The sequence below is a fragment of the Schistocerca gregaria genome, chromosome 3, assembly GCF_023897955.1.
Source record: "Schistocerca gregaria isolate iqSchGreg1 chromosome 3, iqSchGreg1.2, whole genome shotgun sequence".
NCBI lineage: Eukaryota > Metazoa > Arthropoda > Insecta > Orthoptera > Acrididae > Schistocerca > Schistocerca gregaria.
The window spans coordinates 291,357,853-291,934,568 of NC_064922.1; the positions used below are offsets into that span (position 1 = coordinate 291,357,853).

General features: G+C 39.1%; 2 protein-coding genes, 1 long non-coding RNA gene and 1 other non-coding gene across 9 annotated transcripts; 3 read left to right on the top strand and 1 right to left on the bottom strand.

Moving 5' to 3' along the window:
* Positions 1 to 106,239: 106,239 nt before the first annotated feature.
* Positions 106,240 to 350,456, top strand: LOC126354294 (ribonuclease 3). Of its 6 annotated transcripts, XM_050003842.1 has the most exons (23): positions 106,393 to 107,920; positions 113,410 to 113,553; positions 117,562 to 117,716; positions 133,585 to 133,724; positions 142,482 to 142,649; positions 142,750 to 142,939; positions 143,034 to 143,150; positions 155,800 to 155,943; positions 167,450 to 167,600; positions 175,700 to 175,907; positions 178,855 to 178,988; positions 180,122 to 180,234; positions 200,272 to 200,415; positions 206,934 to 207,154; positions 231,405 to 231,536; positions 232,401 to 232,544; positions 232,767 to 232,870; positions 235,446 to 235,551; positions 244,139 to 244,300; positions 262,667 to 262,827; positions 284,442 to 284,587; positions 345,749 to 345,913; positions 350,034 to 350,456. In XM_050003842.1, the coding sequence occupies exons 1-22, from the start codon at positions 106,671 to 106,673 to the stop codon at positions 345,910 to 345,912; spliced, it is 4,398 nt and encodes a 1,465-aa protein (XP_049859799.1). In that variant the 5' UTR covers positions 106,393 to 106,670; the 3' UTR covers position 345,913; positions 350,034 to 350,456. The 6 variants fall into 6 exon arrangements, with proteins under 6 accessions (XP_049859798.1, XP_049859800.1, XP_049859799.1 ...); XM_050003841.1 differs by lacking the exon at positions 350,034 to 350,456 and having other exon boundaries at positions 106,240 to 107,920; positions 345,749 to 346,364; XM_050003844.1 differs by lacking the exon at positions 200,272 to 200,415 and having other exon boundaries at positions 350,034 to 350,454.
* On the top strand, positions 127,069 to 127,143 carry Trnas-cga (transfer RNA serine (anticodon CGA)). Its single transcript has one exon. It is a non-coding gene; the product is annotated as a tRNA-Ser (tRNA).
* A 29,658-nt stretch (positions 350,457 to 380,114) lies between the features above and the next one.
* On the top strand, positions 380,115 to 385,672 carry LOC126354295 (uncharacterized). The gene is made up of 2 exons (XR_007565288.1): positions 380,115 to 380,285; positions 385,268 to 385,672. It is a non-coding gene; the product is annotated as an uncharacterized LOC126354295 (long non-coding RNA).
* Positions 385,673 to 386,717: 1,045 nt separating this feature from the next.
* LOC126355968 (leukocyte receptor cluster member 1 homolog) lies at positions 386,718 to 412,961 on the bottom strand. The gene is made up of 3 exons (XM_050006575.1): positions 412,573 to 412,961; positions 400,611 to 400,710; positions 386,718 to 388,830 (listed from the first exon to the last, which is right to left on the bottom strand). Exons 1-3 carry the CDS (start codon positions 412,593 to 412,595, stop codon positions 388,000 to 388,002), a joined length of 954 nt encoding a protein of 317 aa, XP_049862532.1. The 5' UTR covers positions 412,596 to 412,961; the 3' UTR covers positions 386,718 to 387,999.
* Between the last annotated feature and the right edge of the window lie 163,755 nt (positions 412,962 to 576,716).

Consider the following 576,716-nt stretch of genomic DNA (forward strand, 5'->3'; position numbering starts at 1 on the left):
TGTACTTATTCGGAGAATTAGCGCGTGCTAATGCGATAGTGTGGTGCTTCGAGGGTGTACAAGTTGGATGGGTGGTTTGAACTGAGCACTTATGACTTAATTTGGAAAATAATTTATTGGATACGCACCAGAGAACTTCGGAATGGAATACTTTGGTCGTACAGTGTGAATTGCCGTAGACTGTAAACAGTAACCCACTGGAACCATTGCGTGCAAGTACGTGACAGTACTATCATTACTATCAGCTCTGAAGTGGCAAGTGCCCATTAAACTAGGATAGTGGGACGCGATTCGCCAGCACATGAAGACGTGTAATTTCCTTGAACTCTTTAACTTCAGGGTCTAAAATGGTCATGACGTTCAAGCTCTTTGTACATATTTCACTTTGTTTTTAATTGTTGCGCAGTGGGGTCTAGAATCATCTACTGCTGTCGAATTTTGATGTAAACGTAAAAAGCAAATAAAGCGTCGGTACGTCAAGTGAACAAACCAGGAGGTTCCGAATATTATTTGAAGGAAAATAAAGTCATCCTCAAAACAATTTAAGCCCCCAAATAAACTGAAATAATAAAATTAAACTAAAGAAAACGAAACTTCGAAAAAAAAGTTCGGAAAAGAAAGATATAGACGTAAATATATTACTAGTTCATTATTATTTACGTGAACAAAAAGAACAAAGTTCGAGCATTCAGTTTAATAGTAATATGTCTAGCCTAACGATATTATCTGGGTAGAATTAAAAACGAATAAAAAAAGAAATACTATCGTTATAGGTTCTTGTGTCCACAGAAATGTATCACAGTAAATATTATTTTGTTTATTGAAAGAAAAGCGGAATAACACGGTGTTGTCTGATATTATATCGCTGACTCAGTGCTGAATTAGCGGTATTGTTTTATTGAACAACATTAATTCACAAATTACGGCAAAGCTACTGTAATTGCTGACTGCAAAATACTTTAAGTAAATTAAATTCTTAAGCAGTAGGTTTGTTCCGAATCAACATACCTTGTTTTGATAAAGACGCTAGTTGAAAATATATGGCGATATTAATCATTACGGGACTGAGTCGTACACAATAGTCAGCGATGTTAATTGTGGTCGAACAGCGCAACATGGCGCGCTGTGTTATAACTAACTAGTACTAAACATTAGCTGCAAAATCATTTTAAATTTACTCTTCTTGCAAATTCATTAAATTGAGCTACTTTTAAGTAAATTCAACATAAAAGGGTTATATACAAATTATCAACTGAGCGCGACGCTAGTAGCTAATATGTAGCAGCTTCGTAGAGTCTCTCGTTAAACAGATTGCTTACCAACAAGCAGTACGTTATAGAAAACTAAAACACGTAACACAAAACAAATATAGACTATATATAAATGTACATACTGTGTTTTAACTTGAGACAATTAAATATCTCGAAAGCGACACATCCTACGAAAAAAACCTTCTAGGTGCGTAGTTAATATTAGCAAAGGGAGCAAAGGGGATATCTGTCTGTGCTACAACTAGCCATCTCCGGGCCATCCCTCCTGCGTTGGCGGTGTCAACTTTGTATTTTAAAATATATCAAGTGTGCTTGTCTTTGCAGTTAAGAACTGGCGCATCTGCTTCTGCCTTTTATTTACGACGTAAATATAAACCTTTCTGCTCTAACGGTTGATATTGATGTTCAAATGTTACTTGAGCTACTTGTATGCTAACGTACTTTTCTGTGCCCTAGGGGGTTGATTGTGGTGAGTCACCAAACCATCAGAATGCTTGATTTCGGTGGCCACCCTTGAACCCCACCATCAGGGTGACTGATTTCGGTGCGTGCTTCCATCCAACCTCCGTAACACTCGCGCTTGCCTCTACGCGCTTACCTGTGGAATACAAACCACAACCATTGTAATAAGGTGAAATGTCCATAAAGTGTTTGTGACAGGCACACTTGCCCTGGATACTCACCGAAATCAAGCAACTCAACGTTGAGAGGAAAGGAGACCCACTGAAATCAAGCGCCTGAGTGGTAGGAGGCAAGGGGCCTCACCGAAATCAAATACCCCAATAGTGAGAGGCAAGGATACTCAACGCTGTCAAGCATCCCAATAGAAGGATAGTTCTTTCAAAGTCACATGAAACTCTAGGGAATGTTATTACTGGTTATAAGAAGCGGCTGGCCGGTGTGGCTGAGCGGTTCTAGGCGCTTCAGTCTGGAACCGCGCGACCGCTACGCTCACAGGTTCGAATCCTGCCTCGGACATGGATGTGTGTGATGTCCTTAGGTTCGTTAGGTTTAAGTAGTTCTAAGTTCTAGGGGACTGATGACCTAGGATGTTAAGTCTCATAGTGCTCAGACCCATTTGAACCATTTATAAGTAGCGATCAAAAAGTTTCCTGTACAGTCCAGAATCGGTGTGCCACTCACGCAAAATCGCCGTAATCATTGAGGCAATCGTCCCACCAACGCTCCAAGTTGATAAAACACAGTGTCCCGCTGCGTGAAGAAGTCCGTAACTGCCTGCTGCAAATCCTCGCCCAACAGAAATCGTCGATCCTTCAGGTTTTTTCGGGCGTCTCCCACTTGAGCACTTGAGTTGGCGTCCCTTACGGCATTTGGAATATGACGAAGTGCGTTAACATGAAGCAGTTGTACTCTTGGCGCATCATTCCCGAAGGCGATTTGTGGCAGACATGCTGCCCCACACACATCCTTCATTGTCCGGTGAATGTCTACCGGTATTTGTCCTTTGGCAGACAAGAGAAGAATAACAGCACGTCAGTACTCTTTGGAAGCACTTGGTAATAACGTCGCCATAGTTCATGGTTCCTCATTTACCTCACGCAGGTCTCCAGACACGAATACCACACTATCCCTTGCCTACATGTAGTTGTTTTACTCCTGCATCAGAGACGAGCTACGTTGCATTTACGCTGCATCAACGCCCTCAGACGGAAACTTTTTGATCGTCCACTATATTTAAAAGTCCGACAACGTACTCGTAGCTACTTAACGATACCTAGTACTAATGATATGATAGATGCAGATGCGGTCTTTCCCAACCCGCCCCGATGAGGAATTGAAATACAATAAAGAAAAAAAAATAAGGTCTTGTCCACAGTTTCTTGTGCAGATTCAAACAAGTAAAATTTGATACTGTGCTGGATAGAGGTAACATGGAGGTTGGAAATAGGGCACAAATAGATATTAGTTCATATAAGAAGCATTAAATACTGTTTTAGTCTACGCAGTTCTTTAAGATTCACTGTCTTTCACTGTCTACCAATACTTCAAGTACCTGATGGCCGCTGTTTGGATATTACCTCATGTATTCTGTGCATAAAGTTTTTTTCCACAGCCCAGGATAAGTTTTATACAAAATTACGTGGATATTATTCCGGCACAGTGCACTTGACGAGCTACAACGAGAAGAGGGAAGATTGCAAATAATAAGAGTATATAGAAAACTTATGTTGAGTAGACAACGCATTGTTTCAGTTAAGATGACAGTTAGCACAGTAACTCACAAGAGAAACGAAGTTGTTTAGTCATTCTAACACTCCTTTAAACTGATCTTCAATACCAAAAATGTAACCCTGGAATTAACTGCCGGATGAGATGCACAAAGCTATTCAAGGCATGGAGAAAGGAAAAACAATGACGAGAAAAATTGTAACATCAAAAAGTAATTAATGTAGAGAATGAAATTTCGGTAATACATTTATTTATTTATCATCATCCCAATGATCACATTTCTGATATAGGATTTGTCAGGATGCATTTAAACAACTATATAATACCTTCACAAAAAAATTTCTATGCTGAATTCATATGGATCTATCTTACGTTTAATACAATATACAACTAACAAGTGTTTTTATAACACAATTTCTTATGTGCTTGACAGACCTATTTCTTGATGTTGTGATTTCATTTGTCACATTTATGATATCATATATTCTTATACAGTTGAGCAGAGCTATTCACTTATACTGTAGTGACATTTGTTAAGCATGTGGTTCTTAATCTTCTTATGTGCTTGACAGACATATTCATTGATGTAATTTCACTTGTCACATTAATTTAAACATATATTCTTATACAGTTGCACAGAGCTATTGACTTATGCTGCAATAACATTTGTCAAGCATGTGGTTCTTTATATTCTAATACAGTTGAGCATAGAAATTCACTTACACTGTAATAACATCTGTCAAGCATGTGATTCTTTATAACAGTTTTAAATTGATCCTCATTTTCCAGCTCTTTGATATGTTTTGTAAGTGCATTAAAAAGTTTGATATCTTGATTACATACATGTTTCTGACTTCGGGTCCTTGTTACAGCTTCTAAGTGGAGGTCTTTACATTGCTGTGTATCGTAATTATGGTAGTCTGTAGTGATTTTCATTTTGTCCTGATTTCTTTTGATCACCAACGGACATTTGTCTAGGTAACATATTTAAGCGATTAATATTGTAAGATTACAGGTTAATGTAAGTGCAAGATGAGCCATCGCAAAATGGAAATGACAGTACATTAATAATAATCGGCGTAACTGCCAGAATATTGAATGCAAGTGTTCAAATGTGCATCATTGTGTTGTACAGGTGCCGGATGTGAGTTCGTGAGACGAAGTTCCATGCCTATTGGGCTCCTTTGGTCAATACAGCGACCGTAAATGCTGTTTGTGCTTGATGCTGAAGTTGTTGTCCGATGATGTCCCATATGTACTCAACTGGAGGCAGATCTGGTGATCAAGCAGGCCAAAGCTACATGTCCCGATCTGTATATCATGTTGGGTTACAACAGGAGTATATGGGTGGGCGTTAGGAAAACAGGCTCTGGAATCCGTTCATGAATGGCAGCACAACAGGTCAGATCACAAGACTGACATACAAATTTGCAGCAGGATGCTCGGGATAGTCAGGAGAGTGCCCCTGCTGTCATACGAAATCGTACCCCAGCTCATAACTCCAGGTGTAGTCCAGTGTGTCTAGCATGCAGACAGCTTGGTTGCAAGCCCTCAACTGGCCTTCTTCTAACCAACACATGGCCATCACATGTGCATATATCATAAAACAGTGCAGTCTGTACATACATATGTTCATTCCCCCATCGCTAGTAACTTTTGCACTAAACCAGTGCAAAAGTTACTAGTGATGGACATGTGTGCTCACACTACTTAGCAGCATTACGAATGTACATAACAGCAAATGACAACCACATATAAATGTGACAGCTTGTATAAAGTAGACACGGCTTAAAGCCAAAACATCTGCACTTGATAATGGCATAAGGCCAAAATTGCCATAGTGGAAATAAAAAGTTTAACAGTCACTGATGTAAACATGATGTCTTTCAAAAAACTACAAGAAAAGGCATCTAAAAACACACACCTTAAGCAACACAAAAACGCCGTTACAAAGACTGCAGGTGGTGAATGTGTTCATACAATCATGTGTGAGCTGACAAGCTGGAAGTACCGACTTGTACACTGCTGATGGTGGTATCTGAGTGAGAAGTCAGTTAAGCCACACTGAGTCCAATGCGTCACGCTATGTGGTTGCCTGAGAAACTAGTGGGGTGGAATTTGTGGTACTGGCATCTAGCAGATGCTGAGTCAACTGCCAGCTGATGCACATGTATGTATCCACTCCATCCATGTAACGATCAGGGAAATATCATCATGCCCTGCTTTCACATCACAAAGAGTGTGTACTCAGCCCCAGATGTATAGTGATGTATAGTCAAAAGATGGCGGTAGTCTGGAAGAACAAGATATTTTCATACACATGTGTGTGACTCACAACCAGTGGTCCTCTCTGTTAATAAATGAAGACTCCCATCAATCATTTTCACAGGCAAAGCCCTTCATGGGATATTTTGATATATCACTCAGGTCTTCCCTTTTGTCAGCAAATGGGGAAACCCTCTCAACAGCAGCCTCAAACAATATGGCTCTCCGCAGAAATTGGAACATTCTGAGGTTACTGCTGAATGCTCTCTCTCACACAAAAAACACCTGCAACAGAGAGACAGATAATACCTCTAAAACCTTGTCGAAACAAAACAATCCTCCCCTGAAAACTATTTTCTTTCGTAAACAAAATTCCTGCCTAGAATATCTCATGAACACTTGGAAACCTTTAAGCATTCTGACTTGTAGTGATGGCTTCAAAGACATTTGTGGAACATCTGGACACTGAGGGAAATGCTTTCTGAAAATTGAACATGACAGAAATGCACGTATCATGAACCACTCATCCCAAATGCGTCTGTGCTTGCAGACCTGTGTTTTCACATGCTGCCACTCTGTAGAAGCATTCCTATTGGTTCCCACCATATCTGTCACTAACCTCCAGCACTGGGAAATCTCCAGCCCTCCCCACCCCACCACATCCCATCCCCACCTCTCCTCCTTGTTCCCTTCCCTCCCCTCCGCCAATGACTGCATTCATAGTTTCCTACACAACGACTGGAAAGAAATGTTTATGGAGGAGCATAAAAAGAATACTTTTTGGCAAATAATGGTGATACAATGGATGGCTTGAAGATGCATTTCGCAACTGATATAAATAGTTGCTTGTACTCAAACTGCCAACCTTGTCAGAAATCACTAGTTAGCCCACCTCTTCCACTGTGCAAGAGGCAATTGTCACCAACCCAACAGGCACACGATGTTACCCTTAGGAACTATACACTGTACAAAGAGCATCACACCAATAGTAGTGATACGCTAACTAATAGATGGTTCTTCCTGCAGTCAAACAGATGGGTTACAGCAACCCATTCTCTTCTGCAGCCCCACGCTGACCAATGCAAGACTCCACAACACAATCTGGTAACACTGGAGAAATAAGGTGAGTGTGGTCGCTCACCGGTCCCAGCTGCTGTCAATGGAAGAACCATGACATGTCTGCAGCAACTGAGATCATCCAGTGCCTCCCAGCAGAGTAGGAAGAAGCAGAAGGGTAGCTCGCCCCCCCCCCCCCCAAATTAATAATATTACATCTGAGACTGTCACAATTACATCTGTAGTTGCTATTGTTATTATTGCATGTAACTGTTCTTCTCCTTCTTTGCTCAGCAGCTAACTAGGACATGCAGCGACAGTGCCTTCCAGCTTGTCGACATCTACAGAAGGACAACAGCCTAGCTTGTTGGGAACTGCAGCAGTGGCAGTGACCTCCAGCATGTGGGATCCTGTACCAAAACTGGTTAGCATGTTAAAGGAGGACAACAATCTGGTTTTGTCTGTGCCGCTCATTGATTTTTGTGATGAACATACCCAACAGCAGAGTAAGAATATACCTGTCCACAGGTAACGGAGGTGCACTGCAGGCTTTACATTTTCTGCAGCCACAACCTGCTGAACAACATCGGCAGTGCACTGGGAGACTCAAACAGCATGACACATGTCAGTATCGGACTCCAACATATGCACCATCCACTGAACTGTGTGGCATTCCAGTGATACTTCAATGAGAGAGTGTTGCTGTAGTGGATGAGAAGAGTACAATTGCTCCCAATGTGCTACTACTACTATTCACTTCTGTATATAATTCAACTGTTAGTTGGTCAAAGCATCTGAATATAGGCATAGAAGCAGACGGTGACTGGTGTGTTGTGATTGAGATTGAGTATGTGATGAAGGGTGTTATTTAAATACTCAGTCAGAATGGGGTGGGGGTGGGGGATGGAGGTATGTTGTGCAATGCCAGGACATCAATGCTCAAATGACTACAGAGTATAGCCCATCTCTTTCTCCCCCAGCATTTACTGTGGTGATCTCCTGCTCTCTATTACATCAGTGTAAGATAATGCAGTGCTCATGGTGAAATCTGGAAACCTATCAATTTGCTTATGGCACACTACTGCTACAAATTTATTTGGACTAAGGATGGTGCTATCTATTGTGTTAGAGAGGCTGAACCACCGGCTACCATGCATTCAAGATGTACACAATGATGTGAACTATTTTTGTGTGTATAATATACATGTGAATGGTTTAGGACAGTACTTCAGTTCAAGTAGTTGTGCAGTGCCAAGTCAGTTACTATTGATTCAATAGGTATAGAAGCCATCCACACTAAATTTATGGATGGAGTACCTGAGTTTGTGATGCTCCTATCAGGGAAATATGAGCAGAATTTAGTGCAGACAAGAAACAGCTATTCAGAAAATACTGTACTGCTGTAAAAAATGAACCAGTGGATTTTGATGTGAAATTTTTTAAAGAACCAGATTGTGTCAAAGAGAACTGAAATGTATATGTCTGTTTCTAAGAGGAAGTGAATAAATGAATTCATTGTCATATATCATTGTTGTCATTTACAAAAAACTATCAGACACACACATGCACGTGACAGTAGTTTTGATCTTGAGTGCAGAAGAGGATAGTGAGATGTAACAGTCCATTGAAACCCCTTTAAAACATGTATTTTTCGATTCAATCTTAAATAAACAGGAATCACTAATGTAAACAAAAGGTAGTGGTATAGGTAAACCTATACGTATATAATCGTTACAATGAAACATGTTACTAAATTATAATTGTATTGAAGTATATATGTCATGTAATTGGTAGGAATATTTAGGATTAATGTAATTAGGTGAAATCTGGAACAAATGATTGAGTACAATGATCAAAGTCATTTCTTTGAAACTTAGATGGATTTGTGTTAAAACAGTATATAAATTAAAGTTTGTGGTATTTACAGTAAAAAACAACTGAGAGAATCAAATATAATTAGAAAATTAAAATGTAATTAGCGAAAATGTTATAGGTGGAATGTAAACATAGGCAGTTCTCTAGGTGTTTTGTCAATAATAAATAAAAGACCTATTTCCCACATTCAATGGGAGACTTGGAAACATATACATTGGCAGGAACATTTTACGAACCATGTACTTTTTGTATTTAATAAAAATAGTAAAAATATTGCTAATACTTCATATTTTGAGCATTTTTACACTCTTAAAATGTTATATGCTTGAAAATTCATCTATGAATTTGATTTATAAGAGCTAGTGCAACTGCTGAAATGAGTCATTAATTTTTAGGTAATAGTTTTAATTGTAATTTTATTAAAAAAAAAACCATATACCAATACTGATTGTTCAAAATTGTGCATAAAAGGGGCAGCCATGTTGGCACAAAAGGTCAGTACTCTATGATCATTCAATGGAGTAAGGTGTATGTGAGTGTCTTATGAGATTTTGTGCAAGAAGCATGTAATTGCTTATGTGAGTACTGTGTGTAAATTCGTGCAGTAAGCATGGTGGACTTGGCAAATTGTATGGAATATTTAAGAATACTGATCTATCATTACACCAGTATATATAAAAAGGTTAAAAATTAGATGATGTAATAAAAAGAAGTTCTGAAACATAATGTTCAATTTGAGACATTCTTGGCTTAAAACACAAGGCTACAGTGGACATACTGTAACTCAGTGACTGTTGCAGCAGCAGATCAACAAAAAGGAATGGATGCGTACACCCTGCGTACACAATGCGTATTATATGAATTTTAATATTTGCAGAATTTGGTTTGACAATTCTTTTTGAAATGTATTGAAATTGCATTACTAGCAAATAGTAGTCAAAGTGAAAGAACCCAGCAGGTGGGAAATTTCACAATAGGATGGAGTATAACAGCATAGAATTCTGTGATGTAAGAATCCAAAATCAGGAATACTGTATGAGAAAATGTGTTATAATAGTTCATATGACAACAAAATGGGGCAGAAAAGGGGGACAATGTGTTACTATACAAGGATAACAAATTTGAACAAGACAGCATAAAAGTGTTTAACACCACACACAACACACACCAAAAACAACACATCATACATCTCATTTCTCATTAACTGTACTAGTGTTTGCTCAAAAAAAAAATGTACTATAATAGTTCATGCAGACATGTGGATCACTTTGCCGCAGTTGATATAGTAGTCTATCATATTACCCTGGATTCAAACAGTAGGCCCCATGATGAATTCAGATTGTGATGGGTTCCTAACTAACTGTAGGATTCTCAGTTAGCTGTACCATAGTGACCCACACATTCTTTTGATGGATAACTTTTAAACCAACACCAATTTTCACTGTAGACATACATTGGTGTGATTGGAATTTAATACTGATGCAGACAGAAAGTTAAGCTCCATCCATCCTTACTACAAACAGAATGTTATCTAATGTCTGAGCTAGCACTGTAATTTTAAGTGATTCTTCTCATAAATTAAAAGGGTTCTACATTGTACATCAGACATCTAAGATTTACACAGCATAGAACCTATCCCAGTATCTCAAGTCTGGACCAGTGTACTAGACCTCTACACTGTTGTACTCCATCTTAAACTGCATCTCTTTCTTATTGCTATCCACCTCTGCACTCATGCTCGAAATTAATGTCCTATACATGTTTCTGTCTGATAGGTTATTTTGTAAATAACAGTGACAAAGTTGAAAGTAACAAATTCATATAATTTCCTTTCAAATAATTGTTTTTTTATGGACTAAATTCTGCTCCTGTTTCCCTCAAATTGATAAGAATGTAGGGGAATGGAGGAGGTGTGGGGATGGTAGTAGGAGGGGAGTGGGGAGGGCTTGTGCTTTCCCAGTTCTGGAAGTCAGTGACAATAAATGAATTCATTTATTCAATTTTCTTAGACACAGATGTATATAAATGATAGATACATTTCACTTCCTTGTGATACAATTTGGTTCTTTAAAAAAATTTACCTCAAAATCCATTGTTTAATTTTTCACAGCAGTACAGTTTTTCCCAAATAACTGTTTCCCCTACACACTAAATTCTGCTTGTATTTCTGTCAAACTGATAGGAGGGGAAGGGGGATCACAGAAGTTGAGGTGTGCTGACACCAAGTTTGTAAATAAAGGAATTTGCGAGTAATAACAACATGCACCTGAAAATTACAAGATGCCGAGACCCAATATTTTGTGCCTGAATTGTAGATACTGGCCTTTTTGTTTTCAATAAAGAAATTTAGAGATTATATGATTATAGGTAAACATATATGTAATCCCATCATTGAGTGTTGACAATGCTAAAATCATCAATATTCAGAGACAGTGGGATCATACATTGGGCAATGCTGGCAGAAGAATATAATCTCAAGACCAGATTCTATAAAGAAAAAGAAAATAACTTTGCTTATTAGCTCAGCCATAATCTGGTGCATGATGTCAGAAATGATCAGTGTTTCCTGCAGACTGATAGGATAACAGCAGTGATGATAAACTGGGACCAAGCATGCATCCACAATTATGGAAAAAGACTGCCAGTGCACAAGACTTTTTACAGCAAGAGCTCTGAAAACAGCTGCATCTTAAACCAGTTTTATTAAGGCACTACCAGTTTCAGTGCTTATATCCAAATCATCAGTCAGATATCTAAACAAATAGAAATAAAGAGTGATATTGATTGAAGCCCTATACACCTACATAATGTCAGAGCCATAAGCATTTAATTATGAGATTAGATAAAAACACAAGTGTACTTACAAAAATTAAAAGATGGTAAGCAACATGGCTGAGAATTTAATTATGAGATTAGATAAAAACACAAGTACTTTCAAAAATTAAAAGATGGTAAGCAACATGGCTGAGAATATAGCAGGCCTAACCTTTATAGTCAAAACCATAATGTCCATAGACTGAATAGCCAAAATATAGGGGATGGAAAACAGTCTATGTCATGTAGCAAAAGCACACCGATTACCTAGACTTGCGGCCAAACATAAGAAAAGTCAACGACTTCATCCTGAACATTGTTGAGGGAGATGATCCACAGACACAGAATTCTGCACTGGTGTGTACAATCAAGAGAAATGTCTCCCACAAAGGTGGATGAATTGGCTTCCAGAGGGATTAGCGGAGGATATAATACTGAAGTATCAATGCCATCTTGGCCACAGCATGCCACGAAACAGTATCACACTATCAATATGAAATGAGAGTACAAATGGTTACATTGATCAAAAAGGGTAGCAACATGTGTCAGGCTGTGAAACATGAATGCTCAGAGATGTGGCAACTTTCATGCTATAGAACCATACACACCGAATGAGCTGCTATGTGTACATTTCTATAGGTCACTGTCTAAAGGATTAGTTGGGTGACAATACTGTTTTGTACTGGCAGATACATTCACCAAGTCTGTGTATGACTAACTTGACCATGAAGATACAGTGTCTCCAGATTCTGAAACAACAAAACCTGCACGACTGCCAAAAGTCTAAACGTATTCTCTCAGATTGTGCTGTATTATTCACATCATCCAGATGAATGAATGAGGTAATAAAAGTTGGGATAAAAGTCACATTCTTTTTCTCTACAACCTTAATTCATATAAGGGCGAATGATTTATGGAACTGTTGGGGGCATGGTTTAGGATATTATGTCAGACAAGCTTTCAGTATGCATCAAATTTTTGCCAGGAATAGACACATACCTCAGTGAAGCAGTTCATTGTAGTATGGGTGTAGTTCAGTTGATTCATACTTCAATAGAAGCAAAATTACTGTTGCTGAGAAGATTGTAAAAGGTCAAATCAGATATGGTAGTGGGAAAATCACAGAGTGAATCAAAAAGGCACCACAAAAGGCTGACACAAGAGCAGAAAGGGCAAGGGAAAAGCAGTGGAAGTTTTTTAAAGTGGAAGATTGGAACCTCATCAAAAATCACCAACAATCCAATACTAGGAAAAAATATATAACAAAGTTCTTTCATTTATACATTGGGCCATATAAAATAGAAAGTGTTCTAATATCATTGGCTTATCAGTTAGGAGAGGGCACAAAAGAAGCTGCAAGAACTATGATGGTATATTTCATAGGGTAATGACATATTTTATGAAAGGAGATTAATTTTAACTGGTAATGAAGCAGCAAACAGTTTAGTAGTTTATATTTACTTGTAATTTAATGGGATGAATATCAAATACCAGTACTTTGCTGTATGAAAGTGGCAGTTGTATCAATATGTTAGGCTGAAGAATTTGAGAGACTGTGGCAGCAAAGATGGTTTGCAAATAGTCGAAAGTGCAAGTTTTTATAAAGGGCAGTATGGACTGACAAGCAGTTAAAATGATAATATACTGGAAATGATGCTGTGGGTGCAGTGAGACCTTTTAGATACACTGACAACAATGAAAGTATTTTAATTTCAAGTCTACTACTACATACTTATGAGAGTGAATAATTATTTAATACATCTTATTTTATATTTTTGTTTTCCTTTTATAATGATTGTTTTCCCTATTTTTATTAGACATCTAAGATGAAAACATGCTTAACAAGCATTTAAAGAGTCTGGTGATTAAGATTTAACTGTATAAAGATTTTGTGCCATAAAAATTTAAGGCTTTTTCAATTGTATGTGTGTGTAAATGTCTTTATGTTTCTTGCCCATATTTGTTACATGTTGATAGTCCAATAAAGATTACCCTATTATAAGTTATTATTGTTGATATGCAGTCTTCTGTGTAGAATTTAAGTAAGTTTGTGGGTCCGGATAGAGAGACAATTATCAGAAATGCATATTTATTATGTTATGGATGTAAGCAGCGAACACTGCATTACGACAACTTAGCTCATAGTAACTGTTCAAAGCAATGACCACCAGTCTCAATGCACCCATAGCAACAGCCCATAAAGTTGTTGCTACACTCTCTCAAAGATCCCATGTGTCTGTTGTACCAGGATATGGGCAGCATGGAGCCTAGTGGGCAGTTCTTCATCTGTTTCTAAGGGGGTTTCATACACCAATGTCTTGACATAGCCTCCCAGGAGAAAGTCCAGAGGTGTGAGATCCAGCAATCATGCTGGCCATGGGACAGGACCTCCCCTTTCAATCCAACAATGAGGGTATGTGTTGTTCAGGTGCTCATGGAAATTAATATCGAAGTGTGCTGGTGCACGAATCAAGCTGAAACCACATCCTTTCATAGACAACAATGTGTACAGCCTCCAAAAAGTGTGGCAGTACAATTTGCAGGAGCACCAGATAACATGGGCCAGTCAAATGGGGAGGCATAAAATAAGGTCCTGTTAGGTGATTTTGGAAATTGCCCACCCATACATTGACAGGGAGTCATTGATAGTGACCACCAATGTGAGCAACTTGGGGATTGTCCTCATTGTTGTGGCAGAGATGCCTGTTGTGGCAGTCGAAAATATCATCATGGATGAATGAGGCCTCATCTGTGAACAATACAAACTGTACAAAATTCAGCACTGTGTGGGTAATCCATTGACAGAAGTTAACATGGGGCTCAGATTATGTTGGTCCCTGTGCTTTCACACATTCTTTATGATAGGGGTGTAATACCTGTTCCACCAGTACTCTTCACACTGTATCCTCCAAGAAGAGTGTTTCATGGTCAAGGTGACAGGTGTTTATTGCTGGGTGGTCATACAATCTCCTCAAAGTCTGGTGTTTGAACATGTCTTTGGTGAAACCTTGGCTGGCTCTGTGTGGTATGAATGACCTTGTCTCTTGTAAGTTGTACCTGTGAGATAAACTTCCTTTAATTAGGATGACACCTCTTGGGAAAGGATTCTCTGTGTTGCTTTTTGGGCACAGAATCCTGCTGCATCATATATGAACTGCAAGTCTGCCAACTCTTGTGATGAGTAACATTCCATCCTTGACTATGTGTCATCTACTATACACAGTAATGCACCACACCATGGGCACATCACAAGCTGCCTGATGCAAAGGGTAGCAGACACCAAGGATATTGGTGTGCATGCAGCACAGGGTAATGCACTGATGCAGTACACACAGACATCGCTTGACACAAGTGCTGTGGACTACATTGTGTACAATATGTCTGTTTGATGGTCTGGGGGCATACACTCTTTATCAGCCACTGTCTGTTCCAGTGTATAACAAACACCCAGGATTTTTGCAAGAGTGCAACAGAACTGCATGCATAATTGCAATACATGCATTAAGAATAGAATCCATCATTTTGAACAATTACCACAAGTTACATTGTTGCTATACAGTGTATGCTGTGTACATCCATAACAAAATAAATAAGCATTTCTGAACATTGGTCCCCTATATCAATGTAATCAGTCATAGACCCACTATCACCTGTTTCAATTTGCTCCTAAAGTTTTGGGACTCCATACAATAAAGGTGACAAAAGAAAAATTGAAAGAGCTTGCAGGTACCAGAAAAAACTATGAAAGTTGGAGGCAAATAATTAAATTGGCAAGATAAAGAGCACAAGCTGACAAATCAGATGAATGCATTTGCCCATATAAAGCCTTTAAAGCTTTTAAGAATGCCAGGGAAGAAATCCACCATTCATTGTACCATGCAAATAGCGTAGTGTATGTTTAATAGTACACCAGTGTTCCTCACTTGGATTGCTGCTGAACTGGCTCAAGTATGTTGCTGGGATTGTTAAATCTGGCCTCGTACCCATTGCCAAGGCTTCCAACTGTGATCCTGTATCTTGATGCCTCATGTTCAGTGAGTTTCTCTTCATCTGTTGCAATTGCAGCTTTTAATTGATGATGAGTGGAGTTTGCACAGGTTTACAGTTTTTCATTTGAAATTCCTTTAATATTTCTTTAGCATATGCTGACTGGTCTTAAACCAGGGTGCCATCTTCACTCATAATTTGAATTGATTGTACATCCCATGCAGCTCCAAGATCCCTTGCTTCAAATTCAGCGCTTAAGATATTCTTCATCCTTCCTATTTCAGTTTTGTCTCCATACAACACTGTATCATGTACATATACAGTTACTATGAGCTCACGTTCGTATAGCAAAGTAAACACATGGATCAGCTACTGATCGCAGCATCCATTTCTTGCGCAGGAACTCATTAGGTGTTTCGTTCCATCTCCTATCAGATTGATGCAACCCATAGATGCAGTTTTCTGGTTTGGAGATCCACTCACCATTGGGCAGTTCTTCTTGATCTGGTGTGGCATTGAATTTTCTTCTTAGTTTGTTAGTGGCATCTGTGAAACTCAGGTGTAGTTCCACGTAGACCTCATCTCTCATGTCTGCCGTCAAATGCGCTGCAACAACATCTAAATGGTGAACTTCTCAGTACCGTTCAGCTGCTATTCACATCAGTAGTCACATAATTTTCATTTTTACTACTGGACTGTAACTTTTGACAAAATGTATGCCGGGTCTTTGCTCATTTCCTAAAGCTACCACTAGTTCTTTGTGCCTAGCAATTCTTCCATTTTCATCATATTTCCAATTGAAGACCCATTTTGTTCATATTGTTTTTGTGTTATTGGTACTTGGTACATATTTCCAGGTTCGGTTTCACAGTAGATTTTCCAATTCTTCTAACTTTGCTTCTTGCCATTTGTTTCTATCTTCATCTGATATGGCTTCCTGTACACTTTGTGGATCATTTTCTCTTGGTGTACTCTCATTCTCTATTGCATATACCTTTTTCTCTTCTTTTGTCTCATAGTCTGTTAGCCATTTTGGTGGACTGAGTTGTCACCCAGAACATGTTCTGTAGTTTTCATTTATTTCATATTCTTGAAGTTGACAGTCATTATCCTCTGTTGTGGGGTAAACGCTTTCAGCACTATCATCCTTGTCAGCGCTCTCCTTCTCAATGTCAGTGTTATCGGAAGGCACGCATGTTTCCATAACTTAACTTCATTCAATTTCAGGTGCTTCTTCTGTTTCCATAATATCCACATTCTGTAATGCCCCTTCATTATCTGTGATGTTAGTGGTCTTCAGGTCAATCACATTTGCAACACTTTTGCTCAGTTTTGCAGCAAAGAGTCTTTCATCAAATACCACATCTTTGGCAATAGTTATATTTCCTGTTGTTGGATGCCACAGTCTGTAGACCTTCATGGTTTCTGAGTATACAACCATTACATGAGGCTGTCCTTTTGGTTCAAGTTTGCCACGTTGGTTTTTCATTTTTGCCCAAGCACGACATCCGAATAATCGCAGCTGATCAATTTTTGGCTCCCGTCCATGTCAACATTTGTAGGGGCTTTCTCCATCATTTGCTGTTGTTGAGCATCTATTTCACAAGTAATTTGTCATAGCTATTGTTTCACCCAGAAATTTTGTGGCAGTCCACTCTCTAATAACATACATCATACAATATTTGAAACAATTTGGTTGAACTGTTCTGCCACACCGTTTTGTTGCTGTGTGCCAGGGACAGTCAACTGCCTCTGAATACCTTCTTTTAACAAGTATGTTTCAAATTCTTTACTCATATATTCGCCTCCATTGTCTATGTTCATATTCTTTTCTGTTGACAATTTTCTGCATATGCTTTATATTCTTTAAATAATTGAAACACTTCACTTTTGGCTTTTAATAAATATATCACTGCATATCTCAAGTAATCATCAATAAATGTGACAGCATATTTTGCTCCACCAAGTGACTGTGAGCCAGAAACACACATTACATCACTGTGCATCAAACATAGTGGTTCATTTGTTCTGTTTACAGTCAGTTTGGGGAAAGGCTTAGCTTTCATCTTGCCTTCGATGCACACACTATACATTTCATTCATCTGGTCATCAGATGCTTCAAGAGTAATTCCACTGCATTTGACTTGGTTCTTTGCCTTTTTGACTTGAATGTGGCCTAGCCTTCGCTGCCACAAATCCAGTTCCAGGCTAGTGCTAAGATTTGCAGTATGGTCACAGTCACTCACTGAAGGGCTGAAGCTGTTTTCACAAGAGTAGTACAGATTGCCTTTTATTGATCCTTTCACAATTATTTCTCTGCATTGTTTCATTATTTGTGCTTCATTTTTTGTTAATGATGCCAACATTCCTTTATTGGTAGCCTGTGGGACTGATATCAAATTACACATGATGTCTGGGATGTACAAAGTGTTGTGCAAGTCAACAGTTCATCCTCCCCATTCTTCTGACAAGTATATGCGCACAATGCCAAAGCCAGAACTAAATAAATATCCATCACCAGCTACCTTTGCTGATTCTTCATGTTAAGTGAAAGTAATGAATTTATCCTGTTGGTAAGTCATGTGATCTGTTGCTCCACTGTCCAGAATCCACACTTCATTTCTTTTGTTTTCACAGAAAGTGGTGTACATCGCTTGTGAATACATGACAGTGTTCAACAAGGTCGCACTTAGTTCCCTTGTAGCATGACATTTCATGTTACTGTGTTTCGCTGTCCGTAATGCAATTTTGCTAGTGGTTAACACAACAGAATTTGAGGATGTTTTAGCTTCTTCCTTTCTCTGGTTTACTTGTTTGTCATTTGAAACATTATCACCAAACTGTGGGCAGTCTCTTCCAATATGTCCATGCTCCTGACAACAAAAACATCGTGGACCATGGTCATATGTTTTCTCATAACTGCTGTGACCGTTATTATGCTGGTTGTTTCCACATACACTGAAGGTAGACCCATCAAAGTATGCACAGCTGCTTACTTGTCTGATAATTCAGTGCCAGAACTGTGAACTTTGAACAGAAGTGCATTGTGTCTCGTAAGGTAATCTAACATTGATTCATCTGCTTTCTTTTCGATGTTCACATATTCCTTTAATGCAAGCATTCCATCCCACAAATCAAAATGTGTATGGGAATCTTTCAGCGCATCCCTTACCTCTTTTGCTGTTTTGCAGTCTTGTATATCATCAAGTAAATTATCATCTACTGTTGTTAGCAGAATACCCATAGCCCCTTCATTTGCTTTCTGTTCATCCGCTGTGGGTGTGTTTCCCATGCCAGTATCGATAGCACACCAACACTGTATGCTTATAAGAATCCCCTTAATTCTTTGTGATGGTAATTATCTGCATTCAACAGTTCAATTTTACACTTGTCCATCTTGTTAGTTCTTTAAATATATCGTGCAGTAAAGAAAGACTTTCTGTTCATAATTTTCCACTCATTCTGAAATTCAGTCACGCCTATAACTTTCACACTGATTTCATAATTTCGCTTACAAATCCTCTTCACAATCCACAAAAAGAAAAAGTTTTCAGTACTCACAGTTTTTGAACAGTTCAAACATTTCTACATTTTGTTTTCATTGAGATGTCACCTTCACTCCCTGTCGCTGTAGATTGGTGATCCTGGACCGATAAGGTGTTAATCTTCTTTTGAGGAGGGCAGGGAGCACACACAGATGCACATCACATCACTTGAGCACATTTTATTTTTACTGAATACACTACACATGTCACAACCATTCTGTACTGTTCTGACCCATTGTTTGCTGAAAGAACTAATAGTAATCCTCATGCCATCTTGATTGCTTACCGTCACTTAGTCCTGTTGGGATGAAACCTTAGAGTGACTGACATATACATTTAGAATTGCTAAATATGAAATGCACAACAATACTTCAGCTAGATTAATGCTTGTCTTTTAGAACAAATTCCCCATTGTTCAGTCTGTGGTCTACTGATGAACTGTTGTCAAGTAAAACATATCCTAGGGAAATTAGGGAGAAATGATGTGGAGCACTTAGGAACATGTTAGCTGCCCATAGTCAGGTGACACACTTTTATAGCCAAAGCATGTGCCCAAGTACATTCATGGTGGGAGTCAGAGTACATCTAAGGAATTTCAAAAAAATAAGTAAGTTTGAATGTGAAGCTGATGACTAAACTTATGCTGCACTTTGTGAGCCCTACTACATTATCAGTTTTGTGACTCAGGTCACAATTATATTGCAGGATTTAGCCACAGCAAAAGAAGTGCAAAGTCCATGTATCCCAACTAAAGCTGGTATCTAACCAGATGACTGTATAACTTCTGTTTGCCTGCCTCATCTGTAAACTATTGTTTTGGGACCCTGTGTAAATGACTTCCTTATAGACGTTTAGTCCACAACACTGACACCAAATACAATGGACAGAACGTCAATAAATCAAATCCTCTGAGTTCATTCAGGTTTCCACATGACCACAATATTATTGCACTTGGCTTTGTGATGAAGTTTCACACAGACATGCCAAACCATTTGATGGTAAATGCACAACTGATCTGAAAACTGTGATGCTTTTTTGTTAGCCACCACCGCACATGTTTACTATTTATGTCACTATGTGTTTCCAGTAATGGCAACAGGAACCATGTGCAATAATATCTTCATTGTGTAGTATACACAAGGATAAAGATTAAGATACACTATAAACAGTGAAAGCATATGAGAAAATAACAGATCTCACCCCAAAACCAAATTCAGAAAATATCCAAGCAAAGCTGACACTACACTTCAGGCTAAACAGATAAAACAGGACAGACAAAATCCACAATGAAACCTGTGATCTGTACTTTCTGCCGCACACAGAATATCCAAATGCTAAAGCAATGAAATCCAACTGACCGTATTTACTCGAATCTAAGCCGCACATTTTTTTCCGGTTTTTGTAATCCAAAAAGTCGCCTGTGGCTTAGAATCAAGTGCAAAGCAAGTGGAAGTTCTGAAAAACGTTGGTAGGTGCCGCCACAACGAACTTCTGCCGTCAAATATATGTAGCACTACACAGGCATGCTTTGTAGGCACAAAGAGACATTGTTCACTGTCAGTTTTAGTGCTGAAAGAATCGGTCTGTCACAAGGCACATCCCAGACATCAGGGTACTAAGCTGCGAACAATGTTCCTTAGAATCAACTTGCAGGATATAGTATTGAATGATATGAGGATGTTGGTCTGGATGAGAGTTGTATATGATCTGCCACTTAATTCTTTGTTTTTGATTGACCCCTTGCCAGTAGTTGAAAAATTAGATCAAGTACAATGTTTTGTGTGATGAAGTTTGACTTACGTGTAGGAAATTAACAGATGATGGGTAGTACCCATGGGTGTAGAATTTATATCTGAAGAGATGAAGTTGTCAGTTGGTGCACTGATACTAAAAATTCATAATACCAGATGCCTTGACAACTGACCAATTTCATATCTAAAGTAAGAAAGCAATTTTGTCAGCTGCTACACATTAAAAAGTTATGGACTAGTGCACTATGTCCACTGGTAAATGAGAGAACTAACAGAGCACACAGCATAATGGGGAAAATGTTCAGTTATTATGTGAACAGTCACCACAGTGACTGTGTCATTCTACTACTGTATGTAGTAGCAGCTTATAGCTCAAAGATAAATGAGAATATAGGCTTGTCTCTGTATGATATTGTCTGTGTTCAAATTATGTGTTCAAATTATGCAAATCATCCATGGAAGAAGATATATCCTCTGTTAGATATTTCACTAAAATATTAAAAAGTATCTGGTACTAGTTTAAAAAGAGTACAAGTCATAGAAGGGCAGTAGGGTCCACACAATAGAAAAGCAAAACTGATCAAGTAATATGTTGGGCTGTGTATAATGTTAAGTAACCCATACACCCAAAAAGGGAAAATGAAAAAGTTTATTTCTCATTAACAATAATATTGTCAGGTAGTTGAGATGATATCTCTTGTTAACATCAAATTCCAATTCTCGATCCACAACACAGTTGTGTATGTAGGATGAACTTGTCCATTTACTGGTGCCCTGGAAGTGCTGCCCCAATTGCTGGCAACTCCTTCCGTAGGGGGGATGGGGAGTAGTTAGTTAGTTAGTTATATTACTTGTTCCATGGATCATGAACACGATTCTTTCGAAATGATGTGGAACGTGTCAAAGTACACAAGATTCATTTATCCCAAATAATCATTGTTAGTCTTATATATGGTACAATTGTTAATGCTTACTGTATTTCTTTGGCCTATGTCTAAAAATTCATCTATGGAATAGAAGGAGTTGTCATTCAGGAATTCCCTTAACTTACTTTTGAATGCCGATTGGTTGTCTGTCAGACTTTTGATATTGTTTGGCAATTGACCAAAAATCTTTGTGGCAGTATAATTCACCCCCTTTTGTGCCAATGTCAAATTCAATGAACGGTAGTGAAGGTCACCCTGTCTCCTAGTATTGTAGCTGTGGACTGTGCTATTAATTCTGAAGTGATCTGGGTTACTAACAACAAATTTCATTAGGCTGTATATATATTGTGAAGCTACTGGCAATATCCCTAATTCTTTAAATAATTGTGTACAAGATGATCTTGGATGAGCCCCAGACATTATTCTGATAACACGTTTTTGTGCAATAAATACCTTCTTTCTTAGTGATGAATTGCCCCAAAAGATGATTCCGTAAGAAAGCAACGAATGAAAATATGCATGGTAAGCTAACTTACTGATGTGCTTGTCTCCAAAATTTGCAATGACACTAATAGCATAGGTAGCTGAGCTCAATCGTTTCAGTAGATTGTCGATGTGTGTCTTCTAGTTTAAATTCTGATCAATACAGACATCCAGAAATTTTGAACAATCTGCTTTAGCTAAAGATTTTCCCCCACACTCTATATTTATTTCCGGTGTTATGCCTTTCCCTGTACTGAACTGTATGTACAGTGTTTTTTCAAAGTTCAATGAAAGTCCATTTGCGGAAAACCACCTAATAATTCTTTGAAAAACATTATTTGCATTTTCCTCAGCTGATTCTTGCTTTTTAGGCTTGATTACAATACTTGTGTCATCTGCAAAGAGAACCAAGTTTGCATCTTCATGAATATAATTAGGGAAGTCATTAACATATATTAAAAACAATAAAGGCCCCAAGACAGAACCCTGTGGTACCCCATTCTTGATACATCCCCAGTCTGAATAATCTGCTGCCCTTTGTGTACTATGTGGGTTTACTGTTTCAACCTTCTGCATTCTACCAGTTAAATATGAAGTGAACCATCTGTGTACTGAACCATTCATTCCATAGTACTTCAGCTTATCTAAGAGGATTTCATGATCCACACAGTCAAAAGACTTAGAGAGATCACAGAAAATCCCAATTGGTGATGTTCTACTATCCAGAGCATTTAAAATTTGATCAGTGAAAGCGTGTATAGCACTATCTGTTGAAACACCTTTCTGAAAACTGAACTGACATTTTGTTAAAATGTTATTCCCACTAATGTGTAAAGTTACTCTTGAGTACATTACTTTTGAGAAGGATGTCAGAAGTGAAATAGGACGATAATTGTTGACGTCTGTCTTGTCACCTTTTTTATACAAGGGTTTAACTATGGCATATTTCAATCTGTCAGGAAATATTCCCTGATTCAATGAGCTATAACATATGTGGCTAAGAACTCAACTTATCAGGTGTGGACAAGATTTTAGTATTCTATTGGAGATAACATCAGTTCCATGTGAGTTTTTATTCTTAAGTGAATTTATTATTTTCTTAATTTCAGACGGTGAGGTGGGTAGGATTTCAATTTCATTTGTTTGCACCGGGAATGTCTCTTTCATATAGAGTTCTGCCCTATCTGGTGAGCAGCTGGTGCCTATATTTTCCACTACATTTATAAAATGATTATTAAAAATATTTTCAACCTGTGGTTTTTCATTTATAAGCTTTTCATTGTGCTTAACAGTAATACTGTTGTCCTGTGACCTTGGTTGCCCTGTTTCCCTTTTAACTATATTCCATATTGTTTTAACTTTGTCATCAGAGGTGCTAATCTCAGACTTGATACACATACTTCTGGATTTTTTTATAACTTTCCTTAATATATTACAATATTTCTTATAATGGTTGAGCTTTTCTTCATCTCGACTTATTCTAGTGTCTTGGTATAGGAGTGATTGGGAAGAAAAGAGAAAAAAGGTAAGGTCACACAGCTGAGGTAGGCAACTACTGCAGTTATTCTGACCAAATCCATGTGCCTTAAGGGTATGAGGTGGCATTGTGAGTTATCTGATCATGCAATATTTATGTGAATTTTACTAGTTATTAGGGAAATTTGTGAATGCATCATATGGTTCTGTTTACATTTTAAGAAGTACCACATCATAGAGGGTGTTGCTTTTATGTAGGAGACTCACTATTGATTGCAAAGAAGACATGTTTTTTAGGTAATAGGTTAAAGGAACTTGCAGGTGATTTTTTTTTTTTTTTTTTTTTTTTTTGTTATGTTTGTGATATCTTAGCAGGTTTAGTGTCATCTGAAAGGAAAACATAGTGCAATATGATGTTTCTTTTGTTAAGTGTGTCATTTGTGTAGAAGTAGTTGTACAGACTTGTAACAGAAAATAGGTTGTTAGTAAGTGCAAGTGAGTGCAAGTATGTATTTTAGTCTTTTACGTTTAGTATTTTAGCCTTTTACGTTTAGCTTTAAGATTAAAGATTCTTTATAATACATGTTCATTTACTCAGTTTAGTCATTTAAGGTGATGGGGGATGGGGGATGTGAAAAAGTTCCATGGCCCACTCTCCACCACAGGACACTGCAGTGCCAAACTGGGGAAGTAATCACTCATGTCACAAAATGGATCCATACAGTCCCTGGGCTGTGCAACTTCAATCTGTTCCTTTATGAGAAGCCTCTGACTGAGTGGCTCAGGGAGGTAACTACAGATACAACTAAATCCTTTCAAAAAGTAGCGTTGCACTGGCTATTCTCAGTGACAAATCCAGTATTCATCATTTGCACCTGTTACAAACAAGGTCATTTCGATGGCACACAGTGAATGAGACTGAAGGGCAAGGGCTGTTAATTAACAGTACATGATGGGAATCAAGACCTACCAGCTGATTACCTGTTGCCATCATCAGAACCACAACCCTAAACATGACTTACTCATAGATCTAGCTATCAAACTTACCCTTTGAGATCTTATCCATAGAAAGAAAGCATAGCCTACCCAAGCAACATCATAGTCCTGACCATTCTCACCTCCCTGGATCAGATGATGGGTGCACAATATAGTCACATGACAATGGAACATTGGCTCGACAATCTGAAGAAGTAGTACTACCGAACATCATCACTACCTCATCACCATAGGAACTACCATAGAACTGCCTGCATAATTCTAGTGATAATAGGTATTGCTTACTGCCATTTCAAGCATAGTGTCACCCAGATTCCACTATTACCATCCATTATTCTGTAGGTCCGTGCTAGTTTCAGTAGCAGTAAAGAGCATCCTAGTCTCAAAGAATTTAAGTAGAGTAGTGCAAAACAGAATCTAAAAACACACAGTCTATATCTCATGGGAGTGAGACAGCAAGCACAGTCTATATATAGAACGGGAAAAAAGAGCACTAAAAGGTGAATGTTATTCAAGAGTAATTAATCTGGAATCAAGTGGGAGAATGCAAATTACACACAATTGTAAGTGTATTAGTGGTTTTGTAGCAGCTAGTTCCCCAAGCAGGAATCTGGTAGCTTGACTTTTCCTGGGAGAGAGGAAATGTAATGATATGGGCTCAACAGGAGACCATTGCTATATCTGGGGAGTGAGTCACAGCTAGCTGATGTAGCATTTCACCATACCAGCAGTGTCCTCAATATTGATGCACTTGTCTGGGTGATGAAGTATGCAGCAGTACTGGTCTTTCACATTAACAAACCTACTTTGACGTGATATATATAGCCCTATGGCAGATAATCATGGCATCAGTATGGCCAGGCTATGTGTCAATGCTCACCATGTGTCACTTTCTACCATGGGAGCATTGACACTCTTTGATGTAGCTACCATCTTCACAGCCAAGCTGTGAATCAATGATCATGGATCACTGTCTGATGGCCTGGCCATCAGGTCACCTCCACTCTGCCACTGTAGCCATGAAACTGCTTACTGCAAATGGTGTTGCTGCCTCACAGTTCAAAGTGTGAACTGAGGCCCATCTAGCTCTGTGGCACTGGGGTCTGCCACCACCAGCCATCAGTGTGTACTTCATCATCTTGGGCAACATTACCATCTTGCTCTAGGGTCACCACCAGCTGGGTTACATTGGCCACCTACAGCCAGAAAACTATCATACTATCCTGACTCAGTTCTTTTATAGGTGAACATTACATCAGCTGTTTAACTTAATGAACTTCATATGATGTGTTATGTTTTGGACTAAAATATGTAAAAAGAAATTGGTTTGTTAGTACTCTGTACATACAGTTAAAATTATCCTTCTTTTATAAATATTTGAAATTACAAAATGTCTTGTATATTTAAAATTCATATTCTTAATTGCATAATCTAATGCTAATCATAAAATTTATTTCTGGACTCACTTACAAAATAATGATATGTTTTAGTTGAGATTCTTCTTTTGTCAAGAAAGTTTGTTAACTCTTTTGCTTTGTATACTTTTTAGAATATTGTGAGTACTGCAGGATGTAGGTAGTAGTGGGCATGCCTCTGATGGAGACAGACATATTTATATAGTCAACACTAACAATCTAATTTGTAATATTAAGTGGAAATTGTAAAAACGATGTGTGACAGGTACAGGCAAATCATCAGTTATTTAGTCATCAGGAATCCGCAACATTAAATCAAAATTCCAGCCACAAGAATGTACCCCTCGATGCAAAAACTGGAGACAACAAGAAGAGAAAATGAAAACAAGTAAAAAGGTATTTCTTTTGAGTATCTTACGTCACTCAAAGCTTTCCAAATTTGTGCAGAGACAGAATTTTAATAGTGATGTGTGGGAGGCTAAGCTTACAAGCCATCAATGGTGCTGATTTCTTAGTACATTTTCAGCTCACCCCATCATTGCCAGCTCTTGTTTCAGTGACAAGGGCTCTGGTCACTCAGGTGTCAGGTTCTGCCATGTTATGCAAAACTTTGCACTAAAGCTTGTCCATGCTGTTGATGTAGGAAAGTACTAGGACCTTCTTGATTGTTTCCCAGTCACTACCTACACCATGAGAGGTACATCACAGCACAGATTATCATACTTGCACCCCACTCTGCACTTCACTTTTCAGCTGATCATGATGTCTCGCACCAACTTTCCCTGCTGCTGCTAAAGCTTAATTAGGGGTAATGCTTCAGGATGGCATCATTCACTGTTCAGACAGGCCCTAGTCCTCTTCTCTTCACCTCATACTGAAGGAGGAGGTATCTTCGTGACTGTGAAGCAACTATCATGCCTTAATGTATGCCTTTGTTTTAATGATGTCCATCCCAAATCTTGTATCATGTCCACAACTCTCTCTTCCCTATTTATTGATAATACAAAATGTGCTGTTCTTCTTTGAACTTTCTTGATTTACTCCCTGAATCCTATCTTCTAAGGATCCCAATCCACACAGCAGCACACCGAAAGAAGAAGGACAAGCATATTGTAGGCAGTCTTTTTAGTAGATCTGTTGTAGCTCCTAAGCATTCTGCCAAGAAATTGCAGTCTTTGGGTCATCTTCCCCACTATGTTTTCTATGTGTTCTTTCCCATTTAAGTTGTTTGTAATTGTAATTTCTAGGTGTTAAGTTGAATTTACGACCTTTAGATTTGATTGATGTATCATGAAATTTAAGTTTAATGGATTCCTTTTTGCACTGTGTGAATGACCACACATTTTTCATTATTTATGGTCAACTGCCAATTTTTGCACCATACAGATATCATTTTCAAATCATTTTGCAATTTATTTTAATCCTCTTGATCTTATCTAGATCATAAATTACAGCATCATCTGCAAACAACCTAAGACGTCAGCTCAATTGTCTCCTAAATTGTTTAAACAGTTCAGGAATAACAGAAGGTCTACAACATTATGTTGGCGAACACTAGAAATCACTTCTGTTTTACTCAATGACTTTCTGTCAATTACTACTAACTGTGGCCTCTCAGACGGGAAATCACAAATCCAGTCACATAACAGATGATATTCTGTAAGGTACAGCATCAAAATCCTTCTGGAAATCTAAAAATTTGGAATTAATTTGAAATTCCTTGTCAATAGTATTCAACATTTCATGTGAGTAAAAAGCTAGATGTGTTTCACAAGAATGATATTTTCTAAATCCATGTTGGCTGTCTGTCAATAGACCATGCTATTTGGGGTAATTCATAATGTTCAAACACAATATATATGTTCCAAAATTCTGCTTCATATTGGCATTAATGATATGAGCCTGTAATTTAGTGAATTACTCCTATTGCCTTTCTTGGATGCTGGTGTGACCTGTGTAATTTTCCAGTCTTTGGGTATGGATCTTTTGTCAAGTGAGCTGTTGTATATGATTCCTAAGTATGGGGCTATTGCATCAGCATATCCTGGAAGGAACCTAATTGATATAGAGTGTGGATCGGAAAACTTGCTTTTATTAAGTGATTTAAGTTGCTTCAGTACTTTGAGGACATGTACATCTAAGTTGCTCATGTTGGCAGCTGCTCTTGATTCAAATCCTGTAATATTTAGTTTGTCTTCTTTAGTGAAGAACTTTTAGAAGGCTGTGTTTAGTAATTCTGCTTTAGCAGCACTGTCATTGATAATATCTCCCCTGTCATTGTGCAGAGAAGGTATTGATTGTGTCTTGCCACTAGCATTCTGTACAAATGACAATAATTTCTTTGGATTTTCTGTCAGGTATTGAGACAAAGTTTCACTGTGGAAACTGTTATAAGAATGTGAGATTGGACATTTCAAATTTCTGTAAAAAATCACCAATGTTGGGGATTTTGTGTTCATCTAAAATTGGCATGCTTTTTTTGTTGATTCTGCAACAGTGTTTCAGACCTGTTTTGTGTACCAAGGGGGATGAGCTCCATCACCTGTTAATTTATTTGGTATGAATATCTCAATTGCTGTTGGTACTATTTCTTTAAATTAAAGCCACGCCTGGTCTGCATTTACATAGTTGATTTGGAAAGAGTGGAGATTGTCGCTCAAGAAGGCATCAAGCGAATTCTTATCTGCTTTTCTGAATAGATGTATTTGTCATTATTTTTGATGGATTTGGGAGTTTCGGTACTCAGTCTCATTATGGCAGCCCTGTATTCATTAATACCTATATCCATTTTGATGCTTTTAGCTCAGGATTATTTGTTGCTATGGACCGATTCATTAATTTCAGCCATCATTGGAGACTAATACTTTATGATATTTGACAAAGAGAAACCAAACACATATGCCTTCCAACAGACCAATGATCACCACTCACCATACAAGTTACACCAATTGGAATATACCTCTCAGTTCAACACAAACATTCAGCAATCTGAGATACAGACAATTTTGCCACTCAGTGCTGCACAAGGATTTGATATGGAGCTGGAATCTTGTCTCCATGACCCAAACACTGACCTCAGACTGGAGCATGTCTTTAACCATGGTGCAGACACAAATTTGTGCAGTGACACCACCACTGGTAAGCCACAATCTTTCCCATTATTGTCTTTCTGCCAGCAGGCCTTTGACAGCTCTCACAACTTTTACCACCATGGCATTAAGGTCACTACCAGGCTTGTTACCCAATGCCACATGTTGGCTGGTGTCTGCATGGATTGCCACAGCTAGGGCGGTGGCTGTGTTGCTTCTCAGTGTAGTAAGATTGGCCGGCGTCTCGATGTTCCTATTGATGATATCCCTGAGGCTACTGGAAGGTTTACCCATGTTCATATTGACACTGTTGGGCCCCTTCCCATCTCTGACAGCCAATGGTGTCTTTTGACTATCATCAATCATTTCGCGTATTTTTCAGAGGTGAAACCAATTCCTGACATCTTTGCTGAAACAGTAACACAAGAATTCATGATAACATGGATAATTTGTTTTGGTTCCCCACTCCACATCAGCATGAATCCTGGAAGGCAATTTGAATCCCAGCTGTTCAGTGAGCTTCTCCAACTCTGTGGTACTCATCATCACTGCACCACTGTAAACAACCCAGCCAGTCATGGTCTAGTTGAGTGATGGCATCACACTTTGAAGGCTTCCCTACTTTGCCACAAAATAGTATGGACTTTGCACCCCTTGTTGTCCTTCTTGGGTTCCACACCAGTTTCAAGATGGACCTCAAAACTCAGTGGCTGAGATGGTCTACAATGATCCGCTTTGGATACTTGGGGAATTTGTCATGTTCTCTGACATACAGGCTCTTCTGGATGGGTAACACTGCCATTTTGCACACATCCATCCTCAACCTGGTTCTTGACATGGTATCCCATCTTCTTTGTTCATTCAGATTTCCTCACTGCCACATACATAATGATTGGGATTGAATCAGGCAGGCCTGGTCTCTAACCTCCATACCCCAGTTCTCACAAGATAGTTGGAAGAGGTTGCCATACAATGGAGGTTACCATGAATCAGAGCACTCAGACATTGTCATTAGATTGCATAAAGCCAGCCTACACCTTCCCATCTGAGCCTGCCTCTAAGCACTCCCCTCACTCCCCTTTCCTCACCACCACCTCGTTAATCAGCACCACCTCTGATTCAAGACCATCAATCCTGCTCTGGGCGATGGGTGGGCTTGCCAGCTCAATTTGTCTTCATGCTCTGCTACTCCCAGGGAGGTACAACCAGCAGCAGTACAACTATCTGTTGGCCAAATTGCAAATTTACAGTGCAGGCCACAATGTAGCATTCCAGCAACCTTAGCCAACATGTGACCTTAAAGCACTGACGACAGTGAGATGTTGACAATATGTGGATAGGTCAGTGAACATAAAAACAGACATACAGATCCCTAAGAATAGACTTGGTGGGAGTGGCATCCAATTCCTAACAGTTGTGATGTCATCTAATTGTGTGCCCAACTTTGGGGGCTTAGCAGGATTATGGAGCAGAGAAATCTGATGTTTTCCCTCTGCTGCAACATCACTGGACCCAAATGTAACTACACACACACACATATACACACACACACACACACACACACACACACACACACACACTTACAAGAGTGTATTGGTTCATTATCTGTGCTGCCATGGTGCTGCAATTTCAGTGATCACCTGATTGACAGATTATGTAGTGTTACCAGTAGTCACTTGTGTAATGGGATACACTGTGATTTCAGTGTTTGGCCAAGCAATGAATTGTGTAGTGCTATCAGTGGCCCCTTCTGCAACAATATGCACTTTTATTTCAGTGGTTGCACAAGTGATAGTTTGTGTAGTATCGTCAGTGCTCATATTACTGCGGAATCTGTCAGCAATTGCGGTGGTTACCCCAGTGACAAATTGTGTGCAATGTTTTCAATGGTTGGTCATGTGACAGATCATGTTCAGTGACTATGTAGTTGCTCCCGCAACAGGAAATGTTTTGTGACAGTGCAATCGTTTGTATGACTATTTTCGTGTACCAACAGCATCCCCAACAAATGTTAACTTAACACCAATAATCATGTCTTCCATATTGCAGAATATGCCTGTTCTATTTCCTACACAAATTATCCAGAATGTTGTTACCAACACACAGCATAACATCAATAAAACTGTACAAAAACTAAAAAAAATAAATAAAAAGGAAGCAGGCTTAGATGAAGTATCAGTCTGTATCTGAAACAATGTATAATGCGTATACAAGTTATCTTAATGAGTTATGCACATTAGGAAACTTTCTATACAATAAAAACACGCAAGAATTGTGCTGCTACTAACAAGGAAACTTGCCATTGCACCCCCCTCAGATTTAGTGGTAAGAAGGCCCAGTGGATAGCCTGTCAAAAACTGAACACAGATCAAGCACAAAAACAGGAAGAAGGTGTACTGAATTGGAAAAAAAGCAAAATAGAAACATTGAATGGTCCAAGAACAAGAAGTGCGGTAAAGAGCAGCCTGAAACAGCAACAGTGTTATGGGCAAATGGTCATGGTGATGGACTGCCAAGTGGGTGAGCCATATTCGAAACTCCCTCATACCATTTATTTATTTATTTACTTTTTAACATTATGCACTGTCTGTCTGGTCATTGAAATATTTGTTCTCTTTCTGTAGTTTTGGCACTTGTCATACTTTACATTGGTTGTAGAATATGAGTCAATGGTAAGAATACACTACTGGAAATAGAAAAAAGAACACATTGACACCGGTGTGTCAGACCCACCATACTTGCTCCGGACACTGCAAGAGGGCTGTACAAGCAATGATCACACGCACGGCACAGCGGACACACCAGGAACCGTGGTGTTGGCCGTCGAATGGCGCTAGCTGCGCAGCATTTGTGCACCGCCGCCGTCAGTGTCAGCCAGTTTGCCATGGCATACGGAGCTCCATCGCAGTCTTTAACACTGGTAGCATGCCGCGACAGCATGGACGTGAATCATATGTGCAGTTGACGGACTTTGAGCGAGGGCGTATAGTGGGCATGCGGGAGGCCGGGTGGACGTACCGCCGAATTGCTCAACACGTGGGGCGTGAGGTCTCCACAGTACATCGATGTTGTCACCAGTGGTCGGCGGAAGTTGCACGTGCCCGTTGACCTGGGACCGGACTGCAGCAACGCACGGATGCACACCAAGACCGTAGGATCCTACGCAGTGCCATAGGGGACCGCACTGCCACTTCCCAGCAAATTAGGGACACTGTTGCTCCTGGGGTATCGGCGAGGACCATTCGCAACCGTCTCCATGAAGCTGGGCTACGGTCCCGCACACCGTTAGGCCGTCTTCTGCTCACGCCCCAACATCGTGCAGCCCGCCTCCAGTGGTGTCGCGACAGGCGTGAATGGAGGGACGAATGGAGACGTGTCGTCTTCAGCCATGAGAGTCGCTTCTGCCTTGGTGCCAATGATGGTCGTATGCGTGTTTGGCACCGTGCAGGTGAGCGCCACAATCAGGACTGCATACGACCGAGGCACACAGGGCCAACACCCGGCATCATGGTGTGGGGAGTGATCTCCTACACTGGCCGTACACCTCTGGTGATAGTTGAGGGGACACTGAATAGTGCACGGTACATCCAAACCATCATCGAACCCATCGTTCTACCATTCCTAGACCAGCAAGGGAACTTGCTGTTCCAACAGGACAATGCACGTCCGCATGTATCCCGTGCCACCCAATGTGCTCTAGAAGGTGTAAGTCAACTACCCTGGCCAGCAAGATCTCTGGATCTGTCCCCCATTGAGCATGTTTGGGATTGGATGAAGCGTCGTCTCACGCGGTCTGCATGTCCAGCACGAACTCTGGTCCAACTGAGGCGCCAGGTGGAAATGGCATGGCAAGCCGTTCCACAGGACTACATCCAGCATCTCTACGATCGTCTCCATGGGAGAATAGCAGCCTGCATTGCTGCGAAAGGTGGATATACACTGTACTAGTGCCGACATTGTGCATGCTCTGTTGCCTGTGTCTATGTGCCTGTGGTTCTGTCAGTGTGATCATGTGATGTATCTGACCCCATGAATGTGTCAATAAAGTTTCTCCTTCCTAGGACAATGAATTCACGGTGTTCTTATTTCAATTTCCAGGAGTGTATGTTACCATCACAAGTAAATATGATGAATACTGAGAGCAGATGAGATGCCACATAGACATCTCACAAAAATGGACGAACTAACATATTGTAAGCTATTTCCTTTGTTGAAGGACTGCATCGGTTTAGGATTCTACCAATAAACTGCAATTTAGAGTTCACCTTACCCGTTACTTGTGTAATCTGATCATTCCATTTGAGATCATTTCGAATAGACACACCCAGATACTTGATGGACGTTATTGCTTCCAAAGACTGGTCATTTATTTTGTACTCGTACATTAACAGGGATTTTCATCTTGTTATACACAGTAGGTTACACTTACCAATATTGAGAGATAACTGCCAGTCATTACACCATGCATTTATTTTCTGCAAATCCTTGTTGATTTGTTCACAACTTTCGTGTGATACTACTTTCCTATAGACTACACCATCATCGGTAAACAGTCTAAGGCCACTGTTAATACCATCGGCCAGGTCGTTTATGTAAATCGTAAAAAGCAGAGGACCTCAAATGAGATTTTCACTCTGCAGCAGAGAGGCGCTGATATGAAACTTCCTGACAGATTAAAACTGTGTGCCAGACTGAGACTCGAACTCGTGACCTTTGCCTTTCGCAGGCAAGTGCTCTACCAACTGAGCTACCCAAGCACAACTTACACCCCATCCTCACAGTCTTACTTATGCCAGTACCTCATCTCCTACCTTCCAAACTTTACAGAAGCTTTCCTGCAAACCTTACAGAACTAGCACTCCTGAAAGAAAGGATATTGTGGAAACATGGCTTTGCCAAAGTCTGGGGAATGTTTCCAGAATGAGGTTTTCACTCTGCAGTGCAGAGTGTGCTGATATGAAACTTCCTGGCATATTAAAACTGTGTGCCGGATCGAGACTCAAACTCAGGACCTTTGCCTTTCACGGGCATGTGCTCTACCAACTTAGCAACCCAAGCAAGACTCACGCCCCATCCTCACAGCTTTACTTCTGCCAGTACCTCATCTCCCCCCTTCCAAACTTTACAGAAGCTCTCCTGTGAACCTTGCAGAACTAGCACTCCTGAAAGAAAGGATATTGTGGAGACATAGCTTTGCCGCAATATCCTTTCTTTCAGGAGTGCTAGTTCTTCAAGGTTCACAGGAGAGCTTCTGTAAAGTTTGGAAGGTAGGAGATGAGGTACCAGCAGAAGTAAAGCTGTGAGGATGGGGCATGAGTCCTGTTTGGGTAGCTCAGTTAGTAGAGCACTTGCCCATGAAAGGCAAAGGTCCCAAATTCAAATCTCGGTCTGGCACACAGTTTTAATATGCCAGGAAGTTTCATATTGGCACACTCTCCACTGCAGAGTGAAATGTCTCATTCTGGAAACATCCCCCAGGCTTTGGCAAAGCCATATCTCCACAATATCTTTTCTTTCAGGAGTGCTAGTTCTGGAAGGTTTGCAGGAGAGCTTCTGTAAAGTTTGGGAGGTAAGAGACAAGGTACTGGCAGAAGTAAAGCTATGAGGATGGGATGTGAATCGTGCTTGGGTAGTTCAGTTGGTAGAGCACTTTCCCATGAAAGGCAAAGGTCCTGAGTTCGAGTCTCAGTTTGGCACACAGTTTTAATCTGCCAGGAAGTTTCAGCAGAGGACCTATTACGCTGCCCTGGTACACCTGAAGTAACGCTTGTTTCTGTTGAAGTCACCTCATTCAGGACAACATACTGCTTCCTGTCTGTTAGACAACTTTCTATCCAACCACATATGTCATCAGATTGACTGTAAGCATGCACTTTTTATAGCAAGCGACAGTGCAGAACGTAGTTGAACGTCATTCGAAAGTCAAGAAACACGGCATCAACCTGGGAACCGGTATCTACAGCCTGTTGTATATAATGCACAAAGAGGGCCACTATGTCTCGCATTATCACTGTTTCCCAAAACCATGCTGGTTTCTGCAGATGAGCTTCACAGAGTCTATAAAGGGTGTTTGAACAAAAAATATGTTTCATGATTCTACATCAAATCTATGTCAGTGAAATTGACCAGTACTTATGTGCATCTGATTTTATACCCTTTTTATAGATTGCTACAACCTGAACCTTCTTCTAGTCCCATGGAACTTTCCACTGTTCCGATGATCTCTGATATATGATGGATAAGAATGGTGCTATATTTGTAGCATAGTCAACATAAAATCTTACGGGGATAACATCTGGGCCAGATGCTTTCCTGGCGTCTAAGGATCTTTACTGTTTTACAATCCCAGATACACATAACATTATGTCAGCCATCCTTTCATTTGTTCGATAATTGAAAGGGGTGCTGCAGTCCTCTACTGTAAATGAGTTTATTATCATCAGTTACATACTCATACTGTCAGCAAGAGAAGGTATTGAATTATTTGTAGTGTTCATAGATTTTACATAGGACCAAAATTTTTTGGGGTTATTTTTAGAATCTGCAGATAAAATATTGCTTTCAAATTTGTTAAAAGAATTTCTCATTATCCTTCTCACAGCTGCTTTCATTTCACATAATTTCTGTTTGTCAGCGGGTCAGTGATTATGTTTAAAATGACTGTGCAACATTCTCTGGTGTCTCAGCAGCTTAATAATATGTTTGTTGTACCAAGGTGGATCCTTTCCCTCCCCCACACTTTTGGTACACCGATACTTCTCTAGCACATGGTGGACAATACCTTTAAATTCTGACCAAAGATGCTCACTATCTTTGTGTCCTGTGCTGAACACTTGGAGCTGACTATGAAGATATTCATTAATGACACTTTTATTTGCTTTCCCAAACAAGAAAATTCTATGCTGTTTCTCAGGTTGCTAATACCTTCTTCTAGATTAGCTTCCTAAAAAAGATCAGGTCTGTTTGTCGCCAAGATATCTAATATGTTCCCATCTATAATTGGTTTTTTAACCAATTGCTCAAGGTTGTATGTTGAGAGTGCTCCTAGAATAACTTCACACGAATCTTTGCTTCTGCCCCCTGTGATAAATGTGTAATTTTCCCAGTCAACGGATGCTAGATTAAAGTCTCCACCTACAACTAATGGATAATTTGGATATTTACTGCCTATGTACACAAGACTTTCCCTGAAACGTTCTGCGACATTTGCTGCAGATGCTGGTGGTCTATAAAAGCATCCCAATACAATGGTCAATCCCTGTCTGATTGACAGCTTTATCCAGACTATTTCACAGTCTGACCCAGTATTGATCTCAACTGTGTTTAAACAGCTTTTAACTGAAATGAACACACCATCTCCCATAGCATCAGTCTTATCCTTCTTAAACATTGTCCAATCTGAGTTCAAAATTTCACTGCTATTTATGTCTGGTTTCAAATAACTTTTGGTACCTAATACAATATTGGCATTGCTACTATTTCTTTCGGAGACCTCAGCTGTCATATGCAATCCTTTTCCATTAGTAATAGAGCTAACTTTGCAAGATATTCTTGAGAGTGTGAACTAAACTTCGACTCTGGCATTTCCCCTGATATCATTGTGGAAGTAAGGCTGTGGTCGTAAGTATAGAATCCAAGATGGTAGGTCTGGGATACTGGTACAGTCTTCATAATGTCAGACTCCATCATGCCTAGACAAAGGGAAGTAACCAGTCTGCTCACCCTCCTACAAAGTTTTCCTCAAGCTATTATTCACACTTACATCAAGGCTATTTATAGCAGTCACATCACTTATAGACTTCCAGGATGTTTCCCCCCTGATGCCACTGTTTATACAGTTGTCTCCTTAAGTTTAAGTTTGGCGGGGAATTAAAATGGCCAACCCTATGTCACATACATCATGTTATTTTACACCAAACATCATAAGCCTTCTTCTTGCATAATTTTTAGGGGTAACACCACTGTAGAATTTTCTATTGACTTAAAAGTTGCTTTGAAGCTTCTAAGATATGAGGCAAAAAGTCTGATCCACCCCCCCCCCCCCCCAAAAAAAAAAATGTTCTGTGGGATTCTAAGCTAGCTTCCACTCATTGAGACTCAGCTACATTATTACAGAATGCCAGTGTTCATTGTTACGTACTAAATGACTGTAAACACGTCAAAGTGTGCTAATGATGGATTAGCAGCTTATGTAGACACCAAAGTTATAGAAGAAATGGTGAATGTCTGGCAGCATACAGAGGGGTAGTGCAGTGATATGGAGTAGGATCAACTGCATAGCAAGCTGAAGATCATCAAGGATTTCCTCAAGACATTTTATCTTTGACAGCAATAGTTAATTCTTCATCAACATTGAAAGACCAAGCACAGTGTGTATATTTAAAGCATGCAGTTGTCACAAACCTCTGTGGCTTATGTGGTGGAATAAGATCACCAAGGAGAGAACTGGTATGTGGCAAATGTATGTAACACAGCTCTTTGATGACATTGTCAAATATGTATTGGAACATAAAGTAGACAATGAAAAGGAGAAGTTAGATGAATGTGTAGGTATGTGTATGTGAGCTGTACTCATGTCTACTAGTATTACTCCTATAAACAGTAATTCTATATAGGCAGAGAGAGTTCACAGATGGAATTTCAAAGTCCATTACTGCTCCAGTTGGTTTTAGTGAAATTCAAGCTGAATTTAAGAGACATCACTAGCTGTTATTTGGAAAATATTACAGAGTGATGGGTAGCATTGACATAGAAATAGAAAGGATGCCAACATTTTAAACAAAACGGTTTATTTTTCACAGGTCATAAAATACAAATAATTTCTACAAACAATGTATGAAAACTGTATGTAAAAAATAATATTTTCACAAGTTGCAATACATTTTATTCCCTCATACAAATATCCCATGGAACTTAACCAGCTGTTTGACAGTTTTAGTAGTTCACACATTTACAACGGCAGTTAGACTTTACAGTCCAGTTGCTGCTATGTTGTAGTAGCTCACCACAATGTGATGAAACTTAACAGTTCATATGTCACTATACCAAAAAGAAAGAGAAAGAGAAAGAGAGAAGGTGAGGGGGGAGGGAGGGAGAGAGACTTAAAACTTAATGCAGCATGATCTCTGATCTACATTACCCTGAACGGTTTAAGATTTAGCTTTTCTGATACAGCTACCAACATGTTTATCAAGTATATTCCGTTTCACATTCTCGCGGTTGTAGGAAGAACCTATGATGCATTCACCTGTGAAGAGAGTAGATTTTTAATGAGGTAGTGAACAGATGTTTGAAATTGTAAGAAAAGTAAGCCTAGGTATAGGGAAAGAATTTTAATAACAATACATAGCAGAATATCTAGATAATAAGAAGAACATAAGTTCAAGAGTGAGATGCTTGGACTGAAAAGGGGCAAGGCAAGGATACAGTCCTACTGACTTACAGTTGATGTAGTACATCCAAGAAGAAACGAGAGCTACTTTGACAGTCCTGACAGTTGCTCCACCAGAACACCAATTTTATTGTCAGCTAATTCCACTGTTTATGGTATGATTGTAGGTCTTTAGATACTTTCTTTTCAATTTCATCTAGTATTCCTCCTGGTGTCTCATTGTCATCCCCATCTAGGAGAAATGGTTATCCAGCCTTGACAGAGATGAACTTGAGAAATTTACCATGCACATAGCTGTTAAATGTACCATCCAATTTCAAAGTGTTTTTCAGCTGAACTCCTCACCCCACCAAGAAATTGAGGTCTTTTAGACACTTTAGAGCATAAGAAGCAGACATGACAAATCACAGTCATTTATAACTGAAATTATATGTATCCAACAAATAGGAATTAAAATATGAATGTATGCCACTCAAGATTGTCACCCCATCCTGGGCCTCATAATCCTGTGATTGCGTTGAGGAAGGGAACACAAGTGGTAGATAAACTTCATGGTTTATAAGCCTGAAAACTGAGGGTTCGTGGTGGGGGCACAACCACAGCATCACAGAAATTGGAACAGCTATTTTGAACTGTGCCTGTATCCCCAGGTAAGCTGTCCTAGATTCTGACATCATTGATGACATTTTGGATCACCTGGATTGCTAATGTGACTAATGTTACTGATGAAATCAAGGAGTGCCATCTTGGAGCTCCGTCTTAAATTCTAAACTTAAAAACATATGGGTTAGTACCTGTAGAGTGACATCATAGAAATACCATTACCCTGCTCAGTGGTTTATTATTTTACTTTTTGGGTGACTTAATAATGTGTTTGAAGACTTCAAATAATGTTGTGGTATGTATACTAGCTATAAATAGCTGATGGAATGTGTTCCTGATTTGGACATCTCCTAGCTAGTTACTACCAGCAGGGTACTTGTATAGGGGAATGTAGACCAGAAATAGCTTGCTTTATCAAAGTGGTTTACTGTGTTGGAATGTGACATGCAAAGCGTACTGATGGGTGAGCTCTGTAGAGATTTATCAGACAGTTCCATATAAAATCTGTATACATAGGTGTATTATATGCTGGATGGTGCACTGCTTTGTATTCTCAGTGCTGATGTATATTTTCAAAATTTGGAAATTTCAGCTGCAATGAGTGGTTGGTCTGATGAGCAGTTGTTGCATATGGCCAAGATTAGATTAATGGGTGAAGCGGAAACACATGTAAGGTGTTCTGAGGCCTTAAGGTAGGCAGGACAGTTTAAGTAGTTAAAGGAAGGGCTTTTGCAAATGTACAAGAAACAGAATAGTGCTTAGTACTTTAGGGAGAGGTTAAGTACAGTGACAAAGAGACAGGGGGAGACGGTGAAGAAATTTGTGGACAGGATAAGGGAAATGAATGAGTACACTTACACGTTAGGTCAGAGCGATGAAGCGTATAGTGTTCCATTGCAGGAGGCTGAGCAAAGGTCACTTCATGTATTTTTGAGAGGGTTAATGGTGCATACGTCATGGAAAGTGCACGAAGGGACTCCAAAAGATTTGTATTCGGCCATTCAGCTGGCAATTCAGTGTGAGGAAATAGACGTTGCAACAGGAGTACGTGAGAGGTAAACAGTATTTGTAGCGGGTATAAAATGTTATAAGTGTGATCGTATGGGACATGTGCAGAGGCAATGTACCCACTCACCAAGGAATAGAGGAAGGGGTGGAAATCAGCAGCATGGAGAATGGAGAAATGGAGATAAGAGAGGTGGACGAGCGTTAAACGACAGAGGGGGCCCAAGACCCACCTAAAGGAGTTCCTGTTTAATTTCAATGTTATGAATACGTATGCAGAGGTGGAATGTTCAGTGGTAGGATCCATAGGAACTAAAAAATTTAAGATTTTGTTTGACACAGGGGTGCAAATAACAGTGGCTACTAAGAATATAATGGGATGAAGGAAGTTAGACCCACCACGTTATAGGTTGCGTGGAGTGGGGGTTAAGGAGGTCATGCCTTTTGGGTCAGTGACAGTTGACTTTCACATAGAGAAAATCCGATTTAATGCATGCATGGAGGTAGTACCTTGAGTAAGCGAGGGCTATGACATGATCCTAGGAATAGATTTCTTGCATCAACATCATGCCAAAATTGACCTTGGACATTGAACTGTGGAACTTCGTGGAATGTTATTTCTGCTAGGGGAAACTATTGTCAATGCAGAGCTGTCGCGAGGGATGTTCAACATAATGAACAAACCAATTGAACAGTGTACATCAGCATTAAGGCTTAATTCGCATGAGTATGTGTCAAGTGGCACTGGAAAGTCGCTTTGGGTAAGTTTGGAGTCAAATCTACCTGTGGGTACAATATGTGTTATTGAACCATTGGAGGATAATGAAGATTTGGTTTCATTGGCTTGCTTTGTGAAACGTAGTGTTGTACGCATACAGGAGGGGAACGATGGGTGAGTAGTTCCCGTGAACGTGGATAATTTTAGCTCTGTAGACGCGAATTTGAGGAAAGGAGTTTTAGTAGCAAATTTGGATGTGCCAGATGATGAAGACTGGTGTTTGAGAGGTAGGCGAAGCGATCAACCCATAACTGCTGATAGAACTGCATTGCATGACAAAATTAAGCATTTGAAAGGAGAAGAAAGGGAGCATATGGAAGAATTATTGTGGGGGTTTAAGGATTTGTTCTTTCCACAAGGGCCATTACCAGTAACTCCATTAGTTCAACATAGGATACCAACAGGAAATGAAGCACCGGTTTACTGTAAACCATACAGAATACTGAGGTATTTGCAGCCGATTGTGGATGATTTCATTGATCAGCAGGTTGCTGATTATAGAGCATAGAGCACAGTAATAGTTGCTGAGGAGCAGGCATTTTCATTGTGCCTAAACAAAACTGCAGATGGAACTAAGAAATATAGGTTCTGTTGTGACTACCGATACCTCGATAATAAGACAGTAATGGACACATACCCCATTCCAAACATATCGGAGACTTTGGATCACTTAGGACAGTGCCAGTACTTTTCTATGATGGATTTGACAAGTGGTTATCATCAGTTAGAGGTGGTTCCAGAGGATTGTCAAAAAACTGCTTTCTCTGCACCTGGAGGCCATTACCAGAACATTAGAATGACATTCAGTTTGAAAAACACTCCAGCAATGTTTCAGAGGTTTCTAGACAGTGTCTTGAGGGGTTTGAAACCACAGCAGTGTCTTGTCTATTTGGATGACATTGTAGTGTTTTCTAGTAGTTTTGAGCAACATAGACAGCAGCTAAGGGTAGTCTTTATGAGGTTAAGAGCAGCTCGTTTGACGTTGAACCTGGAGAAGTGTCATTTCACATTAGAAGAAGTAAAATATTTGGGTTATATTATCAATAAGGATGGAGTGGGAACAGATCCGAGGTTGGTACAGGCTGTAAGGGATTTTCGGCAACCAAAAACAGTTAAGGAAGTGGAGTCATTCATTGGACTTTGCAATTTCTATTGAAAGTTCGTAAAGAGTTTTGCAGATTTAGCACAGCCATTGACGCGATTGTTACAGAAGGGTGTGAAATCTGAGTGGACAGAAGAGTGTCAGAAAGTGTTCGACAAACTGAAAGAAGTGTTAAAATCAAGTCCAGTTCTTGTGTTTCCAGATTTTGAAAAGGAGTTTGTACCAGCATGCAATGCACCGAAGCAAGCATTAGGGTGTGTCCTTAGTCAGGAAATTTTTGATGGGAAAGAACATCCTGTAGCCTATGTGTCTAGGCAATTGAATACAGCAGAGAAGAATTACTCAACAACAGAGAGGGAGATGTTTAGCGTAATTCATGGAATCACCAAATGTTATTTATATGGGAGAAGATTTCGGGTAGTGACGGTTCATGCTGCATTGAAGTGGTTGTTGGGGTTGAAGGATCCGTCTACTAGACTCACTAGATGGGCTGTGAGGCTTAGTGAATTCAACTATGAGGTGGTGCACAAGCCTGGGAAGAAGCACGGTAATGCGGATGCACTAAGTAGGAAGGTGGCAAAAGTAGAAGTCATAGGTTATGACATAGCAGTATGGCAGAAATTACAGGATGCAGATAACAATTGTAAATTGTATTGGACACAGCCACAGTTTAGTGTGTACAACAGTCTTCTGTGCAGGGAAATGAAGTTAGGGCCAAGGGTAGTAGTGCCAGCGAAATTGAGGGACAAAGTTTTAAAGGAAGCACATGATCACGTGTTATCCGGTCATGGAGGGTGTAGAGCGATGAACAGGAGAGTGGCGGAGAGGTATTGGTGGAGAGGTAGGAAAGGAGATGTGGATTAGTATGTCAAGAATTGTATACCATGTGCGCAGAGAGCAGATTTGAGTCAGAAACAGATACAGCTACAGCAATTACCGGAAGCAACATGTCCATTCTCTTTCCTGGGGAGTGATGTCTTAGGACCTTTTAGGTGAACACCATCAGGGAACAGATTCGTTCTGACAATAACAGACCATTTTTCAAGGTATGTGGAGATGGTGGCTATGCCAAATCAACAGGCAGCAATGGTCAAGCAAGCGTTAGCAAATAACTGGATTTTGAAGTTTGGTGTACCAGAGACAATAATTACTGACCAAGGGACCAACTTCATGTAGGATTTAATGAAGGAACTATGTAAATTGTTGAACGTAAAGTAGTTGAGGATGAGTGCATTGCATCCACAGGCCAACGGAAGGACAGAACTTGTACACAGAATAATTAGCAAGATGCTGAGTTTTTTGTGGATTCTCATCATCATCAGTGGGACGAGTATTTGAAGCATATTGTATGTGTGTACAATGCAAAAGTCCAATACAAATACTTGTTTGTCTCCATATGAGGTAGTGTAAAGGCAGAAAATGCCAGCACTGTTTGATTTAGTGGAGCTACAGAAAGGAAGGACTGGTGAATCTGTACATCAGTTTGCAAGGACAATTTGAGATGTTTAGAAACGAGTAGAAAAGGAAAATATGAAGACTTTGGAAAGGCAGGAAGATGTAGTAAAGCGGAAAGGAAGTTTACTGCAGGGTGGGGCAATGGGTAATGCTGTCCAGCCCCTATATGCAAAATGGGAAAACGAAGAAGTTCCTCACGAGGTATCAAGGGCCACATCAAGTTGTTGAAACCATATCTCATGTTAATGTTAAGCTTCATCTGCCAGCTAGAACGACGATATGACACGTTGGACGATTATGGCCATTTAAGAGTTGCCTGGATGTGATTCCAGGCATGTCACAGGAAGGAAAGAGGAAGAAAGAGAGAGTGAAGAGAGGCGCTAAGCACAGAGAAAACCAGGAAGATAGTGTACAACATGAAGTACCATATACTTTGCATTCTAGAAAGTAGTAGAGCACTTGAAGTTTTGTTTTTTATTTTCTTGTCATGTATCATTGGGTTTGTGTAGGGTAATTAGACACTGTATTTTATATGCGTTTTCGAGCATTGTGAGCCTGCTAGGGGCAGCAGTCTTTTTGAAGAGGGATGATGGGTGATGGTGATCCCCGTCCTCAGCTCACTGAAAAGGAAATTGTAGTGGCTGACATATGTGGAGTGTTGTTGGAGGAGAAATTTACACAGTTCTGGGGAAATAAATACATCAGAGTAAATTTTGCAACAAAGGCATAATAAGTATGTTTTGGACGATGTCAGACTCACACGATTTCCTGTTTAAATGTTTAGTTATCAACAGTGCTGGGTCAGAAGGTGCATGTCACACTGCCGGGCTACACACAGCAACAGATGGGGCAACAGTGTCCCAGTCCATGCTCGAGTCATTGGTTCGACTATCTGAGTTTGACATGGGGTCCGCAGCCAGCCAGGGCGGGCCACTGTTTGGCTCGCTACTGCGATCAGTCGTCTCGTCTCCTGACACATGCCGGAGACTTCCTAATGCGTGGGCCGCAAATTCAGATGCCGGGTAGAGGGGGCGGTCATTGCTGCTGCGTTCCCAGCTATGCCAGCCAAGGAAGAAGCAGCAGCAAGGCCGGCCTACTGCTCCTGGCAGAGCTGTGCAGAGTCAACAGGGGCGGTGGTGGTGAGTCGGCTACTGGTGCAGCCATCCTGACGTAATCAGAAGTCTATAGCTGGCGAACAATGCTGGCATGACACAACGTTGCATTCCACGGGCCGCATGAGATACTTCCTCAGCAATGCAGGGCCTGTGACGCAGACCAAGGTGAACAAGGCTCTGTAGTATTAAAGAATAAATCATTTGGAAAGGTCTCGCCGAGTTTCAATACACTGCATTTGGCATCTGATACCACTACAGTATCTTGAAGCGTGTCTGGAAACAATTTTGCTTACTGCTCCAGTCTGTACTTGATGGGTAGTAAGCCTGGATGCCAGGGATGAGAGGTGGTTAGATATCCACTGAAAATGTTAACACCTTATCTGTATGGTAAAAATCAAACAATGGAAATCCAGCATGGAATGTAACAATATTATGAAAAGGAAAGTTGCTACTCACAATATAGCAGAGACACTAAGTCACAGGTAGGCACAACAAAAAGACTCTCACAATTAAAGCTTTTGTCTGTTAAGGCCTTCATCAACAATAGACAAAGACACACACACACACACACACACACACACACACACACACACACACACACACACACAGACAGTGGTTTCAGTTGCCTGAGACTGCAGTTGTATGTGTGAGTCATGTTTGCATGAGTGTGTGTATGTGTGTCTGCAGTCTCAGGCAACTGAAATCACACACAGTGGTGTCATTTGTCTGAGACTGCAGTTGTGTGTGCGAGTCACATTTGCGTGAGTGTGAGTGTGTGTGTGTGTGTGTGTGTGTGTGTGTGTGTGTGTGTCATCTATTGTTGATGAAGGCCTTAACAGACAAAAGCTTTAATTGTGAGAGTCTTTTTGTTGTGCCTATCTGCGACTCAGCATCTTTGCTATATGGTGAGTAGTTACTATCCTTTTCATAATAGTGTTACCTGTAAGGTAAAATACTCATAATTTCTGTGAGGAATAGCTAAAAAATGTATTGCTAGTCTGCACAACAGATCACATTCTGTTTACACGAAGAATGGTTGGAGTTAACGTTTTGTCAGAACTGATATCAAATTTCCATCAGACCAAGACAAACCTACACAGAAATCAGTGTTAGGTAAAAATAATACTGTCACCAGTGAAACAACCAATTCTCAATATTATGAAATGGAAAGTAGCTACTCACCATATAGCAAAGATGCTGAGTCGCAGATAGGCACAACAAAATTTTGTCTGATAAGGCCTTCATCAACAATAGATGACAGACACATACACACACACGCAAATGCAACTCGCGCACACAACTGCAGTCTCAGACCACTGAAACCAGTGTGTGCGTGTGTGTGTGTGTGTGTGTGTGTGTGTGTGTGTGTGTGTGCCTATTGTTGACGAAGGCCTTAACAGCCAAAACCTTTAATTGTCAGAGTTTTTTTGTTGTACCTATCTGTAACTCAGCATCTCCGCTATATTGTGAGTAGCAACTTTCCTTTTAATAATATTGTTACATTTCATGCTCGATTTTCCATTGTATGATTTTTACCTTACAGATAAGGTGTTAACATTTCCAGTGGATTTCTAACAGCCACTTATCCCTGGCATCCAGGTTTACTACCAGTCAAGAATCGACTGTAGCAGTAAGCAAAATTGTTTCCAGACAAGCTCCAAGATATGATGGAGTGGGAAACACAGAACTGTTTCCATACATTTTAACACTGTTTACAATGTCTATGCCATTAGCATTGCACAGAGGAATAGTGAATGTGATATTACTCTGTACAGCATTAAGAGTGTTGTTATAGAGTTGTGATCAGATTGAGAGTTCAATGTAGTGTTAATTTTTGAAAATCTGCAATTTGATGACATGTAAGCAATCCTTTAAGGCTAAAATAGATATAAATTATTTTCAAATTCAGCACAAAATAACTACAATGTTCAATTCTCAAAAATCAAGACCATTACTAGATTCCTGAACGACTACCCAAGAATTTTGAAACTATACATCAAGACTGAGAATACAATGCAGTGCACTGACTTTCATAAACGTAAAGCATGCCATGGAAGCCATCCAGCATGATTTTATATGGAACTGTCTAATGAAACCCCTATGGAGTTCACCCATCAGAACACTTTGCATGTCGCATTCCAACACAGTAAACCACTTCGACAAAGCAAGCTATTTCTGGTCTACATTCCTCTATACAAGTACCCTGCTGGTAGTAACTAGCTAGGAGATGTCCAAATCAAGAACACATATCATCAGCTATTTATAGCTAGTATACATATCCCAACATTATTTAAAGTCTGCAAATACATTATTCACTCACCAGGAAAGTAAAATAATAAACCACTGAACAGGGTAATGATATTTCTATGATGTCACTCTACAGGTACTAATCCACATGTTTCTAAGTTTAGAATTAAAGATGGAGCTCCAAGATGACAATCCTTTTTTCATTAGTGACATTAGTATCCAAATAGCAATCCAGGTGATCCAAAATGTCATCAATGATGTCAGAATCTAAGACGGCTTACCTGGGATACACGCACAGTCCAAAATAGCTGTTTCAAATTCTGTGATGCTGTGGTTGTGCCCCCTATCACTCACCTTCAGTTTCCAGGCTTATAAACCATAAAGTTTATCTACCACTTGTGCTCCCTTCCTCAACACAATCACAGGATTATGCGGCACAGGATGGGGTGACAATCTTGAGTGGCATACATTCATATTTTAATTACAATCCATTTGATACATATAATTTCAGTTATAAATGAATGTGATTTGTCATGTATACTTCTTCTGCTCTAAAGTGTCTAAAAGACCTCAATTTCTTGGTGGGGTGAGGAGTTCAGATGAAAAACACTTTGAAATTGGGTGGTACATTTAACAGCTATGTGCATGGTAAATTTCTCAAGTTCATCTCTGTCAAGGCTGGAAAACCATTTCTCCTACATGGGGATGACAATGAGACACCAGGAGGAATACTAGATGAAATTGGAAAGAAAGCATCTAAAGACCTACAATCATACCATAAACAGTGGAATTAGCTGACAATAAAATTGGTGTTCTGGTGGAGCAACTGTCAGGACTGTCAAAGTAGCTCTCGTTTCTTCTTGGATGCACTACATCAACTGTAAATTAGTAAGACTGTATCCTTGCCTTGCCCCTTTTCAGTCCAAGCATCTCACTCTTGAACTTATGTTCTTCTTATTATCTAGATATTCTGCTATGTATTGTTATTAAAATTCTTTCCCTATACCTAGGCTTACTTTTCTTACAATTTCAAACATCTGTTCACTACCTCATTAAAAATCTACTCTCCTGACAGGTGAATGCATCATAGGTTCTTCCCACCACCGTCAGAATGTGAAACGGAATATACTTGATAAACATGTTGGTAGCTGTATCAGAAAAGCTAAATCTTAAACCTTTCAGAGTAATGTAGATCAGAGATCATGCTGCATAAAGTTTTAAGTCTCTCTCCCTCCCTCCCCCCTCACCCTCTCTCTTTCTCTTTCTCTTTCTTTTTGGTATAGTGACATATGAACTGTTAAGTTTCATCAAATTGTTGTGAGCTACTACAACATAGCAGCAACTGGACTGTAAAGTCTCTCTGCCGTTCTAAATGTATGAACTACTAAAACTGTCAAACAGCTGGTTAAGTTCCATGGGATATTTGTATGAGGGAATAAAATGTATTGCAACTTGTGAAAATATTATTTTTTACATACAGTTTTCATACATTTCATACATTGTTTGTAGAAATTATTTGTATTTTATGACCTGTGAAAAATAAACCGTTTTGTTTAAAATGTTGGCATCCTTTCTATTTCTATGTCAATGCTACCCATCACTCTGTAATATTTTCCAAATAACAGCTAGTGATGTCTCTTAAATTCAGCTTGAATTTCACTAAAACCAACTGGAGCAGTAATGGACTTTGAAATTCCATCTGTGAACTCTCTCTGCCTATATAGAATTACTGTTTATAGGAGTAATACTAGTAGACATGAGTACAGCTCACATACACATACCTACACATTCATCTAACTTCTCCTTTTCATTGTCTACTTTATGTTCCAATACATATTTGACAATGTCATCAAAGAGCTGTGTTACATACATTTGCCACATACCAGTTCTCTCCTTGGTGATCTTATTGCACCACATAAGTCACAGAGGTTTGTGACAACTGCATGCTTTAAATATACACACTGTGCCTGGTCTTTCAATGTTGATGAAGAATTCACTATTGCTATCAAAGATAATAATGTCTTGAGGAAATGGACTGTTCTTGGTTGTCATGCAATCCTTGATGATCTTCAACTTGCTATACAGTTGATCCTACTCCATATCCTGAACTGCACCTCTGTATGCTGCCAGACATTCACCATTTCTTCTATAACTTTGGTGTCTACATAAGCTGCTTATCCATCATTAGCACACTTTGACGTGTTTGCAGTCATTTAGTACGTAACAATGAACACTGGCATTCTGTAATAATGTAGCTGAGTCTCAATGAGTGGAAGCTAGCTCAGAATCCAACAGATTTTTTGTTTGGGAGGGCGGGGGATTAGACATTTTGTCTAATATCTTAGAAGGTTCAAAGCAACGTTTAAGGCAATAGAAAATTCTACAGTGATGTTACCCCTAAAAATTATGCAAGAAGAAGGCTTGTGATGTTTGGTGTAAAATAACATGATGTATGTGACATAAGGGTTGGACATTTTAATTCCCCACCTAACTTAAACTTAAGGAGACAACTGTATAAACAGTGGCATCAGGGGGGAACACCCTGGAACTCTATAAGTGATGTGACTGCTATAAATAGCCTTGATGTAAGTGTGAATAATAGCTTGAGGAAAACTTTGTAGGAGGGTGAGCAGACTGGTTACTTCCCTTTGTCTAGGCATGATGGAGTCTGACATTATGAAGACTGTACTAGTATCCCAGACCAACCATCTTGGATTCTATACTCATGACCACAGCCTTACTTCCACAGTGATATCAGGGGAAATCCCACAGGCCATACTGAATCCTACATTCAGCTCACGGGGTCTACTACTAGCAACATGACAATGCACCATATTGACATACACAGTCATGTCATAAGGGCAGGGGAAGAAGCCTATAGCACAATTGGGCTGTTTTGAGTTTCCCAGTAAAATTTTTAATTTCCCATCATTTTATACACACAGCTACTTGCTTCTGTTGGAGAACTCTGGCAACAGTGTTCGGCACCATAGGAGAGTGTTGGAGATGTCCTATGACTCATCAGTGATGTCATTGTCATCTCAGTGATGAAGTGATAGGGGGGAGGAGTGAGCAGCATCCTTTATTGTTCCAGAACTTTCCTAGCCTATCTGTTTGCTCATGCCCGTTAATGTCCATATTCTAATGAAATCTGGCATCCTAGACATCTTCTTCCTCAAGAATATTCCTTGGAAAACTGTGATAGTGCTATTCAATGACTTTGACTCCAAACATAACACAGTTGTTCTCAACCTTTGGGTTAATCTGACCCATAAAAATAGTGGCAGATCCATAAAAACATTGTACACCAACTGAGTGAGGTATGCCACTCTGTTTTGCAACAAAATGCTGCCACCTGCAGAACTACCCCAAAGGATACTATGGATCACAAACAGATCTGAATTTATTGAAAGGGTTAGAATACAGACAGGGATTAGTGTTCACGATACCATCATAAGATTGTTGGTTACCAAAGTTCATAATTCCATAAAGAAGCATAGGAGAGTTTTTAATGGAAAGAGCAGATAATCTGTTGTTAGCATCATGGTTAGACACTGAATGAACATTATTTTTTGAGCAGGGTAGCCGCGCAGTCTGGGGCACCTTCCCATGGTTCACATGGCTCCCGCCATCAGAGGTTTGGGTTCTTCCTTGCGTATGGGTGTGTGTATTGTCCTTATCGTAAGTTAGTTTAAGTTAGATCAAGTAGTGTGTAAGCCTACAGATCAATGACCTCAGCAGCTTGGTCCCACAGGAAGTTACTGTGAATTACAAATGTGGTATAACAATACAATTTGGAAAATGCTGAAGTAGCACAGATTGTTGCACTGTCAGTTCAAAAAAGGGCACAGAAACGTTGACAGGCAAAAGTTGGTGGTAATTCATGTGCATACAGAAATATCAATAAGTGAAGCATACAACAACTTCCACCATGACACATTAGCCGAAACACAACAATATTCTGGTACTATGCAAAATCACTAAGTGGGACGAAGTCTTCTATCATGTCACCCGCTGATCAGTTTGATGTGGGAATAGAACACAGCAAAAGGAAAGTTGTAGTTTTAAATTCCACATTCAAAAAATCGTTCACACAGAAGTATCAAACAAATATACCATCATTAAGAGTCATACAGAATACTGCATGGAGGATATAGAAATATTTATCTGCTAAAAGGTTGCAAGATGATTGTGGCCTGTTTCCTCTCTTTTTTTTCCAGTTTTATTATTTGATATCATTTTGTTGGTGTGTCTCATTGGGGGAGGGCCGAGAAGGTAATTGCTGTAAACGAAACCATTAATGAGGACTTTCATTTTTATTCATGATATTTCATCACTTGTTGGGACATTGCTTGTTTGTCCATCCTTGTGTGGGTTGGATGAGGACCAACTGTGTTGAGTGGACAGAAAAATCGGATGGCTTAACTGCGAACAAGGGAGAGTGGACAATGGTGTGTGGAAGCTCTTCAGGGCAGTTGGCCTGCTAAGGCTCTTGGCCATTGTATTAGGCATGAAGTGAAGCCGAGTATGAATTAATGGAGCCAGCATTATGTGTGTTCTATTGATGTTCCCCATCTAGTCTTTGTTTGGCTGATACCAGGTGTTAGTAACGCTTTCAGTGGTTCTCGGAATCTGACGTCTGAAGCTAGGCAACGCCTGGCACTGGTGGCTAGCGTCCAGGCAACATTTTGTTCGTTTTTGGTGGTGGTTTTCATGGCTGCTTTTGAGCGTACCATGAAATGCAAGTAGTTGATTAGGCAACTCAAGAAGATGCAATATGATGTCAGAGAGCCCTCCTGAAAATGACAACAGTGACCACAATTGCTACAAAAATGTTGCTATCCAGCTTAATGGGATTTTGCAGAGTGCACTGATCACAGATAATTCACGCATTTTACTGTGACCTCCAATAACTGGAACCATCTGAGAGTGGTGGGTCCATGTAGCATTAGTTTATGCTGATGTGCTATGCACAAGAAGATTTCAGGGAGAATAGATGTATTGATAGTGTCTCGTCATGGAGATATTCTTGTGCAGACTCAGCAGTATGAATGTCTTTGTGATCTGAACAGAGGTTTGAATTCTTTCCAAAATTTATCTCACCGGGCTTTATCCACAGTCATCGATCGCCAGAAAGACCAGCAGTACAAAGGTCCATGGCTGCACCATCCAACCGACTACTATTTGCTATCTACACGCTGCCTGAGATCTTGGTGGTAAAATATTTACAACACCGGCTTAATAGGGACCTGTAATTCTTCTCGGACACTCTCAGCAGCCTATCTCTTGTTTTGTGCTGCACTACTCACGATTCTGAATGTGGATGACTCACAGAGTCTCATTTCCAATCGGCAAACTGTCGCATAGTCAGGGTTATTATTAGCTCTGTTGATTGACCTGCAAATAATAGAATACTGTGTTCAGTATTTCAGAGTAGGCACCCTTTAAAAAAAGCCTGCCTACTACTTATTCTCAACATTATCATTTTTTGCCCTTGTTCTATTAAAGATTTGTTCAGTGTCTCTCATATTTACATGTTTATTCGATAAAATAAATCTCTATGTGATACTTAATTTGTTTAACATCTAGTAGTCAGATGATAAAATTCATTTGTTATCAATCTTTTTCTAACTAATGAGATAGAGATCGATTAGTAACTTTATTAACATTTAGTGTGATGCAACTCATTTCACTACTTACCAACACAGTCATTTTATTAATTCTCTTAGTGATCATTTCTCCATTGTGCTTAATTTAAAGTGGTAGTTGGAAGGGGGGGGGGGGAGGGGGAGGTGTTGAGTTTATGGTGGTCTCATCCTACTGAAGGTGAATCCAAGTGTTACACACATTTCTCCACCCCAGCATCTCACATAATACGGCAACTGTAGCTTTGGATCTATCCTGTGAACATTGAGAGGCCTCTCAGTAACCAATTAGTAATTTTATTGGATTAAATAGTCATAATGTTGTCCTTTCCAGTTTGTATTAAATTGTTTTAAACAGCTACACAAGTATACTAACTAGTGTGTATGTGTGGTTTTTTTGTGGTTTCTACAGCACATTACATTTTCTTCTGATGAATATCGGCGCTGCTATTTCATTGTTTCTATTTTGGAGGTGATATGATAACATGGAGCAAAGCAAGATTTTTACTACAGGAAAGTCAGACAGGCCCAGTAAGATGGATTTAGTATAGGATAGGGATTGAGATGAGTTTGAGGTGAGATGGTATATTTTTCTCACAGAACAAGAAGCTACGAACAGCAGAGAAAGAAAGAATTCAGCTATAGATCATGATGGGTCAGACGAAATGAGGAAGAATATTCAGTCGAACACAAAAGACACAAGGATGGTGAAGTTCACACCAGTAACAACTAAGACAAAACTGAATATTGGACAATCCTGCCACATCAGTGCAGTCACGCGTGTGAATCCCATGTCATGTCACTAGCGGGGGAGATGCAGCACAAGCAGGAGCCAAACTTACTCTTTCGAATTCTGAAAGGAATGAAGGAAGCAGAGAGGAAACATGAGCAGGAAATGAATGAATCAGAAAGAAAACGTAAAGAGGCAGAACAGAAGATTAAAGAGACACGAAGGAACACACACAGCAGATGGATAACCTACCAAGCAAAATTGAAGTTGGAAAGATTAGTGTTCAAGCAAGGCACATCACTTTAGTTACAAAGAAACAGATGGGTTTAGCGAGAATAGAGGCAGCAGGTGTCAAAAAATTAGCACTTGTAGTATGTACACATGCCAGACTGGTGAGGCAGACTGCACACGTTAATTCAGTAAAAACTGTATCACTTATAGCTCAAGGATAAAATGCAATCGTGATCACTACACACAGAATTGAAAGTGTAGAAGAATGCATTGCACAACTATAATTACACATACCAGAGGGCAAATAATGTTCCAGTGTACCAGAAGAGAAACACAGGATTCTGTCATCAACAGGCTACTACCTGTGCACTGTATCAGTGCAAGGGAGCAGAGCGCAGGGCGTGCACATCAATACGGATGGCAATGCCACACAAAATTACAGCTCACTTAGGAGGGCGAATGTATAATTTGAACATCATTGTAGTGCCGGGCTCTCTGGTCACATATATCATTCCAAAATATCAACACAGATAGAACAAACAAGAATGTTAATTTTAAAACTAACTGCAGTAAACAACAACAACTGACCAATCTGTTCTTATCTTATAATATGACAGCAACAGTAACAGAAGATACTAGATGTTTAAATGGGTCTGAAACAATAATTGATCAAGTATTTGTCAATAAAAATAAATGTGAGCATATCACTGAAGAAACAGAGATTCTTGGATCATAAGGCAGTCACGTTAACATTATATAATACATCTATTAAGGATCCAGTGGTATATGAAAAATACAGAGAGAAATGATTTGTAAATGAAGACAGCATAAGGGTTTTTAATCACATGTTAAAAAATACAACTTGGGACACAGAATCAACCTGTGACATAGGTAAAAAATTTGAGTCATTCCTAGCAAATTATTGGCATTGTTATGTTATCACATTTCCTATTAAATGGGACAAAATTAAAACCAAAACAAAGACATGGGTAACACAGGGAATTAAAAAATCTGCAGACACTCTGCAAAAGTTAAACAGATATGCAAAAAATACTGTTGCATTAAAACCATATGTGAAAATTTACAGGAAAGTGTATAAAAAAGTTATAATAGCAGCTAAGAAACTAAATAATGACTCATATATCAGGAAAGGTACTAACAACATAAAATCAACCTAGGAGGTAATAAATAGGAGCATATGTAAACAAAAAAGTAAAAACAGCATTCTTGTAATTATAAGTGAAGGGAAAACAGTTGAGGACCCACTAAAGATAGTCAACATATTCAACACACATTACACAAACATCTCAGTAAAACTAATCCAAGGAAGATGTGATTTCAACTCCAGAGTGCAACTACCAATGAATGATAAAACCATGTTTCTATACCCTGTTACTGCATTAGAGGTACAAACTGTCTTAAATCAGTTAAACAATAAAATGACATGTGGCTGTGATGGGATTTCTGACAAATTAATAAAGAACAGTGAAGGAACATAGGTTCCCCACTTGCTGACATGATTAACATATCATTTAGCACAGGAGTCTTCCCAGAAAAACTAAAGAAATCTATTGTCAAGCCTATTTACAAGAAGGGTAACCAGTCTGATGTTATCAATTACAAGCCTATATCATTGTTACCTGGATTTTCAAAAGTAATTGAAAGGGTAATGCATGAAAGACTGTCTCATTTTCTTAATAAAAATCAAATTCTAGTTAAAGGGCAAAACAGTTTTAGGAAAAATAAGTCAACTGACACAGCAATTTATAACTTTTTAAAACTAATCATAAATTCTGTACACAAAAATGAATTAAATTGTGGCCTGTTTTTGGACCTGTCTAAGGCTTTCAATGTCATTGAGCATAATTTACTGCTCAGGAAACTATATTGCTACGGGGTTTGTGGAGTAGTACATGACTGGTTCAAAGCCTATCTTTCTAATAGGTATCAGAAAGCAGAGATACAGCATGCGGGTAAAGTCTACTCATCGGCATCCCAAAGAGTCAGGTATGGTGTGACGCAGGGCTCTGTACTGGGGCCATTGCTGTTCTTAATATTTATAAAAGATTTGCCAACCCATTTACCAACAGCAGATGCAGTATTGTTCCTAACGTCACTAGTCTATTTGTCAAAGCTACGAATGAAACTGACAACCTGGAGAGAGTCACAGCAGCCACAGAAGAAGCAAACAGGTGGTTTACAAACAACAAATTAATTGTTAATGACAAAAAACAGTTTGGATGAACTTCAGACATATAACAAACAAAGTAAAATCTGACCCAACTGTAAAACTTGGGCAGTGTAAGATAGAGCAAGCCCCCCATACTAATTTTTTATGATTATGGCTAGATGAATATTTAATGTGGGAGAAACACACAAAAATGTTAAACAAAAAATTAAGTCAGTGTAGTTATGTTCTTAGAATACTAAAAAATTCCCACTGTGTTGATGCAGTGTTATGTTCATACTTTCCACTCATACATAGCACACTAAGATATGGTATCATATTTTGGGGGAATACTAGTTTGGCCAACACTCGTTTGTGTTTCAAAAAAAGGAACTACAAATCATGACTCTAACATGTATCTATATTTATGAAAGTATATGTTTTATGAAGGCACACCAGGAACATTCTTTGTTAAACAGTCAAGTTCATAACTAGAAAACAAGAAATAGAGACAACTTCAATAGAGAAACACAAATGCTGCTAACGTCACTGCTGATGATTTCAATCACTTTTTTGTCAACTCTGCCAATCTTAGCCTTCCAACCCACAGCAACCATAATTCCAATTCAACACATACACCTATTTTTCAGCCCATATCTGGCAGAAATTTTCAACAAAACATTACAAACATAGTGTCAGCTTGTAAATGGAGAGAAGTACAAGTAACAGATATAATTAAAGCAACCTCTAAATTAGGATACTCTAGATCTGAAGATGCGTATGGCCTGTCAAACTACGTAATTAAAAAAGTTGTAGATCTCATATCATATCCTCTTTGCATACTGATAAACTGGATGCTCTCAAGTGGACTCTTTCCAGAATGTCTCAAAAAAACAGTTTCCATACCATTATACAAAAAGCGTGACAAGTCCTGTATCAATAATTATAGACCAATTTCACTTGTACCTACTCTATCAAAAATAATAGAACATTGCATACTGCAGAAAATATGCATACACCTATCAGACAATAATATATGATTCACAGTATGGATTCAGATCAAACTTATCAACAGTCAAAGCAGTTGAAAACCTTATCTCTTTTGTACTAAGCGCATTTGAGTCAGAATTATCTACTGAAGCCATTCTAATTGACTTAAGTAAGGCTTTCGACTCAGTTAACCACAAATTATTATTAGATAAACTGTGTTGCTATGGAATCAAACACTTGGAACTCTCACTAATTGAATCATACCTCAGAAATAGAAAACAAATAGTAAAGCATAATGACCAACAGTCACAGACTTTAAGTATAAAATGAGGTGTTCCTCAGGGCTCAGTTCTTGGTCCTCTACTAATTATATTGTTTGTAAATGACTTTCCGAATAACTTACCCTGTAAATATATCCTCTATGCTGATGACACAACATTAGATAATTCTGGAAAGGATATAAACATATTGAAGGAGGAAAGTGAAGAGTGTCTCAAAATATCTAATATGTGGTTTAAAGCGAATGACTTATCTATGAACCATGAAAAGACTGTCAAGATAATCTTCAGTTTATCAAACAGTAACATGGAGTTATCATCTGTTAAACTACTAGGAATACACATTGACTCAAAATTAACTTGGGACACATACAGATTATGTATGTCGAAAGCTATCATGAGTTATCTACCTGCTAGCCAAACTACACACATATGTTACACAAGATTTATTGTTTCAGTCATACTATGCCTTCTTTCATTGCCATCTATAATATGGCATTCTTTTATGGGGTAACTCTCTAGGAGCCAAAAACTTTTCACTTGGCAGAAGAAAGCAATTAGACGTTTTTACGGAATCACTGACAACAAGACCTCATGTAGACCTTATTTTAGAGACTTAAAAATTTTCACAGTCCCATCTCTTTACATATATTGTTGCCTATTAAACATAAAAGAAAACTTAAACCACTACACTATAAGGAAACCCAGTTCATCAACACAATACTCAACAAACAAATATGATTGATATACCCACAAACAGGCTTAAGAAAACCCAATCTAGCTATGAATACTTAGGCATAAAATTATTCAACGCTTTACCCGTACAGGCTCAATTGGTTTCAATGGATATTTTCAAAACTAAAACCAAAGTGTGGATGAAGAAAAATACTTTCTACGGTGTAGAAGAATTTCAGAATGGTTGTAAAGATGATCTAATTTATTGATAAACTAAGGCTTACTGTTATGTATAGTTATGAATGTAGAGGCAGATAGCTATAAGCTAATAGGGTACAACACTGTCATTTTTTTTCCATGTAATATTTTTGTTATATGAAACATAATGTACAAATAGCTGTAATACATCTGACAACATTGATTGGATGTTAATGCTGATAAATTATGGCTTACTGTTATGTATGGATCTATATTTTTACTATATAATATTTTGGTATGTAAAACATAATGTACAAATAGCTGTAACTCTTCTGACAACATCGATTGCATGTTAATGCTGAAAGATGGATAAAATAAATAAAGTCAAACAAAAGCTATGTATCAAAAAAGTGTTCTTTATCAGCCAAATATCTTATTTAGTGCACTACCAAATGAGATTAAAAGTATACCAAAATTCCACATTTTCAAAAAGGAACTTTAAAAAATGTTAATTAGCAAGAGTTTTTATAGTGTCAAGGAATATTTAAATCACCAGCATTCAATATACGGTAGCTTATTTCCTTCATTGTAATGTTCCAAAATGCTCATTGAAAACTAAATTGTATTCATCTATTATTCCAATTTACCATATTATGAATGTTGTTACGCATATGGTTCCATGTTATATGTAATAATATTTTATTTATGGACATATAGTTGTAAATCTTTTTGTGTCCTATTGTCTATGTAAGGCAATGTATGACAAATCCTATAGGCTATCATTCTTATAATGATGAGATACAAGGATGCTAAGTAAATAAATAAATAAATAAAGTATTAAATGAAAACACAAGAGGGGGACAGAAATTTGACTACAGGCACTTCTTTTCAGGAAAATGGAGGATTGCTTAACCACAAAATCTCGTTATCGCAATTCACTCGTGCATTAACAGTGTCATGCCCATTACAGGCGAAACTGTAATTCGTCTATGGATATACAGAAGGCAAGGCAGCAGAAAAAATGCTCAGGGTAACAGCGAAGTGCCGACGTATGAGGAAATTGCGGATGCATTTTTCATGATGTAGTAGTCTCGAAAACTGCAATATCACAGTAAACAAGATACTGTTTTGCATCCAGACCTTGAAGTATTGTGATACAAAAGCCTATAAAGCTATTTGAGGGATTAAGAAACATAATTGTGAGATGTGCCACACAGTAAGACTGCAATTATAAAATTTTGCTTCTCTACGCTGCCCAGCAACTACTGACACACACTCATTTGAAAATATGGCACTAATTCAGGAGAGTTCAAGAGCCTCCTCTGGGAGCTCAAACTTGCTTTTGAAAAACAAGCGTCTCGTGGCCGAAAGAGAGAACAGAACAATAATATTAACAGCAACTTCCAGGCGCCACAAAGAAACAACAATAGCAGAAGGATTCACCGCAATGAGCCCTCTGATAAGCAAAATTGCTGAGGACGTAATTTCAGACATCAGGGAAACTGACAAAGGCAGGACAATGACCATCAATATGATAGTAACTGGAGACAGAGAAACACATATCATCGTATTGGTGAGCAGGCCAAAATGCGTCCACCAAACGCTAATACTCGACAGAGAAATGTGAGTCAAGTAAGAGACGGATTTCATGCTCATGCAGATATGGCCCACGGTAAACCCACACACACCATCGGACTGAGGAACTAAAGAGATAGGTTAGCAATTTACATTGTATAAAAGTAAGATGAAGTGTAATTATATTGTTTTTAACACATAGTAGGGTAACTAATGTAGTAATAATGGCACAGTACGTTATCATGCCTGAACATACTTTATTCTCATGTTTATGAAATATTAATGTGTTACTCTTCAGTCACCGTGTCCAACTTCCAGCTGTGTAGGAGAATCACAACCTTTCAAGGCAATGGGTGCTCGAACTATATGTTCTTCTGTGCCTCGATTTTTGATCACCTCTATGACCACAGCGATCAATTGAAACAGCCACTTTCAATCTGATAAACCATGTCTTAAATGCAGTGGACAACCACATAAATATATCAGGTTTATTCTTGGACCTAACAAAAGCTTTTGATGTGATTGATCATTCTATACTCCTGAGGAAGCTTGAACAGTACGGTGTAAGAGGTGTGCCAAATTTGTGGATTGAATCATATTTGGAATATCGCTCTCAGGTAACTGAAATTGAGTATATGGAAGAAAATGAACTCCATGTACACCTTTCAGAACCAATTGGACTAAGTCATGGTGTTCCACAGGGCTCCATTTTAGGTCCCTTTCTTTTTTTGGTCTAATGATTTCCCATCACACATTAGGAATTCTGTACCAGTACTGTTTGAATATGACACCAGTCTATTGATTGAAGGGAATAAAAAAGAAAATCTTACTGCTTCTGCAAAAGATATTACAAAAAGAGTGCCTCAATGGTTCACTAGAAACAGGCTAATAGTTAATCCCCAAAAACAGTACCCATGAATTTCCACACTGATCAAAATAAAAATCTGGCACAGCCTGTAATATGTATAGATAACCAAAACATTTATGCTGACAATGAAACTAAATTTTTTGGGATTCATATCCAGGAGAATCTTAAATGGATTACTCATATCACATCCCTATATTCAAAACTAGCAAAAATGAGCTATGTAGTAAGAATTCTCTGAAACAATACTAGTGTAGAAACAGTTAGGGCTGCATACTTTGCTCGTGTACATTCAATACTGAAGTACGGTATCATTTTCTAGGCCATAACAGTTTTCAGGAAACAATAGGCTATTATAAGAATAATGAAACAAGTGAGCAGCAGAAAACCATGCAAACTTTTCTTTAAAGATCTAAAGATCCTACACCTTCCCTGCATTTATTTACTGGAAGTAGTGATGCATGTCAAGAAAAGCATACTGAGAAAAGAAAACCTTTTTCCTCAAAACAAAAGTGTACATGATTACAGTACAAGATCAGACAGTGACATACATGTTAATCATTGTAACACAACATTATGCCAAAAAGGTGTATATCATGCTGGAACAACATTTTAAAACAGATTACCAAGACATATAAAATCTCTTCCTGAATTACAAAACTTAAAAAAGTCTGTGACAGCCTACCTTCTGAAAAACTGCTACTATTCAATCTCACAATATCTTATGCAAGAAAAAATGTAATTTGTATCTTTAATTGTAGAAATAAGTTATAAATATACAGTATTTCAGAAATTTGTAATTATTAACTGTATAGATCCAATTTGTCACAAAAATTTAAATCATGTATGTTTGATGTTTGAAAAACCAACAGCTAAAAAAGGTTTTCTGTCCAATATCCTGTGTACAATATATGTACTGAATAAGAGATTTATATGGATAAATAAATAAAAATAAATAAATGTAAGAATGTTGGGAAGGGACTTCCTGTATGCTAACTGAAGGGGTTTTTGGACATGTCATGCGAGTGTTGAGCCACTTTCTTGGCAGTGTATCTTCATTGTTCCTATTTCGAGCACGCCATAGTTGTGTTGTACCATTTTTCATTAGAGATTTGGGCAGACCATAGTTGAGTAGCACCATACTTTCGAGTTTTGGACTTTTGATGTACAGTGTCCACCGTGCCCACTCACACCACTGGTTCTAGGTACATATCTGCGAGAGAGTAGAGAGTTATTTGTGAAACAGAATGTCATGTCCATGAATGTGAGTGCTCGACGTATAGTGTGACCAATGGGAAGCAATATGACAACAGCTCCTCAGCAAGCTCAGGATTATGGGTTTGATCAAATATTGGGTACACACAGCTGAATGTTCACATTTTACAGTATACGACCTGCATATATACAATGATCAGCCAGAACATTATGACTGCTGACCTTCTATCGATATAAACCCATCCATGTGACAGCAGTGTCACATGGAAAGGAATGACTGATACTCAGAAACACACATGGTGCATGCAGCATCTGAGTCTTGCAGGTTCAGCATGGGTATTTTGGAAACAACATGGTTGTCAGATGTTTGAGCAGTGCTATGGCGAGTGTCTTCAATACATGGCAAAAACAAGGTGAAACCACATCCAGATGTTGTGGGGTTGGGCAGCCACCCCTCATTACAGACGTCTGCAGCTGATGACCCATGCATGTTCCAATGTTAACATCATGACATTGGCAAATATGACTGAAATGGGCACATAACCATTGGCACTGGCTGCCGGCGCAGAAGCAGGGCATTGCATGATCTGATGGATCATGATGCATTCTTCACTGTGCCAATGGAAGTGCACTAATCCACTGTCTTCCAGGTAACAGCTCCTTGACACTTATACTATAGGATGGAGACAATCTGGTGACCACTCGTTTATGCTCTGGGGAACATTCATATGGGCATCCATGGGTCCAGTGGAGCTTGTGCAAGGCACCATGATGGCCATGGAGTGTCATACACTGGCTGCAGACCATATACACCCCATCATCACGATCATGTAACCTGATGGCTGTGGCATTTTTCAGCAAAATAATGCGCCATGTCATAAGGTCAGAAGTGTGATGGAGTGGTTCGAGGAACACAGTGACAAGATCCAACTGACATGCTGGCCCTCCATCTCCACAGATCTGCACTCGATCAAATACATCTGGGATGTGACTGAACATGGTACCAGAACTCATCGTCCCTTTCCCGGAAATTGAGGGAATTCGGTAACTTGTGGGTGCAGATGTGGTGCCAACTCCCTCCAGCGACCTACCAAGGCTCCAATGCTTTCAAGTCATGATGCATTGCCGCTGTTGTCCATGCCAAAGGTGAATATACTGGCTATTAGGTAGATGGTCGTTATGTTCCATCTGATCACTGTAGAGCTGTGGTAGCAATGTTACATCCTATCATGTACGATGTAAAAATCTAACTTCTGCCTGAAGTCGATTGTATGAGTTACAGGGGAACCAGTCTACTGTTGAAGAGCTGAGCAAAAGGAATCGACTCAATTATATGGGAATATGCAAGATGCAGGTTTCCCTGTCAGATCATCTCACCATGGCAGGATTTGGGTAATCATATTGGTAACCAGGATATAGATAACATATTAAACATATGGTCTTGCTTCATTTTGCTTTATTACTGCATTCTCAAATGTTTTCTCCATTTATCATTTATTCTTGTTTTGTATGTGTTTGTGTGCCCATGCTCCTAGAACATTGCAGGAGTAGTAGGGTAAAGAGAGTATGTTTGTGTGGTTGTATACATTCAGGGACAAGCATACATTCAGAGGCAAACATTCTGTTCTGTTTGTGAGCCTCAGGGGGTTTATTTATGAGCCTCTTGAGATAATTCATCCTTCTAAGAAACATCCACCGATACCCCCTCCCCCTCCTCCTCCCCCACCCACTGGGAAAGCTCAAATCCCTCCCTCTCACCGATACAAGCACATGTTTGATACCAATTTAATTGACAAATTAAGTAAATTGATAAATTACTGAACCGCTCCCCCTCTTGAAAATCCCCCAGCCATCCCCTCTCCCACTCCCACCTTCCATCTGGAAATTATCAGGTAGAAGACTCAGTCTGTGTCATCAGAGGATGTCGCACCCCATCTCTCATGCTCTCCCATCCCAACCTCTCCAGAAAAAAATTATTAGGAGAAAGACTCAATCTGTGCTAGAGAGGAAGGATCTCATAATACGAAATTGAAATCAATGTCAACCACATGGCAGAGGGCATAAAAACATTATTTATTTATAAATTTCAGTTTGCATACCAATTCACAGTGGCTGGATCTCTTTATTTGATGGGAAAAGCTCATCATTCACAGATGTTTATTTAATTTTGAAAGATGCAGGTCTTGTAAAATCATCGAAAAAAGTGATTAAATACATAAATACATCACTTTTTTTCATCGCACAAGGAACACCATCATGAAATCGCCGTCAGCCTAACTCACTGTACATAATTACATTGTTACTGATCTGGCAATAAACCTCCCAATCTCTTCTTTACACATGCCCCACTGCACCACAAGCATCAAACTGTTGCAACCGTTTGAGCCTAGAGTACTGCATTGGGAGGCGCCAATCAGCTGCAGAGGAATGCATGATAGTGGATGTCAGCTTCCTTTGAAATTTGATACCAGACTCACTTCATTTTCTGCTCCCAGGGACACACTTTCTGCACAAGGTTAATGGAAGCAACTGCTCTAAGTGTTCGTCCTACTGTGCAGATACTGACTGTGTTAGTTCATTATACTACCAGAAGAGGACGCCAAGAGCAGCAATGTCTCAAACTGGATTCACTGGCTGAAGGTCTGGATAAGGATCTGGGGGCCTTCCTTATGAATCTAACACACACACACACACACACACACACACACAGAGAGAGAGAGAGAGAGAGAGAGAGAGAGAGAGAGAAACTGTGCAGTTGAACTAGGTGTTGACAACTGTACTGCACTCACAAGCAATTTAAGAATATGTGGTCAGAAGTTTTGTCATAAACACATGGACAGACATTACATAAAATCGATAAAATCACGAAAATTGACATAAGACATGGATAAATTGAGGGTAAATACTTCAAATACGCCAAAATTTGGGAAAATTGAGGATCAATGAGGGAGCACTTACATGTCTGCTTGTTGCAGGAAAATTCTTGTACATGTGACAGCAGAGGAATACGAGAAGAAGCTGAAATGTGTGCACTGAGGATCAGGGAAAAATAATTTGCCGTGGAGCACTATAAGATGGCTCAAATAGATTAGATGACCATCAAATGTAGAGTAATAAATTTATATACACTCCTGGAAATTGAAATAAGAACACCGTGAAATCATTGTCCCAGGAAGGGGAAACTTTATTGATACATTCCTGGGGTCAGATACATCACATGATCAAACTGACAGAACCACAGGCACATAGACACAGGCAACAGAGCATGCACAATGTCGGCACTAGTACAGTGTATATACACCTTTCCCAGCAATGCAGGCTGCTATTCTCCCATGGACACGATCGTAGAGATGCTGGATGTAGTCCTGTGGAACGGCTTGCTATGCCATTTCCACCTGGCGCCTCAGTTGGACCAGCGTTCGTGCTGGACGTGCAGACAGCGTGAGACGACGCTTCATGCAGTCCCAAACATGCTCAATGGGGGACAGATCCGGAGATCTTGCTGGCCAGGGTAGTTGACTTACACCTTCTAGAGCACGTTGGGTGGCACGGGATACATGATGACGGACGTGCATTGTCCTGTTGGAACAGCAAGTTCCCTTGCCGGTCTAGGAATGGTAGAACGATGGGTTCGATGACGGTTTGGACGTACCGTGCACTATTCAGTAAGCCCTCGACGATCACCAGAGGTGTACGGCCAGTGTAGGAGATCGCTCCCCACACCATGACGCCGGGTTTGGCCCTGTGTGCCTCGGTCGTATGCAGTCCTGATTGTGGCGCTCACCTGCACGGCGCCAAACACGCATACGACCATCATTGGCACCAAGGCAGAAGCGACTCTCATCGCTGAAGACGACACGTCTCCATTCGTCCCTCCATTCACGCCTGTCACGACACCACTGGAGGCGGACTGCACGATGTTGGGGCGTGAGCGGAAGACGGCCTAACGGTTGCGGGACCATAGCCCAGCTTCATGGAGACGGTTGCGAATGGTCCTCGCCGATACCCCAGGAGCAAGAGTGTCCCTAATTTGCTGGGAAGTGGCGGTGCGGTCCCCTACGGCACTGCGTAGGATCCTACGGTCTTGGCGTGCATCCGTGCGTCGCTGCGGTCCGGTCCCAGGTCGACGGGCACATGCACCTTCCGCCGACCACTGGCGACAACATCGATGTACTGTGGAGACCTCACGCCCCACGTGTTGAGCAATTCGGCGGTATTTCCACCCGGCCTCCCGCGTGCCCACTATACGCCCTCGCTCAAAGTCCGTCAACTGCACATACGGTTCACGTCCACGCTGTCGCGGCATGCTACCAGTGTTAAAGACTGCGATGGAGCTCCGTATGCCACGGTAAACTGGCTGACTCTGACGGCGGCGGTGCACAAATGCTGCGCAGCTAGCACCATTCGACGGCCAACACCGCGGTTCCTGGTGTGTCCGCTGTGCCGTGCATGTGATCATTGCTTGTACAGCCCTCTCGCAGTGTCCGGAGTAAGTATGGTGGGTCTGACACACCGGTGTCAATGTGTTCTTTTTTCCATTTCCAGGAGTGTATGTCGGATCACAAGCCCAGGTGAGACCCAAAGTTATTGTCAACCACCTTACAGATTTTTATAAAGTGTCTGGACACATAGCTATGATAAGCTTTATGTCCACCTTAGCTAAAGACCATTGTATTAGCAGTTTGAAAACTGCAATACACAGTTACAGAGTGCATCGCATGTTTGACACTGTGCAAGAGTGCTTAAGTCTTTTAAACTCTAACATACAGTATTTACAGCGTCTGGACATGTGTGATAAACTTTACATCCACCTTAGGTAAAGAGCATTGTATGAGGGTCACTCCAAAAGAAATGCACACCATTTTTTTTAAATCCATCTTTTATTCTACAATTTTGAAAGTTTTACAGTGTGTAGATACATCCTTTAGGAACAATATTTTCATTTCTCCACTTAATTTCAATCCCTCTTAACTGCCTTACACCATCTTGGAACCAGCGCCTGTATACCCGCACAGTAAAATTCTGGACCAACCTGTTGGAGCCACTGTTTGGCAGCGTGCACAAGGGAGTCATCGTCTTCAAACCTTGTTCCACAAAGAGAGTCTTTCAGTTTCCCAAAAAGACGATAGTCACATGGAGCCAGTTGAGGATTGTAAGGCAGGTGTTTCAGTGTTGTCCATCCGAGTTTTGTGATCGCTTCCATGTTTTTTGACTGACATGTGGCCATGCATTGTCGTGAAACAGCAAAACATCCCACTTTTGCCGATGTGGTCGAACACGACCCAGTCGCGCTTGAAGTTTCTTCAGTGTCATCACATATGCATCAGAATTTATGGTGGTTCCACTTGGCATGATGTCCACAAGCAAGAGTCCTTCGGAATCGAAAAACACCGTAGCCATAACTTTTCCAGCAGAAGGTGTGGTTTTGAATTGGGTGAATTTTTTATTGGGTGAATTTGCATGATGCCACTCCATTGATTGCCTCTTCGTCTCTGGTGAAAAATTATGGAGTCATGTTTAATCACCTGTCACAATTCTTCCAAGAAATTCATCTACACCATTATTATACTGTTCCAAAAGTTCGCTGCATACAGTTTTTCTTGTTTCTTTGTGAGCCACTGTCAACATCCTGGGAACCCAACTGGCACAAACCTTTTTTAACGCCAACACTTTCAGTATTCTGCAAACACCTCCTTCCCCTATCCCAATGAAGTGTGACAATTCGTTCACTGTGATGCGTCTGTCAGCAGTCACCAGTTCGTTAACTCTCTGCACATTGTCTGGAGTGTGCAGTACAAGGCCTGCCCGCTTTCATCACATAACCTGCTTGGCCACATACTAACTGTACTGCGATCGACAGCAGCATCTCCATACGCCTTTTTCAACCTCTTGTGGATGCTTCCCACTGTCTCGTTTTCACAGCAAAGGAATTCTATGACAGTACGTTGCTTCTGACGAACGTCAAGTGTAGCAGCCGTCTTGAAGACATGCTGTGTCGGCGCCACTCACGGGGAACAGGTTGAACTAAGTTTGAAACCAAGCGGGAAGGATGTATCTACACACTGTAAAACTATCGAACAAGCAGAATGAAAACTGTATTTTTACAAAAGTAGGGTGCATTTCTTTTGGAGTGACCCTCATATTACCAGCTTGGCAACTGCAATATGCTGTATTTACAGTGTGCTTCTCTGTACCCGCTACCACTCACAACTAGGCAGCGTCAGCTAACAAATAATTTATAGAACGGTCGCTGCATGATTTTAAACTACACTCTGCTGTATGTCTACTGACATAATAGGACGATATGCAGTCTGACTGCTTTTTTGGGTGCTTTCCTAGAAAAGAGAACCATCTGCCTCTCAGTTGACATGGTTCTGCGTTAAAGGATGATAGAAAGTAGATGGAGTAATCGGATGAGAAGGGTTGCAACGAGGTATGATTTAATGGTAGACTAATGATACATTCTAGAGAGAACGAGATGTTGAGTCATTTACTACACATTTCACCGTTCTTTTCCGCTGATTTTTCGGACTGTTTGAGTTTTGAGGTACAACCTACATTTGCAATTGCTCTTTATGTGTGTGACTTACAGTTCTATATCTACCGGCAGTCGTTAACAGGAAATCTTCCAAAACCACACTCAGCAGACGGCTTCCAACGCATGTGGAATGAATCGTGTCCAACAAACCAATGGAAAATCTGTTATGGCACCCTCTACTAGACGAACAAGGATGTATGTGAAGTACTCAATTTCCCTGCCACATCTTGGACATATATCGAGTCTTCAGTTTCATAACTGCAATGCATTTGCTTGACAGGAGTTGTGTGTGGGAGAGACTATATTCTGCTTATGAAATTACTACATCTACATCTACATCTACATGACTACTCTGCAATTCACATATAAGTGCTTGGCAGAGGGTTCATCGAACCACAATCATACTATCTCTCTACTATTCCACTCCCGAACAGCGAGCGGGAAAAACGAACACCTAAACCTTTCTGTTCGAGCTCTGATTTATCTTATTTTATTTTGATGATCATTCCTACCTATGTAGGTTGGGCTCAACAAAATATTTTCGCATTCGGAAGAGAAAGTTGGTGACTGAAATTTCGTAAAAAGGTCTCGCCGCGACGAAAAACGTCTATGCTGTAATGACTTCCATCCCAACTCGTGTATCATATCTGCCACACTCTCTCCCCTATAACGCGATAATACAAAACGAGCTGCCCTTCTTTGCACCCTCTCGATGTCCTCCGTCAATCCCACCTGGTAAGGATCCCAGCAATGCACATAATTTCGCTTGTCAAACACTGTTTTCATGCATTTGTCTATTTCCTCATAAGATGTCGTTGTTTCAAGCATTTTCTGTTGCTGACTGTCATTTTATACGGCTGATGCAAGCATAGCACAATTTCTGAACAGTAATCAGATGTGACCAGTGGACGCCATAAGCCTCTGGAAAGCGATATCACAAAGAATCTACGTCTTCTTTTTCTTCGGTGTAGAAGATTAGATTAGATTAGATTAGATTAGATTAATACTTGTTCCATAGATCATGAATACGACACTTTGTAATGATGTGGAACGTGTCAGGTTAATAAAAGATGTCTGTACAAGAAATTACATTACACAAAATATTGCATGACACTAATGATTAAGTTTTTTTTTTTTTTGTTTTTGTTTTTTTTTTTTTTTAACTTTATATCTAAAAATTCAGCCAATGAGTAGAAGGAGTTGTCATCTAGAAATTCTTTTAATTTATTTTTAAATGTTAGTTGGCTATCTGTCAGGCTTTTGATGCTGTTTGGTAGGTGCCCAAAGACTTTTGTGGCAGCATAATTTACCCCTTTCTGTGCCAAAGTCAGATTTAACCCTGCATAGTGAAGATCATCCTTTCTCCTGGTGTTATAGGTATGCACACTGCTATTACTTTTGAATTGGGTTGGATTATTATCAACAAATTTCATAAGGGAATATATATACTGTGAGGTTACTGTGAGGATCCCTAGATCCTTAAATAGATGTCTGCAGGATGACCGTGGGTGGGCTCCAGCAATTATTCTGATTACACGTTTTTGTGCAATGAATACTTTTCTACTCAACGATGAATTACCCCAGAATATGATGCCATACGAAAGCAGTGAATGAAAGTAGGCATAGTAAGCTAATTTACTGAGATTCTTATCACCAAAATTTGCAATAACCCTAATAGCATACGTAGCTGAACTCAGACGTTTCAGCAGACCATCAATGTGTTGCTTCCAGTTTAACCTCTCATCAATGGACACACCTAAAAATTTTGAAAATTCTACCTTAGCTACAGACTTCTGTTCAAATTCTATATTTATTACTGGAGTTTTGCCATTTACTGTACGGAACTGTATATACTGTGTTTTATCAAAATTTAAAGAGAGTCCGTTTGCTGAGAACCACTTAATAATTTTGTGAAAAACATCATTTACAATTACATCACTTAGTTCTTGGTTTTTGGATGTTATTACTATACTTGTATCATCAGCAAAAAGAACTAACTTTGCATCTTCATCAATGTGGAATGGTAAGTCATTAATGTATATCAAGAACAGTAAAGGACCTAAGACCGAACCCTGTGGGACCCCGTGCTTGATAGCACCCCAGTTTGAGGAATCAGCTGTTTTAACATTACACGAACCACTTATTTCAACTTTCTGCATTCTTCCAGTTAAGTATGAATTAAACCATTTGTGCACTGCCCCACTCAAACCATAATGATTTAGCTTATCTAAAAGAATTCCATGATTTACACAATCAAAGGCCTTTGAGAGATCACAAAAAATACCAATGGGTGATGTCTGGTTATTCAGAGCATTTAATATTTGATCAGTGAAAGCATATATAGCATTTTCTGTTGAAAAGCCTTTCTGAAAACCAAACTGACATTTTGTTAGTACTTTATTTTTACAAATATGGGAGGCTACTCTTGAATACATTACTTTCTCAAAATTTTTTGATAGAGCTGTCAGAAGAGAGATTGGGCGGTAGTTGTTGACATCCGACATATCCCCCTTTTTATGCAATGGTTTTACAATGGCATATTTCAGTCTATCAGGGAAAACACCCTGCTCCAAAGAGCTGTTACATACTTGGCTGAGAATTCTACTTATCTGTGGGGAACAAGCTTTAAGTACTTTGCTGGAAATGCCATCAATTCTGTAAGAGCTTTTACTTTTCAGTGAGTTTATTATTTTACTGATTTCAGAGGGAGAGGTTGGTGGAATTACAGCTGTTTCAAACTGTGCAGGTATGGCCTCTTCTATTAATAGCCTTTCCTCTTCTAGTGAAGATCTAGATCCTATTTTCTCCACAACATTTAAAAAATGATTATTCAAAATATTTTCAATTTCTGATTGTTTGTTAGTGCACTTGTCATTCAATTTTATTGCACTAAAGTCTTCCTGTGCTCTTGGTTGCCCTGTTTCCCTTTCAATAATATTCCAAATTGCTTTAATTTTATTATCAGAGTTACTGATCTCAGACATGATACACATGCTTCTGGACTTTTTAATAACTTTTCTTAGTACCGCACAATAGTTTTTATAATATTGAACAATTTCGGGGTCAGTACTCCATCTTGCTGTTAGATACAGTTCTCTTTTGCGGTTGCAAGATATTCTTATTCCTTTAGTTAGCCAAGGTTTTTTATACGTTTTCTTGGAATTATGTTTAACTATTTTCTTGGGAAAACAATTTTCAAATACCCTTAAAAATGTATTGTGAAATAAGTTATATTTCAAGTTTGCATCGGGTTCCTTATACACTTCATCCCAGTCTAGCTGCTGTAGGCTTTCCCTAAAGTTTGCAATATTTATATTGTTAATTGAACGCACTGCTTTGAAAGTCTGATTTATTATACTGCATGGAGCTATGTCATGTACTGTAACAAGCTGTGCACTATGATCTGAAAGACCATTCTCAACAGTACTTATCTTATAATTTCTGAATACAGTGAGTGGGATAGAAAAATTGCAGAAGAATGTATGTCAGGTGTTGGAAATACACTGAGGCACCAAAGAAACTGGTATGGGCATGCGTATTCAAATACCGAGATATGTAAACAGGCAGAATACAGAACTGCAATCGGCAGTGCTTATATAAGATAACAAGTGTCTGTCGCTGTTGTTAGATCGGTTACTGCTCCTACAACGGCAGGTTAATAGAGATTTAAGTGAGTTTGAACGAGGTGATGAGCGATGGGGCACCTCATCTCCAAGATAGCGATGAAATGGGTTTTTTTTCCTTACGACCGTTTCACAAGTGTACAGTGAATATCAGAAATGCAGTAAAACTTCAAATCTCTGACAGCACTGCGCCCAGAAATAGATCCTGCAAGAGCAGAACCAACGCTGACCGAAGAGAATCGTGGCAGAAGTGCAACCCTTCTGTAAATTGCTGCAGATTTCAATGCTGGGCCATCAAAAAGTGTCAGTGTGTGAACCATTCAATGAAACATGATCAATATGGGCTTTTGGAGCCAAAGGTTCACTCTTATATCCTTGATGACGGCATTGGAGTTTTAACAGCATTGCATTCCATGCAACCAATGTATCTGAAATCACACTGCTTTAACATTACAGCATGTTTAAGTGCAGAACCATGAAGCCTCAGGAATGTGTGTTTATGTTCTACGGTCATTTCTCTTTCCAGTAACTTATTGGTATGGAAACCAAACACTGCAACAGAGCTACAGAATTGACAGCACAAGTGATTTACATAAAATGTTCCAACTCCTTCCATTCGGAACTTCATCATGCATATATCATGTTTCGTCTTCTTCTTCTTCTAAACGAACACCACAACACTCTCAAAGGTATCTGTCTAATGTATGCTGTACACCAATAACGAGTGCTAACCTTCTCAATATGCATGCATCTAGAGATATTGTGGGTAATTGGATTGGTGACAGGAATAAGACTGGTGTAGCACAGTCTTCGTAGAATGGCAGTTACAGTACTGAAATGAGAATACCGGTGTATATCACTAGTGTCAGTCTGTTGTACAAGTTTGGAACACATGTTATACTCTTTCCAAAAGGAAAATGTTAAAGTGTATTAACTGTGTGAAGATAAGCTCGTTCTGTTCCTTTGTGAGACATCGAATGTAGCTGGTGTAGGACTCTCCTAATTCTGGTCAGTTCCAAATTAAATTGGTGACAGCGTTGCAGGGAGCGTTGGTTAAAGACAGAGGAGGAGTACAAAATGCAAAAAGGGAGATTGAGGTCTCTAGAATTTTTCTCAGGATCCTTAGCCGATAGGTTCAATAAGAGGATAGCTCGTTTTGAAATAGAGGACATAATGCTGCTATGGATATGATTCGGTTGTTGGGGAAGTAATCACCAAAGGTGATGGTGAGATCCTTCAATACTCAACTTTATCCCATGAATGCGAGAATACTTTGTGCCTCCCAACCACATAGGGGACGATGGACATTGGGACAAAATCTTACCGAATTTATGAAGTGTTTGAATTTAGTTTTTGCACCTACTCTCTGATTTTGGCTTTTTCTCACACTACAAACCAGTATTTCCAGCATGTGATGTGCGCCGTGTAGCAGGGTTCATGATATGTTCACGCAAAGTAATTTTGGTGGTGGTTTAGCAATGATACAGAAACTGATAACCATCCTGAAATGTCACTGGTTCATCTACATCTACATCTACATCCGTACTCCGCAAGCCACCTGACGGTGTGTGGCGGAGGGTACCCTGAGTACCTCTATCGGTTCTCCCTTCTATTCCAGTCTCGTATTGTACGTGGAAAGAAGGATTGTCGGTATGCTTCTGTGTGGGCTCTAATCTCTCTGATTTTATCCTCATGGTCTCTTCGCGAGATATACGTAGGAGGGAGCAATATACTGCTTGACTCTTCGGTGAAGGTATTTTCTCGAAACTTCAACAAAAGCCCGTACCGAGCTACTGAGCGTCTCTCCTGCAGAGTCTTCCACTGGAGTTTATCTATCATCTCCGTAACGCTTTCGCGATTACTAAATGATCCTGTAACGAAGCGCGCTGCTCTCCGTTGGATCTTCTCTGTCTCTTCTATCAACCCTACCTGGTGCGGATCCCACACTGCTGAGCAGTATTCAAGCATTGGGCGAACAAGCGTACTGTAACCTACTTCCTTTGTTGTCGGATTGCATTTCCTTAGGATTCTTCCAATGAATCTCAGTCTGGCATCTGCTTTACCGACGATCAACTTTATATGATCATTCCATTTTAAATCACTCCTAATGCGTACTCCCAGATAATTTATGGAATTAACTGCTTCCAGTTGCTGACCTGCTATTTTGTAGCTAAATGATAAGGGACCTATCTTTCTATGTATTCGCATCACATTACACTTCGCTACATTGAGATTCAATTGCCATTCCGTGCACCATGCGTCAATTCGCTGCAGATCCTCCTGCATTTCAGTACAATTTTCCATTGTTGCAACCTCTCCATACACCACAGCATCATCTGCAAAAAGCCTCAATGAACTTCCGATGTCATCCACCAGGTCATTTATGTATATTGTGAATAGCAACGGTCCTATGACACTCCCCTGCGGCACACCTGAAATCACTCTTACTTCGGAAGACTTCTCTCCATTGAGAATGACGTGCTGCGTTCTGTTATCTAGGAACTCCTCAATCCAATCACACAATTGATCTGATAGTCCGTATGCTCTTACTTTGTTCATTAAACGACTGTGGGGAACTGTGTCAAACGCCTTGCGGAAGTCAAGAAACACGGCATCTACCTGTGAACCCGTGTCTAAGGCCCTCTGAGTCTCGTGGACGAATAGCGCGAGCTGGGTTTCACACGATCGTCTTTTTCGAAACCCATGCTGATTCCTACAGAGTAGATTTCTAGTTTCCAGAAAAGACATTATACTCGAACATAATACGTGTTCCAAAATTCTACAACTGATCGACGTTAGAGATATAGGTCTATAGTTCTGCACATCTGTTCGACGTCCCTTCTTGAGAACGGGGATGACCTGTGCCCTTTTCCAATCCTTTGGAACGCTTCGCTCTTCTAGAGACCTACGGTACACCGCTGCAAGAAGGGGGGCAAGTTCCTTCGCGTACTCTGTGTAAAATCGAACTGGTATCCCATCAGGACCAGCGGCCTTTCCTCTTTTGAGCGATTTTAATTGTTTCTCTATCCCTCTGTCGTCTACTTCGATATCTACCATTTTGTCAACTGTGCGACAATCTAGAGAAGGAAGCACAGTGGAGTCTTCCTCTGTGAAACAGCTTTGGAAGAAGACATTTAGTAATTCGGCCTTTAGTCTGTCATCCTCTGTTTCAGTACCATTTAGTATCGCAAGATTGACAAAATGAGATGTTTTGTTGACGAGAGAAGTCGTATAGCGCAGTGTTTTTGAAGTCGATTAATTGGATAAAACGCGTCGAATTTATGGAAAACTTGGTAAAATTGCGAAACTGATAAGAAGTACTAAAAATTGAGGAAAAATACGACACAAATTATTGTTATAGAGCTCCAACCTCAGCAGTTTGCTCATCCATCACTGACAACAGTATAATATGCATAGTTTGTAGTTTTACTGCACTTATGGTTGCCATTCGTCGCGGATTTCGCGGACAGTCCGCGATTTTATGCTCGAAGACGGGTGTCCTGGACGAAGAGGAAAATGTCTGCGAAAAAAGTGGCTAGTAAGTAAAAAAAATTTTTTTACGCAAGTTTTGCGAAGATAACCACAATTTGGAGATAATGCCTCATAAAAAGTGGGATAAATTTTTTGAGCATTGTGTTTCTAAAGAGCAGTATTCATAACTGCTTGCTATTGTGCAGTACTATTTCTCTATTCCAGGGCATAATGCCAATGTCGAGAGAGCGTTTTCCCTAGTGAATGAACAATGAACAGAAGAAAGAAACAGGCTAGCTTGATCATCAGTCAATGCAACGCTCCAAATCCAATATAACATGAAAAACACAAATTGCACAGATTTTCATAGACTGATTCAGAACTGGGGCAGGTTTCTTTCTTCTGTCCAGGGCTCGGAGAAATATCACTGGTTTAAAGCATAAAGTGAAAGATATATATCAACTGTAGTAGCAAAATTGTGTACATGTTAATAATTTGTGGTGCTTTAATAAAAAAAGTTATTTAATGTCAATTGCAATTAATTTTCTTCATCATTGACCACTCCTTTATATACAGCATTAATGCTTGGATTAATTTTCCTTGGTAATTACAACTTCTTTGCTGACAGAATTACTGTTTGAATTATGGTAATTATGAAGATTTGGCTGACGTGCAGAAAGGTGAAAGGACATTGTGTGATTCCAGGTTTCAAACACATCTTCATAATTACAACCGTAAAGTAATGATGAAGATTCAACTGAAATGCAAACCAATAGCACTTGCACAACATATCGGTCCGTGTTTCAACCAGATCTTTATAATCACCGAATTTTGTCTTTGATTTTCGTCCTTCGATTATGGCAACCCTATCTGCACTCCAACATACGCACCATCCATTAAACCATTGATCATTCCAGCGATACCACAAGGACAGAGTGTGGATGGGAATACACCAATAGCCACAGGAAGACCCATACGTAAAATAAGTGGGTGACAAAATAGGGACATCTCATGGGGATGGGACCTCTGGGGGGGGGGGGGGGGGGGGGGGTAGGTGAGGTTTTTGTTGAAGTTAGCTAGAACCTTGTGAGTTACTCTTTCTACATTAAGTGTGTCAGTTCTTCCTGCTCTGACATACGCTGAATATCGTGCAAGAATGTACATAACAGATAAAAGACGCGAGGGCTTTTCAATTGTAATTACGCCCTTTACTCCTCAACGAATATGTGATAACGATGATGTGGTGGGAGGAGTTTGCTACTGGAAAGCTATGGTAGGCCATGCAACACGGCACCCAGATGTGAGTGTGGACAGACCATAATTTTTCGGTCACTGTACACCTATGAATGACGATCACGCTACATGTCAGAAATGTAACGCTGTTGGAACGTGAAGTTACTGTGGTCAGTGTTCCGCCATATCGCCAGATGTGTGTGGGAAGTGATGAGACTCCTGCAAAAAGTTATGCATGTCCAGCAATAAGGGGAAGGGGGGACGGCAGATTACATGTGGCGAGTTGTGACTTCAATGTATTGACGAGCATATGCGATCAAAAGGGGTCATAGATTCATTTCCTAAACAGCTTCACAATATAGCACTGCAAGGATTCAACAGGGTCTGCTATAGTGTACTCAGACGGCAGCCAATACTTCTGTAACATCATGTATACACAGTACGTCCTTTCAACGGCTCCAATAGGCAGATTCTCACATGTCCTGTGTCACACTATCCACTTACCGAACACCAACACATACTGGTAATATCTTTCGAACCCCTGACCCTCAGATCTGAGGTGAGTCGAGACACTAGCCTGTATAAGTGTGGACATTTTTTCAGACGCTATGCACATGTAAACGATAATTGCACTGTTTTTTTCTGAAATATGTATGTGTTAGAGTCTGAAGTTCCTGTGGTCAGTGTTGCGAAGTGTGCAAAGAATATGGTGTGGGTACCACTATATGCAGTCGTAAGGAGGATATACATTTTATGTGGGAAACTGAAATTTCAGTGCATTGATAGCCATGAGGTGTATGGAAGATTTTATGTGGAAAATTATCTCGTCATTAGGAGGGTATAGATTTATGTGATAAATTGATATTTCCAGAGCCACAGCCATCATAAGGAGGTATTTCCGATACGTCGCTCATTGTCAAATGTCGTCAGGTTGACGCTGGAATTGTAATACTTAACTGTAATGACACTGATAAATATGTGGCTGGTTTCCTAGGTTGACTCAGCTTGCTATCTGAGCGCATGTCGAAGGTAGCCAGCAACTGCAACGAATGGGCATTTCCGACTTAAGGAACAGAACACCACTGAGCCTCTTGAAGCAAAAAGGTGGGTGTAAGAGCATGTAGTTGACATAACTGTGTCACCCTCAGGGCGGCTGAATAGCGCACTAATACTCAGTATGTGTTGGGTAGCCTTCACAATTGTGTATGTTGCAAGTATTCTGCGATTTTTATGTGGAAATTTGAGAAGTTTGAGCATGACAAGTGTTTGTGCTTGACGATTATTCCCCCGCTGCCCCAACGTAAATTGACTGGTTGACTGCTCGGTGGTCACAGTAACAGGCTCTGAGCTTCCAGAACAGCAGGCTTGTGGCTGCCAGGGAATGAGATGCATCTGCCAGCGTGACCATTGTGTAGCAGTGGTCTAAGGAAGATTGTGTTATCTCCAACATCTAATTGTAACAGCTGCTATGGAATCGATCATGATTTAAGTGTATGTGAGTCCTGTCCGTTGAGGATGGCTGCTGTGCTTGGTGTTGAGTGCTTCTTACTACATCCCAGTCTACGCTGTCTAGTATCAGAAAGGTCGAGCGGTATTTGTTTAAATAAAGGTGGATTTGTCTTTGTTACTATCCTATCATGCAGCAGACCCCTTCCACTCCTTATTTCTCCTGTAGCAGAGAGAACCAACTTGGGAATTTTGAAGTGCTTTAAAAAATACAGTTAGCAGACCTGTAGGTGACTGGGAATTACAAAACCGTGACAGCACATACTCCTGGCAAAATTTGAAATTACAACTAGCATTTTATATAGCACTGCCCCCAACCATGACATCAAATTCCCAATTGATCAATTTATTGTTTCTGCACTGTGAGGGCACTGCAGTCAAACCTCTGCTATGTCCCCTACAAACTGTTTAAGGACTAGCATAACTGAACTGAAATTTTAAATTCTCACTGCCATTTTCAGCTACATTCACCGTAACAGATTTCCCACTAAAAGACCTAATGTGCCAGTAACCACCAATAGTGGACGAGGAAAATCCAGAAGGGAGGAAGAGTGGGGTTTGGAAACCAGGCATTGTGAGGTCGAATCCCAGATAGCCCAGAAATTTCCTGTCAAATACGCCAATCCTAGTATCCACCAACATCAAGCAAGGAAGAACTGTCCCACACATAGAGTGTCAATTTAATTAATTAGTGAATCAATTTCATTGAGTGGAGTTAGCAGAAATGGACTATTTCTAATATATTAGCAACCCAGCATTTTGGGGAGGACTGGGGATCTAGCAGGTATCCGCTACTTTGTTTACAACAAAATAAGTGTTAGTGTGGTTTCTGGTAGCATACAACAAATGTTTGCTGGTGAGGAAGTAACCTCTTGAGTGAGAGAGGGAGAAAGAGAGAGAGGGAGGGGGGTGGTAGGGAGAGAGGGAGGGAGAGAGAGAGAGACCATATGTTTTGACAGAAATTTCCCAGGTATCAATATCAAAGATCCACCTGATGCTTTGTCTGGCAGGAAGTGAGCAGAGGCACAAGCAGGCAGATGGGAGGAGGGGATTGGAGACAGGAGGAAGATGAGGTTGCTCATCCTGGCATCCTCTGCTGGTGGTATTGTAAACTAACTCAGTCACTATCTGCACAGCGGAACGAGCGCATAGAGCAGCTACTTCCACTGACCTGGTGTGGAAGGTGTGTGTTTTTGAGCAGAACAGGAAGTGAATCTGGAATCAAATTTCAATGGAAATGACATCCAAAATCACATATTTCTCCACAGGTGACCAAGGCCTCCCAGTCCAGGGCTCAGGACTCGAACAGTTGCTGGCTGTCTGATTCATGTGGTGAAGCATGGCGTGTGTTAAGACGTGATTGAGAAGTTTATTACCTGATTTGCAACAGAGTAATTACATGTGGTGAGTTAAGTTGATGTCGATTTCATGATGGTATTCCTTGTCTGAGTGGAAAAAAGCAATGTATTTACATATTTAATTACTTTCTTTCAATGTATTTTACAAGATCTGCATCTTCCAAAATTAAGTAAACAGCAGAGAATGACAAGCTTTTCCCACCAAATAAAGAGATCCAACCCATCTGAATTGGTATGCATATTGAAATTTATAAATAAATAATATATTATTATGTCTTCTGCAGTGTAGTTGACACTGATTTCAATTTCGTATCATGAGATCCTTCCTCTCCAGCACAGATTGAGTCTTTCTCCCACCATTTTTTTCTGGAAGGGATGAGGTGGGAGGTTGTGAGTGGTAGGTGGTGGAACATCCTCTGGTGATGGCATTGTGCACTAGCTCAGTCGATCCCTCCATGTCAATGTGAGCACACACATGACAGCACCGCCAAATGGCAGCATTCTAATTATGTAATTAGGACATGTAGTTGCTCAACAAGATAATAGTTGCATCTTCCAGTCCACCAGCTCATAACTGACTAAATACTTCACATCATTTCTCCATTTAGAGGAAGCCTACTTGAGGGGAGGGGAGGGCTTGACATTTCACGCCAATTTCCAACAGGACAGCACAAAAATTAAAGAAAATAACCTACCTGATGTCATCCTCTCCAGGAGCTATGCATGGATTTTACTACTAATTTCCAGATAACGAGGGGGGACTGGGTGAGGGGAGGGCTGGGGGATCTGCAGTGGGGGAGGGGTTAATTATTAATCAATTAAATTAATTTGTAAAATAATTTGATATCTGAAGTGTGTTTGTATTGACGAGGGGGAGGGTTTGGGGATTTTTCAGAGGGCTAGGGGAAATGGAGGAGAAGAGGAGGCCTGGAGGATGTATCAGGAGGATGCATTATCCCAAGGGAGTCATAAATCAATTAACAATGATTTTGCCCCTGAATATATGTTTCCTCCTGAATGTATACTACCTGCAGAAACAAAATGCACTAGAACTCTCTTTCCCCTACTACTCACAGGAAACACAATAGGATACCTACAGAGACTGTGACAGTGGAGAGTTGAAATAAGTGGTTCGTGTAATGTTAAAACAGCTGATTCCTCAAACTGGGGTGCTATCAAGCACGGGGTCCCACAGGGTTCGGTCTTAGGTCCTTTACTGTTCTTGATATACATTAATGACTTACCATTCCACATTGATGAAGATGCAAAGTTAGTTCTTTTTGCTGATGATACAAGTATAGTAATAACATCCAAAAACCAAGAACTAAGTGATGTAATTGTAAATGATGTTTTTCACAAAATTATTAAGTGGTTCTCAGCAAACGGACTCTCTTTAAATTTTGATAAAACACAGTATATACAGTTCCGTACAGTAAATGGCACAACTCCAGTAATAAATATAGAATTTGAACAGAAGTCTGTAGCTAAGGTAGAATTTTCAAAATTTTTAGGTGTGTCCATTAATGAGAGGTTAAACTGGAAGCAACACATTGATGGTCTGCTGAAACATCTGAGTTCAGCTACGTATGCTATTAGGGTTATTGCAAATTTTGGTGATAAGAATCTCAGTAAATTAGCTTACTATGCCTACTTTCATTCACTGCTTTCGTATGGCATCATATTCTGGGGTAATTCATCGTTGAGTAGAAAAGTATTCATTGCACAAAAACGTGTAATCAGAATAATTGCTGGAGCCCACCCACGGTCATCCTGCAGACATCTATTTAAGGATCTAGGGATCCTCACAGTAACCTCACAGTATATATATTCCCTTATGAAATTTGTTGATAATAATCCAACCCAATTCAAAAGTAATAGCAGTGTGCATACCTATAACACCAGGAGAAAGGATGATCTTCACTATGCAGGGTTAAATCTGACTTTGGCACAGAAAGGGGTAAATTATGCTGCCACAAAAGTCTTTGGGCACCTACCAAACAGCATCAAAAGCCTGACAGATAGCCAACTAACATTTAAAAATAAATTAAAAGAATTTCTAGATGACAACTCCTTCTACTCATTGGCTGAATTTTTAGATATAAAGTAAAAAAAAAAAATTAATCATTAGTGTCATGCAATATTTTGTGTAATGTAATTTCTTGTACAGACATCTTTTATTAACCTGACACGTTCCACATCATTACGAAGTGTCGTATTCATGATCTATGGAACAAGTATTAATCTAATCTAATCTAATCTAACATCACAACCTGTAGCTAATCAATTAGGTTAATGGTTGTAAATTAGCAAATTTTGTTTCTGGTGGTGATTAGAATGTAATTAGAGATCATATCTAGTATTTTAATGCCAACTTATGGATCAATTCACATTTAAATAGCGTTTTTGAACATGCTTTCTGTTTGTCGTTAGGTAAGTTCTTTGTCTTAGAGATGCTGGGTGACAGATATTGAACCATGTGGAGTGAAATCTTCTGAACGTTTTGTGTTAGGATGTTGAAACTGCACAGTTAGCCACAGACATGATAAGAATTAGTATGCACATGCACAATGAAGCCCACTTTCATTTGGATGGGTTTGTCAATAAGCAAAACTGCCTCAATTGGGGACTGAGATACCGCATTTCACAATCAAGAAGTCTCTTAACCCTCAACGGATGACTGTCTGGTGCGCAGTGTCCAGTCATGGAATAATCAGAGCTATATCCTTTAATGGCATGGTGACTACCAAATGGTAAGTGAAGGTTTTGGAGGATGATTTCATCTCCATTATCCAGAGTGACCACGAGTTTGACAAGACAGAGCTCGAACCCATAGAAGCAGAAGTGTGTTTGATGTTCTGGAGGAGCATTTTGCGGACCACATTTTGGCTCTGGGCTACCCAGAGGCCGCTGGCATGGATTGCTATTGGCCACTATATTCTCCAGATCTGAACACATGTGACTCCTTTTTGTGGCACTATACTAAAGATAGGGTGTACAACAATTACTGCAAAACCATTACTGAGCTGGAAACAGCCATTCAGGAGGTCACTGACAGCATCAATGTTCCTACACTTCAGTGGGTCATGCAGAATTTCATTATTCTTCTGCTCCACACCATTGCCTAAATCCTAATATCAATACTGACATTTACATGTTGAATAAAGTGTTAGTATGCAGTAGTTTGAAACTAATTTACATTTTTTTCATGTAGTTTAATAATTGTCACCCTGTAGGTGGGCCCAGTACTTAAGTTACTTTATACAATGTTCAACCTATGATCGATCATGTGGTTAGGATCCAAGATACAATATATTTTTAATTGTTTGTTCCATTACATTTTAATTATAAACACTTTACATTATCAGCAACTGTGTATTGGATTGTTTTATTTGTATAATGATATTATCTTACATGAATATATCAATACTGTACTGTAAAAGCTTCAGTGAAAGAAACCAATGGGAAATCATTTAGTATTGTGCACATGGAGTGTAACAGTAGGGAATAGTGTAGTCTGCTTGGCCACCTTGGAAGGACTCCGGATGTAAGATACAGCCCCTGGGAAGCAGAAATGGTGCCATCAGCCTAACAGCTTATCAGCATCTCACCACACCACTTCCCCCCTAGAGGGATTAGCAGCATGTAGCTGCTGAGCAGCAGTGAGAATGGGCACACCACCATACTTGAGCCACATGCTCCCAGTTTGGCTAGGACAAGGAGAAGCACCCTGCAGTTGCAGCTGCAATGCTCATTAAGGCAATCATGGCAGACATCCTAGCACGCTGGTGGACATGTTGCTGGGCTGCCCCAGTGAGGTGACAGTGACTGTCTGGTGGAAGAGCTTCATCCAGGGCAACGGCAGCATGTAGCAATTAAGAGAATGGTTCTAGTACCACACTAATGTTGGGCTTTAGCTCTAGTACCTTTTACATTCTTGCAATTCACAAAATGGGATGGACTGCCGGAAGGAACAATTGTCCACATGTGGATTTATCTGCTGTCCTTTGTTGTTTGACTACGGATGACTCCCACACATCTATGGGGTCACTCTAACAATACCGACCAATCCTCATGTGCTCTGTCTGCACAAGACTATTCTAACAGTCTTCTGACAGCCAGTAATTAGTCCTGCTGAAGAGCCCTGAAATACACTAAGAGCTAAGTAAAATACCTACCACCCTGCTCAGCAGAGCTTTTCTTCCATGATGGGCTGTCACTCGACATCGGTATCCTCCTGGTCGCACAAACGACACCTCTGCCTATCGGGAAAGATGTCTGGAGCAGTTCACTGTTGATCTTCATCCACCTGTATTGAGGCACGTCAGCTTGGTGGCCTTTGCCACTGGTCAAAGCTTTCCCAGCAGACATGATCATGCCTATGCTAGCCCACATTCTCCGCTCAACAGACTCCTGTGAAGGAGTCCATGTGTTGAGTGTTGCGAGAACTGAAGTACTAGAGTGACATACTTTCCATACTACAGCTCTACTTAGGAAAGCCCACAGCCTTGGATCAGAAAACACCATCGCTCCCCAAGCTTGTGAACACATTTTCGTATTTTAATTTTAACATCTTATATGTTATTTGTTGTTTAATAGACTAGGGGACACACAAATAAATCTTATTTAGTCATCTTACCTATTTATCCCAACGAATATGACATTTCTCTTATTGTTCCTATAACATTTTGCCGACCGGGGTGGCCGAGTAGTTCTAGGCGCTTCAGTCTGGAACCGCGCGACCGCTACGGTCGCAGGTTCGAATCCTGCCTCGAGCATGGATGTGTGTGATGTCCTTAGGTTAGTTAGGTTTAAGTACTTCTAAGTTCTAGGGGACTGATGACCTCAGATGTTAAGTCCCATAGTGCTCAAAGGCATTTGAACCATTTTTTGAACCAATAACATTTTAAATGAGTTTCATCTCGGTATATATTTCTGTGCACATATTTCATATTCTTTACATAAATTATTGTGTTATCATTTTCCATTTCAAAACTTACCAAATGTCAGGCGAATTGTGTCACATTTAAAGTAAGTGTATTTATGTGTATGAGTGAAGGATGCCTGTTTCTACAAATTCATGATAATCGGTTGCATGTAAGATGAGAGAACTATCAGTCATCTACTAACATTGAACAAGTCATATTTCTTGATCAGGGAAACAAAATGAGAGAGTGTCATGGTTCAAACCCAAGATCTTAAAAATAGGTATAGTCCACCATTTCACTTCGTGGAAGAGTGTGATTGTGTCTCAGATGGGCACCAGATACGGAATTTTTATTTTCTAAATCGTAAATAGAATCTTTGAAAGTCCAAGTAGTCGAATTTCTAGCTGCAGTTACTGGAATAGCCCTCTGGCCTGTCTCCAGTGATTGTGTTAGTCAATCACTATCAAAGACAAATCTATTGTGACTGGGGGGGGGGGGGGGGGGGGGGGGGGTTATGAAAGATTACAAACCTCTTGTGGCCTGCCCTGTCTATTTTTTTAATTTTATTATTTTCTGTCATTTTATTGATATGTCTCAGAGGCGGCAGACCGAGAAAGAGCATTGTTATAAGCGAAACTGGTAATGGGGACTCTGATTTTCATTCATGATATTTCAATTGGTGTATGGACATTGCTTGCTACTCTGTCTTTCTTGTATGGATCAGGTGGGGCTGGATGAGAGCCGCCTGCATTGAGTGATGTTGGACCAGTTGGCTTTTCTGTGAATGAGGGGGAGTGGACAATGATGTGTGACGACTCTTCAGTGCACCCGACCTCGTACGGCTATTGAGCATTTTATTAGGCATGTAACGAAGGCAAGTTCGAGATAATAGAGGCAGTGTTAAACGTACTATCGATGCTCCCCATTTGGGCTTCACTTGGCCGATGCCAGGTGTTACTATTGCTTTCAGTGGTTTTTGGAATCTGAGGTCTAAAGCTATGGGACGCCAGGCGATATTTTGTTCGTTTTTGACAGTGGTTTTCATGGCTGCTTTCGCGCGTTCCACAACATGCAAGTAGTTAATTGGGCAACTCAAGAAGACGCAATGTGACATCGGAGAGCTCTGCTGAAAATGACGGCAACGACCACAATAGGTACAAAAATGTTGTTATCTAGCTTAGTGGGATTTTGCGGATTTGCGGAACAAAGATGATGGCGCGTTTTCCCGTGACCTCCAACGACTGGAAACATCTGAGAGTGGTTGGTTCGTGTAGCACTAGTTTACATTGATGCGCTTTGCACAAGAAGGGTGCAGGGCGAATAGACGTATTGATAGTGTCTCCTTCTGGAGTTATTCTTGTGCAGATACAGCAGTATGAATGCCTCAGTGATCTGAATACAGGTTTGGATTCTATCTGACAATTATCTCATCTAGTTTTCTCCACAGTCATCGATCGTCAGAGAGATCAGCAGTAAAGAGGTCAGCGGCTGCACCATCCGACTACTATTTGCTATCTACACACTTCCTGAGTTCTTGGTGGTAAAGTATTTGCAGCACCAGCTTAATAGGAACCTGTAATTCTTCTCGGATGCGCTCAGCAGTATATTCTCTCGTTTTGGAGCTACAGTACTCACGATTTTGAATGTGGATTTTTAACAGAATTCTCATATCCGATCGGCATTCTGTCGCACAAGTGGGGTTATCATTAACTCTGTTTATTGACCTACTAATAATAGATTGCCACATTCAGTATTTCAGTGTAGGATTCCCTTTAAAAAATCTACCAACTACTTATTCTCAACAACGTTATTTTGGGTCCTTGTTCTGCTGAAGCACAGTTCAATAAATGGCATATTTACAAGTTTATTACATAAAATAAATCTTTTTGTGGTACTTAATTTGTTTATCATTTAGTGGTCAGATGACAAATTTCATTTCCCGCACATTTTCCTAACTATTGAGTGTAAATATTGCTTAGTGACTTCAATAAATTATATTGTGTGTAACGCTTTTTACTACTCATCTATAGGGTCTTTTTATTAGTTCTCTTAGCGTTCATTTCTCCATTGTGCATTAAGGAGGTAGTTAAAGGGACAGTTGAGTATGTGAACAGCTTTCATCCAAATTCAGTTGAATCCAAGCGTTAGACACACACTTCTCCACCCTGGCACCTGGCATCCTGCCATTGAGAGCAAGTAAAAGAACTGAAAACAAATAAGTCACCAGATCCAGATGGAATCATAGCTCAGTATTACAGAGATTTCTCTTTCATTTTCACCCCTTAATTAGCTTGTAATTATCGCGGACCTCTCGCCTAACCCAAAGGGCCATACAACTGGAAAAGTGCAGGTGAGTCTTGTATATAATAAATAAATAGGATATATGGGCGATCTTGGAGCATATCATGTGTAAGAGGTCCACCCACCATTGCATGTACACAAACACAAATAAACCTATCTTATGGATGAATATCTGCTCCATAATTATAATGCCAAATATTTATGGTGATCAGAGACAAAATTGTGCAATGTACCACACTAAGATGATCTTAAAACAGTGAGGATTATGCATAGTGAGTCACTCAGCGAATGATTGTCCATATCCCTCTTATGCCACCCATAAAGGGTGTTCTAGTTACACCACTACGATAATTACAGTCATATAGGAAAAGTATGGTGGGAGTGAATCCTTCGTACTGGGTGCAAAAAAACATGGATGCCGTTATTACTTACTTGAACACCATGAACTTCATTCTAAGACCTACAACCGGCAGAGAATAATTAACTCTCTCATTAATTCCTACTAAACAAGCTGGACACTTATAAATACTAATTTCTCTTGATCTTGCAAATTGAACATTATTTTTCCCACAAGAAACCGGTCACTTATTAATACTACACTCTCTGGACTCTATTTATTTCAAAAACCCAATTTTGGTGGAAAACAGTTACCTTCCTTACTTGCTAAACAATAAAATACGCTGAAGAACCAAAGAAACTGGTACACCTGCCTAACATCATGTAGGGCCCCCTGAGCATGCAGAAGTGCCGCAACATGACATGACATGGACTCGACTAATGTATGAAGTAGCGCAGGAGGGCACCAATACCTTGAAATCTGCAGGGCTGTAAATAAATCAGTGAGAGTATGAGGGAGTTGAGATCTCTTCCGAACAGCACTTTGTAAGGCATCCCTGACATGGTCAATAATGTTTATGTCTGGGGAGTTTGGTGGCGAGTGGAAGTGTTTAAACTCAGGAGAGTGTCCCTGGAGCCACTCTGTAGCAACTCTGGACGTGTGGGGTGTCGCATTGTCCTGCTGGAATTGTTCAAGTCTGCACTATGGACGTGAATGGATTCAGGTGATCAGACAGGATGCTTACATATGTGTCACCTGTCAGAGTCGTATCTAGACATACCAGGGGTCCCATGTCACTCCAACTGTACACAGCCCACACCATTACAGAGCCTCTACCAGCTTGAACAGTTCCCTTCTGACATCCAGGGATCCTTGGATTCACGAGGTTGTCTCCATACCCACACAAGTCCATCCACTCGATATAATCTGAAACGAGTTTCATCTGACCAGGCAACATGTTTCCAGACATCAACAGTCAAATGTTGGTGTTGACAGGCCCAGACGAGGCAAAAGCTTTGTGTCATACTTTGTGCCATGAAGGGTATATGAGTGAGCCTTCGGCTTTGAAAGTTCATATCGATGATGTTTCATCGAATGGTTCACATGCTAACACTTTTTGACAGTCTAGCACTGAAATCTGCAACAATTTGTGGAAGGGTTGCACTTCTGTCATGTTGATTGATTCTCTTTAGTCATTGTTGGCCCTGTTCTTGCACGAACTTTTCTAGCCTCAGCAATGTCAGATATTTGATGTTTTACCGGGTTCCTGATATTCACTTTACACTCATGAAATGGTTGTACGGGAAAATCCCCTGGCCAGCCATATGGTTCGAGACGCCATGTTACGGATTGCGTGGGCCCTCCCACTGGAGGTTCGAGTCCTACCTTCTGCATAAGTGTATGTGTTGTTCTTAGCATAAGTTAGTTTAAGAAGTGTGTAAGTCTAGGGGCTGATCACCTTAGCAGATTGGTCCCTTAGGAATTCACACTCATTTTGAAAATACCCACTTCATCACTACTTCAGAACTGCTGTGTTCCATCGCTAATGTACTTACTATAAGACTACATTCAAACTCATTTAAATCTTGATAACCTGCCATTATTGCAGCAGTTACTGCTATAACAACTGCACCAGCACTTTTCGTCTTATATAGGTGTTGGCACCTGCAGTGTCATATTCTGCTTGTTTCTCTGTATTTGAATAAGCATGTCTATACCAGTTACTTTGATGCTTCAAGTAGATTCACTAAATGCTCTGTTAATTTACACATGGATCAAGGATAGGAGGTGTCCTCATTAATCATTCATACACAGGCAATGTCTAACTCACTAACCGTAATATACCCCATACAGACTGGAATAACAGAGCAGGAATGTGTAAACTCGCAGATCACATCAATGTGTTAACCACAGATTTTGTGATTCAGCCAGATCATTAATCAATGTAAGATAATTTTTTTTTACCTCAGCCTCAGTCCCCACCAATTCAAACACTTCCACATGTACATCTTAATTCAAGTTCAGTAAACTATTTCCCCTCCAAAATAAAATCTTCAAACAAGTTAGACAAGTCATATGCTAGATATGTTGACATAATTGCTCTCACATTAACCTGGACTGAAATCAGATCAAGCCCATTCTCTTCTCACTGTGTATGCACCCAGCAACCACGAGGACTACTAAAGACAGTGGTTATTCAGTGTACTCACTCTTTGCTTGTCCATACAAAATAATTCACACAATTGTATTCTCAGCTTATCCCACACTGTAGAAGCTCAACTTAACTGTACACTTCACACATATGTAATCTCAACTTAGTCTAGCACACACATGAATATTTCAACTTGAAGTACCACATGCAGCAATCTTACGCAACCAAAATTGCAAAGCTTGCTTGTTGCTTAAGACAAGGGCCCTGGTGTAATCAAGTTGTCTACCCAATTTAAGTAATTAAATGTATGTAAAAAATGTCTCCCTATGGTGTAATAACAGATATCACCTGAAAAAACTGGATAAGTGTGTACTTCAAGCTAAATATTTAACATACAATACCCTTGTCGAGGACATCATTCATGGAGCACAATCATTAGTCAGCCATCCACCTCCAGTGTCAGCATATGAGTGCCTTGTACATTGACACTTGTGAAAAAGGGAGGGGTGCGCAATCAAAAATAAAATAACGCATTTCATCTGTCTCTTCCCCCGTAGCTCATTGGTACAACTACTCAGGAAAACCATTAATGTTATAAACCACAGTGTGCAGGTCTGTCTCAAGTGAACAAAAGTTATAGAGGAGTTGTTGTATCCTTTCATTGTTCACAAACACATGGATGCATCCAGGTGTTATTAATGTCAGAGATGGCCTCTACTGCCATGGAAGATAAACGTCAAATTCATCGGCCTTTTTATCGACTCAAAATTAACTATGTAACAAAGAGAATCATCCCTTATTCCACCTGTATCCTCTCACGAAACATAACTCGCTTATGATAAAGATCAAGATGAAAATACTCAAATTTTTTCTACTACCAACGTTGACTTATAGCTCCAATATTTGGTCAGTGGATACTGACATCAACTTAAAAAGGGTTCAGATCATCTGAAATAAATTCCTCCAAATAGCTGCAGATGCACTCCATTATTTACCTAATTCTGTTATCCACAATGGCCTACAAATTCTGAAACTTCATGACATTATCAAACTCCAGGTCCGAAAATTATAAACCAATGGAGAATTTTCACCCTATCACCTCATCAGTTCCCCCATATTCCATGACACAAAAATCCTTGTCTGATCCTAGACCATCAATTCACTTTTTAATTACCATACTCTTCTGTCCACCACATAAACGTGTACCTAAACTGCAAAACTTATAACGACTTTAATTCCTCAGTTTTCTAACTTTAAGTCAGAGAAGGCCTTACTGTTCTCGACCTTTGACACAGTGGTTCTTGAGGTCTTCATGTTATAAAACATCAGCAGAGTTAATGTCAAAGCTTTCTTCCGTAAAAAAGTCAATATTTCGTCAACTTTGGCGTTAATGGAAGGGATCGAGGTGTCAAGCAATGTTACCATCAAATAGTGGTCTATTGACACTAGAAGGAACGCCAACATGACAGCAACTTACTTTGCACTGTACTGAACAGTGAGAGGGAGTTAATGAGATACTCTCCATGTTACAAAAAGTTATAAATTAATTTCTGAATTAAGGACCTAATAATGACAAAGCTTGATAACTGTCAAAAAGTAAACTTCATAAAGGTTTTCCTTGATAAATTTTGTATGGTAAACTGCTGTGAAGTGAAACAACGTTTAAAAACATCGACATTTAATTGCTAAAGAAACTATATATATATATATATATATATATATATATATATATATATATATATATATATATATATATATATATACAAACACATCACAAATATTTACAAAGCATTTAAGATAGCTTGTTTATCTTATACAGTTTAACGAAGTTTAAGAATCGACTAATTTAAAAACAACTATATTGTTATCCTTCAATACATCTGACTTTTTCTTCTGAAAAACGTTATTTAATGGAAAGTGGTACATTAATTAATTTTTTTTCTTATACACAGTGTAGGCTGTTTATCTATCCAGGCATTGCAAAACATAATTCGGTGTTCATTTTCAGATAACTGTACCACTATTGTGGAAGAACACGCAGTGTCAAAATATCCAAATCCAAATGTAACCTTTACAGTGTGGCACGAAAACAAAGCAAAGTAATAAAAAAATAAGGCCCAAAACACAATATTCACAACGCTATCATGAGTGAGAATGACAGAAAGTGATTAACTTCTGATGTTAGCAGACAGCGACACCATTAAATTTGATTTATACATATTTATTACACACAATTTGCAAACAATTTGATATGATGTTTGGGAGACATGTCAAGATTTAAAATAAGAACTTTTTTAAAAGATAAATAGAAAACTTACATAATTTTATATACACCTCTCAGATATTACTAAATGAATACATTCTATAGTTTCCAGTGTGCAAAAAATAAATGTATAAATCTCTTGTTGAAACTTTGAAAGTGTCCCCAAAGAATTCTTCAATAGAATAACACTTTTTCCACCAGAAAAACGAAGAGCAATCTTTTAAATGAAGCAAGCTCTGTGTTAAATATATTGCTGTTTCTTATTTTACTATAGATTTTAACTCTATTTTGGTGTCTGAGTATAGAGTTTTAAAAGATGGATGGGTAGTTTAAAGTTATCTCTTTGGTGAATGCTGTAGTTGAAGTGTATACAGAAAGTTACAAGTGTATGTTGCATTTTGCATAAGAACGATACCTCTCATATGTAAACGAAGGGGAAAGAAAGTATTTTTAAGTTTTTTAACAGTAGATGATAGGATACCCATTGTTTGGCAACACCCATCTTCATAATTATTTTCTCTTGTAAAACTAAGAACTCTATTACATTTGCTGAATTTCCCGAGAAGATTATCCCATAGTAAAATACCAACTCAAAGTAGCAATGACAGACTAACTTTCTAATGTCTATGTTTATGGTACCTGACAAAATGCACATTGAAAACGCTAAGCAATTCAGTTATTTGCGAAATAGTCCATGTATATGTCGCAATTTGCATTTATATTCAGATTGAGGCTGAAGAACTAGAAGCTGGTCGTTTACAGATCGATGGACAGAGGAACTCATTCTTTTTCGAGTAGTGACTTGTTCCTCATTCCAATTCCACGTTTTTATAATTATATAACTTATAATAAAAGTAAGTTGAGTGTAATACAAATATTTTTTAGATAACAAAAAAGAGAAATCTGCATATCTCTTTATGATTTTGATCAACTGTAAAATGTATACTTATTAAAAGACAAGTTATTTTTTATTCCTAGATTTTTAGGATTTATCTTCTTGACTTAATGATCAGTTTGCAAGATAACTTTCAACATTTCTGTAAAAAACATATTGTACAGTAGTTTCCACAAAAACTGCTATTTTTCAGTTCTTCCAATAATAAAACATGATGCGTTTTTCAAGATCTACATCTACATCTACATCCATACTCCGCAAGCCACCTGACGGTGTGTGGCGGAGGGCACCCTGAGTACCTCTATCGGTTCTCCCTTCTATTCCAGTCTCGTATTGTACGTGGAAAGAAGGATTGTCAGTATGCTTCTGTGTGGTCTCTAATCTCTCTGATTTTATCCTCATGGTCTCTTCGCGAGATATACGTAGGAGGGAGCAATATACTGCTTGACTCTTTGGTGAAGGTATAGTCTCGGAGCTTTAACAAAAGCCCGTACCGAGCTACTGAGCATCTCTCCTGCAGAGTCTTCCACTGGAGTTTATCTATCATCTCCGTAACGATTAGTTGTTTCTTTTTGCTGACCTCTAGTTTGGGTTCTTTGCACAAACGAAATGACTTTTGCCTCAGTAGGTAAAGGATACCAACTGATATAAAATCATATTCACTTTTTATATAAAAAATAGCACTTTCCACTGAATTACTAATGGCATATTGCTGCATCAACTTTAATAATGCAACCGATAGAGCTATTATTTGTTAAGATTGTGAGAGAAATATGGTGAGAAAATCACCTACTATTTTAAAAGTAGTTATTCTTCTGTAACTTTCTTTTTTTGCCCTGCAACCTTACTAGGATACTCAGACATAACGTGGAGATATGTAGCTCCTGTTCCTCGTTTTCTTGTAAGTCATGTATTACATCGTTCCATGAGTTTCATGCCTATCTCAACTGGATAATTTATAACTTTTATTTCAGTAACTAGGAATAGATCGTTGAGATGTATACATTTTCGATGTCACTGTTAAGAATCCCTCTTAAGGAACCTGTCACTCTAATCAAATCTGTTTAAGGATATTCTTCTTTCGTTAGAAAGAACTGTTATATCCCATTATTTATTATTTTTGGGATTTGATCGATTCCTACATGAATCGTTATATATTTTAGTTTATTGGTTCTGCTACATGATTCAATGTAGTGACTCTATTCATTTTTGATTCAGAAGATTAAGGCAGCAGGACAGGTGACAGGAACACAAAGGAGTGTTCAGTTTTTGTAAACCCACATGTAGGGTACCACTGTCGGTAATCGGATATATAAGTTTTGAAGGAATTCTGAAATCCAAATGCATTGCTTCGGCTTCTGAAATGGCACAAGATCATTCTTTGACTTACATAGTGATAAGGAAAATACAAAAACTGCAGTCTGGTCTTGTGGTTGTAATTCAGCTTCATCTTGGAGCATAAACTTTTTCTGTATACAAATGGCTTTTGCCATTCACCTTGTATGGTGGATCAACTTGGAACATGAAAAGATACTCCATGAGATGGTTCTTTAAGAAGATAGTTCGCAGTTGATTCAAAAATTATCAATGTAATCCTCTCATTTATATGATGCCTGCAAGGTAAATACACAAGGCCTATTTCCAAAAACTTTTCATTTGAAACATACACATCTCTAAATGTGGCCATATTTGATACTGCTGTTAGAGACACCAGTGACTTTAGTAAAAGCCATCTGACATCAGTTGCATTGACAACTTTTTCCTGCTATTTTCCATAGTATGATATCTTAAATGATTGAAATATGGGTAAAATTATCAGCAATGAACAAGTCGTTGATTTTTCTTTTCTTTTTCTTCAAATATATATGTTTGTAAAACATATTTTTTAAGTATGTTAATGCATAATTTACTGAATTGTTGAATTTTATTTCCATTCCTCATTGTTAATGGCTGCCTGTTTTGCTGAGAATTTTTCTTTCTCAAATAACTGATTCCATGCATCAACCTTTGGTCTTCTTTCAACTGTTAACTGATCAAGAACTGGTTATAACGATCAGCTGTAAAGGTCTTCAAAACAAAGAAGTGTTTCATCTTGTCAATAATACTTTGACAATGGTGTTGGAAAAAGGCTTGTTTCTTTTCACTCATAAATTTTCGAATATCTCCCAGCATTTTTATATTAATTACCATCATTCATGGTTCAAAACTTCTAATTTTAGTACACAGTATCTCAGTTACTTTGTTGGGGCTCATGTCTTTTCCAAGTAAATATTTGCTTCCCATACATATAGTATGGTTCTTCAATGCATAGTTAACTTACACACCCACAAATTTTAAAAGAAAACTATTAATGGTGTTTTGTTGTACGTAATGTTCGCACAAATACGTATTATTTTCTGCAAACGAACTGGAAATGTAGACACTGTACTTGTTACCATTGTAAGTTTTCCTCAAAAGTGAATTACGACTTGGGTGATCTGCATAGGTCATAAATAGGCTCCATAATGCATATCTCGATTCACCTGCTCTGGCCTCTGCCTGGCTTAAAATCACTGATCTGTCGTATCATCCAAGTAATGTGATGCTTTATGAGAATGAATTCCACTAAGGAAGTGGAAGTAACGAACATTTCTACATTAGGCAGCCAATGAATTTATCATGTGGAAGTAATACTGGACTTACTTCACATTTTTTCTCGAAATTATCTAAAATCCATATAGCATCCACAACTAGATAAAAGAAGGAATGTGAACGAATAAAGATGAATGGTTCCCAGACAGGGGCGACTACAAGTAAACTAGTTCCCAAAGACAAACGAGATTTTCCATTTCTGCTGAGTACTTTATATTCTTTGGTGCTATGCATATGGTGCATAGAGATATTTCTACTCTACGCTTTTGTGATATCTTCATCCCTGCAAGTTATTTTAATTTCATTCCATTGTAATGATTTAACTTCAAATTGCATCACTTTGATTTTAGTTCATTAGTATTGGTCGGTTTCAATGAAAACATAATTCATACTTTTCTACAGTATTTTTGATACTTTCTGGAATTCTTTAAAGGACCTCGATTTAATTGGTACTATCATCAGTAAATAAAACTGAATGAACATCTAATAAGTGTTAGGTCGCTTATGTAGAAAAAGAGCAGATTTAAAATAATCGACACTGGTTGAGGAATGGTATCACAAGCACCCTTGATTAGATATGTGGAAATTTCATAACACTCATATGATGCTTCGTTTTTTAAAAACAACATATTTTCCACATTCCTAAGGATGACGTTTCAGATTGTTTAAAAGATGTATCCTGGTTGTTTTCTGAACTTATGACATTTCCCTTGTCATGACAGTCTGCTACATATACATTTGTTCTTGCCACATTTAAGAAGAATTCCTTGACACAGTTTGACATTTGAACAGGGTTTACCACAATATCAGCTCCAATATCTCTTAACTTTTTATTTGGCTCCCTCATCCTGTCTAAATAGTTGACCACAGTGCTTTTGTCTTATTTCAGCTTTGGAGAATGAATGCCTTATTTGCCATTTTTAGCGGACACTTCAGCTTTTCTGAATACCGCTTTATAGCATTTACAATACATAACAAAATCAGGGCTTCTTTTTAATTTTAACTCTTTGCGGAGCTGTCTCTTTGTGGCACTGGAGATTTTTACTCCTAGAATAATCCATTTAAGTTTACTGATTACTTTACTTTGTCAAGATCTATGAGGAAACGATTTATTAACTACATCTAAGAAACCACTTAAGAAATTTTCATAGATTCTGTTGCTTGAATGTGGTGGTCTACAGTCCAGGTCAAAGTACTTATATTACTGCGGATAATTTTCATAATACTTTTGCTGAAATTTCTTTTTGTATACACGAATGAAAGCCTTAGTTTATCTGTCATTAGGATCTCAATAAACAGAGCTCTATGATGCGAAGTACGTAAGTGTAAGCGGTACTTAAATCCTTCTGCAAACTGGTAGTTTGCAATAATATTATCTCTTCATGTCACTGGTCTACTGTTTTCTCTAGTATCGTTTCACCCACTAATGTCAACGCCAATAGTTTCTGCATCATAACGGCCCTTTCCGTTCAATTGATGGCCTCTCACTCTGTTTACATGGGGCCTCCAAAGCGGGGTTTCGTAAACTGATTTCCCAATACTGCTTCTAATGGTCTTGAAAACACTTCAGAATCGATTCTGCAAATCCGCTTCTAGCTACCGGTTTTCCAGTTCCGACTTTTCCTCTCATCTCATATAATTGCAACAGGTTTTGAACTGTGCTTGGATTGTCAAGTTACATATTGTTTTCGAATATGCGGTTAATATTGACTTACTGTGCAGTGAAGGAGAAGCAGAGATATTAGAGTGAGCATGGAGCTATCTACCTGTAATATTTAAGCGGAGAGAAATAACGACGTTTTTGGGAGATGTAAATATGCGATCTACACCGCGGAAAATCATAGTAACTACCTTGATGTAAGATGGCGGCAAGAGATGATAGCAGCTTATGTGAAAAGAGCAATAAATCAGTAAAACACACGGACATAAGTGTGATTTGTGGACTATGATCTGTGTACATTTGTCATATTGAATATCTGGGTCTTACCTATAGTGAAGTTCGTATGGTAAATAGCTCAAAAGAACGAATTACGTCCTGTTGTGCTGCATGTGAACTTGGGTTAAACGCCAAACTTTCAGAAATTGCACCTCCAGTGAAACATCGGAAGCCTTATTAACAGCGAAAAACTGAATGTAAGAAACAATACTGAAAAGTGTACTGATTGCAAAAGTTCTGATATTCTAGACAACTCCCAAAAACAGCCTTTTAAACTATGTGGAGCTGAATTTAAAGAAATAAACGGTACTTGTAAGGTAAATAATCCGAAAACACATTCGAGATTAATCAGCTGAGTAGAAGATTTAACTGAAGCCGGCCGGAGTGGCCTAGCGGTTGTAGGCGCTTCAGTGTGGAACCTCGCGACCGCTATGGTCGCAGGTTCGAATCCTGCCTCGGACATTGATGCGTGTGATGTCCTTAGATTAGCTAGGTTCTAAGTTCTAGGGGACATCAGATGCTAAGTCCCATAGTGCTCAGAGCCATTTGAACCATTTAACTAAAACAATAAATCATCTGATAAATGACAAATCGAAAATCAGAATGCAACTCAATACAGTGATGGTCACAAATTCTAGGTTAGAAAACGTAGCGTCTCGCCTGAGAAAATTATCTCGAAAAAAAGTAGAAAAGTGCAGAAAAACATTGCATTTACTGCTAAAAATGGACGCACTAAATGCTTAAATGCTAATCAAAAACACAACTTTCCACATGTGTTAAAAAACAACCTGGGAATGGTCAAGCAAACAACACTGCTGTCACTCTAGGAGGGTCAAAACACGTAAATAGTGATAATAAACAGTCGAGAATCCATGGAGCAACGCAACATCGATGTGTGAACAATACTTCCCTTGACAAAACGAAAACTAAACAAGAAAATAACATTGCGACCATGACAGAGCAACGTAACATATCGGAAAAAGTTAATCACAATAATGGACCTACAATCCCTGAGGTAATACAGAATCCACATGTGAACACTATTCCATCTTTTAACAAAACAAAACTGACACCAATAATGACCGAAATACTCTTCATGACTCTGTAACTTTTTAGAAGCGATGTCTACACCCAATACAAATACAGAATGGGGTGAAGTTCATTATAGGGAAAGAACTGATAGTTTTAGAGATAAGCATTCATCATCCGCTTCAGCAGAACAACAAACCAACAACATTCATGAAATGACTCAGAATGTACATGAAAAACACAAAAATACTATATAATATTACACTTAAGAAACATGTAGAGAAAAGAAGACCTACATACAAATCATCTTCCATAGGGTCAGTCAGACGTTCAAGTGTCAGGGACAACAAATGATCTGATAATAGGCACAGGTGACGAGCAAGGAGTGCTATTTGGAGAGAAAAGGGCATGGTTTCATTTAGGAAAAGTGAAAAATGGCACAAAAACGGAAAATGTTATCAGATTTCTGGATAAAATCTGTCCAGGTTACAACAACTTTCAAGCAGAGAAACTAGCAACTAAGAGTGTGAACAACAGCCTCAAAATTGGTGTCTACTTCCGTCTAAAAGATAAGCTAATGGACACTGCCATATGTCCCAATAATGTTGTAATAAGGAGTTTTTTATTCTGGAGATCAACCAATGCCCCAGTAAAATAGACTTTGAAATCAAACATTGGGACCATGGATTATCAGATAAGAACATTAGTGATAACAGTAATATCACATTAGTTATAGCTAGTGTAAATCTACAGTGCTTATGAACCAAGGTGGATCTTTTATCGTTCTTTGTAGTAGAAGTGGCACCATGTTTTTTTACGTATCTATGAGCACTGGTTGACTGAAGCAGAGGGTGATTATTACAAATCTGTTGAGTATTTGGATATGGTAAATGCATGGTTTAGAGCTACTGCAACTCACGGTGGTGTATACCTGTATGCAAACAAAAATCTTAGTCTAAAGATAATTGATTCAAAAAAACTTTTGTACAGATGTGGATCTTGAACTAGCTGCATTAGTGTTACCAAACATTGATCTCACTGCTATCTCTGTATATCATTCTCCTGATGATAACTTCGAAAATTTTATTGCATTGATGGATAACTGTTTTTCTTACCTTACATGCCTTAAGTCTAAACTCGTATTGTGTGGTAACTTCAGCAGACATATAGAAAGTGGAAGTACTAAAGAGAGGGTTTTCGTGAACTTAATGAACAGCTCTGGTTTGTATGTAGCAAACCAACAAGAGGCGTTCCCTGTCTAGACACAGCTGTCACCAACCTCAGTACTTGAGAATATAATGTCAGTGTAGTTGATGTAATGATTGCAGACCATAGTGCATTAGTAATGGAGCTCAGTATGGAGAGCAAAAGTAAATTGCAACCAATTACATGGCACTCAAATTACACATTCACAAATGGGTTATCAAAGAGCAGCAAGAGCAGCAATGTCTGGTATAAACTGGCAACAGAACCTTGCAGAAATGGGGTCCAGTGACTCGTCTGAATGTCTGTTCCAAACATTAAGAACAAAACTGGATGACATTTCCCCAGAAATCTCCAAGAAGAGCCCTGCAAGCACATCACAAGGAAGGTAAAAAGCCATTAAAGGGAAGATATGGTATACAACTGAGCTACAGAAATTACAATGCATCACCAAAACACTCAGAGACCAAATAAAAATAGCTGTAAATCTTCCAGCCAAAGACCTAGTGCACTATTTTAGAGTAAAAAAATCTACAGAAAGGCAGTGGAGGATGTATAAAAGAAACACAATGACAAGTTCATAAAAGAGGCTCATAATCCATGTAAAGCAGAATGGAATCTGGTAAATGAGCACAGAAAGAAGCCTACTTATGTCTTAAATTCTGCTAGTCCTGATGTCTTCAATCAGTAGTTTGTTAGTGTAGTGGAAAGTACAGTAGTGAAATTCCAGTTTCAGGCTTATATCCCACGGCCAATATAAAAAGCGTAAGCTGCATATTTAAAAACTGGGAGGAAAGACACCCTGAGGATCTTGTAGCTAAATCCTATAAGCACACAGAGAGTCCAGATATCTATGCTATGCTATACCAGAGCTTGCTCAGTCATTAGCCACAGTAATTAACAAGTGTATATCTTATAGTATCTTCCCAGATTTCCTGAAGGTGACACAGCCAGTACCAGTGTACTAAAAAGGCGACCCATTCTTGCTAAGTCATGGAGTCCATAGCGAAACATCAGATACAAAATTACTTTGAAAGCAATAAACTCTTCCAGGACAAACAGCATAGTTTTCGCAAGGGAAAGTCAACAGTTACAATGGTACTAGACTTAATCACGGAGATAAGGGAAGGGTCTGAAGACAGAGAGTGTGGCACTGACTCTCTGTGATCTGAGCAAGGCGTTTGATTCCATCTCACACAAGATAGTAATTAATAAACTCAAGTGTTATGGTACTGAATGTGCGATCCTAGCTACTCTTCAATCCTATATTGAAAACCGAAGACAAATATTATCAGTCCATGGAGCAACCTCCCAAGAGCAAACATTGGAGCATGGTGCACCCGAGGGATCAGTCATAGGACCTCACGGATCTGTCATAGGACCTCTCCTGTTCCTTATCCATGTCAGTAATATAGGTTGTATCTACGACATTCTTCAGTTTTCTGATGATAACACACTCTTTGCCAAGGGAAAACGGATAAGAAAGCTCTGTTGGCAGAAGATGTACTCTTTCATAGCATTAAAGAGTGCTTCATCGAAAATAAAATGAAAATGAATTAAGAAAAAGCACAACACATGACATGCAATATCAGCTACGTTGGCTGCCAGGATAACATTGAGGCTGTCAAACTACTAGGCTTCATGGTGGACAACAAATTGACAATGAACAAGCACACAGAGTATATGTGTTCCAAGTTCTCTCGTGTTATATACCTGCTAAGAAAACTAAAAGGCATATTAACTGACCAGTAACTACTAACAGTTTATTATGCACTCTTTCGCAGCCATATTAATCATGGTCTGCTGTTATGGGGACACTCTGCAGGTTGTAAGGAGGCGTTAATGCTAAAAAAATAAAAAAAGCTGTCAGGATCATTACATCAAGTAAAAAACAGGAGCCCTGCAAACCTATATTTACCAAGTTATGGATAAAGACAGTATTCAGCCAATATGTGTTTCTGTGCCTCAGAAGTGTAAAGGAAAAACAAGACAAGACATTCATAATCACGACACCCACAACAAGAGGAACATTGAAGTACCAAGTTGCCGACCGACTGGAACAGAAGACAGTTTTCCAGTTTTCCCTAAAAATGTTCAATACACTGGACCGAGAAGTGCAGTCTCTGCTGCTAGGGCTATTGAAAAGGACAATTGCACAAAACGTGAAAGAACACCCGTCATATTCTATTGGAGAATTTTTCAACAATGAGCAAAGTGAATGGACAAAATAATATTGTCTGAGTATGTTATGTCTTCCCTCAATGTGAATACTTTTCTGTGTGTTGTATAAAGTTGTAACCAATCTTATATGTGTAACCCTGGCGCAGTCTGTCCAGTCGCGACTGATAAATGACGCAGACCTAGTAATAAATTAATAAAGATTAAATCAGAAACTGGGTTAGCTGTTTTTCAGGCACCATACTTGACTGGACTATAAAATCCGCTTCAGATCTTTACATGTAAATACAACATCGAAGAACGGTTTACAAAATTCGGTTTTCGTCTTTCGGAAGATCTGTCGCACGTAAACGTAGTTTCTGTGAAAACTTCCATTTTAACGCGTGTGATACATTTACATACGATATATGTTAGAAGAAAATCGAATTTCGGAAACCGTTCCTCGCTTCGTGTTTATATTTGAAGGTGTGAAGGGGATTTGCTAGTCCAGTTAAATGTGGCATTTGAAAAACGGCTGTTCTAGTTTCTAATTTAGTCGGCACAGTTGCTATTTCTCTCCATTTAAATATTAGAGATAGTTTAATGCTCAGCCTAGTATTTCTGCTTCTTCTTCGCTGCACAATGAGTCACTCTGCCCATATTAGTCGTATATTTTGAAACCAAGTCTAACCTGACAAGCCAAGCACATTTAAAAACGGTTGTGCGTGTACATGGGAGCGAAAATCGATTGTTGAAATGGAAAACTGGCAGCTAAAAACGGATTTGAAGAATTGATTTTGTATTGTTTACATGAACAACCATTAACGGTATTGCGAAATCGGTTTAGGAAATTCGATTTGGAGATCCCCATATGAACATAGTGAATATGACGTATTTTGACGTTCCATTCCGTACGGGTACCACCAAGGGTGAATCGACATGCAATCATCGTGTTTGAATGGGGCTCACAAAACCGGATTGCGTAAACCGATATCCCAATATCGCTTCTGGGTGGTCATGTAATGCCTTCAAAATCGAGTCTGGAAATCCACTTTTGGTTGCTGGTTTTCCAGTTTCGCAATCGAGTTGCGCTCCCATGTAAACGAAACTTCGGCTCTCAGGTTTCGTCTTCTTCTTACAAATTTTCGTCTAATCTGGACGAAGTGGCTTTTCGTACAGCGAAGGATAAGGATATTAGACTGAAGTTATTTACGCCTCGCCTAACTGAAGAAAATAGCGAATGCGCGACTAAATCATTAACTGTAACAGCTGTTTCCCAGGCGCCTTTCTTAGCTGGGCTTGCATATCTGCTTCAGGCCTTAACATCTAAAAACACATTTGAAAACGGTTTCAGAAATTCGGGTTTCATATTTCGGAAGATGTGTGGCATGTGAACGCAGTGAGTATTTGATGGTCCGTGCCACGGCCGCCTGTTTTAGAGGACGGAGTCGTCAAGCTGACAACGTCGTAGCCTGTGACGTCAGTAGGCCGGCTAGCGTGACCAGCTAGGCCGAGACTGAAGTTCATATTTCGTCGAATGCAGACGACGTGTCAGATATCAATGCAGACGACGTGTCAGATATGAATATTCAATCACTTTCTTTTTTTGTAGATTTTCTCCCTATAAATAACACAGTAACATAGAAAAGCTAATTTCTCGCAGTATTACGCCGACTTTATGTCAGAATTACGCATTTTATTCTCGTTTCCTTGCAACGATGCACTTTTAAATAACTCACATGTGCTACATAGCAGTATATTGTGACTTTTCTTATCCGAGATTTGGAGATACAAGTTCAGCAAACAATTTTGTGAGGTGCCTACTAACATTATTTGCAGACTTGCAATTATTTCAGTCTGTTATTTGAAATGTAGTAGTAGTAGTAGTAGTAGTAGTAGTAGTAGTTTATTCATCCAGAGACAAAGTACATTCCATGGATTTCGTCAAAAAATACATAGTATATATATATATAGGGCAAACAATACTATACAAAATACAGATGTGCATAGTATACTATATAACATCAGACCACATTGAAATAGCACGTACAACTTTGATTTTTTACATTGATGTATGAGAAAGACTTTTTACATAGAATACACAGTTGATATTTAGATATAACACATATAATTAAAGCACTTTTGTACATACTATTTATTTAGATCATAGCAACAGTCAGATAAAAATTACTATTGGCATAGAGTACATAAATATAATTGTTTAGTATGAAGCTATTCCAGGTATTCTTTTACACTATAATAGCAGTTGGTCATTAAAAATTTGAATACTGCTTCTTTAAATGAAGACATTTTTTTATTTCTTTTATCTTTACTGATAGTTTGTTATACAATGTGCTTCCTTGTATGTTTGTTTGCTTCTGCGCCAAGGCCTTGTTAACTCTTTTTATATGAATGTCATTGCACTTTCTTGTGTTGTAAGTATGTAGATCTGAGTTGGATTGGAAATTGTTAATATTTCTTCTTACATTAATTATACTTTTCTGTATATAGATGCATGGTCAGGGTAGAATATTCAGCTGTTTAAATAATTGCTTTGAAGGAGTTAGCCTTGAACTGTTGGTAATTATTCTAACAGCTCGTTTTTGTAGAGTGAAGATGGTTTTGAGATTTTTCTTACTATGACCCCAGAAGGCGAGGCCATAGGTAATAGCAGAATGTATATAAGCAAAGTAAACAGTTTTGCTACATTCCCTACTACATACAAAACTAATAACACGTAAAGCAAAGCAAGCAGAGCTTAACTTACGCAACAGATTCAGGATATGGGATTTCCAGTCTAAATTTTCGTCTATATGTACACCTAAGAATTTTGTGGTAGCAACTCTCACAATTTCTTTATTTTGTATTCTCAGATCTAGATCAGAGTGTGACTTTGCTTTGCTGTAATGGATATAATTAGTTTTAGTGATATTTATGGTTAATTTGTTCACTTCAAACCAATTTTGCAAATATTCTATAACTCTGGTTGCAGATGTTGGCAATACCCGGTTTATGTCAGTTACTACAATGTTTGTGTCATCCGCAAACAGGGTTATATGAGTACCATTTAGTGGAATCTTGATATCATTTATGTAAAGAAGAAATAGGAGAGGTCCTAGAACACTCCCCTGCAGTACCCCAACTGGCACAGTCTGAATATCCGATCTGTAAACAATACTTTGGTTTTTACTGTTTGTTGTTGCAATTTCTACTACCTGTTTCCTATTATGGAGATATGACTGAAACCACTTTTTAGCTACTCCTCGTATACCGACATATTCTAATTTGTCTAGCAGGATATTTTGTTGGACAGTATAAAATGCCTTTGAGAGGTCCAAATTAATTCCTATTGTACTGTTGTTCTTATCTAGCCCTGTTACAATATTTTCAATGCATGGGGTGATGGCTGACTCTGTACTCATTCCTTTGCGAAAGCCGTGTTGGTTTACAGACAATAGATTGAATTTCTCGAGGTAATTTGTAATTCTGTTTTTCATGACTGTCTCTATTACTTTTGAAAATACCGATAATAAAGCTATTGGTCTATAGTTTCCCACTTCATGTATATTGCCCTTTTTATACAATGGTTTTACTTTTGCAATTTTTAATCGTTGCGGAAAGACACCTTCTGAAAATGATATGTTTATGATGTGTGTGAGTGGGTCTGATATGACACTAGCACATCTCATCATGAATGAGCAAGGTATCTCGTCAATCCCTGAGGACATTTTATTCTTCATTGTTTTTATTATTCGATTAACTTCCAATTTGTTCGTGGGAGGTAGCAATAATGAATTAACACTTTGTTCTTCTGGGATTGATGTTCTACTATTCTTAGAACAATTTTTACTGAGATTGATTGGACTATTTATGAAGTAGTCATTAATTTAATTTGCTAAAGTAAGATTTCTGACTAGCACACCTTGATCATCTTTTAAAACAAAATCATCTGGATTTCTAACATTTTTGCTTGAGCCTATTTCTTTTTTTACTACATTCCATATAGCTTTCGATTTGTTTGCTGACCCAGCAATTACACTGTCATTATGCATTGTCTTGGCTTTTTTGATCACCTTCCTGTAAATTTTCTTGTATGTCTTAACATAATCTGTGAAGTGTTCATCTTTGTTATCTTTTTTGAGTTGACTGATATGTTTTAGCGTTTGACTAGATGCTCTAATAGCAGGTGTTATCCACTGGCTTGTGTTCCTAGGCATGTCATTGATCTTTGTGAGCTTTTTTGGGAAACACAACTCAAATGTATTATCATGTTCCTTCCTATATAAATGACAAACTAATATAAAAGTTTCTGACAGCTGGAACATGTCTTTCACGCCTTTATATATGAGGGTGGCATAATAATAATAATTTTTAACGACCATTGTTTGTGTATTGTTCATTAATATGTTAGATTTTTCTTTTAAATCACAGGTCATACACAATCTATTTAAATACTTTCACACATCTTTGTGAGTCAGAATGAACTGGGGACCTTGCTGTAGGATTTGCATAAGAAGCATGACTGAAATTTAGCAGTGCATTAAAGTTAATTTCATAGTGGCTACCTCCTCCTTGCCAGTACTAATCAGAGCATTGAAGGACTGAGGTTATGGGTAAGAAAGAAGTTTCATAATTTTGTGTGAAAAGTTATGTAATGTTTTTAATTTTCTATTAACTCCCTCCTTCTTGGAACATATTAAATGATCAGTTTGGAGTTTGGTATAATTATTTAACAACATGTCACACATAATGGAAACCAGCTTTTTGTAGATATCAGTAAGTGGCCTTCCACAGAGACATGAATCTGTTACAAATATTTGCAGAGAAACATGTGATTCAACTCCTTGGCCAACCACATTAGTAGTAACTGCTTTTGATTTTGACAAGTGAGGAATTTTATTTCATACTCTTCAGACACAAGTCTACAAATAGAATCAAATGTGTAGAAATATTCATAATATTAACACAAAATCACTTAGGAGATTCTGATACTAAACTTATGAATTCAAAACTTTATTTTCAAATTGTATCTAGAATATAGTAGAAGTTTTGTTGCAATTGTGTAGACGAAAGTCGTTCACGTAGCACACTTGGACATATACATGTAAAAACACTAAAACTTCACAGAATTGTATACTTACATTGTGTTATGTCTTCGACTGTAGTCACGACTACTTGCTATAATTTTTGCAGAGTCCAGTATAGCATAATTACACTGTAATGTCGGATAAAACGGACACTGCGAAAGAACGTAAACAACTGCTTCCGTTCGCTACCTTATAGGCACAGCCACGCGGTAGGCCTTAACGTAACGTTGGCACATTTCAGTCCTCCGGCCTCTAATACAGGCGGCCGTGTCCGTGCCAATCTAGGAAATTAGAAAATCTATGAATATTTCGATAGTCGATTGTGTCGACAGAGCTGTGGCACTCGCATGTTTGGGTAGTGTGACTGATCGAATGATGGTGTTTAGTGTGTTTGTTGTTATTTTAGATATTGACGTGGGTGGCGAGTGTTCAAACACAAAATGGTGCAGAAAGCAATGTGTTGACTGACATCAGTACTAATGCCGCATAACAAATGTCAGTGAAACTGATACGTAGACTCCTTTTAAAACGACACGGAAGACCGCATTCCTGATACACAAGTGTTTATAGAGGATGATGAAGATATAATAATAATACTGTACATAGCCAGTGGAATTTACCATGGCTCATTCTGGAAGTTCAGATCATTCGACAAGTTTTCCAGCGCCGATTTGGGCGCCATCAATTCCACCTCCACCGTATGTTACATCGGAATGGACAACATCAGAAGCCGCAGTGTTCCAGCCTGCAGTAAACACGCTATTTTCTTTTCCACCTTGCAGCAACGCTCCACCTCCACCAGTACCGCCATGTCCTCCACATCAGCAGGTGACGATACCTTTCAATAATCCTGTAAACCAAGTTCCACCTCCTGGCGCTCCTTACCGTACTTACAGTCAAGCACATGGACAGCAAGTTGGAGATTGTAATCGCTTCATTAGTTGTCAGAACCAGAAGATAGAAGGAAACTCTCAGTCTGTGTATGTGCCGCCGTATCCACCACCTGTACCACCAGGAACTTCAAGTATTTCAGTGTCATATCCTGCAAATTTTTCTCAGGTTAGTAATGTACAGAGTAATTCTCAGTGGTCAAATGATGTTCCAGTTCCAGTAAATCCCTGGTACAATAAGGATCTTCCTCAGAATTCTGTTGTAAGCTGTTATGGTATTAATGACACTGGTTCCCACCAAAATTTGCCTTTTGGACCAGATGCGAACAAGGCATGGGGGTTAGTTCCCAAATCGTTGGGCAAAAATCCACATATTAACAGTGAAGCAGAGAAAAGTAATCGTAGGGAACGCCGTCATTCTCCAGGGAGATCAGATCGTAGTAAGCCAGAGAGGAGAAACAATCGTGATGAAAACAGTGAAAGGCGACGAACTCGTGAAAGAAGTGTATCCAGTCACTCTAGTCCGCGCAGAAAGCGATCCTATAGTCCCGATCGTTCAAATAAAAGGCGTAGTCGAGAAAGGTCCCACAGTCGTAAATATGATAAGCGACCTAGTGAACCTGACTATAGATCTGGATCTTCATCTAGTGACTGGCTGTCGAGGCGCAGTGATAAAAGTAGGCACCACCCTCACAGAGAAAGCAGCCGACATTCGAAGTCACCAGACAAACGCTTATCAAATAGGTCGCAGAGGCGATATTCAAAAAGTCCTGGGAGAAAACGAAGTGTGGATAGGAGGCCTAGCGATAACCCAGTCATTAATTCTAGTGGGAAAGAACTCAGTGTGTCAGTTTTGTGCAGCAGTACGGAAGAGTCAGCCAGAAGATCATGTTCCCCAAAGTCAGACAACAAGCAGGAGAAATCGAAAGAAAAAATCAAGAAAGTATATTCGGAAAGAGATGCTCTTTTACGGAAGTGGAGGTGAGTAACATGCAAACAAATTTTCTTATAATACTGATTACATAGGCCTACAGAGAAACGTCATTCTGGTGACAGTTCTTAAATACAAGAATTCTTAAACCCAAGAATAATTTCGTGTAGGTAGTGAGGAAGACTAGTTTCTTGCTTCTTTTTTTTATGTAATTTCATTTGCTCACCTGTTCTTATAAATTGTCACAAAAGTCTTTAACATCTATTTTATAAGAAACAGACATAAGACATGGTGTCTTATAATTTTAAGTAGTCTTACTGAAACATGTAAGAAAAAAGCAACAACACAGCCTGTTGGGGTTGTTGAGAAATAGGATAAAATAAGGTATATGTAGCTTATTGGCTTCCACAATACTTGTTCTTGTGAAATGTCTGAAAATTGGTAAATAAATGTCAGCTGAAGATCCTGAGAAGAAAACGAACGGGCAGTATTTTTACAAGAGGCAACAAATGGCTCAACAATTTTCTAAAAACATAGTTTGTTTACTTAAATGACTGCTAGACGGTAGTAATCAAGTTTATATGTTAAACTTTGTGTCTTTTTTGCAGTCTAAACAACCTACCTGAAGATTTTATTTCCTTGCATGGTACATAATGTTACAATTAAGAATTATAGAAGGCAGTATGGAATAATTTTACTGTATAAGCATAATCCTTAACTTGTGCAAGTGTTGGCATTTCTCAGAAACATGTTTGAGCAGTTCAGTTTACAGTTTGTATCTTGAATTTGTTTACAGTATTAACATGGATCAAAAGGGATGTATTGTTCTAGGCAGGTCTCTGTTGACTTTTTTGTGCAGATTCCTCAGTTTTCTTATCCTTTTGTAACAGACAGTTTTCAGTTGATTTTTCCAAGTATTTCTCTCCAGGCCTCTTAATTTATTGCTTTTATTGATTTTAGTATGTTGGTTTACGTTGTTACATATTTCATTTTTTTCAACACAATATTAAGTGCTATTAGTAAGGCTAGAGATTGGAGAGGAAGGCATAATTGTAACTGAAATCAAAATGAAATGAAAGCGTGCAGGACATGTATGGCTTTCTACACAAGTGGAAGGTAGATGGGCCAAGAACGTTCTTTGCTGGATTCCCATGTATAATGAAACACTGAGGTGGAGAGTGGATAGATGACATAACAAAACATGAAGGAGCAGCATATATGTGTATCAATGAAGGTGGTAATGTATGAAAACTTTTAAAGGAGATCATCCATTAGTGGTTGGCTATGACTTAAGTGCTATTAGCAGAGTTCTTGACATCACACAAATATGCCCTATAGTTGTAATTATTTAGATAATGCTGATTGAAACACGTAAATACTACAAATGGGAAAAGAATCATTTGTTTTAAGAAAGGTAGAAAATATTCAAAGGAACAGTTGTGCATTTTCATATTTTTAATTTTCTAACGTGCTACTAGCCATATAACATTTCATGGCTGTTAATGGAAGTCATTTCATTTGTTTTATTAATAGTTGTTGGTCTTCAGAGCCACAGTCCATTAACAGTCTCTGGCAGTTTGTAAAAATACTTTTTTTATTGAATAATGAGTTTCATTTAAAACATTGTTGGTGAAATGTTACAGAATAAATATGTTTCCAGGAAATAACTATCCTGGAATTGCTTAAAATTGATTTTTTTTTTCTCTCCAAACTACTTTGGTGTACTTCAAGAAACCAAAAGTGAATACCAAGGTACTGTCCATCATATATGCTATGATCTCACCAAGAACCCAGAAAGTGATCATGTGTCAGTTCTGGGACTTCTGTTTTGTACTTTTCTTCTTTATTTGCTTTCTGCTGCCATTACATTGATTTCTGTGTGGTGCAGTGATGACTATAGCTCTGCAAGTGAAGGACAGTTACCCATACATAGCCAGTAACATTATATGGCATATCTTGAAGGCCTATAATGTCATATGAAGGGCTAGATAACTGGAATCCATCTTTATATAGGACATTGTCCCATAACTGTGGGCATCCATAGAAACAGGCAAGAAGAGCAGTTGAGACTCTAGAATTGCCATTTTTGATACTATAAAACTTGATAAATTCTCATTGGTTATTAACAAAAATAACAAGCAAAAACATCACTGGTTAAGAAACAGGAAATAAATTTTACAGATGCTTTCTCAGTTTATGCCATCAATAACACTACTTGCTTACAAAAATACACGTCTGATAATTAATTTATTGCAGTATTTGAATGCCTTCTATTTTTTAAAGTTGACATGCTTAATTAAGTTTAATAATACATGTTTTCACACTTTTTTCCTCTCAGCTAGTGCAGAAAATGGTATCTTTTCTTCTTGGTTGATGAGTTTGGGTCCATAGACATAGTACAGTAGATTGTGTTCTTTAGAATCTACTGCAGTGCTAAATGTGGTATCAGTAAACCATGATGGGTCTTCTTTGACCATGGACAATTGGTGGACTGTTGTTGTGATAAAGGTGTGCTGCAGGAAGACAAGATGCCTTTGGGAAAACTGGGGAAGGATGTTTAGCAGTCATGTTTATCTTATGCTGAAAATTGGCATTGAACTCGCTCACCAGCATTGTTGAATCTTCTCTTTCTGGAGCTCAATAATAACTGTGAGAAGAAGGGACAGAGGATGGATTGGGAACAATGTTTTCATAATTTTCTGTAAATCTCCACATTTGTCTTGAATGAAGGGCAGTGCTGAAATCTCCTCCATTGTAAGCACAAGACTGTTGAATGCAAGCATGCAAACTTGTAGGCATTATGTTGTATATGTGCCAGATGTCAGTTTGTGGGATGGAGTTCCATGCCTGTTGCACTCCCTCAGTCAATACAGGGACAGTTAATGCTGTTGTAGATGACATTGGAGCTGTTATCTGATGATGTCCCAAATGTGCTTGATTGGAGACAGAGCTCATGACCGAGCAGGCAAAGGCAACATGCTGACACACTGTAGAATGTGTTGGATAATAACAGCAGTATAAGGGTGAGTGTTATCTTCTTGGAAAACACCCTCTGGAATGCTGTTCATGTATGGTGGCACAACAGGTCAAATTACTATATTGACGTATGAATTTGCAGTCATGGTGCATGGGATAACCAAGGCGGTGCTCCTTACTGTCATACAAAGCTGCACTCTTGGCCGTAACCCCAGGTGTAGGTCCAGTGTGTCTAGCATGCAGACTGGTTGGTTGCAGGTCCTCAATTCGCCTCCTTTTAACCAACAAACAGCCATCACTGGCACCAAACCAGACCCCACTTTCATCAGAAAACATAACAGATCTCAATGTTGTCCTCCAAGGAGCTCTCGCTTAACACCACTGAAGTTGCAGAGGGTGGTAAAGTGCATGCCAGAGGGAGTGTCGCTCAGAGCTGTTCTAGGAGTAATCAATTTGTAAAAGTTCATTGTGTCACTGTGGTGCCAACTGGTGCTGAAATTGCTACTGTAGATGAAATGCAATCCACCGAAGCCATTTCTCAAACACAGTGGTCTTGCCCTTTGGTAGTATTACATGATTATCTGGAGATTGGTTTTCTTACGATTGTACAGTCTCATGACCACCACTGCCAGCAATTGTGTACAGTGACCACATTCTCACAAAGACTTTTTGCAGTATCATAGAAGGAACATCCAGCTTCTCACAGTCCTATTACACAACCTTGTTCAAACTCAGTGAGGTGTTGTTAATAACGTCTTTTTCACCCTAAAGGCATTTTTGACTGTCATCAACTCGCGATGTCCAGTGATAATTGATGCTCACAACCATTACAGCATCTATTTAAAGCAAACCTAATTTGCATCCTCATAGTGGCATTACTAGTGCCACTCTTATGCAAATGGTGTGAACTTTGAATAAACGTAATCTTTTGAATATAGAAACACACCTACCAACTTTCATTTATGTCGCATAACTCCTCGTTGGCGTTGCTTTTTTTCTGTCAATATATGATCATTGACTGAATTGTAATTTGGAAAAGCTATCATAATCTGATCATTAAGAGGTATTAGTTTATGTTAAAGTAAGACAAGTATTCCTGTTAGAAACTGTGTGTGTGTCTTCTGGCACCATAACTCACTGCACACAAATAGCCAGACTATAATCGTTCAGTCCGCAGCTCGTGGTCTCATGGTTGCATTCTTGATTTCCAGAGCGTGCGATCCCGGATTCGATTCCCAGTGGGGTCAGGGATTTTCACCTGCCCTGAGATGACTGGGTGTCGTGTTCTCTTCATCATCATCATCATCATTCATCCCCATTATGTTTGGAGGAAGCAACGGCAAACTACCTTCGTTAGGACCTTGCCTAGTACGGCCGTGTGGGTCTCCCGCATCGTTCCCCTACACTCTGTCATGTATTTGAAATGAGCATTTAGTGACTTGAAACAAACTTTACACATAATTTCAAGCATTCATGGAACTTTTCCTAACTGACGCTCACCACAAAATGATGAAATGCAAATGTTTATTGTATACTACATTTTCACTGTCCATACAATAAAACTTTCGCATCAGGCAAGACATTTCAGTATATTATATCCTTACTCGTAGCTCTCTTCACAACACATTTTGCAGGCAACGTCCACATAGCTCACTGAATTTATGAGTAAAATTATATCATTAAATGACACATAGTTCAGGAGACGTGACATCATAAACACTGAAATGTATGAAAAACCAGCTTTTTGTTAAAATGGAGTGGAAATTACCCAGGCTGTACTGATCCAGTGTTTGATAATGGAAGCACATAACAATATCCAACAAACTTGAAACATAATTTCAGACTTTTTTAAACTTTTTCTCACTTACATCCTTAGCATCAAATACGTAACACATTTACTCGTCTGTAAAGTAATCAGACATCTGATGCTGTTTTATACATGGGAGTCTAATTCTCTAAAGAATCGATGGTGGGTAGGTTTACTAGTCCTTCTATAGTCATTTGACAGTCATAGGAGCTCAACCAATACATGCAGGACATAATGATATTGTGGCATGCAATATTATATGTTTGCAAGTGGAGGTAACACAGGACAATGACAATACTTATTTTACTTCTACATTAGTTCTTTGCTGTGTAGTGTGTGGTGACAATGTGATTTGAGCATAGATGAAGATGTATATTTGGTTTGAAGATGATAGTTTCATTGTGTATTGGTGAAGCCAACAAATGTGACTGCATGAGAGTAACAAAAGTTGTTGTTATGATATGTACTTCATGCATATTGGATTTCAGTGGCTTGCTTTTGTTTGCCATTTTGATGACAATATGGATTAAAGCAGACTGGTAATCATTGATAGGTTCAATATTTCATATCACTCTTAACATTTTGTGTGTATCAGTGCTTTCCAGGTAAGTAGCTTCAAAATATTTGAATCATACGTATCCTGTAATAAATGTGTGTAATTATTTAAGAGCTCATTGCAGTGCTTACAAAGCTAAATGATTGTGGCCATGAAGCATAGGTTACTGTTAACATTCTTGTAACTTATAATTATTTTAGGCAGAATTATTGCTCCAACATTGCAGAAATGCAAATGAAGCTGGAAGAGTTATCTAAGTTGAAACCTGAACAAATACTGGAACATGAGAAAAAAGTGTGGACACGTTCAGCACCAGCTGATCTTTATTATGCAAGAGATGAAAAGTAAGTGTTGTAACATAGTATGTTGTTTTGTAAACTTTAGTCATTTGTGCTTGGCTTCGGATTTTTCAACTGGCTTCTCATGTTAGAGGAGTGATAATGATCTCTGGCCAAAAAAGTTATACTCTAATTAGGAAAAGAAATTGCTGTATGATAGTCTGCCCAAAATAATCTTCAAATACCTGCCAAATTTAAAAAAAATTAATGAAAATAACATAAAATAACAGAAAACCTTGTAATCACAGCCTCTTTGTAGAGCAGTCGATGGTGTGATTATCTTGTGCAATCTCAGACAGTTAATGTAAGCAACTGAGTCAGCACTCTTTTTGGCTGGTTTAATTTTGCCTTCTGTCTATGTTGCATCAAACTCATCAAGTTTCCATAGTTGCTACTCTTATTGTTCTCAGTAACTTGTGTAAAAAAATGTAGATTTTTCTCTGCCAAACACTCTCTTTTCCTAGTAGCTAGCTCACTACTGGTAAGTGTCTTAAGACATGTCCCACTCATATATCTCTCTAGCAGTAGACCTTTCTCCTTCTCTTATCATCACAGTACATATTCGTTTCTCACTGTCCGCTTAGTTTCAACATATTTTTGTAGCACCACATTGAAATCTTTGTAAGTCATCCTTATTTTTGTCTAAGAATCAGCTATGGTCATACAAAATAGATTCTTATTCAAAACAATGTATTTCTCATACTCCTTCAAACAACCAATGTTTTATCTAATTCTTTGGAAAGTGATTCTGCAGTTGTTATCTCCGTGTGATTTAGTCTGATATTTTCTTCATGAAGTTGATGAAATAAAGTGTTACATACTTCACACATGACAACTTTTTTAGTAATCAGATCAAATTACTTGGCTATAAATGTTGAAGGACACTGCCTTATTCACTGTCCTGCAGAATGGCTGTAAAATTGGACCTCTCTGGCATTTTCTTTGTGCAAGGAGTGATCAAAAAGTAAAGGGGATTTTTGTTTTGTAATTTTTCAAGTTTTGTACACCCAATTAAAAAAAAAATATTGTTAGCACACATGTTCCTGAAGTATGTTTGCATTTTCAGCTGTTTTGAATATTTAGTTAATTTTTGACAGTGAATTTATACTTTTAAAAAAGATAAATAAAAAAATTTACATTAAATTTTGCTTGGCAAATGGAATAAAGTGCAGCAGCACTGCATTTTTGCCAAATCTACTATGAATAAACTAAGAATTCACAAGTGGTATAAACATTTCAAAGATGGTCGAGAAGACGACGACCGCCCTGGACAGCCTAGGGAGTCAGTTAGTGATTATAATGTGGAAGGTAAGGAAGTGGTTCTGTAAAATTGCCAAATTACCATCTGAGTGGTTGCTGATGATGTCAGCATATCCTTTGTCTAATGCCAAGTGAGTTTTTGGATGTTTTGGGTGTGAATTGTGTAGAAGCAAAGTTTTTCCTGAAATTATCAAATTTTAGCGAAACACAGTTTTGCATAGATATTGCTCAGGAACTGCTGAATGAAGTCAACAGTGATCCATAGTTTCTAAAGAATGGTATAACAGGTGACAAAGCATGGGTATATGGGTATGATGTCAAAACCAAAGCCCAGTTGTCCCAATGGAAACTGCCTGAAGGGCCAAGCCCAAAAATATTTGACAAGTTCCATCACATGTTAAGGTCATTCTCACTGTTTACAATGGTATAGTGCATTATGGATTCCTACCTAATGGTTGTGTGGTTAATATGGACCAATACACGGAAGTTATGTGGGGTTGTATGAAGCAATCCGAAAAAAGTGTTCGAATTGTAGCAAACTCATGGAAATTGTTTCTGGATAATGCTCCCACTCACACCTCAGTGCTTGTTTGTGATTTTTTTGGCAAAGCACAAAACTGTTTTGTTGCTTCACCCAGTGTATTCACTGGACATGGTCCCCTGCAACTTCTTTCTATTCCTGAGGCTGAGGAGAACTGTGAAAGGATGTCATTTGGCCACCATTGATGAGATAAAAGCAGAATCACTGCAGCAGGTGAACACCATAACAAAAAATCAGTTCTAGAAGAGTTTCCGGGATTGGAAAAACTGCAACCTCCCCATCGCACCCCCCTCAGATTTAGTTATAAGTTGCCACAGTGGATAGGCCTTGAAAAACTGAACACACGTCAATCGAGAAAACAGGAAGAAGTTGTGTGGAACTATGAAAAAAATAAGCAAAATATACAAACTGAGTAGTCCATGCGCAATATAGGCAACATCAAGGATAATATGAGCTGAGGAGCACCGTGGTCCCGTGGTTAGCGTGAGCAACTGCGGAACGAGAGGTCCTTGGTTCAAGTCTTCCCTCGAGTGAAAAGTTTATTTTTTTTACTTTCAGACAATTATCAAAGTTCTAGCACTCACACGCAATCAACTTTGCTGTCCAAAATTCCAGGACATGTTCAGATTTGTTTGGACATATGCAGGACTTGACGGTCTACACACGGAAAAATTTGAAAACGTTAAAAACATGTTTTGACAGAGCACAGGGAAAACTGTGCGACTGTGAAACTGTTGCATTCATTTGTTGCGGTTTATGTGACAAACTCTTATGTTAACATCACTTTTTTGGGAGTGATTATCACATCTACAAGAAAACCTAAATCGGGCAAGGTAGAAGAATCTTTTTACCCATTCACCAATTGTACAAGTTAGGTGGGTCGACAACATATTCCTGTCATGTGATACACATGCCATCACCAGTGTCTTATAGAATATATCAGATGTGTTTTCCTGTGGAGGAATCGGTTGACCTATGACCTTTCGATCAAATGTTTTCGATTCCCGTTGGAGAGGCACGTCCTTTCGTCTACTAATCGCACGGTTTTGCAGTGCGGTCGCAAAACACAGACACTAAACTTATTACAGTGAACAGAGACGTCAATGAACGAACGACAGATCATAACTTTGCGAAAATAAAGAAAGTAAAATTTACACTCGAGGGAAGACTTGAACCAAGGACCTCTCGTTCCCCAGCTGCACATGCTGACCACAGTACTCCTGAGCGTGTATTGGCCTTGATGTTACCTGTCTTGCACATGGACTACTCAGTTTGTATATTTTGTTTATTTTTTTCATAGTTCCACCCAACTTCTTCCTGTTTTCCCGATTGATGTGTGTTCAGTTTTACAAGGCCTATCCACTGTGCCAACTTATAATTAAATCTGAGGGGGGTGCGATGAGGAGGTTCCCTTGTTAGGAAGTAACAAAGTTGATGTTCATGGATAAATATTCTTTAAGAAAAATAAAAATTCCTGTTACTTTTGGTCATACCTCATGTCCTTATCTAGGTATTGTAAATAAGTGTTCCACACTCCCAGATAATTCATACAACTGTTGTATGATGATCATGCATCCGATTTCAGGTTAAACTGTATGTCCACTTATAATTGGGCGGTCGAACCAATTTTCAAGTTAGCTTGTGTAAGGACACGGTGTCTCTAACAGTACCAAGGCCAGTTCAGCACTGCAGTATTCAGATTAACCTTTGAGCTGATGGTAACATTCATATTAAAATGCAAATACTTATTGTTAACAGTCTGTCCACTGTGATCAGGCATTAAATTCTTTTTGCCCCATTTTTATGAAGCAGACACTAGAACATAGTGTTACCTGATACTACCATCTCTAGTTCCTTAAATAATTTCATTATCACTTCTAAAATCGATTTGACATCCTTTTGTATGAACTCTGCCACATTAGTATCAAATTGGCCAAATGTTAAGTTTGATTAATTCTTAGCAAGAGATCCCTCATTGGTTAATGTGTTCTGAATGGTGTTATTGTATATCTCCTGCATGAAAGTGGTATTTTCTTGTTCATTTTTGTTTTTACTTAGCTCTGTCTTCTTGCTGTATACAAAATTCCGTCAATGTCTATACAACTCTTCATTCCTGTTTTTGCACTTATAATGCACCCTTTTTTATTGGTGCTGAATTCATTTATTCATGTCACTAAAATTTTTGGTTTCTTCTTTTTGCCTTTTTTCCCTAGTAATGTAAAAGTTATGAGAGCCACTCCAAAACTGACGGCTTTGTGTGACAAATTTGAAGATGAGATTGTGAAGAGGGCACAAAAAGTGAGAGAGTCTCAGCCACCTTATGAACCACCACCGCGGAAAAAGAGGCTGCGCTTGGCCAAGCACAAGTGTAAGTTTTTTTGTGTTGATGTTGTTGTAATAAGAAAGATTTATGTACAGTATAGAAATAAATAGGACTAGAATATTAGTTACAAAGCATGACTTACAAGTGGAGAAACACACACACACACACACACACACACACACACACACACACACACACACACACACACACACACACAGAGAGAGAGAGAGAGAGAGAGAGAGAGAGAGAGAGAGAGAGAGAGAGAGACTGCTGTTGAGGTATTATGAGAAGAAAGGAAAACAAGGATTTTAAATCATGACCAGTAAACTGCTTATCGTCACTAACTTAGAAACACTATGTACTTGTAAACTGGGAAGAACCACTTCTGAATTAAAGCAGTCAGAAATATTTGCCAGTGGAACACAAAATAAGTTAAATGTAATGGCAAAGTCAATAAACACAGCAAGTAAATCAAACTGAGTGCCAAGTTCCATTACCAAAACTGAGTACAGAGAGCAAATTCTTAAATACAGCAGCTGGGTTGGCTTTTCCCCAAATTTGTGAACTACTGTAAGCCCCCACCCAGACATGCACACAAAGAGTGACAGAGGAGGGGGGGGGGGGCGAGAGAGAGAGACCCCAGATGTAACACAGACAAAGGAAAAACAGTAATCATAAGAAAAAAGACAAAACTGAGGTCACTGTTTCACCAGTGACTGTCCAACCACCTTCATGCTACAGTGGTAATACAAGAACATTTAACAAAAATACACATAGCTCTTAAAGTTGTTCTGTGTAGTCTTGGCATGTGCTGTAGTCATTCGGCAGTGAGAGAGAAGGGAAATTTAGTTCATACGGAATGTGGTCTGTTCTGTTGCCTCAATTGTTATGGCTTTTTGGGTATTGTTAACCACTTGCAAGGAACAGAAAACACAACATCACAATCAAGTCTACTGTACAGTAGAACCAAGAGGGTGGTCAAAACAAAGCTTGTTCCAATATAGCTATTGACGTGGAGACTGGTATTATCAATCACTTGCAGTGTTTTCTATACATCTTGCTGTCATGTCTCCGATGTTTGTTGGCGAAATACATTACAATAAAGAGAATGTGACAATTTCATGCAAAAAATCACATCATAAAAATTGTTTTAAAGAATTAAAAGGATTTTGCTTTTGGAACCCAAATTTATATAATATATTCTTAATTGTTACATATTTTTTGTTTTAATGGTGTTGAACAGAAGGTGGTGAAGAAATGCGAGTTCTTGAAACCTGTAATTTTGTTTACGGTCTTGTTTTTCACTTCTGGCCATGGATGCATATTTCCATTTCCTTCTAGATGTCTCTTTCTGGTTCCTCTTTAAAGTATGCAGTACTTCAAGATTATTGTCTATTGCAACATTGTGTCCTTTTTCATTTATATGCTTCACTATAACTACTGTCTTAGCTTCATCAAGTTTGAAACAGTCAATGTATTCTTCAAAACTTGTTGTAGAATTTGTGCCTATTTGAGGACTATATATTTCTTGCAATGATTGAAAGCTACTTTATAAATTCCTGATTTGACAATATGTAGATATCAAAACAATCTAGGCACTTCAGTTCGGAACCGCGCGACTGCTACGGTTGCAGGTTCGAATCCTACCTCGGGCATGGATGTGTGTGATATCCTTAGGTTTTATTTATTTATTTCTGGTTCCGTAGATACAGTTAGTGAGTCAATCACAAGGATATGGAACATGTCAAATTGTACAGGTTTCAATTTAAATTTACAATAAATACAAGGGCAATTCAATGGCAAACTGTGCATAGTTTAAGTAAGACATACTATAAATACAGCAACAGATACAATGTCAGCTAGATAAAATAACAACCATTTAACCGAAAAATGAGTTTCAAATAAAGGTTAAAGATAAGAGCACAAAGTTAAATGAGATATTAGGCCTACAAGAGTAAATACATGTACAGCCAATCTGTTGTTACAAAAAGTGTGCTAATTCCCAAATGCACAATAAAATCAATTGAACTACTTCTAGAGACAATAAGTTTAGTGATGGTATACATTTTCTTTCAGATATTCATCCACAGTATAATAAGATTTCTCTGTCAGGTAATCTTTGAGAACTTGTTTAAATTTTGGCAGTTCTGTATGAACACATTTCATATGTAGTGGTAGAGCATTGAACAGCTTAACGCTGGAGTAGTAAACTCCTTTTTGTACCAGAGTGAGACGTTTCATTTCGAAATGTAGATTGTTTTTGTTTCTGGTGTTACAACCATGGAATTTACTGTTGTCTTGGTAGATGGAATAATTTTTGCACACAAAGGTCAGAAAGGAAAAAATATACTGTGAGACAGTTTTTAGGATACCTATCTTCCGAAACAAGTGCCTGCAAGTGTGCCTTTGATGGACCCCGCACATTATTTCGATTGCTTTTTTTTATATGGTGAAAACTTTTTTGCAAGTGGTTGTTTCCCCCAGAATATGATAGCTTATAACATCACTGAGTGGAAGTAGCCAAAGTAGGCAACCTTAATAGTCCAGAATGAGATTTTCACTCTGCAGCGGAGTGTGCGCTGATATGAAACTTCCTGGCAGATTAAAACTGTGTGCCCGACCGAGACTCGAACTCGGGACCTTTGCCTTTCGCGGGCAAGTGCTCTACCAACTGAGCTACCGAAGCACGACTCACGTCCGGTACTCACAGCTTTACTTCTGCCAGTATCCGTCTCCTACCTTCCAAACTTTACAGAAGCTCTTCTGCGAAACTTGCAGAACTAGCACTCCTGAAAGAAAGGATATTGCGGAGACATGGCTTAGCCACAGCCTGGTGTTGAACAGAAGGTGGTGAAGAAATGCGAGTTCTTGAAACCTGTAATTTTGTTTACGGTCTTGTTTTTCACTTCTGGCCATGGATGCATATTTCCATTTCCTTCTAGATGTCTCTTTCTGGTTCCTCTTTAAAGTATGCAGTACTTCAAGATTATTGTCTATTGCAACATTGTGTCCTTTTTCATTTATATGCTTCACTATAACTACTGTCTTAGCTTCATCAAGTTTGAAACAGTCAATGTATTCTTCAAAACTTGTTGTAGAATTTGTGCCTATTTGAGGACTATATATTTCTTGCAATGATTGAAAGCTACTTTATAAATTCCTGATTTGACAATATGTAGATATCAAAACAATCTAGGCACTTCAGTTCGGAACCGCGCGACTGCTACGGTTGCAGGTTCGAATCCTACCTCGGGCATGGATGTGTGTGATATCCTTAGGTTTTATTTATTTATTTCTGGTTCCGTAGATACAGTTAGTGAGTCAATCACAAGGATATGGAACATGTCAAATTGTACAGGTTTCAATTTAAATTTACAATAAATACAAGGGCAATTCAATGGCAAACTGTGCATAGTTTAAGTAAGACATACTATAAATACAGCAACAGATACAATGTCAGCTAGATAAAATAACAACCATTTAACCGAAAAATGAGTTTCAAATAAAGGTTAAAGATAAGAGCACAAAGTTAAATGAGATATTAGGCCTACAAGAGTAAATACATGTACAGCCAATCTGTTGTTACAAAAAGTGTGCTAATTCCCAAATGCACAATAAAATCAATTGAACTACTTCTAGACACAATAAGTTTAGTGATGGTATACATTTTCTTTCAGATATTCATCCACAGTATAATAAGATTTCTCTGTCAGGTAATCTTTGAGAACTTGTTTAAATTTTGGCAGTTCTGTATGAACACATTTCATATGTAGTGGTAGAGCATTGAACAGCTTAACGCTGGAGTAGTAAACTCCTTTTTGTACCAGAGTGAGACGTTTCATTTCGAAATGTAGATTGTTTTTGTTTCTGGTGTTACAACCATGGAATTTACTGTTGTCTTGGTAGATGGAATAATTTTTGCACACAAAGGTCAGAAAGGAAAAAATATACTGTGAGACAGTTTTTAGGATACCTATCTTCCGAAACAAGTGCCTGCAAGTGTGCCTTTGATGGACCCCGCACATTATTTCGATTGCTTTTTTTTATATGGTGAAAACTTTTTTGCAAGTGGTTGTTTCCCCCAGAATATGATAGCTTATAACATCACTGAGTGGAAGTAGCCAAAGTAGGCAACCTTAATAGTCCAGAATGAGATTTTCACTCTGCAGCGGAGTGTGCGCTGATATGAAACTTCCTGGCAGATTAAAACTGTGTGCCCGACCGAGACTCGAACTCGGGACCTTTGCCTTTCGCGGGCAAGTGCTCTACCAACTGAGCTACCGAAGCACGACTCACGTCCGGTACTCACAGCTTTACTTCTGCCAGTATCCGTCTCCTACCTTCCAAACTTTACAGAAGCTCTTCTGCGAAACTTGCAGAACTAGCACTCCTGAAAGAAAGGATATTGCGGAGACATGGCTTAGCCACAGCCTGGTGTTGAACAGAAGGTGGTGAAGAAATGCGAGTTCTTGAAACCTGTAATTTTGTTTACGATCTTGTTTTTCACTTCTGGCCATGGATGCATATTTCCATTTCCTTCTAGATGTCTCTTTCTGGTTCCTCTTTAAAGTATGCAGTACTTCAAGATTATTGTCTATTGCAACATTGTGTCCTTTTTCATTTATATGCTTCACTATAACTACTGTCTTAGCTTCATCAAGTTTGAAACAGTCAATGTATTCTTCAAAACTTGTTGTAGAATTTGTGCCTATTTGAGGACTATATATTTCTTGCAATGATTGAAAGCTACTTTATAAATTCCTGATTTGACAATATGTAGATATCAAAACAATCTAGGCACTTCAGTTCGGAACCGCGCGACTGCTACGGTTGCAGGTTCGAATCCTACCTCGGGCATGGATGTGTGTGATATCCTTAGGTTTTATTTATTTATTTCTGGTTCCGTAGATACAGTTAGTGAGTCAATCACAAGGATATGGAACATGTCAAATTGTACAGGTTTCAATTTAAATTTACAATAAATACAAGGGCAATTCAATGGCAAACTGTGCATAGTTTAAGTAAGACATACTATAAATACAGCAACAGATACAATGTCAGCTAGATAAAATAACAACCATTTAACCGAAAAATGAGTTTCAAATAAAGGTTAAAGATAAGAGCACAAAGTTAAATGAGATATTAGGCCTACAAGAGTAAATACATGTACAGCCAATCTGTTGTTACAAAAAGTGTGCTAATTCCCAAATGCACAATAAAATCAATTGAACTACTTCTAGACACAATAAGTTTAGTGATGGTATACATTTTCTTTCAGATATTCATCCACAGTATAATAAGATTTCTCTGTCAGGTAATCTTTGAGAACTTGTTTAAATTTTGGCAGTTCTGTATGAACACATTTCATATGTAGTGGTAGAGCATTGAACAGCTTAACGCTGGAGTAGTAAACTCCTTTTTGTACCAGAGTGAGACGTTTCATTTCGAAATGTAGATTGTTTTTGTTTCTGGTGTTACAACCATGGAATTTACTGTTGTCTTGGTAGATGGAATAATTTTTGCACACAAAGGTCAGAAAGGAAAAAATATACTGTGAGACAGTTTTTAGGATACCTATCTTCCGAAACAAGTGCCTGCAAGTGTGCCTTTGATGGACCCCGCACATTATTTCGATTGCTTTTTTTTATATGGTGAAAACTTTTTTGCAAGTGGTTGTTTCCCCCAGAATATGATAGCTTATAACATCACTGAGTGGAAGTAGCCAAAGTAGGCAACCTTAATAGTCCAGAATGAGATTTTCACTCTGCAGCGGAGTGTGCGCTGATATGAAACTTCCTGGCAGATTAAAACTGTGTGCCCGACCGAGACTCGAACTCGGGACCTTTGCCTTTCGCGGGCAAGTGCTCTACCAACTGAGCTACCGAAGCACGACTCACGTCCGGTACTCACAGCTTTACTTCTGCCAGTATCCGTCTCCTACCTTCCAAACTTTACAGAAGCTCTTCTGCGAAACTTGCAGAACTAGCACTCCTGAAAGAAAGGATATTGCGGAGACATGGCTTAGCCACAGCCTGGTGTTGAACAGAAGGTGGTGAAGAAATGCGAGTTCTTGAAACCTGTAATTTTGTTTACGATCTTGTTTTTCACTTCTGGCCATGGATGCATATTTCCATTTCCTTCTAGATGTCTCTTTCTGGTTCCTCTTTAAAGTATGCAGTACTTCAAGATTATTGTCTATTGCAACATTGTGTCCTTTTTCATTTATATGCTTCACTATAACTACTGTCTTAGCTTCATCAAGTTTGAAACAGTCAATGTATTCTTCAAAACTTGTTGTAGAATTTGTGCCTATTTGAGGACTATATATTTCTTGCAATGATTGAAAGCTACTTTATAAATTCCTGATTTGACAATATGTAGATATCAAAACAATCTAGGCACTTCAGTTCGGAACCGCGCGACTGCTACGGTTGCAGGTTCGAATCCTACCTCGGGCATGGATGTGTGTGATATCCTTAGGTTTTATTTATTTATTTCTGGTTCCGTAGATACAGTTAGTGAGTCAATCACAAGGATATGGAACATGTCAAATTGTACAGGTTTCAATTTAAATTTACAATAAATACAAGGGCAATTCAATGGCAAACTGTGCATAGTTTAAGTAAGACATACTATAAATACAGCAACAGATACAATGTCAGCTAGATAAAATAACAACCATTTAACCGAAAAATGAGTTTCAAATAAAGGTTAAAGATAAGAGCACAAAGTTAAATGAGATATTAGGCCTACAAGAGTAAATACATGTACAGCCAATCTGTTGTTACAAAAAGTGTGCTAATTCCCAAATGCACAATAAAATCAATTGAACTACTTCTAGACACAATAAGTTTAGTGATGGTATACATTTTCTTTCAGATATTCATCCACAGTATAATAAGATTTCTCTGTCAGGTAATCTTTGAGAACTTGTTTAAATTTTGGCAGTTCTGTATGAACACATTTCATATGTAGTGGTAGAGCATTGAACAGCTTAACGCTGGAGTAGTAAACTCCTTTTTGTACCAGAGTGAGACGTTTCATTTCGAAATGTAGATTGTTTTTGTTTCTGGTGTTACAACCATGGAATTTACTGTTGTCTTGGTAGATGGAATAATTTTTGCACACAAAGGTCAGAAAGGAAAAAATATACTGTGAGACAGTTTTTAGGATACCTATCTTCCGAAACAAGTGCCTGCAAGTGTGCCTTTGATGGACCCCGCACATTATTTCGATTGCTTTTTTTTATATGGTGAAAACTTTTTTGCAAGTGGTTGTTTCCCCCAGAATATGATAGCTTATAACATCACTGAGTGGAAGTAGCCAAAGTAGGCAACCTTAATAGTCCAGAATGAGATTTTCACTCTGCAGCGGAGTGTGCGCTGATATGAAACTTCCTGGCAGATTAAAACTGTGTGCCCGACCGAGACTCGAACTCGGGACCTTTGCCTTTCGCGGGCAAGTGCTCTACCAACTGAGCTACCGAAGCACGACTCACGTCCGGTACTCACAGCTTTACTTCTGCCAGTATCCGTCTCCTACCTTCCAAACTTTACAGAAGCTCTTCTGCGAAACTTGCAGAACTAGCACTCCTGAAAGAAAGGATATTGCGGAGACATGGCTTAGCCACAGCCTGGTGTTGAACAGAAGGTGGTGAAGAAATGCGAGTTCTTGAAACCTGTAATTTTGTTTACGATCTTGTTTTTCACTTCTGGCCATGGATGCATATTTCCATTTCCTTCTAGATGTCTCTTTCTGGTTCCTCTTTAAAGTATGCAGTACTTCAAGATTATTGTCTATTGCAACATTGTGTCCTTTTTCATTTATATGCTTCACTATAACTACTGTCTTAGCTTCATCAAGTTTGAAACAGTCAATGTATTCTTCAAAACTTGTTGTAGAATTTGTGCCTATTTGAGGACTATATATTTCTTGCAATGATTGAAAGCTACTTTATAAATTCCTGATTTGACAATATGTAGATATCAAAACAATCTAGGCACTTCAGTTCGGAACCGCGCGACTGCTACGGTTGCAGGTTCGAATCCTACCTCGGGCATGGATGTGTGTGATATCCTTAGGTTTTATTTATTTATTTCTGGTTCCGTAGATACAGTTAGTGAGTCAATCACAAGGATATGGAACATGTCAAATTGTACAGGTTTCAATTTAAATTTACAATAAATACAAGGGCAATTCAATGGCAAACTGTGCATAGTTTAAGTAAGACATACTATAAATACAGCAACAGATACAATGTCAGCTAGATAAAATAACAACCATTTAACCGAAAAATGAGTTTCAAATAAAGGTTAAAGATAAGAGCACAAAGTTAAATGAGATATTAGGCCTACAAGAGTAAATACATGTACAGCCAATCTGTTGTTACAAAAAGTGTGCTAATTCCCAAATGCACAATAAAATCAATTGAACTACTTCTAGACACAATAAGTTTAGTGATGGTATACATTTTCTTTCAGATATTCATCCACAGTATAATAAGATTTCTCTGTCAGGTAATCTTTGAGAACTTGTTTAAATTTTGGCAGTTCTGTATGAACACATTTCATATGTAGTGGTAGAGCATTGAACAGCTTAACGCTGGAGTAGTAAACTCCTTTTTGTACCAGAGTGAGACGTTTCATTTCGAAATGTAGATTGTTTTTGTTTCTGGTGTTACAACCATGGAATTTACTGTTGTCTTGGTAGATGGAATAATTTTTGCACACAAAGGTCAGAAAGGAAAAAATATACTGTGAGACAGTTTTTAGGATACCTATCTTCCGAAACAAGTGCCTGCAAGTGTGCCTTTGATGGACCCCGCACATTATTTCGATTGCTTTTTTTTATATGGTGAAAACTTTTTTGCAAGTGGTTGTTTCCCCCAGAATATGATAGCTTATAACATCACTGAGTGGAAGTAGCCAAAGTAGGCAACCTTAATAGTCCAGAATGAGATTTTCACTCTGCAGCGGAGTGTGCGCTGATATGAAACTTCCTGGCAGATTAAAACTGTGTGCCCGACCGAGACTCGAACTCGGGACCTTTGCCTTTCGCGGGCAAGTGCTCTACCAACTGAGCTACCGAAGCACGACTCACGTCCGGTACTCACAGCTTTACTTCTGCCAGTATCCTCTGCCAGTATCCGTCTCCTACCTTCCAAACTTTACAGAAGCTCTTCTGCGAAACTTGCAGAACTAGCACTCCTGAAAGAAAGGATATTGCGGAGACATGGCTTAGCCACAGCCTGGGGGCTGTGGCTAAGCCATGTCTCCGCAATATCCTTTCTTTCAGGAGTGCTAGTTCTGCAAGTTTCGCAGAAGAGCTTCTGTAAAGTTTGGAAGGTAGGAGACGGATACTGGCAGAAGTAAAGCTGTGAGTACCGGACGTGAGTCGTGCTTCGGTAGCTCAGTTGGTAGAGCACTTGCCCGCGAAAGGCAAAGGTCCCGAGTTCGAGTCTCGGTCGGGCGCACACTCCGCTGCAGAGTGAAAATCTCATTCTGGAAACACCCCCCAGGCTGTGGCTAAGCCATGTCTCCGCAATATCCTTTCTTTCAGGAGTGCTAGTTCTGCAAGTTTCGCAGAAGAGCTTCTGTAAAGTTTGGAAGGTAGGAGACGGATACTGGCAGAAGTAAAGCTGTGAGTACCGGACGTGAGTCGTGCTTCGGTAGCTCAGTTGGTAGAGCACTTGCCCGCGAAAGGCAAAGGTCCCGAGTTCGAGTCTCGGTCGGGCACACAGTTTTAATCTGCCAGGAAGTTTCAACCTTAATAGTGTCAACTTCAGCCACTGAAGAAATTACCGTAATGCAAATGATGCCGAGCTAAGTTTTTTATGTAGACAAAGAATGTGAACTGACCAATTACATTTACTGTCTATGTAAGCACCCAGGAATTTTGTATCTTCAACTTTCTGTATTGGTTGATCTCTACATTTTATGTTAATTTCATCGGGATTGCTTTGTGATGTATGGAACCTCATATAATGAGTTTTATCTGCATTGAGTGATAGACCATTTGAGGAGAACCAATTTAAGATGTCATTAAAAACAGCATTTGTAGTTTGTTCAAGATCATGATCAATCAAATCGTCAATTAGAATTGTGGTATCATTGGCAAACAGGATAAACTTGCTGTTTGTCTCAGAACAAAGAGGAAGATCATTAATAAAGATGAGGAAAAGCAGTGGGCCCAAAATGGAGCCTTGAGGCACACCACACGTTATCGTGCTCCATTCAGACGAGGCAGGTTCTCCAGAAGAGCCATTTAACATTACAATCTGCTTCCATTCCTGTAGATATGATTGTAGCCACAAGCCAACAGTACCACCTAAACCATAGTATTCTGCCTTTTTCCAAAGAATTTGGTGGTTTCCACAGTCAAAAAATACCCACTGGAGAAACTTTATTGTTAATGGCTTCCATAACTTGGTTGCTGAAAGAGAATATTGCCTGTTCAGTACAAAGACCGGCACGAAAACCAAACTGATTTTTGCTTAAGATACTGTGGAAGTTGAGATGGTCTACAATCCTCCTGTGCTTGAGTTTTTCCAGAATTTTGGAGAAGGTTGTTAATAGGGATATTGGGCAATAGTTTGTAACAATGCTTTTATCACCTTTTTTAAAGAGAGGAATCACTACAGCCAACTTAAGTCTGTCAGGGACAATCCCATCTTGTAGGGATGCATTGTATATGTTGCATAAGATGGGACTAACAAATTTATAACATTGTTTCAGTATTTTACTAGAAACATTGTCCACACCAGCATAATTTTTATTTTTTAATGATCTAATTACTCTTATGACTTCGCTTACAGTAACTGGAGGTAAGGATAACTGTGGGATTCTGTTGCTAATAGCTTTTTGTAGGCGGGACAATGATTCTTCCATAGAACCATTACAGCCTGTCTTCTCTGCTGCTCTCAAAAAGTGGTTATTAAATATTTCTGCAACCAACTCAGGTTTCTTTATGATACTGTCCCCTGTTTTAATCTCTACCTGAGACTTGTTCTCTGTTGTCCTGCCAGTTTCCCTCTTTATTACATTCCATATAGTTTTAATTTTATTTTCTGAACTTTCAATTTCTGATTTTATGCACATTCTTTTAGATTTATTTATAACCTTCTTGAGAATGCTACAGTAGAGTTTGTAGTGTTGTCGTTTCTTTGGATCATTACAAGTCCTGAGAGAACTGTATAACATCCTCTTTGTTCTACAAGATGTTATTATCCCTGTAGTGATCCAAGACTTCTTGGCATTGCCTGTATGACTATTTCTAACTACTTTTTTTGGGAAAGATGGACTCAAATACAGACATGAATTCATTTAAAAATGAATTGTACTTTTTGTTTACATCTGTTTCCCTATAAACTGGGCTCCAATCTATCTCTTTTAGGCTATAATTGAATTTTTTAAGGCCATGTTTATTTATTATCCTGAAAGATTCCCAAGAATGCTCGGAACTCTTGCACACACTGATGTAATTGAGCCTAAGCAATTGACCACCATGATCAGAAAGGCCAAGGATTGGATGTACAGTGATCTCATCGCATTTAGACTTATCTATAAATGTATTATCTATCATACTTTTACTGTTAACAGTAACCCTAGTTGGGAAATGTACTATTGCCATCAGATTATAAGACTCCATTAAATGTACTAGATCAGCGTTACTATTGCTCTCATTTAGGAAATCGACATTAAAGTCACCAGTAATTATCAAGTTCGTGGACTTTGAGTACAGTATGGATAATAAAGAATCTAAGTGCTTAAGAAATACATTTAAATTCCCTGAGGGAGATCCAAACAGTGCTAACACTAGAGCCGTGAAGTCATTTACAGTAATCTCAGCACCATATACTTCAATTTGTTGCTCTATACAATGGCTCTTTAAATCTAATGCATTGTAATATATGTTGTTTTTTACATAAATTACCACTCCACCTTTTTCCATGGTGGTTCTAGAGTAATGTGCTGCCTGACAGTAACCACTTAGCTGTAACCTTTCAATATCTTTCAAATGATGTTCACTAAAACATAATACATCAGTATCTTTTATTCCTTGTGGTTCCTCTAACAGAATAGTAATGTAATTTACTTTATTACCAAGTCCTCCCACATTTTGGTGAAAAATCGTCATTTCTTTGATTTCTTTGGAATTAGAGACAGATGTAAACGTTTGCCTAAAAAATTATCTGTAGCTACAGACTCAGTACGTTCATTACTAACAATTTCCTGAAACATTGAGTTTGAAACTGAGTCTGACTTGATGGCTGGAGCCATTTAAGTGCGATTGGTTCCAAATTTGGGGTACACTAGTGGCTTTCTTTCGATATTTTTGTTTTTAAGAGGGTACCTAATGCTTTTTTCATGATCTGTTCAGGTGCATACCGTGTCTTCTAGATAATTCTCGTCCAAAACTGCTTATATCTACAACATAAGGATTTTTAAAATGCTTACACAAATTTGATAACTTAGAGTTCATTTGTGAGATAGCCTCATTTACACAGGACTGAGGAATTAAGTCACGACTCTTTGGAATGTTCACAACAAATACCTTAGACTGATGAAGCGCCGATATTTTCTTCCTGAGTGACTGTATGACATCATTCCCTTTGTTGCAGGCAACGTTGTTTGAGCCATCTATTAAGATCACACACTCGTTTTTTTTTTTTTTTACCTTTTCAGGATCACACCCCACTACAACTTCTTGAAGTTTAGCACCTGGCTTCACAATTCCACAAACATCGGCAGCATTAAAACTGCTTTTCACTATATCAGCCATGCCTCTACCATGACTATCAGCAAAAATGTGAAAACGATTATTTGATGTTTCACTCACAGCAGACTGGATCACACCACTACCACTTACATTGCTGTTAACTGAACGTTGTGGCTTTGGAAGATCAAACCTAACCTTTTTCCAATAGTTTATCGGTACACTCTTCTTATGATTGTTTTCACTTTCTGTGAGTCTATTACTAGAACAAAGTACATCAAAATTGTTTACAATCTCGAACATTGAAACATTTGCTGCAGATGAAGTTTTAGTGCCGATTGTTTGACTCTTGTTGTTTACTACCTTCCATTCTGGTGATTTATCAGTGTCATTTTGCACCAATGTAGCCATGTTCTGGCAAAAGTTTTTGTCCTTCTGCCTGTCTTGAAGCATTGGATCCATGTTTCGCTTCAACTTCAGTTCCATATTTTCAGACTTCAGGCTGTCGATTTCTATTCTTAGACTGCTAATTACACATTGTAAACTATCAATATGCTCATTATACTTTAATAATTTACTTTTGCACCTTACACATGAATTTTTAACGGCTTCACTGTAACGTATTTTTGGAGTAAAATCGCGGATATCTACACATGTCGCCGCCATCTTGAACAGGATGTTAGGTTTATGTAGTTCTAAGTTCTAGGGGACAGATGACCTCAGCTGTTAAGTCCCATAGTATTCAGAGCCATTTGAGCCAAAACAATCTAGGACTGTAAATATTTGTTTTATTCAACAACTGGTATCAGTCATTATGAACACAGATCGAGCTAAAGTAGAATGAGCATGTTTATGAGTAAGAGCAGTATGACAAATTAACTAATGGCCATTTCTTCTTGAAGTTAATAAAGGACACACATAAAAATTTATAGCCTTGATTGACATCATCATATGATATAGAAACATGATAAAATTGTAATAAACGCTTATTGCTGGGGATGGGAGCCCTTCATTGGCATACTGCACTTACAGCTGCAATACAAAGAGCTGAGGTGACTTTGCCACTAGGCAATGGTAACTGTAATGACTGTTTACAGTGGTGTGCTACAATGCCAGTGATATGATATGTAACATTCTATATGAACAAAATCAGGATAAAGTTTAAATGTAATTAAAAAAGAACTTGAGCTTAAACATGGACTTACAGTAAACTGTTGGTTAAAGTTGTAAATGGCTGGCTCTGAAATAGGTGTCAGTGACATTTGTAGTATAAATGTCTTCTGAATAGCCACCTCCCACCCCCTCCACATGCTCTCTCTCTCACTCTCTCTCTCACTCTCACTCTCTCTCTCTCACTCACTCACACACACACACACACACACACACACACACACACACACACACACACACACACACACATACCAGTTGAAAAATAACAATGCACAAAGAACGATAAGAGACACTACTACTGCCAACATAAGATAAGACACTTGCATCCTGCAATATCAAAGTGAAGTACATTAGATGGAAAAGGGCTTATATAGCGTGAAACATAAATGTATTTATACACAAAGGAATTACATATATTGGCTGCAAGTGGGCAGTGATTTCAATCAATGAGGAAAGTTAAAAATTTGTTCCAGTTTGGGATTTGAATCCGGGTCTCTTGCTTATTTGGGAGATGCTGTGACCATTAAGCCATCCAGACACAGTTGAATTGCAACTGCACGGCCTACCCTAGCACTCTTCCCACCAGACCCAAATTCTCAACTTATCCACAGACTACTAATGTAGTGCCCTTTGCCTGTTATACTCATTACTCATGGCACTTCGCCAATTTCCATAAGAGTGCAAGCGTGGTGTGCATACGCACTGAAGAGATCATTTGCTGTTTGAACATATCCAAAAGAACAGACATTCAGAACAGAATTCATAGTGGGTGCTGGGTCAAAAAGAATGTCCGAAAGAACAGATGATGGTGAGGATGGGCCATGATCTCTTCAGTGCCGATGCCCACCATTCTCAAACTCTTTACAGGAATCAGCGAAATGCCATGAGTAATGAGGATAATGGGCAAGAAGCACTACATTAGTAGTGTGTGGATAAGGTGAGAATTTGGAGCTGATGGCAAGTGTGCTAGGGTTTGCAGCCAATGTCTGTAATTCCTTTGTGTCTTTAATTCATAGTGGCTGCTGGATCAAAATGGTGTGTCTTCTTGGGACATGACCAAAAGAAGATACACCACATATATGTAAATATCTTTCATGTCAGTGGGAGTGCTCTGTACAAAAATGTAACACATATGTGTAGAACCACTTTAAAAATTAAGTAATAAACAAAAAAAACTATGAGTACTGATATCAGTTTAATACTGTTTATGGCTGTAAGTCAGAGTATGAGAACTGTTCCTAACAAATACAATTGGAGGAAGAACCATATTGTTACAGAGGCTACTGAAGATGCTTTAAAATGAAGCCAAATATCACTCTCTGAAAAAACTCTTCCATATTTTTGAAACTGTCACAGTCAATTAACAGTCAAAATGACTGCTTGTGTCTGTGTATGTGCGGATGGATATGTGTGTGTGTGTGTGTGTGTGTGTGTGTGTGTGTGTGTGTGTGTGTGTGTGTGTGCGCGAGTGTACACCTGTCCTTTTTTTCCCCTAAGGGAAGTCTTTCCGCTCCCGGGATTGGAATGACTCCTTACCCTCTCCCTTAAAACCCACATCCTTTCGTCTTTCCCTCTCCTTCCTGAAGAAGCAACCATCGGTTGCGAAAGCTAGTAATTCTGTGTGTGTGTTTGTGTGTTTTGTTCATGTGCCTGTCTGCCGGCGCTTTCCCGCTTGGTAAGTTTTGGAATCTTTGTTTTAATATATTTTTCCCATGTGGAAGTTTCTTTCTATTTTATTTACATCATCATTGACTTTAAATTGAGGTACTTTTGACTTTTAAGTCTGACATTAGTGACTGGAATTGGCACAATACGTGATGAGAGACACTACTTGCTGATGTGTTTTGATGTATTCTTGCTATTGCCCATTGCACTAAGATATAAAAAATAATAATTGATTTTTGGTTCATTTCTTAGTTGCTAATAAACATGATTTTACTTCCTTCATGTTATGGATCCTAAAACTACAGCATCTTTTGACCTCATCTTTAAACCGTTCTCTTTATATATGGCCTTTATGTCATTTCAGCTGAAATACGTGACTCAAGTTGCAGCTCTAGTGAAGAAAGTTCAACTGATGAAGAAGATTGCACAATGGAAGAACTAGAAAGGAAGAGGCTACATCCATATCGTTTGCACCCAGAAATGTGGTTCAACGATCCAGGAGAGGTATGTCAGATGAGCATACAATCTCATACTTGAAAGTATAGTTGTATTTTTTTGCTTTCTTCATATTGCTAAGGTGTTCTCATGTTGTTAGAATTGAAAATGGAATATTATTGTTGTAATTAGGTGCACTCATGTCGAAAGAAGTATCTCATGCTTAATGTATCATTTCTTAGTCATCTAGTATAAGAAAAATGTGTTCACATTATTGCCTGCTTTCAGAAACTGTACTTCAGTTGAGAATGTACTGTGTGTTTGTAAGTATTTCAGAAAAAAAGCAGTGTATGCATAATAACATGTACATCATTGTGTCATGTGACAGAAAACAGGATTCACATTTGACAGGGCTCTAAAGAGTTGACTAATGAGACAAGTGAGGGAAGGAAGAGCCCTCAGAAATATGCAGTAAGCCAACAAATCTGTTGTTAGACTCATGTTCAGTAAAAAAGTGTGTATGAAAAATCCTTCCAAGGATAGAGGGTGCAATTGAACTTGTGGTAAGAGTACTGAAGAGTACAAAAGAAGAAAGAAAGTGTAGGAACAAATGAAAAGTGGAATAGATAATAAAGATTTCTATAAACATAAAACAGATTCTTAAGCAAAGTCGTTTGGTATAGATTCAAAAGGAATCCAATTGATAAACTAATGAATATCATTTTTTAATTACAAAATTACTTTTTATCTACAGAAACATGTCACATACGGGTTATCTGGTCCTGTTTTACTGTTACACTGGTTACATTTGATTCTGAAGTAATGATAACCTATACAAACAAGAGTAACATTCGTTAGAAGCATGTAACAAACTGAATGTACCAGACATTGTATGTAGTTTTATTGGCTGAGCGTTTATTAAACCAACAGTATTTGCCGGAAACTATGCACATTACATTTATCTGTGTTTGCCTTTGGTTCATAGTTGTTTCTTCTCAGTTTGTACAGCTTTAAAAAAATTATCAACACTGCTATGTGTTTCATTCTCACTGTAATGACCAAATCATAAAAGGTTGCTAGAAAAAAAAAAAAAAAAGAGGAAAATCATCTAAGAATGAATGTTAGCTGTAAGCCTGATAACTCAGGTAGAAACGTAAAGTGTAGGCTGCTTTCATTAGCCCATTAAGAGGTTGCACACATTGAGAATTCGCTGATTCCACACGCACGATTGCAAATTGGTGTTAAAAAGTGATGCAGTCATGTATCATCTGTAAGCAAACAGTCTTTTTGCCATAGATAGAGGCCTTCAAGTTCAAAACGAGTTAGAATTCAGCAGAGTACAAGGGTTCCAGTGAATGACAGCATTCTCATATGAACAAGCCGAAAACAGATAAATTGTACGTGAGCAGTCAGGCTCAGTTGACTTTGTGCACTTCTGCTTGTTCATTGCTAACCTATAAAGGAAAAATGAAAAGCAGACCAGTAAACCAACTAAGAGTCTCATTTCACTATCACACCATATCTACCTCCTTTAGTGTGACATCCAAGTCTTCATGTACTGTCCCCAACCAAAGAGACACGAAAAATATTATCTTGACTCCATTTGTTGTTTCACTCCTGTACGCAAGTACTTGTGTACTAAGAAATAGGTGTCCTCAAACTTCCAAGTCACATCTGATCTCAGTGTGAGCTTGTAAAGTATGTTGTGATCCTCTTCAGGTTATAACATATAAAACGGGTGTCAAATTTAGTGTATTGACTTTGGTACATAGCTGCACATGTTTACTAAGAAGTAAGATGCCTTAGAGTACAGAAGATAGAATTTTACGTCAGGAGGACTAGCTAGCCCTGTTTTAGGATGAACCAGATTGAGCTTTCGAGGTGGACCAGATAGGGTGCCCAGGCAGAGCAGTCCTATTTAGTGAAGGCAATAGAGAAGCAAGGAAGAAGAAGAAGGAGAAGTCACCCTCCCGTGTTGAAGAATTATGAGACAGCATCCAGCAGCCTACAACAGTAAACAAGACAGAACACCTTTGCAGCAGTTATGAGAGCTGAGGTTGAGAACACTGACACGTGAATCAGTGGCACATGTGTGCTGATCACACTGAATTCTAACTGAGAAATGGAGCATAGTATGGAAATGTGGTCCATAGTTGTGGGGGGAAAAAAAGTAATATGATTCTGGAATGTAGTGAGAAACCTGCTCTGCATATAGTCTTGTCTAAAACATTTAACTTAGTCCCGAGAACTTTTGACGGAATTCAAAATGAACGTAGGGAATTTGTGGACAAGCACTTGTATTTAAACTAATGCTGAGCTATAGTCATAGTATGCTATTAAAATTTGTTAAAACTAGGTTCGTGGATACAACTTGAACTTCACTACTCGTATGTGATTTGACAACAGCTGGAGCAAATATGAAGGGAATTTTACTGGAGAACTATGGGTCAAAACAGACATAAGATTACCATGTGTTTTTATTGTTCTCTGGTTGACATAAAAGGACCAAAAGTATGGCCATAAGTGTGAGACAAGTTGCAACACCAATTTCAAGGAGTCATCTAGGCCGTGATTAGGGCATCAGACATTCTGGTTAGCCATGATCTAATTGGGAAACTTGTACAGGCAGTCTTCATACAGTGAAACAAACACGAGAGTCTTAAAACAGTGGTGAGAGGAAGAGAAGAGGATGTAGAGGTAGCACAAGAAACACCCATCGTGTCTTGTAAAGGAAGGTTCAGTGAATCCAGTCACCTGAGAGATCACTATTTCAGGTGCAAGAGAGGCTATCATGCAAGCAACTGCACAATGGAGAAACACATCACAAAAATAGACACCATGCAGCTGAGTTGGAGTAGATCAGAGAAACAAGCACCTTATTCTCCAAAACTACCGAGAAGAATAAAGGAAACACTACGTGAAGGTCATCACAAGGTAAATAGAAGGTAGTGACCAATCGTGTGTCATCAGTGCAATCTTCAAGGGTATCCAGGGGCATGTGATCAGGCAAGACTCATGATATGTTATGTTTGCAAACAACCAGAACACTTAGCTTGATGGTGTAGTACTGATTCTAGGCTAGTGAATACAAAGACAAGGAAACAAAAGAACAACATGAGTGTGCAGTCAGCCTGTACCACAAAGCTGTAGTCAGTAGGCTGCAAGGGCAGGAATGATTTCGTAAACAGAAGATGTGTGCTGGGAAGTGCAGGAACTACAAGTTTCGTTGTAGATAGTGCCACTCGAGTGAGCATAATAAAGGAATCACCATTGGAGGGCACGATGGGCAGTAACTCCTACAAAAAACATAAACCTTAAATGGATCACTAAAGAAGTAATAGGGACATGCGGAGCCACGATGTTAACACTGAGGACAGATAAAGGTGTGTGCATGGAATACAAGTTTCATATAGTGGAGGATGAGTTGGATGCCCCGTATGAAGGAATTTAGTCAGAGATTTCTTCAAGGGTTTAAGAGTAATCATGGAATATGCGACAAAGATGCTATGGGTCAGTGGCAGACTGGTAAGGTTATGGGTGGAACAGGAGTCAAATTCAGCTAGAATCAGACTTAAGAGCCAAGAGAGAAGAGAGACCTACAAAGTGAGGAACTAAAAGGGATAAAAAGCGATAAGATTAGGGTGACCAGATGCAATTGTTTAAAAAGGAGGGCAAACAGCTTCAAAAAGGAGGACAAAGGAAGGAAAAAGAGGATATATCCAACAGGTCAACTGCAGATGAGGATACCACTCGTCAGCTTTGGACAAGTCACGTGACTGCCCGGAATTACCAGTAAAAATAGTAGTTAATTGTTGCTGATGGTCAGGTGGTTGTTAACTGAGCAATATAAAAAAAATTGAAACATTGATTGTGGTGACAGTGTGGTGCCAATTGTTTTGTTATGTCAACAACACAGAATTGTTTACAAACCGAAAAACGTAAGACCATTCTCCTCCCTTCATTCGATGCACCGCTACCAACATCTACAATTCAAGCAGCAGCTGCAACTGCACTTTAACCTTCCGAATACAAATAAATTGAATGGCTATGGAATAGTGAAATAAAACCATGACAGTTAATCTGTCGAGTTATTTCTTACCTTTATTGGCCACTGAGACGTACGTTCCAGCTCCACATATCTTACATTCCGCTTCAAATTCATTTCTCCCTTTCTTGAAAGCCGGATATTTGCAGGAAAGGACATCAGAAAATGTACACTTTCGTTTAGGCATAGCCAAATATCTTACGTAACTCACTCTGTTAAAAAAGTACACTCACAAATCACACGTGCACTACAGGAAGCCAAGCAAAGACACGAAACGAAAATTTTAAATATTCAATATTTGCATTCGCTTATAGGTCAATCGACGATAACACCGACGATCCTGATGCCACCTAATAACATCGCCTTTGTGCGTGTTTATCACGAAGGCTGTGCCAATAGTTAAAGTATTTACGAAAGCAGCAATAAAATGGGATGAATTGTAAATGTAACTGTATTAAGCTCAACTTTCCGAAAAAGCTGGACACTATAAAAATCCACCCGGACCACGGACAATGAGCTAAAAAGGAGGACATGTCCGGATTAATCCAGACATCTGATCACCCTAGATAAGATGCCTCATCTAAGGGAGACAAGAAACAAAGATGAGCAATAGGCAGAAAGGAAAGGGTGTCTTTGCAACATTGCATGAGTGGATCTATGAGAAGAAAAGATTTTAAGAATTAAAGTCCGAAATACAGATCTGGAGAAACAAGAGTTGCAATCAGAAGTATATTTGCCTGCAGCCTTGTTGACCTCTCTGCAGAGAAGCACTTGTGCCACAAATACTTCAAATACCAGAGAAGAAGAAGAAGTCATATTGGGATATTGCAAAGGAAGGATAGAAGCAGTGCCTGACATAGGAGAAGGTAAGGAATGCTACAAACATAGAATAATACACTCCTGGAAATTCAAATAAGAAGACCGTGAATTCATTGTCCCAGGAAGGGGAAACTTTATTGACACATTCCTGGGGTCAGATACATCACATGATCACCCTGACAGAACCACAGCCACATAGACACAGGCAACAGAGCATGCACAATGTCGGCACTAGTACAGTGTATATCCACCTTTCGCAGCAATGCAGGCTGCTATTCTCCCATGGAGACGATCGTAGAGATGCTGGATGTAGTCCTGTGGAACGGCTTGCCATGCCATTTCCACCTGGCGCCTCAGTTGGACCAGCGTTCGTGCTGGACGTGCACACCGCGTGAGACGACGCTTCATCCAGTCCCAAACATGCTCAATGGGGGACAGATCCGGAGATCTTGCTGGCCAGGGTAGTTGACTTACACCTTCTAGAGCACGTTGGGTGGCACGGGATACATGCGGACGTGCATTGTCCTGTTGGAACAGCAAGTTCCCTTGCCTGTCTAGGAATGGTAGAACGATGGGTTCGATGACGGTTTGGATGTACCGTGCACTATTCAGTGTCCCCTCGACGATCACCAGAGGTGTACGGCCAGTGTAGGAGATCGCTCCCCACACCATGATGCCGGGTGTTGGCCCTGTATGCCTCGGTCGTATGCAGTCCTGATTGTGGCGCTCACCTGCACGGCGCCAAACACGCATACGACCATCATTGGCACCAAGGCAAAAGCGACTCTCATCGCTGAAGACGACACGTCTCCATTCGTCCCTCCATTCACGCCTGCCGCGACACCACTGGAGGCGGGCTGCACGATGTTGGGGCGTGAGCGGAAGACGGCCTAACGGTGTGCGGGACCGTAGCCCAGCTTCATGGAGACGGTTGCGAATGGTCCTCGCCGATACCCCAGGAGCAACAGTGTCCCTAATTTGCCGGGAAGTGGCGGTGCGGTTCTCTACGCACTGCGTAGGATCCTACGGTCTTGACGTGCATCCGTGCGTCGCTGCGGTCCGGTCCCAGGTCGACGGGCACGTGCACCTTCCGCCGACCACTGGCGACAACATCGATGTACTGTGGAGACCTCTCGCCCCACGTGTTGAGCAATTCGGCGGTACGTCCACCCGGCCTCCCGTATGCCCACTATACGCCCTCGCTCAAAGTCCGTGAACTGCACATACGGTTCACGTCCACGCTGTCGCGGCATGCTACCAGTGATAAAGACTGCGATGGAGCTCCGTATGCCACGGCAAACTGGCTGACACTGACGGCGGCGGTGCACAAATGCTGCGCAGCTAGCGCCATTCGACAGCCAACACCGCGGTTCCTGGTGTGTCCGCTGTGCCGTGCGTGTGATCATTGCTTGCACAGCCCTCTCGCAGCGTCCGGAGCAAGTGTGGTGGGTCTGACACACCGGTGTCAATGTGTTCTTTTTTCCATTTCCAGGAGTGTAGTTTCAGTGGACCAAAAAACAAGGTTGCAAGCAGACTAAAGGAAATGGTGTGAGTGGATCACTTAATCTAAGAAGAAAGGACCCATGTTATTGACTTGTGTATTGCATACCATGTTGTGTTTCATCTGCCTGGAGATAGATTCATGTACACTGAGATGTTGAAGCATGAAATTAAATAGAAACCAGAAGCACAAGGAACAATGGCAAATACCTACCACCAGAGATGCGAAAGGAAGACCTTCGTAATGGGATAGGTGTGATATTAAGGAGGATATCATTACACTGAGCTCAAATAGGTGGAATTTCCCTTTATTGATGATTCCGAAGAAGATGGATGCTTCTGGATGGTGAAAATGGAGGACAGTTGCGGACTACTAGAGATTAAATGATATCTGCATTAGTTACCCCGTACTGATGAGATTTTAGAGAATGTAGGAAACACCAAGTACTTCACCACTTTAGACTGTGCATTGACTTACAACCAGACACTGTTGAATGTGGATGATAGAAAGAAAACAGCCTTCTTTGTTCCAGAAGGGCATTATAAATACAAAAGGTTACTGAAGGGGATAGTATATGGTGGATCCACTTTTCAGACACTGATGAATACGGTACTAACCAGCCTTCAGGAACATAAGATGTTTGTATGTTTAGATGATAGAGTCATGTTTGGAGCTATGACACAAAAGTGTAATGTGAGACTGGGAGAAGCTTTTGGGAGGTTCTGATTACACCATTTAAAATTGCTGGTTGTCAAGTGTGAGTTCTTACAGAAAGAGGTAACTTACCTGGCCCACATAATTACAACACAAGGATTAAAACACACTCACACACACACACACACACACACACACACACACACACACACACACATCCATCCAAGCAGGCTTGTGTCTGTACAAGTGTAAGTGTGTGTGTGTGTGTGTGTGTGTGTGTGTGTGTGTGTGTGTGTACCTATCCTTTTTTTCCACCTAAGGTAAGTCTTTCCGCTCCCGGGATTGGAATGACTTCTTACCCTCTCCCTTAAAACCCATATCCTTTCGTCTTTCCCTCACTTCCCTCTTTCCTGAAGAAGCAACCGTTGGTTGCGAAAGCTAGAAATTTTGTGTGTGTGTTTGTGTGTTATTTTATTGTGCCTGTCTACAGGCGCTTTCGCGCTTGGTAAGTCTTGGAATCTTTGTTTTTAATATATCTTTACACATAAGTAGAAAAGAGAAACTGTGTATTCTTGCATGTATATGTACCCGCCAATGTCACTTGTAGAAGAAAGAACTGTACAATCAGGGTCTAAGATTCAAGAGCAAATCATCCCCTGGTAAGGTAAATGTAATGACCAGGGTCATTGCCAGAAAAAAAAGAGAATAATCATGTAAGCCCAGTAACTTATACAACATAGATATATACAGCACAAGCCACTTTCATCAGCCTGTTAAGAGGTTGCACGCATTGAGAATTTATTGAATTGGAGGTAAAAAGCATAAGCAACCGGCCTCAAACTCTGTATGTAGAGGCCCTCAAAATGCCAAGTGAGTTAAGAGTTTTAGAGTTCCAGTAACGACAGCACCCTCAAATGAACAATCCTACAGCAGATGCTATGTAAGTGAGCATTCAGGCTCAATTAATTTTGTGCACTAAGAAGGACTTTCAAAGATCGCCTGTAAATACCTGTGGGCTGGTTATTGGTTTCTACTGTACGTTTGTCTACATGTACCTATGTCTGTATGTCACTTACACTGTGATGAGTATTTGAACCTAAAGGTTCGATTAAAGCGATATAAACTGGCACTTTCATAGTTCATGATCTGTAGTAGCATACATTACTGTGTATACCGGAATCTCAGAAGTTATAGTTTTAGGTGACCGTTTGTTCTGGTAACAGATTGGAGATTCTGGTAAACCTCATCTGTGGTTTTATAAACCATTTTCTGTACTCTTCTGCATTTTCATTGCTAACACATGAAGAAGCAATAAAAAGCAGAGCAGTAAGCCAACCGAGAGTCGCATTTCACTGTCATCAGCAAATCTTCCTCATTCAGCCTGATGTCCAAGTCTCTCTGTACTGTCTCCAACTACGGAGACCTGAAAAATCTCAGCTTGTCCCCGTTCACTCCTGTACACGACCACTCGTATACCAAGAAATGGACACCCTCAAAATCCTGTCACCTATATCATGCCTCATATCTGGTCATGACAGCACTGTTCCAAGACTTATAGTGGAACAAGTTCCCTGTACTCCTGTAATGGCATGAAATTATATCAGAAAGCTAGAAAGCTTGGCAATATTTTATTATGCTGTACTATTCACCCAAAGAAAAACATGAGTAGATAAGTGTGTATGCACACACAGATTCATTTTTTGTATGGTTAAATATCTGGAGACAATGCTGTTAGGTGTCTATTTTTCCAGGCAATGGTATGTGGTCTTTTTATATCATCAGAGAATCTTTTTTTTTTTTCCTCCAGATGAATGACGGTCCCTTGTGCCGGTGCAGTGCAAAAGCTCGACGAAGTGGTATACGACATGGAATATATGCTGGTGAAAGTCACTTACTGAAATGTGATATAAATACAAATAATGCTGATCGACTTTACCATTATCATATTACTATATCTCCACCAACAAATTTTTTGGTGAGTATTGGTGCATCAAGTTGTATCCTTTTTATTTCTTCACACAATTGTCTTTCGCAGTTTATATTTTAACACAACTGTATTTTACTACATTTTTCAGACTAAAACCCCAACAATCATTAAACATGATGAACATGAGTTTATTTTTGAAGGTTTTTCAATGTTTTCTCACTTTCCTTTGCACAAGCTACCTACATGTAAAGTTATTCGCTTCAATATTGAATACACTATTCTTTACATTGAGGAAAAACTTCCTGAGAACTTTACAATACGAGAGCTGGATCTTTTTTGTAAGTAACTACAATTTTCTACTTTCATGTACTGCCAACATGCCAATTGTTTTTAGTTAATTGTGTGTGTGCTTTTGTTTCTGTCTGCTATTAGATACCTATCTCTTTAAGGAGATACTGGAACTTGTAGACATGGATTTTCATGCCCATTCTGATTCATCTGGCTGTGCTCAGTTCCACTTTATGCCGAGATTTGTGCGAGATCTGCCAGGTATGTTTGCATGTCTCTTGAACATTTTGTTTTGTAGTTTGTCACACGAATCTTTTGCAAAACTAAGCTCATTTGGTAAACAAATTTTTCTTGCGAGACAGATGTAAGCAGCAGTAAGATATTGGCTACTAGTTTTTTGGTCAGTTTAGTTCTTCATTAGATGTGTATTCCAGATCTTGTGTGCATAGTACAGTTTACCAAGATATATATAAAACAGAAAGAAACTTCCACATGGGAAAAATATATTAAAAACAAAGATTCCAAGACTTACCAAGCGGGAAAGCGCCAGCAGACAGGCACATGAACAAAACACACACACACACACACACACACACACACAGAATTACGAGCTTTCGCAACTGGCAGTTGCTTCGTCAGGAAAGAGGGAAGGAGAGGGAAAAATGAAAGGATGTGGGTTTTAAGGGAGAGGGTAAGGAGTCATTCCAATCCCGGGAGCGGAAAGACTTCCCTTAGGGGAAAAAAAGGACAGGTGTACACTCGCGCGCGCACACACACACACACACACACACACACACACACACATATCCATCCGCACATACACAGACACAAGCAGACATGTCTGCTTGTGTCTGTGTATGTGCGGATGGATATGTGTGTGTGTGTGTGTGTGTGTGTGTGTGTGTGTGTGTGTGTGTGTGTGCAGACATGTCTGCTTGTGTCTGTGTATGTGCGGATGGATATGTGTGTGTGTGTGTGTGTGTGTGTGTGTGTGTGCAGACATGTCTGCTTGTGTCTGTGTATGTGCGGATGGATATGTGTGTGTGTGTGTGTGTGTGTGTGTGTGTGTGTGTGTGTGTGTGTGTGCGCGAGTGTACACCTGTCCTTTTTTTCCCCTAAGGGAAGTCTTTCCGCTCCCGGGATTGGAATGACTCCTTACCCTCTCCCTTAAAACCCAAATCCTTTCATTTTTCCCTCTCCTTCCCTCTTTCCTGACGAAGCAACTGCCAGTTGCGAAAGCTCGTAATTCTGTGTGTGTGTTTGTGTGTTTTGTTCATGTGCCTGTCTGCCGGTGCTTTCCCGCTTGGTAAGTCTTGGAATCTTTGTTTTTAATATATATATATATATATATATATATATATATATATATATATATATATTTTTTGTGAGAACCTGTCAGCTTCGTATCTTCAGCGACATCATCAGTTTACTTCAGGATGTTGACTGATTTACAGCACAGTGTGGTGATAAATGTTCCCACCTCTCTTACCACCAAATGGGCCTTTGACTTCCAAGACCATATGGATGTTTAAAGTTTCAGTCTGGAGACCACCCAATTCACTGTGTGCAGTTGTCCCATCTCTTCCTGTCTCATACTACCGTATTTACTCGAATCTAAGCCGCACTTTTTTTCCTGTTTTTGTAATCCAAAAAACCGCCCGCGGCTTAGAATCGAGTGCAAAGTAAGCGGAAGTTCTGAAAAATGTTGGTAGGTGCAGCCACAACTAACTTCTGCCATCGAATATACATAGCGCTACACAGGCATGCTTTGTAGGCACAAAGATACTGGCGCCAAAACCTCTGTGTCAGTAAATAAATTAAAAAAAAGAAAAAGGTGGTAGACGAGCTTTTATTCTTCGCCCTGAGTTTCGACCACTGCATTTTCATACATTATCCAACGAAGTAAATACAAATTCCGTATTGTTCATCTTCGAATGTAGCAGAAATTTCAATTTACTACAAAAATCTGACAGGCAAGACTGTTTGGGATGTTTGTCAATATTGCCAAGTCTACGTTCTGAATTTTTTCCTACCTGTGAGAAGAGATGGTTGGTTGCTAATTGGAACCTGACGAAATGTGAATCACATGCAGTATTCTCTTCACCATAAGAAAGAATACTATTATAAACATTTTGCCACGTATTCTTTCGTGTTTGCTGCTATCTCATTTAAATCTTATTTGCCTAATGAACTACGAAACTATAGAGTGAGGCAACAGCAAACGCGGAAGAATATACATATTGTGTCATGTTTATATTCGTATTATTTTTATACCTAATAGTGATACAGTCAGAAATGAAGCACGGCAACTGACTAGATTTTTAAATCTAAGATGACTCTAACTTCTGTGCACAATTTGATGTACTAAAGAAGTGGCCGCAAAGATTTTCGAATGGAGAAAAATGTTCGCCTAACTCTCGTTCAGAACATCTTCTATCATACTCAGTCTATTATTTGGTTCTTCTTAATCATTATCAAAGAAAGCAGCAGTGTAAGTAAGAACAAATAGCAGTCTCTTGCCATTGTTTTGCTAATTAGACGATTCCTTTCTTTTTTTTTATATTGTAAGTGGTGGTAGCGTGCACAGAAGCAAGCCATGCTGCGAGCGGCTACAGGCCGTAAACACGCACTATCAGAATGCAACAAACAATGCATGACATAGTACAGTAATGCATTTTCAGCTTAGAGTGATGTGAACACATATAACAAATAAAACAGCACTTATCAGATCAAAGCAAAATAAGCAATCGTGTCAAACCAGATGAAGCACGTGAAAAAGGAAGTGTACCCGTATAAATACGGAATGCGCGCCTGGTGCATAGCAATGGCTACCTGGTAAAGCTTACGACTCGAGCCAAACTACTGTAGCTGTATCGTCTTTCATTCGACCTAAATTGTGTCTCGTATTACAATGGACCAACTTTGTTTCGATTTGGAGGTACGGCCTAAAACTTTTCTCTCCCCTTGAATTTCGAGTCTCAAATTTTACGTGCGGCTTAGATTCGGGAATTTTTTTTTCCGTTATTTCGAGTCTCATTTTTCAGGTGCGGCTTAGATTCGAGTGCGGCTTAGATTCGAGTAAATACGGTAATCTTTCACCTATACCTACATATACCTATACCAACAGCACATTTTACATGTTCTAATTTTTATCTGGCCCTAGTGTTTTTCTCCTCTGCTGAACATTCTAGTGCATAGTTAATTATCAGAGAACATTTCAGAAAAATTCTTCTATACATGGGTGCTGCAAAAGTGGGGACTAAGAGCTCAAGCAAGGAATTTCCTCATGCATCTCCCATTCAGTGTTCTTCAGTCAGCAAAAATCATTAGACTTCACCCAAAAGTATGTATGCTTTAGCACCTGCTCACGAATAAAATTTCAGATGCAACAATGTTTTAGCAAAATAGCCAGCACAGATCCATCATTGAACCATAATGAGCCATATAACCATGACAGTGGCACACATTTGTTTGGTAATCATTATTTCTTTATTATGCCACCTGAACCGCCAATACATTTGTATCGACAATGTGACAAGAATACGTATTTACAGAAACAAGCCAAAGAAAAAAAGTTACTGTAGAAGGCAAAGCATGGACTGGGACAACTGATACTCCCCTTCCACATGGTACTTCGATTGCTCCGCTGTATGGCTTCATCATTGTTACACCCAGTAGAACAGTAGATAAATTTGTGGATTCCTTAGCATACGTGTCACTTACCTGACTTATGTTGTGGCAAGCATTTTTCGTAAAATTTCTATGCTCAACTCCCGTTTCTGAAAGTCTTTCACATCATAACTTTTTCAGTAGAACTCTGGATGTTTTTCACATTAAGTCACATAAAAATTTGTTTATTTCTTCTCAACTTATTTGAATGAAAGCAAAGTGAATAAGTCCACATTACTCATTATTTTAGTGTAGTCTTAATTCCCAATAAGTTGAATTCCTCACATTTTTCTCATTTACTCAAGTATTGAATTTTGTATGTTCCTAACCAGGAGGGAATTTTATAGTTTCATCTGTGTGCTTTGGTAGTTTGTGTCTTTGAGTCTCTGTGTGTCAATTTAATATTTAATAGGCACACTTCTTGCACTTTCTTTTGCATCAGAAAGTAAGAAGATTTTGTGACAAATTAAAAGTTCCTAATCAGGAGTGGATTATTTAGTCTCACCTGAGTGCTTTGGTAGGTCAGTTTTTGAGTCTCTCCATATAATCCATTTTATTGGACACAGTTCTTGTGTTTCTCTGTGTGTCTACTGTAGAGTGTCCATGTAGTGTAGTTTCCCATGGTCTTTAGTATGCATGGGAACTGTGATTGCTGTGTGCAGATGCGAGGCGCTGTCAGCTCTAGGCTGTTATGGCTTCAGTTACACAGCTTGAAGCTGCAGTGGATGTGCATGACTATTGCGCGCCGGCGGTGCAGATCCAACTAACTTCCAGTATGTCTCAGTCTACTGATTGGTCGGCACTGGTGACCAGCCCATTACTGCACGCACTGAGGTTGACGACTCACCCATAGTCGAGTGGGAAGTTGCCTTGGAGCATGGCAGGTGTCAAAAGACTTCTCAGGGGGCAACATGTAAGGCCTCCCTGGTTAGTCTGACTAACGTTCCAGGTGCTGATGTGGCTGACACTGTCGCTCAACCGGATGCAGTCACTTGTCTTGTTTCAGAGACCTCTCAACCTGCAAGGTCTGAGCAGTCATAGAGGATGGGATAATTGGTAGATGGAGCTCCAATGTTGGCACATATGGGCCCCTTTAGGGACATGGCTGCCAAGGAGGGGAGGAAAGCCAATGTGCACTCCATGTGTGTAATGGATGTAGTCATTCCAGATGTGGAAAGGATCCTTCCCTATGCCATGAAGAGCAAGGGCCAGTTGTAAGTGATGGCTCATGTTGGCACCAATGATGGGTGTCACTTTGGATCAGAAGAGATTCTCTGTGGTTTCAAGCGGCTAACAGAAGTGGTAAAGGCTGCAAGTCTTGTTTGAAAGATTAAAGCAGAGCTCACTATTTGCAGCATAGTCGACAGGACTGATTGTGGACTTTTGGTAAAGAGCCGAGTGGAGGGTCTGAATAAGTGGGTCAGACGGTTCTGCAACTGTGTAGATGGCAGATTCCTCAACTTGTGCCATAGGGTGATTGGGTTTCGGGTTCTGCTGAATAGGTCAGGAGTCCACTACACACAGGAGGCAGCTACATAGGTAGCAGAGGCTGTCTGGCAAGGACTGGGTGGCTTTTAGGTCAGAGGGTCTTGGGCAGTACAAAGAGGGATTCAGTCTCAAAGGATGCACGTCAAACATAGGAGGAACATAGATACAGAAACCATTAGTATAACTGTTGTAAATTGTTGTAGCTGTGTTGGGAAAGTACCAGACCTCCAAATGCTAACAGAAAGCACTGAAGCTCAAATAGTCATAGACACTGAAAGCTGGATAGAAGTTCAGTCCAAATTTTTGCGGAGAATGTAACGGTGTTCCCAAAGGATAGGCTAAACAGAATTGGTGGTGGCGTGTCTGTTGCCGTTAGAAGTAGTTAATCTTGTAGTAAAATGGAAGCAAATAGTTCCTGTGAGTTACTATGGGCAGAGATAATTCTTGGCAACTGGAATAAAATAATAATTAGATCCTTTTATGGACCCCCAGTCTCAGATGATACAATTGCTGAAAGGTTCAAAGAAAACTTGAGTTTAACTTTGAATATGTACCCAACACATACAGTTATAGTTGGTGGTGACTTTATTTACCCTCAATATGTTGGTGAAAATACATGTTTAAATTGAGAGGTACGCATAAAACATCATCCGAAATTGCGCTAAATGAATTCTCCGAAAATTATTTCAAGCTGCTAGTTCATGAGCTCATGTGAATAGTAGACGGTTGTGAAAACACACTTGACCTCTTAGCAACAAATAATCCTGAGCTAATAATGAGCATCAAAATGGATACAGGGCTTGGTGAACACAGGGTTGTCACAGCGAGATTGAATATTGTAACCACCAGATCCTCAAAAATATACCCATTCAGAAAATCAGATAAAAAATTGCTTGACGCCTTCCTGAGAGACAATCTACATTCCTTCCAAATTAACAATGTAAGTGCAGACCAGATGTGGCTTGAATACAGAGAAATGGTATCAACAGCAATGTAGTAAAATACAGCAATTATTCAAAATAAAAAAAGCAAATAAAATGATAGAGCTGATTCCCTTAGTAAACTGTTGCAGAAACACAGAAAAAAACATGCCAAATTTAAATGAACGCCAGCTCTCCAAGATTGGCGATATTATACAGAAGCTCAAAATTTAGTATGGGCATCAATGTGTGATGCTTATAATAGTTCCCACAACAGAACGTTGTCTCGAAACCTGGCTGAAAATCCAGAAAGATTCTGGTCGTATGTAAAGTATGCTCTGCATGATAGCAATGGAAATATTATTAACGACAGTGCTGTCAAAGCAGAGTTACTAAACACAGCCTTTTGAAATTCATTCACCAAAGAAGTTGAAGTAAATATTCCAGATTTCGAATCAAGAATAGCTGCCAACATGAGAAACTTAGAAGTGGATACCCTCCGAGCAGTCGAGCAACTTAAACCACTTAATGAAAGCAAATCTTCTGCTCCAGACTGTATACCAATTAGATACCAATTAGATTTGTTTCAGTGTGTGTTTATGCAATAGCTCCATAATTAACAATCTTATACAACTGCGCACTCAATGAAAGATCCGTATCCAAAGACTGAAAAGTTGCACAGGTCACACCAATATTCAAGAGAAGCAGTAGGAGTAACCCACTAAATTACAGGCCCATACCATTAAAGTCAATTTGCAGCAGGATTTTGGAACATAAACTGTGGTCAAACATTATGAAGAGAATGGTCTATTGACACACAGTCAGCACTGACTCAGAAAACATTGTTATTGCGAAGCACAACAGCTCTTTATACGCACAAAGTGTGACTGGATTAATGATTTCCTGTTGGAGAGGTCACAGTTTGTAGTAACTGGCAAAAAGTTATTGAGCAAAACAGGAGTGATGTCTGGTTTTCTCCAAAGTAGTGTTATAGGCCCTTTGCTGTTCCTAATTTATATGAATGATTTAGGAGACAATGTGAGCAGCCATCTTAGATTGTTTGCAGGTGATGCTGTCTTTTATCATCTAATAAACTTATCTGAAGATCAAAAGAAATTGCTAGGTGATTTAGCAAAGGTATTTGAATGGTTCAGAAATTGGCAATTGATCCTAAATAATGAAACGTGTGAGATCATACACATGAGTGCTAAAAGGAATCCGTTAAATTTTGATTACACGATAAATCAGTCAAATCTAAAGGCTGTATAATCAACTAAACACCTAGGAATTACAGTTATGAACAATTTAAATTCGGAAGAATGCTTAGAAAATGGGGGGAAGACAAACCAAAGACTTGTCAGAATACTTAGAAAATGTAACAGATCTACTAAAGCGACTGCCTACACTATGCTTGGCTGTCCTTTTTTGGAGTACTGCAGCACAGTCTGGGATCCTTACCAGATAAGATTAATAGAGTACATTGAGAGAGTTCAAAGAAGAGCAGCATGTTTTGTATTTTTGCAAAATAGAGGAGAGATTGTCACTGACAAGATGCAGAATTTGGGGTGGACACCATTAAAACAAAGGCGTTTTTCGTTGCGGCTGAATGTTCTCATGACATTTCAATCACAAACTTTTTTCTCCAAATGCAAAATATTTTGTTGGTGCTGAGGGAGAAATGACCATCATAATAAAATAAGGGAAATAAGAGCTTGCACAAAAAGATATGTGTGTCCGTTTTTTCCACTGGTTGTTCTAGATTGGAATAATAGAGCATTAATGTCAAGGTGGTTCTGTGAACCCTCTGCCAGGCATATAAGTGGGATTTTCTGGGTATCCATGTAGATGTAGATGTGATTTTCACTTTCAGTCTTGAGGAAAAAAGGTTTTTAATCTTGTGTTTTATTAGAACTAAGATGTATACTTTGAACTGTGTTAAAAATCAGTGAGATATTCTCTTGTAATGCCAGTTATGCTCACTGCATGATTGGTGGCAAACTGAAAGGGAATTTGTACTCTTGCATTACCTTGAAATTCTGAGGATAAAAAATGTGCCACAATTTTGTCCACATTTGTCCAAAATTATGTGCTCTTCATTTTAGTTTGCTTGTCTCTGAAGAATGCGTTGTGTGAACCAACAAATCAGAAGTATCACTTTCTTGATATGTTCATTATGTTAATTAATGTATATGTAATTGTCATGATAAGGCTTAGCTTTGAAACGAAGTCCTTTATCAGAACTAACACACATGCACGCACACACACACACACACACACACATCAGAGAGAGAGAGAGAGATTGCAGCAACAAGCGTGTGTTTAACTTGTTAAGGAGAAGGACTTTGTCCAAATACAAAGCAGTCTATTGGTCATGTACCTGTTGGCAGTTCAACACATCTTCTATTTCATGAGTAGAGATTTACCATTATGTACATGTTATACTCAATCTTGAATTTTCTGTGTGTCTGATTTAATCCTTATATTGTTCTTGTTAATTTGAGATTAGAAATATAAAATATTATACTTATTTAAACAAAGGCTACCAACAGAATAAGTAATTTAAATAGCATGTTGCAATTGCAAGATAAGATTCTGCCTTTGTGTCAACTAGCTGCAAGATGGACACGTGTTTGAGATGACAGCAACACAAACTTTGATGTGTATTCAGTTAGACAGAAGCCATGAAATCCATCACTCGCTTAAGATTCACCATTAAATTTGTGAATTGTACTGTGAAGGAAAAATGATGCATGTGATTGGGAAATCAGAGGACAACTGTCTTTGGAATCACAGAAATTGGTCTAGGCTCTTGAAGGAACAACAAATGCATAACTTTGTCTGGCACCAGCTGAATTTCTAGTAATTCTGCTTCCTCTGGATCCCATGTTTTGTAACAGAAGACAACATGAAGTAGATGTTTCACGTTTTTGGAAAAGGCACTGTGAGGAAGGAAGGAAGATTAGGTTTAACATCCTGTTGGCATTGAGGTCATTAGAGATGGGGTATTGCCAGGAGGGTGGTGACCTAGTGAATCACATTCTTACTCTAAGTGCGATGAGGACATGCATGAGACTCTGGAAGCAAAATGACTGCCTATAGACTGAATCCACATATCCACAGCATGGAAGATAAAAATCTGAGTTTTTATGACCACTTGTAAACTTCTGTGTATGTTGTTTCATCACAAAGTTTACTGCTGATTTGTTTGTGGGAAAACAGTGGAACCATCAGTGTAAATGCATATTGCAATACTTCAAATTCTGTTGTATTGTTAGGGTGTGTAGTTGTTTTCATGCATGACAATACTTGTGCCTGTACTGTGGCAGCAACACAATTTTCCCCATATGCTTTTCACTTTGTTTTGCATCTAAGGGCTTTCCTTGTTGACAAGAAATTCCACAATAATAATACTGTCAAGGAAGCTGTAGCTGCTTTGTATTTTACATCATGTGTTGACCTGAGGATACAAAATATGGTGCCTCATAATGACAAGTGTTCCAAGCAGAAGACTAAAGATAACAACTCACAATATAATTGATGTGGAAACATTGATAAGCTTCCACACAATGTCCCCCTTCAGATCTAATTAGTACAGAATATACACATACACATGCACCTGCATGATTACGTTGTTTCAGCTGACTACACTTTACCTGAGGTGCAGTTTTAAACTGGCCAAATGGCTGTGTCCGGTGTAGTTGGTGAGACGAGAATGGAGGTGGGGAATGGAGAAAGGAGTAGGAGGAGGAGAGGAGAAGATGGGGAAGAGGGAGAGTAAGTGTTGAAGGAGGGAGGAGGGCTGATGGTTGGAATGGAGATGCAGCAAGTGGATGGGAGAGGAATGTGGCACCAGTAAATTCACCCTGACCCAGACTAGGAGAGTTGTAGTGTGCCACACAGTGTTGTGGAGTAATGGATTTGGAGGGGGAGATAAAACAGAGAAAGAGGGAAACTGTGGAGAAGAGGGTGTGTTTGTAGAATGAGTGAAGTGAGGAGCTTGGTGACAAGAGTGGAAGTGTTTGCGTGACAGGGCTACTTGAGATTGAGGCCAGGAGCATTGTGATATTGAAGGGCATGTTATAATGACAATTCTCACATACATTATTCAGAGAAATCGGTATTGGGGAGGAGGTGGAGGAGTATCCACTTGGCACAGATTGTCAAACGGCCATTGAAATCGGCCATGTTGCACTCAGTAGTGTGTCCTGCCTCTGCATGGTCAGCTGGGCCTTCATGCTGGTGGACAGTTGGTTACTGGTCAATTCCACATAAAAATGTCAGCAGAACTGTTATATGATATTAGCACTTTTACAGGCAGCCCTGCCTCTTAATAGATTGTGCTTGTGATGGGAATGGAATAGGACAGTTATTGCACATTGGTCTTTCTCTATAGTCTGACCCATGGGGCACAGGGTTATCAGGGTTAAGGATTGACCAGAATATTTCTTGGATTGAATGGGCAGGGAATACCATTTTGAGAGAAGTGGGAAAGATTTTGAGTAAGTTGCTCCTCGTTTCTGCATATGATGAATGATAGTTAAAGCCCTGGCAAAAGATGTAGTAAAGCTGTTTTAGTCCAGGATGATATTAAGTATTGAGGGATGGGGGTGATTGCTCTTTTGCAACTGGTTCCTTGGGATGGTCATAGGATTATGGGCATGTGTGGATTTGCTGCATCACAAATGGAAGTCACATCAAACTAAAATGTTACTTGATGCTTTTAAATGGAAACTTCAGGTTGTTTGCTATAAAATGACACATCTACTGGTTTTGTAAGCTGTCTCAATAAATTTCTGTATGATTCCAAAGTTGTAAAAGCCTTTTTGGCTCATCCTGTACATTAGAAAGTTGCAGCTGCTCAGTAGAAAGTTTTAAATGTACTCTTAGCTTTCACTGTAGTACCAATGAAACACTTAATATATTCTAGATATTTTTTGGAGACGAATAAATCAGCATTTATATGTTGGGGAAAAAGTTGTTCAGAACTAGGGACAGTTTTTTAAGAAAAGAAGAAGAAGAAGAAGAAGAAGAAGAAGAAGAAAGGAGGTGTCTGCTAGTCTAAAAATATTACACTTAAACCAAGTTTCCTCAAATATTGTTTGTTTAACTTGTTAGTAACTGGAAATAGACAAAATGAACTAACTTCAAGTTATCTGTAGCTATAATAATACATATTTCTGTTTTAATATGAGAGAAGGAAAGTTGCTACTCACCTTATAGCAGGCACAATAAAAAGATTCTCACAATCATAGCTTTTGGCCATTAAGGCCTTTCTCAGCAGTACACACACACACACACACACACACACACACACACACACACACACACAAACAAACAAACAAACAAACAAACAAAGGCGCGCGCAAGCGCAGCTTGCACGTGCATCAGCTGTCTCAGAGAGGTGAAACTACACTGCGAGCAGCAGCACCAGTGCTTGATGTGAGTGGTGACTGGGTGGGGTTAAGGAGGAGACTGGGGCGGGTAGGGAGAGGAATAGTATGGTGGGAGTGGCAGACAGTGAAGTGTTGCAGTTTAGACGAGGGGTAGGAGATAAGGTGCGGGGGGGGGGGGGGAATTAAAAGACTGGGTGTGGAGGTGAAATGACAGCTGCGTAGTGCTGGAATGGGAACAGGAAGGGGGCTCATCCATCCTTACACAACCCCTGCTCCCAATCCCTTACCTCATGGCTCATACCCCTGTAATAGACCTAGATGCAAGACCTGTCCCATACATCCTCCACCACCATCTACTCCTGTCCGGTCACTGACATTACCTATCACATCAAAGGCAGGGCTACCTGTGAAACCAGTCATGTGATCTACAAGCTATGCTGCAACCACTGTGCTGCATTCTATGTAGGCATGACAACCAACAAGCTGTCTGTCCGCATGAATGGCCACTGACAAACTGTGGCCAAAAAACAAGTGGACCACCCTGTAGCTGAATACGCTGCCAAGCATGATAGCCCTCATCTCAATGACTGCTTCACAGCCTGTGCCATATGGATCCTTCCTACCAACACCAGCTTTTCTGAATTGCGCAGGTGAGAACTTTCCCTGCAATACATCCTACATTCCCATAACCCTCCTGGCCCCAACCTTCGTTAGTCACTGTCCTCACCCATCCAGCCCCCTTCCTGTTCCCACTCCAGCACTACACAGCCGTCACTTCACCTCCACACCCAGTCTTTTAATTTCTTTTATTTTTTTATTTCTCTCCTGTCCGCTACTTACTTACCCCCCCCCCCCCCCCCCCCTCCCTCCGCACCTTCTCTCCTACCCTTCGTCTAAACAGCAACACTTCACTGTCCGCCACTCCCACCATGCTATCCCTCCCCCTCCCCACCCCAGCTTCCTCCTTACCCCTACCCAGTCACCACTCCCATCATGCACTGGTGCTGTTGCTCGCAGTGTAATTTCAGCCCTCTAATACTGCAGATGTGTGTGCAAGTTGCGCTTCCATGAGTGTGTGTGTGCGCGCGCGTGTGTATGTGCCATAATGGCCGAAAGCTATGATTGTGTGAATCTCTTTATTGTGCCTATCGCGACTCAGCATCTCTGCTATATGGTGAGTAGCAACTTTCCTTCTCTTATATTGTTACATTACATCCTGGATTTTCCATTGATTGATATTTCTGTTTTAGCTGGAAAGGGGTGGATCGTTAAGGCTAGAATGCTGCTTTTACATTTCTGGTTGTGGTTAGAAAACACTAGTAGTTATTTTACATTGTTTGACTATAGTTACTTAAAAAAGAGATTGGTAATATCTATTATTCTCATTGAAATAGTGTCAGCATGTTCTTCCTACTAACTGTTAAATTGCACAATTTACAGATAATGGAAAAGAAATATTATCAATGAATGAAGTGCTGATATATCTTATGAATAACAGTCATCCGCTCATAGAAGATGACAAGTTAGAGAAATTACTTAGTATGTCTCAGTACAAGTGGCAGAATTTTGCTGATGAAGTGAAAGGTAAAGTTTTTTAGACTTCATTTCTTTTCATAAATATCTTATTTCTTGTTGTATGATTAATTCTAAATTCAGAGGACCAATTCAGTTGTGTGCAGTACCTAGAATATACTTTGAATTCTGACACTTGTATAATAGCTCTTTGTACTTTGTATTTCAGTGATTTAACTACTGTGTGATGAGTGCTTTGGCTGATAACATTGCTTCACATTTACAGAATAAGAAAAATATGTCAGTTTGTTTTACTTATCAATAAAATAGAAAGAAACTTCCACATGGGAAAAATATATTAAAAACAAAGATTCCAAGACTTACCAAGCGGGAAAGCGCCGGCAGACAGGCACAATGAACAAAACACACAAACACACACACAGAATTACTAGCTTTCGCAACCGATGGTTGCTTCTTCAGGAAGGAGAGGGAAAGACGAAAGGATGTGGGTTTTAAGGGAGAGGGTAAGGAGTCATTCCAATCCCGGGAGCGGAAAGACTTCCCTTAGGGGGGAAAAAAGGACAGGTGTACACTCGCGCGCACACACACACACACACACACACACACACACACACACGCACACATGTGTGTGTGCGCGCGTGAAGAAGCAACCATCGGTTGCGAAAGCTAGTAATTCTGTGTGTATGTTTGTGTGTCTTGTTCATTGTGCCTGTCTGCCGGCGCTTTCCCGCTTGGTAAGTCTTGGAATCTTTGTTTTTAATATAGTTTGTTTTACTTAGTTACATAGCAGACATCTCAAACTATCAGTTTTGAAATATTTAATAATTATGTGTACAAACTAATGATAATAATAATAATGATGATGACAATGACGACGACGATGATGATGACGACGACGACAACGACGATGATGATGATGATGATAATAATAATAATAATAATAATAATAGTAATAATAATAGTCATTGAACATTACTGACAGATTTTCTATGTGATATAAAGTAATTGTTGTTGTTGTTGTTGTTGTTGTTGTTGTGGTGGTGGTGGTGGTGGAGGTGGTGGTGGTGGTCTTCGGTCCAGAGACTGGTTTGATGCAGCTCTCCATGCTACTCTATCCTGTGCAAGCCTCTTCATCTCCGAATAACTACTGCAACCTACATCCTTCTGAATCAGCTTAGTGTTTTCATCTCTTGGTCCCCCTCTACAATTTTTACCCTCCACACTTCCCTCCAGTACTAAACTGGTGATCCCTTGATGCCTCAGAACATTTCATACCAAATGATCCCTTCTTCTAGTTAAGTTGTGCCACAAGTTACTCTTTTCCCCAATTCTATTTAGTGCCTCTGCATTAGTTATGTGATCTATGCATCTATTCTTGAGCATTCTTCTGTAGCACCACATTTCGAAAGCTTTTATTCTCTTCTTGCCTGAACTGTTTATTGTCCATGTTTCACTTCCATACATATCTATGCTCCATACAAATAATTTCAGAAAAGGCTTTCTAACACTTACCTACACTCGATGTAAACAAATTTATCTCCTTCAGAAGGGTTTCCTTGCCATAGCCTGTCTACATTTTATATCCTCTCTACTTCAGCCATCATCAGTTATTTTGCTCCTCAAACAGCGAAACTCATTTACTACTTCAAGTGTCTCATTTTCCTAATATAACACTCTCAGCATCCCCTGATTTAATTCAAATACATTCCATTATCCTTGTTTTCCTTTTGTCTATGTTCACGTTACATTCTCCTTTCAAGACACTGTCCATTCCGTACATCTGCTCTTCCAGGTCCTATTCCGTCTGTTACAGAATTACAATGTCATCAGCAAACGCCAAATTTTTTATTTCTTCTTCATGGATTTTCATTTCTATTCCAAATTTTTCTTTTGTTTCCTTTACTGCTTGCTCAAGATCATATTGAATAACATTGGGGATGGGCTACAACCCTGTCTCACTCCCTTCTCAATCACTGCTTCCCTATCATGCCCTTCAACTCTTATAACTTTCTATACAAATTGTAAGTAACCTTTTGCTCCGTATATTTTACCCCTGCCACCTTCAGAATTTGAAAGAGAGTATTCCGGTCAACATTGTCAAAACCTTTGTCCAAGTCCACAAATGCTGTAAATGCAGATTTGCCTTTCCTTAACCTGTCTTCTAAGATAAGTCGTTGGGTCAGTATTGCATCGCATGTTCCAACATTTCTAAGGAATCCAAACTGATCTTCCCTGAGGGCTCTTGAAGTCTGAGGGCATTTTGCCTGTCTCATACATCTTGCTCACCATATGGAAGAATTTTGTCAGGACTGGCTCCCCTGAGGTATCAGTGGTTCTAACGGAGTGTTATCTACTCCAGGGCCTTGTTTCGATTTAAGTTTTTCTGTGCTCTGTCAAATTCTTCATGCAGTGTCATCTCTTGCATTTCATCTTCATCTATGTCCTCTTCCATTTCCATAATATTGTCCTCAAGTACATCGCCCATGTATAGACCCTGTATATACTTCTTCCACCTTTTTGCTTTCCCTTCTTTGCTTATAACTGCGTTTCCATCTGAGCTCTTGATATTTATGCAGGTGGTTCTCTTTTCTCCAAAGGTCTCTTTAATTTTCCTGTAGGCAGTATCTATCTTACGCCTCATGAGATAAGCCTCTACATCCTTACATTTGTCCTCTAGCCATCCCTGCTTAGCCATTTTGCACTTCCTGTCGATCTCATTTTTGAGACGTTTGTATTCCTTTTTGCCTGCTTCACTTACTGCATTTTTGTATTTTCTCCATTCATCAATTAAATTCAATATTTCTTCTGTTACCCAAGGATTTCTACTAGCCCTCGTCTTTTTACCTACTTGATCCTCTGCTACCTTCATTATTTCATTCCTCATAGCTACCCATTCTTCTTCTACTGTATTTCTTTCCCCCATTCCTGTCAATTGTTCCCTTATGCTCTCCCTGAAACTCTGTACAACCTCTGGTTCTTTCAGTTTATCCAGGTCCCATCTCCTTAAATTCCCACCTTTTTGCAGTTTCTTCAGTTTTAATCTACAGTTCATAACCAATAGATTGTGGTCAGAGTCCACATCTGCCCCTGAAAATGTCTTACAATGTAAAACCTGGTTCCTAAATCTTTGTCTTACCATTATATAATCTATCTGAAACCTTACAGGTCTCCAGGCCTCTTCCACATAGACAACCTTCTTTCATGATTCTTAAACTAAGTGTTAGCTGTGATAAAGTTATGTTCTGTGCAAAATTCTACTAGGCGACTTCCCTTTTCATTCCTTACCCCCAGCCCTTATTCACCTACTACTTTTCCTTCTCTTCCTTTTCCTACAGTTGTATTCCAGTCCCCCACGACTACTAAATTTCCGTCTCTCTTAACTATCTGAATAATTTCTTTTATTGCTTTGTACATTTCTTCAATCTCTTCATCATCTGTGGAGGTAGTTGGCATATAAACTTGTACTACTGTGGTAGACTTGGGTTTTGTGTGTCTTGGCTACAATAATGCATTCACTATGCTGTTCATAGTAGCTTATCCATGTTCCTATTTTTTATTCATTATTAAACCCACTCCTATTTGATTTCGTATTTATAACCTTTTATTCGCCTGGCCAAAAGTCTTATTCCTTCTGCCACTGAATTTCACTGTTGTTGTTGTGGTCCTCAGTCCTGAGACTGGTTTGATGCAGCTCTCCATGCTACTCTATCCTGTGCAAGCCTCATCATCTCCCAGTACCCACTGCAACCTACATACTTCTGAATCTGCGTAGTATAGTCATCTCTTGGTCTCCCTCTACGATTTTTACCCTCCACGCTGCCCTCCAATACTAAATTGGTGATACCTTGATGCCTCAGAACATGTCCTACCAACCGATCCCTTCTTCTCGTCAAGTTGTGCCACAAACTTCTCTTCACCCCAATCCTATTCAGTACTTCCTCATTACTTATGTGATCTACCCATCTTATCTTCAGCATTCTTCTGTAGCACCACATTTCGAAAGATTCTATTCTCTTCTTGTTCAAACTATTTGTCGTCCATGTTTCACTTCCATACATGGCTACACTCCATATAAATACTTTCAGAAATGACTTCCTGATACATAAATCTATATTCGATGTTAACGAATTTCTCTTCTTCAGAAACGCTTTCCTTGCCATTGCCAGTCTACATTTTATATCCTCTCTACTTCGACCATCATCAGTTACTTTGCTCCCCAAATAGCAAAACTCCTTTACTACTTTAAGTATCTCATTTCCTAATCTAATTCCCTCAGAATCACCCGACTTAATTCAACTACATTCCATTATCCTCGTTTTGCTTTTGTTGATGTTCATCTTATATGCTCCTTTCAAGACACTGTCCGTTCCATTCAACTGCTCTTCCAAGTCCTTTGCTGTCTCTGACAGTATTACAATGTCATCGGCGAACCTCAAAGTTTTTATTTCTTCTCCATGGATTTTAATACCTACTCTGAATTTTTCTTTTGTTTTCTTTACTGCTTGCTCAATATACAGATTGAATAACATCGGGGAGAGGCCACAACCTTGTCTTACTCCCTTCCCGACCACTGCTTCCCTTTCATGTCCCTCGACTCTTATAACTGCCATCTGGTTTCTGTGCAAATTGTAAATAGCCTTTCGCTCCCTGTATTTTACCCCTGCCACTTTCAGAATTTGAAAGAGAGTATTCCAGTCAACATTGTCAAAAGCTTTATCTAAGTCTACAAATGCTAGAAACGTAGTTTGCCTTTCCTTAATCTTTCTTCTAAGGTAAGTCGTAGGGTGAGTATTCCCTCACGTGTTCCATTGTTTCTACAGAATCCAAACTGATCTTCTCCGAGGTCGGCTTCTACTAGTTTTTCCATTCGTCTGTAAAGAATTCATGTTAGTATTTTGCAGCTGTGGCTTATTAAACTGATTGTTCGGTAATTTTCACATCTGTCAACACCTGCTTTTTTTGGGATTGGAATTATTATATTCTTCTTGAAGTCTGAGGGTATTTCGCCTGTTTCAAACATCTTGCTCACCAGATGATAGAGTTTTGACAGGACTGGCTCTCCCAAGGCCGTCAGTAGTTCCAATGGAATGTTGTCTACTCCGGGGGCCTTGTTTCGACTCAGGTCTTTCAGTGCTGTGTCAGACTCCTCACGCAGTATCGTATCCCCCATTTCATCTTCATCTACATCCTCTTCCATTTCCATAATATTGTCCTCAAGTACATCGCCCTTGTCTAGACCCTCTATATACTCCTTCCACCTTTCTGCTTACCCTTCTTTGCTTAGAACTGGGTTTCCATCTGAGCTCTTGATGTTCGTACAAGTGGTTCACTTATCTTCAAAGGTCTCTTTAATTTTCCTGTAGGCAGTATCTATCTTACCTCTAGTGAGATAAGCCTCTACATCCTTACATTTGTCCTCTAGCCATCCCTGCTTAGCCATTTTGCACTTCCTGTCGATCTCATTTTTGAGACGTCTGTATTCCGTTTTGCCTGCTTCATTTACTGTATTTTTATATTTTCTCCTTTCATCAATTAAATTCAATATTTCTTCTGTTACCCAAGGATTTCTATTAGCCCTCGTCTTTTTACCTACTTGATCCTCTGCTGCCTTCACTACTTCGTCCCTCAAAGCTACCCATTCTTCTTCTACTGTATTTCTTTCCCCAATTCCTGTCAATTGCTCCCTTATGCTCTCCCTGAAACTCTGTACAACCTCTGGTTCTTTCAGTTTATCCAGTTCCCATCTCCTTAAATCTCCACCTTTTTGCAGTTTCTTCAGTTTTAATCTACAGGTCATAACCAATAGATTGCGGTCAGAGTCCACATCTGCCCCTGGAAATGTCTTACAATTTAAAACCTGGTTCCTAAATCTCTGTCTTACCATTATATAATCTATCTGAAACCTGTCAGTATCTCCAGGCTTCTTCCATGTATACAGCCTTCTTTTATGATTCTTGAACCAAGTGTTACCTATGATTAAGTTGAGCTCTGTGCAAAATTCTACCAGGCGTCTTCCTCTTTCATTTCTTTGCCCCAGTCCATATTCACCTACTACGTTTCCTTCTCTCCCTTTTCCTACTACCGAATTCCAGTCACCCATGACTATTAAATTTTCATTTCCCTTCACTATCTGAATAATTTCTTTTATTTGATCATACATTTCTTCAATTTCTTCGTCATCTGCAGAGCTAGTTGGCATATAAACTTGTACTACTGTAATAGGTGTGGGCTTCGTATCTATCTTGGCCACAATAATGCGTTCACTATGTTGTTTGTAGTAGCTTACCCACATTCTTATTTTCCTATTCATTATTAAACCTACTCCTGCATTACCCCTATTTGATTTTGTGTTTATAACCCTGTAGTCACCTGACCAGAAGTCTTGTTCCTCCTGCCACCGAACATCACTAATTCCCACTATATCTAACTTTAACCTATCCATTTCTGTTTTTAAATTTTCTAACCTACCTGCCTGATTAAGGGATCTGACATTCCACGCTTCGACCCGTAGAACGCCAGTTTTCTTTCTCCTGATAACGACATCCTCTTGAGTAGTCCCTGCCCGGAGTTCCGAATGGGGGACTATTTTACCTCTGGAATATTATACCCAAGAGGACGCCATCATCATTTAATCATACAGTACAGCTGCATGCTCTCGGGAAAAATTACGGCCGTAGTTTCCCCTTGCTTTTGGCCGTTCGCAGTACCAGCACAGCAAGGCCGTTTTGGTTATTGTTACAAGGCCAGATCAGTCAATCATCCAGACTGTTGCCCCTGCAACTACTGAAAAGGCTGCTGCTCCTCTTCAGGAATCACACGTTTGTCTGGCCTCTCAACAGATACCCCTCCGTTGTGGTTGAACCTACGGCACGGCTATCTGTATCACGGTGGCACGCAAGCATCCCCACCAACGGCAAGGTCCATGGTTCATGGGGGGGGGGGGGGGGGGGGGGGGAGGGGGAACTTCACTAATTCCCACTATATCTAACTTAAACCAATCCATTTTCCTAATCAGATTTTCTAACTTATGTGCCCAATTAAGGTATGATGCTGACCCTCTTTAGGAACCACATGTGTCTGGACTCTCAACAGATACTCCTCCGTTGCGGTTACACCTATGGTACGGCTATCTGTATCACTGAGGCACACAAGCCTCCCTTCCACCAGCAAGGTCCTTGGTTCATTGGGGGGAAGTTGGGTGGGGGTGGGGGGGGGGAAGTAATTCATTTACTTCATTAAATGTGGTACTGTTTATGCATTACACTGTAAGGTACAAACAGCAGCAGGGCCCCAATGAAGCAAATTTTTTTCTTCTTCCACACACAAGCAAATATTGGTTCAGAACATACACACAAACATAGACATAATCCAGGTATTGATACAAGCAGTTGCTGATAATAAGTATGAACACAATGTGAAAGCAATTGCCTCCTCCCCTGCGCTCATGAAGGGGAGGCCTCTGATAGACAGATGGGGGATACCGTGCTGTGTGCACAAGTTGTATGGCCCACTGCAGGCATCGTCTGGTGGCCGACCCACGCAGATGCTGTTGGCGGGATATTTGAAGTGTAGCATGCCAATGGCCTGGGGCCATGGCACATATCCAGGTATTACATACAGGATTATAACACATCTCCCACTTTGAGGAAAGGGCACTCTGCCTATGTGGATATTGGGGTGACCGAGCCAATGATGGGACAGTGAAGCATTGCAAGAAGGCCTGACAGCAGGGTGTGGACACCAGAGGAGAGGCATGAGCTGACAATGTCAACAAGGAGGGCGGGTCCGGCCCTGCAGGAGCGTGCTGACAACCTGGAGCATCTTGGTCAGTCTCCGATTCCCCACCAGAATAAACCTATAAGAACTCAAGAAGCACGTCAAGGCATTGTCCGTCGATGAGACAGTGATTTACTTCTTCATTTGAAACTTGAACATATGGATGTTACATTCTGCTCACTGTTAGACTGGGTGATGAAAAGGAGGAGCAATGAAGTGGCAAATGCTGTGACAGGCACAGAAATTGTGGAAAGTCTGAGAGGTCTAGACTGTTATACACCACAAGTGTATAAGACAGTCCTTCAGTGGAAAAATTTTTGAAAAGAGCCTGAATCATAGCTACAGATGACATCATAGGACAGCAGGTAATGTATGGAAACTTAAAGAAAGCAACAACAACCAACAGTCAACAAGAATTTAGGTAAGGCACCGCGAAATCAACATGTCTGCTTTCCCATGGATGCTGCAGTGTGGGCCACAGAGGAAGCATTGCCCGCAACGCTGCCTGTTGGGTAACATGCTGAGAGCAGGCCACAAAAAGGTGCATAATGCCACCATTGATGCCGAACTAAAACATGTGCCAATGGTACGTAACTTGGTACATGTGATCCCTGATGTAGGAATTGGAGCACATCCTACCATAGGGCCGTCAGGATCACAAGCCTGGGCAACAACATTCCATCTGTAGCTAAGAGAACAACACTGTCAAACACCATAAGGCTGTGGTGGAGGGCAAAATAGTTACGCAGTGGATCAAAAGCCCTGTCCAGATGCCTGATTAGCCAACCATGCTGAATGAGGTGAACAGCTTGACGGAAAATCAGATCAGCAATGACAACAGTTGCAATCTGGGAGCTCATAATAGGAAACCCATCCACCATAAATTGTGCCTTAACATGTAAGTGAAAGCAAAGAAGTTTATCCAGATCAAAAGTAGGATCTGGCTCCATTGGAAGCTGGGACAGCTCATTGGCATAGGCATGTTGCATGATAGGCTGAAAATGTATTTTATAGTTTCAGGTAGGCAGAAACAACCTTAATGCTGGAAGCAATGATGCTTTGTTGGCTAACAAGGAGAAGGATTAAACAACAAGACCAGTGGCTTGTGCTCTGTAATAAGGTGTAACTTAGACCCATACATGAACACATGAAACCAATTGAGGGCATAGATGACAGCAAGCACTTCCTTTTCAACTTGGGAGTTGCACTACTAAGTGTAGTAGAGCATTTTTGATCCATGAACTAATGGATGTTTGGAACCATCTTCCTATCAGTATGCAAGAATGGCCCTGACTCCATACTGAGAGGTGTCTGTACCCAACACGAAGTGGTGGCCAGGATGTAAAGTAGCCAAACAAGGAGCATAATGTCACTTCAATTTCAAAAGCGTGAATTACCACTTGGAGGCCAGTGTCCACTGCAAATGAATATTCCAAAGGAGCAACTCACTGAGGGGTTGGGCCAACATAGCCCCACCCATATGAATTTATGACAGTAAGCAGTTTTACATAAAAATTCTTGGGGAGTTCTTTGATATTTATAAGGCAAGGCAGAGCTGTGACTGTGGTGACATGGTGACAACAAGGCTTATCACCATCACAAAAAACTTCAAACCCCAAATACACAATGAATGGCTGAAAAGCGTGTGATGTTGCCAAGTTGCATTTCAGACTTGCAGTATGTAACACTTTGAACAAGGTGTATAAGTTATGAAAATGCTCTTCCATAACTGGACCCATCATGACAGTTTTATCAAGATAGTTGAAACCTCAAGAACAGACATTGTCGTTCGTTGGAAAAAAATGAAAAAATAAATAAATAAATAAAATAAAATAAAAGGAGAAGGGGGGGGGGGGACACTAGCCACACCAACAATGAGGTGCTTATATTGGCACAACCCGAAAGTCATGTTAAACACAAGAAGCCATTCATAATCTTCATCCAATGAAATATGTAAATAGGCTTCAGATAAATTAATTTAGGAGAAAAACTGGCCCCCAGCAAGTTTAGCGGGCAGGGTAAAGAGCACATGCCAATGATAGATTGATCATTAACTGAAACTATGTAAAGTCACTACAGAGGCAAAGATGACCGAACTGTTTCTTAACAGTCACGAGTGAGTTACAGCATTCACTTTATGTAATAGGCGGTATGAACCCCAGTGACATCAGCCTGTCCAATTGTGATTTTACTTGCTCACACAAAACCACTGGATTACAGTGTGCACAGAGAAAGCACAGCTGTGCCATATGTTTCACGGTAATTTGTGCCGCAAAATTAGTGGCACAGCCTAACCCATCCAAGGAAAGAGATGAGACCTCAGAACACTAATAATCTAACTGTTGGTAAGGGACTGGTTGGAAACAAGGTGTGCTGTATCCAGAATGGAAAAACCCCCCTTTGAAAACATCCAGATTGTTCAAATTATCAGTGCCAGCAGTAGCCACTACCAAAAACGTCAAGTTACAAACCACAGATTTATACACAGTGGGAGCTGTAAATTGCCCCAAAATTGGAATATGCTGCTGAAGTAACTGAGGACAATGCCGAATAACCCAAATCCACCTAAGTTTGTGAATCCAATAAAGTCATGGCCGTATCTGTGTCCACTTGTTGTCAGAGCACTTCCCCCATTACTCGTTTTTCGATAAACTGTTTGTTATGATTCATAAGCACTAGAGACCCACAGTTAAATCTATGTTCATGTCCACAGGAGGGGGCTGGGAATGACATACAGATGTTAAATGTCCTTTTTTCCTATAGTTGTTTCAAGTCGCCCAGTACTTAGGGCACACATCCCTGTCATGTTGCACAAAGCAGTGTGGGCAAGGTGGGTGTATGGAAGTGCTGGGCACTGCCCAAGCCTGTTAGGACTGGTGGGGCTGCTCACAGAAACAATAGAACTCTACACACTTTGCAGTGACATGTGTGCATTTTTGGTGGTAATTACACAACAACTAACACATTTCATGAAATGAAAGTGATACAGGTTCCTGGAGTGGGACTGTCTCGCACAACAATTGGTAGAGCCAAGGAGTAATCCAAGCTATACTGTAGGACACAAACAACAACACGACCATGATGAACCAAAGACTATTCTTTCTCTACACATAAGCAGATAGCCATTGAGAACATGGATACAAACATGGAAGCAATAATCCATGTACTTATACATGCAGTTGCTGACAATAAGTACAAACACAAAATGAGGGCGAGTGCCTCTTGAACTGCACTTATAATGAGATGGCTCCGGTGGATAGCCTGGCGAATGCTGTGCAGGCAACCTTTGATGGCTGGCCCATGAAGAGGCCGTTGGTAGGCTATTTGAAGAATAGTGCAGCAGTGGCCTGGTGCCGCAGTTCGTATCCAAGTATTATGTACAGGTTTATAATAGAGTGTGTCCTTCTTTAACTGCAGGGTGCATTGCTTAAATCTGGAAAATGAAACTTTTTTTAAAGCAAAATTATTAAAATGTAAATGAAAATCCTTTTACATATAAGTAGATGTATTTTTCAAGAGTAACAGTACTCAATGTAACCCCCTTCGGTCGCACTGCCACACCTCCAGTCTTGTCCTGAAGTGATTTCACACATTCTTTAAAACCACGCTGTCCATAGTCGCAAATGCTGCTTTGATAGCAGTATGTAGAGATGCAACATTAGGGTGTCTTATCTTATTGGTAACTCTTTCAACTACCTTCCAAACACGGTAGTCGAGGGAGTTCAAATCCGGGCTATTCGGGTCCAGAAAGTAATAGTGCATGACTTTTGTTTGTTTGTAGGTATGGTTGTAACATATCCTGGTATGAAACCATGCTCTGTAAGAGTTGACCAACTAGACAGGGACCAGCACAAGAAAGCTACTCCATCTTACCCAGAGATAGTGCATTTTGGAATAAGACCTCCACAGCTCAGTTATGCAGGAAATCCTGAGTAAGTATGTATGCACGTGTAATTAATCTACACATAAGTCAAATAAAAGTGAGCCAAGCAGAGTTATTTATTATTTGTTTGCAGTATTTTTTTTCCTAATTTTGACTAGACGAATGCACACTGTTGTTAAAAATGATAGGAAAACACCAATGTAAATCATATGTTTCGCATGGTGTTTTAAAGTAATGGACAAATCTCTGAACTTTATGAAGTCCCAACCATACAACTTCATGAATTGAGTACCATTGTGGTTTTATGTCTTAGTCAGATCTGTTATTCGTTTCAAATGGAATCTTTGCTCCTCCATCAGCAGCTCTCCTTATTATTTTCCATAGCCTCCTTGAAGACTGAGATTCATTAATTTAAAGCATACACCTGAATTTGCATCTTTTGAAAAAAGTCGTGCAGTTATTCATAAGTCTGTGTTTGCCTGCTGGTGATTTTTCTCAGTTTCTATACTTGATATATCACCCACATTCAGTCCAAGTGTAGGAAAACGTTTGGGTAGACTGCCCCACATAGCTGCTAGGCCCAACAGATTCACACAAAGTATCATAAATGACTGGAATTCTTTAGACCGTGGCTATGTGTTTGTGTCCTCTTAATGATTCATCTATTTTACTACATATTGCTCCGCAGAACAGAAGAACTACTGTAAGCTGCTCTTGTTGTGTTGGTTGAGTGAATGTGCAGCCATGCTGTCTATATAGTGTTTAGAATATCAAAAAATTCAATAAAGATACAAGGAAATATGAGTTACAGGGAAGTACACACCACATTTTACTTCACTATGTGAACAATGATGCTACAGACATCTTCATCCTCCTAGCACCAATGTAATCACTAGTAAAAGCCAGCACCACTATGTCAGTTTCATCTTTAGATGTCAATCATCTCCCTGACAGTTAGTTGACTGTCTCTCTATGAAGAAATTTAACACTTGTATATATTTAGATGATAGATGTCTACAGACTCATTCACAGCACTGTTCCCATTACTTGTAGATGAAGTAAGCACATCCAAGGCTGTGTTCTATACATCATACACCTTGGAAAGGTAGTGTTCCAATATAGTGAGTGTTCTGGGAAGTAAACATTATGGAATCCTTGCGTTGATTCATGACTGTTATGTTGTCTGGATGATGTACAGCATACCACATGCAAAAGAAACATGACATACACTTTGTCAGTGATAGCACAAATCATCCTTGAATACACCATCCCAGGCACAGGATTTGGCTGGAAGGGTGGTGACACACTGTGGCTTTCCACCTTCTACTTATTGTAAGGAGTATCTGTGAAAGATATCAATAATATCACTGTTACAATCAGATCTAGCAATTGCACATGACAGCTAAATGTTTCATGGTGAGATCAACATTTTGATGCGTATACCTTGTTTCTGGAACAGCTTTATTGTCTAGTGACATGAGGCAGTCACAGAATGTAGTAAATAGGTTTTGAGGCTTCAATTTAAGAAAAACATGGGAGTGTGGCACTCTGTCTATTCAGAAATCATCAGAAAATATTTGTGTCTCAGTTTTTAAGAATTGATGGAAAGAATGTACATATTATCATTTTTCACTCTCTGTTCCAAGTATTGAGCAAAACACTGTTTATTATGTCAGTTTCTTATTGGAGTCTAGGCATTTAGCATTGTTTGAATGAAACCATAAATTGCAAAATGAAACTCGTAGACATTGTAAATAGCCCATTATTTTTACAGCATGCAGACTAGTGTTATTTTTAGGAATTCAGCAATGTAGTCAGTTAAATATGAAGCAAACAGTAGTTGATATCAGGTGTTCATTTTAACTGAGGAATCGGTAACCTTCCTCCCCCCACAGCCCCCTTTTTTAATTTGAAGTAGGAACTTCACTGCTAATTATATTAGCACAAATAGATTGTAGTATATTAATGTTAATAATTTTAAGCACATTTACAACATAAAATGTTAAACAATTTCAGTGCTAATTTAACTTACAAAAGATGCTCATTTCACAAAACCTTTTTTATTCTGTGACCAAAATTTCCTGAATGCTGTCACAACATCAGAAATTCTTGACATTTAACATTAGAACAGCATTCCCAGCACCATCTGAGGGAACTATCACAGCTGCTCCTGTTGTATGTCCGCATGGGATTACCTATAGCCAAGAAAGAAACTCTGGATAACATTGAACATGCTCTGAAAAGGCCTTCTAGAAAATAAGTTCGACATCTTTCTCAACAAATAGAAATTTCTTATGGCTGTGTTCAAATGGCTACAAGGTTACCAAAGTCACTCTGATCCAAGCCACCTGTCAAACCCTCATCTTCCACATCCCCAAAAACTTCCCCTACTCTCCATGAAATATATAACTTCCGAACACTCATTCTGTAACACTGTTGTCAACCTTTCAGCCAAAACTCTGATGCCTGCAGAAGTCTCAGTACTTTCTAAAGACCTCACCTTTAGCCCATAACATAAGTTCAACCATACTCAACTTGCAAAGGACCTTCTTTCCTTTATTTGTTCTGTACAGTGAAAAAATTTCTTCGACACACCCCCGTCTCACAACAGTCATCCAAAACCCCACATAGAACCTTGTTTAAAACAGTTCCAAACACATTGCAACCTAACACCTGAATCCATCTCCCTCCTCACACTAGCAACCCCAGGCACTCCCACCTTTGACCTACTGCTCAAATTCCACATTCTCCACAGGTCTCCCTGCTGGCCATACTATTGTGGCCAAGTACAATGCTCCCACAGAACAAACCTCTGCCTTTATTGACCAACACCTCCAAACTGTTGTCTGTAACCTCCATTGTATATTCAAGACACTACTCAGTTCCTTCACCACCTTTCCACACTTATTGTTTTGTTGCCATGTGACTCTTTGTGGGCCACTGTGGATGCAATGTCCTTATGCACCAACAACTCCTACGCCCATGGTGTTGCGGTATTTGAATGCTGCCTTTCCCAATGTCCTCCTGATACCAAATGCACCACCTCTTTCCTAATCCTCCTTGTCAACCATGTCCTCAACCACAGTTATTTCACTTTTAATGGCCAAATCTGTAAACAGATCTGTAGTACTGCCATGGGTACTCGCATGGCACCATCTTATGCCAACTTACAATTATGGGTCATCTCGAGGAATCCTTCCTATCCACTCAACACCTAAAATCTCTTACCCATTTCAGACTCATTGATGAGATTTTCATGTTCTGGACTCATGACTGGGGCAATCTTTGCTCTTTCCTCCTTAATCTCAATACCTACGCCCAAATCCTCTTCATCTGGTCCTTCTCAACTAAATGAGCTATCTCCCTAGATGTTGATCTTCATTTTTCAGTGGCTGTCTCTCCATAAATTCATCTGTTCACATCAGGTGCCCCAACCACCCTGTCACCTGTTCCATGTCAAAAAGTCTCTTCCTAATACAGCCTTGCCTCCCGTGGGTGTTGCATCTCTAGTGGAAAGGAAGAGTTGTTGATACACAGAGATAAACTTATCAGAGCCTTTAATGACAGATAATATCATAACCAGGTCATCCCTTAACAGATCTCCTGTGTTATCTCCTCCTCTGATACCAGTAAATGTGTTAACCAACCACCAATTGGGACTGTTATGATCATTCAGTGTCATCCTGGCCTAGAAAATCCTTCTCCAGGACTTCGACTGACTCTCATAGTGCCCTGAGATGAGGGATATCATTCCAGAAATCCTTCCCACATCATCAAAAGCTCTGTTCTGCTACCCACACAACCCATAGAATATCATTGTCCATCGCTACTCCAATCCTGCTCCCAGTTCTGCACCCCAGGGATCATTCCCTTGTGGTTGAGCTAGGTGCAAGACCAGTCCCACCCACCTGCCTACCTACCACCTGGCACATTCCATTGACAGGCTTTTTCTACCAAATAAAAGACAAGGCCACATGTGAAAACAGCCATGTTATACAGGGTGATCATTCCTTAATGCAAACTCATGTTGGGTATTCTGTTGCTTGGCCAGCAGCCAGCCACCTGTGGCACTGGTGGGGAGTGTGTTTCTGCTCTGTTGTGAGGCCTTTGTTTGAGCAGGTAGCATGTGTGTGTTAGATGATGCAATACAATGTATTGAGTGGAAGTGTTTTGAGTGAAACACAGAAATACAAGACATATTCTATTAACCAAAGAATTTTGATGTACATTTCATAAGTGTGTCCAGAACACTATTTTAAGAGGAATTGTCTGGTGTTCAAGTTCCTAATCAGAGTATCATTCATGCATTGATAAATAGATTTCATGAAATAGGAAGTGTTCTTGACAATAAACGTAGACAAAATGCTGGATAACATTGAACATGGTCTGGAAAGGCCTCCTAGAAAATCAGTTAGACATCTTTCTCAGCAAATGGGAATTTCCTATGATTCTTTTCAAACGACTACAAAGTTATTGAAGTTACAACCCTGTAAAATAATTGCAGTGCAAGAACTTAAACTGAGTGACCGTACAAAAAGGTTGTGGTTTTGTGAACGGAATTTGAGTAGGATGCATGGTGGAGAAAATCATCCTGACCTAATGTTATTTCAGACAAGTCATAGTTCCACACAAGTGAAGATGTTAATTCACAACATAATTGTTATTGTACTTATGAAAAGTCTAATGTAATGCCTGAGGCACCCCTTCGTGATCAAAGAATAGCAGTGTGGTGCATTATTTGAGGTGAGAGATTAGTAGCTTCTATTTTTTCTAGGAAACAACAAACAGTGAGGGGTATGTGGAAAACATTTTGTCGCCTTTTTAGTCAGTTAAGTGAGAGAGAATGTCTGTTTGTGACTTTTTAGCAGGATTGTGTGAAGCAAATGCAGCCAAACTTATCGTTAGAGGAAATTCATGATGTGATGTGTTTCAAGATAGAGTTAATACCAACAATGTATGGCCTCTTCTTTCCCCCAGTTTAACTAACCCCTCTGCAGTTTTTATTCCTATGGTGCTTTAAAACAGAAAGTTTACAAATCAAATCTACAAACTTTAAATGAACTTAAACCTAACAGTCGTCAAGAAATTGGTGTCATTTTTACAGGAACTGTAGAGTGTAATGAATGGTTTTCTAAGAAGCTGTCAGTAATGCTTGAGCATCTTATATCTTAATATAAGTGAGTAGTTTACTTTTATTTTTAAGTGTTTATGTTATGCATGTTATAAATAACTGTCGTGACAAACCGTAGTACAATTACCGTGGACCTCCTGTCGCCCATGCTATAGGCACAGGAGCTGGCCTCGCCACTCCGCCGCATACTGTGAAAGTGGTTGCATTATTGATTGGTTGCCCTGTATATCAGCTATGCTGCCATTTCTGTATAGCATTCTGTGTGTGCATAACAAATAACTGACTGTCTACTTGACCACAGGCAAACTGTGACAAACTGCCGACTTGACCATCCAGTTGCTGAACATGCTGAACTCGATGACACAAATACCTTCAACAGTGACTTCACCACATGAGCCATTTGGATACACCTTTCAAGCACTAGTTCTCTGGACTACACAAGTAGGAATTGCCTCTCTCGCATTCTCCCTGGCTCAAACCTCCACTAATGTTTTTCCTACAGCCTCATCTTATCTTTTCCATTCTCTAATCGACCACACTACTTTTTCTCCATCCAGATTGTGTACTGCCTTCTCCTGCCACTCTCCTATCGCCCCCCCCCCCCCTCCCATGTGGACATTATCTCCCCCCCCCCCCTTCTCTCTGAACACACACACACACACACACACACACACACACACACACACACACACACACCTTTTCCATCGCTCTCCCTTTCTCTTTTTCCTCCCTGTCTCCCTCTTCATCTCCATCCCTTTCCTTTCCACCACCCTCCCCCCCCCCCCCCCCCCCTCTCTCTCTCTCTCTCTCTCTCTCTCTCTCTCTCTCTCTCTCTCTCTCTCTTGCATGCTCTACCTCCTGAACTCACCATATGAATACTGTTGTCTGCTGTATGTTTGTGTGTGCCACACATCAGGCATCAGTCTGCTATAGGTAAGTGGTTGACTTTCCTTTATTTTATGTACCATTTCTTTCTCTGCTATGTTAAACCTTCACCCACTTTACTTTTGTGGAGGTTCTCATTTGTGTTCCAAGTAATTCAACATGGTATTGCAGGGATTAAGGCACAAGACTCGTATTTGATAGGAACAGTGTTCAATTCCCCATCTTGATATCCAGATTTAGGTTTTTCTGGGTTTCCTAAATCACTTATAGTGAACACCAGGATGATTCCTCTGAAATGACACATGACTTGATTTCCTTTTTTTCCTGTTGTTCCTGTTGGATCGTAGGGCAGCAGTAAAGACCTTCCATCAGGTTCTGTTGGCACCCAAACATTTCACTTCACTCCATGTTTTACCAGCGTTCAGAGTTTCTTCTTCCACCGTTCTTTCCCATGTCTTTTTCGGGCGGTCACATCTACGTGTTCCTTGTGAGTTCCAATCCAGTGCTGCCTTTTCAACAGCTCCTTGTTGTCTGCGTATTGCGTGACCAATCCACCTCCATTTTCTTTCCTTTTTAGTTCACGGATTAGTCATTTGAGATAATATATGGCCACCTCACATTTATAATTTGCTGAAGACACCAGTTTATGAAGACTTGCAGCTGGCTTACAGTCATGTTTGTTACCTCCCACGTTTCGCAACCATACGGGAGGACTGACTTTACGTTGCTATTGAACAAGCGCAGCTTGGTTCGTACAGTTGTACAAAGGCTCCATTTGCCTTCCGTATCCAACTCTACATCCTCCTCGGCCCCTCCATCTTTACAGACAGTACTTCCTAGATATATGAAGGAGTCTACTTGTTCCAATTCCTGTCCATACACTGTTAGCTTTGCTTGTTTTTCAGATCACATTCTCATTTCCTTAGTTTCCTGAACATTTATTTTAAGTCCTGCAATTTCTGCTTCCTCTTTCAGTCTTTCCAGCTTTTCTTCCATGTCACGCAATCTTTGCGAAAGCAGACAGATATCAGCAGCAAAGTCAAGCTCTTGCATTCCCCACTGAATACCTTTTCTCCTACAATCAACAACTCTTGTTATTACGCTCTTCAGTACCAACAAGAACAAGGTAGGTGACAGAATACATCCCTGCCTCACCCTAGCATTTGTTTGGTTAGATTCAGTAAGTTTCCCTTTGTGTAGCACTCTGCATTCATATCCATCAAACATGGCTTTATTTATTATCTTTGATGGTATTCCATATTCTTCTAAGGTATGCCACATAACTCTCCTATTAACAGAATCAAATGCTTTTTCAAGATCAATAAATGTAAGGTAGAGTGTGTTTCGCCATTCTGCACTCTGCTCAAGTATTACATATACGCAGTGTGTTGATGAGATCGACACAACTTCTGTGCTCTCTAAACCCAGATCGCTCTTTTGACAGTCGTGCCTCGACTGAGTCTCTGAAAGGATACGATGACTTCATTTTCTATCCTTCCCATTCAGTCTGAGCTTATGCTCCATCTCTAATAACTTGTCATTAAGTAAGTTCATTCTCTCTCTATGGTTATAAAAGATGTGACATATTATGGTTCACTTACTGGAACTGAAAATTGAAAAAGGGTGGACAGCTCATCTAGAAAATAGTGAACTTCTGATTATTAAACCTGTGATATTTTTTCTACTTCTGAAGTCGTCATGCCTCAAATGTTAGTTTTCTCTTACAACGGTCTAGCGTATTACAAATTATGTGCTAGCTCAAATTTTCTCAGTGTAATTAAATGTGGTCATCAGCTGAGTAGTTGATTAGGTGATCAGTTAGGTAGTTGATTCTATTTTTCTGCATGATATTTTGACAACCACTTCCAGTCATCTTTTTCAGATGTTGCGAACTGAGTTATTACGTGTTCCCATTGCTTGAACTTATACCAGGTTAGTTGGAGTACGCATAGTAATACAGCTCACTGCAACAGATTAAGATCACTGTGTCAGTTGTCGAAATATGTAGAAAAATGGCATCAGCTACTCAGCTGAACGGTGAAGAGCACACCACTAATATTACAGGTTTTCAATATGTGTATCCATTAAATGATATAATTCTCTGATAAATGTAAAACATTATACTATTTCAGATATCAGAAAGCTTGGAGGGAGTATGTAAAGTTTCGCCATCTTTTGGCTAACATGCCCAAGCCTTCTTTTGAGGATAAACGAAAACTTGAAGCCAAAGAAAATAGATTGCAGGAGATGCGTACTCAAAGCAAAATGAAGAGAGATGTGACAGTAGCTGTTTCTTCTAAAGGTTTCCATAGGACTGGGATAATGTGTGATATCATACAGGTATTTGTGCATGGTTTGAAATTTTTTCATTTATTGGAATCTAACCAGGATCTCCTTAAGCCACAAACAATGGAGTATGAAATTCTGTTAATATATATTACTGTGAATAATGTATTAATGTAGAAATATTTTTATGAACAAACATGTTATTCACAATCTTACCTATTACTATTGGTATCATTCATAATAGAATGTTGCTATGCAAAAAATGCTGTCTCAGTTAATATCACAGTTGCTTCTTCTGCAAGATACTATGTGCAAATAGACCAGAAAAATAATTTATAAATCAGATGTCTTGTTCGTGTTACAAATATTTGTTACACTTCATGGATTTTGCCTTTATTTGAAGGTTATGTTCAGCAAGTGTTTGTCAATTTGATATATAAAGATTTCTGTTTTTCATTCTAAACGGTCACAGGTGGATCATCACTATTTCAGACACTTTGTCACAATTATGTCAAAATTGTTTGTTTCCTGACTTTTCTGACCTTGTTCTTGTTTATTGGTTGATTTGTCAGCACGACTAAAATATATATATATATATATATATATATATATATATATATATATATATATATATATATATAACAGAAAGAAACTTCCACATGGGAAAAATATATTAAAAACAAAGATTCCAAGACTTACCAAGCGGGAAAGCGCCGGCAGACAGGCACATGAACATGTGTTTGTGTGTTTTGTTCATGTGCCTGTCTGCCGGCGCTTTCCCGCTTGGTAAGTCTTGGAATCTTTGTTTATATATTAAAAACAAAGATTCCAAGACTTACTAAGCGGGAAATCGCCGGCAGACAGGCACAATGAACAAAACACACAAACACACACACAGAATTACTAGCTTCTAGCTTTCGCAACCGATGGTTGCTTCTTCAGGACGGAGAGGGAAAGACGAAAGGAAGTGGGTTTTAAGGGAGAGGGTAAGGAGTCAAGGAGTCATTCCAATCCCGGGAGCGGAAAGACTTCCCTTGGGGGGAAAAAAAGGACAGCTGTACACTCGTACACACACACACACACACACACACACACACACACACACACACATATCCATCCGCACATACACAGACACAAGCAGAAATATGTCCGCTTGTGTCTGTGTATGTGCGGATGGATGTGTGTGTGTGTGTGTGTGTGTGTGTGTGTGTGTGTGTGTGTACAAGTGTACACCTGTCCTTTTTTTCCCCCCAAGGGAAGTCTTTCCGCTTCCGGGATTGGAATGACTCCTTGACTCCTTACCCTCTCCCTTAAAACCCACTTCCTTTCGTCTTTCCCTCTCCTTCCTGAAGAAGCTACCATCGGTTGCGAAAGCTAGTAATTCTGTGTGTGTGTTTGTGTGTTTTGTTCATTGTGCCTGTCTGCCGGCGCTTTCCCGCTTGGTAAGTCTTGGAATCTTTGTTTTTAATATATTTTTCCCATGTGGAAGTTTCTTTCTATAATGGAACTTATACATAATTGGAGGTGCCCAGTTTATCATGATAGGGTGGTTTGCTTGGTTGAATAATGTACCGAGTCAGCTTCCATCCCACATATTGCACATTAAACAGCAACTAAGTTTTATATACAATATTTGACCGAAAGTAATCTCATCAAGTCCATAAAAATTGATTTATTGATCAGAATGGCAAAGTGCATCAGAATTCTTCAAAATAGGACTCTCCTGCACCAGTACATTTTTGACAGTCAGATCTCAAAGTAGTGTAAGCGTCCTGGAAGAATAGGATTTTAATGTCCTACAGGGCACACGGAACAGCAGCTTTCACATTGGCTATGGCCTCGGAACTGTGTCCTTTCAAGGGTGTCTTGAGCCAGGGAAGTAAACAGTGTGTGCTAGTGCAAGATCAGAACTGTAGAGGGTAATGTGACTGGACAAATTGTCTTAGTGGACCTTCCAACCTTCCAGGAACCAGAAGTGTCTGGTCTGACTTGCATCCCCCCCCCCCCCCCCCCCCTTTTCCGCTGTGAACACTACCACATAAAAGACAGCATTGACAATCTGTCCTGTAAACACACAGTGACTGAAACCACTAGCATATAAAAAGACAGTGAATGTTGCCTTCACTTTGAAGCTGTTCATGAGTGGTTTCTTATGGTGTGGTGACTGCAGTGTGTACACCCTTTTAATGTGTGGTTTCTTTCGGTCTGGTGACTGTAGTGTGTACACCCTGGAGTTCCATGTCTCTCTCTGATTTGTGCCCGAAAAACCATGAATCATATCTCATTATAACATTGTTCAGAAAGTAGCATTATTTCTACATAGTTCCTGTAGCTATTCACAAATGAGGACTCAATTGGAATTTTAGCAGTGGTCAAAATTTTTGGGACTACCTTTGCACACACTTTCTTCATCTGCAGTTGTTCAGTTGCTGTCTCATGGAAATGGTCTTTGGTATATCCAGAGACTGAGCTATTAGATGAACACTCATACTCCAATCTGCTCAGACATTCTTGCTCACAAGATACACTGTCTTCACCTTCCAGTGTTGAAGGGTGATCAGAGCAAGTTTTGTCTTCAGAGTCATGCTGGCCTTCCAAAAACACTTTGCACCACTGAAAAACTTGCTGCTTTGACAGACATTCATTCACAAATTCCTGCCTGATCATTGAAAATGATTTGGCAATTGACTTTCCAAGTTTCACACAGAATTTGATTGTATATCATTGTTCAAGTGAACACTGCATCGTGGCAGGAAATGTAATGACGCATCCTTGCCCTTCAGAAGCTCGTGGGACACTGGGATTGGGAAGCTAACAACCCTCACCAAGTAGCCTGGGTGGACAGACCATGCTCTGACCAACAGGAGTGTCAGAATATATAATTGGTGAAAATCCTCTCCAGATAAGCTTTGTACACCAAAATGTTTATATACTGCATGTATTTCATTCAAGCACAACTTCATTTCTTATCCATTTGACTTTCCTCTTTATTCTGTTGCAGCATGCCATGTTGATTCCAGTGCTTGTGTGTCATTTGCGGTTTCATAGATCATGTGATGTGCTGGAGGAAAGTATTGGCTATAAATTTGAAAATAGGTTCCTACTTCAGCTAGCTTTAACGCATCCTTCATATAGGTAAGTTTATGGCTAGCTCTCTGACATTGTAGAATACACCATCAGGTCAGTTAATATTCTGTAATGGAGAGGTAATGTCATGAACATCCAAATTAATTCCTTTTTTTGGTTAGCCATTTTTGGTTATCTCTAATTTTATAACCACTGTCGGTAAATATGAGGAGTTAAAATAATTTCTACTTAAAGGAGAGCACTTTCTCCTTCATTTTTGTCTCCCTTCATTCTCGCAACCTAAGATCTGAATGATCTGCTTTCCAGCCTTCACCAACCAATACCTCTTTCCTACCCAAGAAAGGAACACCCAAGACCTGAAAGTTAGGGTTAGCATTTTCTACTTGTAACTATTTGTATCAGCAAAGCTTGTAGTTTTACCTCCTGAAAGTAAGAACTGACCAGCTGTTTGGTCTCCTTGTAATTTGATAGTATTCTCAGTTGAATGTTCATTTTGATACAGTAAATAGTAACATAAGCAGGAATGTTAAAATAGTGGTACATTGATTATTATATTCCTTATTCAAATATTCTCATGTGTGTTTATGGCTTTCTTAATAAATATTAAATAAAATCTTGCACTGTAACAATGAGCCACGAGTACAGTTCTATGAACCACATCCATTGCGACTGGATATTGAAAATTACGTGACAAAATGTTTGTTTTTAGAAGTGAAGTATAATTTCTATGATAATTCTGGAAAAGAACATTTGTCATTTCATTCTTGTCTCACAGAGAAAAAGAACACTATTCATTATTTCTTTTTTGCCATAAGGAGTTATCCATCATCTATATGGTTGTGAATGTTGTAAAATGTATGCAAGAAGATGCATAGTTATGTCTTACACAATTTTTACCTGTTTGTCGTAATTAACACTTGTGGCCTTATGAGATCTTTTGCTACATGTTAATATTACCTCCTGTATACTATTCTACCCAGTGTTATTGTCTCGTGAACACAGCGTACGTTTGCATTTGTTTGAGAACAAACAGTAAAATGGACATGCTTCAAGAGAAGTTAGAAAAGAAACTTAATTTGTCATCTTGTTAAAGGAAATGCACAATTTCATCAAAAATTTGTGTTAAGTATCATACCACGTTGGCCATAATCTTTATTTCATTTCGGTGGTTTGTTTTCCAGAGAAAATTTTGGTACAAATCCAGACCATGCTCGAAATTCCTTAACAAACTGTGGCATAAGGCAGCCAGAATATGGAGACAGAAGAATACATTACATGAATACACGTAAGAGAGGTAAGAAAAAATTATCCTCTGTAATACAGAAGTAAAACAGTACATTTCTTACAACTCATTAATGTGTTGGGGGAATTCTCGTGAGAATACTGTGTAATGTTAAATTAATAGAGTTCACACTATTAATCAGACAATGGAAAATCAGGGATGGAGTAACAATAATTTGATATTTGCATGTTGGCTCTATAAGAGTTCTAAATGCCACCATGGTAACTTACCTGGTAGCATGGTCTACCTTATTTTTATTCATGTCAAGAACTTATTTTCTAATGTATAAACAAAGAATGGTAGTGGTGAATATGTACACGAGAAGAGAAAAGGTAACAATTATAAATGTTGGTAGGTTTCTATGAAATAGGCAAGTAGTCGAATTTAGATTGAGATTTATTTTAAATGATGAAGACTGATACAGAAAATGAGGGAAGAACTGACAACAGCAAAAAAAGTAATGACCATTTAAACTAGGTTTAGCTTCTCAAGGATCCAAGGGAATTATACACTAAAGTAGCTACATTATCCAGCATCTGTATTGGCATATCTGCCTCTGCAACCAAGCACTGATAACCTCACCACTGAGCACCTGGAAACTGCTTCCTCTGCAACCAAGTAATCAGTGCAGTTGACTCTCTTGTGGAGGACCCAGGTTCAATTCCTGATATTGCCAGAGATTTTTTGTTGGTGGGGGGACTGGAAGTAAGTACACTCAGGCTCGAGATGTCAATTGAGGAAATGCTTGAATGAGATGTAGTGGCTACGAGCTCTAGAAATTTGACAATGGCCAGGAGAGCATGGTGCTGGCCCCACACCTCTCCTTACCCCATCTGCTTAACACCACATGGCAAAGGATGACATGGCCATCAGTCGACCTCATGTGGGCCACATGTTGGGAGACTGTTCTGTGTTCTAAATACGAGAATGACAGTAAGAATAAGATGTCAATCACTCCAGCTTGTTGTAGAATATGCAAAGTGTAAAAATTTTCTGGAGTGATTTTAATTTAAGTTTATCAAAACTGAGCTTCCAGTGTGTCTGAAGAGGGAAGTTTACAGTCAGCGTGCATTACCAGCTTTTATTTTATTTTATTGCAGTGAGACATTGACCTTTTATATAAAAAACCAATGAAAAACTTTGGAGTGATGCATATTGGGAATTATTAAGAGAGATAAAAAACAAATTCATCCCATCTGTAGTGCAGTAGTTGCTCATTTGTTTGGTTTTGAAAACAACTGTCCATTCGTTTAGTAAGCAGGCAGTCTCCAGCTTTGGACTGTTAAACATCCACAGAGTGGCAAGTTAAATGGTTGTCATTTCTTGTGTTTTCCATGTAGCATATTTATTAAATTTCTTGCGTGTTTCTCTGTTTAAGAGGGTTAATCTCGCATTTTTGTAAGTGTAAATTCACTCAGTCTGTAGTGCAACAGTTGCTCAGTGAACAGCCAGCTACATAGCTTTTTAATGCATCAGCATCCATTGTTGACACATCAGAAGGGTAGCAAGTTGTGTATCTAGGATTGTATGCTTTTATAGTTCACTTCTTACAGTTAATCTTGCTAGGATGGATAGGATCTGTTCATGCTGTGTGCAGATGCAGGAGGAGCTGGCCGCAGCTTGCGAACAGCTGAGTGTGCTGTTGACTATGGTCAGTCACCTTCAGGCTGCTGCATCGTGGTGTAGCGGTGGCGGAGAATCTTGCGCGCCGCATGGGACACCTCAGGTGTCACTTGTTTTGCCCACAGACTTTGCTTCCGAGGCACCTCCTAGTGCATCTTTGGTCGGTCCGCCCTCACAGTAGGGTGAGTGGTGGGTGGTGACGCATTTGCGCCACTCTAGGCAGAGGGCCAGTGTGGAGACTGGCACCTGGCCTTACCCATTTACCCTGTGAGTAGATAGATGGCCACTCCTTCAGCAGGGTCCGAGCAGGCACACAGGGGAGAGGGGAGGGGTCACTAGTTGTTGGGAGCTCCAATGTTAGGCACATTATGGAGCACCTTAGGCAGATAGCGTTAAGAGCTGGAAAGAAAGCCAGTGTGATCTCGTGATCTCGGTATGTCTGCTGGGGAGGGGGGAGGGGCATTGTCTGCTCTCTGGAGGCAGCCATAACTGTGGCTATCGAGTGTTCAGCGTGCAGCCATCTGCATGTTGTGGCTCACCTCAGCACCACCAATACTTATCGCTTGGGTTCTAAGGTGATCGTCAGTTCAGATTGTCAGTTTGCTCAGGTGGCTGGCAGAGATAATGAAGACTGCTGGCTCGCCCATGGGGTGAAAGCAGAGCTCTCAGTTTGCAACATTGTTCCCAGAGTTGACTGGGGTCCTGTGTTTTGGAACTGAGCAGAGGGTCTCAACCAAAAGCTTAGTTGACTCAGTGATGGTTTTGGCTGCAGATTTCTAGACCTGCGTTATCATGTAGGTATTTGTAGGACTTAGTTTTATAGGTCAGGGGTGCACTACACAAAAGTTACAGCTGCTCAGGTAGCAGAGTACTTGAGGAGTGCACATGAAGGATTTAATAACAAAATTTTGCGGATGCTGAGGAAGTACAGGTTGTTGCACTCTCAGTTCAAAAGCGAATACATAAATGACGACAAGCAAAGGTTAGTAGGGATTCATATGTCTGTGAAAAGATCTGTGGGTGAAGCTTACAACTACCATCACCACACCTAAGCAAAATATCTGGCAGAGAACCCGAGAAAATTCTTGTCATATGTGAAATCACTAAGCAGCTCTAAGGCTTCTATTCAGTCGCTTGTTGACCAGTCTGGTGTGGTAGTTGAAGATGATAAAATGAAAACCGAAGTTTTAAGTTTCACATTCAAGAAATCATTCACACAGGAATACAACATTCTGTCATTTGATTATCAGACAAATTCCCTTATGGACGATACAGTAATCAGGTGTATATGACCCAGAAAAACCAGGAGATTTGGGAGAAAACAGGGGAAAACCCAGGAATTTTTCAGAATTCGGGGAATTTTTCATTGTTTTAGTTTTCAGTTAAATTTTTGTAAGACCCAATACCTTAACAAAGGATATTACTGTATCCTGCATTGGGAATCTGGATATACAAATGTGCACTTTAAGTATGCATTTTAGCTGTACTCATTTTAGTTAGTATTGCTTTGAAATTTCGATGCTCTTGGAGTATGTCTGGCGTCTTATTTCTTTCATGACATAATGTAAGATCTTTTCATGTTTTTACACGTACGAACATACAGGCTTCCTACGTCATTGTAGCTGCGCACACAGTGTTGCACCTGTTATCTGGCGACTGCTGAAACAAACCCATTTGTCACTGAAAAAAATTGCGATTAGTAGTTTGAAAAGCATTACTTTCAAAGTAAATTTACTTTTACGCAAATTGAACTATGTGTGAGAATGTACGGTAAATTTTTTAAATCACAGAGAGTGTGACTCTCATTTAAAAATCAACTCTTTGATGACAAGTCATTTATATGAATTTCGGGGCCAAAAGATCTGACATTTATATGCTGTTATTAAAAACTTTCCTAGCATGTTTGTGTGATACATCTTAAAGTGTAACGTGCGCAAAACGATCAGCATGATATGTGAAAGTTTAGCTTCTCTTGCAGCTTATTAACATTAGAGACCAATATTATATGTGAAAGCTTTGCTTTTCTTGTAGCAACACTATGAATATTAATGTAAAACATTAACTTTTCATGTTAGTGTGTTCGCACTACTCAGCAGTGATGTTGCTATTGGCTGACTACATCACGTGTCCTATTCTCTGAATATCCGCTGTCATCGATGACGAGATCACGTGACGTGAGCTATGATTGGCTTACAAAAGTGGATCACAACCTCGATTTCAATGCTTCAGAAAGTAACATGCAGGTTTTGGTGGAATTTGAATTTATACTTTTGTAATACGAAAATATGCAGTGTACAGGTTGCTGCACGTCAAAGATCATTCCAAAATGTGTTTTTTTCCCTGATTTTCGTTTTCTAAAGTGCTTGGAAATTCTACACCCGTGTATAAAAAGGGTTGACAAGTTTTACAGTTCCGAGGTAAAATACACTGTCACTTAACCCTAGTGTGTTTTCAGCTGGGAGAAATTGTATTTTTAACCAGGAAATCTAGGAGAAATCTGGGAATTTTTTTTCTTTGTCCACGTATACACCCAGAGTAAGCAGACCTGGTGTAGAGAAACAACTTAAAGATTTGAAAGCAAATAAATCACCAGGTCTGAATGGAATTCCACTTCGATTTTACAGAGAGTACTTTAAAGCATTAGCACCTTACCTAACTTGGATTTATTGTGAATCTTTCACCCAGCACAGAGTCCCAAGTGACTGGAAAAGATTGCAGGTGACTTCACTATATAATAGAGGTAAAAGATTGGACTGGGAAAATTACAGGTCAATATCACTAACTGCTGTTTGCTAGAATCCTTGATCATATATCAGTTCAAAAAATAAAGCATGGTTTTAGAAAATATTGCTCAAGTGAAACGCAGCTTGCCCTTTTTCTCACCCAATATACTGAGAACTGTGGATGAAGGGCAACAGGCAGATTCCATATTTCTATATTCCCAGAAAGCATTTGACATGGTGCTGCATTGCAGGCTGTTAACGAAGGTATGAGCATATGGAATAAGTTCACAGATATGTGAATGGCTCGAGGACTTCTTAAATAATAAAACCCAGTATGTTGTCTTTGACAGTGAGTGTTCATCAGGGACAAGGGTATCATCAGAGCGCCCCAGGGAACTGTGATAGGATCACTGTTGTTCTCTATATCCATAAATGATTTGACGGACAGGGCCAGCAGCAATCTGCAGTTGTTTGCTGATGACGCTGTGGTGTACGGTAAGGTGTCAAAGTTGAGTGACTGTAGGAAGATGCAAGATGACTTAGACAAAATTTCCAGTTGTTGTGGTGAATGGCAGCTAACCATAAATGTGGAAAAATGTTAGTTAATGTGGATGAGTAGGAAGATCAAACCTGTAATGTTCTGGGCGTAACATTGCAAAGTGATATGAGGTGGAACGAGTATGTGAGAACTGTAATAGGGAAGGCAAATGATCAGCTTTGGTTTATTGGGATAATTTTAAGAAAAACTGGTTCACCTGTAAATGTGACTACTTATAGGATGCTGGTTCAATGTATTCTTGAGTACTGCTCGAATGTTTGGGATCTGTACCAGGTCACATTGAGGGAAGACATTGAAGCAATTCAGAGGTGGGCTGCTTGATTTTTTACCCGTAGGTTCGAACAACATGGAAGTGTTACGGAGATGCTTCAGGAATTATAATGGGAGTCCCTGGAGGGAAGGCAACATTCTTTTTGAGAAACACTAATGAGAAAATTTAGAGAACCGACATTTGAAGCTGACTGCTGATCAATTCTACTGCTGCAAACATACATTGCATGTAAGGACCACCAAAATAAGATACAAGAAATTAGCGTTCATACGGAGGCATACAAACAACCGTTTTTCTACATTTTTGGAAGGTGACTATCTAAAACCATCAAGTAATGTATACAATACATGTTTGGTCATCAGCTGCTTTTATTATAAACTCAAACCCATATCTTCACAGGTAAGGGTTTAGATGGTTTAAGCCACCATATTACATTTGTCATTACTCAAATGACTGAAACTGGTTGATATTTGGGTTGAAAATAAAAGCAGCTGATGGTCAAACATTTGTTTTATACAGTCATTTTTCCTTCGCTCTATTTGCAAGGGGAGCCAGAGGGGAAATTACAAGTAGTTGTACAGGGTACACTCCGCCGCACTGTGGCTTGTGGAGTATCAATGTAGATGTAGGAAATTAACAGACTGAGGTTGCAGATGTAATTATGACAATAATGAAAGTCAAATGTAGGTGGGGACATGTAGGTGGGGACATGTAGTCAGGTAAAGAGATGGCAGGTGAACCAAGGAAGTTATTTGTTGGATTTTAAGATGGTAGCCTAAAATATGGGTAAATGACAGCAAAATAATGATAATAATAATAATAATAATTCAGGTGCAGCATGTATATGTATAGGCATAAGCTGTAAAGCTTGGAAGAGAGTAGGAGAAATCTGTACCCAACAGGGAATATCAAATGGCTGCTGCTTCTGATGATGATGGTTATGGTTATGGTGATGGTGGTGGTGGTGGTGGTGAATATATCATAAAATTTCCTAATCGAAAGTAACAATCTGTACAGTTGAGCTGCAGTGCCACTTAATTTAGCTCATTGGGCATCATGCCTGATGATCTAGTGATAAAGCACATGTCTGGAAACTTGAGGTTGCAGGATCAAATCCTGGTCAAACCACAATTTTTTTTTGTTTATCTTCTCTTTTCAATGCTGTGGATATTTTCAGGGATGGAAAATAGTCAGCAAAATCAGTAAAAGTCGGCATTTTTCAGATTTGTCAGTTGTAGTCTGTTTTGGTCTGTAAAGTCGGTTTTATTGAATTGCTTTTTTTTAAAAAAAAAGTATTTGTGTGATTTGTGGCTGGTAAAGTAATATTTTATGTGGCAGATGAAATGAAAAATGCCGTTGAGAAGGGTCCAGTTTATAACTGTGTTAACAATGTTGTACACCTAAGTTGATCTCTATTTTCAGAATGTTTTCTAAGTGCAAAAAGATTAAATCTCGGTAAACTTTCCTGTCCAGATATAATATTTTAGTTTGGGGAAGAGTTGTGTGTGTGCATATATGAGGTGAGTGAGAAAAGTAAAGAGATTGACAACACTGTGAGCAATCTACTTGTGTAGACCTATGTGTTCATTCCTTCCAGATGCTCAGTTTGAGTTTCAGCTCCATACAGCTGTCAGGTGATTTTTGAGAGTGCCATCAGTGAAATTGTGTTTTTGTCATATGTTATGAAAATTGAACACTGGAATTTAGAACAGTTCTATGCCATCAAATATTGTGTTACACTCAGGGAATCCACGAGCGTGACCTTTAGAAAGTTGAAACAGGCATATGGGAAACATTTCTTATCAAAAGCACAAGTTTTTTTTTTGCCACAAATCATTTCTGGGAGACTGAAAACACATTGAAGATGAACCTTGTTCAGGGGGACTTTCAACTTCAAAAACTATGAAAACATTGCACATGTGCATGCTCTTGTGATAACAGACTGATGTTTAACAATAAAGATAATACATGACTAGTTAAAAATAAAAAATTTCACCGTACATAAAATTTTGATTGGGGTTTTGCTCATACAAAAAGGTTGTTCCAAAATGGTTCACAATTGAAGAAATTTGTGCACTAATCTTCTTGAGAGGACTGCCAATGACCACAAATGTTTCAGTCATGTGATCACAGGTGATTAATTATGGATTTATTTAGTGCAGTTCTGAGACAAGAGGCAAAGTGAGGAGTGGCACCCTGAGATATCGCCTTGACCAGAAAAAGCTCGAATGGGCAAATTAAAGATCAAAACACTGCTGACTTGGTTTTTTGACAATAGGTGAAGAATTTGTTCCTCCAGAACAAACTGTCAACCTAGTGTTTTACAAAGATGTACTTGAAAGGCTCAGGAAAATGATAAATTGAGTGAAACCAGACATTGTAGACAAGTGAATGCTGCATCATGACAATGTCCCATGTCGCAAGGCCACTCCCATCACAGAATTTTTGACCTCAAAAGGCATTCCTGTTGTTCCCCAGCCCCCTATTCACCTAATCTGAGTCCTTGTAATTTTGTTCTTTTCCTGAAATTGAAAAGGTCGTAAAATAATGTCATTTTGGGACTCCAGAGAACATTCAAAAGAACATGACCAACATGTTAAAGGCCCTACCAATTGTCCCCTCTCAGCACTTCTACCAAGACTGAGAATGATGACTTCATCAGGTGCTGAAGAGAAAATATTATTGTTTAAAATAATAGAGAAATTAAAACTTCGGTGGATAAAAAATCAGTCTCATTACTGTTCTCACAAACCTCATATGCAAATAGTGCCTCTACCTGTCCTTTGTGCTGTATTTCATATAATTTTTATTATTACTTTCTTATACTTTATTATGAGTAAGACTAATTGTGAACAAATTCAAATTTGAGATTTTAATGAAAATACATGATTTCACCATTTTTGAAGGGTCTGTCTGTCTTTCCATCTGTTAGTGTGTCTGTCTGTCTGTAGTTTGTGTACAATATTGACAGCTCCAAGTATTAACATACTACTATGAAACATTCCCCTCTTGAATTTGTAGTACAAAAGAAAGACTGAGATATTACTATTATGAAACCTTTTCCCAGTATGTCTAGGCAAATAAAATACAGATTATTATGCAAGTCTGTGATGGATGACGGGCTGAGAGAAATGAGCAAAGATGGCAAACCTGAGCAAAAAAACATAGATAAATTAAATTAATTATTATTTTCAAAAGATGTAAATTATGGAGTCATGTAATTATCAGGTTACTGTCTATTAATATTAAGCCATAGAAATGAGTGCTGATGCCATTGTTCAAAGGTAATTGAGCAGCAAACCTGATTTATTATGTAAAAAATATTTGTAAGGAATGAAAAGAAATGATTGGCTGCTCAGCTTTAGGGTGGTTCTGATTAGTGATATTGGATAGGTATTGAGAGAACACGTAATGTGTTCGGTCGTTCTGACCTCAAACAACTCATCGCCAGTCATTTCTTCATGGCCTCTAAATATTCATACAAAGTTATGGTTATTATCATAGGAAATTATCAGGTCTGATACTATAATTAAATTGTGCTTACACATTCCAAAATAATTTTAATTATAAGATGTATTTTTACACAGTTATGAAGTTACAAAGGGGCAATGTATATATGTATTTCATGGCTGCTTTATACAACATTATACAGCCCCCTTGTATGCATGGAATTATGAGATGAACAGAACTGACTTATGCTTTCAACCAATTAGTAACTAGTATTTTGGTCCATTTAAAATAGTTTGCAGGAGAACTTTAGTTTTTGACGAAGGAATCAAGCAACACTATCCAACAACAAATTACTTTCATGAATGCTTTCATTTTCTTTAGTGAACCAATAGATTTTCAGTGATTTTGTTTTTCATTGCTGTATCAATAAATTACCTGCCATTGTTGCAAAGTTTACTTTTTATCTAGCACTGGATGAGGATTTTGATATAGTCACGCTTAATTTTATGAGGCCCAAGTAAACAGTTGTGTTTACATACATTTCATTAAATTACATCTCTCCTCAATTGGGTGCAGCTGACAGGAAAAAGCCCCAAAAAACTGTGGCAAGGGATAAAATCTCTGTTGTTTTAATTACCATAAAATTTTTGATTTAAATATGGAATATTTAGTGAAGTTACTGTTGCATGAAACAGATAAAGTTTCATATTTGCCTGATTTACTTTGTACCATGTTAGTAAATGTATTAATTGTGAGATAAATAAATAAATAAATATGTAAATATTGTAGTTATGCTGTGGTAGTGTACCTGGTGTGGTACTGTTAGATCTTTCATAATATGTGAAGCTAAAATTGGACATGCTTAGAAACTTCAGAATTGTGTGATGTTAATCAACATTATTGTTCATTCTTTAAAATTCCACTGTGTATAAACACAGTGTAGATTTGTGGTGATCAGATTGGCATCACAATGTGGCTGAGATCATGCAGTGATGGTTCACGACATATGGTTGGAGACCTTTGTTGTCTTATGAGGTGCTACCCCCTGCCAGCTGGTGGAAAAAAACAGATGTCTGCCTCTTGCACCAGGGTTGGCATGGTGTTTCTAGGTCGTACCTTTTCTTACAGTTCATCATTGGTATATATAAAACAAATTAAGCACAGCATCAGAGAGACAAAAACACATTTGTTAAACGCTATGGGGTCCTAAAGAGAGTTTTGACTTGTACAGTTGTGTCATTAGAAGTGTCATATAGTTTATATGTGGTTATTATTATGCATTGGATTTGTGTAGTGAGAACTCATGTTTCTCACACTGTTACTGATCTGCTCTACACATGGCTTCCACAAACAGTCACTGTTAACATGTTGCATATAGTTCAGCTCTCAGCAAGGTGTGTTTACAAAAGAGTCCACCACAAACACACATTGAACGTTCTTGTAGGACACAGGAAATTTGTATATTCATTATGCAAGCACGGTCACATGTGGCAACAATAGTTTCCGTGTTAAGCACTGTTGCTGACTATCATTATGAGAGACATGTTTCGGTGCAACACCTGTTTTTGAAGCCACATAGGATTAAAATGTTCATTGATACTTCATGCTATTACTTCCATATCGTGTCGTAGCAGAGGTGAGTACAAATTCACATAGGGGCTACTTAAGTATTTCATTCCCATGTATTGTGAAACTTGTTATAGTGCTAAAACTATTTACATGTTTAATATTTTTCTTAGTTTTAAAAGTATAACTACATACCGTATTTATTCGAATCTAAGCCGCACTTTTTTTACGGTTTTTGTAATCCAAAAAACCGCCTGCAGCTTAGAATCGAGTGCAAAGTAAGCGGAAGTTCTGAAAAATGTTGGTAGGTCCCGCTACAACTAACTTCTGCCGTCAAATATATGTAGCGCTACGCAGGCATGCTTTGCAGGCACAAAGATAAATACTGGCGCCAAAACCTCTGAGTCAGTAAATAAATTTAAAAAAAAAAAGGTGGAAGACGAGCTCTTTTTCTCCACCCCGAATTTCGTCCATTGCATTTTCATACATTATCCAATGAAGTAAGTACAAACTCCATATTGTTCATCTTTGAATGTAGCAGCATTTCAATGTACTACGAAAATCCGACTGGCAAGACTGTTTGGGATGTTTGTCAATATGGCCAACACTATGTTCTGAATTTTTTCCTACCTGTGAGAAGAGATGGTTGTTAATAGGAACGTTTATGAATTGAGAATCACATGCAGTATTCTCTTCACCATAAGAATAATACAAATATAAACATTTTGCCATGTATTCTTTCGTGTTTGCTGCTATCTAATTTAAATCCTGTCTGCCTAAGAAACTACGAAACTAGTGTGAGACAACAGCAAACACGGAAGAATATACATATCATGTCGTGTTTATATTCATATTATTCTTATGCCTGATAGTGATACTGTCAAGTACGGCAATTGACTAGATTTTAAATCTAAGATGACTCTAATTTCTGTGTAGAATGTAATGTACAAAAGAGGCGTCTGCAAAGATTTTCAAACGGCGAAAAATTTTAGCTAAACTCTCGTTCAGAACATCTTGTATCATACACAGTCTATTATTTGGTTCTTGTAGATCATTATCAAAGAAAGCAGCAGTGTAAGTAACAACAAATAGCAGTCTCTTGCCATTGTTTCGCTAATGAGACATTTCCTCTCTTTTTTTATCATAAGCGGTGATAGCGCGCACAACAGAAGCCATGCCGCGAGCGGCGACAGGTCGTACACACACATTATCAGAATGCGACAATGCACAACACAGTACAATAACGCATTTTCAGCTTAGAGTGACGTAAACACCTATAACAAAGAGAACAGCACTTATCAGATCAAAGAAAAATAAGCAATTGATTCAAACCAGGCAAAGCACGTGAAAAAGGAAGGGTACCCGTATAAATACGGGCCTGACGCATAGCTATGGCTACCTGGTAAAGCTTAACTGCTAAGCTTACGACTCGAACCAAACTACTGTAGCTGTATCGTCATTCATTCGACCTAAATTGTGTCTCATATTACAATGGACCAAGTTTGTTTTGATTTGGAGGTGTGGCCTAAAACTTTTTTCTCCCTTGAATTTCGAGTCCCATATTTCAGGTGCGGCTTAGATTCAGGAAATTTCTTTTTTCCTTGATTTCGAGTCTTATTTTTCAGGTGCGGCTTAGATTCGAGTGCGGCTTAGATTCGAGTAAATACGGTATACAAGATTTTTATATTCTCTTACTATTTGACCATGTTCATAGTTACTTGGTTCAGTAGCCTGATGTGTATGTATGAATTGTGTTCCATATCATAAAATCATCACTTACATGAGCCTATAAACGAGTTGAAAAGACCAAAACAGGAAAGTGGGCAAGAAATTGCCCACTGCACATGCGAATCAAAATTGTGTATCCAAAGATGTATAAAGAGAAATTTTGACTAACTTCATGATTGAGAAAACATCGCGATAAGCAGCTCATAGACAAATCCATAGACTACTACTATGAGCTTGCATCATTTACATATGAAAATTCACAAAGAAATTCTGTATTACTAGGTTCTTAACAGAACTGAACCATTACATACAAACTAATAAAATCAAACACAAGCCATAAATATTTACATATTTGTATCTTGCTAGCATAGCTACTGCTTTGTATTTACATGCTCTTTGTGTTGCTTTTCACCCATACTGTGTGTCTTGAGAGCAAAATTGTCATTTTATTGTTCATATTCTAGTGTTCATTCATGTACTACATCTGTCATAGATCACTATTCTCAAATTATTGAACATGAATGCTAAGCTTTCTGTGACACATTTACAGTTTGCGGCTCTTCGTGTCATTGCCTAGTTAGTCCATGGAGAAAGAAATTATTTCTGCAATTGCAAAGGATGTGTTTGAATTTCAGTCAGTATTTATACAAATATATTCGCATATCATTAGCATAACTGCATATCCTTCTTTGACTTTTGAGACTTAAACAAAGTATCTACAGTTTATACTTAATTACAAAAGCTCTTTCATATTACAAGAAGTGTTCTTCAGATTTGTAGTGTAGGTGAACTGTTGTTTATGTGCAGGTACTAAATATTGTTCGTGTTTCACATGTTGCTATGAAACACGATGTGGTGACTTTGCACACATATCCAGAATAAGAAAACACTTATTTTTGTGCAGTTTTACACCCCAACTAAAACATATTACATACAGAATCATTGTAGAGAATAATCTTTCTAGACCGAATACCCTTTGAGATCCTCATGGTGATAGCATCCTTTGATTTTATTTGAAGAAGATAAGTTACCAGAAAGCATTCCACACGTGTAATTATCTTTCATTTTTTATTGTCTACCTTAAGGCCCAGGGAATGGAATAGGTTACATGACAATACATCTGATGGGGGACTCCTCTATGTATTAAAACAATATTATGAAAAAGGATAGTCACGACTCACCATACAGTGGAAATGCTGAGTCACAGATAGGCACAACAAAAGGACTGTCACAAAATGGGCTTCTGCCGAATAAGTCCTTTGTCAAAAAAAGATAACACACACACACACACACACACACACACACACACACACACACACACACACACACACACACACCTCACACACAGCCTCTGGCAGCTGAAGTAGTAGCCTTATGCGAGAAGCTATTTATATATTTACATAGCAAGTTGGCTTGTTCAGCTTTATCGTGGTCTGATAAACACTTCAATTATCCCATTTTTGTCTGAATGTGTGATAAAATACCCATGGCACCACCCATAATCTAACATCCCATTGCATTGTGAGTATAGTACAGGTCTCCATTAGTGCACAGTACCTTAGTAATCTTTATTACATTGACCTCCACCTTCTCACAGTACCTACCAAAATGTGCCTTTGTCCATGGCAAATTCAAAATTATTTTGCCTACCACATATTACTAACTGACATGTTCTGCTTGGAAGGGTGATCTTCGCGTACCCTCCTCGCAGAAACTCCATGTGTAACAAACAGGGCACCGACAAATTTTTTACAATTAGAAACATACATTCTACTGTTCTGCGCTGAAATTCCATAGCTACCTGCGCCTGGCATTTAACTGATTGTCTCTTTGTTCCACTAACACCAGAGACCATGCAGTTCTGGATAAGCATTGTCGGCACTTAAGTTTATTGACTGTCCGTCTAAAACAATTGATCTCAGTGTCATTTACACTCGTAGCTGTCTAATACAACTGTTCTGGATATACATCCCACTACGTGGTTCACTGCTGCCTGAACTAGTTCTCCCTTAGGTTGTGTGCATGATTCGAAATCTCCACAAAACTCTTCTCGAATACTGGCGTCTTCACTGTATCACAGCATGTGAAGCTGTTCATGCTGGCTATTTCTTCCATTCCATCCTTGTCATCAGGGATCATGATCAGGTTGGTGTTAGACATGCGGGCATTGTTGGAGGGCTGTTCCTTGGACACCTCTACAACTCATATCAAGTGCTTCTGCAAGATTGGCAACCAATTAGGTGGAGGCCCCATGTTTTTATAGGTACAACTGTGCCATTGTTATTATTATAATTATTCTGCAGCATGCGCAAAAAATCTAGCAGTCACTAACTAGAATACTGTGGGTGCCATCTACCATTGTTTATATTATTGTGACGGCCATTGCATATGAGAGTAAACTGATGTCCATTATTTTGATTTTGTTGTCACCTGTCTTCGTGCAATGCTGTCTATTTTGGAGTATGTTTCCTGATACAACACTGCACTGTCGCCACACTGTCCTGCTAAATGCACTTGATTGTTGTTGCAACTGGAGGCTGCCCTCCACCATTGCCGTTGCAACTTCCTGGATTAGATCTATGTACTGGTGTGGGCAGTTCACTAGTTGTTCATCCCAATAACCTGTTTTGCAACATACGGCTCAGAGCACTTTCAAAGACTTTGCTGTTTCAGATTATAACCCTTTGCAATCTCCTGAGCACACGTTGATCAATACTTTGTGAGGAAAGTCTTTTCAGAGTCATATATGTTGTACAAGTTTGTGCTGCAGTGGTTGCCCATAAGGCAGCATCACCCTGAATGTGAGAAGTGAGAAATAGAGAATTTTCTGTCTCTCATTCCAAGACTGTAGTAGTAATCCTCAGAAATCGTTTATAAACACAATTGGGTAAGGATCTCGTGTGAAAACCTGAAACTTTTGGTGTTTTAAGAGGTTTTCCTCTAATAAAATGGTTGTCAGAGTTGGACGAGCCCCACCAATTTGGTTGAGTAGTGGGCAATATAGACTAGCCGTCCTCGGCACATCTCTGTGAAAATGATTACACTGAGTTATGTTAACATACAAGCCATCATCAGCTGTTGGTGTTGGATACATTGTGTTCAGTACTCTTTATGGTAATGACTTGGGACACATGTCAGTGACGTGTGCGTTTACACTATCGCGCCAGTCCAGTAATTCACTCTTTAACATCTTTTTATTTTGTGACGAGTTAACTTTGACATTTTTGCCCACAGCTCCTGCTGCAAGTGATGTCCGAGCAGCTATAGACTGCACAGCAACACATAACTCAGTATCGAGTTTTGTATTGACTAAGATATCCTTCTCCCCTCGCCAGTAATTGAAATCATCCACCAATTCTGTACTATGAATCTCTCACTAATTTTCAATTCTTGGCTAATGGTTAATTCATTCAGCTGCTTGGTAAGTTGAGTGACATTTCCCTGCAGTGTACCATGCGCAATTTTTAGCATGCTGTCATTGTCCAATAACTTTTTTCTTTTTCAGGTATTCCCTGATAAGCATATTTTAAAGCTACCATTTTGATACAGATCACATCAAATTTTTGAGTAATCTAAACTGTTCAAAATTGACCTTTAATTGTTCTTTCGCAATATGATCAAAATCAGTCCTCACGTCTTCTGAGCGTTCCCTGGAAACATGCTCAAGAGTTGAGTTAATCTGTTTTGTTCGGTGTTGAAACAGCTTATAAAAACTGTTGTGTGACTCATTCAAGAGTCATATTTATTTGTTCTGCTTGTTTCTATCCAAGACATTGGAAATTATCATTCATCAACTTATGGAGCTCTGCTCTGCATGGATTGTGAGCAACACACTTTTGCAGATTTTTTTCTGTTAATTCAGATTGCATGTTTTTCTCATTGTGTGCAGTATGTAAATCTACATCAGGCGTTGCTGGAATGACTACATTGTTCCCATCAACATTTGAACTATTTTCAACATTTTCTAAATCTTCCAGCTTCATAACTTTTCCGATTTTGTTGCACTACAGAATGATAGATTTTTTAAAAACACATCACTGCGCAGCATATATAAATATTTTGTTACGCGGGTGCCCAGAAAAACTAAATTAAGACTCAATAAAATGGTGGGTGCCTCTAATTCAAACAAGACAGACAATCTCCATCCATCTTGTTCGCAAACACCTTAAAAGTGGCCATGTTGCTTTGGCTTCCAGTATTACCATAATGAATTCCACATGTACTAATTTTCTTAGTTAAAAAATCTGCAATAATTGTAACAGATATTAACCATGAGGTGCTTATGACATTGTTAGAAAATTGTAGCAATGCAAAAAATGTAAATGTAGATCAGTGGTGCCCTTACCTGATAATGTCTTCTCAATGTATAGGCAAACACACACACACACACACACACACACACACACACACACACACACACACACAAAGAAATACTATAATTTGGATAAATTCTTCCTTTTACAATTTTTCGCCACAGTTTTTGTTTACATCAATGGCTTCTATTCACATAGTTACATGCAAAGGAAAAGAACATATATAGACATATATAATACAGTTCTTCATTTATTGCACCCCATGTTAGTGCCATTTAAATGTTTGCCTCTTGAATTTATATTACAAGAGAAAGACTTGGGATATTACTATTATGAAAACTTTTCCCAGAATATCATGGCAAATAGAAACTGATTATTATGCTACTCCATGACAGACGAGTGAAACATACTGGCATAATGGCATATTTAAAAAAAGAAAGATAAATGAAATTAATGATTATTGTTAAAACATGTAAGTTATATATTCTTATAATTATCAGACTGCCATTTATTAATATCAAGCCATGAAAGCAGCTATCAATGTCATTGTTTGAAGGTTATTGCCCAACCAATCTAACATGATTCTCAAGTAAATAAATATACATAAGGAATGAAAAGAAATGATTGGCCACACAATCCGAGGTTGGTTCTACTTAGTGGTTCTACTTAGCAGTATTGAATAGCTAACGAGAGAACACGTGATACGTTCTGTTATTCTATCTATGAACAATTTGTCACCAGTCATGGCCTCTTAATGTTCATTGAAAGTTATTGTTATTTTCGTGGGACATTATCAGGTGTGATACCATAATTAAATTCCAGTTACACATTTACAAAAAAATATCTTGTATTTCATTTATAGATATGGTACGTAGAGACATGTGCTTACTCTACAACAGACAGACAAATGAAGACACTTCAGAATGGCGAGAATAAATTAAATGCCATATCATTTGTTTTACAGCAAAAGATACACAGAGTTCATTTCCATTTGGCCTCTTTAACAAAAATCTTTGACCAAACCTTTTTATTATAATTTAATTATAAGATATATTTGTACATATTTGTCTTTTGACTGAAGATCACAATAACAATTTTACGTAGTTATGAAGTTATGTGGGGACATTGTTTATTTGTATTTCATGGCTAGTGTATATGACATTATAAAGTCCGAAAATGGCCAAATTGAGTTATGATGTTCACCATTATTGTTACATCAATCTTTCTCTCCTCTTATAAAAATCATATCCCTAGCTGCACAATATGTAGCAGCATTAGCAGTCTTCTAAGGAATTGATTCACTGATGAAAACAATCACAGGTTATGTTGCAGTGTTTTTCGTAGGAGAATGGTAACTCAATAGACATCATAATTGCAGTTATGACATTTGTGCAGGGAAAGTTTACTGTTTACAAGTGCACGATGTTTATCATTGTTGCTATTAAGTTGGGACCATTGTCATCTAAGGTAGCTTGTTGCTAATAATATCTATGCTGATTATAGATGTGCTCATCAGTACGAGTATAACCACTGATTTAGCATAGAATAAGAATTAGTATGGAGCTGTGTGAATGGGTTTTCATTTCGCTGCTTTTATAATTGGTGTCAGTAATTAAGTTCTTCCCTAATTGTGTAATCAAGTCCAACATTGAAAATAATGAGCAACTAATGAATGCTGTTGAACGTAAGTACTAATTTTCTCTTGTATCAACAATGATAAAGAACGAAATTTTGTATAGAGAATTGGAAACCTGAAAAGAGCCCTGAAATTCTGTAGATAGTAGTAAATACTCATTTTGTATACAGATTAAGAATATTTTTCATAGTTTGTTGGCTGCATAGTTGTATTTAGCACCAAAAATAATAATGTGTGTTGTCGCAGCAATAATTATTATTTGAAGCCACCCATTTCTTTCTACAGGAGACCAAACTGTAAATGACAGGGAATCGTCTCCTCCTGAAGCTGGAGGCTGTAATACCTGGTCTCCAAAAGAACACTTGAATAGTTGCACAGATTTAGTGTCAAAAGGCAAGCTTATTTATGTGCGTTATGTGCATTATTGTATCAGCATAATACCAATTCTTAGTTTTGTCGTACCAACTGATCTAAAGCCTGGTCTACATGTAACGTTTTGTGGTCAGTCTTACCTGATCATGCCAGATTAGTCAAATAAAACGTTACTTGTGAATGGAAGTTTGACAGTCTTGCATGAAATGAATCAAGTTTGACAAAGTTGCAAAAGACTGACGGGCTGGAGCTTTGCGTGTATGAAAGATCGCAAAATGGCAGACTTATTACACTGGACTCTCAGTATTATCATGGAGTTCATAGAGCTGCATCATAGTTTTCCTTGCCTTGGGCAAGTAAAATCTGAGGTTTACAGCAACTGACAGAAGAAAAACCAGGCATACACTGCTTTAATTAATAATACAAGGAAGGGGATTGTAAAGCAGCAAAAGGACTGCTCACCAAAAAGATCAATTCATTTGGAATAGTTTACTGCAAACAGAATGCAAAAATGGAAGTGTCCATGTGATCTAGAGCTGGAACAGAATAAATTTGGAAATATTCTGTGTGCTACTTTGATTTACTTCCCTTCTTGCATGTTGAAGACCAGCACCCAAGAAGATGATGGTCAAACATATAAGACCATTCATTCAAACAATGAATTTTATGCTTATGGAATTTATGTAGCACATAAATTAGATTATATGATCTTACAGAGAACCAACATTTACTTGCGAGAAAGCTGATTAATGATGATATTTTAACTGACCTGGAAGCATTAACAAAAGACTTTGCAGTTGTTAACTGTGCTGATTCTTCCAGGGGCTGAGTGTAATTCAAGACAATTTTGCTTATAATTATCAGGAAAATCTCCCCAGTAGCATCAAAGTTTCCCACAACCCAGTCATACAGTACAGGTATTTACATAATAAATATATGTAATTCCTCAAGCTTACCAAGAATTTCTAAATATTAATTGCTAATACTAAATGGTAATTTTGGGAATGATACGTAAAATTGTACAGATCCTAATTTATGAATACAATATTTTTTGCAAATTCTAGCTCCAGCCAGTCACTAAAATCCCTAATGTTGCTGCAAGTCTCTTGTGGCACCTGTAGTTACTCGCATGTCATTGTCTTTCTTTTAATTTCTAGGGTTACAAGCTTTAACAGTTTACAGTACGTTTCTGTGTCCACATATAAGTAATAATTCCAGTTGCCTGGTTCCTGCTGTAGTTCTCGCATAAGATTCATGTAGGAGAATGTCCCTCTCCTCAACAACCAATTCCAGGACGACCTGAACAACATGTAGACTTTGTTTTCTTGTTCAGTTTAAGGGTAGATTCTGCAACATTCTTAAATACCATAACTGTTTTCCTCCATGATGATTCCGGAATGACTGAGCGAAAGACTGATCAAAAAACTGAGCGAATTAGCTGCACGATTTGTGTCAGTCTAGTCGTCAATCTTGTATGATCATGTGAGACTGACTATGAAACATTATGTGTAGACCTAGCTTTAGAGAAGCTTTGTTTTTGTACAGTTGAACTGGTGACAACAGGAAAATGGTCAAAAATTATTGATTCCTCACATTCTGAGAATAGTGGTGACTCTGTTGCCGAGCCTGATTTTTATTGTCACAACAGCTGACGGTTTATCAAGCAGCAATGATGAGAAGGAGCAAAAGAGAATGCGGTTGAATGTGAAACGTAAGAAAGACAAGGGTGGAAGTTTTTGTAGCACATGTATTTTGGGAAACAATGTAATTTAAGCATTTCATTTTAACAGTACACATTTTTATTGCAGGAGAGAACTCCTTACAAACTGATGGGCAGCCCTTAAGTGGTTCTCCATCCACCTCCACAGTGGAACATAATGCAACACGCTCCTCCCCAGACTATGTTAAAACACAGCAATGCTCAAGTAATGAAAGGAAGAGCCCTGAAAGAGGTAGGAATCCTTCCTCCTGTATAGTAAATAGAGTGAAGGAATCCCTCAACAGAGGTTTGGCACATAAAGACCAACAAAATTACAGAAATCCAAGCTAGATTAATGAAGCCTGGATGTGATCCCAGCTTCTGCCAACTGAAATGGCGTGATAGGTTTACCCAAGAAAACAGGCAGGGTATTTTTGAACAGTTTTGGCGGATAGGAGATCATAGCAGACAGTGAGAATTCATCTTTCGACATGTGATAAATGTTAGTAGGAAAAATATCTGAAATGTGACTGAATCAAGAAGAAACATTTCAGGACTTTATTCTCTAACACTTGATGGGAATAAGATAAACATATGTCGGAAGATGTTTCTGCATACCCTCTGTATTACAGGTATATGGGTGCGGACTGTCATCAAAAAACTGGGGGCAGATAGTGTTTTGTCATTTGATATAAGAGTAAAGCATTACAAAAGAGGGGAATACACTACAACCTGAAATGTAAACAACTTTCCTTTTGTAGAGTCACATTACACAAGGAGAGAAATAACCCAAAAATACCTTGACACTGAACTGAGCATTGCAGAGATGCATAGAATGTACCAAGAATGGATCAAGGAAAGTGTGTATGTCTCCTTGAAACATGGCACATTATGGCAATGCACCAATATATTCAAGCAAGAACATAATTTGTCTTTCTTCTGGCCTAAAAAGAATTTGTGTGACCTGTGCGATCTTTACACTAGTTCTTCCTTAGAAGAGAAAGCAAAGTTGGCAAACAAATATGCCTTCCACAGAAGCTATTGTCAGGGAACTCAAAGAAGATGCTAAAATTACTTCAATCTCAGTCAAATCCATTATAATTGCAGTGCAGCATTGGATACTCCTCAGTTTGTTGTAAACTTGTCTTACTACAAATGGAAACATTTCATCTTCAGTTTAATAGTATACGACATGGGGAACAAGAGAGGGCACTGTTACATTCGGCATAAGGCCATTGCCCATTGTGGTCCAAGTGAAATAGCCAGCTGTCTTTACCATTTGTTGCAGATGCAAGCCAGTAAATGTAACAAAACATTCAGACTTATTTGGATAGCTGTGGAGAGCAAAATAGGAAAATATTTTTATTTTCTATGTGTTTCATTGCATTACTAAAGTTGAAATATCAATCACACATCATTTTCTTGAAAAGGGGCACTCCCAGAATGAAGGTGCATGCCCTGATCAAAAGGTGAACCAATCTGTGCACATTCTGGATCAATAATTAACTTTAAATCAAATGAGTAAGGTCACTGACAAGCCATACACAACTAACAAAATGAATCAGGACTTAATATACGACTCAAAAAAGTGGTGCAAAAGCAACAGTGGATGTATGACACCAGTAAATATAAGGTGATATGCAGTAAAGTACCCTGGGAAATAGCTGTCTGAGAAGAAAGAGCATACAAAGTGTACTTTAAGTGCATCTACCAAGAAGAAACAAAGTCTGTCTTTGTCCTGAAGCGATCTAGAGGAAGGCTACTATTACCCTGCAAGGTCCTGGCACAGGTATTTCATGGGCTTCTGCTGATCAGTAAACAGAAGTTGAAGGATCTCTTGTCCTTAAGTGACAGCAATTGTATCCCAACTGCTTATCATCATTTTTATCAAAGCCCATTTCAAGATAAACCAGTACACCAGAATGTACTCATCATGGTGTACGAAGTACTGATGAATGAAGATCTCTTGTAGAAAATGCATAAGAACATCATAATATATTACTTTCTCAGTTTTTGTTATCATAAAGCTATTGGAACACAACTTAAGGAAATATGATGTAGATTTTTGCCAGAGAAAAACATCAGAAGTCTGCAAAGTCCATTTTTGAAAACAGGTAGAGCATTTTAGAATAGGATGTTTAAAACCCTTCTATTGTATATGTTTATCTGTCAAAAAAATTGAAATGCATTTGGATTATATTGTTCATTTTAAACTTCTTTTGCTTCTCCTGCAAAACTAGCAGTTTGGAGTTACGATGTGAATACTTGGAGCCGTCAATATTATCTGATTAATTGTGAAGTTTTTTAGCTAATTAGTGCTGATTTTTTTTTTTAGTGTAACATAATATGGAGGTGAAATTTGAATATTTCCTGGTAGTCCACCACTGGTAGGATACGGTAGAACCCTGTACCAGCAAGAAAATTTTAACCTGGGAATAGACAGTAAATTTTACTGTAGAATTTAACAGACATGCACAAGTGACCGTGCATGTGACTGTGTTGATATTCATATAATGAATCACATTGCAAATGGGTGCCCTAACATACTTTTCCCTGGTGTTATCACGAGTCTGCATGAAGCATCCAGTGATGCGCTCCACTGGATTGAGTTTTCAATTATTCATGTGTAATCTGAGCCATTTAATGTTATGTAGTATAAATAGTTGCATATTTGTATCTCTTTGTTTAAGTGTTTATTGAATTTGTTGTTGTAATTGATGCATACGATGATGATGATGATGATAATATATTAAAAACAAAGATTCCAAGACTTACCAAGCGGGAAAGTGCCAGTAGACAGGCACAATAAATAAAACACACACACAAAATTTCTAGCTTTCGCAACTGACGGTTGCTTCTTCAGGAAAGAGGGAAGGAAAGGGAAAGACGGAAGGATGTGGGGTTTAAGGGAGAGGGTAAGGAGTCATTCCAATCCCGGGAGCGGAAAGACTTACCTTAGGGAGAAAAAAGGACAGGTGTACACTCGCACACACACACACACACACACACACACACACACACACACACATATCCATCCGCACATACACAGACACAAGCATGCTTTCCGCTCCCAGGACTGGAATGACTCCTTACCCTCTCCCTTAAAACCAACATCCTTTCGTCTTTCCTTCTCCTCCCCTCTTTCCTGAAGAAGCAACCATCAGTTGCGAAAGCTAGAAATTTTGTGTGTGTGTTTGTGGGTTTTATTTATTGTGCCGGTCTACCGGCGCTTTCTCGCTTGGTAAGTCTTGGAATCTTTGTTTTTAATATATTTTTCCCATGTGGAAGTTTCTTTCTATTTTATTTACATGATGATAATAATAAGTACAAATGCTGTTTAAAAGTAAAAATCTCTCGCTTTCTCTTTCTTTATGTATTTTTTCTTCACTTCATACTGTAATGAATAGTAATTCTAATTTTTTTATTGTTTTAGGTAATGTAGCTGTCTTTATAAAATCATATGCTTTTGGTCAACTGAATTACTTAAATAAAAGTATGGGAAATGTACTGTAAAATAGTTTTACAACTTGATTACAATCAAAACAATAAGTAGGTGTGAGTTGGCTGGCTGTGGGGTTGTGGTGATGGTGGTGGTGGTGGTGGTGGTGGGATTTTTTAAAAAAAAAAAAAACCAAAAAAAAAAAAAAAACAACTTTTGAGACCCCTCTTTGCTGATGAGAGATTTGAGTCTGTATGTAGTCTGCTTTTTATGTCCAAATCAGTAAACTCAGTTTTTGCAATCTAAATGGTCAAAAAGTTTGTAATTTTAATCTTAGGTTTGATTTCCATCCCTGGAACCACCAGGAAAAACTTGTGGTTTAGATTCTATGTTAAACTGTAGATCCCCAATAAATAGTAGGATTACTAGGACACATGCCACTCAGTGACCTGGAAATCACTGAGTGGCATCAAATTAAAAGACTTGCACCAGCCTGTTGTGCCCCCATGAAATTATTATTTTTATTTGTTGCCTGGGGCAATGTAGCCATGAAGGCGTATATGTGTGTATTCTGTGTCAGTTAGCCCTGAAGAAAGATATATTATAAACATTTAGGAATGTTTTCAGTCTTATTTATGTGCCTCCAAACACCTCAAAGTTTACCTTCACTTCTTTTATCATGAATTACTTTAAATTCAGGGTTGCTTTTTTCAGTTACGTTAATTATACTCTTCAAAGTAGTAGACAGGAAGCTCCTTATCTTTAAATGCAGCACTTACTTCCTGAACAATTTGTTGAAGTAGTGGTACAATATTTGTTAAATGAGTGCATCTGTGTATCTGTGTTGACCATTCTTCACAAAGCCACTGCTCAGTCATTTACAGAGGCACCATTTCACTGTGCGAAAGTGTGACTAACTATTTGCCTTTAGCAGCTCTTGATGTTGATTTCAGGACTTAAGAATACTGTTGTCAAAGAAGTCTCCTGCACTTTTCTTTTCTGTTACAACATAGTTAGATGAAAAATATATTTATGCAAAATTGATTGATGATTCAATGTAACGTAGTTGTTTTCCAACTCATATAATTTCTTTGAGGTGGCATCCCAGGTTCTCTAGAAGAATTAATTACAATTGCTCACGTTCAGCAATGGAATTGACCTGCTGTTGTCAGTTTTCATTAAGAGAGTAGATATAAACAATGTAAGGAAAAACTAGATTGCTATTTACCATAAATATGACATGTTAAGTTACAGACAGTAAAAGAAAAAGAAACACACTCACGCATTCACTCACACAAGCAAGCACACCTCATGCACACATGACTGTGTCTCCAGCAACCTGGAACAGAATTCAGCTGTAACATGAATGAAAGCAGTGATCTGGAGGGGTGGGGAAGAGAAAGGAATGACCTTGTACAGGTGGGGGGACAGAAGACTGCTGTCTGGTAGAGAGTGCAGGGCTAGACTTCCAAGATGACAAGGTGCCTGGTAGGTGGAGAGAGTGGGTACAGTATGTTACTGTAGGTTGAGCCCAAAATAATTTCAGGAGCAGAGAACATGTTGTAGGGATAACTCTCATCTTCACAGTTCAGAAAAGCTGGTGGTTGAGGCAGAATCCCAGAGGCTCAGGTAGTGAAGCAGCCATAACCAAACATGTGTTATATTCAGCTGCATGTTATGCAACAGGGTGGTCTACTTTGCTCTTGGGCATAGTTTGGTGGTGGCTGTTCATCCTGGTTGGCAGCTGGTTGGTAGTCATACCAATATAAAAAGCTGTGCAATGTAGCAGAGTTGGTATATGAAACAGCTGCTTCCACAGTTGGTCCAGCCCCTGATGGGGTCAGATAAGCCTGTGACACGAGCGGAATAGGAAGTGCTGGGTGGCTGGAATGGGCAGATCTTGCACCTGGGTCTTCCACAGGGATATGGTTCTTGTGGCAAGGGGCTGGGAATGGGAGTGGCGTAAGGATGGCGTAGGATGTTGTGGAGGTTGGGTCAGCGATGAAACACATTTTTAGGAGGAATCGGGAGGTTTTGGCGTAGGATGTCCCTCATTTCAGAGCATGATGATAGGTTATCAAAGCCCTGATAAAGGATGTGGTTCAGTTATTCCAGGCTGGGTTGATGTGTATTATGAAAGGGGCACTCCTGTGTGGCTGGTTCTTGGGGTGGTAGGAGGATTGGAGGTGAGAGGGAAAACAGTATGGAAGATCTGTTTAGTGGACTAGGTATAGGGATAGTGTCTGTCTGTGAAGGCCTTGGTGAGACCCTCAGCATACTGGGTAAGGGAGTTCTTGTTACTAAAGATATGCTGTTCTTGGGTGACCAAGCTGTGTGGGAGGGATTTTTTGTTATGGGAGTAACGACAGCTGTTGAAATGCTAGTATTGTTGGAGATCAGTGGGTAATGTGGATGGAGCCATCAGAGAGGGGGAGTGTAACATCCAGGAAGATGCCACATTGGGTTGATGAGGCCCAGCTGAAGAGGATGTAAGAGAATGTGTTGCAGTTATGAAGGAATGAATATTGGGTGTCTTGGCTCTTAATCCAGATTAATTGATGAACCTGAGCTAGGCTAGAGTTTGTTGTTTAGGGAGGCTAGGAAGGTCTCCTCTAGATGCCTGATAAACAGTTTAGCACAGGAGGGTGTCATGCGGGTGCTCATGGCTGTGCTGCGGATTTGTTTGTATACCATCCCATTAAAGGAGAAGGAGTTAGTATAAAGTTAGTAAGGTGTTTGGGAATTAGGGAGTGGATTTATAGTTCGAAGCACATTACAAAAGGTAGTGTTCAATAGTGGTAAGACTACGGGCATGATAGATCTTGGTGTATAGGGAGGTGTTTCCAACACTGACAAGTAGGGATCCAGGACGTAAATGGGTGGGGATGGTGGAGAGTCAGTGAAGAAGATGGTTGGTATCTTTGATGTGAGAGGCTAGATTATGGATAATTTGTTGGAGCACAATAACCAGCAACAACGGGCCGTCCAGGATTGTAGGGTTTGTGGATTTTGAGTTTGTGGATATCTATATGCATACAAAAAGATTCAAATTGAAACATCTTTTAATTCATCCAGAATTATGTGTCAGATTGCAGCCTCCTCCTACACAGTCTTTTGAATTGTCGTGGAAAGATACTTGTGAACTGTACAATTTGTGATCAGTGTTATTGTCAGCAGTCTGTGTGTGTGTGTGTGTGCGCACACGCGTGCGTGTGCATGTGAAAGAGTGAGGGGGGGGGGACAGAGGGGGGAGGGGGGAAATGGATAAACAAACTAGTCAGGGGTTGCAGAGAAACTGCCTGAATATTAAAAACTATGTTTTTGTGTTCTAGGGATTAATACACTCATCAATATTATGTCACGTTTCGGGAAAAAGACAGAAACTGAGTCAAATATTACTCACAATGAAAGGCTGGAATTCTTGGGTGATGCTGTAGTGGAATTTTTGTCCTCTATTCATCTGTTCCACATGTTTCCTGACTTAGAAGAAGGAGGACTGGCAACTTACAGAGCAGCTATAGTCCAGAACCAGCACCTTGCTGTTTTGGCTAAGGTTTGTAGTTCATCATACCATTTTATATATATATATATATATATTTTTGTTTTGGGCTTGACTCAAATGTCACTCACTACAATGCTTAGCTGTTGTCTCATCCCAATACTATCCTTCTCTCCTCTCTAATTAGAGATTTCCATGGCTGATAGCCATATTGAACATATTGCTCATAGTCTTGAAATTACCATTTTGGATTGTTGTCAGTAAGCTGTTACATTGTCAAGAACATGTGAGCATTCAAGGAAGAAGATACTTCAACATTATACTGTCAGTAATTTTAAACTAACTGTAATAATCAGTCTGAAACATCTGCAACAAAAAATATCTTTCCAAAGCATCATATTAAATTTGACACTGCAGAACTTCCATGTTTTACTTTAATTTCTATAACAACCAATATCCTCTCATACACAAACTTGTACTAATCAGCAAGACTTATAGAACTTAAAGGCACATATTATAAGCAAAAAGGGCAAAATTTAGTGTAGAATACGTCAGATTTGAAAACTAGACATTTTTATTTTTAGACTGCAGTAATGTTTGGTGTAGTCTTTGCTTAATTAATAAATGTATTTATGTTATGTTTTACTGGCCTCTGTGTGCACAAATACAGCCATTTCATCCTAAACTTTGTATTTTGAACAAATCATCAGAAATACATGTTTCAGTCACAACAAAGTCTTGAATGAATAATCGTGAGAGGTACACATTTGCAAATTGCTTATGTTTCAGAACAAATAATATATTCCATGTAGACATTGATAGTACCAAATTTAAAAACCATACATGATTATCTTTGATATATTGATGATGGAGTTTACTACTATTTACAACACATGGCTGTCTGTCAAAGGGAGCATTACTCATTACACAATTTGTGGAAATGCATTTCTGTACAGTACAGGGGGATATATTGTCTTAAAAACTAAATGAATTGTATGGGCCGGCTGGCTGAGGGTGCAGCTGAGTGGTGAGCCAGAGGCACTCAGTGACTGACTGGTGCTTGACATCTTGCTGCTTTTAATGACAACATTTCTCCATCATCAGTGGGAGGTGAACACTTCCCACTTCGGCACAGCGATCAGTAATAGACAGCAGGTAGCTGTCCCCCAGTCTAGATGGAGGATACATGCATCAGCATCCAGTGATTCTGACATCAGACTTGGGAAGTGAGCCAGGCACCCATCATAGGCCAAGGCTCAGACATCAGCAACATGCTTCTTCTTCTCGCTGTGTCGGGTCTCTGATGTCATAACTTTGGTATCGCAATAGTACTGTTGAACTCTGAATACCTCTGTCTCAAAATTGACAGTTATTGATACTGCCCTGGTGCACACTTATTGCAGTATTGCCTGGCTTCATCACATAGCTTATAACATAGCTATAGCTCTGGTGTGGTGACGCTCTCCTATGCACTCTATTACCACTGTGCGGTGCAGGTTTCCCAGAGCATGGCTAGCACATCTCTCAATCCTTTTGCATACATGTTCCTATTAACTGTGTGTTGTCACACTGTGCTTACTGGCTAGCGGTAGTTAACAACAATGTTCCATGGCACCTACTTACAAATGTCCCTTAAGACTAGGTAGCAATGCTACAGAATGTTCAGAGGGAATTTACACAATATGTATTGATGATGATGATGTCTAGTGGTTTTGGACATTAAATGATGAGGTCATCACCACCCAGTAAAAGGTTTTATTGTACTTACAAGAAAATTAGCACAGGGCATAGAAACTTACAATTAAATGGTGTGTACAAGCCACAGAGGACTGCCTAAGGTTCTCAACAAAGAATTGTTCTCACAATATAATTTGTAGAGGTGGCATTGGAACACGTTGAATAATATTCCATAATAAGAACCCATCAGCTTGCCCATGAATTTCACAGTCCGAAGAATACATAGTGAAGATTACTGGTAGAGTGCCAATTACACCTCAGTGACCAATAATGTGTTTTTTATGTCAATAAAAATGTGATCAAATGCTTTTGTTCTCAGTGTTTAGTTCTGTCAGTGGATTATTTAGCACAGTATTGCAGTATCGAACTTCAGAACATAATAGTTTGCATTGTTCTTTAACGAGGCCTCCCTCAACTGCAGTGGTGGTTTCAGCTGCCATCTGTAGTAATGAAAATCAGTATGCCATGCTTACCCCAGATCACTAACAGATATTCACTCTATCACAAGCGTGAAAGATGGACCTTGTTTGCAGTTACCTATAGTTCATTTGACATGTGTAGCCTTGGTTGTTAAGAAACCGTATCACTTCTTGTCCCCAATATGTTGTTTCAGCATTGCAGTGCATCATCCTATTTCAGCATTAATGAGAGTGAGCACCTGCACAACACATATTTTAAACATGGGACTGGAAAGGGAGGTCCTGTCCCATGGCCAGTGCAATCACCAGATCTTTCTCCAATGACTTCTTTGGGTACAGGAAATCATTGGTGTTTTAAACTCCAATAGAAGCAGAAGAGAAACTTATTAGTAGCGTTCTAGCTGCCTGTCTCATTAAACTACGGACAACAGGGATATTTTGAAAGAGTGCATCAAAATTTATGCGTTGTTGTATGCATTGAAATTAGCAATTGTCATTTTGAACAGTTCCTGTGACTTAAAATCTTTGCAATAAAGTGTGAGTGATTTATATCAATAAACAACTAAATATTATTTTTCCAAAATTTATGTCCTTATCTAAGAGTACTTAGTTTGGGATCCTCCACCAACAGTATAATTTTGACCCTACAGATTTGGGGCATTCTGTATATCTTACACATAAGGAATTTTGTCTCATTCTTACTTGTTATTAAATATCACAGTTCCGTCCAATATCTAAACAAGTTTCATATTCAGATCAACCATGCTAAATAGAAAAAGCTTGTTATCACAATAAACTATGTGCTCAAAAGTAAACAAACACTCAACTCGTTACACTTGTATGATTTTGTACAGTGCTTACAAGGTCATTTTAATGGAGACTCCATGCATCAACATCATAGAAATGTTTCTTGTCAGAATGAATCAATGGAGAGATAATCACTGCTCACATCTGTTGGATTTAGCTTCAGACTGCTGTTCACGTGTCCACTAGATGGTGGCAAATACGCAAGAATAAGTGGTGGCCAATCAACCAACATTTGTTGACCTCATGACCACAACACACACTGAAAATATTTCAGATTAAGATAAGGCTCCTTTTCAGGACAATCTAACAATGGAAATAGGATGAAGCATCCAACTGAACAAAGAGGACATAAGCAAATCTAAATACCAATATGTTTTAAACCTCTCATACAAACATAAGGTGGGTTTACTACTTTTCCAAGAATATCACTTAGAGAACAAAGATAAAACTGAAACAAGAATAAAATTCTGGGATATGATATTTTACGAATAACCTGACATCAATTTTATGCAAGTGTAATGTATATGTGAACTGGCATTCAAGAAGTATTTGCTTTAACAATGTCAACATATGGTGATGTAAATAAAATAGAAAGAAACTTCCACATGGGAAAAATATATTAAAAACAAAGATTCCAAGACTTACCAAGCGGGAAAGCGCCGGCAGACAGGCACATGAACAAAACACACAAACACACACACAGAATTACTAGCTTTCGCAACCGATGGTTGCTTCTTCAGGAAGGAGAGGGAAAGACGAAAGGATGTGGGTTTTAAGGGAGAGGGTAAGGAGTCATTCCAATCCCGGGAGCGGAAAGACTTCCCTTAGGGGAAAAAAAAGGACAGGTGTACACTCGCACACACACACACACACACACACACACACACACACACACACACACACACACCCATCCGCACATACACAGACACAAGCGGACATATTTCTGCTTGTGTCTGTGTATGTGCGGATGGATGTGTGTGTGTGTGTGTGTGTGTGTGTGTGTGTGTGTGTGCGAGTGTACACCTGTCCTTTTTTTTCCCCTAAGGGAAGTCTTTCCGCTCCCGGGATTGGAATGACTCCTTACCCTCTCCCTTAAAACCCACATCCTTTCGTCATTCCCTCTCCTTCCTGAAGAAGCAACCATCGGTTGCGAAAGCTAGTAATTCTGTATGTGTGTTTGTGTGTTTTGTTCATGTGCCTGTCTGCCGGCGCTTTCCCGCTTGGTAAGTCTTGGAATCTTTGTTTTCAACATATGATGACATACACATAATAGCAATCAGAGAAGGAGGAATGACAATTGTAAATGTATACAGACTGCCCTCAGTTCTTTGGTCTTCATATGATGCTAAGTTAGTTAGTTAGTTAGTTAGCTGCATGTTCCATGAATCATAATTGCAACCTCTAGCTATAATATTCATCAGTAGCCATCAGTTCCCTTTTTTCACTTCAACAGTCAGTATTCTGTTTGGAACTACTGTTTCATATAGGGATAATGCAATGCCAGAAATAAAAAGGGCAGAAACCAGAAAAATGATTTCGCTTGAGAGTAAAAAGAGAATACCAGGTGTTCGTGTAGACATGGCCAGTTGCCAAGGTGGAGCTCATATGGAATCACATTAAGAAGCCGCTAAGTGTGGCAGGGCATTGTTGGTGTTGAATACTGACCATGTACACTCACATCAGGCCTCATAGGACAGTGACCAGAAACACTTATATGTCAAGTGGAACATGGTCTGCCACACAGTATAAAGACAGAGGCAGAGGTGTCCGACAGAGTAGTTAGGAGTTCACATTTGTCTTAGATGGACCTGTGTCACTTAGAGAACAAAGATAAAACTGAAACAAGAGCAAAGTTCTGGGATATGATATTTTACGAATAACCTGACGTCAATATTATGCATGGGGCCAGGACACACAGTATTCACTCTGGCTCTGCTCATGTTCAAACTTAGCTTCATACGTCCCTCCAGAGGAACTTTACAGTCAGGAATAGTGTACTTTCATTCATTCATTTAGTTTTGCTCGGACAAGGATTAGAGACTGTTGTTTAAGTGTTGGCTTTTGTTTGTATATTTCCTGACTGTGTTCCATAATTCCTTCAAAACATTCAATTAGCCATCACCACATTATCTAACTGAATGGACCTTTCTCAGTATCTATGTCATTTAGCATCTAGATCATTTGCTGGACTTGACAGATAAATATTTTGTGCTGTTATATGGTGGAGATGGTCATGGATTAGTATGTTCTCATTGCCGTGCCACGGGTTATTGCAATAGATGATCCTTCTGGAATATCGAACCTACTCTGACCAATGTCAAGCAAAACAACAGAATGACTTTGAGAGTCCTTTGTAATACTTTAACAAGCAGTATGCAGACCAGCAGTAGAGCCAGGAAAGCAAGCATCCCTCTTGCCTAGAGAGCAAGAGAGGGATGGACAGTGCCCAGACAAGAGAGTAGAGGAGGCCAGGACTAGTCCAGTGGACAAACTGTGGACTGGTCTGCGAAGAAGGGTTTTAAGTTTCCTGCAGATAAGGGTGTCTGTGTTCATTTTAATCATTCTTGTCGTACTTTTAATTTACGTAACTTGCATTTGAAGGATGCCATTCTACATTTTAAAGACTCCAGTGAGGTTTCTGGGCCTGATTTTTGACTCCAAACCATCATGGTTACCACACTGAAAGCCAGAACCCACAAGGTATTGACTATTGTAAACTGCCTTAGCCACAGGTCTTGGGAAGCAGATAGGGAATAACTACTTGTGTTTTACAGGGCTTTTGTGCATTCACGGCTGAACTCTTGATGCACAGTGTATGGATCAACAAGGTCTTCTTACCTGAAAATTATTGACAATATCCACGTAGAAGGTATTAGGCTCACCACAGGTGCTTATAGGACCAGTCCCATATCCAGTCCTGTACTGAGGCTGGGGAACCACTACTCACCATCCAATTGGCAGCTTCTCATGGTGCATCAGGTGTAAAATTCCTTGCAGCTCTGACTTCATCTACATACATATTGTTGCTCGTCCATGAGCAATACTGTTTCGGATCCACATACAGTGTGTGCTGGAGTCACTTGGTGTGAAGCATATACAACCCCCAAATTCAGGGTTTTAACTGCCTGCCACCATGGATACTGCAGCAGCCCGGAGTAATTTTAGATTTGGTGCAGTACAGGAGAGATTGCACTCCTGCTTCTGTTTTAACATGATATTTTCTGACATTTTGAATGAGCACCACAACTATGTAGCTGTCTTTATGGATGAGTTTAAAGAGGGGGACTCTGTTGGTGCCTTTGTTGTTTTGCCGGATCATGTTGTCAAGGTCCAATTGCCTCGAGACTTTACCGTCTGTGATGTGGAATTATATGTGATCTTGTGGGCACTGGAACAGATGAGATGTTCGTGAAGTGCTTAATATCTTGTCTGTTCCAATATTCTATGCTTGTACTCAGAAAATAAAGTAGTCTAGAATATACAGGGCACCCTCCTCCGACTACAAGGGCTGAATTGGTGATGTCTTCCTGCTGGGTACCCGGGTACATGGTCATTATGGGGAACAAAAGAGCAGATCTGGCAGCCAAGGAGGCTTTTCATGATCCTCAGTTATTTCAGTGTGCCATCCCCCTTCATGTGCTATAGCCTCACTGTTGAGGCACAGAATCTTGCATTGATGGGAGGATGAGTGACTATAAGTGACAAATAACAAGCTCAGACTAGTAAAGCCCACATTGCGGCCGTGGTAAGGTGAGAGGACCCTTTAATGTGTGATGGTTGTGGCATACGGATTACTATATGCCATATTGTATTACAAAATGTTTTATTTTGCTGACCAGAGGGCAGCTGCAGATTTGCTGATAAATCTACCCTTTATTTTAAATTATGTTCAAATGAATGTGATGAAAGTGTTATGGTTCTGTGAATTGTCCAGCTTGTTTAATAAAATTTGAGGGAAATGTCCTTAATGTAAGTGGACTTTGTTTTAGCTCTTCCGTGGTTTTACTTTTGCTTTAATCATATGTATTGCAACTTTCGCCCTTTCTACATTGTCTGAAGACATGTGAGATGAGTGATTTTGTGAGTGAATGCAAATGAGGTGGGAGTGAATGAATGCTTGTCAGTCTATATTCCTCTTTCTTTACTGTGTGACATCAGTTTTCCTCATTTTCTCCATATTTGTTTCTTTTAATGTGTGTCAGGGTGATAATCTCAGTGTTGAGTGCCCGTTAAGCTCCAAACACACACACACACGCACACACACACACACACACACACACACACACACACACACACACACAAACACACACAAACACACACAAACAGGCCCTGGGGACAAGGCAGAGGCACTGCAGCCTCAGCAGCAGCAGATGGGCAATGTCTGAGATCAATGCTGACATCGTGGAAAGGTGTACAGTGCAAGGATAGCAATGTGAGGATACAGACAGTATATGCAGCTGGTGCAGCAACACTAGCAGCAGCAGATGGCAGCACCTATCGCAGATGGTGCAAGGCTTGTCAGCAGCATGATAGCCGCAGTGAATGTCAGCCTGAGTTTGCAGACAATGTCTCACAGCAGAAGGCACATGTCAACAGCAGCAACATTAGCAGTGGTGGATGGCAAATGCAGGGGACGACAATGCTACATAGCAGAAGGCAGACACCAGCCATGAAGTATTTTACTTGTGATAAACCAAGTCACCTGGCATGAGACTGTCATACAGACTGAATAATGAGAATGGTAGGGATGGTTGTATCAGGGAAACAGCCACATCATGGGTAATCAGATGCTTATGGTGTAACTGTCCAAATTATGTCTTCCTCTCCAAACTCTTCCTTCATGCATTTGCTTTAATGTCATTCATAGTAATTGTTGTTTGTTGTTGTGGTCATCAGTCCTGAGATTGGTTTGATGCAGCTCTCCATGCTACTCTATCCTGTGCAAGCTCCTTCATCTCCCAGTACCTACTGCAACCTACATCCTTCTGAATCTGCTTAGTGTATTCATCTCTCGGTCTCCCTCTACGATTTTTACCCTCCACGCTGCCCTCCAATACGAAATTGGTGATCCCTTGATGCCTCAGAACATGTCCTACCAACCGATCCCTTCTTCTGGTCAAGTTGTGCCACAAACTTCTCTTCTCCCCAATCCTATTCAAAACTTGCTCATTAGTTATGTGATCTACCCATCTCATCTTCAGCATTCTTCTGTAGCACCACAATTCGAAAGCTTCTATTCTCTTCTTGTCCAAACTATTTATTGTCCATGTTTCACTTCCATACATGGCTACACTCCATACAAATACTTTCAGAAATGACTTCCTGACACTTAAATCTATACTTGATGTTAACAAATTGCTCTTCTTCAGAAACGCTTTCCTTGCCATTGCCAGTCTACATTTTATATCCTCCCTACTTCGACCATCATCAGTTATTTTGCTCTCCAAATAGCAAAACTCCTTTACTACTTTAAATGTCTCATTTCCTAATCTAATTCCCTCGGCATCACCCGACTTAATTCAACTACATTCCATTATCCTCGTTTTGCTTTTGTTGATGTTCATCTTATATGCTCCTTTCAAGACACTATCCATTCCGTTCAACTGCTCTTCCAAGTCCTTTGCTGTCTCTGACAAAATTACAATGTCATCGGCAAATCTCAAAGCTTTTATTACTTCTCCATGGATTTTAATACCTACTCTGAATTTTTCTTTTGTTTCCTTCATTGATTGCCCAATGTAAAGATTGAATAGCATCGGGGAAAGGCTACAACCCTGTCACACTCCATTCCCAACCACTGCTTCCCTTTCATGTCTCTCGACTCTTATGACTGCCATCTGGTTTCTGTAGAAATTGTAAATAGCTTTTTGCTCCCTGTATTTTGCCCCTGTCACCTTCAGAATTTGAAAGAGAGTATTCCAGTCAACATTGTCAAATGCTTTCTCTAAGTCTACAAATGCTAGACACATAGGTTTCCCTTTCCTTAATCTAGCTTCAAGATGAGTCGTAATGTCAGTATTGACTCACTTGTTCCAATTTTTCTACAGAATCCAAACTGATCCTCCCCGAGGTCAGAATCTGTTAGTATTTTGCAGCTGTGACTTATTAAACTGATAGTTCGGTAATTTTCACATCTGTCAACACCTGCTTTCTGTGGGATTGGAATTATTATATTCTTCTTGAAGTCTGAGGGTATTTCGCTTGTCTCATACATCTTGCTCACCAGATGGCAGAGTTTTGTCAGGACTGGTTCTCCCAAGGCTGTCAGTAGTTCTAATGGAATGTTGTCTACTCCCGGGGACTTGTTTCGACTCAGGTCTTTCAGTACTCTGTCAAACTCTTCACACAGTATCATATCTCCCATTTCATCTTCATCTATATCCTCTTTCATTTCCATAATATTGTCCTCAAGAACATCGCCCCTGTGTAGACCCTCTATATACTCCTTCCACCTTTCTGCTTTCCCTTCTTTGCTTAGAACTGGTTTTCCATCTGAGCTCTTGATAGCCATGCAAGTGGTTTTCTTTTCTCCAAAGGTCTCTTTAATTTTCCTGTACGCAGTATCTATCTTACCCCTCGTGAGATAAGCCTCTACATCCTTACATTTTTCCTCTACCCATCCCTGCTTAGCCATTTTGCACCTCCTGTCGATCTCATTTTTGAGACGTTTGTATTCCTTTTTGCCTACTTCACTTACTGCATTTTAGTATTTTCTCCATTCATGAGTTAAATTCAGTATCTCTTCTGTTACCCAAGGATTTCTACTAGCCCTCGACTTTTTACCTACTTGATCCTCTGCTACCTTCACTATTTCATTCCTCATAGCTACCCATTTTTCTTCTACTGTATTTCTTTCCCCCATTTCCGTGAATAGTTCCCTTATGCTCTCCCTGAAACTCTGTACAACCTCTGTTTAGTCAGTTTTTCCAGGTGACATCTTCTTAAGTTCCCAAATTTTTGCAGTTTCTTCAGTTTTAATCTACAGTTCATAACCAGTAGATTGTGTTCGGAATCCACATGTGCCCCTGGAAGTGTCTTACAATTTAAAACCTGGTTCCTAAATCTCTGTCTTACAATTACATAATCTACCTGAAACCTGTCAGAATCTCCAGGCTTCTTCCATGTATACAGCCTTCTTTTATGAGTCTTGAACCAAGTGTTAGCTATGATTAAGTTGTGCTCTGTGCAAAATTCTACCAGGCGGCTTCCTCCTTCATTTCTCAGCCCCAATCCATATTCACCTACTACGTTTCCTTCTCTCCCTTTTCCTACTACCGAATTCCAGTCACCCATCACTATTAATTTTCATCTCCCTTCATTATCTGAATAATTTCTTTGATTTCATCATACATTTCTTCAGTTTCTTCATCATCTGCAGAGCTAGTTGGCATATAAACTTGTACTACTGTAGTAGGTGTGGGCTTCGTGTCTATCTTGGCCACAATAATGGGGTCACTATGCTGTTTTTACTAGCTTATCTGCACTCCTATTTTTTTTTATTCATTATTAAACCTACTCCTGCATTACCCCTATTTGATTTTGTATTTATAACCCTGTATTCACCTGACCAAAAGTCTTGTTTCTCCTGCCACCGAACTTCACTAATTCCCACTATATTTAACTTTAACCTATCCATTTCCCTTTTTAAATTTTCTAACCTACCTGCCCGATTAAGGGATCTGACATTCCATGCTCCGATCCATAGAACGCCAGTTTTATTTCTCCTGATAACGACGTCCTTCTGAGTAGTCCCCGCCCGGAGATCTGAATGGGGGACTACTTTACGTCCGGAATATTTTATCCAAGAGGACGCCATCATCATTTAACCATACAGTAAAGCTACATGCCCTCGGGAAAAATTATGGCTGTAGTTTCCCCTTGCTTTCAGCCATTTGCAGTACCAGAACAGTAAGGCCATTTTGGTTAGTGTTACAAGGTGAGATCAGTCAATCATCGAAACTGTTGCCCCTGCAACTACTGAAAAGGGTGCTGCCCCTCTTCAGGAACCACGCATTTGTCTGGCCTCTCAACAGATACCCCTCCATTGTGGTTGCACCTACGGTACGGCTATCTGTATCGCTGAGGCACACTTTTCCTTAGAGAACCATAATGTGCAACTGATGGATGTCTTTGTGTATAATACAATAATTAAATGTGCAACGAGCTATACACCACATGAATTGTTCTTTGGAAGAATGCCTAACAGTCCGAGGGTACTATAGCAGCATCCAGCCAGACTGAGGTATAATTTTGACAGTTATGTGTCAGAGCTAAAAGAGCACATGCAAGAAATGCACTGATGTGCTAGAGAACAGAATGCATAATGTAATATAAGGTGAAAGGAATATTATGGTAAGACACAGGATCCAAAATAATTCTGTTTCAGTGATAAGCGCCTGTTGTTTGATGAGAGTGTGCAAATATCGCAGTGGCGAGGTCTGTACACCGTAGAACAAATGAAAGGAGCCAACATAGTAATCTGTCTGAAAAGAAACAAGTATCTTAAACCCTCGACCATGTTCAGAAAGCTAAGCCTGGCATTGATTTCAGCTCTGGCCCCATACTCAGCAAACTGGGTTCGGGCAGCACTATTGCCTCACTGTTTGTGCTTGATGAACTGAATTCAGTCCACCTGTCTGTGTTGCACCACATGCTCAATGAGCTGATCTTGGACATGTATTCATCCACATTCGGCAGGCTCCATGAAATGCATTTCAATGCCTACATCAGCTGCAATGTTTGCCCTACATCGTTTAAAGATCTTCAAACAGATGTTGCTGCTTTCTGTTGTGCAAAACAATAATTGTGTTAGGCAGTAGACAAAAAAGTGTAAACGTCTGTAAGCGCGGATCTTCTTCGTCTTTGTGTGATGACACTGAAAGCTTATTAAGTATAAGTGATGATGAGGAGTCTAGTGACAGAGCTTCGAGTTGTGATGAAGACAGCAATGATGATAACTATAATGAAACTGACTCAGAAACATCAAATGGTGCAGGGGATGTCAAAGAAGAAGTGATGACTGCTGACAGTGTCTCTAGTTCATAGTCTGGTAATTGTAGCATTGATAGGAGTCAGTTTTCTTTCACAGGAATTCCAGGTGTAAAAAGTTGTTTTTGGGGTTCTCTAAATCTGCTTAAAAAGTTCACTCTTTTACATGACAACTTGCCAAGAAAGATAATGAGCAAAATTAACAAATATGCTGAATGGTTCATAAATGCAGATGCTGATGAAATGAAACAGCGAGTGAGTGCGAACAAATGGGTAAAAACAAACAATGGGGAATTGTATTCTGTGTTCACCTTGTTATTACTCCAAGGAGTTATTCAAAAACTGTACTTTGAAATGTATTATTCAAGGAAAGAAGTTCTTCAAACACCAATTTCCCGGAAAGTTATATTGGAAAGCAAATTTCGTCTTCTCATGAACTTCCTTCATTTTAACAGTAACAGTGCTTATTCGAAAGACTGTGGTTTTCGGGCTAAAGTGTATAAATTAAAACATTTTGTTGGTCACCTACAAAAAAGTGAAGAGGCTTATTCTACTGAACGTGAACCATCCATTGATAAACTCCCTACCAAGCGCTACATACCAATGAAATATGCTTGCTTTGGTATTAAATCGTTTTGCTTGTGTGAAGCAAGTTATGGGTATTTATATTGCTTTATAATTTACACTGGGAAAGACACTGAATTTGAGGCACAGTGTAGTGAATAACCTCTAGCATCTAAAGAGGTTTTGTCTTTGCTTTATGCATATTTTAACGAGGGATGTACTGTGTTTACCTCCAGGCTTTAAAATAGTTCTCAACTGTTCGATTTTCTTATTTTGAAAAGCACTGACTACATTGCACTCTTATGATTGACAGGAGAGATATGTGAACCATAAGACCTGTCATAGAGGGAAATTGATGGCAATGTGATGGTGAGATAAGAAAGATGTCTACACCCTTTCCATTGTTTACAGTGGTGAGCTGCAGCAAATGGAGAAGAATAAAACAGTTAAAGCAAATGGAAAGTAAACTGACATAAAATGACAGAATGGGTGGTGTTGATTTAGCTGGACAGCATATGAACGGTTATTCGACCGTAAGGAAATGTCTCCAAAAACACTATATGTAACAATTTTGCCATTTCATGGATGTAGCAGCTCTGAAACCATATACTTGTTGTACAAGAAACTTGGTGGAAAATTTGGGAGACTTAATATCATTGAAAGTTTGCTAGATGTCAGTTCATCATTTCAGCATAGGAAAGTTGGAAGATCTTGCCACGTGTCAGCCCCAACACATTTGGTGGGATGACATTTTCTGAAATGCATGCCATCTTCTGCAAACAAGCAGACACGAAAATTCTGAGTGTGTTGCAGCAAAAAGGATGCCAATGGGGAAAAAGTAAGGAGAGAAACACATGTGTATTGTGAAGAGTGCAATGTTGGACTTTGTGCAATACCATTGCTTTGAATTATACCAAACAAAAACTAATTTCTAATAAAGTCATTCAAGAAAACTGTGTATGCACTGGCTATAAGTATGAAATCTTTCCTCAGAATATTGTAACAAATACAAAATAATTTTATCTTCATAATAATGTTATTATTCAGAAAGTTTTGAGTTGTTTTTTTAATTATAGTTGTATCAATCATTTGGTTTGAAAAACTCGCGCAAAAGCACCAGTGTTGTACGACGCTGCAAGTAATTGGGTGAGCCATGGAAATAGTTACCCATGCAGGAACAGCTAGAGGCTCAGGAAACTCCACGCATTAGCAGCATGGCAGCCACCAACACTAGCACAGCACCAGTCACTTATCTGCACAACAAACAGCATGGTCAAAGGATTATGTTTCATGCAAACATCCTTTCATGCGGGTGATGATACTCCAGTCATCACCTGGGCATTTGTCATGGGAAAGTGAAAATTTGCATTGTAACTTGGGGAATAGAGTGCTGTTTCAATTTGAGAGCAAAACAGAAATTGGTTCAAAGTGAGATTCTTGCAAGGCAAGCAATCGAATTTTATAACAGAAGATTGGCAATGCTTAATGCAAGTGCATCAGAATGTAAAAGTGGAGAACTTGCCTTACATTGGCATGTAGGCAACATTAAGGTGCAAGGTCTAATTGGACAGTTGCTCCAGTATGAATCTCATATAAGTAAGCAATGGATCTTAAACTTTGTGGCCGAGATCAGTAAAATCTTGTTTGGAACTTTAAGATGAGGAAAGGTATACCCTTTCTAGTAGTACAACTAGGAACAGAAACAGCTACTAAGTCTTTGAAGGAGCAAGTAATCAAAGTTAAAGCAAGTTTAACTAGTTTTAATCAGATGGTAAGCTCCATAACAAAAAAGAAGAAGAGTTTATCATGCAGAGGAGAAACAGTTGAGTTGACTGATAGTAAAATGTGAGAACAGCACAGACAGATGGTTGCAGAGGGCAGTGATTTTGATCACTGTTAACAAACATTTAATACAACTCATGGCCATTTGCAGTGAATTTTGAGTGAGAATGTGGCATGTTAATACCAGCAAAAGTCAGTGCTCAGATAGGTATTCTGGAGTTGCATGTGATCAGTCCAATTCAGATTGTAAAGTATCTAGAACTGATAAAGAATGACATCAGGACAAATTGTTCCCTATCACCTTTGTGGCAGACAATAGTTACCAACTGATCAGAGTTATAGAGTGGGTGTTTTCATTGCCAGGAACATGTTAATATGTTAAATAACCTACTAATAGGAGACAATGTGTAAAACTTGTATAGAATATTACCATTGCCATCAGATGTTGGTAGAATGCGGCATTTATTTACATATATCACCCCAGAAAACAAGCTACTTCTTATTCATGATATGAAGCAGCAGTGTGCAAAGCTAAGTAGTGAGCAGCTACAGTGTAAAACAGCAGATCAGAGTCCCAAAATATGTAAGCAAGTATTTATACTTTTGTATACATATGACCATGATAGGTGTGAGGTTAAGATGCTGCAACCAGTGAAATATGTTCTGAAGGACTGATTGCAGAACCTAATACTGTTGAACAAACGTCTGTGGACACCGCTGAGTAATAATGAATGGCTGTTTATTTCCCAACTGGATAAAGGCGTTCGCATTATCTGTCATGAAGTTAAGCCTACTGGTATTATGCTTTAGAGGCACAGGAAAAATAAATTCATAGGAATATATCATGAATATACTTTTAAAATAGTGGTATAACATGGGCACATAATACAAACAAATGTTACCTGAAGTAACGTTGTGCTGAACCTAAACATGGAAATAGACTGCTGCATAATAAATAACGAGAGGAAAAATATTAGTGAACTTAAGCTGAATTTGACAAAACAGCCTGCAGTTAGATAGTTTGAAGACCTAACAACTGCTGGGCATAAGCTCGTTGAATTGAAGAGTGAGATTGAGTGCCTGCAGCAACTTCTCAATAATTCATTTCTCTTTCTGGAGTAACATGGGGTCTGGCACAGTGATTGTATGTTATCCGTAGAAATACAGTGTGCTTGAAAAAGAATGCCCTAGTTTAAATGTGTCCTAGAACTGTACAAAGTGACATACACTATTCTAGTTTGTAGTGTCTGATTCATCAACTCTCCAAGTTCAGCTACCCTGCAGTTGGAAGGTCTGCTTGACCTTGAGATGCCACCAGTGCTGTTCCCCCCCCCCCCCCCCCCCCCCCCTTTATTCCCTCAGTTCAGTCCAGTCATGCATGCATGCAATGCAGTACAGAGCAACTCAGCAACAATGTGTGTACTCTGCAGCAGAAAGTGCAGTGTGTTATTTGGCTTGTGGAGAGTCAGTTATAATAGTGCAATGTAATTTTAAACGTCATTGTGGTGGTGAACCACCTACAGCACAAACTATCCATCATTGGCTAAAGTCTTTCAAGGAAACCGGTGGTGTTTTAAAAGCAAAATCACCAGGTTGGCCGAGAACTTGAGTGCCTAAAGATACTGTTTATGATGTTGTACATAAAAGACTTAAGTTGCATGCCTACAAACTGCAACTGTTACATGAAATAAAACCTACTGATAAAATTGAAAGGTGTGAGGTTGCTGTTGACTTTCTGCGCAGAATTGATGAGGATGTCAAATTTTTAAAAAAAGATTCTCTCTTCTGATGAGGCTTCATTTTATGTCAGTGGAACAGTTAATCGTCATAACTGCAGAATTTGGGAGGCAGGGCATCCACATGAAGTTATTCAGCATCCACGTGACTCTCCCAAAGTTGATGTCTGGTGCGGTTTGATGGAAGATTGTGTGATTGGTCCTTTCATTTTTGTAGCAAAAACAATAAATGGGGATATTTACTGTGACATGTTGACAGAGCACATATTTCCCCAAATGGATGATATTGTGGCGGAAAAGAGGCTTGTGTTTTTCCAACAAGTTGGCGCCCCACCTCATTACAGTAACCATGTGCATGCAGCACTTGACACTTGCTATCCAGGAAGGTAGATAGGCAGAGCTGGCCCAATACATTCGCCACCACGAACCCCAGACTTAACCCCCACTGGACTTTTTCTTTTGGGGCCCACAGAAAATATGTTGTATGCAGTGGGAAGATCAGAGACATCAATCATTTACAGGAAAAAATGGGACAGTTACACCTGAAATGTTGGTGAATACACAGCGAGGAGTGGAATATCGTCTCAACATGTGCAGGGCAACAAATGGATCCCACGTTGAGTCAACTAACATCAAACAAAACTTGAAGGAATTCTCTTTCATGATATGTACTCACTAATGTAATTTTTGATTAATTTCCCTATTAAATATATTCTTAAAACTAGGGAGTTCTTTTTCAAACACCTGAACTGTAAAAGAGTTGTAGAGAGTGCTTTAAGTTTGTGTTCAAAACAATAAATTATAACAAATAGAGATGTCACTTCAGTTGTGGTTTCATGAGAGTAGTATTGTATGGTCCTTGCTTTCTTGCTTCTCCCAGAGTCTGGAGACAGCATGACAGCTGTACTCACACTGATAGATAGCTGGCTGTCAGTAAGCCAGCAGAGACATAACTCATCTTCTGTATGATGAACAGAGCAGTCTGTCATTCGCTCTCCTAACATACATTTATATAAAAAACTGAGTGACAAGAATTAACTTGCTTAGCAAACATCAAATGAAGTGTGGTAATCACATCACCAATATTACAACCCCCCCCCCCCCCCCACTCTTTCTGCATTCACATAAAGTGGAACCTCACAAGTTTATTAGGCACAAAGCACATTACCAGAACAATCCATCAGTATTGACATGATTTGTTACATGTCTGAGCTGCTGCTAGCAAGTTACTGATCCCAGTTAATTATGTCTTAAGAGTGGAAAACATTACTGTCGTAGGTCTCTAGCTGCAGGTTTTATAAGAAGTGAGTCACAATTAGTACAGTATTGCAATATTCATACTTATTAATGTTATCATTGTATGACTTGTAGACCGTTACATGTATATTTCGGTAGGAGAGACATTAGAAAAGTACAGGGAGACTATAATTAAAGTTAAACTTTCGAACCTCTGTAGAAATAACACCACTAGTCAGAATGATGTCAAATTGCAATGGAATATTATCGGAGAAGGGGGAAAATGTATGGCAGAAGAAAAATGAATAGTTACAAAATATAGCAATAATGGCATTGTAAGCATCATAATATAATAGTGGTCAACTACAAATGACAAATGAATTGTACAACAGTGCCTGAGGTGTACATTTGACACTAAAACAAATTGCACTACTCAGTGTGCATGGGTGTACAGGTGTGATACGATTAGTTATATAAGCCCGTCTACCATGGCAAGATCACATCACATCAGATGGGAGAAATCGGTTTTTAACTGTGCTGAGGCCTAAAACCGAATTAAAAAGCATCAATCACGTCGGTTTTTCATTGTCCTGAAGCCAAAAACAGCATAAAAATCATCAGTCATAATCAAATAAAATTATTAATTTCCAAGTGACTGATTCAAAACATGTTCTATATGCTGTCCCCTGTTTTCTGCAACAAGTTGAAATCGAGAAACAGCATGTTCCACAACTGATCGAAGTGTTTCCTGGGTCACGTTCAGAATATGTTGCGCAATGCGTGCCTTCAGTGCAGCTAAGTTTGCAATCAGAACACTGAACACATCATCTTTCAGATAGCCCCACAGCCAGAGGTCACACGGATTAACATCAGGTGATCGATACGTCCAGGCTGTAGGGAAATGGTGGCTCATAATTTTAGCATTTCCAAAATGGCGCTTCTGCAGCTGCTTAACTGGATTTGCAATGTGCGGAGGTGTGCCGTCTTGCATAAAAATGATCCCATCCACACTCTTGGAATGCTGGAATGACGTGGTTGTACAGAAGACACTCATGGGCCTTACCAGTGATAGTACAGGTAACAGGACCGGAAGCACCTGTCTCTTTGAAAAAATATGGCCCTATGATAAACAATGCCGTAAACCTGTGCCACACAGTCACCTTTTCAGGATGAAGTGGTACTTGTTGATTTGCGTGTGGATTTTCCATTGCCCATATTCAATAATTCTGTGTAATGACATTGTGACAAAGCAAGCTGTTGTATTTTTATTTCCTCTCTTGTTTTGCCATTTGACTCCTTAAAATTCATTTTTTCATGTCTGACTAATTACGATTAACATACGTGAGTATAATGTGCATTTTCATAAAAGAGAAAAGTTGGCCCTCAGTTTTCAAGAATATAACACCAGATCTAATTTTGTTCTTAGTTTTATGTATGTAATAGATTTTCTAATTTGTTTTGACAATGCCTAGTTAGTAACATTTGTTATAGGGTGAAATCTGTTTGGTTGTTGTTGTTGTTGTTGGGGTCTTCAGTCCTGAGACTGGTTTGATGCAGCTCTCCATGCTACTCTATCCTGTGCAAGCTTCTTCATCTCCCAGTACCTACTGCAACCTACATCCTTCTGAATCTGCGTAGTGTATTCATCTCTTGGTCTCCCTCTACGATTTTTGCCCTCCACACTGCCCTCCAATACTAAATTGGTGATCCCTTGATGCCTCAGAACATGTCCTACCAACCGATCCCTTCTTCTGGTCAAGTTGTGCCACAAACTCCTCTTCTCCCCAACCCTATTCAAAACTTGCTCATTAGTTATGTGATCTACCCATCTGATCTTCAGCATTCTTCTGTAGCACCACATTTCGAAAGCTTCTATTCTCTTCTTGTCCAAACTATTTATCGTCCACATTTGACTTCCATACATGGCTACACTCCATACAAATACTTTCAGAAATGTGTTCCTGACACTTAAATCTATACTTGATGTTAACAAATTTCTCTTCTTCAGAAATGCTTTCCTTGCAATTGCCAGTCTACATTTTATATCCTCTCTAATTTGACCATCATCAGTTATTTTGCTCCCCAAATAGCAAAGCTCCTTTACTACTTTAAGTGTCTCATTTCCTAATGTAATTCCCTCAGCATCACCCGACTTAATTCGACTACATTCCATTATCCTCATTTTGCTTTTGTTGATGTTCAGCTTATATCCTCCTTTCAAGACACTGTCCATTCCATTCAACTGCTCTTCCAAGTCCTTTACTGTCTCTGACAGAATTACAATGTCATCGGTGAACCTCAAAGTTTTTATTTCTTTTCCATGGATTTTAATACCTACTCCAAATTTTTCTTTTGTTTCCTTTACCGCTTGCTCAATATACAGATTGAATAACATAGGGGAGAGTCTACAACCCTGTCTCACTCCCTTCCCTACCACTGCTTCCCTTTCATGTCCCTCGACTCTTACAACTGCCATCTGGTTTCTGTAGAAATTGTAAATAGCTTTTTGCTCCCTGTATTTTACCCCTGCCACCTTTAGAATTTGAAAGAGAGTATTCCAGTCAACATTGTCAAAAGCTTTCTCTAAGTCTACAAATGCTAGGAACGTAGGTTTGCCTTTCCTTAATCTTTCCTCTAAGATAAGTTGTAAGGTCAGTATTGCCCACGTGTTCCAGTATTTCTACGGAATCCAATCTGATCTTCCCCGAGGTCGGCTTCTACTAGTTTTTCCATTCGTCTGTAAAGAATTCGTGTTAGTATTTTGCAGCTGTGGCTTATTAAACTGATTGTTCGGTAATTTTCACATCTGTCAACACCTGCTTTCTTTGGGATTGGAATTATTATATTCTTCTTCAAGTCTGAGGGTATTTCACCTGTTTCAAACATCTTGCTCACCAGATGATAGAGTTTTGTCAGGACTGGCTCTCCCAAGTCTGTCAGTAGTTCCAATGGAATGTTGTCTACTCCGGGGGCCTTGTTTCGACTCAGGTCTTTCAGTGCTCTGTCAAACTCTTCACACAATATCATATCTTCCATTTCATCTTCATCTACATCCTCTTCCATTTCTATAATATTGTTCTCAAGTGCATCGCCCTTGTGTAGACCCTCTATATACTCCTTCCACCTTTCTACTTTCCATTTTTTGCTTAGAACTGGGTTTCCATCTGAGCTCTTGATGTTAATACAAGTGGTTCTCTTATCTCCAAAGGTCTCTTTAATTTTTCTGTAGGCACCATCGATCTTACCACTAATGAGATAAGCCTCTACATCCTTACATTTGTCCTCTAGCCACCCCTGCTTAGCCATTTTGCACTTCCTGTCAATCTCATTTTTGAGACATTTGTATTCCTGTTTGCCTGCTTCATTTACTGCGGTTTTATATTTTCTCCTTTCATCAATTAAATTCAATATTTCTTCTATTACCCGAGGATTTCTACTAGCCCTCGTCTTTTTACCTACTTGATCCTATGCTGCCTTCACTACTTCATCCCTCAGAGCTACCCATTCTTCTTCTACTGTATTTCTTTCCCCCATTCCTGTCAATTGTTCCCTAATGCTCTCCCTGAAATTTTGTACAACCTCTGGTTTAGTCAGTTTATCCAGGTCCCATCTCCTTAAATTCCCACCTTTTTGCAGTTTCTTCAGTTTTAATCTACAGGTCATAACCAATAGATTGTGGTCAGAGTCCACATCTGCCCCTGGAAATGTCTTACAATTTAAAACCTGGTTCCTAAATCTCTGTCTTACCATTATATAATCTATCTGATACCTTTTAGTATCTCCAGGGTTCTTCCATGTATACAACCTTCTTTCATGATTCTTAAACCAAGAGTTAACTATGATTAAGTTGTGCTCTGTGCAAAATTCTACCAGGTGGCATCCTCTTTCATTTCTTAGCCCCAATCCATATTCACCTACTATGTTTCCTTCTCTCCCTTTTTGTACATTCGAATTCCAGTCACCCATGACTATTAAATTTTCGTCTCCCCTGACTATCTGAATAATTTCTTTTATTCATACATTTCTTCAATTTCTTCTTCATCTGCAGAGCTAGTTGGCATATAAACTTGTACTACTGTAGTAGGTGTGGGCTTCGTGTCTATCTTGGCCACAATAATGTGTTCACTATGCTGTTTTTACTAGCTTATCTGCACTCCTATTTTTTTTTTATTCATTATTTAACCTACTCCTGCATTGCCCCTATTTGATTTTGTATTTATACCCCTGTATTCACCTGACCAAAAGTCTTGTTCCTCCTGCCATCGAACTTCACTAATTCCCACTATATCTAACTTTAACCTATCCATTTCCCTTTTTAAATTTTCTAACCTACCTGCCCGATTAAGGGATCTGACATTCCATGGTGCGATCTATAGAACGCGAGTTTTATTTCTCCTGATAACGACGTCCTCCTGAGTAGTCCCCGCCCGGAGAACTGAATGGGGGACTATTTTACGTCCGGAATATTTTACCCAAGCGGACGCCATCATCATTTAACCATACAATAAAGCTGCATGCCCTCGGGAAAAATTACGGCCGTAGTTTCCCTTTGCTTTCAGGCGTTCGCAGTACCAGCACAGCAAAGCCGTTTTGGTTATTGTTACAAGGCCAGATCAGTCAATCATCTTGACTGTTGCCCTTGCAACTACTGAAAAGGGTGCTGCCCCTCTTCAGGAACCACGCATTTGTCTGGCCTCTCAACAGATACCCCTCCATTGTGGTTGCACCTACGGTATGGCTATCTGTATCGCTGAGGCACGCAAGCCTCCCCACCAAGGGCGAGATCCGTGGTTCGTGGGGGGAATCTGTTTGGCTCTATTCGAAAACATGATAGCAAAGCTCACCCTTAATTAATTGCAAAGTAATTACCAGTTTTTTCAAAAGTATTGTTTGCATAACTATATCTGTTAATTTCATCATTTAAACAAATATTTTGCCTAACTCTTGCAGTAGAAGAAACTGTAAAAAAGATGCAATTTTTTGACGTATTCAGTTAATTTAATGAGTTAAGTTTTAATTGTAATTTCTGTAAATTAAACATCAAACAATGTGTAGTTTCAGTGCCTATTATTGTGATGATGTATAAGAGCCCGATTTTTGGTCCCGAGGCAGTCAGTCCATGGGCCAAGTTTCAGATGAGGAACCCGTATTGGTTAGATCAACAACAATGCATCCACTTAACTGTGAAACAAGTGTAATAGGCCATGTGCTAAAACAATGAGAGTGTCTGTTCAATACGTACCTTATTATGCAACAAGGACTGTGTGGTTAGCTTTTTACTGCTCATAGCTGTTCAACAGTAAACTATTGTAGCAGTATGTTGATGTTTGCTGGCAACCTATTAATGAGACTTATCGAAAGTTATCACCGAGCGAGGTGGCGCAGTGGTTAGCACACTGGACTCGCATTCGGGAGGACGACGGTTCAATCCCGTCTCCGGCCATCCTGATTTAGGTTTTCCGTGATTTCCCTAAATCGTTTCAGGCAAATGCCAGGATGGTTCCTTTGAAAGGGCACGGCCGATTTCCTTCCCAATCCTTCCCTAACCCGAGCTTGCGCTCCGTCTCTAATGACCTCGTCAACAGGACGTTAAACACTAACCACCACCACCACCACTTATCGAAAGTTAAACAATAGTGCACTGGTGTGTAACTGTGTATTATTGGGGGCTTGTGAACAGTGAAAGTAAAGAACTGTGAAATGCAAATGTACACCTATCGGCTACATCATTTAAAGTAGTCAGTTTTGAACTTCCATCCCCCCCCCCCCCCTCCCCCTACCATTTTCCTGCCAGTGTAGCAACGCAGTACCTCGACACCAAAGACAATCAGCGAAGAAATAAAGCAGGCAAACGTCACAACATATCCTGTCAGATGGAAGGGGGCTTCATCTGTCCACATCTTCCACGACCAATCATTGTCTACGTCCATGCAAGCAAGAAATTATAAAGCAAAGGTATTGCTTGGTTGCAGGTGAACAGGAAGAAACTCGTGCACATGAGTAATTTTGAATGGATAGCAAATAAGGATGTTTCATAGGATTTTACGCACCGTGCTCACCGGTATGTCCAATTTTTGGGCAATTCTCCGTGCACTACACATTCGCACACCACCACTCATCTCCTCCTGCATTGCTGTGGCCACTGCTTCCACTGATGTTGAATCAATTCATTTTCTCCCTCTACCACATTGCACATCAAAAGAACCCGTCTTTTCAAATATCCGAATCATTTTCACCAGAAATTGGACCAACGCCTTTTTTCAAACCTTTCAGTGTCCAGAACTTCTGCAGAGCAGTGTGTGCACAGTCATCATTGTCGTAACACAGCTTTACAAGCAGAGTGCGATCCTGCATTGAGACAGTAATGGCGAACGCTGCAGATTCGAAAGGAGGAAAAGCCATGTACCTGGCATGTTTATACCAACTTCAGTGGGTTATACGCATGACGGGTGTTTTCATTTACATATTCTATCACATACAGCGCCATCTATTCATCAATTTCCACATTTTTTTCCCCCCTGTCGTATGTTTTCCCCCTTCTGCGATAATATCCAATTGCAATTTGATGTCATTCTGACAATGGTCTTATTTCTATAATGTTTTGAAAGGTGAACTTCAATTATAATCACCCTGTACTTTGTCCACTTCCATCAGAAGAAGAATTACTCTTGCAAAATAAAAAGTACTTATAGTGAACTCAAGAATTTTTCCCAATGCAGTATTCCACAAATCATTCTTTACTGCAGATTTACCAGGACACATTTGTGGAGAAAGGCTGATGATAATCAGTTCACTATAACATCCAACAAGTCAGAAAGTATAGCAACTGTGCAGCTCATCGGGATATTTCCCTTTATCACTCATTTGCATAAAAGAAATTGCATGTATGTGTTATTTGAATTAAATGTATTGAGATATGACATAGTGAGTCGAGATCCAAGTAGAAAAGTGAAAGTTCAATTATTTTTTCATCTAAATAGCTTATCATTGAAAATTATATTCTTGTAATTTAAAACTATATTCTTTATTCTGCAGACTCTTAAATTGGAGGATTATATGCTGTATGCCCATGGTTCTGACCTGTGTCATGATTTGGAGCTTAGACATGCTATGGCTAACTGCTTTGAAGCCTTAATGGGGGCCCTGTTTCTGGATGGAGGAATTGGAGTGAGTTTCAAAGTTGTTGTTTTTCTGTTGCAATAAAAAATATAATGGTAACATGTAAGTAAGTTGCTTTGATGGGAGTAAGAATTTTAATACTCATATTTCTTCATCCAATGTATTGTATTTTATTAAATTGTGTTTCTTATTTCAAATAAAAGAAAATAGGAGCATTTCTTGTTTCAAGTAAAGGAAAAACAGAGTCATTCTTCTTGTGCTGCTTACAAAAGTTAAATCACACTGAGACCATTAATTAATCATTTGGAGAGCATGAGAATTTACAACTTTGCTATTTCGCTTTTCCTCACTGGAGAGCTGGGGTTATGATAACAAATATTAAGGCTTTGGGGTTATGATAACAAATATTAAGGCTTGGCCTCAGTGGACGATAAGTAGAAAGTAAAGGGGTAAAATGTATTTGCTTGAAACAGTGTGATTTGTGTTCATTTATCATTGTTTTTTCATGGGGGTACCAGTGTTTCCTTAAAAATATGCTGCAAATCAGTTATCAATAGGTGTAGCCAGTTATATCCATATTCTCCACTTTTAGTTCCAATTTCATGTAAGAAATTGCATTTCATTTGTACATTATGGTTTGTCTCTTCCTTCTGTCTTTCAGTTGCAGCTGTCGTATGCATTCGTTCTTGTCAGATTTATTTTTTAAAGGAAGGGTGTCTTCTCAGGACACTTCATGTTCTTCTGCAGTCTTAGTTTTCATTCTCATTAAGATCTTCCCATTCAGAATAGATTTTGTTTTATATTCAATGATAGTTGCTTCCTTCTTTGTGTTTTACTGCAACATCAGTGTTTATTTAGATGTATCAGTAAAATATCTACCTAAAAATTTAACAGTTTCTTCTTCATTTTTAGGTGGCAGACAAGGTATTTTCAGAAACATTATTTAAGGAAGATCTGGATTTGTTAGATGTGTGGGTGAACTATCCTCCACATCCTCTGCAAGAACAAGAGCCAATGGGGGATAGGAAGTGGATACCAGCTTTTGAGCTTTTGCAAGTGAGCTGACAAACATTGTGTTTGAGACCTACTTTGTCACTTATCATTTGTGATGTGTATGAGGTTTTGCATGGAGTAACTTTTTTAAGTATGCCATGTGTAATTTTCATTTTCTTTGTTTCCAATAATTCAAATTGTATAAAAAATTTTATGCCTCAAACATTTTTCAGATGTTACTCAAATGCAAATATTTTTCAGTATTGTTCTACTTTTTTTCCCCAGAAACTGACAAAATTTGAAGAATCTATTGGAGTTGAATTTAAACACATAAGGCTCTTGGCTCGAGCATTTACGGACCGAAGCATTGGTTACACCAACTTGACACTGTAAGCACTGTTTCTCCTGTAAGGAATATATTTTAAACTATAAACTAAAAACAGTGGAGAGCACATGCTTCCCTGTTCTTGTAATAGCTCTGGTTGCTGTTGGGCAGGCAAGAACAAATTTGTAAATGAAAGAATGGTTGAAACATTGGTAGTATGTGAATGGCTGACAAACGTAGCTCATAATTTTTGTGATACACTTTGAATGTTACAATGATCCAGTCATGGACAAACTCATTACCTGTTATTCTTTATGGTTAATAATAAGGGCTGGCTGTGATATTTTTGCCACATATTCTGTAGTGTTCTTATTGCTTCAGTCATATTGCATGGTTCCTGTAGGTGAAGTAAAGTCTTTTTCCGAAAACAATGTCTAGTTAAGCCCATCACTATGGTCTTTATTTTTGTACTACCATGCATTATAAAACTTAAAATCTTCCTTTACACTGTGATGTACTTAATGTGTTTTGATACTTTGCATGAACATGCGTTGAAATATTCATGCTCTTTTGGAATAACAGTGTAGAGGGTGCAGAAAAACTGTCATGAAATCTTAACACTAGATAGCTGATGCCAGTAGAAACCAAAATTACTAATGTTGTGTAGGTTGACAGCGCACAATTTTTAAACTATGGAAACTTGGCGCCACATGCTCTGATTGGCCACAGGATTGCCCTGTTGCCAGATGCTCTGGACAACGCATGACCACAAATCCTTTGCCTGCCAGAGATCACGATGTGTCTGAGGCGGTCCGCATGCTTGGTTGTAGTGCGCCAGCCTTCCACTCTGGGAGCGTGGGGGTGAATCCACAGGTGTCCCAGCACATTCATTGTAGTTTCATGATAAGACGTACTGGGAACAAGCCCATCAACAGCTGCTAGTTCACTTACAGAGTGTCTTTTACAACTTGTGTCGGCCCTGGAAAGGTCCTTTTTTTGTAGCTAGGACATTGTTTACTTAAAGCATGCGCTCGGTCTGGTGACCCTCTGATGCGACACGAGCTTGGTAACGTCGAATGGTGTTTTGCCGAACTCTTTCAATGATTCCTGGCATTGCCCTGATGTCACTGGCAGCATGGTGAATGCGATCCATTAATTCGTCTTTGTTTCTAGGTTGTTCACAGTCAGGTGGATGAACTAGAACCTTGAAGAGTCACCACAGGAAAAAGTCCGGTGGCGTGAGGTCTGGTGATAGCGAGGGCCATGTCCTATGAGCACTTCTGCCAATTGCCCGACCGTCAAAGAGTTCATTTAAATCTCCGCACACAGCACAACTGTTACGTGCAGGCGCCCCATCATACTGCAACCACATGCATAGCTGTATGTCCAGGAGAACATCGTCCAGCAGGCTGGGTAGAGTTACTAGTGAAGGTAATTTGCCCCCTAGGTCGAGGAGGCAGATGGACTGGCCCAGTCAGATAGTCACCCACAATGCCTGGCCAAATGTTGAGCGAAAATGGTTCCTGGTGTCCATGGACATATGTGATGTGAGAATTTGCCCTTGCCCAGTAATGAATATTTCAAGTGTTGTAAAGGCCATCCCGATGGAAGGTGCACTCGTCGCTAGACAACACAATGGTGGGAAAGTTGGAATCTTGTGCAACACGTTGCAGAAACCACCAGCAAAAGCTTGCCTCTGTTCATAGTCCGCCACAGGATTTAGGTCTTGAACGGAGTGGAAACTAAATGGATGCTGGCTGTCATCCCTCAAAACCTCCAGGCTAATTGATAAGTGACCCCAACACTGTGTCCAACTGCTCAAGTACTTGTCATAGGTGCTTCCTCGAAGCGATCGAGAACAGTCTCTTCAAATGCAGCATCCTGTCGTGTTTGAGGTCTTCCTCCATCACCATGATATCACACTAATGAGCCTGTTTCACCAATTCGCTGGTGAATTGCTGTAAATGTTCATGGGTGTGGGTGGCGTCTTGATGGGCACTGTTCCTCATACAACCATTGAGCTAGTCCATAAAAAAAAAAAAAATACTGTGCCGCCATGCTTACTGTATGACTAAATTGCAGGTGATGTGTGTGTGTGTGTGTGTGTGTGTGTGTGTGTGTGTGTGTGTGTGTGTGTGTGTGTGCGCGCGCTCCAAAGCGAAGCTTACATGTTGATACCTCTGACAAGAGGTGGGGATGAACAGCAAGACCTATTCAAGATGTGCACATATCATGTTAGGGCAGTGACGGGGCAAGGGATGTTTTTATGTGTGAACTGACAACCATAGCGCTGCCAGTCAACTGACGAATGGCAACAGGGCAATCCCGCGACCAATCGGAGCATGTGGCACCGAGTTTCCTTAGTTTAAAAATGGTGCGTTGTCGAGCTACACAGCATTAGTAATTTTGGTTCTTACAGGCGTCAGCTATACAGGATTAAAATTTCGTGACACAAATTGTCTCCACCCTGTATTTGGCTTGCATAGTTTTATTCTATTCCATGTTTAGTGACAACAGTAAGTCATCACTTTTCCTTCAGTAGATGAACAGTAATATCTTAAAAATGTATTTTTTCAAAATGTATAATTATCTTTCTTTCAGTAGTATGACTATGATATATCTTTCTGTAAATTCTACAGGGGTTCAAATCAGAGGCTTGAGTTCCTCGGAGATACTGTCCTGCAGTTAATTGCTTCAGAGTATTTGTACAAATACTTTCCTGAGCACCATGAAGGTCATTTGTCTGTAAGTATTCCTCAGTTATTATTCAGCACATGGTGTGTGTATGCGGGGGGGGGGGGGAGAAAAAGAGAGAGAGAGAGAGAGAGAGAGAGAGCAGGAGTGGGGAGAACAAAATATGTGGTTTTCAGTATGGTATATTTCTGTGTAAATGAGTTAGTGTGGGAAAATTCAGAGTGGGATTGTGATTTTGAACAAGATACAAATCACAATCATCATAAAACTAGAGATCTCTTGGCAGACTACCAGCAGCACAAAGATCTCAACAGAATTTGAACCAATTGTCTCTCAAGAGTTTTTCAATATAGGGCTCTGCATAATGGGTTGATAAACACGAGACACCTTTGACTATTTTTAATTTCAAATTACTCTTCACAGCAATTTTTAGGTGCCAACTTTCCAAAATACAGTGTGTCCATAAAGTCCCTTACAACTTCAAAATTTTATTACAAAGACAATTGTTGAAATATTTTACCGAAATTTCTTTTATTGTAATCACTGTTTACTGAAGTTTTTTGTTGGTGGAAGGAACTGAACCTTTATAAAATGGAAACGCCTCAAGAGAAGTGTCCTGGTTTATTGAGACAAAATCGGATGCACAGATTCAACGGAACTTCAGAACGAAGTATGGAAGAGATCCATCATCACACCATTCAATCGACGCATGGCACAAAAAATTTATGGAGACAGGGACAGTGTTGGATACAGGGAAGGGGGGGGGGGGGGGGGGCGACCAAGAACATCGGAGGAAAACATCGATTGTGTTTTAAACGTCTTCACTCGCTCATCTACAAAGTCTATTCACACTGCTGCCAGATCAGTTGTGATAAATTGCTACCCTGCCTTACGCCGTTTATAACACTAACTTGTCTTTGTTGACCTTCCCCTTTTTACTTCTACCTGGATTTCGTAGATGATGTAGGGCATGAAAGCTGCCCGCTTCGTAAACTACCAGCACTGTGGACAGGCCAGTGCCTGAGATGCATGTCAGCCCATCTATTGCTCACAGATTTAGCCCACTCAGTTTTGAGATATTTTAACACATTTTTGAACAATGGAAAGTCTAGGATGGAATAACAAAAATATTATGGAAAGCATAGGCTGCTATTCACTACATAGAAGAGGCGGTGAGTCACAGACGGACACAATCAAAAGAATACTATGTTATAACCTTTAATCACCAATAATTGCGTGGATATTCAAACACACTCGCTTAGAGACAACAACTCAGTATCTCTTATTCGACTGCCGTGCCGTGACATGCGGTCAGTGCCGTTCGTAGCTAGGTGACGCTCCCGCGCTCAGCCGAGTTGCGGAGCGCCTCTATCGCCGTTTGCGCGTACTGTCGTGGCGACACTGTTAAATGTCGTGGCACTGTCACAACATACTAAACATTTAAACTTCTGGTCCAAAGGCATTTTTCGGAAATATAAAGCACACACACACACACACACACACACACACACACATTGCCACTGTCTCCAGCTGCTGTGGCATGGAGCTGCAAGTCTAAGGTTTCTATTCACTCCCTTGTTGAGCAGTCTGGTGTGGCAGTTGAAGACAGCAAAACGAAAGCTAAAGTTTTAAAATTAACATTTAAGAAATCGTTCACACTGGAGGATCATTCAAACATACCATCATTTGACCATCGGACAGACTCCCATATGGATGACATAATAATAAGCATTCCTTGTGTAGAGAACAATTGAACGATTTGAAAGCAAATAAATCACTGGGTCCAGATGAATCCCAGTTTAATTTTACAGAGTACTCTCCAGCATAGGCTCCTTACCTACCCAGCACAAAGTCCAAGCGACCGAAAAAGCACAGGTTATTCCAATATATAAGAAGGGTAAAATAACATACCAACAAAATTACAGACCAATATCCTTAACTTCTGCTTGCTACAGAATCCTTGAACATATTCTCAGTTTGGATATAATAAACTTTCTTGAGACTGAGAAGCTTATGTCCATGAATCAGCATGGTTTTAGAAAGCATTGCTCGTGTGAAACTCATCGTATCCTTTTCTCACATGTTTTACTGTGAAATGGTTGTGGTACAGGGTGTGAGCAGTGCACGGTCAAATGGGTGGTGCCGCAGGGATCAGTGCTGGGGTCACACCTGTTCCTTATTCTTATAAACAATATGTCCTCTAGTATTACAGGTAGTTCCAAATAATTTCTGTTTGCTGATGACACTAGCTTGGTAGTAAAGGATGTTGTGTGCAACATAAGCTCTGTTTCAAATAGTCCAGTTCATGACATAGTAATGAAAATGTAATGAAATTGAGTGAGTGGTCATGAATTTTGTTTTGAGTGTCAGTCAGGTGCATACCCCCATAAATGTTGTATTCAGCCATCCATTCCATATTACTCACAGACTATAATTTGACATCTGTCGAGCGAGGGGGGCAGAGGAGCACACAGTGTTTGCTGCGGGGAAAGGTGAAGTGCGTCCAAGTACTGTATGTACACTGTGCAGGCAAGACAGACTTGTGTTTTGAGCTTCCACAAAAGCAGCAAAGTGCAGGGAAGGATATAATCATTAGTTAAATACCTTCTAATGTCAAAATTAAGATATTTGTTTGTACTGTCATGTCAAACAATGAAAAACAATGGCCAAAAGTGGATCAAAAACACAGATAACAATGACAGAGTTCAGTGACAGAGCTGACAACAAGCAGTCTACACCAGTTAATTTTATGCTGCACAGCTGGCAACAAACATTGTCATATCAATACTGCTTGAAGCCTTCCAACTGCTGCTGCCCCCCCTTTTTTTCATATCATTGTTTTACACAATACAAATAGTTTAATTTACAGCAATTGAAAAGAGTGCTATAAGTAGTTTGATTAATAAACAATTTCCTGTTGGACATTAGATGAGGAAATGGAAATTAAAACATTGGAAGACCCAACACCTGCCATCAAGCAAACAATTTCAGTGAAAGGTAGGACCTGCTATAGAATTTTCAGAACTAACATGTTTCATGAACATGATTGATTGTGCAGTAATGATGTAAAAATACTGTTTTTCATTTTCCATTTGTACTATTTTGAAAATTTATGGAGCTATTTTAGTATTCAGGTAACTAAAGTCTATATATATATATACGGGGTGTCCATAAGGTCCCTTTACAACTTCAAAATTTAATTACAACAGCAGTTGTTGAAATGTTTTAACAATATTTCTTTTATTGTAATCAGTGTTTATAAAAGTTTTTTTGAGAGTGTTTAATAGACATCTATATGGGCGGCTTTAGTTGCACGAAGCACATCAAGATGGTACTCAATTTCTTGCCATGTTCGCTGTAGCATAGCGTCATCAGTGGTGGTAATGACATTACAAATCCTTTGCTTCAACTCATCAATGTCCCATATCTGTGTTCGATACACAATATCTTTTACATACCCCCATAAAAAAGTCCAAGGAAGTTATATCTGGCGAACATAGTGGCCAAGGAGTTGACCCATGCCCCCCAATCCATGTCCCTGGAAATGTTTCATTGAGGAACCGACGAACATGCAGTCCCCAATGTGGTGGTGCACCATCTTCCTGGAAAATGATAGCTGGTCGTAAGTCAGTCATTTGTGAGGCTACATGTTTGGTCAGAAGGTCGAGGTAAACATCTGCAGTAATTGTCGTCTTGTTGAAGAAAAATGGACCAATTATTCGGCTGCACATGATTCCACACCACACATTCACTTTTGGACTATCCTGGTGAAGCTTCATAGTCACATGACGGTGTTCAGATACCCAGATTCTCACATTGTATCTGTTTAATGTCCCAGAAACATGAAAAGTTGCCTTGTCACAGAAACAAACTCGCTTGAGGAATGCTTCATCCTCCGAAAGACGTTCCAGCATGTTGAGTGCAAACTCTGTCCATTTTGGCTTGTCATTTGACTAAAGTGTCTGTAATAGTTGCACTTTGTAAGCGTACAACCATACGTTCTTGTGGAGGACCTTATGCACAGTTGAACGTGGTAGTTGCAACTGTCTGGCAGCAGAGCGGATAGATTTCGTAGATGAACGAGTGAAGACGTTTAAAACACGATCGATGTTTTCCTCGGATGTTCTTGGTCACCCACCCCTCCCTTTATCCAACACTGTCCCTGTCTCCATAAATTTTTTGTGCCATGCATGGATTGAAGGTTGTGATGATGGATCTCTTCCATACTTCGTTCTGAAGTTCCATTGAATCTGTACATCCGATTTTATCTCAATAAATCAGGACACACATTGTGTCTTCTCTCGAGGCATTTCCATTTTATAGAGGTTCAGTTCCTTCCACCAACAAAAAACTTCAGTAAACAGTGATTACAATAAAAGAAATTTCGGTAAAATATTTCAACAGTTGTCTTTGTAATAAAATTTTGAAGTTGTAAAGGACTTTATGGACACTCTGTATTTTGGAAAGTTGGCACCTAAAAATTGCTGTGAAGAGTAATTTGAAATTAAAAATAGTCAAAGGTGTCTCATGTTTATCAACCCATTATGCAGAGCTCTATTTTGAAAAACTCTTGAGAGACAATTGCATTGGAGGAATGTATGCAAAAAAATCATATCACTTCATCAACAGCTGACATAGTGAAGAGAGAATACTTTAATTTTGTGAATATTCTGCAGAACAACTGAAATAATTCAATACTAAGAAGGATAAACTTTATCACTTTCTGTTGAATTTGTTGCAGAGTGTGAACCATAGTTTCATCAAGTTCATGCAGAAGCTGTTATGCATGTTTCATGGAACTGCTGCAGTCAATAGATGCTTTCCTGTTAACAAAGAAGTTTTAATTGAAAACTTAGAAGAAGATACAATTGTTGCAGAAAAAGTTTTATAATACAATACAATCATTAGGTGGTGTACACAATAGGGAGAAACAACTGAATCAATGATACTAGCTGTGAAGAATGGTTTATCAAAAGGAGTAGAAGGCTTAAAAAAGAAGAAATCTGATGAAAATGAAGTGACCAATCTTAAAATAAGGAAGTTCAAGAAATAAAAAAAAGCTCAAAAATAAAAAAGAATGATTGTAGAAAAGGCAAAAGAAGAAGTCGAAGTTTTCGGCGCTGAAATTTCAAGTTTAGCTAAGAAACTGAAACACTGAATCTTTTGCTACGAAGTTTGACACTTCACATAAATTTTGTGCATTTGAAATCGTTATATTATCTTGGAGAAATTTGTGGTACAACCCGACCAAAAGGAGGGATTGGTTGGTAGGACACATTCTGAGACATTAAGGAATCACCAATTTAGTACTGGAGGGAAGTGTGTGGGGTAAAAATTACAAGAGAGAGACCAAGAGGTGAATACAGAAAGCAGATTCAGAAGGATGTAGAGTGCAGTAGTTACTCGGAGATGAAAAGGCATGCACAGGACAGAGTAGCATGGAGAGTTGCATCAAACCAGTCTTTGGACTGAAGACCACAACAATATACTTCATCCATACATTTGTAGTCAAATGTTTTCTATGTTGTTGTTGTTGTTGTTGTTGTTGTGGTCTTCAGTCCAGAGACTGGTTTGATGCAGCTCTCCATGCTACTCTATCCTGTGCAAGCTTCTTCATCTCCCAGTACCTACTGCAACCTACATCCTTCTGAATCTACTTAGTGTATTCATCTCTTGGTCTCCCTCTATGATTTTTGCCCTCCACACTGCCCTCCAATACTAAATTGGTGATCCCTTGATGCCTCAGAACGTGTCCTACCAACCGATCCCTTCTTCTGGTCAAGTTGTGCCACAAACTCCTCTTCTCCCCAACCCTATTCAACACTTGCTCATTAGTTATGTGATCTACCCATCTAATCTTCAGCATTCTTCTGTAGCACCACATTTCGAAAGCTTCTATTCTCTTCTTGTCCAAACTATTTATCGTCCACATTTGACTTCCATACATGGCTACACTCCATACAAATACTTTCAGAAATGTGTTCCTGACACTTAAATCTATACTCGATGTTAACAAATTTCTCTTCTTCAGAAATGCTTTCCTTGCAATTGCCAGTCTACATTTTATATCCTCTCTAATTTGACCATCATCAGTTATTTTGCTCCCCAAATAGCAAAGCTCCTTTACTACTTTAAGTGTCTCATTTCCTAATGTAATTCCCTCAGCATCACCCGACTTAATTCGACTACATTCCATTATCCTCGTTTTGCTTGTGTTGATGATCTTCTTATATGCTCCTTTCAAGACACTGTCCATTCCATTCAACTGCTCTTCCAAGTCCTTTACTGTCTCTGTCAGAATTACAATGTCATCGGTAAACCTCAAAGTTTTTATTTCTTCTCCATGGATTTTAATACCTACTCCGAATGTTTCTTTTGTATCCTTTACCGCTTGCTGAATATACAGATTGAATAACATAGGGGAGAGGCTACAACCCTGTCTCACTCCCTTCCCTACCACTGCTTCCCTTTCGTGTCCCTCGATTCTTACAACTGCCATCTGGTTTCTGTAGAAATTGTAAATAGCTTTTTGCTCCCTGTATTTTACCCCTGCCACCTTTATAATTTGAAAGAGAGTATTCCAGTCAACATTGTCAAAAGCTTTCTCTTAGTCTACAAATGCTAGGAACGTAGGTTTGCCTTTCCTTAATCTTTCCTCTAAGATAAGTCGTAAGGTCAGTATTGCCTCACGTGTTCCAGTATTTCTACGGAATCCAAACTGATCTTCCCCGAGGTCGGCTTCTACTAGTTTTTCCATTCGTCTGTAAAGAATTCGTGTTAGTATTTTGCAGCTGTGACTTATTAAACTGATTGTTCGGTAATTTTCACATCTGTCAACACCTGCTTTCTTTGGGATTGGAATTATTATATTCTTCTTGAAGTCTGAGGGTATTTCGCCTGTCTCATACATCTTGCTCACCAGATGGTAGTGTTTTGTCAGGACTGGCTCTCCCAAGGCTGTCAGTAGTTCTGATGGAATGTTGTCTACTCCCGGGGCCTTGTTTCGACTTAGGTCTTTCAGTACTCTGTCAAACTCTTCACGCAATATCGTATCTCCCATTTCATCTTCATCTACATCCTCTTCCATTTCCATAATATTGTCCTCAAGTACATCACCCTTGTATAGACCCTCTATATACTCCTTCCACCTTTCTACTTTCCCTTCTTTGCTTAGAACTGGGTTTCCATCTGAGCTCTTGATGTTCATACAATTGGTTCTCTTATCTCCAAAGGTCTCTTTAATTTTCCTGTAGGCAGTATCTATCTTACCTCTAGTGAGATAAGCCTCTACATCCTTACATTTGTCCTCTAGCCATCCCTGCTTAACCATTTTGCATTTCCTGTCGATCTCAATTTTGAGACGTTTGTATTCCTTTTTGCGTGCTTCATTTACTGCATTTTTATATTTTCTCCTTTCATCAATTAAATTCAATATTTCTTCTGTTACCCAAGGATTTCTACTAGCCCTCGTCTTTTTACCTACTTGATCCTCTGCTGCCTTCAATACTTCATCCCTCAGAGCTACCCATTCTTCTTCTACTGTATGTCTTTCCCCCATTCTTGTCAATTGTTCCCTTATGCTCTCCCTGAAACTCTGTACAACCACTGGTTCTTTCAGTTTTTCCAGGTCCCACCTCGTTAAATTGCCACCTTTTTGCAGTTTCTTCAGTTTTAATCTACAAGTCATAACCAATAGATTGTGGTCAGAGTCCACATCTGCCCCTGGAAATGTCTTACAATTTAAAACCTGGTTCCTAAATCTCTGTCTTACCATTATATAATCTATCTGATACCTTTTAATATCTCCAGGGTTCTTCCATGTATACAACCTTCTTTCATGGTTCTTAAACCAAGTGTTAGCCATGACGAAGTTGAGCTCTGTGCAAAATTCTATGAGGCGGCTTCCTCTTTCACTTCTTAGTCCCAATCCATATAGGGATAGCAGAAATAAGTAGATTATTGGTGTTCTAAATAGATATCTACTTTGTTGTGTATGAGAGTATTATGACACAAACAGAATTAAAATTTTCAGGTGGTTACTTGTCTAGTAGTACTTTCATTTGGTACACATTTGTTTGTTATGAAATGCATGTAGTGTCAGCTGTGGTCTGTGTTAATACATATTACATAATATTGTGTTCTGTGATTGTGTGTGCAGTACACAAAGGGAAAAAAACTCTGTGTATTGTTAATATAATAGTTAGTTGGTGTTAGATATATATATTTTTCAGAGTAAAATTCAGTTGTCAGTTGGAAAAATATTTTTATTTTACAGTTTCAGCAAATTAAAAATCCTTAACTTTATAGGCTCCTGAAAATGGCAAATTAAGTAATAACAAAAGGAGGGCCAGCATTGGTCTTTGAGGGACAAATCTTTATTTTGAAATAAATGTGAAAGAAATAAAGTTTTCAACTTCAACTACTGATGCTGACTCTCATTTTGCTATTAACACTAGTGTGGTGGTCATGGTGCATGCAGCTCCTGATGGAGCCCCTTAAAAAAAATTATCAAAGCCAGTAAGGCAAAATAAAAATATATTTGAAGCTGTTGACCAAATTTTATTGTGAAATATGAAGTACAGCAGCTGAAAATTACATCCATGAATAAAATATTTATTTTTCTTTCTTTTCTTCGCAGCTTCTCCGCAGTTCACTCGTGAACAACAGAACTCAGGCAGTAGTATGTGACGATTTGGGCATGACAAGTTATGCCCTCTACTCTAATCCAAAGGCTGAATTGAAGACAAAGGACAGAGCTGATCTGCTGGAAGCATTCCTTGGTGCCCTTTATGTTGATAAGGTTTCTGTGTTTCCATCTTTTTAAATATTTGGTTCAGAGTGAATATGTGTATTAAGATGTGTGTGTGTGTGTGTGTGTGTGTGTGTGTGTGTGTGTCATAGATTAACATATTTGGATGAAGCAGAGAGTAAATAGCAAGATGATTTTACTGCCACCATTCACTAATTTTAATTAAGTCCAGTATTACTTGGTTGTACAAAATAACTGTATAACTAATGAAATTCATTTATATCATTTTAAAGTGAATGTGTGAAACAATGGGAAGCATTAGATAGAATAACAATATGGAAAGAACAGATTGCTACTCACTACATAGACGAGACATTGAGTCACAACTGTCACAGTGAAAAAGAATGTTAAATAGTCAGCTTTCAGACTAAGTGCTTCATCAGAAGTAGAAAAGACACACATCTTCACACAAACACAACTCACACTTATATATGGTCACTGTCTCCATGCACCCGGGAACGATAGTGGCCTTCTGGTAAAGGACTTAGCCCAAAAACTGATTATTTAGTTCTCTGTCCCCCACCCTGCCATTGTCCCCATCTGTGACTCAGTGACTGCTCACAACAGGCAAAAATTTAAAAGGCTAACATTCAAGAATCTTTTCTCGTCAAGAAATATGACCATTTCTGTCATGTTAGGTTTAGATGGTGTGTCACCTGATGAATGTACAGAGACCTGACAATGCTGGAAGAACATACACAGCCTTGTAATCAAAGAAACTTTTTCCTAACATATTGCTGAGAGATCATTTATAGGAAATGCTACATAATGAGGTCATGCAATAAGTTAAAGTAATGCAACATATCCAAGTAACTGATTACTTTCATACCACACCACACATTTACAGAGAAGTTTTCTTGAAAATATGTATTCATTAAGGGCTGTGGAAATTTGCAGCACTGCCAATGTCAGTTATGAGAGTTATTGATACCATCATGAGTGGAAGCGGAGTGATCAGTAAACAGTAGTAATGAGATTCCAATTAGCTAATGACAAAATTCCAGTCATCTGTCTTCCTCTTCCTCTTGAAGGTGTTAAGTCTATTGTAAATATTAAGGATGAAGGCTGTTCATGCATGAGATCTGCCACGTTCTTGAAGGTGAAATACCGATAAAGTGGAAATTCATGTGCTTTTCGAATTTGTATATTTTGCCAACTAAATAATGTCTTCTACTTCATTCACACCCTGTTCATTTATACATACAGCTAGGAAATATTGTCACACTGAAACCACAATCAGGTCTAAATCTGAAGGCAGGGTCATCCTGGACAGAGAGAGTAGATTAAATTAGATTCTGTTTTTGTGCCATAGACCCAAAAATGAGATGATTCTTGTGGGTATGGAACAAGTCAGAAAGTGTAATATAAAAATCATAAAACTTCACTACCCTGATCATCTGTCAGGAGATTGTCAAAATATGTGAATAGAATTTACATAATTAATACACTGGCAGAATGAAACATAGTTATGCACTTTTAATAAATTTGCCATACACGGAATACCTGTTCTTGACTATTGTGACCATGTGCTGTCCAAACTGAAATCTAACAGACATTTTTACTTAAGCTGACCTAACAGTCCTTGTTAAGATATTCATCTGTGGTGTAGAATGAGTTACCTATCAAAAAGTCTTTCAAACTCTGTTCAAAGTGGCTTTATTTGAAACTATGTTTTCAGTCACTAATACAGTTATTGAATATTTCAGACATGTGGTATTTATAAAAACAATGGATATTCCAGAAAATAAAAGCATGAGAAAACAACTATTTCAAGAACCGCCCACAAATGATAAATACTAAATAACAAATAATTGCTGGTGGTCGAATTTGAATTGGCAACACACAGTGCATCAAAGCACTGAAGCTGGCTACTGCATCACACTGCTCTCACCACAGTTTGTGGCATGACTCCTTCATCTCGAGAAACAGCAACCAGCTGTTTCAGAAATTCCTATTGGTGCCGAAACGAGCACTCTGGATCTAGAGCTTGTCAGTGATACTCTATACGGCAGCACTTGAGGACATTCACATTCTGGTCGTGTTGTTACATCCTCTTTACTGTGATGTGCATCAATAACAGCCCCTCTTGGTGAAGCTTCGTGATCATAAAGTGTGTCTCCAGTTTCCGTGAACCCTACATTGTCAATTTGTGCCTTTGGACTGTACTAGGTCTGCATACAGAGAACATGGATAATGTATCTGCACTTTTGTCTTCTTGATGAAGGGTCATAATCCTCAACAATGTATGAGGCATCCAACAAGCCATGAAGAATATGAACCCTCCAAAAGTGGCACTTTAGTAAATTTTCTGATAGTCTTTATTTCTGCACAGGTGTAAAAATCCAATCTGAGACTTATTGGTTCTATCTCACTGGACAGTGCTTCACATTGTAGTGCTTTTGTTCCTCATGGCCATCCATGCCACACTGCTGTCTTGCTTCTTCAGTCCTGCTAATGAGGCATTTCATGTAGTCATCCTGAGTATCAGTTAGTTCAAATGGGAACAGTGTATCCGTTGTTTCGGCCTAACAACTATGGAGCAGATAGACTAGGGTGAAGCTTGCAGTTTCTTGCTTCGCTTTCTTTTATGGAACGTCCTGACGGGGAGTATTGTATTCCAATCCCCTCTTCACCACTGGTGTACATCCAAAGCATATTTACCGGTGCCTTATTGAAGCCTTCTGTGGGGCCATTCATCTGTGGATGTCAGTTGCACAACGTGAAAGTACCTCTGCCACAAGTCTCAACTGGAAAACTTTTCTAAGATTGTAGATCATCACATGGGGTGCTTCTTACTTCAAAATGTAGGAACTTTGCAATTTCCGAAGCTTCGGCTATCACCACAGCTTGAGGGGCAACATAGCAGGTGAGGTAGTCAGTGCAGACTATTATCCATTAATTCCCATTTGTCGACTTTGGAAACTCCTGTAGAGGTTGATTCCAATCTGATGGTATGTCATAGCTGCAGATGGGATTGGTACCAGATGTCTCAGAGGTAACACTGGCACAAGTTTGTCACTGACAATCCTTACAGTGGCTCAAATAGTGTGTTAACAGATGAGTATAGACCTGGCCATTCATACCTGTGTCTGACTCTGTGTAGAATTTATTGTATTTCTACAACCTGACACAGATGTTATCAAACTGTATAAGTATGTTTGTATTGTTCACCAATTGGGGTGAAGAAGCATTTTAACCTCATCCTGTCCATTTAAATCCATCAGTGTTGCATCAGACCTGAAATGCGCTAATCATAGTACATTAGCAAAAGCGTTCCATTTTCAGTTCTGCGCCGTGATTTTAAGTAGCAGGGAATATTCATTTGTGCAATTGCAGTGCTCTGCATGGAGGATGATTGGTTTGTTAATTAGCTGTAGTTACAAAATGAGACTGTATAATCAGATGATTTGCTACAGAGGCAAAGACTGTGATGCAGGCTCTGTTTATCCCATCATCCGTCATCCATCCCCACAACTTGTCTAGAAATAAATCTTTAAACATGAATACCAAGATTTAGAAAATGGCAAGAAAACAATGGACGCATAGCTGAAACTTAATAACATATATCCTTAAAATCAGTCATAACAATCCCTAACAATCACAGATCAAAACTCATCCACAATCAGACATAATTCTGTCAATTACAAATTTATCAAGATGGCTGCCAACAATAATATATTCTGGCAGTTGCATCCAAAACTGCCACAAAAGCTAGTTCTTCCTCCTTCAGGTTTCTATGGTTTTCAGTGGTGCTGGATATTCCCTCTGTTCAGCAGTCATGTCAGTGTAATGATGACTGAGGTTTCATCTACACTGCTGCATTCCACCAGAGGATTCCATAAAAGGCAGTTGACATCTCTGTATGTGTGTGTCAGCTTTTGTATACCACTGTCACGCTGTACTCCTGATGGCAAGGTGCTCATCTTGCCCCTCCACTCTTTAGAGCTTTCAGGTTAGTCAGCCTGTGTAGAGAATGGTGATCCATCACAACAGTGAATAATTTGGCAAATAAATACAGCCTGAACGTGTTGATTGGCAGGACAACTGCAAACCACTCTTTCTGAATGCAGAGTAGTTCATTGCAGACTTTGAGAGTACTCTGGAAGCGTAAGCTATCAACTTTTCAGCACCTTCCTGAATCTGCACTAGAACTGCGCCTATTCCAAAACCAGTATCATAGTCTGTATGGATGACCATAGTTGATGATGTTGCATCTAGGGTCCCCACAGTGAAAATACCCTGGTGTAGTGTCCTCCATCCTCCAATTTTCTGACTGAGCAGAATCACTCAGTGGTTAGCACACTGGACTTGCATTCGGTAGGACAACAGTTCAAACTCCACTCTGGCCATCCTGATTTGAGTTTCCCATGATTTTCCTAATTCACTTGAGGCAAGTGATGGGATGATTACTTCAAACGGGCATGGCCACTTTCCTTCTCCCTCCTTCCTTAATCTGAGCTTGTGCTCCATCTCTAATGACCTCACTGTCGATGGGAAGTTAAATGCTAATCTCCACCTCCTCCAGTTGTCTGTTTTTCTGTGGGGCATTGTACTTGGTGAAAAGGAGTTGGTTGTACCTTCATTGACTGTCATTTGACATTTGCAACAGAAGTTTGAGTTGGCCAAGTCCAATCTTCATGGCACATTTGACTACTGGCACGTCTTCTTGGGCATACTGTATTACTTTCTGACATTAAGTGTTGACATTCATGGTTTTTATCTCTTATGTACTCAGTCCGACATTTCTGTCTGCCATTCACTGGTGTATCTCTTTCCTTACTGCCTGACATGTGAGAGAGTCAAGGTCATGGTGATCTTCCACAACATCCATAGGAATGACATTCAGCAGTTGGTCACACCTCTTTCATCCAACTCTTTTCTGTTGTATTTTCTCAATTAAGTGGCTCCACATGATGAACTCCTCTGTAGTGGTGACATCCTTTACCAGAAGATGTTGCTTCATGTTTTCTGCAACTCCTGTCATCAAGTATGAGATTTTGTTTGCTTCTGTTGTATTTGGCTTCATGATGTGTCATAGACCAAAACGTTCTGTATGTATGACTGTGTCATTTCCCTATTACATTGAGACCTGTTCTTTAATTGTTTGCAGCTGATTGTGGCCGAATGTTTTCTTCTGATGTGGTGTGAAATTTGTTCTAGCTATTGAGCTTCTCTTCACTGCTGTGCTGTCCAAGTAAAAGTAAAAATACTCATTTGCCAAACACCTCATGTCATCCCACTTGCTATTTGGCAACTCATTTGATTCCTTTCAGCCATTTCATTGGGTCCTGTCCAGTGTGCCCAACAAACAGTGTCATGTTGAAACCACAATTGAGTCCAAATCCAAAAACAGGGTCATCAATGAAGTACACTGAGCTTATGAATTGAAAGCACACTTATTTATACAGACATTGGATATTCCAGACTGCTTATATTTATACAGACATTGAATATTCCAGAATATACAAGCATTACAAACATAAGCTATTTCAAGAGTACTACAGAAATGACAAATACTAAATAACAAATAATTGCTTGTGGTTGGGTTTGAACTTGTACCTTCAGAATGCCAGAGAGCGACGCTAACGATTACACCACACTGCATGCACCACAGCCCATAGCAATATGACTGCTGACCAAAGCACCAGTCCCATGAAGTTTAGTGAAGACACAATACAAATAGCAGCAGTGTATCCCTAAAAAACCTGTAAACAGATACCATGTTGACATGTGCACAATTGCAGATACCTGCAGCATGCTGATGTTGTTGGTGCTGGTGGTGGTCATCGTTGTCTTTAGTCCGGAGATTGGTTTGATACAGCTCTCTGTGCTACTGTATTCTGTGCAAGCCTCACTATCTCCAAATAACTCAACTTACATCCGTTTGAACCTGCTTACAGTATTCATATCTTGGTCTCCCTCTACAATTTTTACCCCTCCCTCTCCATTTCACTCTCCCCCCCCCCCTCCCCCCCCCCTCTCTCTCTCTCTCTCTCTCTCTCTCTCTCTCTCTCTCTCTCTCTCTTCCCCCCCTTCCAGTATTAAGTTGGTTTTCTCTTGACATCTCAGAACATGTCCTATTAACCAAACCCATCTTTTAATAAAGTTGTGACACAGATTTCTTTTCTCTCCTGTTTTCTTCAGTACCTCCTCATTAGTTACATGATCTACCCATTTAATCTTCAGTAATCTTGTATAGCACTACATTTTAAAAACTTCTATTCTTTTCTTGTCAGATCTTTGTATATCACCCACATTTCACTTCCATACAAGACTAATTACTTCAGAAAAGACTTTCCAATGCTCAAATCTTTATTCGCTGTAAACAAATTTCTCTTCTTCAGAAACACTTTTCCTGCCAAGGAGACTCTACATTTTATATCTTCTCTGCTTTGGTCATCATCAGTTATTTTACTGCCTAAAGAACACAACTCATCTGTTACTTCTAGTGTCTCATTTCCTAATGTAATTCCCTTAGCTTCGCCAATTTAATTTGACTACATTCCATTATCATTCTTTTGAATCTGTTAATGTCCATCTTAGAGTCTCCTTTGAAGACACTGTTGATTCCATTCAACGGCTCTTCCAAATACTCTGCTGGCTCTGGCAGAATTACGATATCATTGGCAGCCTCAAACTTTATTTCTTCTCCCTGAACTTCAATTCATCTCCAGTTTTTTCTTTGGTTTGCTTTCCTGCTTGTTCATTGTACAGATTGAATAACATCAAGGACAGACTACAACCCTGTCATACTCCCTTCTCAACCACGGCTTCCCGTACAACAGTTGTCTGGTTCCTGTACAAGTTGTAAATAGTCTTTCACTCCCTGTATTTTACCCCTCATATATTAAGGATTTCAAAGAGTACGTTCCAGCTAATGTTGCCCAAGCTCTCTGTTAGTCTACAAATGATGTAAACATAGGTTTGCCTTTCCTTAACCTATTTTCTAAGACAAATCGTAGGGGTCAGTGTTACTCATGTGTTCCTCCATTTCTCTGGAATCCACACTGATCTTCACAGAGATCAGATTCTGCCAGTTTTTCCATTCTTCTGTTAAGAATTCTTGTTAGTGTTTTGCAACCATGACTTATTAAACTGATACTTTGGTAATGTAAATAAAATAGAAAGAAACTTCCACATGGGAAAAATATATTAAAAACAAAGATTCCAAGACTTACCAAGCGGGAAAGCACGAGTAGATAGGCACAATAAATAAAACACACAAACACACACACAGAATTTCTAGCTTTCGCAACCGACGGTTGCTTCTTCAGGAAAGAGGGAAGGAGAGGGAAAGACAAAAGGATGTGGGTTTTAAGGGAGAGGGTAAGGAGTCATTCCAATCCCGGGAGCGGAAAGACACAAGCATTGCTTGTGTCTGTGTATGTGCGGATGGATATGTGTGTGTGTGCGAGTGTACACCTGTCCTTTTTTCCCCCTAAGGGAAGTCTTTCCGCTCCCGGGATTGGAATGACTCCTTACCCTCTCCCTTAAAACCCACATCCTTTCGTCTTTCCCTCTCCTTCCCTCTTTCCTGAAGAAGCAACCGTCTGTTGCGAAAGCTAGAAATTCTGTGTTTGTGTGTTTTATTTATTGTGCCTATCTACCGGCTCTTTCCCGCTTGGTAAGTCTTGGAATTTTAATATATGATACTTTGGTAATATTCATACCTTTCAGCACTCGCTTTCTGTGGAATTTGAATTATTACATGTGATGTCTGAGGATATTTCACCTCTCTCATACATCTTGCACAACAGGTGGAAATTTTTGTCCTCGCTGCTCTCCCCAGAATATCCGTTGTTCTGATGGGATGTTGTCTACTCCCGAGGTCTTGTTTCAATTTAGGTCTTTCAGTTATTCTTGCAGCATCATGTCTCCCATCTCATCTTCATCTATATCCTCTTCACTTTCTATTATATTGCCTTCCAGTTCAGTTCCCTTGTATAGCCCTTTTACATAATCTGACAACCTATCAGCTTTCCCTTGTTTGCCTACTACTGGTTTACCATCAGAGATCTTGGTTTTCATACAGCTGCTTCATTTTTCTCCAAAGATCTCTTTAGTTTTCCTATAGGTGGTGTCTACCTTTTCCACAGTGATATGTGCTCCTATATCCTTACATTTATCTTCTAGCCATTCCCCTGCTTAACCATTCAGCACTTCTTGTCAGTCTCATTTTTTAGATATTTGTATTGCCATTTGCTTGCTTTGTTTGCTGTCTTTTTTTTTCTATTTTCTCCTTTCATCAGTTAAATACAACAACTCCTGTGATGTAGTAGTAGTAGTAGTAGTAGTAGTAATAGTAGCTTTATTCATCCTTAGATCTCTTTTTACAAGGATATAGGACATGTCAAAGTATTTACAAATTTATATCAATTTAAAATAAGCTAATTCTTATAGACATATATCTACAGACTTCTAGTTAGAAACAATCATTAGATTTACTCCTGGTATACAATACTTTCAATACTTTTTTTTTTTTTACAAATAACTTATTAAATAATGTAATGCCACAGTGTTCACTCATGTCTTACTATCAGTCACTGCAGACACTATACACACATGGTTTCTTAACACGTCACTCACTACACACACACACACACACACACACTCACTCACTCACTCACTCACTCACTCACTCTCTCTCTCTCTCTCTCTCTCTCTGGTGATCTCGGGACCATTTTCTGTACCACAACTTCCCATTTGCTATCCTGAAAAACTGAGGCAGCATCCCTCCGTAGTGAGATGTTGAGCTCAGAAAGAGGAAGAGGTGTTAGTATTGTTCTATGCATAGCTTGGGGTAAGTATTTCTAGAAAGGAAAAAAGAAGGAAAAAGACATAAAGTGAGGGTGTTACTTGGAATGTTGGATGTTTTATTATTATTATTATTATTATTATTATTATTATTATTATTACTATTTATTTGTACAACAATTTTTATCAAACTGCCACTCTCTCTTTTATCTAAGTAATCCTTCAGTGTATGTATTGGATAACAGGTACTTTTTAGCTACCTTTTTAAAGAAGTGTATTTTTGCAATTTCTTGAATCTCTTTTAGTAATTTATTGTACAGTTTTATTCCTTGGTAGAAAATGCTATTTTGAGTTTTATGTTTATTTTTTCTTGGCAAGTGTGAAGTTGAGTCTATTTGTTGTTGCATGGTCATGGACAGAGCTGTTTGTGCAGTAATTACCAATGTTATTTTTGATATGTACAACTGACTGGTAAATGTATCCACATGGAGCAGTTAAAATCCCCAGTGTTTTGAACAGATCTTTACAATGAGCTCAACTAGTATTTTTGGTTATTATTCTTATGGCTCTTTTTCTGGAGTTTGAAAATTGTGTTTATATTTTGTGCATTTGTTCCCCAAAAATGAATACTATAGCTAAGAATTGAGTGTACATATGAATAATATGTAACTAAAAGACACTGCATGTTACACACTGATGATAGGATTCTAAGGGCGTAACATACTGATGACATTCTGTTTGCAAGTACCTTCGTATGTTCACACCACTTCAACGGAGAATTAACATTCATTCCCAGAAATTTTTCATTTGTTATACAATCTATAAAGGTTCCATCTACATTTAATTTCACATTGTCATTTTTTCTCTTCATACTGAAATTCATGACATTAGTTTTCTTTATGTTCAATGTCACTTTATTGCTTGTTGACCAATCATAAACTACGTCGAGAGTTTCATTTGCTTTCTCGGCAAGGAGTTCTCTTGTTTTCTCAGTGACTATAATATTGCTGTCATCAGCGAAGAGAATTTTTTCACCATGGGTAACACTACTGGGAAAGCCATTGATGTGTATCACGAACAGTATTGGTCCTAATATGTTACCTTTCAGAACCCGTATATTAATGTATTTTGGTTCTGATGAGTGTTTTACTAATTAGGTATGATCGAAACCAGTTATTAACTACCCCTCTTATTCCTAATGCTTCTGATTTATTGAATAGAATCTTGTAGTCGACTGTATCAAATGCCTTAAAAAGATCCAAACATATGCCTGTGACACATTCATCTTTATCAATAGCATCAGGTACAACTATTGTGAATACTTTTGTCTACTATGGCTGATGCCGTATTTTTGCCACTTTGGAAACCAAGCTGTTATTCGCTTAAAATTTTGTATTTATTCAGGTAATTCATCAATCTGTCTTTCATAATTGCTTCTATTACTTTTGAGAATGGTGACAGCAGGGAATGGGCTGGCAATTTTCAGTGTCTTCTGTATTACCTTTCTTAACCAAAGTTACAACTCTTGCCTGTTTTAACTACTCCGGAAATGTCCCTGATGTGAAGGATTTGTTTATTATATTTGTTATGGAGTGTTGTATAATCTCTATGCATAGTTTCAGTACACACATTGGTACTTCATCAAAAGCATACTGACTTTTTATTTTTTAGTTTTTGAACAGTTTTATTGACTTCATTCTCTGTGGTTTGGAGTAACATCATTGTATTTAGTGCAAAATTGTTTATAGGTGTTATATTTGTTTGGGGGAATTTTTGCTGTAACTTCTCTGCAATACTAGAAAAATGCTCATTTACATATTTTGCTAAGTGTTGTGGATCATTTATTATCTTATCCTTCTCCCTTAGCAGTATGTTATTTATGCGTTTGTTTGCCTCTCCCCATTTCCTTTTTTATAACACCCCAGACTGCTTTGCTTTTATTCTCTGCATTATATGTTTTCTTTGCCATTAAATGACTTTTTTGCAGCAATCAGCACCTTCTTATAGACCTTTTTGTATCTGTGATAGAAATTTAAGAATTCTGGATCATTGCAAATCTTTTTCATGGAACTGAGGTGTTTAAGTGTTTGTGATGACTTCTTAATACCTGCTGTTATTTATCTGTTTTTGTGAGATGTTGATACAGACATGCATACTTTTGGAAAATGCCTTTTCAGACTTCAATTTAAACAATGTGGAGAATTTAGAGAATTTCATATTCACGTTGGTTTCCTTATATTCTTCTTGTTTTCCTAGTTCTTTTGAAAAATCTTTTATTTTGATTTCTGATGGATGCCATTTGTAGGCTTGTAGTTTAGGAAATGATTCAATGCCTTATTTTACTGTTGTTATTTGACAGTGATGGTCTGGTAGTCCTAGACCCTTTATAGCTACATCATATTTTTCCCTGTCCATATTTGTGGCCACATGGTCAATTACTGATGAAGTCATCATCGTAACTCTTGTTGCACTATTGACCAATAGGGACATGCCAAAACTTTGAAGGATATTTATGAAGGTGCCGATGGATTCATTTATGATATTAGTGTTGATGTTAATGTCCCCACACAGAATTATGTGACCTCTGTACTTGAGACTTTATCTAGAACTTCTGTTAACTTATTGAAAAAAGTGTCCACACTACCACTGGGAGATCTGTACACACACAAAATGATTAATTTCTTACTAATATCAAGTCCTGTTAATACAATAGCTGATATTTCAGTGTTTGTCTTTTGTTACTGTACTGAGGTCTTGTCTTGATTTGAACTGTGTTCATTTTCTGATATAAGTGTATGATCCTCCACCCCCTTGAAGTAGTTCGGCAGTAAGAGTTTGCCTTTTTGTACAATGATAATACTACATGTTGGATTTTTGTGTCTCTGCACTAGTGCTCAGTAATACAAACTACTCTGCAGTTCAGAGATTGGAGCTCAACTTCTAATAGCTATATTTTATTTTTTATTGATTGCATGTTTTGATGGAAGATTGTTAAGTATGTGAAATGCCCCATGTTACTCTTTCCAATGGTTTACTTTTCTTTGTGACTTCTAGTATATGTGATATTTGAGGTGTTAAAATCTTTCTTGTGAGTGATTGTTTCAGTATTTTATAAAGTGATGGAGATACTCTTTAGACAGGGAAACCTGCTGTCTGGATTTATCCTAAAAAAAGGCCTACTTTTCCTACCTATGACAACTGGTATTTGACCATGTGTGGCCCAAGATCAACCCCGTATACTTTCATGAATCAACTGTACCAGTCTTCCCTATCCAGTCCTGTTTAGGTGTAGGCCACGCCTAGTGAAACCCCATCTGTTGGTAGTCCAGACAGGCACCAGAGAAACCTGAGCAAAGGGGGCTGACCTCAGAACCATCACTAACCCCACATTGATTCACCTCACAGCTCCACCAGGGTGTGGTTGATTATGACAGGAACAGCTCAACAAAGTGTACGTTGGTGCCAAGAGTCAGGGAAGCTATCTTGTCCAGGTTACCACGTATGTTATATGCCCAATCCCTGTCCAAAATGTTTCCCGCTCCACCCACTATCACTACATGGTCCTCTTTTGTAAAGTCCATACATAAAGACCCTAGGTCCTCTATCACACGACTTAGCCCTGCATTTGGCTTGAAGATACTGGTGGCCTGGTACGCTGCCCCTAAACTTTCCTGTAACTGAGGACCTACACCTCGCCCATGGCTACTACCTAGCAGCAGCACTTTTAGCTGCAGCACTTTCTTCTTCCTAAGACTTATAGATGTTCAAGGATTTCTAGTAGGACTCATCTTTTTAACTTCTTGATTCTTTGCTCCTCTCGCTATTTCATCTTCTAAGCTGCCCATTCACTCTCCACTGTATTCCATTCCTCTGTTGAAGTTAATAATTGCCTGATGTGACCTCTTAGACTCTCAACAACCTATGGTTCTTTCCACTTATCCAGGTCTCATCTACTTAATTTCCTAATTTTTTGCAACAATCGATCTGAAACCTTCTGATGTCTCCAGGTATCTTCCATGTATACAACCTTCTTTTGTGAATCTTATACCACGTATTAGCAGTTATTAAATTATGTTCTGTGGAAAATTCTACAGGCCACTTCCTTTTTCATTCCTTTCTTCCAGTCCATATTCATCTGCTGTTTTCTTCTCTTCCTTTTCTTACTATCGAATTGCAGTTCCACATCACAATTAAGTTTTTGTCTGCCTTAACTATCTGAATAATTTATCTCATCATACATTTCTTCAATTCCTTCATCTGCAGAACTAGTTTGCATATAAACTTGTAGGACTGTTGTGTGCATTGACTTTGTGTCTATCTCAGATAAGATAATGTGTTCACTGTGCTGTTCATGGTAGTTACCCCATCTATTTGATTTTGTTTTTATAGCTCTGTACTCACCTGACCATAAGTCCTATTCCTCCTGCGACTGAACTTTGCCAATTCTCACTATATCTAACTTCACACTATCCATTTCGCTTTTTAAATTTTTATCCCACCAGCCTGATTAAGAGATTTAACATTCCACAGCCCACCCTGTAGAATGCCAGATTTGTTTCTCCTATTGATGACATCCTCCTAACTAGTTCCCACCCGGAGATCTGAATGGGGACTATTTTATCTGTGGAATATTTTACCAAAGAAGATGCCATCAGCATTTAACCATACACTACAACTGCATATCCTCAGGAAAAAATATGGCTATAGTTTCCTCTTGCTTTCAGCCCACCGGCACAGAAAGGCCATGTTAGTTAATGTAGCAAGGCCAGATCAGTCAGTCATCAAGACTTTTCCCACCAACTCAGTCATCCAGACAGTTGCTACTGCAGCTACTGAAAAGGCTGTTGCCCCTCCTCAGGAAATGCATGTTTCTCTGGCCTCTCAACAGATACCCTTTCTTCGTGGTTGCACTTACGATACGGTTATCTGTATCATTGAGTTGAGACATGCAGTTGACCCCATCACGGCAAGGTCCCTGGTTCTTGGGGGAAGGTGGGGCAACACCCTTTATATATTCATAGAATTTATCATTACGCAGTGGTGATGAACAGTCCTGTGTGGCCAAAAGAGTCTTCTAGTAGCATCCATATAAAAACTGAGGTGTGGCTAGCATTCACAACTTGTGTAGAATTCCAAACTTGCTGAGGACAATGTCCCATGAGAAGGTTCAACAGCTTTTCCAGATGTTTTCAGAAATCATACATTGGTGAACGTATTGTACTTTTGGACATAGTATGAGGCTCACATTTTCATAAGACTATAGAGCCCCAATCTTTTGGATAATATACTGAACATACTGTTGTCTAAGACTATGAATTCAATAATTGAAAGCTATTGTTAACAGAATGACAAGAAATAGTGTTAACGATAAATAGACCTAAGTTCTTTATGTTCATAAATGTAATTCTTATAAACAGCACCTACAACATTTAATATAAGTGAGGAAGTTGCAGATATTATTGTAATATTACTGTCTGCTAATTTTATTACATTAATTTGAGTAGGTGTAAGCAGAAATGAGATATAGAAATTTAGTGATAGTCAGTTGTTAATAAAATGTTCATAATTAGCTTATTCGAATTAAAGGAGACCACTCACTGAAAATCAGAAGCATGGTTGTGGTCAGGCTAGTATTGGGTGGACTGTGTGGAGGGGGACAAAGGTGAGAGGCAGGAGAATGGACTGAGATGGGTGGCTAGCAGCTTGGAGAGAGGAGGCCTATTTTCCAGCTACAGATTTGGGAGGATGGCGTGGCAAATATAGGGACTGTAACGATTGTAGCAGCCAGTGGAAAGCATCGTATACTGAAGGTGACATAAGTATGTGAAGTGGGAGGGTCTGGGAGGACAGTGGAAGAGGAAACTGTTGGTTGGATGGTGTGGGGATAGTGGGTTACCTGAGATTAAGGCCAGGATAACGACAGGAGCAGAGGATATGTCTTAAGGATAACTTCCATCTGCATAGTTGAAAGAACTCGATGGTGGAGGGAAGGATCCAGATGGCTTGGGTTGCGAAGCAGCCATTCAAATTGAGACTATTGAGCTCAGTTGCAACTTCGCTCTGAACAACAGTGTGTCAGTGGCCATTCATCCGGTTGGACAGCTAGTTGGTAGTCATACCAACACAAAAAGCTGTGCAGTGTTTGTAGCATAGTTGTATATGACATGGCTTCTTACACAAGTGACCCAGCTTCCAGTGGGGTAGGAGAAGCATGTGTCAGCACTGGAATAGAAGGTACTGGGTGGGTAGACTGGACAGGTCTTGAATCTTTGTGTGCCACAGGGTTATAATCCCTATGGCAAGAGTGTTGGGAGTGGGAATGGTAGAGTAATGGTCTAGAATGTTATGTATGTTGGGTGGGTGACAGAACACCACTATAAGAGAGGTGGAAAGGAACTTGGGTAGGATGTGTCTCATTTCAGGGCAAGATGAGAGAAAATCAAAGCCATGGCGAAGGTATGGTTCAGTTCTTCCAGTCCAGTGTGAGGAGGGGCACTTTTTCTTAGTTGAATCATGGAGTAGTGGGAGGATCGGGTGCATATAGGATATGGCATGGGAAATCTGTTTGTGGATTAGGTTTGGAGGGTACTGCCTGTCTGTGAAGACCTCTGTGAGGCCTTCAGCATATTGGGCAAGGAAGTTCTCGTCACAGTAGATAAGTCATCCAAGGGTAGCTACACTGTGTGACAGGGATTTTTTTAATGTGGAAGGTATGGCAATTGTAAAAATGCAGATGCTGTTGGTGGTTAGTGAGTTTAATGTGGACAGAGATATGGATGGAGCCATCAGAGAGTGGAAGTGGCAGGAAGGTGGCAGGTTAGTTAGAGGAGGACTTCGTGAAGAGGATGGGAGTAAAGGTGTTGAGGTTGTAAAGGTATGTGAATGGGTTGTTTTGATCCTGTGTCTAGATCATGAAAGTATCATCAGTGAACCCGAACCAGACTGAGGGTTGGGAGTTTTGGGAGGCTAGAAAGGTTTCCTCTAGATGGCCTATAAACAGGTTGGCATAGGAGAGTGCCATGTCCATTGCTGTGTCACGTCACCCAGTATCTCTCTGGACTGGAACAATTGAACAATATCTTTTATCAGTGCTTTGATTATCTCTCAGCTTCCACTGAAACGAGGGACATCCTAGCCAAAGATCCTTCCCTCCCCTCCTGAAGTGGTGCTGTGTCACTCATCCAACTGCACAACATCCTAATCCATCCCAACCTCAACCCCTTACCACAGGCATCATATCCCTGTGGCAGACCATGGTGCAGGACTTGTCTAATCCACCCATCCAGCATATCCTACTCCAATCCTGTCACACAGTATATCCTATCCAATCAGAGGCTGAGTCACCTGTGAAATCAGCCATATCATATCCAACTCTGCTGCAAACACTGCATAACTTTTTATGTTGGTATGACTACTCACCCGAAATCGATGAAACTGGTGTTACTTCTCGACGTAATCGCCCTGCAGACGTACACATTTTTCACAACACTGATGCCATGATTCCATGGCATCGGCGAAGGCTTCTTTAGGAGTCTGTTTTGACCACTGGAAAATCACTGAGGCAATAGCAGCACGGCTGGTGAATGTGCGGCCACGGAGAGTGTCTTTCATTGTTGTAAAAAGCCAAAAGTCACTAGGTGCCAGGTCAGGTGAGTAGGGAGCATGAGGAATCACTTCAAAGTTGTTATCACGAAGAAACTGTTGCGTAACATTAGCTCGATGTGCGGGTGCCTTGCCTTGGTGAAACAGCACACGCGCAGCCCTTCCCGGACGTTTTTGTTGCAGTGCAGGAAGGAATTTGTTCTTCAAAACATTTTCGTAGGATGCACCTGTTACCGTAGTGCCCTTTGGAACGTAATGGGTAAGGATTACGCCCTCGCTGTCGCAGAACATGGACACCATCATTTTTTCAGCACTGGCGGTTACTCGAAATTTTTTTGGTGGCGGTGAATCTGTGTGCTTCCATTGAGCTGACTGGCGCTTTGTTTCTGGATTGAAAAATGGCATCCACATCTCATCCATTGTCACAACCGACAAAAAGAAAGTCCCATTCATGCTGTCATTGCGCGTCAACATTGCTTGGCAACATGCCACATGGGCAGCCATGTGGTCATCCGTCAGCATTCGTGGCACCCACCTGGATGACACTTTTCGCATCTTCAGGTCGTTATGCAGGATTGTGTGCACAGAACCCACAGAAATGCCAACTCTGGATGCAATCTGTTCAACAGTCATTCGGCGATCCCCCAAAACAATTCTCTCCACTTTCTCGATCATGTCGTCAGACTGGCTTGTGCGAGCCCAAGGTTGTTTCGGTTTGTTGTCACACGATGTTCTGCCTTCATTAAACTGTCGCACCCATGAACGCGCTTTCGAAACATTCAAAACTCCATCACCACATGTCTCCTTCAACTTTAGATGAATTTCAATTGGTTTCACACCACGCAAATTCAGAAAACGAATGATTGCACACTGTTCAAGTAAGGAAAACGTCGCCATTTTAAGTATTTAAAACAGCCACTGGCGGTAAAATTCCATCTGCCGTACGATACTGCCATCTCTGGGATGTATTGACAATGAACGCGGCCTCATTTTAAAACAATGCGCATGTTTCTATCTCTTTCCAGTCTGGAGAAAAAAAATCAGAGGCCTTAGAACTTGAATGCACCTCATACTTGCCATTGACAAGGGTCAAAGCACAACATACATACCATGAAAAACATCATGAGTTATTTTGTGTCAGTCACATGCATAAAAATCTCCAGTCATTAAAAAAGTTTAAAAAAACAGTCCATCTGCCAACGATTAGTATTCAGAAAGAGATTAGGAATGCTATATGTTTAGCCACTGCACAATTACAAACTTTTGAACAGTAAGTATAATAACTAAAATAAAAGAGTTTTCATTACCAATATGTTGTTTAAAATAAAATATTTTTGAACTTTTCGGTCAACTTCATGCCAATGATCAACTTCACTGTAGCAATAAAAGTGTGTTACATATTGTATAATGTGTGTTCACAGGCACAGTTTCATAAAGATCATATTCACAAAATTTAACAAATATTCTTTGTTAGATCATAATGAGTATATTCAAAGATAACTGGAAAGCTCAAAATTACATTTGCAAAGTGACCAGCATGCACAGGAACTGGAATATTGTCTGTGATTAACATTCCTACTTTTCTTTCTCTGTGCCCCCTCCCCCCCCCCCCCCCCCCTCTCTTTTTCCTCCAACACCAGTTCATTTTCTCATCAAAATTAATGTTATTAAGTAAATCAAATGTTTAGTGTGTCACACAGCACTACACAACATATTATATCGACCATAGTTTCTGATCATCGTTTATTTCCTGTGTGTATTCAGTGACAATCAGATTCTCGTGCCTCATTTCTATGTATTTTGTTGTTTATTCTTATAGTGAACCTTTATCTTAGCTTGCTCGTAGATAGATCATTGATAATTTTCTTTGTTGTGCCATGTATATATTTTCACCTGGCATTTAATTTTTTTTCATGTTAATAGTTTATATGTCAGTAGGTAGTTACATCCCAAAGCTAATTTTTAATAAGATGATCATTTGAGCAATTTGTATCTTCACAGGGACTTCAGTACTGCCAAGTGTTTTGCCATGTGTGTTTCTTTCCTCGTCTGCAAGACTTCATTATGAACCAGGACTGGAATGATCCAAAGTCTAAGCTACAACAGTGTTGTCTCACCTTACGCACCATGGAGGGAGGGGAGCCTGATATTCCTCTTTACAAGTAATAATATTTTATTATTTTGCTTAGAAAAATTATTTTTGTGTACAACGAGTTTTAATGCTCTTTTTATTCTCATGATCTTTTGTTTCTCTACTGCTTTCATTTCATATGTGTCTACTGAACAACTTGATTATTCCATAAGAAATGGCACAGTGCTTCAGCTGAAATGGCCATTTTTAAAAAAGCTGTTTCCTTAGCTAATTTTGGCACATGTTGAAATCAGTTATTGAAAATAGCTGCACAGTAAGGGAAAATTTAGCTGTTTAGGAAGCTTTAGCTGAAGTGAAGAAAGGATGAGAAGTGAAGTCCATTAAAATTCATGAGTCAGAATATAAGACAGTGGTTAGCTATTATGGGTAGTAATATAACAGAAAATTTCTTTGGAGCTTGAAGAAATATCGTGTGAGGACATGACAGGCCATCACAGATAAAGAGGAAAATAAAAGTATCATAATGATAAGCATAGTGCAGTGTCTTTGATTAAAAAACCAAGAGTTATGGATTCAGTGTTCAAACCCAGCACTGCTTACATTCCAAATAAATGTCATCAGCTATGACAGCTAAAAATGTCTGCCAACAATCATCTCTAAAGAGGGTGGAGAAGTGAACAGAAGTTAGTGCACATTGTTGTCGAGGTGGGAAACTGTCCCTAAAGGCAGAAGAATTGACAGAAGGCAATGGAAACCAGTGCATTAAAGAGACATAATGTGTATTCACAGGAAATGTGGCCTTTAACTTAGAAAGTATTATGTTGATCCATTGGCAAAAGATTCCAGATTAGTACTATGTTAGAAGCCCTAAGTGAGGACTGATGAGGGGAAGTTTGAAAGCATCGTAAGGAAGTTATTTGGAGTTTTCTATATGCTGAATCTCTTTTACCACTAATCATTTCTGTGTGTTGAAAAGTGGAATGTCAGAAATCTGAAAATGGTAGGAAAAACAGAAAATCTGGAAACAGAAATGCAAAGGCTAAAGTTAAACGTATGATGAGTCAGAAAAGTGAAACAGAAAAAATATATCAAACGAGAAAGTGCTGGTAGATAGGCACAATAAAAAACCACACAAACACACACACAAAATTTCAAGCTTTCGCAACCAACGATTGCTTCGTCAGGAAAGAGGGAAGGAGAGGTAAAGATGAAAGGATGTGGGTTTTAAGGGAGAGGGTAAGGAGTCATTCCAATCCCAGGAGCGGAAAGACTTACCTTAGGGGGAAAAAAGGACAGTTATACACAGGCACACACACACACACACACACACACACACACACACACACACACACACACACACACACACATAAAGATACAAGCAGGCTGAAGGATAAGAGACTCATCAAGAACAATCAACACACAAAGAAGTGCAATACTGAAGTACTGAGTAGCGATTCTGTGTGTTCATAGTTCTTGGAGGCTGTGGACACTGCTATACTGACTGCCATAATAGTTCAGTTGAGAAGTAATGGACATCTCTAAAAAGGGTAAACACAGAAGCGGAGTCGACAGATATAAGCATGGGAATGATAACTGCGAAAAAACTGTTCAGGAAAAGAAAGGAGTACAGTAAGACAAGAAACTTACGAATAAAATCAATAGAAAGTGCAAGGAAGCTGAACTAAAATGGGTGCAAAAGAAATGTTCAGAAATCAGAAGGGAAATGATTGATAGTAAAAGAGATTCAGCATATAGAAAACTCCAAATAACTTCCAGAGAATTCAAAAGAAAAGCATCAAAATTAAGAATGCAAAAGGAATTCCGCTGTTACATTATATTCACAGAAGGCAATATCAGTTGATGAAAAGAGTGCTCTGAAGAAAAAAAGTAAAAGCAGATAAACATGAGAAATATCATATTATCAGCACCATAATTCATGCATCCAACTATCTAATGAAAGTAATATACAGTAGGTTCTAATCTGAGATGAATATACTGGACACAGGAGAGGAATTGTGGCGTGTTGCATCAAACTTCTCAGCAGAATGATGATCCCCTCCACTCACCAATGTGAAAATGGGATGGAGGTGAGTGACACATGAAGCCTGGCAAATAGGAAGAGAATGGACCGTAAAAGTTCTTTACTGGATTCCAAGAGGTAAGAAGAGACACAGCTGATGATCGAATGAAAGATGGTAGGTGATATTTGAAAACCTGCAGAATTAAAGCCGAACTGAATGGCTGTAGACAATAATGCATGGAAATACCTAGAGAACACCTTAATCGAGCACTGGATGTCAAGCAGCTCACTGTGGCAATGAGTATGATAAAAATGAGAGGATGCCAAATGAACAAATTGAAAGTCAAACTAGACATCTGAGCCAGGAACATATTGCTAAAGCATATTGATGAATGTTAGCAAAGGACACTTCTTTTACATCAGGCAGCTTTAGTTCCTGGTGCCTTATCTGTCAAAACTGTCATAGGTCTTGCAAATATCTACAATTCTCAGAATGCATTGATTTACCACATAGTGTTTGACTGGCTATCCATGTACTTTCATTCATTTCAGAAATGTCAATAATTATAGACAGTGTGTGTTTTCCCACACTATCCTGGCTTTTTGTCCCCAAAGGCTATGAGTAGCTCATAAAATTCTGTAATTCATTTATATTTTAATAATATTATGATATTTTAAAGAAATTTGCTGGTTTTGTTGTTTTATGCTGTCTTTATTTCATTGTGATAAGTTTGCCATAAACATCTGCATTATCTCACATGTATGACAATCATTACAAAACAATATCAGAAAAAAATTCTGTTGAAATGAATGTTCATTTATAACAGTTAGATTTGTTGTCTGCTCAATTTTGAGTGATAAGAGGAAGAAAAATGGATAAGCAACCTCTGGCACAGAATATACTTTCAGTATCATGGTTATGCTATGCCATTGTCAAGTACACTAAAGACCATTTTATTTTATTTGTAGTTAACATTTTCCATATCTGTGAGCAAGTAAATTAGTAACCTTTAAAGTTTTTGAGATTATCCAATGTTAAAAAGGATTACATTTAGAAACCAGTATACATCTAGAAGATTTTTGAGCCGATGGAAAAACCACACAAGTTGTGAAGATGATCTTGGACACAAGAGTGAAAGAAGTAAACCAGTTGAGATATGTAGGAGCACTAAATAAGGGGAAAACTTCAGACGAAAAAAAGAAGTTAATAAAAAATTTAAGAATAATCTCTAGTAGTCACTTTTCTTGTAAAAATAAAGAAAGATGAACTCAAGAAATTAGAGTTATGAGCTGTTAAAAGAACTGATGGCATTCAGTGTCATAATACTTTGTCTTCTACGAATGGGTTTGGCTACTGTGTTTGCACCTCACCTATCTGTAGATACTGCAATTGTAAAATTGCTCCAGTCATTGTAAAATATATCTATAACCAGCACGTGATGTGCTTGAAGGACCAACTCTATCCGAACACTGTTTTGGCTGATTTTTATTTCAAGAGGAATTTGCATTCACTTTTTCATTTGACATTATGGACACTTCTTTCAGTACTCTTCTCATCATACTACATTTCACACCATAGCTTGTACAGGTTGATCCTCTGCAATGTCCTATGCATGCCTTGTGGTGCACTGCCAATGTATTATTAAGCATGTTATTTCTTTCGAAATACTTTTCTTCTTTTGGAGACTCCTTTTGTTTTCAGTATTTGTGTTGTTTTGTTATTATTTGCCTAACATCTGGAGGTATTTGTGTCTGTCACTCATGGGATTATCTTTGTGTTTCTCTCACTTTCTTCATTATAGACTGTTCCTCTGGTTGTACATCAACATCCTCTGCATATATTATTGCAAACAGTTCTTTTCCTGGGGCACTGTTGTTTAATTCTGCTTTATTCAATGAGCTGGATGTATATTCAACTAGCAAGTCTTCACCAACTTTCTTCCTTGCGAAAAGACTGCCCCCCAAATGAATAGCTTAATAAATCTGGATACTGAAAGTAATGTAATATTTATCAGCTTCTCCATTATTTTCTCAAGTGCATTATTTAGTAATTCTCATCATTCATATTCTACATCTTTCTTTAAAAGTTTATGGTCTGATTTTGTAATTTCACGATAAATTTTTGGTAATAACAAACCAAACTAAGGAAACCCGTACATTTCCTGATCATCTTTGGATGTAAGAATATTTAGCCCTTCCCGTGTCTAGTGATATTGCTTTGTCTGTAATATAAAGAGCCAGAGAGATTACATCCTACCATAACAACTCACACCTCCCTAATTGCAGCATTTAGTTTCATGCAACCTGTTCAAAATTTTCCAGAACATCTCATTTCACTCCTACTGATTGCGAACAGAGTACCATACCCTGTATAGATAGAAAAGCACTTTGATCATTGCAGACCTGCAAAGACTGTTAATGAGCCCTGGAAGCAAAGGGGTTCACTTCAGTTCCATAGTACATTAGTCTGTACTCAAAGTGTTGGTGGTTCAATCTCAATGCCATTTCGCCTTGCTTTCTTGACTGTCAATATTTGACGGTACATGCTTATAAGATGAAGCATAGGTAAATACTCTGCTCTAATTGGTCCAGGATTTCAGGGATGTGCTTCTGTTTTGTCCTGTTAATCATGCTTCAGCACCTGTTATATTTACTTCTGTAAGCTTGCACTTTGAGCATTCAAAATATGGTAAATTTTGATAATTACTATCTTTGCTCCATTCCCTGGTGCTATTGGATACTACGCTCCACTACAGATGCATATGATGATTTTTCCCTTGGAAAATGGAATATGTCTGTATTTTGTACAGATCTGCAGTACTGAGTTTGTACTGTACTAAAACATTTCCCACCGAGTGATGGTACTTTCTTAGCACTCTTAACTTCATGTACTTTCATTACTATCTCTCTCTCTCTCTCTCTCTCTCTCTCTCTCTCTCTCTCTCTCTCTCTCTTATATATATATTAAAAACAAAGATTCCAAGACTTACCAAGCGGGAAAGCGCCGGCAGACAGGCACATGAACAAAACACACAAACACACACACAGAATTGCTAGCTTTCGCAACCGATGGTTGCTTCTTCAGGAAGGAGAGGGAAAGACGAAAGGATGTAGGTTTTAAGGGAGAGGGTAAGGAGTCATTCCAATCCCGGGAGCGGAAAGACTTCCCTTAGGGGAAAAAAAGGACAGATGTACACTCGCGCACACACACACACACACATCCATCCGCACATACACATGTATGTATATATATATATATATATATATATATATATATTTTGTGTGTTATTTTATTGTGGAAAGACTTACCTTAGGGGGAAAAAAGGATAGGTGTTGCATTTCGAAATCTTTTCTATCATCTTACTTTCTCTTTTTGTTTGTACAAGTAGTTTCACTTTGTATTCATCTTCCCTTTTTCCGTAATCTACCGTACATTTTATACTGCCTAATTATACTCAATAATACATAATTTACTTCCAAACCATAACCTAAAAACTTTAACGCTTTCAACATTACCGTTGCTATAAAATCCACTGTTCCAAGTTTACAAACATTTCGTGTAAACTCGTGAATACTATTTCACAGCTTCAGTTCCTTTCACCCATTAAACAACCATCTCAGCTATTTCCAACAACTTTCGTTCTATTTCCATTCCCGTTTTTCCCACATAACCGATCATGTTTTAGCAGCTTCCCACAGGTTTAAACGTTATTATTTCTTCGTCAAACAATTGTTAGCCTCATTTTCATAACCTGGCAGTACATGACCAGTCCTTTGAATACATTTACACGCATTTTTTTCGAAATTTTCCTGAATTTACCCACCCTTTGACGTGTTTTGAACACAGCACATTGTTGTTCACCAACCTAAGTTCAGCACAGGATCAACATAGCTCATCTCAAACCAACACTTTTTCGACTTTTTTCACACCTTTATCTCTCCCTATATATATATATATATATCTATTTATTTTCACTTTAACCTCATGTTACCCTTTCCACCTTCTAATACCATGTCAACCTCACAACATCCCTACAACGACCCCATTAAATTTTATTTACATTCCCTCTGCAAACATGCCTTCACCCTAGCCAGATTACGCTCCCATATTTTATTTACTCAGGCTTGTCTGACATTTGGCATTACCCCCAAAGGCCTCACACTTAAAGTTTCCATCTCTGACTGCAATCCTTCTTTCCATCAGTCCTTATACCAGTTCCAAACTGCACAATCCATGGCCCTCACCCACCTAATCCTTCACCTATACATCGACTCTGCCAATGAACACACCCGTCAACTCCTATCCCAAATTAAAGTCCTCAATCTTTCCTCTCCCACATCCACACCGGCTGTTCAGAGCATCCTCCTACAGGCCAACCGCAAATTAGAACAGCATGCCACCCTCTACCTCAAAAAACTATCCAATCTCCTGGTTTCCCACCTCCGGAAAGGCAACTTACTCACCCTCCACAACTTTTCCAACAAACCTCAACCTCCTCTCATTGCACACAGACCCAGTCTCTCCCATCTACTCAATCTCCCACTTCCAGCTCCACTCCTCTCAACACCTCAAAATTCTAGTCAACACAATCTGGAACCACAACACCCCAATTCAGTAGTTAACCTTTCCTCCAAACCTCTCTCCCAATCCGAAACCTCTGTCCTATCCAAAGGCCTGACCTTCAGCTCCACTCCCAGATTCAACCAAACTGCCCTTGTCAAAGATTTACTGTCCTACACTCGTAGTCTATTCTGGAAATATCACTTTGCCACGAAGAAAAATAATCCTGATCCCACTCCTAATGATCCAACTCCCCAAGACACTATCCAAATTGAACCCTGCCTGGAACAGGTCCGTCCTCCATCACAGTGGGACCCACCTCCTCTTCCTCAAAATCACCCTCTCCAAACCTTCCAGGAATTTCTCACTTCCAGCCTTGCCTCTCAGTCTTTCTTAAAAAACCTTAATCCTACTCCCAACATCACCACAGTCGAAGCCCAGGCTATCCGTGATCTGAAAGCTGACCGATCCATCATCATTCTTCCGGCTGACAAGGGTTCCACGATCGTGGTGCTTGATCATCGGGAGTATGTGGCTGAGGGACTGCATCAGCTTTCACACAACTCTACATACAAAGTTTGCCAAGGCAACCCCATTTCTGATGTCCAGGCGGAGCTTCAAGGAATCCTCAGAACCTTAGGCTCCCTACAAAACCTTTCACCTGACTCCATCAAACTCCTGACCCCACCGACTCCTCGCACTCCTACCTTCTATCTACTTCCTAAAATTCACAAACCCAAACATCCCAGCCACCCCATTGTAGCTGGTTACCAAGCCCCAACAGAACGTATCTCTGCCTACGTAGATCAACACCTTCACCCATTACATGCAGTCTCCCATCCTTCATCAAAGACACCAACCACTTTCTCGAACGCCTGGAATCCTTACCCAGTCTGTTACCCCTGGAAACCATCCTTCTAACCATTGATGCCACTTCCCTATACACAAGTATCCCACACGTCCAGGGCCTCGCTGCAATGGAGCACTTCCTTTCACGCCGATCACCTGCCACCCTACCTAAAACCTCTTTCCTCATCACCTTAACCAGCTTCATCCTGACCCACAACTTCTTCACTTTTGAAGGCCAGACATACCAACAATTAAAGGGAACAGCCATGGGTACCAGGATGGCCCCCTCGTATGCCAACCTATTTATGGATCGCTTAGAGGAAGCATTCTCGGTTACCCAAGCATGGCAACCCAAAGTTTGGTACAGATTTAATGACAACATCTTCATGATCTGGACTCACAGTGAATAACAACTCCTCATTTTCCTCTCCAACCTCAACTCCTTTGGTTCCATCAGATTCACCTTGTCCTACTCCAAATCCCATGCCACTTTCGATGACGTTGACCTCCATCTGTCCAATGGCCAGCTTCACACATCCGTCCACATCAAACCCACCAACAAGCAACAGTACCTCCATTATGACAGCTGCCACCCATTCCATATCAAACGGTCCCTTCCCTACAGCCTAGGCCTTCGTGGCAAACGAATCTGCTCCAGTCCTGAATCCCTGAACCATTACACCAACAACCTGAAAACAGCTTTCGCATCCCGCAACTACCCTCCCGACCTGGTACAGAAGCAAATAACCAGAGCCACTTCCTCATCCCCTCAAACCCAGAACCTGTCACAGAAGAACCCTAAAAGTGCCCCACTTGTGACAGGATACTTCCCTGGACTGGATCAGACTCTGAATGTGGCTCTCCAGCAGGGAAACGACTTCCTAAAATCCTGGCCCGAAATGAGATCCATCCTTCATGAAATCCTCCCCACTCCACCAAGAGTGTCTTTCCGCCGTCCACCTAACCTTCGTAACCTCTTGGTTCATCCCTATGAAATCCCCGAACCACCTTCCCTACCCTCTGGCTCCTACCCTTGTAACCGCCCCCGGTGTAAAACCTGTCCTGTACACCCTCCCACCACCACCTACTCCAGTCCTGTAACCCAGAAGGTGTACACGATCAAAGGCAGAGCCACGTGTGAAAGCACCCATGTGATTTACCAATTGACCTGCCTGCACTGTGATGCTTTCTATGTGGGAATGACCAGCAACAAACCAGCCTTGGTGCACGGCCAGCACATCTTGGTACAGTGTTACACCGTCCGGGTTATCTGGATGCTTCCCACCAACACCAACCTATCCGAACTCAGGAGATGGGAACTTGCCCTTCAGTATATCCTCTCTTCTCGATATCCGCCAGGCCTCAGCCTCCGCTAATTTCAAGTTGCCGTCGCTCATACCTCACCTGTCTTTCAACAACTTCTTTGCCTCTGTACTTCCGCCTCGACTGACATCTCTGCCCGAACTCCTTACAAATGTAGCGGGAGCGGAAAGACACAAGCATTGCTTGTGTCTGTATATGTGTGGATGGATATGTGTGTGTGTGCGCGTGTGTGTACCTGTCCTTTTTTCCCCCTAAGGTAAGTCTTTCCGCTCCCGGGATTGGAATGACTCCTTACCCTCTCCCTTAAAACCCACATCCTTTCATCTTTCCCTCTCCTTCCCTCTTTCCTGAAAAGGCAACCATGGGTTGCAAAAGCTCGAAATTTTGTGTGTGTGTTTTTTTTTGTTGTGCCTATCTACCAGCGCTTTCCCGCTTGGTAAGTCATGGAATCTTTGTTTTTAATATATTTTTCCCATGTGGAATGTTTCTTTCTATTTTATATAAAAACAAAGATGATGTGACTTACCAAACGAAAGTGCTGGCAGGTCGATAGACACACAAACAAACACAAACATACACACAAAATTCAAGCTTTCGCAACCAACGGTTACTTCATCAGGAAATAGGGAAGGAGAGGGAAAGACGAAAGGATGTGGGTTTTAAGGGAGAGGGTAAGGAGTCATTCCAATCCCGGGAGCGGAAAGACTTACCTAAGGGGGAAAAAAGGACAGGTATACACTCGCACACACTCACATATCCATCCGCACATACACAGACACAAGCAGACATTTTACAAACAAGTTTAATTCTTCATTTTCAGTTTATGTGACATACTCTTATGTTTTCATCACTGTTTGGGAGTGATTATCACATCCACAAGAAAACCTAAATCGGGCAAGTTAGAAGAATCTTTTTACCCATTCGCCAAGCGTACAAGTTAGGTGGCACGACAACATATTCCTGTCATGTGACGCACATGCCATCACCAGTGTCATATAGAATGTATCAGACGTGCTTTCCTGTGGAGGAATCGGTTGATATATGACCTTGCGATCAAATGTTTTGGATTCCCATTGGAGAGGCACATCCTTTTGTCTACTAATCGCAGTCACAAAGCACAGACACTTATTACAGTGAACAGAGACGTCAAAGAACGAACGGACAGATCATAACTTTGCAAAAATAAATAAAGTAAAATTTTCACTCGAGGGAAGACTTGAACCAAGGACCTGTCGTTTTGCAGCTGCTCACACTAACCATGGGACCATGGCACTCCTATCCTCACATTATCCTTGATTTTGCCTATCTTGCACATGGACTACTCCATTTGTATATTTTGCTTATTTTTTTCATAGTTCCACACAACTTCTTCCTGTTTTCTTGGTTGATCTGTGTTCAGTTTCTCAAGGCCTATCCACTGTGCCAACTTATAACAAAATCTGAAGGGGGCGCGATGGGGAGGTTCCATTGTAAGTCACACATTACTGTATAATATATATATTTATTTATCATCTTTATAAATAATATAGAGTCATATGATAGGAAACACTTACTTCGCTGTAATTCTGCTTGAAAGTTTGTTTTAGTTCTTCAAGCTTTGCCTAGCATTCCTCTTGTGACAAATTTTTGAACTGGTCTTTGCTACGGGTACTAAAGTGCCGTTCAATCGAGTACTTTTTTTGAATACACGAGGTTCTGATAACATACCAAACATTCGGCGTGATTTTCGACAGCAGTACAAAAAAAATTTAATTTCCTACTCGGGTTTGAATAGTACGGACGTGCCACTCCTCTGCTTTTTGTGTGCTGCTGTTGACCATTCATCTCTATCCACTGTAGCCTTACGTCTGTTGACAAACATCTTTGTGTCTTATTAATGCTTTTGTCCACTGCTGGCATGGTGGTCTGTCTTCTGTACGAAGCGTGCTTACAGCGGCCTGGAGAGGCGTGGTGCGCAGACTGCACGGCCAGCGACACAGATCAGCCACTGCAACAGCACACGAATTCGCCCAGGGCGCTGGCCTCAGGCGATTATGAGCACTAGCGCCCCAGGGGCACGGTTTTCACGAGCCTGCTTTAAAGCATTAGTTAGTGGAGCTCAAGAATCAACTAACAAAGTCTTTGTGGCCTTTGAGGTTGTGTCCAGCATTAGGAGATAAAACATGATTTATACCACATCCTGCACCCCATGTAACTAAAACCAGTGAGGATTATCATTTCCATTTGTTTGTTGTGCAGAACCTTACACTCTACTTTCTGTAACATTATTTTATCCTCTCACTGTTGTATGTCTACCTTAAATTCACGATCCTCAGGTTCCTTTTTTACACATAAAGGAGCTTCTTGCACTTGTACCTACCGTACTAAACAGGCATAACCCAATTTCATTCTGTTGTCTCAAAAAAGTCAGCTAAACAATCGAAACTCCAGGTCTCAATATGAATATGTTTGATTGCTACTTTCCATATCGTGGAGATGTTGAGTCACAGACAGGCTCAAGAAAAACACTGCTAAATAACTAAGCTTTCAACCAAAAGGCGGTCTTCTGAGTTAGGCAACATACACACATTCATGTGAACATGGCTCACGCACATGGCCACTGTCTCTGGCTGCCGAGGCCAGACTGCAAGCAACTGCACATGCTAGGAGAAGCATTGTGGGTGGGATAAGGGGGAGGCTGGGGCTAAGGAGGAGGCATAGCAGGGTAAGGGGAGCATACAGGGACAAGATAGAGAGAGGGTAGGGCAGCTAGGTGCAGTCTGGAGGTTAGATGGAGAGAAGGGAATGGGAGTGCGGCAGTGGGGGTGAGAGATCTAAAAAACCTGTGAGTGCGTTGGTGGAAAAGAAAGCTGTGTAGTGCTGGAATTGGAACAGGGTAGGGGGCAGATGGGTAAAGGCCAATGACTAACAAAAGTTGAGGCCAAGAGGGTTGTGGGAACATAGGATATATTGCAGGGAGAGTTCTCACCAACACAATTCAGAAAATCTGGTTTTGGTAGAAAGGATCCAGATGGCACAGGCTGTGAAGCAGTCATTCAAAGAGGAACGTTGTGTTGACAGAGTGTTCAGCAACTGTTTCTTCACATCATTTTATTGGTGGTCATCCTTTGAACAGACAGCATGTTTTTTGTCATACCCATGTAGAATGCAGCACGGGGGTTGCAGCTTAGCTTATAGATCACATGACTGGTTTCAGAGGTAGCCCTGCCTTTGACGGGATAGGTAATACTTTTGACAAGACTGGAGTAGGTGGTGGTAGAAGGATCTATGGGACAAGTCTTGCATCTGGGTCTATTACAGGGATATGCACCATAAAACAAGAGGTTAGAACCAAGGATTGAGTAGGAATGGACGAGGATATTGTGTAAGGCCAGTGGGTGGTGTAATACCACTGTGGGAGTAGTGGAAAGGATAGTGGATAGGACATTCCTCATTTCAGGGCGAAACTGTGGCAAAGAATGTGAGTCAGTTGCTCTGTGGTACTGAGTTACAAGGAGACTGCCAGATGGTGGGACTTTGGGAGGTGGTGGGTGACTGGAGAGATAAGGCATAGGAGATCTGTTTGTGTATAAGGCTCTGAGAAAACTATGGTTTATGAAGGCCTCAGTGAGACTATTGGTATATTTTGAGAGGGCTGCCTGTCACTAAAGATGCAATGGCCAGTAGTGGCCAGGCTGTACAGAAGGTACTTCATGATATGCAGTGGATGGCAGCTGTCAAAAAAAAGTGGAGATATTGCTGATGTTTGGTAGCTTTGATATGGACGGAGGTACTGATGTAGTGATACGGACGAAGGTAATGATGTTGAGGTGGAAGTCAACATCAAGGGAGGTGACTTGTGTTGAGAAGGACCATGTGAAGGGAGTGGGGAGAAGATGTTGAGGTTCTGGTTACTGAATCGAGAGAGAGAGAGGGGAGGAGAGGGGTTATGTTCTGGGTGGTCAGGAAGGATTCCTGTAGATGGCCCATGAATAGGTTACCTTGGATGGACATGAGGTTAGCTAGCATGCTGAGGGGTTTGTGCTAACTGGACGCTGGTAGCACTTTATAACTCATGAGTGATTCCCTCCACTGATTTCATGCAATTGTTTACAATCAACCTTCAGAATGCTCAGCAGTTCATCTCCTTCAGTACATTGTGTCTACCCGGTCTTGGTTTAGCTGTGGTTATTCCTTCACATTTCCACGTCACAATCATGTAACCAATGGCCATTGTGGCCGAGCAGTTCTAGGCGCTTCAGTCTGGAACTGCACGACCGCTACAGTTGCAGGTTCCAATCCTGCCTCAGGCATGGGCGTGTGTGATGTCCTTAGGTTGGTTAGGTTTAAGTAGTTCTAAGTTCTTGGGGACTGATGACCTCAGATGTTAAGTCCCATAGTGCTCAGAGCCATTTCAACCATTTGTTGAATCATGCAACCAACAGCTACTTTGGGCAGCTCTAGAAGGATTGAAATGTCCCTAAGGGATTTGTTGCTTGGGTGATATCCAGTAGTTCGAAGTCACTGAGCTCCCCTAACCAGCACATTCTGCTATTACTGCTTCTCTACTAACAGCACAATACTCCCCACCTCCTACTGATGAGTCCATAACTCATGAAATGTAACAGTCAGTTCTTCATTACATAATTCATCAACAAAAATAATATAGACAGCCTTTACATATGACAAAAACTTCTTAGGGTTTTGAGACAAAATACAACAAACTACAAAAGGTTCTACAGGCCTTCTTATCTTGTAGTCAGATTCACTTAACATTTGTTTATGTGTATTTGTTGCTTTATTCCTATAGTGCAGCAGGCATTATTTTAAAAGGAGTTGAGTTTCCCCATTATTGTTTCCATATGAAGGAGTCTCCGCTGTTCACTGTTTTCCTTTGGTGCATAAACATTTTTATAGGGCTTCATGATCATTGATTCCAGTCTCTACATAAACATCCTCAGAGCGATCAGGCCTGTCATCAGCACGTTAAATATATTTCTGTCATGGACAAGCTTCTGACTTTAGTGACAGGAGTGCAAAGTGCTATGCCATGAATCGCCAGCCTTATATTTATCAAATTTTGTTCACATAATAGGAATTGAATGATTAAATGTTCATTCCACTTGGAAGTTGTATGAAATATGACCCCCAGAGGCATAAATACACTCTGTGGCATGGAACAAACAGTCTCTGAAACAGATGCTGTGTCAGTTCATGAAGCTTGCAAGCTGGTGGCTGGTATGAAAGTATATGTCTTCCCTTCACATCCCAGATATGCTTTACAGGTGACAAATCAGGAGAATGAGCAGACTACCAATGATCTGAAAATTCCTAGAAGCATCTGCATTGAACTGTAATATTAAGTCTTGTATTATCTTGCTGGAATATAACACATAGTACCCTAATCATATAACACATAGTAACCGAATCATGAAAAGTATGACAGCAGGGTTTACCTTGCTTACAATACACTGGCAAGCATTCAGTGTCTCTTCAGTGATTATCAAATCAGTTCTCTTGCCACATCCAATAGCATCTCAAACCATGATTCTGTAAATTGGAGAGGTATGAGTTTCGAGAATAATAGCTGCCTCCTGTGACTTTTCACCAGTTCATACTCAGACATGTTGGCATCAACCTGACCATCACAAACTGAAGTGGGACACCACAGAATGCTACACAGTGTTCCAGTTGACACACTGGCTCTACAGCACACAAGTCTCTGTTGTTTCTATTGTGGTGTTGGTGATAAATGACGCATACTAAATCAAATGACGCTTACTAACTCAAGATCTCAACACAGCTGCCAGTAATCTGTCTCCAAATGTTCACTTTGATGCACTGTCAGTAGTCTCTGGATGGATTTCACCTATTGTCGTCAGTCTAATCATCAGAGCTGGTCGCACAATCCTGTAATGTTGTTGTGGTGTAATCCTCCAGCAAGGATCTTTGCATACTCTTCTCGCCATACTTTCATCCTGAGCAACACTCACCATGTTTCGTCTGCAATCATTGCACTATGACCAGTTGAAGGACCAGTAACATTAGACACATCCAGTAATCATGACATACTAACATCATTCTTCACCTGTAGGAATGATTTTTTTTCTATTTTTATTTTTATTTATTTTTTTCTGTGCCAAAAATGTGCTTCCATAAAAGTGAAATTTTGATCAACATATACCATAGACAAAGATATATTAACAATATGAGTTTGGTAGTGCTCCATCGAGGTGTTTATGATGTAACAGTTTCCATTTCCAGCAATATACAAATGTGAGCTGAGTAGTAAGTGCTTTTAGAGAAAAATACTTAATAACTGAAAGATAGTATATCAAATGAAGGAATTCATTCCCATTTTAAACAGTTCTGTGATTCTAGTAAAGAAAAGAGGTCTTTTATTGCCATGCCTTTCACATGTAGAGGCATATCCTGGACTCTCTTTTTTGGTGGCAACAGGAGAATTGAGTTTACTGATATACAGGGTGTCCATAAAGTCCCTTTACAACTTCAAAATTTTATTACAAAGGCAGTTGAAATATTTTAACAACATTTCTTTTATTGTAATCAGTGTTTATAAAAGATTTTTGATGGTGTTTAATAGACCTTTATGTGGGCACCTTTAGTTGCAGAAAGCACATCAGGACAGTACTTGATTTCTTGCCATGTTCACTGTATCATAGTGTCATCAATGGTGGCAATGGCATTACGAAACCTTTGCTTCAAGTCAGCAATGTCCCGTATCTTTGTTTGATACACAGTATCTTTTATATACCCCCATTAAAAAAAGTTCAAAGGAGTGATATCTGGGGAACGAGTGGCCAAGGAATTGGCCCATCCTTCCCAATCCATGTGCATGTAAATGTTTCGTTGAGGAACCAACGAACATGCAGTCCCTAATATGATGGTGCACCATCTTGCTGGGAAATGATGGTTGGTTGTAAGTCAATCAGTTGTGGAGCTACATATTTGGTCAGAAGGTCAAGGTAAACATGTGCAGTAATTGTCTCGATGGTGAGAAATGAACCAATTATTTAGTTGCACATAATTCCACACCACACATTCACTTTTGGACTATCTCGGTGAAGCTCCCTACTCTGTTCTGGCTTGTCATTTGGCTCAAGTGTCTGTAACAGTTGCACGTTGTAAGTGTACAACCATAAGCTCTTATGGAGGACCTTATGCACTGTTGAACATGGTAGTTGCAACTGCCTGGCAGCAGTGCAGATGGACTTCATAGGTGAGTGAGTGAAGCCGTTTAAAATGCAATCGATGTTTTCCTCAGATGTTCTTGGTTGCCCACTCCTCCCTTTATCCAGCACTGTTCCTGTCTCCATAATTTTTTTGTGCCATGCACGGATTGAAGGGCATGATGATGGCTCTCTTCCATTCGTCGTTCTGAAGTTTCGTTGAGTCTGTATATCCGATTTTGTCTCAATAAACCAGGACACATTGTGCCTTCAATTGAGGAGTTGCTATTTTATAGACGTTCAGTTCCTTCCCTCAACAGAGTATCTGAAACACAAAATTTTAGTACATGTAAAAACTTTAAAGAGTGATTACGATAAAAGAAATTTTGTTATAATATTTCAGCAACTGTCATTGTATTACAAATTTTGAAGTTGTAAACAGACTTAATGGACACCCTGTATGTCACTGTGACAATAGTCAACAAGTTGTTTTATTAATGTAATTGAAGCTGAGGGAAGGGGTGGGGGAAGAAAGGAAATGAAAGGACATAGAAGGAACTAATCATATCAGGTGCGTCGAGACTTTGTGCCGAATGAGCAGTCACGAGTGAAAATGTGTTGCGGACTGGGATCTCCTGCTTACTACACAGTTGTGTTAACCACTGCACCATGTGGACACAGTGTTTTATTGCAAATGAGCGGGCTATCCCAGCACGCTTCCTGGATGACCCCCATTCCCACCTAGCATCACATATCCACATTCCCCGTACATGTAATCCGTGTTCGTTAATTTGTTCATTCCTGCTGGAGTTTGAACAAAGTGTGCATCCACACTGAAGATTGTAGATTTGTTGTGCATCTAGGTGAATCAATTATGCGTGTTCTTTTGGACATGCCCAAAAAAATAGACATCACACATTCATATAAGTTGTTTTATATCTCATCAAGATGTTTAATTTGGATGAGATGCTTAAAATCTATGAGATGTATGTTTTGCCTTTGCTGCATCTCTTACTCTGAGAGGGATAATATGTTTAAGCTTGATTTAAAAGATAATGATAAAATTTCAGCAGTTAGTAAATGTAGTGTTTGTTCAATTTCATACCTGAAGATTTTTGTTGTTAAAGTAATTGTTGAGTCTTCTTTTATCTGTTTTTAATTTGCAGTTTGCACATATTCTGAAGGTTTGCTATTAGTTAAATTATCAAAAATGTTGTTAGTTTGTTGTATTTTCATTAAGGCTGTGTAATTGTAAGACTATTTCACATTGTGAAACAGTGCGATTCTGAAACTTAGAAATATTGTGGAACATTTCACACGCTAGAGCCATTTTAGAATTATTATGATACATCGCAGTTTTTATACAGAAAAATAAATTCTGTGTTCAAAAGAACAAGACACTCACACACTGCTCCAAATAATATCATATCTCCCGTTATTTTGAGCACACAAATTAATAATATAATTCTGACAGAGGCACTGACAGAAGTAAAGCTGTGGAGATGGGTCATGAGTTGTGCTTAGATAGCTCAGTCGGTAGAGCAACTGCCCATGAAAGTTGAAGATCTCACATTCAAGTCCTGGTTTGGCATATAGTTTTAATCTGTTAGGAAGTTTCATGTGTGTGGCACATGCCTAATCTGTTAGGAAATAAATTAATTGGATAGATAAAAATATACTCACCAAGCAGTGGAAGAACACTCACATAAAAGAAGGTTATAATTAGCCAAGCTTTCAGAACCAGTGGTTCCTTCTTCATGCTGAAAGATTGAAAGGGAAGGAAGAGATGTGAAGGAAAATGACTGGAGAGGTCTAGGAAGAGGGGTAGATTTCGGGAAAGTCACCCAGAACTGCGAGTCAGGGGAGACTTACCAAATGGGATGAGAAGGAAGGACTGATTGTAGGGGACTGCATCGAATGAGATTTGAAAACCACAGAGCTTAAAGATGGAAGACAGGGTAATATGCAAGACAGAGATTACTGCTTAAACATTGTACATGAGTGAAGAGATATGTGCATTGTATGTAACAGAGATGGGAGGGAGGTGGTGAAAAATAGATGGGTAAGACAACTAAAGATGCAGAAACTAAAAGGGAGTTAAAAAAGAGTAATTACTATTAGTAAATGCTAAGTCAGAAGAAATTATCATAAGTTAAGGCAAAATGAGTGGCGAGAACCGAGGATATGTTGTAGTGATAGTTCCCACCTATGGGGTTTCAGGAACTGTTGTCAGGAGGAAGAATCCATGGATTTTAATACCTACTCCAAATTTTTCTTTTGTTTCCTTTACTGCTTGCTCAATATACAGATTCAATAACATCGGGAATAGGCTAGAACCCTGTCTCAGTCCCTTCCCAACCACTGCTTCCCTTTCATGCCCTTCGACTCGTATAACTGCCATCTAGTTTCTGTACAAATTGTAAATAGCCTTTTGCTCCCTGTATTTTACCCCTGCCACACTTAGAATTGGAAAGAGAGTATTCCAGTCAGCATTGTCAAAAGCTTTCTCTAAGTCTATAAATGGTAGAAATGTAGGTTTGCCTTTCCTTAATCTTTCTTCTAATATAAGTCGTAAGGTCAGTATTGCCTCACGTGTTCCAATATTTATACGAAATCCAAACTGATCTTCCCCGAGGTCAGCTTCTACCAGTTTTTCCATTTGTCTGTAAAGAATTCGTGTTTGTATGTTGCAGCTGTGACTTATTAAACAGATAGTTCGGTAATTTTCACACCTGTCAACACCTACTTTCTTTGGGATTGGAATTATTATATTTTTCTTGAAGTCTGAGGGTATTTCGCCTGTCTCATACATCTTGCTCACCAGATGGTAAAGTTTCATCAGGACTGGCTCTCCCAAGGCAGTCAGTAGTTCTAATAGAATGTTGTCTACTCCCAGGACCTTGTTTAGACTTAGGTCTTACAGTGCTCTGTCAAACTCTTCACGCAGTATCATATCTCCCATTTCATCTTCATTTACATCGTCTTCCATTTCCATAATATTGTCCTCAAGTACATCACTCTTGTACAGACCCTCTATATACTTCTTCCACCTTCCACCTTTCTGCTTTCCCTTCTTTGCTTAGAACTGGGTTTCCATCTGAGCTCTTGATATTCATACAAGTGGTTCTCTTTTCTCCAAAGATCTCTTTAATTTTCCTGTAGGCAATATCTATCTTACCCGTAGTGAGATAAGCCTCTACATCCTTACATTTGTCCTCTAGCCATCCCTGCTTAGCCATTTTGCACTTCCTGTCGATCTCATTTTTGAGACGTCTGTATTCCTTTTTGCCTGCTTCATTTACTGCATTTTTATATTTTCTCCTTTCATCAATTAAATTCAGTATTTCTTCTGTCACCCAAGGATTTCTACTAGCCCTCGTCTTTTTACCTACTTGATCCTCTGCTGCCTTCACTACTTCATCCCTCAAAGCTACCCATTCTTCTTCTACTGTATTTCTTTCCCCCCATTCCTGTTAATTGCTCCCTTATGCTCTCCCTGAAACTCTGTACAACTTCTGGTTTAGTCAGTTTATCAAGGTCCCATCTTCTTGAATTTCCACCTTTTTGCAGTTTCTTCAGTTTTAATCTACAGTTCATAACCAATAGATTGTGGTCAGAGACCACATGTGCCCCTGGAAATGTCTTACAATTTAAAACCTGGCTCCTAAATCTCTGTCTTGCCATTATATAATCTATCTGATACTTTCTAGTATCTCCAGGATTCTTCCATGTGTACAGCCTTCTTTTATGATTCTTGAACCAAGTGTTAGCTATGACTAAGTTATGCTCTGTGCAAAATTCTACCAGGCGGCTTCCTCTTTCATTACTTACCCCCAATCCATATTCACCTACTACGTTTCCTTCTCTCCCTTTTCCTACACTGAATACCAGTCACTCATGACTATTAAATTTTCATCTCGCTTCACTACCTGAATAATTTCTTTTATCTCATCATACATTTCATCAGTTTTTTCATCATCTGCAGAGCTAGTTGGCATATATACTTGTACTACAGTAGTAGGTGTGGGCTTCATGTCTATCTTGGTCACAATATTGTGTTCACTATGCTGTTTGTAGTAGCTTACCCACACTCCTATTTTTTTATTCATTATTAAACCTACTCCTGCATAACCCCTATTTGATTTTGTATTTATAACCGTGTATTCACCTGACCAAAAGTCTTGTTCCACCTGCCACCAAACTTCACTAAATCCCACTATATCTAACTTTAACCTATCCATTTCCCTCTTTAAATTTTCTAAACTACCTGCCCGATTAAGGGATCTGACATTCCATGCTCCGATCCGTAGAACGCCAGTTTTTTTTTTCTCCTGATAACAACGTTTCCTTGAGTAGTCCCCACCCGGAGATCCGAATGGGGGACTATTTTACCACTGGAGTATTTTACCCAAGAGGACACCATCATCATTTAGCCATCCAGTTAAGCTGCATGCCCTCAGGAAAAATTACGGCTGTAGTTTCCCCTTGCTGTCAGCCGTTCTCAGTACCAGCACAGCAAGACCGTTTTGGGTAGTGTTACAAGGCCAGATCAGTCAGTCATCCAGACTGTTGCCCCTGCAGCTACTGAAAAGGCTGCTGCCCCTCTTTAGGAACCACATGTTTGTCTGGCCTCTCAACAGATACCCCCTCTATGGTGGTTGCACCTACGATACAGCCATCTGTATCGCCAAGGCACGCAAGCCTTCCCACCAGGGGCCAGGTCCGTGGTTCATGATATGTCAACCAAATGAATCCAAGAATAACTTTGTGACACTGCTGTTTTATGGGCTTTAGGCTATGGTCCAAGGCATAATTCTCCACCTAATATTTATTCTTCCAATGCTGGAGACATCATCAGAGGCGTTAATGTCTCAGAAAGCTAAGTAGGCCAAAACTGTGAAAGTATGCATTCTGAGGTTAACTTTGTGGTGATGGATGTGCATTGTCATGCAGCAAGCACGTTCCCTCTGCTTTCTTTTGTACTGTATCATCTTCCATACTTTTTTAGAGTTTCACAATACTGGCACAAAAATGCAATGTAGAATCTCATCAGTCACACATGAGAGATGCCCACTCTTTGTTCATCATGAATATCTATTTCACCACTTCTAAACCCACAACATTTGTACATATAAATATTATTTATCCCAATAAAAAGTTTTGATTTTGCTAATAATCTGGAATGAGACACATTTTCCTTTACAAGAAGAAATTGAATTATGCTTCAAACGTTGTAGGTGAAGGGATTTGGAATACACACAATCATGTCAGCATAGCACTAATGACAAGAGTTTCCAGTCGACTGAGACAAACAAGCATACATTCTGTTGCCAATACCTTGTCCATGAACTCAATGCTGCTAACTTTGATGAAAGAAAAGAAGCACTTTGAGCATTAGAGACTCAGTGCTCTTACTTTCGGGACACGCTTTGTATAATGATAGATGAATATACTGCAAAAAATTTAAGTTATTGAATAGGGTTATCAGTTACAAAAAATTATAGCTGGTGTAACTCATTGTTTTGGCTTATAGCTTGAATGTTAAGTCTTTTGTTCTTTCTGTGAACCATGTTTAATAATGTTTATGAACAACAAAACATTTTCTGCTGCAATTGTGAACTTTTCATTCACAGAATTGAATGTCTCAAATACATCACACTGTTTTGTTTGATCTGCTTAACGAGAAATCTTATTTTTGCATATGTATTGTTTTTTTAAGAAAAGCAGTTGTCATATATTCTTTTATATTCTTCCTTTTTCAGAGTAATTGAATGCAAAGGCCCAACTAATACTCGAGTTTATACAGTAGCTGTTTATTTTCGAGGCGAGCGGCTTGCCAAGGCTTCTGGACATAGTATTCAACAGGCTGAGATGAGTGCAGCCAAAGAGGCTTTGGAGCTTTCACATGGTACGTTGGCTAATAGAAGAAAACAAAATTAATTTCATAATTGTTGATCATGTGTAGCTACATTTTTAAATTTATTTTGTGAGAATCCCATGAAGAGCTCACAGCTTCACAAATGTATGTATTAATGTTGGTATACTTAGAGACAATCATGCGTATAAAGTAAGTGCAGCATTTCCACTTACACTTTGTGCTGTTTAACTTTTAAACAGAAATATTAATATGTATCTTCATTGTCAGTATCATTCATGTATGACAATTCAGGAATACTCAGTTCAGAGAAATAATTTAACTGGATAGATAAAAAATCTACTCACCAAGCCGTGGCAGAACACACACATAAAAGGCAGTTGTAATTGGCAAGCTTTCAGAGCCAGTGGCTCCTTCTTCAGAAGAAGGGTTGAAGAGGATGGAAAAGGCGGGTGAAGGAAAAGGACTGGAGAGGTCTAGGAAAAGGCGTAGATTTCAGGAAAGTCACCCATAACCACTGGCCAGGGGAGACTTACCGCATGGGGTGACAGGGAATGTCTTTCTGCTCCGAAAGTTGGCCCCTCTGTCAGACTTTGTTGTGCTCTTTTTTGCCAGAGATCTGCATTCTGTTGATTAATTACTATTCCCACAGGTATCGTGTGGTTGCCTCCAGACTCAAGTTCCAGCAATAATATAAACAACTGGGATAGTCACACACATCTGAGTCACTGACATGCAAGGTCTCAACTGTAGAATCTCGCACTAGATCCGGAGGTCTGCACTGTGGTGCTAAAATTAGATAACCCCTTGTTGGAGGACATTTTGCACATTGCACACACATTTAAAATCACACAGGCAGCTAATGAACGACTCATGGCAAGGCTACGTGTTGCAGCGATCGACGCAACTCCACACGCTTTACTCTTGCACCACAGGTGTAGGACAGCTACCAGGCAGCATCTTCGTGATTTGTCATGTCTGACATTTCTGTGGCATCTGAGCATGTGGTCATGCCTCGCCACAGATCATGAGGGCTACTCCTTTCAGCCGCACAGTGTTTTCCTTCTTACTTCCACGCAGACTGTCCACATTGCTAGATGTCCTGTACGCTTCATGGCAAAGAGGAGCAGCTTTAGTCAGTGTGTCATGCCCACACAACCTGCTCCTATCACACCCCATGATGGTATTAGGACACTGTACATGTGCTGCAGTTAGTAGTCCTCCTGGATGACCCTTTCATGCAGATGTTATTTCTCAAGGTTCCACATTTATAATGAGGATGTCTACTTTTAGGCAGACGCAGGGGTGACCATCTCATTGACCAGTCTCTCAACGTATGCACAACTGGGCATACTTGAGTTGTCTCCATCCTTCTGGCATTTGGTGACCTAAGAGGACAGTTATATTTCTCTTCATGGGCAGTTCTTGGTCATGGCAGCCTACAAAAATGTTACAGGGCGCATTACATTACTTGTTGTCGGCCACCTGATTGCTACTAATATTTTTGGTCTCAACACCTTTACACTGTTTGGATTTTTCACCTCTGGCAAAGTCAAGGTTGTATCTAATGCAGTCCCTTTACAGGAACTAGACAATATTTGCTCGACTTTTGCATCTTTTTTAAAGCTGGAGTTGGACTGGGCTTCAGATTTTCAGAAGCACATCACATGTTGGCTGAATGCCATGCATCATTTCTACCATGTCAGATGCACATCAGTGGGCTTATTTACTATAATGAAGCAGAAACTGGACATATACATGCTGCTGGAGTTATTGAACTATGTGATCTGGACCACTCCACTTGTAAAAATCAGAGGATGACTGAGCAGCCAATTGCATGTGTGCCCAAGACAGTGACCTCTGCACAGTGCAACTACTCACAGATTGAAAAGGAGGCACTGGCAGTAGTGTTTGGGTTAAAATATTTCATGTCTACCTTTTTGAGGTGAATTTCTCTCTATTTAAGGATTTAAGCCCTTGGTTACATTATTTGAGCCACAATCCACCCTCCCGGAGCGTACGGCTGGACACTTCTGGTACTGGGCATTGCTCCTGAGTGCATATAATTTACCATCCGGTTTGATTCTGCAGCACAACATTCCAACTCCGATGCCATGTTGAGCCTACCCTCTGGCCCGGACCCTGTTTTCTACCAACGTGAGAGCCTCTGCAACCAAGTTGATACTGCATGACAACATATGTTGGACAGTTTCGCCATTACTGCCACACGTGTCGCCACTGCCACTTGCTGCAATCCCACACTGCGGCAGGTTCTATGACATGTGACCCATGGCTGGTTACCCTGCCTCACCTGTCGATTGTCAACCGAGTTCAAACCTTGGAAACACATTTCTCATAGGTGTTCAGTTGTCAATGACATCATTATCTTGAATACTGAGACTGACACGCATCGGGTTGTGATTCCGGCCAAATTGCAGTGACACATCTTGAGCTTGCTGCACCTTGATGTCCGACATTAAGGCATTGGCTTGCCAGTATGTGGATTGGCCAGCTATTGATAGTGACATTGAGAGAATGGCAGCATGGTGTGTGCTCGGCCCCAAGCAGCGTCCTCACAGTCATTTACACCCTGGCCTTTACCCCATCGTCCCTCAAACTGCATCCACCTCAACTTTACAAGCCTATTTATTGGGTCCATTGAGGTGTACACTTCCTGATACTCATTTTTCCCTATTCATTGGATATAGAAATGGTGAACAAGTAGAGAATATCGCAGTCTGAGAGTAGTCCGGGTCTAAGTTGGTAGTTGTCATCACATGGCAGCCAATGTAATATGTGTATCATACGGAGCACCAACGAGAACAGCCGTTCCTGGCAGAACGTTCACTTATACTGAGCAGGACAGCCATGAGACCCCACCAGACACTGTGGCAATCGCTTCGAGGGCATAGCTTCATCCCGACATTTGTCTCGTGGCTGCCACTCACTGTGCCATCACCGGTGGGGTGCAATTATGGATCAATTTCAGACAGTTGTGATAACTTGCTGTCCAAGTTGGTTACATCAGGGTTGATGTGATAGCTCTTCGTGGATGCCTACTCAGAGTAACCGTATGTTGTATGCATGGTGTCTACCACGACCAACACCACCCTCACTGCCTTGGCTCATTACATCTTTCCTCAAAAGGTAAAGTAGAACATATCATTTGGAACTTTAAGCAACAGATGAAGAAAGCTGCCTGATCCTCTGCCACTGCCTTGGCCCTCGCTTTGTTTTGAGTATATATCGCACCATGCCAATGTGAGTCTCCACCACAGCCAGCTCCAGCCACAAGCCCAGGTGGTATACCTACCGCCGCCCACTCCCCTTCCACCTTCCAGACCATGAGGCCCATGGGCCAGCACCACTGGCAACTGCCAATGATTCCTCAGAGGCACACCACAGCCAGCTCCAGCCACAAGCCCAGGTGGTATACCTACCGCCGCCCACTCCCCTTCCACCTTCCAGACCATGAGGCCCATGGGCCAGCACCACTGGCAACTGCCAATGATTCCTCAGAGGCACACCACAGCCAGCTCCAGCCACAAGTCCAGGTGGTATACCTACCGCCGCCCACTCCCCCTCCACCTTCCAGACCATGAGGCCCATGGGCCAGCACCACTGGCAACTGCCAATGATTCCTCAGAGGCACACCACAGCCAGCTCCAGCCACAAGCCCAGGTGGTATACCTACCGCCGCCCACTCCCCTTCCACCTTCCAGACCATGAGGCCTATGGGCCAGCACCACTGGCAACTGCCAATGATTCCTCAGAGGCACACCACAGCCAGCTCCAGCCACAAGCCCAGGTGGTATACCTATCGCCGCCCACTCCCCTTCCACCTTCCAGACCATGAGGCCTATGGGCCAGCACCACTGGCAACTGCCAATGATTCCTCAGAGGCACACCACAGCCAGCTCCAGCCACAAGCCCAGGTGGTATACCTACCGCCGCCCACTCCCCCTCCACCTTCCAGACCATGAGGCCCATGGGCCAGCACCACTGGCAACTGCCAATGATTCCTCAGAGGCACACCACAGCCAGCTCCAGCCACAAGCCCAGGTGGTATACCTACCGCCGCCCACTCCCCTTCCACCTTCCAGACCATGAGGCCCATGGGCCAGCACCACTGGCAACTGCCAATGATTCCTCAGAGGCACACCACAGCCAGCTCCAGCCACAAGCCCAGGTGGTATACCTACCGCCGCCCACTCCCCTTCCACCTTCCAGACCATGAGGCCCATGGGCCAGCACCACTGGCAACTGCCAATGATTCCTCAGAGGCACACCACAGCCAGCTCCAGCCACAAGCCCAGGTGGTATACCTATCGTCGCCCACTCCCCTTCCACCTTCCAGACCATAAGGCCCATGGGCCAGCACCACTGGCAACTGCCAATGATTCCTCAGAGGCACACCACAGCCAGCTCCAGCCACAAGTCCAGGTGGTATACCTACCGCCGCCCACTCCCCCTCCACCTTCCAGACCATGAGGCCCATGGGCCAGCACCACTGGCAACTGCCAATGATTCCTCAGAGGCACACCACACCACAGCCAGCTCCAGCCACAAGCCCAGGTGATATACCTATCGCCGCCCACTCCCCTTCCACCTTCCAGACCATGAGGCCCATGGGCCAGCACCACTGGCAACTGCCAATGATTCCTCAGAGGCACACCACAGCCAGCTCCAGCCACAAGCCCAGGTGGTATACCTACCGCCGCCCACTCCCCCTCCACCTTCCAGACCATGAGGCCCATGGGCCAGCACCACTGGCAACTGCCAATGATTCCTCAGAGGCACACCACAGCCAGCTCCAGCCACAAGCCCAGGTGGTATACCTACTGCCGCCCACTCCCCTTCCACCTTCCAGACCATGAGGCCCATGGGCCAGCACCACTGGCAACTGCCAATGATTCCTCAGAGGCACACCACAGCCAGCTCCAGCCACAAGCCCAGGTGGTATACCTACCGCCGCCCACTCCCCTTCCACCTTCCAGACCATGAGGCCCATGGGCCAGCACCACTGGCAACTGCCAATAATTCCTCAGAGGCACACCACAGCCAGCTCCAGCCACAAGCCCAGGTGGTATACCTACCGCCGCCCACTCCCCTTCCACCTTCCAGACCATGAGGCCCATGGGCCAGCACCACTGGCAACTGCCAATGATTCCTCAGTGGCACACCAAGCACAGTCTTCTGTATCTGCAGTGATGTCATTATAGACATTGCTGTCCACCCTTCCTTCCCACATCTGGCAATCGAGGAGTCCTGGTCTTCAACCGTACCTCCTTTCCATCCCCATGGCACTGTCTGTGGCATTTCCACCCATATGCACCTGTTTTGGGAGGAGGGATCTGGCATTGGTTGCAGCAGATGTTGAAATGCCCGTCACAGGAGATGGACTTTGATAGCTGTTAAAGGCCAGTATACAGGTGGCCACCCAGCACAGAGCCAGTCAGCTCAGGGCTTGTGCTTGATACTTCCGTGTCTATTTTCACTCTACTAAGCCTACTGATAACTACTTTGCTTGTCACCTGGTTACACTCTCTGGTTGCACCATGGATTTGCCTCTCCCCTGGCGGTGTTTATCACTGTGGAGGTGACTATGCATAGTGCCTCGTTGTTGTCCAGGTTGTTAGTCCTTGACCTGATCTTTTACCTTGTCTGCAGTCTGTATGTCACATTTTGTTTGCATTTCCATATGGGTTACTCTTCCACTGGCAGCTCTCCCACCTGGCACCTTCCTTCATCGCTCCATTCTGCTGGAACTCAGTGACATGCGCACTGATACCCAACTACCCTCAGATATAGCAGTTTGCACTATCACATTCACACATATAGCACATTCTCTCAGTATTGCTAGCATAAGTATACAATTTGTGACGTGCTTTCTAAAGATCTGCAGTTTATAATAGGCAGTAAATGTTTTGGAAGTTTAACAATCCCATAACCCCCTCAATCAATCAAATTTTAACAGTGCTTACCAAGTTTAGTGTGAGCATTCAGTATTACACATTTCTCCAATATTCAGTAATCTGAGGTCCGAAATTATGACTGCATAACATGCAATGCAGAATTTTTTATCCCGCCAAGAAAGAAATAAAAATTGATGAAATTTTGGAAACATTATTTACACTTGTTCTCATCATTATCTGAATCACTCTTTTCCATTGAAAGCTGATGATAACATTTTTACCAGCACACCTAAGTACAGTGTCACACGTTACAACAGCTGACTTATAACCCATCCCAAGATGAATGTGCTTCTCCATCATAACATGCAAACATTATCTTCTCTGAATGACTAGAACAAACTGAAGCCAGTCAACTCCATAGTTGTTCATGATTATGGTCATTTCTCTCCTAGACCAGCACCCAATTGCCAATTTCTGTATTTTCCACAACGTCAATAAACTGAAAACAATCACTCGATACATTTGTTAAGGACAGATGTAAAGATTTTGCTTGTGCAGTTCTTAAAACTGGCAGATCTGCATTATGCGCACCATATCACAGATGTACTCACTGCTATATTACGTAGTGGGAAATTTGGGATGGAATGTAACAATATTATAAAAAAGCCCGCACACAATGCAACTCACACACACATGTTGCAGCCTCTGGCAGCTGGAGCCACACAGCGAGGAGCAGCAGTGCATGATGGGAGTGGCAACTGGGGGGAGGAGGGGGGGGTAAGGAAGAGGCTGTGGTGGGGAAGGGGAGGAATAGCAGGATAGGGGTGGGAAACAGTTAATTCCTGCTCGGAAGCTCACAGGGATGAGGTGAGAGAGGGTAGGGCAGCTAGCTGCAGTTTGGCAGTTAGATGGAGGGCAGGGGAGAGTTGCAGGGTGTGTGGGAGAGGGTAGCGAAAAAGGAGATAAGTAAAAAAACTGGGTGCATTGGTGGAATGAGGGCTATGTAGTTCTGGAATGGGAACAGGGAAGGGGTTAGATGGGTGAGAATGATGACTGAGGACAGGACGGTTATGGGAATGTAGCAAATATTCCAGGGAGTGTTCTGATCTGCGAAATTCAGAAAAGCTCATATTGGTGGGAGGGAAAGATCCATATGGTGCGGCATGCTCAGCAACAGGGTGGTCCACTTGTTAGTTGGCCATAGTTTGCCGGTGGCCATTCATGCAGAGAGACAGCTTGTTGGTTGCAGCACACAGTTTGCAGGTTAGCTTATAGATCACATGACTGGTTTCCTAGGTAGCCCTGCATTTGATGGTATAGGTGATATTTGTAACCAGACAGGAGTAGGTGGTGGTGGGAGGCTGCATGGGGCAGATCTTTAACTAGGTCTGTTACAGGGCTATGAGCGATGAGGTAAGGGGTTGTGTAAGGATGGATGAATATTTTGTGTAGGTTCGGTGGACGGCAGAATATCACTGTGGAAGCTATGGGAAGGATAGTGGACAGGATATTTCCCATTTCAGGGTGCGACTAGAGGTGGTCAAAATCCTGGCAGAGAATGAAATTCAGTTGCTCCAATGCTGGATGATACTGAGTTACGAGGGGAATGCACCTATGTGGCTGGACAGTGAAACTGTGGGAGGTGGTGGGAAACTGGAAAGATAAGGCATGGGAGATTTGTTTTTGTACAAGGTTGGGAGGATAATTACAGTCCATGTAAGTCTCAGGGAGCCTCATGGTATATTTTGAGAGCGACTGCCCATCACTGCAGGTGCAACAACTACAGGTAGGTAAGCTGTATGGAAGGGACTTCTTGGTATGGAACGGGTGGCAGCTGTCGATGTGGAGATATTGCTAGTAGTTAGTAGGTTTGATATGGACAGAGGTACTGATGTAGCCATCTTTGAGGTGGAGTACAACATCTAGGTAGGTGCTTTGTTGATTGAGTAGGACCAGGTGAAGCAAATGGGGGAGAAGTTGTTGAGCTGTTGGAGGAATGTGTATAGGGTGTCCTCATCCTCAATGCAGATTGCAAAGGTGTCATCAGTGCATCTGAACCAGGTGAGGGGTTAAAGTTTCCGAGTGTTTAGGAAGGATTCCTCTAAATGGCCCATGAATAGGTTGGCATAGGATGGTGCCGTGCGGGTGCCCATAGCTGTACCCCGGATTTGCTTGTGGGTAATGCCTTCAAAAGAGAAGAAGTTGTGGGTGAGGATATAGTTGGTCATGGTGACTAGGAAGGAATTTGTTTGTTTGGAATCCATTGGGCATTGGGAAAGGTTTTTTTTTGCCTGATAGCTTTTCTGCGGTCCTAACCCAGTGCTGTTTTCCTTTGTTACTATTTTGTAATGCATTATTATACTCAGTGTCCATCCTTCTTTCTCTTCTTTTCTGTGTTTCTCTTGTCGCCTTATAAACCGCACTGCAAGCTCTACTTAAGAGCCACCCTGTATCAACCGTCTCGGCCACTCACAGCAGGTGGCTACAAGACCACGCTGATTGTTGGTGCAGCGTCTTACTTTCCACATTATTTCCGTCAATATCATTAATTATACATCTTCAACTTGACCACTCTCCCATATTTTTGCGTGTTACCTCCCGCATCTTTCCAGTCCCACATGATCTTGTATCTCATCCAAAGAACACCTCCCCACCCCCCACTCTTTCTCTGTTCTATCTCAGTTCCCACCCACTAATTTCACCTCATCCAGTCTCATCTGCCAACCCCCTTCTTCACACTTATCCACCCTCAGACCTGCTATACACAGTAAAATATATATTTTTTATTATTTTTATCTTTTCTTTGCTCTCATTGTGACTTCACGCCAATTTTAGTGAGTTTTCGCCTTTCGCTATCGTCGAGTCCCTCAGATTTTGTCCTGTTTCCTTCTTTTTCATCCATTTCTTCCTTCTCATGATTTTTTCCCACATATTTGAGTGTATTTTTATGAATTTTTTCGGGTGTAATTCTACATTATTTACATAATTTTTCGCTTTTTTCCACACTATGAATCCTTGCTCCTTCCATCTGCGCCAATACAGAAGAGTTTCCTTATCCTTAGCCAGAACCCAGTCACACATGCTGTTCCTGCATTGTTGCTTGGCTCATGGAATCTCCTCAAATGGCCTTACCATCAAATTATCCATCTCCTGCTGCTGCCCCTCCTTCCATGATGAGATCCATCCACTAATAATCCACCAATCCATAGCCCTCACCAATGTAGTTCTGCAAAACTCTCAACCAAGTCCAAATCTTCTTGCAGTACCTTCTCTCCATTTGTAAATTTCTCCCACTATGCAATCCCAAATTCCTGGATTCCATATCACACATTGAAACCCTTGCCCTCCAGGAACTAGAGCAACATGCTTAACACATCCTCAAAAAACTCTCCATCCTGTTCACTTCCTACTCTCACCATGGACTGCCATTATCCACTACCTCTACAACAACCACCAAACCTCCCCCACATCTCCTCATACCTGCCAAAGCCTGGCTCTCAGACCTACTGCATTTACCTCACCTCAAAAACTCCCTCCTGCCACTATTCAGAATCCATAACCTAAACAGTACCCATGGTCTAGGGGTAGCATCTTTGATTCATAATCAAAACGTCTTCGTTCCCGGATTCGATCCCCACCACTGCCTAAATTTTGATAAATAATCAGCATTGGCGGCCGAAGACTTCTGGCATAAGAAGTCAGCCTCATTCTGCCAACGGCCATGTCAGAGAGGACGGAGGAGCGGATAGAGGTTCAGGGCACACTCTTGTCCTAGGGGTGGGAAATTGCCCCTAAAGGCGGAAGAATCAGCAATGATAAACAACATGAGGATGCAGAAGGCAATGGAAACCACTGCATTAAAGACACGTAACGTGTATCCACAGGACATGTGGCCCGTAGTTGAAGAAGTGTCATGATGATCTCTCCATTGGCAAAAGATTCCGGAATAGTCCCCCTTTCGGATCTCCGGGAGGGGACTGCCAAGGGGGAGGTTACCATGAGAAAAGGATTAAATAATCAACCAAAGGATAATGTTCTACGAGTCGGGGTGTGGAATGTCAGAAGCTTGAACGTGGTAGGGAAACTAGAAAATCTGAAAAGGGAAATGCAAAGGCACAATCTAGATATAGTAGGGGTCAGTGAAGTGAAGTGGAAGGAAGACAAGGATTTCTGGTCAGATGAGTATCGGGTAATATCAACAGCAGCAGAAAATGGTAAAACAGGTGTAGGATTCATTATGAATAGGAAGGTAGGGCAGAGGATGTGTTACTGTGAACAGTTCAGTGACCGGGTTGTTCTATTCAGAATCGACAGCAGACCTACACCGACAACGATAGTTCAGGTATACATGCCGACGTCGCAAGCTGAAGGTGAACAGATAGAGAAAGTGTATGAGGATATTGAAAGGGTAATGCAGTATGTAAAGGGGACGAAAATCTAATAGTCATGGGCGACTGGAATGCAGTTGTAGGGGAAGGAGTAGAAGAAAAGGTTACAGCAGAATATGGGCTTGGGACAAGGAATGAAAGAGGAGAAAGACTAATTGAGTTCTGTAACAAGTTTCAGCTAGTAATAGCGAATACCCTGTTCAAGAATCACAAGAGGAGGAGGTATACTTGGAAAAGGCTGAGAGATACGGGAAGATTTCAATTATATTACATCATGGTCAGACAGAGATTCCGAAATCAGATATTGGATTGTAAGGCGTACCCAAGAGCAGATATAGACTCAGATCACAATATAGTAGTGATGAAGAGTAGGCTGAAGTTCAAGACATTAGTCAGGAAGAATCAATACGCAAAGAAGTGGGATACGGAAGTTCTAAGGAATGACGAGATACTTTTGAAGTTCTCTAACTCTATAGATACAGCAGTAAGGAATAGCGCAGTAGGCAGTACAGTTTAAGAGGAATGGACATCTCTAAAAAGGGCCATCACAGAAGTTGGGAAGGAAAACATAGGTACAAAGAAGGTAGCTGCGAAGAAACCATGGGTAACAGAAGAAATACTTCAGTTGATTGATGAAAGGAGGAAGTACAAACATTTTCCGGGAAAATCAGGAATACAGAAATACAAATCGCTGAGGAATGAAATAAATAGGAAGTGCAGGGAAGCTAAGACGAAATGGCTGCAGGAAAAATGTGAAGACATCGAAAAAGATATGATTGTCGGAAGGACAGACTCAGCATACAGGAAAGTCAAAACAACCTTTGGTGACATTAAAAGCAACGGTGGTAACATTAAGAGTGCAACGGGAATTCCACTGTTAAATGCAGAAGAGAGAGCAGATAGGTGGAAAGAATACATTGAAAGCCTTTATGAGGGTGAAGATTTGTCTGATGTGATAGAAGAAGAAACAGGAGTCGATTTAGAAGAGATAGGGGATCCAGTATTAGAATCGGAATTTAAAAGAGCTTTGGAGGACTTACGGTCAAATAAGGCAGAAGGGATAGATAACATTCCATCAGAATTTCTAAAATCATTAGGGGAAGTGGCAACAAAACGACTATTCACATTGGTGTGTAGAATATATGAGTCTGGCTACATACCATCTGACTTTCGGAAAAGCATCATCCACACAATTCCAAAGACGGCAAGAGCTGACAAGTGCGAGAATTATCGCACAATCAGCTTAACAGCTCATGCATCGAAGCTGCTTACAAGAGTAATATACAGAAGAATGGAAAAGAAAATTGAGAATGCGCTAGGTGACGATCAGTTTGGCTTTAGGGAAAGTAAAGGCACGAGAGAGGCAATTCTGACGTTACGGCTAATAATAGAAGCAAGGCTAAAGAAAAATCAAGACACTTTCATAGGATTTGTCAACCTGGAAAAAGCGTTCGACAATATAAAATGGTGCAAGCTGTTCGAGATACTGAAAAAAGTAGGGGTAAGCTATAGGGAGAGACGGGTCATATACAATATGTACAACAACCAAGAGGGAATAATAAGAGTGGACGATCAAGAACGAAGTGCTCGTATTAAGAAGGGAGTAAGACAAGGCTGTAGCCTTTCGCCCCTACTCTTCAATCTGTACATCGAGGAAGCAATGATGGAAATAAAAGAAAGGTTCAGAAGTGGAATTAAAATACAAGGTGAAAGGATATCAATGATACGATTCGCTGATGACATTGCTATCCTGAGTGAAAGTGAAGAAGAATTAAATGATCTGCTGAACGGAATGAACAGTCTAATGAGTACACAGTATGGTTTGAGAGTAAATCGGAGAAAGACGAAGATAATGAGAAGTAGTAGAAATGAGAACAGCGAGAAACTTAACATCTGTATTGATGGTCATGAAGTCAATGAAGTTAAGGAATTCTGCTACCTAGGCAGTAAAATAACCAATGACAGACGGAGCAAGGAGGACATCAAAAGCAGACTCGCTATGGCAAAAAAGGCATTTCTGAGCAAGAGAAGTCTACTAATATCAAATACCGGCCTTAATTTGAGGAAGAAATTTCTGAGGATGTACGTCTGGAGTACAGCGTTGTATGGTAGTGAAACATGGACTGTGGGAAAACCGGAACAGAAGAGAATCGAAGCGCTTGAGATGTGGTGCTATAGATGAATGTTGAAAATTAGGTGGACTGATAAGGTAAGGAATGAGGAGGTTCTACGCAGAATCGGAGAGGAAAGGAATATGTGGAAAACACTGATAAGGAGAAGGGACAGGATGATAGGACATCTGCTAAGACATGAGGGAATGTCTTCCATGGTACTAGAGGGAACTGTAGAGGGCAAAAACTGTAGAGGAAAACAGAGATTGGAATACTTCAAGCAAATAATTGAGGACGTAGGTTGCAAGTGCTACTCTGAGATGAAGAGGTTAGCACAGGAAAGGAATTCGTGGCGGGCCGCATCAAACCAGTCAGTAGACTGATGAAAAAAAAAAAAAAAAAAAAACCTAAACAGACCCGAAACACAGTCATGAACCTTTTCTCCAAAAGCCTTAGCCCCACAGAAGTATCAGTCCTTTCCAAAGGCTTCACCTTTTGCTCCACTCCCATATTAAATTGTTCAGGATTTATTAAAGACTCTCTTTTCATCTCTCAGTCACGACAGTGGAAACACTTTTCCACAACCAACCTCACCAATAAGACTCAACCAAAGACCAATTTTGAACCCTGCCTGACTCAGTTCACTCCTCTGTGATCCACCTCCATTGTCCCTGAATCACCCTATTTACTTTCCAGAATTTCTTAACCCCGAACTTTGCCTCACCATCATTCCCCAAATCCCATAACATGCAAACTAATCTTACACCTACAGAAAGATCTGCAATCCACCACCTAAAAACTGATCCCGACCTTGTAATCCTACCTGCTGGAAAGGCTCAACCACTGTTGTTTAGAACCGCAAGGATTACCTGGTGAAAGGACTCCGCCAGCTGTCAGATACATCCACCTAAAAACATTGCCACAGTGACCCCAATCCAGAAGGATCTTCAGTATTTCCTCAAATCCATGAGCTCATCCCAGGACCTCTCCCCTGAATCTGTCCCTCTCTTTCCTGATCCCTGCCACACCCTTTACTTTTACCTTCTACATGCTTTCTAGTGCCTGGAAACCCAACCACCCAGGATGCCCTGTTGTGACCAGTTACTGTGCCCCCACTGAGAGAATCTCTGCTCTCATAGACCAACACCTTCAACCTATTATCTGGAACCTAGCCTCCTATGTAAAAGATACCAACCATTTTCTCCAGCAATTTTCTAGTTCCTGTCCCTTTACCACATAGAGCTTGTCACTAAGATGCCACCTCCCTGTACACCAACATCCCTAATGCCCATCGCCTTACTGCTGTTGAACACTACCTCTCCCAATGCCCGACAGATCCAAAAGCAACAACCTCCTTCCTAATCGCCATGACCAACTGTAACCTCACCCACAATTATTTCTTCTTTGAAGACATTATCTACAAACAAATCTGGGTATGACTATGGGCACCCACATGGCACTATCTTATGCCGTTTAGAGCAATCTTTCTTAAACACCCAGAATCGTAAACCCCTTATCTAGTTCAGATTCAGTGATAAAATCTTTGCGATCTGGATCGAGGGTGAAGACACCCTATCCACATTCTTCCGGAACCTCAACAGCTTCTCCCCCATTTTCTTCACCTGGTCCTCTGCAACCCAACGAACCACCTTCCTGGATGTTGACCTCCACATCAAAGATGGCTACATCAGTACCTCTGTCCATATCAAATCCACTAACCACCAGCAATGCCTCCACTTCAACAGCTTCTACCCATTCCGTACTAAGAAGTCCCTTCCATACAGTTTAGCCACCCGTGGTCATCACATCTACAGTGACGAGTGATCCCTCTCGAAATATACCAAGGGTCTCACTGAGGCCTTCACAGACCGTAATTATCCTCCCAACCTTGTACAAAAACAAATCTCCCATGCCTTATCTTTCCGGTTTCCCACCACTTCCCAAAGTCTCACCGTCCAGCCACAGAGGAGCATTCCCTCATAACTCAGTACCACCCAGAACTGGAGCAACTGAATTACATTCTTCGCCAGAGTTTCGACTACCTTTCATTGTGCCCTAGAATGAGAAATATACTGCCCACTATCGTTTCCGCGCCTCCTACAGCAATAGTTTGCCGTCCACCGAATCTACACTATGTACTCGTTCATCCATACACAATCACTGCTCCCAACCCCTTATCACATAGCTCATATCCATGTAATAGGCATAGATGCAAGACCTATCCCATTTATCCTACCACCACCACCAACTACAGTCCAGTAAAAAAATCACCTATCCCATCAAAGGCAGGGCTACCTGTGTAACCAGTCATGCGATCTACAAGCTAAGCTGCAACCCCTGTGTTGCATTCTATGTACGCGTAACAAACAAGTTGTCTGTCCACATGAATGGCTGCCGATAAACTGTGGCCAACCGACAAGTGGACCACCCTCTAACTGAGCATGCTGCCCAACACGATGTCCATTTCAATGACTGCTTCACAGCCTGTGCCATGTAGATCCTTCCCACTAACACCAGCTTTTCTGAACTGCGCAGATGGAACTCTCCCTGCAAAATATTGTGCGTTCCCGTAACCATCCTGGCCTCAGTCTTTGTTAATCATTGTTCTCACCCATCCAGCCCCTTCCCTGTTTCCATTCCAGCACTGCAGAGTCCTTCTTCCCTTTCCCACATTGCACTCCCCCCCCCCCCCCCCCCAGTTTCCTCCTCTTTCCACAACCTCTCCCCTGCACTCTGTCTAACCTGCCAACTCCACCTAGCTTCCCTACCCTCTCTCCATCCCATCCCAGCAGCACTTCACCGTCCCCCACCCTTACCGTGCTATCCCTCTCCTCCGCACCCCAGGCTCCTCCGTACCCCCGCCCAGTTACCACTTCCATCATGCACTGTTGCTGCTGCTCACAGTGTTGGCCAAAAGCTTATTTTGTGACAGTCTTTTTGTTGTGCCTTTCTGCGACTCAGCATTTCCGCTGTATGGTGAGTAGCAACTTTCTTTTTCATAATATTGCTCTGTTACACAATATGATTTGCATACTCCATCATATTAAAGCATAACAAATTTAGAGATTAATGCCACATTCATGCAGCATTCCACCCACTCACTCACTGACATAGCAGACAGAAGTAATTATTTCGAACAGCTGAGAAGCATAATCACTGATTAAGAATGGAACACCCCATAACTACACAGTTCTGAACAAAATATTGTTTAATTGACTGTTCAGTGACTGAGTGTTGATTGTGTTATCTTCTGATGCATTTAAAAAACATATCAGTATGTCACGACATTGTTTTCAATGGGAATTCATAAAATTTAGTGTTTTGATTAATTTTAAATACCTGCAAAGTTATTTCAGGTACGGAACTGAAACTTGTACAGCAGTTCACTGTTGATATTCTGAAAGTTTCTGTAAATTTCCTCTTAATTGGTGTATGTTAAATGGCTTCATTAATTCATTAATCACTGGGACCACAATTAACTCTGACAGGTACTGTGAGACTCTGAAAAAACTCAAAGAGCAATTCAGAACCGGACAAGAGGAATGTTGAGCAAGGGCGTACACATTCTCCATAACAACGCTCACCCACACATTACTCGGCAAACCGTTGCTCTCCTGCAACAGTTTCATTGGAACATAATCACCCACCCACACTATAGTCCTGATTGGAGCCCACTGACTATCACCTGTTCCCTAGTTAAAAGAACATTTGGCCAGAAAGCGATTCAGCTCCGATGACGAGGTGAAGGAAGAGGTTCATAACTTTCTGAACAGCATGGCGGCGAGCTGGTATGACATGGGAATACAAAAACTACCACTGCGTCTACAAAAATGCATTGACAGAAATGGTTATTATGTCGAAAAATAGCTAAATGTTCAAGCTGTAAACTGAGGTAAACCGTTGTAGAAATAAACAGGTCTATGTACTTATATAAAAAAATAGACCTTTCTTTTGGTATTACCCTCGTATTATTGTAACCAAGACAGATGCGAAGCTAAGACCCACCACAGTAGTACAGATTTATATACCAAACCAATTCCACAGATGATGAAGATATTGAAAGAATTTGTGCTAAGACAATGGAAATTATTTAGATACTTAAGGGAGGCAAAAATTTAATTTTGATATGTAACTGGAACTCAGCAGTTGCAAACAATGAGAAGGAAAGATAGTAGGTAAATATGTGGGAGAAATGAAAGAGGAAATCACCTGCTATAATTCTGCACAGAGCACAGATTAATCATCGCGATAACTTGGTTTAAGAATCATGAAAGAAGGTTGTATGTGTGAAAGAGACCTCAGGACACTGGCAGGTTCCACATTGATTTTATGAATGAAAGATAGAGACTTCAAAACTAGATTTTAAACTGCAATTCAGTTAAGGGCAGATGGGACTCTGACCACAATTTATTGGTTAGGAACTGCACATTAAAGCAGAAGAAATTGCAAAAACATAAGAAATTAGAGAGACAGGATCTGTATAAATTGATGAAACTAAAAATTGTTTAGAGTTTCAGAGAGAGTGTTCGGCAACATTAGACTGAAACAGGGGAAAGGAGTACAATAGAAGACGAATGGGTAATTTTGGGAGATGAAATAGGGAAGGCAACAGAGGATCACGTACATAAAAAGACAAGACCTAGTAGAAAGCCCTCGATAACACAGGAAATCAACTGACAAAAGCGGAAAATACAATGATGTAGTGAATGAAGCAGGCAAAAGGGAATACAAGTTTTTAAAAAATGAGATTGACAGAGAGTTCAAAATGGCTAAGCAGGAAAAACTTAAGGAAAAATGAAAAGCTGTAAAAGTATGCATGACTAGGGTAAAACATGTTGCCTACGGGAAAATTAAAAGAGACTGTTGGAGAAAAGAGAAGAAGACATATGAATATCAAAAGCTCAGATGACAAGCCAATACCAAACAAAGGAGGGAATCTATAGGTCTATTATATAGAGGAGACAAACTTGAGGACAGCAGAAGAGGAGGTGGTTTGTGAAGGTGAGATTGGAGGTATGATACTGCAAGAAGAATTTGTCAGCATACTGAAATATCTGAATGGAAACAAGGTCCTGAAGAGGGTGACATTCCTTCAGAATTATTGAGATCCTTGGGAAAGCGAAATATGAAAAAAACTGTTCCACATGGTATGCAAGATATATGAGAAAAATATAAATACTCTCACACATCCAGGAAGAATGTAATAATTCAAAAGAAGGCAAGTGCTGACAGGATAGGTGTGTGTGCTACTGAACTATCAGTTTAACAAGTCATGGCTCAAAAAAAAAGGACACAAATTATTTATGGTAGAATGGTAAAACTGACAGAAGCTGACCTCGGGGGAGATCTGGAGAAATGTAGAAACACATCAGCCAAAACTGACCATACTTATCCTTGGAGATAAATTGAAGAAAAGTAAACCTACATATATAGCATTTGTAGTTTTAGAGAAGACTTTCGACAATGTTTACTGACCTACACACTTTCAAAACTTTGAAGATAACTTGGATAAAATACATGGAGCGAAAAGTTATTTACAGCTTGTACAGAAACCAGACTACAGTTATAAGAGTTGAAGGGTTTGACAGGGAAGCCATAGTTGAGAAGGAAGTGAAACAGGGTCGTGTTCTATCCCCAATGTTATTCAGTCTATGCTCTTAGGAAACAAGGACAAATCTTGAAAGCCAATTAAAGTTCAGGGAGAAGAAATGAAAACTTTCAAGTTTGCCAATGTCATATTATTCTGTCAGAGACAGAAAGGAATTTGGAAGAGCAATTGAGCAGAAAAGATACAAAGAGATCATAAGATGAACACCATTAAAAATAAAACAATGCAATGTAGCTTAATTAAATTAGCCAATGCTCAGGGAATTCGATTAGAAAATGAAATACTAGACGTGGTAGATGACTTTTATTTTTTGGGTAGAAAAAAATCTGATGATGGTTGAGTAGAAGGGATGGAAAGAATGCAAACCGGAAATAGCAAGAAAATTATTTCTGGAAAAGAGGTAGGAAGTCTTTTCTGAAGGTATTTGTCTGAAGTGTAGCCTACTATGGATGTGAAACATGAATGACAAGCACTTCAGACAAGAAGAGAATAGAATCTTTCAAAATGCGGTAATATACAGGAATCCTGAAGATTAGACAGGTAGAACAAATAAGAAATAGAGGGATACTGAATTGAACTGGGGCAAAAGAAATTTTTCGCACAACTTGGTTAAAAGAAGGGGTCAGTAGATCATATCCTGAGGCATCAAGGAATTGTTGATTTGGTAATGGAGGGAAATGTGTGTGTGTGTGTGTGTGGGATGGGGGGACGATGACACTGTAGTGGAGGATTTCTCTGCCTCGTGATGACTGGGTGTTGTGTGATGCCCTTAGGTTAGTTAGGTTTAAGTAGTTCCAAGTTCTAGGGGACTGATGACCATAGATGTTAAGTCCCATAGTGCTCAGAGTCATTTGAACCATTTTTTGTAGTGGAGGACTAAGGCTCAAATACAATTAACAGGTATAAGTCAATATAGGTTGCAGTAGTTAAACACAGATGAAAAGATGTGCACAGGATAGAATAGTATGGAGAGCTGCATCAAACCAGTCTTCAGACTGATGATTACAACAAGTATGTAATATCTTTTCCACACTTCTGCTAAAACTCAATATTGCAGCTACAGTCATTCCATTGCTCAAGGTTGTAACTGACAAGTTGACATCTAATTCAGAGAAATTTATCTGTGCAACCTAATAAAAACTTATATAATAGTACAAAATACTGACTTCAGTGCAGTGCTTAGAATACACAAGGATGACTATAATCAAAATTTAATTCGCACAAGGTGATACTTCGAAGTACCCACGTCGCAAGACCAGCTACATTACAATGTTGTTTCTCTGATGAGATAACACTAAAGGCATTGGTCCTCTGTTTCTTTTAACTATGAATTATATCTGCTTGTTCAGAATAATAAATACTGCAGTTTTTTTCTACTGTTGTCAAAACATGTTGAGAAATGCATCATATTCAGGGCTATTGGTTTCTCATCTGCTCCAATTCCCTTAGTGCTTTACAATCGTTGCAGAATCTGTACCCAGCTGAGAAGTTGGTCCAGATGATATATGACCAATTGTACTTGCTCCAGTGGTGGGGTAAGCAGGTGTCATTCTGCTGGGTGCCAGGTCAAGTCGGCATATGACTCAGTGAACAGGCCGACCGGGCTGAGCTTTCTATTACAGCGGGAGGATCACTCATTTTGTGTGCTTATGGTGTGCACATCTCTATCCACCACATTTCAATGGAGTGCATTTTATACCATGATGCAAGGGCAGCAGCAGAAATTGGTGGGTATCTGCGCTCTATTTTAGCAGATGATGAGTCAAGTGTATCTAGGTTTTTAAAGTTTTGCGATTTGTCTGGACTGTGGCCTAAACTTTTAGGCTGGAGGTTTTAGTGTGTTGCACAGAGTGGCTGGCTCCTCCCTTTCTTCCTTGCGGTCAGCCAGCCACATCCATCTTCTATATTGTCTTAGCCCCTTCTACCACTTTCTTCCTATGCCATTCGTGTTTTATTACTGACGCAATGCTTCATCCCATGCTTTGGTATGGGGCCACAGGTTGTTTTCCAATCTTTTTTACCTGTGTCTTACATTCTGTTTTACCTTTCTGTACTCTGTATTTTCCTGACAACTGTCTCAGTCCCTTTTTGCACAGGCACTAAAGACCTTGCGATCGTGCGCCCATACTAAACTCTCCATCCATCCATCCATCCTGTAAAATTCCTCCAACATTTTGGCCCACTATTGCAAATGGTTTTCCCCAGTAAGCCAAACACCCTACGGAAGGCCATTTATAATGGTGGCCGAAATGTTGGAGGAATCTTACATATTGACAATGTATTTACATACCCTGAAGAATTTTATGGACAGTAACAATGTCCATGAAAATCTAAATGTACAAATAAGTTGTTTCCTTGTCATTTAAATGTATTTCATATCATAATAATGTACAATAGTTATTTTGCACTCAAAATACGAGGGTGATTTGTAAAGTTCTCGAAATGGAATAGCAAAAAAAGTACTTACATCACTGGAACTTTTTTTATTTTCTTGGTCCAATGATGTTCCATTGCATTGATCCCATCTCGAAAATGAGTTTCCTCCAGGCCTGCAAAATAGTTGTCAACTTTGGCTATCAATTCTTCGTTTGAAGTGGATCTTCGTCCACCAAGTAAAATTTTCAGTTTTGGGAAGAGATGGAAGCCTGATGGAGCCATATCAGGTGAATAAAGCGGGTATGGCAACAATACATATTTTAGTTCGTGTAATTTTGCCATGGCGATTTCATGTGTATGGGCGCGCATTGTCTTGATGGAAGGTGACTTTCTTCCTTGCTAAACCTGGCCTTTTATCATGTATCTTTTGTTGCAAGTTGTCCAGGAGGTTAGCATAGTATTCTCCAGTAATTGTTTGCCCAGTGGGGAGGTAATCTACAAACATAATCTCGATCGCATTCCAGAACACTGATGATACGAACTTTCCCACCGAAGGAATTGGTTTTGCTTTCTTTGGCGGTGGAGAATCAGCATGTTTCCACTACTTTGGCTGTCGTTTTGTCTCTGGGGTATGGCAGTGCAACAAAGTTTCATCTGTGGTCACAAACCGGCGCAAAAAATCTTGTTCGTTTCTCCTAAAATAGGCCAAACATTTTTCCAATATGTCCATTCTCATTCATTTTTGATCCAGCGTCAAGAGTTGTGGCACTCATCCTACAGATAATTTTTTCATTTCTGATTCTTCAGTTAAAATGTGATACACCCTTTCAGATGACATTTGGCAAGCGTGAGCAATTTCATGCACTTTCAATCAGCGATCATCCGTGACCAATTTGTGCACTTTTGCAATGATTTCTGGAGTAGTGACACATCTTGGCCAACCACTGCACGGCTTATCTGAGCTTTCCCGACAAATTTAAATTCATTTGTCCACTGGGCAACAGTTGAATATGAAGCAGCAGAGCCCCCAGTGCAATCTGTAAATCAACTTGAATGTCCTTTGCTTTCATGCCTTTCTTTACAAAGTACCCCCCCCCCCCCCCCCCCACTGTCTTCACAAATCATTACATGGGGTCAACAACAGAGCCACATCACTGCCACAGGTCTCTTCCAAGAGCACTGATGTGGGACGTGTTTACAGGCAACAGTCCAATGAATATCACATGAACAACTTGTTGCAATGGTGCTGACCTCTGGCGGAGATTCTGAGGTTCTGAGAACTTTTCAAACTGCCCTCATACTGTCATCCATTAAAAATAAGTTTTCGCTTTCATGTGATTTAAATAAGTGCCTTAAAATACATTGTCTTCCTCATTTATTACTGTAAGCGGATTACTGCATGTGAGAAAAATCAGCATGCTAGCGACAAGTATTTTCCAAACTACAAGTAGGTAATATCAGCTTGTTGGAATTCGGTTGGTTTGTAGCCCAAGGAAAAAACACTTAGTACTATAGGACTCAATATATTTTGTATCGGTAAGTACAAATGTCCACTTTACAGTGAGTCATACAGTGAACTGAATAGGCAAGATGGTGCACTAGGTTAAAGACTCGAAGATCTTGCGATGGCGGAGGTATGTTGTTCTTACTTGTCAACACCACACAGCCTCCACGCCCACAGTTTAGAGCACAGTTAGAGTGCAGTGGAGGTGGAACTCCTGTAGGTTGTTGTGGGTGGACATTGAGGTGGGATGTTGGTTTGCAGAACCAGTAGAGGGGATAGCAATTTACGAGGTAGAGACAGAGGGCGAGAACCCAAGGAATGGCATTGATGGTTATGCAGACGCATTTTTGGGTGTGGGCTGCAGTGGAAGCTCTGAGGAGTCATAGCTTGAGCACAAGTCCTCAGGGCTGGGAGGCTACATGACGTCTTCGGGCATGAGAGACGCTGTGTCGAGGTGTTCCAGTTTCACGCAGTGAAGAAAACCAGTGAGTGACAAACCTTTAACCTGGATGTCCATCAGGTTAGCTTTGCAGTTTATGACCTTGTATGGGCCTGAGTATGGTGGGGCAAGTGGGGCCTGGACACTGTCGTCGCACAGAAAAACAAACTTGGTAGACAAACTCACTCGTGGTGCCCTCAGTATCTGGTTTGTATGATGACTGTAGGCCGAGGAGTACCCACAGGAGGTCCTCAGTCCAAAGACTGTCATGACACCACAGTGCTGTCTTGAAAGTGCGATGCCACCATTCTACCTGGCCATTTCCTGGTCGTGGTAGGCAGTTGTGCAACATTTGTTTCTACCACACAGTTGGCAGTATTGGGCGAAGGGTGCTGATTCAAACTGGCGACCCTGGTTGGTGGTGATGGTAGCGGGGCAGCTGAATCGAGAAATCCAAGAAGAAACAAAAGCCTTACCCATGGTTATGGCGGTTATGTTGGTGAGAGGTACAAGATTGATAGAAGAAAGAACATAATGGATGCCCACTGAATGGGAAGGAGACCGATGTCGTCCAGGTGTACATGGTGAAAGCAGCCAGATGGAATGTCAGATTTGCCGAGTGGTGGAACAGTGTGCCTGGTGACATTGTTGCGCTGGCAGGTGATGCAGTTCCGGGCCCTGGTCTGACAATCGCACTTCATGTCTCCCCACTGGAATCATTTGGACACGAGGCGTGTCGAAGACTTAATTCCGGGATGTGCTCGAGAATGTAGTGCGTCCAACACTGAACGGCAGAGGGGAGTGGGGATGGGGGGTGGAGGAGTCATACCAGACTACCTCTCAGATCCTGGCGAATTTTACTTCGGTGAAAGACAGTGAAGTGGAAGTGCTGTTGATGAGTTGCTGCATATCCTCTCCTGGCTCTGTAGGGACACAAGGTTGGAATGGTCAACAACCATTGAGGTGGCACTAATGCAGGAAAGAAAATCTGCAATGATGTCACCGGTGCCTTTGATATGGTGGATGTTAATAGAGAATTGAGAGATGAAATCAAAATGCCGAAAGTGACAGGGGGAGAGTCGAGAGGGTGGTCTGTGTATGGCATCTGCTACTGGCTTATGATCAGTCAGGATGTGGAAAGGTTGCCCCTTGACATTAAGGAAGAAGTGTTTCACCGCCTCATAAACTGGTAAAAGTTCACACTGGAAGGCTGAGTATTTTTGTTGGGCATGTGAAAGCTTCTTTAAGAACAACTAAAGTGGTAAGACCACGTCGCTGTGGCATTGTTGTAGGACCATGCCTACTGCGGAGTCACTGGCATCCATGGTGATGAAGAGTTCAGCATCCTTGATTGAGTGAGTGAGCGTGTCAGAGTCTTTCAGAGCCTGGAAGGCTGCACATATTGGTTCGGTCCACCGAACGGGGCACGTGCCTGAAGTTTGATTGCCGGTGAGGATGATAGTGCGGGCGGCCTGGGTGTCGGCTACTGCAGACAAATGACGATGCTAGTAGTTTATTGTTCCCAGGAACAGACGAAGCTCTTTGTATGTGGTAGGGAGTGGCATGGATAAAATTGATTGCATCTTTGATTCAGGGGGTGTATACTGGCAGCCAAGACTGTATACCCCAAGAATTGGACAGATTGTTGGTGTAGTTGCAGTTTGTCGGTGTTAATCTTGAATACGTTAGATGAGAGTGTGTCCTTTACTGTAGTGATGTGGCATTCATGATCTTGTGCAGATCTGCTGAAGATCAGAATATCATCGAGATATATGAAACAGAAGTTGAACTGGAGTGAGAGAGAGTCAATAAAGCATTGCCACGTCTGGGCAGCGTTTTTAACCTGAATGGCATGAAATGATAATCGTACAACCCAACAGGGGTGATAATCGCTATTTTCAGAATGTCCTCGGTGCGACTGGGATTTGGTGATAAGCGCATTTGCAATCCAGTATGTTGAAAATTGTAGCACCCACAAGAATGTGAGAGAAGTTGGATTTGTTTAGTACAAGGTAGTTGCTCATCGCAGTTCTAGTGTTCAAGCATCTGTAGTCGCCACACATGCAAAAGGAGCCATCCTGTTTAGGATTGAGGTGTATGGGTAACAACCAGTTACTATCGGAAGGTGGTAAAATTTCCACCTCAAGAAGTACCAGTATTTGTAGGTGAGTTGAGTTTAACTTGGGTGGGTTAAGGCAGCAAGCCTTGTGGCGAATGGGTAGGCCCTTGGACATGACAAAGCAGAGAACAATTGCATCTGTGATGTTGGAAACTGAATGTTCGATGACTGCGTGGAAGCGGGACATGGTGTTGGTTGAATTTTTAGAGGCACATGGTTTGGAAGTAGCATAGTTGTCTGCTCGAGAGGGAAATGGCAGAGAAAAAGTCCCATGTTTGTTATGTTTATGCTGGCACAGGTGGCAGTTTGAGAGTGCTGAGCATGTGGCAGGTGATAGCGGCACGTGTAGAGACTGTCTATTATCCATAGTGCATGAGAGAGGTGCGCTCGGCAGTGGCGGCATTTCTGGCACACATTGAGCTCTCGAGCAAGCCGTGCGAGGAGCACGGGAGGTGGGGAATGTTTATCAACACACTGGGAGGGACTTGCGGGTGGTGGTGGGGGGTGTGGTCGGAGACCAGAAGAATGTTTTTCATGAGGCACACGAGTGTCAGTTTGCGAAACAGGTGAGAGAGACATTGAGCGGAACGCACTTGATGAGGTTGGGGGAGGCGGGAGTAACACTGTGCGGCTGAGACTGGAGTCACACGAGATAGGTGTGGTATTGTTAACCTGTGTGCTGCTGTCAGCGAAGCTGTCAGGTGTGGCAGATGAAGGCTGAGGTGTCAGCGCTGCCAGGTAGTGTGAATTGTGTGCGGTGATCGCAGCAAGCTCATGCTAGGTGCGTGCAATGCAATTTTCCAAAACGTCGTTCTCACAATGGAGGGCACATGTCTTTACACTTTCCACCGGGATGTGATTCACAGCTGCACAAGTTCTGCTCTTGAGAGCCATGCAGTGATGCACTAAACACACAATGGCATTTACGCTCGGAGAAGATAGCAGAGCATGTTCACACGGGATGTGGAGACATTTGGAGACAGGTAGTGGTATGATGAGAAGTCGATTTCCAAGATCAGTTGTGCGACGTCCGCCACGTGGAAGATCGAGGGAAGGGAGAGGTCATTAGAGAGGCAGAGTTGAAGTTGAAGCTCGACGGAGCCGCAGGTCTGGAGTGTAAATGAGTTCATGGCAGGAGAGAGCATGTGTATATGAGGGGGCGTGTGAGCATCAACTTAGATACAATTGAGAAGTCAGCCCTGCTGCCCATGATGAAGCTAGAGATCCGTAGGCAGTTTTGATAGCCACACCGACCACAGGGTTTCGTTTGGGATCAGAAAGCGTAGCCAGCGCCAAAGCTGGGACGGGTGCAGTCACCGAGATGTTCCTTATACAGTATTCGCAGAATAACCTCTTGTGGGGAACATGAGAGGCACTCACTGACTGTCTGTTTTGCAAAATCGTACTTCAAAGGTAGTGGCGGCATCAGGTCGCAGATGAGGTCAGTGTGCTCGTGCAGATGTGTCATGAGGTGCAGGAATTTTGGATTTGTCGTAGGTTACGTGGTACAGTTCAAACAAGTTCTCCACCAGTGCAAACAACATTTGTGGTGGACTGGGTCAGTAAGCAGCCTCATGGTGGCAGCAAAGGCACAGCTAGTTCTGTATCTGAGTCCCTCGTATCACTTGTATGATGTGGGTGCTGGACTGGCACAGTTGACGCAGACAGCACTGCATAGGGTGTAAGGAGGCAATTTGTCGGGGCTGATGAGAACGGGCACCGAAGCACTAGAAAATGATGCTGTAGAACTGTCCGCTGCAACATTCGTGGTGTGGAAGTCCAACGCGGAAGTCATGGCTGGCACCATGTGGAAAGCGTGCAGGTGAACAGCTGCAGCCAAAACTCCCTGACAGTTTACCTGCTGACGCGTTGAAGGGGCGGGGGGGGGGGGGGGAGTGGACATGTATGGAGGAGCACAGTGAAATGCTCCCATCAGGCTGTTGACATGACGAGCCGGGGCATGTTCGGAGGTGCGGAAACCACAGTTAGTATCACTATGTGGCACATTGTTCACATTAGGTGGGGGCCCGTAAAGTGCACTGAGGGACTGAACGGTCACTGGGGGCAGAAACATACCTGGCAATACTCTTGATATGTTGCCCACTTTGTAAACCAATGAACCAGTAAACCACTCGCGCGTCATGGGATCACGATCGGTACACGTGATCTGTTCTAACAAAGGTGATGTTGCACATGGCGCTGTTGTAACAATCGCTCTGGAGGCCAGCATCTGGTGTGTAGTTTGTGCACGAAGTGCAGAATCTTTGCTAGCATGATGAAATGCAGGAACTTTGCTCACTTTGTTATTGTTTTCGAAATGCGCATGTCAGTGCACACTCACTGGAGAGGCAAAGCCTGAGCCTACAGTCACATGTTATACTGTCGAGTGGTGAATGTGTTGAGGCAACGAAACTGCAGAAGACATGTAATAGAATCCAGGCAGTGGTGAAGCGACGAAATGTCCCATTGTAGGTGCAGGAGCTTCGATATCCACATGCTGCGTGGCAGGATACATCTACATCCATATCCCACAAGCCACCTGACGGTGTGTGGCGGAGGGTACCCTGAGTACCTCTATCGGTTCTCCCTTCTATTCCAGTCTCGTATTGTACGTGGAAAGAAGGATTGTCGGTATGCTTCTGTGTGGGCTCTAATCTCTCTGATTTTATCCTCATGGTCTCTTCACGAGATATACGTAGGAGGGAGCAATATACTGCGTGACTCTTCAGTGAAGGTATGTTCTCGAAACTTTAACAAAAGCCCGTACCAAGCTACTGAGCGTCTCTCCTGCAGAGTCTTCCACTGGAGTTTATCTATCAGCTCCGTAACGCTTTCGCGATTACTAAATGATCCTGTAACGAAGCGCGCTGCTCTCCGTTGGATCTTCTCTATCTCTTCTATCAACCCTACCTGGTGCGGATCCCACACTGCTGAGCAGTATTCAAGCATTGGGCGAACAAACGTACTTTAACCTACTTCCTTTGTTGTCGGATTGCATTTCCTTAGGATTCTTCTAATGAATCTCAGTCTGGCATCTGCTTTACCGACGATCAACTTTATATGATCATTCCATTTTAAATCACTCCTAATGCGTACTCCCAGATAATTTATGGAATTAACTGCTTCCAGTTGCTGACCTGCTATTTTGTAGCTAAATGATAAGGGACCTATCTTTCTATGTATTCGCATCACATTACACTTGTCTACATTGAGATTCAATTGCCATTCCGTGCACCATGCGTCAATTCGCTGCAGATCCTCCTGCATTTCAGTACAATTTTCCATTGTTGCAACCTCTCGATACACCACAGCATCATCTGCAAAAAGCCTCAGTGAACTTCCGATGTCATCCACCAGGTCATTTATGTATATTGTGAATAGCAACGGTCCTATGACACTCCCCTGCGGCACACCTGAAATCACTCTTACTTCGGAAGACTTCTCTCCATTGAGAATGACATGCTGGGTTCTGTTATCTAGGAACTCCTCAATCCAATCACACAATTGATCTGATAGTCCGTATGCTCTTACTTTGTTCATTAAACGACTGTGGGGAACTGTGTCAAACGCCTTGCGGAAGTCAAGAAACACAGCATCTACCTGTGAACCCGTGTCTAAGGCCCTCTGAGTCTCGTGGACGAATAGCGCGAGCTGGGTGTCACACGACCGTCTTTTTCGAAACCCATGCTGATTCCTACAGAGTAGATTTCTAGTCTCCAGAAAAGACATTATACTTGAACATAATACGTGTTCCAAAATTCTACAACTGATCGACGTTAGAGATATAGGTCTATAGTTCTGCACATCTGTTCGACGTCGCTTCTTGAAAACGGGGATGACCTGTGCCCTTTTCCAATCCTTTGGAACGCTTCACTCTTCTAGAGACCTACGGTACACCGCTGCAAGAAGGGGGGCAAGTTCCTTCGCGTACTCTGTGTAAAATCGAACTGGTATCCCATCAGGACCAGCGGCCTTTCCTCTTTTGAGCGATTTTAATTGTTTCTCTATCCCTCTGTCATCTACTTCGATATCTACCATTTTGTCAACTGTGCGACAATCTAGAGAAGGAAGCACAGTGCAGTCTTCCTCTGTGAAACAGCTTCGGAAGAAGACATTTAGTATTTTGGCCTTTAGTCTGTCATCCTCTGTTTCAGTACCATTTTGGTCACAGAGTGTCTGGACATTTTGTTTTGATCCACCTACCGCTTTGACATAGGACCAAAATTTCTTAGGATTTTCTGCCAAGTCAGTACATAGAACTTTACTTTAGAATTCATTGAAAGCCTCTCGCATAGCCCTCCTCACACTACATTTCGCTTTGCGTAATTTTTGTTTGTCTGCAAGGCTTTGGCTATGTTTATGTTTGCTGTGAAGTTCCCTTTGCTTCTGCAGCAGTTTTCTAACTCGGTTGTTGTACCACGGTGGCTCTTTCCCATCTCTTACGATCTTGCTTGGCAAATACTCATCTAACGCATATTGTACCATGGTTTTGAACTTTGTCCATTGATCCTCAACACTATCTGCACTTGAGACAAAACTTTTGTGTTGAGCCGTCAGGTACTCTGTAATCTGCTTTTTGTCACTTTTGCTAAACAGAAAAATCTTCCTACCTTTTTTAATATTTCTATTTACAGCTGAAATCATCGATGCAGTAACCACTTTATGTTCGCTGATTCCCTGTTCAGCATTAACTGATTCAAATAGTTCGGGTCTGTTTGTCACCAGAAGGTCTAATATGTTATCGCCACGAGTCGGTTTTCTGTTTAACTGCTCAAGGTAGTTTTCAGATGAAGCACTTAAAAATATTTCACTGGATTCTTTGTCCCTGCCACCCGTTATGAACGTTTGAGTCTCCCAGTCTATATCCGGCAAATTAAAATCTCCACCCAGAACTATAACATGGTGGGGAAATCTACTCGAAATATTTTCCAAATTATTCTTCAGGTGCTGAGCCACAAGAGCTGCTGAGCCCGGGGGCCTATAGAGACATCCAATTACCATGTCTGAGCCTGCTTTAACCGTGACCTTCACCCAAATCACTTCACAATTCGAATCTCCGTCAATTTCCTTTGATACTATTGCACTTCTTATCGCTATAAACACGCCTCCCCCTTCACTGTCCAGCCTATCTCTGCGGTATACATTCCAATCAGAGTTTAGGATTTCATTACTGTTATTTCATTACTGTTTACGTCTGGTTTCAGCCAACTTTCTGTTCCTAGTACTATATGGGCGTTGTGACCGTTTATTAATGAGAGCAATTCTGGGACCTTTCTATAGATGCTCCTGCAGTTTACTATTAGCACATTAATATTGTTATTCCTTGTTGCATTTTGCCTACTCCTGCCTTGCCGCGTCTCAGTAGGCGTCTTGTCGGGCCTAGGGAGGGAATTCTCTAACCTAAAAAAACCCCATGTGCACTCCACACGTACTCCGCTACCCTCGTAGCCGCTTCCGGCGTGTAGTGCACGCCTGACCTATTCAGGGGGACCCTACATTTCTCCACCCGATAGCAGAGGTCGAGAAATTTGCACCCCAGCTCTCCGCAGAATCGTCTGAGCCTCTGGTTTAAGCCTTCCACTCGGCTCCAAACCAGAGGACCGTGATCGGTTCTGGGAACGATACTACAAATAGTTAGCTCTGATTCCACCCCGCGATACATGGCCAAGCGGAACAAACGAAGGCATAAACAAACCGGCGCGGTTGATGCGAAAATACTTGCACTATGAGGAAACAAGTGCATGAATTCTTACTTGGAATCACCACTATGGGAATTCAATTTGATTGTAGCCCAAGGAAAATGCACTTAATGCTGTAAGACTCAATATATTTCATATCGGTAAGTACAAATGTCCTCATTACATCAAGTCATACAGTGAACTGAATAAGCAAGATGGTGCAGGCCATTGGGTTAAAGAGTCAAAGATCTTGTGATGGCAGAGATATGTTGTTCGTACTTGTTGACTTCACAATTCCAGAAAATGAATAGTTTCACTCAGCGGAAAGAAATTCTCCATTAAATTGTTAAATAATGTTGTGGACTGTTTTTTCGACATCCTGAATAACTCATCAATTATGAGTTGCCCCGTTTTAGAAATGGGTGATTCATTTGTCATATTCTCTTGACACAACATATTTTGATGATGAATTTCAAGCAAGCAGTAAGATGATGAATTATAAGTAAGAAATTAGTGATAAATCGAATGACCTGAATGCACGCTGCCTGTCTGAAGTATCTTTTATTGGCAAGTGTGATGCATTGCTATATGTGGTTTTTGTTGTAAATCACATGTATACCATCTGTCAGGCAACTTGATTCTGTGGTTTGAGCATCCAGTGGTGGTGTTCCTGTGCCCATGCAGTCTCTATATCATTGGTGGAATCTGCAATAATTTGTTGTGACCAGTCATCAGTATGTCGTTACACACAGCTGTTGAATATGGCACCAACAGTTCTCCCTGAATTGAGGTATTTATGGTACACTTCAGGCAATGTAGCATGTAAAGCTCCTAGTGCCTGCATGAACTTGGGATGGAGTTCCTACACATCAGGCAGCCACATCTGGTGTGATCAAATGCTTGTGTATTGCACATGTTGCCTGTCCTACACTTGGCTCCCATACCAGCAGCCAGAATAATGCCTGTTGGCCTACTAATATCCATTTCATAATGATTGATCCCTGACTTTCAGCTTGTATTCTGGCTACATCACATGACCAACATCAATGTGTTGTACCTTGGTGAATCAAGAAAAAGTCTACTTTTATGTGCTGTATGAATATTACATTTTAGTTTAAATGTTGGCAACATACACTAATACGTTTAACAGAAAGGGTGCTGTTTGGAACATTTCTTTGTGAGTGTCAACTTTGAGGAGTCATGGAAGTCAGGCCATAATTAAGATAAAATTTCCTTTGCACAGATTAAACATATAACCTTGTTCTATTTTCAGACAGATCTCTGTTATTTTCTGATTGACCATTGTGTCATTACAATATCAAGAGCAAGACTCTGCGATTGAGCTTACAGTTGCAAGTACTGCAGCAGAGAAAGCACGGGTGTAAAGCATGAAGTTTTGTTGTTACAGCATATGTCATTACCAGCAAATACCCCTTGTGTTTGTCAGTTAAGAGTTTGCAAAAGAAATTGCATTAGTAGCTGCAATATATATACGTGGCTGTGGTGAAACATAGTTGTCATACTAGTGTGATGCCACTGTTTTAATGTGCGCTAGGTGCCTATTTACCAGCAGAGAATGGCAACTTTATAGTTGCATTCCAATACAGCAGTGCCATGTTCAGTTTTTGTTACGAGTAGAGAGCAGTAATATGGGAAACTGCAAGTGATTGCTCGATATACAAGCAGCTCTCAATAAATGAGCAATGAAAGATATTGTAAATTTTAACAGTAAATGAAAAATCGAATAGCTTGAATAAATTTTGCAGGAAAGAATGACGCATAAAATAAAACTTGCCTTAATTGCTTTTGCTGCTGGCTGAGGCCTTGCTGCTGTTATTGCAGCTGCCTGTTTGTTTCGGCAATGGTTCTGTTGTTATGTCAATGCAATGGGCTCTTTGTGCATAACTCAAGTTTGTGTATATGACTCATTGAATTGTACAAGACAGTTTGGGGAATGCGTTTCAGAACAGTGTGACACAACTGTAAAGTATCATTTATCTTAAAATTATTGTTCTCCTTTGCTACCTCATTCATAACAAATGGTCAGATAAGTTCAATTTTGTTGAATTCATAATGTGCCCACAGGCAACCACAGACATTTAATTTCTTTTCCTTTGAGCACAGAACACTTTCTGAAGAATCATTCTAGTGATCTCAAGTGTGCTCGCATGTGTTCCAGTAGGTCAGTTTTAATAAATTCTGGAAGCTCTGCATTATTGCTTTCATCCATTCAATAATAGAATCCTTTCTCCATTTCATGGATGGATTTCATGATATTGGATTTATCATTGTGTGATATAGAGCCCGATATAAAGCAACCACAGATCCGTTTGTTAATTATTCAAGAACACTCCTAAAGCACTCTTCGTAGTGTTTGACATTCATCTCAAAATTATCTGCACCCCCTTTTGCCCATTAAAACATAAGCCAGGATTTTGCACGAACCCTTCATCTTTCGCAATTTGGCACATTATAATTATTTTTCTAGAACCAGACAGTGTTTCGATTCCTCCTTTCCACCCATTCCACTCTTAAACACTTCCTCTGTGATAATCGTCTACATTTCCCGATTCTTACGGCATTTTTTTGTTCCTGTGTTTCTAACTTTCTGGAATGATTTACACCACACCAACTCTCATCAGTGTAATAAATAGTTCATCTAGTGTTTCACAAGTGCCTTATTTATGCAAGAACTTGTCTCTTTTTCCTGCTATTCAGTTAGTTCCTATCAGCGCAGTTTATTTGTTAAACTTTGTCTGTGTGAAGCCCAATTTTTTAATAGCATGCCAAAGGGTTATTTGGCTCATATCAGGTAAGTCTTCCACTTCAGTCTTCAACTTTTCTAATATGACTGCTACCATTCGAAACTGCTTTTCCACATAGAAATCATGTATTGTCCTTCTTATGATAACCTGTGTAAATTCATACAATGCAGACTTCTGTCACCTTCTGGAATTCTTTTTGCTGATACAAGACATAAAGTTTCTCTGTATCCTCTCAAAATTCGCTTTACTGTACTTTCACTAAAACCAACACATTTAAAAGTTCTCTTTATTGGCTGTGATACGGAACTGCTCGCATCCTGTTCTTTTTGTGGTCTCGAAGAAAGCACATCCACCAATCGTCATAGACTTTTCACAACTCTGTAAATGACGCGTGGTTTCACACAAGTAGAAGGCAACTAATTATGTTACAAGGACTGTCTAACATGAATACACTACAACTTATGGGAGCACGGTTGCTTCCTATCTGATGGGATGCTCAGAGGTAAACACTGCAGCAATGAATAAAGAACTGGAAATAAAGTTCAGAAGTCTGGCAACAAAGCAAATGCAAGCACATGGCACATAAAGATGCAAAAGCAAATAATTAAAGATGTAATATTAGTACTTTATATAGATTTATGTGCATAAAAATGCAACAGCTGTGAAAGGCATCAACAGAGCTTGCATTGACACGTTTTGTCTTGTTAATATAAATCACTAATAGGTCTACATCCACCATTATTAGGACAAAATGACTAATCAGAAAACAACGATAATGTGCCTACAAAGAGAGAATGGTTGTGTCTTGAAATAGGGGAAAGGAAAGTTTTCTCCTAATTACAGTCTGACTTATATGACTATTCAAAGTTGACACTCACCAAATAATGCTCAAAAGAGCACACTTTATTTTAAATACGCCGCCCCCCTTGCAACTAAAATGTAATATTCGTACACCAATTAAAAGTAGATATTTTCACAATTCTTGCAAGGTACAACACATCGATGTTTCTTGTGTGATGGAACCAGAATAAGAGTTCAAAGTCAGGAATGAGTCGTCATGAAATGGATAATACATTACATGATGCATGGAATTTTACATTTGCTGTGGTGTCAGAAGTACTCTCCCACAAATTCAGCAGATACGTCTAATGTGTGTGTGTGTGTGTGTGTGTGTGTGTGTGTGTATTGTGTACTGCTAGACAATGCTGCTCCCAACAACTGGTTCATAGCTCTAATCAAAATAATGACAGATACAGTTTATCCCAAAAGTGATTACACAAAGCTGATAATTTAAAATCTCTAGAGAAAAGCTGTATGTTTTCTAGTTTGTTAAACCAATTTTTATATCCTGATGCACACACATTTAGACTCAAAAATCCTTGAGGAAAGCCTTATAATTCATTGTCTGTTTAAACATTTTTTTCTTTGTGGTTCAATCACATTTAAATGCAAAAACCTCAATGTAATTGTACCAGGAAATAAATGCTGTCTTAACAAATCATGGGCACCTCCATACAATCAAAATGTAATACTTCATAACAATTTTTTTTCTGTAACTAATTTTATATTCCAATAACCAAAAATTAAATCCAATGGTGCTGAATAGTTCTTCAGTACTACCTGGGCTATCATTGTCTAGTTACAGTTTTGTGTGGAGGACTGTTCTTGTAATTACTGTAGCATTTCTCTGTGGTACACAATTTTTTGCTCTACTGTATTTTTTTCTCAACCAATGAATCCAAAACTAGAGAGAAACAGGGAAACAGCGCTATTGATTCATTTATAGTTCACATTTGAATTCTTTCACAAAAATGATTCATCACATGTTCTTGAACATTTTCCTCCCAATTGAAAATAAAAATGAAGAAAAACCTGTGAAAACTTTTACTTTATTGAACCATATCACAACAGCAAAAATGAAGCCAATCCAGAAACACTAAAAGTTGACCTTACTTGTATAGTAACGGTGGCATCTAATATTCTTACTGGATTTGCTGGTGTGGTAACGAACTACATATCTTAGGTTAAAGGCTCATATAACACTATGGAGTGATATTGCACAATGGTTGAACACTGGTATCACATTGGGGAGGACCGCTGTTGTTATACCCATTGAGCTGTTCAGATTTAGGTTTCTCATGGTTTCCCCAAATTGCTTAAGGCAAATTCCTTTGTGCCATTAAAGAGATGTTTTAAGCCACAATCTTTCTTCCTTCATATAATACTTCACTGTCCAGGATGAATTTTCACTCTGCAGTGGTCTGTGCACTGATATAAACTTCTTAGTATATTAATACTTTTTGCTGGACCAGGACTCAAATGTGAGACCAAGCGCTGTACCGACTGAGCTATCCAAGCATTACTCACAACCAACCTTCACATGACTTACTGCTGCTGGAACCTCTTCCCCTACCTTCCAAGCTCTGCAGAAGTTCTCCTGCATCAGGACTAGCACTCCTGGAAGAAAGGCTACTGTTGAGAAATGGCGTAGTCATAGCCTAAGGAATTGTTGCTAGGATGAATTTTCACTCTCCAGCAGAGTCCCACTGGGTATGCAAGAGAACTTCTGTGAAGTGTGTAAAATAAGAGAAGAGGTACTGGTGGAAGTTAGCCTGTTAGGTTGGATCACGTGTTGTGCTTGGATTGCTCTGTAGGTAAAGCACTTGCGGACGAAAGACAGAGGTCCCAGGGTTTGAGTTTCAGTCTAGTGCACAATTTTAATCCACCCAGAAGTTTCATATCAGTGCACGCTCCACTACTGAGTGAAACTTCATTCAGGAAAAAAATCCGCTAGGCTTTCTTCTAAGAATGCTAGTTCTTAGGTATTCAAGAAAATTTATGTGAAGTTTTGAAGGTAGGAAAAGTACTAGTGGAAGTAAGCCTGGGAAGGCAGGTCATGAGTAGTGCTTGGGTAGCTCAGTCAGTAGTGCAAAGGCCTGTGAAGGGCAAAGGTCACATGTTCAAGCCCCAAGCCACCACTTAGTTTTAATCCACCAGGAAGTTTCATTTCACTGCCCAATCACAGGTTGAGTACCTACATTCTGTTTCAGTATTAATTTCAACTAAGACTGCCATCAGTCTCCCACAAAAGGATCATTTTCATTATACTCTGCACATGATGTTTATGTTCGCTCACCATCAAACAGAAACTCCTACTATACTTCTCATGAACACCTTATTGATCTGGATTACCTCTGATACCCTCTATGTGTCACTACTACTTAACATAATGCCTTTCCCCTTGTTTAACTACTTAATTATTCTTTTAGAGAGACGTGTCACATACATGAAGTGCAAGAGTACTTATAACATGCTTAGTATTTGTCACAATACAGTGTCTTAAAAAAGAAAACAACTAACACCACTAGCCATTCTCGAAAGATTTTTTGTGTCTTCCTACCATGCATTATAATTTTAAATGGTAAGTCTTCCTTTTTCTTCCCAGAGTTTTTTAATCATGTCTATTGTAATATCATTGTGCCACTAGCTTTCCCATTTTTAAGCTTTTTAATAGCTTTTCATGTTACAATAAATTCTGGATGTTCTTCAGCATCTCTTCCTTCTTCACTTACTCTCGTATGTGCAGTTGCCTTTTGCACATGTTCAGTAATCAGTGGAGATATTATCTCCATTCTTTCTGTCCCTTTTTGTTAAAAAAAATTTACAGTTCTTGTTTGCTATGTTAATTGCTAAATACAGTTGTTTTCTTTCACATTTTTTAACACTCAGTATAACAACTTATTATTTTCTGTATAAAATGTTTTCCTTTCCTCTTCAAATTCTACACATGACCTGGATTTTATTTAATTTACAGTGTTTTTCACTTACCACCCGGCTCAATATCTATAATCAATTTTGGAGATACTTTCCCTGTTCCCCTTTAATTGTGCCTTCCTCTCATTTCTTCTTGTTACCAAGCCTGTATTGCTATTCCCTCCTATTTATTGCAATGTTGTTTCAATTTGAACCTTTTATTATAGCAGACCTGCGATGAGTTATAATGTATGCATGCATGCTTATATTTCCATACTGTAACCTCTCATACTGGGGAATCAATCATACAACTGATAACCAAACCTCCACTAGTTAAATACCTCTGTTTATATCTATTAAGTAATTTGACCACTTCCAATTTCTTGACATTCTACCTACCTGCACTCTTCTTATTATACAAGGGTTTGTTGTTATTTTAGTATTATTTACCACTACTATTCCCTTATGGGAGAGTATATGTCCACATATTCTAATAAACCAGAAATTTAACCATATTGTAGCTAGGACTAACACTAATAATTGGCTCACATACCTTGACAGTTTATTTTAGAACGCCTACGAGAGCAGTATCAGCAGCATGGCAGCATGCGAGATATCCTTATCATTGCCCTTGTGTATCCACAACTGACAAAAAGCCTTCGTACCATTTCTCGGCAAGTCATGCATTCCTCCTCCCCGAAATTCATTTGAATTGATGCTCTACCTTTTCAAACCAATACTCACAGGAGTTTGAGGACTTTTCCATTTGCAGTGGTATCCAGCGTCTGACTATTTATCCACTACATGTGTTTTCTAACTCAGAAGTGGAGTGCTTTGTGCACACATTTAAGATCTTAATGAAGAAGATTATGTCTGCTGCTTCCCATGACAATGCATTGTCAAGCTTTCTGACTACATAGCAGGCGACACTGGTCAGTGAGTGCAGTTCGACTGGCATGGATACAAAACTCTTCAAACTCTAGCAACACAAACAGCCTACTGTTATTGAACCCAGTGGTCCTCGGGGTCCTTCAGAAGTGGTAGCAACTGACAACATGTGAACAGTGGCAGTTGACGACCTTGACAACTGGTTGGCTACGTATGAAAAATTGCACAAGGCATTGACCGCCATCAACCACATTACTGCCCAAAAATGGACTCACAAAATTTTCTTGCACCTAGTCCCACGGGTGCTGTGGTACCGACCATGGAGAGATTTGCCATGGCATGCACCCTGGTTCTGCGCAAAGGCCGTGCAAGACTGCAACTACGTGTTCGATGTTACAATCAGTTTCCGGCCACTAGATGATTTGTCACGCCATCACTTTCATCCGAGTCATACCACAGTGTAGTGCATGCAGTAACTGGAGAAAGTGATGGCACAGAGCACAGCACTGAGGGGGGGAGGGGGAGGGGACAACTTTATAGTATTCTGCTCCATGGCAAGCATAAGAACCCTCTGGACAGTGTTGAGCCCATGTTGGAGGAAAAGCATTTTCAGTTTGGCTATATATGGGAACAAGCACTATAAGAACATACTAGATATTCAATGTCATGATAAATCATTGGCCAATAAACATGAAATTGTGCCAGTGCCTTCACAAGTGTCATACTTCAGTGCAAAGCATGCAACAAAAGAGATGAGTTCTGGGCAATCCATCTGGACCTCTGAAACAATATTCCAGAAAAGTGTGTCAGCGACTGTGGTGATCGTGACTTCACATGACATCAACAGAAAGTCTGATGGGGTTTGCTGCAAGGTATCATCACATGAACACAAGAGTCTCCTGCTGATCAAACTTTGGGTTCCCCCTCCCCCAGTAGCCATGATAGTGCATCAGCATTGACATGGAGGTGGTGGAGTCATAATGAATGCCAGAATGGTAGTTTCTGAGAAAGAGGGTCCACCACTGCAACTGGTGGGTAGTCAGTCTGGCAGCTTGGAACAAGAGCCAAATAAGAAAATCAATGGCTTGTCATTGGAGATGAGGTCTTGGCCCATACAGAAAGACATGGAAATTTTTAACTCGAAAATAATAGCTAGTGTCATCTTTTCACCTGTGAATAATTAAGCAGTGCAGCAGAAAGTATCTTTGATGCATAAGCATTCAGCTGTTCGGTGTCATTCATGTTCAATGGAACAGGATGGCACCGATGCCGTACTGGGATGGGGAACAGGTCCATTGACAATTCGCAGACCAGACAAATTTAGTGATCTTTCTTGTAAGGCTGGTAAAGAGGCTGGGAGATGTGCGTGGTCTGGGAAAAGGACTGAGCATAATATGAAATTATACCCAGATAAGACAGGAGCTCCTTCAGGTCCTTGGGTGTTGGTAACTTGACAATGGTCTTGATATGGTTGTACGAAGGGATGAAACTATTTTTACTAAGCACATGAACTAAAAATGCACATGTGAGGAGGAAAATATGTGCATTTCTCCAGCTTACAATGAAGGCCATTCTCCAGGAAGCATCGGAAAACCAACAGAAGATTTTGTAAAAGCACCTCCTGAGTGTAACCCATGACACAGATGTCATGAAGATGCTATGGAGAATATTGTTAATCAACGGCTCCAAATATTGTTGGTAAATTCCCATTGCAGGTGAGTTTCCAAAAAGGCAAGCAATTAATCTGGCAAAACCCCAAGGAGGCGTTGAGGACCAGGAAAGCCCAAGAAACTGCAGCTGCAAGGAAGTACTGTGCAAGTTGATGGAAAAATACAATACTGCCCCCGCCCCCTCCATCAACAACTTTGTCAACAACTCTGTCTGCCGTGGAATGGGATACAAATCTGCTACACAATGCATGTTGACTGTCTGTTTAAAATCACTGCAGAGGCCCATGGGGCCATCGAGCTTCTGAATCACCACCAAAAGGGTGACCTGTTGCTCAACGAAATAGGAGAAACAATGCCCTGATCCTGCCATTGCTGCAATTCAGACCCTACCTAGCCATGTACAGCAAAGGGAATGTGGTAGGGATGATAAAATATGGGTACTGCTAATGGCTTATGAGAAATGTGTGCCTCAAAATTTGCTGCTCGGTCAAAGGTACTCTCGTACAGCAGTAAGGAGTCTAAATCATGAAAAGGAATAGGCTGAGACACTGAATGCACTTCATCAATGATCTGGAAGCAAAAAACAGAAAATGTTTTAGAGGCCAAAGATATTTTGTGCCAATGGTAAATTGACCACTAACAAGGTCATGTATCATGCAAAAATGGAGAGTTTTCCTCGTAAAGGAATGCACTACTTACTATAAGACAAAAGTTGGTGGAGTGACCAATGTAACTCAGTAACCCCAAGAACTTGTCATGTCAAAGTTAATTAGACTGACCGTTGCTCCCTCTGTCTACCTGAAATTCAACCGGCTAGCCCTCCATTACCATTGTCAGCTAAATATGCAGGGCAACATGTGTGAAACATCAGAGGTAGCCCAGGGTGCAGTGAAAACACAAAGACACCTGATGACTGCCTCATGGCCCATTTACTATCGCAAGCAGTTGCCACATGGCACAGTGGACAGTAGGAGTGAACATGTAGCACATGACAGTCAGGGCAGGACTGCTGGTTCGCTCAATAAGTGTAAAGAGAAAGACACCGAGGACCCAAAAACACCAGTGGCAGGAATTACGTCACTGTAAGTGGTACAGTCCTGAAGAGCTCGGCACAGGCCAAGACAGGCAATGCCACAACTCCACTGCACCAGAATAATCAATGGTGACAACACACAGTGACTTGGCAGGAGTTTAGACCACCTGGGGTCTCCCATAGGGCTCTGGGGGCTCTTTACTACACACACTCAACTGAGCCACCTGCTTATCAGAAAGGACATCCCTTGCTGCCACATAAGCTCACAAAGTTCTGCAATTTAGGCAACTTCGACTAAATAAGTGGGCAGACAAGGCAAACACCCTAGTCTGAACCTCTTGATGAGGAGCCACCGTGATGGTAACATCCTGAATTAGTGACTCTGCATAAGATGTAGAACATTTGAGACACTTGAAATGACAGTTGCATGAAAAGCCCCACAAATCAGCAATCCAGGCTGCATATGACTGCCCAGAGTACTTGTGGTGGTGGTAAAACTGCAACTGTGCTGTCACCACATGGATTTGATGTCCAATATACTGCATAAACAATGACAAAGCTCACCAAAAGGAAGTTACTCAGGCTCAGTGGAGGGCATCAAATTTTGGACAACTTCATATAAACGTGTGTTGCTGGACAACAAGGCAGCCTTATCAACTGCCTTACCAGGCAGTTCAGCAACAACCAGCACAGGCAATTCTCCCACCTTTTCATCGATTCATCAAAACCTGCAAACAATGTCAGGGGAGATGCAGAAAATGGGACAGCAGGTGCCTGTGCCGCTGCCAGAAATGCGAGGGTGTACAGGAAGTCCACATTCTGGTTTATCAGCACCTGTGTCTGTTTCTGTTGCTGCAGCTCCTTGTAGAGGCATAACTTTTCCTACCAGCATTACACAAATGCTGAGTCCTGAGTCCATGGTGGTCCAAATGAACACTAGGAAAAGGGGATGGAAAATATAGGGACATCACACACATAAGAATGTCCATTGTTGCCACTTTAGTATCTACACAGATATGACTGCACTGCTTCACTACACAGTGAGTGCGGATAGTTCACGGGCCAACAGTGGCTTGATAATAGCTGGGGAACAGAATCCCTAGCAAGCAGCTGGCATGGATGACTAGTGGCTAAGCACTCAGTACAACACACAGCACAATAAGTTAGATGAGGTCTACACTGGTGAAACTTCGAGTAAGCAGGGCCCGTCGAGCCTACTGCCATCTGCAGTGCCATCTGCCAGTGGGTCCACCCATACTGTGTGTTGCATGCACTCCCCTGATGTTCTTCTGACTTTCCTGATGCACTACCCACACCAACACATCTGCCTCCATCATGATCTCCGCAGGTGGGGATACTAAAAATGTTATAAGAGTATGTCGCTCTGATACCACTGACAGTGGAATACATGTACTGGTATTTATTTTTTCTAAGATTATAGGATAGGCAACTTACAGAGCTGGTAGTATGGACCAAAATGAGACAAAAATGTCTAGTAAACAAAGACTCTAAAATGCATACCTTAAGAGCTATGGGCACTTGTTCAGTAGTAGATATGTGTTTCGTACTAGCAAAGGTGAACAAGTGCTCAAAGCTCTTAAGGGATGCATTTTAGAGTCCATTTTGACTAGACATTATGGTCTTGTTTTCTGGTCCACTTTACTACCCTTATTGTAGAAAGATTTGACATGTTTTCTTTCAGTCCCTGGGTACAGTTTTTTGTTTGAGTGGTCTGCAGTGCATTACAATTCATATGGCGGTTAATTCTGCTGAAAGTTCTGTATAGAATCCAATAAAGATTCCATCTGGCCTAGGTCCCATTCAGTTTGAGAGATTTTAACTGTTTGTTAAAATTTTAATTTTTTTTAATTGTGAAGATTGCATACATAATAAAACATTAATATGTGATGACTAGCTTCACTTAACTAAGCAACCATCTTCAGATCACGCATGGTAAAATAAATCTCACAGTTCAGCATACTGACATACACTGCATCATCTATATAGCTTGGATGTTCTTATTTTGATGCTTTCAATGGAAAACTGAATAACCAGCAATGTAAAACCAGCTATTTCAGTACCATGTTAATGAGATTGCAATCAATTATAAAATGTACATACTGCAGTCACATTGAGCATGGTTTTGAAATAGTTGGTTTTCCTAGCTGGTTATTCAGTTTTACATCAAATGCTCCAAAGCTATGTAGAAGAGGAGGGGTTTGTCAGTAAGCTGTATGCTGACATTTGTTTTATCATTAGTTATATGAAGATGGCTGGTTTGTCAATGAAACTAATCATCACATTTTAATGTTTTATGTTTACGATCTAGTCAGTTATATATAAAAAATAATATTTTAAATTTTGAGAAATCTGTATGTGATTCCAGAATGAGATTTTCACTCTGCAGCGGATTGTGCACTGATATGAAACTTCCTGGCAGATTAAAACTGTTTCTATAATATCTCCTACCTTCCAGGAGATGAGGTACTGGCAGAAGTAAAGCTGTGAGTACCGGCCGTGAGTCGTGTTTCGGTAGCTCAGATGGTAGAGCACTTGCCCGCGAAAGGCAAAGGTCCCGAGTTCGAGTCTCGGTCGGGCACACAGTTTTAATCTGGCAGGAAGTTTCTGTATGTGATTGCTTTCTCGTTTTCTGACAATGTCATAGGTAACAATTTTAGATGTTTCTCAGTGACACTGACACTAATATTTGTATCTGTCTTCTTTGCATTTTGCATAAATTAAGTTGTGATGCTATTCCTGGATTCTCTTTTGTAAAGAAACATTTGAATGTGATTTCTGCTTTTACATTGCTACCCTAATTCCTGTGTCAACCATTAATGACTGACACTAACTTTCGTGCCACTGACAGCATTTACATCTGACTACAATTTCTTTGGGCTTTGTTAGAGGTGTTTCAAAAATATTCTGCTACAGCAGTTGCTGGAGGTTTCATAAATTGCATTTTTGATCACCAAATGTGTTTCTCTCTCTCTCTCTCTCTCTCTCTCTCTCTCTCTCTCTCTCTCTCTGTCGCTCTCATGATAGATTTTACATCTACTGTATAGTATAGAGGGTCTACCACATCACAAATTGCTCTACTAGTTACATGTCTATCCAGTGCTTGGCCAGTTATTCTTCTGAACTTCAACCACAATTCCTCTACCTGCTAAATGTTTTATAGAAGAGGATAGGTTGCTTAGATTGCTACCCACCATACAGAAGATGTTGATTCGCAGGCAGGTAAAATGAAAAGACTGCTACACATTTAAGCTTTTGGCCAAAAGGCCTTCTTCCAAAGTGGAAAACGTATACACGCATTGACACACACACACACACACACACACACACACATAACCACTGTGGTTGGCAGCTGTGGCCAACCACAGCACCCAGACAGCACCCTTCTGTGAGTGAGTAGTGATTTTGTGAATGTGTATATATGTTTTTTTCTTCAAGAGATCTTTTGGCTAATACCTTAAATTTATAGCTGCCTTTTTGTTTTGCCTGTCTGCAACTACCATCTCCTTTGTGTAGTGAGTGGTAATCTATGCTTTCTATAGAAAGCTTTTCATCCTTGTCTTTCCAGTGTTTCTTTCAGGTACTTCTTTGATATGTCGCACTACTGCCTCTGTATCTAATTGACTGAACATATAAAGCTACATACTGGTTTCAGTTGCCATTGTAGAATTGGGACCCTCTCTTACAACTGTCCATGGACACTGATGCCAGTTTCAGTGCGGACATTCTCAAAGAACTATCCATTCTAAGTAATTTTCAAAGTATGTAGTCTTGTTTCGCAGGGTGTCACACCTACCACTTACAAACTTTAGTTCTCTAAGTCAGTAATTGGGTGATTAAATCTGTGATTGAATTCATGTATTTCCTCAAATACTCGCATACAGAATCGTCTGCTTCTGTATTCTGCAAGCCATGTTATGGTATTAGCAAAAGAGACTTTGTGTACCACTCTCATTCCATCCTCTTTCCCGTTTCAAACGCAAATGTCACACAGAAAAAATGTTTCTTGGTAGGCATCCAAATGAGGTCTTTTCATGAGCTTTACTTAGAAGGCAAGCAATATCGTGACTATTTCTTCTAGGAATGCATGCTCTTGGAATTTTAAGAATAATTACACCAAGACCGTGATGCACAGTGCCTCTCTTGTAGCAACTGACACTAGAATTTGAGCATCTCCTTGACAGTTCTGTGCTTACCAAACAAACCTTTTACAAAATACACTGTTCTCCAGAGCAATAATCAATTGCCAAAAAGGGCCTTTTTTCTACAACTGTTCTTTGTGTTGCCTTGAGACCATGGGACAGTAGTCTCATTCTTTGTGGTTCGCTTATTTCAACGTACTACTCACTTATTAAGCATCCCTGGCATAAAATTACTGATATAAGATTTTCAATTGTTTCACATATAAGTTCAAGGTACGTAAGGTACTTCAATTTAATTCAGTGATGGGAGGGAGGGGAAAGGACTGTAGGTGGGGGGGGGGGGGGGGTCAGATTGAGAGAGAGAGTCAAAATGGTCCACCCATCACGGAAGTTGTTATTTCATGCAGGCTACACATACTGCCTTAAGAAAACACAGTGTCAATTTTCTAAATGATTTAAAAAAAAATTGTACATTTGAGCCTCATGTGACACCTGTGTCATTGCCAGTTTTAATTTCCTAATAAACCATCATCAGGTGATCTGAAAATATTGTACAGTAATTCACTGAAGTATAACAAAGTTGCTGCAAAGCTTCGCCTGCTAGGATCCTTGAAATAATTTTACTAAATGAATTTACAGTATTTGATATAAAATTACTAATGAACCTTTATGGAAGTGCACAGATGAGGCATATTTGTGCTACATAATTTCTCAACTATGCTGATTCTCAGAGTGCCTCAAGCTATCCAGCATATGTATTCTGTGACTGAACAAGTCCAAACCATTAAGTTCATCACTTAGAAATCTATATACTATGGAAATGAGTGCCAGTCTGCTGAGTAATAGGAAATGTGGAAACTCAAAGAAAGAAATCAGCAGTGTTAAATTCAGGGAGTCCTATGTAGCAACTACTGTGACTTGAGATGCCCATTACATGCTGTGATCTGGCTGTTGAGGTACAGAATCACATGTCATTGGAAATAACGATTGGCTAGACGTGGTGGACAGTAAGTTACAACTGGTGAGGTGCACAACTCTGTCGTGACATACACGGTACCTCCTTTCACTTGCTTGAGTTGAGATGGAGTCCTAACACACCTATCAATACAATCTGTTCACACATTAATTCTTCTTTGGCAGGAGTACCCACAAATGTGCAATGCTTGTGTGATACAGATTCCAGTTTACCACAATTTAGATAATTGTAATCTGTAGAAAACAAGAGGATAGATGTTAGTTTACAAGATGAGCTGTTCTATATTTTAAAACATAGAAATACAGATAAGGAATAAATTTTCAGATATTATTAGTCTCTGATTTTATTCCTACATTATTGCAGAATAGGTTGTATTGTGTTATCATGATGGATGGTTAGTCTTCCTTTAAGTGGTTAGCCTGTGTTCTTATTTTTAGCCATGATACTACTGACCTATTAGGACAGTAACAACATTTGTTAAAACAAAAACCATGATTGCAGCTCTGTTTGCTGTGTGGTTGAGTATGATGGCATAAACTGAGTTTTTATCACTATACATTTTAACCAAATTAGCTTGTGATTATTGATTACACTGTTGTACAAGAAAAAAAATTTATTTGTGAAAAAATACATTGTGATCCCAGTTGTACTTCGAGTGCTAAATTCAAAACTGTTTTTAGTTTTTTTCTGTCAGGGATGATTTATGAATAATGACAATTTTATTTCTCTTTTCTGTTTCTGCAGGTGAAATTCGATAAACAAATTCACGTTTTCCCCCCTGCAGGTTTAGGGGTAAGAATAGGCCGGCGGTATTCCTGCCTGTCGTAAGAGGCAACTAAAAGGAGTCTCAAATGTTTTGGCCTTTATGTGATGGTCCCCTCTCGAGTTTGACCTCCATCATTCAAAATTCTTCCGAAGGGTGAGCCAGTTGGGGAAGGGCACCTTACAAGGTGCATTGTGTCCATTGTGCACTAGATCTTTAGCCCACTTTCTCATCGTTGCATCGCAGTCCCACTCCCTCTCCAGCTCTCGCTCGTGGATACATTCCTAGTTGCAGTTTCCGCCATCCACTATGCTGTGTCGCTTTCTGCGCCGACGACTACCATGGACTACTTGTCACCTGGTATCCAGCATGGTAGACAGTGCGTTGTGATGTACGCTGTTGGTTGTAGCCCCCTGACAACACAGGGATTGCTCTGGTGATGCCTGCGCTGTTAACTCCCCATGTATGCCAAGGAGTAGATGCCTATCTCCCTGGGGCATCGGAACTCCCGGCAATGGCCATCCTGCCAGGTGGCCCATGCAGTGGGTGGCATCAGGGCAGATGACTCGCAATGAAGCATAGCACATCTTCTCTTATTGGTGGCCAACCACCTAAGCGTTCGAGGGCTCACTTTAATGCGAACATGTATGACCCCAAATCATTCCCCTCCCTGGCCATACCATGGGAGGAACGAAAGGCTATGAATGACTGCAAGACGTATTCGCCACGGCATCTAGTATGTACGAGACCTGATGAGGAATCCTTTGTGTCCCTGAAGCCTCAGTTCTTTGTATAGCATTTAGAGGACAAGTTTGGGGAGGTGGAAGGGTTGTCAAAAATGTGGTCTGGGTCAGTCTTCATAAAAGCAGCATCCTGCATCCTATCACGCCCCATAAAAGTTTAAATCTTCCACAGGGATCATCTCTTACAGTCCGATGATGAGCTGCATGCCAACTTAGAGCGACGAGGTGTCCATTCCGTCCAGCGCATCCACCAGGGTCCGAGGGATAATCAGGTTGCCACCGGCGCCTTCATCTTGGTCTTCGAGGGTGACACATTACGCGAGAAGGTGATGGTCTACCACTGTGATGTCAAGCCATATATCCCTCACCCGATGCGGTGCTTCAAGTGTTGGGAGTTCGGCCATATCTCTTCCCGCTGTGCTTCCAGCCTCATATGTCACGATTGTGGTCATCCGTCACATCCTGACACTCCATGTGCCCTGCCTCCCATCTGTGTTAACTGGCTTGCTGGACTGTAAGATTCTACAGAAGGAAAGGAAAATAATGGAATACAAGACCCTGGACCAAATGACCTAAATGGAAATTTGAACGGCTTCATCCTGTGTGCATGACAACTTCTTACGCCACCACTGTCACACCTGTTACAGCTCCATCTTTTGGGCCAAATAAAGTAAGCTCTCAGAGCCGAAAGACCACACCTAGCCCCTTGATTGTGGGGGCCACTTCCCTCCCCGTTGTAGGAAGGGGTCCCTGGGGTCTCTTCCCTTCCCAGGTTCCTACTAGTGGCAAACCAGACACCCGCCAGTGGTTGAAGAAGCCCCAGGTTGCTGGTCGTAGGGCTTTGCAGTCCTCTTCGGTCCTGGAGACTGAACCAAAGAAGCCCTCACAGCTAGAGCAACCCAAGGAACAGCACGAGAAATAAAAACCGAAGACCCCTAAGACCAAGAAAATTGTGGTGGCACCCACTTCTCCGCTTCCTACAAGCTCTGCGTTTGAGGATGAGGTGGAGATTCTGGTGTCCGCTGAGGACCTAGATCTCGCCGGTCCCTCAGACATGATGGATGTCGCTTCCATCGGTACTCAATCAGTGGCAGCAGGTGACACAGCAGCGTAAGCTACCTCCTCGGTCCCTTCATGCCTTTCTCGGCCATGGACAATGTCATCCTCCAGTGGAACTGCAGTGGTTTTTTCCACCACCTTGCTGAGCTCCGACAACTTCTCAGCCTTCACCCTTTCCTCTGCATTGTTCTTCAGGAAGGTTGGTTTCTGGCAATGTGAACCTCCATCCTCCATTGCTACTGGGGTTATTATAAGAACCGGGCAGCTTATGAGATTGTATCTGGTGGCATCTACATCTACGTCCTTCACACTCTTTACAGCAAGTCTGTCACTCTACAAACACCTTTAGAGGCTGTCACTGTTTGGGTGTGGACACCTCAGGCTGTTACTGTCTGCAGTCTCTATCTTCCACCGTCCACTGGACAGCATGTCCTGGCTGCGCTGCTAGCCCAATTGCCGCCACCTTTACTGTTACTGGGCGACCTCAATGCCCATAACCCTCTGTGAGGTGGATCAGTGGCAACAGGCTGAGGCAGCAGCGTTGAGCAAGTATTGGCACAGCTCAGCCTTTCTGTTTTAAATAACGGTGCCTTCACACATTTCAGTGTGTACATGGCACATATTCATCCATCGACCTTTCGATCTGCAGTCCTAGCCTATTACCATCTGTTCAATGGAGTGTGCATGATGACCTGTGCGGTAGTTACCACTTTCCGATCTTTCTGTCACTGCCACAGCGTCACTCTTCTGGGCGCCCCTGTAGATGGGCTATTAATAAGGCTGACTGGGAATTGTTCACCTCCACTGCCACTGTTGAGCCTCTTTCCAATGACGCCATTGATGCGGTAGTTCACTCAGTCACCACCGGCATTGTTACTGCCGCAGAATCTGCCATTTTCTGTTCGTCTTGGTCCCCTCAGCGGCGGACTGTGCCTTGGTGGTCGCCCGAGATCACCAAGGCCCTCCAATGTCACGAGCAGCATCCCTCATTGGAACACCTCATTGCCTTTAAACAGCTCAGTGCACGAGCCCACCGCCTCATTCGCCGATGCGAGCAGGAGTGCTGGGAAAGGTATGTCTCCACCATTGGTGTCCGTACCTCTCCATCGCAGGTTTGGGCCAAGATTAGGTGACTCTATGGCTATCAGCCCCCCCCCCCCCCCCCCCCCCATGAACCATGGACCTTGCCGTTGGTGGGGAGGTTTGCGTGCCTCAGCGATACAGATGGCCGTACCGTAGGTGCAACCACAACGGAGGGGTATCTGTTGAGAGGCCAGACAAACGTGTGGTTCCTGAAGAGGGGCAGCAGCCTTTTCAGTAGTTGCAGGGGCAACAGTCTGGATGATTGACTGATCTGGCCTTGCAACATTAACCAAAACGGCCTTGCTGTGCTGGTACTGCGAACGGCTGAAAGCTAGGGGAAACTACAGCCGTAATTTTTCCCGAGGACATGCAGCTTTACTGTATGATTAAATGATGATGACGTCCTCTTGGGTAAAATATTCCGGAGGTAAAATAGTTCCCCATTCGGATCTCCGGGCGGGGACTACTCAGGAGGACGTCATTATCAGGAGAAAGAAAACTGGCGTTCTACGGATCGGAGCGTGGAATGTCAGATCCCTTAATCGGGCAGGTAGGTTAGAAAATTTAAAAAGGGAAATGGATAGGTTAAAGTTGGATATAGTGGGAATTAGTGAAGTTCGGTGGCAGGAGGAACAAGACTTTTGGTCAGGTGACTACAGGGTTATAAATACAAAATCAAATAGGGGTAATGCAGGAGTAGGTTTAATAATGAATAAAAAAATAGGAGTGCGGATAAGCTACTACAAACAGCAGAGTGAACGCATTATTGTGGCCAAGATAGACACAAAGCCAATGCCTACTACAGTAGTACAAGTTTATATGCCAACTAGCTCTGCAGATGATGAAGAAATTGATGAAATGTATGATGAGATAAAAGAAATTATTCAGGTAGTGAAGGGAGACGAAAATTTAATAGTCATGGGTGACTGGAATTCGTCAGTAGGAAAAGGGAGAGAAGGAAACATAGTAGGTGATTATGGATTGGGGCTAAGAAATGAAAGAGGAAGCCGTCTGGTAGAATTTTGCACAGACCATAACTTAATCATAGCTAACACTTGGTTCAAGAATCATAAAAGAAGGTTGTATACATGGAAGAATCCTGGAGATACTAAAAGGTATCAGATAGATTATATAATGGTAAGACAGAGATTTAGGAATCAGGTTTTAAATTGTAGGACATTTCCAGGGGCAGATGTGAACTCTGACCACAATCTATTGGTTATGACCTGTAGGTTAAAACTGAAGAAACTGCAAAAAGGTGGGAATTTAAGGACATGGGATCTGGATAAGCTGAAAGTACCAGACGTTGTACAGAGTTTCAAGGAGAGCGTAAGGGAACAATTGACAGCAATGGGGGAAAGAAATACAGTAGAAGAAGAATGGGTAGCTCTGAGGGATGAAGTAGTGAAGGCAGCAGAGGATAAAGTATGTAAAAAGACGAGGGCGGCTAGAAATCCTTGGGTAACAGAAGAAATATTGAATTTAATTGATGAAAGGAGAAAATATAAAAATGCAGTAAATGAAGCAGGCAAAAAGGAATACAAACGTCTCAAAAATGAGATCGACAGGAAGTGCAAAATGGCTAAGCAGGGATGGCTAGAGGACAAATGTAAGGATGTAGAAGCTTATCTCACTAGGGGTAAGATAGATACTGCTACAGGAAAATTAAAGAGACCTTTGGAGAGAAGAGAACCACGTGTATGAATATCAAGAGCTCAGATGGAAACCCAGTTCTAAGCAAAGAAGGGAAGGCAGAAAGGTGGAAGGAGTATATAGAAGGTTTATACAAGGGCGATGTACTTGAGGACAATATTATGGAAATGGAAGAGGATGTAGATGAAGACGAAATGGGAGGTAAGATACTGCGTGAAGAGTTTGACAGAGCACTGAAAGACCTGAGTCGAAACAAGGCCCCCGGAGTAGACAACATTCCATTAGAACTACTGACAGCCTTGGGAGAGCCAGTCATGACAAAACTCTACCAGCTGGTGAGCAAGATGTATGAGACAGGTGAAACACCCTCAGACTTCAAGAAGAATATAATAATTCCAATCCCAAAGAAAGCAGGCGCTGACAGATGTGAAAATTATCGAACTATCAGTTTAATAAGTCACAGCTGGAAAATACTAACGCGAATTCTTTACAGACAAATGGAAAAACTGGTAGATACGGACCTCGGGGAGGATAAGTTTGGATTCCGTAGAAATGTTGGAACACGTGAGGCAATACTGACCTTACGACTTATCTTAGAAGAAAGATTAAGAAAAGGCAAACCTACATTTCTAGCATTTGTAGACTTAGAGAAAGCTTTTGACAATGTTGACTGGAATACTCTCTTTCCAATTCTAAAGTTGGCAGGGGTAAACTACAGGGAGCGAAAGGCTATTTACAATTTGTACAGAAACCAGATGGCAGTTATTAGAGTCGAGGGGCATGAAAGGGAAGCAGTGGTTGGGAAAGGAGTGAGACAGGGTTGTAGCCTCTCCCCGATGTTATTCAATCTGTATATTGAGCAAGCAGTAAAGGAAACAAAAGAAAAATTTGGAGTAGGTATTAAAATTCATGGAGAAGAAGTAAAAACTTTGAGGTTAGCTGATGACATTGTAATTCTGTCAGAGACAGCAAAGGACTTGGAAGAGCAGTTGAACGGAATGGAAAGTGTCTTGAAAAGAGGATATAAGATGAACATCAACAAAAGCACAACGAGGATAATGGAATGTAGTCAAATTAAATCGGGTGATGCTGAGGGAATTAGATTAGGAAATGAGACACTTAAAGTAGTAAAGGAGTTTTGCTATTTAGGAAGTAAAATAACTGATGATGGTCGAAGTAGAGAGGATATAAAATGTAGACTGGCAATGGCAAGGAAAGCGTTCCTGAAGAAGAGAAATTTGTTAACATCCAGTATAGATTTAAGTGTCAGGAAGTCGTTTCTGAAAGTATTTGTTTGGAGTGTAGCCATGTATGGAAGTGAAACATGGACGATAATTAGTTCGGACAAGAAGAGAATAGAAGCTTTCGAAATGTGGTGCTACAGAAGAATGCTGAAGATTAGATGGGTAGATCACGTAACTAATGAGGAGGTATTGAATAGGATTGGAGAGAAGAGAAGTTTGTGGCACAAATTGACTAGAAGAAGGGATCAGTTGGTAGGACATGTTTTGAGGCATCAAGGGATCACAAATTTAGCATTGGAGGGCAGCGTGGAGGGTAAAAATCGTAGAGGGAGACCAAGAGATGAATACACTAAGCAGATTCAGAAGGATGTAGGTTGCAGTAGGTACTGGGAGATGAAGAAGCTTGCACAGGATAGAGTAGCATGGAGAGCTGCATCAAACCAGTCTCAGGACTGAAGACAACAACAACAACAACATGGCTATCAGACCCCCATCAGCGTTCCTGCGCTTTCACTGAGTGGGGCAGTCTGTACTGACTCTGACACAATTGCAAATCGCTTAGTGGAGCATTTTGCTCAGAGTTCCGCTTCTGCAAATTACCAACTGGTCTTCCGCTCCCTCTGAGAGCAGTTGGAATGTCGGAGCCACCCTGAATCATACAATGCTCCGTTCAGTGAGTGGGAATTCCAAAGTGCCCTAGTCACTTGCCCTGATATGGCTCCCAGGCCAGATCGCATCCACTGTTAGATGCTCAAACACCTCTTGGTGGACTGCCAGTGACGCCTCCTAGACCTTTTCAACTGTATCTGGGTGGTGAAAGGCATGGTGAGCCAGAGGTTGAATTGGCTATTTGAGTCTTGGGGCCTTCTGGCTCCGTCTCAGGGTGGGTTCTGTAAGGGCCGCTCTGCTGCCGATAATCTGGTGTGCCTGGAGTGTGCCATCCATACGGCCTTTGCCCACTGTCAGCATCTGGTCGTCGTCTTTTTTGACATGCGGATGTCATACGATATGACATGGCAACATCACATCCTCTCTATGCTTCATGGTTGGGGCCCACACCCAATTTCCATACAAAATTTTCTGTTGTTTTGTTCCTACTGCATGCAAGTTGCAGCCTCCCATAGTTTTTCCTCAGTTCAGGAGAATGGGGTACTGCAAGGATCTGTCTTAAGTGTCTGCCTCTTTTTAATCACAATTAATGGGCTTGCTGCAGTGGTGGAAACGTCTGTCTCAGCTCCCTTGTATGCTGATGACTTCTGCCTATATTATAGCTCCACTGGAATTGCAGGGCACTATCCACAAGGCGTAGTCTTGTGCTGTAGTGCATGGCTTCCAGTTTTCAGCTGCCAAGACTTGCGTTATGCACTTCTGCCAGCGACCCACTGTTCAACTTGAGCCACAGCTTTATCTTGACGGCAAACTTCTTGGTGGAGACGTATTGGTTTTTGATACCCGGTTGACTTGGCTCCCACATATTCGGCAACTTAAACAGACGTGCTGGCGGCATCTTAACGCTCTTCGTTGCTTGAGTCACACCAGCTGGGGTGCCGATCAGTCTACCCTTCTACGGCTGTACCAGACGTTAATTCAGTCCCATCTGGATTATGGGAGCCTTGCTTACAGTTCGGCATCCCCTTCCATGTTGTAGTTGCTGGAACCTATTCTTCACAGTGTGACCCGACTCGCCACTAGAGCTTTCCGGATAAGCTGTGTCAACAGCATACTTGTGGAGGCAGGTATCCCTCCATTGCAGTTCCAGCACCAATGATTACTGGCCGCTTATGCTACATACATTTGTAGCTTGCCCGTGCATCCGAATTATCGTCTCCTATTCCCTCAGTCGGTCATCCATCTCCTGGAACAGCAGCCCCGGTCAGGGTGTACGATCATGGTTTGCGTCAGAGCTCTTCTCTCTGGGCTTGAGGTTTTCCCTCTTCCACCTCTTATCCAGGCCCCTTGGTATGTGCCCCACCCATGCCATTGACTCAATTTGGTACTGGGCCCGAAGGACTCAGTCCCTCATGAGGCCTTTCACCACCACTTTCTTTCAATCCTTGCCGCGTTTGAAGGCTCTGACGTGGTCTATACTGACTGTTCGAAGGTCGCTGGTTGAGTCGGTTACGCTCTTACTCTAGGGGATCATTACGAATAACACTCATTGCTGGCTGGTTGCAGTGTCTTCACTACAGAGCTGGTCGCCATCTCTCGCACCATAGCGCATATCTGCTCTTGCTCAGGTGAGTCCTTCGTTATCTGTAGTGACTCCCTGTGAGTGGTTTATGAGCTATCAACCAGTGTTTTCCTCACTCTCGTCTGGTGATGGGCTATCCAGGAGTCCATCCATACCCTTTCTCGTTGTGGCTGCTCCGTCATTTTTCTGTGGACCCTGGGTCGTGCCGGCATCCTGGGTAATTAACGTGTTGACACGCTGGCGAAACAAGCTGTCGGTGCATCGGCCTTGGAGATTGGCCTTTTGGAGTGTGATCTCCAGTTTTGCGGCAGAAGGTACTTGATACCTGGGCTGAAGAATGGCGCTCCCTGCCTTCAGCCAACTAACTTCGAGTCGTCAAGGAGACTACAGGTGTGTGGTGCTCCTCCTTGCGAGCCTCCCGCAAGGACTCAGTTGTCCTCTACCGGCTATGCATTTGGCCACACCTGGCTGATGATGCATGGTCATCTCTTGTGCTGTGAGGACCCACCTCTCTGTTGCTGTGGGTTAGTGTTTGTAGTGGTCCACATCTTGTGGACCTGTCTGTTTTTAACCACACTGAGGCAGATGTTTGCTCTGCCTGATACGCTCCCTACACTTTTGTCGGATGATGCTGCCGTGGCAGATTTAGTTTTGAGCTTTATTCATGCAGGGGGCTTTTATAGCTTAATCTAAGGGTTCATGTCCTTTTTAATGTTGAGTCTGGCCTTTGGCCTCTGGTTTTATATTGCGGTTTTTAGTGTGTTTCTTGGTGGTTAGCTTCTCCTTTTTTTGTTTTCATGGTCGGCCAAACACGCTCACACTCTGTGTGATTTTAATTCCTTTTGTATGGTCGTTGTCTGTGTCTTTCTGGTTCTGTGTCGTCCCTTGTCCCCTCAATTGCTTGTTTTTTTTTTTTATTATTTTATTTATTCCATGTAGGCTTTTATGGCCGTGGAACAAGGGTCTGTGATGGCCTTTGCAGTCTGGCCCCTCAAACCCCACAAACCAACCAACCTAATTCACGTTTTTATGATAAGTTCATCACATTAATGGATGGTGAGATCTACCATATAAGGCAGTAAAATTTGTGTATATGCTTTGTAGCATTTATTTGACGTGAGTAATGACAGAAAATTGACAAAAAATGAGCCACTATATTGCAATACACATCACTTTTTTTTTTTTCTCTTGTACTGTGAATCTTTCTTCCCTCAAATGATATTCCAGCAATACTCTGTTAACATAGAAGGTACCCACTTCCCTTCATAACGCCTTTCTATGGTAGAAATGTCTTTATGGAATCTTTTTCCATATTCATCCGACACGTCACTACAACTTTCTGTGAAGTAGTCCTGGTGAGAGTGCATCATATGTACCTTCAAAGACATATTGCACCCCAGATCTTGATATGCTTTGATCATGTCATTCACCATTGCTTTGTAGTTAGTAGCTCTTCTTCTTCTTCTTCTTCTTCTTCTTCTTCTTCTTCTTCTTCCAAGGAAGTTTCCCGACACTATCTTGAAGCAATCCCATGTCGTCTTTTCTTTGTGAATTAAACATGCTTAAAAATTTGCATCTTTCTGCAACTCCTTGATTTATCGGCCCACAAATACACCTTCCTTTATTTTTGCAGCTGAGAGATGGGGGAATCTGGTAGCTTGACATGCAAACCCTCTGCCTGTTGGATCCATGGACTTTATGAATTGTTTCATTAGGTCAAGTTTGATGTGAAACGGTGGAAGTAGTATATCTTCAGGAGCTACCAGGCTTTCACGTTGTACATTCTTTTTGCCCATTTTCCATCTCCGCCTAGCCCATTTCTTTTTCATGTAGTGAGAATTTCTGTCTTGACTATCCCACTCGCAAAGAAAACAGGCATGCTTTGTGTAGCTTTGTTGCACTCCCAGTACCTAGCAATTACTTTGAAATCTGCACATTTTCCATTTGTATTCATTGGATTGTAATGAATTTAGCATCCTTTGTACACATTTGTAATTCTCTTTGGTAAAGCTGGTGTAAGCTTCTGGAACAGAGGGTATTTTATTTCGGTTATGGACCAAAAAACCCTTGAGAGTTCTTTTCGACACATCTATGAAAGATCTCCCCTCCTGTGAAAAATAAGAAGTTCAGCACTTTCATTAGGACAGGAATGTCATTGCAAAATGTCAGTGCTCTGTCAGTTGGAAAATAGGAAGTAAAGCCATGTTCTCTATGCCTGAACACACTGATTTTAGTACTTTGGTGGAGTAGATTATACTCTTGGCATCTTGAACCAAGCAGCTGCACCTTTTGTTTGCTTGTGTTAACAAATGTAGCGATGACTCGCTTGTGCAGTGATATAAAGGCTCATCATCCGTGATTTATTCAGTACTGCTTACTTCACTGTCACTCCGAATTTGTCCTGGACCTCTCGAAGGTTCTGGAAGGTTGTCAGAATGTTGCACTGGCATGGACTTGGGTAAACAATGTGCCTCTTTGATTTTTGTTTGTAAGACCCTGAATTTTTGTTAGGCAGAAATAACAATCAGTAATGTAGCCCTTGGGCTCTCTCCACACCATGGCCACAGCGAACAACTCCACCTTCTCTTTACCTTTCCACCACTGAATTAGTTTGCAGTAAGACGTTGCACAACAGAAATGTGGTGCCCATTCTTTATCTTGGTCTCCTACCTCTACTCCAAAGTAGTGTTTGTATGCTTTCTTTATGACTGTTGAAATTTTCTTATTTCTGACAAAGGTGAGGTTCCCACAGATATAGCAGAAGTTGTCTTATATTGACATCCACTATGAAGTGGCATTTCTGAAATTTTAAAAATACCTCTTCAGTAGTGCACCTGTACTACATTAATACTAGAGAACTAGAGAAACACTGATATGTACAAACACGCAGTCAATTTACCTTCGAAACCAGGCTAAATCAGTTTTAGCACAGGAACTTATTAATTAAACTGTGCTCAGAAATATGACATCCCTGTGTTTGGCATGAATTGTGAATATACATATATATGTATACATATTACATAAAAAGTATCCCTGACAATGATATTTTCACCCTGCAGCGGAGTGTGCACTGATATGAAACTTCCTGGGAAATTAAAAATGTGTGCTGGACCGAGGCTCGAACGCGGGACCTGTGAACCTTTGCCTTTCGCAGACAAGTGCTCTATCATCCGAGCAACCCAAGCACGACTCACACCCCGTCCGTACAGCTTCACTTCTGCCAGTATCTTGTCTCCTGCCGAGTTCGAGTCTTGGTCCGGCACTCAGTTTTAATCTGCCAGGTAGTTTCAATGATATTTTCTTCACATATTTGAATTTCCCATGGTAAACTGGTTTAAAAGCACACACTTTAATATCAGAAACACAACCCTTGTCGAACAGTATTATTTAAGTACAGATGCCAAGAACTGTGTTGCTACATTCCTTATGTGTGTTGTAAACCCCTCCCCCGTACCCTGTGTCACTATCCAGTCTTACTCAGTGTACCTTTTGTCTTATACATTCAAATGCATTCTCAAACTTGTACCATTCCTCCTGTTGTCCAGTTAACTTAAGATGTAAGGTAAACATGAACCCAGGCCATCTCACAATTCGCCCTTCACCGACTATTGTACTTTGTTTCATAACTTTTATTTACCTTTCTCCTCATTCATAATTCAAACAATGGAAACTCTAGGGTGGAATGTAACAATCAGCATCTCCCCTGTATTGTTTTATTTATAATTCAACGTGACTTAATACTTAAATTCTGTAGCCTGGTGCATGAACTTGATAACTCACAGAATTTTACTTCTGAAATATTTAATAAAATGCCAACTGTTATTATTTTACAGTTTATGATTAATTATATTTTATTTATATTTGCACTTTCAATGTTAATAATATAGAGCAATTTTTGGTAGCATACCTTGATGTTTGGGCCACAAAATAAATATAAATACACAAACTACAGTTTAATGCTCTCTCTCTCTCTCTCTCTCTCTCTCTCTCTCTCTCTCTCTCTCTCTCTCTCTTTTTTTTTTTTTTTTTTTTTTTTTTTTTTTTTTTTTTTTTTTTTTCCCCCCCCATAATCTAAATCGTCCCATGAATTTTATGACTCACTTTCAGTTTCAGAGTGTTGTTGTTGTTGTTGTTGCTGCTGCTGCTGCTGCTCATGTATTTGTTGATCTGTCACTTGTCTACCCTTTAGTTTGCATTGTAAAGACACTTTGCTTCTCAGTCCAGCGTAAAATTTTTTGTGTTCCTCAGGTATGAATTGGCACAGATTGCTCAGGTTCTCCTGTCTATCCTCATTAATTGCTAAGTAGTATTGGTGGATAATTGATAGACATGTGTTGGATATTGCCTTACTTCGCAGTGTTTACTTCTTTGTATTGTTCCATTTCTTGTTTGTGCGAATATGCCATGCAGTATTTTCCTGAATATGCAGTGCAGTGTTTTTCTCATAAACATTGGGTAATCATGGTGCTTGCAGCTTTTTGTATTCTGACATTGTTGTTAACAGTGTCTTTATTTCTCAATATTAGATAGTTCTTCATATTTTCAGTTGACACAAAGTCTTTCTGTACCATCCGTTTCACATGAAAAGGCTGTTTCATCTTGCATGTGTTTCTACTGATTTGTACAAACCTTCTCGTATATAGCAGGGATTTTTCTTTTCTTCTTTTCCATAACAAGCAAGCATGGTAGCACAGTGGTTAGCACACTGGACTCGCATTTGCGAGGATGAACGTTCAAAGCTACATCCGGCCATCTTGTTTTAGGTCCTCCATGATTCCCCTAAATTGCTTGATGCAAATGCCAGGATGACTCCTTCAAAAGAGCACAGCCAAACTTCCCTAATCTGAGCTTTTGTTCCATCTCACTTCATTGTCAGTGATCCATTAAATACTAATCTTCTGCTCCTTTTCTATAACACCAAACTCGTGGTCACAAGATAAGAATGCATGTCCAGGTATAGGAAATTTATTTCCACTGTTTCAAATAATTTCCATACATGAACATCATAGTGCCAAAAGTATACCAAATTCATATTTTTGTTTTGTCTTCCATATGAGTCTAACCAAAGGATCAAGTGTTTGGCTTCTGTTGACTCTTCCAGTTGTTTGAGCTAAGTATATAAATGTGGTAGTACTTCCTATGATTCCCATCCAACAATATCCTCTGACAACATATGAATATTGGATTCTCCCTTAGAGTTGTGGACTCCAGGATTTTGTGTTTACAATTGCCTGGACTAAAACGTGACAGTAGTATGTATTTGTGGAGTTGGTTGATTTTGCTGTATACAAAATCTATTGTGAAAAATGTTTCACTTCCAGCAGCATTCTCAAATTCATTTTTCATTTGCATCTGGCTTTTTCAGCTGTCCAAAGGTGCAGGTCTTTGTCTCTTAGCATTCACCTTTTCTCTCATTCTGATTCTGTACTACTTAGAGACATTTGTAGCAAGTCATACTGTTTACATGTCTCCAAACTATGTTCTCCAAAATGTAAATTAAATTCTGTTCTGAAAACGTGTGTGAGAAGGCGAATGTTGGTGGTTCATGTGCATTACCAGTACAACTCTCCATATATATGTCATGTGGCTTCTTTCAGAGAGTTCAGGAGACAGTATTATGTCACCTTGTGCAATGATTCCTGTATTTTGGTATTCCATTAATGAAAACTGTCTTTGCATATTTATAACTATCTCAGTATTAAATTTCATATGTAAATTAAGGTTTCAGCACCTGTAAACAATGATTGAATATGTTGAAATTGTTAGCGTGTTATTCATATGTTTATCCAGTTAATAATATACCCAGGTTCGCCGATGACATTGTAATTCTGTCAGAGACGGCAAAGGACTTGGAAGAGCAGTTGAACGGAATGGACAGTGTCTTGAAAGGAGGATATAAGATGAACATTAACAAAAGCAAAACGAGGATAATGGAATGTAGTCAAATTAAATCGGGTGATGCTGAGGGAATTAGATTAGGAAATGAGACACTTAAAGTAGTAAAGGAGTTTTGCTATTTAGGAAGTAAAATAACTGATGATGCTCGAAGTAGAGAGGATATAAAATGTAGACTGGCAATGGCAAGGAAAGCGTTTCTGAAGAAGAGAAATTTGTTAACATCGAATATAGATTTATGTATCAGGAAGTCGTTTCTGAAAGTATTTGTTTGGAGTGTAGCCATGTATGGAAGTGAAACATGGACGATAACTAGTCTGGACAAGAAGAGAATAGAAGCTTTCGAAATGTGGTGCTACAGAAGAATACTGAAGATAAGGTGGATAGATCACGTAACTAATGAGGAGGTATTGAATAGGATTGGGGAGAAGAGAAGTTTGTGGCACAACTTGACTAGAAGAAGGGATCGGTTGGTAGGACATGTTTTGAGGCATCAAGGGATCACAAATTTAGCATTGGAGGGCAGCGTGGAGGGTAAAAATCGTAGAGGGAGACCGAGAGATGAGTACACTAAGCAGATTCAGAAGGATGTAGGTTGCAGTAGGTACTGGGAGATGAAGCAGCTTGCACAGGATAGAGTAGCATGGAGAGCTGCATCAAACCAGTCTCAGGACTGAAGACAACAACAACAACAATATACCCAGTTAAATAATTTTATCAATAATTGATTGTTTTCATTGTTATAATAATATATTTCAACATTTTAAATCAAAATTACATTACCTGGATTATTAGACCCCAAAATTCAAGCTCTCTTGTAGCAGAAAATCTCTTGTTCTTTTATTTAACCTAAAGTTTATTAGGTTTTTGCACTCAAGACTGCTTGGTTACAAATACACACTACTACTAGTGGCCTCTGTGGGATGAGAATGGAAACAGATATAAGCTCAATTATTTAGCAAATTATAACAGATGGCATTAGCAGTCACCTCAGTTTTATTAACTCATAATTCAGTTAAAATGTAGGATTTTGACCAGTTTTAATCATTACTGCTGTTAAATGAATATACATTCCTAAAATGAGTTCTAATTTGAGTAATTTCTAAGATTGAATGATTGCATTGCAATAAACCATTATTGGAAGCATGTAAACTCATGTAATCCTTTATTACTCTTGTAGGGTTGTTCCCACAGTTGGACCATCAGAAACGGGTTATTGCTAAAAGCATGAAAAGACAAACTTGGCCCAAGCGCACCTCAATGCCACACAAATCAAGAGCTTCTCGTACTCCATCTGAAGGAAACAGGCGCCTGAGTGCAGATCGAACTCCACGAAAGGAATAATGTATGTTTGAATCATTTGTTTGTGACTACTCAAGATAACCAACAAAAAGTCGCTAGTCGGTGTTATTTTATAAAATGCATATCATGTTCACCATTGATCTCTGTTTAAAGTGAGTCATATATTATTGTGCGATATTGTACATATGTTTCTGTAAAGTAAAGTGTGGCGATCATAGTGAGTCATGTATTCTGGTTGAGTAGTGTACATATATTTCTTTAAAGCAAGATGTGTAAGTCACAGTGCACATAATAATATCCAGAAAACTAGACTGATGCATTAAAAATGTGATATGTTAACATGCAATACTGCCTGACATTATTCTCTTCTGTCTTAAGGGAGCAAAATCTAGACTGTTAATAAAACAAATAATGCCTGTTTAAAAGAGCTGTGACCTTTGTACTTGATGTGGTTGTAAAGAAGTCAATGAAATGTTATTTGTTGTTTTCCAGTATGTGTAATTTTTATCACGCTACTCCTGTTCCATATAAAAATACTGTAAATTATGCCTTTGCCGTAATGAAACCTAAAAATTATCTACCTAGATTATAAAAATGTAGGAAAAGATACATTGCTACTTACCTTAAAGATAACACTGTAAGTTGCATACAGGTTCAGTTAAAATACACTTACATATAAGCTTTTAGCCAGAACCTTTCCCATAATAAGAGAAACATTCACCATTCATTCACACAAACAACCACACCTGACGCACACGTGACAGCCAACTCCGCTGGAATTGGTGGTTGTATGTGCATGAGGTGTGCTTGCTTGTGTGAATGAATGGTGTCTCTCTTTTTCTGAAGAAGGCTATGGCTGCAAGCTTATGTGTAAGTGTGTTTTAATTGTGTCTGTGTGCAATTTAACATGTTATCTTTACAGTAAGTAGCAGTCTATCTTTTCCTGCATTGTTGATATTCCTACCAGGAGTTCCCATTGTTTGATTCTACCTATGACCTGGTGCCTTAATGATCAAGTTCGATCTAACATTAATTTTGTTCTCATTCATCAAATATTTCACAAATGTGTGTAAATGCATCTTAAACAAGGACTTAAAATATAATTTTATTGATGGGTTTTACATATGGCATTCAGAGGGCAGAATATATGTGGTACGTTGTTGCACAGTTTTCAAAAACCCTTATGTGATACACACAACAGGTATAGAAATGAGAATTACATTTCTCTGTGAAACAGTTCAGTTTTTGTGATTTTGTGGGCTATTTTGCATTTTGAAATAATGTGGTGATATATGTCAACATATAGTTAAAACACTACAGAGGGGATAAAAAAATGCATGTAACACATATGTGGTGAGAAAATGCAGAAGCAGCAAGTAAAACACAACATACAGAGCTTAGAAAGTAGTTTCTGAGTTCAATGATTTATTGATTATAAATAAGAGAAAAGATTGAAGATAACTATTCATGTACCAGACTGAAAAAGGCGCTAGCTTCCAAATAATGCCCTTATTCAGAGCTAATTAACAAACAAACTAACAAACTACACACGCACAGTTACACTGAATTGATCAACACACTTTGCGAGACTAAGGTGTATAACACCTCATCTAAAGCATTACTGCCTACAGTCAGCTGTGCACCTAATTCCTTAGGTGCAATCCACCTATTTTCATGGATAAGTTAATCAAGACACTGTTCATTATAAGAAATGGCTGCTGAGCAGAGTCAAGCGCATTCTTTTCACAACAAGTGATATGTAGTACCCACTGCCTCACATTACTCACATGTATTGCTAAGTGATATGAAATGCAACAAACAAATAAGAGAATACTTGTGCGACTCATTATTGAATATTTCTAAAGTGTTGGGAATCCACACCAAATCAGATGTAAAGAAGATATTGAGTCAGTTCAGAGGCCTGCTGCTAGATTTGTTTCCATTACATTCAGTCAATGCACAAGCTTACAGAAATACTCTCTGAACTTAAATGCAAATCCCTGTTTCTTTTTGCAAAACTCTACTGAGAGAGTTTGGAGAACAAGCATTTACAACCAACTAAAGACTGATTATAGTGCTACCAACGTACATCTCACATAGTGACTGCAAAAGACAAGACAAGATGAATCGGAGCTCATACAGAAGCATATAAACAGTGCTTTCTCCCTCACTCTAAGTGGAACAGTTAAGGGAATGACTAGCAGAGATGGTGGTGTGTAGTGTATGTATGCAGATGTACCATATTGACTTCACACATCTGTAGCATGGATTGATGGATTTAAATTGAGGCAATTTGAACAGCAGTGAAGAATTCAGTAGCACATCTCTGCATTATTAGCACCTCAATGTAAGACACAATTTTGGACTGCTACCCTGCTGCTGCTATTCTGGTTCAGGGCAATGAACCCAACAGGATTATTACTGGGAAGACAGAAATTAGTACTATGTCAACATAATCTGACCCTAACACTCAGAGTCAGCACAAAAACTGGAAGCATCAGTTTCAAATTGAACCTCATACCATGCGAGATCTGTTTGTGAAGTAGTTTTGGAGGATAGTGCCTAGCTCGAAGGCTTTAATAACACCTTCAGCACACTGCAGATGCACCATCTACGGGAGACCATGCAGTATCGAAGAGACTTTTTAACATGGAAAGCAAGTAGCTATCAGAGTGAAGGTATTGCTGACAAGGAGTGGACTTGACACAGTCAGAGTTTCTATAAAGCCACCAGAGAGGTGAAGTTAAATGCTCAAGAAGGACGGTGTACTGAGCAGAGGAGGACCAGGTGAAGCAGGTTGGAGATAATGTATTGACGATGTGGAGGAGTAAAGTACAATATCTTGATCCTGGGTCCAGATCATGAAAATACCATCAATCAACCTGGTTTATGATTTTGAGTAACAATGTAGTTGTGTGCGTGTGTGTGCGTGCGTGCAATGTAGCACAATGTAGCAGCATTGCAGTTGGAGCTGATGGAGACATGGGTCGTGTGCTGTGTGTATGTGTGTTGTTTTCTGAAGAAGGCCTTGACCGAAAGCTGAATGTATAACAGTCTTTTTGTTGTGTCTATCTGCAACTCAGTGTGTCATCTTTATGATGTGTAGCAATCTATCCTTTTCCTAATATTATTGACATTCCACACTAGACTTACATTATTTGAATGTTTGTTGGTTACTCCACCAATCACTAATTATCAGTAATACCCTTGTTTGTAAGTTAAGACTTTTTAAATCAGTTGCATTACTAAATCCAATTTATGCAAGGCATTTAGTTGTCATACCAGTACATTTCCACCATCGTTGTGCTTGATAGGCTCCTATTCCACCAACAAAAAGCAGCAACTTTGTTTTCATTTTTATGTTCCAATACAGTAATGCCATTTTCAGTGGCTAGCATATGTAGAGGCACGAGTCCAATTTTGAGCAATAGTAAAATGTGAAATTACTTATGAACATTCAATATATAAGTTTCAAGAAATAAACAATTAAATGTGTTACGCACTTGTAGCAGTAAATTGAAACTAGATCTATGAATGCAGTAATAAGCTGGAATAAATTTTCCAGGACAGAATAATAAAGTACAAAAAATATTGTAGAACAAAAGCAAACTGGTGCTTTTCATTTATTATAAATAAAAAATTGTTTTTACTGGTACCTGGGACCTAGCTTCCATCTCAATGACCTGTCTGAATCAACAATGGTTCTATTGCCTTGTCAAGAGAATAATATTTTTGTACATTCCTGTTCTTGATTCCTCCATGCAGTCTGGAGAATTCTTTGTAGAGTGGAGCAATACAGCTGCAGAGAATCATTTATCTTGAAAGACTTGTTCTTTCTTGTTTTTGATAAAGCCTCAACTGGCACAGAATTCACAGTATACTACTGACAACATTTAAGTTTAATTTCATTGAAAATGGAATCCTTGTGACCTGAAGTTTACTGTTTGTGTTTTTGTAAATCCATAAATTCTTCTGATGTGTGACATTATATAGGCTCAACACACATCCAGGATTAGCCTGGATAGTCCTGTTTTTTTGTGATGTTTGGAGTAATGTTCATGTTTGCAAAAGTGTCCAGAAAGTGAGAAGTTTATGACTGGCAAGTACTTTTTTAATTTTAGACGAATATGTTCCACACGTTTTTAAAGGTTCTCATTTTCCAGTGCATCTGTCAGCTGACATTGGAGCAAGAGCTGACGTAGAATGGGAGTTGTGACTACCATTTCTGCCACAACTTTTCGAATACTGTTAGTCACCTGGCAACAGAAAGAGGGCAATGTGTTTATGTTGTATTCATGTGTGAAGTAACTCATCTGTATGTCTTTGATCATTTTATATCTATTCATTTTTTGTTTCATCATTTAGCAATGGACAAAAGAAAGTGTGCATTTAATGTTAATGTGCAACAGGAAAACAAATTTTTGAAATTGTGTTGTGACATTAACAATGAAAGTGTATTGGTGAATTTTCTGTTTGAAATAAAAAAGTGGTGATATGAAAGACATGTGAAAGGAATTAAAACTAGGAGTGCTGTTAATGCTATACTTCTTCACTAAACATAAAAGATTTTTTAAGCTAAAGATTGCAGTTATGATCTGGAGTGTGCTGCAAAAGAGGCTACATTTCAATAACAGACTGCTAGACATGAACTCCGTTCTCAAATGTCATGCTACGTATCTAAATTGATTAAAAAGTTATGTTACCTAAACTTTTTATCTCCTAGAACCAAAACTGAGGCTATTATTGTTAACTGTTTGATGGAGGGTGTGAGGCAGTATGCTACCCTCCCATAATTATTCTGGCCTCACCCAAAGGAAATGTTCTGTCCCAATACCCTCAACCCAACAATTTCTACTCCCTCTGCCTTATCACCTTCTCCCCATCCTCACCTCACACCCTCATATCTTTTCTGTCCCTCTCATTTTTCACTCCATTTTCCACACTTCCGTGCATGACAACCTCCTGATGCAGCGCGCCTGTTGTCAGTCTAGTGCCTGTACACTCTGCCAGACAGCGCTCCTCTCTCCCACCACATGTTCATTGCTATCCCTTCCCTTTCCCTGCTCCCTCCAGATTGCTGCTTAAATTTCACGTGATTGTTGCATTATGGTCTGAGCTGCCAGAGTAGCCAGCCACATTTGTGTGTGGTGCGCTTGCTTATGCGAATGAATGGTGTGTGTTTCTCTTTCTTTTCCTGCCAAAGGCTGTGGCCAAAAGCTTATGTGTAAGTGTCTTTTAATTGTGTAATAACTTCAAGTTGAACAAATATATTTCAAGGAAGACACAATACTTCTTGTAGACGTGTGTGACCTGTGCTTTTTTTTCCAAGAACTGGGCATGGTGTTTTGTACGATAGGTTATAGTTAGAAGAGGGCTAACTCAACCACAAGTTCAGTATAGAATCTGACAGCAGTTCCATTGGGCCCTGGATATTTGTTCAACTTTAATGATTTCAGTTGTTTCTCAACACCACTGACACAACACTTATTTCATTCATCCTGTCAGTGGTATGATGATTAAGTTGGAGCAATTCTTCTGGATTTTCATTTGTAAAGGAGCATTTCTGCTTTTGTTTTGCTATCCTCAATTTCTGTTCTGTCTTATTTGCTAGGGTCTGGATACTAACAGCCTTTACATATACCAAAATTTCTTTGGGTTTTGTGAAATATTATTTGATAATATTCTGCTACAGTAGTCACTGACGGCCTTACACATTGCTCTTGGTAGCCAAATACATTTTATTCAACATCTCTCTATCTGTAGCCTTAAGCTTTGATTTACACCTCTTACGCAGTAATTTTTGTTTCTTCAGGAGTTTTTTTACAGTGTCTATATACCATAGAGGTTCCCTCCTATTATGAACTGTTCTGTTGAGTACATATCTATCCAGTGCATGGTCAGCTACACCTTTAAACTTGAGCCATAGTTCCTGTACATGATCCTCCCTTGTGCTGAAAGTTTGAACTTCCTCACTGAGAAACGACACTACTGATTTTTATCTAGTTTACTGAACATCCTTTGTACTTTGGTAATCCCTGTTGCCACAATTGAATCATGATCTCTAATACCAGTTTCAACATGGACATCCTCAAAGACGCCGGGTCTCTTTGTTACTATTAGATCTGATATATTTTTATCATGAGTGGGGTTCCTAACTAACTGTTCTAGGTAGTTTCCAGAGAAGAAATTCAGGAATTTTTCACAAGATGTCTTTATCATGCCCACCACTAACAACTGATTGTTGGATCATTAAGTATCCACTGGCAATTACAGTATGATTGGGGAACTTACATAAAGCAAACTAAAGTTTCTCTAAATTTTTTGGTGACAGCAGTAGATGAGTCTGGTGGGTGACAGAAGGATCCAGTTATCATTTTATATCCACCCCTGATACTGAGTCTTGCTCAAACAATCTCGTATGGAGCTTCAATTTCTATCTGGATGGATTTGAGTTTTTTGCTACTGCAACAAATATACTACATCCATTTCCCATTTGTCTATCCTATCGACATACACTTAAATTTTGCTCAATAATCTCACTGCTATCAGTTTCATGTTTCAACCACCTTTCTGTATCTAGTACCTCACTGCTTTTCATGAGAGCTTCAAAGTCTGTCACTTTGTTGTGAATGCTTTGGAAGTTTACTGTTAGGATTGTAATACTCTCACCTGTGGGAGGCATTTCTTTCAATCTTACACTGAGGCTTCTGGGTTTCCTAAGCTGTCACTATCTGGATTGAATGGAGAGTTGCCTAATCTAAAAAAACTCCTGTGTGCACCTCACAAACAGTCAGCTACCAGAGTGACAGCTTCTGATGTCTAGTGCACCAGACCCATTTAAGGGAACATACATTTCTCAACCCTATGGTGCTAGTCCAGCCTAGCTTGTCAAATAACCTTCGAAGTTTCTGATTCAACCCTTCTACTCAACACAGAACCAAAGGGCCAAGCTCATTTCTGTGTACAATCAGTTCTGCACACCAATCAATGCATTTCTATGAAAAAGTAATGAAAGTTACTTTAGTTTGTATCTACCATGCCCCCGACTCAGATGAAAATACTTTTTAGGTGGGCCTAACTTACAGACTATACTTTGCTGCATAACAAAGTGGAAAGAACATGCAACTGTAACTGGTGGAGACATAAATTAAAACTTTTATATAACATGTAACAAACATAGTGTAAAAAAGTTACCAAATATCCTGAGGCAGCATAATTTCCATTGTGTGAATTCAGAACCTACAAGACTAAAAGCATGTTTAGATAATGTTTATTAACTGTCCTCATGATGTGTTCTACCAAGGTAAAAGAAATTATTTTCTCACATCACTGTATATTGCATGTTAATAGTAGTGTTAAAACATTTAATATTCAAAAGGAACAAGACTGTAGAAATTTCTCAAAGTCCAAAAGTATCTTAATAGTATCAAAATACATTTTGAGAAGTCTAACAGAATGGTTGATCACAAGCGACTGGGGCTGATTGCTTCTAATATGTGGCACCAGTGACCAATTAGTTTATGAAACCTTTCACAATTATTTAACAAGAATGCCAGATGCTTATCTTGTTCCAAGGAACTATTATAAAACAAGAAATGGTAAACTGTGGTACATCACAAAAATTGGAGACTCTAAAAAATAAATTACTGCTGTTAAAAAGACTTAGCAAAGATAATAATTCTAACTAAATTAAGGATTTGCCACACATCACTGAGAAACTATACAAGAAACATATACAGTTGACTCAACAAAGATATAACACTAACTTAATAAAAAGCAGTAAAAGCCAGTGCAAAGAGCCTGGTCAATAATCAATACTATTAGAGGTGGAGTCATAAATTCTGATAACACATTTCCAGTACCAGCAGATACATTCAACAAATGCTTTGTAAACTATATAGAGGAAATCAAAATGTTAATAAATAAACATTTAAATATAACAACAACAAAAATCAATTATTAACAAAATTATTTAATTTGATAGATACAAAAAATCTACTCACCAAGCAGCAGGAGAACACACAAATAAAAGACTGTTGTAATTGGCAAGCTTTTGGAGCCAGTGGCTCCTTCTTCAGACAGAAGGGTTGAAGGGGAAAGAAAGGTGTAGGAAACAGACTGAAGAGGTCTAGGAAAAGGGACAGATTTCATAAAAGTCACCCACAACCACGGGTCAGGGGAGACTTACCATAAGATAAACATATATAGATTATCTTAATAATACAAACCACAATCATAAGCAGTCCAGATCTTCATTAAGCAACTTTATGTAGGTGTGCCAAGAGGAAGTTCTTAAAATTGCTAAGGAAATGTAAAATTCATATAGAAAAAATATTTTTACTAAGTCACAAACCTACTGAAAGATATAACACAAACTTGTGTTTCACAGAAGTTGTTTCTCCTGATCCCCTCAAACTATCCAAGATGTCTCCAGTCTTTAATAAATGTAGCAAATCCAAGCCTGCAAACTACAGGCCAATTCACTAATCCTTGACAGCATCACGTATCAGCTAATGTATGAGTACACAGAAGTGAATATGTTAAGTACCACACAGTTTAGTTGCTGAAAGGAAAGACCAGCTTTGCATGCCATACAACTCTTAGCGATAGACATTTTATTAGATTTTGAGCATCACAATAACACACAGGTGATTTCTGTGATCTGAGTGAGAGCTTCAACTGCGTTGAGCACTCTGTTTTGCTCTCTAAACCTGATACTGTGGAATTTGTGGCAAAACTTTAATAACTCTATAAAAGAGAGCAAAGGTGTATTCAGGAAGTCAGCTGTCAAACACACTTGAGGTGCAACATGACGTGCCACTGGAAAGCACAGACGTAAAGACATGTACGCATGCAGATGACACAACTTTTCTGTCTGTAAATCATGTATTTGAAAATCTTATCAGCAGTATGAATTTGGTGGAAGAAAGTGCAACATCATGGTTTAACATAAATGGTTTACTACAAAATGTGAACAAGATCCTGAATGCATGGTTCAGTCTATCAAAGACAGAAAAAATAGAAAAAAATGTAAAAATTTTAGGCATTATACTTGGTAAGAAACTAATACTGAACTCCCATGTTGAACAAGTAACAGCTAGATTGTAAAGTATGTATAATGAGAGTAATGTCAAGGATAGGGAGTGAGCACATTGAAAACCACTGTTCATTAAGTATAAGATTTTTACTGTACCTGAGCTACTTACAGTACCTGAACAGAATTACACTGCAACAAATCAAATACATGATTACAATAGAACAATCTGTATATCTCTGCCCTTACCATATAATACCAGCGATTGCAACCAAAATGTATAGAAATTGTGTAAACACACCCCAAGTATAGCAGTCAAATTATTTAAGAAAAAGTTGCACAGCTTCTTATTAACTAACCCATTTTTTCCATTAGAAGAATTTTCCAAAATGACAAATATGAACATAAAATTACAAAAAATGTAATTTTGTAAAATTGGTAAATTGAGTGTACTGAGAAAGTCAAGGTGTGTAGTGCTACTCAATGACTGATAAAGAACCTGTATGTGAATGTAATGCTTAACTCTTTCATCTCAATTTTTTTATGTCAAGGATACTGGTGATTTTTTTGACAAAGACAAACACTGTCCCAGAAGATAGTTTCATAAAACAGTAAGAATTGGAAATATGAAAAACAAACCAAAACTTGCCTTTGCTCAATACAGTGAGAGATACTTGCAAGTGTAGAACAAACTGAAATGAGTTTCTTGATTAGTTTACCTATTGTTGACTCCATTTTAACTTGTTACTCAAATGGGCACCAGAGAATCTGCCACACAATTTTTTCATTTACTGTATAACCATTATTGTCTACTTCTCATGCTAGCACATTATTTTTTCTTGTTTGAAATTGTGTAATGTGAGTCTTTGTGGGATTAAGGCTTACTGTGTTAGCTATGAACTAGGCCTATTTGTAGACCTGTCCATCCATCATCTGGGCTGTCTCTCTTAAGACTGAGTTTGGACTGTAGATTAGTTTGCTTTTAGTAATGGCCCTTAAAAGTAATTGAATATAATTTATGTAGGTGCTGATCCTCGTGGGAGGTTACTTCCATGCCTGAGACACAATCATGAACAGAGCTGCACTGAGGTGATCCTTCACCTTTGGCATAAATGACAAGGCCAGTCGCCCCCCTCTCCATACCTCCCATAAAAATTAATTTTCTGCAATTTTTTCTACATATATTTAGAAAATCTTGCAAAATGTTGGGCAGGTTCAACAAAAATGAAGCATTATTGAAAAATGTTACTTAAATGAGATGTATACTAGGGTCATTCAAAAGGAAATGAGCCTGAGGCTGTATAAAGAGAACCTCTGAAAGAATTGTAATGCTATTGCTTATGGAAGAATATGTAGTCCCTATAAAAGTGATGCAGCCAGAAACTCACTGCTAGAGGGAGACGGGTGCAAACTCACATGACAACAGAGCAAACACATGCACTCATCAACCATCCACATCACTCAGTAGTGCTGACAACAGAGAATTGGAGACTTCAAAAGGAGAGCAAAGAGGTGTAGTGAATTTCCTTGCAGTGAAGGGAGTGCAGGAAATAGAAAGTCATTGAAAAAAGCACATGCATAAGGAGATCACTCAAAGTTTGTTGCAATTCTAACATTCATCCTGACCTCTAGGGCAATGTCTACCACTATAACTTTCCAGCATTCAATAATTAAGGCACCCATCTGCTGGACGATAGTGCTGGTAATTCAGTGTGGCATTCCAGATTGTGTATCACTGGCCAACAGCATCCATCCTTTCTTGAATTGCTTGTGCCACATTGACCCTTGCAACAGACATGCAGTGCTCTCCAGTGTTTCTTCCATTCTTCGATAAATTTCTACTCACGGCATTCCTTCCATTGTAAGGAAATGCACTACACCCTTTTGCTCTTCTTTTGAAGTCTCAATTTCTATGTTTTCAGCACTACTGACTGCAGTGGGCAGTAGATGTATGCACATTCTCATTATGTTGTTCCATGGGTATGTGCCAATGATCCTCTATCAGTGGGAGGCTCGGTGCTCTTACAGGAACCTAACCTTCTTCTGTAAACAATGGCTACAATCACTTCAGTGGTTTTTGTTTTACAGCTTCTGGCTAGTTACTTTTTGAATGACTCTAACGCATGAAACAATACAGAAAAAACATACCAGATGTGCCAACCAAAATGGAGGAGCATCTGTGAAGAGGCCAGATTAATCTGTGGTTCCTAAAGAGAGGCAGCTGTCTTTTCAGCAGTTGCAGAGCAACAGTCTGCATGATTGGCTAATCTGACCTTATAACATTAACCAACATGATGTTGCTCTTTTGGCACTGCAAATGGCTGAAAACAAAGGGGAGCTACAGCCATGACTTTTTCCTGAGGACATGCTGCTTTACTGTATGATTACACGATGGTGGCATTCTCTCAGGTAAAATATTCCAGAGGTAAAATAGTACCCCATTCACATTTTGGATGGGAACTGTTCAGCAATAAGTCATCATCAGACTAAACAAAAGTGGCATTCTATGTGTCATAGCATGGAATGTTACATCCCTTAATTGGGTAGGTACATTAGAGAACTTGGAAATGGATAGGTCGTTGATAGATAGTGTGGGAATTAGTAAAGTGTATTAGCAGGAAGAACATGACTTTTGGTCAGGTCAACATAAAATTATCAACACAGAATCAGAGAGGGGTAACGCAGGAGTACATCTACCAACCAAAATGGAGGAGCATCTGTGAAGAGGCCAGATTAATCTGTGGTTCCTAAAGAGAGGCAGCTGTCTTTTCAGCAGTTGCAGAGCAACAGTCTGCATGATTGGCTAATTTGACCTTATAACATTAACCAACATGATGTTGCTCTTTTGGCACTGCAAATGGCTGAAAACAAAGGGGAGCTACAGCCATGACTTTTTCCTGAGGACATGCTGCTTTACTGTATGATTACACGATGGTGGCATTCTCTCAGGTAAAATATTCCAGAGGTAAAATAGTACCCCATTCACATTTTGGATGGGAACTGTTCAGCAATAAGTCATCATCAGACTAAACAAAAGTGGCATTCTATGGGTCATAGCATGGAATGTTACATCCCTTAATTGGGTAGGTACATTAGAGAACTTGGAAATGGATAGGTCGTTGATAGATAGTGTGGGAATTAGTAAAGTGTATTAGCAGGAAGAACATGACTTTTGGTCAGGTCAACATAAAATTATCAACACAGAATCAGAGAGGGGTAACGCAGGAGTACATCTACTAATGAATAAGAAAGCAGATACAGTATGATGAATACATTATTATACCCATGATAGACACAAAGCCAACAGCTACCACAGTAGTGTAAGTTCATGTGCCAACTAGCTTCACAGATGATTGGCAGAGTGTATGAGGAGATAAAGGAAATTATTCATATAGTTATAGCACATGTAGAATTAATTGTGATGGGTGATTTGGAAATTGAAAGTAGGAAAAGGAAGAGAAGGAAAATAGTAGAACATGAACTGGGGAAAGTGAATGTAAGAGGCTGCCTCCTAGTAGAATTTTGCGCAAAGCATAATTTAATTATCACCAACACTTAGTTTAAGTATCATGTAAGAAGGTTGTGTACATGTAAGATACCTGGGGATACTGGAATGTTTCAAATTGATTATATAATTGTAAGACATAGATTTAAGAACCAGATTTTAAACTGTAAGATGCTTCCAGAAGCAGGTGTGGACACTGACCATAATGTATTGGTCATGAACAACAGACAAAAACTGAAGAAACTGCAAAATAGTAGGGAATTAAGGAGATGAGAACTGGATAAATTGAAACATTCAGAAAAAGTTGAGAGTTTTATGATGGAGCATGGGAAATGGTTGACTGAAACAAGGAAAGGAATACAATAGAAAATAAATTCAATCAAACAATTATGAAAAGGATAGATTGTTACTCACCATAGACATGAGACATTGAGTTGGAGACAGACACAACCGAAAGACTGTTACACAGTAAGCTTTCATCCGAAGCCTTCTTCAGAAAAGAAAGGAAAACACACATATATTCACACAGGCGGCACACCTCATGCACACATGTCCGCTACCTCTGGTCACTTTAGCTAGAGTGCAACAGTAATGTTAAATGAAAGCACCAATTGAGAATAGGGAAGGGTGTATGGGTGGGGGGAGAGAAGAGTGTTGTTTGGCAGAGCATGCATGGACTACTGCAGAAAGTAGTAGGACAGGGCACAGACAGCGTCAGGAGGCTGTGGAAGAGAGAGAAAGAGGGGGGGGGGGGGCATAAAAGGCAAGGAGCAGAGAGGGGAAAACACTGTTGGGTGCACTGGCAGAGAGTGAAAACAATGAGAGTGAGGGGACACAGATTTGGAGGAGGTTGTAGGATAGAGGGGGCACAAAATTTTGGGTAGAGAGTGTGGGACAGAAGGTTATCACAGGGTGAGGGTGCGATAATTTCTGGAATAGAGAATGTGTTGTAAGGATAACTCCCATCTTCACAGTTCAGAAAACCTGGTGGTGGAGGAAGGATTCTGATGGCCCAGGTTGTAAAGCAGCCATTAAAATCAAGCATATTATGTCTAGCTACATGTTGCACTGCAGGGTGATCCACTTTGTTCTTGGCCACAGTTCAGGTTGGGCCATTCATACTCGTAGACAGGTGGTTGGTAGTCATACCAATATAAAAAGTTGTGCAATGATTGCAACAGAGCTAGTATATCACATTTATGCTTTTGGAGGTGGCCTGGCCTCTGATAGACTAGGTCAAGTCATCACATCGTGACAGGACTGGAACAGAAAGTGCTGGATGGGTGGATTGGGCAGGTCTTACATCTGGGCCTTCCATGGAGGGCTATTTTCTTCTTTCTCTTTTTTTTTCTTGTGTAAGGGATAGCAGCCGTCGACATGGTTATGAAGGAATTAGGATAGAGTGTTTTGGCTCTGAGTCCACCAGATCATGAAGATGTCATCAATGAACCTAAACCAGATCTGGGGTTTTGGGAGGTTAGGAAGGTTTCCTCTAGATGTCCCGTAAACAGCTTGGCATAGGAGGGTGCCACATGGGTGCCCATGACTGTGCTGTGGAATTGTTTGTATACGTTCCCTTTCAAAGGAGAATTTTCTGCATATTAGAATGGGGTTAGTAACATAAATGAGGAAAGAGGTCTGAAGGACATTGAGGTAGGCAGTGTTAAATTGTGGCAAGGCCATGAACATGAGGAATGTTGCTAGAAGAATTTGACAGCATACTGAGGCCATGAACATGAGGAATGTTGCTAGAAGAATTTGACAGCATACTGAGAGATCCAAGTGGAAACAAAGCCCCTGGAGTAAATTACATTCTGCAGACATTTTAAGAGTCTTTGGAAAGCCAGTTATTACAAAATTATTCCACCTGGCATGCAAGTTAAATGATACAGGTGAAAAACCCTCAGACTTCAGAAAGAATATAATACTTCTAGTTCCAAAGAAGGCATGTGTTGACAGGTGTGAACACTACCTGGTTGTAAGTCATAGTTGCAAGATGTTGACACCAATTGTTTAGAGAATAATAGAAAAACTGGCCGAGACTGACCTTGGGGAAGATCATTTTGAGTCCTGGAGAAATGTAGAAATATATGAGGCAAAGCTGATGCAGCAGCTTATCACAGAAGAGAAGTTGAAGAAAGATACATAACTTTTGTAGATTTAGACAAAGCTTTTGACAATGAGGATTAGTCTACAAACATTGAAATTTTAAAGGTGTCAGTGATAAAATACAGGGACTGAAAAAAATATAGGGACTGAAAGTTATATACAGTTTGTACTGAAGCCAGACTTCAGTTGTAAGAACTGATGGAAATGAAAGGGAAGCAGTAGTTGAGAAAGAAATAAGAGAAGGTTGTAGCTTATCTTCGGTGTTATTCACTCTGTACGGTCAATCAGGGTAACTTTTTACCAGTCAGGATATCTTTGTACCACTTAGTACCATTGTTTCAAATGGCTCCACCTACTCTTATTATTATTTATTAAAGGTAACACTCTTATTACCTCTGTGGTTTCTAGTTAGTATTTCAGTTATCTTTCCACCTCCTTACAAGTCATCAGGCTTGCAATTTTTGCGTTAATTATATTGGCTGTGAAGAGAGCTTCTGGAAACAGTGATTTAAGTTGAAAAATGCCATGTCAATACAAATATCTTGATGTTTCAAAGTAAACCTGCAATACTGAATGAACACTGTTTGTGTTTACTTTTTATTAACACCTAATTTCCTTCTGGTATAATCAAAACTTACCCAGAACATCAGATACAGGAAAAAAGACTGGTCTAAAGTTACCCTGAATACCTGTGTAACTTAATACGTGTATTAAAATAGAAATTTTACTCTAATGGGGCCTAGTTAGTGTACATTTTCACTTTCCCAAGGACTCAGTAACTATAGATGTAAAATGTTACAATGTCTGTTGTGATCTGTAACTTTTCTTGTGTCCAGTATTTTGAAAGAATAGAAGAATGTGGTACAGAGTCACCCCAGCTGACTGTAGCTATGAAGGTAACAAAAAGACTCATTTTGGAAAGGGAATTAAAGGTCAGGAAGAAGAAATAAGAAACTCCTTGGCTGATTAAAACTGTGTGCCAAACCAAGACTCAAACTCAGGACCTTCACCTTTCGCTGGCAAGCGCTTTCCCAACTGAGATACCCAAGCATGACTCATGACTCATCCTCACAGCTTTACTTCCACCTGCACTTCATCTTCTACTTTCCAAACTCCGCATAAGTTCTCCTGCAAAACTTACAGCACTAGCACTCCTGAAAGAATGGATACTGTGGATATATGGCGTAGCTACAGCCTTGGGATTGTTACCTTCCAAAGCTGTGAGGACAGGTTGTGTGTTGTGCTTGGTTAGCTCTTAAGTTTTTTTAATATTTCTCACAGGTACAACAGGTTAGTAGCTATGCTGGACATGGAAATGGAAGATATGGATGCACTGACATGCACAATGCCACCCATGTCCAGCGAGGGCACCTGTGGTGGGAGTGCTGCCAATATCAGTGGTTGGTCACATATATTTCCATTATGGGCAAATATAAAACAACTTGGCAGCAGTTTTTTACTCAGCTGCTGTTATCCGATCTTGCCTCTACCATGGACAGTGTCCACTGCTGCTGTTTACCTGGCATTTGTGTGCCTAATGCTTTGACCTACGAACATGTGCTTTCCTCCGTCATCATGTTTAATGGAATATTGGCTGTACATAGATAGGGTCACTGAAAATATTGCAGGAAGTGTGCAGGAGATGATATAACTCTTGCAAGATTTTTGTCCCCTGACGTACACCGTGTAAAACCTTGGAACAATATCTACAAGAAGACTACTAAAAATTTTTGGGCATTGAGGTCCCACCTCACACTGTGACAAATATCTACAGCTCTCAGGTCTACTCACAGCTGAGTAGCAATTCTGCAAGTACAACGATGTCACCATTCTATCCTTAGTCAAATGGAGATTGTGATTAAGACATTCATACAATAGACGTAGAAACAATGGACGAAATCTCTACAGAGGTAGGGATGACACTCCCTATAACATATTAGACAACATTGGTCAAATCCTCACCAAGCACCAGCACCCACACAACCAGCAAGCCCATGCACTGAAAGGTGTATTATATCTAGTGTCCTGTTTCAGCTGCCAGTCAGTTTCAGCCAGCTTGATATGTAAGTGACACACCAGTTTAGACACACATCTGTAGGCAATATGGACACCAGCAATGATGTAATGGAGGCTTGTAGGATAAAAATGTATGTGTTCATGAAATGGTGATCACCCACAGAAACAACTAGAGGTTTGTTGTTACTTCTGAGATATATAAGCTAGTGTGGCTCAACGGCTGGTTCATCAGAGACGATGCATGCAGCTCCCAACTCCACAACCTCTTGCCACTTGCCACTTCCTTGGCAAACTGTCAGCCCACAGACAGGCTATGCCTCCAGACATTTTGCCCTGATTGTCTATCAATGTGCTGCCCTGATTGTCTATCAATGTGCTGCATACACTACTAGCAAACTTTTCAACTTTAAATCCATTTTGCCCACTGCATTGACACATCTCCTATCTGTCACAGTCATTATCCTGCACCACGAGAGATTTGTGCTTAAACTTACTCCATACTAAAAAGATATGTCTCCATATCTCTCTTCCAGGACTGCTAGGCATTCAGTTTGGTTTATGCAACTGTCCTGTGCCAATATCTTTGTCTTGGAGCAGCAGTTACACACAGCATCCTCAGTTATTTGCTGGATATAGTCTAGCCTACATCTTCCTGTCTTCCCCTACAGTTATTGCCCTCTAGTATCATAGAAGTTATTCTTTGATGTCTTAACCCATGTCCTACATTCCTGACCCTTCTTATACTCAGCATTTTTCACATGTTCCTTTCCTCTCTGGATTCTCCAGAAAACCTTGTCATTTCTTAACTGTTCAGTCCAATTAATTTTCAGTACTCTTCTGTAATGCCACATCTCAGATACTTTGACTGTCAATTTTTCCAATTTTACCAGAGTCGATGATTCACTTCCACCCAATAAATGCCTTCCTTAAATTAAGGGCTATGTTCCATACTATTAGATCACTTTTATGAAGTATTGCCCACTTTGCCTGTACTATCATGCTTCTTATGTTCTCCTTGCTTCATCTGTGATGCATTATTTTGCTTCCAAGGATGCAGAACTATCTCACTTCATCTGCTACATGGTCCCCATTTTTATGTTAAGTTTGTTGCTAATCTGATTTCTGTTACCCCTCGGTACTTTCATCTTCCTTTGATTTACTCTCAAGCCATATTCCTTGGTCAGTAAACTATTCTTTCGATTTAACAGATGCTGTAATTCTTCCTCACTTTCATGGCAGATAGTAACATTCTGCGAATCCTATCATTAATATCTCTCATCATGCACTTTAATCCAGATCCTGAACCTGTCCTTTATTTCCTTCATTGCCTCTTTGACTTACATGTTGAGCAGTATGGGAGAAAGACTGCACTCCTGCCTTTACACTCATTTTAATCAGAACATTGCCTCTTGATCTTCCACTCTTGCTGTTCCCTCTTCAGTCATATACCAATATGTATTGTATATTACCAATCTAATATACCAATCTCCCCCCCCCCCCCCCAAGAACCATGGACCTCGCTGTTGGTGGGGAGGCTTGCATGCCTCAGTGATACAGATAGCCGTACTGTAGGTGCCACCACAACAGAGGGTATCTGTTGAGACGCCAGACAAAACTGTGGTTCCCGAAGAGGGGCAGCAGTGTTTTCAGTACTTTCAGGGGCAACAGTCTGGATGATCGATTGATCTGGCCTTGTAACACTAACCAAAATGGCCTTTCTGTGCCGGTACTGCGAACGGCTGAAAGCAAGGGGAAACTACAGCCGTAATTTTTCTTGAGGGCATGCAGCTTTACTGTATGGTTAAATGATGATGGCGTCCTCTTGGGTAAAATATTCAGGAGGTAAAATAGTCCCTCATTCGGATCTCTGGGTGGGGACTACTCTGAAGGACATCGTTATCAGGAGAAAGAAAACTGGTGTTCTACGAATCAGAGTGTGGAATGTCAGATCTCTTAATTGGGCAGGTTGGTTAGAAAATTTTAAAAGGGAAATGGATCGTTTAAAGTTAGATATAGTGGGAATTAGTGAAGTTCGGTGGCAGGAGGAAGAAGACTTCAGGACAGGTGAATACAGGATTATAAATACAAAATTAAATAGGGGTAGGGGTAGGGGTAGGTACAATAATGAATAAAAAATAGGAGTGCAGGTAAGCTACTACAAACAGCATAGTGAATGCATTATTGTGGCCAAGATATACACGAAGACCACGCCTACCACAATAGCACAAGTTTATATGACAACTAGCTCCACAGATGACAAAGAGATTGATGAAATGTATGATGAGATAAAAAAAATTATTCAGATAGTGAAGGGAGACAAAAATTTATTAGTCATGGGTGACTGGAATTTGGTAGTAGGAAAAGGAAGAGAAGGAAACATAGTAGGTGAATATGGAATGGGGGTAAGAAATGAAAGAGGAAGCCGCCTGGTACAATTTTGCACAGAGCATACCTTAACCATAGCTAACACTTGGTTCAAGAACCATAAAAGAAGGTTATATACATGGAAGAGGCCTGGAGATACTCGAAGGTTTCAGATAGATTATGTAATGGTAAGACAAGAGATTTAGGAACCAGGTTTTAAGTTGTAAGACATTTCCAGAAACAGATGTGGACTCTGACCACAATCTGTTGGTTATGAACTGTAGATTAAAACTGAAGAAACAGCAAAAAGGTGGTAATTTAAGGAGATTGGATCTGGATAAACTGACAGAACCAGCGGTTTTACAGAGTTTCAGGGAGAACATTAGGGAATGATTGAGAGTAATGTGGCAAAGAAATACAGTAGAAGAAGAGTGGGTAGATTTGAGGGTTGAAATAGTGAAAGCAGCAGAGGATCGAGTAGGTAAAAAGATAAGGGCTAATAGAAATCCGTGGGTAACAGAAGATATATTAAATTTAATTGATGAAAGGAGAAAATGCAGTAAACGAAGCAGGTAAAAAGGAATACAGATGTCTCAAAAATGAGATCAACAGGAAGTGCAAAATGGCTAAGCAGGGATGGCTAGAGGACAAATGTAAGGATGTACAGGCATATCTTGCTAGAGGAAAGATAGATACTACCTACAGGAAAATTAAAGAGACTTTTTGAGAAAAGAGAACCACTTGTATGAATGTCAATATTTAATATTTCTCACAGGTACAACAGGTTAGTAGCTATGCTGGACATGGAAATGGAAGATATGGATGCACTGACATGCACAATGCCACCCATGTCCAGCGAGGGCACCTGTGGTGGGAGTGCTGCCAATATCAGTGGTTGGTCACATATATTTCCATTATGGGCAAATATAAAACAACTTGGCAGCAGTTTTTTACTCAGCTGCTGTTATCCGATCTTGCCTCTACCATGGACAGTGTCCACTGCTGCTGTTTACCTGGCATTTGTGTGCCTAGTGCTTTGACCTACGAACATGTGCTTTCCTCCGTCATCATGTTTAATGGAATATTGGCTGTACATAGATAGGGTCACTGAAAATATTGCAGGAAGTGTGCAGGAGATGATACAACTCTTGCAAGATTTTTTTCCAGATACAGATGTGGACTCTTGACCACAATCTGTTGGTTATGAACTGTAGATTAAAACTGAAGAAACTGCAAAAGGTGGGAATTTAAGGAGATTGGATCTGGATAAAATGACAGAACCAGCAGTTGTACAAAGTTTCAGGGAGAGCATTATTTATTTATTTATTTAACCTGGCATTTATTTAACCAGGCATTCTACTTATTTTACAGTCATATGTTTTCGTAGGCATGTTAAACTACATCTGATACAAAAAGTGAGATAAACAATTAGAAAGGTACACCTCGAAAAATACATTATTGAAGAGAAAGATTTTAGATAGGAGTTCTGGCAGCAGGGAGTATGAGGGACACTCATGATGAAGGGAGGAGAAGAATAGAGAGACATGATGAAAACATAATTAAGGAAAATATAAAGGAAAAGGAGACTGTGTGGCTAATAGAGATAGATGAAGAGGAAGGCATCTCAGGAGCAAGATAGGAGACGCTAGCTTTGCTATTTGACAGATGAGAGGATTGGCCTTGCACATTAATTTTGTGGAGAATTTTATGCGGATGATAGTAGGAAATGCTTCAACTTCTTCTTAAAAGCAACAGGAGATTGAATTTTCCTCAAGGTGAGGGGCAGTTTGTTCCAGAGGCGGACAGCAGCAACTGAGAAGGAGTTTGCAAAAGTTTTTGTTTTGTGAGTGGGCACAGTTAGGATACCAGATAAGAGTGACCTCGTGTTTCGATTATGATGGCATGACAGGTTTTTAATCTCTTAAGCTAGGTACTGGGGTGCTTGCGCGATGAGGAGTCGGTGAAGTAGACATAGAGTGTGGTAGTCACGCAGTTTGTCCGGACGCAGCCACCCTAGCTCGGAGTATGAAGCACTAACATGATCATATCGGCGAATGTTGCAGGTGTAACGCACACAGGCATTCATGGTTAGCTCTAGCCGTCTTTTGTTTTCACTACTCATGCCTTGTTGAATCACATCACAATAGTGGAGGTTCGGTAGAACGAGTGCTTGCACGAGCTGGCCTTTCAAGTCCTGTGGGAATATGTTCCGAATCTTTTTGAGAGCATAGAGACAAGCACACGTCTTTTGGCACACTGCAACTGTATTCTCCGCCCAGTTGAGATGCTCGTCCAAAGTTACACCCAAGTTCTTCACTGTTTTCTGATATGGTATTGGAGTTCCTTTGAGCAGAATAGGTGGTAGCCGTTCTCGGAAATCTGAACTTATTAATTTCTGATGGGCTATTAAGATTACTTGCATCTTTTTTGCATTTAATTTAAGCCCCAGGTTTTTTGCCCATGTCACTACTGAAGACAGATCATCATTCATCAGAGCGATTGCAGTGTTTACATCTTCAGGTCCGACACTTAGGTAGAGCTGGAGGTCGTCGGCATAGAAATGATGTTTACAGGAGGACAAAACCGACGAAATATCCTTGACATATAAAGAAAACAAAAGTGGTCCTAAGACTGATCCTTGTGGCACTCCCGAAGAAACATGTTTCCAGGAAGATTTTTCATTTGCGCAGACAACACATTGCTGTCTGTCTTTTAAGTAGCTTTCAAACCATCTCATTGCACTATCAGAGAAATTAAGCTGTTCCATTTTTCTGAGTAATATGTCAAAGTTAACAGTGTCAAAAGCTTTGCTGAAGTCCAGTAGCATCAATATTGTTGCCTTTCGATTGTCGATGGCATATTTCAGGTCATCAGTTACTTTAATTAGAGCAGTGTTTGTGCTGTGATGTTTACGGAAACCGGATTGAAATTTGTCATATAGGCTGAATTCATGCAAGTGTTCAGTGATTTGGTCATGAACAATATATTCAAGTGCTTTGGAAACAGCAGGCAGTATGGTAATTGGTCGGTAATCACTAGGCAGTTGAGGGTTTTCGATCTTAGGGATGGGTCGAATTATGCTTCTCTTCCATGCAGTGGGGTATATTCCGTTCACGAGGGAAAAATTAAATATGTCAGTTAAGACAGGTACTAAGATATCGGCAACATTCTTAATCATGGTTATACCAATACTGTCGTTGCCTATTGCATCAGAAGAGATTCTCATTATTGCTTTTCTTGCCGTATTTGCTGTTACATGTTTTAGATGGAAGGTATCATTGTTAGTTATCCTGTTTGGGGATTCTTGTGGACGGTAATTATCAGCCGTGCTGGTATTCACAGGTACAGAGAAGAATTCATTTAATTCGTTAGCTGACACATGAAAAGTAGTTTCCGATTTTGCCTTTCCGACCCCCAAGCTACGGAGATTCTTCCATAGAGTCGAATGATTGAGAGTAATGGGGCAAAGAAATACAGTAGAAGAAGAATGGGTAGATTTGAGGGTTGAAATAGTAAAAGCAGCAGAGGATCGAGTAGGTAAAAAGACAAGGGCTAATAGAAATCCTTGGGTAACAGAAGATATATTAACTTTAATTGATGAAAGGAGAAAATACCAAAATGCAGCAAACGAAGGAGGTAAAAAGAAATACAGATGTCTCAAAAATGAGATCAACAGGAAGTGCAAAATGGCTAAGCAGGGATGGCTAGAGGACAAATGTAAGGATGTACAGGCATATCTCGCTAGAGGAAAGATAGATACTACCTACAGGAAAATTAAAGAGACTTTTGGAGAAAAGAGAACCACTTGTATGAATGTCAATAGTTCAGATGGAAACCCAGTTCTAAGCAAAGAAGAGAAAGCAGAAATGTGAAAGGGGTATATAGAGGGTCTGTACATGGGTGATGTAATTGAGGACAATATTATGGAAATGGAAGAGGATGTACATGAAGATGAAGATGAAATGGAAGATGTGATACTGTGTGAAGAGTTTGACAGAGCACTGAAAGACCTAAGTCGAAACAAGGCCCCGGGCGTAGACAACATTCCATTAGAACTACTGATAGCCTTGGGAGAGCCTGCCCTAACAAAACCCTACTATCTGGTGAGCAAGATGTATGAGACAGGCGAAATACCCTCCAACTTCAAGAAGAACATAGTAATTCCAATCCCAAAGAAAGCAGGTGTTGACAGATGTGAAATTTACTGAACTATCAGTTTAATAGACCATGCCGCAAAATACTAATACGAATGGAAAAACTGGTAGAAGCCATCCTCGGGGAAGATCACTTTGGATTCCATAGAAATGTTAGAACACGTGAGGCAATACTGACCCTACAACTTACCTTAGAAAATAAATTGAGGAAAGGCAAACCCACATTTCTAGAATTTGTAGACTTAGAGAAAGCTTTTGACCATGTTGACTGGAATACTCTCTTTCAAATTCTGAAGGTGGCAGCGGTAAAATACAGGGAGCAAAAGGCTACTTACAATTTGTACAGAAACCAAACAGCAGTTATGAGAGTCGAGGGGCATGAAAGAGAAGCAGTGGTTGGGAAGGGAGTGAGACAGGGTTGTAGCCTATCCCCTATGTTATTCTATCTGTATATTGAGCAAGCAGTAAGGAAACAAAAGAAAAATTCGGAGTAGGAATTAAAATCCATGGAGAAGAAATAAAATCTTTGAGGTTTGCCGATGACATTGTAATTCTGTCAGAGACAGCAAAGGACCTGGAAGATCAGCTGAACGGAGTGGACAGTGTCTTGAAAGGATATAAGATGAACATCATCAAAAGCAAAATGAGGATAATGGAATATAGTCGAATTAAATCAGATGATGCTGAGGGTATTAGATTAGGAAATGAGACTCTTAAAGTAGTAAATGAGTTCTGCTATTTGGGGAACAAAATAACTGATGATGGTCGAAGTAGAGAGGATATAAAATGTAGACTGGCAACAGCAAGGAAAGCATTCCTGAAGAAGAGAAATTTGTTAACATTGAGTTTAGATTTAAGTGTCAGGAAGTCATTTCTGAAAGTATTTGTATGAAGTGTGGCCACATATGGAAGTGAAACATGGACGATAAATAGTTTGGACAAGAAGAGAATAGAAGCTTTCGAAGTGTGGTGCTGCAGAAGAATGCTGAAGATAAGATGGGCAGATCACATAACTAATGAGGAGGTATTGAATAGAATTAGGGAGAAGAGAAATTTGTGGCACACCTTGACTAGGGGAATGGATCGGTTGGTAGGACATGTTCAGAGGCATCAAGTGGTCACCAATTTAGTATTGGAGCACAGCATGGAGGGTAAAAATTGTAGAGGGAGACCTAGAGATGAATACACTAAGCAGATTCAGAAGGATGTAGGTTGCAATAGGTACTGGGAGATGAAGAAGCTTGCACAGGGTAGAGTAGCAAGGAGAGCTGCATCAAACCAGTCTCTGGACTGAAGACCACAACAACAAAACATTACCAATCTTCCCCTTTATCTTATACCTGTTTTTATGAAGATTTGGAACACCTTGCACCATTTTACATTGTTAAACTTTTTTTAGGTGAAAGACCTGAAGGTGTCTTCATTTTTCTTAAATTTTGCCTCCATTATCAAGTGCAATATCAGAACTGAGGTCCACTTCACTACTCTGCAAACCATCATGAAGTCCACCGCATAGGACACTTTCTAAAGTAGCATGTATTAGGGTTTCTTCCTGTTCTTTTTGTATCTGGGGACTGGGAGGAACAACTACTTAAATGCCCCTGTGTACAATGTAATGACTCTAATCTTGTCTACACTGCCCCCAGGTGGCTGTAGTATTTTCCTAGATTCCTCACTTAATATTAGTTCTTGAAATTTTGTGAGTAACTTTCAAAGGTTTGTTTTATCTATTTTCAAGTGTCTATCAGTTATGTTTTTCAACATTCTGTGATACCAAGGACAAACAAACCTGTGGCCATTTGTACCGACCTTCTTTCTATACATTCAATAATTCCTGATAGTTCTTTCTGGTATTGCTCCCACACCCTTTAGCAATACTCTAGGATGGGTCACATGGTTATTTTGTAAGCAACAACATTTTGCAGGCTGACTGCATTTTCCCAGTATCTTGCAAATAAACTGAAGTCTGAAACCTGAATTATGTATGGCCAAGCCTATGTCATCATTCCATTTCATATGCCCACTTATTATTACACCCAGGTGTTTGCATGAATTGACTGATTCCAGTTGTGATCCATTGATGATAAATCACAGGATGCATTTTGTGCATTGTGCACTTGTACATTTTTGAACATTTAAAGAATGATACCAATCTTTTTACAACTTTGAAACTTTATCATAATCTGACTAAATAAAGGTGCATCTTGATTTAGGCAGTACTTCATAACTGTAAATCTCCAAAAAGTTCCACTCAGACTTGTTGCAGTAATGAAATATGGTATGAACAGAAAGCATCATAATACACTTCCCTGAAGCATACTTGAAGTTAATTCTATATTTTTCAATAAGTCCCTATGAAAGACAACACACGGTGCCTTTACACCCAAGAAATCTCAACGCAGTCTCAAATTGTGTTTGATAGCCTATATGACTGTCCTTTTGCTCATACGTGTTGGTGTGGTATTGAGTCAATTTCTTTTTGGAAAAGAAATGTTGCATTTGCCTGATTACCTCAGTCTATCCAGTTTTCAAGATATCATACATGAAAAATAAGAGTTGGGTTTTACATAACCTATGCTTTTGAAACCCATACTGGATGGCGTGAAGGTGGTCTTTTTCTCAGATATACCTAATTACATTTACACTCAGAATATGCTCTAAGATTCTACATCAGATGGATGTCAGTGATATTGGGCAGTAGTTTTGAGGATCACTTCTGCAACCCTTTTGTGGATAGAAATGATTTAGGGTTTCTTCCAACAATTGGTCAAAGTTGGTTTGTCTGTGGGACGTACAGTATATTATGGTTAAGAGATGGGATGTCTCAGCTGCAAATTCTTTTATAGCATCTGATAGGTATTCCATTGTATCATGGGTCCTTGTTCAGTTTCGGTGATTTCAGCTGTTTCTCAACTCTACAGCTTCTGTATACTGGAAATTGATAATATTTTTGTGCCTTATCAAAATGAATCAAATAAATTAACTGAAGCTCATTACAATGATGAAAGAACTGAATGTAGCTTATTATAATTGATTCTTACATAACCAAAAAGTTGTTAATTCATTTAAAAGTTTGCAGTACTAGGGGTACATAATCATTGTTTCAGTTCAGAACATTTAGCATCTTCTGTTTAGTGCATAATTAGTGGAAATCAGTTACTAGTACCTCTTGAAGTTTTACATCATGATGTGCAGTTAATATTTAATAAATTATTAGAACTAGAGCTATTCCTGAAAACTAATTTACAATTAGATGTTTTCTGTATCACAGAGCACTGTCTAATGAAAGGGAAAATTGAAGAACACCAGTTGAAGAATATAATCTAGCTAGTTATTCTTGTCAAGATGAAAGTAAGGTTGATGCTACAGCTATATATGTTAAGAAGAATGTGAATTACAAATGCATCACAAAGCACAATAATACTGAATGTACACTCCTGGAAATTGAAATAAGAACACCGTGAATTCATTGTCCCAGGAAGGGGAAACTTTATTGACACATTCCTGGGGTCACATACATCACATGATCACACTGACAGAACCACAGGCACATAGACACAGGCAACAGAGCATGCACAATGTCGGCACTAGTACAGTGTATATCCACCTTTCGCAGCAATGCAGGCTGCTATTCTCCCATGGAAACGATCATAGAGATACTGGATGTAGTCCTGTGGAACGGCTTGCCATGCCATTTCCACCTGGCGCCTCAGTTGGACCAGCGTTCGTGCTGGAGGTGCAGACTGCGTGAGACGACACTTCATCCAGTCCCAAACATGCTCAATGGGGGACAGATCCGGAGATCTTGCTGGCCAGGGTAGTTGACTTACACCTTCTAGAGCACGTTGGGTGGCACGGGATACATGCGGACGTGCATTGTCCTGTTGGAACAGCAAGTTCTCTTGCCGGTCTAGGAATGGTAGAACGATGGGTTCGATGACGGTTTGGATGTACCGTGCACTATTCAGTGTCCCCTCTACGATCACCAGAGATGTACGGCCAGTGTAGGAGATCGCTCCCCACACCATGACGCCGGGTGTTGGCCCTGTGTGCCTCGGTCGTATGCAGTCCTGATTGTGGCGCTCACCTTCACAGCACCAAACACGCATACGACCATCATTGGCACCAAGGCAGGAGCGACTCTCATCGCTGAAGACGACACGTCTCCATTCGTCCCTCCATTCACGCCTGTCGTGACACCACTGGAGGCGGGCTGCACGATGTTGGGGCGTGAGCGGAAGACGGCCTAACGGTGTGCGGGACCGTAGCCCAGCTTCATGGAGACGGTTGCGAATGGTCCTCGCCGATACCCCAGGAGCAACAGTGTCCCTAATTTGCTGGGAAGTGGCGGTGCGGTCCCCTACGGCACTGCGTAGGATCCTACGGTCTTGGCGTGCATCTGTGTGTCGCTGCGGTCCGGTCCCAGGTCGACGGGCACGTGCACCTTCCGCCGACCACTGGCGACAACATCGATGTACTGTGGAGACCTCACGCCCCACGTGTTGAGCAATTCGGCGGTACGTCCACACGGCCTCCCGCATGCCCACTATATGCCCTCGCTCAAAGTCCGTCAACTGCACATACGGTTCACATCCACGCTGTCGCGGCATGCTACCAGGGTTAAAGACTGCGATGGAGCTCCGTATGCCACGGCAAACTGGCTGACACTGACAGCGGCGGTGCACAAATGCTGCGCAGCTAGCGCCATTTGAAGGCCAACACCACGGTTCCTGGTGTGTCCGCTGTGCCGTGCATGTGATCATTGCTTGTACAGCCCTCTCGCAGTGTCTGGAGCAAGTATGGTGGGTCTGACACACCAGTGTCAATGTGTTCTTTTTTCTATTTCCAGAAGTGTATATAGATCTGCTACTGGAAATTTCAGACTTTCAATCACTATCTTGAAGTACTGCTAAATAAACTTTATACACTCAATAAAATTTTAATAATATGTGGAGATTTAATATGGACCTCCTTAAACCTGGGGAAAAACAAAGATGTGTATTTATTTTTTAGCATTTTTATAGCCATAAGCACTTCAGTGTTTGAGGCATTGTGAAGAAACACTAATGCGTCCAAGTGTGTTGAGTGTTGAGTACTGGCCCTATGGTAGCTCTTCATTATCAGGTTTCCAGCTATTTTACGGAAGCAGTCATTAAAAGTATTTACTGGTTTTTTCTGGTTCTGATGTCAACTAATCATTTAGATTTAGTTTTGTTTATACTATGTTGCTTGTCATCGTCTAAGCTCTCCTGTCCAAATTTAAATTCATTTTCCCACTTGGCAACAGTTGAATATAAAGGAACAGAGTCCCCCAGTGTATTTTGGAAATGATGATCTGCGCAGATGATCTGGGGGATGGTAAAATGCTTCTGGGAGTGTGCAGGGGTGAGGTGGAGAGTAAGGGCAGCTAGGTAAAGTTGGGAGGTTAGATGGGGGGTGGGAGGAAGAGGGTGGGGGTAACAGATAAGGAAAGAAGTAAAAAGACTGGGTGTATCAGTGGAATAGGGGCTGTGGTAGTACTGGAATGGGATCAGGGAAGGGGCTGGATGGGTAAGAACAGAGGTTGAAGCCAACTGCCATGATCCACCTCCATTTCCCCAAATCACTCCCTGTTAACTTTCCAGAATTTCTTAATCTCAAACCTTGCCTCGCCATCATACCCCAAATCCCTCAATATGCCAACTAACCTTACACCCACAGAAATATCCGCTATCCATCACCTAAAAACTGATCCCAACCTTATAATCCTACCTGCTGAGAACGGCTCCACCACTGTTGCTTTGAACCACAAGGATTACCTGGTGGAAGGACTCCACCAGCTGTCAGATTCATCCACCCACAAACCCTGCCACAGTGATCCCATTCCAGAAATCCAGCAGGGTCTCTAGTCTCTCCTCAAATCCTTAAGTCCATCCCAGAACCTCTCCCCAGTGTCCATCTCCCTCCTCACCGCACTCCTACCTTCTACATGCTTCCTAAAGACCATGAACTCAACCACCCAGGACACCACACTGTGGTGCATGGCACCATCCTATGCCACACTGTTCACGGGCCATCCAAAGGAATTGTTCCTAAACATCCAGAAACCCAAACTCCTCACCTGGTTCAGATTCACTGTTGACATCTTCGTGATCTGGGTTGAGGGTGTGAGTACACCCTCTCTCCATTTCTCCACCTCAAAGATGGCTACATCAATATCTCTGTCCATATCAAACCTACCAACCACCAGCAATACCTCCACTTTGACAGCTGTCACCCATTCCATGCCAAGAAGTCCCTTCCATACAGCCTAGCTACGTGTCGCCATCACATCTGCAATGACGGGACATCCCTCTCGAAATATACTGAGGATCTCACTGAGGCCTTTGCAGATGGTAATTACCCTCCCCCTCTTGTATAAAAGCAGATCACCTGTGCATTATCTTTACAGTCAGCCACTACCTCCCAAAGTCCCACTGTCCGGCCACAGAGGAACATTCCCCTCGAGATCAGTACCATCTAAGACTGGAGAAGTTGAATTACATTCTCTGCTGGGGTTTCGACTACCTTTCGCCTTTGGGTATTCCACTGCCCACTAAACCTACATAATATCCTCATCCATCCCTACACAACCTCTGCTCCTAACGCCTTGCCTCTTGGCTCATATCCCTGTAAAAGAACTAGATGCAAGGCCTGTCCCATACATTCTTCCACCACCGCCTACTCCAGTCTGGTCACAAACATCACCTATCCCATCAAAGGCAGGGCTACCTGTGAACCAGTCATGTGACCTACAACTACACTGCAACTGCTGTTCTACATTCTATGTGGGCATGACAACCAACAAGCTGTCTGTCTGCATGAATGGCTACTGACAAACTGTGGCCAAGAAACAACTGGACCACACTGTTGCTGAGAATGCCACCCAACACTATGTTCTTCATTTCAATGACTGCTTCACAGCCTGTGTGATCTGGATACTTCCTACCAGCATCAGCTTTTCTAAATTGAGCAGGTGGGAACTCCCCCTGCAATATACAAGGTGTACAACTTTGCTTCCGCCGTTTGCCGATAGGTGGCAACAACGGTAAGTAGCAGTCAAAAGAAACAGATCGCAAATGTCAGGCAATTAGCTTGGACCTCAGTCACCATAACCTCATTCAAACATTAGTTGATTTCTGTCTGCATCATAAAGTTTTTTTTGATTGAAAATGTCAGTTTACGAGCCTAATTCTCATCATTTGCAGGAGGTGTGACTGTTTTATTTCAATATGAAGAAAACAAAGGCTGAGTCTCGTCAAATGCTCTCAAGTACAAATGGTAAGGATGCTATTAGTGAAGGAATGTGTCACGAGTGGTTTCAACGCTTCAAGAATGGTGATTTTAACATCGTAGTCCGGCATAGTGGTCAAAGAGAGAATGTTTTGGAAGATGCGTGTAAGGGCTGTGTGTGTGTGTGTGTGTGTGTGTGTGTGTGTGTGTGTGTGTGTGTGTGTGTGTGTTTCTGACAAAGGCCTTATTGGGCAAAAAGTCACTTTCCGACAGTCTTTTTGTTGTGCCTTTCTGCGACAGCATCTCTGCTATATGGCTAGTAGCAACTATCCTTTTCATAATATTGGTATATTTGTAGAGTCTATCCTGGATTTTCCATTGTTTAATACATTTAATATTCTGAATAACCAGACAACTGATGTGATCAGTTCCAGTGATAAATCAATAGCGTACATGCAAGGAGAAATGCCTCATATGTAGAGGCAAATCACAATTATTCCATGCTCTTGCAAAGAAATTTGTGATACACTCCCTCAGAACCAAAAACTATCACATAGTTGACAATATTTAAAGTAAAATACTAAAATCACAATGTATTCAGTTACATATGCAGTGCACCACTATCATGTGGGATAATTCCAGATAGACTGAAATATGCTATTGTAAGACCACTTCACAAGAAAGGTAGTACAACAGATATTAATAATCACTGGCTAATTTCACTACTTACCTCCTCCTCAAAGATACTGCAAAAGAGTAACTACATAAGAAACATGACACACCCTAGGGTGTATATAGAAGGCTGCTGCAGTACAGCTGAAATATCAGACATTTTATTAGCATCTTGTAACATAATGTGGCAGTATAGTCAACAGAACATGTGGCTTCTCCACAACACATGCTGTCTGGACCCCTGCCTCAATATCAAATTCTAAAACTTACATACATGGGAGTTGTCCTAGCAACATACTCTGCAAACCTCTAATGCTCCAGGCCTCAGTCTCCTCTATCCCCCATTCCAGATGCATGCCCTTTCTCCCCCCAGGACTCCAACGCGACTCATACCACATCCACACTCTCCTCTCACAGACTTCTCCTTCCTGTGTTTTACTTCCCCATCCTAATCAATTCCTCTTCATAATTGTGCATTGTGCCCAACTGTCCCTGTCTGAGCCAGAATGAGCTCACTGATGCCACATTCCTATCCTGTGCAGCTGGTGCCTCTCCCTCTCAGCTGCCAACCACCTTCACCAACCATTCCCCCCTCCTCCCCCCACCCCCTCCCCACCATAACATTTTTCCTCCCTTTGCCCACGCGACTCTTTTCCCCAACTGAGCTGCCACACTGGCCCAATGGAGTCAGCTGGGATAATGCAGCCATACACATGTATGTGTGTTTTAGTGTACTTTATAGCTCTGAATAAGGATTTATCAAATTTAGCAATGTTCTCAGCATTGTGCCTGTCAACAATTCAGCTCCTAACTACTCAACAAGCATTACCTCTAACCATTAAATTAAAAGAGTAGTGTTTTATGGCCAGCAACATCACTACAGCACAATTGGAATCAGTCAATTCATATAAATAACTAAGTGTAGCAATGTCTCAGAGGTTGGTCAGTTGGTTAATTACTTAGCTATATGTTCCATGGATCATCTTGCACAATACATCATAATGATATGGAATGAGTCATTTTACATTCACACTGCAAATTAATTTGTATGAATGGTTATATTCTGAACATTTCCAAGTTATTTTCATTTTTTGTTTCAAAAAGAAAAAATATATACAGATATTAGTAATTCCTACCCACCATCTTTTACACATTACAGTAATGAAAATTACTCTACAGAGCTGTCAGCGAGAAATTTTCTCAGCTTGTTCTCAAATTTTACTTTTCTGTCTGTTGAACATTTTACATCACTGGGCAAGTGATCAGAAATTTTTGTTGCAGCATTGTGTGCCCTTTTTGTGCTAAAGACAACCTTAATGTGGAGTAATGAACATCATTTTTCCTATTGGTATTTTAATTATGTATTGAACTATAGCAGATTATTTACAACAAACTTCACAAGGGAATAAATATACTGTGAAGCAGTAGCCAGAATGTCCAATTCCTTAAACAAATATCAACAAGATGACTGTGAGTGAGCACCACATACTATCCTTACAGCATGCTTTTGCACAATAAAGACTTTCTTTCTCAGTTACCTCAGAACATTATTCCACAAGACATTATTGAAAGAAAATATGCAAACTATGTCAACTTACTGTTTTGTCTCTCCCCTAGATATGCTATGATTCTAAGTGGACATGTGGCTGAACTTAGGAGTTGCAAAATCTGGTTTTTTCAGTTTAAATTCTCATCAATATGGACCCTTAAGAATTTTGAAGTTTCCATCCGATCTTTGGATTTCCTCACCATGTGTTACACTTATCTTTGGCATGGTACCCATAGATGTGCAGAATTGAATATGTTGTGAATTTTGAAAATTGAGGGTGAGACAATTCTCAAAAAACAGTCAATGAGACTTTTAAGAACATTGTTTACCACTTCTTCTGTTTTTGTATGTATACTTGAACTTATTACATTAGTGTCATCTGCAAAAAGAACTAATTCTGCTTGTTGTACATTAGACAAAAGGTCATTTACATAGATAAGCAACAGTAGTGGATCTGAGGTTGAACCTTGCAGAACCCCATACATGATTTCTTCCTAATCATAATTGAGCCCCTGGATTATATTGCTTGAATTACTAAGTAAAACTTTCTGCATTTTTTGCCAGAAATGATATTATCCATTGGGTGGCTATACCATCAATCCCATAAGAAATGGAAAAATTGTATGGGCTCAGGAGTAGGTAAAGTAGGTGGCAAACTTTGGGAAAAGTAGGATGTTGGGAAAATACTATCAGTCTACAAAGTGACTGCTTATAAAACATTCATACAGATCAGCCTAAAATGTTCCTGAAGAGTGTGGGACCCATGTTAAATATAAATAAAAGAGGATACTGAATACAAACAAAGAAGAGCAGCATGATTAGCCACAAATTTGTTTGGTCCATGTGAGAGACAGAGAAAGATAATCACCAAATAGTGGAAAACCTGGCTGGCAAACCCCTGACCATACCTAATAACTATCCTGTGAAAGCCTACTTACAAAATTTCAATAACCAGTATTAAATGAGGAATCTTAAAACATACTACAGTCTTCTTCAAATCACTCCTGTGGGCACTACAGAGGCAAAATTATATTGCCTAATTTCAGCAAACACAGAGGCATTTAAGCAGTCATTCTTCCCGTGCTCCACATGTGAATGAAACAAGAAAGCCAAATATATGATACAATGGGAAGTGATTTTTTAATGTATATGGTAGAGAGAGAGAGAGAGAGAGAGAGAGAGAGTGTTTTCTGAGAGACTGCTTACCATGAAAGTCAACTCTGTTCTCCACATGCATGCTATCAGAATGGGTCTGGTAGCTTAAAGAAAATTAACTTCATGCCTAGTTATCTGTGAGGAACATTAAAATTAATGACAAAACTAACTGTAACTTAACTCCATTTCATCAACTGAAGGCTTTCGTGATTAATATAAACAGAGGACCTCTCTTAACTAGGTTTCTTAATTCAGTTTAAATGTAGACAATGTTGGTACATTATTATGTAATATTCTTTCAACATCATATGCCTGTGTCCCAGTTCTTTGCAGTTGAGTGCAAATTAGCTGTAGTATCTCACACTGCTGCAATACCAGACCTGTCTGTTGTTCATGTGGGTCTAATCAGTCAAGCCATGTGGGTCCAAGGTTATTTGCCTGCTACTACTCTGCTGATTTATTATTGTTAAGTGTGTGCCCTGGGGATACAGTACAGAAAACATATGTTGGTGCAGCACAATATGAAGCTTCTAAGCATCATTTTGATGTGTGTTATATTTCACAGGACTACAGAAGAAGTACAAACAGGGGAAAAACTACAGAGAGGTATGTGAATTCACCACATTTTCTTACAAATATTAACCACTTTTCCAAACTAAATATTGTCAGTAAGCACAATCTTGTACAAATTAATGCATTTTGTGTGGCAAATCTAAAATATTAATGGCATTTTCTTCATACAAACAAACCTTTTATGTTAGTTATGCCGCTGTAACCTAGAGGAGATTTTTTTTTTTATTATTAATCTTTCTTACACAACTTTGTTTTTGTTGCCTTTGTACTGAACAGAACCTTGTAAAGACAACATTTCATAATGGCCTAATGTACCACGTGTCTTACTTGCTGGATATTGTAAAGTGTTACTGTAGCTGTTTTTTCTTCTTGAGAAAGAAGGCAATGATTCAACCTATGTTAGTATACTCTAGAATATACATTTGATTGCTACAAGTTCCAGTAGACTTCATCAATATTGCGGGAAATTCATAACTGAATGAGGGATCAAAGGAGAAGATTCCATAACTCCTCCCAAAATCAAAGCAGCCTTAAAGGAAGTTTACAGGTCCATAAACTGAGAAAACAAAGAAGGCATACATAATAACAGGACATGTCTGAACCACCTTCGCTTGGTTGTGACATTGTATTGTTTGCCTCAACTGCAGTTAAATTTCAACAACTAATGGAAAAGTAAAGAAATTTGGAAGCAGGGCTGAAAATTGGTTATAACGTGACATATTAAAAAGGAGATAGTATAAATTAACAATGAAGATACAGAACCAATCGAGGAATCTTGTGTTTCAACCAGTTCAGGACAGCATCTGGATGGGCATGTAATGAGATACACTAAAGAGTAAAAATAGCCTGCTGTACTTTTGGTACACTAAATAGGATTTTCAAAAATGAGCTCCTGATGTGTTTGAACATCAGCTTCCATTAAGGGTGTATTGGTAGTTTTGACTTTTGACTTATCTGACAGTAAGATATGAAAGCAAAAACCATTCCAAAACTGCAGGATCCTCAGTAAGCACTGGCGATATGCATGTTGGTAATTACTATGACCCCCCCATGAACCATGGACCTTGTCGTTGGTGGGGAGGCTTGCGTGCCTCAGTGATACAGATAGCCATACCGTAGGTGCAACCACAACGGAGGGGTATCTGTTGAGAGGCCAGATAAATGTGTGGTTTCTCAAGAGGGGCAGCAGCCTCTTCAGTAGTTGCAGGGACAACAATCTGGATGATTGACTGATCTGGCCTTGTAACACTAACCAAAACGGCCTTGCTGTGGTGCTACTGCGAACGCCTGAAAGCAAGGGGAAACTACAGCCGTAATTTTTCCCGAGGGCATGCAGCTTTACTGTATGGTTAAATGATGATGGTGTCCTCTTAGGTAAAATATTCCGGAGGTAAAATAGTCCCCCATTCAGATCTCTGGGCGGGGACTACTCAAGAGGACGTCTTTCTCAGAAGAAGGAAAACAGGCGTTCTACGGACCGGAGCATGGAATGTCAGATCTCTTAATCGGGCAGGTAGGTTAGAAAATTTTAAGGGAAATGGATAGGTTAAAGCTAGATATGGTGGGAATTAGTGAATTTCGGTGGCAGGAGGAACAAGACTTTTGGTCAGGTGAATACAGGGTTATAAATACAAAATCAAATAGGGGTAATGCAGGAGTAGGTTTAATAATAAATAACAAAATAGTAGTGCGGGTAAGCTACAGCATAGTGAATGCATTATTGTGGCCAAGATAGATACGAAACCCATGCCTACCACAGTAGTACAAGTTTATATGCCAACTAGCTCTGCAGATGACGAAGAAATTGATGAAATGTATGATGAGATAAAAGAAATTATTCAGGTAGTGAAGGGAGACGAAAATTTAATAGTCATGGGTGACTGGAATTCGAGAGTAGGAAAAGGGAGAGAGGGTAACATAGTGGGTGAATATGGATTTGGGAGAGAAATGAAAGAGGAAGCCGTCTGGTAGAATTTTGCACAGACCATAACTTAATCATAGCTAACACTTGGTTCAAGAATCATAAAAGAAGGTTGTATACATGGAAGAATCCAGGAGATACTAGAAGGCATCAGATAGATTATATAATGCCAAGACAGAGATTTAGGAGCCAGGTTTTAAAATGTAATACATTTCCAGGGGCAGATATGGACTCTGACCACAATCTATTGGTTATGAACTGTAGATTAAAACTGAAGAAACTGCAAAAAGGTGGGAATTTAAGGAGATGTGACATGGATAAACTGACTAAACCAGAGGTTCTACAGAGTTAAAGGGAGAGCATAAGGGAACAATTGACAGGAATGGGGGAAAGAAATACAGTAGAAGAAGAATGGGTAGCTCTGAGGGATGAAGTAGTGAAGGCAGCAGAGGATCAAGTAGGTAAAAAGAGGAGGGCTAGTAGAAATCCTTGGGTAACAGAACAAATATTGAATTTAATTGATGAAAGGAGAAAATATAAAACCGCTGTAAATGAAGCAGGCAAACAGGAATACAAACGTCTCAAAAATGAGATCGACAGGAAGTGCAAAATGGCTAAGTAGGGATGGCTAGAGGACAAATGTAAGGATGTAAAGGCTTATCTCACTAGGGGCAAGATGGATAGTACAGGAAAATTATAGAGACCTTTGTAGAAAAGAGAGCCACTTGTATGAATATCAACGCCTCAGATGGAAACCCAGTTCTTAGCAAAGAAAGGAAAGCAGAAAGGTGGAAGGAGTATATAGAGGGTCTATACAAGGGTGATGTACTTGAGGACAATATTATGGAAATTAATGTAGATGAAGATGAAATGGGAGATACGATATTGCGTGAAGAGTTTGACAGAGCACTGAAAGACCTGAGCCAAAACAAGGCCCCGGGAGTAGACAACATTCCATTGGAACTACTGACGGCCTTGGGAGAGCCAGTCCTGACAAAACTCTACCATCTGGTAAGCAAGATGTATGAGACAGGTGAAATACCCTCAGACTTCAAGAAGAATATAATAATTCCAATCCCAAAGAGAGCAGGTGTTGACAGATGTGAAAATTACCGAATTATCAGTTTAATAAGTCAAAGCTGCAAAATACTAACGCAAATTCTTCACAGACAAATGGAAAAACTGGTAGAAGCCTACCTCGGGGAAGATCAGTTTGGATTCCATACAAATGTTGGAACAGGTGAGGCAATACTGACCCTACGACTTATCGTACAAGAAAGTCTAAGAAAAGGCAAACCTATGTTTCTAGCATTTGTAGACTTAGAGAAAGCTTTTGACCATATTGACTGGAATACTCTCTTTCAGATTCTGAAGGTGTCAGGGGTAAAATATAGGGAGCGAAAGGCTATTTACAATTTGTACAGAAAGCAGATGACAGTTATAAGAGTCGAGGGGCATGAAAGGGAAGCAGCGGTTGGGAAGGGAGTGAGACAGGGTTGTAGCCTATCCCTGATGTTATTCAATATGTATATTGAGCAAGCAGTAAAGGAAACAAAAGAAAAATTCGGAGTAGGTATTAAAATCCATGGAGAAGAAGTAAAAACTTTGAGGTTCGCCGATGACATTGTAATTCTGTCAGAGACAGCAAAGGACTTGGAAGAGCAGTTGAACGGAATGGACAGTGTCTTGAAAGGAGGATATAAGATGAATATCAACAAAAGCAAAACGAGGATAATGGAATGTGGTCAAATTGAGTCGGGTGATACTGAGGTAATTAGATTAGGAAATGAGACACTTAAAGTAGTAAAGGAGTTTTGCTATTTGGGGAGCAAAATAACTGATGATGGTCGAAGTAGAGAGGATATAAAATGTAGACTGGCAATGGCAAGGAAAGCATTTCTGAAGAAGAGAAATTTGTTAACATCGTGTATAGATTTAAGTGTCAGGAAGTCATTTCTGAAAGTATTTGTATGGAGTGTAGCCATGTATGGAAGTGAAACGTGGACAATAAATATTTTAGACAAGAAGAGAATAGAAGCTTTTGAAATGTGGTGCTACAGAAGAATGCTGAAGATTAGATGGGTAGATCACATAACTAATGAGGAGGTATTGAATAGGATTGGGGAGAAGAGAAGTTTGTGACACAACTTAACAAGAAGAAAGGACCGGTTGATAGGACATGTTCTGAGGCATCAAGGGATCACAAATTTAGCATTGAAGGGCAGCGTGGAGGGTAAAAATCGTAGAGGGCGACGAATGGATGAATACACTAAGCAGATTCAGAAGGATGTGGGTTGCAGTAAGTACTGGGAGATGAAGAAGCTTGCACAGGATAGAGTAGCATGGAGAGCTGCATCAAACCTGTCTCAGGACTGATGACCACAACAACAAACAACAATTACTATGAATGACATTAAAGTAAATGGATGACGGAAGAGTCTGGAGAGGAAGACATAATTGTGAATATATTGAAAATGAAGCAGAAGTTCTCATGTTGTGTAGCTAGTGGAGGAATGGAGCATATGGGCCAGAAAAGTTCTTTGCACAATTCAAAGAAGTAAGAAAACTGAGGTGAAGAGCCAAATGGAAGAGACCCATGACATTAGATAATATACATAAGCTTCATGGATGCATATATCTGAAGACTTTAATGCTCGATAACATACAGAAAAGGTCTTTACCCAACAGCAGATATCAAATGGGTGGCAATGATGATAAAAAATATGGTTAAACATATCCAGTAACTTTTGGTTACAGTTAAGTTTTCAGTTCACTGTTGTACACCAAACTAAGCACTCTTGGTCATAAGAACTCAGTGACTGTTTCACATCATTCTTGAATACACTTACAGGAATGAATGCGGACAGTCGCTACTTCTTGTACAGTTAACATAATGAGCATATGAGAAAAGTTGGACACTATTTCAGGTTTCCATCTTGCATCTTTTCAGAGAGTTAAAATAAACATAGGTATATTCTCATCATGATGTGATTCAGCTGAGTACTCCTTGTAACTTTAAACTGCCATTAAAATTATTTTGCTGTTATCACATAAAAGATCCCAATATGCTTTCACTTATTTTTAACTCTTACAGATTTGCAAGGGCGAATGCTGTGGATGCCTGTCTGCAGTGACATCTACCGACAACTGAGGCTTGACTCAATTTTCTGCAACATTCTTTGTCTTAAAGGAGGCTTCAACAGAACATCAGAATGCAGTGAAGGATATTGCATTTGTTATGCATGAAAATATAGTGTCAATGAAAACAACTAAGTTATATCTCTGCAATGTGAAATAAACTGTTATACGTATCCTCCTCTATTTTGGTTTCTTGCACAGTAACACGTCAATGCATTACTTTGCAACATATCTTATCTCCAGAACAAAAAATTATGTGTAAGATATAGTTATTATACATGAAACATTATCATGAATGTTTCTGGGTTAGAAGACAACAAATTCAAGTGTATTTTAACAATACAAATATTTTTGTTCTTTTTTTTCATTTTTCACTTTTCCTATGTAAAAGTTTTCTCTTTTCCCCTTATCCAAAATCCCCCGTGACTGAATTACTACTGAATTTCACCTCCTGAAAATGAGGTTTTAGTAACATTGTGATCTTGTATACTAACCCATAAGAGGCCTATCAATGAGTTACACTGTTACGCAGAAACACTTCTCTTTCATTGTCGACCAGCTTTGTAGGTAATTTGGATTATATAGTAAGATTAAAGATATGTTCAAATACCACAGAGAATCTTTTTCTGGTGATAAATATGATTTCCACCTCTAGTATATCTCTGCACAACCAACAATAGCTAAGCCAAGTTTGGGACAGATAACATTTGAAAGAGCAAGATGTAAGTTAGGGACTGGGTAGGAGGCAGGTAAGAACACACTGTCATTTTCCTAGTCTACCACTTATAGACTAAAACCTGTATTTTCATTTTCTCATCAGATTTCTACTTTTCATAATGTTCACAAAGCAGAATGTATATCCTTGCCACTAATGTGAGTAAAACAAATGAAAAATACTCGAGTGTTGGATAAAAGACAAACAGTACACACAAAGTATTAGGAGCAGTGGTAGTGAAATAGGAAGTTTATATTCTGATACATAGGGGACAGAAATATTACTAATAAAGACCAAGCACTCTGTCTTATGAAATAACAGTGACCATCCTGTAAAAACAAAGTTTCAGCCCAAGGCCACTCATGTTTTAGCATTACAGGTTTCAGTTTATTTCAAGATTTCATCATCAGGTGATTTTAATATGTTACATAGTGACTCGTCAACTGAAGTGATCTGAAGGGGCACTAACAATGTAAGTGTATCTGTGCTCTGATTGTTGAAACAGTTCAAAAGTTGCTGTGTCATATATTCAAATCATCTAATGATGGCTTGTCAATTTCGAAACTCATAATAATACAACTTGTGTGACCTGGGGGTGAAATGTGCAATTTAAAAAATCACTTTTTCCGATAATTAATAAAAAACTGTGTTGAATATTGAGGCTTGCACAACAACTAAATAAGAAATGAACTCTGTGTCCACTCTGATATCTGCTACCATCTTTGCATTTGAGCAAAAATTACACCGTTTTTACAAATGTTTTTAAGAAATAATAGACATGTTAGGTCCAGAAGATAGATTCTAGTATCAATGAAAACTAAGCTGTTCTAATTCATAACACTATACCTTATCACAAGGACTTTATTTACAACCACAATCTGACATTTAAAACTTCTTTTGCAGTTACAAATATCTAAAAAACTAGTACTAGTCATTATAACAGCATAACGTTCTGCACGTCAATCGGAACATCAACAGATCATTCTCAAGGTGCAATTACAGCAATAGTACTGAACTGTATATCAACAAAAACTTGTAAAGAACATTTTCCTTTGATCACGGATTACGATTTTCATAAATTTTTTCTTCCATATTTCATGAATGTCATGCCCCACCACAAGCTTAAAAAAAGAAAAAAAACAGAGAGAGAGACAGACATACTGATTATTATTGGCGAACAAATGTGATATGTGACACACTTGAGCTCTGGAGCTAAGGAACTGTTGCGGCACATTATCATTCTGCTGAAAGAAATTTAGTGAAAATGCATCCAAAAATACCACTTACAGAATATCACTGTTGCAAACCAAGTATTGTAATGTGCACTAATTTTGCAACCCTCTATGAATTTCTGGATGTTCAAAAAGAGGAACCACGTAAGTGAAAATGAAGAAAGTGCACGGAAGAAAGAATCATGGTTTCAGAGCAAAAGAATAAACAGACATTAAATACTGGCTCTGGCAACATAAATTTTGGGTGGCAGAACCTTCATTTGTTCATCAAATTCATTAACTAGTGAGAACATGGTATATAATATCACACAAAAATATTCAGATGTGGGATTTCTGAACAGCAGGTACAGGAAAATCACAAAAATGTCAGTAATAATGGTTGGTTGGTTGATTGGTCGATTTTGTGGGAAGGGAGTAAACAGTGAGGTCTTCGTTCCCATCAGAATACAGAAGGATTGAGAAGGAAGTCAGCCGCATCCTTTCAAAGAAACCATCCCATAATCTGTCTGAAGCGATTTACGGAAATAACAAAAAATCTAAATCTGGATGACCGGATGCGGATTTGAACAGTCTTCCTCCCGACTGCACCACCTCTCTCAATCAGTAATAATGAATTATGTACAGTACAAAGGTTGCAACTTTGAAAACAATTTATATTTTCAACAAAACATAAAATTTTCAGTTTATAATCCAAACTCATTATATATACAACACTGTACATTGGAAATAGAGCAGCACATCTTATCTAAAATTTTGCCTTGCGAGTTCTGGATTAAACTGAGAATTGTACTTCTGTTTTACAGGCACTGCTATGGTTTCAGTCTTTTCTTCTTCAACAGTTTCACCTCTTAACCTAGCTAGCAGTGCTTCAGCTTTTCGTTTTTCTTCAGCCTCACGTTTCAAGCGTTCAGCTCGTAACTGCTCTAAGTTAGGCTTTTGGTCATGTTGATCTTCATCACTGCTAACTTCACTGTTCACTTCAGAGCTCTCATCACTGCTAATTCTCTTTGACTTCCGATGCTTTTTATGTTTCTTCTTCACTTTTTTGTTCTTTTTATGCTTCTTCTTTCTGTCTTTCTGTTTCTTGTAAGTGTCTAAATTGTTATCTATTATGCTTGAATGAGCACTTACTTTCTTGTTAGCATCTGCTGTTTTGTTTTTCTTATTCAAATATTGTTCTTCCTTAACACCTAAATATTTCCTTATATCTCGTAAAGGATCATTAAGTAATTTGCTCTTTGTAGATACTTCTGCATCCATTCCCATTAATGGTTCTGCTTTCTTTCTGTCAGGAACTTTATCATACCATGGAATTTTCCCAGTGGCTTCAACAGTGTCCTGGCCTAGGTATGTTAAATAACCAATTTGTTTTTCATATTTCTCTTTTTCTTCTTTTATTTCACGTTCATGCTCTTCATTCTTAAGTGATGATACAATTTTGCCCTCTTCCAGATCATCAAAGAGATTGACATGTTGTGCTTTATTTGTAATTTGAATTCCACCTTCATCAGGAGACTGACCACCGTCCTTTCTTGCTTTTTTACGGAGCAAAGCAGTGCGGGCCTCTTGTTCCTGAAACAATCAGAATGATAGTATAAAATGAGCTGTCTCTAAACCAAGACATCAACAGAAGTGTAGTAAGGTTTTATTTTTGGTATTCAATAAGAGTTAGGTGAGCTCTCTTTTTATTTAATATTTCATACTTCACATTTGTACACTACATATGTTTCAAACTGAAGTCTTCAATAATCAATATGTTATTCCATAGAGGTTCTGAGTACAAGCGTTGTGATCTTTGGTTGTCTGTGCATTGTCGTTGACAATGTATCATTCAGTGAGAAGTATTGAGTTGGGTGTTGGTCCCGCTGCTGAGTAGTCTGTAAATAGCTAGCACAACACACAGATGCAAACACAAAGGATGTTCCTTTTTGAAATATGATTTTGTAAAGACTGATTGAGAACCGTGAAGATGTTCAGGTAATGTCGTTGCTGCATTGCATGCTCGTGCGAAATTTATCATGAGTTTGAGAAAAGCAAATATTTAACATAATCTTTCTTTATTGATTTGGGTCAGCTAGTTTGACTGACTGCTGAGATGCTGGCTTTTAAATATGTACCACTTTTGAGCAGTAGCGAATTTCCATTGCAAGGTAGGTCATGAGTTGCTGAATCCATCTGAAACTGTGTAATTGTATTGCAATTAATTTTTACCAGAAATAACTAGAAAATACAAATTTGTGTAGGCTACTCAAGCAACTGTCCTTTGAAATTCTGTATCATGCAGTGCAGTGGACAGTGCTATAATGTGTGACATCACAGTATGTGACTTGCAATTCTAACACATGAAATATTGGCTTCTGTCTCAGGTTCTTCAGCCAAAGCTTCTTTGACGACTTCTCTGACAATTCACCACCATAAGTAGCTGATATTGTCAAAGTGTCCCCCTTCTTTGACAATGCAAGCCACTCATGTTGGTGAAAGGACAGAAAATCGTCAAACAAATGTCAGCTGAAGCACCCAAGACAGAAGCCAAAAGCAATATGTCAGTAGATGTTAGCATTGGATAGACATCCTAAACTACAGTACAATGCATGGTAGTGGGTGCACTGTGCCGATATTAACTACTCTTCATTGAAGTTCATTCACGAGGGGAAAAAGACTGACTGTATGCCTTTCACATCCACCATAACCTAATAAAAGATATATGATGGTAATGATAGAATTACCGTACAACCTACTTTTGAAAGTCAGCTCTCCCAGTGTACTCAACAGAATTTCCTGAGAAAAAAGTCATTTCTTTCAGTGATTCCCATTTAAGTTTCCTGAGAATTGTTTTCCTATGGGTTATATTGACCTGTCACAATCATAGCAGCATGTGTTTGGATTTCTTCAATGTCTTTCGTCAAGTCAACTTCATAAGGCACCAAATAGCACAACAGTAGCATAAACCAGAGTCATGTAAGGGTTTTGCTTCATAGATGCACTGCACTTTTGCATCATCAACCAACAAAAGCAAGTCTTCCATTTATCATTATTACTACTGATTTTATGAAGTTGTTCCAATTAATGATGTAACAGGAGTTAGAATGGATTTTTTTCTTCACATTTTCAGATATTTATCTCATTATAAAATTTGCAATTTTCCGAATAAAATGATACATATTACACTTATAAACTCACATGGGAAGTATTTTATTTTTTTAAATATTATCTACACCAGTTGAAAATGTTAAAATTTTTACTTGCATTACTTCAACATCTAATAGAATCGGTAATTTTTTTTTTATACAGAATACTGTGGATTGTTGTGTTATAAAGGTCATGTCCAAAGATGATGGGCACCAGGTTGAAGAAGTTGAAACAAAGTTTGAAAGACAAGAAACTTTCTGATGGTAAAACCATAAGAAGCAGGCTGACAGACAAAATTATTGATGAACTAGGACTGAAGACCACAACAACAACAACAACAACAACAACAGCAGTATTATGGGATGGCCAAAACAAATAATACTGAGGATTTGTTGAAAATGAGGCAGGCAGTATGGGCTATCTTCTTCCACAGACTGTCAACAGATGAAAAACCAGTACACCACCTTTGCCCTCCTGGACCTGATTCATGGTGCAATTACTTCAGTGCCCAGTACTCAAGCAGTTCATACAGCCGTAAACATTCCATCCCAGCAGCAGTCATGGATATCATGATATCATAAAACCTACTTATAGAGAACTGGCAAATCCTGAATTACTGAAGAAGTGTCGGCATGGTCACTCTCTAAATCCCAAAGAGTCCTTCAATAATCTTATATGGACTCGCTTACCAAAAAATGTTTTTGTTGGAATGAAGACACTAAAGTGGGGGATGGGAGGGGAGGTGGGGGTCAGTGATGCTGTTATTGCTTTTAATGAGGGCAATATTGGTAGGGTGAAAGTGCTGCAGCATATGGGCATTAATCCTGGACAAGGTTCGCATTGATAAAGCAGAGTATGCAGCACAGTTGGAAAAAAAAAACTTGGAAAAAGATCAAGAGGATGATATACAGCATGGTGCAGGGTGCTTCTGAGTGACTAAAAATAAAAAATTAAGCATGTATTAAGTGAGTTACAGTCTTCTGAAACTTTAGAAACCGTTCCAGAAAATTTACATTTTCTGTTGCATTTTTCCCTAAATCTCAGAAACCACTTCACGTGGGGAGTAATAACATACATATCCTGAGTCAACTGAACTAAAATAAGAACATAATGTTATGTATAAAATTATTTAGGATAATATGCAAAAAAGTACACAAAATTTTAACCGTGTAATTAAAAAACTGTATTTCCGAAAGCAGTGGCTAAAATGCAATTATTGTAATTCAGTAGACTCAGAACATACAGTTTAATCTCCTGCAAAAGTTTCATGTCAAGGGCTCACCTGAAATACAGAGAAGCCAAGTCACTAAATTTAACATTGTCGGGATAGGGCGTTCCAACTCCGCTTAACTCTGTATTTAAACAATGTAGCATGTCGAAAAGCTTTTATTGGCTTACAAACTTATGATGTTTTCACAGTGTTTTTATAAAATTGTCACCCAAACCACTCCATCATCACAATGAGAGTGTCATGAGAAAGCATAATTTATGCAAGACATCACTAATGGTGGCAAATCTCAACTTGAATTTTAGAGTTAACCAACCATATTACTTTGAAATAAAAATATTTTGTAAGAGCAGCAAATGCATTAAGTAAACTCTTCTTCAGTCAGGGTATCACATAGAAGAGGAGTTGGTTGTATTTGCTAGATGTTTTTGAAAGGTTGTTGTGATCTGCAGCCACAATTAACATATTAAATACAACTACTTTGGAGTAGGAACTTACAGTCTTGGAAGTAATCCTGAACCAGTGAAAGGTTTGGAATGCCAGGAACAACAAGGACAGTCAATACACGCACATCTTAAGTACAACAAAGATGATGTACTATTTACTCAACAATACTGTACATTACAAAAGGTTTTCAAAATGGCGACCACCACTTTTAATATAGGCATCTTCATAGGATAGACTAGTGCACTCTACCAAGTACACCAGGCACCACACAAACCTCATCAGTTGCTAAAAGTATCCCATGAGAAGTGTTTCTTCATCAGCAACTAGTGTCTCATTCATGAGGCTTTTGATATACACATTTTTCTGTGAAGTAAGTAAGTAACATACCCAGAGTCAATATCCCAGGTGTCTGACTGGAAGGGGGTTGTCACCTTGCAGTAACTGTCGAGGTCCATGCAATGCTTGGTGTGCTTGGTAAAATGCGCCAGAATTTCTGCGGAGATGTTATGCCTACACTGAACGTGGTGGTCACCATTCTGAACAGTTTCTGTAACATACAACGTTGCCACGTAAACAGTACATTACCTTTGCTGAACTTAACGTGTGTGTGTGTGCGCATTCATTGTCCTTGTATGTTCTTGACATTTCAAAGGTTTCACTGGCTCACAATTACTTCCAAGACCATAAGTTCCTATTCTGAAGTAGTTGCAGTCTGATGCCTCTATCAGCTTCTTAAATTTGTGAACACACTTTTGAAGCCCACTGTATAACTGCTGATCTGGCGTATGACATAAACATTTAACTGAGGACACCTTATAGACATAGGTCAGGTAACATGTGATACAACATAGCCATTTTGAACACAGACCCACTAATTTGTTGAAGGATAAAATAAGGTTTAGGCAACCACAACTTCCTGGATGTAGCAACAGCTGGTAGCAACATGCACATTGGAGATCAACAAGAACACGAAATATCTGACAAGTAGCAAGGAAATTTTTAAATCTAATCTAAAATGCACTAATGGCCATTAAAATTGCTACACCAAGAAGGAATGCAGATGACAAATGGGTACTCATTGGACAAATATAGTATACTAGAATTGACATGTGATTACATCTGGCGTATGACATAAACATTTAACTGAGGACACCTTATAGACATAGGTCAGGTAACATGTGATACAACATAGCCATTTTGAACACAGACCCACTAATTTGTTGAAGGATAAAATAAGGTTTAGGCAACCACAACTTCCTGGATGTAGCAACAGCTGGTAGCAACATGCACATTGGAGATCAACAAGAAGATGAATTCCATATTCATTTGATAGACTACAATGTCTGCAGAATCCACAATAGTCAGATATTATGTTTTGGGTCTATTTTATGCTAAGATAAATGAGTTTTTGTTTAATTCAAACAGCTTTATGTGTCAAACTCAGTCTTACTTCAGTGCAATATTCCCACTAAATTCCGCCAAGACAGCATTCAACTGTGTAGTGCCTAGAATTGCCATGCTTTATTTTCAGAATATACTTCCTGCCTCGCAGTCTACTTGCAGCAGCTGCTGGACACTCATGATAATTGTCTTACAGACAGTAGACAACTGACTCATTAGTGCTAATAAAATGTGGACTTTGATCAAAGCAGCACGGCAAAAAATAATTCAAAAATACATCTACCACTTGAACAGTTCAACCAGAAGTCCTTTATTTTACATCTCAGTAGCTCAGACAATACTGTATCTGTAACAGCATTTCTGTTGTAATATGTGAAATTTCAATAGTCTAAAAATGAAAAAAAGATGTAATTCATTAAACTCAAGAAACATATCTCATATTGGCCACTGCAAACTATCATTATGATTACCTGAAGCATATCTTATATTGGCACTTGTAAATCATCATTATGATTATCTCATTTCTACTCATTCTAACTACTGAGCAAATGTTTCCTTCCTGAATATACAAAAGTATTCTCTTCAATAAGCTACTATTTCCTTATAAACATAAAGAAAAGGATCTCCAAGTTAAATTATAGATGAACAAAAAAACCGACCTGCTACTTACAAATGGTATTGGAGGTCTTTGTATTTTAAACATTGTGCAGAGCACTAGTCTCTGGTTATGACCCGAATAAATTAAAGTGTGCCAAATTCGGAATGCATTTGACTGGCAAATCTGCCTAATGTCTTGTATTACAAAATTATATAATTTTGTCTTTTATTTTCAATAACTATTTCTTATAACATTCATAAACAGTTGCCCCTGCCCCAATACCTACAAGGAATATGTTTATTAAGTGTACTGACAAAAATTCAACCATAATAAGATTTAATCACACCACAATTCTTTATCAACAATGATAGCTGAGATATAGTTATCTGTCCAATAAATCACCATAATTAATATTTAAGAGGTCAATTTAAAACTAATAAAACATCTTATTCCTTCAATATTTGGCAAAATAAATTCAACAAATAAGAAAGATGATGCCAATTTGCAGGCATTAGGTTAGATGGTCACTAGCACAATATTTTCATGACAACTATTTGTCAGTTTTTGGTGCTACTAATATCTTAATAAGATATTTTGTGCTTATATATTGTCTTCAGGCTCTTTCCTGTATTGTCACCTATAAGCTTTTGATTCAGTATTCAGTTAGGTCCCATGTGTTCATCCGTTCTGTGGAAGGACCACTTATCTAGCTGGTAGTGTGAACCAAGGTGTTAACTTTCAGCCTGCTCCACAAAGAAGATCTCCACATGTGAAAGGAAGAAGATTATAAATGCAAAACACCTCACAGGGATAAGCTACAGTTGAGTGGGCAAGACAAGATCTATAACTTAACAAACTGACACAGCCGTAACTTACTTTGCACTTTCGTGGAGGAATATACAAAGTATTTGAAAAAGTTTTAATGGAAAAGGGCCTGCAGTCAAACTGAGGCATCTTCATCTGCAGCAGAACGAGTCACAATACAGATGGCCATGCAGTTATTGTTGTGAGTTAGCCCAATCTATCACAGTAGTTATGTACAGCAAAGCAATATAACTCATATCATGAGTTTAAACGTTCAAGCAACAGAACATGAGCAATTATCCTGAATTTTATTTACATGTCAAGTTCTGTAGGACCAAATTGAGGAACAAATCTCCAAGGTCATGGAAAACGTCAGTACATGAAATTACAACATAAAAGTAATAACAGATAAAATAAAATGTTTATGAACCCAAAAAGAAGTCAAGTCAAAAGTTTAAGCAAACACAATCAACAATATAACATAAGAATCAGCTTAATTTTTCAAGGAACAGAAGGAGTGACCCATGAGGAAACTCTTCAGTTTCGATTTGAAAGCACGTGGATTACTGCTACGATTATTGAGTTCTTGTGATAGCTTACTGAAAATGGATGCAGCAGTGTACTGCACACCTTTCTGCGCAAGAGTTAAGGAAGTCCGATTTAAATGCAGGTTGAATTTCTGCCAAGTATTAAGTAAATGAAAGCTTTTTATTCTTGGGAATAAGCTGATATTGTTAACAAGAAATGACAATAATGAATATACATATATTGAAAGGCCAATGTCAAAATACTCAGACTAGCGATAAGGGCCAAAAAGAGGTTCACAAAGTTACACCACTTATTGCTCGTTTATGAGCCAAAAATATCCTTTTAGAATGGGAAGAGTAACCCAAAATATAACATCACATGACATAAGTGAAGGAAAATAAGTCAAGTAGACTAATTTTCATGTCAAACAATCACTCACTTCAGATACCATTTGAATAGTAAAAATAGCAGCATGAAGTCTTTGAACAAGATCCTGAACGTGGGCTTACCACTACAGTTTACTATCTATCTGATCAGCCAGAAATTTGGACTTGTCAGTTTCACTAATCACATATACATTCTGTGAAATTAAAACATCGGAGACTTATTGTGATTTAGCATTGGTTGATTTTTTACAAGTCACAAACTTATATCATGAACTGCAATATTTGAAACTGAGCCAATATTGCACACAACATCCTTTGCTACCAAGCTAGTGTCATCACCAAACAGAAACATTTTACAGTTACCTGCAATACAAGAGGGCATAGCATTTATATAAATAAGGAACAGGAGTGGCCTTAACAATGATCCCTGGGGCACCCCGCCCCCACCGCCCCATTTGGCCGTACCCCATTCATATCCCACTTCACAGTCATTCTCAGCACTGTGAATAATGACCTTTTGCTGTCTGTTGTTAACCCTTTGAATGTCAAGGTAACGATGTATCGTCACCCCCTAATGACGCTGATACTGTCAGGGTGCCGATTTGTCGGTACTCTGCTTTGTCTTGTTTATCTTACAGAATCGGGCCCTAGATGGTTTCGGAGTGCTGATTACAGATGCTCTTTGACTCGAGCTACGTGTAGGTCAGTAGCTATCGACAATTGAGCATCATTTTGGTGAAATATTAGCGTTCGATTATTCCGCTTTTGCATCGTATGTTTATTGACGTCAAGTTTCGCAATACATGTTTACATTCTGTTATTGCATTCTACGTTATTGTTTTTGCGCAGTACAGTTATTTATCATTGTTTCTGTGTGTTTTTCTACGCGTTAAGCGTTTAAAATTTGTTTATTTTCTCTGATTTTTGTGAAAAATGCGACCTACACCAGGCCACAGCAAAGGACTTACCGACAAAGAAATTTGTGAACTTTTATATCTTACTAGTGATACAGAGTGTTTTAGTGAATGTAGCAACAGTTCAGAAAGTGAAGTGATGAAAGTGAAGACGAAGTGGAAGATGTACAATACACTGAAGTAACTGCGCCCGAAACACTGCAGCCATTACCACATCCATTTCAAGAGCTGCCAGGGCCAAAACATATGCTGCCAGCACGATCTCCTGTGATAGAGTATTTCAGTATATTCTTTACTACAACGTTCCTGCACCTTATTGTAACTGAAACAAATCGTTCAGCTAAACAGTTTGTAACTAAACATGCTACATTGTTCAAACCATATAAGAAATGGAAGAATGTGACAAGTACCGAGGTAAGAGGTTTTGTTGCTTGCTTACTAAATATGGGACTCAATAAAAGGCCCACAATGCTCTCATACTGGAGCACAAAACCGTCACAGGCATTTCCATGGTTTGGTAAAATGTTTTCTGCCCACTGATTTAGGCATCTTATGAAATTCTTTCATCTTGTGGACAGTGAGAAATGTCCAGCACCAGCAATCCTGATTATGTCCCATGTATCAGGTACCAGCCATGGGTAGATCATGCTAATAATATATTTAGACATCATTACACACCTCATGAACAACTTAGTATTGATGAGTGTCTAGTTGCCACTAAATGTCACGCTTCCCTATTACAGTATTTGCAACTGATGATCCTCATGGTTCTCCGGGTTTGAGAAAACTTCCATAGAAGAAAGAATCAAGATGCTGTGTGTGTACTAGTGAGGGAACGAAAAGAAGGTCAAGAACTGTTTGCAATAGATGTAATAAGGATTCGCACAGTGAATGTTTTCCTAAACACAAATGCTAAGTCATACAGTAGACACGGAAATTCTGTAATGGTCTCTTCAAATAAATGATTATTAACTTCCTGAATAATAACACAAATTTGATGTCCCTCATGTCATTTTACTCACAAATGTGTGTAGATTCTATGGACTGTAGTTAGCCTTATTAAATTGAAGCACAGTGTTGGGTATATGGAATCAAAGTCAAGTTTATAATATTGAAAATTAAAAAAAAATATTTTATTTGGACTGTCACAATCAAATTCATTTGAAACGTTATAATAATCTGCGTGAGCCATAATATTCTACATACTTTTATGGATAAGTGGTAATTTTTTCATATTTTTAAAGTGAATACTGAATGATATATGGCAGTTTAAATAGAATGTAGCAAAACAGTATAAATACGCATGACATTTTTAGCACACACCACTCCAAATCGGGTGACTGCAAAAGGGTTAAAGTAAGAGGTGAACCAATTGTTACTCCCCGTATTCCATAAGGGTCAAACTTCTGGAGCAATATTTTGTGATCAACACAATCAAATGCCTTAATTAAATCAAAAAATTTGCCTAGCGTTCAAAACCTTTAGTTTAACCCATCCAGTACCTCACAGAGAAAAGAGAATATAGCATTTTCAGTTGCTAAATGACTTCTAAAGCTGAACTGTATATTTGATAGCAAATTATGTGATGTAAAATGACCAACTATCCTTACATACACAGTCTTTTCAATAGCTTTAGCAAACACTGGTGGCATAGAAATAGGTCTAAAAGTATCCCTTTCTCTCTTTTTATACTGCAGCTTTACTACTGAGTACTTCAATCATTGTTCAGGGAACTGACCATTCCTAATGAAAAATTTACAAATATGGCTAAGTATAGGGCTAACATGTGCAGCACAGTACTTTAATATTCTGCTACGTACTCCATCATATCTATGAGAGTCCTTAGTCTTCAGTGATTTAATTATCGACTCAATCTCCTCCTTGTCTGTATCACAGAGGAGAATTTAAGATATCTATCTTGGAAAGGCATTTGTCAAGAGAGTTATATGATTCCCTGGAGAAACTAAATTTTTATTTAATTCACTAGCAATGCTCAGAAAACGATTGTTAAATAGTGTACATGTACGTGATTTATCTGTAACAGAAATATTTTTACTACAAACTGACTTTGGACCGTCGACGTTGTGCTGCTGACCAAACGCTTCCTTCACCACTTACCATAATGTTTTAGTTTTACCCTGTGAATTAGCTATTTTATTTGCGCACCACATACTCTTTGCCTTCGTAATAACATTTTTAAGCAGCTTACAATACTGTTTGTAATGGGCTACAGTAGCTTGATTGTGAATACTTCTAACATTTTGATATAATGCCCACTTTGTTCTACATGATATCCTTATCCCACTAGTCAGCCACCCAGGCTGTCTTTTACTGCTAGTATCCCGTCTAGAACATACTAATGGAAAGCAACTCTCAAAGAGCATGAGAAATGTGTCCAGGAAAGCATCATATCTGTCATCTATGTTATCAGTACTGTAAGCATCCTGCCACTCTTGTTCCTTGGCGAGGTTTAAAACACTCTCTATTGCCATTGGATTATCTTCCCTACATCATTTGTAATTATATGTGACTGTTATTTGAGTACAAAAACCTTTTAGTGTTAAAATATGTGCATCGTGGTCTGAAAGGACATCCACCCTTTTACTAACAGGTTGCCCATCTAGTAATGAAGAATGAATAAAAAATATTGTCTATGGCTGTGCTACTGTTCCCCTGCACCCCAGTTGGAAAAAAAACACAGTCTGTATCAGATCATATGAATTTAGGAGAGCTACCAACATGCTTTTTCTTGCACAATCATATATAAAATTTGTACTGAAGTCACCACATATAACTAATTTCTGGTATTTCCTATAAAGTGAATCAAGAATCTTCTGTAGTTTGAGCAAAAATGCTCTGAAGTCAGAGTTAGGGGACCTATAAACAACAAAAATTAGAAATTGAGTTTCACAAAATTCAACTGCCCCTGTACAACATTCAAATATTTGTTCAATGCAGTGCCATGATATGTCTATGGACTCAAATAGAATACAGTTTTTTTACATACATGGCTACTCCCCCACTCCACAAGGAACTCTTGAAAAACAGCCAGCTAATATGTACCCTGGTAAAGGAAGATCTGAACTGTCAAATTATTGAATTGGTGCTCTGCTATACCAATAATTTCCTCTTACATTTTGACGAAATATGCTAATTCATTATCTACTTGGAAACATGATGACCTCTGAAGGTGATTCCTTAGTTAGAGGGACCTCCTTTAAGCAGGTACACCTATCACCTGACTTCAATATAAAAATGACGCAACTCTAACACCAACTACAACAGGAATTTTTCAATCTTTGATCCCACCACAATCCACTAGATGGTCACCTGTAAGCTTTGCCAGCCTCCCCTTCCCATATCTATTCAGGTACAGGCCATGCTTAGTGAAATCCAATCTCTGACACAAAAATAAGAAAGCAATAATGATTCAGATTGTATTGCAATTGCAGCAACTAGTTACATACATTGGAAGAGCTTTATTTCTGCAGTAGGAAAGTTCTGGTAGAAAGCAAATACTTCAGGAGTAAAGGTGACCACTCATCCCAAAGCAGAAGCGTTCAGTCATTGATGACTCAACACTTCTGCTTTTCAGTAAAGTGGCCTTCTTTACAGATGAAGAGCTTTACTTCTTTAGACCACAACAGTTTCAAACATTTCCTGCTCTTCTTTTTATGGTCTACAATCAAGATGTACATTTTATGTGGACAGTGCACATATTGGCTGCAGTACACATGAAATGCTGGGAAACGGACACAACTTTAAGAAAAAAAGACTTCAGCAGATGTGACGGATGCTGTCGTTCCAATACAATTTGTAATTTTTGTACATCTACAATGGGCAAATAATAAGGGTGCATGAACAAGGTGTGCCAGGATGCTGTTACATGTCTCTGTCTCCCAAGAAAAAATACTTACAGCCAATAAAGCCCTCCTCTGCCTTTCTTTTTCTTCCTCAGCAGCTTTTGCTTCATCTCTTCGGACTCTGGCTATGTTCTCTTTGGTGCGGACATGCCATCTAAATACAAAACAGTTAAAGCATTCTCATGAAACAAAACAAAAAATATCACATTTACAACACAGTATAATGATTTAGTTACTGACTGGCAAACAGCCCAGTCCAAATTTCATGCTTGGTTAAGTAAATAAATTCAAGGAATGGACAATTTATCTTTTTTATGTGAGTCTCCTCAAATTTTCTTTCTGTTAGGCCTATATTGTAATTAACTCTATGCTATAGTGGAGGCGACATGAAATGAGTTTTTCCACGTTTAAAACCCAACTTAGTGTCTCTCTGAGAGATAGAATCTCTCCAAGAACACTATTTTTCTCTATTAATAATGTGCAGAAGTTCTGGTTGAAAATTATGAGGGATGGGGCTTGGCTAGCTTTTGGAATGTACTTCATTTTTCTAGCTGTAGGAAAAACATGCACACAAACGCGCACACACACTCGCTCACATGTGCACATGTACTTCCTACATTGTGGTCAATCAACTGACAGCTCCACAGGAGTATGGTCCCTGTGGCAGGGGATTGGTATTGGGAGTGGCCACTCCCACAGAGATCATAAATGGTGGAACACCCAGATGCAAGACCTGTACAATTCACTCACCCAGTACCACCTACTCCAATCCCATCACAGGCTTATCCTGCACCATCAGAGGCAGGGCCACTTGTGAAAGCAACCATGTTACATACCAGCCCTGCTGTAACCACTGCACAGTGTTTTACATTGGTATGACAACCAAGCAGCTGTCGAACAGAATTAATGGCCATCACCAAACTGTTGCCAAAAAGAAGGTGGGCCACCCAATGGTAAAACGTGCTGCAGAGCACATGTGAGATTTCAATGCCTGCTTCACAACCCATGCCATCTGGATCATCCCCACCACCACCAGCTTTTCGAGGTGCGCAGACGGAAGCCATCCTTACAGAACCTTCACTCCCATAACCCTCCTGGCCTAAATCTAAGGTGCCTCCCCCCCCCCCCTTCCAATAGAGTTTTATGTGTGTGTGTGTGTGTGTGTGTGTGTGTGTGTGTGTGTGTGTGTGTGTCTATCACCCCTGCTCCAGTACCCCCACCCAATTTGTGTGCCTACATCAGCTACTTGTGCGCTGTTATATAATGCCCAAGTCTACATGCTTGCCCTCAACTCCTTCCCTGCCTCCTGCCTCACTCCAACCCTCTCACCCCATCCCATATACTCACCATGGGCCAGTAAAGAGCTGGCAGTTGACTGATCTCAGCGTAGGGAGCCAAGCATGTGCATGTGAGTGAATGTGCATTTGTGTGCACATTTTTCTATAGCTAAAAAAAGGAAGTGCTTTCCAAAAGCTAGCCAAGCTCCACACTCTTTGTGTGCCTATCGATGATGCAGTCCTTCTGCCTTTCGGTGAGTCATCTTAATATTCCAAAATAATTCGTAATTTTTTCTACTTAATACCATGCTACAACTTCATTTCTTTTTTCTTTGTTTCAGGTTTCCCTTAGCTCCAGTATTTCTACTAGTACCTGTCGGTCGGTCTACTGTTCTGTTCGCGCTCATCCATTTCTTTTAGTTCTTTCATGTTGAAATAATTTCACATTTTGTTCACTGCTCTTAAGTGTACTTATTTTCAACACTCAGAATTTGAGATTCAAAACTTTTCTAGTCCTTTCATAACTCCCTTAACTCACACCATAATGGTTATTTTCTTTCAGAAGAGTTATTCACATCTTTTGTTATATGTGAGTGTAAGTTTCCACAATTACTGTCATCTTCAACGAAAGTTTTCTACGTACACTACCGCATCATTATGTTACAATACTCAGCAATCTTTGGCAATTATTGCAAGTGGTGTTCATCCGGGGGATGTATTTATTACAACAAGGTGCCATGAACATTATATAACTCACTTTCTGTTTAGATGAAAAGAGTAAAGAGGAGGGAATTGATGACCTTTATTCATAACAAATTTTATTATTGACTGATATTGTTGAATGTGGAGCATACCAAGGCAAGACTAAAACATTTGGGTAAATCCATGAACTAGCCACAGTCACACTCTTACAAGAGGAATACAATAAACATTATGACTGAGATTTCAGAAAAACCTGCCAATATGAATTGGGATGATGGATACAGGCTTATGTCATCTTGGCTGGTTGTGGTAGCTGGCCCACAGTGTTTAAGAGGCTGACCTATTAGAAATGGTTATAAATATAGTGGGAATAGGCACACATCTCACTGTGTTGCATAAGCTGTCTTCATGCATAACAGGAATGGTATTTATTATGTCACTTCTGTGGTTTTTACCTGCTCCTCATTCAGCAATATCACACAACCCTGAAGGAAGTCATTCACAACAGTGTCCAAAACATCGGTGAATATCGACAAACTGATGCCATGGTTACATAATCACATAGATTTTACTGAATTTGTTTGGTTAAACTGTTTTCTTAATTCTGTACAAGAGTCTGACAAAATGTCTAGCTCATTATTTTTATTATTGAAAACCATTGTCTTTTCGGTTTATACACTCCTGGAAATGGAAAAAAGAACACATTGACACCGGTGTGTCAGACCCACCATACTTGCTCCGGACACTGCGAGAGGGCTGTACAAGCAATGATCACACGCACGGCACAGCGGACACACCAGGAACCGCGGTGTTGGCCGTCGAATGGCGCTAGCTGCGCAGCATTTGTGCACCGCCGCCGTCAGTGTCAGCCAGTTTGCCGTGGCATATGGAGCTCCATCGCAGTCTTTAACACTGGTAGCATGCCACGACAGCGTGGACGTGAACCGTATGTGCAGTTGATGGACTTTGAGCGGGGGCGTATAGTGGGCATGCGGGAGGCCGGGTGGACGTACCGCCAAATTGCTCAACACATGGGGCGTGAGGTCTCCACAGTACATCGATGTTGTCGCCAGTGGTCGGCGGAAGGTGCACGTGCCCGTCGACCTGGGACCGGACCGCAGCGACACACAGATGCACGCCAAGACCGTAGGGGACCGCACCGCCACTTCCCAGCAAATTAGGGACACTGTTGCTCCTGGGGTATCGGCGAGGACCATTCGCAACTGTCTCCATGAAGCTGGGCTACGGTCCCGCACACCGTTAGGCCGTCTTCCGCTCACGCCCCAACATCGTGCAGCCCGCCTCCCGTGGTGTCGCGACAGGCGTGAATGGAGGGATGAATGGAGACGTGTCGTCTTCAGTGATGAGAGTCGCTCCTGCCTTGGTGCCAATGATGGTCGTATGCGTGTTTGGCGCCGTGCAGGTGAGCGCCACAATCAGGACTGCATACAACCGAGGCACACAGGGCCAACACCCGGCATCATGGTGTGGGGAGCGATCTCCTACACTGGCCGTACACCTCTGGTGATCGTCGAGGGGACACTGAATAGTGCACGGTACATCCAAACCGTCATCGAACCCATCGTCCTACCATTCCTAGACCAGCAAGGGAACTTGCTGTTCCAACAGGACAATGCACGTCCGCATGTATCCCGTGCCACCCAACGTGCTCTAGAAGGTGTAAGTCAACTACCCTGGCCAGCAAGATCTCCGGATCTGTCCCCCATTGAGCATGTTTGGGACTGGATGAAGTGTCGTCTCACACGGTCTACACGTCCAGCACGAACGCTGGTCCAACTGAGGCACCAGGTGGAAATGGCATGGCAAGCCGTTCCACAGGACTACATCCAGCATCTCTACGATCATCTCCATGGGAGAATAGCAGCCTGCATTGCTGCGAAAGGTGGATATACACTGTACTAGTGCCGACATTGTGCATGCTCTGTTGCCTGTGTCTATGTGCCTGTGGTTCTGTCAGTGTGATCATGTGATGTATCTGACCCCAGGAATGTGTCAATAAAGTTTCTCCTTCCTGGGACAATGAATTCACGGTGTTCTTATTTCAATTTCCAGGAGTGTATGTGGGTGAATTACCAACAACATCAACTTATGAACAAAAAAAAACACTAAAGAACTAAATATGCTGAAAATCAGTAAGCAGTCAATTAATAGATAAAAGTCAAAAAAGTAAATAAATACACACATCAAAAACAGTTTTCCATCACCTCAGTTCCAAGAGTTCCAGAACCTGTAGAGAAAATTGGAATAGAGATCAACACAAACATTATTCCTTCCCTTTTTATTGCTCATGAAAACCACACATCGTATGTTGTGCCACCATACAGCGAAACTTTCAGAGGTGGTGGTCCAGATTGCTTTACACACCGGTACCTCTGATACCTAATAGCATGTCCTCTTGCATTGATGCATACCTGTATTCATTGTGGCACTCTATCACAAGTTCATCAGGGCATTGTTGGTCCTGATTGTCCCACTGCCCAAAGGCGAATCAGCGTACATCCCTCAGAGTGGTTGGTGGGTCACGTCGTCCATAAACTGCCCTTTTCTGTCTATCGCAGGCATGTTTGAAAGGGTTCATTTCTGGAGAACATGCTGGCCACTCTAGCGAGTGATGTCGTTATTTTGAAGGAAGTCTTTCACAAGTTGTGTACGATGGGGACACGAATCGTCATCCATGAAGTCAAATGCCTTACTAATATGCTGCTGGTATGGTTGCACTGTCGTTTGGAGGATGGCATTCACATATCGTACAGCCATTATGGTGCCTTCCATGACCACTAGCGGTGTACGTCGGTCCCAAGTAATGCTACCCCAAAACAGCAGGGAATCTCCACCTTGCTGGACAGTGTGTCTAAGGCGTTCAGCCTGACCAGGTTGCCTCCAAACATGTCTCCGATGATTGTCTGGTTGAAGGCATATGCGAAACTCACTGGTGAAGAGAATGTGATGCCAATCGTGAGCAGTCCATTTGGCATGCTGTTGGGCGCATCTGTACTGCACTGCATGGTGTTGTAGTTGCAAAGATGGACCTCACCATCGACATTGGGAGTGAAGTAACACATCATGCAACCTATTGTGCACAGTTTGAGTCATAACACAACGTCCTGTGGCTGCACAAAAAGCATTATTCAACATGGTGGTGTTGCTTTCAGGATTCCTCCGAGCCATAATCTGTAGGTAGCAGTCATCCACTGCAGTAGTAGACCTTGAGCGGCCTGAGTGAGGCATGTCATCGACAGTTCCTGCCTTGCTTTAGCTCACTCTGAGATGCCTGACACTTCCCTTGTTGAGAGCCCTTACTGGCACAAAGTAACAATGAGGACGCAACCGAACTGCGGTACTGACTGTCTGGGCGTGGTTAACTACAGACAATACAAGCCGTGTACCTCCTTCCTGGTGGAATGACGAACTGATCAGCTGTCAGACCCCCTCCGTCTAGTAGGCGCTGCTCATGCATAGTTGTTTACATCTTTGGGGGGAGGGGTTAGTGACATCTCTGAACAGTCAAAGGGACTGTGTCTGTGACACAATATCCACAGTGAACATCCATATTCAGGAGTTCTGGGAACCGGGGTGATGCAAAACTTTTTCTGATGTGTGTAATTTATCAACATTAGTGTCTCACTTTCATTGTTTCTCACTAGCAGAGTGTTCAGTAACCTATGTGCACTATATGCCATCACGACTGTGGAAACTTTTATACTATCCATTCATCAAAGGACATCATGGTCCGGCAATTAGGTTGTACTTAAAATACTCTCAAATGTTGCAGGTACCATATGAAGCAACAGTTTCAATTCTTCTCAAATTTAACAGCATGTTGTGAGTTACATATAATACCAGAACAAGTCTTGAACACTCATATACAGGATTTGTAAGCTTTAACTCCTGTTCAGTCAATTAACACTAATGTACAAAACTTAAGGGTGAAAGTAACTTTTGTATGATGTGTCACTGCCAAGTAATGCAGCTCAATGATACTTTGACAATGATACATAAAAAGAACTGCTACAGTATAATACAGTGTCACAAGAACATTAAATTGTGTGTGTACCGTGTTCGAAGATTTGGAGGTTAGTAAGCCCATGAAACATTATGCCTCCCCACACCTCAACACCTGGATTTCCAAAACGGCCATATTCGACAATGCTGGATGTACACTCTTATGGCTAGAGGTGAGAAAACGTAATGCACACTTTGGTGGTTCAGGTGTTGTGTGGGGAGGTATAATGTTATATGGGTGGACTGACCTCCAAATCTTTGAACACAGTACACCCACCAGTCAACAATACTGTGACACTGAACTCTTCTCCCGTGTGCATGTTTTTGGGGGTGCATTTGGCCGTGACTTCATTTTTATGGATGAAGATGCGTGACTGCATCGAACGGTGCATGTGGATGATCTCTTGGAATGAGAGTATATCTGGCAAGTATACTGTCCCACTGGTTTCCCCAACTTAATGTTCAGGGAAATGTACTACAGCAATTCCACATGCACAATGATCTTCCACCAGTTGCCAACCATGCTCATGGAGGAATGGAACACCCTACCATAAGAACTCCTTACTAACCTTGTGGCCAGCATCGCAGCACCTTACAGAACATGCATTGCCATCTTCGGTGCTCACAAATCCTGTTACAAACACTTTCCCACCTACTGTTAAGTCCAAAGGACTATCATTACTCATGGTGACTCAGTGTAATTATTGTCTTTGAATAAAAGTGTCATTTTTGTCACCTCATTGTGTATTTCTTTCTGTTACCTTCTGTGCTATGCTGTAGCACTTCTTTCTCTGTATGGTCAAAGTTTCATTGAGCTGTTACTTGATAGCGACACATCATGCAAAAGTTATTTTCATCCTTAAGTTTTGCACACCTGTTTCTATATAGGTATACATACATACAAAACAAACTGCAGGATTGGAAAAATTCAGAATGCTGATCCTTTCCTTTTTCCTAAAATTCTTAGTAAACTTTGGATGAGAGATCATTTCATGGGACAAAAGGCATTACATCCAATTCCACCTGTCTGCTTTGACCCGTGACATCATCAATATGGCAAAAACCGCTACTTTCAGCGTATCCAATATGGTGGCTATGATGTCACTACATACACATGCCAACAAATGCAAAAACCCATCAATAACAGAATAACTCCAAAAATAAAATGAAACTAACGGGACAACACAGGAAAGGGGGTTTAGGATGGGGACAAGCTAAATATACAACAATATAAAAACTACTCCAAAACAAACACTACACAAAAAATATTAATACAGCATTCCAATACACCAACAAAAACCACAGGAATCGAAGAATTCCTTTGGCCTGCATAGCTCAACCACAACGATCGATATCGAAAAACCAAAACCTACAATTATGAAAAATAGAACCAAAACCCCAACACCTCAACAATCAGACATCACTACATCAATTAACACACATCAAATCTGCCATAAATACCAAAAATGTCACAATTTCTATAGAATAAACCTGAAATGAAAAATACTTACCACAAACAGAATCCCGCAACACAATCTAGATAGGCCACTTCAAACACACTTGCATACACATACCCAAATGCATGGACACAAAGAAACACAAACAAAAAAAAAAAAACTTCTTAATCAACCACAACCTACCACCAATAAACCAACCCCAAACACTCACATCACACACCCCCCCCCCCCCCAAAAAAAAAAACCTCCAACAAACAAAAAACACAGAGTAAACCAAAATCAATCACAGGTTACAAATAAAAAAACTGCAACTTGGCAAGCCCTCTACAACATAACCATAAAACAATCCCCCCCTCCTCATCCACACAAAACCCGCCCCATTAAGTAAACAACTAATACGCCCACCCCCACCCCCTCAACCCATCACCCTAGCCCACAGCCCCAAAAAAATAAGTACAATAATCCCCATGGACGCTCTTCTGGCAGCAATACTCATCTAAATGACATTGCAGGTTGGAAGAGCAAGTCTTCCCCCTCTCTACGACTTATTTAATCACCGTCCCCCTAAAACCCCTCTATTATATTAGTACACACCCCACTTTCGTAATTTTTATACTCAAGCCTGTGGTTAACAATTAAATGCTCATAACCCTTCTTCCCCAAACCCATATATGACAAAAATGCACCTGAAACTAAAGTACCCCATCCTCAATATATTCTTCAATCAAACCCACCAATTCCTTCTTAGTACGGCCCTCCACACCCCAAGAAACACAACCAGCAAACCCACCCCCTGAAATCACAGCCACCCCCCTCCTCCCCCACACTCACAAACCATCTCGAAAACTACTACTCCCATACTTCCTCTTACTAAACTGAGATTCATTGATCTTAACAACCACTCCAGGCCCACACAACTTACCCCCATACTCAGAACAAACCCCTCGACAAAAAGAAAACCAATCTAACACCCTTCTCTCCGGAACAGGAGTCTCATGCGCACAAAAATTGACAGAAGACCTATAACAAAAATAATAAGTCAACAAAACAATCTTTCTCATGGCCAACCTAGATTTCTCAAACCAGGTACTGCGTCTATGCGACTGCCAGATGTTATCCCACAGATACAGGCAATTATATGGTTCCCTGGTCCAAGGTGCCGAAACTCTCATCAGCCTCTTATTATCACCACAAGTGCTGCACCTGACATACTCTGCAATCAGCCCAAATAGCTGCAAGAACTTAATAACTGGCAACATATCCTTACCCATATCGGCATACAATGAAGCATCATTAAATTTCATAGCCATATTCATACATACCAACAGAAACCATACAGTGAATTAAATTTCTTACAACACAACAAATGCCAAACCAATAAAACCTAACAAAAGCACCAAACACACAAACAAACAAAAACATTAATAACTCTCAGAAAACACTTCCAACCTACATTAGGCCACCAGCTATAAACACTCAGAGCTACGTTGCAACTGTCAAAACTGTACCTCAAATGAACCCAATACCGTGTTACACTCAGCACACACATCATCACAGGGCATCATCAAACAAAACATCTACAAATACAACCAACTCAAAAACTCCATGCCGTGATGACGCCACAAACCACAAAGCAGATGGGAGGAATCAATTGCTTCCGAATCAACTCATTCACATTGTTCCAGAATTCGAACAAAGTTAGCATGTTAGGTGTCACTGCCCTTTTTGTATGGCCACCGCCATACGTTCACAGGATACGCAAAACTTTCATTAACTATACTGAATTTCACATTTAAAGTGTTCTAATGTGAAATTTTAATACCAGTGAGCCTGTCTTATGCATCCTGGGCTTACAAGCCCCCTCACTGACAAGTCTGCTCCATAACTGCCTATGGTGGATCTTCATCATTTGGTAGTACAACAGTTTTTAAAGTAGCTTTGAAACAAGAGTTCAGAGGGCAGATTATAATGTGTTTTCACCTCTTTAAATAACTATTTGATGTAACTAAAAATGTGACACTTCATTCACTTTATGTAGTGGACATTTCCACTCATATGCCAAGTAAAAGCAATTGACTTGAAGGGAATTGAGTAACAAACCACCCCATCATACCAAAACAAGGTGTGTGTGGTTCTTAAGAATCATTAGATAAAATGTACTAGGCTTACAGAGTAAATGGATACCTTACAGTATGAACATTAAAAAGACTATTTAAATATTCTCGATTCTCGTATGTTAAATGTTTGTTTGACAATGCTTCCATTCCATCATCACACAACATGCCACACGATCATTTTATAAAAGGTTTCTCAGTATGTTCATAAAATTGCTAATTGACTTGTGCAGCATCATACTTTCTGTATTACACACCATGTCATTAAAATGACTCATAAAGATAAAAAGTCAGAAAACACCTTATGACTACTAAAATATGATGATTATTACTGTCCTCAATAAGCAGTATTAAGAAGATGAAATGTAACCCCATGAAGATACAGAATATTAAGGAATGAGAATATGGAAATGTGAACCTATATGTTAAAATTTTAATTTATGATGGAGAGATACATCAGGTGCTGTAAGAAAACAAGTATCGAAGGGCAGCAAACTCACTAGGTAGGCAGATATGACTTGAAAGATACAAGAAGCTGCAGAGATTTCACAAAGGAATGTATACTGAACAGTAAATATACAACAATGGAAAAGGGAAAATACTGTAAGCAATTTGTGGGTTGTCAAACGCATAAAAATAAAATACTGTATGGAACTAGCTGCTCCACAAAATGTTAATCCCTTCTCCTTTTCCATCCAGTATTATGATAAACTCTGTGACAAAACTACACTTCAAAATATCTTGGGCATTGCTCACTCACCAGAAGACTGCTTGACAGCTGTACCGAAAGTCATGCTTTCAGCTGGATATGAATAACATTCAATTAAAATATGCTGTACATAAAATAAATGCTGTGCATTTGCGAATTGCCACATCAAAGGCACATGTTGAATGAGTGAGGATCACATTTTACTGCAGACTGAACAATCACACACCCGCTTGTACAGAGAAGCTGTAGAAATACACAAACACGGGAACAGCTTCAACAAGAAAGAAGAAAGCCTTAAGGTAAACGGCTCCTGGCTTCCCGTACTGCAGAGAACGACCGTAGCAGGTAGCAAGAGGGGAAACGCACCGGAAATGACCGCGGAGAAGCCCTCGGACGTTGGCGCGCAAGGTACATATAGTCTGCGGCCGCGAGCCCGGCTCCAGTTCACCTCCGGCAATGGAGGGTGAAGCTTTGACAATGCCAGCCACTCGTGCTGGCGAAACGTCAGCAAAATCATCACACGAACGTCGGCCGAAGAACCCGAGACAGAAGCAAATAAGCAGTTTGTCAACAAGTGGCCACGAAAGTCTTAACAATTTTGAATCACTAATTACATTGTGATTAGGCACCTAACTGGTTTGGTTTGGTTGTTTGGGGAAGGAGACCAGACATCGTGGTCATCTGTCTCATCGGATTAGGGAAGGAAGTTGGCCGTGCCCTTTCAGAGGCATCATCCCGGCATTTGCCTGGAGTGATTTAGGGAAACCACGGAAAACCTAAATCAGGACGGCCGGACACGGGATTGAACCGTCGTCCTCCCGAATGAGAGTCCAGTGTCTAACCACTGCGCCACCTTGCTCAGTGCTGCACCTAACTGGATGGATGGTCATTTTGAAGCACTCAAAAGTGAAAGTAATCCTTGTTGAGATACCTAAAATAATTACATACCTGAAAGCAGTGAAGAATATGATAAACCCCATCAACTTTAACCTGTGATTCTTTGAACCACTATTATGACTATGACATGAAATGGAGCTTATTTCAACAATCAAAGCTGATCCCAGCAGGAAAACTATTTTTTCAATTTTTTTGTGTGATGTTCTGGTTAATAATATCTTCAAACACACAAAAGTTTTGAAAATATCAGACTTTTGAGGAAATAAAGGGTTCATCACAGAAGTTAGCGTGACTACGGAATGCGCAATGTTTACGCAAAATTTATAACACATTTGTTGGCTTCATCAACTCATAACCTAGTCTTCTTTTTCAACATAACCTAGACCTCGGTCTACACTATCGGTCGGTCTGTCACTATGAAGTACTTTAAAAATAGTACCGATTGGAATGTCATTGGCCAAAGCAGAACAGCGGTATTATAATCTTCATCTGAACCCCTACATGACCTCTACGCTCAATCGTTCCCCATCATTTCGACAAAAATTGTGAAAATGTCATACAGATTATGAAACTGGCTATTTAGTCACACACAATAATTCCATTAACATATTTGTCCACGTAAAAGACTAAACGCTGGCAGCAACATATATTGTGCGAAATTTGAGCACACAATCACATATATCTGTGCAGTATTTTTTTTTTTTTTTTTTCGTAAATATGGATTATGTAATGCGTTAGAACAAGTTCATGATCACTACTGCAACTAAATTAGCTATAGAAATTGGTATACAAAGAGAAAACTAATGAACAACGAGGACACAAATAAACACCACCCACCTTTTCTTCGGAAGAATATTCATTGTTCCACTATGAAGCAATAATAATTCCTATGGCAATGTTGATTCTTGGAGAATCACTTATCCTTCCTTTCGTTACATATATGGCACAATTATTAAATTTTAGTCGTCAATTGTTAAACTATCAATCGCTGATGACTCATTATTTTGAGTGTCCTGTTTCAGTACTGTATACTACAGCTCTCCGCCACTGACAAGTCGTCACAATATTTACAACCAAAGCTGCAAAACACAAACGCGTTTGTTTACGAGTGTTATAGAATCTCTGAATGTTCTATCGATAGGTTACAGTGATCACCAGTGCTCACTATACTAACATGGAGAGATCACTGGTGATCCTTCGACCATAGATACTAGATTCAAAGTGGTGATCACACTTGTTGGTGATCACTGCCACAGAGTAGAAACATATCTGAAGTGTACATTAAGTTCTGCGAACTTTGTCAACATTAGCTCGAATTGTCTCGTGATCTCGGGAGGACGCTGTATGTTTAACGCCAATTCACACCAGCCGCTCCGCTACTTCAAAACAGTCCACAGTATATATCAAATGGCGCCATTCACATAGGTCGTCAATGAACCGTCAAGCCAGACCATATCTCTCTCGTCTGTTACAGTGCCAGGATCATATCTTGGCGTAACTCGCCGAATCGAGCATAGGCTTTTAGAGTGCAAAAGCATGTAATAAGACTCATTTGCGGTGTAAATTCAAGAACGTCATGTAGAAACCAGTTCGAGGACTGGGTATTCTAACCACTGCTTTTCAGTATATTTAATCCTTGGTGAAATTTGTTGCAAATAATAGCTCTCTATTTCCTGCCAATAGCTCAATACAGAATATCAATCCTAGGAATAAGAACAATCTACATAAATATATAAAATCGCCTACCTTTCTCCAAAAAGGGGTTCAGTATTCAGGGACATTTATTCTCAATAAACAGCTAGCAACCATCAGTAACTTAGTTCCAGATAAAGCACCGTTTACGCAGGGTTTGTAAGACTTTTTGGTAGGAACTCCTTCCACTCTATAGGGCATGTTAGACTTGCTTAAGTAAAAATATCTTTTAGATTTCAGTTTTGACAGCACTTGATCACAACACTCAAGATTAGGTATTTTGTGTATGATAAATTTATTATCATTATTAAGTAAAAATATCTTTTAGATTTCAGTTTTGACAGCACTTGATCACAACACTCAAGATTAGGTATTTTGTGTACGATAAATTTATTGAAAGTGCATAACTATGTTTTATTCTGATAGTGTATTGATTCTGTAAATATTAGCAATTCCAGTTTACTATAATGTATTCGCAGGATCTTGACAATCTCCTGGCAAATAATCAGAGAAGTGTGAGCATTATATTCAGATGTTCTATGTTTTTAAGTTATACTTCCTGACATGTACCTCACCCATGAGAATCATCTCATTTATAAGTCTATGGAACGAAAACTGCTTGTAATTTAATCTGACCTAATTGATCAGGAACATATATTGTGAAGATTGCTTTGACTATTAATAAGCTTCGTCATTGTTGGCTACTCATTTCGATACTTTTTGTATCATCACATGCATACAATCATGACACTCTCTGGCGCAAACGTTGTTACCTTTTGATGGTTGGAGTGACAATAGAGCTCCAAGCAGTGAGAAAGAAATACTTTCCAGTATTTGTATATTTGCAGCTAATACCACTGAAAGCAAGAGAATATAAATATGTACTTCTAGCAAGAGAAATGTGTGTTTCTATTGTTGCCTGTTGTTATTATCGTACACACTTTCCTTGAAGCTTAAATATTTTGTGGAATCTACATTCCAAGTTCCTTTGGATACTATGGAATGACAAATGTGGTGTCATTTTGTGTTATTGTGCATTGAATATTGAGAAATGTATTGTGGTATTGAAGCTTTTCCTACGAAATTAACACAACAAGACCACATCATACGCTATTGGCAGATTGTAGAGATTACAGAGAGTAATACAAGGAATAAAACGTTAACAGGAGAAAGCATAATATATATATGCAGTATATTTTTGTAATGTCCCTGCTTCTTCTCCTTCCTCATTCTAACAAACAATCTTGTCATCATTAATTCTGTAACTATACCTGCCATCATCAAAACACATGCACCAGTTGACTTTGCTAACCCTGTGAGAATCATCGGTTCAGTTATCCTGCATTTATTCTCCAGTTAGGCATTATTACATGTTCTTTCAATTCGTCATTAGCGCCATTGCGAGAACAGAACATAAGTGGCTGCTAATCAGGGACTGTACAAATGGCTGTTTAGTAGTGTAGCGATCTGGCAAAAAACATTCTCTGTAAATTTCATTTTCTTGGATACACCAAGAAGATAATACGTTATAATTCGTACTTGTTATTGAGGTTAGTCGTTTATTTCCACTCTGGTAGTCTGAATCTATGGATTTTGCTAATAATTATAACAATGCTTATCACTTGCACGCCAAATGAACTACATAAACAAACAGCGATTGGTATTCACCCATTCAGGTTTATTCAGCTCAGCTCGAATAGCCCCGTCCCCTTCTGTCTGCAGGAAAGTTTCCAGTTTCTTGATTCCCCTGACGGACACATCATGTACACTATGCACACATTCAAAACTCCTTATGATTCGTTCAGAAATCAGTCTGGAATATGTTTTAAAATGTTCAGAAACTAGCAGGGATGTGTTTCAAAATCACGAATAATCGATAGACCAACGTGTACTGGATGCTAGGCACTTTGTGAAACAAAGTTTTTTTTCTTCAAGAACATGAATTTGGCGCACCTGAAATTGCTGCCTGGGCCAGATACCCCGATGCCTCCCCCCCCCCCCTCCCCTGGGCTTCCTAGATCTGATACTGTACATGGTGTTCTTACCATGTCAAATTGAGATCTAGGTGCATGACTAGCCATCTGATTGGGCACACTCAAACTTTATCAGCGAGTCATCATGGAAACTGTTAATAGCATCAGCCTCAGTGTTATTTAAAATATTAATGTCACATGAAAAATATTAAAAGTACATATTATGCCTACTTTATTTCGCACCTTAAAATGGGGTCATATCCTGGGGTAATTTAGCAGTAGCTAAGCATGGTTTCAGAATGTAAAAACATTAGAATTCAAGAAAGGCCATTAGAATCATAATAAAGGACTTCTGTTTATTCTACCTTTACCATGTATTTACATTATATAGAATCTCGCTTTTTAAAATTGAATAGCAACAGTGGCAGTCATCACCATAGCAGTGTTGTTGTCGTTTTTGTTGTTGTAATGATCTAGAAACTAAAGACCGGTTTGATTCAGCTCTCTGTTCTACTATAAACCATTCAAGCATCATTATTCCGGATAACTACTGTTATCTGTACCCTTTTGAACCTGCCCAGTAAATATAAGACAACAGAAACAAAAACAAAAATAACAAAGAAATCTAGTGAAGTGAGAATAAGCATGCAATATGAGAGCACAATTAAATAAATGTTCTGCGCTATTATGCTGTGGTCGAATGGATTTCACCTTAAAACTCGTGCCCATCTGTGGAGGTCATTTTCAAGAGGGACCATAGCTTTGCAGAATTTCCGATTCATACCCTGGCTCGCTACTGGCCTCATCAAAACTGCACTCTCACAAGCTTCCGCACAATGGCGTGACGTCACATGTTTTGAATACATGGGTGCAATTGGCCGCTGTTGACTGCTATCGTCCGCTGTCGTTATCATCCCATGGTGGAAGACTGGTACACATCTTCTTCAGCACCGGAAGCCAAATTTCATTCAGTATCATGCCCTCCTCCTTCATGCTGAAATTCCTGGGATGGTTTACTATCTCTATGGCCTCTCTGCGTAGTCTTTCATGGTATGTGCTTGTGGCTGCCAGTACTTGTGTACTCTCAAAATGAATGTTGTGGACTCCTGGCTGTAAAGCATGTCCCACAACAGCTGATCTGTCAGGAGACCACCACATTCATTTTGGTAGGACACAAGTGCAGGCAGCCATAATTGGATACCATGAAAGGCCATACAGAGAGGTCATAAAGATTGTAAAACACTCCAGGAACTTGAACAAGAAGAAGGAGGGTGTGAAACTGAATGAAATTTGTATTTCGGTGCTGAAGAAGATGTGTACCAATCTTCCATCAATGGATGATAGCAACAGCGGACGATGGCACTCGACAATGGCCAATTGTGCTCGAATATTGAAAACGAAGCACACGAGAAGACAGAATACGGCGTCTATGTCATGAAGGTAGGCCTGAACTCGTTCACTCGGTCGGCTCCGCAGACAAAATGCGTTTCTAAACCAGTTAACTCGCACCTGAGCGTGTGTGTGCTAACTGGAATCTGCCATTACGAAGTCTTACTGATTAACAGTACTACAACAAAATTTAATTTAAGATCACAACTCGATATAAATGTTGTAAGGACTTTTTTATTGCATTTAGTCCTTCTGTGCAACAGTCCTCATATCACACAAAAATTGGTGCCTTATGCAACTGACAATCATTTTGATATAATTTTATTTTTATTGTACCCCAGTACAGCAGTAACAAATTATAAGTGGGCCTATGGACTTCTGACCGATATAGGACTAATAAACATAAGACTCCATAATAGCGGATTCCAGTAGAAGATGCAATTCTCGTTTGTACGTACACACCTATAAGCGAATTAACATGTGTAGAAACTTAATTTGTCTGCTGAGTTGAGCGAGTGAGCATGGGCCTACCTGTTTGACATATGCGCTGCAGCCTGTGTTTCTCGTAAGCCTCAGTAATAAGGTGAAATCCATTCTACCATAGCATAATACCTGGGAACGTGTTATTAATTGTGATATTTCCAGCTGAGAAAGTTTACATTTTACAACTAGACGCCTCTATCGGGCAAAAGGTCTGGCATTCTGGTGTTTACTAGCAATTTTTTTGTTATTTAAGGAAAATGACATTATTTAGTAAACGTCTGTACATTACAAGAGAATGCCCTGTAATGCATCATTTCATATCTCCCAGGGGCATTAGGAAACTAAATAATCAAGAATGTGGTGTAATATCTTAATTACTGTCAATTTTTATGGCCATACTATACACAACCTATTGTAAAAAACTACATTGCTAATCAATATAAAAGTCTGTATTCTCACTCATCCGATATATAATTAGAACTTGCTGGCCACTCAGGGCGCTGCTATCGCTGGGGGTAGCAAAAACGAGGCGTAGTGGCGCCACTGTTATGTTAAACTGACACCATACTGTATTCCGTAGTTTCGTATTGTAATTTGCCTGTTATGAAAGTATGTCGTTTCAATGCAATGAACACCAAAGGTTTATAAAAACTCATAGTCTTGGTCTAAATTGTTGTAACTAAATGTCACATAATGATGGATGGTTGGGTAAAAACTTGACAAGCTACGTTACTGTATAAAAGGCAAGCTTCCACTAGTTCATTGTGGTGTAGTTGTTATAAGTGTTGAGTCACAGGTATAGTGTAGCTATAAAGAAGGTTTGCTTCCTGCCATATGTCACGTTTTTTTCACAATCAAGTGTCAAAAACTTATGGACTAACTTATTAAGTTAAAGGAAGTATATTGATGTTATGAGAATGTGACATTGCACTCTCTCTCTCTCTCTCTCTCTCTCTCTCTCTCTCTCTCTCTCTCTCTCTCTCTCTCTCTCTCTCTCTCTCTGTCTCTCTTTCTCAAAGTGGATTGTCATTGTCAATAATTTACGCATTAAACATGAAACAGGCAAGCTCGAATAAGTATAAAAAACACATTGATCACCTAGTAACATAGCAAAGGCTGATGTATTTGCAAAAGCACTAAAAGGTAACATAGTCTCCACAGTCAATTAAGTGTAAAAGACAATGTATGAGGTAGTTCTTTTAGGACACTTTTTCGTCAGACAAAAACGTCTTCCATTAAAGTACATCTTTTACCACCAATATGACGTATTTTGTAATTTTATTACAATACATTTTACCAGTAGCGAAGCGTTATCGAGATATTTTGAAACAGCATTTATTCATTAGGCATAAGATAAATGAGCTGCTGTTTTAATGTTTCTGCTAGAATGGCTACCCATTCTTTGTACTTATAGACCAGATGCTGAAACTAGTTTTCAGAGTTTCAAAAAATAAGCTTATTTCGTTCTTAATGAACAGTGTTTAATATATACCTTATTAGAGTCAATCATGACGGGTTTCAACACTTTTTGCTTCCAAATCAGTAAATTACTTCTTTTTTAGGGCGGTGGTTGCATATTAGGAAAAACAGTACAACTTTTTCTGCTAGTTTCGGATTTAGTTCCTGCCAACACTTTAATATTTCGCTTATTGAAAGCCCAGTCCACATGAATGCAGAACTTTACATATTTATAAACGATGATGTTAATGTACCCTGCAATAAAGGAAAAGCAAAACATCCGGTTCTCTCTACCTGAGGTGAACGTTATTGTTCTGAACGTCATTTTCGCCTTGTGTGTTGTGAACTGAACGATCACAAAAGTCGTCTTCGATATAGCGTGTTCCCACAGTCTAATATAAGAGTCGCAACACTTACTGCTGTAAAAGTTGTTACTGTTTGACAGCTGAAGCGACACTAGCGTTCCAAGTGGCGAGAAAGGAGAACTTCGGATGCGTCGTTAGCATAGCGTTTGTTTTGCATCCCTTTTCTACGTGATTTACGAAATATTTGATTTTTTTTGCCTCCAAGAGTTTGTGTATTATCAGACGACGCAGATGTTTCTAAAAATGATTCTAAAATAAGCACAAGTAGGGATAAAAAGCATGAATCCAGTGGCAAGTAACAAAAGAGTCGTGAAGAAACACCTGCGACATTTGACAGAACTGCAGCTTACCACATTGATATCAACGGAATATAATCACATAGATTCACACAGAAGCAGCATAGACAGGTACCTCTACATGGAAAAAGGGACCGACGCCCCATTTGTTGTTCTGTAGGCCTACTGTGTTTTAGTCATTGTCGCCTGTTCCCACAAGTACGACCTTTATCTTTATATTTGAGTGGGACAAGCAACTGCCAGATAGTGGGAGAAATATACAGGGAGTGTCATCAAAGCCAATTAACACTGTCAGAAGTGCTGTCATATGTTAAATTTGTCATTAGAGATTTTTCATCCAATGAAATATGCACTAGTTTATCAGTATCAGAGAAATGCTCTACTTTCTGCATAAAAGGTGGACCATATTGTCACTTATCCCACAGTTAATTTGTATGCTTTCCACAATCTCTAAAATGTATGCACTTTCAGAAATATAACACAACAAACAGTTTATTTTAGTCTTTCCATCATGCAGAAAGCAGGTTAATCTAGTTTAACAACAAGTCAAGAGCATATTTTTTTTAAATATCAGGATCCCATAGTCTTCAAAATTTGTTTGTCCTCGACTTGATCATTCTCATATAGATTCTGTTGCTATCTGTACTTAAAATGATAGGCACTTTCTTTTCCCATAACAGTTTTGCATGAAGTCATAAAATCTGCACATTCTGATACTCCACATGCTTTTTCTAGACACAAATAAGTGCACTTAATTTTACCACTTCATCGTGAAAGCAGGTCTGTGACGACGATTCAGATGAATCTGGCACTTGTAACATTACATGAGTATGTCCTATATAGTCGGATCTACTTTGTGTCACGTGAATGTAGGCGAGTCGAATCCAGTAGTGGCCCATGATGTCATATCAACTTGAGGTTATTTTATACATGTCATTCATTTCTAAATTTTATTGATTATTTGTAGAGTAAAGAAATTAATTATGTACAACATTTAATAGGCAATGAGTTTTAATGAGATAGATATAAATATGTTTTGACATAGTAAATCACCTTGTTGCATTATGCATGATATGTTCTATCTTTGTAAGAACAAAAACTTCTGTGTTGCTCGAGTGCGCGATCAAGTAGTCGTCGAGTGCGGATCTTCTGTAACTTCCATAAATGGGCATAGAATTGTTAATTTACAACCCACAATTGATTTAAAAATTATTCTAAGGAACCATGGCCCGACTTCGGTGCAAACAGATCGGGCATGAGTTATCAAATATCAGCACGGAGTTAAAGATATGTGGCTGGATATCGAGCGTTATCGTCGCATGTGTGATTCAGTAACATTAACCGCAATTTACGGACGTTAGCTAGATAATAACTATGAAAGACTGATGTGAGAGCCATAGCAATCGTCTTAATGCTTAAAGTAAGCGAGAAGCGATTTACTGTCGGGATACAACAAATATTCATCATTGTATAGTCAGCTTGTTGATACATTGCTTAGCAACTCATAAACGGACAGTGATAGAATTATCAAACGATCTTTTAAGTATCAATGACCACTACATACACGCCAGAAACTAATTACTCTAACTGTGAGTGACTTCTGGATTGGATGAGTTTTTGTTTATTTCAGTTGATTGGTATTAATAAACTTAATTTGAGGTTGAAACTTCATCAATGGTGTCGCCCTCATTCAGCTTAGTAGAACGATAGATAGTACTAGCTTCGCTACTAGTTATAGTTTGAAAAGAAAAGAGAGCACTTATCTGTTTTCCTTTTGAGAAATTTTCGTGCTTCAGTCATCTGTATTCTCAAACCAGAGGCACGAGTGATGCTCCCTCACAGCACTACGATATCGTGAACCACTACACACATGTGCCCCTTCTCACTACATTTCTGCAATGAAAACCCTGAGATATAGCAGCGGTGCAAAGCAGGAAGAAAGAGGAGGAAAGATCAGCGCAAGAAATGGAGCAAAGAGAGAAAGGTCACACACTGATATATGAAGAGTTGAAATGGCTGCTTCTGTGCTGTTGAATGTTTTTACAGCTTTAGAGGGATTGTTGAACCTTTGTGGGAGTTTCCTCTTCTTTGTCAGTTGAGGTGGCTTATTTGGAACGCCAAACAGTACAGTTAACTGCATTTACGCGGGTTTATTATTATCTGCATTCATGAACTGGTTTTGTTCAACGTGTAGCGGACGAAACATTATTATGAAGTTAAACGAGGTATTTTTTCATAAGATGTTCTCGTCTGCTATTCACTATCTATTTTCTACTCCTAAAACGAAATATTAATCATCAATATGCATGTAGTGTGCAAGTGAATCCTGTCGATACAGTTTAGTAACATGATAGTATATACCTAAAAAAAAGACAGTATCTTCTTGTTGTTGGTGCAATTTATTGCGCTACTCTACGTTCCCATTTGTAAAAACCATTGTACAAACCAAAATAAACAAGTACTATTCGCTTTCGTTTTCAAGCTCGCACCGAACTCAACAGTTTAACTTACTGGCCGCTTTGCGCGCTGCTGGCGTAGCCGGCAACAAAATCGAGGCGACGTGTCGCGACTAGTATGTTAGACTGTGGTGTCACCACAAAATGACATCACGTCTACACAAAGCCTGTGAACTGTAGGTTACCCTATGAATGCTCACTCCAGAGATATTTTTACTCTGTGATGACTACTACAGATGATTTTAGACGATTTGGAGCCTTGAGAAGTGGCGACGCTGTGAAGGCATTTTATTATCGGTGCGGGACTGTCACAGTCAGGGCACTCTTGCTCATTTTCGTTACTGTATAGTCTGCGACATCAGCGTTCCAAATAGCCAACCGGCTACACTTCTGAGTATGATATCAGATGAGTGCAAATAGTATTGATTATATTGATTTGGAACATAGCTTGTACAATGGGGAGAGTATGTAGCATCATAAAAATCGACAATAAACATTTATCTTTCTTTACTTTTCTAAGGATCCTGGAATGTATGAAACGGTACATTACAAGACAGTTTATTTATGGCCCTCTTGGAACCTAAAGATGTTTGTTGGAGAATTTTGTTTTCTTTTAATGACAAAAATGGCTGCCAAACAACAAAAGACCTAACCTATTGCTGGAAGACATCCTATACCTACTCAGCAACATGAAATTTTGTTCACAATATTTCCAGTTAATATGGAACATAGGAAACTTGTGTGGAATGCAATACCTACATTTTTTAATGCGTAAGATATGTCATCTCAACTGCAACCAGAGGGAGAACCACACAGACGTGATAATGAAACTACAAAAACATTGAAACTGTTTCCCAGCAAGAAAGAAACCAATTCCACGATTTTTCTTACATATTAGGCACAAATGGTAAGAATCTTCACCATATTCGCTTTTGAAGCGAAGGTAGTTATGTTTATAGAAGTAACAGTGTATTGGAAAATCGAGGGAAGTGTAAGAAAGTGAGAATTATTAGAGTCCACACAAAATTGTTCTGTGTCAATAAAAGTGCCTATCATAATAAGGGTAGACAACAACAGATATATATGCTTGTTTAAAATTAAATATGTGTTCATAATTCTTGATTTCAGGTGTGTCATCTTCTCTAACACACATTTTCGAAAGTATTTCTTCATGAATGAGTTGCAGCTGATGGCAAAGAATCTGTGAGATTCGCCTGTTTCTACATTTATTTCATTACTATTCATGTCTCTAGATTATTTAGTAATGCTTAGAACATAAAAAAGTAATAACAACTTAGTTAATTAAGTCGAAAAATAACTAAAAACAATCGTTAATCTTAAAGCTGCTTTCTTGCCACTAAGGCCACTAGTGTGGTTCCAACTGTTAGATGGTAACAACTTTTACAGCAGTGAGTGTCGTGACTAATTATATCAAATTTTGGTACTGTGCGCAGGGAAAATGGTAATTGTGAACGTTTTGAATTCAGTTGCTGTGAAATGTGCAATATCTTGAACTAAATTTCTTTATACATGTAATGACTGTTGATATTCTTATAAAGGTGAGTATTCTTATTGATTTGTTGTTAGACAGATGACATTTGAATCTAGCATGGCACTGTGAAACCACATAATAAAATGTATCGACGAAAAATGTTAGTAAAAAGTGGTGTTTTATTTACACTGAGGGAAGGAAAGTCGTAGGATACCTCCTAATATCGTGTCATACCTCCTTTTCCCTGGTGTTATGTAGCAGTTCTGCGTCGCATGGACTCAATAAGTCTTTGGAAGTCCCTGTAGAAATATTGAGCCAAGGGGTCTCTATAGCAGCCCATAACAGCAGAAGTGTTGCCGGTGCAGGAGTCTGTGCATAAAGTGATCTCTAGATTATGCCACACAAATGCTCAATGGGATACATATCTGGCGATCTGTGTGGTCAAGCCATTTGCTCCAATTATCCAGAATGTTCTTCAAGTCAATGAAACACAAGTGTGGCGTGGCGACACGGTGCATTGTCATCCATAGAAATTCCATCGTTGTTTAGGAACATTAAGTCCATGAATGGCAACAGATGATCTCCAAGTGGCTGAACATAACCAATTCCAGTCAATGATACGTTCAGTTGGATCAGAGAACCCAGTCCATTTCATATAAACACAGCCCACGCTATTGTGGACTTGGCACCTACTTGCACAGCGCCTTGTCGGCGGGTCCATGGTATCATAGGGTCTACGCCACACTCGAACCCTAGAATCAGCTCTTACCAACTGAAATCGGGACTCATCCGACCAGGCCACTCTTTTCCCGTCATCTAGGGTTCAACCAATATGTTCATCAGGCCAGGAGAGACCCTGCAGGCGATGTCATCCTGTTAGCAAAGACACTTACGTCAGTTGTCTGCTGCCAACGCACATTAACTTCAAATTTCGCCACACAGTGCAAAAGATACAATGGTCGTGCATCCCACTTTGCATTTACTTCACGCAGTGTTGCTTGTCTGTTAGCACTGACAACTCCATGTAAACTCCACGGTTCTCAGTCGTTATGTGAAGGCCGCCGTCCACCGAGTTGTCCTTGATTAGAGGTAATATCTGAAAGTTGACATTCTCAGCACATTCTGGACACTGTGGATCTCAGAATATTGAATTCCCTAACGATTAATGAAATGTAATATCCCATGCGTCTGGCTCCAACTAACATTCCATGTTCAGTGTGTTTATTCCCGTTGTGCAGCCCAAATCACATCGGAAACCTTTTCACATGAATCATCTGTGTACAAATTTCAGCTCCACCAATGCACTGCCCATTTACATCTTGTGTATGCGATGCTATCACCATCTATATTTCTGGTTATCGGTGTCACATCAGGATAAAATAAATGTGAATTATTGTTGATGAAGTATCATTTTTGAGATGCCAGACAAATGCTGTCCCAGGACGAGCAAGCAGTTACTGTTACAGTGGCGATAGGAGCTACACCACTGTATTCTCACTCACTACAGGTATGTACACATTTGACAACACGACAGTGCTGAGAAATTGCTGGTTAATTTCCATGATATCCACGATCTACCACACTAGTTAAGAAAACCCAATTAAAGCTGAATCATGGAAAAATCAAAATGAAACAAGATGAGAGAGGAGGACCTTCAGAAGAGAAATAAAGAGTGGCATACAGAAAATATAATGATAAACTTTAAAAATATGTATGAGCATAAAGAAATTGACAAATGGTTGCATAACATAATAAACGATTTGCAGGAATGGCATAATCAGTACCTGACAAGTGAAGTTTGTCTTGGTGTCACATTCTTTGTTATTTCCTGTTCTGCTTTGTTCCCTAAAGTTTATGCATGTACATTTGGTGGCTGTGTACAATAAAATAGAATTTACTACACTGTTGGCCTGTTTGTGCATATTATTTGTAGCGATAGGTCCCTACATAATTCAAGAAATTGTGATCTCATGTAGAGATCTGCCACGATTCACATCGATGTATGTCGCCATGACAAGCATGCATAACCTACTGCACGCCACGGACAGCGCCATCCAGGACACTAAAAGCAAGATCGAGGTTTACAACGCCTGTTTCCTGCGCTTTAGACGCTGGACTCTATACCACACACCCATCCAATGTAGAACGTCACAGTGTCAACTGCAGTAGCATTAAATTACTTCCTGTGCAGATAGTATTTGGTACTATTGTAGTTTCTATGCAATAAATTGTGGATCATATCCTCTAGCATTGTGATCTATGAATGTATAATTCCTGATTTCTTCAGATATGATCCACCTACAGAATTCTTCATTAAAAATTTGAGCTATTATGAGACTTGAAATATGTATTCCTATTTCTTGTTGAGCCTGATAATCAAACAACATGTATCTTTCAGTATACATACAATGAAGTCTCTTTGGGAATTCTTTTTCATAACATTTAAACTCTTTGCCTGTAACTATTTTATTGCATATAAAGCACTGTGAACATAATAGCTTTTGAATTCTCTATTACCATGACTACATATTTATCACAAAATTATATTTCACATAAAATACCTCTTTGTATTTTGCATTTCATGTAACATTAACGATTTTTAATTTCTATATCTAGATTACTGTTTTTACATTTTTCAAAGCTACATTATTAGGGTACTTATTTTTACAATATAACTCATTTTCCACAGAACTGTGTTCTGTACCATTGCATAATGCAAATATTTTTCTTTATATCTTGGATTTATGACCGTTCTTCTTGTCATGTGTTTTGTTGCATTTATAATAGGAATATGAGGATACTAAGAATGATGACATACTATTAATTGCAACAAAATTATAGCGATTTTTATACAGGGATATTGTTACTGGTTCCTCAGGAGCAGGATAGCTAACTGAATTGAAATTTTCAGCACATACAACATTTATTTGAATATCGATAGTTGCTCGACATTTTTAATATCGTCCAGAGTTAATCCTTCTTTCTTTGTATATGCCAAACTGGTTACATAATATCTTTGATAACTCTTTCCATAATTTGTATTTATCTCCTTCTCAAATTATCTTAATTTCACCAGTAGTTAGTTCTCTACCTAAGATGTAAACCGTGTGACATGTCAATGTGACTATTAACACTCTAGGAAAATACAGGTTATCGCTATTATTAATTCTAGAAATCTATCTTTCAGCATTTTTATCATCAGCTAAATTTATTGCTTTAGTACCTCTGCTACCTCTTGGAATTTCTAACATTTGAATATAAATGTAGTGTTTGTTATATCAGTAGACTCACCAGATGTTAATATATCTCTATAAAACTTGAACATATTCTTTAACGTTATTTCATGATTTACATCCTCTAGAAATTGGAAAAAACATTTTTTTGATTTGCTATTGTTATATTGGACTTATCTTCTTTTCTAAAATTAGTTCTCCTTTTATGCTATTTCTAGCTTAGAATTAAGTGCTTTCATTATATAACCTGTACTCTCACGAATGGTATGAGTTTACTAATATCAGCATCATAAAAGACAATTTCATAGTAAACAGATCAAGTTTTAAATTTTTCACTAATTTCAGATTTTATTTCTCTAACCTCAAACAAATTTTTTTGTCAGTATGTTCCTTCTTATTCGCCAAATAGTACCGAATGGATAAATTTGATGTAGTCTCCCTCTTTTTTCTTGTCTTGGTGGTCGAGTGTTTTCAAAAACGTCATCATCAGTTCTGCAAAAATAGTTTATATAAAGTGCACGTATTATCTTCTTGTAGTATTTGGCAATAATTCTTGATTAAAGTGGATAATCTTGTAAAATGGTTTGATTAATTAATTTTGTTTTCTTTGATATACTGTAGCCTGTAATACCATGTTTTTAACTGTAGTTTTGGGCTTTGCAACTCTCAAATTACTGAAAGTCCTTGAAGGAATAGGTAAAATATGTGATACAATTAACTTAATTCATTCTTATTTTCTTAATCTGTTGTGATTAGTTATATTATTTTGTCTACCATAATCATGAAGTTGGGCAATCGTAAGTTGCTCCATTGTAGCCTCTTATTTTATATAACAAATTTTATTATGAATTTTAAACAAGACTCAGCCAGCTTTATTATTTTGGATATATTCTTGAGTACATTTTATACATCTTGTATGCTCGTCTTTTCATGTTGGATTTGAGTAAAAACATTCGATTTCTTTAATCTCTTGACAATCAACATACTTTTTCTGTGTCATCTGCCTCAGTGTGTTGTTCATCGTTTTCATCGCCAACAATATCTTCACATGTTCTGCACTCGGAATAAGTTGTAAGTGATGTTTATAATAATATGTTGAAACATTTTTCCACATGTACATGTGCACACACACACACACACACACACACACACACACACACACACACACACACACTAAAAGGTTTCCTCTAATTGTGGTCATAGGGCACCCTTTTCATTCCTTTCCCCCAGTTTCCATTCCAGCATCACTTTTGGTATTCTGACTTCCTCCATTCTTTTGACATGCCCATACCATTGTAACTTAATTTTGTCAATCGCGTCAGGTTTTCTCTTTCTTACTTCCATTCTTTTCATTAATTCATTGTTCGTTATTTTCTCTTTTCTATGAGTTCCACCTGGTCTTTTCGAAAAACCTATTTCTACTTCTTGAAGTTTTTTTTATATGTTTCATATTAGTAGTCCAAGTCTCCACTCCATACGTAAGTATGCTCCTCTAGTATTGATTTATATATAACTCTTTTGGTTCAGTTAATTACATTTGTGTTCTATGTGATTAAGCTGAGTGTACCATTGACCATCCTTCCACTGCTAATTCTTTTATTAATTTCTACCTCTGTTTTATCCTCCCAAATAATAAGAGGCATTGACCTTCCCAATTTTCTTTCCTTCTATGTATAAGTCATCTGGAGCATTAGTGAGGTAGTCTGTTTTCTCATAACTCATGTTCAATCCCTAGTTCCTAAATTCCATTGCCAACTGGTTACATACATAATTTGCAAACTCCTCATCTTATGCTATAACTATTTCATCTTCAGCAAATAGTAGATGATGTACATAAACTCCATCTTTAATTCCTAACCCCAACCCATTGCATCTACAAGACCACGTCTTCAGACTAATGCCTATATAGATTTGTAATGATATTGGTAATAGGGGGACAGCACTGTAAGAGACCCGTGCATGTTCTATATTTCTATGAATGTGTTTTACCAGTTTGCTCTTGATATACATTATATTATGTAGTTCTTATATTATGTTCATTAAAGAGCCTTTATATTAATCATATGTAATGCTCTCCAATGCAGTTTTCTCGGAACAGTTTTTCTAAATCTATGAAAATTAATCCTATATTTTTTATTTTTCTGTATGTTTCTCTACATTTTGTTGTAATGTGAAAATATGGTCTGGCATGATCTACCACCTGTGAACCCACATTGTTCTTCCTAGGTTTTAAAATTTATTTCCATCTAATTTTTATTATTTTTCGAAAAATTCTCATTAATATCTTAATAAAACAAATTCCTCGAATGTTAAGCAGTTTTTGTGACTCCCTTTCTCAAATATTGTATTAATATAACCTAGCTTCATTTTCCTTGGGTACTGAATCTCCATGTAACATTCTTTTGATAACCATGTTGTTTGTTTACAATTTTGTCACCATCATATTTTAAGAGCTCCAGATTGACACTGCCAGGTGATTTACCATTCTGCCCTCGTCTTTTATTCACCTGACTGTCAAAAATTTGGATCTCCTTCCTGTCCTGTTCGTTTTCTTCCATTGTTCCTTCCTCTATATAATCTTCTCTGTCCTCATTTAATAATTTCTGGAAATATTCGTCTTATTGTTTTGGTGTTATCAGTTCAACATTGGTTTTGGCTTTTGTCTCTTGTTGAAGTTCTTTTGATACAGACCATCCTTCTTTCGCTCTACCAAATCATAGTCTGCTGTTGACGTTGGTCCATGTCCTTTCCTATGCATAATTAGTTGCTATCCTTATTTTTGAATTAGTTCCTCCTTCTTTTCCTTATAGATTGCTCTTGTCATTTCCGATTTATCTTCAATCACTCGTTAAATGCATTTCTCTTTTCCTTACTACCATCTCTATTTTCTCCAATCTCCATTCTGCTGTATGACAGTGGTTGTTTCCCTTATATCCAGCACCTCTGCTGCTATATTTATAACAATGGATTTTATGTATTCATATATTTCCTTCAAATGATTCTCCCAGTGTCCTTTCCATTCTGGTAGCAAAGAATGTTTGTGTGCTTTCACCCTGTAGACTATCAATATTGAAGTGTTGGTTGTGAGCTTTCTCAGTGTAATCTGTTTAAGTGCCACAAGAATAATTCTTTGCATTCTTCTATGGCGAAAAATTCTTCATTTTTCTCAGATAACAGTCTGATCCCTACAAGGCTTCTCTATAAGGTCTAACATCTAATGACTTGAAACTACTTGTCCTAACGACAATATAATCTGTTACAGAACAAAGTTCTGAAGTATTTCTTTGCCAACAATATTTATGAATATCCTTGTGTTTAAAAATGTGCTGGTAATTTTCATATCAAAATACTTACAAATTCCAATCAATTTTAATGCATTATATTTTGGTGTTCCATGCTTTCCCATTATCATATATGATTCTCTAGTATCTACTCTTCCGTTCATATCCCCCATGATTACCAGTTCCTTCCTCCTTGCGTTTTTTATAGTCTCCTTAAAGTTTGTCCAGAAAATATCTTTCTGTTGGTCTCTTGCATCGTTTATGGGTGCATATACATCAATAATTACAATTTCCCAGGCTACTGGAGGCACTTATACAACAATAAGACATTCATTAATAAATCTCCAATTCCTGAATCTCTTTTTCCATGCTTTCTTTATAATAATGGACACCCCTACCTTGGTTCTTACCACTCTGGATGCCACACTCCAAATATGGACACAATTACCAAGTTCTTCATCTCCTTTGCCTTTCCACTTAGTGTCAGAGAATATGACATCTGTTTTGATCCTGACAAGTTCTACTGGTAATATATTGAAGTTTGTGGAGATACCTTCGACATTCCAGCGTCCAGACGTCATTTTCCTTTTTCCTATGCCAGTTTGTACTTCAAGATTCCAGTGTTTCTAAGGTATTTTATTAGGTTTTTTAGCATTCTAATTTTTCCACATGATTAGGGAGCTGGCCCATTGCACAACCCCCAACCTGGGGGAACAGGTAATTTATTCTCAAAACTTTCTTCCTTTAGACTTTGATAAGCCAATATACCGCTACAAGGCAGCAGCTGCTAGTTTTGGTCCAAGTATTTAATTTTTTACAGTTTCCCACCATATCAGCTGAGCATCCTCTATCCACCACCGGGGGAAATGCTTGCTGGGAGACTACCAACTCCGCATGGGAGACATATGGTACTCATTTACACATTACCTACACACTGTCCTATAAGCATCTTTGGTATATTTCTGTGAAGTAAAATCATGAATTGACTTCTCAGTTTTACAATATTTACACAGTTTAGATCAAACTTGCTTCATTCATATAGAAAAAAATTATTGGAAAAATTAAAATTTTGTACTTTTTGCAAAGTTACTTTTAATATATTTATTACCTTGGAAACTAACGATGATGGGTTATTGCAATGAATACCAATCAAAGACAAATCAGTTGTACTGGCTCTAACAATCTTTTTTGTGAGTTTATGATATTCACAAATGTCTTACCTTTGAAAATACAGTAATACATTAATGTACCTGGTATTCATTGTAATTTATCACATACACACTGTCAACAAGTAAAATAGTGTCACTACCTGTGATTTTGTATCACTACCTACCCACACTCACTTCTGACAAAAATATATAAATTTCCATTCATAAATAATAAGTGATCGAACTTCTTAATTTGACATAAAGATTCAGTTGGCTGAGAAGAAACAACTGGAGTTTTGATATAAATGGTTGTGTGTTCATATCAATACTTTTCTTACCATACAAGCCTTGAATAGCACAAATATCATCTTGATATAATTATAAATGTGAACTAGTATTGTATGGATACATTACTGTTCCATCATCTTTGGTGTGCTCGAAGCATAATGCATGACTAATTTCATGGGTGAAAACTTCAAATAGATCTGGTTTATCTGGTGTACTCCCATCAATCTCAAAGTACCACAACTTTATGTCATCTATATGTATTTCTACTGGATCAGTATTCACAGTTGGAAAAAATATATGATCTAACACATTACCATTTCCGTCCAGTTCCTTTGGGGATCTGTGACCATATATTTCATAACTATGCAAAAATTTTGTTTGTAATTAAAATATCAGGATTACTGTTATCTTGATGAAACTGAATTCAATGTACTTTTGCCATAAATGAAATGCTGCATTTGTTACTTGTAATAGCTTTTCAGCTGCAACTTTACAATATCATTTTATATTTTTCTTATTCCATTTATACACGCTAGTTCTGTAGTTGGTATTTATCTCTTTTACAATGCATCTAGATTTATTCATGCAACTTACAGTTCCTTCACTTAATTAATCATTTAAGTGAAGACCATGATTGTCCTGAAATACTATTAATGTTTCTCTAAATACATCATTCACTTATGTAAGTTTTGTATCATCCTGATCTCAGTAAGCATAATCATTCAAGTATTTCATTGCTTTGTTCCTTTCATTGCAACTACTATTTTCACAAACAACAATAGTAAAAGTAGCATCATTTACATAGACATAAAATATTGTAAGATTAATTTAATCCCTGAAGACTGGTGCTACTGAAAGGAAATGAAGAAACTGACTATATTCATTAACAAACTTGATTTACTTATAATTATTTTTATCAATAAAAATTAAAATCTAATAAAAATTATTTTTATTAAATGGAGTTAGTCTTCAACCATAGGAACAACAATCACATATATAATAATAAGCAAGTGTTTATGGTTATTGATGAAAAGAATAAACCATGGTTTGAAGCTGAAGATGTGGCAAAACTTTTAGAATTTAGAAAAGAAAGAAAGGCAATAACAGATCATGTTAGAGAACAAAATAGGAAAAAGTACAAGGATTTGCAGGGGAACATTTCATTCCTTTTGCATCCAGACACAAATTTTATTAATGAACTTGGTCTACATTCATTAATCATGAAATCAAATATTAGATTACAAGAAAATTTCTAAGATTGGTTTTATGAAGAAGTTTTATAATCAGTTCCTAACATGGCGATTATGAAAATAAAGAGATGAACATATGTATCAAGGTAATATAACTCACTTGAAAGGTATAAATAAAATAAAGGATGAACACATAGAAAATTTCAATGTTGCAATTAATAATGCAATGGGAACAACATAAGAAAGAAATAGAGAAATGAATGCTTTATTACCTCATGTTGTTCCTCAAACATTTAATCAGAACTGAAAACAACTTTTGTTCTTTTAAAATTACTTGATTAATGCTTTGAATATAATTATTATGTCATTAGGGTGAAAGAAACAAATTAACAAAGGCAACTGTATAGAATCGAAGAAAGACATGCAAACTGTATACAAATTTTAGGACTTAATTATAATCCTAATGCAGTAAACTTATACCAAAGAATGAAATAAACATGAAGAACTATTTGTTGGCATAATTATTATAGTATTTTGTATAACTATATATATATGTATAAGAACAACTGATTAATGGTATATTACCTCTTCATCAGGTGCAAATTTTATATCATTTCTACACATTGGACAAGTCATATGATATGGATCTGCTAATTATGTATTAATATATGCTCTATTTTAAATATGATTACATTTAGTTTTTTCAAACTGATAATCTTGGAAAAGTAATCACATAGAACACTCTTCTTCTGAAGTTGATAATATTTGATAAAGATTTATTATTTTTTGTCTGAATGATTCAGATAATTTTTGACACCTTAAAATATTTTTCCACTGAGCTTCATCTTTCATTTTTACTATAAAATTTCCTGATAATTTTGTGTCTATGTATTTCATCGCAATTCAATGCATCCTGAAATTCTCTCATAAAATATTCATATAATTTTTGATTACTGGCCATATTATCCCAATATATACAAATCAGAAAAGTTTTGCATCACCTCACTTACGACAGTACCAGAATAAATCTCAACATAAAATCATTTCTGCCTTTTCATTGCTCATGAAAACCATACATTACATGTTGTACCACCATATAGTAAGAACTTCAGAGGTTGTGGTCGAGATTGCTGTGCAAACCGGAACCTCTAATATCCAGTAGCACGTCCTCTTGAATTGATGCATGCCTGTATTTGTCACAAGTTCATCAAGGCACTGTTGGTCCAGACTGGTTCACTCCTAAATGGTGATTTGGCATACATCCCTCAGAGATGTTGGTGGGTCACGTCGTCTATAAACAGTCCTTTTAGATCTATCCAGGCATGTTCGATAGCGTTCATGTCAGGAGAACTTTCTGACCACATTAGTCGAGCGATGTCGTTATCCTGAAAGAAGTTGTTCACAAGAAGTGCGCAATGGAGCCACGAATTGTCGTGCATGAAGACGAATGCCTCGCCAAAATGCTGCCGTTATGGTTGCACTACTGGAGGTTGGGATTCAACTGTCATACAGCCATTATGGCGGCTTCATGAGCACCAGTGATAACGTCGGCCCTACATAAGGCCACCCCAAAACAGCTGGGAACCTCCACCTTGCTGAACTTGCTGAATAGTGTCTCTAAGGCATTCAGCCCCACTGAGTTGCCTCCAAACAAGCCTCTGACGATTGTCTGGTTCTATGTTATATGTGACACTCATCGGTGAAGACAGCGTGATGAGAATCCTGAACAGTCCATTTGGCGCTGCTATCCGAGTTCCTCTGAGCCATAATCCGTAGGTAGCAGTCATCCACAGCAGTAGTACCCCTTGGGCGACCTGAGTGAGGCACATCATCGACAGTTCCTGTCTCTCTGTATCTCCTCCATGTCCAAACGACATCACTTCGGTTCACTCCGAGACACCTGGACACTTCCCTTGTTGTGAGCTCTTCCTGGCACAAAGTCACAATGTGGGCACGGTGGAACCACAGTATTGACCGTCTATTCATGGTTGACAACACGAGCCGTGTACTTCCTTTCTGATGGAATGACTGTTGGACCCCCTCCATCTAATAGGCGCTGCTCATGCATGGTTCTTTAAATCTTTGGATGGGTTTAGTGACATCTCTGAACATTCAAAGGAACTGTGTCTATTATACAATATCCACAGTCAACGTCTATCTTCTTCTGGGAACTGGAGTGATGCAAAACGTTTTTTGATGTAAGTAATTTATCTTAGAATTCCCACATAAAATCTTCAGATAATTCTTGAAATGCTGATATATAATTCCATTCTGCTTTATTCTGATATTCTCTTGTAAATTTTTCAGATAATAATTGTTTCTCCAATTCATAAGAAGTCTAATTTGTCTTGAAACTCTCTTATGAAATTTATAACCAATTTGCGTTATGATATTTCATTCCAATTTATTCTATATAGAAATACTCTAATAAGATCTACAGATAATTTTTCTTTATTTGATATTAATACTCCAATCTAACTTATTCTGAAATTTTCACATATAGCATTTAGTTAAGTTTCGATATGATATTATGTTTCACTCTAATTTCTTTTAACTTCTCTTATAAAGTTTTTAGATGCATTTCGTCTGTGTAATAAGGAATATCAATTAATTTTATCTTGAACTTTTGTAATAAAATCTTCAGCTAAATTTCGTCATAGTATAAGTTCCCACTGTAATTTATCTTGAAATTCTCTCCTAAAATCTTCATTAATGCAAAATGTAGTGATACATATTTCCAGCCTGTATTATTATATGCATTATTCTGTTTAATATAATCAACAATTTTATTTCTTTACATTTCAGTTGTTGTTGAATGTAATTTACATAATTCCTCAAAGCACAAATTTTCAGAATTATAATTAACCAATGCAATAAGTTTTTCCTTTCCTGGTCTAGAATATCCTTTAATTCCTAATGTTTTCAGTTTAGTATTTATTTCGTTTATAGCAGAATCAGTTTGTGCAATGCATGTTGTCTTTGGACTGTTTATGTTATTGTGTATAAGATCAATAAGTTGTTGTTTTCTAAGTTTAGAATATCGCCTTATTCCTAATCGTTCATTTTCTAGCTGTTAATTCACTTACTTTTAGGCCATTCATTTATCTGAAATATTTTTTATTAGCAAAACATAAAACTGCTTAATTATTATCTGGAAAAAATTGCATTGATTACTGGAAAATAAACAGACAACAATTTCGTAAAGAAATATTTGGTAATAGAGTGGAATATAAATTGTAGTTTTGTTTTTTAAAATTTTCATAAACAATATACATTTCTTCTCCATTTAAACTGTATCTATAAATTACATTCTCATTGGTTAATTGATCTAAAACTGTTGGTAGATGATCATCAGGATGCATACAGGTAGAAGATATTAAAGCTTAATTTTCTCATTTTTGTTATGTGATACATTTATATATGAAAAAATTTATTAATAAAAGCATTTTTATACTGGGCGTATCTTATAAAAGAACCATATAAGGCAGATAAGGTGGGTGATTCATCCTCCTCACAAAATAACATTATTTTTATTTACTGAACTATTGTGTGAATTATCAAATCCCAACAATTGAACATAAATTTTATCTTGTTTCCTTCCTAACACTTTCTCAACTAGATATATGTCTAGATATTCTGTCTTCCGTATTTCATATTAATAAAAATTTCCTTTTACTTTTTCCTCCATCCATTGCTTTTAATTTATGTATGATTGAATTTAAATGAATAAGATTTCAGTTTCAATCATTTATTTTGATCAATAAGCTGCCTGATTTTTTTATCAAACATTTCTTAAGTTTTCTTATTCTAACTTTATTGCCAGGTTTCCTTTGAGACTTGGCATTAGGTGCAATAATGGCGGCTTATAATTTTTTCCATTAACTTCTACTGGCTTCATTTTTATTGTTGAGTACTTTGTATTATTGTATTCATTAACTATTTCAATATATTTATAATTACCTTGAAGAGCCAACTTTTTCTATATATATTCTCTAAGCATTCTACTAATTCTTTCTGCAACATGTGTTTCTAATTCAGTAAAAGTCGAACAGTGATTGATATTATATTTTTTCATTTCAAGTTCTTGAAAATCCTTGTTATAGAACTCTTTACCATAAACTCTTTGTAAAATCCTTGTTATTCTCACTCTAAATAGTTTTTCAAAACCATCAACTATGTATTTACCAATTGCGTCTTTACCTGGAATAGAGCAACCAAAGTTGCAAAAAAAGTTGATTACAGTAATTATATAGTTACATCATTAACTTATTTGTAATATTCCTTTAAATTTACCAGCATTTATTTTTACTAGATGGGCTTGTCATAAATGGTCTGTACCAAAAGAGACAGCAACGATTGTTTTAAAATATTTTCTCTTCAGTTTATGTAGTTTATTAACAATTACTCCACAGATGCTACGAGTGAGAAATTTGTTCACAGGTTGACCTACAATTTTTTTAATGAATTTCCTCTTTTTAGTTTTACATATTGCACAAATTCGTTCAGTACATTGCCTTCAATATTTTGCTGCTGTTCTATTTGGATGATATGCGTCAGTATATTTTTTACATGTTAGATAGGAAGTAGGATACATTTATACGGATCAACATTCATTAAAATTTAAATTATTTCAGCAAAAAAATTTATTTTTAGATCCATGAGTAATGCTTTAATTGCATCTTTTTTTAATCTTACAGTTAGAAAATGTGATTTATCTACTATTATTGACTGATGCTATTAATTATATCATATTGTTCATCACTACTTACTCTAATATAAAAATGATTAAATGTTAATTCTCTGTCTACATCTATTTTTTGAGTGTGTAAACATACTGAAATCCACCTTTGTGTACTTCATTTCCTAAGATAAATGTAAATTCAGATATTTGTTTACCCCATTCTTTCTCTCGTGCACACCACATTTGTCTACAGCATAATTATAAGTTATATTCATCTTACATATCCTTTTATGACAAACTTCCAAAGTACAATCATAAACTGTATTTCATTTATCGAAATTTGTTAGAATATTTTTGTATTCAGCTTTTGTAGCATGATTAATTAATCACAGACTAAGTTGTTGACTAGAGTCAGCGATAGCTGAATTAAAATTCTGATTTAGCTAAAACAAAATCGTTTTTTTAAAAATATTGATTGATAACTGCATCACAACCCTTTACAGGATCTTTTATATCTACCAGTCTTCTACCTTTAAAATCAATATAGCTTTCAGGTGCTTTAAAAATGTTACTTATTTCATTTTGAATTACATTCTCTGCTCTTCAGTCCTCTAATATTTTTAATTATGAACATGTATTTTATAAACATCACTTAGGTTGTCATTGAAGTTTATAATTCAATTCTTTTGCTTTTGAATTTACTTCTGTTCTGATAATGGATTGAAAAGTTTCGGTTTTTGATTCCAATTCGTATTTGATTTTCCTCGGTATATTTGCTCATTGATATTGCAGCTGTCTTTAGGCCATGTCTTACTTCCAAAAAGTCCATATATTACATTTAAAATATCATTAAACGTACCTGACAACAATTTTAAAACAAATATACAAACAAGGCCACAAATTACTTCATTAAAATGTTATATACATTGTCTGATATCATAGAACTCTGTAGCCCAGATATTTAACAGCTTCTATAGAAATATTTCCACCAAATGAATCAAATAGATTTTTTTATCATATAACTTCAGATCCAATGTGATCCAGAATGACCAGATGTATCTAAATTAAGTATTCCAGATTCACATTCTCTAGGACAATTAGATAACTCATCAATCATAAAAACACCATGAATGTATTTGATTTTAATTATTTATCTTTTTCTATATCAAAATTATTTAATTCCATAGGACACTTATGATTTTTTCCAGTTGTTTTATTTCAGTACCAGCTTTCTTCTTCATTACAAAATTGACTTTTTTGTTCTTCTAATTCTGCATTATCTCTTTTCTTGTGCATTACTGCTTTTGCAATACCAGCTACTTCAACCACCTGGTCATCCAGTAGTTGTTGAATAAGCCAATACTGCCAAATATATAGGAAGAATTCCTCACTTATATTTTGCTACTCCTGAACCCTCTTTCTTTTTTGTTAGGTATTAGATAAGTTTTTTCACTACAAGTACACTTACTGTTATGTTATTACAACCAGTTTTTTTTTGACTCTTCCCTTTTCGTGCATTTGTTAAAAAATTTCAATACTTAATAACTCATAATCATTGAGATAAATTTTAATTGATTTTGGCACTAGGTAATAAAGTATAATCAATGCTGAAGTTATTCATTTATATAGATAAAAAAATTTATAAGGATTAATATTTTTATAGTCCCCAACCATTTTCGTCACGATCATTAGGCCCATACCTAATTTTCTCTTCCCACACATTATACCTCTAACTGCAGTTGCTGCAAATTTTTCTCAAACTGAAGTATCAGAAGTATGCATTCTTTCTTTTGCAACAATTTGAAATTTTTTGTCTGCTTCGTGTCTTTTTTCTAAATCTCTATAAGCAATATCACATTTATTGCTTGTTCACCACTAGCTTATCTCTCTTCTAATCTTGTTCCTGGACAACAATAAATATTATTAATTGAAGTGTTAACTAATACTTTTCTATATTTTTCATTTTCCAAAACATGTGTTCTTGGCTGTTTTTTTCAAAACTTGAATCCTTCTTTCAATTCTTCAATTTCTTTCTACTTTTTAACTACCTCTGCGTAATATTCCGAAAACATATACCAAATATAAAAAATATTATTGAAATCTATTTTTAAGTATCATTTTATAACAATTTAATTATTTAATCCTTTCTGCTTTTGCACTTAACAAAAAATAACAACCAACTATACCTGGCCCACATTCAGCTTCTTTACTAGGACATGAACAATTAGTGTAATTCTAATTTTTCATATCCTTTTATATAGACATGATCTTCTTTAAATTCAATTATATGCTCACGTGAAATATGATCTGCACAGTTTTCTAATATATATGCAGTATCACCTTGTAAAGGCTCATTTAATAAGGAAATCGTTTATATATCTGTATTTCCCTTCATTAGATTTCTATTGTAAAAGATGCAAATTGATCATTCCAACAGTTTCTACACATTCTTCTAAAATTATCAGATTTTGAATTGCCACCAAAAACACATTGTAGATATAATTTAAATTTGTATCATCTTGTCTAAAACTATTTAAATCCCTTACTAATTGTTTTGCTATTTCTAAATATCTCTGAGATAAATAAAAACAACCTATTCATTTATGTCTTCCTCTAGTAAAATATTCTACAGTATAACTACATCTTGATTTTCTAGAAAGAGAACATCTGATACTACAAGTGACTTGTCTTGACATTGGTCTAGTTGTATAATTTCATCATTGTTTTCAATAAAGGTAACAATCTTCTCATTATTTTTATCTTCAACTTTGCTACACATTTTTATAAATTCTTGATATTTCAGTTGATCTAAGCTTTTTGAATAAACATAGAAATGATTTATGTTATTTCTATTTAACCAGCCTGGAGTTTTCATAAAGAAACGAGCTGGAGGCATAATTACATAAACCAGTACCTATGTATTAGAAGTATTGACCCTGGCTGTTGAGACACTTGTCGCACTGTGAAACAAGGCAGTGAATGGCTGTCTCATAAAATTCCCATGGCTGTGATGTTAATCAGTTTCATACATAGTCCAAGGTGAATCGTTTGGCCCTCAGAGCCCTTTTAAGGGGATCAAAAATGTCGTAATCACGGGAATGAGGTCTTGACTTAATGGAGGGTGGCCGAGAACCTCCCGTTTGAATCTCTCCAGGAGGGCTGTGACTGTGTTAGCGATATGAGGCTTTGCATTGTTGAAGAGCAGAATGACCTCATGGGTGAGATTGTCTGGTCGTTTTGATTTCATCTCTTGGCGAAGGGTGCTCAAGGTTTGGGAGTAACGCTGGGCTTCACTGTTGTCCCATGCTGCAGGAATTAAATCAGAATGTGGCCATCTTGGTCAAAGAAGAACGCCAGAATAGCCTTTCCTGCTCTCATGCGTATGGTCTTGGCTTGTTTTGGTGGTGGTGACCTGGGATGCTTCCACTGGAGACTTTGTTGTTTTGATTCTGGTTTAAAGTGATGATACCATAACTCATCTCCAGCCACCACTTGTACCAGGAACGACATAGCGCCGCAGATGAGCAAGGCAGTGGGCCATTCGACATGATTCCTGGTGTGGTTGAAGACTGTGGGGCACCTATTTCTTACACACTTTGCGAAACGACAGTTATTCCTTCACGATGGCGTGAACACTTTCAATGCTCGATCTGACCACCGCAGCTATAGCTTTCACTGTCACTCAGTGGTCCTGGGTTCTGAGTGCATCCACCAGCTGGACGATGCCATCAATAATGCAGTGTGTTGCCCCAGTGTGGTAGTCCTGCCATGCCACTCCTTGACACTTGCAAGGGACATGTAGTGTTCGCTGTGCATTTGTGATATTTGTTGATGAATGTCCATTTCTCATTCTCCTGTCAGAACATGAACAACACCTCTTTGCTCTTCTGTTGATGCCTCCATGTCACTGTTTGTAATGCGACTGGCAGTATTGGACGATTGATGCCTACTGCTGTTTGTCTATATAGTCAAGTGATGTGCACATGTGCCCTCTAGCGACTGGCTGTGAACTTTCATGCTCTGGTGAGAACCGTATGCCTTACACACGACATAATATTACCCTCCTGTCACCAGTTTGTGCATTCCAGACTCTGGCTCGTTTCTTTTTGAACGATCCTTACATATAACTGTCAGTCAGATGTGTGTTTTTCTGCTACCACTTGGACCTATTACAGCTCATGAAATATATCTAGTAAAAGCTTAACATGTTTATTTTCTGATTTCCTCTCTGGAATTCTTATTTTGGTTCCCAATCTATTTTTATTGAATTAAATAAAATTTAATTAATATTAAATGAGTCGCCTATTTCAATCACATTCTAAGTCGTCTCTTCTCAAAGGCAGTTGATTGTACCTATACAAGGAAGTGTTAATAACGTTCATTAACATTTCTAACTCCAAATGTTACATGAAAAATAATAAACTATATTGTGATAGAGAAGCAACAGAAATTCCTGTAGGTCAATATAGTTTGAAAAGATTGGAAAAATTTATTCATTAAAAAAATTCCAACATTCACATTGAAGCAGGTGAAGTTTGAAATCAAATCATTACCGAGAGTGCTGTTAAATTATATATGGATATAAAAGACAGTATTGGAAGTGTGCATGGATTTAGCAACAAAATCATTGAAGCTGATATAAAACTGTTGCTAGTGATGTTCCTCAACTTATTCCATCAGAATTAATGAATATAAATTTTAATCTAGCTGATGGAATGTTTGTGAAGCATACTGATCATTTTCATTGAGAAACTAATATTATTGTTTTGTTCAAGCCCAATGTTGAATATGGTGGATCAGTAATTTATGAACCACGTTCCAATTTTTAATACTGTACATCAATTGGAAATAACTATAACTGATTAAAATGATAATTTGATTGACTTCAGTAGTGCTACTGTAAGTTATTTTTGAAATGGTTTGATAAATTTTTATCTTTAATAAATAATGAACGAAATGGAGAACCATCTGTTCTACTCATTTCCTAGAAATGAGAAATCAAAAATTATATAAATATTCCTAACAAGGATACAGAAATTAACATAAATATGGGACATGGATGGCTTCATCCTAATCCAGCTCAATTGTACATGAGTTTCAGTATTATTGGTGCTATGGTACAGATCATCCAACTTATGATGAAAATTCTAATAAAAAATTAAGTGATAAGCATGTTGCAAAGCTATTTGATTTTATGGCCATAAAGAAAGGAAATAGTGTTATGTCTAGAATATGGCATCCTTTTATTTCATCATCAGTTCTGTTATATTTGACTTCATCTCTTAATCATAAAATAAATATTGAAGGGCATATATTTAATAATAGTAAAGTAAGGACCAAGGAAAATGAAGCTCTTTTTCCACTGAATATGTTTTGGTGGTTTCTTTAGTGACAATAAATAAATTTTATGGGAAGGGAATCCTACCATAATTTTCAGTTGGAGTTCCAGAGCTGGAGGTGCTTATCTTATGTAACCTGACTACAATAGCATCACAGTTGAAACAAAAGCTACACTTCCAAAAGAAGGTAAAATTATAGTAGGATCTATGGAAATTCGTGACCTATCGTTAAATCTAAACCGAATTATGAGCTTGAACAATGAGAAAATAATTGAAAAGTCCTAAAATTTTAATATTTTTCTCTGTGAACTACAAACAGTTGAGGTAGTGGCACTAAGTGGGAAGAAAATATTGGAGCTAGATACAACAAATTACTGCAATTCAAATTACTGCAGTTTGATATGTCATATGTTTCAAACTAAATGAACAAATAATCAGTTGATTGATTCTTTTTATACGATCACATTAAAGTTCAGAATATTTATATTAAAAATGGAAGGAATGAAATATTTCCTCAATAAATGTGAAATTTGGATTCACAAAATAATTATCTGAAGGCATATGATGCATTTCTTGACTTTAACGAGTCACACAGTTGAAGGTCGATGTAGCTATAAGTCTATTTAACTTTGTAATGATGTGTCCTATCTATGTGATTAACATTGTAAGATGGCAAGAACTGTGCCCCTTACATGAAGTCATTAAAGATCACCTAACTCACGTTTACCCAACAGTACGGCTGAACAAAAATGACTGACAAGGCACAATGCATCTTATAGAGGATATAGTATGGACGCATTGGAATAATTAATGTCTGGCGATGGTTTTAAAGTAATTCACACGACATGAAAACTTTGTGGAAACACATCGATTTACTGGAGGCTAGTTTACCCAGGGAAGTATTCAGAATTGACCATGGCGCGAGGCTGGGGAGCAGCAAAGGGAAGCGACAACAGGCAGGTTAGGGCGGCTCAAGCTCTGAGAAAGCAGTAACGGGGCGCAGCCTCCAGCTGTCTTAAGATGAGTGGCAGTGAGTGGGTGGTTGACCCCATGCTGGTGTACCAGGAAGCAGACGGAGAACTTGTACGCCTGTTGATAAATGTCCGTTGTCCTGTTTTCATTGAAACATGTGAGAAAGCCATGCAAAGCTACCGTGCAGCGGTCAACAGAGGCCAAAATATGCGTGTTCATGACTATAGCAACTTCACGCTGAATTCATGGTCCGCAGAGTCTGAACTAAATCAGGTGAAGAGCGACAGAATGAAATATGCCAGCCTCCAATGGGAACGGAGGACCAAGGAATTTGAAGTACTCTCCTGGGAGTTAGAATTCCGGAAAAAGTGGTGTTTTGTACAGACACTAACCTTAACAGGTGGCCTGGGAGGAGCTAAATAGCAGAAGCTGAGAGGAAGGGAAATTTTGTGGGAATTTGTTCACTTCCCAGAGCAGGCATTGGTTGGCGCTGGGAAGTGATGCATAATTAACGCGACTTGTGCTACAATTGGCGTAAGTTATCTTTCTGGAGGGAAAACCAATGCGAAGAGCAGACTGGGAGAAGTCTCCGTAGTGGTCTTCCATTCCCAGCTTGCCGAGAGTGCAGACGTGATGTTCATTACTCAGCTTTCCTCAGTGAGAGTGAGTATCTCTACAGTTTAGCACTTAGCAAATGGAACGATTGAGCTTGGAGATAGAAAGTTTTGGTTCAGCTATGTACTAAGCAAGATAGCTAGGAGTGAATAGACGTGCGCCGCCTTGCAGCACCACAAGGTCAGCCAACGTCCTCACAACGACGCCTCCCCGTCATGCTTAATTCGGTGATATTGCATTGCTCCGGCTTGAATTAGGCCACATTAATTTGTTGGATCATATCAGCAAAGTTTCGATGAGGATTTGATGGGCCGTGTATTGGGGAATTCTTCTCGCACTTTGCATTACGCCTGGGTCAGTCAATAGGAATTAATTTTGATTTATTACACTTTACTCTACGTAAACGCAATTTATTACCACTGCCTGATAGGAGAGTCATGTAATGTGATGATGGAAGGTCAGGAGTTAAAATAAATTTGTGCTAATCGACTGCATCTGTTTTCAATCAAGTAGTTGAAATCCCAAGTCATTTTCTTAATTAATTTTATGTTCAACATTTGCATCTGGTGTTCATTAGCTCAATATAACATCAATGTGCACCCCTTATTAATTAAAAGTGATCAATTCTGAATCAATTAATGTCAACACTGCCACTGCAGTTCAGTCAGGAGTCACAGGGCCTTATTACTTTCTTTATGTTATCCAATATTGCAGCAGTTTTGCACTCTCTGTCGATCTGTTAGTCAATTAGCTGTGGTGAACACACCCCAAAACCATATAAGTGACAGGTGGGGTGTTACAACATGACTCATGGGAAGAATATAGTAATACAGGTTACCCTCCGCCTGGCACCATATGGTAGCTTGCAGAGTATCTACATAGATATAGTGGCTATGTCCAGAGCACTTGACATTATTTTACCGCACAATCATTTTTACAAATTAATGAAATTGAGTATCAAAGATTTTTTATCTTATAGAAAAGTTCATGCAATATAATGGAATATAAAAAATTAATTTAAATAATCTGAAAAGGAGAGTGTGTGTTAAAAACATGTCAAACGCTCTCAAAGTATCCACTTACTATTATTTAATTACAGACCAACTCCTGAAACTAATTTTCAGAGTTTCTAAACATAAGCTCATTTTGTTCTTTGTGAACACTGTTGAATATATATGTTATTGGACTCAATTCTACCTGGCTTGAACTTTTTTTGTTTGTAAATAGGTCGTCTCATTTTTTGGTTTGATGAATGCATATTAGGAAAAAAACTACAACTTTTTCGGTAACTTTTTGAGTTAATTCTTGCCAACACTTTAATTTCTGGCGATTTCTCGTTGCACAAAAACAACAAATCAAAGACTCATGCAAACCCTGAACCATGAGAGGCATGGCGACAAGATCTCATCTGAATTGTGCAAACATTTGTTGATGATTGTTACCAGTATCATTTTAGACGGTTTGATACTACTCTGGTCAACTTTGTTGTTCAGGAAGGGCAGCATTTATGCAACTTGCTTCAGTTGCCGATAGAAGTCACACTTTGCTCAACTCGCACGCCATGATGAGTGCCACGACGATTTTAGCTCATTCTGAAGAGAGCCAAACCATCCCTGACTGCCCTGTTGCGACTCTGCTTTACTGTGACTCTGCCTCTTTCCAAAGACCTTTGAGCACTATCGAGAACCTATGAATTCCATGCACCACCAGCGAGAAGGTGGCTAAGCAGTTAGAAACATCTTTCCAAAGACCTTTGAGCACTATCGAGAACCTATGAATTCCATGCACCACCAGCGAGAAGGTGGCTAAGCAGTTAGAAACATCGTCAACTACAGACCATGGCCACTGAAAGTGTGAATGCCCCCACGCCACCCCTCCTATTCCCGTAGCCATGAGACCACTTATCGAACGTTTGCTGTTTCCACAGACATTTTAGTCACATGGCACTGAAGAAGATGAAGCCACATTCACATTCAAATGCCAAACATGACCAATGTAGACCCAAGTTAGTGTTCGAGTGTGGATCCACCATGTGTTATAACCTGAGTAAAGTTGGATGCAGATCCATAATACACCATATTTGGGATAGTATATGAAAGTGGATCCACCATGCATTATATCCAGAGCGATGTTCAGAGGCGGATCCCCAACATGTCACATCTGGGATAGGTCTCGAAGGTGGATCAATGATGCGTTATGTCCAGAGATGGGTTCTCTATGTTCGAAGTTGGATCCAGCAGCAGGTGGGAGGGGATGGGGGGGGGGGAGATGAAGAACAGGTCATGGGAGCTGCCTGCGGCATAGACACAGACATACAGAAAACAGAGCAAACACATTGCACATGTAGAATATGTGCTTGGCTGCATTAGAGTACAGTGCTGCATTCTATGTTCGAAGCTGGATCTAGCAGCATGGAGGACCAGGTCATAGGAGACATCGACGACACATGCACAGACACAGAAATACAGAAAACAAGGTAAATGCACTGCAACTGTACAATATATGTTTGTATTCATGCGAGTACAGTACTGTACTACCCCGCCCGAACAAAAAATTAGTGCATTTGCGCTAGGTGTTGGCAACTGTACTACATTTACAAGCAATTATAGAATAGGAACGAGAAGTGATGTCATGATCACATGGAAAGAAGAGGCATAAAATCGATAATATTAAGAAAAATAACCAAAAATACGTATAAATTGAGGGAAAGAACGCCGAAATGCAGGGAAATTGAGGGAATACTTGCATGTCTTTTGCTTTGAGCAGGACAGCTCTTGTACATGGGAATGAGTATGCGACAGCAAGAGGAATATGACAGATCGTTGACGTAGAAGTGCCGGGAACCATGGAGACAGTCATTTTTCGTCGACAACGATAAGATGGTTGGAATACAATGTTTAATGTGGATGAACATTAAGTGTACAGTAAAAGATTTATAGAGGCCTATATCGGATCACAAGCCCAGGTGCGAACCCAAAGTTATCTGCAACTGCCTTATACATTTTTATAAAGTGTCATTAGCTAAAGAGCGTTGTATTACCAGTTTCGGTGACTGCAGTATACAGTTACAGAATGGATTGCGTGTGTGACCCTGTGCAGGGCTGCTTAGGTGTTTTAGACCCTACCAAACAATATTTACAATGTGCTTCTCTGTACTCTCCGTCGATCACAACCTTGCTCTGTCAGCTGATAAACAGTTCCTGTATGGCAACATTCTGTTGTATGTCTATTGAGTTAATAGTGATACATGCGAGTTCAATGCTGTCTTTGATGCTTTCCTCGAAAAAAAGAGATGCATCTGCCTCCCAACTTACATGGATCTGCATTAAATAACCATAGGAAGTACGAGTGGGAATCGAAAGTTTCTAGCCTAATACAAATGACAGAAATTTCTTAATACCAATTTATTTTTCAATATAATACCGGTGAACACTAATACTCTTGTGGGCACTCTCGGGTAACTTCTGCAAACCATTCAAATAAATGGTCTTCGATTTAGAGTCTAACCAAGCGTTCACAGCATCATCACTGTCAAATCGTCTTCCTCTGAGGTCTTTTTAGGTTTCGGAATCGAGAAAAGTCTGATGGTTCCAAATCTGGAGAATATGCCGGATGACGTATCAATTCGAACCCGCAATCATGAACAGTTTCCAGTGTTGCGAGGCTTTGTGCACTGCTGCGTTGTCCAGAAAAAAAAAGAACGTATCGCCCCAATTTTCCATGTCTTTTTTATTTATCTCTTCTCTTAAACAGTGCAGGAGGGTGCAAAGGTTTGTTGCATTGACAGTTACGCCATTTTGCAAGTGATCCATCATAATTACCCCTTCTTAATCCCAAAAGATCGATGCCATTACCTTACCGGCTGATTTTTGTACAATGAATTTTTTTGGGGTAGGGGATGAAGGACGTTTCCATTGTTGTGACTGTTGTACTGTCTCAAGATCAAAGTGGTGAATCCACTTTCGTCCACTGTCACAAATCTTGTAAGAAAGCCGTTTTCACCCGCTTCAAATTAGCGGACGATTTCCTCACACTGCTCACGCTCCCATCTCTGATCTGCATTCAAGTCTTTCGGGACGCACCGAGATGAAACTTTCCACATTCCCAAAATATCCACAACAATGTCATGAGCACACACGGGAGATTGGTTTCTATGTGCTGCAACGTTGTTCGACGATCCTGCAAAACCGTATCGTGAATTGCAGTCACTGTTTCATCAATGGCAACGGTGACAGACCTTCCGCTCCTTGGTGCATCTTTCACACTCGTTCTTCCGCATTTGAAGTCGGACACCCAGTTCTTCACTGCTACATAAGACGGAGCACTGTCCTTAAGCGTATTCCGCATGTCCTCCGCAATTTCCTTGGGCGTCATTCCCTTCAAATGAAGATATTCAATCACAGTACGGCTCTTGATTCTCTGGATATTCGCCTTTTCGCTTACTGTACCGTATACAAGGAAGCTGGAGCCTCGAAATTTGACTCTCATGCCCACAAAGGGTCACCATAAAAGTAGATGGTGTTGTTTGTGCGAGACATTATAGAACTAACTCGGACTAGAAAATTTACGTCCGACCCCTCGTAGATGGAGTGATCAGTTTACAGGGAGAGAGGCAGATGTCTCTGCAGGTCATTTATCGCGCATTTAACTATTCTTTCGGGGTGCACCAATTGTGTGGTATAATCTGCGATCAACTCGTGTACAACTGCTTGTTCTGTGTGTGACTTGGAGCACTATCTACGTGTGATCGTTAGCAGCAATCCTCTTCAAATCACTGTCGTCAGAGAACTTCTGACTCATGTGTGATGAAACATATACATCGCTTGAACATCTGTTCTGGTACCCTCCTCTAGACGAACCAAGACGTAGGCAAAGTAGGATATTTCTCTGCCACATCTTGGACCTAAATCGAGTCTTCAGTTTCATATAGGTACGAAACAACTTTTACCGTACTTTACATGTTCGTCCTATTCTAAAGGCATGCAAATGGATCATCGGGGAGAGGGCCAGTCTTGGGATTTTTTAGTAGGTTGGTTTATAAAAAGCGCAGATATTCTCGTAGAAAATCAAACAGCACATGGGTATGTCAGGAAAATGACAATATACATAAGAAAAACTGGAAAAAATGTCGAAGATGACAAAAAATCTGTAAAATTAGAGAAAAACCATCTATAATCACGAAAAATTTATGATTCAAATGACTCTGAGCACTATGGGACTTAACATCTGTGGCCATCAGTCCCCTAGAACTAAGAACTACTTAAACCTAACTAACCTAAGGACATCACACACATCCATGCCCGAGGCAGGATTCGAACCTGCGATCATAGCGGTCGCGCGGTTCCAGACTGTACCGCCACACCGGCCGATAAAATTATATGTGTGATATGTAAAAATTGGGGGAAATTCCATACAGCATGTAAAAACGCGAAAATCTAGTAAAATTACGGAAATTGACAGAATACATAAAATTAGAGACAAATACCATGAAAGGAATACTGAGCAAAATCAATAAAATTACGTGTTCTGGAGGAGGAGAGTAGGCTGTTGCTACATATACACGTCTTAATAGTCGAGAGAGGAGGCATTCTAGAGGCATCTCGTCAAGGCGAAACGGCAATGTTATCCTGCACATGAGCAATACAGCCAAACATCAGACCATGACTTCCGCGTGTAAGAGAAAGGCTACCAGGGGCAGTGACAAACTGCTGTGAGACTGTTACATCTCCGCCGGCTGCAGTGTTCTCGCGGTTCTAGGTGTTCAGTCCGGAACCGCGCGACTGCTACGGTCGCAGGTTCGAATCGTGCCTCGGGCATGGATTTGTGTGATGTCCTTAGGTTAGTTAGGTTTAATTAGTTCTAAGTTCTAGGCGACTGATGACCACAGATGTTAAGTCGCATAGTGCTCAGAGCCATTTGAACCATTTTTTTTGTTACATCTCCTCTGGCTACTGATCGTAGTATTTATTTCCTCCTAAGATGTCAGAGCTACTTCGTGTGCATTTTCGGCTGTCAACGATCATTTTATAGGGTTGTGAACATATCATAATTTCCGAACAGTAATTGGGCATGAATTTCGTAAACACCAGGTGCCATACACCTCTGGAAACCTGTGCAGTGTTTGAGCTACAAGGAATCGATGTTATATTTGGTGTTCAAGGTAGTGTCACTTCACAGTTTGTCACCATAGTTTATTGTAGAAAAACTTGAATGACGATGTATGTCATCTGCTGGGAATATATTTCTTACTTTGGAATTTTCACAGCATTGCATTCCGCAAGAGTAACAGGTTGGAAGCTGCACCGTTCTAGTGCAGAAACATGTAGCCTTAGGAATGCATGTGTTTATGGTCTCTCTTACCAATATCTTCTTGGCGCTGATCGCAGATACTGGAACAATATCTTAGAATTGATGGCACAGTTCATTTATGGAACGTGCTTCAAACTCCAACCGTCTGGAGTTCCATCATGTGTACAGAATCCACGTTTCTTCTTCTTCTTAACCGTCTGTTATATCATCACAACACTTTCATATCTACTACACATCGATAAGGGGTGCTAATCTCCTCGACATGCTCGCATCTGGAGAAATCTTGTGCACTTGGATGGGTGCCGCGAGTAGGATTGGTGCAGAACAGAAGTTACAGACTCGGCTCGCTCCACTCCTTCACGAGACGTGGAATGTATTGGTCTACTTCTGGTCACTGCAGATGAAATCGGTGACAGTGCCGCAGGAAGGGTTGGTCAAATACAATGCGATGAGACCTTTCAATCTCTGACTTTATCCTAAAAATGCGAGAACGCTCTGTCACTCTCGTCTGTATAGGGAAAGACGGGCAATCGTAACCATAAATTACACAATATGATCGAAGTGTTAGAAATATGTAGATCGCTGTCCAGTATACTTTTGTATATACATCCAAGAATTAACAATGAGTGGACGTACTGCACGGTCATCTATCTGTATTCTCAATGGTACTCGCAATGTAGAGGAGGAGCGGTTTTAGCGATGATATTGGAATTGGGAAGCATACTGCCGTGTCATTGGTCAGCATTGCAATTACGGTACAATTGCTAAAATTGATCACACTCTCAACTGTGGTGATTATTACAGTACATCGACGTTGTCTTTTCCATCCCATCTGTCTACTGGTACACTATTGATTCCCACATAATGATTGACAGGCATCGCTTGTTTGAGACGGAGAAAGAGTCTTGGTGGAGGACATCTTCCGGGGATGGCCAGCACCGAAATAGTGCCCGTGTACATGACTGCAGTACGAGGAATGAATGAAAACGTAACACAGAGCCGTCAGCTATCCTATCACTGTGAAAGATGAGTTTAAATGTAGAGGCTGTCAAACCTTCAGACAGCTATCTGGAAACACTCCACAATGCCATAAATCTCTTCCAATTTCCATGGGTTGTGACTGCCTTTTATTTAAAATCATCTACTGCGTGTGTTATGGGAGCAGCAGCAACATGATTTACGCGGTGCTATGTCTAGCTTTCAGTCAGAACCAATGGATCGAATTATGTTAATGTCATTTTAGAACCTGACACAGACCTTAAAGTCATGGAATGAGGAAAAAATGGTGGGAAAAAAAATCAAAATGTATGGCAATGTAAAGCCTGTGTCATATACTGCTTGTATGTGTTAAGCAGAAAAAAAACGATGTATCAAATAATAACACAGGGACACAGGTCCCTTCTCTCGTGACTGATAGTCTGTGGGATGTGGTCCTTCTACAGTACATACACAGGTCTGTGCAACGGACTGCGATCACTGAGCGGATCAATATTTGTATATTTAATAGGATCGCGACATATGCTCGACGTCAGCATGCAGATAGCATTTGTTTTCGATATATATATTGGAAGACAGGGACGCAAAAAAAAATCTTATCGAATTCTCTGTCAGATGGAGTTAGCGGGATTTTTATAGTTCATAGTTTTTCTCTGCTGAATGGGATAAAATAACGATGATAGAGGGAATGTTTGGGTTACAGACGTGAGTGCACCCCGAGGGATTCACATCTCCTTCAGACTCTAGTACCTCGAAGTAGTTCGGAGACACAGAGGAATGCAGTAGCAAAATCCACATCCTTCTTTCAGTTCCTGTACTGTCTTTTTACTAACTCGTGTTGTAGGAGAAAGCTTTGTTTTGGCGCTGGCCTTACACATCGTACACAGTTGGTGGAGCTACAACAACATGTCCCCATTTCCACCGAGTGGTCAAAAAGGACAGCCCTGTCACATTAACTCAGCTCAACATGTTTGTCCATAAAATTAGAATTATACAGAGTGAGTCACCTAACGTTACCGCTGGATATATTTCGTAAACCACATCAAATACTGACGAACCGATTCCATAGACCGAACGTGAGGAGAGGGGCTAGTGTAACTGTTTAATACAAACCATACAAAAATTCACGGAAGTATGTTTTTTTAAAACAAACCTAGGTTTTTTTAAATGGAACCCCGTTAGTTTTGTTAGCACATCTGAACATATAAACAAATACGTAATCAGTGCCGTTTGTTGCATTGTAAAATGTTAATTACACCCGGAGATATTGTAACCTAAAGTTGACGCTTCAAACCTCTGACCCCTCCATACAATAGGCGAAATTCGACCGAGGTGCCGGCCACTGTGGTCGAGCGGTTCTAGGCGCTTCAGTCCGTAACCGCGTTGTTGCTATGGTCGCAGGTTCGAATCCTGCCTTGGGCATGGATGTGTGTGATGTCATTAGGTTAGTTAGGTTTAAGTAATTCTAAGTCTAGGGGACTGATGACATCAGATGTTAAGTACCATAGTGCTTAGAGCCATTTGAACCATTCGACCGAGGTAAGTCGCCCCACCAGGCGCTCAAACCCACTGACGTGCGACCCTCTCCGTATTCGCGGAAGTGCAGGCTCCCACGAAAACAGTGTGTTGCGTCCTCCGGTGCTCGACTCGCAACAGGCCACCCAGGGAAGTAACAGAGAAAACTAAAAGCATAATAACATACAGTTCCCAGCATGCATAGCAATTGAGTGAAAAGTAATCTGCGCTCTCAGTACAAATATCCTCATCAGAATAACCCTATTCGGGCAGTTCCCATCATAAAATGATATAAAACATTAATAAAGTTGATGAAAGTGAGAGGCGACATGCCAAAAAAGGCGTTGGAGCTATCCAGTTCCTCCTGGTTGAATCAGGGGTCAGGACGCATAGGAGCGCAAGAGGGCATCTGCATTGAAGTGCTGAGGCATCAGGCAGAAATGAATCTCATAATTGTAAAGATTGAGGGATAGGCACCATTGCAGCATGTGGACCACGTTGTTCAGCAGATGCATAGAGCGACTGAAGATGTAAGTTATTGGGTTGTGGTCCATGATGAGGTCAAATTTCTTGATCACGTAAGTAATAATAAGGCCTCCTCCTCAATTTGTGAATAATTCTTCTGCGCTGTGTTTGCCGTATTTGAGGAGAACACTACTGGCTGTTCTGAAGTGTCGGAACTATGATGAGCCAGTACAGCCATAAGCCCAAATTGGGATGCATCGATAGCCAAGACGAACTGTTTATCCAGCTGAAACGTGGCTAGGCAAGGGGACAAATGGAGATTGTCCATCAGTGTCATGACAGCTTTGTCACATGTAGCTATCCAAATGTCGACCCCTTTTGCAGTAACTGGTTTAGAGGATATACAATGGTAGCAGCTTTTGAGATAAATTTATGATGATATGCAATTTTGCCCAGATAATCCTGGATTTCGTTCAGGTTTGTGGGCCGTGAAAGAGCATCAGTGGCAGCACTGTGACTGTCTGTTGACTGAATCGCCTGACAGGATCTGTTGTGACCGAGATATTCAATAGAGGGGTGTAAGAATTGTGATTTATGCAGATTCCACTTGAGACCCACACTCTGTAGGGCATGAAAAAGAAGCTGAAGGTTCCAAAGATGTTTCTCCATGGAGGTTCCAGTGACCAGATATCGTCCAGATAGCTGACACAACAAGAAATGTGTAAGTCGCTCTAAGAAACTCTGAAAAAGTGCAGGAGCGCTCGCCATGCCAAAAACCAACAGTTTTTATTTGTACACTCCACAGGGCCATGATAACCACTAGCAACTGCTTAGATGCCTCGTCGAGCATAAACGGGAGATACACTTCCGAAAGATACACTTGAAAACTACTGACCCACTGCCACAGTCGCCATCAATTCATCTGGAGGATGACGTAGGTGTCTATCATCAACTGTGCATTGATTCGTATTTTAAAATCACCGCAAATACGGAGTTTGTCAAGCGGTTTCTTGATGTCGCTAGTGGTGTAGCTCACTGGCTTAACAAAATAGGTTCAGCCATATCTAAACCAGTCAACCTGTTGACTACCTGCTTGGCTTTGTTGCGAAGCGCTACCAGCACAGGCTGAGCCAGAAAAAAATTGAGGCTGCGCTGTCGGTTTAAGGGCGAGATCAGTGATAAAATTCTTGACCTTACCGAGCCCAGGAGAAAAAATGTCCAGAAATTCCTTCCAAAGTTCAACAAGTTTGTGGAACGACACTTGATTGGAACTGAGATGAACCGGATTGGAGACTCTAAAACAAAAGCCCATGAAAGCACCCAAACCAAACAAGTTTTACTGGAAGCACTGTTAGCCACAAGTAAGGTTAACAAATGAACCAACGTCTTGTGCACCATGTCCGCGATATGTTGGCCACGTATAGGGCTCTGTTGTCCGCTCTAGCTTACAAGATGCAGTATAGCAGGCAGCAACAGCTGGGTGTTAAGGTGCAAATACATGTGCAAACTAAACGACAGATGCCACAGCACCAATACTGACTTACAACTGAAGAGGTTTCACACTGATATGCACATTGATAAATAGCTCATTGGATATCACAGCAAGATTGTCACACAGGGCTGACAACACTGATGTCCATATGATAGGGAGCTGAGGATGTGGCGTCAATGGGCCGAGTGCTACAGACCACTGATGTGTTTCTCTTCTTCTGACAGTTATGGCAGGAAGAACGATGCATGGAGCAGCGAGGCTGGTCATGTTGAACAAAACAGAGAGGACAAGAAGGAAGAAGCTTGTGGGAAGCAGCTCACTGTGGATGTGTTTGCGTGGTGTGTGGCTTATGGGTATGGTGCAGCACCTTGATTTCCACCTCAGAGGACGTGCCAAAGCCTGAGCACCTGCTGTCATTACTGTTTACTGCAGACATGTCCAACCAAGATCTCACCTTTTGACCTGCAGCATGAGAAACTTCAAATGACAGCAATAGAAAAAAAATTCCGCTAAAGTGAGGTTGTCAAATCGAGTGGATCAACTAAATGATAGCATCCCTCACAACAGTATCAGCATAATACTCCTTATACTGACTGGTAACAAATCGGCACTTCCGACTGAGATCCTGCATCTCCACTGCCCAAGCAGCATGGTTCATTTGATGAGGCTGTTTCCTGCGTTGATAGAACTCCACCCTTGAGGAAATAACATGGGCATATTAGAGATGATAAGTTATTAGTAAGCGACACACGTCATCCAACGAGAGAGAAGAGAGTTTAACAAGTGACATGCATGGGGCGTTATCCATGTCAGAAACAAAAGCCTTAGGTATCGCTGTTTGTTAAGTTGAAGATGGTGATGTGTTGCCATAACCACTTTTCGTATGAGTCCCACACTCATCATACATGCGGAAAGTACCTGGAAGTTGTGGTCTGGTCAGCAGTTCCATAACACCCTGTCCAACATGGTCTTATGTTCCTGCTGTTGCACTGCAAGGGCCACTGCCTCTCCAGCTTCTGTTGAAGTAAGCCCTGTAGCATCATCTCCAAGACCACACTGATTGTCATTTTCGAATCGGCGAGAACACAAACAAAAGTCGAAAACTCTCGTCAGCGATTGTATTTTAGCTCCCCACGCAAATAAGAATACAAACGAAATTCTAATTGTTTTAATGAGAGCACAAATCTGAAATTTCATACAAGAGTACAGTCAAGACAGTGTACACAATATAGTTCACAATTAGCTCCGGAGAGCAGAGTCCAAGAAACTACAATGAATTTACAATAGCAAAAGAGAGAACTCTCTCTGCTCCAGGTTTATATATTGTTAGTTTGTTTGTCAGTGAACTGTGACGGTGCACATCATTAGCGGCATGTGTAGGCCATGTTGCAGTGCTGTCCCCTGACATTTGACCATGCTGTCACCTGGTAGTCAACGCTGCACTGCCTGGCACCGGCATAGCGACGGCTTGCATCTTCGCCCTATGGACCATTGTGATAGCAGTACATAACAAGTGGTAAAATGGTACGTTACCAAAAACATGACTGAATAAATATCTAGTTTACGCTATTGGTGAAACAGTCGTTTAATTTGCGTAATCATGCCCATTGCATATACCTACACAGTTATGCCCATTCCATGTCACAACATACCCTGCCACACGCCCTGTGTATCATATACAAACAAGCCATTACTCAGTGCACACCCGGCCAGTGGTGGCCGAGCGGTTCTAGGCACTACAGTCTGGAACCGCGCGACCGCTACGGTCGCAAGTTCAAATCCTGCCTCAGACATGGTTGTGTTTGATGTCCTTAGGTTAGTTAGGTTTAAGTAGTTCTACGTTCTAGGGGACTGATGACCTTAGACGTTAAGTCCCATAGTGCTCAGAGCCATTTGAACCATTTTGAACTCAGTGCCCATACTTTCAGTCAGGCTACTCACAAAGCACATTCACACATAATATGGCGCACAGCTTCAATCTCAAAGCCACTGGGCTACCACCATCAGTTTTGAAAGCACTCAGGTAGTGAAACTTCCTGGCATATTAAAATTGTGTGAACGACTGAGACTCGAACTCGGGTACTTGGCCTTTCATAGGCAAGTGCTCTAACATGTGAACTACCCTAGCACGACTCACGACCCACCGGCACAGACTGAATTCTGCCAGTACCTCCTCTCCTACCTTCCAAACTTCACAGAAGCTCTTCTGTGAACCTTGCAGAACTAGCACTCCTGGAAGAAAGGATATTAAGGAGACATGGCTTAGCCACAGCCTGGGGATGTTTCCAGAATGAAATTTTCACATTGCAGCGGAGTGTGCACTGATATGAAACCGCCGGCCGCGGTGGTCTCGCGGTTCTAGGCGCGCAGTCTGTAACCGTGCGACTGCTACGGTCGCAGGTTCGAACCCTGCCTCGGGCGTGGATGTGTGTGATGTCCTTAGGTTAGTTAGGTTTAAGTAGTTCTAAGTTCTAGGGGACTAATGACCACAGCAGTTGAGTCCCATAGTGCTCAGAGCCATTTGAACCATTTTGATATGAAACATCCTGGCAGATTAAAACTGTGTGCTGGAACGAGACTCGAACTCAGGCCCACCTAACATTCGTTGCTTCATGTCGCTCCAGTATCTGTCTATGCCACCATCTGCCTGCTGCACCCTGGATCTTCACTACATTACCCATCACCAAGCCGAGTCGAAGGTACCAACCCCAGTCATAGCCACAGCCGTCTGTGGCCACATTGACTACTGACAATATGCTCCAGGTTCCGTCCATGGACACAGCACTAGCTTCCAGAGGATGTCCAGTCTTCGAAGTGGAGCAAGTCACTACCTCTCTCCCGAATCATGCTGTTTACCTTGCTCTGAGCACTATGGAACTTAATAACATTTGTGGTCGTCAGTCCCCTAGAACTTAGAACTACTTGAACCTAACTTACCTAAGGACATCACACACAGCCATGCCTGAGGCAGGATTCGAACCTGCGACCGTAGCGGTCACGCGGTTCTAGACTGAAGCGCCCAGAACCGCACGGCCACACCGGCCGGCTCTTACCTTGTCTTGAAGGGGTGCCAGCGTCACTGCAAACAGTGTCAATAGAGCCTCCTCCCGTCATTTTAGCGAGAGAGCAGAGCTAAAAAGGCTGACTGTGTGTGGCTGGAAAATATACGTGCAGATTACAAATTCGTGGCAAGAATTTCCCTCCACAAAATGAAATCCCTCCAGTGTATGAGGACAACTCACATGTATTCAGCAAGGAAACAACACGAAAACATCAAGAATAGTCATGAATGGTTACAGTATGACATGCTGTCATATTGCATTACCAAATCAGGCACATTTAAAACATCATTGTGCAGTTTGGTATATTTGACCACTACACTGCCTGGTCGTAATATTCCAAGGCGATGTATAGTCAAAACAACAAGTACCCTCAGTAATTTGGACAACTTATCGTGCCTTCCATGTCTACACCCCATTCCCCCTTCCCCCAAGCGAGACAATACCCTGTGCTACGCTAACAGTAAGGATACTCAAATAGAACCCTGGATAACTGAAATTGTTCCAGGAACTATGATACCTATTTCATCACAACCCTGACAAAACTACCGCTAGTAAGGTTCCTCCTGCTATCAAACATGGAATACGTAATAACTGCTATTTAAGAAAACCTCAGTTCCAGACAGCTGCATGAAGCACGTACTTGATCTCCCTGACGACACAGAAAACACAATAGGAGAAACAAGGACTCCAAGGTCTTAGCCACTGATCCACACAGCAGGAACCAGGAAGATGACTAACTTTCAGAAACAGAGAAAAGGGACACAACTCCCCTGAAAGGATGATCAGCCAGACAAGACCACTAAGCCTGCTCTTGCACTTTCCCGCTGTCAATTGCATTAGATCAGCTATGACCTGCTAAAACTGCTGTGCTAGCTCAGATACCACACTAACAGGGACCCACCCATGACTGCTACTACCCATGCCCTGGGCAGCCAGGCTGCACCCAGTATATTCCTAACAGCCATGATTGAAACAGCAGATAGGAAAGCAAGACACAGTCTCTTACCTTTTTTCTAATATTATCAGAATTTCACTGCTGGGACAATAGGACAACCAAGCTTTGCTACAAAATGTGGCACAAGATGTGGAAGGAGTAGGGTTTGGGCTGGGGGTTGGGCTCAATTTAACAGTTTTTTTATTTACTGTCAAAAATTCTATTAAAAGAGTATAGCCCACTTAGAATAAGATATGTGCACAATTTTCTGCATTCTGAGACCTTGAGTATGTCCTTTTGACACTAAAAGAGCAAGGTCAGATATAGAACAAATTTAGTTAGGCCATGCGCTAGGCAACACCATACACAGTAAAACGTGTGGCACTCTGCCATAATTGGAAATGAGAACAGAAAACTTGCTATGCCAAAGAATACTTAACGTAGTTAGGATCAGTAATATAGCCTTTAACTAAGTCTTGTCCTACTGTTACTAATAACACCCAACAACAAAGACAACAGCTATCACCAACTCTATCAAGTTCGGCATCAAAACACGGCTTGTCGCACACCTCACGTGCCAGAAATACTAACAACCTGTTACTCAGCACCCACAGACTTCCACTCAGGAAGTTGTTTTACAAGTGGTTACACACAGCACATTCACACATAACATGGTGCATCACTTCAGTCACAAAGCCACCAGGCTACCACCACCATTTGCAAAAACATTTGGTTGGGGCTGGTTCTGGGCAGCAAAAGCTGTTCCTTTACCTTCTCTGGAACTGCTATGTGTCCAGCCAGATACAGATACCAACAGCTCCCCAAGTTGTTGTACACACAGCAGCCCCACCCCTGTGACATGTTGTGTGATCCTCTGACTGTTCTGCACACACCTGTTCTTAAGGAACCTCAGACTTCTCTCCATCCAAGGTTCACTGCTTTGTGTGACTCCACCAATTGAGTACGCCATCATCTTTCCATTGCACCTCAGAAATTCACTTCGTCGCCCATCTACAAGCATAGCCAAGGCCACCACATCTCTCTGTGCCCTGCACTAACTGCTGATGACGTGACACAGGTTCTGACCGTCGAACTGTGCTGATTTCTGGGACGTCCAGCCTTCGAAGCAGAGTGTCAGTGATTCACTCTCGACTCATGCACTCCACATCAGCTCACGGCTGTGTCACCATCACTGCAAACACTGCTGGCAGCCCCTCTTCTCGACGTTTTAGTGCAAGATCAGCACTAAGAAGGCTAGCTGGACTGGAACACGAAACTAGACATGCCACGAATTACAAATCAAGGCACACTGCCCCATGCTTGACAACTGCACAGTCTTTTACCGTCATATATCAGAGTTTTCATCCTTAGTTGCATTTCCACACATTGGTCTTTAAATGGAGATAGTGTTGCCGATTCAGCACTGTGCATATGTGTCAATCGTAGCACTGAACTTTTGTACGTACATAGAATGCATTGTATCATATACTTGACTTCTATACATTGTTCTGTTTACGTGTTTCTTAATTTCGACTCTTGTTAAAATTGCATTTGTGCCTATTCAAATTGGAAGATGTCAATGATACTATCTTGTGTAGATGTGTTAAATTTACAATTGCAGATATTAGACACTAGAATAGCTTTGTTTTTAGTGTGCAACATAATGTCCATTCTGAAAGTCCTCTGATAGCTGTGTGATGTTGTTTTAAATGAACTGAATTGTGTAGAATAGATGATATCATTACCATGTATAGAGATCAGTCGTCATGTCTGTTGTCATATAGCTCGATGAAGTGCTCTTTTCTCCAGGTGCCAATGGCTAATGAATACGACATCGTGAAGGAAAAGGCTAATGTAATTATATCGTTATACTACACACATTATTGGCCTTATTTATGTCCACAGCCTGCCTAGAATTTCACTCTGTTTGCGCTGTATTGAACCAATTTCGTGTGCATATACAATGTGGATGTTATATCTCAGATGGATAATATCATTCAGTAGCTTGTCTTCTTGCATGCTAAAATTATTTCGTTAGTCAACCACTTCACTGATTTTAATTATTCAATATTGTTAAGTGACGTCAACATTCTGGCTACATTCAAGGCTGACAGACATTACTCAAGTTCGTAAGAGTACAGCAAATTTCGACAAGTTTTGGAGCAATTTCATGCAGCTTTCTTAAATTCTCATGTAGTATTTAAATATTTGTAGGTGATAGATCATCTGAATTTATTAGAAAATCTTAGAGACTTAAACATTGTGTTCTATGCTGCATTACATCTAACTGTCTATCAACTAGTGGTCCAAACATTTTACTTTCAACAACTTCTGCTTCTCCATTTCATTACATTTCTACACAGTAAATTCTATACAATAATGGACATACAGGGCAACAAAAAATATCGAAATCCATTTCTTTATACAGCACATTAAAAATTAAATACTGTAATCCATAATGAAGAAAAACCATACAATTTGATTCAATAACAATAGAACAAATCCAAAACATTATACAACATTAGTGGGACAAAATAACTGCATAAAAATATTTATTACACAATTATGTAAAATTTAGATTTGACTTAAATAATGACACTACCGTTTTTTTTCTTGTAAGACTGAAAATCTATTTCTTCCATTTGACTCATGTAATAGAAACAATAATGGAGATATCTGAACATTGTACCTTAAAATATCGAAATCCATTTCTTTATACAGCACATTAAAAATTAAATACTGTAAACCATAATGAAGAAAAACCATACAATTTGATTCAATAACAATAGAACAAATCCAAAACATTATACAACATTAGTGGGACAAAATAACTGCATAAAAATATTTATTACACAATTATGTAAAATTTAGATTTGACTTAAATAATGACACTACCGTTTTTTTTTCTTGTAAGACTGAAAATCTATTTCTTCCATTTGACTCATGTAATAGAAACAATAATGGAGATATCTGAACATTGTACCTTAAACTAGTCTTTATCTTTATTGCTTTTACAGAATCAGGAAAATTGTGGTGCAGTCTGTACCCAACATATTCATACAATCACATATAATGGCCTGATTTAATCTCACTGCAAGAAAGCTATTACATTTTCCTACACCATATGGATAGAAATAATTCTTTTCATTCTCATTTAATTTTAATCCTAATTAACCTATTTTGAATATGACTATGTGGCAAAAAAATATTTTTAATTGAACAAATAACTGTTTCGAGGGTGCTCATTTGTAATTCGTATTAAATGTTCTTACAGCTCATTTTTGTACAGTGAAAACTGAGATTTATTGTACTGTGCCCTAGGAATATGATCTTACACATAACTAAAGGGCAGAAATAAGAAAAATAGTTTAGCTGGGTACATTCTATGATGCTGATAAAACATAAAATCAAGCACTGGATTCAGCTCATTTGAGCTATCTAGAAAATGCGCTTTCCAGTGTAGGTTTTCGTTAAGATACATTCCCAAGAATTTAGTAGTATAGCCTGAGATGTATTTTCACACCACCACATCTCGTCACATAAAACACTGATATGAATAACGAAAGAGGGCAAGAGCCATTTATTTGTCAATGTACAATATTTAACTACGCATTGTATTGATGTATTTTGATGATTTACAAGGAGAAATGAATCCAGCGCCACTGGCGCGCCTAAGAAACCATAGACTAATTCAACGCGCCTGTAAAAGCATCGATATTAAAGATGGACTCTGAAGAGATTTGAATATTGCAAAAAAACTAGCGCGCAAGCCATCTCCACTGCCAGACGATATCAATCTCTTTTTATCTTCTGTATTATACAGACGCAACATTCCATAAGCGTTGTTATAAGATTTGCAATTTGTTTAAATTTATTGAGAAATACAGTTACTTTGTTGCATGTAAGACTAGTTTGTGTGAAAAACACAGAGTGGTTAATGACTGGACATTTCTACGTGATTTCTAAACTTTTCAAACCACACATGCTCTGTCATTGTTACTGACGTGTTAGCATGTTATGTGTACGTTAAGTCCAAGTTGTTAATTATAGTGTCAATTACTCGAAATTTGTGTTTGCTTAATCATTTACTTTCTATGTGTCAAGTTTTTTTTACAGAGCAAATGTGTCCGATGTGTCCGACGTGTCATTGTGCGGACAGAACCGTCGAGGCCGACGTGAACGTACTACTTATATTCCCCTCTTATAATATTCTTCAGACTCAGTTTTAAACTGGTCCTTATGTACATTTTCAGCGCGAGTGACGTCCAGGAGTTTCTTAGCAAATTTCAGTTCTCAAATCGCACCTCGCTTGCAGAAAGTCTCTCTGTTTCACAATGGCACGCGGCACTTTCTAGAAGGGAAAGGGATCCACGCAAGTATATGTTGCTTCCCCTTCTCAATCTGATGCTTAATAATAATAATGTTTCCTTACATCAGAAGTCGCCAATCTATTTTGTGATTGTTGACTAAGAATGACTTTTTGCTGAAAGTTCGTTTTAATGAAATAAATGACTTTCTGAAAGATCCATTGTTGTTATGGTTGTTGCTGTTGTTTTCAGTCTGAAATAGCACAGGTGTAACTGTTACTTATCAAATACTTACCTTCGTTTCTCAGCACCCTCCAATGCTACGTTGTAAATAAATTTTATGAATATCTACTCCACCAAAATATGCAGAAACCTTGACAGTGTACTAATGATTTGATAGTACCAAGACAAATTTTAAGAAAATCAGGTTGCCGCGATGTTCTCTTTCAGAATTACATATTCATTGCATAAAACTTCAACTGCACTTCCAAATCCTTTACTCTCTGACTGAATTACAACGTCATTGGCAAATAGTAAATTTTTATTTCTTCTCCCTGAACTTCCCAAATTTTTCCTTACTATTCTTCACAGCTTGCTCAATGTACAGATTGAATAACATAGGCTACAACCCTGGCTTATCCTCTTTTCAACCACTGCTTCCCTTTCACGCACTTCGACTCTTGTCACTGCCATATAGTTTCTGTGCAACTTGTAAATAGTCTTTCAGTCACTGTATTTTACCCCTTCTACCTTCAGATTTCAATAGTGCGTTGTTATCAAAAGCTTTCTAAATAACTACAAATGCTATAAACATGGACTTGCCTTTCTTTAACGTATTTTCTAAGACAAGTAGTAGGGTAAGTATTACCTCATGCATTCCACCATTTCTCCAGAACCCAAAGTGGTCGTTCCTGGGTTGGCTTCTGCCAGTTTTTCTGTACTTCTGTAAATAATCTGTGCCAGTATTTTGCAACCATGACCTATTAAACTAATCATTTGGTAATACACCTGTCAACATTTGCTTTCTTTGGAAGCTTCAGCTACTATCTTTCCCCTTCCTATAATATTGCTTCAGTTACATTTCCCTTGCATATTTAATCTATACATTCCTTCCACCTTCCAGCTACCCCTTCTTTGCTTAGTTCTGGTTTCCCATCTGTGTTCTTGATATTCATACCTCTGCTTCTCTTTTCTCCAAATGCCTAATTAATTTTGATGTAGGCAGTATCTCTCTTTCCCCTAGTTAAACATGTTCCTATATGCTTATATTTGCATACTAGTGACATTTGCTTGGCCATTTTGCACCTCCTTTCAGCCTCATCTTTAGGCGTTTGTATGCCCTTTCACCTTCTCCAATGGCTGCATTTTTATAATTTTTCCTGTCAGCATTTATGTTCGGTATCTCCTGTGATATCCATGGATATGTATTAGGTCTTGAGTTTTACCCACTTGGTCCTCTTCTGCCTTCACTATTTCATCTCTGAAAGTTACCCATTCATCTTCTATTGTATTCCCTTCCCCTGTTGCGTTTAATCGTCGCCTAATACTCTCTCTGAAACTCTACACAACCTCTGGTTCTTTCGAAGTATCCTCGTCCAAATCCTTAATTTCCTACTGCTCTTCCATTTCTTCAGTTGTAATCAATACTTCATAAACAATAAATTATGGTCAGAACCCACATCTGCTCCTGGAAATGTCTCACGTTAAAATCTGGTTATTAAATCTCTTTCTTGCCATTATATAATCAATTTGAAACATTCCAGTGTCTCCAGGTCTCTTCCACATACACTCCATTCTTTCACGAATCTTAAATCAAGTACTAGTAATGATTGCATTATGGTTGTCACAATTCTAGCTGGCAGCTTCCTCTTTCTTTCATTGGCCCCAGTCCATATTCTCCTCCTATTTTTCCTTCTCTTCTTCTTACTATTACCGAATTCCCGTCACCCAACCAAATTAAATTTTCCTCTACCTTAACTTTCTGAATAATCTCTCTTATTTCATTAGACATGCTTTCAGTCTCTTCTTCATTTTGGGAGCTCTCTGGCATTTAAACTAGTACTTCTGTGATGAGAGTCGGCTTTGTTTTTATCTTGGCAACGATAATACATTCACCATACTGCTCGTAGCAGCTTACCTGATTCCCGTTTTAGACCTACACCTGCATTATCTCTATTTAATTTTCTGTTTATAAGCCTTGCACTTGTATTTATAAACTCACCATAAGTCCTGTTCATCCTGCCACTGAGTTCATTAATCCCCGTTATATCTACCTTCAACCTACCGATTTTCCTTTTCAAATTTTCTGACCTACCTACCCGATTAACGGCCTTTACATTCCACGCCCTGTTCTGTAGACTGTCAGTATTGTTTTCTGATGACAGCTTCCACCTGAGTACTCCCCACCCAGAATACGATTGGAGGACTATTTTACTTATGAAATATTCAATAGGATGCCATCATCATTTAACTACACAGTTGCGCTACATGTCCTCTGGAAAATTAATGGTTATAGTTTCCCCTTGCTTTCAGCTGCCTGCAGTCCCAACACAGCAAGGCTATGTTGACTGATGTTCCAAGGCTAGATCAGTCAATCAGCCAAACAGCTGCCCCCATAACTACTGAAAAAGCTGCTGTCCATCTTCAGAAACCACATATTTGTCTGGTGTCTCCACAGATACCTACAGTTTGCAAGCCACCTCACTTTGACAGTGTCTGTGGTTCATGGGCAAACAAAAATAGATAGCACTGAGAAAAGCAGGGATACTGTTGAGGATATGATGGAGATATTATTTTGCTAAGGGGAAAATTATTATGAGATGGAAGCTATGTCAAGGATAAAGCTTTAATTTCCTGTTGAATGCAGTGTTTTTCTGTACCAAACACAACTTACTGCATAATTTGTTGCAGAACTGTATGACTGGAATGGAGAAGAAGTTGAAAGAAAAATTTAGTGCTTGGCATAGGTGCAACTAAACCTTCGATGAAATGTCTCGGAGATAAAATAGTTGTCCCCCCATTCTGATCTATGAGTGGGACTTAAAAGATCTACTGTTAGTAAATCTGAGTCAAACTAAATTGTGTGTACACTGCAGAATTCTGGTTATAGTGTTTGGCAATGCCTGATCTGCATCCCTTATCACAACGTTTTGCGTTGTAATAAAACATGTAATTTTAGCGTCATTTCTAGTGAACTACAGTCGCAAACATAAAGAAGGAGTAACTATAATGGCTTAAATGTTTGCTGTGATTTAATTTACTTTTTTTTGTGAGTCGAGAATGCTTCTACCGTTTAGCACTTACTTCTGAGATAAGATTGAAACTATTTTTTAACTGCACCCCTTATACCAACTTCAACTATTTTCCAAAAAGATATTGCACTACACTCTATCAAATGCCTATGATATATCAAAATTGATTCTTGTAGTGGTATTATTGTGGACCATTCAGCTCAAAATGTTTCATAAGATTGAGATACAGGTATTACAATATTCCTATCTTCAAGGAAATTGTGTGAAATGGAAGGAGGAGGTTTAATATCCCAAGAAATTTTGTACTCTGGATATATTGCATTCAGGGAAGCAGGTAGTAATAGTATCTCCCTTTTTACACAAAATTTGTTTAAGTAATTTTAATTTGTTTGTAATAATGCGTTCTAAAAAGACATACTAGAGTTATGTGAGAGTGAGAAGTAAAGGCAGGTTTGTGAACTGTTCTGTGTAGAGAAAGATGATGAAAGTAAATTAGATCACCAGTTCTGTAGCAGTTTATTTACTGTCAACCTTATCAATGATTTGTGACCCTATCGCCATTTCCCCTCTGGCACACCTCTTGACAATTCCCTTGTGCACAGATGGCGGTCTGTTATCCTATTGTTTGAGGGATACATAAGGCTGCATATTTATGACATCAATCATTATCGCTATAATTTACTATCCAGTTAGTGTAATTTTTTACCCTTACCTTATGTTGTTGTTGTGGTCTTCAGTCCTGAGACTGGTTTGCTGCAGCTCGCCAAGCTACTCTGTCCTGTGCAAGCTTCTTCATCTCCCAGTACCTACTGCAACCTACATCCTTCTGAATCTGCTTAGTGTATTCATCTCTTGGTCTCCCTCTACGATTTTTACGCAAAATGCTGCCCTCCAGTACTAAATCGGTGATCCCTTGATGCCTCAGAACATGTCCTACCAACCGATCCCTTCTTCTGGTCCAGTTGTGCCACAAACTCCTCTTCTCCCCAATTCTATCCATTACCTCCTCATTAGTTATGTGATCTACCCATCTAATCTTCAGCATTCTTCTGTAGCACTAAAGCTTCTATTCTCTTCCTGTCTGAACTATTTATCGTCCATGTTTCACTTCTGTACATGGCTACACTCCATACAAAAACTCTCAGAAACGACTTTCTGACACTTAAATTATACTCGGTGTTAACAAATTTCTCTTCTTTAGAAACGCTTTCCTTGCCATTGCCAGTCTACATTTTATTTCCTCTCTACTTCGACCACCATCAGTTATTCACTCCCAAAATAGAAAAACTCCTTCACTACTTTAAGTGTCTCATTTCCTAATCTAATTCCCTCAGCATCATCCGACTTAATTCGACTTCATTCCATTATCCTTGTTTTGCTTTTGTTGATGTTCATCTTATACCCTCCTTTCAAGACACTGTCCATTCCGTTCAACTGCTCTTCCAAGTCCTTTGCTGTCTCTGACAGAATTACAATGCCATCGGCGAACCTCAAAGTTTTTATTTCTTTTCCACGGATTTTAATACCTACTCCGAACTTTTCTTTTCTTTCCTTTACTGCTTACTCAATACACAGATTGAATAGCATCGGGGAGAGGCTACAACCCTGTCTCACTCCCTTCCCAAGCACTGCTTCCCTTTCATGTCCCTCGATTCTTGTAACTGCCATCTGCTTTCTATACAGATTGTATATAGCCTTTCGCTCCCTGTATTTTACCCCTGCCACCTTCAGAATTTGAAAGAGAGTATTCCGGTCAACGTTGTCAAAAGCTTTCTGTAAGTCTACAAATGCTAGAAACGTAGGTTTGCCTTTCCTTAACCTTTCTTCTAAGATAAGTCGTAGGGTCAATATTGCCTCACGTGTTCCAACATTTCTACGGAATCCAAACTGATCCTCCCCGAGGTCCGCATCCACCAGTTTTTCCATTCGTCTGTAAAGAATTCGCGTTAGTATTTTGCAGCTGTGACTTATTAAACTGATAGTTCGGTAATTTTCACATCTGTCAGCACCTGCTTTCTTTGGGATTGGAATTATTATATTCTTCTTGAAGTCTGAGAGAATTTCGCCTGTCTCATACATCTTGCTCACCAGATGGTAGAGTTTTCTCACAACTAGCTCTCCCACGGCTGTCAGTAGTTCTAATGGAATGTTGTCTACTCCCGGGGCCTTGTTTCGACTTAGGTCTTTCAGTGCTCTGTCAAACTCTTCACGCAGTATGATATCTCCCATCTCATCTTCATCTACCTCCTCTTTCATTTCCATAATATTATCCTCAAGAACATCGCCCCTGTGTAGACCCTCTATATACTCCTTCCACCTTTCTGCTTTCCCTTCTTTGCTTAGAACTGGGTTTCCATCTGAGCTCTTGATATTCATGCAAGTGGTTCTCTTTTCTCCAAAGGTCTCTTTAATTTTCCTGTAGGCAGTATCTATCTTACCCCTCGTGAAGCACAAACGTTCCTTATAGCTGGCTTAATTGTGATAATTTGTGATCTAGTAAGGCGGTCAAAGAAGGCTGCCCCAGTGATTTCACAGTGGACATAGCCCAGTGTGATATGGTGGCAAATTAAAAAATCCAAGCGAGACAGCTTGTCTGACAGTTGAATATTGCGTGCTCTATTTAGCGTTTTTGGGCCCCTCACAGACATGTGTGTAGCAGTATGACGTTATAAATATACTTCAGTCCACACAAGATATCGCAGGTATTGTGCACAGAATGTCTAGAGTACCTGTGGGATGTCCAGGATGATTTATTATTGTTATTACCGGCAGTTTTTGCATAAGTATAAACAAGATAGCAGATGTAACCCACTTGTATATGTGGAAGACTTTTTAAAAATAGACTCTTGTTACATAACAATTGCACTGTAGAACTGTTTAGGTTCATTTTTAAGCAAAGTACACATTTGGTACTTTATATTTAACTTTCAGACAAGTGCACTCTTCCTACTTAATAATTACACTATAGGGGTGTTGGGGTTCATTTTTTACACGAAGTACACACTTGCTACGTAACCGTTACACTGTGGAAGTGCAGGGTTCATTTTTTAAATAAATAATGTTGACATCTCCCCGTTCTGTATTTATCAATTGCTGCCGATGTTTTTTAAGTGGTCACAGTGTAGCGCCTAGTGTAGTAGGTGGGAAGGGAACAATTGTGACGTTTTCATTAGGGCCTATTAACATTCACAGCGTCCTGCATGCCAGTAGTGACCGGTGAGCGCATATACCTGTTATGTTGTGATCCAGTGGCTATGAGTGATCCTGCATGTTTACAGTTTGACTGGTATGTCAGTGCTGGGTACTTCTCATCCCCAACCACACGGCCTTGGCAGCAGGCCGGGATCCGTCATTAAGGATGGGGCTCCGATCAGATGGATGCGTTTTTCAGGCTGCACGCTGGTGCGTGAGGAATGTGGAAAGCATACACTAACAGCTAGTGTTTGTGAACCATGACACCACTCGCCTGAAGGAGCTATGAAGCACTGGACCAATCGCAGGCAGTCGTGCGCTGCGCTGTGTATGCAGCCACATCATTTTGCAGGTCCCCATGTCTTCTTCTAGTGTGCTTACAGTTAATTCAAGCATAGTACAGTCGATAGCAGTTACTACACAAGCTTAGATGTTAGAACTAGCGGTCGCACAACGTCCATTTCGCCTCGTTTTTTTATGCACAGGCACATCGACGTTTCAGCTGTAATGATATAACACTTTTTATTACATCCACAAGCTGACACCGACGGCAAGGCACCAAATGGGATGAGATCTATAACACACATTTCTTCTATTCCATTAAAAGTGTGACCTGTTGTCATGTATAGTATCTTACCCTGTTTAAGTTAGTAATAATTATACATTCCTAAGTATCGCATCTGCAGACCCGCATTACTTTTGTACAACACCCTCCCACAAGGTGCCAGCACAATGAAAAGTTACATTAAGAGTACACAAAGATTTAGGAGTTTAACACATGTACTGTTCATTTCCCCTGTGCTATTTGAGATATAACTGACGATTTCTACGATCAAGGCAACTGCACGAAAAAGACGCTGAAAAGATGAGAACGTGTGGCAAGTAGTATGTGCTCATTTTCTTTCTAATCTCTTTCTGCCTGCCCATACAGATTAGCATCCAGCTCATTATGTTTGAAGACAAGAAGAGAGGGTTCGAAGAGACACGCACATGGGATTTGCTACCATTTGTCTGGTACATGTGTCACCCTGAGAGTTGTTTTGTGTGGTTTCTGACTTCCCCATCTGCCATTTCTACGCTGGCTTATCATATGTTGTGTTACGTGTGTTGTAAGTGTTTCGTTTAGAGGAAGTGTAATGTAAAATTCTCGGTGATTGTCTTGGAATTCTATGACAATGCGACAGTAGCACTCCATTATACAGAAATTTGTCTCAGCACCAACCTATCGCTAGCTGTATAGAACTCTATCACAACGAGAAAATAACCACTAAAAAGACAGAAAATTCGCACTCATGCCAGATTTCCTATCACAACTCCATAAACACGACACACTGCACATCCCGATAAGTAACCTATAAAAAATGGAAGCTAAATAAATGCGGATACTTCTAGAATGACAGTCAATGCGTAAGAAAACCTAGTCTAATTTAAGCAGTGTAACAAATGGATGGTGCAAACGACTTAGGTATAATTGGTGTCATTGTAATGATAATAACTTCACAGCCACATGAGAATTCCTACAAAACATAGTTGGGAACTAAACAAACTTGTCGCACATACACTATGTGATCAAAAGTATCCGGACAACTGGCTAAAAATGACATAAGTTCGTGGGGCACTCCATGGGTAATGCTGGAATTCAATAAGGTGTTGGCCCACCCTTGGCCTTGATGACAGCTTCCACTCTCGCAGGCATACGTTTCTTGGGGAATGGCAGCCCATTCTTCACGGAGTGCTGCACTGAGGAGAGGTATCGATGTCGGTTGGTGAGGCCTGGCACGAAGTCGGCGTTCCAAAACATCCCAAAGATGTTCTACAGGATTCAGGTCAGGACTCTGTGCAGGCCAGTCCATTACAGGGATGTTATTGTCGTGTAACCACTCCGCCACAGGCCGTGCATTATGATCAGGTACTCGATCATGTTGACAGATGCAATCGCCATCCCCCAAATGCTCTTCAACAGTGGGAAGCAAGAAGGTGCTTAAAACAGCAATGCAGGCCTGTGCTGTGATAGTGCCACGCAAAACACAAAAAACACGATCACACCATAACACCACCGCCTCCGAATTTTACTGTTGGCACTACACACACAGGCAGATAACGTTCACCGGGCATTTGCCATACCCACACCTGCCATCGAATCGCCACATTGTGTACCGTGATTCGTCACTCCACACAACGTTTTGCCACAGTTTAATCGCTCAGTGTTTACGCTCATTACACCCAACGAGGCATCGTTTGTCATTTACCGGCGTGATGTGTGGCTTATGAGCAGCCGCTCGAACATGGAATCCAAGTTTTCTCACCTTCCGCCTGACTGTCACAGTATTTGCAGTGGATCCTGATGCAGTTTGGAATTCTTGTATGATGGTCTGGATAGATGTCTGCCTATTACACATTACGAGCCTCTTCAACTGTCGGCAGTCTCTGTCAATCAACAGACGAGGTCGGCCTGTACCCTTTAGTGCTGTATGTGTCCCTTCATGTTTCCACTTCACTATCACACCGGAAACAGTGAACCTAGGGATGTTTAGGAGTGTGGAAATTGTGGTGTCACCGCCAGACACCACACTTGCTAGGTGGTAGCCTATAAATCGGCCGGAACCGAGTGTCGCCACTATCAGTGGTTGCAGACCGAGCGCCGCCACACGGCAGGTCTAGTCTAGAGAGACTCCCTAGACTCGCCCCAGTTGTACAGCCGACTTTGTTAGCGATGGTTCACTGTCTACATCCGTTCTCATTAGCCGAGATGACAGTTTAGCTTAGCCTTCAGCTACGTCATTTACTACGACCTAGCAAGGCGCCATATTCAGTTACTATAATCTGAACAGATAATATTGTGAATCATGTACCGTCAAGAGCGACGTTCATCATTAAGGATTAAAGTTAAGTATGAAACTAATTACGTCCGCTTTCTGAATTATAATTCCTTGTCATGTTCCAGACCTCACATCAGTATAGTTCTTCCCTCCTCACGCCAGCCTGCTTCAGCTAAACGAGTGCATTTCGGCCTCCAATAGTAACATGGTGTTGGCTCTTCAGCCAACACAACAGAAATCTCGCGTACAGACATATGACACAAGTGACACCCAATCACCTGACCACGTTCGAAGTCCGTGAGTTCTGTGAATCACCCCATTCTGCTCTCTCACGATGTCTAATGACTACTGTGGTTGATGATATGGAGTTCCCGGCAGTAGGTAGCAGCATACTGCACTTAATATGAAAAACGTATGTTTTTGTGGGTGTCTGGATACTTCTGATCACACAGTGTACGTGCCTCGCTCACACAGGGATCGTTGAGTGATTGGTGAAGTGCCTCCTGATGGTGCAATTACTTTGTGGGGTTGTTTGGGCCGCAGATCAGTGTTCTGGACTATGAATCGCACCTAAAAAATTGTAGTGTAGAATACTTTTTCTTTACAAGAATCGAAGTAAACCATTCCACTTTTTTATTTACGGAATATTGTAAAAGAACCATTTCTAGGACGCGATCGTTAGCGATTGCTGTTCGTCATTATGAACCACACTGCTGGTTTCCCAGTTTCTGTGGGACTTCGGCTATTCTCCAGCCTGGAGATAAAGGGCTCGTATCTCCTAATACAGATAAAGGGCAATGGCATGGCCAGATAGGATGGTTTTCAAGGCGAGTGTTTTTCCCACAGAATGTTTGGCATTTTCTAGTACCCTTCGGGAGATCAACTTCGGCAAGTGTTGACCGTCAACAGCGCTTTACAGTACTATGAGCGTTAAAAGAAAATGCCAGTCACATTGCCTAATTTCTGCTCTGGAGAGTGATTGACCAAAATGTCTGCATCTGAAAAGTATCTCTTAGAGCTGTGGGCAGCTCGCGAAATCGAGGAGTCAGTCGATGGCCCTGGTGGGGTGCTGTAGGCGAGTTGGAGTCCTCCGGGAAGGAGATGGTGTAGAGGCATATTTCAGGAGTTTCGAGTAAGGGATCAGCTGTTCTCTAAGTGTGGAAAGTTCGGAAAGAATACGGAAGCTCATTCCCTTGCATGGATGTGGGAAATGTCTTAGCCTATTGTCTGCTTCAAGGTATGTGTTGCTGTTTAAGGAGCATGCATGAAATGTTTAGGAAGAGTCATTCTAACAGAATGGAGCAGCTGTCTAATTGGAGACGTCATCTAACGACCAAGAAGGATGTTAGAGACAACAAACTGCGTTTTGCTTCAATGGAAATCTGGACTGTGGAATTCTTGTGTATGTCCTTATGTTCTTTAAATTTAGATTGAATTTCTGTGTTGTTTACAGAAAAGATGGTAGTAACTGTTTGGCGACTGTGTAATGGCTAATTGTATTCTTCTTTGTCCAATCCAATGGTCGGGTTTGAGAACTTGTGGAAATAGTCAGGTGGCTACACGGCATTGAGTAGTAATATGGAGGAAGTGACTATTTCAACCCTGTCTTGCCGGTCGAAGCAAAGCTGGCGACCCTGATTTAGCTTGATAGAATATGTGGAATAGTGCATAGGAATTATTCATGTCCACCAAAAAGTATTTCGGAGGAAATCTGTGGAGCAATACGCCATGCAGTTCGTCTCACGCGCCGCAGGTCGCTAAGACTGGGGGTATTTCACCAGGTGCTGCGGAAGCTTCGAGATGACGGAAGAGGAAGAACGTTACACAAGGTCATGGCTGCCAGGATTGGAACCACTGCGCATCTACCGTCGCCTGCACAACGGAGAAAATTGAGCCAGGTAAAACCTACAGCTCAGCGAATGGTTTTACTGAGCAGTCGTTGGGTGCTATTGCTGTCTTTTTCTTTTGTGTCGGCTGTTTCTCTTTAGTGCGTCAGAATGCTGGAATTTGTTACAAGTGCATGCCGTTTAAATGAGAAATGTGCGAGTAAATAACTATGGGTACCTATGTCGGTTGTGCTTGGGGAGTGAAACAGAAGAAAATTGAAAGAAGTTAGTGCAGGTAAAAATGGGCCTACTAAATCCGAAATTGTTAACACAGTTGGAGATAGATAAGAAAGTAAAGGAAGCAGAAAAGAAAGAAGCTAAGACAGCACAGAAGTAGGACACAAAGAAAAAAACAGAGATTAGAAAAGAACCAAGTAAGACCTTAAGATGAAGGAACGAGAGGAAAAAAGAAAAAGTGGCTTAAGGCTATATCAGAGCAGTTCAGATTAGTGCAGCAAGCATGTAATAGTATACTAAAGGAACAAACGGGACCGGAAGGAGAGGAATTAGAAGTCAGTAAGTTAACAGCGCTACATGTGAAAGATGACCATAATGGTGACTAACCTCGCGTCCGTCGGCCGTCGTAATTTTAATATATTATTATTATTATTTTGATTGTTGCCGACTTACGTGGTGGGCCTTAATACAAATGATATTTCATTTGATTTTCATTTACGATGAAATGCTTTAGTGAAGTGCTCCTTTTTAACAATGTTAATCTTAAATTATTTGTTACGTTAATGAACGTTAGACTCGCTGAATCTTAAAACATGAGCATATAAGTTGAGCAAGAGAATAAACTTATCATAATAATTTCCACGGCTAGTCAGTTCACTTTAAAGCAAAAAATCTTTAGTTATTAATTGCAATTGCAGCCCACACACGCGCGAGAGTATTTTTTTCTTTCCTCCGTTAACCATTGCATTGTTGTCGGAGTCCTGGCTCTGGCTCTCGGCTATGGTACTGAAAATAAGAATCTTAAAGCTAAGGAATTTTCTGCAACTTCGTGTGGCTGTGGAGAAATATGGATATTATGTTAATAGTGGGCGAGTTTTTCGCTTACGCTTTAATATTATATAAGTTAATATCGCCACGTAATGGCGTTGTTGGCTGCATCGGCTGCTGCGATTGTCGAACTGTAAACTACTCGAATGCAGGTTAATTCAAGGAAGGCGGACATTAAATCGGGATCACCTCTTACAAATTAAAAGTGCACAATAATATTAAATCAATATATTATCTGCTTAATTCATACAAATATGCTTACATTTGACAGCACTCGCAAGATGTTCGTCTACACACAACCACGACAAGAGAAGAAGTGAAGACGACTAAAAAATTAATAAAAGTGCGTATCTTGTCGTCTCTTTAGATCATTTTGTTATATTTCTTTGCCCTCGAAACTTACACAGAGAAATCATTATAAAACGGAGAAAAATTTATGTTCGCCTGAGCGGCTAGTGTCCACTTATTATTCAAATTTTAAATATCTCTTCTTTTTAAATAATGTTTTCTAAGTCTTTTCGTAATATAGCACTGGGGACGCTATACTAAGATATTTAGCTTTCTTAGGCTAAGGGGTGCGGGTGGGGGGAGAATGTTCTGTCCACACAACAAATGGCTGGGGGTTTGCCACTTGGCTCTAATAGCAAAGGGTGAGAAATGAAGGAAGAGATAGTTTTAAATGAACTAGAAGATGCATCTGAAAAGAGGAGATCATGTTTTGAAAGAGTTTGGCAAATATAGTTGACAATCAGCTCTCAGAAATAAGTTCTCTGCAAAAGTTAGAACTGAAAGAGAAATCGGAGTTCTGGAATGGAAAAACCGTTAACCACCTATCAAGTCGTGTCGTGCGGCTAGGGCCTCCGGTCGGGTTGACCTTTCGCCAGGTGCAAGTCTTTCGATTTGACGCCACTTCGGCGACTTGCGCGTTGATGGGGATGAAATGATGCTGATTAGGACAACTTCCCCAGGGAAGCGTCCTGGGACCTCTACTGTTCCTGATCTATATAAATGACCTGGGTGACAATCTGAGCAGTTCTCTTAGACTGTTTGCAGATGATGCTGTAATTTACCGTCTAGTAAGGTCATCCGAAGACCAGTATCAGTTGCAAAGCGATTTAGAAAAGATTGCTGTATGGTGTGTCAGGTGGCAGTTGACGCTAAATAACGAAAAGTGTGAGATGATCCACATGAGTTCCAAAAGAAATCCGTTGGAATTCGATTACTCGATAAATAGTACAATTCTCAAGGCTGTCAATTCAACTAAGTACCTGGGTGTTAAAATTACGAACAACTTCAGTTGGAAGGACCACATAGATAATATTGTCGGGAAGGCGAGCCAAAGGTTGCGTTTCATTGGCAGGACACTTAGAAGATGCAACAAGTCCACTAAAGAGACAGCTTACACTACACTCGTTCGTCCTCTGTTAGAATATTGCTGCGCAGTGTGGGATCCTTACCAGGTGGGATTGACGGAGGACACCGAAAGGGTGCAAAAAAGGGCAGCTCGTTTTGTATTATCACGTTATAGGGGAGAGAGTGTGGCAGATATGATACACGAGTTGGGATGGAAGTCATTAAAGCATAGACGTTTTTCGTCGCGGCGAGACCTTTTTACGAAATTTCAGTCCCAAACTTTCTCTTCCGAATGCGAAAATATTTTGTTGAGCCCAATCTACATAGGTAGGAATGATCATCAAAATAAAATAAGAGAAATAAGAGCTCGAACAGAAAGGTTTAGGTGTTCGTTTTTCCGCTCGTTGTTCGGGAGTGGAATAATAGAGAGATAGTATGATTGTGGTTCGATGAACCCTCTGCCAAGCACTTAAATGTGAATTGCAGAGTAGTCATGTAGATGTAGATGTAGACAACACCCAGTCCCTGAGCGGAGAAAACTTCCGACCCAGCCGGGAATCGAACCCGGGCCCTTATGGTTGACAGTCTGTCGCGCTGACCACTCAGCTACTGACGTAGGATTTTACGTAAATATTCCACAGCAAATCACTAGTGGGAAGAAGAAAACTGATCGAAGGATATCGAGAATTTTTCGGTAATGTGGAGACTAGAAGAAAGCGAAAAACGAAACTCAGAAATCGGTACAATTCCAGTGGTGTGAGGCTATTGAGAGCAGCCGACAGCAAGTGCAGTTGCGGGCAGCAGAGCGACCTGCTCAGTTTTTGGAGCACCTACGAGGGATGAGACTAAGGGAGTGGAGATCGCGGGGATGTCGTCAGAGGTGAAGGGCAGACGAACCTGGAGAAACACCAGATTCCCATCGGTGCATCATCGATCAACGAAACCACAGAGTGAAGAATCAAATCTGTCTCGACGGCATTTGTAACCTCCACTACATCAAATGCTGCGCCCACCCGGAGCTTTCTCAGAGATCTCATCAGTGTATGAAACTACGCGCTCCAAACACGGAGACGATTCGCATTTAAAGCGCTCCGTGAAAATGCACTTGGATAACGGATATCATGGGTGTTAAGGTGGCGTTAACAGGGTCGCCATCTATCCCTATTTCCCGGGAAATACTTAATTTGGCTACTTTTATTTGTCAGATTCCGTATCTCATATTAAGAGGGTCACTCCAAAAGAAATGCACACTATTTTTTATAAAAACCATCTTTTATTCTACATGTTTGAAAGTTTTACAGTGTGTATATACATCCTTTAGGAACAATATTTTCATTTCTCCACATAATTTCCATCCCTCTCAACTGCCTTACGCCAATTTCGAACCAGCGCCTGGAACAACCTGTTGGAGCCACTGTTTGGCAGCGTGCACAAGGGAGTCATCATCTTCAAACCTTGTTCCACAAAGAGAGACTTTCAGTTTCCCAAAGATATGATAGTCACATGGAGCCAGGTCAGGACTGTAAGGCGGGTGTTTCAGTGTTGACCATCCGAGTTTTGTGATTGCTTGCATGGTTTTTTGGCTGATATGTGGCCGTGAATTGTCGTGCAACAGCAAAACATTCTGCTTTTGCGAATGTGGTCGAACAAGACTTAGTCGAGCTTGAAGTTTTTTCAGTGTCGTCATGCATCAGAGTTTATGGTGGTTCCACTTGGCATGATGTCCACAAGCAAGAGTGCTTCGGAATCGAAATACTCCGCAGCCATAACTTTTCCAGCAGAATGCGCGGTTTCGAATTTTTTTTCTTGAGTGAATTTTCATGATGCCACTCCATTGATTGCCTCTTCGTCTCTGGTGAAAAATGATGGAGCCATATTTCATCACCTGCCACAATTCTTCCAAGAAATTCATCTCCACTATTCTCGTACTGTTCCAAACGTTCGCTGCATACCGTTTTTCTTGTTTCTTTGTGAGCCACTGTCAACATCCTGGGAAGCCACCTGGCACAAACCTTTTCAACGCCAACACTTTCAGTATTCTGCAAACACTTCCATCCCCTATCCCAACGTAACGTGACAATTTGTTCACTGTGATGTGTCTGTCAGCAGTCACCAATTCGTTAACTCTCTGCACATTGTCTGCAGTGTGTGCAGTGCGAGGCCTGCCACTGCGAGGACAATTCTCAATATTGCCATGCCTACTTTCATCACGTAATCTGCCTGCCCACTGACTAACTGTACTGCAATCAACAGCAGCATCTCCATACACCTTTTTCAAACTCTTGTGGATGTTTCCCACTGTCTCGTTTTCACAGTACAGGAATTCTATGGCAGCACGTTGCTTCTGACGAACGTCAAGTGTAGCAGCCATCTTGAAGACATGCTGTGTCGGCGTCACTCACTGTAACAGGTTGAACTAAGTTTGAAAACAAGCGGGAAGGATGTATCTACATACTGTAAAACTTTCAGACATGCAGAATGAAAACTGTATTTTTACAAAAATAGTGTGCATTTCTTTTTGAGTGACCCTCGTATTTGGAATTTATCTAGTATTTTTATAACTTTTGCAATGATAAAATAGTATGTTTCTCCTGATGCGCCACGGCTTTCCCACAATCTCTGATCCTATGGTGAACAACTAAACCGGCATCAGCACTTATGTTACAAGACTGCTCTGCCGGCTGGCAACTTGGAAACTGAAGGAAGGAGGACATTACGCTACGTTAGGGGACGTTAGCACCGTTCGGGTCTCGCTGGAGTTTGCGATTTCTTGATTTCTTGTTTTAATACAAATACTGATAGGGTGAAGTCACCCATCCCTCACGCCCCTACTAAGGAAAAAATCTAAAATTAGTTATACCACTAATGTGTATCGTCATGGAGGGGGCGAAGGACAGACTACACCCACGCCCAACCGGCCGCAGTATAATGGCAACAATCATGGGCGAGCACCTGAAGCGCAGCCTGTAAATGTTGACACACAGCAGACTGTGCAGACGTTAGTGTCTTGCTCAGCCAATGGCAGCTCTCTGAGTCATAAAAGGAGATGTAGAAATGATGATAGGTATCACCTTAGTTATTTGAACCATGATAACAGCAACTGGAATGCTCAGAGCAATAGAAGTCAGTAGGGGCCACCACCAAATACTCACCCACACGAACATGAATTTTCAGAATCTACAATGGCTATAGCACCAGGAAAACCAGCCACAGCTTAATCAGGGGAGAAACAGTTACCAACAATCTGATCCGGCCCTGAATCCGAATGTGGAGCCGCAACAGGAAAAACCAGATCAAGTGGTGAATATAATCAAGGCCACCAAATTCGGTGGCTATGAATACGTCAAACTAGAACGGTCACATTACCCTCCACCCCTCCCCCCACCCCCTGGTGCTGACCATGGAAGACAGGGGGCCCTCCACATGTGAGGAGTAACATGTTAAGATATAACAATAACGTCGATATTAGAAAAGAGTTGACAAAGAAATATCGCGAGTGTTCATTGAAATCAGAGAGGACTGCACACGCCAGCATCAAAGCAGTAGTAGGGAATATGTCCACTATCACTTTGCTCAACACAGGAACAATGGAGAATGTGATCTCAGACTACTTCTTCAAAGCAATTAATGAAATTAAAAGGTGGACTTTATACCCAGTACAGAATTGTCACGTGGCATGAGCAGAAGGAGGGAAATCAAAATCATGTAAAAAATTCAGACTCTAGTTGAAATTAAGTTGCAAGGGATGATGTTTGAATGTATTTTCTTAGTAGTTTTTGTGTGAAAAAAAGTGAAGATTAACCTGCAGATAGGACAATGCCATTTAGATGTCGATGGGCATGAATGTACTGTGGATGTGATAAAAGTAAACGGAATATATGGGAACTTCTTTCATAGTATAGAGGTGGAGTACATAAAAGCAAAGCAACCCAACCTCAATTAGACATCTGAACACTTTTGTTAAGAAATAAGTGGTGGTATTGATAAGATATCCAAATATACAGAAATTTCACAAGAACAGAAGTGCCAGTTTAGTGAAATACAAGTATTTTTTAAGTAGAAATGGGTGTTCAATAAGAAACCAGGAGTGATCAAAATATATCAATATCAGATGGAGGTTAAGCCCTATGAAATATATTGTAAGAGCACAAACTCAGTTGCATGGGCAAAGCGGAATGTGGTAGGCAAAGACATGTTAGCACAGAATATTATACAGGCATCACTATCTCCACACAGCAGTCTGCTGCCAGATATACACAAAGCAGACGGAATGGTACATCTTGTGCTCGATACATGGGAGATTAACGAAATCATAATACCAGTATAGCAACAGCCGAACAATCTAGAACAACAATTGGACAAATTCCATGGAGTACAGTACATGTCTAGTATAGATCTCTATTGGCAAATACCTCTGGCAAACGAATGTAGGAGGTATATCATCTTTATTTCCGCAAGCAGGTCGTATCAACAATGTGTTCTATCATTTGGCTGGAAAGTCAGCACTGGAGTCTTTATAGTAACTCTCAACATAGTGCATGGCCCAGATCTATTTGACTGTATCATGGTGTAAAAAGATGATATCTTAGTAGCTATGTACGTTTGACAAATTGCTGGAAAAGACTCTGGGAAAACATTCGTTGGCAGATGAAACAGCTAATTTTTCAAAAACAAATTTTGTAAAGGGCGATATAAAATTTCTTGAACATTTTACCTCTTTGGAAGGAATAACACCTGATCTGGATAAGCTAGTTGCAATTAGAAACTTTGCAGTCCCATGTAAGAGAAAACAACTCAAGGTTTCCTGGGATTACACTCATTTTTTCGTAATTTCGTCCCAGACCAATTGTTAAACAGCGATGCCCTATTGGGATCACTGAAAAAGGACAAAGAATGGTTTCACAGTGCTGGAAGGATTTTGAGGATATAAAATATGCGCTGGTGGAACCAGGAATCTTGAACCACGCTTACAGGGCACAAGATTTTTGTGTGGCATCTGATGTGTCATTTTCTGGACTGGTGGCATAACTATCCCAATCCCTAAAGGAGGGGCGTGGGAGATATTAGAGTTATACGTTTTGCCAGTAGGACACTGCTGGAATGCGAGGGAGGTTATTCTGCAGCTGAACTTGAAGCATCAGCCATTATATGGGCATTCAAGAAATTTATTTATTATTTCTTTGTGAAAATTGTTAAGGTATACTATGACCAAGAGGCCTTAACCTTCTTATTATCGCACAAACTGTTACACAACTGGTTGGCATGATGCAATATGTTCCTTTAATCATATGATTTTGAAATAATTCATTTGAGAGGTAAAGATGATGGAGAAGTCGATACATTGTTGCAGTTATCGTAAAGACTATCTAAATTCAAGGAATTCGTAGAACAAACATAAGGATTGAGAACTATGTTAATGAAAGACACAAAGTACTGAGAGTATATTTTAGACATGTGTAGGAACGTGGCTCATCTGCAATAACAGGTTCTCTGATGGAAGTAGATAAAATCGATCTTGAAGGAGAAGAATCACTCAAAAATATCACAATACTACACAGTATATTGGGATATACCGATTTGCAGAAATAATCCAACTAATGATCTTCGGTATCCATCTGCACGAGGAGGTGTGATATATACAGTTGGATTACGCGTTGTATTCTCTAAATATGTTAAATTATATGCTACAAAATCTATTGCTGCAGCGTCCATAGCGAGGCGCATTGCAAGTGATTACTTCCCTATGGTTGGTGAGACTGTGACTAAGTTGTCAGATAATGTGTCAAATTTTATCTGCAAGACATGGAAGAAGTTTTTGCAGGACCATAAAATTGAGCAAATTTTAATCTCAAAATTTAGTTCTTAGTCCAACCCAATCGCGAGAATTTTCCGTTAATTCAATAGATTTATGAGGAAGTATGCAGCCACCAAACAGACTAAGAGGGTGAAGTTTCTCGACACGTTTGAGCAAATCGTTAACGTATCCATTGTATAATACATCATATACACCTTCAGATATATACACAAAAACAAAGGAAAAGAACGAATGCCGCGCGGGGTAGACATGCGGTCAAGGGCGTCTTGTCACGGTTCGCGCGGCTCCCTCCGCCGTAGGTTCGAGTCCTCCCTCGGGCATGGGTGTGTGTGTTGTCCTTAGCGTAAGTTAATTAAAGTTAGATTAAGTAGTGCGTAAGCCTAGGGACTGATGACCTCAGCTGTTTGGTCCCATAGTCGTTACTACAAATTTCCAAAAGAACGAGTGGGCTAAACTGATTCCGCGTATACCTACCAAGGTGCGAAAGATTCATTATGACTATCAGGTGCATAGTGATAATCAGTCCTCTGTTGGGGAAAGTATACTGCTAAAGGCCCACTATAAACCATCGTTGTTACAGAAGAAAAATAAGAAATGGTGGTTGATGTACACCAGTCGTTTTGGGATTGTGCAAATACTGCATGATGGAAGCTATTTACTCGCATACCCACAGAGTGGGAAGATGAAAGGTTTGTACGCACATGACGACCTGAAGAAGTACTTCCAGTAAGAAAACATAAGGAAAACTAACAGCAGAGACAATGCTTATGTAGGTATAACTTTGGTAACAAAAATAGTGAGAAGAAAGTAAGGCTATAGATCAGAGCGTAAGATTAAAGAACAGAATCACAACAACACGGACATACTGGTACTGTTCTATCCCTTACACAGTACTGAAGTAAAACAAAAAATTAGTACACTTATGTGGCAAATGATGCTGGATAATAAAAAGGAAATTGGGCTACGATACATTTGTGACTAGCAGATAAGGAGCAAGGTAACGTACTTGTAACTGTCAGGAAAGATAGTATATTGGTCACTGAAGATTAGGTTAAGTAATAGAGGAATCCAGAGTCTATGGTCATTTTACTACAGGTTGATCAAGATGGGTGGACAAAGGATGGAACAAAAAACTGACCTTCTTCAAGGAATGGAATAGAGGAATGGTTGCACATATATTTTTCTTTGTGTTTGCATAAATATTCATAACCCATGCAACTCTCAATTCTAATATCACTCCTGACGCCAATAAGGGCTAACTGTTCGGAACACATAGAAAAATACAAATACTATTAAGCACAGTAATTTAATTTTACCTTTATTAGTAAGAGTATTGTATGAGTGCTCAGGTCTACATTTTGGAACTGGAGAGCAAAACGACATCCAACCTACAGAAGAGTAGACGTCAACCCACTTGAAAAGGAGCAGCAAAGTGTTTTGTAGTGATAGGCAGGACCCATACATTTTTAGCATACGCTAGCGCTCTGAGTGACGTCCCTTCCCCCCTCCTTCACTCACCCGGAGGAGACGCGACTAGTAACGATGTTCGTCCTCGTAAGCACACAACTCCTCGCGTGGTTTAGAAATTTCTGTTATCTGTCCGCAACAGTCTTCTCAGCTTGTGCGAACTGGTAAACTGCAGTCTTTTATTTTTATTTTTATGCCTGCTTAGTTCCGTGATGAAATAAAATCTTGATACTTGATTTCATCATTACGGTCGTTTTTCACATCATACATAGCGAGGATGAAATTTTGCTGTCTACTATTCCGTTGCTACGTCCAGTTATGAACAACGGTCCGACGTAACTCCAGAAATAACTTACGTTGGAGTAAATGTTTTCTTAATACACCGTAAACTGATTTAAACTAATCACTCTTCATTGTCAATTATTCATGTACTCACTTAGTCACTTAAAATGTTTAAAGAGTCAATCAACTTGCATTAATAAACATTGTATTGTCTGTTTAATGAGTTACGCGACACGTAAGATTTACCTTTTGACTCAGATTTTATTGTTCTTTCTGAAATTAATTGTTTGTCCTTATAATACACGCACACTGATATGTCATTCAAGATGAAATTCAGTTCAGTAATCGTGACACCGGCGACAACTGTTGACTAATCGGCGTACTTGTCTTTCTTCGTGTCTTCGTTTTATTGTGTCCAACTCAAGACTACGAATTGTTTTTTTGTCATTGATCCATTGCTCTCACGGTCTGTAACTGTTCATCAGTACGAAGGTTAAGTCCGATAAACCAACATCACTCAATTGAAATCTAACACTCGTCTTACTATTACCGTTGCGAACGGTAAAGATTAACTTTCTTCAGTCGACTGACTGAGCAATACTTCAATTTCTATCTCACGAATTATCAAACTTCCAAAAACTGAAACAATCTAATAGAGTTTGCATCCAGACAACTATCGCAAAAGTATTCTAGAGCGACTCAAGAGCAACTAACTAAATGAACATTTCCATATTCTAGTTGCATTGTAGTCGCATTGAATTTCCTTTTCGATGCGGCTACAACTCTCTTCCATGGTAAATGTTATCTTTGACTGAATTACTTTCTTGGATTTAACCTTCGTTCATATGATTTTGAATTTATTCTATAGATGTTTGATAAAGAATCTATGATAATCCTTTCCTTTTATCTCCCCTTTTTGTATGCTATTCTCGGTATTTGAATGATATAGGTATTAATCAAAATAATACCAGTTCACATTTTATCGTCAATAGTTGCCCTCAGTGTCAAGATGACTCATTTCCCTACTTTAAGTTTCCACGAAGTTTGTTAATTGGGGTTTTTTGTCCTTGGGGCCCTTACATTTGACAGAAGCATGGGAACAAATGAGGAGACATAAATAAATGTAGCCGCCCGACAAGGGCTCACACTGTTTTTATTTAATAGGTAATATATATGCAGCAAGCCGCAGAAAGTGAGTTATCATGACGGTAAGTAAAAGATACAATGAAATGAACATGAACCACAAACATAAGTGGTACAACCAAAATCAGTGAAGAACATAGATATGGCGAACCTATTTGGAGACTAACAAATGGTACAGACTTGGATGTAAAGCTATCTATGTGAATAACTAAGAAGGAATAAGAAAAGAATAGTTGAATAATATTCTCTATTTTCGAACTGTCTATTATAACTTCGTTGATCCATTATGGATCGTAGGACGACGGCAGGCATGAACTACTTGATGCAGTAATTTACCAGCAGCCGTATGTATTCTAGAAATTTATTTTATTTTATGAACTTCTATGTGCTACCAGTTTCGGCATTATATTGATGCCATCATCAGGCCCCACTCGTCATAGTCGTAAAATGGCTATACACGGCAGCAGCCAGGTGGCCACCAAGAGCTGTTGCAGGACGAATTGATTCACGGATCCAGTTATATGGCTCCTTCCGTGTATAGCGATTTTACGACTATGACGAATGGGCCTGAAGATGGTACCAACATAATGCCCAAACTGGTAGCACATAGAAGTTCATAAAATAAAATAAATATCTACAATACAACGAGTGGGCCTGAAGATGGCACCAATATAATGCTGAAACTGGTAGCACATAGCAGTTCATTAAATAAAATAAATATCTACAATACAACGAGTGGGCCTGAAGATGGCACCAATATAATGCCCAAACTGGTAGCACATAGAAGTTCATAAAATAAAATAAATATCTACAATACAACGAGTGGGCCTAAAGATGGCACCAATATAATGCCCAAACTGGTAGCACATAGATATTCATAAAATAAAATAAATATCTACAATACAATGAGTGGGCCTGAAGATAGCACCAATATAATGCCGAAACTGGTAGGACATAGAAGTTCATAAAATAAAATAAATATCTACAATACAACGAGTGGGCCTGAAGATGGCACCAATATAATGCCGAAACTGGTAGCAAATAGAAGTTCATAAAATAAATTAAATATCTACAATACAACGAGTGGGCCTGAAGATGGCACCAATATAATTCTGAAACTGGTAACACATAGAAGTTCATAAAATAAAATAATATCTACAATACAACGAGTGGGCCTGAAGATGGCACCAATATAATGCCCAAACTGGTAGCACATAGAAGTTCATAAAATAAAATAAATATCTAGTATACAACGAGTGGGCCTGAAGATGGCACCAATATAATTCTGAAACTGGTAGCACATAGAAGTTCATAAAATAAAATAAATATCTACAATACAACGAGTGGGCCTGAAGATGGCACCAATATAATGCCCAAACTGGTAGCACATAGATGTTCATAAAATAAAATAAATATCTACAATACAACGAGTGGGCCTGAAGATGGCACCAATATAATTCTGAAACTGGTAGCACATAGAAGTACATAAAATAAAATAAATATCTACAATACAACGAGTGGGCCTGAAGATGTTACCAATATAATGCCGAAACTGGTTGCACATAGAAGTTCATTAAATAAAATAAATATTTACAATACAACGAGTAGGCCTGAAGATGGCACCAATATAATGCCGAAACTGGTAGCACATAGAAGTTCATAAAATAAAATAAATATCTACAATACAACGAGTGGGCCTGAAGATGGCACCAATGTAATTCAGAAACTGGTAGCACATAGAAGTTCATAAAATAAAATAAATATCGACAATACAACGAGTGGGCCTGAAGATGGCACCAATATAATTCCGAAACTGATAGCACATAGAAGTTCATTAAAAAAAATATCTACAATACAACGAGTGGGCCTGAAGATGGCACCAATATAATGCTGAAACTGGTAGCACATAGAAGTTCATTAAATAAAATAAATATCTACAATACAACGAGTGGGCCTGAAGATGGCACCAATATAATTCTGAAACTGGTAGCACATAGAAGTTCATAAAATAAAAAAAATATCTACAATACAACGAGTGGGCCTGAAGATGGCACCAATATAATGCCCAAACTGGTAGCACATAGAAGTTCATTAAATAAAATAAATATCTACAATACAACGACTGGGCCTGAAGATGGCACCAATATAATTCTGAAACTGGTAGCACGTAGAAGTTCATAAAATAAAATAAATATCTACAACACAACGACTGGGTGTGAAGATGGCACCAATATAATTCTGAAAGTGGTAGCACATAGAAGTTCATTAAATAAAATAAATATCTACAATACAACGTGTGCGCCTGAAGATGGCACCGATATAATTCTGAAACTGGTAGCACATAGAAGTTCATAGAATAAAATAAATATCTACAATACAACGAGTGGGCCTGAAGATGGCACCAATATAATGCCCAAACTGGTAGCACATAGAAGTTCATAAAATAAAATAAATATCTACAATACAATGAGTGGGCCTGAATATGGCTCCAATATAATGCCCAAACTGGTAGCACATAGAAGTTCATAAAATAAAATAAATATCTACAATACAACGAGTGGGCCTGAAGATGGCACCAATATAGTGCCCTAACTGGTAGCACATAGAAGTTGATAAAATAAAATAAATATCTACAATACAACGAGTGGGCCTGAAGATGGCACCAATATAATGCCCAAACTGGTAGCACATAGAAGTACATTAAATAAAATAAATATCTACAATAAAATGAGTGGGCCTGAAGATTGCACCACTATAATGCCCAAACTGGTAGCACATAGAAGTTCGAAAAATAAAATAAATATCTACAATACAACGAGTGGGCCTGAAGATGGCACCAATATAATGCCCAACTGGTAGCACATAGAAGTTCATAAAATAAAATAAATATCTACAATACAACGAGTGGGCCTGAAGATGGCACCAATATAATGCCTAAACTGGTAGCACATAGAAGTCCATAGAATAAAATAAATATCTACAATACAACGAGTGGGCCTGAAGATGGCACCAATATAATGCCCAAACTGGTAGCACATAGAAGTTCATAACATAAAATAAATATCTGCAGTACAACGAGTAGGCCTGAAGATGGCACCAATATAATCCCCAAACTGGTAGCACATAGAAGTTCATTAAATAAAATAAATATCTACAATACAACGAGTGGGCCTGAAGATGGCACCAATATAATGCCCAAACTGGTAGCACATAGAAGTTCATAAAATAAATAAAATATCTACAAAACAATGAGTGGGCCTGAAGATGGCACCAATATAATTCTGAAACTGGTAGCACATAGAAGTTCACAAAATAAAATAAATATCTACAATACAACGAGTGGGCCTGAAGATGGCACCAATATAATGCCCAAACTGGAAGCACATAGAAGTTCATAAAATAAAATAAATATCTACAATACAATGAGTGGGCCTGAAGATGGCACCAATATAATTCTGAAACTGGTAGCACATAGAAGTTCATAAAATAAAATAAATATCTACAATACAACGAGTGGGCCTGAAGATGGCACCAATATAATGCCGAAACTGGTAGCACATAGAAGTTCATAAAATACAATAAATATCTACAATACAACGAGTGGGCCTGAAGATGGCACCAATATAATGCCCAAACTGGTAGCACATAGAAGTTCATAAAATAAAATAAATATCTACAATACAACGAATGGGCCTGAAGATGGCACCAATATAATGCCCAAACTGGTAGCACATAGAAGTTCATAAAATAAAATAAATATCTACAATACAACGAGTGGGCCTGGAGATGGCACCAATATAATGCCCAAACTGGTAGCACATAGAAGTTCATAAAATAAAATAATATCTACAATACAACGAGTGGGCCTGAAGATGGCACCAATATAATGCCCAAACTGGTAGCACATAGAAGTTCATAAAATAAAATAAATATCTACAATACAACGAGTGGGCCTGAAGATGGCACCAATATAATGCCCAAACTGGTAGCACATAGAAGTTCATAGAATAAAATAAATATCTACAATACAAAGAGTGGGCCTGACGATGACACCAATATAATGCCCAAACTTGTTGCACATAGAAGTTCATTAATTAAAATAAATATCTACAATACAACGAGTGGGCCTGAAGATGGCACCAATATAATGCCCAAACTGGTAGCACATAAAAGTTCATAAAATACAATAAATATCTACAATACAAGGAGTGGGCCTGAAGATGGCACCAATATAATGCCCAAACTGGTAGCACATAGAAGTTCATAAAATAAAATAAATATTTACAATACAACGAGTGGGCCTGAAGATGGCACCAATATAATGCCCAAACTGGTAGCACATAGAAGATCATTAAATAAAGTAAATATCTACAATACAAAGAGTGGGCCTGACGGGGACACCAATATAATGCCCAAACTTGTAGCACATAGAAGTTCATTAAATAAAATAAATATCTACAATACAACGAGTGGGCCTGAAGATGGCACCAATATAATGCCCAAACTGGTAGCACATAAAAGTTCATAAAATACAATAAATATCTACAATACAACGAGTGGGCCTGAAGATGGAACCAATATAATGCCCAAACTGGTAGCACATAGAAGTTCATAAAATAAAATAAATATTTACAATACAACGAGTGGGCCTGAAGATGGCACCAATATAATGCCCAAACTGGTAGCACATAGAAGATCATTAAATAAAGTAAATATCTACAATAACACGAGTGGGCCTGAAGATGGCACCAATATAATGCCCAAACTGGTAGCACATAGAAGTTCATAGAATAAAATAAATATCTACAATACAACGAGTGGGCCTGAAGATGGCACCAATATAATGCCGAAACTGGTAGCACATAGAAGTTCATAAAATAAAATAAATATCTACAATACAACGAGTGGGCCTGAAGATGGCACCAATATAATGCCGAAACTGGTAGCACATAGAAGTTCATTAAATAAAATAAATATCTACAATACGACGAGTGGGCCTGAAGATGGCACCAAGGTAATGCCGAAATTGGTAGCACATAGAAGTTCATAAAATAAAATAAATAACTGTAATACAACGAGTGGTCCTGAAGATGGCACCAATATAATGCCGAAACTGGTAGCACATAGAAGTTCATTAAATAAAATAAATATCTACAATACAACGAGTGGGCCTGAAGATGGCACCAGTATAATGCCCAAACTGGTAGCACATAGAAGTTCATAAAATAAAATAAGTATCTACAATACAATGAGTGGGCCTGAAGATGGCACCAATATAATTCTGAAAGTGGTAGCACATAGAAGTTCATAAAATAAAATAAATATCATAATACAACGAGTGGGCCTGAAGATGGCACCAATATAATGCCGGATCTGGTAGCAAATAGAAGTTCATAAAATAAAATAAATATCTACAATACAACGAGTGGGCCTGAAGATGGCACCAATATAATTCTGAAACTTTTAGCACATAGAAGTTCATAAAATAAAATAAATATCTACAATACAACGAGTGGGCCTGAAGATGGCACCAATATAATGCTGAAACTGGTAGCACATAGATGTTCATAAAATAAAATAAATATCTACAATACAATGAGTGGGCCTGAAGATGGCACCAATATAATGCCGAAACTGGTAGCACATAGAAGTTCATAAAATAAAATAAATATCTACAATACAACGAGTGGGCCTGAAGATGGCACCAATATAATGCCCAAACTGGTAGCACATAGAAGATCATTAAGTAAAGTAAATATCTACAATACAACGAGTGGGCCTGAAGATGGCACCAATATAATGCCCAAACTGGTAGCACATAGAAGTTCATAGAATAAAATAAATATCTACAATACAACGAGTGGGCCTGAAGATGGCACCAATATAATGCCGAAACTGGTAGCACATAGAAGTTCATAAAATAAAATAAATATCTACAATACAACGAGTGGGCCTGAAGATGGCACCAATATAATACCGAAACTGGTAGCACATAGAAGTTCATTAAATAAAATAAATATCTACAATACAACGAGTGGGCCTGAAGATGGCACCAGTATAATGCCCAAACTGGTAGCACATAGAAGTTCATAAAATAAAATAAGTATCTACAATACAATGAGTGGGCCTGAAGATGGCACCAATATAATTCTGAAAGTGGTAGCACATAGAAGTTCATAAAATAAAATAAATATCATAATACAACGAGTGGGCCTGATGATGGCACCAATATAATGCCGGATCTGGTAGCAAATAGAAGTTCATAAAATAAAATAAATATCTACAATACAACAAGTGGGCCTGAAGATGGCACCAATATAATTCTGAAACTTTTAGCACATAGAAGTTCATAAAATAAAATAAATATCTACAATACAACGAGTGGGAATGAGGATGGCACCAATATAATGCTGAAACTGGTAGCACATAGATGTTCATAAAATAAAATAAAAATCTACAATACAATGAGTGGGCCTGAAGATGGCACCAATATAATGCCGAAACTGGTAGCACATAGAAGTTCATAAAATAAAATAAATATCTACAATACAACGAGTGGGCCTGAAGATGGCACCAATATAATGCCCAAACTGGTAGCACATAGAAGTTCATAAAATAAAATAAATATCTGCAGTACAACGAGTGGGCCTGAAGATGGCACCAATATAATGCCCAAACTGGTAGCACATAGAAGTTCATTAAATAAAATAAATATCTACAATACAACGAGTGGGCCTGAAGATGGCACCAATATAATGCCCAAACTGGTAGCACATAGAAGTTCATTAAATAAAATAAATATCTACAATACAATGAGTGGGCCTGAAGATGGCACCAATATAATTCTGAAACTGGTAGCACATAGAAGTTAACAAAATAAAATATATATCTACAATACAACGAGTGGGCCTGAAGATGGCACCAATATAATGCCCAAACTGGTAGCACATAGAAGTTCATTAAATAAAATAAATATCTACAATACAACGAGTGGGCCTGAAGATGGCACCAATATAATGCCCAAACTGGTAGCACATAGAAGTTCATAAAATAAAATAAATGTCTACCATACGACGAGTGGGCCTGAAGATGGCACCAATATAATTCTGAAACTGGTAGCACATAGAAGTTCATAAAATAAAATAAATATCTACAATACAACGAGTGGGCCTGAAGATGGCACCAATATAATTCTGAAAGTGGTAGCATATAGAAGTTCATAAAATAAAATAAATATCATAATACAACGAGTGGGCCTGAAGATGGCACCAATATAATGCCGGATCTGGTAGCAAACAGAAGTTCATAAAATTAAATAAATATCTGCAATACAACGAGTGGGCCTGAAGATGGCACCAATATAATGCTGAAACTGCTAGCACATAGATGTTCATAAAATAAAATAAATATCTACAATACAACGAGTGGGCCTGAAGATGGCACCAATATAATGCCGAAACTGGTAGCACATAGAAGTTCATTAAAAAAAATAAATATCTGCAATACAACGTGTGGGCCTGAAGATGGCACCAATATAATTCTGAAACTTTTAGCACATAGAAGTTCACAAAATAAAATAAATATCTACAATACAATGAGTGGGCCTGAAGATGGCACCAATATAATGCTGAAACTGGTAGCACATAGATGTTCATAAAATAAAATAAATATCTACAATACAATGAGTGGGCCTGAAGATGGCACCAATATAATGCCGAAACTGGTAGCACATAGAAGTTCATAAAATAAAATAAATATCTACAATACAACGAGTGGGCCTGAATATGGCACCAATATAATGCCCAAACTGGTAGCACATAGAAGTTCATAAAATAAAATAAATATCTACAATACAACGAGTGGGCCTGAAGATGGCACCAATATAATGCCCAAACTGGTAGCACATAGAAGTTCATAAAATAAAATAAATATCTACAATACAACGAGTGGGCCTGAAGATGGCACCAATATAATGCCGAAACTGGTAGCACATGGAAGTTCATAAAATAAAATAAATATCTGCAGTAAAACGAGTGGGCCTGAAGATGGCACCAATATAATGCCCAAACTGGTAGCACATAGAAGTTCATAAAATAAAATAAATATCTACAATACAACGAGTGGGCCTGAAGATGGCACCAATATAATGGCCAAACTGGTAGCACATAGAAGTTTATAAAATAAAATAAATATCTACAATACAACGAGTGGGCCTGAGGATGGCACCAATATAATGCCCAAACTGGTAGCACATAGAAGTTCTTAAATAAAATAAATATCTACCATACAATGAGTGGGCCTGAAGATGGCACCAATATAATTCTGAAACTGGTAGCACATAGAAGTTCATAAAATAAAATAAATATCTACAATACAACGAGTGGGCCTGAAGATGGCACCAATATAATGCCCAAACTGGTAGCACATAGAAGTTCATTAAATAAAATAAATATCTACAATACAATGAGTGGGCCTGAAGATTGCACCAATATAATTCTGAAACTGGTAGCACATAGAAGTTCACAAAATAAAATAAATATCTACAATACAACGAGTGGGCCTGAAGATGGCACCAATATAATGCCCAAACTGGTAGCACATAGAAGTTCATAAAATAAAATAAATATCTACAATACAACGAGTGGGCCTGAAGATGGCACCAATATAATGCCCAAACTATTAGCACATAGAAGTTCATAGAATAAAATAAATATCTACTATACAATGAGTGGGCCTGAAGATGGCACCAATATAATGCCCAAACTGGTAGCACATAGAAGTTCATAAAATAAAATAAATATCTGCAGTACAACGAGTGGGCCTGAAGATGCACCAATATAATGCCCAAACTGGTAGCACATAGAAGTTCATAAAATAAAATAAATATCTACAATACAACGAGTGGGCCTGAAGATGGCACCAATATAATGCCCAAACTGGTAGCACATAGAAGTTTATAAAATAAAATAAATATCTACAATACAACGAGTGGGCCTGAGGATGGCACCAATATAATGCCCAAACTGGTAGCACATAGAAGTTCTTAAATAAAATAAATATCTACCATACAATGAGTGGGCCTGAAGATGGCACCAATATAATTCTGAAACTGGTAGCACATAGAAGTTCATAAAATAAAATAAATATCTACAATACAACGAGTGGGCCTGAAGATGGCACCAATATAATGCCCAAACTGGTAGCACATAGAAGTTCATTAAATAAAATAAATATCTACAATACAATGAGTGGGCCTGAAGATTGCACCAACATAATTCTGAAACTGGTAGCACATAGAAGTTCACAAAATAAAATAAATATCTACAATACAACGAGTGGGCCTGAAGATGGCACCAATATAATGCCCAAACTGGTAGCACATAGAAGTTCATAAAATAAAATAAATATCTACAATACAACGAGTGGGCCTGAAGATGGCACCAATATAATGCCCAAACTGGTAGCACATAGAAGTTCATAAAATAAAATAAATAACTGCAGTACAACGAGTGGACCTGAAGATGGCACCAATATAATGCCGAAACTGGTAGCACATAGAAGTTCATTAAATAAAATAAATATCTACAATACAACGAGTAGGCCTGAAGATGGCACCAATATAATGCCCAAACTGGAAGCACATAGAAGTTCATTAAATAAAATAAATATCTACCATACAATGAGTGGGCCTGAAGATGGCACAAATATAATGACCAAACTGGTAGCACATAGAAGTTCATAAAATAAAATAAATGTCTACAATACAACGAGTGGGGCTGAAGGTGGCACCAATATAATTCTGAAACTGGTAGCACATAGAAGTTCATAAAATAAAATAAATATCTACAATACAACGAGTGGGCCTGAAGATGGCACCAATATAATGCCCAAACTGGTAGCACATAGAAGTTCATTAAATAAAATAAATATCTACAAAACAACGAGTGGGCCTGAAGATGGCACCAATATAATGCCCAAACTGGTAGCACATAGAAGTTCATAAAATAAAATAAATATCTACAATACAATGAGCGGGCCTGAAGATGGCACAAATATAATTCTGAAAGTGGTAGCACATAGAAGTTCATAAAATAAAATAAATATCTACAATGCAACGAGTGGGCTTGTAGATGGCACCAATATAATGCCCAAACTGGTAGCACATAGAAGTTCATAAAATAAAATAAATATCTACAATACAACGAGTGGGCCTGAAGATTGCACCAATATAATGCCCAAACTGGTAGCACATAGAAGTTCATAAAATAAAATGAATTTCTACAATAAACGAGTGGGCCTGAAGATGGCACCAATATAATGCCCAAACTGGTAGCACATAGAAGTTCATTAAATAAAATAAATATCTACAATACAACGAGAGGGCCTGAAGATGGCACCAATATAATGCCCAAACTGGTAGCACATAGAAGTTCATTAAATAAAATAAATATCTACAATACAACGAGTGGGCCTGAAGATGGCACCAATATAATGCCCAAACTGGTAACATATAGAAGTTCATAGAATAAAATTAATATCTACAATACAACGAGTGGGCCTGAAGATGGCACCAATGTAATGCCGAAACTGGTAGCACATAGAAGTTCATAAAATAAAATAAATATCTGTAATACAACGAGTGGGCCTGAAGATGGCACCAATATAATGCCGAAACTGGTAGCACATAGAAGTTCATTAAATAAAATAAATATCTACAATACAATGAGTGGGCCTGAAGATGGCACCAATATAATGCCAAAACTGGTAGCACATAGAAATTCATAAAATAAAATAAATATCTACAATGCAATGAGTGGGCCTGAAGATGGCACCAATATAATTCTGAAAGTGGTAGCACATAGAAGTTCATAAAATAAAATAAATATCACAATACAACGAGTGGCCCTGAAGATGGCACCAATATAACGCCGGATCTGGTAGCAAATAGAAGTTCATAAAATAAAATAAAGATCTACAATACAACGAGTGGGCCTGAAGATGGCACCAATATAATGCCCAAACTGGTAGCACATAGAAGTTCATTAAATAAAATAAATATCTACAATACAACGAGTGGGCCTGAAGATGGCACCAATATAATGCCGAAACTGGTAGCACATAGAAGTTCATTAAATAAAATAAATATCTACAATACAACGAGTGGGCCTGAAGATGGCACCAATATAATTCTGAAACTTTTAGCACATAGAAGTTCATAAAATAAAATAAATATCTGCAATACAACGAGTGGGCCTGAAGATGGCACCAATATAATTCTGAAACTAGTAGCACATAGAAGTTCATAAAATATAATAAATATCTACAATACAACGAGTGGGCCTGAAGATGGCACCAATATAATGCCGAAACTGGTAGCACATAGAAGTTCATAAAATACAATAAATATCTACAATACAACGAGTGGGCCTGAAGATGGCCCCAATATAATGCCCAAACTGGTATCACATAGAAGTTCATAAAATAAAATAAATATCTACAATACAACGAGTGGGCCTGAAGATGGCACCAATATAATGCCCAAACTGGTAGCACATAGTAGTTCATTAAATAAAATAAATTTCTACAATACAACGAGTGGGCCTGAAGATGGCACCAATATAATGCCCAAACTGGTAGCACATAGAAGTTCAGAAAATAAAATAAATATCTACAATACAATGAGTGGGCCCGAAGATGGCACCAATATAATGCCGAAACTGGTAGCACATAGAATTTCATTACATAAAATAAATATCTACAATACAACGAGTGGGCCTGACGATGACAACAATATAATGCCCAAACTGGTAGCACATAGAAGTTCATAAAATAAAATAAATATCTACAATACAACGAGTGGGCCTGAAGATGGCACCAATATATTTCTGAAACTGGTAGCACATAGAAGTTCATAAAATAAAATAAATATCTGCAATACAACGAGTGGGCCTGAAGATGGCCCCAATATAATGCCCAAACTGGTAGCACATAGAAGTTCATTAAATAAAATAAATATCTACAATACAACGAGTGGGCCTGAAGATGGCACCAATAAAATGCCGAAACTGGTAGCACATAGAAGTTCATAAAATAAAATAAATATCTACAATACAACGAGTGGGCCTGAAGATGGCACCAATATAATGCCCAAACTGGTAGCACATAGAAGTTCATAAAATAAAATAAATATCTACAAAACAACGAGTGGGCCTGAAGATGGCACCAAAATAATTCTTATACTGGTAGCACATAGAAGTTCATAAAATAAAATAAATATCTACAATACATCGAGTGGGCCTGAAGATGGCTCCAATATAATACCGAAACTGGTAGCACATCGAAGTTCATAAAATACAATAATTATTTACAATACAACGAGTGGGCCTGAAGATGGCACCAATATAATGCCCAAACTGGTAGCACATAGAAGTTCATAAAATAAAATTAATATCTACAATACAACGAGTGGGCCTGAAGATGGCACCAATATAGTGCCCAAACTGGTAGCACGTAGAAGTTCATTAAATAAAATAAACATCTACAATTCAACGAGTGGGCCTGAAGATTGCACCAATATAATTCTGAAACTGGTAGCACATAGAAGTTCATAAAATAAAATAAATATCTACAATACAACGAGTGGGCCTGAGGATGGCACCAATATAATGCCCAAACTGGTAGCACATAGAAGTTCATTAAATAAAATAAATATCTACAATACAACGAGTGGGCCTGAAGATGGCACCAATATAATGCCCAAACTGGTAGCACATAGAAGTTCATAGTATAAAATAAATATCTTTAATACAACGAGTGGGCCTGAAGATGGCACCAATATAATGCCCAAACTGGTAGCACATAGAAGTTCATAAAATAAAATAAATATCTGCAATACAACAGGTGTGCCTGAAGATGGCACCAACATAATACTGAAACTGGTAGCACATAGAAGTTCATAAAATAAAATAAATATCTACAATACAACGAGTGGGCCTGAAGATGGCACCAATATAATGCCCAAACTGGTAGCACATAGAAGTTCATAAAATAAAATAAATATCTACAATACAAAGAGTGGGCCTGAAGATGGCACCAATATAATGCCCAAACTGGTAGCACATAGATGTTCATAAAATAAAATAAATATCTGTAATACAACGAGTGGGCCTGAAGATGGCACCAATATAATGCCGAAACTGGTAGCACATAGAAGTTCATAAAATAAAATAAATATCTACAATACAACGAGTGGGCCTGAAGATGGCACCAATATAATGCCCAAACTGGTAGCACATAGAAGTTCATTAAATAAAATAAATATCTACAAAACAACGAGTGGGCCTGAAGATGGCACCAATATAATGCCCAAACTGGTAGCACATAGAAGTTCATAGAATAAAATAAATATCTACAATACAACGAGTGGGCCTGAAGATGGCACCAATATAATGCCCAAACTGGTAGCACATAGAAGTTCATAAAATAAAATAAATATCTACAATACAACGAGTGGGCCTGAAGATGGCACCAATATAATGCCCAAACTGGTAGCACATAGAAGTTCATTAAATAAAATAAATATCTACAAAACAACGAGTGGGCCTGAAGATGGCACCAATATAGTGCCCAAACTGGTAGCACGTAGAAGTTCATTAAATAAAATAAACATCTACAATTCAACGAGTGGGCCTGATGATTGCACCAATATAATTCTGAAACTGGTAGCACATAGAAGTTCATAAAATAAAATAAATATCTACAATACAACGAGTGGGCCTGAGGATGGCACCAATATAATGCCCAAACTGGTAGCACATAGAAGTTCATTAAATAAAATAAATATCTACAATACAACGAGTGGGCCTGAAGATGGCACCAATATAATGCCCAAACTGGTAGCACATAGAAGTTCATTAAATAAAATAAATATCTACAAAACAACGAGTGGGCCTGAAGATGGCACCAATATAATGCCCAAACTGGTAGCACATAGAAGTTCATAGAATAAAATAAATATCTACAATACAACGAGTGGGCCTGAAGATGGCACCAATATAATGCCCAAACTGGTAGCACATAGAAGTTCATTAAATAAAATAAATATCTACAATACAACGAGTGGGCCTGAAGATGGCACCAATATAGTGCCCAAACTGGTAGCACGTAGAAGTTCATTAAATAAAATAAACATCTACAATTCAACGAGTGGGCCTGAAGATTGCACCAATATAATTCTGAAACTGGTAGCACATAGAAGTTCATAAAATAAAATAAATATCTACAATACAATGAGTGGGCCTGAAGATGGCACCAATATAATTCTGAAAGTGGTAGCACATAGAAGTTCATAAAATAAAATAAATATCTACAATACAACGAGTGGGCCTGAAGATGGCACCAATATAATTCTGAAAGTGGTAGCACATAGAAGTTCATAAAATAAAATAAATATCTACAATACAACGAGTGGGCCTGAAGATGGCACCAATATAATTCCCAAACTGGTAGCACATAGAAGTTCATAGAATAAAATAAATATCTACAATACAACGAGTGGGCCTGAAGATGGCACCAATATAATGCCGAAACTGGTAGCACATAGAAGTTCATTAAATAAAATAAATATCTACAATACAACGAGTGGGCCTGAAGATGGCACCAATATAATGCCGAAACTGGTAGCACATAGAAGTTCATTAAATAAAATAAATATCTACAATACAACGAGTGGGCCTCAAGATGGCACCAATATAATGCCCAAACTGGTAGCACATAGAAGTTCATAAAATAAAATAAATATCTACAATACAATGAGTGGGCCTGAAGATGGCACCAATATAATTCTGAAAGTGGTAGCACATAGAAGTTCATAAAATAAAATAAATATCTACAATACAACGAGTGGGCCTGAAGATGGCACCAATATAATTCTGACACTGGTAGCACATAGAAGTTCATAAAATAAATTAAATATCTACAATACAATGAGTCAGCCTGAAGATGGCACCAATATAATTCTGAAAGTGGTAGCACATAGAAGTTCATAAAATAAAATAAATATCTACAATACAACGAGTGGTCCTGAAGATGGCTCCAATATAATGCCGAAACTGGTAGCACATAGAAGTTCATAAAATACAATAAATATCTACAATACAACGAGTGGGCCTGAAGATGGCACCAAAATAATGCCCAAACTGGTAGCACATAGAAGTTCATAAAATAAAATTAATATCTACAATACAACGAGTGGGCCTGAAGATGGCACCAATATAGTGCCCAAACTGGTAGCACATAGAAGTTCATTAAATTAAAAAAAATCTACAATTCAACGAGTGGGCCTGAAGATGGCACCAATATAATTCTGAAACTGGTAGCACATAGAAGTTCATAAAATAAAATAAATATCTACAATACAACGAGTGGGCCTGAAAATGGCACCAATATAATGCCCAAACTGGAAGCACATAGAAGTTCATTAAATAAATTAAATATCCACAATACAACGAGTGGGCCTGAAGGTGGCACCAATATAATGCCCAAACTGGTAGCACATAGAAGTTCATAAAATAAAATATATATCTGCAATACAACGAGTGTGCCTGAAGATGGCACCAATATAATGCCGAAACTGGTAGCACATAGAAGTTCATAACATAAAATAAATATCTACAATACAACGAGTGGGCCTGAAGATGGCACCAATATAATGCCCAAACTGGTAGCACATAGATGTTCATAAAATAAAATAAATATCTACAATACAACGAGTGGGCCTGAAGATGGCACCAATATAATGCCGAAACTGGTAGCACATAGAAGTTCATAAAATAAAATAAATATCTACAATACAACGAGTGGGCCTGAAGATGGCACCAATATAATGCCCAAACTGGTAGCACATAGAAGTTCATAGAATAAAATAAATATCTACCATACAATGAGTGGGCCTGAAGATGGCACCAATATAATTCTGAAAGTGGTAGCACATAGAAGTTCATAAAATAAAATAAATATCTACAATACAACGAGTGGGCATGAAGATGGCACCAATATAATGCCCAAACTGGTAGCACATAGAAGTTTATAAAATAAAATAAATATCTACAATACAACGAGTAGGCCTGAAGATGGCATCAATATAATAACCAAACTGGTAGCACATAGAAGTTCATAAAATAAAATAAATATCTACAATACAACGAGTGGGCCTGAAGATGGCACCAATATAATTCTGATACTGGTAGCACATAGAAGTTCATAAAATAAAATAAATATCTACAATACAACGAGTGGGCCTGAAGATGGCACCAATATAATGCCCAAACTGGTAGAACATAGAAGTTCATTAAATAAAATAAATATCTACAGTACAACGAGTGGGCCTGAAGATGGCACCAATATAATGCCCAAACTGGTAGCACATAGAAGTTCATAGAATAAAATAAATATCTACAATACAACGAGTGGGCCTGAAGATGGCACCAATATAATGCCCAAACTGGTAGCACATAGAAGTTCATAAAATAAAATAAATATCTGCAATACAACGAGTGGGCCTGAAGATGGCACCAATATAATGCCGAAACTGGTAGCACATAGAAGTTCATTAAATAAAGTAAATATCTACAATACAACGAGTGGGCCTGAAGATGGCACCAATATAATGCCCAAACTGGTAGCACATAGAAGTTCATAGAATAAAATAAATATCTACAATACAATGAGTGGGCCTGAAGATGGCACCAATATAATTCTGAAAGTGGTAGCACATAGTAGTTCATAAAATAAAATAAATATCTACAATACGAGTGGGCCCGAAGATGGCACCAATATAATGCCGAAACTGGTAGCACATAGAAGTTCATAAAATAAAATAAATATCTACAATACAACGAGTGGGCCTGAAGATGGCACCAATATAATGCCGAAACTGGTAGCACATAGAAGCTCATAAAATAAAATAAATATCTACAGTACAACGAGTGGGCTTGAAGATGGCACCAATATAATGCCCAAACTGGTAGCACATAGAAGTTCATAGAATAAAATAAATATCTACAATACAACGAGTGGGCCTGAAGATGGCACCAATATAATGCCGAAACTGGTAGCACATAGAAGTTCATTAAATAAAATAAATATCTACAATACAACGAGTGGGCCTGAAGATAGCACCATAATAATGCCCAAACTGGTAGCACATAGAAGTTCATAAAATAAAATAAATATCTACAATACAATGAGTGGGCCTGAAGATGGCAACAATATAATTCTGAAAGTGCTGGCACATAGAAGTTCATAAAATAAAATAAATATCTACAATACAACGAGTGGGCCTGAAGATGGCACCAATATAATGCCCAAACTGGTAGCAAATAGAAGTTCATAGAATAAAATAAATATCTACAATACAACGAGTGGGCCTGAAGATGGCAATAATATAATTCTGAAACTGGTAGCACATAGAAGTTCATTAAATAAAATAAATATCTACAATACAACGAGTGGGCCTGAAGATGGCACCAATATAATTCTGAAAGTGGTAGCACATAGAAGTTCATAAAATAAAATAAATATCTACAATACAACGAGTGTTCCTGAAGATGGCACCAATATAATTCTGAAAGTGGTAGCACATAGAAGTTCATTAAATAAAATAAATATCTACAATACAACGAGTGGGCCTGAAGATGGCACCAATATAATGCCCAAACTGGTAGCAAATAGAAGTTCATAGAATAAAATAAATATCTACAATACAACGAGTGGGCCTGAAGATGGCAATAATATAATTCTGAAACTGGTAGCACATAGAAGTTCATTAAATAAAATAAATATCTACAATACAACGAGTGGGCCTGAAGATGGCACCAATATAATTCTGAAAGTGGTAGCACATAGAAGTTCATAAAATAAAATAAATATCTACAATACAACGAGTGTTCCTGAAGATGGCACCAATATAATTCTGAAAGTGGTAGCACATAGAAGTTCATTAAATAAAATAAATATCTACAATACAACGAGTGGGCCTGAAGATGGCACCAATATAATGCCCAAACTGGTAGCACATAGAAGTTCATAAAATAAAATAAATATCTACAATACAATGAGTGGGCCTGAAGATGGCACCAATATAATTCTGAAAGTGGTAGCACATAGAAGTTCATAAAATAAAATAAATATCTACAATACAACGAGTGGGTCTGAAGATGGCACCAATATAATTCTGAAACTGGTAGCACATAGAAGTTCATAAAATAAAATAAATATCTACAATACAATGAGTCAGCCTGAAGATGGCACCAATATAATTCTGAAAGTGGTAGCACATAGAAGTTCATAAAATAAAATAAATATCTACAATACAACGAGTGGGCCTGAAGATGGCACCAATATAATGCCCAAACTGGTAGCACATAGAAGTTCATAAAATAAAATAAATATCTACTATACAACGAGAGGGCCTGAAGATGGCACCAATATAGTGCCCAAACTGGTAGCACATAGAAGTTCATAAAATAAAATAAATATCTACAATACAAAGAGTGGCCCTAAAGATGGCACCAATATAATGCCCAAACTGGTAGCACATAGAAGTTCATAAAATAAAATAAATATCTACAATACAACGAGTGGGCCTGAAGATGGCACCAATATAATGCCCAAACTGGTAGCACATAGAAGTTCATAAAATAAAATAAATATCTACAATACAACGAGTGGGCCTGAAGATGGCACCAATATAATGGCCAAACTGGTAGCACATAGAAGTTCATAAAATAAAATAAATATCTACAATACAGTGAGTGGGCCTGAAGATGGCACCAATATAATTCTGAAAGTGGTACCACATAGAAGTTCATAAAATAAAATAAATATCCACAATACATCGAGTGGGCCTGAAGATGGCACCAATATAATGCCCAATCTGGTAGCACATAGAAGTTAATAAAATAAAATAAATATCTACAATACAACGAGAGGGCCTGAAGATGGCACCAATATAATGCCCAAACTGGTAGCACATAGAAGTTCATAAAATAAATTAAGTATCTACAATACAACGAGTGGGCCTGAAGATGGCACCAATATAATGCCCAAACTGGTAGCACATAGAAGTTCATAAAATAAAATAAATATCTGCAAAACAACGAGTGGGTCTGAAGATGGCACCAACATAATGCCGAAACTGGTGGCACATAGAAGTCCATAGAATAAAATAAATATCTACAATACAACGAGTGAGCCTGAAGATGGCACCAATATAATGCCCATACTGGTAGCACATAGAAGTTCATAAAATAAAATAAATATCTACAATACAATGAGTGGGCCTGAAGATGGCACCAATATAATTCTGAAAGTGGTAGCCCATAGAAGTTCATAAAATAAAATAAATATCTACAATACAACGTTTGGGCCTGAAGATTGCACCAATATAATACCGAAACTGGTAGCACATAGAAGTTCATAAAATAAAATAAAAATCTACAAAACACCGAGTGGGCCTGAAGATGGCACCAATATAATGCCGAAACTGGTAGCACATAGATGTTCACAAAATAAAATAAATATCTACAAAACAACGAGTGGGCTTGTAGATGGCACCAATATAATGCCCAAACTGGTAGCACATAGAAGTTCATAAAATAAAATAAATATCTACAATACAACGAGTGGGCCTGATGATTGCACCAATATAATTCTGAAACATTTAGGACATAGAAGTTCATAAAATAAAATGAATATCTACAATAAACGAGTGGGCCTGAAGATGGCACCAATATAATGCCGAAACTGGTAGCACATAGAAGTTCATTAAATAAAATAAATATCTACAATACAAAGAGTGGGCCTAAAGATGGCACCAATATAATGCCCAAACTGGTAGCACATAGAAGTTCATAAAATAAAATAAATATCTACAATACAACGAGTGGGCCTGAAGATGGCACCAATATAATGCCCAAACTGGTAGCACATAGAAGTTCATAAAATAAAATAAATATCTACAATACAACGAGTGGGCCTGAAGATGGCACCAATATAATGCCCAAACTGGTAGCACATAGAAGTTCATAAAATAAAATAAATATCTACAATACAATGAGCGGGCCTGAAGATGGCACCAATATAATTCTGAAAGTGGTAGCACATAGAAGTTCATAAAATAAAATAAATATCTACAATGCAACGAGTGGGCTTGTAGATGGCACCAATATAATGCCCAAACTGGTAGCACATAGAAGTTCATAAAATAAAATAAATATCTACAATACAACGAGTGGGCCTGAAGATTGCACCAATATAATGAACAAACTGGTAGCACATAGAAGTTCATAAAATAAAATGAATTTCTACAATAAACGAGTGGGCCTGAAGATGGCACCAATATAATGCCCAAACTGGTAGCACATAGAAGTTCATTAAATAAAATAAATATCTACAATACAACGAGAGGGCCTGAAGATGGCACCAATATAATGCCCAAACTGGTAGCACATAGAAGTTCATAAAATAAAATAAATATCTACAATACAACGAGTGGGCCTGAAGATGGCACCAATATAATGCCCAAACTGGTAGCACATAGAAGTTCATAGAACAAAATTAATATCTACAATACAACGAGTGGGCCTGACGATGACACCAATATAATGCCCAAACTGGTAGCACATAGAAGTTCATAAAATAAAATAAATATCCACAATACAACGACTGGGCCTGAAGATGGCACCAATATAATGCCCAAACTGGTAGCACATAGAAGTTCATAAAATAAAATAAATATCAACAATACAACGAGTGGGCCTGAAGATGGCACCAATATAATGCCGAAACTGGTAGCACATAGAAGTTCATTAAATAAAATAAATATCTACAATACAACGAGTGGGCCAGAAGATGGCACCAATATAATGCCCAAACTGGTAGCACATAGAAGTTCATAAAATAAAATAAATATCTACAATACAACGAGTGGGCCTGAAGATGGCACCAATATAATGCCCAAACTGGTAGCACATAGAAGTTCATAAAATAAAATAAATATCTACAATACAGTGAGTGGGCCTGAAGATGGCACCAATATAATTCTGAAAGTGGTACCACATAGAAGTTCATAAAATAAAATAAATATCCACAATACATCGAGTGGGCCTGAAGATGGCACCAATATAATGCCCAAACTGGTAGCACATAGAAGTTAATAAAATAAAATAAATATCTACAATACAACGAGAGGGCCTGAAGATGGCACCAATATAATGCCCAAACTGGTAGCACATAGAAGTTCATAAAATAAATTAAGTATCTACAATACAACGAGTGGGCCTGAAGATGGCACCAATATAATGCCCAAACTGGTAGCACATAGAAGTTCATAAAATAAAATAAATATCTGCAAAACAACGAGTGGGTCTGAAGATGGCACCAACATAATGCCGAAACTGGTGGCACATAGAAGTCCATAGAATAAAATAAATATCTACAATACAACGAGTGAGCCTGAAGATGGCACCAATATAATGCCCATACTGGTAGCACATAGAAGTTCATAAAATAAAATAAATATCTACAATACAATGAGTGGGCCTGAAGATGGCACCAATATAATTCTGAAAGTGGTAGCCCATAGAAGTTCATAAAATAAAATAAATATCTACAATACAACGTTTGGGCCTGAAGATTGCACCAATATAATACCGAAACTGGTAGCACATAGAAGTTCATAAAATAAAATAAAAATCTACAAAACACCGAGTGGGCCTGAAGATGGCACCAATATAATGCCGAAACTGGTAGCACATAGATGTTCACAAAATAAAATAAATATCTACAAAACAACGAGTGGGCTTGTAGATGGCACCAATATAATGCCCAAACTGGTAGCACATAGAAGTTCATAAAATAAAATAAATATCTACAATACAACGAGTGGGCCTGATGATTGCACCAATATAATTCTGAAACATTTAGGACATAGAAGTTCATAAAATAAAATGAATATCTACAATAAACGAGTGGGCCTGAAGATGGCACCAATATAATGCCGAAACTGGTAGCACATAGAAGTTCATTAAATAAAATAAATATCTACAATACAAAGAGTGGGCCTAAAGATGGCACCAATATAATGCCCAAACTGGTAGCACATAGAAGTTCATAAAATAAAATAAATATCTACAATACAACGAGTGGGCCTGAAGATGGCACCAATATAATGCCCAAACTGGTAGCACATAGAAGTTCATAAAATAAAATAAATATCTACAATACAACGAGTGGGCCTGAAGATGGCACCAATATAATGCCCAAACTGGTAGCACATAGAAGTTCATAAAATAAAATAAATATCTACAATACAATGAGCGGGCCTGAAGATGGCACCAATATAATTCTGAAAGTGGTAGCACATAGAAGTTCATAAAATAAAATAAATATCTACAATGCAACGAGTGGGCTTGTAGATGGCACCAATATAATGCCCAAACTGGTAGCACATAGAAGTTCATAAAATAAAATAAATATCTACAATACAACGAGTGGGCCTGAAGATTGCACCAATATAATGAACAAACTGGTAGCACATAGAAGTTCATAAAATAAAATGAATTTCTACAATAAACGAGTGGGCCTGAAGATGGCACCAATATAATGCCCAAACTGGTAGCACATAGAAGTTCATTAAATAAAATAAATATCTACAATACAACGAGAGGGCCTGAAGATGGCACCAATATAATGCCCAAACTGGTAGCACATAGAAGTTCATAAAATAAAATAAATATCTACAATACAACGAGTGGGCCTGAAGAAGGCACCAATATAATGCCCAAACTGGTAGCACATAGAAGTTCATAGAACAAAATAAATATCTACAATACAACGAGTGGGCCTGACGATGACACCAATATAATGCCCAAACTGGTAGCACATAGAAGTTCATAAAATAAAATAAATATCCACAATACAACGACTGGGCCTGAAGATGGCACCAATATAATGCCCAAACTGGTAGCACATAGAAGTTCATAAAATAAAATAAATATCAACAATACAACGAGTGGGCCTGAAGATGGCACCAATATAATGCCGAAACTGGTAGCACATAGAAGTTCATTAAATAAAATAAATATCTACAATACAACGAGTGGGCCAGAAGATGGCACCAATATAATGCCCAAACTGGTAGCACATAGAAGTTCATAAAATAAAATAAATATCTACAATACAACGAGTGGGCCTGAAGATGGCACCAATATAATGCCCAAACTGGTAGCACATAGAAGTTCATAAAATAAAATAAATATCTACAATACAGTGAGTGGGCCTGAAGATGGCACCAATATAATTCTGAAAGTGGTACCACATAGAAGTTCATAAAATAAAATAAATATCCACAATACATCGAGTGGGCCTGAAGATGGCACCAATATAATGCCCAAACTGGTAGCACATAGAAGTTAATAAAATAAAATAAATATCTACAATACAACGAGAGGGCCTGAAGATGGCACCAATATAATGCCCAAACTGGTAGCACATAGAAGTTCATAAAATAAATTAAGTATCTACAATACAACGAGTGGGCCTGAAGATGGCACCAATATAATGCCCAAACTGGTAGCACATAGAAGTTCATAAAATAAAATAAATATCTGCAAAACAACGAGTGGGTCTGAAGATGGCACCAACATAATGCCGAAACTGGTGGCACATAGAAGTCCATAGAATAAAATAAATATCTACAATACAACGAGTGGGCCTGAAGATGGCACCAATATAATGCCCATACTGGTAGCACATAGAAGTTCATAAAATAAAATAAATATCTACAATACAATGAGTGGGCCTGAAGATGGCACCAATATAATTCTGAAAGTGGTAGCCCATAGAAGTTCATAAAATAAAATAAATATCTACAATACAACGTTTGGGCCTGAAGATTGCACCAATATAATACCGAAACTGGTAGCACATAGAAGTTCATAAAATAAAATAAAAATCTACAATACACCGAGTGGGCCTGAAGATGGCACCAATATAATGCCGAAACTGGTAGCACATAGATGTTCACAAAATAAAATAAATATCTACAAAACAACGAGTGGGCTTGTAGATGGCACCAATATAATGCCCAAACTGGTAGCACATAGAAGTTCATAAAATAAAATTAATATCTACAATACAACGAGTGGGCCTGATGATTGCACCAATATAATTCTGAAACATTTAGGACATAGAAGTTCATAAAATAAAATGAATATCTACAATAAACGAGTGGGCCTGAAGATGGCACCAATATAATGCCGAAACTGGTAGCACATAGAAGTTCATTAAATAAAATAAATATCTACAATACAACGAGTGGGCCTGAAGATGGCACCAATATAATTCTGAAACTGGTAGCACATAGAAGTCCAAAAAAAAAATATCTACAATACAGCGAGTGGGCCCAAAGATGGCACCAATGTAATGCCCAAACTGGTAGCACATAGAAGTTCAATAAATAAAATGAATATCTACAATACAACGAGTGGGCCTGAAGATGGCACCAATATAATGCCCAAACTGGTAGCACATAGAAGTTCATAAAATAAAATAAATATCTACAATACAATGAGTGGGCCTGAAGATGGCACCAATATAATTCTGAAAGTGGTAGCACATAGAAGTTCATAAAATAAAATAAATATCTACAATACAACGAGAGGGCCTGAAGATGGCACCAATATAATGCCCAAACTGGTAGCACATAGAAGTTCATAAAATAAAATAAATATCTACAATACAAAGAGTGGGCCTAAAGATGGCACCAATATAATGCCCAAACTGGTAGCACATAGAAGTTCATAAAATAAAATAAATATCTACAATACAACGAGTGGGCCTGAAGATGGCACCAATATAATGCCCAAACTGGTAGCACATAGAAGTTCATAAAATAAAATAAATATCTACAATACAACGAGTGGGCCTGAAGATGGCACCAATATAATGCCCAAACTGGTAGCACATAGAAGTTCATAAAATAAAATAAATATCTACAATACAATGAGCGGGCCTGAAGATGGCACCAATATAATTCTGAAAGTGGTAGCACATAGAAGTTCATAAAATAAAATAAATATCTACAATGCAACGAGTGGGCTTGTAGATGGCACCAATATAATGCCCAAACTGGTAGCACATAGAAGTTCATAAAATAAAATAAATATCTACAATACAACGAGTGGGCCTGAAGATTGCACCAATATAATGAACAAACTGGTAGCACATAGAAGTTCATAAAATAAAATGAATTTCTACAATAAACGAGTGGGCCTGAAGATGGCACCAATATAATGCCCAAACTGGTAGCACATAGAAGTTCATTAAATAAAATAAATATCTACAATACAACGAGAGGGCCTGAAGATGGCACCAATATAATGCCCAAACTGGTAGCACATAGAAGTTCATAAAATAAAATAAATATCTACAATACAACGAGTGGGCCTGAAGATGGCACCAATATAATGCCCAAACTGGTAGCACATAGAAGTTCATAGAACAAAATAAATATCTACAATACAACGAGTGGGCCTGACGATGACACCAATATAATGCCCAAACTGGTAGCACATAGAAGTTCATAAAATAAAATAAATATCCACAATACAACGACTGGGCCTGAAGATGGCACCAATATAATGCCCAAACTGGTAGCACATAGAAGTTCATAAAATAAAATAAATATCAACAATACAACGAGTGGGCCTGAAGATGGCACCAATATAATGCCGAAACTGGTAGCACATAGAAGTTCATTATATAAAATAAATATCTACAATACAACGAGTGGGCCAGAAGATGGCACCAATATGATGCCCAAACTGGTAGCACATAGAAGTTCATAAAATAAAATAAATATCTACAATACAACGAGTTGGCCTGAAGATGGCACCAATATAATTCTGAAACTGGTAGCACATAGAAGTTCGTAAAATAAAATAAATACCTACAATACAACGAGTGGGCCTGAAGATGGCACCAATATAATGCCGAAACTGGTAGCACATAGATGTTCATAAAATAAAATAAATATCTACAATACAATGAGTGGGCCTGAAGATGGCACCAATATAATGCCCAAACTGGTAGCACATAGAAGTTCATAAAATGAAATAAATATCTACAATACAACGAGTGGGCCTGAAGATGGCACTAATATAATTCTGAAACTGGTAGCACATAGAAGTTCATAAAATAAAATAAATATCTACAATACAACGAGTGGGCCTGAAGATGGCACCAATATAATTCCCAAACTGGTAGCACATAGAAGTTCATAAAATAAAATAAATATCTACAATACAACGAGTGGGCCAGAAGATGGCACCAATATAATGCCCAAACTGGTAGCACATAGAAGTTCATAAAATAAAATAAATATCTACAATACAACGAGTGGGCCTGAAGATGGCACCAATATAATGCCCAAACTGGTAGCACATAGAAGTTAATAAAATAAAATAAATATCTACAATGCAATGAGTGGGTCTGAATATGGCACCAATTTAATTCTGAAAGTGGTAGCACATAGAAGTTCATAAAATAAAATAAATATCTACAATACAACGAGTGGGCCTGAAGATGGCCCCAATATAATGCCCAAACTGGTATCACATAGAAGTTCATAAAATAAAATAAATATCTACAATACAACGAGTGGGCCTGAAGATGGCACCAATATAATGCCCAAACTGGTAGCACATAGTAGTTCATTAAATAAAATAAATTTCTACAATACAACGAGTGGGCCTGAAGATGGCACCAATATAATGCCCAAACTGGTAGCACATAGAAGTTCAGAAAATAAAATAAATATCTACAATACAATGAGTGGGCCCGAAGATGGCACCAATATAATGCCGAAACTGGTAGCACATAGAATTTCATTACATAAAATAAATATCTACAATACAACGAGTGGGCCAGACGATGACAACAATATAATGCCCAAACTGGTAGCACATAGAAGTTCATAAAATAAAATAAATATCTACAATACAACGAGTGGGCCTGAAGATGGCACCAATATATTTCTGAAACTGGTAGCACATAGAAGTTCATAAAATAAAATAAATATCTGCAATACAACGAGTGGGCCTGAAGATGGCACCAATATAATGCCCAAACTGGTAGCACATAGAAGTTCATTAAATAAAATAAATATCTACTATACAACGAGTGGGCCTGAAGATGGCACCAATAAAATGCCGAAACTGGTAGCACATAGAAGTTCATAAAATAAAATAAATATCTACAATACAACGAGTGGGCCTGAAGATGGCACCAATATAATGCCCAAACTGGTAGCACATAGAAGTTCATAAAATAAAATAAATATCTACAAAACAACGAGTGGGCCTGAAGATGGCACCAAAATAATTCTTAAACTGGTAGCACATAGAAGTTCATAAAATAAAATAAATATCTACAATACAACGAGTGGGCCTGAAGATGGCTCCAATATAATACCGAAACTGGTAGCACATCGAAGTTCATAAAATACAATAATTATTTACAATACAACGAGTGGGCCTGAAGATGGCACCAATATAATGCCCAAACTGGTAGCACATAGAAGTTCATAAAATAAAATTAATATCTACAATACAACGAGTGGGCCTGAAGATGGCACCAATATAGTGCCCAAACTGGTAGCACGTAGAAGTTCATTAAATAAAATAAACATCTACAATTCAACGAGTGGGCCTGAAGATTGCACCAATATAATTCTGAAACTGGTAGCACATAGAAGTTCATAAAATAAAATAAATATCTACAATACAACGAGTGGGCCTGAGGATGGCACCAATATAATGCCCAAACTGGTAGCACATAGAAGTTTATTAAATAAAATAAATATCTACAATACAACGAGTGGGCCTGAAGATGGCACCAATATAATGCCCAAACTGGTAGCACATAGAAGTTCATAGTATAAAATAAATATCTTTAATACAACGAGTGGGCCTGAAGATGGCACCAATATAATGCCCAAACTGGTAGCACATAGAAGTTCATAAAATAAAATAAATATCTGCAATACAACAGGTGTGCCTGAAGATGGCACCAACATAATACTGAAACTGGTAGCACATAGAAGTTCATAAAATAAAATAAATATCTACAATACAACGAGTGGGCCTGAAGATGGCACCAATATAATGCCCAAACTGGTAGCACATAGAAGTTCATAAAATAAAATAAATATCTACAATACAAAGAGTGGGCCTGAAGATGGCACCAATATAATGCCCAAACTGGTAGCACATAGATGTTCATAAAATAAAATAAATATCTGTAATACAACGAGTGGGCCTGAAGATGGCACCAATATAATGCCGAAACTGGTAGCACATAGAAGTTCATAAAATAAAATAAATATCTACAATACAACGAGTGGGCCTGAAGATGGCACCAATATAATGCCCAAACTGGTAGCACATAGAAGTTCATTAAATAAAATAAATATCTACAAAACAACGAGTGGGCCTGAAGATGGCACCAATATAATGCCCAAACTGGTAGCACATAGAAGTACATAGAATAAAATAAATATCTACAATACAACGAGTGGGCCTGAAGATGGCACCAATATAATGCCCAAACTGGTAGCACATAGAAGTTCATAAAATAAAATAAATATCTACAATACAACGAGTGGGCCTGAAGATGGCACCAATATAATGCCCAAACTGGTAGCACATAGAAGTTCATTAAATAAAATAAATATCTACAAAACAACGAGTGGGCCTGAAGATGGCACCAATATAGTGCCCAAACTGGTAGCACGTAGAAGTTCATTAAATAAAATAAACATCTACAATTCAACGAGTGGGCCTGAAGATTGCACCAATATAATTCTGAAACTGGTAGCACATAGAAGTTCATAAAATTAAATAAATATCTACAATACAACGAGTGGGCCTGAGGATGGCACCAATATAATGCCCAAACTGGTAGCACATAGAAGTTCATTAAATAAAATAAATATCTACAATACAACGAGTGGGCCTGAAGATGGCACCAATATAATGCCCAAACTGGTAGCACATAGAAGTTCATTAAATAAAATAAATATCTACAAAACAACGAGTGGGCCTGAAGATGGCACCAATATAATGCCCAAACTGGTAGCACATAGAAGTTCATAGAATAAAATAAATATCTACAATACAACGAGTGGGCCTGAAGATGGCACCAATATAATGCCCAAACTGGTAGCACATAGAAGTTCATTAAATAAAATAAATATCTACAATACAACGAGTGGGCCAGAAGATGGCACCAATATAGTGCCCAAACTGGTAGCACGCAGAAGTTCATTAAATAAAATAAACATCTACAATTCAACGAGTGGGCCTGAAGATTGCACCAATATAATTCTGAAACTGGTAGCACATAGAAGTTCATAAAATAAAATAAATATCTACAATACAATGAGTGGGCCTGAAGATGGCACCAATATAATTCTGAAAGTGGTAGCACATAGAAGTTCATAAAATAAAATAAATATCTACAATACAACGAGTGGGCCTGAAGATGGCACCAATATAATTCTGAAAGTGGTAGCACATAGAAGTTCATAAAATAAAATAAATATCTACAATACAACGAGTGGGCCTGAAGATGGCACCAATATAATTCCCAAACTGGTAGCACATAGAAGTTCATAGAATAAAATAAATATCTACAATACAACGAGTGGGCCTGAAGATGGCACCAATATAATGCCGAAACTGGTAGCACATAGAAGTTCATTAAATAAAATAAATATCTACAATACAACGAGTGGGCCTGAAGATGGCACCAATATAATGCCGAAACTGGTAGCACATAGAAGTTCATTAAATAAAATAAATATCTACAATACAACGAGTGGGCCTGAAGATGGCACCAATATAATGCCCAAACTGGTAGCACATAGAAGTTCATAAAATAAAATAAATATCTACAATACAATGAGTGGGCCTGAAGATGGCACCAATATAATTCTGAAAGTGGTAGCACATAGAAGTTCATAAAATAAAATAAATATCTACAATACAACGAGTGGGCCTGAAGATGGCACCAATATAATTCTGACACTGGTAGCACATAGAAGTTCATAAAATAAATTAAATATCTACAATACAATGAGTCAGCCTGAAGATGGCACCAATATAATTCTGAAAGTGGTAGCACATAGAAATTCATAAAATAAAATAAATATCTACAATACAACGAGTGGTCCTGAAGATGGCACCAATATAATTCCCAAACTGGTAGCACATAGAAGTTCATAAAATAAAATAAATATCCACAATACAACGACTGGGCCTGAAGATGGCACCAATATAATGCCCAAACTGGTAGCACATAGAAGTTCATAAAATAAAATAAATATCAACAATACAACGAGTGGGCCTGAAGATGGCACCAATATAATGCCGAAACTGGTAGCACATAGAAGTTCATTAAATAAAATAAATATCTACAATACAACGAGTGGGCCAGAAGATGGCACCAATATAATGCCCAAACTGGTAGCACATAGAAGTTCATAAAATAAAATAAATATCTACAATACAACGAGTGGGCCTGAAGATGGCACCAATATAATTCTGAAACTGGTAGCACATAGAAGTTCGTAAAATAAAATAAATACCTACAATACAACGAGTGGGCCTGAAGATGGCACCAATATAATGCCGAAACTGGTAGCACATAGATGTTCATAAAATAAAATAAATATCTACAATACAATGAGTGGGCCTGAAGATGGCACCAATATAATGCCCAAACTGGTAGCACATAGAAGTTCATAAAATGAAATAAATATCTACAATACAACGAGTGGGCCTGAAGATGGCACTAATATAATTCTGAAACTGGTAGCACATAGAAGTTCATAAAATAAAATAAATATCTACAATACAACGAGTGGGCCTGAAGATGGCACCAATATAATTCCCAAACTGGTAGCACATAGAAGTTCATAAAATAAAATAAATATCTACAATACAACGAGTGGGCCAGAAGATGGCACCAATATAATGCCCAAACTGGTAGCACATAGAAGTTCATAAAATAAAATAAATATCTACAATACAACGAGTGGGCCTGAAGATGGCACCAATATAATGCCCAAACTGGTAGCACATAGAAGTTAATAAAATAAAATAAATATCTACAATGCAATGAGTGGGTCTGAATATGGCACCAATTTAATTCTGAAAGTGGTAGCACATAGAAGTTCATAAAATAAAATAAATATCTACAATACAACGAGTGGGCCTGAAGATGGCCCCAATATAATGCCCAAACTGGTATCACATAGAAGTTCATAAAATAAAATAAATATCTACAATACAACGAGTGGGCCTGAAGATGGCACCAATATAATGCCCAAACTGGTAGCACATAGTAGTTCATTAAATAAAATAAATTTCTACAATACAACGAGTGGGCCTGAAGATGGCACCAATATAATGCCCAAACTGGTAGCACATAGAAGTTCAGAAAATAAAATAAATATCTACAATACAATGAGTGGGCCCGAAGATGGCACCAATATAATGCCGAAACTGGTAGCACATAGAATTTCATTACATAAAATAAATATCTACAATACAACGAGTGGGCCTGACGATGACAACAATATAATGCCCAAACTGGTAGCACATAGAAGTTCATAAAATAAAATAAATATCTACAATACAACGAGTGGGCCTGAAGATGGCACCAATATATTTCTGAAACTGGTAGCACATAGAAGTTCATAAAATAAAACAAATATCTGCAATACAACGAGTGGGCCTGAAGATGGCACCAATATAATGCCCAAACTGGTAGCACATAGAAGTTCATTAAATAAAATAAATATCTACTATACAACGAGTGGGCCTGAAGATGGCACCAATATAGTGCCCAAACTGGTAGCACGTAGAAGTTCATTAAATAAAATAAACATCTACAATTCAACGAGTGGGCCTGAAGATTGCACCAATATAATTCTGAAACTGGTAGCACATAGAAGTTCATAAAATAAAATAAATATCTACAATACAACGAGTGGGCCTGAGGATGGCACCAATATAATGCCCAAACTGGTAGCACATAGAAGTTTATTAAATAAAATAAATATCTACAATACAACGAGTGGGCCTGAAGATGGCACCAATATAATGCCCAAACTGGTAGCACATAGAAGTTCATAGTATAAAATAAATATCTTTAATACAACGAGTGGGCCTGAAGATGGCACCAATATAATGCCCAAACTGGTAGCACATAGAAGTTCATAAAATAAAATAAATATCTGCAATACAACAGGTGTGCCTGAAGATGGCACCAACATAATACTGAAACTGGTAGCACATAGAAGTTCATAAAATAAAATAAATATCTACAATACAACGAGTGGGCCTGAAGATGGCACCAATATAATGCCCAAACTGGTAGCACATAGAAGTTCATAAAATAAAATAAATATCTACAATACAAAGAGTGGGCCTGAAGATGGCACCAATATAATGCCCAAACTGGTAGCACATAGATGTTCATAAAATAAAATAAATATCTGTAATACAACGAGTGGGCCTGAAGATGGCACCAATATAATGCCGAAACTGGTAGCACATAGAAGTTCATAAAATAAAATAAATATCTACAATACAACGAGTGGGCCTGAAGATGGCACCAATATAATGCCCAAACTGGTAGCACATAGAAGTTCATTAAATAAAATAAATATCTACAAAACAACGAGTGGGCCTGAAGATGGCACCAATATAATGCCCAAACTGGTAGCACATAGAAGTTCATAGAATAAAATAAATATCTACAATACAACGAGTGGGCCTGAAGATGGCACCAATATAATGCCCAAACTGGTAGCACATAGAAGTTCATAAAATAAAATAAATATCTACAATACAACGAGTGGGCCTGAAGATGGCACCAATATAATGCCCAAACTGGTAGCACATAGAAGTTCATTAAATAAAATAAATATCTACAAAACAACGAGTGGGCCTGAAGATGGCACCAATATAGTGCCCAAACTGGTAGCACGTAGAAGTTCATTAAATAAAATAAACATCTACAATTCAACGAGTGGGCCTGAAGATTGCACCAATATAATTCTGAAACTGGTAGCACATAGAAGTTCATAAAATTAAATAAATATCTACAATACAACGAGTGGGCCTGAGGATGGCACCAATATAATGCCCAAACTGGTAGCACATAGAAGTTCATTAAATAAAATAAATATCTACAATACAACGAGTGGGCCTGAAGATGGCACCAATATAATGCCCCAACTGGTAGCACATAGAAGTTCATTAAATAAAATAAATATCTACAAAACAACGAGTGGGCCTGAAGATGGCACCAATATAATGCCCAAACTGGTAGCACATAGAAGTTCATAGAATAAAATAAATATCTACAATACAACGAGTGGGCCTGAAGATGGCACCAATATAATGCCCAAACTGGTAGCACATAGAAGTTCATTAAATAAAATAAATATCTACAATACAACGAGTGGGCCAGAAGATGGCACCAATATAGTGCCCAAACTGGTAGCACGCAGAAGTTCATTAAATAAAATAAACATCTACAATTCAACGAGTGGGCCTGAAGATTGCACCAATATAATTCTGAAACTGGTAGCACATAGAAGTTCATAAAATAAAATAAATATCTACAATACAATGAGTGGGCCTGAAGATGGCACCAATATAATTCTGAAAGTGGTAGCACATAGAAGTTCATAAAATAAAATAAATATCTACAATACAACGAGTGGGCCTGAAGATGGCACCAATATAATTCTGAAAGTGGTAGCACATAGAAGTTCATAAAATAAAATAAATATCTACAATACAACGAGTGGGCCTGAAGATGGCACCAATATAATTCCCAAACTGGTAGCACATAGAAGTTCATAGAATAAAATAAATATCTACATTACAACGAGTGGGCCTGAAGATGGCACCAATATAATGCCGAAACTGGTAGCACATAGAAGTTCATTAAATAAAATAAATATCTACAATACAACGAGTGGGCCTGAAGATGGCACCAATATAATGCCGAAACTGGTAGCACATAGAAGTTCATTAAATAAAATAAATATCTACAATACAACGAGTGGGCCTGAAGATGGCACCAATATAATGCCCAAACTGGTAGCACATAGAAGTTCATAAAATAAAATAAATATCTACAATACAATGAGTGGGCCTGAAGATGGCACCAATATAATTCTGAAAGTGGTAGCACATAGAAGTTCATAAAATAAAATAAATATCTACAATACAACGAGTGGGCCTGAAGATGGCACCAATATAATTCTGACACTGGTAGCACATAGAAGTTCATAAAATAAATTAAATATCTACAATACAATGAGTCAGCCTGAAGATGGCACCAATATAATTCTGAAAGTGGTAGCACATAGAAATTCATAAAATAAAATAAATATCTACAATACAACGAGTGGTCCTGAAGATGGCTCCAATATAATGCCGAAACTGGTAGCACATAGAAGTTCATAAAATACAATAAATATCTACAATACAACGAGTGGGCCTGAAGATGGCACCAAAATCATGCCCAAACTGGTAGCACATAGAAGTTCATAAAATAAAATTAATATCTACAATACAACGAGTGGGCCTGAAGATGGCACCAATATAGTGCCCAAACTGGTAGCACATAGAAGTTCATTAAATAAAAAAAAATCTACAATTCAACGAGTGGGCCTGAAGATGGCACCAATATAATTCTGAAACTGGTAGCACATAGAAGTTCATAAAATAAAATAAATATCTACAATACAACGAGTGGGCCTGAAAATGGCACCAATATAATGCCCAAACTGGAAGCACATAGAAGTTCATTAAATAAAATAAATATCCACAAAACAACGAGTGGGCCTGAAGGTGGCACCAATATAATGCCCAAACTGGTAGCACATAGAAGTTCATAAAATAAAATATATATCTGCAATACAACGAGTGTGCCTGAAGATGGCACCAATATAATGCCGAAACTGGTAGCACATAGAAGTTCATAACATAAAATAAATATCTACAATACAACGAGTGGGCCTGAAGATGGCACCAATATAATGCCCAAACTGGTAGCACATAGATGTTCATAAAATAAAATAAATATCTACAATACAACGAGTGGGCCTGAAGATGGCACCAATATAATGCCGAAACTGGTAGCACATAGAAGTTCATAAAATAAAATAAATATCTACAATACAACGAGTGGGCCTGAAGATGGCACCAATATAATGCCCAAACTGGTAGCACATAGAAGTTCAAGGAATAAAATAAATATCTACCATACAATGAGTGGGCCTGAAGATGGCACCAATATAATTCTGAAAGTGGTAGCACATAGAAGTTCATAAAATAAAATAAATATCTACAATACAACGAGTGGGCATGAAGATGGCACCAATATAATGCCCAAACTGGTAGCACATAGAAGTTTATAAAATAAAATAAATATCTACAATACAACGAGTGGGCCTGAAGATGGCACCAATATAATAACCAAACTGGTAGCACATAGAAGTTCATAAAATAAAATAAATATCTACAATACAACGAGTGGGCCTGAAGATGGCACCAATATAATTCTGATACTGGTAGCACATAGAAGTTCATAAAATAAAATAAATATCTACAATACAACGAGTGGGCCTGAAGATGGCACCAATATAATGCCCAAACTGGTAGAACATAGAAGTTCATTAAATAAAATAAATATCTACAATACAACGAGTGGGCCTGAAGATGGCACCAATATAATGCCCAAACTGGTAGCACATAGAAGTTCATAGAATAAAATAAATATCTACAATACAACGAGTGGGCCTGAAGATGGCACCAATATAATGCCCAAACTGGTAGCACATAGAAGTTCATAAAATAAAATAAATATCTGCAATACAACGAGTGGGCCTGAAGATGGCACCAATATAATGCCGAAACTGGTAGCACATAGAAGTTCATTAAATAAAGTAAATATCTACAATACAACGAGTGGGCCTGAAGATGGCACCAATATAATGCCCAAACTGGTAGCACATAGAAGTTCATAGAATAAAATAAATATCTACAATACAATGAGTGGGCCTGAAGATGGCACCAATATAATTCTGAAAGTGGTAGCACATAGTAGTTCATAAAATAAAATAAATATCTACAATACGAGTGGGCCCGAAGATGGCACCAATATAATGCCGAAACTGGTAGCACATAGAAGTTCATAAAATAAAATAAATATCTACAATACAACGACTGGGCCTGAAGATGGCACCAATATAATGCCGAAACTGGTAGCACATAGAAGCTCATAAAATAAAATAAATATCTACAGTACAACGAGTGGGCTTGAAGATGGCACCAATATAATGCCCAAACTGGTAGCACATAGAAGTTCATAGAATAAAATAAATATCTACAATACAACGAGTGGGCCTGAAGATGGCACCAATATAATGCCGAAACTGGTAGCACATAGAAGTTCATTAAATAAAATAAATATCTACAATACAACGAGTGGGCCTGAAGATAGCACCATAATAATGCCCAAACTGGTAGCACATAGAAGTTCATAAAATAAAATAAATATCTACAATAAAATGAGTGGGCCTGAAGATGGCAACAATATAATTCTGAAAGTGGTAGCACATAGAAGTTCATAAAATAAAATAAATATCTACAATACAACGAGTGGGCCTGAAGATGGCACCAATATAATGCCCAAACTGGTAGCAAATAGAAGTTCATAGAATAAAATAAATATCTACAATACAACGAGTGGGCCTGAAGATGGCACCAATATAATTCTGAAACTGGTAGCACATAGAAGTTCATTAAATAAAATAAATATCTACAATACAACGAGTGGGCCTGAAGATGGCACCAATATAATTCTGAAAGTGGTAGCACATAGAAGTTCATAAAATAAAATAAATATCTACAATACAACGAGTGTTCCTGAAGATGACACCAATATAATTCTGAAAGTGGTAGCACATAGAAGTTCATAAAATAAAATAAATATCTACAATACAACGAGTGGGCCTGAAGATGGCACCAATATAATTCCCAAACTGGTAGCACATAGAAGTTCATAGAATAAAATAAATATCTACAATACAACGAGTGGGCCTGAAGATGGCACCAATATAATGCCGAAACTGGTAGCACATAGAAGTTCATTAAATAAAATAAATATCTACAATACAACGAGTGGGCCTGAAGATGGCACCAATATAATGCCCAAACTGGTAGCACATAGAAGTTCATAAAATAAAATAAATATCTACAATACAATGAGTGGGCCTGAAGATGGCACCAATATAATTCTGAAAGTGGTAGCACATAGAAGTTCATAAAATAAAATAAATATCTACAATACAACGAGTGGGTCTGAAGATGGCACCAATATAATTCTGAAACTGGTAGCACATAGAAGTTCATAAAATAAAATAAATATCTACAATACAATGAGTCAGCCTGAAGATGGCACCAATATAATTCTGAAAGTGGTAGCACATAGAAGTTCATAAAATAAAATAAATATCTACAATACAACGAGTGGGCCTGAAGATGGCACCAATATAATGCCCAAACTGGTAGCACATAGAAGTTCATAAAATAAAATAAATATCTACTATACAACGAGAGGGCCTGAAGATGGCACCAATATAATGCCCAAACTGGTAGCACATAGAAGTTCATAAAATAAAATAAATATCTACAATACAAAGAGTGGCCCTAAAGATGGCACCAATATAATGCCCAAACTGGTAGCACATAGAAGTTCATAAAATAAAATAAATATCTACAATACAACGAGTGGGCCTGAAGATGGCACCAATATAATGCCCAAACTGGTAGCACATAGAAGTTCATAAAATAAAATAAATATCTACAATACAACGAGTGGGCCTGAAGATGGCACCAATATAATGCCCAAACTGGTAGCACATAGAAGTTCATAAAATAAAATAAATATCTACAATACAGTGAGTGGGCCTGAAGATGGCACCAATATAATTCTGAAAGTGGTACCACATAGAAGTTCATAAAATAAAATAAATATCCACAATACATCGAGTGGGCCTGAAGATGGCACCAATATAATGCCCAAACTGGTAGCACATAGAAGTTAATAAAATAAAATAAATATCTACAATACAACGAGAGGGCTTGAAGATGGCACCAATATAATGCCCAAACTGGTAGCACATAGAAGTTCATAAAATAAATTAAGTATCTACAATACAACGAGTGGGCCTGAAGATGGCACCAATATAATGCCCAAACTGGTAGCACATAGAAGTTCATAAAATAAAATAAATATCTGCAAAACAACGAGTGGGTCTGAAGATGGCACCAACATAATGCCGAAACTGGTGGCACATAGAAGTCCATAGAATAAAATAAATATCTACAATACAACGAGTGGGCCTGAAGATGGCACCAATATAATGCCCAAACTGGTAGCACATAGAAGTTCATAAAATAAAATAAATATCTACAATACAATGAGTGGGCCTGAAGATGGCACCAATATAATTCTGAAAGTGGTAGCCCATAGAAGTTCATAAAATAAAATAAATATCTACAATACAACGTTTGGGCCTGAAGATTGCACCAATATAATACCGAAACTGGTAGCACATAGAAGTTCATAAAATAAAATAAAAATCTACAATACACCGAGTGGGCCTGAAGATGGCACCAATATAATGCCGAAACTGGTAGCACATAGATGTTCCCAAAATAAAATAAATATCTACAAAACAACGAGTGGGCTTGTAGATGGCACCAATATAATGCCCAAACTGGTAGCACATAGAAGTTCATAAAATAAAATAAATATCTACAATACAACGAGTGGGCCTGAAGATTGCACCAATATAATTCTGAAACATTTAGGACATAGAAGTTCATAAAATAAAATGAATATCTACAATAAACGAGTGGGCCTGAAGATGGCACCAATATAATGCCGAAACTGGTAGCACATAGAAGTTCATTAAATAAAATAAATATCTACAATACAACGAGTGGGCCTGAAGATGGCACCAATATAATTCTGAAACTGGTAGCACATAGAAGTCCAAAAAAAAAAATATCTACAATACAGCGAGTGGGCCCAAAGATGGCACCAATGTAATGCCCAAACTGGTAGCACATAGAAGTTCAATAAATAAAATGAATATCTACAATACAACGAGTGGGCCTGAAGATGGCACCAATATAATGCCCAAACTGGTAGCACATAGAAGTTCATAAAATAAAATAAATATCTACAATACAATGAGTGGGCCTGAAGATGGCACCAATATAATTCTGAAAGTGGTAGCACATAGAAGTTCATAAAATAAAATAAATATCTACAATACAACGAGAGGGCCTGAAGATGGCACCAATATAATGCCCAAACTGGTAGCACATAGAAGTTCATAAAATAAAATAAATATCTACAATACAAAGAGTGGGCCTAAAGATGGCACCAATATAATGCCCAAACTGGTAGCACATAGAAGTTCATAAAATAAAATAAATATCTACAATACAACGAGTGGGCCTGAAGATGGCACCAATATAATGCCCAAACTGGTAGCACATAGAAGTTCATAAAATAAAATAAATATCTACAATACAACGAGTGGGCCTGAAGATGGCACCAATATAATGCCCAAATTGGTAGCACATAGAAGTTCATAAAATAAAATAAATATCTACAATACAATGAGCGGGCCTGAAGATGGCACCAATATAATTCTGAAAGTGGTAGCACATAGAAGTTCATAAAATAAAATAAATATCTACAATGCAACGAGTGGGCTTGTAGATGGCACCAATATAATGCCCAAACTGGTAGCACATAGAAGTTCATAAAATAAAATAAATATCTACAATACAACGAGTGGGCCTGAAGATTGCACCAATATAATGAACAAACTGGTAGCACATAGAAGTTCATAAAATAAAATGAATTTCTACAATAAACGAGTGGGCCTGAAGGTGGCACCAATATAATGCCCAAACTGGTAGCACATAGAAGTTCATTAAATAAAATAAATATCTACAATACAACGAGAGGGCCTGAAGATAGCACCAATATAATGCCCAAACTGGTAGCACATAGAAGTTCATAAAATAAAATAAATATCTACAATACAACGAGTGGGCCTGAGATGGCACCAATATAATGCCCAAACTGGTAGCACATAGATGTTCATAGAACAAAATAAATATCTACAATACAACGAGTGGGCCTGACGATGACACCAATATAATGCCCAAACTGGTAGCACATAGAAGTTCATAAAATAAAATAAATATCCACAATACAACGAGTGGGCCTGAAGATGGCACCAATATAATGCCCAAACTGGTAGCACATAGAAGTTCATAAAATAAAATAAATATCTACAATACAACGAGTGGGCCTGAAGATGGCACCAATATAATGCCCAAACTGGTAGCACATAGATGTTCATAGAACAAAATAAATATCTACAATACAACGAGTGGGCCTGACGATGACACCAATATAATGCCCAAACTGGTAGCACATAGAAGTTCATAAAATAAAATAAATATCTACAATACAATGAGTCAGCCTGAAGATGGCACCAATATAATTCTGAAAGTGGTAGCACATAGAAGTTCATAAAATAAAATAAATATCTACAATACAACGAGTGGGCCTGAAGATGGCACCAATATAATGCCCAAACTGGTAGCACATAGAAGTTCATAAAATAAAATAAATATCTACTATACAACGAGAGGGCCTGAAGATGGCACCAATATAATGCCCAAACTGGTAGCACATAGAAGTTCATAAAATAAAATAAATATCTACAATACAAAGAGTGGCCCTAAAGATGGCACCAATATAATGCCCAAACTGGTAGCACATAGAAGTTCATAAAATTAAATAAATATCTACAATACAACGAGTGGGCCTGAAGATGGCACCAATATAATGCCCAAACTGGTAGCACATAGAAGTTCATAAAATAAAATAAATATCTACAATACAACGAGTGGGCCTGAAGATGGCACCAATATAATGCCCAAACTGGTAGCACATAGAAGTTCATAAAATAAAATAAATATCTACAATACAGTGAGTGGGCCTGAAGATGGCACCAATATAATTCTGAAAGTGGTACCACATAGAAGTTCATAAAATAAAATAAATATCCACAATACATCGAGTGGGCCTGAAGATGGCACCAATATAATGCCCAAACTGGTAGCACATAGAAGTTAATAAAATAAAATAAATATCTACAATACAACGAGAGGGCCTGAAGATGGCACCAATATAATGCCCAAACTGGTAGCACATAGAAGTTCATAAAATAAATTAAGTATCTACAATACAACGAGTGGGCCTGAAGATGGCACCAATATAATGCCCAAACTGGTAGCACATAGAAGTTCATAAAATAAAATAAATATCTGCAAAACAACGAGTGGGTCTGAAGATGGCACCAACATAATGCCGAAACTGGTGGCACATAGAAGTCCATAGAATAAAATAAATATCTACAATACAACGAGTGGGCCTGAAGATGGCACCAATATAATGCCCAAACTGGTAGCACATAGAAGTTCATAAAATAAAATAAATATCTACAATACAATGAGTGGGCCTGAAGATGGCACCAATATAATTCTGAAAGTGGTAGCCCATAGAAGTTCATAAAATAAAATAAATATCTACAATACAACGTTTGGGCCTGAAGATTGCACCAATATAATACCGAAACTGGTAGCACATAGAAGTTCATAAAATAAAATAAAAATCTACAATACACCGAGTGGGCCTGAAGATGGCACCAATATAATGCCGAAACTGGTAGCACATAGATGTTCCCAAAATAAAATAAATATCTACAAAACAACGAGTGGGCTTGTAGATGGCACCAATATAATGCCCAAACTGGTAGCACATAGAAGTTCATAAAATAAAATAAATATCTACAATACAACGAGTGGGCCTGAAGATTGCACCAATATAATTCTGAAACATTTAGGACATAGAAGTTCATAAAATAAAATGAATATCTACAATAAACGAGTGGGCCTGAAGATGGCACCAATATAATGCCGAAACTGGTAGCACATAGAAGTTCATTAAATAAAATAAATATCTACAATACAACGAGTGGGCCTGAAGATGGCACCAATATAATTCTGAAACTGGTAGCACATAGAAGTCCAAAAAAAAAATATCTACAATACAGCGAGTGGGCCCAAAGATGGCACCAATGTAATGCCCAAACTGGTAGCACATAGAAGTTCAATAAGTAAAATGAATATCTACAATACAACGAGTGGGCCTGAAGATGGCACCAATATAATGCCCAAACTGGTAGCACATAGAAGTTCATAAAATAAAATAAATATCTACAATACAATGAGTGGGCCTGAAGATGGCACCAATATAATTCTGAAAGTGGTAGCACATAGAAGTTCATAAAATAAAATAAATATCTACAATACAACGAGAGGGCCTGAAGATGGCACCAATATAATGCCCAAACTGGTAGCACATAGAAGTTCATAAAATAAAATAAATATCTACAATACAAAGAGTGGGCCTAAAGATGGCACCAATATAATGCCCAAACTGGTAGCACATAGAAGTTCATAAAATAAAATAAATATCTACAATACAACGAGTGGGCCTGAAGATGGCACCAATATAATTCTGAAACTGGTAGCACATAGAAGTTCGTAAAATAAAATAAATACCTACAATACAACGAGTGGGCCTGAAGATGGCACCAATATAATGCCGAAACTGGTAGCACATAGATGTTCATAAAATAAAATAAATATCTACAATACAATGAGTGGGCCTGAAGATGGCACCAATATAATGCCCAAACTGGTAGCACATAGGAGTTCATAAAATGAAATAAATATCTACAATACAACGAGTGGGCCTGAAGATGGCACTAATATAATTCTGAAACTGGTAGCACATAGAAGTTCATAAAATAAAATAAATATCTACAATACAACGAGTGGGCCTGAAGATGGCACCAATATAATTCCCAAACTGGTAGCACATAGAAGTTCATAAAATAAAATAAATATCTACAATACAACGAGTGGGCCAGAAGATGGCACCAATATAATGCCCAAACTGGTAGCACATAGAAGTTCATAAAATAAAATAAATATCTACAATACAACGAGTGGGCCTGAAGATGGCACCAATATAATGCCCAAACTGGTAGCACACAGAAGTTCATAAAATAAAATAAATATCTACAATGCAATGAGTGGGTCTGAATATGGCACCAATTTAATTCTGAAAGTGGTAGCACATAGGAGTTCATAAAATAAAATAAATATCTACAATACAACGAGTGGGCCTGAAGATGGCACCAATATAATGCCCAAACTGGTAGCACATAGAAGTTCATAAAATAAAATAAATATCTACAATACAATGAGTGGGCCTGAATATGGCACCAATACAATTCTGAAAGTGGTAGCACATAGAAGTTCATAAAATAAAATAATTATCTACAATACAACAAGTGGGCCTGAAGATGGCACCAATATAGTGCCGAAACTGGTAGCACATAGAAGTTCATAAAATAAAATAAATATCTACAATACAACGAGTGGGCCTGAAGATGGCACCAATATAATGCCGAAACTGGTAGCACATAGATGTTCATAAAATAAAATAAATATCTACAATACAACGAGTGGGCCTGAAGATGGCACCAATATAATGCCCAAACTGGTAGCACATAGAAGTTCATAGAACAAAATAAATATCTACAATACAACGAGTGGGCCAGAAGATGGCACCAATATAATGCCCAAACTGGTAGCACATAGAAGTTCATAAAATAAAATAAATATCTACAATACAACGAGTGGGCCTGAAGATGGCACCAATATAATGCCCAAACTGGTAGCACATAGAAGTTCATAAAATAAAATAAATATCTACAATACAATGAGCGGGCCTGAAGATGGCACCAATATAATTCTGAAAGTGGTAGCACATAGAAGTTCATAAAATAAAATAAATATCTACAATGCAACGAGTGGGCTTGTAGATGGCACCAATATAATGCCCAAACTGGTAGCACATAGAAGTTCATAAAATAAAATAAATATCTACAATACAACGAGTGGGCCTGAAGATTGCACCAATATAATGAACAAACTGGTAGCACACAGAAGTTTATAAAATAAAATGAATTTCTACAATAAACGAGTGGGCCTGAAGATGGCACCAATATAATGCCCAAACTGGTAGCACATAGAAGTTCATTAAATAAAATAAATATCTACAATACAACGAGAGGGCCTGAAGATGGCACCAATATAATGCCCAAACTGGTAGCACATAGAAGTTCATAAAATAAAATAAATATCTACAATACAACGAGTGGGCCTGAAGATGGCACCAATATAATGCCCAAACTGGTAGCACATAGAAGTTCATTGAACAAAATAAATATCTACAATACAACGAGTGGGCCTGACGATGACACCAATATAATGCCCAAACTGGTAGCACATAGAAGTTCATAAAATAAAATAAATATCCACAATACAACGAGTGGGCCTGAAGATGGCACCAATATAATGCCCAAACTGGTAGCACATAGAAGTTCATAAAATAAAATAAATATCAACAATACAACGAGTGGGCCTGAAGATGGCACCAATATAATGCCGAAACTGGTAGCACATAGAAGTTCATAAAATAAAATAAATATCTACAATACAACGAGTGGGCCAGAAGATGGCACCAATATAATGCCCAAACTGGTAGCACATAGAAGTTCATAAAATAAAATAAATATCTACAATACAACGAGTGGGCCTGAAGATGGCACCAATATAATTCTGAAACTGGTAGCACATAGAAGTTCGTAAAATAAAATAAATATCTACAATACAACGAGTGGGCCTGAAGATGGCACCAATATAATGCCGAAACTGGTAGCACATAGATGTTCATAAAATAAAATAAATATCTACAATACAATGAGTGGGCCTGAAGATGGCACCAATATAATGCCCAAACTGGTAGCACATAGAAGTTCATAAAATGAAATAAATATCTACAATACAACGAGTGGGCCTGAAGATGGCACTAATATAATTCTGAAACTGGTAGCACATAGAAGTTCATAAAATAAAATAAATATCTACAATACAACGAGTGGGCCTGAAGATGGCACCAATAAAATTCCCAAACTGGTAGCACATAGAAGTTCATAAAATAAAATAAATATCTACAATACAACGAGTGGGCCAGAAGATGGCACCAATATAATGCCCAAACTGGTAGCACATAGAAGTTCATAAAATAAAATAAATATCTACAATACAACGAGTGGGCCTGAAGATGGCACCAATATAATGCCCAAACTGGTAGCACATAGAAGTTCATAAAATAAAATAAATATCTACAATGCAATGAGTGGGTCTGAATATGGCACCAATTTAATTCTGAAAGTGGTAGCACATAGAAGTTCATAAAATAAAATAAATATCTACAATACAACGAGTGGGCCTGAAGATGGCACCAATATAATGCCCAAACTGGTAGCACATAGAAGTTCATAAAATAAAATAAATATCTACAATACAATGAGTGGGCCTGAATATGGCACCAATACAATTCTGAAAGTGGTAGCACATAGAAGTTCATAAAATAAAATAATTATCTACAATACAACAAGTGGGCCTGAAGATGGCACCAATATAGTGCCGAAACTGGTAGCACATAGAAGTTCATAAAATAAAATAAATATCTACAATACAACGAGTGGGCCTGAAGATGGCACCAATATAATGCCGAAACTGGTAGCACATAGATGTTCATAAAATAAAATAAATATCTACAATACAACGAGTGGGCCTGAAGATGGCACCAATATAATGCCCAAACTGGTAGCACATAGAAGTTCAGAAAATAAAATAATTATCTACAATACAACGAGTGGGCCTGATGATGGCACCAATATAATTCTGAAACTGGTAGCAGATAGAAGTTCATAAAATTAAATAAATATCTACAATACAACGAGTGGGCCTGAAGATGGCACCAATATAATGCCGAAACTGGTAGCACATAGAAGTTCATAAAAATAAAATAAATATCTACAATACAACGAGTGGGCCTGAAGATGGCACCAATATAATGCCCAAACTGGTAGCACATAGAAGTTCATAAAGTAAAATAAATATCTACAATACAACGAGTGGGCCTGAAGATGGCACCAATATAATTCTGAAACTGGTAGCACATAGAAGTTCATAAAATAAAATAAATATCTACAATGCAACGAGTGGGCCTGAAGATAGCACCAATATAATGCCCAAACTGGTAGCACATAGAAGTTTATAAAATAAAATAAATATCTACAATACAACGAGTATGCCTGAAGATGGCACCAATATAATGCCGAAACTGGTAGCACATAGAAGTTCATAAAATAAAATAAATATCTACAATACAACGAGTGGGCCTGAAGATGGCACCAATATATTTCTGAAACTGGTAGCACATAGAAGTTCATAAAATAAAATAAATATCTACAATACAACGAGTGGGCCTGAAGATGGCACCAATATAATAACCAAACTGGTAGCACATAGAAGTTCATAAAATAAAATAAATATCTACAATACAACGAGTGGGCCTGAAGATGGCACCAATATAATTCTGATACTGGTAGCACATAGAAGTTCATAGAATAAAATAAATATCTACAATACAACGAGTGGGCCTGAAGATGGCACCAATATAATGTCCAAACTGGTAGCACATAGAAGGCCATAAAATAAAATAAATATCTGCAATACAACGAGTGGGCCTGAAGATGGCACCAATATAATGCCGAAACTGGTAGCACATAGAAGTTCATTAAATAAAATATATATCTACAATACAACGAGTGGGCCTGAAGATGGCACCAATATAATGCCCAAACTGGTAGCACATAGAAGTTCATAGAATAAAATAAATATCTACAATACAATGAGTGGGCCTGAAGATGGCACCAATATAATTCTGAAAGTGGTAGCACATAGAAGTTCATAAAATAAAATAAATGTCTACAATACAACGAGTGGGCCTGAAGATGGCACCAATATAATGCCGAAACTGGTAGCACATAGAAGTTCATTACATAAAATAAATATCTACAATACAACGAGTGGGCCTGAAGATGGCACCAATATAATGCCCAAACTGGTAGCACATAGAAGTTCATAAAATAAAATAAATATCTACAATACAATGAGTGGGCCTGAATATGGCACCAATACAATTCTGAAAGTGGTAGCACATAGAAGTTCATAAAATAAAATAATTATCTACAATACAACAAGTGGGCCTGAAGATGGCACCAATATAGTGCCGAAACTGGTAGCACATAGAAGTTCATAAAATAAAATAAATATCTACAATACAACGAGTGGGCCTGAAGATGGCACCAATATAATGCCGAAACTGGTAGCACATAGATGTTCATAAAATAAAATAAATATCTACAATACAACGAGTGGGCCTGAAGATGGCACCAATATAATGCCCAAACTGGTAGCACATAGAAGTTCAGAAAATAAAATAATTATCTACAATACAACGAGTGGGCCTGATGATGGCACCAATATAATTCTGAAACTGGTAGCAGATAGAAGTTCATAAAATTAAATAAATATCTACAATACAACGAGTGGGCCTGAAGATGGCACCAATATAATGCCGAAACTGGTAGCACATAGAAGTTCATAAAAATAAAATAAATATCTACAATACAACGAGTGGGCCTGAAGATGGCACCAATATAATGCCCAAACTGGTAGCACATAGAAGTTCATAAAGTAAAATAAATATCTACAATACAACGAGTGGGCCTGAAGATGGCACCAATATAATTCTGAAACTGGTAGCACATAGAAGTTCATAAAATAAAATAAATATCTACAATACAACGAGTGGGCCTGAAGATGGCACCAATATAATAACCAAACTGGTAGCACATAGAAGTTCATAAAATAAAATAAATATCTACAATACAACGAGTGGGCCTGAAGATGGCACCAATATAATTCTGATACTGGTAGCACATAGAAGTTCATAGAATAAAATAAATATCTACAATACAACGAGTGGGCCTGAAGATGGCACCAATATAATGTCCAAACTGGTAGCACATAGAAGGCCATAAAATAAAATAAATATCTGCAATACAACGAGTGGGCCTGAAGATGGCACCAATATAATGCCGAAACTGGTAGCACATAGAAGTTCATTAAATAAAATATATATCTACAATACAACGAGTGGGCCTGAAGATGGCACCAATATAATGCCCAAACTGGTAGCACATAGAAGTTCATAGAATAAAATAAATATCTACAATACAATGAGTGGGCCTGAAGATGGCACCAATATAATTCTGAAAGTGGTAGCACATAGAAGTTCATAAAATAAAATAAATGTCTACAATACAACGAGTGGGCCTGAAGATGGCACCAATATAATGCCGAAACTGGTAGCACATAGAAGTTCATTACATAAAATAAATATCTACAATACAACGAGTGGGCCTGAAGATGGCACCAATATAATGCCCAAACTGGTAGCACATAGAAGTTCATAAAATAAAATAAATATCTACAATACAACGAGTGGGCCTGAAGATGGCAACAATATAATTCTGAAACTGGTAGCACATAGAAGTTCATAAAATAAAATAAATATCACCAATGCAACGAGTGGGCATGAAGATGGCACCAATATAATGCCCAAACTGGTAGCACATAGAAGTTCATTAAATAAAATAAATATCTACAATACAACGAGTATGCCTGAAGATGGCACCAATATAATGCCGAAACTGGTAGCACATAGAAGTTCATAAAATAAAATAAATATCTACAATACAACGAGTGGGCCTGAAGATGGCACCAATATAATTCTGATACTGGTAGCACATAGAAGTTCATAAAATAAAATATATATCTAGAATACAACGAGTGGGCCTGAAGATGGCACCAATATAATGCCCAAACTGGTAGCACATAGAAGTTCATTAAATAAAATAAATATCTACAATACAACGAGTGGGCCTGAAGATGGCACCAATATAATGCCCAAACTGGTAGCACATAGAAGTTCATAGAATAAAATAAATATCTACAATACAACGAGTGGGCCTGAAGATGGCACCAATATAATGCCCAAACTGGTAGCACATAGAAGTTCATAAAATAAAATAAATATCTGCAATACAACGAGTGGGCCTGAAGATGGCACCAATATAATGCCCAAACTGGTAACACATAGAAGTTCATAAAATAAAATAAATATCTACAATACAACGAGTGGGCCTGAAGATGGCACCAATATAATGCCGAAACTGGTAGCACATAGATGTTCATAAAATAAAATAAATATCTACAATACAACGAGTGGGCCTGAAGATGGCAACAATATAATGCCGAAACTGGTAGCACATAGAAGTTCATAAAAATAAAATAAATATCTACAATACAACGAGTGGGCCTGAAGATGGCACCAATATAATGCCCAAACTGGTAGCACATAGAAGTTCATAAAGTAAAATAAATATCTACAATACAACGAGTGGGCCTGAAGATGGCACCAATATAATTCTGAAACTGGTAGCACATAGAAGTTCATAAAATAAAATAAATATCTACAATGCAACGAGTGGGCCTGAAGATAGCACCAATATAATGCCCAAACTGGTAGCACATAGAAGTTTATAAAATAAAATAAATATCTACAATACAACGAGTATGCCTGAAGATGGCACCAATATAATGCCGAAACTGGTAGCACATAGAAGTTCATAAAATAAAATAAATATCTACAATACAACGAGTGGGCCTGAAGATGGCACCAATATAATTCTGAAACTGGTAGCACATAGAAGTTCATAAAATAAAATAAATATCAACAGTACAACGAGTGGGCCTGAAGATGGCACCAATATAATGCCCAAACTGGTAGCACATAGAATTTCATGAAATAAAATAAATATCTACAATACAACGAGTGGGCCTGAAGATGGCACCAATATAATTCTGATACTGGTAGCACATAGAAGTTCATAGAAAAAAATAAATATCTACAATACAACGAGTGGGCCTGAAGATGGCACCAATATAATGTCCAAACTGGTAGCACATAGAAGTTCATAAAATAAAATAAATATCAACAAAACGAGTGGGCCTGAAGATGGCACCAATATAATGCCCAAACTGGTAGCACATAGAAGTTCATAAAGTAAAATAAATATCTACAATACAACGAGTGGGCCTGAAGATGGCACCAATATAATTCTGAAACTGGTAGCACATAGAAGTTCATAAAATAAAATAAATATCTACAATGCAACGAGTGGGCCTGAAGATAGCACCAATATAATGCCCAAACTGGTAGCACATAGAAGTTTATAAAATAAAATAAATATCTACAATACAACGAGTATGCCTGAAGATGGCACCAATATAATGCCCAAACTGGTAGCACATAGAAGTTCATAAAATAAAATAAATATCTACAATACAATGAGTGGGCCTGAAGAAGGCACCAATATAATGCCGAAACTGGTAGCACATAGATGTTCATAAAATACAATAAATATCTACAATACAACGAGTGGGCCTGAAGATGGCACCAATATGATGCCGAAACTGGTAGCACATAGAAGTTCATTACATAAAATAAATATCTACAATACAACGAGTGGGCCTGAAGATGGCACCAATATAATGCCCAAACTGGTAGCACATAGAAGTTCATAAAATAAAATAAATATCTACAATACAACGAGTGGGCCTGAAGATGGCAACAATATAATTCTGAAACTGGTAGCACATAGAAGTTCATAAAATAAAATAAATATCTCCAATGCAACGAGTGGGCATGAAGATGGCACCAATATAATGCCCAAACTGGTAGCACATAGAAGTTCATTAAATAAAATAAATATCTACAATACAACGAGTATGCCTGAAGATGGCACCAATATAATGCCGAAACTGGTAGCACATAGAAGTTCATAAAATAAAATAAATATCTACAATACAACGAGTGGGCCTGAAGATGGCAACAATATAATTCTGAAACTGGTAGCACATAGAAGTTCATAAAATAAAATAAATATCTAGAATACAACGAGTGGGCCTGAAGATGGCACCAATATAATGCCCAAACTGGTAGCACATAGAAGTTCATTAAATAAAATAAATATCTACAATACAACGAGTGGGCCTGAAGATGGCACCAATATAATGCCCAAACTGGTAGCACATAGAAGTTCATAGAATAAAATAAATATCTACAATACAACGAGTGGGCCTGAAGATGGCACCAATATAATGCCAAAACTGGTAGCACATAGAAGTTCATAAAATAAAATAAATATCTGCAATACAACGAGTGAGCCTGAAGATGGCACCAATATAATGCCGAAACTGGTAACACATAGAAGTTCATAAAATAAAATAAATATCTACAATACAACGAGTGGGCCTGAAGATGGCACCAATATAATGCCGAAACTGGTAGCACATAGATGTTCATAAAATACAATAAATATCTACAATACAACGAGTGGGCCTGAAGATGGCACCAATATAATGCCCAAACTGGTAGCACATAGAAGTTCAGAAAATAAAATAATTATCTACAATACAACGAGTGGGCCTGAAGATGGGACCAATATAATGCCGAAACTGGTAGCACATAGAAGTTCATTAAATCAAATAAATATCTACAATACAACGAGTGGGCCTGAAGATGGCACCAATATAATGCCGAAACTGGTAGCACATAGAAGTTCATAAAAATAAAATAAATATCTACAATACAACGAGTGGGCCTGAAGATGGCACCAATATAATGCCCAAACTGGTAGCACATAGAAGTTCATAAAATAAAATAAATATCTACAATACAACGAGTGGGCCTGAAGATGGCAACAATATAATTCTGAAACTGGTAGCACATAGAAGTTCATAAAATAAAATAAATATCTACAATGCAACGAGTGGGCATGAAGATGGCACCAATATAATGCCCAAACTGGTAGCACATAGAAGTTCATTAAATAAAATAAATATCTACAATACAACGAGTATGCCTGAAGATGGCACCAATATAATGCCGAAACTGGTAGCACATAGAAGTTCATAAAATTAAATAAATATCTACAATACAACGAGTGGGCCTGAAGATGGCACCAATATAATTCTGATACTGGTAGCATATAGAAGTTCATAAAATAAAATAAATATCTACAATACAACGAGTGGGCCGAAGATGGCACCAATATAATTCTGAAACTGGTAGCACATAGAAGTTCATTAAATAAAATAAATATCTAGAATACAACGAGTGGGCCTGAAGATGGCACCAATATAATGCCCAAACTGGTAGCACATAGAAGTTCATAGAATAAAATAAATATCTACAATACAACGAGTGGGCCTGAAGATGGCACCAATATAATGCCCAAACTGGTAGCACATAGAAGTTCATAAAATAAAATAAATATCTGCAATACAACGAGTGGGCCTGAAGATGGCACCAATATAATGCCGAAACTGGTAGCACATAGAAGTTCATTAAATAAAGTAAATATCTACAATACAACGAGTGGGCCTGAAGATGGCACCAATATAATGCCCAAACTGGTAGCACATAGAAGTTCATAGAATAAAATAAATATCTACAATACAATGAGTGGGCCTGAAGATGGCACCAATATAATTCTGAAAGTGGTAGCACATAGTAGTGCATAAAATTAAATAAATATCTACAATACGAGTGGGCCCGAAGATGGCACCAATATAATGCCGAAACTGGTAGCACATAGAAGTTCATAAAATAAAATAAATATCTACAATACAACGAGTGGGCCTGAAGATGGCACCAATATAATGCCGAAACTGGTAGCACATAGAAGTTCATAAAATAAAATAAATATCTACAGTACAACGAGTGGGCCTGAAGATGGCACCAATATAATGCCCAAACTGGTAGCACATTGAAGTTCATAGAATAAAATAAATATCTACAATACAACGAGTGGGCCTGAAGATGGCACCAATATAATGCCGAAACTGGTAGCACATAGAAGTTCATAAAATAAAATAAATATCTACAGTACAACGAGTGGGCCTGAAGATGGCACCAATATAATGCCCAAACTGGTAGCACATTGAAGTTCATAGAATAAAATAAATATCTACAATACAACGAGTGGGCCTGAAGATGGCACCAATATAATGCCGAAACTGGTGGCACATAGAAGTTCATTAAATAAAATAAATATCTACAATACAACGAGTGGGCCTGAAGATGGCACCAATATAATGCCCAAACTGGTAGCACATAGAAGTTCATAATATAAAATAAATATCTACAATACAATGAGTGGGCCTGAAGATGGCAACAATATAATTCTGAAAGTGGTAGCACATAGAAGTTCATAAAATAAAATAAATATCTACAATACAACGAGTGGGCCTGAAGATGGCACCAATATAATGCCCAAACTGGTAGCAAATAGAAGTTCATAGAATAAAATAAATATCTACAATACAACGAGTGGGCCTGAAGATGGCACCAATATAATTCTGAAACTGATAGCACATAGAAGTTCATTACATAAAATAAATATCTACAATACAACGAGTGGGCCTGAAGATGGCACCAATATAATTCTGAAAGTGGTAGCACATAGAAGTTCATAAAATAAAATAAATATCTACAATACAACGAGTGGGCCTGAAGATGGCACCAATATAATTCTGAAAGTGGTAGCACATAGAAGTTCATAAAATAAAATAAATATCTACAATACAACGAGTGGGCCTGAAGATGGCACCAATATAATTCCCAAACTGGTAGCACATAGAAGTTCATAGAATAAAATAAATATCTACAATACAACGAGTGGGCCTGAAGATGGCACCAATATAATGCCGAAAATGGTAGCACATAGAAGTTCATTAAATAAAATAAATATCTACAATACAACGAGTGGGCCTGAATTTGGCACCAATATAATGCCCAAACTGGTAGCACATAGAAGTTCATAAAATAAAATAGATATCTACAATACAATGAGTGGGCCTGAAGATGGCACCAATATAATTCTGAAAGTGGTAGCACATAGAAGTTCATAAAATAAAATAAATATCTACAATACAACGAGTGGGCCTGAAGATGGCACCAATATAATGCCGAAACTGGTAGCACATAGAAGTTCATTAAATAAAATAAATATCTACAATACAACGAGTGGGCCTGAAGATGGCACCAATATAATGCCCAAACTGGTAGCACATAGAAGTTCATTAAATAAAATAAATATCTACAATACAACGAGTGGGCCCGAAGATGGCACCAATATAATGCCGAAACTGGTAGCACATAGAAGTTCATAAAATAAAATAAATATCTACAATACAATGAGTGGGCCTGAAGATGGCACCAATATAATGCCCAAACTGGTAGCACATTGAAGTTCATAAAATAAAATAAATATCTACAATACAACGAGTGGGCCTGAAGATGGCACCAATATAATTCTGAAACTGGTAGCACATAGAAGTTCATAAAATAAAATAAATATCTACAATACAATGAGTCGGCCTGAAGATGGCACCAATATAATTCTGAAAGTGGTAGCACATAGAAGTTCATAAAATAAAATAAATATCTACAATACAACGAGTGGGCCTGAAGATGGCACCAATATAATGCCCAAACTGGTAGCACATAGAAGTTCATAAAATAAAATAAATATCTACTATACAACGAGAGGGCCTGAAGATGGCACCAATATAATGCCCAAACTGGTAGCACATACAAGTTCATAAAATAAAATAAATATCTACAATACAAAGAGTGGGCCTAAAGATGGCACCAATATAATGCCCAAACTGGTAGCACATAGTAGTTCATAAAATAAAATAAATATCTACAATACAACGAGTGGGCCTGAAGATGGCACCAATATAATGCCCAAACTGGTAGCACATAGAAGTTCATAAAATAAAATAAATATCTACAATACAATGAGTGGGCCTGAAGATGGCACCAATATAATTCTGAAAGTGGTACCACATAGAAGTTCATAAAATAAAATAAATATCCACAATACATCGAGTGGGCCTGAAGATGGCACCAATATAATGCCCAAACTGGTAGCACATAGAAGTTAATAAAATAAAATAAATATCTACAATACAACGAGTGGGCCTGAAGATGGCACCAATATAATGCCCAAACTGGTAGCACATAGAAGTTCATAAAATAAAATAAATATCTACAATACAACGAGTGGGCCTGAAGATGGCACCAATATAATTCTGATACTGGTAGCACATAGAAGTTCATAAAATAAAATATATATCTAGAATACAACGAGTGGGCCTGAAGATGGCACCAATATAATGCCCAAACTGGTAGCACATAGAAGTTCATTAAATAAAATAAATATCTACAATACAACGAGTGGGCCTGAAGATGGCACCAATATAATGCCCAAACTGGTAGCACATAGAAGTTCATAGAATAAAATAAATATCTACAATACAACGAGTGGGCCTGAAGATGGCACCAATATAATGCCCAAACTGGTAGCACATAGAAGTTCATAAAATAAAATAAATATCTGCAATACAACGAGTGGGCCTGAAGATGGCACCAATATAATGCCCAAACTGGTAACACATAGAAGTTCATAAAATAAAATAAATATCTACAATACAACGAGTGGGCCTGAAGATGGCACCAATATAATGCCGAAACTGGTAGCACATAGATGTTCATAAAATAAAATAAATATCTACAATACAACGAGTGGGCCTGAAGATGGCAACAATATAATGCCGAAACTGGTAGCACATAGAAGTTCATAAAAATAAAATAAATATCTACAATACAACGAGTGGGCCTGAAGATGGCACCAATATAATGCCCAAACTGGTAGCACATAGAAGTTCATAAAGTAAAATAAATATCTACAATACAACGAGTGGGCCTGAAGATGGCACCAATATAATTCTGAAACTGGTAGCACATAGAAGTTCATAAAATAAAATAAATATCTACAATGCAACGAGTGGGCCTGAAGATAGCACCAATATAATGCCCAAACTGGTAGCACATAGAAGTTTATAAAATAAAATAAATATCTACAATACAACGAGTATGCCTGAAGATGGCACCAATATAATGCCGAAACTGGTAGCACATAGAAGTTCATAAAATAAAATAAATATCTACAATACAACGAGTGGGCCTGAAGATGGCACCAATATAATTCTGAAACTGGTAGCACATAGAAGTTCATAAAATAAAATAAATATCAACAGTACAACGAGTGGGCCTGAAGATGGCACCAATATAATGCCCAAACTGGTAGCACATAGAATTTCATGAAATAAAATAAATATCTACAATACAACGAGTGGGCCTGAAGATGGCACCAATATAATTCTGATACTGGTAGCACATAGAAGTTCATAGAAAAAAATAAATATCTACAATACAACGAGTGGGCCTGAAGATGGCACCAATATAATGTCCAAACTGGTAGCACATAGAAGTTCATAAAATAAAATAAATATCAACAAAACGAGTGGGCCTGAAGATGGCACCAATATAATGCCCAAACTGGTAGCACATAGAAGTTCATAAAGTAAAATAAATATCTACAATACAACGAGTGGGCCTGAAGATGGCACCAATATAATTCTGAAACTGGTAGCACATAGAAGTTCATAAAATAAAATAAATATCTACAATGCAACGAGTGGGCCTGAAGATAGCACCAATATAATGCCCAAACTGGTAGCACATAGAAGTTTATAAAATAAAATAAATATCTACAATACAACGAGTATGCCTGAAGATGGCACCAATATAATGCCCAAACTGGTAGCACATAGAAGTTCATAAAATAAAATAAATATCTACAATACAATGAGTGGGCCTGAAGAAGGCACCAATATAATGCCGAAACTGGTAGCACATAGATGTTCATAAAATACAATAAATATCTACAATACAACGAGTGGGCCTGAAGATGGCACCAATATGATGCCGAAACTGGTAGCACATAGAAGTTCATTACATAAAATAAATATCTACAATACAACGAGTGGGCCTGAAGATGGCACCAATATAATGCCCAAACTGGTAGCACATAGAAGTTCATAAAATAAAATAAATATCTACAATACAACGAGTGGGCCTGAAGATGGCAACAATATAATTCTGAAACTGGTAGCACATAGAAGTTCATAAAATAAAATAAATATCTCCAATGCAACGAGTGGGCATGAAGATGGCACCAATATAATGCCCAAACTGGTAGCACATAGAAGTTCATTAAATAAAATAAATATCTACAATACAACGAGTATGCCTGAAGATGGCACCAATATAATGCCGAAACTGGTAGCACATAGAAGTTCATAAAATAAAATAAATATCTACAATACAACGAGTGGGCCTGAAGATGGCAACAATATAATTCTGAAACTGGTAGCACATAGAAGTTCATAAAATAAAATAAATATCTAGAATACAACGAGTGGGCCTGAAGATGGCACCAATATAATGCCCAAACTGGTAGCACATAGAAGTTCATTAAATAAAATAAATATCTACAATACAACGAGTGGGCCTGAAGATGGCACCAATATAATGCCCAAACTGGTAGCACATAGAAGTTCATAGAATAAAATAAATATCTACAATACAACGAGTGGGCCTGAAGATGGCACCAATATAATGCCAAAACTGGTAGCACATAGAAGTTCATAAAATAAAATAAATATCTGCAATACAACGAGTGAGCCTGAAGATGGCACCAATATAATGCCGAAACTGGTAACACATAGAAGTTCATAAAATAAAATAAATATCTACAATACAACGAGTGGGCCTGAAGATGGCACCAATATAATGCCGAAACTGGTAGCACATAGATGTTCATAAAATACAATAAATATCTACAATACAACGAGTGGGCCTGAAGATGGCACCAATATAATGCCCAAACTGGTAGCACATAGAAGTTCAGAAAATAAAATAATTATCTACAATACAACGAGTGGGCCTGAAGATGGGACCAATATAATGCCGAAACTGGTAGCACATAGAAGTTCATTAAATCAAATAAATATCTACAATACAACGAGTGGGCCTGAAGATGGCACCAATATAATGCCGAAACTGGTAGCACATAGAAGTTCATAAAAATAAAATAAATATCTACAATACAACGAGTGGGCCTGAAGATGGCACCAATATAATGCCCAAACTGGTAGCACATAGAAGTTCATAAAATAAAATAAATATCTACAATACAACGAGTGGGCCTGAAGATGGCAACAATATAATTCTGAAACTGGTAGCACATAGAAGTTCATAAAATAAAATAAATATCTACAATGCAACGAGTGGGCATGAAGATGGCACCAATATAATGCCCAAACTGGTAGCACATAGAAGTTCATTAAATAAAATAAATATCTACAATACAACGAGTATGCCTGAAGATGGCACCAATATAATGCCGAAACTGGTAGCACATAGAAGTTCATAAAATTAAATAAATATCTACAATACAACGAGTGGGCCTGAAGATGGCACCAATATAATTCTGATACTGGTAGCATATAGAAGTTCATAAAATAAAATAAATATCTACAATACAACGAGTGGGCCGAAGATGGCACCAATATAATTCTGAAACTGGTAGCACATAGAAGTTCATTAAATAAAATAAATATCTAGAATACAACGAGTGGGCCTGAAGATGGCACCAATATAATGCCCAAACTGGTAGCACATAGAAGTTCATAGAATAAAATAAATATCTACAATACAACGAGTGGGCCTGAAGATGGCACCAATATAATGCCCAAACTGGTAGCACATAGAAGTTCATAAAATAAAATAAATATCTGCAATACAACGAGTGGGCCTGAAGATGGCACCAATATAATGCCGAAACTGGTAGCACATAGAAGTTCATTAAATAAAGTAAATATCTACAATACAACGAGTGGGCCTGAAGATGGCACCAATATAATGCCCAAACTGGTAGCACATAGAAGTTCATAGAATAAAATAAATATCTACAATACAATGAGTGGGCCTGAAGATGGCACCAATATAATTCTGAAAGTGGTAGCACATAGTAGTGCATAAAATTAAATAAATATCTACAATACGAGTGGGCCCGAAGATGGCACCAATATAATGCCGAAACTGGTAGCACATAGAAGTTCATAAAATAAAATAAATATCTACAATACAACGAGTGGGCCTGAAGATGGCACCAATATAATGCCGAAACTGGTAGCACATAGAAGTTCATAAAATAAAATAAATATCTACAGTACAACGAGTGGGCCTGAAGATGGCACCAATATAATGCCCAAACTGGTAGCACATTGAAGTTCATAGAATAAAATAAATATCTACAATACAACGAGTGGGCCTGAAGATGGCACCAATATAATGCCGAAACTGGTGGCACATAGAAGTTCATTAAATAAAATAAATATCTACAATACAACGAGTGGGCCTGAAGATGGCACCAATATAATGCCCAAACTGGTAGCACATAGAAGTTCATAATATAAAATAAATATCTACAATACAATGAGTGGGCCTGAAGATGGCAACAATATAATTCTGAAAGTGGTAGCACATAGAAGTTCATAAAATAAAATAAATATCTACAATACAACGAGTGGGCCTGAAGATGGCACCAATATAATGCCCAAACTGGTAGCAAATAGAAGTTCATAGAATAAAATAAATATCTACAATACAACGAGTGGGCCTGAAGATGGCACCAATATAATTCTGAAACTGATAGCACATAGAAGTTCATTACATAAAATAAATATCTACAATACAACGAGTGGGCCTGAAGATGGCACCAATATAATTCTGAAAGTGGTAGCACATAGAAGTTCATAAAATAAAATAAATATCTACAATACAACGAGTGGGCCTGAAGATGGCACCAATATAATTCTGAAAGTGGTAGCACATAGAAGTTCATAAAATAAAATAAATATCTACAATACAACGAGTGGGCCTGAAGATGGCACCAATATAATTCCCAAACTGGTAGCACATAGAAGTTCATAGAATAAAATAAATATCTACAATACAACGAGTGGGCCTGAAGATGGCACCAATATAATGCCGAAAATGGTAGCACATAGAAGTTCATTAAATAAAATAAATATCTACAATACAACGAGTGGGCCTGAATTTGGCACCAATATAATGCCCAAACTGGTAGCACATAGAAGTTCATAAAATAAAATAGATATCTACAATACAATGAGTGGGCCTGAAGATGGCACCAATATAATTCTGAAAGTGGTAGCACATAGAAGTTCATAAAATAAAATAAATATCTACAATACAACGAGTGGGCCTGAAGATGGCACCAATATAATGCCGAAACTGGTAGCACATAGAAGTTCATTAAATAAAATAAATATCTACAATACAACGAGTGGGCCTGAAGATGGCACCAATATAATGCCCAAACTGGTAGCACATAGAAGTTCATTAAATAAAATAAATATCTACAATACAACGAGTGGGCCCGAAGATGGCACCAATATAATGCCGAAACTGGTAGCACATAGAAGTTCATAAAATAAAATAAATATCTACAATACAATGAGTGGGCCTGAAGATGGCACCAATATAATGCCCAAACTGGTAGCACATTGAAGTTCATAAAATAAAATAAATATCTACAATACAACGAGTGGGCCTGAAGATGGCACCAATATAATTCTGAAACTGGTAGCACATAGAAGTTCATAAAATAAAATAAATATCTACAATACAATGAGTCGGCCTGAAGATGGCACCAATATAATTCTGAAAGTGGTAGCACATAGAAGTTCATAAAATAAAATAAATATCTACAATACAACGAGTGGGCCTGAAGATGGCACCAATATAATGCCCAAACTGGTAGCACATAGAAGTTCATAAAATAAAATAAATATCTACTATACAACGAGAGGGCCTGAAGATGGCACCAATATAATGCCCAAACTGGTAGCACATACAAGTTCATAAAATAAAATAAATATCTACAATACAAAGAGTGGGCCTAAAGATGGCACCAATATAATGCCCAAACTGGTAGCACATAGTAGTTCATAAAATAAAATAAATATCTACAATACAACGAGTGGGCCTGAAGATGGCACCAATATAATGCCCAAACTGGTAGCACATAGAAGTTCATAAAATAAAATAAATATCTACAATACAATGAGTGGGCCTGAAGATGGCACCAATATAATTCTGAAAGTGGTACCACATAGAAGTTCATAAAATAAAATAAATATCCACAATACATCGAGTGGGCCTGAAGATGGCACCAATATAATGCCCAAACTGGTAGCACATAGAAGTTAATAAAATAAAATAAATATCTACAATACAACGAGTGGGCCTGAAGATGGCACCAATATAATGCCCAAACTGGTAGCACATAGAAGTTCATAAAATAAATTAAATATCTACAATACAACGAGTGGGCCTGAAGATGGCACCAATATAATGCCCAAACTGGTAGCACATAGAAGTTCATAAAATAAAATAAATATCTGCAAAACAACGAGTGGGCCTGAAGATGGCACCAATATAATGCCGAAACTGGTGGCACATAGAAGTCCATAGAATAAAATAAATATCTACAATACAACGAGTGGGCCTGAAGATGGCACCAATATAATGCCCAAACTGGTAGCACATAGAAGTTCATAAAATAAAATAAATATCTACAATACAATGAGTGGGCCTGAAGATGGCACCAATATAATTCTGAAAGTGGTAGCACATAGAAGTTCATAAAATAAAATAAATATCTACAATACAACGTTTGGGCCTGAAGATTGCACCAATATAATACCGAAACTGGTAGCACATAGAAGTTCATAAAATGAAATAAATATCTACAATACACCGAGTGGGCCTGAAGATGGCACCAATATAATGCCGAAACTGGTAGCACATAGATGTTCACAAAATAAAATAAATATCTACAAAACAACGAGTGGGCTTGTAGATGGCACCAATATAATGCCCAAACTGGTAGCACATAGAAGTTCATAAAATAAAAAAATATCTACAATACAACGAGTGGGCCTGAAGATTGCACCAATATAATTCTGAAACTTTTAGGACATAGAAGTTCATAAAATAAAATGAATATCTACAATAAACGAGTGGGCCTGAAGATGGCACCAATATAATGCCGAAACTGGTAGCACATAGAAGTTCATAAAATAAAATAAAAATCTACAATACAACGAGAGGGCCTGAAGATGGCACCAATATAATTCCCGAACTGGTAGCACATAGAAGTTCATAAAATAAAATAAATATCTACAATACAACGAGTGGGCCTGAAGATGGCACCAATATAATGCCCAAACTGGTAGCACATAGAAGTTCATAGAACAAAATAAATATCTACAATACAACGAGAGGGCCTGACGATGACACCAATATAATGCCCAAACTGGTAGCACATAGAAGTTCATAAAATAAAATAAATATCTACAATACAACGAGTGGGCCTGAAGATGGCACCAATATAATGCCCAAACTGGTAGCACATAGAAATTCATAAAATAAAATAAATATCAACAATACAACGAGTGGGCCTGAAGATGGCACCAATATAATGCCGAAACTGGTAGCACGTAGAAGTTCATTAAATAAAATAAATATCTACAATACAACAAGTGGGCCTGAAGATGGCACCAATATAATTCTGAAACTGGTAGCACATAGATGTCCAAAAAAAAAAAAATCTACAATACAACGAGTGGGCCCAAAGATGGCACCAATGTAATGCCCAAACTGGTAGCACATAGAAGTTCAATAAATAAAATGAATATCTACAATACAACGAGTGGGCCTGAAGATGGCACCAATATAATGCCTAAACTGGTAGCAAATAGAAGTTCATAGAATAAAATAAATATCTAAAATACAACGAGTGGGCCTGAAGATGGCACCAATATAATGCCCAAACTGGTAGCACATAGAAGTTCATAAAATAAAATAAATATCTACAATACTACGAGTGGGCCTGAAGATGTCACCAACATAATGCCGAAACTGGTAGCACATAGATGTTCATAAAATAAAATAAATATCTACAATACAACGAGTGGGCCTGAAGATGGCACCAATATAATGCCCAAACTGGTAGCACATAGAAGTTCATAAAATAAAGTAAATATCTACAATACAACGAGTGGGCCTGAAGATGGCACCAATATAATGCCCAAACTGGTAGCACATAGAAGTTCATTAAATAAAATAAATATCTACAATACAACGAGTGGGCCTGAAGATGGCACCAATATAATGCCCAAACTGGTAGCACATAGTAGTTCATAAAAATAAAATAAATATCTACAATACAACTATAGGCCCTGAAGATGGCACCAATATAATGCCCAAACTGGTAGCACATAGAAGTTCATAAAATAAAATAAATATCTACAATACAATGAGTGGGCCTGAAGATGGCACCAATATAATTCAGAAAGTGGTAGCACATAGAAGTTCATAATATAAAATAAGTATCTACAATACAACGATTGGGCCTGAAGATGGCACCATTATAATGCCCAAACTGGTAGCACATAGAAGTTCATAAAATAAAATAAATATCTACAATACAACGAGAGGGCCTGAAGATGGCACCAATATAATGCCCAAACTGGTAGCACATAGAAGTTCATAAAATAAAATAAATATGTACAGTACAAAGAGTGGGCCTAAAGATGGCACCAATATAATGCCCAAAATGGTAGCACATAGAAGTTCATAAAATAAAATAAATATCTACAATACAACGAGTGGGCCTGAAGATGGCACCAATATAATGCCCAAACTGGTAGCACATAGAAGTTCATAAAATAAAATAAATATCTACAATACAATGAGCGGGCCTGAAGATGGCACAAATATAATTCTGAAAGTGGTAGCACATAGAAGTTCATAAAATAAAATAAATATCTACAATGCAACGAGTGGGCTTGTAGATGGCACCAATATAATGCCCAAACTGGTAGCACATAGAAGTTCATAAAATAAAATAAATATCTACAATACAACGAGTGGGCCTGAAGATTGCACCAATATAATGCCCAAACTGGTAGCACATAGAAGTTCATAAAATAAAATGAATTTTTACAATAAACGAGTGGGCCTGAAGATGGCACCAATATAATGCCCAAACTGGTAGCACATAGAAGTTCATTAAATAAAATAAATATCTACAATACAACGAGAGGGCCTGAAGATGGCACCAATATAATGCCCAAACTGGTAGCACATAGAAGTTCATAAAATAAAATAAATATCTACAATACAACGAGTGGGCCTGAAGATGGCACCAATATAATGCCCAAACTGGTAGCACATAGAAGTTCATAGAACAAAATAAATATCTACAATACAACGAGTGGGCCTGACGATGACACCAATATAATGCCCAAACTGGTAGCACACAGAAGTTCATAAAATAAAATAAATATCTACAATACAACGAGTGGGCCTGAAGATGGCACCAATATAATGACCAAACTGGTAGCACATAGAAGTTCATAAAATAAAATAAATATCTACAATACAACGAGTGGGCCTGAAGATGGCACCAATATAATGCCGAAACTGGTAGCACATAGAAGTTCATTAAATAAAATAAATATCTACAATACAACGAGTGGGCCAGAAGATGGCACCAATATAATGCCCAAACTGGTAGCACATAGAAGTTCATAAGATAAAATAAATATCTACAATACAACGAGTGGGCCTGAAGATGGCACCAATATAATTCTGAAACTGGTAGCACATAGAAGTTCGTAAACTAAAATATATATCTACAATACAATGAGTGGGCCTGAAGATGGCACCAATATAATGCCCAAACTGGTAGCACATAGAGGTTCATAAAATAAAATAAATTTCTACAATACAACGAGTGGGCCTGAAGATGGCACCAATATAATTCTGAAACTGGTAGCACATAGAAGTTCATAAAATAAAATAAATATCTACAATACAACGAGTGGGCCTGAAGATGGCACCAATATAATTCCCAAACTGGTAGCACATAGAAGTTCATAAAATAAAATAAATATCTACAATACAACGAGTGGGCCAGAAGATGGCACCAATATAATGCCCAAACTGGTAGCACATAGAAGTTCGTAAAATAAAATAAATATCTACAAATCAACGTGTGGGCCTGAATATGGCACCAATTAAATTCTGAAACTGGTAGCACATAGAAGTTCATTAAATAAAATAAATATCTACAATACAACGAGTGGACCTGATGATGGCACCAATATAATTCTGAAAGTGGTAGCACATAGAAGTTCATAAAATAAAATAAATATCTACAATACAACGAGTGGGCCTGAAGATGGCACCAATATAATGCCCAAACTGGTAGCACATAGAAGTTCATAAAATAAAATAAATATCTACAATGCAACGAGTGTGCCTGAAGATGGCACCAATATTATGCCCAAACTGGTAGCACAAACATGTTCATTAAATAAAATAAATATCTACAATACAACGAGTGGGCCTGAAGATGGCACCAATATAATGCCCAAACTGGTAGCACATAGAAGTTCATAGAATAAAATAAATATCTACAATAAAACGAGTGGGCCTGAAGATGGCACCAATATAATGCCCAAACTGGTAGCACATAGAAGTTCATAAAATAAAATAAATATCTACAATACAACGAGTGGGCCTGAAGATGGCACCAATATAATTCTGAAAGTGGTAGCACATTGAAGTTCATAAAATAAAATAAATATCTACAATACAACGAGTGGGCCTGAAGATCGCACCAATATAATGCCGAAACTGGTAGCACATAGAAGTTCATAAAATAAAATAAATATCTACAATACAAAGAGTGGTCCTGAAGATGGCACCAATATAATGCCCAAACTGGTAGCACATAGATGTTCATAAAATAAAATAAATATCTATAATACAACGAGTGGGCCTGAAGATGGCACCAATATAATGCCCTAACTGGTAGCACATAGAAGTTCATAAAATAAAATAAATATCTACAATACAACGAGTGGGCCTGAAGATTACACCAATATAATTCTGAAACTTTTAGCACATAGAAGTTCATAAAATAAAATAAATATCTACAATACAACGAGTGGGCCTGAAGATGGCACCAATATAATGCCGAAACTTGTAGCACATAGAAGTTAATAAAATAAAATAAATATCTACAATACAACGAGAGGGCCTGAAGATGGCACCAATATAATGCCCAAACTGGTAGCACATAGAAGTTCATAAAATAAAATAAATATCTACAATACAACGTGTGGGCCTGAAGATGGCACCAATATAATGCCCAAACTGGTAGCACATAGAAGTTCATAAAATAAAATAAATATCTACAATACAATGAGTGGGCCTGAAGATGGCACCAATATAATTCTGAAAGTGGTAACACAAAGAAGTTCCTAAAATAAAATAAATATCTACAATACAACGAGTGGGCCTGAAGATGGCACCAATATAATGCCGAAACTGGTAGCACATAGAAGTTCATAAAATAAAATAAATATCTACAATACAACGAGTGGGCCTGAAGATGGCACCAATATAATGCCGAAACTGGTAGCACATAGATGTTTATAAAATAAAATAAATATCTACAATACAAAGAGTGGGCCTGAAGATGGCACCAATATAATGCCCAAACTGGTAGCACATAGAAGTTCATAAAATAAAATAAACATCTACAATACAACGAGTGGGCCTGAAGATGGCACCAATATAATGCCCAAACTGGTAGCACATAGATGTTCATTAAATAAAATAAATATCTACAATACAACGAGTGGGCCTGAAGATGGCACCAATATAATGCCCAAACTGATAGCACATAGAAGATCATAGAATAAAATAAATATCTACAATGCAATGAGTGGGCCTGAAGATGGCACCAATATAATGCCCAAACTGGTAGCACATAGAAGTTCATAAAATAAAATAAATATCTGCAATACAACGAGTGGGCTTGAGGATTGCACCAATATAATGCCCAAACTGGTAGCACATAGAAGTTCATTAAATAAAATAAATATCTACAATACAACGAGTGGGCCTGAAGATGGCACCAATATAATGACCAAACTGGTAGCACATAGAAATTCATTAAATAAAATAAATATCTACAATACAATGAGTGGGCCTGAAGATGGCACCAATATAATGCCCAAACTGGTAGCACATAGAAATTCATTAAATAAAATAAATATCTACAATACAACGAGTGGGCCTGAAGATGGCACCAATATAATGCCCAAACTGGTAGCCCATAGAAGTTCATAAAATAAAATAAATATCTACAATGCAACGAGTGGGCCTGAAGATGGCACCAATATAATGCCCAAACTGGTAGCACATATATGTTCATAAAATAAAATAAATATCTACAATACAACGTGTGGGCCTGAAGATGGCACCAATATAATGCCCAAACTGGTAGCAGATAGAAGTTCATAAAATAAAATAAATATCTACAATACAACGAGTGGGCCTGAAGATGGCACCAATAGAGTGCCCAAAGTGGTAGCACATAGAAGTTCATTAAATAAAATAAATATCTACAATACAACGAGAGGGCCTGAAGATGGCACCAATATAATGCCAAAACTGGTAGCACATAGAAGTTCATAAAATAAAATAAATATCTAAAATACAACGAGTGGGCCTGAAGATGGCACCAATATAATTCTGAAACTGGTGGCACATAGAAGTTCATAAAACAAAAAAATATCTACAATACAACGAGTGGGCCTGAAGATGGCACCAATATAATTCTGAAACTGGTAGCACATAGAAGTTCATTAAATAAAATAAATGTCTACAATACAACGAGTGGGCCTGAAGATGGCACCAATATAATGCCCAAACTGGTAGCACATAGAAGTTCATAAAATAAAATAAATATCTACAATAAAACGAGTGGGCCTGAAGATGGCACCAATATAATTCTTAAACTGGTAGCACATAGAAGCTCATAAAATAAAATAAATATCTACAATACTACGAGTGGTCCTGAAGATGGCACCAATATAATGCCGAAACTGGTAGCACATAGAAGTTCATTCAATCAAATAAATATCTACAATACAACGTGTGGGCCTGAAGATGGCACCAATATAATGCCCAAACTGGTAGCACATAGAAGTTCATAAAATAAAATAAATATCTACAATACAATGAGTGGGCCTGAATATGCCACCAATTTAATTCTGAAAGTGGTAGCACATAGAAATTCATAAAATAAAATAATTATCTACAATACAACGAGTTGGCCTGAAGATGGCACCAATATACTGCCCAAACTGGTAGCACATAGAAGTTCATAAAATAAAATAAATATCTACAATACAACGAGTGGGCCTGAAGATGGCACCAATATAATGCCCAAACTGGTAGCACATAGAAGTTCATAAAATAAAATAAATATCTACAATACAATGAGTGGGCCTGAATATGGCACCAATATAATTCTGAAAGTGGTAGCACATAGAAGTTCATAAAATAAAATAATTATCTACAATACAACAAGTGGGCCTGAAGATGGCACCAATATAGTGCCGAAACAGGTAGCACATAGAAGTTCATAAAATAAAATAAATATCTACATTACAACGAGTGGGCCTGAAGATGGCACCAATATAATGCCGAAACTAGTAGCACATAGATGCTCATAAAATAAAATAAATATCTACAATACAACGAGTGGGCCTGAAGATGGCACCAATATAATGCCCAAACTGGTAGCACATAGAAGTTCAGAAAATAAAATAATTATCTACAATACAACGAGTGGGCCTGAAGATGGCACCAATATAATTCGAAACTGGTAGCAGATAGTAGTTCATAAAATAAAATAAATATCTACAATAAAACGAGTGGGCCTGAAGATGGCACCAATATAATGCCGAAACTGGTAGCACATAGAAGTTCATTACATAAAATAAATATCTACAATACAACGAGTGGGCCTGAAGATGGCACCAATATAATGCCCAAACTGGTAGCACATAGAAGTTCATAAAGTAAAATAAATATCTACAATACAACGAGTGGGCCTGAAGATGGCACCAATATAATTCTGAAACTGGTAGCACATAGAAGTTCATAAAATAAAATAAATATCTACAATGCAACGAGTGGGCCTGAAGATAGCACCAATATAACGCCCAAACTGGTAGCACATAGAAGTTCATAAAATAAAATAAATATCTACAATACAACGAGTATGCCTGAAGATGGCACCAATATAATGCCGAAACTGGTAGCACATAGAAGTTCATAAAATAAAATAAATATCTACAATACAGCGAGTGGGCCTGAAGATGGCACCATTATAATTCTGAAACTGGTAGCACATGGAAGTTCATAAAATAAAATAAATATCTACAATACAACGAGTGGGCCTGAAGATGGCACCAATATAATGCCCAAACTGGTAGCACATAGAAGTTCATAAAATAAAATAAATATCTACAATACAACGAGTGGGCCTGAAGATGGCACCAATAGAGTGCCCAAAGTGGTAGCACATAGAAGTTCATTAAATAAAATAAATATCTACAATACAACGAGTGGGCCTGAAGATGGCACCAATATAATGCCCAAACTGGTAGCAGATAGAAGTTCATAAAATAAAATAAATATCTACAATACAACGAGTGGGCCTGAAGATGGCACCAATAGAGTGCCCAAAGTGGTAGCACATAGAAGTTCATTAAATAAAATAAATATCTACAATACAACGAGAGGGCCTGAAGATGGCACCAATATAATGCCAAAACTGGTAGCACATAGCAGTTCATAAAATAAAATAAATATCTACAATACAATGAGTGGGCCTGAAGATGGCACCAATATAATGCCGAAACTGGTAGCACATAGATGTTCATAAAATACAATAAATATCTACAATACAACGAGTGGGCCTGAAGATGGCACCAATATAATGCCCAAACTGGTAGCACATAGAAGTTCAGAAAATAAAATAATTATCTACAATACAACAAGTGGGCCTGAAGATGGCACCAATATAATGCCGAAACTGGTAGCACATAGAAGTTCATTAAATAAAATAAATATCTACAATACAACGAGTGGGCCTGAAGATGGCACCAATATAATGCCGAAACTGGTAGCACATAGAAGTTCAAAAAATAAAATAAATATCTACAATACAATGAGCGGGCCTGAAGATGGCACAAATATAATTCTGAAAGTGGTAGCACATAGAAGTTCATAAAATAAAATAAATATCTACAATGCAACGAGTGGGCCTGAAGATGGCACCAATATAATGCCCAAACAGGTAGCACATAGAAGTTCATTAAATAAAATAAATATCTACAATACAACGAGTGGGCCTGAAGATGGCACCAATATAATGCCCAAACTGGTAGCACATAGAAGTTCAGAAAATAAAATAAATATCTACAATACAACGAGTGGGCCTGAAGATGGCACCAATATAATGCCCAAACAGGTAGCACATAGAAGTTCAGAAAATAAAATAAATATCTACAATACAACGAGTGGGCCTGAAGATGGCACCAATATAATGCCCAAACTGGTAGCACATAGAAGTTCATAAAATAAAATAAATATCTACAATACAACGAGTGGGCCTGAAGATGGCACCAATATAATGCCCAAACTGGTAGCACATAGAAGTTCAGAAAATAAAATAAATATCTACAATACAACGAGTGGGCCTGAAGATGGCACCAATATAATGCCCAAACTGGTAGCACATAGAAGTTCATAAAATAAAATAAATATCTGCAATACAACGAGTGGGCCTGAAGATGGCACTAATATAATGCCCAAACTGGTAGCACATAGAAGTTCATAAAATTAAGTAAATATCTACAATACAACGAGTGGGCCTGAAGATGGCACCAATATAATGCCCAAACTGGTAGCACATAGAAGTTCATAAAATAAAATAAATATCTACAATACAACGAGTGGGCCTGAAGATGGCACCAATATAGTGCCCAAACTGGTAGCACATAGAAGTTCATAAAATAAAATAAATATCTACAATACAATGAGCGGGCCTGAAGATGGCACAAATATAATTCTGAAAGTGGTAGCACATAGAAGTTCATAAAATAAAATAAATATCTACAATGCAACGAGTGGGCTTGTAGATGGCACCAATATAATGCCCAAACTGGTAGCACATAGAAGTTCATAAAATAAAATAAATATCTACAATACAACGAGTGGGCCTGAAGATTGCACCAATATAATGCCCAAACTGGTAGCACATAGAAGTTCATAAAATAAAATGAATTTCTACAATAAACGAGTGGGCCTGAAGATGGCACCAATATAATGCCCAAACTGGTAGCACATAGAAGTTCATTAAATAAAATAAATATCTACAATACAACGAGAGGGCCTGAAGATGGCACCAATATAATGCCCAAACTGGTAGCACATAGAAGTTCATAAAATAAAATAAATATCTACAATACAACGAGTGGGCCTGAAGATGGCACCATTATAATTCTGAAACTGGTAGCACATGGAAGTTCATAAAATAAAATAAATATCTACAATACAACGAGTGGGCCTGAAGATGGCACCAATATAATGCCCAAACTGGTAGCACATAGAAGTTCATAAAATAAAATAAATATCTACAATACAACGAGTGGGCCTGAAGATGGCACCAATATAATTCTGATACTGGTAGCACATAGAAGTTCATAGAATAAAATAAATATCTACAATACAACGAGTGGGCCGGAAGATGGCACCAATATAATGTCCAAACTGGTAGCACATAGAAGTTCATAAAATAAAATAAGTATCTGCAATACAACGAGTGGGCCTGAAGATGGCACCAATATAATGCCGAAACTGGTAGCACATAGAAGTTCATTAAATAAAATATATATCTACAATACAACGAGTGGGCCTGAAGATGGCACCAATATAATACCCAAACTGGTAGCACATAGAAGTTCATAGAATAAAATAAATATCTACAATACAATGAGTGGGCCTGAAGATGGCACCAATATAATTCTGAAAGTGGTAGCACATAGAAGTTCATAAAATAAAATAAATATCTACAATACGAGAGGGCCCGAAGATGGCACCAATATAATGCCGAAACTGGTAGCACATAGAAGTTCATAAAATAAAATAAATATCTACAATACAACGAGTGGGCCTGAAGATGGCACCAATATAATGCCGAAACTGGTAGCACATAGATGTTCATAAAATACAATAAATATCTACAATACAACGAGTGGGCCTGAAGATGGCACCAATATAATGCCCAAACTGGTAGCACATAGAAGTTCAGAAAATAAAATAATTATCTACAATACAACAAGTGGGCCTGAAGATGGCACCAATATAATGCCGAAACTGGTAGCACATAGAAGTTCATTAAATAAAATAAATATCTACAATACAACGAGTGGGCCTGAAGATGGCACCAATATAATGCCGAAACTGGTAGCACATAGAAGTTCATAAAATAAAATGAATATCTACAATACAACGAGTGGGCCTGAAGATGGCACCAATATAATGCCGAAACTGGTAACACATAGAAGTTCATAAAATAAAATAAATATCTACAATACAACGAGTGGGCCTGAAGATGGCACCAATATAATGCCCAAACTGGTAGCACATAGAAGTTCATAAAATAAAATAAATATCTGCAATACAACGAGTGGGCCTGAAGATGGCACCAATATAATGCCCAAACTGGTAGCACATAGAAGTTCAGAAAATAAAATAAATATCTACAATACAACGAGTGGGCCTGAAGATGGCACCAATATAATGCCCAAACTGGTAGCACATAGAAGTTCATAAAATAAAATAAATATCTGCAATACAACGAGTGGGCCTGAAGATGGCACCAATATAATGCCCAAACTGGTAGCACATAGAAGTTCATAAAATAAAGTAAATATCTACAATACAACGAGTGGGCCTGAAGATGGCACCAATATAATGCCCAAACTGGTAGCACATAGAAGTTCATAAAATAAAATAAATATCTACAATACAACGAGTGGGCCTGAAGATGGCACCAATATAGTGCCCAAACTGGTAGCACATAGAAGTTCATAAAATAAAATAAATATCTACAATACAATGAGCGGGCCTGAAGATGGCACAAATATAATTCTGAAAGTGGTAGCACATAGAAGTTCATAAAATAAAATAAATATCTACAATGCAACGAGTGGGCTTGTAGATGGCACCAATATAATGCCCAAACTGGTAGCACATAGAAGTTCATAAAATAAAATAAATATCTACAATACAACGAGTGGGCCTGAAGATTGCACCAATATAATGCCCAAACTGGTAGCACATAGAAGTTCATAAAATAAAATGAATTTCTACAATAAACGAGTGGGCCTGAAGATGGCACCAATATAATGCCCAAACTGGTAGCACATAGAAGTTCATTAAATAAAATAAATATCTACAATACAACGAGAGGGCCTGAAGATGGCACCAATATAATGCCCAAACTGGTAGCACATAGAAGTTCATAAAATAAAATAAATATCTACAATACAACGAGTGGGCCTGAAGATGGCACCAATATAATGCCCAAACTGGTAGCACATAGAAGTTCATAGAACAAAATAAATATCTACAATACAACGAGTGGGCCTGACGATGACACCAATATAATGCCCAAACTGGTAGCACATAGAAGTTCATAAAATAAAATAAATATCTACAATACAACGAGTGGGCCTGAAGATGGCACCAATATAATGCCCAAACTGGTAGCACATAGAAGTTCATAAAATAAAATAAATATCTACAATACAACGAGTGGGCCTGAAGATGGCACCAATATAATGCCGAAACTGGTAGCACATAGAAGTTCATTAAATAAAATAAATATCTACAATACAACGAGTGGGCCAGAAGATGGCACCAATATAATGCCCAAACTGGTAGCACATAGAAGTTCATAAGATAAAATAAATATCTACAATACAACGAGTGGGCCTGAAGATGGCACCAATATAATTCTGAAACTGGTAGCACATAGAAGTTCGTAAAATAAAATAAATATCTACAATACAACGAGTGGGCCTGAAGATGGCACCAATATAATGCCGAAACTGGTAGCACATAGATGTTCATAAAATAAAATAAATATCTACAATACAATGAGTGGGCCTGAAGATGGCACCAATATAATGCCCAAACTGGTAGCACATAGAGGTTCATAAAATAAAATAAATTTCTACAATACAACGAGTGGGCCTGAAGATGGCACCAATATAATTCTGAAACTGGTAGCACATAGAAGTTCATAAAATAAAATAAATATCTACAATACAACGAGTGGGCCTGAAGATGGCACCAATATAATTCCCAAACTGGTAGCACATAGAAGTTCATAAAATAAAATAAATATCTACAATACAACGAGTGGGCCAGAAGATGGCACCAATATAATGCCCAAACTGGTAGCACATAGAAGTTCATAAAATAAAATAAATATCTACAATACAACGAGTGGGCCTGAATATGGCACCAATTAAATTCTGAAACTGGTAGCACATAGAAGTTCATTAATTAAAATAAATATCTACAATACAACGAGTGGACCTGATGATGGCACCAATATAATTCTGAAACTGGTAGCACATAGAAGTTCATAAAATAAAATAAATATCTACAATACAACGAGTGGGCCTGAAGATGGCACCAATATAATGCCCAAACTGGTAGCACATAGAAGTTCATAAAATAAAATAAATATCTACAATGCAACGAGTGGGCCTGAAGATGGCACCAATATTATGCCCAAACTGGTAGCACAAACATGTTCATTAAATAAAATAAATATCTACAATACAACGAGTGGGCCTGAAGATGGCACCAATATAATGCCCAAACTGGTAGCACATAGAAGTTCATAGAATAAAATAAATATCTACAATAAAACGAGTGGGCCTGAAGATGGCACCAATATAATGCCCAAACTGGTAGCACATAGAAGTTCATAAAATAAAATAAATATCTACAATACAACGAGTGGGCCTGAAGATGGCACCAATATAATTCTGAAAGTGGTAGCACATAGAAGTTCATAAAATAAAATAAATATCTACAATACAACGAGTGGGCCTGAAGATCGCACCAATATAATGCCGAAACTGGTAGCACATAGAAGTTCATAAAATAAAATAAATATCTACAATACAACGAGTGGTCCTGAAGATGGCACCAATATAATGCCCAAACTGGTAGCACATAGATGTTCATAAAATAAAATAAATATCTATAATACAACGAGTGGGCCTGAAGATGGCACCAATATAATGCCCTAACTGGTAGCACATAGAAGTTCATAAAATAAAATAAATATCTATAATACAACGAGTGGGCCTGAAGATGGCACCAATATAATGCCCAAACTGGTAGCACATAGAAGTTCATAAGATAAAATAAATATCTACAATACAACGAGTGGGCCTGAAGATGGCACCAATATAATTCTGAAAGTGGTAGCACATAGAAGTTCATAAAATAAAATAAATATCTACAATACAACGAGTGGGCCTGAAGATCGCACCAATATAATGCCGAAACTGGTAGCACATAGAAGTTCATAAAATAAAATAAATATCTACAATACAACGAGTGGTCCTGAAGATGGCACCAATATAATGCCCAAACTGGTAGCACATAGATGTTCATAAAATAAAATAAATATCTATAATACAACGAGTGGGCCTGAAGATGGCACCAATATAATGCCCAAACTGGTAGCACATAGAAGTTCATAAGATAAAATAAATATCTACAATACAACGAGTGGGCCTGAAGATGGCACCAATATAATTCTGAAACTGGTAGCACATAGAAGTTCGTAAAATAAAATAAATATCTACAATACAACGAGTGGGCCTGAAGATGGCACCAATATAATGCCGAAACTGGTAGCACATAGATGTTCATAAAATAAAATAAATATCTACAATACAATGAGTGGGCCTGAAGATGGCACCAATATAATGCCCAAACTGGTAGCACATAGAGGTTCATAAAATAAAATAAATTTCTACAATACAACGAGTGGGCCTGAAGATGGCACCAATATAATTCTGAAACTGGTAGCACATAGAAGTTCATAAAATAAAATAAATATCTACAATACAACGAGTGGGCCTGAAGATGGCACCAATATAATTCCCAAACTGGTAGCACATAGAAGTTCATAAAATAAAATAAATATCTACAATACAACGAGTGGGCCAGAAGATGGCACCAATATAATGCCCAAACTGGTAGCACATAGAAGTTCATAAAATAAAATAAATATCTACAATACAACGAGTGGGCCTGAATATGGCACCAATTAAATTCTGAAACTGGTAGCACATAGAAGTTCATTAAATAAAATAAATATCTACAATACAACGAGTGGACCTGATGATGGCACCAATATAATTCTGAAACTGGTAGCACATAGAAGTTCATAAAATAAAATAAATATCTACAATACAACGAGTGGGCCTGAAGATGGCACCAATATAATGCCCAAACTGGTAGCACATAGAAGTTCATAAAATAAAATAAATATCTACAATGCAACGAGTGGGCCTGAAGATGACACCAATATTATGCCCAAACTGGTAGCACAAACATGTTCATTAAATAAAATAAATATCTACAATACAACGAGTGGGCCTGAAGATGGCACCAATATAATGCCCAAACTGGTAGCACATAGAAGTTCATAGAATAAAATAAATATCTACAATAAAACGAGTGGGCCTGAAGATGGCACCAATATAATGCCCAAACTGGTAGCACATAGAAGTTCATAAAATAAAATAAATATCTACAATACAACGAGTGGGCCTGAAGATGGCACCAATATAATTCTGAAAGTGGTAGCACATAGAAGTTCATAAAATAAAATAAATATCTACAATACAACGAGTGGGCCTGAAGATCGCACCAATATAATGCCGAAACTGGTAGCACATAGAAGTTCATAAAATAAAATAAATATCTACAATACAACGAGTGGTCCTGAAGATGGCACCAATATAATGCCCAAACTGGTAGCACATAGATGTTCATAAAATAAAATAAATATCTATAATACAACGAGTGGGCCTGAAGATGGCACCAATATAATGCCCTAACTGGTAGCACATAGAAGTTCATAAAATAAAATAAATATCTACAATACAACGAGTGGGCCTGAAGATTACACCAATATAATTCTGAAACTTTTAGCACATAGAAGTTCATAAAATAAAATAAATATCTACAATACAACGAGTGGGCCTGAAGATGGCACCAATATAATGCCGAAACTTGTAGCACATAGAAGTTAATAAAATAAAATAAATATCTACAATACAACGAGAGGGCCTGAAGATGGCACCAATATAATGCCCAAACTGGTAGCACATAGAAGTTCATAAAATAAAATAAATATCTACAATACAACGTGTGGGCCTGAAGATGGCACCAATATAATGCCCAAACTGGTAGCACATAGAAGTTCATAAAATAAAATAAATGTCTACAATACAATGAGTGGGCCTGAAGATGGCACCAATATAATTCTGAAAGTGGTAGCACAAAGAAGTTCCTAAAATAAAATAAATATCTACAATACAACGAGTGGGCCTGAAGATGGCACCAATATAATGCCGAAACTGGTAGCACATAGAAGTTCATAAAATCAAATAAATATCTACAATACAACGAGTGGGCCTGAAGATGGCACCAATATAATGCCGAAACTGGTAGCACATAGATGTTCATAAAATAAAATAAATATCTACAATACAAAGAGTGGGCCTGAAGATGGCACCAATATAATGCCCAAACTGGTAGCACATAGAAGTTCATAAAATAAAATAAACATCTACAATACAACGAGTGGGCCTGAAGATGGCACCAATATAATGCCCAAACTGGTAGCACATAGATGTTCATTAAATAAAATAAATATCTACAATACAATGAGTGGGCCTGAAGATGGCACCAATATAATGCCCAAACTGTTAGCCCATACAAGTTCATAAAATAAAATAAATATCTACAATGCAACGAGTGGGCCTGAAGATGGCACCAATATAATGCCCAAACTGGTAGCACATAGATGTTCATAAAATAAAATAAATATCTACAATACAACGTGTGGGCCTGAAGATGGCACCAATATAATGCCCAAACTGGTAGCAGATAGAAGTTCATAAAATAAAATAAATATCTACAATACAACGAGTGGGCCTGAAGATGGCACCAATAGAGTGCCCAAACTGGTAGCACATAGAAGTTCATTAAATAAAATAAATATCTACAATACAACGAGAGGGCCTGAAGATGGCACCAATATAATGCCAAAACTGGTAGCACATAGAAGTTCATAAAATAAAATAAATATCTACAATACAACGAGTGGGCCTGAAGATGGAACCAATATAATTCTGAAACTGGTGGCACATAGAAGTTCATAAAACAAAATAAATATCTACAATACAACGAGTAGGCCTGAAGATGGCACCAATATAATTCTGAAACTGGTAGCACATAGAAGTTCATTAAATAAAATAAATGTCTACAATACAACGAGTGGGCCTGAAGATGGCACCAATATAATGCCCAAACTGGTAGCACATAGAAGTTCATAAAATAAAATAAATATCTACAATAAAACGAGTGGGCCTGAAGATGGCACCAATGTAATTCTTAAACTGGTAGCACATAGAAGCTCATAAAATAAAATAAATATCTACAATACTACGAGTGGGCCTGAAGATGGCACCAATATAATGCCGAAACTGGTAGCACATAGAAGTTCATTAAATCAAATAAATATCTACAATACAACGTGTGGGCCTGAAGATGGCACCAATATAATGCCCAAACTGGTAGCACATAGAAGTTCATAAAATAAAATAAATATCTACAATACAATGAGTGGGCCTGAATATGGCACCAATTTAATTCTGAAAGTGGTAGCACATAGAAGTTCATAAAATAAAATAATTATCTACAATACAACGAGTTGGCCTGAAGATGGCACCAATATACTGCCCAAACTGGTAGCACATAGAAGTTCATAAAATAAAATAAATATCTACAATACAACGAGTGGGCCTGAAGATGGCACCAATAGAATGCCCAAACTGGTAGCACATAGAAGTTCATAAAATAAAATAAATATCTACAATACAATGAGTGGGCCTGAATATGGCACCAATATAATTCTGAAAGTGGTAGCACATAGAAGTTCATAAAATAAAATAATTATCTACAATACAACAAGTGGGCCTGAAGATGGCACCTATATAGTGCCGAAACTGGTAGCACATAGAAGTTCATAAAATAAAATAAATATCTACAATACAACGAGTGGGCCTGAAGATGGCACCAATATAATGCCGAAACTGGTAGCACATAGATGCTCATAAAATAAAATAAATATCTACAATACAACGAGTGGGCCTGAAGATGGCACCAATATAATGCCCAAACTGGTAGCACATAGAAGTTCAGAAAATAAAATAATTATCTACAATACAACGAGTGGGCCTGAAGATGGCACCAATATAATTCGAAACTGGTAGCAGATAGAAGTTCATAAAATAAATTAAATATCTACAATACAACGAGTGGGCCTGAAGATGGCACCAATATAATGCCGAAACTGGTAGCACATAGAAGTTCATTACATAAAATAAATATCTACAATACAACGAGTGGGCCTGAAGATGGCACCAATATAATGCCCAAACTGGTAGCACATAGAAGTTCATAAAGTAAAATAAATATCTACAATACAACGAGTGGGCCTGAAGATGGCACCAATATAATTCTGAAACTGGTAGCACATGGAAGTTCATAAAATAAAATAAATATCTACAATGCAACGAGTGGGCCTGAAGATAGCACCAATATAATGCCCAAACTGGTAGCACATAGAAGTTCATAAAATAAAATAAATATCTACAATACAACAAGTATGCTTGAAGATGGCACCAATATAATGCCGAAACTGGTAGCACATAGAAGTTCATAAAATAAAATAAATATCTACAATACAACGAGTGGGCCTGAAGATGGCACCATTATAATTCTGAAACTGGTAGCACATAGAAGTTCATAAAATAAAATAAATATCTACAATACAACGAGTGGGCCTGAAGATGGCACCAATATAATGCCCAAACTGGTAGCACATAGAAGTTCATAAAATAAAATAAATATCTACAATACAACGAGTGGGCCTGAAGATGGCACCAATAGAATTCTGATACTGGTAGCACATAGAAGTTCATAGAATAAAATAAATATCTACAATACAACGAGTGGGCCTGAAGATGGCACCAATATAATGTCCAAACTGGTAGCACATAGAAGTTCATAAAATAAAATAAGTATCTGCAATACAACGAGTGGGCCTGAAGATGGCACCAATATAATGCCGAAACTGGTAGCACATAGAAGTTCATTAAATAAAATAAATATCTACAATACAACGAGTGGGCCTGAAGATGGCACCAATATAATGCCGAAACTGGTAGCACATAGATGTTCATAAAATACAATAAATATCTACAATACAACGAGTGGGCCTGAAGATGGCACCAATGTAATGCCCAAACTGGTAGCACATAGAAGTTCAGAAAATAAAATAATTATCTACAATACAACAAGTGGGCCTGAAGATGGCACCAATATAATGCCGAAACTGGTAGCACATAGAAGTTCATTAAATAAAATAAATATCTACAATACAACGAGTGGGCCTGAAGATGGCACCAATATAATGCCGAAACTGGTAGCACATAGAAGTTCATTACATAAAATAAATATCTACAATACAACGAGTGGGCCTGAAGATGGCACCAATATAATGCCCAAACTGGTAGCACATAGAAGTTCATAAAATAAAATAAATATCTACAATACAACGAGTGGGCCTGAAGATGGCAACAATATAATTCTGAAACTGGTAGCACATAGAAGTTCATAAAATAAAATACATATCTCCAATGCAACGAGTGGGCATGAAGATGGCACCAATATAATGCCCAAACTGGTAGCACATAGAAGTTCATTAAATAAAATAAATATCTACAATACAACGAGTATGCCTGAAGATGGCACCAATATAATGCCGAAACTGGTAGCACATAGAAGTTCATAAAATAAAATAAATATCTACAATACAACGAGTGGGCCTGAAGATGGCACCAATATAATGCCCAAACTGGTAGCACATAGATGTTCATAAAATAAAATAAATATCTACAATACAACGAGTGGGCCTGAAGATGGCACCAATATAATGCCCAAACTGGTAGCAGATAGAAGTTCATAAAATAAAATAAATATCTACAATACAACGAGTGGGCCTGAAGATGGCACCAATATAATGCCCAAACTGGTAGCACATAGAAGTTCATAAAATAAAATAAATATCTACAATACAACGAGTGGGCCTGAAGATGGCACCAATATAATGCCCAAACAGGTAGCACATAGAAGTTCATAAAATAAAATGAATATCTACAATACAACGTGTGGGCCTGAAGATGGCACCAATATAATGCCGAAAGTGGTAACACATAGAAGTTCATAAAATAAAATAAATATCTACAATACAACGAGTGGGCCTGAAGATGGCACCAATATAATGCCCAAACTGGTAGCACATAGAAGTTCATAAAATAAAATATATATCTACAATACAACGAGTGGGCCTGAAGATGGCACCAATATAATGCCCAAACTGGTAGCACATAGAAGTTCATAAAATAAAATAAATATCTACAATACAACGAGTGGGCCTGAAGATGGCACCAATATAATTCTGATACTGGTAGCACATAGAAGTTCATAAAATAAAATAAATATCTACAATACAACGAGTGGGCCTGAAGATGGCACCAATATAATGCCCAAACAGGTAGCACATAGAAGTTCATTAAATAAAATAAATATCTACAATACAACGAGTGGGCCTGAAGATGGCACCAATATAATGCCCAAACTGGTAGCACATAGAAGTTCAGAAAATAAAATAAATATCTACAATACAACGAGTGGGCCTGAAGATGGCACCAATATAATGCCCAAACTGGTAGCACATAGAAGTTCATAAAATAAAATAAATATCTGCAATACAACGAGTGGGCCTGAAGATGGCACCAATATAATGCCCAAACTGGTAGCACATAGAAGTTCATCAAATAAAGTAAATATCTACAACACAACGAGTGGGCCTGAAGATGGCACCAATATAATGCCCAAACTGGTAGCACATAGAAGTTCATAGAATAAAATAAATATCTACAATACAATGAGTGGGCCTGAAGATGGCACCAATATAATTCTGAAAGTGGTAGCACATAGTAGTTCATAAAATAAAATAAATATCTACAATACGAGTGGGCCCGAAGATGGCACCAATATAATGCCGAACCTGGTAGTACATAGAAGTTCATAAAATAAAATAAATATCTACAATACAACGAGTGGGCCTGAAGATGGCGCCAATATAATGCTGAAACTGGTAGCACATAGATGTTCATAAAATAAAATAAATATCTACAATACAACGAGTGGGCCTGAAGATGGCACCAATAGAGTGCCCAAACTGGTAGCACATAGAAGTTCATAAAATAAAATAAATATATACAATACAACGAGTGGGCCTGAAGATGGCACCAATATAATGCCCAAACTGGTAGCACATAGAAGTTCATTAAATAAAATAAATATCTACAATACAACGAGTGGGCCTGAAGATGGCACCAATATAATGCCCAAACTGGTAGCACATAGAAGTTCATAAAATAAAATAAATATCTACAATACAATGAGTGGGCCTGAAGATGGCACCAATATAATGCCCAAACTGGTAGCACATAGAAGTTCATAAAATAAAATAAAAATCTACAATACAACGAGTGGGCCTGAAGATGGCACCAGTATAATGCCCAAACTGGTAGCACATAGTCGTTCATAAAATAAAATTAATATCTACAATACAACGAGTGGGCCTGAAGATGGCACTAATATAATGCCCAAACTGGTAGCACATAGAAGTTCATAAAATAAAATAAATATCTACAATACAACGAGTGGGCCTGAAGATGGCACCAATATAATGCCCAAACTGGTAGCACATAGAAGTTCATAAAATAAAATACATATCTACAATACAACGAGTGGGCCTGAAGATGGCACCAATATAATGTCCAAACTGGTGGCACATAGAAGTTCATAAAATAAAATAAATATCTACAATACAACGAGTGGGCCTGAAGATGGCACCAATATAATGCCCAAACTGGTAGCACATAGAAGTTCATAAAATAAAATAAATATCTACAATACAACGAGTGGGCCTGAAGATGGCACCAAAATAATGCCCAAACAGGTAGCACATAGAAGTTAATAAAATAAAATAAATATCTACAATACAACGAGTGGGCCTGAAGATGGCACCAATATAATGCCCAAACTGGTAGCACATAGAAGTTCATAAAATAAAATAAATATCTACAATACAACGAGTGGGCCTGAAGATGGCACCAATATAATGCCCAAACTGGTAGCAGATAGAAGTTCATAAAATAAAATAAATATCTACAATACAACGAGTGGGCCTGAAAATGGCACCAATAGAGTGCCCAAACTGGTAGCACATAGAAGTTCATTAAATAAAATAAATATCTACAATACAATGAGTGTGCCTGAAGATGGCACCAATATAATGCCGAAACTGGTAGCACATAGAAGTTCATAAAATAAAATAAATATCTACAATACAACGAGTGGGCCTGAAGATGGCACCAATATAATTCTGAAACTGGTAGCACATAGAAGTTCATAAAATAAATTAAATATCTACAATACAACGAGTGGGCCTGAAGATGGCACCAATATAATTCTGAAACTGGTAGCACATAGAAGTTCATTAAATAAAATAAATATCTACAATACAACGAGTGGGCCTGAAGATGGCACCAATATAATGCCCAAACTGGTAGCACATAGAAGTTCATAAAATAAAATAAATGTCTACAATAAAACGAGTGGGCCTGAAGATGGCACCAATATAATTCTTAAACTGGTAGCACATAGAAGCTCATAAAATAAAATAAATATCTACAATACTACGAGTGGGCCTGAAGATGGCACCAATATAATGCCGAAACTGGTAGCACATAGAAGTTCATTAAATAAAATAAATATCTACAATACAACGAGTGGGCCTGAAGATGGCACCAATATAAGTCTGAATCTGGTAGCACATAGAAGTTCATAAAATAAAATAAATATCTACAATACAACGAGTGGGCCTGAAGATGGCACCAATATAATGCCGAAACTGGTAGCACACAGAAGTTCATAAAAGAAAATAAATATCTACAATACATACGGCTGTTGGTTAATTATTGCATCAATATGTGTAGTTTAGTCTTATTAGTGTTTGTCTTATGATTTGAAACTATCAGTTGGTAATTACCGCGATGTTGCGCTTAGGATCTTGTGGAAATGAAATCTCCCCCCCCCCCCCCCCCTCCTTCCTCCACCACATTAAACTAGCGGTAAAACCAGTGATTCAAATGGCTCTGAGCACTATGGGACTTAACATATGAGGTCATCAGTCCCCTAGAACTTAGAACTACTTAAACCTAACTAACCTAAGGAGTTCTCACACATCCATGCCCGAGGCAGGATTCGAACCTGCGACAGTAGCAGTCGCGTGGTTCCGGTCTGAGCGCCTGGAACCGCTAGACCATGTGAAGTGAATCATTGGTTGGGGTCGTGTGAACTGCAAGGCTTCGCCCAAGGGGCAGGTGAAGGCGACGCGGCGTTACCACTGTATGTATCAACTGGCATTTTCGAATTTGAAGTTCTAGTTACCATCTTGCAGTTAAGCATTCAATTTTGAATACTTACAAAATTATGAACTACGGTTAAGCGTTGTAAAATTGGGTCGCAAGCGGAAAAATGTGTAACATCCGCAACACAATATTTACTTTTGGTGTAATATAGGGGTGAATGCAGAGGAGGCAGCTCGTAAGATTTGAACTGTGTGTGGAATGAGTGCTTTTGGGAAAATTCCGCCAGAAAAAGATATTTTTGTTTCAACAAAGATCGTTCCGGCGTGAATGATTTTCCGCATTAAGGAAGTTTCGACTACGGATATAAGTGATGCATTACCATTTAACCATCATGCGACATTTACATTCAACAGACAAGGTCCAGATGTCTGGTGTAGGTGTAGTGAATACACTAATTCGAAGCCACAAAAATCAACCGAGGGCAGTTTTGCTTGAACGTCATCAGGTCGCTCATTGAGCATTCTACGCAATTCTGTTACCTTTATCGTTACCATCCAAAGAAGAAATGAAAGGCTGAGCCCTACCAAAAGACGTAAACTCGAGCAAAGAGTAGTGTGGATACAATACTTTTCATCTGATAGCTCCAGATGTGTGTTTTGCACTATGAAGCCTTCCACAAGGGTTTGTCCCTCATAGCTGGAATTTGTTGCCAACATTTGAGACACCTTCCGGTCGCAGTGTAAAAAATTCAAAAATGGTTCAAATGACCCAGAGCACTATGCGACTTAACTTCTAAGGTCATCAGTCGCCTAGAACTTAGAACTAATTAAACCCAACTAACCTAAGGACATCACACACATCCATGCCCGAGGCAGGATTCGAACCTGCGACCCTATGGGTCGTGCGGTTCCAGACTGTAGCACCTAGAACCACACGGCCAGTCCGGCCGGCGTAAAAAATTCATCCGACAAAACTACATCATGTGTGCTACTGCATGATAACGCACTTTGTTGGTTAGAGAAACAAAACTATCCAAGGAGCTTGATAGGGAAGTCATCTTTCAGGCATTTGTATTGATAGGGAAATCATGTCTCAGGCACTTGTCCCTCTGATCGTTTACTCGTACCCTTTTGCCTTTCCCGCTCTTGATCGATCAACCGTCAAGGCAATTCATTTCTAGAAGGAAATGCTCTTCAAACTACACTGGTTTAATGACATCGGTAGATCTAGTAGGTTTCAACAGGCGTAGAATTGGTAAACTACTTTAGCATTGTAAGATTGTTTTACATATTGCGGAAGAACATACTGCTGCTAATTAATTTCGCTATGATGATTACTGCTGTGTTCAATAAATTAATGGAAAACCGCAATTAAAATATTCACTGTACAAAATGAAATTAAATTCAACTTACTTCAAAAACATCTCTACCTTAATAAAGCATTAAGTGTATGTAACACGATTGTGCCTATTTTAACACGAATTGGTAGGATATTACAGACTTTTGACTTCGAAAATGTATGTATTTACTTCATGTCCTGTATCACACTCAAGTATTATGAAAATGTGGCACTTCATAGATAAAATTACGTACTCGCAACAACAAAAAATAAGTCGGCAGAAAAAAAGAGGAATTATGAATATTTGCAGTACCATAAGGTTTTCGCGATTGCCTTACTGAGTTTCTAGGTGCCTGCTTGTAGCTCTGCTACAAAAAGAAATAAAAATATGGCTTTCAGCGAATCTCGAAAGACAAACGAAAGCAACTTGCACCTGGTAGGCAAGCACTTTATCGTATTTTGCGTTTGTTCGTCGCGGACGTCACATGACATCCGTTCAAGTTTTTTGTTGATCCTTTCACTCAGTTTTTTTATTACAGATGCCAATGAGCTCGGAGCTGGCGGAAAGGTGAGGCATATGTGTCTTATTTATTGGCCCATTAGCCTGTATGACAGATAAATGGCAACACAAGAGACGAGAGTAGTTGTATTTCCAGTGTGGAACGGCGTTCGTGGACTCAGAAGCATTAATTGATGTCCTTTTATCACATCTCAAGAGAAAATCACTCATATTATTCAACTGAAATTACATGATAAGATCAAGTGAATTTAGCAGGTTAGTTCTGTAACATCAGGGAAGTAACTCGTCGGTCACTGAGTTGCCATACATATTCTGCGTAGTTGCTGTGTTTCAGTTATCCTATTAGGAAGGACACCAGCTGATGTGTTCTGCGAGAGACCTCGGAAGTGACTATAGCTTAGCCTCGAAGTTGTGGGTGGCAGGGGCCGGAATATCCTCAATGTCAATGACTCCCATTCGCATTTTTCTAACTAGGTTTAGGGACTAGAGTGTAATTACTTGTAACACGTCAAAGCTCTGAGTGCAAACGAAACGTCGTAACTACGAAATTACTTATGTTTTACTGTCTTAATCGGACCGAAACCTTGAAAGCGTGTACACCAGACACGATTGACAATTTTGGAGCTTCTCCAGTGGTTGAGTTGGCAACATATCTTTCCTATACAATATTGTTATTGAAAGCACTGTCATTGGGACACCCGCCAGAAGACAGGCATGACCTGACTTCTTGTTGTCAGCTTTTCTGACGGATATTCTGCCGTTGCTCGAAACGTGAAGACTTAAGTTGAATTCGAATATTCCATATGCGAAAATCTGATGTTTCTATTCTTCCAGCTTTAACATTCAAAAGATAGTTACAGTTAGCTGCAACAAAGCGCCTGAGAAGCAACAATTAATAAAGCAGTCGTAATTAGTGGAATCTGACGAACTCAATCTGAAATCTGACAATTGTGAAACACTACTTTTTTCATCTGCACAGCACCGCAGTATGAACTTCAGGGTTTCGTAGGATTCCTATACTTAATTTCGCTGTCATCGTTTTCAATGACAGTTGAGGAGGAGCAAAACCATCTGACTTGAAATATACAGTGAGGTATCAAGAATGTGTGCATTTATTCATTGCTGTAGTATAGGCTGAGGCAGAATTAAGCAGGTTTCCCACAAAGTAAAAGATGAGAGAGACCCTAGTTGTCGCATATAGTAACCATCTGGCAAACGTAAACTTTCCAAATTTCTGTCACTTCTTAAACATGAATTGTTCATAAAATTACAACTATATCTAGTGACATGAGTAGGTTAATGCATCTCCAGTCCGTCACTGAGTTGCCAAACACTTTCCGAATAGCACTTAAGATAGAAGTATACATATGTGTGTGGGGCGGGGAGGGAGGGGGCGTCTGTTTTTTCGGACACTACGATTCGAAACAGACTGCCTTCTTAATCAATTAAATGTCGATGGAAGGATGTCCAGGCTGTCACAGGGCGTTAAAATTACAGCTACTTTTGCAGATGAAAATTTGTGCCTGACCAGGTTCGAACTGGGTTTCATGGTGTCTTTTCTTTCGGACATGTGCGAAAGAACAGACACCACACATATGTGCATGTGCAGGGTGTTTCCGGAAGAACAGTAGATATTTTAGCCGGTGGTGGTATAAACGAATTGCATAAAAAATCCCATATAAATGTATCCACTGTTTATTGAGTACAGGGATACAGCTGTTAGTACGTAACCTTAAAAAACTCAAAGCAAAGGCAAATGAGGTCGTTCAAAGTTTATTTTCAAAAATTCCCCCAACAGCTTCATTGCCCTTTTGACTTCCCTAGATAACACCACGTGTAGCTCTTCTGAGGTCGTCTTTGAGTTCTTTTATGGGGGATGCAATATTCATAACCCGAACGATCAAATCGGCTCTTGGGTTTACTATTTCTTTGTAGAATTCGCCTTTCAACCATCCACACAGGCAAAAATCGAAAGGGATAAGGTCCGGAGACCTTGGTGGCCAAGAAAAGTATCCATCTCTACTGATCCATCTTCCTGAAAATGTTAGGTTTGGATGATGTGTCACCTGACGACTAGAATGTGCAGGAGCCCCGCCATGCTGGACGAACGTACGATTTCTTGTAGCCAAAGGAACATTTTCCAATAATGCTGGAAGCTCATTTTCAAGGAAGTGTAGACACCAGAGTCCTGTAAGGGCCAACAAACGAAACGAAAATGCATTGAACCCAGCTGTATGTACTCGATAAAAATTGGTCACATGTTACATGGCATTTTTCTGCAATTTGCCTATACTACCACCTCCTACAATATTTAATACTACTACTGAAACATCCTGTATACACTACTGGTCATTAAAATTGCTACACCAAGAGGAAAAGCAGATGATAAACGGGTATTCATTGGACAAATATATTATACTAGAACTGACACGTGATTACATTTTCACGCAGTTTGGGTGCATAGATCGAGAGAAATCACTACCCAGAACACCCACCTCTAGCCGTAATAACAGCCTTGATACGCCTGGGCATTGAGTCAAACAGAGCTTGGATGGAGTGTACAGGTACAGCTGCACATGCAGGTTCAACACGATACCACAGTTCATCAGGAGTAATGACTGGTTTATTGTGACGAGCCAGTTGCTCGGCCACCATCGACCAGACGTTTGCAGTTGGTGAGAGATCTGGAGAATGTGCTGGCCAGGGCAGCAGTCGAACATTTTCTGTATCCAGAAGGGCCCGTACAGGACCTGCAACATGCGTTCCCGCATTATCCTGCTGAAATGTAGGGTTTCGCAGGGATCGAATGAAGGGTAGAGCCACGAGTCGTAACACATCTGAAATATAACGTCTACTGTTCAAAGTGCCGTCAATGCAAACAAGAGGTGATCGAGATGTGTAACCAGTAGCACCCCATACCATCACGCCGGGTGACATGCCAGTATGGCGATGATGAATGCACGTTTCCAATGTGCGTTCACCGCGATGTCGCCAAACACGGATGCGACCATCATGATGCTGTAAACAGAACCTGGATTCATCCGAAAAAAATGACGTTTTGCCATTTGTGCACCGACGTTCGTCGTTGAGTACACCATCGTAGGCGCTCCTGTCTGTGATGCAGCGTCAAGGGTAACCGCAGCCATGGTCTCCGAGCTGATAGTCAATGCTGCTGCAAACGTCGTCGAACTGCTCGTGCAGATGGTTGTTCTCGCAAACGACGCCATCTGTTGACTCAGGGATCGAGACATGGCTGCACGATCCGTTACAGCCATGAGGATAAGATGCCTGTCATTTCTACTGCTAGTGATACGAGGCCGTTGGGATCCAGCACGGCGTTCCGTAATACCCTCCTGAACCCACCGATTCCATATTCTGCTAATAGTCACTGGATCTCGACCAACACGAGCAGCAATGTCGCGATACGATAAACCGCAATTGCGATAGGCTACAATCGGACCTTTATCAAAGTCGGAAACTTGATGGTACGCATTTCTCCTCCTTACACGAGGCATCACAACAACGTTTCACCAGGCAACGCCGGTCAACTGCAGTTTGTGTATGAGAAATCGGTTGGAAACTTTCCTCATGTCAGCACGTTGTAGGTGTCGCCACCGGCGCCAACCTTGCGTGAATGCTCTGAAAAGCTAATTATTTGCATATCACAGTTTTTTCTTCCTGTCGGTTAAATTTCGCGTTGTATCACGTCATCTTCGTGGTGTAGCAATTTTAATGGCCAGTGGTGTAATTATTCAGGTCCCGATGGACCATCGAAAGTTTTTGATGCCAGACGTACGTCATCGTCCAAACCCTCGCTGTAATACAGTGTGGCTGCGAGCGGGTGGAATAATGGACGGTGGGGTACCGCGTATGTGATATGCGGCAAAGATGGGAATTTGCGTCTGACTAGGAACGTGTGTAGATAGATCCTGCAGGCAGGTTGGTCGTTGTGTCCCGATAGTAAAATGGTCAGTGCGTTCGCCTAGTAAGCAGGATGTCCAGCTTTGACCCCCGGTCGGGCACAAATTTTCTTCTGCCGCCGTTACTGTATTTCAACGCCCTGTAACAGTGTGGACGTCTGTCTACCGATATTTGCGACGCAATTGTTCTCTGAGGCAATGCGGGTGATTTGCGAACATTTATCTTTTTTTTTTTTTTTTTTTTTTTTAAATTCTTTATTTCAAACCAATATTATGATACAGAATAACCCACCACCTGAAGCATTAGTGGGTCTTTGCTTACATACAATAATACAGTTACTACAGCATTCATTACTTAAT

What these genes read in the sequence shown, in the direction of transcription:
- LOC126354294 (XM_050003841.1), top strand. Translation starts at nt 106,671, where the DNA reads ATGGCTCATTCTGGAAGTTCAGATCATTCGACAAGTTTTCCAGCGCCG. An exon ending in AGTTATGCAGGAAATCCTGA is followed by an intron (nt 167,601 to 175,699) that starts GTAAGTATGTAT and finishes ATACTATTTCAG; the next exon opens with ATATCAGAAAGCTTGGAGGG. An exon ending in ACCTTGCTGTTTTGGCTAAG is followed by an intron (nt 207,155 to 231,404) that starts GTTTGTAGTTCA and finishes TTTATTCTGCAG; the next exon opens with ACTCTTAAATTGGAGGATTA.
- LOC126355968 (XM_050006575.1), bottom strand. Translation starts at nt 412,595, where the DNA reads ATGAATATTCTTCCGAAGAAAAG. An exon ending in AATATTCTTCCGAAGAAAAG is followed by an intron (nt 400,711 to 412,572) that starts GTGGGTGGTGTT and finishes TTTTGTATTTAG; the next exon opens with ATGGCATGTCCGCACCAAAG. An exon ending in AGAGGAGGGCTTTATTGGCT is followed by an intron (nt 388,831 to 400,610) that starts GTAAGTATTTTT and finishes TGATTGTTTCAG; the next exon opens with GAACAAGAGGCCCGCACTGC.